Raw genomic sequence first — 576,716 nt, 5'->3', positions numbered from 1 at the left:
AACACCACTTATTTAGTAGATTGATTATACCTGTACCTCAGGTTTTACCAGCTTGAGCTGAGAAAAAGATAAAATAATAATAAATAAATAAGCGATAACTATAAAGAACATGAGATGAAGTCTTTGAAAGCAAGTCCTTAGCTTATGGGAACAGTTCAGCGATGGAGCGAGTGAAGTTCAGTGAAGTTATCCCCTCTCGTTCAAGAGCCTAATGGTTGAGGGGTAATAACTGTTCCTGAACCTGGTGGTATGGGTCCTGAGGCTCCCGCACCTTCTTCCTGATGGCAGCAGTGAGAAGAGAGCTGTGGTGGTCCTTGATGATGGATGCTGCTTTCCTTCAACAGCTCGCCATGGAGACATGCTTTATGGTGGGGAGGGCTTTACCCGTGATGGACTGGGCTGTATCCACTACTTTTTGGAGGCTTTTCCATTCAAGAGCATTGGTGTTTCCATACCAGGCTGTGAAGCAACTAGTTAATATACTCTCCACCACACATCTGTAGAAGTTTGTCTAAGTCTTAGATATCATGTTGAAGCTTCGCAAACTTCTAAGAAACTAGATTTGCCACAAGGAACTCTTCTGTTTCTATTGTGTTTTCTTCATCATGGCACTTACGTGTAGGACCCAGGACAGGTCCTCTGAAATGATAACACCAAGGAATTTGAAGTTGCTGACTCTCTCCACCTGTGATCCACTGATAAGGACTGGCTCATGGACCTCTGGATTCCTCCCCCTGAATTTACACAGACATGTCACATATACAAAAGAACTTAACAACTACTTGTCTTCCACTTTGAATCATCTGGTCTCACCCTATCGGAGATATTTTCTTTGGTCTATTCCTCTCTCTGCTAACTATCATCAACATGTTTCTTTCTTTGCCTGGTATGGCAAAGGATCCCAGACATGAAATGTCAAATGGTAATCTTTCCACACAAGCTGCCTGCCTGACCTGCTGAGTACTTCAAACATTTTCTGTTTTCTAAGCAGGCAATGGATGCCCTACCTGAGAGCTTTAGGGATACTTTCAAGGTAAATGCCAGGCTCTTGTACAAATGAAGACACCAACTCAGCACTCAGTTTCTCTATTTTCATTCATCTTGAAAATAAAGTACGCTAAAGGAAGTTAATATTCTTCCACAAATTTGTAAAACAAAAACAAAAAAGGACGTGATCAGGGTAAAAACTGACTATCAATTCATCATCACTTCAGAGTAGGATTGCCAAGAATTACTATAAATCAGAATCAGAATCGGAATCAGGTTTAATATCACCAGCATATGTCGTGAAATTTGTTATGTGGCAGCAGTACATTGCAATACATAACAATAAAAACTCTAATTACAGTAAATATACATTAATAAAATACAAATGTTTGTTGTTAAATTAAGTAAGTACTGCAAAAAAATAGTGAGGTAGTGTTCATGAGTTCAATATCCATTTAGAAATCTGATGGCAGAGGGGAAGAAGCTGTTCCTGAAACATTGAGCGTGTGCCTTCAGGCTCCTGTACCTCCTCCCCGATAACAGCAATGAGAAGAGGTAGCAATAAAATCACATTTTATTGCAGAACACAGAAAAAAAATAGAATTGAATTGAAATAATAGTACACAGCAAAATTCCCCCTTTGTGAGGGATAGTAAGTTCCTATTTTTATTTCATAATGCTTTGAGAAACTAAGATTAAAATGGAATCAATTTTTGAAAATGCAGTCAACCCAGGACATTTGCTTCAGCAGTCAGGCAGCTAAGAGAGCTTTATCATAGAAAAATTTCAACATGGATGTTGTTCAATCTATTAGCTGGTCTTTTGTAAGCAGACAGAAGAAAAAAATTAGGGAAATATTCAGCAATTCAGGGCACTTCTTTGGAAGAAAAGCACCATCCCTGGTCAAACACGTTTCACATGCTTCTTCATAAGCTATCATGAAGGGAAGCAGGATGGCAATGCTTGGTTGTTGGTAGGTAGGGTTAATACCTGACTTTCAAGAGCACTTGTGAGTTATATTCCAGCTGGACTTAGTCCTTAAACTGCTGGAGAACAGTGTGGAAGGAACAGGTGCTGTTTTCTCCTGGTAGGGATTAGTTTTTAGTTCCAAGTGCTTCTGCCACGATTTGTCACCCTGCAGCCTTATCCTTCAATCTCTTTGAATTATGGAGGACAGCATGTGTATAAATGTCTTTCTCCAGCAGACTTCATCATGATCATCATGACTCTAGTATTTCTACTGTTTTTTTAATGTTTCTTAATTGTACATATGATTATTTTGTGTTCTATCGCTGAGCAGTAGTGAGCCATCTGATTGGCCTATCAGAATTCTCTTTGGGAACTAGTTGACTTGATCAGCATTTCTGATCTGGCTATTGTTTACAATTGCACTTAATTAAAAATAAAAGAAAACAACACACACAAAATGCAGGAGGAACAACAGGTCAGACAGCATCTACGGAAAAGAGTCAACAGTTGACGTTTTAAGCTGAGACCTTTCTTGAATTGAATTGAATTGATTTTATTTCTTACATCCTTCACATACATGAGGAGTAAAAATATTTATGTCATGTCTCAATCTAAATATGCAATGTGCTTTCATAGTAACTTATAATAATTTATAACACAAAGTTTGTAAATAGAACAGTCAATGTAACATAGAGTACACTTGTGTCAGCGTGAGTTCATCAGTCTGATGGCCTGGTGGAAGAAGCTGTCCTGGAGCCTGTTGGTCCTGGCTTTTATGCTGCGGTACCGTTTCCGAGATGGGAGCAGCTGGAATAGATTGTGGTTGGGGTGACTCGGGTCCCCAGTGATCCTACGGGCCCTTTTCACACACCTGCACTTGTAAATGACCTGAATTATGGGAAGTTCACAACTACAGATGCACTGGGCTGTCCACACCACTTTCTGCAGAGCCCTGCAATTAAGTCCTGAAGAAGGTTCCTGGCCTGAAACACTATTTACTCTTTTCCACTGCTGCTGCCTGACCTGTTGAATTCCTCCAGCATTTTGTGTGTGTTGCTTTGGATTTCCAGCATCTGCAGACTTTCTCATTTTCATGAAAACAGTTCTGATGAAAGGTCTTCAGCCTGAAATATTATCTTTGTATCTTCACACAGATGAGGCCTAGCTTACTAAGGTAGCTGTTTCCAGTATCTTATGTTTCTGTTCTCTGTAAGCAGAGAGTGTTTGAAAACATGTTGCTCGCTTATTTTAAGATTCATATCCTTCATTGTTCATTTTTGTTATAATTGATTGACAATTGTGTGCCTAAATATTGAAAGGATTCGAAGTACGTTTATTACCAAAGTATGTATAAACTATACACCTTGAGATTTGTCTGCTTATAGGCAGTCACAAAGCAAGAAACCCAAAAGAACCCAATTTTAAAAAAAGACCAACACCCAATTTATAAAGAGAAAATTCACAAATCATGCAAACAATAGAAGCAAACAACTGCATTCCGAACTGAATTGAGTCCATAGGTCTGAATACCCGGAGCAGTCAGAGTAGGCCCAAAGCCTCGGTCTCAGTTCATCATGTAGCTGGGCAAATGGCTGCGAAGCTCACGGACATGAAACATTTAGCAGCCTGACCAGGCTCACAGCCTCAGTGCCGCAGGGAGAGGAGTAAACATCGTGGGAGAGCGAGCAAGATCAGCCTGACACCCTGTCTTTCCAATCCATCTGGAATATGTTTGACTTGAATTAAACACTGGAGATCTATATCAATATCTTTGATTACAGTCTGGCCCCTACATTACAGGAAATGAGCGATTGCACTAAAGAGTGTGAACTGGGGATTTATTACAATGTTGCCAAGATGAAAGATTGAATAAGCTTTTTTTGGTTTGGATCAAAGGAGGCTGAGGAACATTTAAATGATATATATAAAATGATGACAGCCCCAAATAGAGTAAGTGGAATAGATTTATATTCCTTAATAAAGGGTGGAAATCAGGTAGCCATTTCAATTAGCAGTGAAATGGCCTGTACCCGATCCTCAAACACTTTTCTCACTGCTTAGTGAGGGAGGCCCGTTCGTTTCAGTGTTCTGGGTGTACAAATAAAATATTCATCAGGCATCTTAAAACTGTAAAGCAGGATCTTAGCCGTTGCCAAACTACCCCACTGAGATGCCAAGTGTTGATAAGTGAAACAGACATCCAACCAGTAACTTCAGATATATCTGCTTTCCCTTAGAATCCCATCTTTGCAGACAGCAGGTGGAAGAGAACATAGAAACGTAAACAGACAAAAAGCAATGAAGCAGAAAGTGGCAATAATAACGATAGCCAGTGAGATGAAACGAGATTGGTGACGATTGAGTGAAAATCAGGCAGCATATCACTACTCAGGTGTTATCGAATTTTTACATTTTGGTGTTTGCATTGAAAATTTATTTTTCTAATATAGTAAATCTTTATTTTAAGCAAAGATTTTTAAATCAAAATCAGAATCAGGTTTAATATCACTGGCATATGTTGTGAAATTTGTTAACTTTGTGGCAACAATACAAGGAAATACGTCATTGTGAGAGAAGAAAACTGCAAATTACAGTATGAATATATATATATTAAATAGTTAAATTAAATAAATAGTGCAAAAATAAAAATAAAAAAATAGTGAGATCGTGTTCATGGATTCAATGTCCATTCAGAAATCAGATGGCAGAGGGGAAGAAGCTGTTCCTGAATCATTGAGTGTGTGTCTTCAGGCTTCTGTACCTCCTACCTGATGGTAGCAATGAGAAGAGGGCATGACCTGGGTGGTTGGAGTCATTAGTGATGGACTCTGCCTTTTTGAGGCATCACTTCTTGAAGGTGTCCTGGATACTACAGAGGCTAGTGCCCATGATGGTGCTGGCTTACTTTACAATTCTCTGCAGCTTACTTTGATCCTGTGCAAGTAGCCTCCCCACCCTCCCCACCCCACCATACCAGACATGATGCAACCAGTTAGAATGCTCTCCACAGTACATCTGTAGAAATTTGTGAGTGTTTTTGCCTTAACAATAGATTCTGTATGATGAAAGTTTTGCTTGTGATAAATGAGAATTTATCATGGTTATGTAATTGCTCAAATTAACAGTGGACTATTATTATGGGCAGTGTTAGCACTGATGGACCAGATCTGCATATATCAGGAATTATACTTATTACACAGAAAAACAAACTTCAATTTAGTGACAACTTAGATGTATCTAGAATCTGTTTTTATTAATTCACATATATTCTGTGTATTTTGGTAGATATTTCAATGTAATGCTACACTGTAGGTGAAAATAAATTGCCTATAAGGAGTAACTATTTTATTTCTTAATTGGTAGACTATATTTAATTGGAGATTGTGAATACTTTTCTGAGCAAATTGATTTGATGTCCATTTTACAGAAAATGAAACTGACAGATGCATATAACTGGCTGATAGTGACTGCTTTCTGTGGCCGTCAGATGTACTTTGTGAGAACAAAAACCAGAAGGAAAATGAAGATGAAAGAGTCATCTGCAGCCTTAATGGATTGTCTCCTGGAATTGGAATGTTTATTCATCTTGCAGTGTGAGGAGGTTTTACTAGCACCTTGTATTCGTGCTGCAATAAATCAGTTTGTACAACCATCGGCTGCCATTGCATAAACAACAGTGACTTTGAAGATAAACAGAAAAGCATATTTTATATGTGAAAAGTACTCATGGCTAAGTACTTGATCTATTTTGGCTCAAGGAACATTTCACAAAGCAAAGACCAAAAACTGAGATCGGTTAGAGGCTTGCATTGTATGGTCACTGTTCTCTCACTGGAGTGCTGTAGCTACTGGCTGAATCAAGGCAGCGGAGTCCTCGCCCCAGAGCGTGTCGAGGCAATTGAACCTGATGTTTGGATGGAGATTTAAGTGCTGGGCCGAATCAGAAAGTACGACAATGTTTGGACACTGATTTAGGCACCGGGTCAGATTGAAAAGGTCAGGGTGTCGGGGTCCGAGATGAAGGATGGGCCGGTTCAGATCACTGCTCCCTGACTCACCTGTGTGCTGAACAATGGGCCTCTCTTTGTGCACTTCAGTTCAGAACGCTATTTTCTTGTGGTTATTGTTTGCATGAAGTGTTCTTTTTCTCTGTGCATTGGGTATTTGACGGTCTTCTTTATTTTTATGGATTTTTTTATGGGCATGATGTGCATATTTTTCTCTCTGCAAACTGGGTGTTCTTTCTCTTTTTTTACATATGGGTTCTTTTGGATTTCTTTCCTTTGTGGCTGCCTGTCAGAAGATGAATCTCAAGGTTGTATAATGTGTACATACTTTCATAATAAATGTACTTTGAACTTTGAACTTTTGAAGTTATTTTCAATAAGTTTCTTGCTTAGATGATCCCAAAAATGGCCAATATTAGTATTGGTGCGAGTAAGCATAACTCTCTCTATCAAAACTGGGGCAATTCAAATTGCTGATGATAAGTTTGGTGATGTTGTATATTTAAAATGATCAATCTTACTTGCATCTTTTGTAGTGCTTGCACTGCCGCTGAATAGTTACTGTACATTGTGATAACCTCCACAGATTCCTGGAGTAAGGCAAAGTGAAGTCGATGGAGTTTATTTATCCCAAAAGAGTTCATAATAAGAGTGTTCTTTCAGTGAAATCCAATCTTCTACTCAGCTGATCGCTGGGAATGTATTTTACCATCGGACTTTGCAACTTGCCATCAGACACTAGTCCAGTCAGTCTATCCATTTGAACAGATACCAGCTGTGAGGGAGAAGGGTAAGTAAACGAACATTCAATTTACATCTTTGATTACCTTTGTAAGAGATCTTGGCAAATTTGCAATCACTTTGATGGTTCTGACAGCCAGTAAACTTAGATTGGCTATCAGAGCACTTTTTAGGGATGCTCAGCATGAGAACGGAAAAATCCTGTTCTGAGCAGGAGCTGACTTACTTGTGGAAGTTTGCAGTCCCACACATCTTCCTGGAATCTGCCCTGGGTAAGAGTGGGTTTAGCAGACAAATGATCAGCGATGCCACTGCCGTGTCAAAATAAAGGCATGAAATTTGCTGTTTTGTTGAATCAGTACATTGCAACACATAGTAATAAAAACTATAACTTACATTTAGAAATATATATATGTATATATATATATATATATATGTAAAAAGTAAATTTAATAAGCAGTGCAAAAAGAGATGGAAAAATTACTGAGGAAATGTTAATGAGTTCATTGTCCATTCAGGTGGTGGAAGGGAAGAAGAAGTTCCTGAATTACTGAGTGTGTAACTTCAGCCTCCTGTACTTCCTCCTTGGTGGCATCACTCCTGGGTGATGGGGGTCCTTAATGATGAATGCTGCCTTTTTGAGGCATCACTTTTTGAAGGCGTCCTTGTACCCATGTTGGAGCTGGCTGAGTGAACAGATTTTTGCAGCTTTTTCTGATCCTGTGCAGTGGCCCTTCCCCCACACCTGTTGTTGATGCAGCCAGTTAGAACGCTGTCCACAGTGCACCCATAGATACTTGCGAGTGTCTTTGTAAACTTTGCAAATCTCCTCAAACTCTTAATGAAATGTAGCTGCTATCATGCCTCCTTTGTAATTGCATCAATATATTGGGCTCTGGATAGGTCCTCAAAGATGTTGACAGCCAGGAACTTGGAAATACTTATCCTTTCCAGCTCTGATCCCTTGATGAGTGTGTATTCCCTCAACTTTACCTTCCTGAAGTCAACAATTAATTTCTTGATCTTACTGACGTTGAGTGCAAGGTTGTTGCAGTGACACGACTCAACCATCTGATCAATTTTGCTGTCAGAGGCAGATCCCAACACGGTTACCATGTGGATCAGGAACCTAAAATGAAATCAAGTTAGTGGGATATGATGGTACGAGCAAGTTGAAATAAGTCAAAAGCAAAATTATGACTGAATTTGGGAAGATCTGTTTCATGCAAAAAAAATGCATGCATTTGATGAAGGTTGGGTGGAGACAACAGAATTATTGGAATTATGTTTTGAAAAAATTGTTGCATGCTGTAACGTGGAAACAATGGATTTTTTTGAATGGATCTTTAAAGATTAACAGAATTGCCTGTTTTCAAAAGCACAATTTAATATGAAAGTTTCAGTTTCCAGTTGAAATTAATTAAGAGCCAATACTCCATATTAGTTTTACAGTTTTCCATATCTATGTTCAATATTTTCTATATCACTGAGAATAAAATCATTCAATTTCAGAAAGACTTGATATCACTAAGTTATTATCAATAATCTTCAATGACTTTAACTTCAATTTGGTTGTTAGAGTACTTTAATTCAGAGTTTTACAGAAGATTGAAAATAGTTCCTGTAAGACTATCAAAGTCGAGAAAGAGGGATGAATATGTCATTCCTTTGGCATATGGAAAGTGAACAGATGGTCTAATTAAAGCTTATGTTGCATATTTTGACAGATTGCTAGATTTTACCCACCTCTCTAATCAGATGAGAAAATAGTTCTCCACAGTATAGGGAAAGTCATTGCAGACATTTGATTGCCTTATTGTACAAAGTACATTTAGAGTTCGAAGTTCAAAGTACATTTATATTAAAGTATGTATATATTATCCAACCTTGAGATTCACCTCCTTCCAGGCAGCCACAAAACAAAGAAACCTAAATGAACTCATAAAAAACAGACCATTAAACACCCAATGTGCAGAGGGAGAAAGAAACAAATCATGCAAACAAAAAAGAAAGCACAACACCCTGCCTTTTTAATCCATCTGACCCGGCATTAAACCATTCAAACATTGAGTTTTTGCTCGCACTAAGACCCAGGCTCTGTCGCATCAATATACTCTGGGTCTGGAAACCGCTGCCACATTTCAGCCCGTAGCCGACCTTTCCCAATCGGTTTGATGTTTAGGTCGATCAAACCTCGTTCTCGGTTTAGGAGAATGGGCCTCAAATCTGCCTCTCCTCCACTCTGCTTGCCCCGACGTTGTCTCGAATGTGCCTCGACCTCACCTCGCACCCGAACCCTTCGGCCTTTGACACAGCCTCACCTTCGCTCGCCTCTCCATCATTTGCGATGGTCGCTTACCATAAACTTTACAAGAAAAAATGTTACTAATGAAGTATTTAGTTGTATTCTTTGCTTTGTTTGCCACCAGTAAGTAGTCGCTGGGCTTCCCCAGTGCCATCTTACACCTCACTAAAAAAATTTGTGAGAAATTGTTGAGTGTATGTCTGAGAAGAATAAGAATGGAAGGCCTGCTGATGCCAAAAAGTTTGAACAGATATCCTCACCACATCCTAAATCACCCCTGTTAGCAATCTTCAACAACTGTTTCTTAAATTATATAATTTCATAGTTTAAAACTGGTTCCTGGAATTGGAAAAGGTTTATCTATTACAGTATAGTCCTGTCATGGCCTATTGCAGAAATAGCTAAAGATGTCCTTACTCTAGTTGGAAGAGCCACAAGGAACTTAATCTTCAATCTCCATATTTGATTAATCTGCTCTAGTTGACTGCAAATTCCAATGATTTCAGTACCCAGCCATTATACTAACCACATGAAGGCTATTCCCATTAATGGTTAGCTTCAGTAGATGATTTCTCTGCATTGGTTAAATCTAAGCTGCATCATTTCAAAGAGAAGTTGCAATCTGTCTGAAGCAACTGTAAGCTGTTTGTCGGAAATGGATGACCAGAGAAATTGTGAAGAATCGCGGTTCATGGGAGAGGGTGGGAGATGAGACTCTGCTCCAGATTCTTTGTTTGAAAAGATGCACAGCAGCATAGAAATCCATTAGTAGACTGAATACCTTCCAAATATGCGGCCAGAAGACAGAGCATAAATGCTGGTTCAGTGTTGAAACGTCTAATGGTCTTGCTTATACTCAAGTTCAGTGATGGCATCTTTCATTGTCATATTCTACCTTCTCCATGACTTTCAGGCATTCCTCCCATCACACACCTGCCAATAATGCCCATAACTCATCTCTAATGTTCACGTGCTACATCTCACCATGCCATACCTAATAATGTTGTAAGCCTCACTCACAACACTATGCAAGAACCTCAACCAGAGAGTGAAGCCCTCTAAAGCAGGGGCCCCCAACCTCTTTTATGCCATGGACCCCCGACATTAACCGAGGGGTCCATGAACACAGGTTGGAAACCGCTGTTCTAGAGAGATCAGCAGCTGATTAAATAGGATCAATCATGCCTGCATTCCTCATCAATACAGGAGAAATCTGTTGCTGAGGCCATGTCAGCAGTGGAACTGAAGCCATTGACAACAGCAATACCATTGGAACTAATCCACTTTTACCCCTCCCAAGCTACACTTTTCCTGATTATACGGTAGAAATGATGGCAAGGTGCGCCTGTAACTTTTTGTTTCTTCTGACTTCCTGGTTCACTCCAGGTATGCGGGAAATGCAGTCTTGCCCATCAACACAGTAGCAGCAGGCAAGATTGGCAGGTGGTAAGGGCATACTATCCCTGGCAGACTTGCTCCTACCATCTCAGGCAATGACACTGCATGTAATTTAGAGCCAAGTGTGGATCTGCATTTGAATTATTGAGTTGGGCATGAACAAATACAGAGCAGGTATCAGCTTCCCAGCGGGCAAACGTCACACAAATGTTCATTGCAGGTTCTGGTAGGAGTGGTTTGATTGGGAAGGCTACAGAAAACACCCGAATGGTGGGCACAGTGAAATACTCATTGTAGCAAGGATGTCTGCTAGAAATCCTGCTCTCATTATCAATAAAAATATTCCAAAGCCTTGGCACAGAGTTTTGCTATGAGCTCAGAACACATCCCATTAAGTGTGGAACAGATAGCTGGTTTGTTGACAAATTTGTGAATCCAACCAAGACCACATGTCTTCATTGCAGCACAAAGAACCACATGCCATACCTCATTCTAGTAGTGGAAGATCGCATTTCTGAAATGCAAGATCAACTTGTTCTTGTCCAAGGTCTGTCATGCACTGCCATGGGTGTGGATTACAATGTGCGTCAGCAGGTGGGTAACCTGTTTGTCAGGTGATCTCCAGGATCATTGACGTGCCTCCCAAGGACAGAGGCAGTGGCTCCAATAAGCGCAGACCTGCTGATCCCTCTCAAGAAGACAGCTTTTGACATTGTCCTGGTCAGAGCCTATTACCCTCCAATGCGGGGATAGAGCCATAGACAATCCTAGCAGAAAACTACTCATGATGAAAGGTCTTGGCCTGAAGTGTTGACTGTTAATTCCCATCCATAGACACTGCCTGACCTGCTGAGCTCCTCTAGCACATTGTGTGTATTGCTCTAGATTTCCAGCATCTGAAGTATCCCTTGTGTCTAGAAAGCTACTCAAAATCACCTTCCTAATCCTTCTGGACTATAAGTCAGGAGGCTTCCATCATGGGCTAGATAAGGACACATAGTCTCTAATAGTAACTTTTCAGACATAAGAGCCACTGTAATATAAATGTTTCTATACTAATCAGGACATTTGAAACATAAAATAAAATTATTTTCAGCAAGTTACCACATAGCATTGCATGGAATGCACAAGAGTAACCTGTTAACTTCAGATTACAAATTTGACTTGGATTTGACGGTGACTATTTGAAGAGCGTGATGACTCATGGCAGAGGTATAGGGCGGCGATGTATGAGAATGGGGATCATGGTTGCTGAGATCACATGTTCTTCACAAGCAGCCTCAGCTTGAAGGGGTTGCTTTCTCTCCCCCATCTCTTTCTTCTCCTGCTTATAACCTGATCTACTCAACCACTCAAAGTTGATGATGAGTATTATTGCCTCAGAATAAGGTAACTGTTTAGCGTGTAGCAAACAGTACCAATCTGGGTAAACACTCTGACTGGAACTCCTCCAGAGCAGCGACACTACAGAAATGTTATTTCAGCATTTCAGTCTCATTCAGGTTACACCATGATCCCTTAGAGCTTGTATTGCAGTTTGAGCATTACCATATAATATATATAACAATTACAACATGGAAACAGGCCATCTCGGCCCTTCTAATTTATGCTGAACTCTTACTCTCACCTAGTCCCACCGACCTGCACTGAGCCCATAACCCTCCATTCCTTTCCTGTCCATATAGCTGTCCAATTTAACTTTAAACGACAACATCAAACCTGCCTCAACCACTTCTGCTGGAAGCTTGTTCCACACAGCTACCACTCTCTGAGTAAAGAAGTTCCCCCTCATGTTACCCCTAAACTTTTCCCCTTTAACTCTCAACTCATGTCCTCTTGTTTGAATCTCCCCCACTCTCAATGGAAAAAGCCTATTCGCGTCAACTCTATCTATCCCTGTCATTATTTTAAACACCTCTATCAAGTCCCCCCTCAACCTTCTATGCTCCAAAGAATAATGACCTAACTTGTTCAACCTTTCTCTGTAACTTAGGAGATGAAACCCAGGCAACATTTTAGTAAATCTCCTCTGTACTCTCTCAATTTTATTGATACCTTTCCTATAATTTGGTGACCAGAACTGTACACAATACTCCAAATTTGGCCTTACCAATGCCTTATACAATTTCAACATTACATCCCAACTCCTATACTCAATGCTCTGATTAATAAAGGCCAGCATACCAAAAGCTTTCTTCACCACCCTATCCACGTGATATTCCACCTTCAGGGAACTATGCACCATTATTCCTAGATCCCTCTGTTCTACAGCATTCTTCAATGCCCTACCATTTACCATGTATGTCCTATTTTGATTAGTCCAACTAAAATGTAGCACCTCACATTTTTCAGCATTAAACTCCATCTGCCATCTTTCAGCCCACTCTTCTAACTGGCCTAAATCTCTCTGCAAGCTTTGAAAACCTACTTCATTATCCACAACTCCACCTATCTTAGTATCATCTGCATATTTACTAATCCAATTTACCACCCTATCATCCAGATCTTTAATATATATGACAAACAACATTGGACCCAGTACAGATCCCTGAGGCACACCGCTACACATCGTCCTCCAATCTGACACATAGTTATGCACCACTACTCTCTGGCGTCTCCCATCCAGCCACTGCTGAATCCATTTTACTACTTCGATATTAATGCCTAATGATTGAACCTTCCTAACTAACCTCCCGTATGGAACCTTGTCAAAGGCCTTACTGAAGTCCATATAGGCAACATCCACCACTTTACCCTCGTCAACTTCCCTAGTAACCTCATCAAAAAATTCAATAAGATTTGTCAAACATGACCTTCCACGCACAAATCCATGTTGGCTGTTCCTAATCAGACCTTGTCTATCCAGATAATTATATATACCATCTCTAAGAATACTTTCCATCAATTTACCCACCACTGACGTCAAACTCACAGGCCAATAATTGCTGGGTTTACTCTTAGAACCCTTTTTAAACAATGGAACCACATGAGCAATATGCCAATCCTCCGGCACCATCCCCGTTTCTAATGACATTTGAAATATTTCTGTCAGAGTCCCTGCTATTTCCACACTAACTTCCCTCAAGGTCCTAGGGAATATCTTGTCCGGACCCAGAGACTTATCCACTTTTATATTCCTTAAAAGTGCCAGTACTTCCTTTAATCGTCATACTTTCCATAACTACCCTTCTTGTTTCCTTTACCTTACACAATTCAATGTCCTTCTCCTTAGTGAATACTGAAAAAAAGAAATTGTTCAAAATCTCCCCCATCTCTTTTGGCTCCGCACACAGCCATCCACTCTGATTCTCTAAGGGACCAATTTTATCCCTCACTATCCTTTTGCTATTAATATAACTGTAGAAACCCTTTGGATTTATTTTCACCTTACTTGCCAAAACAGCCTCATATCTTCTTTTAGCTTTCCTAATTTCTTTCTTGAGATTCTTTTTACATTCTTTATATTTCTCAAGCACCTCATTAACTCCAAGCTGCCTATATTTATTGTAGATCCTTCTCTTTTTCCAAACCAAGTTTCCTATATCCCTTGAAAACCATGGCTCTCTCAAACTTTTAATCTTTCCTTTCAACCTAACAGGAACATAAAGATTCTGTACTCTCAAAATTTCACCTTTAAATGACCTCCATTTCTCAATTACATTCTTCCCATAAAACAAATTGTCCCAATCCACTCCTTCTAAATCCTTTCGCATCTCCTCAAAGTTAGCCTTTCTCCAATCAAAAATCTCAACCCTAGGTCCAGACGTATCCTTCTCCATAATTATATTGAAACTAATGGTATTGTGATCACTGGGGACCCGAAGTGCTCCCCAGCACATACCTCTGTCACCTGCCCTATCTCATTCCCTAACAGGAGATCCAACACCCTCCTTCTCTAGTTGGTACCTCTATGTATTGCTGCAGAAAGCTATCTTGCACACATTTGACAAACTCCAAACCATCTAGCCCTTTTACAGTATGGGCTTCCCATTCTATGTGTAGAAAATTAAAATCTCCCACAATCACAACCTTGTGCTTACTACAAATATCTGCTATCTCCTTACAAATTTGCTCCTCCAACTCTCGCTCCCCATTAGGTAGCCTATTATACACCCCTATAAGCATTACTACACTGTTCCCATTCCTCAATTCCACCCAAATAGCCTCCCTAGACGAGTCCACTAATCTATCCTGCCAGAGCACTGCTGTTATAATTTCTCTGACAAGCAATGCAACACCTCCACCTCTTACCCCTCCTATTCTATCACACCTGAAGCAACGAAATCCTGCAATATTTAGTTGCCAATCACACATCTCCTGCAGCCACGTTTCACTAGTAGCTACAACATCATATTTCCAGGTATCAATCCATGCTCTAAACTCATCCACCTTTCTTACAATGCTCCTAGCATTAAAATAGATGCATCTAAGAAACTCTCCACCTCCTACTCTCTGTTTATTCTTAATGGAGCAAACAACTTTGTTATCTTTTTCTTCCTTGTCCCCTACATCTTTGGTCTGAGTGCTCCTGATCTCTGTCCCCTGCCTATCCTCCCTCACACACTGTCTACTAGCTTTCTCTATTTGTCAACTAACCTCCTCTCTCCTAGTCTCTTTAATTTGATTCCCACCTCCCAACCATTCTAGTTTAAAGTCACCTCAGTAGCCCTCACAAATCTCCCCGCCAGGATATTGGTCCCCCTAGGATTCAAGTGTAACCGGTCCTTTTTGTACAGGTCACACCTGCCCCGAAAGAGGTCCCAATGATCCAAAAACTTGAATCCCTGCCCCCTGCTCCAATCCCTCAGCCACGCATTTATCCTCCACCTCATTGCATTCCTACTCTCACTGTCACGTAGCACAGGCAGTAATCCTGAGATTACTACCTTTGCGGTCCATTTTCTCAACTCCCTTCCTAACTCCCTATATTCTCCTTTCAGGACCTCTCCCCTTTTCCTACCTATGTCATTAGTACCTATATGTACCACGACCTCTGGCTCCTCTCCCTCCCACTTCAGGATATCTTGGACGCCATCAGAAACATCCTGGACCCTGGCACCAGGGATGGAAACTACCATCCGGGTCTCTGGACTGTGTCCACAGAATCACCTGTCTGACCCCCTAACTATCGAGTCCCCTATTACTACTGCCCTTCTCTTCCTTTCCCTACACTTCTGAGCTATAGGGCTGGGCTCTGTGCCAGAGGCACGGCCACTGTTGCTTCCCCCAGGTAAGCCGTCCCCCCAACAGTACTCAAACAGGAGTACCTATTGTCAAGGGGCACAGCCACCGGGGTACTCTCTATTACTTGACTCTTCCCCTTCCCCCTCCTAACCGTGACCCACTGGTCTGCCTCCCGTGGCCCCAGTGTGACCACCTACCTGTAACTCCTCTCTATCAACTCCTCACTCTCCCTGACCAGACGAAGGTCATCGAGCTGCAGCTCCAGTTCCCTAACGCGGTCTCTTAAGAGATGCATCTCGGCGCACCTGGCGCTGATGTGGACATCCGGGAGGCTGGGAGACTCCATGATCTCCCACATCCGGCACTGAGAACAACAGGCTGCCCTCACACTCATACTTCCCCTCTCCTCAAATAACAACAAAAAATGAACACCAAGCCTTCCTCACCTCGCCCGTTTCCGCCTAAGCCCATTGAGCCAAAGCCCTTAAGCCTTCACTCTACTCCCAGCTTACTCCGCTGCCCGCAAAATGATGCTGCCCGCTGTATAAGGCTCTGTTCCTTTTAAATCTTCTGTGCTTCACTGCCTGACGTCCCACACCTGCGCAGTCCCGCCTCTCTGAACGCCGATGAAAAAAAACCGAAAAATTCAAAATGGCTTCCTCAGCACTCCCGCTCCGATTCTCAGACTTTCTTCTCCAAATTATACTCCATCGCTTCACCCAGGCAGCAGCAGAAATAAAGTCAGTCATTAATCAGGAATTAAAATTGAACAACTGGTTTTACCAATGGTGACCGCCAGTCTATTGCTAAGTCATATAAAAAATTAATTGTCCGTTCATGCCATTCAGGACATAAACTTTGCCATTCCTACCCGGTCTGGTCAGTATGCAACTGCAAGCCTGTAGCAATGGGGTTAACTCTGAAATGTCCCAGAAGCCACCTTGTTCAGGTTAATAATGAGTGGAGAATAACTGCTGGCCTTGCCAGTAATGACTAAATGTTGATAAATAGATCGATAGGTAGATAGGAAGAAAGAATGGGTGGAGGAAAGGAAGAGAGAGAGAAAAATGGAAGGAAGAAAGAAAGAGAAAGAAAGAAAGGAAGGAAGGGTAGGAAGGGAGAGAGAGTGAAAAATAAAGAAATAGAGAAAGAAAGAGAGAGAGAAAGAAAGGAAAGAGAGCATGAAAGAGAGAAAGAAAAAATGAATGAATTTCCTCTCAGTCCTGAAGAAGGGTCTTGCCCTGGAAGCAACTATTTACCCTTTTCCATAGATTCTACCTGACCTGCTGAGTTCCTCCAGCGTTTTGTGTGTTGCTTAAGAAATTAAATGCATGCATACATACCCCTGGTTGTTATGCTATTCTGAGGCTGTGTTATAGCTGAATCAGGCTCAAATTTCAGTGAAGCTCAGGCTTCTAAGGTTCTGGTAGGAGATCTACCTTCTGTACATCCTGGACAAACGTGAGTTCCTGGTAAATCCTTCTCCCTCTCTTCCTCCTGTCCCATCCAATTGCTTGCCTGATTTGTACGGCTTCTGCTCAGCCTCCCAGTACCACTGTTTTCCAAGGGGAACAAAGATTAACAACTGAAGCTGAAGTTAGCAGAAGAAATCACAATCATTTCGACTGGCTTTTGCAACAAACTTGTAAAATCAAAACATTCCTACCAGTAAGGCACTGGTGAAACACTCGGAACAAAAATTCAAGAGCAATGCAAAAGTTATTTTGGAAGCCCATGTACGTATACTTGTTTCTAATAGGTAGATAGATAGATAGACATACTTTATTGATCCCGAGGGAAATTGGGTTTTGTTACAGTTGCACCAACCAAGAATAAAATATAGCAATATAAAACCATAAATAATTAAATAATAATATGTAAATTATGTCAGATGGAAATAAGTCCAGGACCAGCCTATTGGCTCAGGGTATCTGACCCTCCAAGGGGGGAGTTGTGAAGTTTGATGGCCACAGGCAGGAATGACTTCCTATGATGCTCTGTGTTGCATCTCGGTGGAATGAGTCTCTGGCTGAATGTACTCCGGTGCCCAACCAGTACATTATGTAGTGGATGGGAGACATTGTCCAAGATGGCATGCAACTTGGACAGCATCGTCTTTTCAGACACCACCATCAGAGAATCCAGTTCCATCCCCACAACATTACTGGCCTTACGAATGAGTTTGTTGATTCTGTTGGTGTCTGCTACCGTCAGCCTGCAGCCCCAGCACACAACAGCAAACATGATAGCACTGGCCACCACAGACTCGTAGAACATCCTCAGCATCGTCCGGCAGATGTTAAAGGACCTGTCTCTTCAGGAAATAGAGACGGCTCTGACCCTTCTTGTAGACAGCCTCAGTGTTCTTTGACCAGTCCAGTTTATTGTCAATTCGTATCTCCAGGTATTTGTAATCCTCCAACATGTCCACACTGACCCCTGGGTGGAAACAGGGGTCAACGGTGCCTTAGCCCTCCTCAGGTCCACCTCCATCTCCTTAGTCTTTTTCACATTAAGCTGCAGATAATTCTGCTCATACCATGTGACAAAGTTTCCCACCGTAGCCCTGTACTCAGCCTCATCTCCCTTGCTGATGCATCCCACTATGGCAGAGTCATCAGAAAACTTCTGAAGATGACAAGACTCTGTGCAGTAGTTGAAGTCCGAGGTGTAGATGGTGAAGAGAAAGGGAGACAAGACAGTCCTCTGTGGAGCCCCAGTGCTGCTGATCACTCTGTCGGACACACAGTGTTGCAAGCACACATACTGTGGTCTGCCAATCAGGTAATCAAGAATCCTTAATACCAGGAAAGCATGCACCTGCATCGCTGTCAGCTTCTCCCCCAGCAGAGCAGGGCGGATGGTGTTGAACGCACTGGAGAAGTCAAAAAACATGTCCCTCACAGTGCTCACTGGCTTGTCCAGGTGGGCGTAGACACGGTTCAGCAGGTAGACGACGGCATCCTCAACTCCTAGTCGGGGCTAGTAGGCAAACTGGAGGGGATCTAAGTGTGGCCTGACCATAGGCCGGAGCTGCTCCAGAACGAGTCTCTCCAGGGTCTTCATGATGTGGGAGGTCAATGCCACCGGTCTGTAGTCATTGAGGCCACTGGGGCGTGACGTCTTTGGTACAGGGACGAGGCAGGACGTCTACCACAGCACAGGAACCCTCTGGAGACTCAGGCTCAGACAGCCAATTTACCCAATTTCTCACTGACCTTATTTTAAAGTTGTAAAAGCTTTGAAGTAAAAACAGAACAGACTGAACTTGAAGTATCGGTAAATTAAACTTCTGCCTGTGTTATGTAGAACTACCTTAATGATTTAGTATCCTTAATTGAAGTGAGCAAGCTTCTAACTCATGAGGCAAGGATAATTTTTATTCTGGTTTAATAAAGCTCAGATATTCATCAAAAGGGAGTAATGTTTTCTCCTAATACTCCAAACTCACACAACTTCTTTTGTTTTTGAATGAGTGTCATTCAATATAAAGTAATCAGTTTCAGTACACACCAGGTTCTTGACAAAACACCAGTGGACCAGACTCTGAGTAGTCACTTCTTTCGTATTATTATTTAGTTACTGCCGATCCCCGACCGCAGCAACAGAATCTCAATCAGGTATGACAATAATTTTTCCCAAAAGTAAAAACTGATAACTTGACAAAGTGTGGAATGAGTACTATTCTCATAAACAAAGTGTTAAGATCCAAAACCTAAAACATGTAAATAAGCCCCTGGAATAATCTGCTGGTGTAATTTAAACATTCAAAAGGAAATGTTGAGGAAAACTTAATCAAACACATTCCCTTATTAATTGGTACCATCGAGATTGGCCAAGAACTGCAAACATGTATTGCCGACTTTCCTTGTTCTGTTCTGTTTTATGCTGCCAACAATGAAAGTTTGAAGTCCATGGTTAGGATCAAAGAACTTATTCTGATAACATTGAAAATAGTCTGAACTAAATATATAATATAGAAGAGTAATAGAAAATAAGAACATAATACGACCGAATTCATCATTGTTCAGAAAAAAAATTCTGTTTTAAGTAGAACACAAAACATTGTTAGCCCCTGTTCAAAGCTACCTAAATTTCTCACAGTTCTATCAAGGTTATGGAATGTAAAGATAACCATTTTTTTTTACTGCAACTTGTCTCCTTAAACACTTCTCCCCTTCATTTTGTAATTGTCATGAACATCAAGTGAAAATGGCTTGTGAAATGCTCTTTGCTAAAACTAAAATCATAATTTCTGCTGATTCTTTCTTTCCTTAACCACTAAGCCAATCTTCCAACTGACCACAAACATCCATTTTCTCTCAAGTGCCTGCTCTATTCATACATCACTTTATTTTTGAGACCCATTTCCTGATACCTCAGTTCTATATCTACTAATTTGTTGACCTGGCTTCTCTTAATGGTCCTTGTTTTAAATGATGATGTAATGCCTCTGTCTCTTTAGACACTATTCCCATCACCCGCAGGTCTTCTGTCATCATCTTGCTTGTCAGGGGAAAACAGACGCTACCATGTAGCGGATATTTTTGCTGAAACCCTGTGTTTTTTTTGCTACATGGTTTGAAAACACAAGGTTGGAATACTCTAGTTTGAATGAAATGAATCAAAATGATATCCTTACATTTCTCTGCATTCCTGCCCATTCAGCCACTACGACCTCATTGCCTGCATACATAATCATAATAAATAACGTCTACAAATCCATGATAAAATCAAGCCACAAAGTAGATCTTTGAGCACCCCTTCTCGTGTACAGTTAGTCAGAAGACATCCCCTTTAGCCTTGCTTTCTTAGAAGGTTGTCTCTCTGTTTCTACGTAATTTCCTCAAATGCAAACATAAAATTTCATGCTATGATTTACTTTTACAGTACTGCACACTTAATTATCAAAGTTGCATTTTAGTTGTTCAAAAATGCCTTTAAAATAACGTCAAAGAGGCGCATTAAAGTGATTTGTCTTTGTACCGGAACAATTGTTACCCATCAGCCATCAGACTCCTGAACCAACGTGGATAACTTCACTCATCTCAAATCTGAACTGATTCAGTGACCTATGGAATCACTTTCAAGGACTTTACAAATCATGCTGAGTGCCACAGTAGCATTGCCGTCGGCGTGACGCTACCGCAGCACGGGGTGTCGGAGTTTGAAGTTCCTCTGTAAGGAGTTAGTACATCCGCCCCTGGTGTGTACGGGTTTTCCCTGGGTGCTCTGGTTTGCTCCACAGTCCAAAGATGTAGCAGGTAGGCTGACTGGTCATCTTAAATTGTCCTGTGATTAATTTAGGGTTAAATCAGTGTTGTCGGGGGTTGCTGAGGTGGCGCTGCATGAAGGGCCAGAATGACCTACCCTGTGCTGTTCTGCTAAAATAAAACAAAATGTTCTCCATGTTATTTTTTTTTTACTTATTTATCATTATTATATTTTCACAGATTGTCTTCTGTTCCTCATTGGTTGTTTTCAGTCTTTGTTGCTTGTAGTTTTTTATTGATTCTATTTTATTTCTTTGTTCTACTGTGAATGCCTACAAGAAAATGAATCTCCTGTTAGTATATGGTGATATATATACATACTCTGATAATAAATTTACTTTGACCCTTGAGCAGATCTTGAATGAAGTGAATCAAAATTTCTGTCACTGAACACAACAAAACATTGTGTCCATTTCCAGCAATGAGGCAAGAGATTGCAGCTTTAATAGGAAGAGTTGAAAAATATTGGCCAAGGTTTGAGGACTTGCTCCTATTTTCCAAACCAGGAACTGGGAATGTTTATGTCCAGAATAGAGAGTAAACAGCTCTTCAATTTATTGCCTCGTCCAAATGGCAAGGAATAAAGAAATAAATTGTGTTAAGTTAAATTGAAGAGACGCGGAGAATAGTGAGCTGAGCCATTACAAAACAGGAATTCAATTAATTCATATCATTTGATATAAGAAGTGGATTGGCAGAGCACTTTTAAAATGATGAGCTTTTGAAAAATGTTTGTTTTCATAAGGACCTGGGTGTTCTTGTACAGGAATCATTGATAGCTATCTGTGTAGATACAATGAGGAGTTGTGAGGGTAGATGGTATGTGGACCTTTACTGTAATACTATTAGTATATCGAATCTGAAATGTTTCATAGATGCAGAAATTGCAATATGTTTATTTATGCTGAAAACATTGTAGTTATCATGTAAGTATTTCTTTAGCAGGAAAACGACAGTATTAACAATTACCAGGAGTAATATTATTCTTTGTAATTTTAAAGAAGTTGAAAATACGTAATCTTGAATTTTGCCAGTTAAGGCTTGTCACCTGCAGCCAGCTCCCACATTCACCCTACACTCAGCTTTACATCTCTCAGAAGGAAGTCTCTTTCTTTGCTCATCCACAAGCACCTCATTCTAGCAATGAGGCTCTGAGAGATGTCATCTGAGAAACCTGCTTCCCTAAACTAACCCAACAACTCTGATAATCAGTGAAGCCCCAACCCTTTCTTTGCCAACTATGAAAGCTTTTTAAAAGTTATGGAGTGCTTCTAACTTCAAAAACATTTTAAAATATTGGAAATGAAATAATGTGTTTTAGAAAATAAAGATTAAATTTTAAAAATAAAAATATCGATTGAGATGGTAAAAAGATTTTCAAATAATTAAACACAAACAATTAGAACAAAACTTATACTTTTTTCCTTTTAGTTCTACATTGCCAATAAACATAATGCATCCCAAAGTATGTATTGACATTTCTGGTGGCAATTAATGATAGGTTTGAGCCTTCCATATTGTACCACAGGGATGAAATGTCTAATGTCAGAGGGCTTGCATTAATGGTGAGAGGGGGTAGATTCAAAAAGGATGTGAGAGTTAGATTTTTTACTCAGAGTGGTGGATGCCTGGTATGGTGGTAGAGGCAAATGCATTAGAGGCTTTTAAGAGCTGTTTAGTTAGGCACTTGAATGTGAGGACGGTAGAAGGATATGGACATTGTGTAGGTAGGAGGGATTAGTTTTTGGGAGTTTTTGATTTACTTTTTAGCTGGTTCGGCAAAACATTGTGGGTCAATGGTCCTGTTCACATACACACAAACACGTGCACACACACTCAGACAGTCAGACACACACACACACACACACACACACACACACACACACACTCACTCAGACAGTCACACACACACACACATACACACACACTCACACTCAGACACACAAACAGTCAGACACACACACACACACTCACACTCAGACACACAGATGCACACACACTCAGACAGTCAGACACACACACACACACTCACACTCAGACACACACACACTCAGTCAGACACACACACACTCACACTCAGTCAGACACACACACACACTCACACAGACAGTCAGACACCGCCCCCCCCACACACACACACTCACACACACACACACACACACACATACTCAGGCAGTCAGACACACACACACACACACACACACACACACAGCCACACTCAGACAGTCAGACACACACACAGACACAGACAGACAGACAGACACACACACACACACACACACACACACTCAGACAGTCAGATACACAGGCACATGCACACACACTCAGACTGTCAGACACACACACTCACACACTCACTCAGACAGTCAGACACACACATACACACACACACACTCAGTCAGACACACACACACTCACACAGACAGACACCCACACACAGACACACATTCAGTCAGACACACACACGCACTCAGTCAGACACACACACACACACACACACACACACACACACACACACTCACACTCAGACAGTCAGACACACACACTCAGACAGTCAGACACACATACTCACACGCACACACACACACACACACACACAGACACGCAATCAGTCAGATACACACACACAGTCAGATACACACACTCACACTCTCACACACACACTCACACATACACACAGACTCAGACGGTCAGACTCACACACACTCACTAACACACACAAACCCAGTCAGACTCACACACACACACACACACACACACACACACACTCAGTCAGACACATACACACAAACACAGGCACACACACTCAGACAGTCAGACACACACACTCAAGTCCCACATTTCTTGTCCAATAGTGGCAAAAACCAGTATTATCACCATTTTAAACCTGCATTGCAAACCATCTAAATAAAATAAGCCCACTCTTTTTTTCATCAAAAACTTTTAATTTCCATCCTTTCAACATTCCTTGTAAAATATTCTAAATTCTTTAGTGGTTTATAATTTCAGTTACTGTGAAGCTAGCTAGCAATATTTAACAGAAATTTAGATGAGAAATCTTTCCTGCTCTTTTGAGTCGGTTGGAAAATGTAGCTAACCAACTTGATGAGTTAACTAAAGCCTGACAGGTGATACTAGAAACTCTATCTCTCAAACAGTGACAAGACTACTCTGATATAGCAGTGACTAATGGTATTCATTTATCACAGCCATGCAGCAGAGAAGTTAATATAACTGAAGTATGGCGATGATTAAAGCTGATGATTAAGAAAGTACCAAAGAAATGAAGACTGATGACCTATTCCATAAAATCAGGAGGTTAATCAAAGAGCAGACTAAGTTCAGAGCCGATAAATATCAAAGCCTTTGAAATGCACCCCTAACAGTAACGACACTGCAAAAAGAAATTGGTAACAATTCCATTAATACCATCTTTCTATTTTAATTCAAATTGATAACAATTCTAAGAAAACAAACTTTCTTTTTTAAATGGGTGTCCTTCTATTAGAGGGATGTCCATTTAGAACAGAGACAAAGAGGAATTTCTTTAGCCAGAGAGTGGTAAATCTGTGGAATTTGTTGCCACAGGTGACTGTGAAGGTCAAGTCGCTGGGTATTCTTAAGGCAAAGGTTGATAGGTTCTTGACTAATCAGGGTATGAAGGGAAACGAGGAGAAGGTTGGAGACTGGGGCTGAGAGGGGAATGGATCAGCCAGGATGATATAGCAGAGCAGACTCGATGGGCCAAATGGTCTCATTCTGTTCCTATATCTTATGATCTCATTTTACCCTTCGATAGTCAGAGTGGATTTGAGATCGCTGTACACAACAAATGGCAGAATACACTCAGTGGCCACTTTATTAGGTACTGGTGTGGAACCTGTACCAGTGTGGTCTTGTGGTTTTCTACTAAGGTCGCCCATCCACTTCAAGGTCGATGTGTTGATCATTCAGAGATGCTCTTCTGCTCACTACTGTTGTAACGCATGGTTATTTGAGTTACAAACAAGAGAAAATCTGCAGATGCTGGAAATCCAAGCAATACACACAAGATACTGGAGGAATTCAGCTGGCCAGGCAGCATCAATGGAAAAAAGTACAGTCGACGTTTGGGCCAAAACCCTTTGGCAGGACTGTACTTCGTTCCATAGATGCTGCCTGGCTTGCTGAGTTCCTCCAGCATGTTGTGTGCGTTATTTGAGCTATCAGCTTGAACCAGTCTGGCCATCCTCCTCTGACCTCTCTCATTAACAAAGGTGTTTCACCCACAGAACTTGATGTTTTTTAAATACATTGAGCTGCTGCCACACGATTGGCTGATTAGATATTTGCATTAATGAACAGGTTTACTGGCGTATCTAATAAAGGGGTCACTGAATAAATGCTTACCACATTAGAAAGTAAATTAAAATTAGGATTACATGTTACAAAACACCTCAGTTAATAAAAGTTGTGGAACTATTTGAAAAGCGGTTATACATATACTGTATAGGTGATGTTGAAAATGATCAATTGCATTAAAAAAAAAGACAACCTGATAAGTATGTCTTTCAAGGAGATGAAATTATCTGCCTGGAAGGTGAAAATATTAGAAAGCAGCAGGAAAAGCTTCGCTGCAAGATTGATTCTTTTGATATTTAATGATGATAGAAGCTGGATTTAAACATAGCTGGAAAGCTACAGAAACCTGATACTGATGTTGAAATAGATTTAATATGTGTTCAACAGATGGGATTACTTTCAATCCAAGACATGTCGGATGTCAGTACTGGCATGCAACATCAAACATCAATGGATACAGTTAATAGCTCAGGCCCATGGGAAATGCAAGGAGTGGTGTCCCTGCTTGGTGATCTTTGAGAGTATAAGGTAACTTCAGTGACCTTCCTTAACCAAAGTGGGAGCTGCTGCAGATACCTTCAGCTCCTAAATGGAAGGAGCCAAATGCAGATCTGACAGTAATTGATAAGTGGGTTCTTGCCCTGCTGAAGCTGAAAATGTGCCAGCTTAACGTGGAAGTTTTCAGTGAAGATGTCCTCACTGTAGTATAGTTACCCTGCACTTCGTTTATGCTGAGGTTATAGAATTGGTCTCTGAACACATTGACCTAAAAATTCTTCTTTCCTCGAATCCAACTTCAGCAGCTCAACTCACACTGCATGTTTTCTTTCATTGTCCCAATTATGCTTCCAGGGGCAAAGCCAACCAAAGCTTACAAGTCTGACAGCAACCTGGCTTGTGTACGAATTGCAAGTTGAGCTTCAAAGCGAACAGCGCCAGTGACACTGCTCCCTGTAGATATCTGCAACTAGGAGCATCACTAGAAAGGCCCACTTGTAGAATAACAATGGATCGAATAAATCAATTGGCAGCTAAATTATGATCCCTCTTTATAGTAGAATTAATAGGGATTTTACAGCTGCCTATATGTATTCAAAAGCAGCAAGTTACAAAGGCATCAACTTGTAGCCCAGAATAGCTGCACTAAGGTCAAATCCACATTTTACACTAACATCCATTCTGATGTGGATGCTTTGTATATTCTCAGTATGTGCCAACTGCATGTGTGTAAAGAACTCCCTTCCATGATGCCAAATATGATCGTAACAGAAAAAGTGTGCTCATCCAAAGATATTTTTAATCCTTCGAAATCACACAAGACATCCAAATTCCAACTCAAGATTTTGCATATTCCTTGTTTTGGTTCACTTTATTCCAACTCTATTGTGGAATTAATAACTTGAGTATCTTTCTTCCTAACTCCTCATGGGCTATCAGCCATCTATAAGGCTCAAGTAGGGAGTGTGATGGAATACTCTCCCCTTGCTTGGTTGAGCACAGTTTCAACAAAAATCTCATATCAATGTATGTGATGACTGGTAACACTTAGCTGAAATTTCAGTGGCAATATTCTGCCAGGAGGCAGAATATATTCTGTATATATTTAGGGCTGTAGAATCAAAAAAATGCACAGGAGAGAAATGGGTCATTTGGGCCAACCACATGCCTGTTGGCTGTTATACCTAGCTACATCAGTCCCAATCACCAGCATTATGTCTATAGTCTTCTACTCCTTGGTAATTCAAGAATTGGTCTAGAATGAGAATATTTCCCCCCACCACTTCTTCAGGCAGCATATTCCAGATTCCAATCATGCTCCGCATGAAAATTCCTCCTTGGATTCCCTCTAAGTCGACGCCCGTTTGCCTTACGACACTGTCACCATGGGAAAGTTTATTAATTGGGTGGCATGGTAGCGTAGTGGTTAGCACAATGTTTTACAGGTGACCCGGGTTCAATTCCCGTCACTGCCTGTAAGGAGTTTGGTTTTTCCTCCATGACTGCATGGGATTCCTCTGGGTGCCATGGTTTCCTCCCACAGTCCAAAGACGTACTGGTCGGTAGGTTAATTGGTCATTGTAAATTCCCGATTTATTAGGCTAGAATTAAATTAGGAGGATTGCTGGGTGGCATGGCTTGATGGGCCAGAAAGGACTATTCCATGCTGTATGTCATAGAACATAGAATAGTACAGCACATTACAGGCCCTTCAGCCCACAATGTTGTGCTGACCCTCAAACCCTGCCTCCCATATAACCCTCCAACATTAAATTCCTCCATATACTTGTCTAGTAGTCTCTTAAACTTCATGAGCGTATCTGCCTCCACCACTGACTCAGGCAGTGCATTCCACACAGCAACCGCTCTCTGAGTAAAAAAACCTTCCTCTAATATCCCCCTTGAACTTCCCACCCCTTACCTTAAAGCCATGTCCTCTTGTATTGAGCAGTGATGCCCTGGGCAAGAGGTGCTGGCTATCCACTCTATTTATTCCTCTTATTATCTTGAACACCTCTATCATGTCTCCTCTCATCCTCCTTCTCTCCAAAGAGTAAAGCCCTAACTCCCTTAATCTCTGATCATAATGCATACTCTCTAAACCAGGCAGCATTCTGTAAATCTCCTCTGTACCCTTTTCAATGCTTCCACATCCTTCCTATAGTGAGGCGACCAGAACTGGACACAGTACTCCAAGTGTGGCCTAACCAGAGTTTTATAGAGCTGCATCATTACATCACAACTCTTAAACTCTATCCCTAAACTTATGAAAGCTATCACCCCATAAGCTTTCTTAACTACCCTATCTACCTGTGAGGCAACTTTCAGGGATCTGTGGACATGTACCCCCAGATCCCCCTGCTCCTCCACACTACCGAGTATCCTGCCATTTACTTTGTACTCTGCCTTGGAGTTTGTCCTTCCAAAGTGTACCACCTCACACTTCTCCGGGTTGAACTTCATCTGCCACTTCTCAGCCCACTTCTGCAGCCTATCAATGTCTCTCTGCAATCTTCAACAATCCACTACACTATCTACAACACCACCAACCTTTGTGTCATCTGCAAACTTGCCAACCCACCCCTCTGCCCCCACATCCAGATCATTAATAAAAATCACGAAAAGTGGAGGTCCCAGAACAGATCCTTGTGGGACACCACTAGTCACAATCCTCCAATCTGAATGTACTCCCTCCACCACCACCCTCTGCCTTCTGCAGGCAAGCCAATTCTGAATCCACCTGGCCAAACTTCCCTGGATCCTATGCCTTCTGACTTTCTGAACAAGCCTACCATGTGGAACCTTGACAAATGCCTTAGTAAAATCCATATAGATCACATCCACTGCACTACCCTCATCTATATGCCTGGTCACCTCCTCAAAGAACTCTATCAGGCTTGTGAGACATGACCTGTCCTTCACAAAGCCATGCTGACTGTCCCTGTCAGACTATGATTCTCTAAATGCCCATAGGTCCTATCTCTAAGAATCTTTTCCAACAGCTTTCCCACCACAGACATAAGGCTCACTGGTCTATAATTACCTGGACTATCCCTACTACCTTTTTTGAACAAGGGGACAACATTCGCCTCCCTCCAATGCTCCAGTACCATTCCAGTGGACAATGAGGACATAAAGATCCTAGCCAGAGTCTCAGCAATCTCTTTCCTCACCTTATGGAGCAGCCTGGGGAATATTCGGTCAGGACCTCGCTCACTTCCACAGCCTCCAGGCACATCTTCCCACCTTTATCTCTAATTGGTCCTACCTTCACTCCTGTCATCCTTTTGTTCTTCACATAATTGAAGAATACCTTGGGGTTTTTCTTTACCCTACTTGCCCAGGCCTTCTCATGCCCCCTTCTTGCTCTACTCAGCCCCTTCTTAAGCTCCTTTCTTGCTTCCCTATATTCCTCAATAGGCCCATCTGATCCTTGCTTCCTAAACCTCATGTATGCTGCCTTCTTCCACCTGACTAGATTTTCCACCTCACTTGTCACCCATGGTTCCTTCACCCTACCATTCTTTATCTTCCTCACCGGGACAAATTTATCCCTAACATCCTGCAAGAGATCTCTAAACATCGACCTCATGTCCATAGTACATTTCCCTGCAAAAACATCATCCCAATTCACACCCGCAAGTTCTAGCCTTATAGCCTCATAATTTGCCCTTCCCCAATTAAAAATTTTCCTGTCCTCTCTGATTCTATCCTTTTCCATGATAATGCTAAAGGCCAGGGAGCGGTGGTCACTGTCCCCCAGATGCTCACCCACTGAGAGATCTGTGACCTGACCCGGTTCATTACCTAGTACTATATCTAGTATGGCATTCCCCCTGGTCGGCCTGTCCACATACTGTGACAGGAATCCATCCTGGACACACTTAACAAACTCTGCTCCATCCAAACCCTTGGAACTAATCAGGTGCCAATCAATATTAGGGAAGTTAAAGTCACCCATCATAACAATCCTGTTATTTTTGCACCTTTCCAAAATCTGCCTCCCAATCTGCTCCTCTGTATCTCTGCTGCTACCAGGGGGCCTATAGAATAGCCCCAATAGAGTAACTGCTCCCTTCCTGTTCCTGACTTCCACCCATACTGACTCAAAAGAGGATCCTGCTACATTATCCACCATTTCTGTAGCTGTAATAGTATTCCTGACCAGTAATGCCACCCCTCCTCCCCTTTTCCCCACCTCTCTATCCTTTTTAAAGCACTGAAATCCAGGAATATTGAGAATCCATTCCTGCCCTGGTGCCAGCCAAGACTCTGTAATGGCCACTACATCATAATTCCATGTACGTATCCAAGCTCTCAGTTCATCACGATAATTTAAAAAATTGCATTCAGTCTTTCCTTATAACTGAAATGCCCCAGATTAGTACTATGATTGAAATAGGATGCTTATAATATGAGGATGACTGGCAAGGCTAGGAAACATCAGCAAAAAATTATGTTTGAAGTAAAATGCAGATGCTGGAATCCTCCACACATGCACAAAAAAAATCAGGAAGTGCTGTAGGCTTTCAGCAGGTCAAACAGCCACATGGGAAAGAAATGAACTGGAGAACTGAGAAGATAAATGTGTCTCGTTGCAGAGGGCTGCAGGGTGAAGAGAACAAAGAGAATGTTTGTAATAAAGGAGTTACTTTTCTTTTGAAGTCTGGCTCTCCAGAGATATAGCTGTAACTTTTTGTTTCAATTTGTTCCTTTTTCTTTTGTCTCCAATTGCAGTTTGTTTGAAGTAATTGTTGCATTGCAAAGTTTGGTCTGCCCTCTGTTACAGACATTCTCTTTGGTCATTTCATCGCTTCCCTTACTCTGAAGCTTAAAGCTCACTTGACTTTTTACTTCTCCGGTTCTGATGAAGGGCCCTTGACTTGAAATGCTGAAATCTGCTTCTTGCCTTGCTGATATTGTCTGATCTGCTGAATCTCTTAACGTTTTCCTTTTCTCAGAGTCAGGGTCAGGTTTAATAGCACTAGCAGTAGCGGGCAGCACAGTAGCATAGTCATTAGCAGAACTCTTTACAGTATAGGCGACCCAGGTTTAGTTCCCACCACCTCCTGTAAGGAATTTGTATGTTCACCCCATGTCCACGTGGAATTCCTCCAGGAGCTCCGGTTTCCTCCCACAGCCCAAAGACGCACCAGGCGCTAGGTTAATCGGTTATTGTAAGTTGTCTCATGATTAGGCTAGGATCAAATCAGGAGATTGCTGGGTGGCAAAGGGCCAGAAGATCATATTCCATGCTGTAACTCAATAAATAAGTCATGAAATTTGATTTTTCTCAACAAAAAAAAATTACAGCTGGATAAGGCTAAAGCAGCAGGAAAAGGCTCAAAGGCTCATTTTATTATCAAAGTATGTTGGTAGCCAGAGGCTTTTTCCAGGCTGAAATGGCTAACATGAGGGGACATAGTTTTAAGGTGCTTGGAAATAGGTACTGAGGGGATGTCAGGGGTAAGTTCTTCACACAGAGAGTGGTGGGTGCATGGAATGCACGGCCAGCAGCAGTGATGGATGTGGATACAATAGGGTCTCTTAAGAGCCTCTTAGATAGGTACATGGCGCAGAGAAAAATAATGTGCTGGGGAAACTCTAGGCAGTCTCTAGGATAGGTTACATGGTCAGCACAACATTGTGGACTGAAGGGCCTGTAATGTGCTGTAAATTTCTATGTATGCAGAATACAGCTCTGAAATTTGTTTTCTCCAGATAGCCATAAAATCCAGAAAACCATAGCAATAGTTGAAGGGAAGACATCAATCTCCACATGAAAAAGAAACAAAAACTCACAAACCTCAAACCCCCACAATCCCTCCCTCTCACAAAACCTTGAAGATCACCTTCATAGAGAAACAATAGCAAGAACATCAAACCCCAAACCTCCAGCCCACAATCAACAGCAGGAAACAATGGGTGAGAACACAAAAAAAAAGGCCCATAGAACTGAACAAGGCCAATATGAACAAGAGCCCAATCTATAAATCTCAGAATTTTGATAACAACTCCGAGAGCATTGGGACCCAGCTGCCCCTCCGAGAGAAGCAACAGAAAATAGCATCCCCTCCGAGGGCAGTGACACGAACCCAGTGGCCTCGCGAGAACTGCTCACTCTCCTCTGCATTTGCCTCGATGTTTCAATATTACTTGACACTTTAACTGGCGAGAAATGTAGTCAATCGTGGACTGTCTCATCTCTGAGCTTCTCCTTGTGGTAGCTCATTCTCTGATCTCTCTCCTGGAGTTTTCTAGGGGACAGTAGAGTTCCAGCTCACTCGATCGAACTACAGCCTGTAAGTCACAGGCTCCAACAGTTTCAAGATCAAAATTAAGATTAAAAGTATAAGTTGACAACATAGAAAAACTGAAATGACTGATTATCTGGAGATGTCGCCCGAGGAATCATTGTTCACTGGCACCATCTTGACTGAAGCGTTTAAAAGAAGAGCAGAATTATATAAAGAATTATATAAAGTGAATAGAAAAAGTAAATTAGGTCCAATGGAGACAATGACAGGAGATCTTATAATGCCAAATGAAGTGACTCAGAGGACAGAGATCTTCCCCACAGAGAACACGACAGATGAGCTGCAGAGTAGAAACATAACAAAGCTTTGTAACAAAGAAAGGAAAAAATAGTAAATCACTGACCAGACATCAGCAAGATGTATTTGTTTGTTGAGATACAGCACAGAATAGGGCCTTCAAGCCACACTGCTCAGCAACCTCCGATTTAATTCTAGCCTAATCACAGGTTAATTTACAATAACTAATTAACCTACCAACTGGTACATCTTTAGACTATGGGAGGAAACCCAAATGGTCACAGAGAGAACGTACAGACAGCGGCAGAAATGCTAGGAAAAGGAACATAATGGATACTGATTTTCAAAAGGCATTTGATAAGGTACCACACAAAAAGTTATTCCATTCAATAAAATCTCATGAGGTTGCAAGTAACATTATAGCACAGAAATGTTAAAATGAAGAGTAAAATCAGGAGCAGACCAGGTTGCCCTTCAAACCATCCCTGCTCTCATGTGATCTGTACATACTGGCTGTGTGGTGAAAAAGGCACAATTGCATCTCTTTCACCTCAGATGGTTGAAGTAGTTTGGTATGGCCCCCCAAATCCTAAGAACTTTCTATAGGGGCACAATTGAGAGCGTCCTGACTGGTTGCATCACTGCCTGATACGGGAACTGTACCTCCCTCAAGCGCAGGACTCTGCAGAGAGTGGTGTGGATAGCCCAGCGCAACTACCCACTATTTGGGACATTTACAAAGACTGGTGTGTAAAAAGGGCCCAAAGGATCACTGGGGACCCAAGTCACTCCAACCACAAACTGTTCTAGCTGCTAGCATCCGGGAAACAGTACCACAGCATAAAAGCCAGGATCTACAGGCTCCAGGATAGTTTCTTGCACCAGGCCATCAGACTGCTTAATTCATGCTGACACAACTGTATTTCTACTTATAAATTACTACAAATTGCACATATAGATGGAGACGTAACAAAGATTTTTACTCATGCGTATGAAGGATATAAGCAATAAAGTCAATTCAATTGTTGTTCTCCATAGCACTTTATTTTCCTCATGTTCAAAAGTCTATTTATATTGCCACTGAATAAACTCTATGCCTCAGTCACTGGAGCTCTCTGGGGTAAAGCATTTTAATGATTCATGGCAGAGACAATTTCTTTTTTCCCTTGATTCCTAAATCATCTTATTTGAAAATTCTGCCATTTCTACATTTCCCCATGGGTATGATACCCTTAGAAAAAACCACCTTGTCAGCCTCTTGAGATAATCATAAATGTTTCCACATTAATTGGAGAAGAGGAAATGGTAATAGACACACACACAAAATGCTGATGGAACCTCAGAAGGTCAGGCAACATCTGTGTAAATGAATAAATATTCAATGGTTCAGGCAGGCACCCTCCTTCAGGACTGAAAAGGGATGAGGAAGATGCCAGAATAAAAAGGTTGTGGGGTGGGGAGAAAGAGAAGAAAGCTAGCTGGAAGGTGACAGGTGGGTGGGAAAGGTACAGGGCTGGAGAAGGAATGTGATACCAAGAGAGTGGACCATAGGAGGGAGGAGGAGGGGACCCGAGGGAGATGAAAGGCAAGTGAGAAGAGGTGAAGGTAATAGTATATGGTTCTATTCAGGTTGACATATTGATAATGGGGGGGGACTGCGCCTTCAGCAAATCGTATTAATACAAACGGTCAAAATGAAACAAACTGTCCAAGTCTGCTGAGAATACGACCGTAGACAGGAAAGTGTAAAGATGTTTGCAGGCGAAATACAGCCATTCAACAGTGAACAGTCAGATGGAAGGCTGTGTCATGTGGGAAAATGTAAGACCATGAAAACTGGGTGCTTCTTGCTGCTTAAAATATTTTTGTACAAAGAAATTTGGGTGTATGGTTTTAGAAGTTCCAGAGAGCAAGCTTACTAAACTCGTGTGGAATTAGGAAGACAAACTGCATTGTGGGAAGTTGGAGAATGAGAAGTCGTTGCTGAGATTTCCAGGATTTTAAATAATGGACTGATTAACTAGCATTAAATTTGGCCTTGTATCCAGCAACTTGAAACTTCCAGTCTCTCTGCTTATATTTCAACTTACTTCCATCTGGGATTCTGTCTTTCAAATCTGCTCCTTACATTCCTATCCCAGGAATCATCAAGTTTCCTGTTGTCAACTCATGAGCTATGAACTCACGTCCTACTGCACTTGCACATAACAGATTTGAAACATATGTACATTCTCAGACAGAGGAAAGTGAACATTCAAACAGAAAGATGGCACCAGTAGGCCACTGGTTTCAATTCAACCAAGGCATCTGGCTCCTTACAGCCCACTGTGAACCAGTTTGCTCTCTTACTGTTATCTTTCAAAGCAGCCTAGTTCAGTTAAGACATTGTTGAAAGAATACAATTTTTCATTCCCTAGGATCTACTAAAACATTCAATTTCTAATAATTATATTTTAAGCTTTATGTAGAGAAAGAAAGGTACCATTCTAGAAATGTAAAAAGGCAGGAAGAGGAAGCAAATAGATTAAACCATTGAGTTTAATTCAATAATTTTATTTCCATATTCTATCCTAACAAACACTTTTTTTTTTGCATTTTTTAAAACAAGAGACTATCAGCAAATTTATTTGGTCTGGATTTAAAGCAGGTCAACAAGAAATAGCCTGCTGAATGAACTTCTTAACAGAAAGCTTCCCTGAATAGGAAAAGTTTCAAAACACTAATAAAACAGAAAACATAATGGGGACAAAGAATTTTTTAAAAATATCACACCTTTCAAGGACATTGTGAAGTATATCCTTGCTGGCTATTTACATTAGCTATGTAAAGAAAATACAAGGACCTAAATATTCACAACACATGTTAAGAATTAAGCAAATACTTTTGAAATGACTGATCAAAGAAACAAAACTTGTTCAATGGAATAAGGATCAGTAAGTAACAGCATCAGTAATTTATTCTAAGCAACACGCAATTCTTGTAAAGTATGAAAGAAGAATGTACGTAATACAATGAGTGAATGCCACTTTCTATTGTTAGATAGTATTCTCTATTAGTGCATTAACAGGACTGACTACATTCTATTCACATAGTGAACACATACTAAGCTAAGCAAAATCTAGCTTAATCATATACAATAAATATATTTTTTATATTTGTTATTTACAAACTCAAATATTCAACAATTCATAATTTATACATTTTCCTCTATTAACATTTACTAAAATAAACTGTTTCAAACTATAGTTTCTTCATTATTATTTAGAAGTTGCAATCAAGTTGCATTGATAAGTTGCAAGGTGCAGTAAAAGAAATTGGAAAATATCTAGATTTTACCTTAAAATTAAGAATGTAATTACAAAAGCAATTTTGGAATCCATGTTTAAAAATAAGTGAAATCTATCACCTAGTTTGAAGTGGCTGTCACTAAATAATGACAGACACATACTTCAATTTAAAATAAGGCTGATGCATATAAATGATTCCCTTCCAAACTCTGACCCACAGTTTAAAAGCACACCTAAAAAAAATATTCTGCCAATTTCCCAAGGACAGCTTCTTGCAACATACCAACGACTCTAATTCTTAAATCTCAAATGCCATGTATTAAACAGATACTTCATTTGAAATCTAATCCATAAAAGCAGAATTTACATTTTGAGATACATGAAATTTGTTGTTTGTTGCTTTTTATGCTTACACTGCAATAAATAAATATTCATGAATTTATTAATAATGTAAACAAACTTAGAATCTTAAGTTATAAAAGCAAGTTCAGAAATTCGATGTCAGACTTCAATCTTTGAAATGAGTTTGTGGAATCCTGAGATCATTTTGGAATCTGCTTAAACAACAGAATTGCCGTTGCCTTTTTCGGAAGGAAGCATTTCTATTCCTCTTGCAAAGAGTCTTAACAGCTGGCAGTGAACTCTGTAAACAAAGAAAATCAAGTTATTAAGAACATGTTTATTACCTTTCAACAAGATTAGTGAGGAAATGTGAAAATGACAAAAGGGAAAATAGTCAATGATAAGGACCATTGACCTTAACACCTTTCACTGAAACAAGTGTTTCCTTTTAGTGTCATGGATATCAAATTAGCTCCAATATGGCATTTGATGCAAGTACTACGTTCTTCATAAATTGTAACATTGGTGTCATATTGTTAGCAGACAACTTTCAGAGCTGGCAAAGGCAGTCTGTAGTTTCAGTGTGTAACACACATCTGATGCACATAAATACTGTCAAACTCGAATGTTCAGCAACAGGAGGGGATCACCAATGATCAGCATAGTGATGCTGCCTCAATTGCTACTCATTATTACTGCCATTCTGACAATTGTTGATGGTTTGTAGATTTCTTTTATGCTGCAGATTTTTACAGGAAAGAGCATGGCAGATGCTGATACAGCATCACTACAGATGCTGTACAGACCTCATAGGATTTGCAGAACTGAGACGTTCCTAAGGATGGGTGCTTTTGGAGGCGTTCCCTTAATGAGAAGTGTGATATGTTATAACAAATTAAGGAAATGGAAAAGGGAGGGGTAGAGGGGAAGAATGCCACATCTCAGCCTGCTCAGAGAGCAACATTACTATCTGCAAGTCTTCAAGGAATAAAACGTATGCTTCCTATGTCTCAGCAAGCAAGTACTCACTAGATTTATATTACTTTATTGTCATGTACACCAAGATACAATGAAATTCCTCACATGAACAGAGTAAGCAGTATTAATAGTAATAATAAATGCAATTAATAAAATCACAAGCACAAAACAGCAGAATGGTGCAAAGATTATATTGCATAAGCTGCAGAAATGCTAAAGTGACAATAACAGAATAAAAACAAAGTAGAATTCAAGAGTACAAGAATGTGGCAGTATTACTGGGAAAGGGATGAGAAGGAAGTGATTGTTTCAGAGATGTGATAGCAGTGGGGAAGAAACTACTCTTCAGTCTGGAGGTCTGGGATTTCAAGCCTATCTTCTCCCAGAAGGGGAAGGGTGGCAGACAACTTCGACAATACTATCAGCCTTCCCAAAGCAAGGCACTGCAAAGTGGACTGAATGGAAGGAAGTGATGAGTTTGTAAAGGCCTGGATCACGTTACTATTCTCTTCAGGTTCTATCAGTTCAGGGCCGGGCAGCTGCCATACAAGGCAGACGTGCAACCTGTCAAGATAACTTCTGGAGTGCAGCTAGAGAAGTTCAAGAAAATCATCAAGGATATTCTGAATCTTTGGAGCCACCCAAGAAAGTAAACCAGCCCCCACTCCAGCTTCTTGACAATTCCTTAACAACTAATTTCCCTCAACTTGCTGATGTTTTGGGCTGGGTTGCTGTCCTGACACCACAACAAAAGGTTCTCTTCTAAAATTTATAACTACTCCAGTCACAAATGCAATTTCAAAGAAGGTGGGGCTAAATTGTCAAGGGCTGTTAAGCACAGTGAACAATTATACATTGGTTTGCTTCCAGGCTAAAGTTGAAAAAATATCTGCATATTCTTGTAATGTGTGTACTGGGCGTTGCTGCTGCTTTCTTTTCAAAGACAGCTGATCATATTTCATTTCCTCTTCTGAGTAGGCAGGTGATTGGCATTGCACAAAGTTCTGAAATGATAACTGCCTTACTATGTTACACAATGCCACAGAACACAGTTAGCATCCTGAAATACATTACAAAAATAGGGATTCCAGTCCCATACATGACCTTCCTATAACACATTGTGCAGTGTTTCAACAACATTCATGATCCCTTTCTTTTGTTGCAATATATTTGAGTCACCAACCAAATCAGCTACGAGGGTTGGCTTCTCATGATTCAAGATTTATGCGCCTGCATGCAGACACATATGCATACCAAGGGATTGTCCTCACAAAATACAGGTCTATTATGTTGAAGCAATCCTGCACTTCGAAAAACATTGAAGGATTGAATAAACTGCGCTTCAAGATTTGTAGAGGTCTGCTGCATTCTAAAAAATCTCACCATGCGAGTAAGGACAGGACAAAGGAGACAATCAGACAGCAACATTCTGCCACGATTGACAGTGAAACACTAATCTGATGACAATCTCGTGAAAAATGTCAATTCCTGTAAACTTTTATTGAAATCAAAAGAAATTTTGCAGAAATCATCTGCTTCTCTTCTTCGGCTGTCCATCAATTTTCAATGTTGACTGAGGCCTGGGCAAGGTTGTATGGAAGACTGGCAGTTGCCCATGCTGCAAGTCTCCCCTCTCCACGCCACCGATGTTGTCTAAGGGAAGGGGACTAGGACCCATACAGCTCGGCACCGGTGTCATCGCAGAGCAATGTGTGGTTAAATGCCTTGCTCAAGGACAGCCTCAACTGAGGCTCCAACTAGCGACCTTCAGATCACTAGACCGACACTTTAACCACTTGGCCATGTGCCACACAGCAATCTTTAAATATTTTTAAATGCCACCGTACATCAGGAACACACAAAATAAAACTGTCTCTTATCAGCTGCCTTTGGGGTGGGCTGTAGCAATATGCCACTTGGTGCTGCCCAGATGCTGAGTGCTCGGGGGGGGGGGGGCAGGGGGCTTTCATATCTACTCCAATTGAGTATAGGGACAAGAAACAAGACAGACAAGAAAAGTAAATTAATTGTGTTCGTGCATTTGCCTGGAGCCTTGTCTTCTGTTCTCCTCCTTCCCCCCTCGCCCATTGAATCACTCCTAGGAAATGATGTCTTAGAAGCTGGAATCCAGGAAGTAGAAGGATGCTATCCATTATTGAAAGCTGCAGACAATCTTGGAGGAGAATGTCAAGAAACCAGGCTTAGAAGGCATAACTTTGTACCTTATCATCAGCTAACATGAAGAACAAACAACATATTTGTATTCAACCCTCTCAGGAATATGTCTCAGCAATTCCAGTAATCTGATGAAAGACAGATTACTGGTATTCTAAGACATCTTCAAGTCATAAGACACGCTGATAGCCAAAGCTTTAACGGAGCAATCTGCATCTTCAGGGCAATACACGCGCTACTCAAGCAATGGGAGGCTTGATTGTACTACATTACAAGATGAAATGCAATGCTGCATGATCCAATATCTATGTTAATGGAATTGGCCACCAGCTCCATACCGGAAAGCGTGGTTTCCAAGTGCTGTAATTATCTCTGCACAGTTGACACTAGGCCTAAATGTCTCTTAACACTGCATTACGTTTTTCCGCCAGGCTTGCCAATTCACTGGGCATTTCATTGTGCATACTCTATCTTTCTCTTGTAGGTTGTTCTTTCAAAATGTTTGATACTCTTGCAGTAGAACTCTTCAGTAACCCTGGTCTGGCAGAATTTGACATCAATATTCTTCTTTCCCTTTGCCACATTTGAATGAATTCATGGCACAAACCTCAAAATTTGCAATACATCCTATAAGCCCACTTCGAAATTATCTTATCTAGCTAATATCTTAGCTGGTATAAATTGCTGTTATACTGAGAAATGATGACATTTTTAATGCAACTGTCATTTTGTTCCTTTACCAATGCTTGGTCAGTGTGCTGTTCTTAATGGGGAAAAAGTCACGAACACAATAGGTGCAAGCAGGAAAGATGTCAATAAGATTGAAGATGTAGAGAAAATTTACAAGGTGTTGCCAGGATTTGAGGACTTAAATAATAGAGAAAAGTTGAGTAGGTTAATACTTCAGTGTAGAAGAATGATGGGAGATTTGGTAGAGGTGCATAAATAGGGTAAATATAAGCAGGCTTTTTCCACTGAAGTTGGGCAAGACTAGAACTAGAGGCCTGGGTTAACGATGAAAGGTGAAATGTTTAAGGGGAACACAAGGGGCAGCTTCTTCATTCAGCATTGTAAGACTGTTGAACGAGCTGCCAGTGTAAATAGTGGATGCAGGATCAATTTCAAGATTTAAGAGAAATTAATATAGCTGTCTGCAAGGAGTTTTTATATTCTCCTCGTGACTGTGGGTGTTTCCTCCCACAGTCCACAGATGTACCAGTTGGTAGGTTAGCTGGTCATTGTAAATTGTCCTGTGATTAGGCTAGGATTGAATTGAGCAAATACTGGGAGACGTGGCTATTCAGCACCTATATCAATAAATAACATTTGGATGGGGACATGGATGGGAGGGGCATGGTGCCGGTGTAGGTCGAAGGGACTAGGTAGATTAGCAGTTTGGTGCAGACTAGATGGGCTGAAGGGCCTGTTTCTGTGCTGTAGTGTTCTATAACTCTATGACTGAGTGGAGAGATGATAGCAAGTAATAAAACACATTTACACTACAGTACTTGCAATTTGTACATTACTAGAAATTGTGGCAGAAATGTAAAAAAATGTTTTCATTTTGAGAATGCCAGACCTTCCTATGGCTTTAGTCCATAATTAAAGGTATCATACCCTATGCTTTGAACTCAACAACCAGTTGGTCTTGGTAAAGGTCATTCTATTAATTGAGCCTGTAGTTGAGCCCACACACCCTCTCCAGTTCTATATCTATTTTTCCCCTTGCTAGTGAGGAGAAAGTATGCCCCTGAGTATTGATTAATTATATAAATCACTAAATAGCTAACAATGTGTGCAAGCTGTGAGATGTGAGGGGAAACCTACAGTTGAATTAGATGTATGACTATATACTATACTATATTACACACACACAAAACAGGTAATGAATGAAACAGGCAAGAACTGTTGTTGGGATTCTGCCAGCATGTCTGAGACCTAAGGGGCAATTGTGAAGAAACTGGATTTGAAGATGAACTCAATGACATTTGAGCACAGGATAAGGTCACTGAGATGAGTGCAGGTCTTTCTTCTCAGTTTGGCTTTGAACCCCATTAATACATGCCATTGCAGTACTTAACTGAGAATACTCTGGTTCCCTGGAGTTAAAACCTCTCTTTCCTACTTTGCACCACCTCCAAAATACCTCCAGGGTAGCACTGGTAAACCACTCATGTGTTGCATCAGGATTACAGCTTTTCGATGTTGATTAGTTTATCAATGACTCCAGCACTTATTCAATGCATCACAGCTTCCCTTAAGGGTTGCTAGTCATTCAAGATGCAGGTATACAGTATGAAGCGTATAAACTGGGCAGTAAGCACTGGCTGCTTAAATAAATTATTCAAAAAAGAACAGACATGAATTTGGCATGCTACCAGCATCAGAAGCAATAGCTGTGGCTTAACTGAGTTTTGGAATTCCCCAATCCCATTTTCAGGGATTGTTGAACTTAATCTCAGGGCATAATATCCTTTTATGATTAGTAATATGTGCAAATATGTGAGAAGCTTTCCAAACAAGTACTGAGCAACCAATGCTTGCTTATAGATGAGAAACACTGGGGAAAATTGACCTAAGGTTGCTATCTCCTATTATATACTTTCAAGTTCTCCCATAAATGCAGTCTCCTTAGTCTGCGTGCACCAAATTGTAATGTAAATGTGAACATGCAAACAAGTCACATACAAGTGAATGATCAAAACAGGCAGGTATAGTCAGTACTGTAGAAAGAGCTTTCAGTACACTTCTCAGTTACACTAGTGTTCAAAGACACTAATTTGGTTGTTACAGTGCAGTTTAATAATGCTATCTTTGATGAGAAAACAAATTGCTAGGCAATAATTAATTTCAAAGGAACAAAAAAAATCAAAGACAAAATGCATCAGCTTACCTATTCTAAAACCAGTAGAGAGAAATGGAAATAAATAAATGAATCATAAGCAAGTTAAAGCATCTCAAAGTGTAACCTTATGTCCTCATCATGAGAGGTGGAAATGGATAAGGCTGGCCAATCGGCCTTTGGTGAAGCTGTTCAGGCTGATGTCATGTACAGTGGATACAATGAATTGAAGAAACTTGATCTCCAACCATACCATTGACTTTGTACAACGAAGATGGGAGGTCATTAATGGCCTTTGCTCCACTAGGAGCCAAGGGCCCAAGAAGAAGAAATAAGTTAAGATACATTATAATAGCTTTTTAAACTGCAGAACAACACATGGAAACAGGAAAGGGGCTGCAAGACTTGGTCCTTTCCAACCAATTTTAATGGCTTTATAAATCACATAATAAAGTGTAGGCAATCAGTACTATATTCCACAGCAGCTGAACAAATACAATATATGTGGATTTATCATTGATTTGAAAATTAAAAGAGATGAGCAGATGGGTTTTTGCATCTGTTAGTCTTGTCATATAGTATGCAAATAAATTCACTCCAAGTGCATTGTACAGTATTTCTCAGAAATCATGGTTGCGGGCAGTGTGCTCACTTCACCATTTACATCTAGCTCATAGGCTCGCAGTGATAATTTAGGCACAAGAATAACTCAGTTATTCAGATTATGAAAGGTGAAATCAAATTTATGAAGACATGAAATATGTACTGCATTGATTTAAGTCAAACATCACACATTAATGAATAGTACCACAAAGTCAACAATTTTGAGTTAGATATGGCCCTTGAGTTAGATTATGGCCCTTGTGAGTTAGATATGGCCCTTATGAGTTAGATATGGCCCTTGTGGCTACGGGGGTCAGGGGGTACGGAGGGAAGGCTGGGGCGGGGTTCTGAGTTGGATGATCAGCCACGATCATAATTAATGGTGGTGCAGGCTCGAAGGGCCGAATGGCCTACTCCTGCACCTATTTTCTATGTATGTTTCTATGTATTTCTCATGAAGACAACAATCAGGTGGTTGGCTGACAAAATTGACAATATATTAGGAAATAAGCGAATAGCCTACCTCACTTCAATGGCTGCATGCTCAATTATCTCTCCATCACAATCCCAACAGCTAGTAAGCTGCACACAGCTACAGGTGGGATGATCTCTACAGAAGTGTCCAAAGAGATTTTTGCTAACTTCCTGGATATCACTGTCCTCCTCATCACAGTATTTTGGAGTAAATTTGAATCTCTTCACTCTGTATACCTCGACAAAAGCAAGGTCAAACTGAAAATATCAAAAGAACTGTGTTCAGCATGTTAAGACTTTATAATAAACAGGCATCTCAAAATATACCACAAATAAATATTTAAGTGAAATATTGATTTAAAAAGTCTGAATAGAAAGAGATTCTATAGTAGTTTTTCCACCTCATTATAACCGTACTTGAGTATCACCCAATTCACTTGACCCAGTTGTCTCTTCACTTACACAAAACCAACTTCTATCTTTCCTTCCTTTTCCATTATTTTCCCCAACTTGGAAGTATTTAGGCCTGCAAAGTGTCACATGTGTCTAATACACAAATACAGAGGAGCTTATGGATGCACACTGGTGCATAAAAACAGGCATGTGGATGCCTTTTTCATGATTTTGTTCCAAGTGCATCTGGCTACGTATGCAGAAGGAGGTTTTCATAATACCTGCAGGACCTGCTTTGCCATTGTTAAAAGGGGTTGATTCTCAAGTCAGTCTTAAACGTTAACCTGCAAGCAACTCTAGCGCGATCCTTCGCTCTTCCCCATCTCCATCACTAAATAAACCCTCTCTACAATACACCACCTTTACCAAAGCTCTACCTGACCTTTGTACTGGTTGTACCTTTCTAATGTCTTGGCCTATCCTTTTACTACCTTCTAGGACATGAACTTTGGCCAGCCTCTTCAACTACCCCCACCCACCCAATAAACATTACCCCTTTGACCTACCCTTATTTGGTCTCCATAACACAGCAATTCCTCACACCAACCTCAAAACTAACTCTCTATGTAGTCGGGCATGGCAGGGAGAGTTTTCTTCCTTCTCCCGTCTGTGTGAGATGTGGGACTTTCGAGAGACTTTGAAATTCTTTTTTTTTTTTTTTTTTTTTTTTTTTAAACTGTGCCCATGGCCTGTTCTTCATCAAGTTATGGTCTTGTTGCACTGTTATAACTATACGTTATAATTATGTGGTTTTTGTTAGTTTTTCCAGTCTTAGTCTGTTCTGTGTTTCTGTGATATCACACCGGAGGAATATTGTATTATTTCTTAATGCATGCATTACTAAATGGCAATAAAAGAGGACTGCGTGTCCTCATAATCTAATCTAAAAGAAACATTGAACAAGATATAAAACTCAGCTGGTCAGGTAGCATCGGTGGAATAGAATAGCCGACATAGAAAGGAAGGGGGCAGAAGCCCTGGATCCCTTCCCTCCACTTATGAGCACAAACTTCACCATCCCTATTAGGTGAAGGTATTCCCGCGCCCTACCTTCCTAACATTAACGATTCCACATGATCCAATCTCACCGTTGTAGAAGTGTCTGCCTTTGGGCTCTCAGCTAATGCTGTCTGAACTGCTAGGTACTTCCAGCATTTTGTTTTTTAATTTCAGATTTCCAGCATCTATAGTTACTTATTTTTCCCACCTTTCCTTCAAATTCTGTCATTGCACAATGCAGGAGTCAAAAGATGCTCAGATATGCTGCAAGGCCTACTCTGTATTGTACGATTTTTTTTTAAAAGTAGAAAGTGTCATCTTTCAAAAAAGTGCTCACGAACTACATTTACTCCTATTTTATTTATTTTTTTTAAACACTTTATACACTTTCTAGGTTTTAAACTTAAATTTCTTAAACATTAAAACATATTACAAGGTAACAGACTCTATTGCAACAGAAACTTCCCTACAATGGAAAAAAAAACAATAGTTTGTCGAAATACTGAATGTATACAGCATGTCTTTCAGCAGCCAATTCCCCAAACCGTTAAACCTTTCCTCTGTATTGATTAAATTACCTAGAGTCTCAGATACCAGCTCAGGAAAGCTTTGTTTCGATTGGTTAAATTGCAGCTTGTAAATTCTATCAAAACAGTATCAACTCCTTCCTAATATGACAACATGGAGGCAAGTTTTCATAAGGATTAAAAGTGCTTACCATAAAATATTCAATGTTTACTGCATTTCACAGTCAATTTTATAAAGCTTTTTGAATTTCATATTGTGAGGAACATAGTACTGAAAGAAAAATTCAATACATCTCTACCTGATCATTGCTGGTTGTGTGCCTGATGAGATACCTGAGGAAACTGAGCCTTGAACATTTGCGGACTACAATGAGGTCCATGGTCCCATCAGCTAAGTGTGCAGCAGGCGAAAGACCCTTTGGAGATTTTGGACATGCACAACTTATATTTGCTGAATTTATAGCTAGGAACTTTCCTTTAATCACTTTCCATTGCTGGTGATCATCTAAATCAAAGAAACAAATTTTCACATAAACTACCAAGTTGCAGATTACAATCTCTATAGCCATCGTTGCATCAGGCCATTTTATTTTATAGAAAGATACCATGTAACCAAAAAGGTATTAGATAATAAGAACTTCATTACTGCAAATGCTAGTTGTGCAAGAATGATCAGAAACAAGTAATTTTCGGTAAAAATAGAGATTTAAAAATGATTAAACAATGTTATCCATGACCCAGAACACTGGACAACAAAGATTTTGCTTCCTGTATACTTTTGGGTGTAGCTTACAGATTTTGGGCTGCTGATCCTAAAAATCACCAAGAAATTTCTCAATCATGCACAATTTTTTTTTGGAATTGCCTATATTTGTTATTTCAAATCATAATTCAAGTCAATTAAAATGTTACCTATAATGCAAGCTGAAAAGTTTTCTATCTTGTACAGGCATGCCTAGGCAGAGCAGATGCTGCATGGCAGGATAGGCTTTAGAAAGAAAGGCTATAAAAACGCCATGCACACACTGTTCTGTGCATTGTGCTTAGATGTATATTGGTTTGTGACCACATTGATGCACACGCTCTACACGCAGAGCATATTGTGTGCACTCATTATAATACAATAATTGTATTTTCAAGAGCTTTTGTGATAGCAAAATGTCTGGCCAATGTTGCAACAGCTGTGATGCTTAAATCTCAAAGACAGACCATGACTCCCCTTATTAAAAACTACCAGCTCTACTTTAGGTGTAAAATTGGTGACCAAGACAAAGCCTGGGCTCCTCACATTTGTTGCTGAACATACAATTTGATCTTAGAGCTTGGCTCAGTGGTACTTGGAAGTCAATGCTGTTCGCTGTCCTGATGATATGAAGAGAACAGAAGGATTATGTGACAGACTGCTACTTCTGTCTGACAAGTGTCTTTTGTTTCTCTGCTAAAAACAAGAAAACCATGGAATACCCCAATCTCCCTTCAGCCATGAGACCTGTGCCGCATTCCAATACCGAAGCCACCAGAGATACAGGAGTCTAACAAAGGCTGATAAAGATGCCATGATGTACAAATCACAAATGAAAAACAACAATAATACTAAGAGGTTTTGATCCCCTTGTGTTAAGTGAGCTTCATGTGCTAACTGAATTGAGTTAAATGACTTGGGTTTGTCAAAGGGAAAAGCAAAATTTATTGGGTTCAAGACTGCAGGGATGGAATCTGCTGTCACCAGGCACAAAAATTTCTGTGAAGAACTTCGGTATTTGAGACAGATGTTTCCCAGAATAAATGATGTCAAGGTTAAGGAAAACATTTGTTGGTCCACAAATCAAACAGGTCATCAATGATAGGCAATTCCAAGAACTTATCATGGGACTGGAGAAAATTGCATGGAAAGCATTCAAGGATGTTGTTGAAATCTTTTTTGGCAACTACAGAGCACCAAACTATGTGCAGCTGGTTGACAACATGCTTCAGGCATACAAAAGTATGATACAAGTAGTCTGAAATTATATTTGTGTTCAGCTTTAAGCGGTCTATCATAACCACAAAAGATTTCTGAGGAAGCAACATTTTTGTAAAAAAATTGTTGCCCAGTATTGTTATAGACAACCCCCATTTCTCAGTAATGTGAGGCCCCTTTTCCTACCGAATCCCATGTTATAAAAAGAGATGCGTTCTTATGCGATGTTTTCTCCCAACAGCAATGACTCCTCAGATGTGAGGTTTAAAACCAATGGAATTATGAAACTCTTAAATTGCAGTAATTTTTTCCTAGCTTAGTTCAACTAAGAAAATGGAAATATACACTTTGATGTATATTGTTATATTAAAATAAAGCAGTTCTTTCTGTGGTTGGTAACCCATCTGTACAGTAATCTCCAGCCAGGGGATCAGCAGGATTGTTTCAATTTAATGTATTGAAATTTATTTTATTCTGTGAAGTACACCCCACTTCATGGAAAGACTGACAAGAAAAATACAGGAAGTAGAAAATAAACAGAAAAACAATATGAAAAAAGTCCAAATTCCTGAAACAATGTTTATAAACAACCTGGTTAGAAATTGTGTTATTGAAACATAGGACTGATCTAGATTGGTAGATCAAAGCACAGTTTGACTTACAGGCAAAAATTGAAGAGCAGTGATGTAATGGATTATAACAAATGAACTGGAGTTCACATAGTCATTTACAAGCAGATTATCAATGCTCTTGGAAAAGACCTCCACAACTGAATCAGTATTCCTCAAAATTCATAGAGGCCTCAATCTACATTTTCATGAAAACTAACAAGATGCAATCACATCAAATACTTAAAGTAAGGAATTTGAACAATACATAGGGCATCCAAATTGAATGTAGACTGAAGAGAAAGGGTATGGCTTTGATTAATTAGAAAGTATTAATAAAAAAGATTGCCTTGTCTGTTTCCAAAGCAAAACTCTTAAGTGGACTCCTGTTTAACCTGCACCTGTGGTATTTACCGAAATGGGTCTGTTTGATTACTGCTGAGAAGCTTTAAGTATATATGTTTTTTTTTCCTATACAAGTTCCATGGAAATTTGTATTCCATCTCTCAGAATTTTTGATGGGGATGTGTGAATTTCTTTCTACCTAAGATGATGTAACACAATGGTTGTCTGTATTGCCATTATAACAGATTTAAAGTCATACAACATGGACACAGGTCCTTCAGCCTGCTATGTCTTACCAACCATCAAGATTAAGATAGTAATTCAATTTTCCAGTCATGGCATTTCTGTACTTAACTAAATATTTCTTAAATGCTGTGAGTGTATCTGCCTCCATCATCACTCTCAGGTTGTGTATTAAGGATCTGAACTATCCACTGAGTGAAAAAAAAAACCTCTTCCTTTAAAATTTCCTACATCTTACTTATACACTCCCATTATAGTACACATTTGCTAATGTAAAACACTTTCTTTCTGTATCCTAGCCATATCACCAATCTTCGTGTCATCTACAAAGCTACACTAACATAGTTCTATATTCATCAGAAAGACATCAGCCTTTTCTGGTCTAGAGAGAAACAAAGCCATCCTATCCAGCCCCACCTCATCGCTGAAACCCTCCATCCCACTGGATACATTTTGGTGAATCTCCTTTCCACCCTCTCTAGGGTAATCACATCTATCTGATAGTGTTTTGACTAGCATGAGACACTATTCCAAATGTAGTCCAACTGATGTACCGTATGATTGCACCATGATTTTCTAGATTTTATATTCTAGTCATAATTAACTGTGTGTCTTTTAATCACCACATCTAGCACAGCAGTTTAGTATAATGCTTTACAGTGCCAGTGATCCAGGTTTAATTCCCACCACTGTCTGTAAGGAGTTTGTATTTTCTCCTCATGACTGTTGTATTTCCTTCAGGTGCTCTGGTTTCCTGTCAAAGTCCAAAGACAAATGGTTAGTCTTAGTAAGTCCTGAGCAGGCTATGTTGGCACTGGAAGCATGGGACACTTGCAGTTGACCCAACACATTCTCAGAGTGTGTTAGTCATTGACGCAAACAAAGCACTTCACTGCATAATTCAATGTATATGTGACAAATTTACTTATCTAATTTACCTTTGTTTGTATATATAGAGTCTTGTTTTGTTTTTTTTTAATTTTCTAGGGCCCTAGTCCATTATTCCTCCAAAAATGGAGGCTCTCACATTTTTCAGGATTAAATTCCATCTACTATTTCACTGCACATCTTCTCAATGTGTCACTATCATTCTGTAGGGCCAAAATCTATCCTTAATCAATATCACCAATCTTCGTGTCATCTACAAAGCTACACTGACATCCAAGTCATTAGAGTATGTGACAATAACCAAGGGCCCTATCACTCAACAACATTTTACACCAGTGGTCATAGGCTTCTAACCAGAAAGTCAACCCTTGACCATCACCTTCTGCTTTATATCATTAAAATAATTCTGAATCTCAGACACCACTTGCCCTGGATCCCATGAGCTCTTAATGTTTGGACCAGCTTTCCATGTTAAACACTGTCAACAGTTTGACTGCAGTTCATCTGAACTACATCAATCATACTGTCCTCATTGACACACACACAAAATGCTGGAGGAAATCAGCAGGCCAGGTAGCATCTACGGAAAAAGTACAGTTGACGTTTCATGCCGAAACCCTTCAGCAGGATTGGAGAATAAAGGCTGAGGAGTAGATTTTAAAGGCCTGCTGAATTCCTCCAGCATTTTGTGTGTTGCTCGGATTTCCAGCATCTGCAGGTTTTCTCTTGCTTGTGATACTCATTGACATATTTAGTCATCTCCTCAAAACAAAGTTCAAACAAGTTTATCAGATATGAATTTGAAACAGTAAAGCCATTGTGACTATCCCTGCAGAACCTTTGCCTGTCCAGGGTTGGATTAATCCTATCCCTCAGAACTTATTCCACTAATCTCCTTTTCATTGATGTTAGAATTACCAGCTTATAATTATATGGCTTATTCATGCTGCCAAAAAAAAATTACATTCACTGTGCTCTAGTCATCTGGATTTGAAAAATTCTGTCATTTTCCCACAATCTTCTCGCTTGCCTCTTGGAATATATCTCATTGTGCCCTGGGGATTTATCATGCTTTAACCTGTTAAGACATGTAACAGTTCTACTTCACTGGTAATTTGTTCTAGAATTGCACTGCCTCACTCCCAATATTGTTTTCTATAGTGAATAAAGATGAGCAATATTCATTTAAGACTTCACCTGTATCATCACCTACTGGACTGTAGTCAGGGATTCTTGTAGGCAGAAAAAGAACAAAGATGAATTGATTCCTTAAATTCATCTTATATAGTACAAAAGGTCTGTGGATTCAACACGGTTATCAGGCTTAATGTTATCAACTGTCATAGACCTATCCATAGCACGTGCTGGTAACAAGATTTGAGAGTGCATGGATAAGCCTATTAGCTACTTCATGTGACCAGAGAAATTTGTAATCTTACCACTATTAAGAAATTTGAATTCCCTTTCTTTTTTTGATGCCTTCAGTTGCTCTCCACTGTGCTGACAGATACGACATCTAAAAGAAGAGCATCCAATATTAAGGTCAGAATTATGTTTTCATATACTGGCATGCAAGAACATACATTGGAGCAAGCTGGATATGGAGTTCATGGTAGTCTCATTATGCATTTCTATCAATACACCGATACAAGGATGTAAATCTGGTAGGATTTGGGATTCCAAACAATTGTAACAGTAGAAAATTAATATCCAAATGGCCTGGTTTCATAAAATGTTTCATTACATTGGTGTTGCATTAAGAATGAATTTTCATAGACCATAGTGTGCAAAAGCTTGGGGGGGGGGGTGTGTGTGTGCAAGCACACGCGCGCACACACACAACACTTATATACACAAGGGAGCTAGGGTGCCCAAGACTTCTGCATGGCATTTGTCAATGTGGAGTGGAGAGCGAGTTTATAAATCTGGTGGGAGCAAAGGATATTGGGAATGCTGAGGGTGGGGCACCATGGGAGGAGTGCCAGGGGAGGGGGGTGGCACATGTGCAACCACATCCAGCCTTGAGACACCAAACAAGGTTATTTGATTCCAAATAATTAGTTTATTGATCATTGTGGAATGTCTCTCTACTGCTTCCCACTCTGTCCCCTCTCCCTTACCCCTTTCCCAACCACAATTCCTCACTCCCTGCCCCCTTCCCAGTCAGACGCAATAGAGACCCATATCACAATCAGTCACATCATGAAGTGTGTTTTTTTTTGGTGGCAGCATTACAGTGCAATACATAAATTACAGCATTGTGCAAAGTTGTAATATTTACTACTTGAACATAAATTACTTTCCACTCAAGTACATTATGTCTTAATTACTTACAAACAACTTGACTGGCACTGGATAATTACTTACTATGCCTCTGGTTCTAATTATTGTTTATGATTCAACTTCTGATAGTCTCTTTGTTTTATATTTTTCTATCATATTTCATTCCACCTTATATTATTTTCTATTAATAAATTCTAACTTATATGGTTTAAATTTCACATTTCCTGGTAGAAAAAAATTGCAGGTTGCAAAACAATTGTTCTCAATCACTCTTGATTCAGGATTACAACACAAAACGTGAATTATCCCTTTGCCTCCACAGATGCTGCTTGACCCACTGAGTTCTTCTAGCAGTTAGCTTTGCACAACAAACTGTTCATTCCATCCACAGGTCCCAGATCCCCTACAGATGTCGGCTACTGCTTTCTCTGATAACCGCAAATCAAAGAACAAGTGGCTAGTGTCACTTGTCTGACATTGATCAGACCATTTTATACTACTGCTGACTTTAGAAAAAGATAACTGAGAAGCACCAAATTAATGTTTAAGATTTCACCTTTTGTTTGAAGTAATTACTCCAAAACAATCTAAGGTTACATATATTTAAGATTGCAATAACCTTCTCAACCATGTAACCTTTTGACAGGTTTGTTAGTTAGCAGAAAGTAATTCATTGATGAGATCTCAGCAAAAATATACAATTTTAAAAAATGGGCAAGATACATGTTTATTAGTCGGGAAAAAAGTTTGGCAGGGAGAACAAGGTAAGACTACTCACCCAGCTGCACATGGTCTCTTATCTCTTGGACTACCAAGCGTTTCAGTTGCTGGTAAATAAGAAATTACTCCTTCATAGCACTGGTGAGTTAGAAAAGCCTTAAAACCTACATGGAAAAATAAGTTAAACTGTGATAACTTGGGTTTTGGGACTGTAGATTTTAAATCACAAATTGATGTGAATGAATACAGAGCATTCACACCAGGACCACCAGACTTCAAAAATAGTTACTTTTCCTCAGCAATAAGACTAATCAAAACCTCCAACCACTAATCCCCCCTCCACATCCTCAACTGCCACTACTTTATAATTTTCTGTCAGTCACCTTATGTACAGATGGTTCTGTAACTAGTGTTACTTTATGGACATACAATCAATGTAGGCTCATATTTACATATCTCATTTAAAACAAAATCATTATTGCTTTCTTTATCTTGTGCTTTTTGGAGCTGAAGTAAAATTCATAAGCCATACATTTCACTTCTTTTGCCTTTTATATTTGTTTTTCGCCTTGGATATGATTCGGGAACTATTGGAACCTGTGATTTGTTGTTTAGAGATTGTTTGGGTCTTCCAGTGCTCTGTAGTCTCTGAGAGGATTCCAGGAGAGGCAGCATGCGTGACCCTCTAGGTGGGCAGGCTGTGGGATGGGGTGCCAGCCAATGTTGACTCCATTTCGCCAATTAAAGCTTCCACTGAGCGCTGATTAAAGCAAAAAGGGAAGCTGAGGCATTGAGGCGGGTTCAGAGGGTGAGCACTGGCTACCTGTGTTCTGATCAATCTGCTACCAGAGAGGAGACAGTCTGCCACTGTAACTGGAGAGCATTGCCCAGGTTTTCTGCACTTTGGATGTGGACTTGCACTAGACTTTATATTCAGTCTTAAGTTTTTTTTTAAATATTGTGCTTTTTTTTTTACCCGATCTTTCTTGTTTTTTTTTTGCACAGGAGGGGAATTTGGGGGTTGATAAGCCTGTTTCATTTTCTTTGTTATTTTCCTTCAGGAAGATGGGATTTGGGAATTGATGATCATGCTGCCTTTCTTTTCTTCCTTGGTTTCATGGCTACCCGGAGAAAAAGAATTTCAGAGTTGTATACTTTGATAATAAATTAACCTTTATTTCATTCTTCTTTCCTGTTGTGTACTGGAAATAATATACAATCATGCATCTAAATTCCATTTTCCTTCCTTGTCATAGGCTTTTCCACTGGCAAAAAATTGTTATTACATTTAACACAGCAAAATAACCCAAGTTAGAAGGGAAAATTGATAACAAACCAAAAGAGCTGAAAAACTGTTCTGAAGTTTGGTGAAATATGAAACAGAAATTGAGGGTTAAACAAGGAGGGAAAAAAAAGAGGAAATTCAGAGAAGGGACAGCTGATAACAGTATCAGCATAGTGCAAAAGGGAAGGGATGGAAAAGTGGACAGTTCAGGTAAAGATTAAGAGATGGAGTAAGTTACAAAAATAAAGAAGGGCAAGACTATGAAGCAATATGGAAGCAGGACTGAGAATCTGTAAAATAGTAATTTTCCACACTCGGACTAATGCAAGTTAGCAAGCAGAGATTAATAGGATTTCATGAAAAGGTATATACACTGAAGTTTTGGACGGACACCCGCTTTTAGGATGTAAAAGTGGGCAGCGTGGAGAACTTACTGATAGTTGACTCCAGAGGTTACAAAAGAACCGATATCTTCAGCAACAAGTTTATTTAGGCAATGACTGAGAATATATCCTCGACATCAACAAGCAATAAATATATTAACAGGAAGTAGATGATGTTTTAGAGCAGAAAACTGCACAAAAGCCATTTTTAGTCACAAATAGAACTGAAGGAAACAGAAATGATACAATCATGACAGTTCTTTCAGAGGTACACAATGTTACAACTAACACAAACTGGCATCTAGAGCAAGAAAAAAAAAATGTCATATCAAATGTAATTACCAGAAAAATTGTATCTTGATGGACCCATCCAACGATTCTTTTCACTGTCTGATACTGTATCACCATAAAATCCATATCCTAATAGAGATACTGAGTATTTCAAAAACGTATTTTTATGATGTACTGAACTGACATCAATGGGTTGCGAATCACCTGTGGGGAAAACAATAACAAAGTACAAGAATTATCTCAAAGAAACCTTTCAACTCCAGAAAGAACAAACATTATGTTGTTAAATTTGGCTGTATTTGTCATTAATGTGGTTCCACATTGCACTAAATCTGACAATTGAACAATCCGTTAAAAGATTAGAAATATTAAGAACAAATTAAAAGTGGGGATAAGCTGAAATATTTTTACTACTGTAGGAATGAGATTATTCTAAAGAAAATGTGATAGGCACTTTTAGAGGTTTAACTGCAAGCTGGCTGTTATTCAGATCTACATATGCCAATATAAAGGATTTTCACAAGAAAGCTATGCTATTGATGAAAAGATGATCAGATCATGGGAATACATTAAGGAGAAGTGAGAGGATGCTAATGTTTGGGAGGAGCCATCTTTCAACTACCTGATGGTAATGTAGTGGCAGTGGGATGCATCATTTCCTTCAAATTTTCTGCAATGTCAACGTCTTCAACCTATGCTATAGTTTCATACACTGGCAGCTGAAGCAGTTAAATCAATACATTTTAGAGTACATTTTTGAATTTTTTTAAGCACAAAATGTATTAAAATCAACAAGATAGGACACTCAAAATTTAGAGATTAGTAGTGAATGAAAATTAGAAAATAATCTGGAAGGAACAGAACATTTTGCAACTAGTTTTAATATGAATACAATGTCAAGCAAAAGGAGCAATGTTAATTAAAGCTTTGCATTTAAAACAGTGACATTCAAGGGGATGGAAAATAACTTGTTCACAATACACTATTAATTGGCAAATCTATATAAAATACAGTACAAAACCAAACATGAAAGGAAAATCTTCTTGGTAAAACAAAAAGCCTCAATAAAATGTGACAGAACTGAAAATCTAACACATTGTTAAAGCTATATAACCAACAAAAACATACAAGAAAAATTACAAATAGAAAGCATGAAAGGAAAATGCTGACCCAACAGCCAAAGATGCAAATGGGAATCTGAGTGATAATATAGTACGACATTCAACTAAAGACAAATGTCATTCATACTATAGTAATTAGATATAACATGAAAATATATGTTCACAGTAGAGGACAACACTAAAATAAAAATAGTACAGGGAAAATAAAATTAATTCAAGGAAAGGAACCTTGTGAATTCAGTAATGCAAGAAAATAGAAAAAAGAAAATAACAAGACTTCAGAGAAAAATATAAAGTGCTTGATGGGAATGATAGGCTAACATTAACTGACTTCCTCTCTAGGATGTGAGTACTGCCACAATATATTGTTAACTACCGACGAATGTTGCTTATGTGAATATTTGATTAAGACATTTGAACAAGTCTGCTTTCTGAAAAGCAAAAATAAATGGTATTTGCAGGCAAGCTTGTGATATGGACTGGTATTTAGTGGGGAGGTTGGAGAAGTAGTACCATAAATTAAATATCATCAAACTGGTAGAAATTTCTTCAAAGATTTACCCAGGTATTGCACTTTTTCCAATCATTGACTTTAACATGTTGGCAAGTACCCTTTCGCACACTATTTCTATGCCGATCATCTATATTAATCCCATTTGCCTAAATCAATTCAATATCCATCTATGACTTGCTTATTCAAGGATTTGTCCAGATACATTTTAAATCCAAAATATATAGCATTCATTTGTCAAGGTAAGCCCAGTAATTTAAAGTTATTTTCAGGAAAATGGACCTTTCATAAAACTTTTTAAAAGCTGATCTGTATTTTCTGGCCATTTGTATCTCAGATTACATATAACATCAAGATACCAACCTACAATGATGTGCAAGGCAGAAGTCACTGGATCATTTGTTCCAACTGTTGCATAGCAGATGCAGTCTGTAGAACCTGGAATACACAACATGTCTTAGTTGAATTTTCCATTTCTTTTATTTTGCTGTCATGATTATAGTAACAGAAGTTTTAAAACTCAGGATTTTTGTCAAAGTGAGATGATGTTGCTCTAACTTAAATTAAGGTGGCGAAGTAATTACATCAAAACAACTTCCTTGATTGGCATTATTCAAACCAACGAGGAAGAAATTAATGTCAGATCTGATTCTTGGAAAGGAGGTGGGTCAAATGGACTAAGATAGGATAGTGGTTAGCATAATGCTTTATAGTACTGGCAACCTGGGATCATTTCTCATCACTGTCTGTAAGGTGTCTGTACATTCTCCCCGAGACCGCATGGGTTTCCTCTGCATGCTCCAGTTTCCACCCCCAGTCCAAAATGCACTTGTTGGTAAGTTAATTGGTCATTGTAAATTGTCCAGTGATTAGACTAGGATTAAATTGAGGGGTTGCTGGGCAGCTCAGCTCGAAGGTCCACACTGTATCTCAAAAGAAAAGTGTCAGTGGAAGAATATTCAGAAAATAGTAACCATCAGATCAAAATGTTTAGATGAATAGTAGAGACTAGAAAGCAGAAAATAGCAGAATAACATGACTGAAGGGCTAAGTTCAAAGGGATGTGACCAGCATAAAGTGGAACCAAATTAACAATAAATAAATATGAAGTAGACAACTTTAAAGATGAAATGCTTCAAATAGTGGCTAGATTTATATTACTGTGCAAAAGTCTTAGAGAGATATGTTCTGCACAGTACTGTTACTGTAAAAATAAACAAATTCAATGACATATCTGAGTGAAGATAAACCTGATTCTGATGGGTCTCTATTCTGGATGAGTGGGAGAGGGCAGGGAAAGCAGAATTATGTTTGGGAAAAGGGGAAGGAGAGGGAAGTATTACAATGACATTCTAATAACCAATGAACCAATTATTTAGAATCAAATAACACTGCTTGATGTCTCACGGCTGGGTGTGTCTGCATCTGGGCCACACCCCACCCCGGCACACCTTCTCTGCCACCTGTCCCACAACTCTCCCGCGGCACTCCATCTTCATCATTCTCAACATCCTTTGCTTCTGCTAGATTTACAAACTCGCTCTCTGAGCCACATTGACAAATACAGTACTGTACAAAAGTCTTAGGCACCCTAACTATAAACTCATTTGTCTAAAACTTTTACACAGTACCCAAGGTTAATGGATAACAAAATCAAAGCCAGACCTGAGTGGGCAAGATTTGATTGATGTCAGTCTGTATTTATTTAAAAGGTGAATAACTCCTTTGAGATCCAGACTCAATACTGAAAGCTGAGAGTCCAAATCAAAGAACATCTGGGGCTAGCAGAAAGTGAATGAGAACTAAAACTAACATAAACAAGAGCCAAAAATCATCCTTAATAGGCAAGTAAATACAAGTGGACAGTAAGTAAAAGCTTGAGGCCAATTAAAAAATGTGATCTATGCACAGAGGCAGAGGCATAACTAGAATATTAAATGAGTTCTAATGGCAGAGGATGCTGCCAAAAATCTCAGAAGGAAAGTGATAGTGATAATGGACCAGATGTGGTGAAAATTTTTTGAACAGGAACAGCACTGATTGGCATTGTTTTAAGTAAGGTTGCTGAGGAAGATGAACACAAGCTTACCATAATTATCTTTCCCATGAAACTTACCAACGTGATCAAAAATGGCAACCATGTTCAGAAAATGGGTAACAAAATCCCTAGACCTGTTTAAGCTAAGATGTGAGGAGGAACAATCAGGGAACAAATAAATAAGCACTTGAAGTTTAAGCAAATAAGAGCCAGAATTGAGTTTTTAAAAATGACAAGTCCATGTTTGACTACCATAACTGAATATTCAGCTAGCATAACTGTTAAGGTGATTAGAGGAATGTGGTCATTGCCATGCACATAATTTTTAGAAAATCTTTGATAAAGTATAACATACAAGGCTTACTAGAAAAAAATGAGGGTTGTGGTATTCAAGGATCGAGAGCAGCATTGATCAGAAATTAGCAGAAAGCAGAGTTATGACAAACAGCTGTTTTTAAACAGGAGATGGCAATGAAATGCTGTTCCACAGAAGCCAGTGCTGGGATCAGAGGTTTTGCATCGCTCCCATATACAGAATGCAAAGGGCAGCAATTACAAGTTTGCAGATGACATGCAGAAGGCAGCGAGGAACACAATATCATTCACTGACAGGCTGGTAGAATGAACATGTATTAGATTAAATTTAGAACTGTTAAATACTTCCAGGACCTAACGATCCTGCTTTCATTCATCCTGCCAAAGTATAAGTGCAGAGAATTTTCTAAGCATGGTACAGCAAGTGCAGCATATGGTATTCTGAGATTCAGAGGTACAGCCTACAAAATCAAGGAAAAAATGTTGAACCTAGTTAAGCTACCACTGCAATACTACATCTGAAACTGGTATCTTACATTAAGGTTGTGAAGAGCCTAAAGAGGTGCAGAAAAGGTTTACTAGAATGATGGACGCACTGTAATTTTGAAGGTGGGCTTTTCCTGTTGAGCAAAGAAGGGAGTGCTGGGATTTGATTGAGCTGTGGAGGGAAATTTGAATGCAAACAGCAACATGGCTGGTGTAAACAGAGGGAAACCAAATAAGATGGGACTCCTATTAGAAATCAAATAGCAGCCTGAGTGTGGAGGAAAACATTAAAATGTCCTCCTGCTCAATCATTAACAGTTTTTTCTTTCAGCAGATGTCACTGAAACCTTTTTCAACTACATCCTAATTCAGATTGTCTCGTTCAATCATTGACATCGACTCTTGAAAAAGCAACAGCGTTTAAGAAATTTAAAAAGTTTCACTCTTTTTGGCTCAACCAGTTTCTGCACTAAACTGGGAAATCTTCCCTTTAACATTTCTTACGATCCACCTTGAACAGCCATAACTTTAAACTCTGCAATTCACTCATTAAACACTTCCTTCTCTCGAGTTCTCTGTCCTCCTTTAAGAATGCAGAAAGGGAAGATTCATGTGGTACATTGTTCCTTGTTTCCGAGATTATGATTGAATTGTACAATAATATATGGAAGATAAAAGCACAAATTTATAGATGTTATATATTCTACATTGTGTTTTTAAAGGAAATGTTGACCTTTTGTGCTGCTTTTTTTTATATAAGAAATACTTCTCACCTGATGGGATAATTCCAATCCTCAAATCGCATGGAACTAGTTCAGCATTGGGATGATTTTGATTAATGCATGCATTCTTCTGTGTCCGACCAATCACACCATGCATTACCTCACTGAACATACCATCTCCACCGACAGAAACAATCCTGGCAAAAAGACAAAAGTCAATTAATACTCAGGTCAAAATTTGATTAATATGCCCAATATATTTCAAATGCACTTGAGTTTTTCCAGGAACACATTAGCCTTACTAAACTACTCATTATCAAATTAAGCCAAGATCACCACTGATTATTTTAACAGTGAAATAGTGGACAGAAAAAAAATTGAGAGAGTAGAAAGGAATGAGAGAAAAAACTAATCTGGTGCTTGCATTAGAACTGAGTGATGCAGAGTAAAACAAAATACAAGATACACAAGACTACTTATGGTTGTTATTTTGAGCTTGCTAGCTAACAAAACACATGTATTTTCCTTATTTTGAAAGGCCTTGGATTACATCTTTTTTTCTAAAATGGTGGTTCAGTCATTTGTAAGTGAACACTCACCCATCATATTTCTCTAGATCAGCTTCCAACAGGTAGTTTCTGGCATGGTTAGCATATTCAGTAACTGGAAACAATAAGAAAAATTGCTCAAAAGTTTTAAAACTACATTCACAATAAACTGAGAATTTTTGTTCAAGTTTTTCCAGCACAAGCTGTTCCACCAATAAGTTTCAAAGAAACAACAAAGGCCCATAATTCAAACACATTCCACCAAAGCTCTGAACTGACCATAGAAGTGAAGAGAGTTTGTACGAGGGTAGCGCATTGAGAATTATAGCAATGCCCTTGAAAGAATGTCAGTCTTAAGTGATGACAGCAACCTTACATTCTGGTAAACATGGCTCCACACAATACCTGGACTATTCTACCTGGTTTGGTTTCACCAGGGTTCCTTTTTATTTTAAAACAGCAGCCAAATCTTCCATTCCACTTCACTGACAAGCTCAATTTGTGGTTGTCAAATGGAGCTAGCCAGCTCAATATTAATGAGGGTTGTGGTACAATATCAGTTGTTTCTGATCATTCACTCTTTTCAAGTGATTGGTCAAAGACACACCTGATATTGGACCTGGGATCTCACCAGCACTCAAGGTGTGTTCCCAGGAATTAGAACGCTAATTAATCGCACTAAAAGAGGTCACATTACTCATATTGTTATGTTTTACTTCCAATAGTACAAGAGGCCATTCAGCCCAAGTTTATGCTGTTAGTTTTCCCTGAGTCCTATTCCTCTACTTATTTCCTGGCCCTAAGCACACTCACGTGCCAATGAACTCCCTTGATGTCCCTGCCATCTACACATATCAAGAGCAATTTTTAGTACAAAATTAACTTAGCAACCATTATCACTGAGGGATGTGAGATGACGGTGGAGAACATGAGGAAAATCAGGGAGAAAGTGCAAAATCCACCTAAAACCCTGGATTGCAGCACTAATTGCTGGCTCATTGCACCACTCGAGACATTACAGTATCTTATCGCAGTGCTCAGTTGCTGCACCTGCTACCCTAGCCTGCTTAACACTAGTCCACAGAGGCAGCTTCACTACATTGAGTTACAATGGGAGAGCACCAATGATATTCGAGCCTTCACACCCAGATTCCCAGAACACAGCAGCATGCAAGGTGGAGCAGATAGAGGGTTGCACCAAATTTCCGGTGCAGCAGTGCAGGTCCTGAACATATCTTTTGTTTTACAACACGAGGAGTTTATACATTAGTGTTTGGATGTATTATAGTAAATGAACAATCTGCACAGCAATACTAATCTAGGAATCAGTATAATCAAAATAAATCACACTTAACAAAAAAAACTGATTGCTATTCCATCATTCCCTGATGCAATTTACTCTACTCAAGCAAACATTCAGCACAGTGGGGCAAAGATACTATTTTGTCCTGTTCTAACCCAGCAAAAAGTCAATTCAGTAGCTCTATAGCTGGTTTTAAAAAAAACAAATAATGTTTATTAATATATATTGAAAGATGAATAATGAAAAGATGGATAATAAACTAACTGAATTATATTATTTAACTACTAGTTGCGGCAATAAATGTTGGTATTACTTACATGATATACTATATAAAAATTTGTATATAGGACATGCACATTTACACAGGATAATAGGCCTGCTTCCAAAATCAAATCCCTGATGATTAATGAAAAAAAAATGGTTAAAATATACCAGTAAGCAAAAGCTGTCATTTTACTAGCCTAATTTAAGATTAACAAAGAGTAGGTCATGCGTTCCTTCAAATTTTGTGAACTTGCAAACCTAATTGTTTTTTAGGTTAATTATGAAGACACTCAGTCCTCGTTTATTGTCATTTAGAAATGCATGCATACATTAAGAAATGAAAACAATGTTCCTCCAGAGTGATATCACAAAAAAAAAGGACAAACCAAAGACTAACACTGACAAGACAACACAACATAATTATAACATATAGTTACAGCAGTGCAAAGCAATACCATAATCTGATAAAGAGCAGACCATGGGAATGGTAAAAAAAAAGTCTCAAAGTTCCGATCGACTCCCGATAGCAGGCGGCAGAAGGGAGAAACTCTCTCTGCCATTAACCTCCAGGCACCAACAACTGTCGATGCATTGGAAGCACCCAACCACAGCCGACTCCATGAGTCCATTCAAAAACTTCGAGCCTCCGACCAGCCCTTCGACACCAAGCACTATCTCTGCCGAGCACTTCGACCCTGCCCCGGCCGCCAAGCAACAAGCAAAGCCGAGGATTCGGGGCCTTCCCCTCCGGAGATTCAGGATCACACAGTAACAGTGGCAGTGAAAGAGGCATTTCAGAAGTTTCTCCAGATGTTCCTCTGTTCTCTCATGTCTGTCTCCATCAAATCAGAATTGTGCATAGCACGCTACTTGACAGATTACAGATATCATTCACCGGAGTGGCCGCACAAGCTGTGTCACGTCGCCATCTTCTCCTCCGTAGAAGATGGGCTGTACGTTTTAAATTTGTCTGGGTTTTGTGTAATCCAGCATTTTTAAACATGTAAAAAAAAATTATAAAAGGCAGATGAGTAAAATAAATAGCTAACTAGAAATGGATTCATTTAAAAATTAATAAAACAAATTAATATCAATGTTAAACAAGTGGACTTGAACATATGAAAACAAGTATTGATATGGAAAGCAGAGTTGGTGAACAACAAAGAGATCCTCAGAGACCACATCCTCAGTAAATAACCTCATCTGCAGGAGCTTTCATTCAGAGTTACTGAGCTGGAGTCAGAGATACAGATCCTATGATAGATCCCGAGGCAGTTACAAAGCTCACAATACTCACTTGAATTTGGCAAAGAGAGAGAACAGTGAGACAATAAGTCCAACTGATTTGGGACTCATGGATATGGTGATGCAGGAGCCTCAGCTTTTTATCCAATCTAACAAGTATAAGGCAATCATCACATAATAGTAAAGATGACACAAGAGATATTATAGATGCTGGAAATCTACAGCAATACAAATAATGTGCTGGAGGAGCCCAACAGGTCAAGCAGCATCTATGAATGGGAATAAACAGTCGATGTTTTGGACTGAGACCCTTCATCAGGTAGAGATAGCTATTTTGACTACAGTATGTGACTAAGTAAGGGAATTAAAAAGGAATATGGTAGTGGTAGGGGCAGGACAGTCAGGCAGATAAATACTATGCTCTGATGCCTAAGTCTTGAAGACTGTGCTTGTTGCATTTCTGGTTCTGGAGTGTAGGACATCTCCTCTGGGCTGCAGATAAATGGTTCGCAAGTGGAATTTCTGGTTACCATGGCGCAAATAGATGATGTAGGTAGGACCAAAGAACAGGTTTAATGAGGACCCAGAGGAAACTGGGTCAATTTACATCCACAACCACAAAGGTAATGATCTCTAGCTTACTTTTGAGCCTCACAAAGATTGACATAGGTAAACTGATCAAAGAAATGAAAATGAGGAGCAGAAATTCATGAGAGAAGGGATTTTGATCCATGGGGCACAGGTATCAAGAAGTACTAAGGAGAGGGAGCAAAAAGGTGGGAGCAGATGTCAGGAAAGGAGGAGAAATTCAAACATCGGTTCTCTGCCGCTCGGCTGACAGCCCAAGACATGACATCGGACACTTAGGAGCCATAACTAAACATTTCAAGCACAAAATCACTGCACCGTAGGTAAAATCAACAAAAGTTTAAGATCGCACATCCACACCTTGCCAAAACCAATGCGAGAGTGGCGGGAGACTGTGAACCATGCTCACCTGACTTGTATTGGCGGGAAAGCGGTGCATCTCATCTCAACAGTGAGACCGTGAAGCTAGTGCACCTGACTTGTATTGGCAGGAAGGCAGTGCTGCTCGCATAACTGTGAATTTTGGACGCATATAACAGGACGATGGTAGAAATAGGTTCCTCGCATAACTGTGAATCCCCATAGTCTGAAGACGCATATAACGAGGATAGGGTGTAGTTGTTATAAAGCAAACAGGATAGGGAATTAAAAATTCCAGGGTACTTGACAAGTTAGAGACAATATTAACAGAAAAGGCAGCAGGAATAGGTAAATCTACTAACAAAGGGTTACTTCCAACAGGTTTCAGGAAGGGCTCACTGCAGATCAGAATTATCTTGGATGCTGATACAGAATAACAAAAGGTTAGAAAATTTAGGTTAGTAATTTATTGACTGAGGCTGATGTGATCTTAATTCAAGAGAGAAGACAATGAAGGCAGAATAGTTCCCATTTATCCCACTGATTAACTTTTGTGGAAACTTAAGAGGTGGGCCATAATGTTACAGTAAGGAAGGGAGTTGGCTTTGTCACAGCTTTGCTTGGACCTGGATCACTGGTTAGGAGAGTATAGAAGAGTAAGTTATTCATTGCGATACTGGGGTAGATCAAAAACCCCAAACACATTGAAATCAATCAAAGTCCAAGACTTTGCTATCAGTTTAATTTATTTCCATATGTGTACGTACCTATATGCACAGACAAAATGATAAACTTACTTGCAGTAGCATCACAGGCACATGGTGTCATACAGTACCATTTACAAGACAAAGTTATCACAATTGATTTTAAAATATTTTATGCTTTATAAATTAGAAAGTATTTTATCAATTTACATCGCAACAGAACAAACTTTACAATGTGCATCACTCTCCAAGACTTCCTCACAAACCAAACAGTATACCCCACAATGCAAACCAACATGGAATGCATGCACAATTGGAATTGGTGGACCATGTCACCACCAAATATCCCCAAAGACCCACCTCCCTACTCACTCCCTAGCATGGCTCCAAGAACTTCTTATCATCCCAAGTCAGGAGATGAAACCTAGTATTTTGCTGGCCAGATACTTGTACTACCATGGCACACAAGTAGACTGAGAATATTTTGAGTACAAGATTCAATGATTCCTTCGGTGAAGCTTTTCAAAAAGACACCAGACTTCTATATTAGTTTCAATGAAGGACAAATTATGCGATTCTAGTTGCAAATCCATGCATGCCCTCCAAAACTGCCGTTGATAATCAAAAGTCATATCAGGACACCACTAAAGCCTCTGCCCTAACCATTAAAAGCAGTAGCTCCTTCATATTCAATGCCAAACTCAGAGGATTTTCCCGGTATTTGCTCACCAACTGTTGTTATTACCATTTCAACACCAAACTGATTCCTTTTGCTCTGGGTACACATATGGATTAAGTAACTCTGATATAGCACTAAACACTGACTTGCTAGCCTAATACCATAGGAACAGACAGTAGCAGCTATACTTTGGTGCTTGATCTGGGAAACATTTGTTCTAGACAGGCTTCCAATTTACAGGAGGCAAGTGCCGCAGCACTTTGTGGACAGCATATAATAGAGGAAATATCTGGACACACCAATGCTATCTACAAAAGATGGCTCTAACTTGTGCACGATATTTTATTGTACACCTAGGATTCTTCCATATGACTGTACCAACACAAGCTCTGTCCAACCATTGCATTACCTTATGCTAATCCCAAATGAACATGACGTTCTATACACTTACAATGACAGAATGCTAAAGTTCAAATTCCATGCAAAACTTGTAGTAAGTCCAAGACCAGAGCTTCTGCTGCATTGATGTGGTAACTAGCAGTTTTCCACAATCATTTAAAAGATCATTAATAAGTGACCAAATGCCAAAACTTTGTTTATATTGGCAGGTCTCATTTGTTCCACAGTGCAGGCCTGCTATTAATACTTATACCAATTTCAGGAATTACTCCAATTGCCTTCCAGTTATGGTGGGAGTGTTGCAACAGATTAGGTTGCACTAATGCAACACTAACTAAATGTCAAATGCAACTTCTAGCTGAACAATCTTGAATCAAAAAGAGAATTCAAATGTGAAATTATTAACACATCAAATCAATATTCCAGAACTGTTGATAAATGACAGAAGTCAACGCAAACAACGCAAGCTAGAGAATGGCATCACAGCCAGACAATGGAAAAGTTGTTAGTACAATTAAACTGACCATGTTAGTTGCACAAAATAATTAAAGAAACTAAATATAACAATGGTTCGATGGGAGGAGAAAAAGATGTTTGTTTCAATTCATTAAAAACTTCCAAAGAAGCTACCTGCTCAGTATGTATCAGTTTCCTCATTTACACATCCAAAAGGTGATTCCCACCTCAATCAGAACAAAAGATAGATAAGAGTTTCCAGTCTAGGATTTATCTGGTTGGGGGATGAAGTCAGATAAGAGATATGTGCATGCTCACTCCCACTCCCCTCATAACCCAAGAATTATCACTCCTGAAACAACAGTCCAACTTCCTCAAAATACTCCAAAGCAGCATTAATCACAAAAGAACTTTGTGTGACTAATATAAAAACTGTATTGTGAGTGGAAGAGACAAACAAGTCTGGAATATCTGGTAAAATTCCTGACATGGAATGATTTTACTTCATAATGCTCACAATCAAGCAAATTAGTATATAGTGCTGGAAAAAGGAAAATAAAAATGTTCATATACTTTTGTCCAGTAAATTTAAACAACCTTCTAATGGCAACATTTATTATTAATGCAAAGGGGATAAGACTAGATACAGTTGTTGGCTTTATGCCTTGTTGTACAATGGAAACCATGTTTTCTTCCTCAATGTATAATTTATCTCATAGCAAAATGGGATTGACACAAACTAGTATTTTCAGCAATCTTACAATTCCAGTCACTCCCCATCAAACTCTCTTCACATTGCTAGCGCATGCTGTCTAAAATACTTCGTGGCAAGGTAGGAAGTCAGAAGAGTATCAAGTAGTAGGAGTCACAATGAGAATCGCTTATTCTAGCAGTGATGATCTTTTATAATCATTGCAAATGAGCAGTAAGAGAATACATAGAAAATATGCACAAATGATTCAATTCATTCTTATAGAAATATTAAGTCACCATTATCAGGCATTAAGAATATCCATGAAAAGCTTGCAGGAGCCCACCAAGTAGCACTCAGTGTTACACTACCATTCAATAAGATCATGACTGATAGTTTCCTTCAGCATCACACTGTACTAATCCAACTTTCCTCGATTTAACTTAAAACAAGATCTATTGATTTCTGCCTTGAATATTTAGGGGGAACGTAACTCCACTGCCCTCATGGATAGGGAGCTCCAGATTATTAATTATTCTCCATATGATGGAATTTCTTTTCGATTTTGTGAGATTCCTCATTCTAAACCCTGCTTCTGGACACTTTATTCCCAAATTTACCTCAATTTATTTTATATATTTTTTTTAAATATAAATTTCAATAAGATTACCCCTCATTCTAAACTCGAGAATATCGTAGATCCAGTCTCATTAATATCTCCTCACATAAACCTGCTACCCCAGGAATCAATCTGATAAGCTTTTGCTAATGTCCTCTATGGTTAATACATTCATACTTCCTTTCGTGGTGAGTTTAGGCACACACGCAATATTTCTGAAGTCCTCATCAGGGCACTTTATAACTGAAGCAAGACATACTAAAATCCTCTTGCACCAATGCCAAGCTCACCACTTTTCTTCTCAACTCCATCATGCACAAAATAAAGCTCCTTTGAAAAAGCAGAGCTGTTTCAAAAAAATAAAACCTGCATATTCTGGTAATTTAAAAATTAGAAAATGCCAGAGAAACTCAGGTTAGGCCACATCTCTGGGGAGAGAAGTACAATTAATGTTTCAGTTTGAGGATTGTTCAGTAGAATTAAGAAATTTTTTGGTATGCATTTGTATAATATCTGATGGTTCAGGATGAAATTCGTTATTAACCTGGTTTGTCCACTTACCATCATAAACTAGTATTTAAATGCTCAATATGTAGACAGTAACTTACCAATCACATCTGCAGTAATGGAAGCCAATTGAAACAGAGGAGACACCTTCTCATCATAGATCTGCTTTCCAAGTTGCTTCCCTCCAAAAGGATTAATAAATACAATTAAGTTCTTTGGTCTCATAGCTACAAAAGGAAAAACAAAGTGCAACTTTAGGAATCACTAGTTAACTACAAAAAAGCTACAATAAGTTGAAATTTAATCTACTTGTCAAATCAAAGTGAAAGCATTGGTTATTGGCATTTCTTGTCAGGATCTCAAATCTTTAGATTTTTGTTTTTAGTATTAACATAATTTATTGCTGGGTAACAGAGTAATTAGTAAATTGCAACAAAAACATGACAGTCAACCTAATATATCGTGAACAATATTTCTGATGAAAAGACTGAGCAAGTCAAACATAAGAAAAAGCAAAGTATTCATTTAGCAATGTGTTGAATCAAGTAAAAGACATGAAACATGTACAGGAAGTCACCCATTTGGAGAGGTGCTCTGCAAACATCTTTGACTACAGTAAATCAATAAAATGCTGATGTGGCGCCATTTGCTTTCATTTCCTGACAGCAATTATGTTGTTTTGGCTGTAAATACATTTTGGCATTTTATAACAAAACAAGCTATTATCATTGTTTAGATTAGAGATACAATTGATTTTGAATGTTTTGTTGCCAGCAAACAAAAAAGGCATCTACCGTATGAGGCTAACACAAATTAGAATTTGTCTTTATTTTGAATTCATGTTAATTTGAAGAGCCTATTTAGTGGCTATCTGATTCATTATGCCTGATGAACATTATGAAGGTGCAAAAACATGAGTCTACTCACACTCTCCCTTCTAGATGAATGGATCAAATTTGTAAGGAAAAAAGGAAAACAGACCGTGACAGGAAACTTGAAGGCACGAAATAATGTGGGAAATGCTCAGTGGAAATGAAATCTATTCATCTATTGGATGAAATAACTTGTACAGCCTGATGCAAAAGACTAACAAACACAACGAATGTGGAAGGATATGTGAAATGCTACAGCACAGAGCTACATATTTTCTATAAACACACTCTGCTTTTAAATAATTTGAAGAAGGAAAAATATATCCAATTAAAGTAGTCACTGGCAGCCACAAATTCAACCCTGACAAAGATGTGGTTGCAAATATCATTGAAACAGTTATGGATCGTGGGTTGGAATGGAATCTGGAGAATTTATTTCGCAATACAGCATGGAAAAGGCCCTTCAAGCCACACCGTCCAGCAACCCCAATTAACCCTAACAACCTAATCATGGGACAATTTAGAATCACCAATTAACCTACCCAGTAGGTCTTTGGAATGTGGGAGGAAACCCAAGCATCCAGGAAAATCCCATGCACTCCATGGGGAGGACGGTCAGAGACTCCTCACAGAACAGTGCTGGAATTGAACTTTGGAATACCATGAGCTGTAATCGTGTCATGCTAAGCACTACACTACCAATTTTTAACAAGCCAAATGCTGTGTACAAATATCAGACTATGCTAGCAAGAGAGAAATAATGCAGTTGAAGAGAATTGGAATCCAAATTAAAAACAAATCTCATCAATACTCCATAAAGGCAAGGAGCCACCCTAGCAAATGTCTTCCTTAATATCTTTGAACATTAGCACTCTGACTGCCAGAATTTAATCTGACATCCACAAGCTAACTTCATGGATCTTAGCAAATTACTTGTCATTTAGGTGTGCATAATTATATTCAACTTTATCATGTGAATTGATGGAATCCAGTTGCCCTGATACCTTTTCTCCATGAACACAATGGTCTGGTGAAGCCTTTTACCATGGTCATCACTGACAGAACCAAGATTTGCAGAGAACAAATCTAAATGGGAATGCAGGAAATGAATCTTTCATGACATGCTGTTTTTCATAATTTTGTATGATTGAAGCATGCTGTCAACCAGCTGCACGGAGCTTAGTGCGCTGTAGTTGCCAAGAAAATTTTCAATAACATCCTTGAATGCCTTCCATCTGATTTTCTCTCACCCCCTTCTAGAAGTTCTTCTAATTGCCTGTCAGTGATGGCTTGTTTGATTTGTTGACCAACAAAAAAAATGTTTTCCTTAATCCTAGCATTAGTTATTCTGGGAAACATCTGTCTCAAATATCAAAATCCTTCACGGAAACGCTTACGCCTAGTGACAGCAGATTCCATCCTTGCAGAGTTAAACCCAGTAAATTCTGCTTTTGCCTTTGACAAACCCAAGTCTCTGACCAGGTCATTTAACTCAGATTGAGTTGTCAGATGAGGCACACTCAACATAAATAGTTCAAAAACTGTATCAGTTATCGGTGTCATTTTCCATTCTTGGCTCGTGCATCACAGCATCTTTGCCTGCCTCCCCTAGACTCCATGTGCTGTTTTTCTAAACCCAGTCCTGCTGTGCAGTATCCACCCTGCCCAAGCATGCCCAGGCACGCCTGGGATAGAAACCCTTCACAAACACGAGAGGATCTGCAGATGCTGGAAATCTAAAGCAACATGCACAAAATGCTCGAGGAACTCAGCAGGCCAGTCAGCATCTATGGAAAAGGGTAAACAGTTGATGTTTTAAGCTGAAACCCTTCATCAGATTGGAAAGGATAGGAAAATGTCAGAATAAGAAAGAGGGGATGAAGGGAAGAAGTAGTACAAAGTGTTTGGTGATACATGAAACCAGGTGAGGGGTTGGGGTCAAGTAAACAGCTGGAAAGTTAATTGGTAAAAGAAATAAAGGGCTGAAGAAGCAGGAATCTGAGAGGAGAGGATAGAAGACCATGCAAGGAAAAGGAGGAGGAGCACCAGAGAGAGGTGATGGACAAGTAACGAGCGAAGGCAAGGGAGGGAAACAGGAATGGTGGAGGAGAGGCAATTACCAGAAGTTCGAGAAATCGATGTTCATGCCATCAGACAGAATAAATATAAGGTGTTGTTATCCCAACCTGAACGTGGCCTCATCCTGGCAACAGAGGAAGCCATGGACTGACGTGGCAGAATGGGAATGGGAAGTAGAATTGAAATGGGTAGTCACCAGGAGATCCCACTTTTTCAGGCAGACAGATCGTAGATGCTCAGCAAAGCAGTCTCCCAATGTACGTCGGGTCTCACTGATATATAGGAGGCCACACCAGAAGCACCGGATACAGCAGATCACCCCAATAGACTCACAGGTAAAGTGTCACCTCACCCCAGTAGGGCCATTTGAGGCCCTGAATGGCAGTGAGGGAGGAGGGGTAGGGGCAGGTGTTGCACTTGTTCTGCTTGTAGAAATAAGCACCGAGATGAAGATCTGTAGGGAAGGACGAGTGGACAAGGGAGCTGCGTAGAGAGCAATCCATGCAGAAAGTGGGGGATGGGGAGGGGAATAAAGATGGAAAGATGCACTTAGTGGTGGGATCTTGTTGGAGATGGCTGATGTTATGGAGAATTATGTGCTGGACACAGGCTAGTAGGGTGGAAGGTGAGGATAAGAGGAACGTTATCCCTGGTGTGGCAGTGGGAGGATGGGGGTGAGGGCAGTCGTGCGCGCTATGGAAGAGATGCGACGAAAGCAACATTGATGGTGGAGGAAGGGAAACCCCTTTCTTTGAAGAAGGAGGACATGTCTGTAGTTCTGGAGTAAGCCTTTTCCCAAGAGCAGATACAACAGAGATGAATGGATTGAGAGAAGAGGATGGCATTTTTACAAGAGACAGGGTGGGAAGAGGTATAGTCCAGGTAGCTGTGAGAATCAGTGGGTTTATAGAAGATATCAGTAGCTACTATCTCCAGAGATGAAGACAGAGAGAGATCCAGAAAGGGGAGGTGTCAAAAATAGAAAACTCAACTTACAGTGTGTGCATCGATTTAAATAATGAAATGAAATACAATACAATACCAAATATAGGCATTTTCAAAACAGTAGTGCCTGATAGGGAAATGTTGTGGCAAGATTCATGATTAGCAGCCCCAAATCCACAAGATACACTGAAAAGTATTCAGAAAGCAAACTTCATTATCCAGAGTAGTTCACTGAGGCATGTTCATTTTTCTTTAGCATGAAACCCCATTTAATAAAGTTGTTAAAACATTTAGGATTTGAATTATACAAGAACGTGACAGTAGTATAAAACATAAAATGGAGTTGAAAAACATTGGCCTTAATTGTAATTACAAAGTGACATTGACAGAAACTACTGCGTTCTGCTGGCACGTGGTAAACTCAGGTATCCAGAGGTGCTGTTGTTAACCGTCCATCTGGTGCACTATGAAAGTCCTTACAGATTGAAATCTTAATTAAATTTGAACGGCAGAGCCTCTGTATGGGGATGAATGGCTGCCCTTAACCCTTGTTCTTAGGCTCACTGAACTGAATTAACCAATTTTTCACAGTGAAACTCTTGAACAAGTTGAGCCTTGTTGAAAGATTTGTAACTGAAAAGTGACTTTGACATTAAATCAGACTACTGCACTGCAGCTCTAGGGTTTCAAACTCAGGTGTTATCTGCTTGGAGCTTGCACTTGTTCCAAGACCATACGGATTTCTTCAGGGTGCTTTGGTTTCCTCCCACAATACCATATGGGGTAACATATGGTCACAACTGAGTTAGCCAATGTACCTTATGTTACTCTAGAAAGACAAGTATAAAGCAAAAAGAATGAAACGGGGAGTTAATGAGCATATGTAAGAGAACAAGCCACCAGAATACAGGGAAAATAAGGAGTGGAAATAGGACTAACAGGATTGATCCACAGGATCTGGCACAAGGCTCATGTTGAATAGCTGTCTTCTTTCTAATTAAAAGGTGCAAGGTAACACCACAGCTTCTATGCTGATTTCATTGGAACGTTCCACTCTTTACCTTGGTCAATTGAAAGTGTTTAAAGATTTCAATTCAAAATTACAGCTACTCATTTCCTGGTTTGCTGACTGTAAAAATACTTAAGTCTTCCATTAGTCCCCCAAAGCCAACAGCAAAATTAAAGCAATGCTAGGGAATGACATATCCGCGTCACTAAGACAGATGCATCATGCACACCATTGAAGGCAACTACAAATGCTGTTGAGTAGAAAATCTATGCAGTGCTTACAGTGGAAAAAGTAACATTTCAGATTTATATAACTTCTGCAAAGCCAAAAGATGGAGTAACTTTACACAATTTGTAAAATAAAAGGCATTTGACAATTTTATCATTATTCCACAAAAACACAGTACCTTGTAAATCCAACTGTTCCTCAACAGCTTGTATCCATTGACTACAGAGTTGGCGATCACTGCTGCTAAAGGTTACCTCACTACACAACCAGTGGTGCTCTTTTGATCTCTTCACATGATATACTAAAACATGAACACAGAAAAATGCTATGATCTTACCTGTAGACATTCCAAATAAGCTGAAAGATAATTTTGTACAAATACTTCTGTGACTGGTTAGATCAGGGACCCTTTGGTTTATGGTAGGAATCCATGGCATTAAAAAAAAGGTTGGGGGCTCCTGGGTTAGGTATTTTCAAAACAATGCCGGTAATCAAACTTTCATTTTAAAATTATGAATATTCAATGAATTCATACTTCTACACAAAAGAAACATGAAACAATATTAAGACAGAGGCACAAGAGTCTGCAGATATTAGAAACCTGGAGTGACACACAAAATGCTGGAGGAACTCAGCAGGTCAAGCAGTATCTATGGAGGGAAATGGACAGTTAACATTTTAGGCCTAGACCTTATATCAGGGCAGGTAAGAAAGAAGGGAAAAAAGTTTAAAGAGGGGGAACAGATTGGAATAGAAGCTGGTAGGTGAAGGTGGATCGAGGTGAGGGGTGATAGGCAGATGAAGGAGTGATAGAAGGAATATGATAAAGAGCTCGGAGGTGCCAATTGAAGTGACAGAGGGGTAGAACCTGATGGGTGAGGATAGTGGACCATAGGATCAAGGGAAGGAAGAGAGGAGGTGATAAGAGGGAAGAATATATTGGTGATGGGCAGATTGAGAGGGTGGGGGGAGGGGAAGATGGAGTGAGGCGACCAGTGGAATAAAGGGGATGAAAAATGAAACAATGGGGAGTGTAAGTAACCTGAAGTTAGAGAAGAGACTAAGTTAGAAAAGTTAGAGAAGACCATAAGACCACAAGACAGAGGAGCAGAAGTACGCCATTCAGCCCATCTAGTCTGCTCCGCCATTTTATCATGAGCTGATCCATTTTATCCTATTTAGTCCCACTGCCCCCCCTTCTCACCATAACCTTTGATGCCCTGGCTACTCAGATACCTATCAATCTCTGCCTTAAATACGCCCAATGACTTGGCCTCCACTGCTGCCCGTGGCAACAAATTCCATAGATTCATCACCCTCTGACTAAAAAAATTTCTGCGCATTTCTGTTCTGAAAGGGCGCCTTTCAATCCTGAAGTCATGCTCTCTCGTACTAGACTCCCCCATCATGGGAAACAACTTTGCCACATCCACTCTGTCCATGCCTTTTAACATTTGAAATGTTTCTATGAGGTCTCCCCTCATTCTTCTAAACTCCAAGGAATACAGTCCAAGAACAGACAAACGTTCCTCATATGTTAACCCTCTCATTCCTGGAATCATTCTCGTGAATCTTCTCTGTACCCTCTCCAACGTCAGCACATCCTTTCTTAAGTAAGGAGACCAAAACTGCCCACAGTACTCCAAGTGAGGTCTCACCAGCGCCTTATAGAGCCTCAACATCACATCCCTGCTCCTATACTCTATTCCTCTAGAAATGAATGCCAACATTGCATTCGCCTTCTTCACTACTGACTCAACCTGGAGGTTAACTTTAAGGGAATCCTGTACGAGGACTCCCAAGTCCCGTTGCATCTCAGAACTTTGAATTCTTTCCCCATTTAAATAATAGTCTGCCCGTTTATTTTTTCTGCCAAAGTGCATAACCGTACACTTTCCAACATTGTACTTCATTTGCCACTTCTCTGCCCATTCTTCCAATCTATCCAAGTCTCTCTGCAGACTCTCCGTTTCCTCAGCACTACTGGCCCCTCCACCTATCTTCGTATCGTCAGCAAACTTAGCCACAAAGCCATCTATTCCATAATCCAGATCGTTGATGTACAATGTAAAAAGAAGCGGCCCTAACACTGATCCCTGTGGAACACCACTGGTAACCGGCAGCCAACCAGAATAGGATCCCTTTATTCCCACTCTCTGTTTCCTGCCAATCAGCCAACGCTCTATCCACGTATGTAACTAGTAGTAGTCAGAGACTACAAAATCAGAATATGCCAAATTGATGCTAGGTACACATTAAGTGTGGTTCCTTTGATCTATGTCTAGTCTCAATTTGGCAATAGAGGCAGCAGTGGACAGACATTTTGGTGTGGGAATGGGAAGCAGAATTAAAATGGCTGAACATTGGAAGATCCTGGCTGGCACAGCAGTCTGAATGAAGGTGTGCTCGACAGAGTGATATAACCTCAAGATGTGAACACTTATAATGAGGGAAGATCTTTAACTGAAGTAGCAGCATTCCTATTGGCTTCGCTCTAGAAAACAATTCCAGGAATGCTCAAGTGACCATGATACCTCTGGACAAATCCGGTTTGTCCACTGAAATCATTGGGAAGAAGCAGAAAAACAAGTAGACTTTTAAAAATTTAATGAAGTCAGATTGAGTAAATTTAATTGTTTCAAGAATGCACGAATGTTATTAATGGGAAGAATTAAAGAGCTGTGCACAGTTGTGATTGTAAATTGCACTGTTGCATTTGAACAGTAAAACTTAGAGATCCAGTCTTACTCAACTCCACAGACCCTATATTAGTTGGGAGTTACTGATATCATATCGTACATATTTATCATCACTCCTCAAGTATTAACATATCCAACATATCCTTCTGAAGTCAAAGGTTACTTAGTGGTTAAGGGGGTTTGCCAGATCATCTCCTATAATGTGCTTCAAGTCGAAAAAAAGTAAACACAATTGGTGCCATATATGCAAGTTGCAAATAACTAAAAATGTTAAGCCTGTTTAAAGTTGAAAGTTAAATAAAAATCAAATAATCCTTTTTCACTTCACTCTCTTCAACCCACACAAAAAGAAGAATGTTAAGTAGTAAATAGATAAATTAGAGACCAACATCTTTTAAATAAAGTGAACAAGATTTTTAAGGCAGATAAGAGATGTGTCACTTTTCTTGATCTATTATCAGAGAAATGTCTGGAAAATGGACACGCTAGGCACAGAGCCAGGGTTACAAAGAGCAAATTTGCAATAAACATTATGATTGTGAAATTAGGTGGAAGAATGGAATTAAAAATATCAAGTCTTGAAGTTACAACTGAATTATCTGGAAGTATACAACTATATAATCATTTGTATTGATATAGATGTATCTTCACAGAATCTTGCTTAAAATATTTAAACAGAATGCGAGTCAAAATACAGCAGGAAGTTTAATATTAGATTTTTGCCCAGGCCTTGATTTTCAAACAGCTCTGTGTGCTATCATTGAAGGATTTTCCCCACCTCAAAATGGGAAATAGTAAAACTAGACAAATGTATTGATTGGAATATGGACAGATGTACCTGTGAAAGCATGGAACATTTTCTCATTGGAAATAGAAGGCATTTTTTGCCATCGTCTGCATTCTTTATTTATCACATCTACTTCAGTTTCACGAACAGCGATGATCTCAGGTACAGGCACAGAACATTTTTCTGCATGAAAAGAGATTACATTTTGTTAACATGCTTTTCTACAATATCATTGTATGATCAAATGTACACCACCAACTGCAATTAAATTTTGCTGAAGTCATTGATTTCTGAACATGCAACAAACAGAGAATCTGCCATCAGGGCATCAAAGTCCCCAAGCTACCAGATGATCAGACTTCTATTGTATTTCATGTACTCCATTTAAAGCTGTGGGCCACAAAAAAGTGTTTGATTTCTTCATAATTTTCTGCCATCAGGAAACAACTAAAATTATTGTTACTTTAGTTACATATCCTGAAAGAGGTCCACCATGTTTATGAATAAAAACAAAATAAACTTTGTTCTCATCCTCTCCTTGGCAGATAGACTGAAGGTAGCTGTTTTCTTGAATTAAAGGTGCAGAAGACTCCAATTGCATTGTTAGATGCCCAGAAGTTAATAATGCATTTATACCCCACCCATAATTTGGAGAGAGAAGAAATAAAGGCTCTTCCTGATAAAGAAATTGCTACCTTGGTTAACATAATGGCTGCTAGCATTGACAGAACAACTGCAGAGTCTACAAATGCTAAATGGAAACATCAGATTAACAATGTGACAGATATCAGATTTCAAGGTACATCAGCAATGCCTAAATAATAAATGCAAATGATCAATTTGGAACTCAAAATGCAGGAAATAATGTATAAGTATTCTAAATAAAAATAAATAAAACTTGGACGTGGTGACAGAATATAAAAACCACACCAAAAGCAACTGAGGTAGTTCAGTTTGAGTGAATGCCATGGGTTGCCCTCAGTCTGTCCACATTGGCTCCCTTGTTTACTGTAAGAACTCCCATAGTATTTTTAAACTCCAAGGTGAACATTAACCCAAATCTGATGAAAGGTCATGGAAGTGAAATATTAACTCTCTCCATACATGCTGTTTATGATACTGAGTACAGTGAATTCTGGTCAACTGGGACACATCAGGACTTGAACAATTCGGCCCATATCTGCCAGTGCCTCAATTAGCCAAAATTTCATGGATATATTTAAAAAGACAAACTACTGTTTAACTGAGTAACAAATTATGTATTTAAATGAAATGCAGAGCAAATTAGAACACTATCAATACTACTACAGCAGCGGTCCCCAACCACCGGGCCGCAAGGCATGCGCTACCGGGCCACGAGGAAACGATATGATTTGGCGATAGGAGTCAGCTGCACCTTTCCTCATTCCCTGTCACGCCCACTGTTGAGCCATTATGCATGCGAGGTCAACCCGCGCGTCATCCATTTCAGCGCGGGAAGGAGATCAACTCGAGCTTGCAAATGATGACGGGTTGAAAAGTATGTTTGACATAACATCTCTGCCGGCATTCTGGATCAAAGTCAAGGCTAAATATCCTGAGATAGTCAGGAAAGCACTGAAAACGTTGCTTCCATTTCCAACATATCTCTGCAATGAATGCAACGAAAACTAAATTGTGGAATAGAGTGGACATAAGGAACCCCCTTCGAGCATCGCTGTCTCCCATCACCCCTCGATAGGACCGTGTTGTTGCAGGAAAACAAGTATTCAGCCCAGGGCTCCCACTGATTTAGCAATATCGGTGTGTAGTAATGATTTTATATGTTCATACGAGGAAAATATGCGCTGTGTTTAATATCCAAACGTTACTTAAAATGTTCTGATGCTATTATAAGTGACTTATATAACCATATAACAATTACAGCATGGAAACAGGCCATCTTTGCCCTTCTAGTCCGTGCCGAACGCTACTCTCACCTCGTCCCACCGACCTGCACTCAGCCCATAACCCTCCATTCCTTTCCTGTCCATATACCTATCCACTTTAACTTTAAATGATAATATTGAACCTGCCTCTACCACTTCTACTGGAAGTTCGTTCAACACTTACTTCAAGCTCCCCTGTCCTCCCCTAATAATTGTCTTATCGCTATATTCATGCAAGGAAAATATGCACTGTGTATTTAATATTAAATTCGTTAGATAAACCCTTTTAGAAAGGAAATTGAGTGTATTAGCCACTTATCACCTATATTCCGGTCGTGATTAACACCCCCCCACCCGATCAGAATCGGCAAAAACGATTTTTAAAAAATTGGCGCGTACACACATGCACAAGTTACGCATGCGTACTGGTGCCTGCGCAAGGCTTCATGGTCTTTCTCGGGGTAAACCCAACGTATTTGACTGCTACTCTTGTACGTTGGCAACCCTACCTCCCACCCCACCGGTCCGCAAGAATATTGTCAATATTAAACCGGTCCGCAGTGCAAAAAAGGTTGGGGACTCTTGTACTACAGTACTGTAAAACTGTATTAGTTCCGAGGTTATCGATGAAGGAATTCATCCAATGCACGGCTGCGCATTTTTTTTGATGATTGTAAATGGGGGTGGGGGTCGACCCAGACTCCTATTACAGGTAATGGACTGCCTTTATGTGAAGGTTGCATCCTCCAAATCTTCATTTTCCTTCTAACATTCAAGTTGATTGTCAAAACCTTCAAATTCTTCCTAATTCACAATAATGAAATCATTTCTATTTCACTCCTGACCATTTCTGGCTTTTCCAGGATCGAATGCTTGAATCTGCAGTGTGCAAATCAATTCTGAATTGCCAAATATCAGTGACAGGAATTACTGCTTTTTGAACACAAACACACACAAATGACATTTAATAACTGTTCACTTTAAGCACAGTGTAATATCTAACAGCCACACGAGTGCATGAAACTGATGGTTAGAAACTGTTCAGCAACAGTCTCCTGTCCCAATTAAGGAGCACAATGTCACAAATAAACAAAGGAAATCCCGGCTATTTTCTCATTAGTTTTTGTTCTTTAAGAGTTGCGTCAAATAAGCAGTTGCCCTGACTAACCAAAGGCCCACTTAACCAGAATTCACTGTATTTTAACATTTGCTTCAATTTACAATTTCCACTATAAAAAGAGCATTTTGCTAAATCATTATTCATCAATATGTTCTCTACATGAGAGTAACTAATATGTAATGAACTTAGCTATTTAATTTCTTCTCATTAATGGATGCAAACACATTGGAGGGGTGAGTTGTGCAGCATGCTACTGTACTAATCAAAAATTCTGAAAGCACAAATCACTGAACAGTTCAATCACGGTGTTTTTGGACGGCAAAAACAACTGTTGATAGAACATTTTAAAAAAAACCAAAAGAATCAGTCATCACCCAAACATGCCAGACTCTTCCAATCCAATCAATTCAATCTCATATCTCTGCTCTACATCTGCAGCCATATTTATCCTGATATCTGTTCAAGCCCAAATGACTGCTTCCACACCCTTGCAGGCAGCAGGTCCCAGATCATAGCTTGTAAAGAGCAGAATAGTAGAGAATAAAATTGCAGTCAAAATCTGCTGATGTTTGCATAATGGTATACTAGAACTGCAAAAACTAAATGCAAGCCTTTTGCTAAGCATCCTACACCAGTAACAATATATTTCAGGCATCACCATAAAGGACATTATATCAGTGCAAGTATTGTTTACGATGGTGCTGCTGATACCCAGCAAATACTTATCACTGGCAAAATACATTAAAAACTACTAAACATCTTATTAATAACAATCACTGCTAACAAAGGAGAGAGACATGCAGAGGTGAGTTGAGGTGCTTAGAAGCCGAGGCAGAGGTGGCAAAAGGTGAAGGCAAGGAAATTCCCGAAATTTGCTTGACACAAGTGCTGAATCAAATTGGAAAACTCAGTTAGGGGCCAAACCTTGATGTCCGGGTCCAGGCCCCAGAGATGTCCAAGAGCGAGGATTAATTTAAGTGCTGGGCCAAATTGAAAAGGTCAGGGTGTTGGGTTTGGAGGTGGGATATGGGCCTTTTCTGCTCGCTGCTCTACAACATTTATTCAGCCTTGTGCAGAACTGTGGCTCTGGCTTGCTGTGTCTGCAGTGATGCTTGGCTTCATGTCTGTGGTCCCACGATGTTTACTCAGTTCTGTGAGGAACTAAGGCTGTGGCCTGCTCCAGCTGCAGTGAGGCTGGCTCCATGTTTTTTGTAAAACTATTCTGTAAATTTTGTAAAAGTATTCTGAATACTATTTGCATTTTGTCCGCAGGATTTTTTTTTCCTCTCTCTGAAGAGTGGGTGGGTTGACAGACTTTTTTTTTGAAAGAAGTCTTTTTTGGGGTTTCTTTGTTTTGTGGCATCCTGTGAGGAGATGAATCTCAAGGTTGTTTAATGTACACACACTTCAGTAATAAATACTTAGAACTCTCTCCCCCCACCCCCCCAAATAGGAACCTCCTTTACTACCAAAAATATTAAAAGCCATTTTTACAACAGGGAATATAATTAAAATACTTAAACCACTACAATACTTCTTACAGATTATAGCTACTTTGTCTCAATAAGAATTCTAAGCGATAACTGAATAACAGAACATTAATGGCCAGTTTAAAAAAAACAGGATGTCCACAATATTTTAACCAATAAGTACTTTAAATAAATGAATTATAAACTGATTAGTCAGCTTAACTACTGCTTTCATCTATGCAGAAAAAAATAAGTGGAGCTTTTATCTAAAAACATGCCAACTAAAACAACCTAATGAAGACTTAAGCTTCTTTGAAAATGTTGGTTGAGGGAATCAAAATTGTTTTAAACATTGGAGATAACTCCTTGCTCTTTTTCTTGTAAAAGTGCCTTAGGATATTTTGCATCCCCTGGGAAAGCAAACAATCTCTTTTTAATGTCATGCACAAAATATGGCAATGTTTCAAGTGTATCAAACATACATAGTGAATTAGCGGAGTTTTTGATAGAGTCTCCTCCAAGATGACTACAACCTTGTTGTGCTTTGGAGGTTTGCATGCCTCAATGATCTAGAGAGCTACATTGGCTGGAGTCAGGGTTTTGAGCTTTGGCTCTTGGTCAGGTCACCCAAGCCAAACAGCTCAAAGGTTAGAGGGCAGATTAAGAATGGCCCACTGATCTTCCAAGTTCTGGGGATCAGCTCAAGGCTAACAACTCTGACCTTGATTGGTAAAACAAAATTGTTACAGGAACAGCAATGTAGAATTTTTCTACATCTGAGTGCGACAGTATTCCTGAGTCTCCACCCGGGAATTGCCACGACTGACAGTAGTGAAAACCAAGAGGAAACTGCTGGCGTGATGAAGAATGCTCTGAACGTCAATGAAGATGGAGGACCTTCATTGCTGCCCTAAACACCAGTGGTATAACAGGCAGCAAGTTGACTGAGACTCTAGAATAGGCATTTAAATATCCTACTGGGCAAAAATATGCTTAACTGTGCTACAGTTGACAAAAGGTATTTCACAATATTTTACAACCAGAAGGTCTGTTCTTTACCTTCAAACTTATAATGCACCTATGTACAAAATAGACTGTGGGATACCACAAACCTGAAATAAGGGAAGTTTATTAATCCCACACAAAACATTAATTCATAGAAAAGTAATAAATCAAAATGTTTTCATAATCATGTTTATTCAGGCAAGCATTCTATCAAATGCAGTATGTTCTAGTTTAGTGCAGAAGTATAGCTTGTATGTACTGCAGGAAGGTTTTGCGTACCCAAATTTATGGAACCAATAAAATAATTTACTGTATTGCTTAATTGATCTAGTGCCTTCAGAAGTGTATTTATTAGGGGCAGGTGGTGAACAGCACACTGAGCTGCAGGTGGTTTTTTGCCCAGATTCCATGATAGCTTATTGCAAATCATTGTACATGGCTAAAATATGTTTGTAAAAGTAATTGCTTTAAACTACACAATATAAATAACAAAGTAGTTGCCTTTTTGTAGTATTCATGCATTATTGAACTTTAGGCAAATGAATTTTTCACAACATACAATGTGAATATAAACTGTACAAGGTTTAAAATGTGGACTCAGCCACTTACAGATTGTTCACATGAAATGAAATAACGTCCAAAAAGCATTCTTATTCACAGTGGAGTGTTAGTTATTTGGAGCAAATGTAAAATTTTTATTATTATTGTAATTGATCTTCATAAAACTTAACTGGACAATGTGCTGACAAAAGTAGATTGATAAACTGAATATTTAAACTCTTGATGTATTTGGGCCAGTCAGTACCCAAACACCAGAAACATTCATCAACTCTACAAGTCACGTTGCAATGATTTGCCTGGGTTACTACACTTCCCAATGCCACAACTTCAGTCCAGTGGGAATACCACTGTCAGCAGGTTCCCCTTCAAGATGCACACCATCTTGAAATAGAAATGCTATCCTGACTTTGCTACTGGGTTTAAATCCTGGAATTTCCTACCGACCTTTTCAAACCAATAAATACCAGAGCATTCTAGATAAACATTGTAGTTCTTCTATTTTAGATTGGAATTAATGTCAGGACATGATAATGCATACTTAGAAATGTCACCAATTTATCTCAGTGGATCAAAGAGAAAATATTTCTGAATAAAACTTGCATCTTGCAAATAACTGCAGAACAAATGAAGTGAATTCAAGCAAATTAGTTGTGGAAATTTGGTGTGAATTCCTGCATTAAATTATGGTCAAAATAGGTAGTTCTCCTTCCTTTATTTCAAATGTTTACTTCTTTAAAAAAATCTTTCTCCTTGTCCCTCTCTCTCTCCCACCCAGCCACACACAAAATATTGACCTGACAATTTATTTTTTCAGGCAGCGGCTTCTCAGTGGTTTGCTACTTCCACCTTGCACTTCTCCATTAGAGTTACATTAGAGACAATAATGAGCCACTTTACATAAACTGTCTGGAAAACAAATCTAGGGCCTTAATGGATTAAATGGCCCAGTATGCTGAATTACTGAGAGAGCTTTTAGTCTCTTCCTGAGTAGAATCTGATGATTCATCCAAGTTAGTCAACATGAAAATATTTTGTATAAAACATTTTAAGGCCATGAAATACAATTTAGAAACTAAAAAAGTTCAGTTTTCATTTACGAAACATTTATACCTATGTGAAGTCAAAATCCCCTTATGCTCATGCAATATATAGATCAAATGGCAGCCATTCAGAGCCAAACATATTCTGATAATTAAAACATTTATTTTTATCTACTGGCTTTGATCATTGGCAACACTTCATCATTTAGGGGATGAAAAATACAAAGTGTTGGGTGTACTTGGTAGATCAAAGCGTTAATTATCTCGTTTTTATTTATAATCATTAATCTGCTTTGCAAAGTGTAGAAAGCTATGCAGGCAGCATGGGAAGCTAAAACAAAGGGAAACATGAAAGAGCATTTTAGATTGAATCAATGTATTCATTGTTAAGTAGAATATTTTGGAAATTAATGCAAACAAATGTGGAAAATACAGCTGATATTTGCACTGACGTGAACTTCTTTGAAGCGCCTAAAGTTTCCTAAGCTGTTATCCAAGTATACAGTGAGAACAAAAGCAATTGTGAAGTGTCATTTTGGGTTCACGAGAGAGCACTGAAGCCAAAAAGCGCAACTGAAGCAGAAACATGAGGAAGTTGGAGCGTACTCAAAGTTCATGGAATAAAGTCCATTTATATTTATTGCCCACTTTAAAACACCAACTTTACTGCTTGATGATGGGGATTTTGAAGCTTAACACTTAACTACAGGACATTCCAGGCATCTCCATCCATTTTTGTTTGTTCTCCACAGAAAGTTGACATGGAGTTTCAGCCGATTTTCCCGCTTCCCACAGGGATCAAACATATTGACTCCCGGTCGCTTGCACTTATTAATAAAATGAAACACTACTTCTTTTGATTATAAACAAGTCGCCAACAGCAACCTCGCTCTCCCCACACCCCAAACCTTCCCAATCGAGTAACAGCTGCTCAACGTTCCCCTACCGTCCCGTCGCCGACAGGCACCGATACCTACGAGGGTGGGAGCTCAGTGGCATCGGCGGCTGGCGACTCACCTCCTCCCGCTGACGAAGGCTTCCTCGGCCGCAGCGGCTGCCAGGAGAACACGGACTTGGTTAAGGTGACTTGGAATGGTCGGTCATTGACCAACAAGTGCGAGAGCAGCAGCGGGGGGCACCCATCCATGGCTCGCCGGCAACGATCGTCACAGTTTACGACCGATGGCAGTGACCTTGTGGAAAGGGTGCGAGGCACCGGCTTGCTTTCACTGTCAAGAAGCGATCATCGCGAAACTGCTTCCGCCGTCGCTCCCGTTGCCCTCAAGCCGTTCTTCCAGCGGTTTCCCACACCGTCCTCGCCAGCTCCGTTGGCGACGGCCTCACGTCATCACGCAAACTCGTAAATGAGCACGCGCTTGGCTAACTGCCTTCGGAGGAGGGGCTTGATTTGGAGGCGGAGCTTGAACTGAAGACGAGTCTGATCCTCAAACAACCTTGGAGGTGGAACTGGAGGTGCTACCTGAACCCCAGCTAGTTGGGTTCTCTTGCTAAGGGATGGGTTGCAATGTGGGTAACCTGTCAGCTAATCATCATCAGGTGCCGTGCCTAGTTTGAGCTTTAACTGCCATGGCCCACACACTCCTGTTTCGGGTCAAGCGGATCAATTCATTGGTATTCATTTCCAATTCTCTGGCTGCTGTCTCCATCATCATTTGTCTTTTCTTCCTCTTGCTTTCTTCCCTTCAATTTTTCCCATAATTACCATGCATTCTAACTCCTCTTTCCTAATCACATGTCCAATGAAGTTTTGTTGCCTTTTCATGATCTCATACATTATTTCTCTTTTTGTTTTTGCTCTGTTCATGACATCCACGTTAGATATTCGTTTCGTCCATGATATTCTTTGCATCCTCTTCAAAAACCACATCTCTGCTGCTACAATTCATTTCCCATGTTACTAGATATTGTCCAACATTCTGAGCCATATAACATAACTGGATAAATGTAACATTTCAGTACTCTGACGTGGGTTGTCATGCCTAGTTTAGAATTGGTCAGTATACTCTTCATTTTCGTAAAGGTGTCTTTTGCCATCCCTATTTTTCTTTTGATGCCCAAGTCGCACCTGCCGTCTGATATCACCCAGCTTCCTTAGTAAAAGTTCTTTACTTGTTTTATATCTTCCCCGTTTATTCTCAGCCTGCAGATAGGATTCTCCTTCTTTTTGGATATCACCATACATTCTGTCTTTTTGAAATTGATAGATAGGCCCATTTTTGCACTTTCTTCAACAACTATATCAATTAAGTTTTGTAGTTCTTCCTCTGTACTTGCAATTAACACAGTGTCATCTGCATATTGGAAATTATTGATGTTTTCACCGCCAACTTTGATTCCCAAGATGTCTCTTATTTTTTGTGATATTGTTTCACAGTACACATTAAATAAATCAGGGGAGAAAACACCACCCTTGTCTAACGCCTCTCTTGATTTTCGTAAACTGACTCACTTCTCCATCTATTCTTACAGCGGCAGTTTGTTTCCAGTACAGATTTCTGATTAGGTGGAGGTCTTTCGAATCTAGACCTAGAGTTTTCTGTAATATTTCAAATAACTTAGTGTGCTTCACTTTATCAAATGCTTTTGTGTAGTTGATAAAACAAACAAATCTTTTTGCACTTGAATAACTTGTTCTGATAGTATCCTTAACATCAATATTGCGTTTCTTGTACCTTTGTCTTTCACAAAACCACATTGTTCTTTGCCTATTTCAGCTTGTATCTTACTTTTAGCTCTTGTCATCAAAATTCTTAAAATGTCAGCTGATAGGAAAGTTTATTTTGCAGTCAAAAATACCCTAACCACCATCATTTATGTCTGCTTGTTACTAAGTGCAGCTTCTATCTTAAAGTTCAGCAGGTCAGGCAGCATCTGTGGAGCAGAAGACAAAATCATTGAAAGCTCCAAAATCTAATCTGGCAAGTCATGAATAGTCTCCTCATTCACCCACTTCTGGATTTGCAAAACTATTGTAATTGTGCCTGCAGTGGTTTGGTGAAATGGCTTTTATCAAGACCAAATATCAGTTTTAAGATACCAACTCATTACCTTTCTCTGAACCATGACCCCAACAATGAACATAAGGCTGTTGTCTTCCAGAGAGTAACTGAATTCAATTTTTTCTCATTTTCCAGTGTCTCAATTCCTTTTGTGCCACGTCCCCAAACGTACCTTTTCTCCCACCACCCCAAGATTTACAATACTGTCTCAATGGATCCAGTATTTCATCACTCTGTTGTGCTACATAACTACACCAATGCAGAGGAGGCTGCATCGGGAGCACTGGACACGATAGAAGTCTCTAGCAGATTCGCTGGTGAACTGTTGCCTCACCCGGAAGGACTGTTTGGGGCCCTGAATGGAGGTGAATGGGCAGGTGTCGCACTGAGACTGCTTGCAGGGGTAAGTGCTGGGGGCGGCGGGGCGGGGCGGTTAGTGAGTAGGGGTGAGTGGATGTGGGAATCATGGAGGAACTATCCCTGCGGAAAGCAAAGAAAGCAGGTGAAGTGATGATATATTTGTTGGTAGTACTCCTTTGGAGATGGTGAAGTTGTGCAGGATGATGTGTTGGATGGGATGCCCCCTCTCTGAACTGGTACAACTAGTATATTGATGACAGCATTGACTTGATTCACGAATTTGACAGCTCCAAATTCGATGTGTCACCTGAATAGTCGTGGTCTCTGTCTGATCCAGACAGCCCATTTATTCTCTCCATCCTTTCCGTCTCTGCAATTTAACATATTTCCTCAGTGTAACTGATCCAGTGAAGGAAGTGAAATGTTAATTCTAATTCTGTCTCCACAGATGCTCTCTGTCTTGCTGGGTATCTACATCAGTTTTTGTAACAATCATTTACCTTTGTTGATAAAAGCTATTGTGTGCAATTATGGTCACCCAATTACAGGAAGGAATTTGGGGATTTGGAGAGAGTGCAGAAGCTGCTGCCGGGTGAGGCAACACTTCACCAGTGAATCTGCTAGAGTTGTCTATTGTGTTCAGTGCTCCCAGTGTGGTTTCCTGTACATTGGTGAGACCCACCATTGAGGAAGTGTCTCAGCCCAAAATGTCAGCTGTTTATTCATTTCCATTTATTTCCATCTGTAAGAGAGAGTGGACAAACTTGGGTTGTTTTCTCTGGAGCAGCAGAGACTCGGGGGAGATTTCATAGAGGTTTATAAGATTATGAATGGCATCGATTGAGTAGATAGACAGAATCTTTTTCCCAGGTTTGAAATGTCTAAGACCAGAGGGCATGCACTTAAGGGTATCAACATCTCTGAAGATCTATCCTGGGTTCAACATTTTGATACATTATGAAGAAGGCATGTCAGTGGCTATATTTCATTAGGAATTTAAAATTTGGAATGTCACCAAAGACTCTAGCAAGTACTTACAGATGTACCATGGGGACCATGGTCTGGTAAGGAAGCATTAGTACACATGTGACCCCACCATTGAGGACAATTTCAATTGGCGATACCTCAAGAAGTTGGCATCAAACATTAAGGACCGTCACCATCCAGCACATACTCCCTTCTCATTGTACCATCAGGGAGGAGGTACTGGAGCCTGAAGACACACACTCAATGTTTTAGGAACAGCTGCTTCCCCTCTGCCATCTGATTTCTGAATGGACCATGAATCCAAGTGCACTGCGTCACTTTTTGTCCTCTTTTTACACAGCTTATTTATTTTTAAAAGTATTTCTTATTGTAAGTTATAGTAATTATTTTGTATTGCTGCCGCAAAACAACAAATTTCACAACATATGTCAGTGATAATAAATCTAGTCCTGATTCTGATTCTGATAACCAGATTTTTATAGAGCTGCAACATTACCTCATGGCTCTAGAACTCAATCCCACAACTAATGAATGCTATGTTCCTTCTTAACCACCCTACAATCTGCACAGCAACTTAGAGAAATCTGTGGGTATTGTCTCAAGATCCCTTTGTTCCTCCAGACTGCTACAAATCCTGCCATTAACCCTGTTATCTGCCTTTAAGTTTGACCTTCCAAAGTCCAGTTCTGCATCCTGTCAATGTCCTGTTGTAACCTTTTACAACCTTCTACACTATCCACATCACCTCTAACCTTCACGTAATTACTATCGTTCTCTGTAAAAAGCCTACTGTACGTCTGGCAACCCCCTCCCCCCATACTTTCCTCCAGTCACCTTAAAATTATGCCCTCCCATATTAGCCATTGCCCTCCTTAGTAACCCACCCTTCCACTTCATCATCTGTCATTTATAAAATTCAAAAAGAGCAGGTGTCTTGAAACAGATTTCTGCGGAACACCAGCAGTCATGGTGTTCATGCAGGCAAAATACCTTCCATCTACTACAGCCCTCTGCCTTCTGTGGGCAAGTTAATTCTGAATCTGCCAGCCAAATTTCTATGGATCCCATGCCTCCTGACTTTCTGAATGAGGCTATCATGGAGAATCTTGTCAAACAATGTACAATAAAATCCATATCCACCACATCCACTTCCCTACCTTCATCAAATTGTCTTGTCACTCCATTGAAGTATTCACTCAGGCTCATGAAGCATGATCTGTCCAATGCTGACTATCCCTGTTCAGACTATACATCCACAAATGCTTATAAATCCTGTCTCGAGGAATCCTGTCCAATATTTTTTCCGCCACTGATAAAAGGCTCGCCAATCTAATTCCCAGGATTACCCCTATTATCTTTCTTGAACAAAGGAATAACATTTGCCATCCTCCAGTCTTCTGGCACTACTGCTGTGGCCAGTGAGGATGCAAAGGTCATTAAGTTCTTCCCTCGCTTTCTGTAGTAGCCTGTGATATATCTCATCCAGAATATGGAACTTATCTATCTGAATGTTGTAGAAAAGTTCCAGCACATCCTCTATCTTAATGTCAACATGTTCCAGCATGTTCTACACTGTCTTCACAACTGTTAACATCCCTCTCACTGGTGAATACTGAAGCAAAGTATTCATTAAGGACGTCGCCTGCTTCTTCCAATTCCAGGCACAGATATCCTTTTTTGTTTCTGATGTTCACTCTACTCATTCTCCTGTTCTTCATGTATATGTAGAATACCTTAGGATTTTCCTTAATCCTACTCAGCATGGCTTTCTCATGTCCCTTTCTATCTCTCCTAAATCCCTTCTTAAGCTCCTTTTTAGAGCTCTGTTTGATCTTTGCTTCATAAACCTTTAGTACTCTTCCTTCTTCCTCATGAGGAGGTTCAATGAGCTGATTATCCCGCTCCTGCTTCTGATTTGTATCTTCTTATGTTCAAGACCCATTAACACCATTGATTAGAATTAATGCATACTGTGAGAAACTGTGGACTAGAATGAGAACCTCATTAAACCACATAGACCATGGAGCTCTCACCACTTAATTAGATACCTCTCCTCTCTGTTTTCTTAACCCTCAGCCCATTTACAGACTAAACATCCGTCTAGCCTTGCTGTGAAATATGTTTAATGAATTGGTCTTAACAGTTTCGTGAACTGAAGAATGCAGAGGTTTACAATCCTCCAAGAGGAGAATTTCATCCCTGTCACCATCTTAAATGGATGATCCCTTAACTACATTTGCTCTCTAGTTATAGATTCTCTCGTGAGATGAAACATTTCATTGCCATCTATAGTATCTGTCGTGCATGCTCAAAATATTATGTTTCAAAAAGATCACCTCTGAAAGCTGCACAGGTTGGTAGGTGGTATTGAAGTCAGTTCAGATGAGCAACAACATCTCCTCCACTATTCCCCTCAACAGAAGCACACTACAAGGCTGCTTGCTTAGCCCTCTGCTCTACTTGCTTTGTGCTTATGACTGTGCGGCTAAGCACTCCTTCAATGTCATATTTAAGTATGCGGTCAACACCACTATTATAGGTTGAAACAAAGATGGTGATGAATATGCATTTGGGGGGAAATTGAAAATCTGGCTGAGTGGGTGCCACAACAACAACCTCTTACTCAATATCAGCAAGACCAAGAAGCTGATTATGGGCTTTAGGAGGAGGAAGCCAGAGGTCCATGAGCCAGCCCTCATCAGCAGTTCGGAGGTGGAGAGGTTCAGCAACGTTAAATGCTTTGGTGTTATCATTTCAGAGGATCTGTCCTGGATTCGGCATGTAAATGGCATTACAAAGAAAGCACAGGTTTCCGTAGGATGCTCCAGTTTCCTCCCGCATTCTAAAGATATACTGGTTGGTAGGCTAATTGGTCATTATAAATTGTCCCATGATTAGGCTAGGTTGAATAGGGGTTTGCGGGTGGTGTGGCTTGAAGGTGCTGGAAGGGCCTGTTTTGTGCTTTGTCTCAATAACATAATAAATAAATTAGCACAGTATCATAGAAATTTACTGCATCGACAGAGAATTCTTAAGGGTTTCGGCCCAAAATATTGACTGTACTCTTTTCCATAGATGCTACCTGGCCTGCTGAGTTCCTCCAGCAGTTTGTGTGTTCTGCTTATACATTCTTGACTACATTAGGCAGGTCTTGCCATTCACATGTCCAACAGGAATACACAGGACTGACAGCCTGTTCTGAGTTCTGTCATGGGGAGATGTTATCAAGTGAACAAAGGAAAAGATTCAAGGATATACTCAAACCTTTATTGAAAAATATACAACATCTCCACAAACACTTGGGAATGTCCGGCCCTTGATCACCCAAAGAGAAGGAGCATTCATGATGATGTTGTGAAGCTTGTAGGCGTTCATCAGGTGCATACAGAAATCCTGCATATGTAGTGGAAAGAACAGACCACCACAAAAACTATCCATCTATATGTCCCATTGTCTCTGATTCCAAGATTGGTGGAAGCAATTATGTTTCCTGCATTGGTCATACTAGCCTCCTCAGTGGTTAGAAAACTGGGGTGAAAGTCAGTCATTATTGATCCTGAGGGATTGCTTAAGAAAATAAAAGTATAATGAAGACGTTTGAGATTACAGATACTGGAAACTGGGCAAAGAACAAACCATAGGAGGAATTCAATAGGTCAAGTGGCATATGTGGAGGAAAAGAAAAAGTGGTCCATACTTTGGCTTGAAAACCTAAATCAGTATTGAGGGTGTTGAGGGAAGTTAGCCCGTACAAAGAGATGAGACTGATCTGTCTGGTAGGTTATAGGTGGAACCAAGTAAGATGAGGGATGATGGGCAGATAGAGGCAGGTGGCAAAGACACAGAAGGGAGAGTTTTAAGATGGTGGCTGCCTAGTAATAGTTGGAAATGGCTGAAGGAAAGATGGGGTCATGGAACCTGATGGTTCAGGAGAGAGGAAAGGTATGCCAAGGCAGAAGTTTTTATAAGAGAGATAGGGACAGGTTATCACCATCAGTATGTGCCTTGTCATGTGATGTAGGGGATCATGGTCTTGCCATAACCATGGTTGTTCTTGGCAATTCTTTTCCACAGAAGAGGTTTGTTGTTGCCTTTTTTTCGGCAGTGACTTTATAAGACATGTGATTGCAGCCATTATCAATACCCTTCAGCGATTGTCTGCCTGGTGTCAGTGGTCACACAAGCAGGACTTGGTGATATGCACCAGCTGCTTATACAACCATCCATCACCTATTCCCTTAGCTTCTTGTGATCCTGATTGGGGTGGGGGGGGTGGCTAAACAGGTGTACACCTTGCCCAAGGATGGTCTGCAGGGGGAAGAAGTGCCTTACACCTCCTTTGTTGGAGATGTATCTCCATGCCAGAGGTATGGGTGGTTTTTGCTGAAGAAGGTATCAAAATATTTCACCTCATCCTCAGCAAACTAACTCTTGCAGATAGTATTCGTAGAAATGACTGCAGCACTGAATTTGTGGAGAACACAATCCTATCTTCCCACCAATGACCCTGTTATACTCTATGCTGAATCAGATGGATTCTGGAGAGATCTGGCTTGTCAGAAATAAGCAGTAGAAAGGTATACTCCTGCAGTCTATATCCTCACAGCCTGCCCTATTTCCCTCACAGGAATTACAATTGAGCCAGGGAATTAACAACCATTCAATGTGGAGTCCAGAAGAGCATGCCATGAGCTGCACCTAGAAATGAGGAACCAATGTGGTAACACTGTAGCTTTGGACTACATGCATGCTAAGCAGCAAGATAGCATGCGATGGGCAGAGTGAGATGATCCAACGATCAGCAAATTGGCTCCAAGTTCTGGGACCTTGCCACATCTAGTTGTGAATGTTGGTGGGCAATTAAACCATTAATGTGAGTGGGAGGTTCTGGGAACATCTTCAACAATGGCATATGCCAGCATGTGAGTTCCAAAGGTGAGGCTTAAGCATTTACAACCATGTTTCCCCAGAAATGCCAATTGGATGATCACCACCACAAAGCATCTCCTGAGATCTCCACCACCACAGCAGACCCTCTTCAGCCAATTCAAACAATTTCATATTATATCAAGACAAGATTGAGAGAACAGAATATTGGAAAGGCTGCAGGTTGAGACAACATCCTGGCTGTAGTACTAAAGATCTCAGTGCCTCTAGCCAAAATATAAACTGGCAGCTATCTAACAATGTACAACATTGTGTGACAACATACAGCTCCTGATAACCAGGACAAATCCAATCTAGCTAATTACCTCCCAATAAATTTACTCTCAATCATGAGCAGAATATCATGTGCTTCCATTTGCCTATCACACATGACAATATAAGAAGTAGAACCACAAATGGTCACCCAGCCTGTGAGCCTCCTCTGCCATTCATTAGCATCATAGCTGATCTTATACAACAGTACTTCATGTAATTCTTAATTCCTTTAAAGTTGAAAAGTCTATCAATCTCTTTGAATGAACACAATGATCAAACCATCTTCAAAGTTTGAAGTAAATTTATTATCAAGATACACATATGCCATCATATGCTCCCCGGGATTCATTTTCTAGCGGGCATTCACAGTATCTGCAATATGTGGACCCAGGCTCTAAACTCCTCAGCCATGGGAAACATCTTCCATGAATTAAGTCTCAAAACCTTTAACAACATTTGTAAGTTTCAATGAGATCTCTTCTCTTTCTTCTAAACTACTGGTTTTCTCAGTCTCTCCTTACATGGTAAACTTGCTTCCCTGGAATCGGGGGAATGAACCTTTACTACTCCCCTGGGAAAGGAGACCAAAACCGTGCATAATAATTCTGATGAGTTTTACAAAATCAAATGAGACATCTTTGTTCCTGTATTCAAATAATTTCACAGTAAAGACGGCCATGGCATTTGCTATTAATTGTTTAATGTACCTATGCTTTGGCCATGGCACTTGAGTGGGATGGAGAGGGAGAAATTGATGTTGTTGTGGAACATTAAATTCATAAAATCAGTTTAGAAGCCTTCCCAGTTTGATTCTGAATTGGTCAATTCCAAACTAATCTGTGAATGTTAAGGGTACATGGAATTCAGAAGAATGACGGGGGATATCATTGAACCTTATCGAATGTTGAAAGGCTTCAGTAGAGTGGATGTGGAGAGGATGTTTCCTCTGGTGGGTTAGTCTAGGAACAGAGAACATTGCTTCAGAATAGAGGTACGTCCATTTAGAATGGAGATGAGGGAGAATTTCCTTAGCCAGAGAGTGGTAAATCTGTGGAATTCGTTGCCACAGGCGGCTGTGGAGGCCAATTTATTGGGTATATTTAAGACAGAGCTTGATAGATTCTTGATTAGTCAGGGCTTGAAGTGATACGGGGAGAAGGCAGGAGATTGGGGCTGAGAGGGAAATGAATCAGCTATGAAGAAATGGTGGAGCAGACTCAATGGGCCAAATTGCCTAATTCTGCTCCTATATCTTATGATATTATGGTCTTATGTTTGAGTAGCAAAACTGGAGTTTCAGTTCATTAATGTTTCAAGGCGGGTATTTGACTTGGGGCCTGTTTATTTCTCTGTAGGTGCTTCACAATTGCCTGCGTGTTTCCAACACTTTCTTTCTATGGTTCAGATTTTCAGCATCTGTATTTCTATCTCTTTACAATCCTTGGCCAGTTCTGATGTCATTATTTGTTTGTGTCTCCACAGATGCTCACTGACTTACGGTGCTTTCCCAACATTTTCTTGCTTTCAGGTTTACTGTAACTGCTGTGCTGCACAGATCACAGATTGCAGCATTTTTTTTATTTAGGCTTTTTATATGTGTTGACTCCCTACTTATCTCCTCCAGAGAGATTAGCTCCCATCAACATTGACATTCCCTTTGTCCTCTTCACCTCCTTCCCCTTCTCCACAACTTAAAACATACTTATTTTCTATTTTTATTTTATACTGTAGAAGAGTTGCTTGGGGAGGTCTCTCTGCAGCATGTCCTAGATAAACTGTCACACTGAGTCCTGCATTTGGAGCAGGTTGAGAAAGCTGCCGTTATCATCAGATCAGAAAGACATGTGAAGGAGAAAGGATAAAAGAAATGAGAGCCATATCAGAACAACGCCCTGATATATCAATAATTTTGCTTATTTTCTTGAATCTGAGACGGAGAATACACTGATTGGGGTCTTCAGTTATATTTTTCCTCACTCTGACTATCTCACATCAGGAATACACAGACATTTCTGACGGCGAAGTTTCTGATGCTGCATGGGACCAAGCTGCATAATAAAATGGCAATCTGATATAATCCAAGCATAATTAATATCTCCTGTTTAATTCTCAACTGGACAGCTAACTGAGAGTTATTTTCTTTGAAGTTAATTTAAAAATCATTTCAAAATGTGCACCCCCAAGATGTTGTGAACAGCACTGGTGGAAAACTGCGAAGCTCATGCAGAGATCTTTAAAATACCCATATATGGTGTTATCTGAGCAGTTCAGCCTATGAGAGCTTTCCTGAAGGCTGTGGTACTTAGCATTTTGTAAATACAGTCTGGCTTAATTTCCTTACTGAAATTATAGTGAATATTATTATAACAGATAACTGTCCAAATATGCTGACATTCTTATCTAGAATGGCACGGTATTGTAGTGGTTAGCACGACGCTTTACAGTACCAGCGACCCAGGTTCAGTTCCTCTGCTCTCTGTAAAGAGTTTGCATGTTCTCGTGGGCTTCTTCTGGGTGCTCTGTTTACCTCCCACAGTCCAAAGACATACCAGTTGGTAAGTTATTAATTGTTCTGTGATTAGGCTAGGGTTAAGTCAGCGGTCAGCGGTTGCTGGGCGGCGAAGCTCGAAGGGCCGGAAGGGCCTGTTCTGTGCTGTATCTGAATGAATGAATGAAAGAAAAAAAAATAAACAAATAGATTAATAAGCACGACATCATAGAAATTTAATGCACATATGCAGATAATTCAGCCCATTATTCATGTTTTTGCTGAAAATCAGCAATCGTGTCTTAGTCTCCGCCTCTGTGGCCACTTTATTAGGTATACCTGTACACCTTGTTAATGCAAATATCTAATCAGCCAATCTTGTGACAGCAACTCAATGCATAAAAGCATGCAGGCATGGTCAAGAAGTTTAGTTGCTGTTCAGACCAAATGTCAGAATGGTGAAGAAATGTCAACTAAGTGACCTTGACTACGGAATGGTTGTTGGTGCTAGATGTAGTTGTTGTGTGTTTAATATTTCCAGTCCAAAAAAAGGTAGCGAAATCTATGGGTTCATAAAAAGTAAGTACCAGATGATAATAATAATAATAAAAAACAGAAATGGCTGTCTATGTTGGAAAGATAGATGCCTTTGATTGCACAACAGACAACTGGGTGATATATACTAAATGAATTGAGAAAAGTCATTGCTCCCGGTTGCCAAGAAGAATGGGTCTGACATGATCTGTGGTGATTTTAACGTCACAATCAACCCAGTACTGAAAGTAGTTCAATACCCTTTGCCCAGGATAGAGGATACCTTTGCAAACCTTTCTGGAGGGTAACTTCAGCAAAGTGGATTTATCTCACCATAAACATTCACAAAGGGCTTTATTGCTGTAATAAGCTTATTTTTGGAGTACCACTTGCACCTGCATTCTGGCAGAAAGCTATGGAACAGGGGCTACAAGGCTGCCCAGACACTCAGTATTACCTGGATGACACAAATGTTACTGATAAGGATGACTAGGAACATCTCCAAAATCTCAAGACAGTGTTTAAAAAAATAGAGGATTATAGGCTCAGAACACAATGCAATAGGTGTGAATTCTTCAAACCAAGCATCACTTATTGTGGTCACACCACTGATACTCAGGAATTACAAGTGTGCTGAGAAAATTCAAGCAGTGATGGATGCCCCAAGGCCAAAGGATGTGTCATGGTTTGGATTTCTCAATCACTGTAACAGGTTCCTGCCAAACCTGGCTACTGTGCTCCACTCCTTGAGATCATTACTACAGATCTGGAAGAAATGGCAATGGACAAAGCAATGTGAGTTGGCTTCCCAAAAGGCAAAGGAAATTACACTGTCAGTTATTGTACTCTCACATTGTAATCCATATCGTTCAGTGAAGTTTGCCTGTGATGCCCTGCCTTGTGGTCCAGCTGCAGTCACGTCACATGTAATTAGTGATAAAGTGACCAGACGAGATGTACCCCAGGCTACTGTGGGAAGTGGGGGAGGAGATTGCTAAGCCTCTGATGATGATCTTTTCATCATCAATAAGGATGGGAAAAGTACTGGAGGACTGGAGGGTTGCAAATGTTGTTCCTTTGTTCATGAAAGGGAGTAGAGACAACCCAGGAAACTATAGATCAATGAGTCTTACTGCAGTGGTTGGAGAAGGTCCTAAGAGGCGGGATTTATGAGAATTTGGACAGACATCATCTGATTAGGGATAGTCAACATGGTTTTGTCAAGGGCCGGTCATGCCTTACGAGCCTGATTGAATTCTTTGAGGATGTAACAAAACACATTGATGAAGGTAGAGCAGTGGATGGACTCTGTCATGGTGAGCACTAGCAACGACTGAACCCAGGTGAGAAGGAACGTCAGAGTCTGTCACAGTGGGCACTGGCAATGACTGAGCCCAGGTGCGGAGGAACGGCAGACTCCCCTGCAGAGCCAAAAAACAAGAAGTGATACATGGGAATTCCAACAGAGGATCAGACGCATGACTGAGTGACGCTGTGAGAAAATGATCATTCTCAACACAAGGTCTCCGCAGCAAGTGCTAAACGGGAAGCTGCATTAAATAATCATAGAAAGTGGAAAACCTGTGCTGCTCACAATTAACTCGACAAAATTACACATAAAGTACAAGGGCTTAACGGTGCTTGATCAGACTGAATTAGTAAATACAGGTGCTCGAGAAACCTAGGAGCCCAATGCTCTATGGCATGCCACTGAGGTCTGTAGGGCTCATGACACTAACTAAAGTAACTGGTAATTTCATGAAGAAATGACCACATCAGCATGGGTTATATCAAGCTAATGGATGAGATATGAACACTATCTGCGTCAGAATTCATTCATGTTCATTCCTCATAAGGCATAAATCAGAATTGCAATATATGTCAGAAACACTGTATTGTAATCATTAACCCTTTCACCAAAGAATTTTTTTCCAACAAAATACAAGGTCAAATTTAAATGCATATTGCCATGAAGAACCATAGGGTAGTTACTTAGATAGTTAATTACCAAAAATACATTATATTTCTTTGCTGCCAATCTTTAAAGGTGTGTCATCTGGCCAGAGTTGTAATATTCTACTTTTACAAGAAGCATAGTACCTTTTGGTGCTTGTTGCAGGTCAGAATCGTAATGTACTGCTTTTAAACTTGAAGGCTTAAGTACTGTGTATTGTTCTGTTGCATTGTTCTGATGTAACACTAACTAAAGAAACAAAAAAAAAGCATCAACCTAATATTACAAGTAGATTTTATTTCATGTTATTCGCACTACTTCCACATTCAGCTTTATATCTCACCCAGAAGGGAATCCCTAAGTGGCACTCCCTTAATATCGGACCGAAGAGTTAACATGAATTTTGAGCTAATCTCTTGGTGTTACCTTGCATTGTGAAATTCACTGACCAATGAATTTCAGACTTAATTTATATTATTAAAAACATACATAAAATGAAACAAAGCTCCTCAGTGAGTTCATTTGCAATATTTTTCTTTCTTGAATCATATAATGAAAATAACAATTTTTTTACAAAATAAGAAAATATTGGATAAACATAAATATAGCCATCAAATTAAATATATTTTTCCTCATCCATTTGGAAAGAAGCACTTTTACATAAAGACTTAATGAAAATATTTTGTTTTTTTATGCTTGGCCTATGGACTACAATGACCTAGTTGTAGTTCTCAAGGGCATCATTATCAAAGCATTGCATTTCTCCTTAGAATACGGAGCACTTCAGAACTTCAGAATCTTTAATTCAAAAGATGTGAAATATTACTGCTGATCTGTGGTGCTGAATTGGTTGCAGTTATATATATCTGGTGAGTGGATTAACTTTTATTTATTTTGTTATCTTTTACTTTCTCGCTTAGCAATATCTTGATATGGTTTTGAGCTCCCCAATGCTGCTTTGTCCATTTTCCATGTTTGTAAGGCAAAATCTCACTGGGAAAATGTATTGGAATGGTATACCTTACAGTTCTGGCTCTTAAAGTAGTCCAGATGAAAAAAAATGTTCTATTGCTCCCAAGGATACAATGGAAGTCATAAAATCTTTTGCAGCAAATTAATCTGGCTAACAGAGGAGGTGGGGAAGGGGGAATAGGTGTAACAAAGGTAAATGCCCTATCTGAGATATTGCCTTTGTTATACCTATCCTCTCCCACTTACTCTGCTACTGCTATAAATTTGTTTTACCTCCTTCCGATTACGAATGTAGAGTCCAGGAACTGAAATGTTAACTGCTTCTGTTCCAGCAGAACTTGCTCACTGCGTCTAGCATTTTCTGCAGCTTACTGCATGGGTACAATGAGGCCAAAGGAAGCTTAAGGAATACCCACATCATCTTCTGTCAGGCCATTTTGCAGCCTTCCAGACTCAGTATCAAATTGTCTAATTTCAAATAAGTTATATTCTTTGCCCATTTCAGTATTGTCCATTTTTGTTTCAAATCATCCAGCTGTAATATTGGCTTAATTTTACTCACAACGACTTCCATGAGGATTTCAGGGCTCATGATTCTTTGTCACCACTTGATTGTTGGTGTTGTCAGGGGAGCTCCAAATCCTGACTCACTTGTGAAATCACCCTGAGCCCTAGGCAGCAATGATGATTCCCAGTCGAGGGGTGAACTCCAAAGAACTGAGTGCAAGGCACCCCAATAAATATGAATTTCACAAGCACAGAGAGACACACAGAGACAGACAAACGTTATGATCTTTTATTTTCATGCCATTATCTCAGCATGGTTTCTTCCATTCAAACAATACATGCATTCTTTAACACAGTGTTCAGCGTACCCTTATAAACGAATTAGACACTTTAATGGCCACTCCTTATCTATCAGTCCACCTATGTTTTTGACTTAACATTCTTACAGTTATAAAAGAAATTAATATTACACATAAATAAGCTCAAATCCAAAAAAAAGAATCTATCAAGCCAACTTGACAGACACTAAGAAAGTATCCATCAAACTAGCTCTCAAAGTGAACAAGTCATTAACAGTCATGCTCATGTTAATGGTGCCTGAGACTAAGAAAGAATCCAGCTGCTATCAGCAAACATTAGACATTAACAAGCCCACAGTGTTTACCTAGCACAGGCACACTATATACTGTGAGCACACAAAGAGTTAAACTGTCATTTTGAACTGTCCAGAGATTCTTCCAGTTATTGACAGAATTTAATACAACACAAAAGGTGTATAAAATCACAAGAGCCTAGATAGAGTGAATGTATTCAGTCTTTTTCCTTGAATTAGGGAATCAAGAGCTAGTGGGCATAGGTTTAAGGTGAGAGGAGAATAGTTTAAGAGGAACTTGAGGGGCAATTTTTTTTGCACAATGAGTGGTATTGATGAGGAATCAACTGGCAGACAAAGTGGATGGGACAGGTACAATAACAACTTTTACAGACAATTCAGCAATTCCATGGATTGGAACGGTTTAGAGATTGTAGCCCAATGCTGGCAAATAGGACTCGCGTGGGTGGAGCATCTTGGTCAACATGAACTATTTTGGGTCAAAGGGCCTGTTTCTCTGCTGCCTGACTCTGCGCTTCTGTGAATCTGTTTTAAGTATTTTTGTTCTATATAGTAAGAAGTGTCCTCATTTTGCACATAGTCCATATTTTGTGATCAGTGGCAAATTGCATCACACAGCGTGGGAAACAAAACCAGTCATTGTGGTGAGGGCTTCCACATTGACAAGGCATTATGTTGAGATGGTGTAGTGAGATGGAAGATGCAGTTTTGCATGTGGGGACAGGACAAGTCCTCCTCATGAACAGCTGAGAAAGATCCTACCGTCGATTAAGCTGTTCCCACGATTAGCTGGCTGTCAAAGCTGCCTTTATTGTACATTCCCATTTCTGACTTGATTTCTTCCCCACCACATAGTTAGTTACTACTCCAGTCTCAATTCTATTTGCCATTTTTTGCCCATTTCAGTGTTCCGTGAACTCCCAGATTTCAGAATATGATAACATATGGAATGAGCAGGTGAAAAAATTCATGGATGTGCTCAAAGCTTCCTCAAAGAGATTTGACTTCCCCATTAACTCCTGGGAACCTGAAATGGAGGAGGAGTATTCAGGATGCCACTGAGAAGGTCAGTATCATGCATCATGAGCACAAAGAATCCATTCATTTGTTTTAGAAGGAAACCACTGCTGTGGAAACAAGGGTTCAGATTTCTGGACCTTTGGGATCTCTTCTGGGGAAGGTACAATGTGTACAAAAGGGATGGGGTGCACCAGAACCCCAGGAGAACCAATATTCTCGTGGGCAGGTTTGCTAGAGCTATTCATGAGTGTTTAAACTTATTTAGCAGAGGGATGGGAACCGAAGTGATAGGCTTGAGGATGGGGTAGTTAGTATACAAACAGAGGCAATGTGTAGGGAACAACAGGAATTCTTCAGATGCTGAAAATTCAAGCAACACACATCAAAGTTGCTGGTGAACGCAGCAGGCCAGGCAGCGTCTCTAGGAAGAGGTACAGTCAACGTTTCAGGCCGAGACCCTTCGTCAGGACTAACTGAAGGAAGAGTTAGTAAGAGATTTGAAATCTTTGATTTGAGATTTGAGATCTTTCAAATCTCTTACTAACTCTTCCTTCAGTTAGTCCTGACGAAGGGTCTCGGCCTGAAACGTCGACTGTACCTCTTCCTAGAGATACTGCCTGGCCTGCTGAGTTCACCAGCAACTTGCAATGTGTAGGGAGACAGGTAGCAGGGAGAAGCTGAAGATAGGGCAAAATTGCAGTCAATGGGATGAGTTGCATTGTTAAAGGGGGACTAAATCAAAAAGGGTGATGAATGCAGGACTGAGGGTGTTTTGTTTGAATGCATGTCGTATACAGAATAAGGTAGATGAACTTGTAGCACAGTTATAGATTGGCATGAATGACATTTTGGGCATCATGGCTGAAGGAAGATTATAGCTGGATATTTAATGTCCAAGGATACACATTGGGTCAAAGACAGAGACAGGCAGGCAGAAGGGGTGGTATGGCTGTATTGGGAAAAAATGAAATCAAATCATTAGAAGGAGCTGACATAGGATTGGAAGGTGTAGAACCACTGTGGCTACAGGTAAGAGACTGCAAGGGTATAAAGACCCTGATAGGAGTTATATGCAGACCTCTAAACAGTAGCAAAGATGTAGTCTACGAATTACAACTTACTCACTTGTTGCCCATTACATTGCTGGCGTTTGGGGCAGCAATAAAATCCTCTATTTCTGTCTGTCCTTGGCTATCTTCCCTATTGTACTCTAGATGTGGGTTCAGCATCCTCAGTCACACTCAGATGTAGAAGGATTCTACATTGCAGTTAGTGCAACAATATTTTTTGACTAGTCAGGATTGTTATCCCTGAGCTGTATCCCAAACCTCAAGAACCAGTAGGCCACTGTTTGTCTGTCCTCTACCCTTTGACCTTTAAGGCATGGGTTACCCTACCAAGAACCAAAAGTACAAGGTGCAAAATTGCAGCTAACATAGCTCTCCATGTCACTGAGGCACGCAAGCATCCAAACCCTAGACCAAGTTTGTGGTCCTCTTGGAGGATAAATTGAAATGGGAGATAGGAAGTTTATGCCAAAAGGGCAATGTTACAATAGTCATGGGAGATTTCAATATGCGTGTCAATTGGGAAAATATGGCTTTTTGGAACAGCTCGTAGTAGAGCCCACTAGGAGCTCAGCTATTCTGGACTGGATGTTGCAGAATGAACTGGAATTGATTACAGAACTTAAGGTAAAGCTACCCTGAGGCGAAGTAATCATAATATGATATGACAGAATTCACCCTGCAGTTTGAGAAGGAGAAGCTAAATTAGATGTATCAGTACCTCCAGTTGTACAGTACTGTCAGTACCCAGAACCAGCTGGAATCCATGTTCAGGGCAGTGGAGTCAGCAGCGAGGATGCGGAGGACGGGGTGGCAGAAGCAGTTACAGAATGTTGGTGGGTGCTCTGGGACAGCTGGAGTGATTGAATCTGGGCCATATAATCGGCTACATTGGCAGAAAGCAACTCCACTACCCTGAACACAGTTCTGGCTGTCAGGGCGCTAGAGCAGGGACCCAATCACAGACCAAGTGCTGAGCACACTGTGATATTTATTGAGTAACATATCCAGAGGGGCAACAAAGTTGGCGTCAAAGTTCAGGCTGAGATAAAAAAAAAAAAATCCAGAGAAATCCAAGAATCAGAATCAGGAAACAGGCAGAGTCAAAAACCAGAACAATCAAGATAAACAGGCAAAATCAGGGTCAGCAGACAGGCAGGGTCAATACTCAGAAGGACAGAGTTCCGAAATGAATGCTGGAAAGGCTCAGGAAAACTCTCTGGCATAATCTGCCAAAACACAGGACTAAAATACACTGAGAAATAAACAGAGAGGCAGATGATAGGTGGAGCGCAATGAGACACAGGTGGCAGCAATACAGGTAATAATGGGAAACAGGTGAGAGATAGAGTAATCAGTGATACAGGGGCCAGAGTAGGGCATGGGCAGGGACAGGAGCACATGGCAATACGAAATACAGAATGATGGCTGGGGGAACACACAAAAAGACAGAGTTCAACTGGAGGTACTGACACAGTGATACAATGGAGTAAAGGGGATTACGGAGGCACGAGGGAGGAGGCCTGGCCAAAGTTAATTGGAAGGAAACACTAGCAGGGATGATCACAGAACAACAATGGTTGGATTTCTGGGGGCAATTGGGAAGGTGCAGATACATTCCAAGGAATAAGAAGTATTCTAAAGGCAAGATGATATAACCATGGCTGATAAGAGATATGAAAGTCAACATAAAAGCCAAAAAGAGGGTATATAATAGAGCAAAAATAAGTGGGAAGTTAGAGGATTGGGAAGCTTTTAAAACCAATAGAAGGCAACTAACAAGTTATAAAGAAGGAAGAGATGGAATATGAAGGTAAACTAGTCAAAAATAGTAAAGAGGACACCAAAGGTTATTTCAGATATATAAAGTGTGAAAGAGAGATGACAATTGATAACGGACTGCTGGAAAATCATGCTGGAGAGATAGTATTGGGGGAATAAGGAAATGGTGGATGAATCAAATAAGTATTTAGTATCAGTATTCACTGTGGAAAACACAAACACTATACCAAGCAACACACATAAAACTTGCTGGTGAACGCAGCAGGCCAGGCAGCATCTATAGGAAGACGTACAGTTGACGTTTTGAGCCGAGATCTAGCACTATACCGGTAGTTTGAGAGCGTCAGGAGGCAGAAGTGAGTGATGTTGTCATTACTAGGGAGAAGTGCTTGGGAAACTCAAAGATCTGAAGGCAGATAAGTCACCTGGACCTGATGATCTACACCCAAAGGTTCTAAAAGAGAAAGCAGTAGAAATTGTAGAGGCATTAGTAATGACCTTTCAAGAATCAATGGATCCTGACCTGGTTCTGGAGGACTGGAAAATTGCGATTGACACTCCATTCTTCAAGAAGGGAGAGAGGCAGAAGAAAGGAAACTATAGGCTAGTCAGTCCGACCTGAGTGGTAGGGAGGATATTGGAGTCAATTGTTAGGGATATGGTTTCAGAGTACTTGGAGGCACATAATCGGCTGTAGTCTGCATGATTTCCTTAAGGGAAAATCTTGCCTGACATATCTGTTGGAAGCAACAAGCAGGATAGACAAAGGAGAATTGGTGGATGTTGTGTACTTGAATTTTCAGATGGCCACTGACAAGGTGCCAGACATGAGCCTGTTTAACAAGTTAAGAGCCCATGGTGTTAAAGGAAAGATACTAGATAGAGCATTAGCTGATCAGAGGGAGGCAAAGAGTGGGAATAAATGAAGCCTTTTCTGGTTGGCTGCTGGTGACTAGTGGTGTTTCTCAGGGGTCTGTGTTAGCACACTTTTTTTTATGTTATATGACAATGATTTGGATGACAGAATTGATGGCTCTGTGGCCAAGTTTGCGGATGACACTAAGACAGGTAGAGGGGCAGGTAGTTCTGAGGAAGCAGAGGGGCTACAGAAAGAGTTAGAAAGATTAGGAGAATGGACAATGAAGTGGTATATGGAATACATTGTTGAGAAGTGTATGGTAATGTACATTGGTAGAAGAAATTAAAGCATAGATTATTTACTCAATGGCGAGAAAATTTGAAAATCTGAGGCACAAAAAGACTTGGGAGTCCTTGTGTGGGATTCCCTATAGGTTGCTTTATAGGTTGAATCTGTGGTGAGAAATGCAAATGCATTGTTAGCATTCATTTTGAGAGGACTAGAATATAAAAGCAAAGATGTAATATCGCAGCTTTATAAGATACTGGTGAGCCCTCACTTGGGGTATTGTGAGCAGTTTTGGGCCCCTTTTCTAAGAAAAGATTTGCTGACGTTGGAGATGGTTCAAAGGAGTTTCACAAAAATGAATCCAAAAATGAAGGCATATCATATTTGGAGTGTTTGATGGCTCTGGGCCTGTACTTGCTGGAATACAGAAGAATGAGTGGGATCCCATTGAAAGCTATCGAATGTTGTAAGACCTCGATAGAGTGGATATTTCCTATGGTCTAAGGCCTGAGGTTGCAGCCTCAGATTAGAGTGATGTCCATTTAGAACAGAGATGAAGAGGAATTTCTTTAGCCAGAGAGTGGTGTATCTGTGGAATTCCTTGCCACAGGCATCTGAGGAGGCCAAGTCTTTGGGCATATTTAAGGCAGTGGTTGACAGATTCTTGACTAGTCAGGGCATGAAGGGATATGGGGAGAAGGCAGGAGATTGGGGCTGAGAGGGAAATAGATCAGCTGTGATGAAATGATGGAGCAGACTCGCTAGACCACTTGGCCTAATTCTGCTCCTATATCTTATGGTCTCATAGAAACTACTGACATCAGAATTGTTTGATGGATGCATTGTTTCAACTTAAAACAATGACAGTTCCATTTCACCCACAGATTGTGCTTGACCTGCTGAGTTCTTCCAGCAAACTGATGCTCTCAATTCCAGGATCTCCAGTGTCTTATTTTCCATCTGTGGAAGAATCTGGCATTTGCCATTGCTCTTAATGCACCACACTGCCCACAAAACTGGAATGGAATCAAATCTTCCTGAATCCACAGTATGATGGATATTCATTCCTTGGCAGTGGGCCTCTTGGTTGTTTGCTAATCTTGGCTTTCTGAACACAGCATCTGTGACTTGTAAGATGAAACACAGATGTAAATAAACTTCCAACAAGTTTGTTTAGTTCCTGGTCGTAAATGGGAGTCAATCATCAATAGAAATTACTAATCAGCTTGAAGTTAAAAACACAACTTTGCAAACAAACTTTGTAGCTAGAAGACACTCTTTGTTGGAAAATTAAGATGCTTGCTCCCAGCATCCTTTCTTACTGATTATGTGTAGAGTATAAAACAATGGGTTTTTAAATTGGTGTTGTTTCAAACAGAAAAATTGACTTAAATTGCTTAGTTCAAGGGAGTTTGCAGAATAGATGGCTATATCATTTAGCACATCAATAACTGATGTGTTTATAGCTGTAAGGTTTTATGTAATCAAGGAAGTTAGCTTTGCTTAAGTTAGATAGTGGAATCAAAGGTTATGGGGATAAAGCAGGAACTGGATACTGATAGTGGATGATCAGCCATGATCACAGTGAATGGCGGTGCTGGCTCGAAGGGCCGAATGGCCTACTCCTGCACCTATTGTCTATTGTCTATTTACAGCGTTTATGAAGTCATCCAATTGGGAGAAAAAGGGTATAAATGTAGAAAGCAGTTCAGGCTTATCCGAATTGAGGTAAGAAACCTGGAAGAAACATAGGGTGAACTAGAATTCATTCCTCCAGCTTCAGTTTCCGCAACAGATGACTTGTTCATCTGCATCATGTTATGTCTTTTCAGTTTATAGGAATTGTACCTGTATTCGTAAGGCCAGTGATGTTGCGGGGATGGAACTGGACTCTCTCACGGTGGTGTCTGAAAAGAGGATGCCGTCTAAGTTGCAAGCCATCTCGGACAATGTCTCCCATCCACTACATAATGTACTGGGTGGGCACAGGAGTACATTCAGCCAGAGACTCATTCCACCGAGATGCAACACAGAGCGTCATAGGATGTCATTCCTGCCTGTGGCCATCAAACTTTACAACTCCTCCTTTGGAGGGTCAGACACCCTGAGCCAATAGGCTGGTCCTGGACTTATTTCATAATTTACTGGCATAATTTACATATTACTATTTAACTATTTATGGTTTTATTACTATTTATTATTTATGGTGCAACTGTAATGAAAACCAATTTCCCACAGGATGAATAAAGTATGACTATGACTATTATGGACATCCTTAATCCTTTGTGCTTTATGTTTTAGAAATCATTTGTGTTTTGGAAATGGTTTTAGTGTCAGAAATAGCTTGTAATTTGGAAATGTTTAAGATAGAAATCCACTATAAGTTTTAAATGTGTTTCAAGATTGTTGTTTGAATTTAAACATGTATCGCCGAGAACAAATGAACTGTGTTTTAAATCACTTTGTTCACTGGAAGTAAACTGCTTGTTGGGAGAGGACCTACCACTTGCATTGTGGGTATTGGCAGTGAAACTCACTGTGCTGAACAAACAGGGAAGTGAAATTTTCTTTTTAACATTGGGTAGTTACAATATAATTTCCCTTTAGTGAGAGTACCTGTGGCTATTTATATCCAATAGGGCTTACGGTCTTTGTTTGAGTTTAGAATTTCATGGTCTGCAAACCCAATACCACCACATCAGTGGCTACCAATGAAGAAAGTTATATATTGTTCAATTTGCACAAACCCATCAAAAGATTCAGAAAACACTCATTAAATCATCAGCAAAATCGGTTTCAGCTTTGGACCTTTTGCACTCGTGTCTATGTGGACTAGCAGAAATGGAGACACAAGAGACTGCAGATGCTGAAATCTGGAGCAATACACAAAACTGTAGGGAACTCAGCAGGTCAGGGCAGCATCTCTGAGAGAGAAATCGTCGACGTTTCAGGTCGAGACCCTACACTCTCTTTACAGGCTACAGATGCTGTCTGACCTGCTGAGTTCATGCAACGTTTCGTATGTGCTGAAGTTGGCCGCCTAGTTGTAGTATTACTCAACATTGCGGAAACGAAATTAATGACAGCAGTTTGTCAATAAAGACAAACGTACCGGGAACCATGAAAAGCTACATTCCCACTGACGTCACGAATCGGGCCGCCCACTTTGTGACATCACCGATCGTAGATGGGAACATTGACAGAAGGCAGCGTCTAATTGGTGCGGCGGTTACCTTGGAAATTCAAGCCAATAGAAAAGATGTTTCTTGGGAATGGAACATGGCGCTCTTGTAGCAGTGAGCCAAGCGGCTGTAGACTGGAGTAAATGTGAATGGTCGTTGTCAGGGGACAGCTGCGCCTGTGTCCGGCACTTGGTGGGACTGGACGCTTCTTCCAATGGCAAAGATGACAAGTGACGGCGGAAAGAAGCAGTTTTGGAAGCGGAATGTTTCCAAAGTTCCAGGCAGGTCAGTGACGTGTTTAGTGGATGACCGGGCCGGACCGAAGCGAGTGGTCCCACGGACTGTGTCGCTGGTCCGCGGTCCAGCCGATCTTCGGTATCAGGCTTCAGGTGCACTGCCTTAAGGGTGATCGTGTTGGGCGACTTTTAAGTTTTGTGGCGCTGCTTGGAAAGTGGCTAAAGTTTTAAAAATCATCAAGTCAGAGCACCTCGAAACTTAAGCATAGATCTATCAAAATTTAGTAGATCGTGTGTCAGTTAAGCACCGTGTGCTGTGTATTTTCCGTGGCCAAAAATGAAAGAAAGGCAGAGGTTAGGCTACTTGTCTGTGGGCTTATAGAAAGGATTTCGGAAGTGAAAGTTGGAAAGTGGAAGCTAGTCATTTAATGTTCTTCAAACTCTCATGGAAACATAATTATATTTATGCGATTACTTTCTATAGTTAACGAGGCTATAAGTAATTGGCTCGTTCAGTGTCAAGATCAGTTTAAAGATGAATTTCATGAAGAAATATTGATGAAGTTTACCTGAAGATGCAAACGTTTTAGGAGTACTAAAATGTATATTAATTCCAAAAGTTTTGGGTAGTAGTTTGTGAAGTCATGATTGTCATTTGGTGAAAGAAATTGTGGATTCTGAAGGCTTTGGAGTTGGAGAATCTGGATGTAGTTTGGGGGATGCAAACTGCTCATTAGTTTGTCAAATCAGTCATCCAGTGGTCATTAATGTCAGATGAAGAATGCAGGTGCTCATGAGTTTTTATCCTTTTTTTTTCAGACTCCTTTCCATTATTCTAGTTAAAAGTTGTTAATGGTTTTCCATGATGCAAATTTAAAATATGCTCAAGTATTTTCTCTATCCCTTGCAGTGAAGAAAATCTCCATTAAGTAACAAATACATTCCTTTTATATAGTGGATATTCAAGTGTTAGTCAGGGGAGATGTGCTCTCTAGCTTTAATTTCCTTGACCATGTTATTACACAAGGACCTGGCATAGGAGCAGGTATATGCTCTTTCATGCCTTCTCTGCCACTTTGTAAGACTGATATTGGTCTCCTTAATTTGTGCCTGGGCACCAGAAACATTTGAATTTCATAAGATCTAATTTGGTTTTGAAAATAGTAAATAACCTGTTCTGGGAATGAGAGGAGAAATCCATCCTTGTCTTATTCTTGAGAGAGTGACACTTCATCCAGTAACAGTAACCTCCAGTTCCAAATTCCTCCACCAGCAGACATGCCCTTGCAGCGCCTACTCTATCAACCCCTGTAAGAAGTTTGCATTTGCTGATGAAATCGCATGATGCTTTTATACACTCTGGATGATGTAGGCCTTGTCGATCTGATGACTCCTCAGAAAATAAGACTTTAATTCCTGGAGTCAAACAAGTGAAACTTCAGTATGCTACAAGTTTCAGGAGCCTAATGTCAGGATATCTTTTATGACGGTGAATCCTTGCAAAGTGTCAGACCCCAATTTGAAGTGGTAGGTTAGTGAAAATTGGTGTCAAGTAACTGGCTGTAGTGTTCAAGGCCATCTTCAATCTCTTGCTGTAGTTGGAGATTCTCACCTGCTTTGAAAGGTCAACAATTGTGCCAGTGCCCAAGGAGACCAGGATGAGCTGCCTCAATGACTGCTGCCCAGCAGTACTCAGATATACTGTGATGAATCGCAGTGACATGTTGGTCATGGTTAAAATTGACTCCTGCCCGAGCAATGATCATACAGTTTACCTACTGCCACAACAATAGACAATAGGTGCAGGAGTGGGCCATTTGGCCCTTCGAGTCAGCACCGCCATTCACTGTGATCATGGCTGATCATCCACAGTCAGTATCCAGTTCCTGCCTTATCCCCATAACCTTTGATTCTGCTATCCTTGAGAGCTCTATCCAGCTCTTTCTTGAAAGCATCCAGAGACTTGGCCTCCACAGCCTTCTGGGGCAGAGCATTCCATACATCCACCACTCTCTGGGAGAAAAAGTTTTTCCTCAACTCCGTTCTAAATGGCCTACCCCTTATTCTTAAATTGTGGCCTCTGGTTCTGGACTCACCCATCAGCGGGAACATGCTTCCTGCCTCCAGCGTGTCCAATCCCTTAATAATCTTATATGTTTCAATAAGATCCCCTCTCAGCCTTCTAAATTCCAGAGTACACAAGCCCAGTCACTCCAATCTTTCGACATATGACAGTCCCGCCGTCCCGGGAATTAACCTTGTGAACCTATGCTGCACTCCCTCAATAGTAAGAATGTCCTTCCTCAAATTTGGAGACCAAAACTGCACACAGTACTCCAGGTGTGGTCTCACCAGGGCCCTGTACGGCTGCAGAAGGACCTCTTTGCTCTTATACTCAATTCCCTTTGTTATGAAGGCCAGCATGCCATTAGCTTTCTTCACTGCCTGCTGTACTTGCATGCTTGCTTTCAGTGACTGATGTACAAGAACACCTAGATCTCGTTGTACTTCCCCTTTTCCTAACTTGACTCCATTTAGATAATAATCTGCCTTCCTGTTCTTACCACCAAAGTGGATAACCTCACATTTATCCACATTAAACTGCATCTGCCATGCATCTACCCACTCACCCAGCCTGTCCAAGTCACCTTGCATTCTCATAACATCCTCCTCACATTTCACACTGCCACCCAGCTTTGTGTCATTGGCAAATTTGCTAATGTTACTTTTAATTCCCTCATCTAAATCATTAATATATATTGTAAACAGCTGCGGTCCCAGCACTGAACCTTGCGGTACCCCCCTGGTCACCCACAGGCCTACAGTGGGTGGAACTTCTGGTTTCCCACTCTGCTTTGAAGCATTTAGGTGACATGTCAGACTGTTGTTTATCAATTACAGCTCAACATTCAACACCATCGCCCCCCTCAATACTAATCAACAAGCTTCAAAATCTGTGCCTCTGCAACTTGATCCTCGAACTCCTTTCCGGAAGCTACAGTCAGATTGGTAATTACAATTTGGGTGTTCAACCAATGTGCAATAGACAACAAACTGTGCAAATAGAAAAAGAAGGAAGTGATAATAATAAACAAATAAGCAATAAATAGCAAGAACATGAGATGAAGAGTATTTGAAAGTGAGTCCATGGGTTATGGGAACATTTTAATGAAGTTATCCTTTCTGGTTCAAGAGCCTGATGATTAGGGGTAATAACTTTTCCTGAACCTGGTGGTGTGAGTTTTGAGGCACTTGCACCTTCTTCCTGATGGCAACGGCGAGAAGAGAGCATGTCTTGGCTTGTGGGGGTCCCTGATGATGATGGATGCTGCTTTCCTGTGACAACGTTTTGTGTAGATGTGCTAAGTGGTAGGGAGGACTTAACTGTAATGGACTGGGCCGTATCCACTAATTTTTGAAGGATTTTCTGTTTAAGGACATTGGTGTATCTATACCAATCTGTGACATAGACAGTCAGTTTACTTTCCACTGCACATCTATAGAAGTTTGGGAAAGTTTGCATGTCATGCCGGACCTTTGCAGGCTCATGAGGAATTAGAGGTGTTGCTGTGCTCTCTTCATAATTCCACTTATATGCTGGGCCCAGGACAAGCAGGTCCTCTGAAATAATAACACTGAGGAATTTAAAGTTATTGACACTCTCTATCCTCGGTGTTTATTTTTGTAACTTCAAGTAATTTTTGTTCTGCACTGTATTTTTACTACGAAACAACAAATTTCACAACAAATGTCAGTGTCAATGAATCTGATTTTGATTCTGTGTTTGATCTTGCCATTTTTTTGTGGATTTTTGTCACAGTTACTTAATTTTTGTATTCCATCCTATTTGCAATAAAGACCAACATCCCATTGAAGTTCCTGGTTACTTGGTGTTACTTTTCGATGATTTTAAGTTACACTTCTCACGCTCTTAAACTTTTCGATGATTTTAAGTTCCCTGGCCCCCTCCGCTTTATTTTCACCATGGATGTCCAGTCCCTATATACTTCCATCCCCCATCAGGAAGGTCTCAAAACTCTCCGCTTCTTTTTGGATTCCAGACCCATCAGTTCCCCTCTACCACCACTCTGCTCCGTCTAGCGGAATTAGTCCTTACTCTTAATAATTTCTCCTTTGGCTCCTCCCACTTCCTCCAAACTAAAGATGTAGCTATGGGCACCCGTATGGGTCTTAGCTATGCCTGCCTTTTCGTTGGCTTTGTGGAACAATCTATGTTCCGTGCCTATTCTGGTATCTGTCCCCCACTTTTCCTTCGCTACATCGACGACTGCATTGGCGCTGCTTCCTGCACGCATGCTGAGCTCATTGACTTTATTAATTTTGCCTCCAACTTTCACCCTGCCGTCAAGTTTACCCGGTCCATTTCCGACACCTCCCTCCCCTTTCTAGATCTTTCTGTCTCTGGAGACAGCTTATCCACTGATGTCTACTATAAGCCTACTGACTCTCACAGCTATCTGGACTATTCCTCTTCTCACCCTGTCTCTTGCAAAAATGCCATCCCCTTCTTACAATTCCTCCGTCTCCGCTGCATCTGCTCTCAGGATGAGGCTTTTCATTCCAGGACGAGGGAGATGTCCTCCCTTTTTAAAGAAAAGGGCTTCCCTTCCTCCACCATCAACTCTGTTCTCAAACGCATCTCCCCCATTTCACGCACATCTGCTCTTACTCCATCCTCCCGCCACCCCACTAGGAATAGGGTTCCCCTGGTCCTCACCTACCACCCCATCAGCCTCCGGGTCCAACATATTATTCTCCGTAACTTCTGCCACCTCCAACGGGATCCCACCACTAAGCACATCTTTCCCTCCCCCCCCCCCTCGCTTTCCGCAGGGATCGCTCCCTATGTGACTCCCTTGTCCATTTGTCCCCCCCATCCCTCCCCACTGATCTCCCTCCTGGCATTTGTAAGCGGAACAAGTGCTACACATGCCCTTACACTTCCTCCCTTACCACCATTCAGGGCCCCAGACAGTCCTTCCAGGTGAGGCGACACTTCACTTGTGAGTCGGCTGGGGTGATATACTGCGTCCGGTGCTCCCGATGTGGCCTTCTATATATTGGCGAGACCCGACGCAGACTGGGAGACCGCTTTGCTGAACACCTACGCTCTGTCCGCCAGAGAAAACAGGATCTCCCAGTGGCCACACATTTTAATTCCACATCCCATTCCCATTCTGACATGTCTATCCACGGCCTCCTCTACTGTAAAGATGAAGCCACTCTCAGGTTGGAGGAACAACACCTTATATTCCGTCTGGGTAGCCTCCAACCTGATGGCATGAACATCGACTTCTCTAACTTCTGCTAATGCCCCACCTCCCCCTCGTACCCCATCCGTTATTTATTTTTATACACACATTCTTTCTCTCACTCTCCTTTTTGTCCCTCTGTCCCTCTGACTATACCCCTGACCCATCCTCTGGGTTCCCCCCCGCTTGTCTTTCTTCCTGGACCTCCTGTCCCATGATCCTCTCGTATCCCTTTTGCCTATCACCTGTCCAGCTCTTGGCTCCATCCCTCCCCCTCCTGTCTTCTCCTATCATTTTGGATCTCCCCCTTCCCCTCCCACTTCTAAATCTCTTACTAACTCTTCCTTCAGTTAGTCCTGACGAATGGTCTTGGCCTGAAATGTCGACTGTACCTCTTCCTAGAGATGCTGCCTGGCCTGCTGCGTTCACCAGCAACTTTGATGTGTGTTGCTTGAATTTCCAGCATCTGCAGAATTCGTGTTGTTTACTTGGTGTAGCTTTGTTTTCTTGATATAAGGGATAAACAACATTAAATAATCTAGTACCATTTAAATAATTTGTTTTTCTGTTTTGCATATTGCAGTAGAAACCCAATATTATTATGCATTACCTGTTATGACCCAATCACTTAACCTATTTATACCCTTTGCAAATTCTGTGTCCTCTTCACAATTTGCTTTCCTGTGACTTGTCAGCCAATCTTTATACAAAACATCCAGTCCCTTCATCAAATCACCGGTTATGGATTGCTTGTGTGAACATCACTTCATCTTATGGGCAGCACAGTAGTGTAGCAGTTAACAGCAGCGATACAGGTTCAAGTTATTTATTGAGATATGGTGTGGAATAGGCTCTTATGGCCTTTTGAGCCACGCCACCCAGCAATTCCTCGATTTAATCCCAGCCTAATCATGGGACTGTTTACAATGACCAATTAAACTGCCAGCTGGTATGTCTTTGGACTGTGGGAGAAAAGCGGAGCACCGGGAGGAAACGCATGCAATCATGGGGAGAACATACAGGTAGCTGTGGGATTGAACCTGGATTGCCTGTACTGTAAGGCATTGTGCTAGCCACTATGCTACATGCCGCCCCTTCCTTGTTTATAAGGAACTTGTACATCCTTGCCATGACTGCTTGGGTTTCCTCCAGCTGTTTCTGTTTCCTCCCACATTCCAAAGACGTATTGGTTCCTAGGTTAATTGTTCACATGGGTGTAGTTGGGTAGTGTGAGCTCACTGGGGCAGAAGTGTCTGTTACTGTTTTATATCTTTAAATTTAAAAACAATTCTGCTTTTCTTCAGTTAAGCAGTCCTTTAAGCTAGGAAATTATCCTAAGTAATTTTTTAAAAAAGGATAACTTTGGTGTTTAGATGTCCAAAAACAGCCATTGATTTCCTGATGTCCACTTGCTAGTTCCAACCTTGAGGAATGCAGTTAAATACAATTACCCTTTCATAAATCCATGTTGACTTAAGCTGATGCGATCACGATTTTGAAAGTATTGTTACAACCTTGGCAATATATTGTAGTATTGTTGTTAATGTCAAATGGTAGGCACACTATCTACATGATCCTTTGCGCCTTTACCAAATGTGTTCTTTTATGATGATTGGACTTTTTCTTGTCAAGATCTTGAGGAAGACGAGAACTAGTATGTTCACCATATCTGTGACCACTTCCTTGAGAACCTTGGGATGGAGGCCATTGTTCGAAGTTCAAGATACACATATTTTCAAAGTATGTATACATTATACAACCTTGAGATTAATCTCCTGACAGGCAGCCATGAAACAAAGAAACCCAGAAGAACTCATTTTTTAAGAAAAAGATCGACAAACATGGAGGGGAAGAAAAACAAATCATGCATATAGTGTTCTGAACTGAAGTCCACAAAGAGAGTCTGCCCGCAGTCCCTTAGTTTAGTGCAGAGTGGAGCAGTGAGCTGATCCAGCTCAGGCCATGACACCCTGACCTTTGAAATCTAGCCTGGCACCTAAACTGACGTACAGTCATCAGGTCAATACACATTGGGACCTGGGTCTCGCTGCCTCGATTCAGCCGGGACTTGGCCTTTTCAATTCGGCCTGGCACTTTAATCGATCAAATCTCAAGTCTTTCTCGCTCTCGGCGACCGCCCTGTTGCATTGCCTCACCTCACCTCGGCTCTACCACATTGAAATGCCTCCAAGTCCAAAGGGAAGTACACACTATTGCTTGCAATTGTTTGCAAGAAAAAGTGTGGTTAACAAAGTTGGTTGTTTTCTTTGATTTTAGCCACCAGCCAGAAGTCGCTGAGGTTCACTGGATGTCCAGTGGACTTACATCAGCTCAACTAATTTGCTGGGTACCTCTTCTCTCAATAATGGTTGTTCTTCATTCTCCTTTTGATTTCCTATATTTTTGTAATTTTTGTCTTCTACTGTGAAGATGGCTATGAATTATTTTACATATTTGTCATTTCTTTATTTTCCTTTTTTAAAAAATTATCCCCTCACACTTCCTTCTCACAAAATCAATACATGTGCACACTTGGGATGTACTCCTTGTGTAATCACTGTGTGCTGCAGTTTTCTGGTTTTGTCATGTTGGCTTGGGTACTCAAAGGGCTCAATCAAGTCCTAGGCATATGAGGATAAGATAGGGCAACTCAGGGTGTATGGTGAAATTTGTCAGTGTATTAGTAATGCTTTTGGCATAATAAATAAGGGGCATGGTGAGAAAGGAGTTTGATGTGATTGGTGGGTGGAAGAGGAGTGTAAGATGACTGGTTGTGCCAGGTATGGTGAAGTTGGGAGGCTTTGGCAGGTGAATGACAGATGGAGGTAGATAAAGATGGTGGGGTGGAGGAAGAGGGACAGAGACAGCAAGGTGGTGGAGGTACAAAGAAGTGTGAGGTGGAGACAGTTGCTGGAGGAAGATGAGTAGAAACACAAGAGTTACCACTGCTGGGCTCTAAAGGACATAATGCTTGCTTTTGGCTGGACTGAATCTTTGGGTCCGACTGAAGTGGCAGGACCCGAGTCTGAAAGCCAACAATGAATTGATGTTTGGCTGAACCAGATTAAAAAGATTATGGTGTCGAGGCCGAGGGTGGCGGACTAACCAGTGTTCAGCTCACTATGCGAGGCTTTGCTTGCTTCAGCGCTGAACTGACTTTGCAGCTGTAGACTGCAGTCATCGGCGTTCACTTCAGAGCTGAACCTGGCTCTGGCGGTAGCCTGCAGACATCAGGCTCCTGGACTGGCCACAGTGCTAAACTGGCTACGTGGCTTTGGACTTGCTTTCGGGGACTCTACGATTCATGTTCTGTGGATTGTTTGTTTGCTTGTTTTGATTTGTTTGCACAATTTGTTCTTTCTTGCATATTGGATGTATGACTGTCTTTGTGATGTGGGGTATTTCGTAAATTGTACTGTGTTTTTGATTTGTGGCTGCCTGAAAGAAGACTAATCTCAAGGTTGTATATGATGTACAGTAGTGGTCACCAACCTTTTTAAGCCCAAGATCCCCGACCTTGACCTTAGTGAAAGACAAGATCTATCTACTAAATCGTTTAGAGAAAAAAACAGCTCAGATTGTTCTTCCAATTTGAGGTCTTTTATTTGGGCCAATTGTATTTGAATTACACAAAATACTTTTGTCAAACTTTCAAATTAATTCAAACAAGAAAACACTGTAACTAGCATATCAAGCAGGCCATAGCTGTCTTTCTTTAAGAATATTACAATACTTCACAGCTTGAATTCTAAGTTTCATTAGTTAATTTTATTTCAACAAGAAAAATAAATGAATAAAAATTGACTGTTGCACTCAGTGTGATGACTGGGGCTGAATACTTTCTGCTAGTTCCCTGAAATTTGGCTCATAACTACAGACAGCCAGTCTAACAGCTCCCATACTTATATTTAATAATTTTCCTCTGTGAAAATGCAATTTCACATAGATAAGTTGACCTGTGTCGTTTTTGTTTTTAAAGTCATTAAAAACAGTCTCTGCGGTAATGGCCATTGCTCCCTTGAATAAATCGCCATCTGTAAAAGGCTTCTTGTGTTTAGCCAAAAGGTGACTTACACGAAATGATGCTTCAATAGCAGCCTTATTTTGAGCAGCAGGTTTTGTGAAAAATGATTGCTGGGCCTTCAACCCTGATCTCAGCTCCTCAACTTTCCAGGCACGAATTGTGCTCTTTGGGGGGTAGGTGTCTTTAAATTTCTGGTGGTTGGTGTTTTGGTGCCGCTCCAGATTCCCTCTTTTAGTCAGTGCTTGTGTTTGGTGGCACAACATACATACACACTTGTCTCTCACCAAGGTAAATAGAAATTCCTTTTCCCATTCTGGATGGAATTTGTATGTTTTCGCCTTCTTTCGTGGAGCCTCCGCCATGCAGTCAGGACTTCACGAGTGAGTGCCGTATATTGATGTTTGCGACAGTCTGTACTCTTACCTAATCTAATTGGTCACTTTGATGCAGCACAAGCTACGCTGAAAATGCAGTTCATGGCGGGGGAGCTACACACATGCACACTGGGCAGAAAGAACGGAACTAAAACCCCGCAACTCGGAAACAATCTCTCTTTACAAACAGCTTTCAGTAGCGAAAGTATTGCTATTTTACCATTATCCTAATTAGTATTACTTATTTTTATAATGCTCACATTAGAACAGTATTTGTGTATTTAATTTTGATTTTTTTCGGGATCTACTGGGAAAGTCTTAAAGATCGACCGGTCAATCGCAATCGATGGGTTGGCCACCACTAGTGTACGTACTTTGATAATCAATGTACTTTGGAAAAATTGGAATCTCTAGGCAATTTCTCCCCATAGATGATGCCTGACTTTCTGAGTCCCTCTAGCATCTTGTGTGATGCTTTTGGATTATTGATTTGTTTGCAGCTTCTTAAACTGTTAAGTATTTAGAGTGAGATGTTAAATGAAGTACTAAATATGATGAGTTGGGAATGTGCTGTTCAGTTTGTCTTTAAAACAGGGAACAGTCCAAGGGAATTGTAGGAAGTCAGTTCTGAGAGGTGAAAGCTGGGGACACTAACTAAAACTTAAAAATAACGTAACGGGATGCTGACTTTATGGATGGTTGGCTGAGATCTGTTGTTGTGATTCCTGTGTTACAGGGGAACTCGGAGTTCAGTGTCCTGGGGATCACCAGTTTTTAAAAAAACATAAGATATAGCAGAATTAGGCCACTTGGCCCATTGACGGTTCTCCGCCATTTCATCATAACTGATTTATTCTTCCTCTCAACTCCCTTCTCCTGCCTTCTCCCTGTAACCTTTAGATGCCCTAATTAATCAAGAACCTATCAACCTCTGCTTTAAATATACCCAGTGGACTGACCTGATCAATTGTCCGATTAAACACCTTCTGGTTAAAGAAATTCCTCATCATCTCTGTCCTAAATGGGCGTCCTTCAGTTATGAGGCTGTGCCCTCTCATCCTAGTCTCCCTCACTATAGGCAGTATCCTTTCCACATCGACTATGTCTTAGCCTTTCAATATTTGATAAATTTTAATGAGATTCCCCCCCCCACCACCACCAATTCTTCTGAACTCCAGTGAGTACAGCCCCAGAGCCATCAAACACGCCTCATACATTCACACTTTCATTCAGAATCGGTTTTATTATCACCGGCAAGTGATGTTAAATTTGTTAACTTAGCAGCAGCAGTTTAATACAATACATAAGCTAGCAGAAAAAAAATAATAAATACAATAAAATTAATAATAAGAAATAAAGATTTATGTTGAGTAGATTAAAAAAAGTGCAAAAACATAAATACTGTATATTTTTTTTAAAAAAAAGTGTGGTGGTGTCCAAAGATTCAATGTCCATTTTGGAATCGGATGGCAGAAAGGAAGAAGCTGTTCCTGAATTGTTGAGTGTGTGCCCTCAGGCTTCTGTACCTCCTACCTGAAGGTAACAGTGAGAAACGGGCATGCCCTGGGATTGTTCTGGTGAACCTCCTTTGGACCCTCTCCAATGCCTGCATATCTTTTCTTAGATAAGCGGCCCAGAACTGCTCAAAATATTCCAAGTGCAGTCTGCTGAATGCCTTCTAAAGCCTCAGCATCAACTCCCTGCTCTTTTATTCTAGTCCTCTTGAAATGAATGTTAACATTGTCTTTCCCTTCCTTACCACTGACTCAACCTGCAAGTTCACCTTGAGGGAATCCTGCATGAGGTCTCCCAAGTCCCTTTGACTTTTCAATTTTCTCCCTGTTTGGAAAATAGTCTATACTTTTGTTCCTTCTATCAAAGAGCATGACCATACACTTCCCTACACTATATAGGTGTACCCTGCTTTTCGAACGTTCGCTTTATGAAACCTCGCTGTTACGAAAGACCTACATTAGTTACCTGTTTTTGCTAACAGAAGGTGTTTTCACTGTTACAAAAAAAGGCAGCGCGCGCCCCAAGCAGCTAAGCTCCTCCCTCGGAACTGCATTCTTGCTGGCATTGCTTAAACACGTGCCTGTGAGCAGCCGTTAGCAAGGTGAGTTCTCTTTCTTTTTAAATCTTTTTATTGAATAAGTATACAAAAGGGTAAGCCATATAGGCACTAATACACTGTTAGAATATAATAAAATTACAGGAGATATTAATACAGAAAAGAAAGTGATACAAACAATGTAATTTAAACAAACATACTAAGGTAACATAATAGTATACTAATTTATTTATATATATCTATCTCAATAGAGAAAAGGAAAAAAAACCCCACCGTGCAATTAAACTAAAAGCAAAGCAAAGCAATGGGCTAACTTAGAACCAAATAGAGTTAAAGAACTTAAAATCATGTCCTCAAACCCGACCTCCATTAAAAACAGTAAAAAAAAACAAGAAGGGTATATAAATATGGAGCAAAAAAGAGAAGAAAAAAAAATTACATTAAATAAAAATATTGAATAAAAGATCTCCAGGTCTGTTCAAATTTAAGTGAGGAATCATAAAGATTGCTTCTAATTTTCTCCAAATTCAAGCATAATATCGTCTGAGAAAACCAAAAAAAGGTGGTTGGAGCGTTAAGCTCTTTCCAATATTGTAAGATACATCTTTTTGCCATTAAAGTAAGAAATGCAATCATTCTACAGGCTGAAGGAGAAAGATTACTGGAAATTTTAGGTAGTCCAAAGATAGCAGTAATAGGGTGAGGAGAGATATCTATATTCAATACCTTTGAAATAATATTAAAAATGTCTCTCTAAAAAGTTTCCAAAGTAGGACAAGACCAAAACATATGAGTTAAAGATGCTATCTGCCCTGGATATCTATCACAAAAAGGATTAATATGAGAATAAAAGCGAGTTAATTTATCTTTGGACATATGTGCTCTATGAACAACTTTAAATTGAATTAGGGAATATTTAGCACAGATAGAGGAAGTATTGACTAATTGTAAAATCTACCTGCAGTCATCCATGGAAATAATAGACCCCAATTCCTGTTCCCAATCTACCCTAATCTTATCAAATGGAGCTTTCCTAAGTTTCATAGTAATATTATAAATCATAGCCGATGCACCTTTCTGACATGGATTAAGGTTAATTATAGTATCTAAAATGTATGTAGGAGGAAGCATTGGAAAAGAAGAAAGTATAGTACTTAGGAAATTTCTAATTTGTAGATATCTAAAAAAATGTATTCTTGATGAATTATATTTATTAGATAATTGTTCAAAAGACATAAGGGAACCATCCAAAAATAAATCCAAAAACCGTGAAATACTCTTAGTCTTCCAAATTTGAAAAGCACGATCCGTAAAAGAGGGAGGAAAAAATGTTACCTAAGATAGGAATGGCTAGCCCAAATTGGTTAAGATCAAAAAATTTTCTGAATTGGAACCGAATTCGTAAGGTATATTTAACTATCGGGCTAGAGACCTGTTTATGGCGTTTCAAATCAAAAGGAAGAGAGGAACCTAAAATAGTGCCAAGTGTAATCCTGAACAGATTGTAATTCCAATGCTACCCATTTAGGAATGGATAGTATATCCTGGTCAAGTAACCAAAATTTCATATGTCGAATATTGATTGCCCAATAATAGAATCTAAAGTTAGGTAATGCTAAACCTCCATCTCTCTTAGCTTTCTGTAAATGTATTTTACCCAGTCTCGGGTTTTTATTTTGCCAAATAAATGAAGAAATTTTTGAGTCAACTTTATCAAAAAAGATTTTGGAACGAAAGTCGGTAATGCCTGAAATATATATAGAAATTTTGGCAGAAAAAACATCTTAACTGCATTAATATGACCAATCAAAGTTAAATATAAAGGAAACCATTTAGATGAAAGTTGAATAATATGGTCAATTAAGGGTAAAAAGTTAATCTTAAATAAATCTTTGTGTTTACAAGTAATTTTAATCCCAAGATATGAAAAATAATTATTAATCAATTTAAACGGAAAGTTATGATATAAGGGAAGTTGTTTATTAATTGGGAAAAGTTCACTCTTACTAAGATTTAATTTATAACCTGAAAAGAGACTAAATTGTGCTAATAACCCTAAAACAGCAGGGATGGATTTTTGAGGATTAGAAATATATAAAAGTAAGTCATCAGCATAGAGTGATATTTTATGGGACTTTAAGCCCCGAGTTATCCCAGTAATATTTGGAGATTCTCAAATGGCAATTGCAAAAGGTTCGAATGCAATATCAAATAATAAAGAGGACAACCTTGTCGAGTACCTCGAAAAAGAGGGAAAAAGGTGAGCTTAGAGAGTTAGTACGGACCGAGGCCACAGGAGAATGATATAACAGTTTGATCCAAGATATAAATTTCGAGCTAAAATTAAACATTTCAAGCACCTTAAATAAGTAAGGCCATTGTACTCTATCAAAAGCTTTCTCAGCATCTAAAGAGATAACACACTCAGGAACATTTTGTGAGGGAGTATAAACAATATTTAACAGTGTGCAAATGTTATAAAAAGAGTAACGACCTTTAATAAAACCCGTTTGGTCTTCCGAAATAATAAAAGGAAGTACTTTTTCTAATCTGTTTGCTAATAACTTAGAACAAATTTTAGAGTCAACATTTAATAAAGATATTGGTCTGTAAGATGCACATTGAGCAGGATCTTTATCCTTCTTTAATATTAGAGAGATTGACGCTCTATTGAAAGATTCGGGAAGTTTACCAAGATTTAATGAAGCGTCGAAAACCCTACAGAACCAAGGGATTAATGAAGGTGCAAAACGTTTATAAAATTCTATGGTAATCCCATCAGGGCCAGGAGCTTTCCCCAGGTTCATAGAGGAGATAACATTCTTAATCTCATCAGTGGTAATGGGAGTATCTAGCATAGAAGACATATCCTGTGAAATCTCAGGGAAGTCTAGATTATCTAAAAAATCATTCATATATTTAGAGTCTTGAGGAGACTCTGATTGATATAAGGAAGAATAAAAATCAAAGAAAGTTTGATTAATCCCCGCATGATCAAGTATCAGTCGATCATTTTGATTATAAATCTGATTAATTTGAGATTTAGCATAATTAGACTTCAATTGGTTAGCCAACAGTTTGCCAACTTTGTCACTGTGTACATAAAATTCACTTCTTGTTTTCTTTAATTGGTTTACAATCGAGGACGAAAGTAATAAACTGTGTTCCATTTGAAGTTCAGTTCTTTGTTTATATAACTCCTCAGAGGGAGCTGTAACATATTTCTTATCAATTTCCTTAATCATATCCACAATTACCAACTCCTCCTGCTTCAGCTTCTTCCTCAAAGCAGCAGAATACGAGATAATCTGACCACGAATATAAGCTTTAAACGTATCCCGAAGAAAATTCACAGAAATGTCCTCTGTATAGTTGATTGTAAAAAAAAAAGATCAATCTGTTCATTCATAAAGTTAACAAAGTCCGAGTCCTGAAGCAATAGCGAATTAAAACGCCATTGTCTATTACTTTGTGTATTGGCCTGAATTTTAATAGAAAGCTTAAGTGGAGCATGATCCGAAATGGTTATAGAGTCATAATCACATTTAATCACTGAAGAAATAAGACGAGAGTCAATAAAGAAATAATCAATTCTTGAATAGGAATGGTGAACATGTGGAAAAAAAAGAAAAATCTTTTTCCTGAGGATGCAGAAAATGCCAAATGTCCGTCGACCCAGAATCAGAGAGGAATGAATTAATTAAAGTTGCAGATTTATTAGGTAAGGTCCGTAGAGGAGCCGAACGGTCCAAAGCTGGAGATAAACAGCTATTAAGATCTCCGCCCCAGATCAATGAAAACTCATTCAAATTCGGGAACTGATTAAATAATGATTTATAAAATTCCGGACAGTCCATATTGGGAGCCTAAATATTAACCAAAGCTACCTTTCTATTAAATAGTAGACCACTAACCAGTAGAAATCTACCATTCGGATCAGAAATAATATCTTGTTGTATAAAAGTAACTGAGGAGTCTATAAAAATAGAGACGCCTTGAATCTTAGCGTTAGAGTTCGAATGGAACTGTTGTTCCTTCCAGGATTTAAAAAAACGTAGTCTGTCCCCCCTCCGCACATGGGTCTCTTGTAAAAATAAAATTTGTGCTTTAAGCCTCCGGAACACTTTAAAAACTTTCTTCCTTTTAATAGGATGGTTAAGACCATTAGTATTCCAGGAGATGAAATTAATAATAGACTCCATAAACCCTAAAGTCAACCCGCAACAAGGAGGATTGACGATAGGCTCGACCCACGAACCTGGAAAGGGAACAGAACAAATGAGAGATACCGGGAAGGAGAACGCAACCAATACTTCAATAGTATACATAGCCCAAGAAGAATAAAACTAAAACGTGAAGCCCCTCCCACCACCCCCCACCTCATGACCCCAAGGCTAAATCGAACACAGACCAGCTGGAAAGAAGCAAGCACTAAAACTACCCCCATGACTTCCGATAGATGCTCCCTAAAAAAAAGTGTAAATATAAAAAAGATCAGCTAGTTATAAAACAGTAAAAGAATAAAAAAGTAAGTCAGTTAAAACAAACACTTAATATAACAGAGAAAAAGCCAGAAAATATAAAAAAAACCGCAACAAACCCCAGACCCTATGAATAAACAAAAAAAAATAAAATTATTAACATAAACTAGTTATGAAAACCTACAAAAAAAAATTTAAAAACTACAAAATTTAAGGCCTCAAAGGAAATACGTAGAATGACGCTGAGGGAATAACCACCCAGAATCCCCTGGGAAAAAGAAAGGAATGACGCAGATAGAAAGAAAGTTTAGCAACCATATTAATTAATCAAAAATAAACTTTTCTGCCCATATAAGGCAAAAAAAAATGAAGGCCGACAGATTCACAACCTCCGATCAAACGGAGATTGTTAAAAATTACGATTAAGATGTTGAAGGTGAAAATTGATCCAGATAACTCTGGGCGTCCGATGGAGATTCAAAAAAACGAAGGGCTCCATCCAACGTACGAATCCTTAAACGTGCTGGGTAAAGCAGCGCTGGTTTTAAATCCATCCTGTAGAGTTCCGACATCACAGATTTGTAACGAATCCGTTGATCCCGAATTGGTTTACTGAAATCCTCCACGAATCGGAACTTAAGATCCAAAAAATCAATGTAACGTTTAGATCGAACGAAACGAAACAGTTTCTCCTCGTCTTGAAAGTAATGAAAACGTAAGATGACATGTCGAGGTTTATCTGACTTAGACGAGTATGATGGAACTCTGTGAACACGATCCAATAACGGTGGTTGGTCAGGAAATACAGTAAGAAATGCGTCTTTTAAAAGTTAAGAAAAATACTTCATAGGGTTATCAGATTTGACAGTTTCACGCACCCCAATCATTCGAAGATTCTGCCGTCGCATTCTGGATTCTAAGTCAGAATTTTTAAAAGTCAGAAAGTCAAGTTTCTTCTTCATTACCTTAATTGTTTCTTCGATTTTCTCCATCTTGAGTTCATTTTGTTGCGTGGATTTTTGAAGATCAGATATAACTGACTGATGTTCCGTAATAGATGTTTGAATCTTATCGATTGAATGGGCAATTTTCTGGAAATTAATTGAAATTTCCGCACGATTCAGCTCCGTAATAGAGGTTGAAATTTCCCTTTGAATTAGATCCGATATAGCTTTCAAAGTCACCGGTGGTTCAGTCGAAGGAAAATCGGTACCTTTCGGTCTAACCAGAGGTTTGCCGTCCTTCCCGTTTTTTCCATTCTTTGACATAGCAGACCTTAAAAGCATCCGATTATCAAAGAGCCCAATTTATTTCAAAATATTGTAAAAGTCGGTGCCTTAATGGTTAATTAAAATATAGCTGATCATAAGAAAAAAAACTCAGAGGTAATGGAGCGAGTCAAGAACACGACTTCACTCCATGAGCTCTACCGGAAGTCCCCAGCAAGGTGAGTTCTAAGGTATCGGAAAAGCCTAGAAGAGCTCATAAGGGTGTTACACTTAGCGTAAAACTAGACATAATTAAGCGTTTTGATCGTGGTGAACGAAGTAAGGACAAAGTGAGTTTGGCTTGTGGAAGTTGTCGAAAATGATGTTGAAGAGGTTTTGGCATCCCATGACCAAGAGCTGATGCAATTGGAAGAGGAAAGTATAACAATTGAAACCGAATGCAGTAGCGAACAGACCGAAAGTGAAGTCATCCAGGAACTGAACGTGAAGCAACTGCGTGAGATGATAGAAAAATGCGCGAGGATAAGCAGCCAAGCATACTGTCGTTTTTCAAGCCTTCCACATCAGCCACAGCAGATGATGAACCTCGACCTTTGACATGGAGACAGGCAGGCATGAAGATAACCTGCCTGCCTTGATGGAAACAGACAACGATGAGATGACACCCCAGTGTTCCACCACCCCAACCCCTGGGCCACTGACAGATACATTGCCGCGGAGAATATAGCGGTAGCCGGGGCGCACCCAGCACATCTTTAAGAAAAAAGCCGAAATAAACAAGCTAATTGACTAGGTGCCGCCTGGCACTTAATTGTCGGCCCAGATCAGAGGCGATTGCTGATTGCGTCTCCTCTGATCTGGGCCGACATTTACGTGCCGGGCGGCACCTAATCAATTAGCTTGTTTATTTAGGCTTTTTCCTTAAAGGTGTGCTGGGTGCGTCCCAGCTACCACTGTACCGCTGCATTCTTTGTGGATCGGTATTGTTTGGTGGCCTGGAGGTTGGGGTCCACTGCACCACCCCAACCTGCAACGACCCAGCCTAACACACCATAATCAGTGTGCTGGACGCTGTCTTCCCGATTCCAGTAAGTGATACTACACTGTACATACATTATTTCTACTTTATATAGGCTGTGTATTTTTATGTGTTATTTTGTATGATTTGGCAGCTTGATAGCTTAAAGGTTACGGAGAGAGTGTTTCTGCCAACAGCGCTTGCATGAATTTTTGCTATGGAGAACAGTGCGGCAATGATTGTAGAAAAGTATTTCTACTTTATTTAGGCTGTGTACTTATCATATCACTCCTTCTTTTATTATATGTTACTGTTATTTTAGGTTTTATGTCTTACTTGGCATAATTTGGTAGGTTATTTTTTGGGTCTGCGAACGCTCACAAATTTTTCCCATATAAATGGTAATTGCTTCTTCACTTTACGACATTCTGGCTTACAAACCGTTTCATAGGAACGCTCTACCTTCGGATGGCGGGGGAGACCTGTATTCCATCTGCCGCTTCTTTGCCCATTCCCTCAATCAGTCTGAGTCCTTCTGCAGACACCCTGCTTCCTCACACTATCTTCTGCTCCACCTTTCTTCATATCATCCACAAAGCCATCAAATTCTTTATCCAAATTATTGACATATAATGTGAAGAGAAACGATCCCAACACCAGCACACCCCTAGTCACCGGCAGTTAAACAGGAAAGGCCCTCTTTATTCCAACTCTTGGCCTCCTGCCAATCAACCAAATTCTATCCATGCTTGTATCTTTCCTGTATTACCATAGGCTCTTATCGTGTTAAACGGCTTCATATGCCGCACCTTGTTAAAGGCCTTCTGAAAATCCAAGTACACAACATTCACTGACTCTCCTTTGTCTATCCTGCTGGTTATTTACTCAAAGGAGCCCAACAGATCAGTCAGGCAAGTTTTCCCCTCGAGAAAACTATGCTATTTTATCATGTGCTTCCAAGCATCTGGAAACCTCTTTGTTAATAGTAGACCCTACCATCTTTCTAACCACTGAAATCAGGCTGACTGGCCTATAATTTCTTTTCTACTCCCTACTCACTTCTTGAAGAGTGGAGTAACATTTACAATTTTCCAGTCCTCCAGAAGCATTCCAGAATGTAGTGATTCTTGAAAGAGCATTACTAATGCCTTCACAATCACTTCATCTGCCTCTTTGAGACCCCTTGAATGTAGTCCATCAGGTCCAGGTGACTTATCTACCTTCAGTCCTTTCAGCTTCCCACGCACCTTCTTCTTAGTGATAGCAAAAACACTCACTTTTGCCCCCCTGACACTGTTGCATTCCTGGAAATCCGCTAATGTCTTCCACACTGAAGACTGATATAAAATTCTCAAGTTCCTCTGCCATTTTTTTCACCCCCATTACATTCCATCATTATTTTTCAGTGGCCCAATATCCACTCTTTTACTCTTTATATATCGGAAAAACTTTTTGTATCCTTTTTTATATTATTAGGTAGCTTAGCTTCATATTTTATCTTTTTGCTCCGTATGGTTTTTTTAGTTGTCTTCTGTTGATTTGCTGTTGAACTTCCCAACCCTCCAACTTCCCACTAATTTTTGTTCTATTATATGCCCTCTCTTTTGCTTTTGTTAGCTTTGACTTCCCTTGTCAGCCAAGGTTGCCTCATCCTTTAGGAAATTAATTCTTTGGGATGTATCTATCCTGCACCTTTTGAATTGCTCCCAGAGACTCTAACCTTTGCTATTCTGCTATATTCCCTATTAGTGTCCGTTTCCAGTTAACTTTGGTCAGCTCCTCGTTTGTGCCTTTGGAGTTCCCTTTACTCCACTGTAATAATGATGCAAACTGCAGGGTGAATTCTATCATACTGTGATCACTGCCTTGTAAGGGTCCCTTTATCACATCTGGGTCTTTACATAGCACCCAATCCAGAATTGCCATTCCCCTGATGGCCTCAACCACAAGCTGCTTGAGAAAGCTAATTTATAGGCATTCTACAAATTACTTCTCTTGGCATCCAGCACCAACCTGATTTTCCCCATCTTCCTTCATATTGAAATCCTCCATGACTATCGCAACATTGCACTTTTCACTTTGCCTTTTCTGTCTCCTGTTGTAATTTGTAGCCCACATCCTGGCTACTGTTAGCCCTATATATCAGGTTCTTTTACTCATTCAGTTTCTAAACTCTACCCGAAAGATTCTGTATATTTCAATCCCATGTCACCTCTTTCTAAGGATTTGATTTCATTTTTCCCAACCGAGCTACCCCATCTCCTCTGCCCACCTGCCTATCCTTTTGATACGATGTGTATCCATGGATGCTAAGCCCCCAACTGTGATCTTCCTTCAGCCACGACTCAGCGATGCCCGCAACATCATACCTGCCAACCTCTATCTGTACTACAAGATCATTTATTCATTTTGTATAATGGTGGCAGCCATTTTGTTTTCCTATTCCTGTCCCCACACTGACCTGTCAAGTCCAATGTCTTCTGCACTACCAATACCAATGTGAGGTCAATCACCAACTTGAACAGTGCTTCGTAGACATATTCTTCAGTGTTTTACAGTCCAATCGTATGAACATTGTAATTTCCCATTCAAACTAACTCACTCTACCTATACTCCTTTCTTTGTGCTTCTCATGTCATTCCACCAACCCTACCCCTGGCTCCCCCCAATGTCAATTAGTTTATTCCTTCCTCTCACCATAAACCTCTGCCTTTGCCTTTTTAATTGGGAGGCAAGGTGGAGATGCATCTTTAGCAAAGGAGGTGTAAGGTGCTCCTTCCCTCTGCTAGCCTGCAGGTCACACCTGCCTAACACCATCTCCACGCCACCCCCCCCCCCCCCCCCCGATCAGGGTCACGTAAAGCCGTGGGAGCAGGTAGTGGATGGTCATATGAACAGCTGCTGCATATCACAAGTCCTGGTTATGTGACCACTGACACCAGGCAGACAATCTCAGAAGAGTGTTAATGATGGCTGGGGTCACCCATCTTGTACAGGCACTGTCTCTTAGAAGGCAATGGTACACCACTTCCATAGAAAAATTTGCCGAGAACAATCATGGTCAAGATCATGCTTGGTCATGTTTTACGGCACGGCACATAATGACTGAATGCACCATGGGGAAAAACATTTTGGCTGTCTCCCTTATCTATGACCCTCAAACTGTAGATCATAAGAATTCATGTATCCCATAGGGAGATTCACTAAGGTACTCGAAGTTGACAGCAAAGCTTGCTCTGAGGAAGGTGAATCAACTACCTTGTTTGTTGAACTGGCTCCCTTGGTAATGAAACTTAAAACAAGACAGGAACTGGCCTTTTGGTTCACCATGTGTATCATATGTCCATGTTAATTTGAACAAATCTCATTTGCCTGCATATGGTCTACATCCTTTTTATGTACTTGTTTAAAAGCCTCTTAAGCATTCCTTTTAGATCTCCTTCCACCAGCATTGCTATCGGATGTATTTCTCTCACTACCCCCTATGTATCAGAGTTCACAACTGATATTCAACGTATCACGAGGAAAGATAATGCCATGACTGATTACCTTTCACTGCCAGTCCCATATTCAGAGGTTGACTATGCCAGTATGGCAACAGACCAAACTACTGACCCAGAGCTCCAGGCTTACTGAACAGCAGTCAGGGCCTGCGGACAGCTGACATTAAGTTTGGGGAACCTGGGGTTCTCTCTTATGCGATGTCTCAACTGCGCAGCCTTGCCCCATAGTGCCCGCAAACTGGAGGTGACGGCTTATGACTGCATACAGTGGCCTCTTGCATTCAGGTTGGAAGGCCTCACAGAAACTGGTTGCACTAAAATTCGTGTGGCACCACCTTAGAAAGAACATGTGTGGTTGGATTGCAGCCTGTCTGGATGCCGGCAGGCAAAAATTAGCCATCATACTCCAGGTGCCCTTGGCACCTTTGAGTTCCTGAGCAATGGTTTGACCATGTCAGTGTGGACCTTATTGGTCCTCTTTTCCTCCTCCTGACATTTCACATGCCTCCTTACCACGGTGGCCGGAGGTCGTTTCTCTAGCTTTGACAATGGTCACAGGCATGGCTCAGGCATTCATCAGCACCCGGGTTGCTCAGTTTGGCACCCATCTGATATTTCTTCTGACCATGGTCCCCAATTCATATCAGATCTCTGGGCTGCATTGGTCTAAAACCTTGGCATTAGACTACATCACTGCCCAATGAGTATCACCCATGGTCCAATGGCTGATGTGAGTTGTTTCACTGCTCCTTAAAGGCTGCTCTCAGGGCTTCCCTGACTGATGAGTGTTGGCATGAGTGTCTCAAATGGGTCCTGCTGGGACTCAGAACTGATCCAAAACAGGACCTGCCGTTGTTTGTGGCTGAGTTGGTATATGGGCAACCGTTATGAGTGCCAGGTGATTTTATTCCTGATGTCCTGACCGCCTGTTTGGCCTCTAAACAATGTTCCATCCTCCTCAGTAAAGTCAGTTACGCTTGACCAAAGTGCAACCCCTCTCACTTGCATTAATTAAACACTATATGCTATTTCCCTAACTAAATTTCCAACTGATCTAAATTGAACTAAATCCTTTGATAACTTTCTCACTATCCACAACACTGGCAATTTCATGTCATCTGCAAACCTACTATTCTGTCAACTTGAAATTTTGTTCAAATCATTGCATGTTACCTCACAAACTGAGGTCCCAGCATGGATCTCTGTAGAACGGCACTGTTTGCAGGTCTTGAGTCAGAATAACATCACTTTTCTAGTACCCTCTGTCTTCACTAGCCAAGCCAATTTTGTATGCAATCTACCAAGTGACCATGAATCCCATTTGCCTTAATCTTTTGGGTCAGTCTGCAATGATGTCAATGTTAAAGTGTCTGAATTGTTGTGCTGTAATAGCTGGATGTAGCTTACAGTTGGAGCTGTGCATCTTGGTGCAAATGTTTCAAGCTTGAGCTTTCAGAATGGTGATTGGCCCTTTTAATCTGGTATTGCATTTGAACATGAACTATTGGTGGTCTTGATTCAGAGATGAGCGACCAGAATGTTAGACAACAAGTTCTCTATGATATCGGTATTCATGGGTGTCTTTAAGCATATCTCTTTGAGTGTTCTCGTTAAGTGCCCTCCTAACTTTCTAGTTGAACTTCCTATTATTCTGCCTGTTTAAAAAGTTGGGAGATATCTCTAAAACTGCAGCATTCTTGGAATTTGTTTTCAGGAAGGTTTGTATGTACACAATTAGAGACTTTAACAAAGGTTTAAACTGTATACAGGTTTTTTTTAAAAAACAGAAATTATGTTTTTGGTGCTACATGGTTATGCTTTGATTGAACCAAACAAATTATTCTGCAGTAGTTAACAGTGAGTCTATTGTGTGTGCTACTGTGCTAGGCTGTGCCAGGAAAATGAGGTAAAGCTGAAGGGGTGGGGGGAGACAAATAAATTGGACTTTTTAAATTGATGTTTTTAATATAAGTGCACTTATTAACATATTTAAAAATACTTAATAAATGTACAATAAGAGAGCTGTATTTTCTTAGATCACGGTATTAATAGAGTAATTCTAAAATTTTAAAAATTTAATTAAGCTGTTCAGAGCTCCATGAATAGCACCAGGAATAAGGGTAAAATATTTCTCACATTTTCTTTCTGATATTTTAGAAAATAATGTTTGGAATCTGTCTGGTAAAATTGCTTTGCTGTTGTCACATGTACTGAGGGACAGTGAAAAGCTTGTCTTGCATGCTTTTCATACAGATCAGATCATTACACACTGTATTTAGGTAGTACAAAGTAAAACAACAGAATGTAGAATAACATGTAACAGCTATGAAGTGCAGTGTCGGTAGACAATGAAGCATGAGCTCATAGTGAGGTAGATTGAGAGGTTAGGAGCTCATCTTATTGTACTAGGAACCATTCAGTAGTCTTATTCAGTGAGATAAAGCTGTCCTTGAGTCTAGTGCTATGTGCTTTTAGGCACTTCTGCCTGGAATGTGAGGGTCACTTCCCGAGGCCAGCATTTAATATCTGTTCTTTTTTTTTTGGCGTGTGCTGCCTGCATGTGTGCGCGTCTGCGTGTGCGTGCGGGTGTCCGTGCGTCTGTGATGATGTCTTTTTCATGGCTTTTTACAAGGTGCAGAGAGAGAGAGAGAGAGATGCCACGCCACTCCTCACACAAACATTTTCGCAGTATTTTTCCTTTTATTGTACGAGGTCCAGTTGCGATCTTGACACTCAACCAGGCACGGATGGAAAGCGTACTCGGGAGCGGACCCGACTGCTTTCGAACCCGGGAACCTCCGCTTCTAGGTCCGGCACCGATGTCATTGCACCACCAGCCGGCCCTTAATATCTATTTCTAATGATCCTTGGGAAAATGGAGCTCGCCTGTTGTAGTGTTAACATTCTTTTGACGAAGGTATTTATATCGTGCTGAGTGGTAGGGATTTCTGTGAGTCAGACCCTGAAGGAATGTATTTCCAGGTTAGCATGGTGTGTGATTTGATGAAGAACAAGTAGATTCTCATGTTTGTGTGTCTGTTGACCACGTCTTCCTGAACACCTTGGAAATGCTGCGGAAGCAACCTTGATGAAAAATTGTAGATTTTTTTTGCAAATGATGCATGCATGTTTCTACTATTTAGAATATTCATGGGGAGGCTGAATGTTTAGGGTGCCTTTTTCAGATGCCTTTTTCTTGGGCAGTGCCTATGGAGTTTCATCTGCTTCTAACTTGTGCAGTGTCGATGGTGGAAAGGCTTTGCAGGTTGAAAGTTGTTACCTGCTGCAGGAAATCTAAACTCTGGATTATGTGAAATAAATATTTGTGTAGTTTGTTCAAGGTAGCTTGCTGTTTGATTTCCAGTTCTTTGGTTTCACTTTTGGGGAAACGAAGGCATTTTGCATTTCCATTGCACATTTTTGTTGGACTTTGAAGATACATATATGTTGATGATTTGACTGACGAGACCCAGGGAATTGAAAATTGAACTAGTTTCCAACAGTTTTGTTACATACATTTTAAAATTTGACTTTTGTATGTAGAGTTAATTTAAAGAATAACATTACATCATGCATTATTTTTTTAAAATATGTACCAAATTGATCTCAAAACATGGACGAGTGAAGCTTTCTGGATGGTCTGAGTGATAAGGACAAGAAGACAAATATATCTGTTGTGAGGAAGGAAGAAAGTCATTGTGAAATTTTAGCAGGGGTAAGAATGTCAATATGCTTTGAGGAAGGGAAAAGAGGTGCCATTATGTGTTGGGTGGGTGTACAGAATGTTTTATTACTGGGCTGTTGGGAAAAGAAAAATGAATACATATATAGTGGATAATATTACCTGAAAGACTATCGTATAACCATGGTTTGTTGTTTAATTTCCTGTGACATTGCACTGATCCTATCACTTTTACTTTGCAGTATACAACATGTTTATGGAGCTCAGCATCCTCCAATAGATCCTCTGTTGCATTCAAAGTAGGTGTGAATTTTAAATTTTAAATTATTTTAAAATTGAAAATATATATAGGACTGCATAGCCGGATACAATACTTGCCTAGACTCATTTGTTTAGATATCTGTTTCTTTTAAAGACTTGAAAAACAAACAAGGCATTGGGGGAAAACTCGGAAGGGCTTAAACAAGAAATTAGGAAGGCTAAAAGAGACCATAATGTCCATGGCAAGTAGAATACATAGGTGTTTTACATTTAGATTAGGAGCAAAGTGTACATCACTCAGAGACAAGTTGTGTGTGGGTTTGGAGAAAGTGATTGAAGTCCTTAAATGGTATATTGTATCTCTAGTCGCTAGAGGGGACAGTATGGATGATGGTGAGTCTATGTGGCTATCTTGCATTTTAGAACATTGTCACCATTAAAGAAGAAGAGGTAGGGAAATACGAAGGTGGTTAAGTCCCCAGTACCTGATGGGATTTATCCAAGGATACTGAGATAAGCAAGGCTAGAGAGTGCTGCAGTCACAATAGAGAACTTTGGAATCCTGTTAAACCACAGGCAAGGTGCCAGAATACTGAAAAATACACAATGTTGTTCTAATGTTTAAGAAGAGCAGCCGGGCAAACCAGGATTTTGTTTGCCAGTGTGCCTTAAATCAGTGGTGGTGAAGAGTAAGGCATAATATTCTTCGGGACTGGATTTACAAGCATCTTAAAAAGCATGGACTTAATGAGGGACAGTCAGTATGACAGTATGCAAGGTCCTCTCTCACAAACTTGAATGTTTCAAGGATTATCAAATGATTAAGGAAAGTAGGGCTGTAGATGTTGTCAACATGGACTTCAGTAAAAGATATGACAAAGTCCTCATGGTAGGTTGATCCAAAATATTGACAAATTTTTGTTTATTGGATTGGTCATGGAAGATAGTAGTGGGAGAAGACTGAAGGTCTGTGACCAGTAATATTACACAATGATCAGTGCTGGGACTTGTTGATTGTTCCACATATTAATGATTTGAATGAAAATGTGAATAGTATGACTTGTAAGCCTGCAGTAGCCACAAATTGATAGTGTTAAGGCTTGTGAGGAATCTTGACAAGGATGCAGCAGGGTATAGGCCAGCTGGAAATGTGAATGGAAATGTAACAGATGAAGTCTAATCTAGACAAGTGTGAAGTGTTGTACTGTCAGAAGTCAAATGTTGGAGGAAAGCATATAGTAAATGGCAGGATATTTGGAACTTTTGATGTACAGCAGGGTCTTTTGGTGTCTCTAAAAGAGGCAACACAAGTGAATAGGGTGGTAAAAGTGGCTACACCATGCTTGCCTTCATCGATTGTGCATTCATTCATTCATTCATTTTGTGCCATGCTGTATGATATGGGTGATCGTAGTCTTGACCATGATAGTGGGCAAATTTTTCTACAGAAGTGCTTTGCCATTGCCACCTTCTGGGCAGTGTCTTTACAAGCTATGGAGCTATGAGGGAGGAGCTGGCCAAAGTTCAATGGAACAATACCCTAGCAGGGATGACAGTGGAACAACAATGGCAGGTATTTCTGGGAATAATGCAGAAGGTGCGGGATCAATTCTTCCCAAAGAGGAAGAAAGATCCTAAGGGGAGGCCGTAGCTGGCAAGGGAAGTAAAGGACAGTAGAAAAATAAAAGAGAAGTAGTGTAACATAGCAAAGATGAGTGGGAAGCCGGAGGACTGGGAAACTTTTAAAGAGCAACAGAAGATAACTAAAAAGGCAATACGCGGAGAAAAAGTGAGGTACTAAGGTAAACTAGCCAAGAATATAAAGGAGGATAGTAAAAGCTTCTTTAGGTATGTGAAAAGGAAAAAAACAGTTAAGACCAAAATTGGGCCCTTGAAGACAGAAACGGGTGAATTTATTATGGGGAACGTGGATAGAGCGTTGGCTGGTTGGCAGGAAACAGAGAGTGGGAATAAAGGGATCCTGTTCTGGTTGGCTGCCGGTTACCAGTGGTGTTCCACAGGGGTCCGTGTTGGGGCCACTTCTTTTTACATTGTACATCAACGATTTGGATTATGGAATAGGTGGCTTTGTGGCTAAGTTTTCTGACGATACGAAGATAGGTGGAGGGGCCGGTAGGGCTGAGGAAACGGAGAGTCTGCAGAGAGACTTGGATAGATTGGAAGAATGGGCAGAGAAGTGGCAAATGAAGTACAATGTTGGAAAGTGTATGGTTATGCACTTTGGCAGAAAAAAATAAACGGGCAGACTATTATTTAAATGGGGAAAGAATTCAAAGTTTGGAGATGCAACGGGACTTGGGAGTCCTCGTACAGGATACCCTTAAAGTTAACTTCCAGGTTGAGTCAGTAGTGAAGAAGACGAATGCAATGTTGGCATTCATTTCTAGAGGAATAGAGTATAGGAGCAGGAATGTGATGTTGAGGCTCTATAAGGTGCTGGTGAGACCTCACTTGGAGTACTGTGGGCAGTTTTGGTCTCCTTATTTAAGAAAGGATGTGCTGACGTTGGAGAGGGTACAGAGAAGATTCACTAGAATGATTCCGGGAATGAGAGGGTTAACATAGGAGGAGCGTTTGTCCGCTCTTGGACTGTATTCCTTGGAGTTTAGAAGAATGAGGGGAGACCTCATAGAAAGATTTCGAATGTTGAAAGGCATGGACAGAGTGGATGTGGCAAAGTTGTTTCCCATGATGGGGGAGTCTAGTACGAGAGGGCATGACTTAAGGATTGAAGGGCGCCCATTCAGAACAGAAATGCGAGGAAACTTTTTTAGTCAGAGGGTGGTGAATCTATGGAATTTGTTGCCACGGGCAGCAGTGGAGGCCAAGTCATTGGGTGTATTTAAGGCAGAGATTGATAGGTATCTGAGTAGCCAGGGCATCAAAGGTTATGGTGAGAAGGTGGGGGAGTGGGACTAAATAGGAGAATGGATCAGCTCATGATAAAGTGGCGGAGCAGACTCAATGGGCCGAATGGCTGACTTCTGCTACTTTGCCTTATGGTCTTATGGTCTTATGGAACAAGGAAATGGCAAACAAGTTGAACAGGTACTTTGGATCTGTCTTCACGAGGGAAGACACAAACAATCTCCCAGATATAATAGTGGCCAAAGGACCTAGGGTAATGGATGAACTGAAGGAAATTTATATTAGGCAGGAAATGGTGTTGGTTAGACTGTTGGGTCTGAAGGCTGATAAGTCCCTTGGACCTGATGGTCTGCATCCCAGGGTACCTAAGGAGGTGGCTTTAGAAATCGTGAACGCATTGGTAACCATTTTCCAATGTTCTGTAGATTCAGGATCAGTTCCTGTGGATTGGAGGGTGGCTAATGTTGTCCCACTTTTCAAGAAAGGAGGGAGAGAGAAAACAGGGAATTATAGACCGGTTAGCCTGATGTCAGTGGTGGGAAAGATGCTGGAGTCAATTATAAAAGATGAAATGATGACTCATTTGGATAGCAGTAACAGGATAGGTCCCAGTCAGCATGGATTTACGAAGGGGAAATCGTGCTTGACTAATCTTCTGGAATTTTTTGAGGATGTAACTATGAAAATGGACAAGGGAGAGCCAGTGGATGTAATGTACCTGGACTTTCAGAAAGCCTTTGATAAAGTCAAAGGCGATCTGGAAGACCGTGTAGGAATCTGGAGCAGCAGCTGGGTGACCTTCGACTCATAAGGGAGAATGAGGCAGTCATAGATGAGAGCTACAGGGAGGTAGTCACACCTAGGCTGTTGGAAGCAGGTCGTTGGGTGACAGTCAGAGGGGGGAAAGTGAAGGTGAGCAGACAGGTGGTGCAGAGCACCCCTGTAGCCATTCCCCTGAATAATAAGTTTACTATCCTGGATACTGTTGGTGGGGACGACCGACCAGGTGTGAGCCATGGTGGCAGGGCCTCCAGCACTGAGTCTGACCCTGTGGTGCAGAAGGGTGGGACGGAGAAGAGGAGAGCTGTTGTCATTGGAGACTGTATAGTCAGGGGAGCAGACAGGAGATTTTGTGGACGTGAGAAGGACACCGCATGGTTTGTTGCCTCCCGGGTGCCAGGGTCCGGGGATGTCTCTGACCGGGTGCACGACATCCTGGTACGAGAGGGAAAGCAACCAGAAGTCGTGATACATGTTGGGACCAACGACATAGGCAGGAAGAGGGATGAGGTCCTGAAGTGTGAGTTTCGGGAATTAAGCAGAAGGCTGAAGAACAGGACCTCAAGGGTGACGTTCTCAGGATTGCTGCCAGTGCTACGTGACAGAGATGGTAAGAATTAGAGGAGATGGCAGTTGAATGCGTGGCTGAGGAGTTGGTGCAGGGAGCAGTGTTTTAGATTTTTAGATCATTGGGATCTCTTCTGGGGAAGGTGGGACTTGTACAGTTTGGATGGGTTGCACCTGAACTCGAGGGGGAGCACTATCCTTGCAGGTAGGTTTGCTAGCATGGTTCGGGAGGGTTTAAACTAATTTGCAAGGGGGATGGGACCCAGAGCGATAGAGCAGTGAAAGAAGTGCATGGAGTAAAGCCAGATCTAACATACAGAGAGGCTTTGAGGAAAGAGAAGCAGAATAAACAGTGTAAAGACAGTAAGGTAGAAGGGCTGAAATGTGTGTACCTCAATGCAAGAAGCATCAGGAACAAAGGTGATGAACTGAGAGCTTGGATACATACATGGAATTATGATGTCGTGGCCATTACGGAGACTTGGCTGGCACCAGGGCAGGAATGGATTCTTAATATTCCTGGATTTCAGTGCTTTAAAAGGGATAGAGAGGGCGGAAAAAGGGGAGGAGGGGTGGCATTACTGGTCAGGGAATACTATTACAGCTACAGAAAGGGTGGGTAATGTAGCGGAACCCTCTTTTGAGTCAGTATGGTGGAAGTCAGGGACAGGAAGGGAGCAGTTACTATATCGGGGGTATTCTATAGGCCCCCTGGTAGCAGCAGAGATACAGAGGAGCAGATTGGGAGGCAGATTTTGGAAAGGTGCAAAAATAGCAGGGTTGTTATCATGGGTGACTTTAACTTCCCTAATATTGATTGGCACCTGATTAGTTCCAAGGGTTTAGATGGGGCAGAATTTGTTAAGTGTGTCCAGGATGGATTCCTGTCACGGTATGTGGACAGGCCGACCAGGGGGAATGCCATACTAGATCTAGTACTAGGTAATGAACCGGGTCAGGTCACAGATCTCTCAGTGGGTGAGCATCTGGGGGACAGTGACCACCGCTCCCTTGCCTTTATAATTATCATGGAAAAGGATAGAATCAAAGAGGACAGGAAAATTTTTAATTGGGGAAAGGCAAATTATGAGGCTATAAGGCTAGAACTTGCGGGTGTGAACTGGGATGATGTTTTTGCAGGGAAATGTACTATAGACATGTGGTCGATGTTTAGAGATCTCTTGCGGGATGTAAGGGATAAATTTGTCCCGGTGAGGAAAATAAAGAATGGTAGGGTGAAGGAACCATGGGTGATAGTGTAGAGGATTGTCAAAGATTGCAGAGAGATATTGATAGGATGCAGAAGTGGGCTGAGAAGTGGCAGCTGGAGTTCAACCCGGAGAAGTATGAGGTGGTACACTTTGGAAGGACAAACTCCAAGTCAGAGTACAAAGTAAATGGCAGGATACTTGGTAGTGTGGAGGAGCAGAGGGATTTCGGGGTACATGTCCACAGATCCCTGAAAGTTGTCTCACAGGTGGATACGGTAGTTAAGAAAGCTTATGGGGTGTTAGCTTTCATAAGTTGAGGGATAGAGTTTAAGAGTCGCAATGTAATGATGCAGCTCTATAAAACTCTGGTTAGGCCACACTTGGAGTACTCTGCCAGTTCTGGTCACCTCACTATAGGAAGGATGTGGGAGCATTGGAAAGGGTACAGAGGAGATTTACCAGGATGCTGCCTGGTTTAGAAAGTATGCATTATGATCAGAGATTAAGGGAGCTAGGGCTTTACTCTTTGGAGAGAAGGAGGATGAGAGGAGACATGATAGAGGTGTTCAAGATAATAAGAGGAATAGATAGAGTGGATAGCCAGCGCCTCTTCCCCAGGGCACCACTGCTCAATACAAGAGGACATGGCTTTAAGGTAAGGGGTGGGAAGTTCAAGGGGGATATTAGAGGAAGGTCTTTTACTCAGAGAGTGGTTTGTGGGTGGAATGCACTGCCTGAGTCAGTGGTGGAGGCAAATACACTAGTGAAGTTTAAGAGACTACTAGACAGGTATATGGAGGGATCTAAGGTGGGGGCTTATATGGGAGGCAGGGTTTGAGGGTTGGCACAACATTGTGGGCCGAAGGGCCTGTACTGTGCTGTACTATTCTATGTCTATGTTCTATAAAGTCCCATATAGGAGATTAGTGGGCAAAATTAGGGCACATGGAATTGGGGGCAGAGTACTGACATGAATTGAAAATTTACTGGCTGACAGGAAACAAAGAGTAGCGATTAATGGGTCCTTTTCGGAATGGCAGGCGGTGACCAGTGGGGTACTGCAGGGTTCAGTGCTGGGACCGCAGCTGTTTACAATATACATTAATGATTTAGATGAAGGGATTAAAAGTAACATTAGCAAATTAGCAGATGACACAAAGCTAGGTGGCAGTGTGAAGTGTGAGGAGGATGTTATGAGAATGCAGGGTGACTTGGACAGGCTGGGTGAGTGGGCAGATGCATGGCAGATGCAGTTTAATGTGGATAAATGTGAGGTTATCTTCTTTGGTGGTAAGAACAGGAAGGCAGATTATTATCTAAATGGAGTCAAGTTAGGAAAAGGGGAAGTACAATGAGATCTAGGTGTTCTTGTATATCAGTCATTGAAAGCAAGCATGCAAGTACAGCAGGCAGTGAAGAAAGCTAGTGGCATGCTGGCCTTCATAACAAGGGGAATTTAGTATAGGAGCAAAGAGGTCCTTCTGCAGTTGTACAGGGCCCTGGTGAGACCACACCTGGAGTATTGTGTGCAGTTTTGGTCTCCAAATTTGAGGATGGACATTCTTGCTATTGAGGGAGTGCAGCGTAGGTTCATAAGGTTAATTCCCGGGATGGCGGGAATGTCATATGTTGAAAAATTGGAGTGACTGGGCATGTATACTCTGGAATTTAGAAGGCTGAGAGGGGATCTTATTGAAACATATAAGATTATTAAGGGATTGGACACGCTGGAGGCAGGAAGGAAGCATGTTCCCGCTGATGGGTGAGTCCAGAACCAGAGGCCATAGTTTAAGAATAAGGGGTAGACCATTTTGAACAGAGTTGAGGAAACACTTTTTCACCCAGGGAGTGGTGGATATGTGGAATGCTCTGCCCCAGAAGGCAGTGGAGGCCAAGTCTCTGGATGCTTTCAAGAAAGAGATGGATAGAGCTCTTAAAGATAGCGGAATCAAAGGTTATGGGGATAAGGCAGGAACTGAATGCTGATTGTGGATGATCTGCCATGAGCGCAGTGAATGGGGGTGCTGACTTGACGGACCGAATGACCTACTCCTGCACCTATTGTCTAAGACGGGTGACCCCAGCCACTATCAATACTCTTCAGAGACTGTTTGCCTGGTATCATTGGTCACGCAACCAGCACTTGTGCTATGCACCAGCTGCTCAAACGACTATCCACCACCTGCTCCCATGGCTTTATGTGACCCTGATTGGGGGTGGGGAGGGGTGCTAAGCAGGTGTTTCACCTTGCGTAAAGTTGACCTGCAGGCTAGTGGAGGGAAGGAGTGTCTTACACTTCCTTTGGTAGAGATGTATCGCCACCCTGCCACCCAGTCAGTTGTGAGTATTAATGTTGGGAAGTCATTGTATAGTATTATTGAACTTTTGTTAGGCCACATTTGGAGTATTGCGCTGTTTTGGCTGTCACATGATAGGAGGTGTATGAAGAATTTGGAGAGGGTTCAGAAAAGGTTCAGTGGATGTAGCTTGGAATGCAGAGTTAACAACTATGAGAGAAGAACTTGGATCGTTTCCTCTTCAGCATCAGAGATGGAGTGGTGACCTAATGTGTTTGAAAAATGCTGAGTGGCATAGATCTGGTAGTTACTCTTTTTTTTCCTGGGGTGCAAATGTCACATAGTGGAGAGCATTAGGTTTAAGCTGAAAAGGGAAAAGTTGAAAGGAGACATTCGAGCTGAGTTACTACTTTACAGTTTTCAATGCCTGACAGGGAAGGTAGCAAAAGCAGTTATTAATATAATGTTTAGATGCTTTAGGCATATAAACGGGTAGGGATTAGAGGGAACCGGACCATATGCTTCTCTGACATCCTGAGATAAATACTACTTGTATATGTGTGATTGAATTATCAGCTGTTTAACCACTTTTTTACATCTACTTTGCCTTCATCTATTTTGTCTCATTTTGCTGCTTCTCTTGGATAGCACTTGCCCACAATCTGAAATCGAGTTGGAATGAGATCATGGACTTATTTAATTGACAGATATCATCTTGTTAGCTGCCATTTTCTCTTCTCCAGTTGCCAATATTTTACGACGTTATCCAATGTCAAATGTTTTTTGGTATTACTGAGAAATGCACACCTCTGAGTGGTCTGACCATTTAAAAAAAAATGCAGATACATGTATTATACTTGGTTAGTATAACTCAGTATCAATTACAGCAAATAGCCTTGTGAAGCACTCAGTATACAACCTCCTTTGATTGGCTTTAGTCTTTGTGTAATAAAGTAATCTAGTAATCTAGACACTTGTCTAGATTAAAGGACGTGACGAAGGGTCTCGGCCGAAAACGTCGACTGTACTTCTTCCTATTGATGCTGCCTGGCCCGCTGTGTCCCACCAGCATTTTGTGTGTGTTCCTGTACTCAAAACATTGATTTATGAAGGCCATTAGGCTGAAAGCTTTCTTTACGACCCTATCTACCTGTGATGCTTTCAAGGAATTATGGATCTATATTTCCTGATCCCTCTGTTTTATCGCACTCCTCAGTGCCCTTCTGCTTACCATGTAAGGCCTACCATAGTGCAACACCTCACATTTGTCCCCATTAAATTCTATCTCCCATTTTTCAGTCTACCTCGTCAGCTGGTCCAGGTCCCACTAGAAGCTTTGATAGTCTTCCCCACAGTCCACTACACCCCCGTTCTTGGTATCGTCCACAAATTTGTTGATCCAGTTCACCACATTATCCAGATTGTTGATATGGAGGACAAACAGCAATGGAACTAGTGGACATCCCTGCAAAAAAAAGTCACAGGCCTCCAGTCAGAGAGGCAACCATCTGCAACCACTCTCTGGGTTCTTCGTCAAAGCGATATCTAATCCAATTTACTACCTCACCTTGAATACTGAACCTTCTTGACCAACCTCCCATGCCTTGCTAAAGCCCGTGTAGACAACGTCCACTGCTTTTTCTTCACTTAACTTTTCTGGTAGCTTCCTTGGAAAACTAAGATTGATTTACCATGCACGTAGCCATGTTGACTGTCCCTTATCAGTCCCTGTCTATCCAAATACTTGTATATCCAGTCCCTTGGAATACTTTCCCGCAGGGTCTGAGGGAAAGTATTATTAGGCCCTGGGGATTTATCCAGCCTAATTTGCCTTAAGACAGCAAGCACCTCCTCTTCAAATTTCAAAGTACGAGGGGTGATTGATAAGTTCGTGGCCTAAGGTAGAAGGAGTCAATTTTAGAAAACCTAGCACATTTATTTTTCAATATAGGCCCCTCCTACATTTGCACACTTAGTCCAGCAGTCGTGGAGCATACGGCTGTTGGACCTCCAGAAAGTGTCCACAGATGGATGATTGATAAGTCCGTGGCCTAAGGTAGAAGGAGATGAGTTGTACAGCTCTCGCTACATGCACATGCCGTTCAACTCTGAGTGATTATGCAGAAAGTTTGAAATTAATAACTCATCAGGGGTGATTGATAAGTTCGTGGCCTAAGGTGGAAGGAGATGAGCTATTAATTAAGTGTGTAAATGTAGGTGGGGACTATGTTAAAAAATAAATGTGCTAGGTTTTCGAAAATTGACTCCTTCTATCTTGGGCCACGAATTTGTCAATCACCCCTCATAAAATTTATTATCAGAGTACATACATGCCACCACACACAACCCTAAGATTCCTTTTCTGTGGCATACTCAACAAATCTATAGCATAGTAACTGTTATAGATTAAACAGGAACAAACTGTAAATGCAGATATAAATAAATAACAAGCATGAAATACCAAGATAAGAGTCGTTAAGTGAGTGTAGTTATCTCATTTTGTCCAAGAGCCTGATGGTTGAGGGGTAGTAACTGTTCTTGAACCTGGTGGTGTGAGTCCTGAAGCACTTGTACCTTCTACCTCATGGCAGCAGCGAGAAAAGAGCACGGCCTGGATAGTGAGATTCTTTGATTATGGTTGCTGCTTTCCTGCGGCAGTATTTCATGTGGATGGAGGGTTTTACCTGTGATGGACTTGGCCATATCCGCTACCTTTTGTAGGATTTTCTGCTCAAAGGCATTGATGTTCCCATACCAGGCCTTAATGTAACCAGTCAGCATGCTTTCTGCCACGCATCTATAGAAGTTTGCCAAGGTTTTTGATGACATGCTGAGTCTCCGCAACTCCTGAAGAAGTAGAGGTGCTGTCATGCTTTCTTCACAATTAGATTTGTATGATGGGGCCAGGACAGGTTTTCTGAGATAGTGACTCCCAGGAATTTTAAAGTTATTGACCCACTCCACTTCTGATCCTCTGCTAATTACTGGCTCATGGACCTCTGGTTTCCCTCTCCTGAAGTGTACGATCAGTTCCTTGGTCTTATTGACATTGAGTGAGAGACTGTTGTTATTACACCACTCAGCCAAATTTTCAATCACTCTCCAGTATGCTGATTCATCACCACCTTTGATACAGTCCACATCAGCAAGCTTGTATATGGTGTTGGAGCTGTACTTGGCCACTTTTCTGTAATATATATAGGGTCCATGACCTTGCTGCTGCAATCCTGAGATTAGAGCCTTGGAGTTCCTAAGTAGCAATCCTGAGATCACAACCCTGTAGGCCCTGTCCTTTAACTTAGCATTTAACTCCCTGAACTCACTTTGCAGGACCTCACTACCCCTCCTACCCATGTCATTGGTACCTCTGGCTGCTCACCTTCCCCTATCACTACAGCTCACCTATTTTCCCCCTTCACTTCTGAGCCCCAAAGCCAGACTCAGTGCCAGAGTCCTGACTACTGTTGCTTTCCTGTGCTAGGTCATTCTTCCCCCAACAGTATCCAAGGTGGTATCCCTGTAACAATAGACAATAGGTGCAGGAGTAGTCCATTCAGCCCTTGGAGCCAGCACCACCATTCACTGTGAACATGGCTGATCATCCACAATTAGTACCCTTTTCCTGTCTTCTCCCCATATCCCTTCACTCCGCTATCTTTAAGAGCTCTATCTAACCCTTTTTTTTGAAAGAATCCGGAGAATTGGCCTCCACTGCCTTCTGAGGCAGAGCATTCCACAGACCCACGACCGTCTATGTGAAAACGTTTTTTCTCAACTCTGTTCTAAATTGTCTACCCCTTATTCTTAAGCTGTGGCCTCTGGTTCTGGACTCCCCCAACATCGGGAACATGTTTCCTGCCTCTAGCGTGTCCAATCCCTTAATAATCTTATATGTTTCAATCAGATCCCCTTTCATCCTTCTAAATTCCAGTGTATACAACCCCAGTCGCTCCAACCTTTCAACATATGACAGTCCCGCCATCCCAGGAATTAACCTCGTGAACCTACGCTGCACTCCCTCAATAGCTAGAATGTCCTTCCTCAAATTTGGAGACCAAAACTGTATACAATATTCCAGGTGTGGTCTCACCAGGGCCCTGTACAACTGCAGAAGGACCTCTTTGCTCCTATGCTCAATTCCCCTTGTTATGAAGGCTAGCATGCCATTAGCTTTCTTCACTGCCTGCTGTACCTGCATGCTTGCTTTTAGTGACTGATGTACAAGAACACCTAGATCTCGTCGGAGAGAGCACACCCACTTCAACTCTGCTTCCCACTCCCATTCAGATACGTCCATATGTGGCCTCCTCTACTGCCATGATGAGGCTAAACTCAGGTTGGAGGAACAACACCTCATATACCGCCTAAGTAGTCTCCAGCCCCTTGGTATGAACATAGAATTCTCCAACTTCCGGTAATTCCCTCCCCCTCCCTTCCCCTATCCCTATGTCACTCTGCCCCCTCCCCCAGCTGCCTACCACGTCCCTCTTGGTTCCGCCTCCTTCTACTACCCATTGTGTTTTCCCCTATTCTTTCTTCACTCTTCCTGCCTATCACCTCCCTGCCTCCCTTCCCCCACCTCTTTATCTTTCCCCTTACTGGTTCTTCACCTGGAACCTACCAGCCTTCTCCTTCCCACCCTCCCCCCACCTTCTTTATAGGGCCCCTGCCCCTTCCCTCTACAGTCCTGACGAAGGGTTCCGGCCCGAAACGTCGACCGATCTTTTCCACTGATGCTGCCCGACCTGCTGAGTTCCTCCAGCGTGTTGTGAGTGTTGCTAGATCTCGTTGTACTTCCCCTTTTCCTAACTTGACTCCATTTAGATAATAGTCTGCCTTCCTGTTCTTACCACCAAAGTGGATAACCTCACATTTATCCACATTAAACTGCATCTGCCCACTCATCCAGCCTGTCCAAGTCACCCTGCATTCTTATAACATCCTCCTCACATTTCACACTGCCACCCAGCTTTGTATCATCTGCAAATTTGTTAATGTTACTTTTAATCTCTTCATCTAAATCATTAATGTATATTAATGCATACTGAGGGGAATAGCCACAGGGGTACTCTGCACTGGCTACCTCTCCCTTTCTTCCTCTTGACGGTTATCCAGTTACCTGTCCTGCACTTTGGGTGTAACTACCTCCCTATATGCCCTGTTAGCCAACCCCTCAGCCTCCTGAATGATCTGGAGTTCATTCATTTCCAGTTCCAACTCCTTAACACAGTTTGTTAGAAGCTGCAGCTGGATACACTTCTTGCAGATGTAGTTCTGAGGGACACTGGAGGTCTCCCTGCTGTTCCACATCTGTAATAGGAGTATTTAGCTGTCCTGCCTGGCATCCTCATTGCTCTAAGTGCACAAAGATAGAAAGAATAAATAATTACCTTTGGCCTAGCATTTCCTTGCTAAAGCTTTGATGAACCAAAGCCTCAACTTCCTACTCCAACATTGGCCCACGGGACTGTGGCATGCAAAATATGTCACATTTGCTTCTTTCAAGCTCTTTTTCCAAGAAATCTGGTGTCTCCTCAGGACCATGGGGTGTAAATGATGGAAGTACTTTGAATGCAAATATTACAACATATAGTCTGGATCTAAAAAGAAAAATCATGCTGCATTGAAAAGCATGCAATATTTATGATTTAACAAAGTTAAATAAGTAAGATAATGAACATCTATGATACACTAGTGAAACTGTACATTGTCATTCTTGTTAATTAGAATATTGTAACAGTGTATCTAAAATTATGTTTCTTGGTCAACAGTATACTCAAAGCAAATTCAAAGCCTCTTTCAGTGTCGATGAGGACAAAGAAGGTTACGACTTTCCAAGAGTTTGAGAGTATAACAAGTGATGCTTGGGATGTTGGGGATGATGACGATGACCTCTTGGCGATGGCTGCTCAAAATCTGAATACTGACGTTGTCATGGAAACAGCAAATAAAGTAATTCAAATACACAGCAAATTACAGGAACAGAAACAGCAGGACAAACCAACAGAGACAAATCCAGAGCAATTGAACGATTTGGAACAAGCAGACAGCAAAAGGGAAAATGTGAAGTCTAATTCTGGCTTGGAGCTTGATACGTCAACAGGTAACTTTGAGTTCTTTTAAATACTATTACGTCTAAATTGAAACTTTGTGAAGTGGAAGATGTTATGTTTCCTTCCATGTGTTTCTCCAAAGACTGGGCTTACTTGGGCTCTTGGCTTCCAGTGGAGCATAGGCCATTGATGATCACCCATCTCCCTCGTCCTCTGAAGTTGATGGTGTGGTTGAAGTTCATCAATGCTTCTGCAATCCATTGCATGCACTGTTCAGGGGATCGGCCTATACAGCTTCACCAGAGCCATGTTGGTCGCCCTTACCGGCTTCCACTTCTCACAATGGGGACATAGGGTTGGGCTTTGAGGTGCTTTCTCTAAAGATGCAGGCCTCATTTTCTTCAGAATGTAGGGTTTGGGCTGTAAAATCATTACTGGGTGAAATGAATACTGAGTAACTGAAAGCAGTTATAGTTACTTATGGGCATAAGAGACTGGACTTAATTCACAATTGACCTTCTTTACTGCACATTTAACTCCTACAATCTGTTAAATCTAGATGCTTTAATATCTGCATTTTCTGAAGGATGTTTGCAGCTATAGGGCCTGCTTTATTGAGCTTTTAATGTCCTTAGCTCAAACATTTGCAATTGTTGTTGTTTTGACTTTTTTTTACAAAATAAACTTTAATTTTTTTTATTAGACTATGAGGAGGCAATTCTGTCTTTTGGCCCTGTACTGTCTGTTTGTCCCATTTTGCTCTAATTATGGAACTAAACAATTCTTAATACTTGTGTAACAAAGTTAAATAAGAAGGACAATGAAAATCTATGTGTGGTGAGGTGGAGATGCATCTCAACCAATGGAGGTGTAAGGCAGTTCTTCCCTCCGCCAGCCTGCAGGTCACCCTTGGGCAAGGTGTAGCACCTGCTTAGCCTCCCCTCACCCAATCTGCATCACATGAAGCCATAGGAGCAGGTAGTGGATGATAGTATGAGCAGCTGGTGCATATCACAAGTCCTGGTTCTGCGACCACTCTCGCCAGGCAGACAATCTCTGAAGAGTATTGATAATGGCCGGGGTCACCTGTCTAGTAAAGGTACTTCCCAGCAGAAGGCAATGGCAAACCACTTCTGTAGGAAAAATTTGCCAAGATAATGATCACCTATGTCATGCAATATGGCACATAACGGACGTATGAATGTAAATCTGTAACACTGAGTAACTTTACATTGTTATTCCCATTCATGTAAAGGTTGTTCCAGCACATCTAAAGTAATATTTCTTGGACAGCTGTCAGAACAATCACATCTATCTCATTTCCATCCTTCTTCCTCTGTCAGCTACCGCACTAAACCATTTTTTTCTACAGCCCAACAACAGGAGAGTTAATTTGCAGTAACCAATGAAACTATCATGTCTCTGGATGTGGGAGGAAACAAGAACGCCCAGCAGAAACACACATTAGAATGACATGCAAACTATGCATAATAACACCCAGCTTCATGGTTGATGGTGGATCCCTGGAATTGAGAAAGCAGCACTAACCACTATCTGTTTTACTGTCAATACAAGTTACAGTAAAAATATTTAAATCATGTTTTAAGTTAATTATTGACTACAAGATTGCATTTTTATGTTAGAACAATTTTTGAAAACCACTGATCCAGTAGTTCATCATCCCACCAGCGAGGGATTAGTCTTTCTCAATGTGACTGGAAGAACACTATGTGGAATATATCTGGACATTTCAAACCAGTTTGTTGTTCACACAGACTCTCATAATACATCTAAAATGTACCTGCAAGAGTTGAATTTATTTAAAATTTGGTATATTTTTCGTTAACTAAATTGAGCATTTTTACCCTCATGGTCCAGAAGCTATCAGTGGATAGCATCAGAAAACTTAAGTTTACAATGTAAAGCATTCAGAATGTTGCTCCCATTACTCCAGCCCATCTGGACAATGTTTCTCAGCCTCTGCATGCCACTTTGGCTGAACAGAGGAGCACTTTTAGCAACAGACTAAGACAACTGCACTGGTCCAAAGAGCGCCATATGAAGTCATTCTTATCCTTAGCCATCATGCTCTATAATGAGTCAACCCATGGATGGGAAGTGATTACCCCTCCTGTTAGACTGTTAGAGGGTACTATTTATTCTTTCTACTTACCTTCTAATATTTATATATCTGTGCACTTGTAATGTTACTGTGACACTGTAATTTCCTTTGGGATCAATGAAGTATCTATCTCTCTAAAAGGTGTATGGGACACAAATAAGGGTAGTAAGTTGATTTTTTTTTTTTGGTTGATTGGAGTCCTGCCTTCTGTAACTCCCGTGCTCTTGTTTTTATTTGTAAGGGAAGACTAACAAAAGGCAGTAAATAATATCAGAATTACTGTGTGTCATTGAGTACTGAAACGGCAGTCTTGCAAATGTATTACAGATGGAAAGACTTTGGACTTCTGAGATATGGGGGAAGCTGAAATAATGTACTCAAATTTCTTTACCAACTTGTAGTTTTAAAAAAAAAATCACAGGGACATAGCAACTTGAATTTTCAGAAATGTGAGCTTCAAAGTTGGATATAGAATATGTGGTTTAGAAAAAGAATAGGCAAGGGTGTGACATGTTTAAAAATAAGGAGAAAGAGAACTAAAAGCATTAGGTGGCTCTTAAGACCTTGCATTTAAATATAAATGATTTTGATGAAAATCAATTAAATATTGAAACTAGTTAGTTATTTTTTTCTGTTATTAATCTTAGTTGGAGTTGCTGTACTTGTATTGGGTTTAAGATGATACCAGCTCACCAGGCAGGCTTTCTATTTTAAAAATAGCACAGCAGCCACAGGAGGAAGATGCTGCTTGTACTTGCAACCTCTCTGGATAGTTTGGTTAGGTGTCAGCACAAATGCCCTACCAGCTGGTTGGCCAAATTTAAAATTTGATAGTGGAGGGTTTTGTAACAGGGACAGATGGGGAGAAAACTTTTAGTTCAGTGGATATGAAGTGCAACTCACCTTTTCCAAGTATTCTTTAGTGAATAAGCTGGAGGACTTGGAGCTTAGCTTCAGAACATGCAGCTGTGTCTGTAATACATACAAAGCATACGCTTTGGCTCGTAGTGTTTGCCAACCATAATGCCAAATTAAAGTAATCCCAGCTATTTGAACTTTGTCTGTATTTATCCAATCCTTACGTTGTAAATTTTGCTGTCCTTCCTGTTTCCACCATTTCATCTGGCAGAGCATTCCAGGCATTTCCCACCCTGTTTAATAAAAGAAAAAACTAGCTTCATTCATCTCCATATCTTTAAGCTGTGAGGGAAAAATTTAAAGCTATTCCCTCTAGTATTTGACATTTCTACCCTGGGTAAAAGATTCTTTCAAATCTCTCCATACCTTGTATAATTTTATCGACTTTGTCAGGTTGTGCCTCCACTTTCAATACACCAGAGAAAAGAATCCAAGTTAGGCCATTCGTGTTGCCACTTTCAGGAATCTACTGACTTGTACCCAAGTCCTTCTGTACGTCAGTGCTCCAAGGGTCCTGTCATTTATAGCATACTCATCTTTTTTTTTTGTATCTGGTCTCCCAAACTGCAGATATTGTAGAAGTTAAGTAGTTTCCCATTTGTCCTGTAGATCAACTTCACTCCAGCTGGAAGCTTGTGGTAGGTGACCAGTAGCAATGCAATGGAGAAAAATATGGTATCATTGGGAGAATGAAGCAGACTTGCTTAACACTAGCCTTCACTCAATGGCTCAATGTGGATATGTAATTTAGGATCAATACTTGTATGGCAGCAGGTACAAGATGAATTTCTGCTGGCAGCCTAATTGAGAAGAATGCTCTATAGTCCCTCTGTAGTGACCAAATTAAAAATTCTTGTGAGCTCACGTAAAAAGTTGTTTGATGATATTCTGAGTATTTCATTTGGGAGTTGATGCATGGTATTCCTGTATGTTGTGCATGTTGATGGATGGAATCTACACTGTGGTTTGAGAAACAACTTGTCTGTCATATGAAGGCACCCAAGGAGGATCTTAATGATGGCTTAATGTGGAAACCTCTCTAGTTATCACAAGAGGTTTAGTCATTATTTGAAGATGGATATATTTATGGCATATGTGCGGTCCCCTGGCATATCCTCCCATTTCTGGCCATCGACGATTAGATCGTTGAATTGCAACCAATGTCCCTCTTTACCAATTTTTAGAGTTCATTGGAGCCATCTGCGCACCTCGTCTTGTTTTGTATTCAGTTGATTTATGGCCTTTTGCTTTTATTGGTCTTGAGTGCAAAGAGGTTGAATTGGAACGATTGCTGTGAAGTAGAGTCAAAGATGGCACATTTCGAGGGTGGAGTTACGATTGATTCTTTGAAGTGTTTTCTCCAGCAGTCATCTGCTCTTTCCACTGATCAGAATTTAAAAACACAATGGGTTTTCTGCTGAACCTCAGATTTCAGGTGCTTGCAGAATTACTGCTCAAGGTGTGGCAGTATTTGTAGCTCAAGGACACTCTGTGTTTGGTATTATTTTGCTCCCATACCTCTTGATCAATCTCGCCATTCCTGGTGTTTTCCAATTGGAAATGCAGAATCCCTTTACAGGCTGATTCTGGAGGATTTCAGAGCAGTCCTGGAATCATGGGTACTTCTCAGCTTTAGCGAATAAAAGGTTGTCTGTGAGTTACTTTCCTGTGGGAAATTCACAATTATTTGTGGCATTATTTCTATTGTCACCAGTGTATTGGAGGCCAGCTGATGGAAATGAGGAGACTGGCAGCAGTATATCTAATAGAAAGAACATCCACAGGGAGAGAACCCTGGACAAGGAGGCATTATTTTAAAGCGTGGGTTGGTCATTAAGTGACTTCTTCTCCCAGACCATATTCAATCTCTGGACTTCTTTGCTCCTGAATGTTTATGGAGGCTATCTTATTAATAGTGTTTGAGGTGCAAGTAGATAATTGCATTAAATATTTGGGAGATTGACATATTGGACACAGAGGAGGAGTTGAGGTCTAGGGAAGATCAATGATGATCATATTAATAGGCTTGAGAGGCCTAGTGACCTATACCTGCTATTTTTTGTGTTCCAGTGGTAGAGATAAAAATCCTTGAATTTTAAATGTACTAGTATAGGCACTTGATGCAACCTGCTACGCTCTCTATTTCTGTCTCCCTCTATTCGTTGACATGAGTTGTAGATAGTTGTGTGCAAGCTTCACAGTTCAGCATTCATGCATGCTTATCCTGGAGTTCTGAACTTCTGGAGTGATGTGGGGAAATGATAGTTTACTTCCGTCAGTTTAAACTGCAGGGGAAAGGTTGCAAAGAGGGGGTGGAAATGTCTGCATTAGTGTAGAATGAGATTCAATAAAAGTTTGTTTTAAGACAAAATATATTTGTTTTGGTGTAATCGCCTGCCTCTAGACCATTATAATTTAGCATTTCTGTGCATGTGTTGAATTGAAATTGGTTTATTATTATCACATGTATGGAGACTTAAGTGAAAAGCTTGTCTAGCATTCTCTCCATACAGATCATATCATTACATGGTGCATTGGGGTACAGTACTGTTAGGTTAATTGGTCATTGTAGATTGTCCTGTGATTCATCCATGGTGATATTGTGGTTTGCTGCGTAGTGTGTCTTGAAGGTCCAGAAAGGTCTATTCCACACTGTACTCCGCATTCTTTTATTGTTTTACCTTGCTTATTCATTTAAAGATAAAGTGTAACAACAACAACAGGGAAAGTACAGTACAGGAAAACCAAGCTGGTGGTGAAAGGGTATAACAGGAATGGTAGAATTACAGGAATTGGTAGAATCTAACCTTGCTGCTTGCTGGACTGTGCATTCAGTATTGTGCTTTGTTAATTGATATGATGCGAAATTGGAGTAGAAATGGTGTAGCAGTTTGTGATAGGTGATGCCCAATGGGAAACATAAGGTTTGAACTAAGATGTTCCCCAGTGTGCCTGCTAATCCACATGTTCTTCCCATGAATGTATTAGATTTTTTTGTATATTAGAGGAGATTTAAGCAATAAATATAGATTATGAAATTGAAAGATGTTGCTGATTTTTTTTTTTGTGGGGTGGAATTCTGGCCTATTGGTTTATTTCTTTTGTTTCTGGGACAGAATTTGTCATTGGAAAAGTAATGGTATTGGTGATGGAGAACTGACTTACTTGTTCAGGGAACTGGCCATTTTAATGTTGAGGGTTGGTGGTGATATGTTGAAATGCTGGAAATGGCAACAGAGAAACTATTGCAAGTGGATGCTGGTGGATTAGAAGACGGGGAAAGCCTGTTATGCTTTCTGCAAAGGAGGATAAGGGTGAGAGTACAATTTGGAGTGATACAGAAATGTCTATTCCATCTCTCTAAACCAAGGGTTCCCAACCTGGGATTCATGGACCCCTCAGTTAATGGTAGGAGCCTATGGCATTAAAAAAAGTTGGGATCTCCTGCTCTAAAAGATGCGGCCCTCATGTACAGGAGGGTAAAATGAAGGAATGTGGCATTGTTGGAGCAGATTTAGCTCACTGGAGAAGAGCTCAGGTGAGGGTATAGATTTTTTGTCTGTTATAAGCAGGTATGATTTGGAATGCACCACCAGATCAGTTCAGATACAAAATGTCACAGTAATATTTAGAAGAAATTTTATTTTGGTGTAATTAAAAAAATAATTGGAATGACATTGGGAAAGTCAGCCTAGCAGGTTGCTCTTACGGAAAGGTCAATGAGTGAATGGTGGTTTACTGCATGACTCAAAAATATATTAAGGGCACATTACACTGTGAGTAGTCCAAAACCACAATATTCTAGTTCATTCACTGATTGCATGGAAATGTGTGCAAAACAACACCACCTGTGAGATCAAAGTCTCTGACATAAGCTTCTCTATTAGGATATTTAACAGCAAATAGTGTTCCAGAAGTTGCTGCCAGTTTCACAGAATAAATACAACATGTGCTGACAGTTTTGTTGTGATTCCAACAGCAAAATTCCACTATATTTGTACTGCAAACTTGTTTACTTGATAAATGACAAATCATATAAAATCTAAGGCTTGAAATTTTTAAAGCATGACCCTGACAAACACATGCCACCAAAGCTTCAATAATCTCTCCTGTTTTCTTTCTTTTTCAATCTTTTTATTAATTTCAAAATATAGAAACAAAACATAGCAATAATACAGATAATATGAGATGTATTGTTACATTTAAAAAAGAGTAATTGCAAAACCAAATAGTGGAAATTACCAAAACTCCCATACATGTAGAACTGATCACGGATAATATAAAGCAAAAAAAAAAGGAAAAAGACAAAAAAAAAAGAAAAAAAAACCCCATCCCAAAAGAAAAAAACAACTAAACTAAACTAAAAGACTTGGGCAAAACTAACAACTTAAAAATGGAAAAGAAGAAAACCTCAGCGTCGACGCCTCCATTCCCCTCCAACAACAGCACAGAGAAATAAAACCAGTTTGGAAATGATCAAATTACATCAAATGAAAATGCTGAATAAATGGCCTCCAAATTTTTTCAAACTTAGTAGAAGGGTCATAAACTGCACTTCTAATTTTCTCCAAATTCAGACACACCATAGTTTGTGAAAACCAATGAAATACTGTAGGAGGGTTGATCTCTTTCCAATTCAACAAGATGGACCTTCTAGCTATTAAAGTAAGAAATGCAATCATCCTTCGTGATGAAGAGGTTAAATTATTTGAGTCTATCATTGGTAGTCCAAAGATAGCAGTAATTGGATGAGGTTGTAAGTCTATATTTAGGACCGTTGAAATAATATCAAAAATCTCTTTCCAATATTTCTCCAACAAGGGACATGACCAAAACATGTGAGTTAAAGAAGCAATCTCAGACTGGCATCTGTCACATATTGGATTAATATAAGAGTAATAACGAGATAGTTTATCTTTGGACATATGAGCCCTGTGAACTACTTTAAACTGTATCAACCTATGTTTAGCACATACAGAGGATGAATTCACCAACTGAAGAATTTTTTCCCATTTTTCAGTCGGTATATTAATCTCAAGTTCTCTTTCCCAGTCAGCTTTAATTTTATTAGAGGCATCAGGACATAAATTCATAATTATATTATATACAATTGCTATTACACCTTTCTGAGAAAGATTTAAGTCTAAGATTTTTTCCAAAGTGTCCATTGGATATGGGTGTGGAAAATTAGGAGAGACAGTAATTAAAAAGTTTCTAATCTGTAAATATCTAAAAAAGTGAGATCTGGGTAAGTTATATTTATTAGAGAGTTGATCAAAAGACATAAAACAGTTATCTAAGAATAAATCGCGAAAAGATATTATACTTTTGGTTTTCCAATCAAAGTAAGCTTGATCCATCATGGAAGGTTGAAAAAGAAAATTTGATATAATGGGACTTGCTAGAATGAATTGATTAAACCCAAAAAATCTTCGGAATTGAAACCATATACGTAAAGTATGTTTAACTATTGGGTTATTCATTTGTTTATATGATTTAAAAGAAGTAAAAGGAAGTAAAGTTCCTAAAACCGAATCCAAGGAAAACCCTTGTAATGAATTAGATTCAAGATTTACCCAGTGAGGGTTTAAAGATGCGTCCAAATCTTGTAGCCAAAATTTTAAATATCGAATATTAATTGCCCAATAATAGAATCTAAAATTTGGGAGGGCAAGTCCCCCCTGCTTCTTGGATTTCTGTAAATATCTCTTACCTAACCTAGGATTTTTATTCTGCCAAATATATGAGGAAATTTTTGAATCTACGTTATCAAAAAAAGATTTTGGGATAAAAATTGGAACCGATTGAAATATATACAAAAATTTAGGCAAAATGATCATCTTAATAGCATTAATCCGACCAATCAAAGACAAAGAGATTGGGGACCATTTGGTAAATAAAAGTTTAATCTGATCAATTAAAGGTAAAAAATTAGCTTTAAATAAATCTTTATATTTTTTGGTAATTGTTATCCCTAAGTGTATAAATGAATCAGTAACCAATTTAAATGGTAAACGTCCATAAATAGGTACATGCTTATTTAAAGGGAATAATTCACTCTTACTAAGATTCAATTTGTAACCAGAAAAGTTACTAAATTGAGCTAACAGATCTAAGATAGCAGGAATTGACTTCTCCGGGTTAGAGATATATAACAACAAATCATCTGCATATAATGATAGTTTATGTATTTCATTTCCACGGGTAATACCAACAATATTTGGCGAGTCACGGATAGCAATTGCTAAAGGTTCAAGAGCAATATTAAATAGTAAAGGACTAAGAGGGCAACCTTGCCTAGTACCACGAAAAAGATGAAAAAAAGGAGATCTATAATTATTTGTACAGACCGAGGCTACCGGGGAGTAATATAACAATTTAATCCAAGATATAAGTGTCAAATTAAAATTAAATTTCTTAAGAACATTAAATAAATAAGGCCATTCAACTCTGTCAAAGGCTTTCTCAGCATCTAATGAGATAATACATTCCGGGGTAGTAAGTGAGGGGGTATAAACAATATTCATTAACCTCCTAATATTAAAAGATGAATAACGATTTTTAATGAATCTGGTTTGATCCATGGAGATAATTTGAGGTAACACCTTCTCCAGTCTAGTAGCTAGAATTTTTGAAAAGATTTTTGAATCTACATTCAGAAGAGATAACGGTCTGTAGGATGCACAATCCATAGGATCTTTATTCTTTTTAAGAATTAAGGAAATAGAGGCTTCATAAAACGATTGTGGTAATTTACCTAAACTAATTGCTTCCTTAAATATTCTAGACAACTTAGAAGAAAGAATGGAGGAAAAAAATTTTAAAAATTCCACTGTAAACCCATCGGGACCGGGTGCTTTACCGGAATTTAATGATGAGATTGCAGATATTATTTCTTCCTCTGAAATGGAAGTTTCTAATGATAGGCAATCTTCAGGAGATAGTTTCGGAAAACTCAATTTACTTAAAAAATCATGCATGAAATTAGAATCATGAGGAAAATCAGAATGATATAAAGAGGTATAAAATTCTTGAAAGGTTTGGTTTATCCCAGCATGATCAACTGTGAAAGTATCATCCTGTTTGCGGATCTTAGTAATTTGACGTTTTACCGAATCAAATTTCAATTGGTTAGCCAGTAATTTACCCGATTTATCACTATGAATATAAAAATCACTTCTAGTTCTCATTAATTGATTTTCAATCGAGGATGTTAATAATAAGCTATGTTCCAATTGGAGTTCAACTCTGTGTTTGGACAGCTCCTTGCTAGGAGAAATAGCATATTTTTTATCAACTTCTTTAATTTTATCAACCAGTAGAAGTATTTCATTGTTAATACGTCTTTTCAAACCGGCCGAATAGGAAATAATCTGACCACGGATATAAGCTTTAAAGGCGTCCCAAACAGTTCCGTTGGAAACTTCATCCGTAGTATTAGTTGAAAAGAAGAAATCAACCTGCTCCTTTATAAATTTGACAAAGTCCTGATCTTGAAGCAAAATAGGGTTAAATCGCCATTGTCTGGTAGTACAAAAGGTATCCATTAACTTGATAGAAAGTTTCAATGGAGCATGATCTGAAATAGCAATAATGTCATAATTACAATCAACTACATATGGAATCAAACGAGAGTCAATCAGGAAATAATCAATTCGGGAAAAAGAATGGTGAACATGTGAAAAAAAGGAGAATTCCTTATCATTTGGATGTAGAAATCTCCAAATTTCTGAAATCCCAGCATCCAACATGAAAGAGTTGATAATAGTAGCCGACTTATTCAGTAAAGCCGGACTACTTGTGGATCTATCCAACATGGGATTCAAACATAAATTAAAATCACCGCCCATTATCAACATATACTCGTTTAAATTAGGAAGGGAAGTAAGTAAATGTTTAAAGAATTCAGGATAATCCACATTCAGAGCGTAAACATTAACCATAGCGACCTTTTTATTAAAAAGTAGCCCCGTAATTAACAGAATTCTGCCATTAGGATCTGAAATGATGTCTTGATGAATGAATGTAATTGAGGGATCAATAAAAATTGAAACGCCTTTAATTTTGGCTTGAGCATTTGAGTGGTATTGTTGATCTTTCCAAAACTTAAAGAAGCGTTGACTGTCCTCTTTCCTTACATGAGTCTCTTGAGCAAAGATAATATGAGCATTCAGTCTTTGGAATATTTTGAAAATCTTTTTCCGTTTTATTGGATGGTTTAAACCATTTGTATTCCAAGAGACAAAATTAATAGAGTGAGCCATAACTAAAAATTAACCCTTTGGTAAGTAAGGGGTTAACCATAATGTAAGCTCATGAAATCGGAAGAGGAATACATGATTAGAGAGGAACCGGAAATCTCGACACTGGGGACATCTTTGTAGTTCTGAATCAGCCCAATAGAAAAAATTAAAAAAGAAAAAGACCACCCCCTCCCCCAACCCCAAATAGAAACCCGAACTGAGCCAGAGAAGGCTGAAAAAAGCGCTAACTAATACTAACTTTAACCCCATTTCTGCAGGGGGCAACTCCAAAAATATATGTTAGATAAGTGACCTCCCAAAGACTAATATATGAAAAATAAGCAGTATTGTAAATTAATCTCCATAGTAAAAATTACTGAAATATATAAAATAAAAGAAACCAGTATCAGTGCATATAATTAGTTAATTATAAACGAGTAAATAAAAAAACGCTTCCAAGATAAGAAAAATGGATTATGGGAAAAAGAAGCATAAGAACATGGCGTCCCAAAAAAAAAATAAAAATTATAGAAAAAGAAAGACAAGTCGCCATTTTAATTATGCGAAAATCCAAAATAGGAAGCATATAACTACAAATGACCGTCAGATCGGATCATTAGTAATAACAAAAAAGGATAGATTAAAACAAAAGGTAAACTAAGGGAAAGTGATGTTATTCACAGAAGATAAATATTCTAAATAAGGTGTAGAATAATCACTATAGTAAAAAAACAAAGAACAAAAATCTTAAACTTATAAAAAACCTTCATCGCACAGTAGTAGAAGGTTTATTTTGAAGAAAAACACCAGAGAGAAAAAAAAATTGGTGCTGGAAGCACCCGACACAGATTAAGAGAGGGTATCTGTATCAGATGGGAAATTATCATCCAAAAAGCTCCGAGCGGCAGTTGTAGAGTGGAAAACACGACGATTTCCATCGGGAAGAGAGATTCTGAGTCGTGCAGGATACAGTAGTGCCGGTTTGAGATTTTTTGATAGCATTCCGACATTAAAGGTTTAAAAGTCAGTCGTTCCTTCATCACTTCAGGACTGTAGTCTTGAACTATTCTGAAGGAATGCTGGTGGTACTTGATCATCCCTTGTCGACGAGCGATCTGGAGAAGTTGTTCTTTAACATTAACATAATGGAAACGAATAATAACTGGTCTGGGTTTGGAAACAGCCGCTACCGACTTTACCCACGGTATACGATGGTATACGATCGAGTAATGGAGGATCGTTGGGAAAAACTGAACCTAACGAATCCTTTAAAAGTTTAGCAAAGAATATTACAGGATCTCCAACCTCAACATCCTCGGGTAGCCAATTAAACGTAAATTTTGTCTTCTCGATCGATTCTCAAGATCAATAACTTTGGATTTAAGTTGTTGGAGCTGTTTAGTAGTCGAAGCTAGATTCTTCTCTAAGATTTCAACTTTTGTATCCGTCTTCTGAGATTTAATATCCAGCTCAGAAATTTTTGCATCGTGTTTTTGAACATCAGCATTCAGGAATTTCAGAGATTCCGTGATTGATTTTAAATCTTCATTAAGGCTTTGACGATGTTGTTCAAATTGAGCAGTTAAACTTTCAGATAATTTTATCCGATGCTGCTCAAACATTTCCTCCAAACACTTCACCATAACTTCGTAAGTTAATTCCGTTGGTTTAGAGTCACCTTTCTTCTTTCCTCCGTTCCCATCAGCGTCTTTCCCATCTTTGGTTTTAGATCTTGTACTCATTTCTTTAAGCTCAAAAGTTACGATTGACAAAACGAAGTCAATTAATCGATAATTCAGAGAGATAAAGTAAGTCTTCTGGTGTACTTAAAGTTGATTAGATCAAGGAGATCATAGGTTAAAAAGGATAACGGGAATGGAGCGAAGCCAGAGAGACGACCTCACTCCATGAGCGCTCCCTGCAGAATCCCATCTCTCCTGTTTTAATGGGTGTTTCTGTTGGAGTGTGATGGTAGACTGCTCAATCAGCCTTTGAAAACCTTAATTTGCATGGAAATTAGTTTAGTAATAGCACTATTCATATCAAAGGGAAGGGATAGCTTGGAGTTCAAAAATGATTTGTGGCCTGCAGTAGAAGTTGGGGTTAGATTTGAAATTCTATATTAAAAGTTATTTTGTTTGAAATTCTGAGTGATGTATTTTTGTTTGTGTAAATATATTTTTATCAATTTGCAGGTTTAAATTATCTTGAGAAGACCTCATCACAAAGGCAGCTGTCTGTCCCTTGTCGATCACCAACTCTTTCGGCAGACCAGAATCCCTCAGATGGCTCACTAATGACTGAAAGGGAAATAACTCGATTAGAAAAATTCAAGCAGCTGTTGGCAGGCTCAAATCCTGATTTGGGTAAGCTTTAATTCTGAAGAGGGCATGTGAACACAAATAAAGATTCTATTCTGCGATAAGCAAATTTAGATGTAGCCTATTTCAGTGAGGACATTCATTCATTTAATCTTCACCCATTTATTTTAACATTATCAGAACAAACTAGAGACATCAGAATTACTACAAGTGAAGGACATCTAAAGGTTTACATTTGTGCAAAAGTCTGAAGCACATATATGGCGAGGGTGCATAAGACTTTTGCATAATACTGTAGCAATTTTATGTATTGCACTGCTGTCGCAAAAAAGAAAACAAGTTTCATGACGTGTGAGTGATGATAAATCTGATTTTGATATGGGTTTCTATTGTGGACTCAGAGTGGGAAGGAGGCGGGGAAAGGAGAGGGGCAGGGAGCAGGAAGCACCAGAGAGACATTCTGTAATGACGAATAAACCAATTATTTGGAATTAAGTGACCTTGCCTGATGTCTTAGAGCTAGGTGTGCCTGCAGCTGCAACACCTCCGGCCTCTGGCACTCCTTCTCTGCCACCTGTCCCACACCCCTCCTGTAGTGCTGCATCCTCAACATTCCCAACTGCCTTTGCTCCCGCCAGATTAACACACTCTCTCTCCACTCTCTCTCCACTCCACATTGACAAATACAGTACTGTACACAAGTCTTAGGCACTCTAGCTGTGTATGTGTGCCGAGGACATTTTTTCACAGTACTTTATATTTGGAGGCTGGGAACAAGAGAGACTGAAGGTTTTGGAATGCTGGAAGAACTTGTTGGGTCAAGCATTATCTCTCCTGATGCAGTGTTTGCCCAAAATGTTGACTTGAACTTAATACTTTTGGATGCTGTTTGATCAATTGAGTTCTTCTAGCATTTTTTTTAACTGTGTACATTGAGGTTGTTGGTCATTTAGAGCAATTAATGAGATAGAAGCAGCAATAATAAGTCATTCACAAATATTTATACTTGCTATGAAGGTATTTAGTCAGCTTTAATCAGTAAAGGGCATTAATTTTACTTTGTGGGAGGGGGAGCTATGTCCAACATTTGGTTCTTAGTGCTTTATATTGTGTTTTCGTCACTAAATAACTAGTCTCATAGGTCTGTTGGTTCTGAAGAAATAACCAATTTGGAAATTACGATTATGTGATTAAATGTCTGTCTTCTTTAATGTTAGTTATAGGTTGGCAAAATTAAAATCTTAAAGCCAGCCATGATTTCATGTTAGGAATATTCTAGTTTTATAGAATTCTTCATTGGCCTTTACATCCTGCAAATATATCAAAACTGGTTGATTAAATTCCTCTGTGAGCCCAGGTACAGTTCAGAAAGCCACATAGTGCATATGTGGAATCCTCAGAAGCTATACAACTAGCTGTATCTTGCATATAAATTTTACTCCCTGATTGCTCTTTTTTTCTTGTAGCATTTTACTTCTAAGATCATCACTTTCAGAAATAAAAGGGTGTTTGGAGTTTGGATGTTCTCTTGCGAATGTGTAGATTTTCTCCTACGTCCTCATAAAAGAGCCGTTAGGAGAATTAGCTTTTGTAAATTAAACCTGGTGTAGAAAAGTGACAAAAAAAAACTAAAGGGGACTTGTAGAGCATGGAAATTTGCCCTTTGGCCTATCTTGACCACTATGCCCATCAAGCTGGTTCTGTTTATCTGCATTTCACTCATATCACTCTTTTTAAAAAAAAAAGGAGGGGAAGAGAAGATGGCGGCGTGATGCAGCACGCGCGGCCACTCCAAAATGATACCGTATTTGTAAGTAGGATGCCATGCACAATCCTGATTTGATGGAGGCAGACATGAGAAGCACGGAGGAACATCTGGAGAAACTTCTGAAATGTCCGCTTTGCTGCCACTGCTACTGTGCGATTGAGAATCTCTGGAGGGGAAGGCCCCAAATCCTCGGCTTTGCCTATTGCTTGTTGCCGGGGCTGGGGTTGAAGCGCTCGGCAGAGATGGTGCTCGGTGCTCAGTGTCAGAGGGCTGGTCGGAGTCTCGAAGTTTTCGGATGGACTCAAGAGTCGGCTGTGGTCGGTACTTCCAGGGTGCTGCATCGGCAAGTTTGCCGTGCTGGAAGCTCATGGCAGGGAGAGTTTTTCTTTCTTCTCCGTCTGCGTGAGATGATGGGACTTTCGAAAGACTTTGAGACTTTCTTTACCGTGTCCATGGTCTGTTCTTATCAAATTACAGTATTGTTTTGTACTGTTGTAACTATATGTTATAATTATGTGGTCTTTGTCAGTTTTTCAGTCTTGTTTGTCCTGTGTTTCTGTGATATCATTCTGGAGGAACATTGTATCATTTCTTAATGCATGCATTACTAAATGACAATGAAAGAGGACTGCGTGTCCTCATAATCTAATCTAATCTAATCTAATAAAAAGCCCTTCTAGTCACATGGTTATCCAGTTGATGGGCATGTGAGAGAAAATATCTTGCAGGGAATGAGGGGGAATGGAACTGATGGGATTGCTTTGCTTGAGTTGGCATAGGCAAAGTGGATTAAAAAGAACCTGCCTCTACCACTTTTATTTGAAATTCGTTCAACCCTTACTTCAGGCTCCCCTGTCCTCCGCTGATAATTGACATCACTATATTCATGCGAGGAGAATATGCGCTGTGTGTTTAATATTAAATTCGTTAGATAAATTGAGCGTATTAGCCACTTATCACCTATATTCCGATCGTGATTAACACCCCCCCCGAACAGAATCGCCAAAAACGATTTGCAGAAAAAAGAAACCGGCAGGTACACGCATGCGTACTGGTGCCCGTGCATGACTTCATGGTCATTGTAGTCTTTTTGGGTAAGCGCAACCTATTTGACTGCTACTCTTGTCTGTTGGCAACTGTACCCGCCCCCCCCCCCCCCCCCCCCGGGGTCAGCCGGTCCGCAGTGCAAAAAAGGTTGGGGACCTCTGTTATAAGACAAAGCAAAAACATGTACGACAGAGGGTACTGACTGGTTACATCACAGCCTGGTATGGAAACACCGATACCCTTGAACAGAAAACTGGAAAAAGTAGCGGATATAGCCTAATCCATCATGGGTAAAGCCCTACCTCACCATTGAGCACGTCCACACAGAGTGCTATCACAGGAAAGCAGCATCCATCATCAGGCACTTCCAACATCCAAACCATGCTCCTTTATTGCTGCTGCCATCAGGAAGAAGATACAGGAGCCTCAGGTCCCACATCACCAGGTTCGGGAACAGTTATTATCCCTCAACCATCAGGCTTTTGAACCAGAGGGAATAATTTCACTCACCCCAATACTTAGCTGTTCGCACAACCCATGGACGCTATAAACACACCCTCTTTATATTTATTGCTGATTTTTTTTTTATTATTGATTGTTTGTTTCTTTTTGTATTTGCACAGCTTATCTTTTGCACATTAGTTGTTTGTCTTTGTGTACATTTTTCATTGATTCTACTGTGTTTCTTTGTATTTACTGTGAATGTCTGCAAGAAAATGAATCTTAGGGTTATATATGGTGACATGTATGTACTTTGATAATAAAATTTACTTTAAACTTCGAAGTCCTCAATCAGTTCCTTAGTCTGATACTGTTATGATACTTGAAATGCTCCTTGAGACTTAATATTTGAACTTATTACTTTTGATAATTTGAAAACTTTATTCATTTGTTTTTCTCTTATGCTGAATAGAATTAGAATAATTAAATTGGGCATATCCAAACTTTTGGAAAACAATAGTAAATTGGTCACTAAGTGTATGGATGTGAATTCTTTTATTACTCTAAACTGATTTTTCTCTATTATGTTCATAGATCATCAGGACTCCAATGCTGAAAATCTCATCTAACAATTTTTTGTTTACTGTCATCTTGTACACCGTTACCAATTTAGTGCAAGCTGTGTTAGACCCAGCGATATGAAATAAGATGGGATGAAGGTACCCTAAAATAGCAATAATCATTCAGTTTGCGGGAGAGAAGAAGAGGTTCAAATTGAGTATTTAAAATGAAGGCAATTTATGAAAGCAGACCTAACTTGCTAGTTTATGTCAGCAAAGTGAACAATTCAGTTAGTCCTCGAGTGTAGACGGAAGCAGCTAGGAAAGTAGTGGATATGGTGGTATTCATTTTTCCAAATCCCCAAGATTTTGGATAAGACCCCCAGCAAATTCTCCAACTCTGATCATTGACACAAATAGCAGATTTCATTTATATTTTGATGTACATGCAGCAAATCAAACTAATCTTTTATATTTCCTTTAAAACCTTAACTGGTTGCCTTCCCACCTTTCCCCCTCCATTGCTCACTCCTCTCCACCGTGCTGGGGAATGAAGCACAGCACTCAAGTGCAATTGCCAGTTCTTCTGTGCATGGTGTATTTGTACATCAGATGCTTTAAAGCAGTAGTCCTTGTGCAGAACAAATTTGTGGGTCTCTGTGAAACAGTTCTTCAGTTTTTCCACATTTCCACATGAGGTAGAGTCCTGGGGGACTTGCATCATTGGAGTAGGCTCTTCAGCCCATTGAATCTAAATTAACCATCGATCAGTCATTGTCATGAATCCAGCACATCCTTTTTGTTTCCTCCTCTCTTGCCCCCAGTGAACTCCCACTGATTATCCAGCCACTCATCTGCACTTCAGGTTATTCACAGTGGACATTCAAGAGATTCTGCAGATGTTTTTTGGACTTGTTCTTCTGTAGGGGTGGAAAGGAGTGCATTCCATGGAACAATGCCCAACTGAGAACACAAGCACATATGTATTTAAATCTATTATCTGCTCTTGTTTTTTTGAAAAAGGAATTTCAGGCATGAAAATATGTATTGTTTGATGAAATGAAGTTGGGTCAGGTGTACTATAGTCAGGGGATGTTGTATTAGAACCAAGCCATTCCAGTAGTAAAAATAGTAAGCCTTTACCCATCTCAGTCTGGGAATTTCACAATATTTTGTTTTTTGTAAGCAAGGAATTGTTGCTTTTAAACTTGCAAATTAAGCCTTTTCGGCAAGCTTTCCTATACCTAATATTTGATTTTTTTTGGAGTGTTTCATTCACAACTTGGCAGTGAACATAGTATAGCTTAATTGCTGGAAAAGTGGAGAAAAATCAGGTAGCCCTCTTTAAATTTTATAGATAAATGTCATTGAGTTTTACTATTTTTAAAATTTCTACAAGTAATTGCTTTAATGTTTACGTTGTTTTAAAGGAATTGCTCCCGATGCTTTTTTCCTAATCTTTGCTCTGCTTTGTAGTCAATATGCTGCTTTTAATTGTTGCATTTGTTTTTATTTCTGGGATCTGGACTCAGCCGTCTAAACTATTTCCAACTATCTTCATGATTAACCACATCCCACCTTTGGAGGTATCAGAGTGATAGTTAGATTTTCTTTTATTGGATAGTGTGATGCAAATGTTACTTCTTGCCTATCAGTTCAGAGTTGGATATTGTCCATACCTTACTGCATCATTCTCTGAGGAGCTGCACAAGAAGCTGAACCTTGTGCAATCAATCTGCTTCAGACATAATGGTAATGTGATGGATGATGCTTGTTACCCTTGTTAGATTTGGATGTGGTCTGAGTCCCACATTGGCAATTGGTGCACAAGGTTAGAGCTTTTTGCAAATTGGATGTAAAGTTGGTGGAAGAGGCCTGTTCAGCCCAATATTACATGACATTTTTGTGTGTTAAAGATCAAAGGACAATTCTATAGTTGCTATGTTTCTACAATGCTTCCTTAGAATTACATATAATTTTCACACCTCCTTTGCACCCATACTCCAGACATCAAAAATGCCTTGCCTGGTTTACTGTTGACTCCAGTCCACAGCTCCAGGTAACTGTTGTCCAGGGCTGCATTTTAAATGTAATCTACAATCCACATTTAGGTCTAAAGATTGGTTGCTGAAGTTAATATTTTGGTATATAACCTAACTCCAGAATATGCTCTAACAGTGACTGTCCCATAATTATTGATCAGGTGGGGGGGCTTGGTTTTTGAGATTTGTCATCCGAAGAATAATTCAGAATTTACCTCAATAGTGAATTACACTTCTTGTGAGAGAAGGGAATATAAAAATGAATTAAAGCTTTTTCAAATTTTATTTTTTAAACTTGGCAGATTTTACAGTTGCTGCATAAAAAGTCATCTTTACTTTGATTGACCAAATTTGCACTTTTACTTATTAACAATACACATTTCTTTTTAATGTTTTCTTTAATTGTGTGTACACTCTGAATGAATCTCAAATATAAATGAAGGTGTGCAAAGCTTGCCTTAACCTATTTCTCATCCACTCATGTTAATATCTCCTTGTAGAGCATTTGTCAGATTTCTTGATGATGTTCCTATGAAGCACTGACACTGTACAAAATGTGGTATTTAAATGTTGAAAGCCTGATATCCTGATGGAACAGCTCCAGTAATTTGCTGACCTGCTCTGTTTTATTGGTAATTGAGAAATTGTCTGTTTATAACTGCAAACAGTGTCAGCGGTGCAGAGTTAAAGTTCAAAGCTTCATTCCTCTCTGTCAAATTTATGACAGGATTAGAACAAGAGGGTTGGCAGATCCAGTTACTTCATTGATTTTTTTTTTGCATACACAGGAAGTTAACATGAGATGATAAATGGTGGCTCTGAATTAACTTCATGATTGATAAGGAATCTTTGAATTGGGTGGAAAAAACCACATTTGGGATTTCTCACAAAGGCACACCAGTTAATTGTACCGCTCATGGCAGACTCAGTTTTATTAATCACAGCCTGAGGTTTTTTCTGTCTTCCTGTGGGTTACTGTAAATAAAGTTACAGGATGGAATTCTGATAAATGGTGCTCATCGTGGCAGTGAAGTCGCATAATTTTTTCATGTCTTGCATAGTCTACTGTTCACAAATGAGATGTCACTGGTAGAGTATTCATATCCAAGTTACATTTTAACTAAAGAGTTCTGATCCAAGAAAACTTCTATTTTCTATAAAGTTAATTCACAGACATACAGAAAAATTATTTTAGTTGACAAACTATTGATGCTTTGAATTTGCTGAAACAGACTATGGTGTTATGACAAATTCCATCCATTCCTTATTAATCTCTGCATCTTGGGTTCTGATCAGAATACTTCTGGGCCTATAGCAACTCACATACAAGCTCTGACATTTGCAAAATAGGATCATAATTGAATTGACTTTATTACTTGCATTCTTTCAATACATGAAGAGTAAAACTTTGTTACGTTCCGTTCAAATGTGAAAATTCCATTTAAATTCAATAGTAATGTATAATAAATATGTACAACAGGATAGTCAATATAACATAGAAATACAGCAGCATTGGCATGAATTAACAGTCTGATGACCTGGTGGAAGAAGCTGTCCTGGAGCCTGTTGGTCCTGGCTTTTATGCTTCAGTGCAGACTATATTTGTAAAAGAGAAATTACATTTAGTTCAACTGTTAAAAATAAATTCATAACAAAACTGTAATTGTCATAATCTGTAGTCTTTTTATCAGATGGTATACATTGTTTTTTTAGAAGAAAATAAAAATAAGTTTATTTTTTCAATCTTGTGCTCACAATGCCGGGACCTGTTTCTCTTGAGAAATACAGCCTCTCAAATTTATTTATCCTCTTCAGTCTAACTGCTATGTAGAAAGTTCCATGTTCTTTTTTTTTTGAGTAAAGAGGTTTCTTGTGAATTCCCTTTGGTCATTGTTTTTCATGATTATTATTACAGAGAAAACATTCCCTCTGTTCACAACCTTTTCCCTTTGTCATTTTAAATTGTAAGTAAATTTTTAGTCCACTGTAAGTCACTTCTCTTTTAAGGAGAATGAGAATAACCAGTCCGTAAATACTTTGCTGATATAGTCTTGCATTTCTTTCTTTTTCCGATATTTTTATTGATTTCTATATAGAAGAATACAGAGTCCAGAGAATACATATTTTTTCTTTTGTTTTACAATATAATGATACCAGATACAGTATATTGAATCACATTTACTCTATATTCATAAAGATTAGATTAATTTGTATACTAGAATGTAAACAATTTTATTAAAAAAAAATCTACACCCACTACCAAAATCGAAGCTGTTTGGGGGAAAAAAAAAAGAGAAAAAAAAACTTAACAGATAATAAAATATGCTATTAACCAACTTCTGTACTTTTTAGATTATGAGGACACGCAGTCCTCTTTTATTGTCATTTACTAATGCATGCATTAAGAAATAGTACAAATGTTCCTCCAGTATGATCTCACAGAAACACAAGACAAACCAAGACCAAAAAACTGACAAAAACCACATAATTATACCATATAGTTACAACAGTGTAAAACAATACCGTAATTTGATAAAGAACAGACCATGGACATGGTAAAAAAAAATCTCAAAGTCTCTCGAAAGTCCCATCATCTCATGCAGACGGTAGGAGGAAGAAAGACTCTCCCTGCCATGAACCTCCAGCGCCGCAAACTTGCCGATGCAGCACCCTGGAAGCACCCGACCACAGCCGACCCTTGAGTCCGTCTGAAAACTTCGAGCCTCCGACCAGCCCTCCGACACCGAGCACCAAGCACCATCTCTGCTGAGCGCTTCGACCCCGGCCCTGGCCCCGGCAATAGGCAAAGCGGAGGATTTGGAGCCTTCCCCTCCGGAGATTCTGGATCGCGCAGCAGCAGCGAAGCAGGGATTTCAGAAGTTTCTCCAGATGTTCCTCCATGCTTCTCACGTCTGTCTACATCAAATCAGGATTGTGCACGGTACCTACTTAACAAATACCAATATCATTTCGGAGCAGCCGCGTGCGCTGTGTCGCGCTGCCATCTTCTCCTCCCCTCCTTCCTTTAATGAGAAGTCAAAGATTATGAAAATAATTTAAAAATCATTGCATTTCTGACCTTTCCTTGTCAACCTATTGTACACCCTCTAAAGTAGGGGTCCTCAACCTAGGGTCCACGGACCTCTTGCTTAATATTATTGGTCCATAGCATAAAAAAGGTTGGGAATCCATGCTCTAAGGTGTTACTATCCTTTCTATGAGGACGACAGTTATGTGTTGTGTTCTGTGTATGGCTTAAGTTTGAGTACTGTCTTGGCTTTTGCACATTTTCTCATGTTTGTGATTTGTTAGTTTTTGTCTGTTTATGTATAGTTTTTCATAAAAGTCCTTTTGTATTTTTTTTACTGTAAATGCCTGCAAGAAAGCAAATCTCAAGGTACTATGTAGTAATGTATATATACTTTCATAATATATTTGAACTTGAGGTGGACAAGGAAAGGAATGGGATATTCCCATAGATTTTTCTCTCCTTGTGTGCTAATTGTTAATACTAATTATGATTATGAAGACACATAGTCCTCTCTTATTGTCGTTTAGTAATGCGTTCATTAAGAAATGATGCATTATTTCCTCCGGTGTGATATCAGAACAAACCAAGACTGAAAAAACTGCAAAACCACATAATTATAACATATAGTTACAAACAGTGTAACAATACCATAACTTGATGAAGAAGTCCGTGAGCACAGTAAAGTTCAAAGTTTCTCAAATGTCCCACATCTCACGCAGACAGGAGAAGGAAGAAAAACTCTCCCTGCCATGCCGACCACAATCCGACTCTGAGTCATCCGAAAACTTCGAGCTCTGATCAGCTTTCCAACACCGAGTACTGAGCGCCATCTCTGTCCGAACAATTCGACCTCCTTCTCGGTCACCAAAAGTGGGCAAGGCTGGGGATTTTGAGGCCTACCCTCCGAAAGTTTCCCGACCACACAGTAACGACAGCAGCGGATGGGCGTTTCAGAAATTTCTCCAGATGTTCCTCTGGGCTTTCACGTCCATTCTCCATCAACATTAACATAGAATTAACATAGAATTCTATTTGGAGTACAAACTTTTGCAATTATCATGCATATCTCCAGACAGGCAGTTTTTGTTTTGTGTCCACTGTCTTGGCATAACTTGCCTATTCCTTCTTGAAACAGAATCAGGTTTATTATCACTAACATATTTCATGAAATTTCGTTTTTTTTTTGTGGCAGTAGCACAGTGTAAGGCATATTATAAAATACTTTAGTCACAAAAATGAATACCTCCTCAACTGAGTAGAACATATTCCAGGTGATGAGGGTATTTAATGATGGATTCTGCATTCTTGAGGCACTGCCTCTTGAACATGTCCTCGATGATGGATGGGGTTGTACCTGTGATGGAACAGGCTGACTTTATAGCCCTCTGCAGCCTCTTGCAATTCTGTCCGTTGGTGGTTCTTTCCGATGTAAACGGTCAGAATCCTCTCCACTACACATCTGTAGGAATACAGGTGCAGGTATAGAATCCATACAAATTGGTGCTAAGCCCTTGTATAGTAATTTAAAGTTTATTATTATAACGTACTGCTGCTGCAAAACAACAAATTTCACAACATTTGCCAATGGTATTCATTAAATTCGATTCTGATTTTGGTTCATGTTCTGTGCTCTTATCAACAATAATTTTAATGCTGGCAAATTAGAATTAATATTTAACTGAGATATAAATGCATATGTATGTAGTTCAGATGTGGCTTTATGCATACATCTGCACTTTTAGGGAAATCTATCTCAAACATATTTCCAAGGAATGTGTACATCCAAAGCAAGTGTTGAATAGTTAGTTGTTGTAAATGACAAAGGCAGGATAAATGTTTAGAAACTGGATAGGATAAGGTTGTCTCAAACCGGCGTGATAATGGGAGTGAAAGTGACTGGAGTCCTTTGTATGATGTAGAGTATGTAGGACCAGAGCTTTGGGAGCATCAAATGGGATGCCCAGACTGGGACTCTATTCTGACTGATTTCTATGATTTGAAGTGTTACTTTCAAGGATTTGTTGTATCTCATGTTCTTAGTATTTGCACAGATTGTCTTTCACATATTGGCCCCATCTCCAATGGGATCCCACCACCAAGCACATCCCTCTCTTCCACCCCCCCCACTGCACTTTCCACTTCCCACAGGGATCACTCCTTACACGACTGGTGAGAAGGCGGGGGAGTGGGACTAAATGGGAGAATGGATCAGCTCATGATAAAATGGCAGAGCAGACTCGATGGGCCGCATGGCCGACTTCTGCTCCTTTGTCTTATGGTCTTATGGACTCTTTTGTCTTTCTTCACTGATCTCCCTCCCTGGTACATCCTGGCAAGTGGAACAAGTGCCACGCCTACCCCCCTACGCCTCCAACCTCACTACCATTCAGGCTCCAAATAGTCCTTACAGGTGAGGCAACACTTCACTTGCAAGCCTGTTGGGGTCATCTACTGTATCCAGTGCTCCCAGTGTGGCCTTCTGTATATCGGTGAGACCCGACGTTGATTGGGAGACCGCTTCACTGAGCACCTTTGCTCTGTCCGCCACAAAAAACAGGATCTCCCAGTGGCCACCCACTTCAATTCTACTTCCCATTCCCATTGCGACATGTCAGTCCGTGGATTCCTCTACTGCCGTAATGAGGCCTCACACAGGTTGGGGGAGCAACACCTGATATTCTGTCTGGGTAGCCGCCAACCTGATGGCATGAATGTTGATTTCTTGAAGTTTTGGAAATTGCGCCCCCCCTCCCCCCACCATTCCTCATTCCTATTTCCTTGTCTCACCTTATCTCCTTACCTGCCCAACAGCTCATTCTGGTGCTCCTCCCCCTTCCCTTTTTTCCATGGTCTTCTCTCCTCTCCTATCAGATTCCCCCTTCTCCATCCCGTATCTCTTTCACCAATCAACTTTCCAACTCTTTACTTCACCCTTCCCCCCTCCCAGTTTCACCTATCACATTTCCCCCATCTTCTTAAGGCTGATTTATACTTGTGCGTCAAATCGACGCCATAGGTACGGTGTAGCCGCGAACCCTACACAGTACTCTACGCCAACCCAATGCTGTAGCTTGACGTGCACCTTTCCCAAATGTAACTACAAGTCGCAGCAATGCAGACCACAACAGCTGTGGTTGGTTCGCTTGGTAGCATCGCATTTCCTCCTACGCTGCAGTAGCTTCCCATTGGGTCACTGAAGGGCAGGGAAGGAACTTTGGCTGCAATGCTTTCCATAAAGCTTTACAGACCTCTGAAATTATGGAGGACACATTTCGCTTTTACGAAAAAAGACGCTCACTTTAAACTTGTTTACCCCGACAAAGACTACCATGACCATGAAGCCTTGCACGGGCGGGTGTGCGCACATGTGTGACATGCGCGAATTGCAGAGCGACGCAGACACACCAACGCACAAGTATAAATGCTCATAACGGCGTAGCCCTCTTGCGTAGGCTACGGCATAAACTGGTACACAAAAGTATAAATCTGCCTTTACCCTGACTACTTCTCTTACTTTCCAGTCCTGATGAAGGGTCTTGGTCTGAAACTTCGACTGTTTACTCTTCTCCATAGATGCTGCCTGATCTGAATTCCTCCAGCATCTTGTGTGCGTTGCTTTGGATTTCCAGCATCTGCTCGTGTTTGTGATTTTTCAGTCTTTGTTTATTTATGTGTTGTTTTACATAAAAATCCTGTAAGTGCTGCAAGAAAACGAATCTCATGGTAGCATGTCCACTGGCATAATATATTTACTTTCCACTTGAGTTAGGATATTCCCATAGACCTTTCTCTCCTTATGTGCCATTTGTTAATTCTAATTAACATTGAATTCTATTTTGAGTACAAACGTTTGCAAATTATCTTGCATATCTTCAAACTGGCGGATTTTGTTTTATGCTCCTGATATGATCTTAAGCCAATCATTGTTGTTTTTCCTCTTCCAAACGCAGAAGAGTTGAGAAAGCTCAGCTGGTCTGGAATCCCAAGGCAGGTCCGACCAATAACATGGAAGCTACTTTCAGTAAGTGTGATGATACTTTTTAATTCTTTTCCCCTTTAATATCCAAGAAGTATAAGCTATGGATGCGAATGTGTTTAAGGGAGAATTGTTTTTTGCTTATGATTAAATCTTGTAAATTTACTAAATCTAATGGAATTGTGTCTAGATTTTAGTCAAGGCTTTTTTGAGTAGATGACTAGAGATGGGTGTGGAGAACACTCAGTAAACGTACTCCTTGCACATGGGCATTTACACACACACAAACATTGCCTTGTCATTCTGGTTTTGTTGCGCTGAATGTTTTTTCCCAGTATATTCTCACAGTGGGTCCTAAACTGAGCTGATGCACTTGGGTTGACTTTATGGTACCTCTTCTGCCATACACAGTGGAATATTCCAATGCTTTAGATGTGTATATATTGTATACTGTATTTAATGTAGATACTGCTGTTTTGTAATATGATTGTAACTACATTGTGGGGTACATCATATTCCAAGAGAGTTAAGCTAAGATGGTATATGCTAGTGCCAAATAAAAAGGAGCTCATCTCCTCCAGAGGGGGAGAGATCAGGGCTGTCAGGAGTTCACACTAGACATAAAAATAGTATGGAGCTATTATTGTGTTTTCTGGTAGATTTTTATTGTTAATATTAACAGTTTTCTTTTTGCCATTTTTGCAAGTTTGATTTTTGACACATCTAATAAACACACTTGCACGAAAGTGCAAAGCAACTCCAGCCATTTTTTCCTGTGGTCATAAGCCACGTATCTAATAAGGTGTTTTTCAGTTTTTTAATCTACTTGGAGCTAATGAGTATTGGTGTTAATTTAAGTGAAGGCTGAGCTTCAACATTTTCAATTGTCTCAACTAATCTGAATTTGTGAATGATTCATTGTGTTGGGGTAGAGGACTCAGCAAATGTGCAGATGATAGAATTTGCAATGAAATTTAGGAACTAGTGACTTGCTTTGAAGATGTCATGCTTGAAGCTACCTGATTTTGAAGATTTTTTTTCTTGGTAAGACAATCTTGGTTGCAGTTTATAAGTTTGCACTTGAGTTTCGGTATACCATTTGAAACTACAATTGTCCTGACTTGGATAGCATTATACAGGTGTGCACCTGCATTCAATCATTTGGTTACAGCACTTCTGTTTGGTGAACTGTTTATGCCAGTCTGCATCCTAATAAGGGAAAAGCCCTCTTGCTCCATAAAGTAGAAATGGATTTTTTATTTGCTTTGTGTTAAGAACTGTTCTTTGAATAGAGAAACATAGAAACATAGAAAACCTACAGCACAGTACAGGCCCTTTAGCCCACAAAGCTGTGCTGAACGTGTCCTTACCTTAGAACTTACATAGGGTTACCCATAGCCCTCTATTTTTCTGAGCTCCATGTACCTGTCCTGGAGTCTTTTAAAAGACCCTATCGTATCCGCCTCCACCACTGTCGCCGGCAGCCCATTCCACGCACTCACCACTCTCTGCGTTTTTTTTGAAAAAACAACTGACCCCTGACAAAATACTGTTAGCTGGCTGACTAAAGAAAAGTGGTTCTAACTTTAAAGTGCAAAACTTTAATGCTAAGTTGCTACCAGACTGATAGTTGTATTCTGTACTCCATAGCTGGAATAACTCAGTAGTTGAGAAAAAATGTCTTTAGTGGATGAGATGTTATTTCTTGTTAGATTTTAATAATTTTAATAAAGTTCATGATGTCAAAAAAAGAATTTTCTAATGCTAATCTTTAATTTTCTACATTAAGATATCTATTAATTATTAGAGTTTATATGTGCAAAATATGGATATGTACTTATGAATAGACTAAAATATTTTGAGTTATTTCTTGAAAAGCTTCGTGTTGCACCTGGGTCATTAAACCAATATTTAAAATTCTCCAGTTTTGGCCACCTACTCCCATGTCCCTTCATCTCTCCTTCAGATTCACCCAGATCGTCTGACACCCTTCTTTCCAATGTTTATCAACCTTTCAGCTCTTGATTTGTTTGCACCACATTCTAGTGTCTACAGTTTTTTGTTTCCAATGACTGTATTCCATCAGCTTTTCAGTAGCACTTCAGGAGCTCTACAGTAGATGGGCACCAGTTTACTGGCAGTTCATAAAGCAAGAAATGCAACTAAGTAATTTATTAATAGCACTTTTTTTGTGGAAAATTGTGGTAAACAAGCACCACGAACAATTAAGAGGCGAACGAAGGTGAGGCTGACTTGAGAGTTGAGGCATGAAGATGCAAGATAATGTCGGAGCGAGGTCAAGGCATGTTCGAGGAAAATTGGACAGAGCGAGGTCAAACGTGGTCGAGATGGAGATGGGGTGTGTGAAGTGGAGATAAGTTGAGCCTGTCCAACTAAACTGAGTGAGATCTGATCGATCTAAGTGCCGGGTCGATTTAGAAAGATTAGTATTGTGGCAGCCCAGAGCACATGGATGTGGCAGGGGCTGGCTCCTAGTGCAATGGATGACTGGTGCTTGATCAAGTTAAACACTGGCCTGGATGGATTAAAAAAGTTGGGTGTTGGGGACTGGAGGCGACGATGGAGCTGGTTCTGCTTGCTGCCCTGTGATCTTTACTCTGCTGTCCGCAGTGCTGAGGCTGTGGCCTGCTCTGAGCTTCACGGCCATTTGCCCTGCTGTGTAATGAACTGAGGCTGAGGCTATCGGCCTGCTCCGTCTACGCTGGGCTTCGTGTCAGTGGACTGACTTTAGTTCTGAATGATGTTGCTTGCTTTTTTTTCTGTTTGCATGATTTGTGTATTTTTAAAGATCTCTGCACATTGGGTGTTTGTTAGTTTTCTTTTGGATTGTTTTGGTTTTGTTGTTTTGTGGCTGCCTACAAGGAGATGAACCTCAGGGTTGTATAATTTGATATAAATGTACTTTGAATTTTAGTAAATGATGCATAAAGACAGCCAGATTTGTCTGTAATCTGATAGTTTAGAGGAACACTTTGGTAATAGGAGTAATTGTATGAATTTTGCCAGCTGATGTGCATTACAATGGCCTTAGTTAGTTGTAAGATGAGATAACTATCAATTTAATATGATGAATCTCTGTCTCTCAATGTAGGCTGTAAATGGGATGATGCAAAACAAATTTCTGCCAATGTTGATTCATTCAGCAGTCATTGTGACTGTTTTGAGCTGGTACATGAAAATGAACAACTGCTTAAATAGTCAAAAATAAATGTTAAGCAACACACAAAAACGTTGCTGGTGAACACAGCAGGCCAGGCAACACCTATATGAAGAGGTACAGTCGACATTTCGGGCCGGGACCCTTTGTCAGGACCAACTGAAAGAAGAGCTAGTAAGAGATTTGAAAGTGGGAGGGGGAGATCCGAAATGATAGGAGAAGACAGGAGGGGGAGGGATGGAACCAAGAGCTGGACAGTTGATTGGCAAAAGGGATATGAGAGGATCATGAGGCCCAGGAAGAAAGAAAAGGGGGAGGGGGGGGAAAAAGCCCAGAGGATGGGCAAGGGGTGTAGTGAGAGGGACAGAGGAAAAAGAAGGAGAGAGAGAAAAAGAATGTGTGTATATAAATAAATAATGGATGGGGTGGTGGGGGGAGGTGGGGCATTAGCGGAAGTTTGAGAAGTCAGTGTTCATGCCATCAAATTGGAGGCTACCCAGACGGAATACAAGGTGTTGTTCATCCAACCTGAGTGTGGCTTCATCTTTACAGTAGAGGAGGCCGTGGATAGACATATCAGAATGGGAATGGGACGTGGAATTAAAATGTGAGGCCACTGGGAGATCCTGCTTTCTCTGGCGGACAGAGTGTAAGTGTTCAGCGAAACGATCTCCTAGTCTGCGTCGGGTCTCGCCAATGTATAGAAGGCCACATCAGGAGCACCGGACGCAGTATATCACCCCAGCCGACTCACAAGTGAAGTGTCGCCTCACCTGGAAGGACTGTCTGGGGCCCTGAATGGTGGTAAGGGAGGAAGTGTAAGGGCATGTGTAGCACTTGTTCTGCTTACAAATGCCAGGAGGGAGATCAGTGGGGAAGGATGGGGGGGGACAAATGGACAAGGGAGTCGTGTAGGGAGCGATCCCTGCGGAAAGCGGGGGGGGGGGAGAGGGGAAGATGTGCTTAGTGGTGGGATCCCGTTGGAGGTGGTGGAAGTTACAGAGAATAACATGTTGGACCCGGAGGTTGGTGGGGTGGTAAGTGAGAACAAGGGGAACCCTATTCCTAGTGGGGTGGTGGGAGGATGGAGTGAGGGCAGACGTGCGTGAAATGGGGGAGATGTGTTTGAGAGCAGAGTTGATGGTGGAGGAAGGGAAGCCCCTTCCTTAAAAAAAAAGGAGGACATCTTCCTCGTCCTGGAATGAAAAGCCTCATCCTGAGAGCAGATGCAGTGGAGACGGAGGAACTGCGAGAAGGTGATGGCATTTTGCAAGAGTCAGGGTGAGAAGAGGAATAGTCCAGATATCTGTGAGAGTCAGTAGGCTTATAGTAGACATCAGTAGATAAGCTGTCTCCAGAGATAGAGACAGAAAGATCTAGAAAGGGGAGGGAGGTGTCGGAAATGGACCAGGTAAACTTGAGGGCAGGGTGAAAGTTGGAGGCAAAGTTAATAAAGTCAACGAGCTCAGCATGCGTGCAGAAAGCAGCGCCAGTGTAGTCATCGATGTAGTGAAGGAAAAGTGGGGGACAGGTACCAGAATAGGTTTGGAACATAGATTGTTCCACAAAGCCAACAAAAAGGCAGGCATAGCTAGGACCCATTCAGGTGCCCATAGCTACACCTTTAGTTTGGAGGAAGTGGGAGGAACCAAAGGAGAAATTATTAAGAGTAAGGACTAATTTCGCTAGACGGAGCAGAGTGGTAGTAGAGGGGAACTGATTAGGTCTGGAATCCAAAAAGAAGCGGAGAGCTTTGAGACCTTCCTGATGGGGGATGGAAGTATATAGGGACTGGACATTCATGGTGAAAATAAAGTGGTGGGGGCCAGGGAACTTAAAACCATCGAAGTTTCAGAGCGTGAAACTAAATAAATCAAAAATAAATGTTAGTCTGGAGGAAAGAAAGCACATTACCAGTGCTACCTAAATATTTTTTAACATACTGGAATCTGACAAGCTGTTAAAAGCTATAATTTTCTCTGGATGTCCTTCATTTTTATTTTCTAGGATTTGCAGTTTATTATTTTCTGTGCTTTTGATCATTCCCTTCCCCAATCAACCACCAAAATGTTTGTGTTTACCTCAATCCTTGACACCATGGTATTCCTTATCTTTATCTTTTCGAGCAAAGATATAAAGAACCCATTGTAAACACGAGGAATTCCGCAGATGCTGGAAATTCAAGCAACACACATCAAAGTTGCTGGTGAATGCAGCAGGCCAGGCAGCATCTCTAGGAAGAGGTACAGTTGACGTTTCGGGCCGAGACCCTTCCTGGGTCTTGGCCCGAAACGTCGACTGTACCTCTTCCTAGAGATGCTGCCTGGCCTGCTGCGTTCACCAAGAACCCATTGTACTCAGCTTATCTGTCTGAATTGGGTTGAGTTGTTAAGCTTGGATGGTGCTATTTAATGTTAAGTATTGAATGAATTTCAACTTTTTATCAGGTTCATAAAATGTTGATGCCTTTGGTATGGTAGTGTGCATTCCCAATTGCTTTTGCAATGGAGACCTTCCAGATTAAATTCATAGTTCTGGAGCTATTGACTAGGTTGGGTCAGACCCTAATCAGAATCAGGTTTATTAGAAACTGAATTAGAATCAGGTTCATTATCACTGTGATATATTTTTAAATGTTTTTTGCAGCAGCAGTATAACGTAAACACAAGTGTAAATTACCAAAACCAAATATTGCAAAAGAAGAACAATGAGATAGTGTTTATGCACTGCTCAGAAATCTGATGGCAGGGAAGTAGTTCCTAAAAATGTGGAGTGTTGGATTTCTGGCACCTGTACCACCTCCCCAGTATTGGTAACAAGAAGAGGGTAATACCTGGATGTTGAGAGTTTTTACCAGTGGATTCTGTCTTCTTCTGGAACTACCCCTTGAAGATATCCTCGATGGAGCTGGCTGAGTCTACACCATCTGCAGCCTCCTTTGATCCACCAGATGTTGTCGAGATTTGCATAGGTGTAACCTTGTTCTCCCTTTCAAAGTGTACATAAAAGGTGTTGAGCTCATTGGGCAGTGAAACATCACAGCCACTATGCTGTTAGGTTTTACCTTGTTCTTTCTTTTTAAATCTTTTTATTGAATAAGTATACAAAAGGTAAGCCATATAGGCACTAATACACTGTTAGAATATAATAAAATTACAGGAGATATTAAAACAGAAAAGAAATGATACAATGTAATTTAAACATAAAATAATAAGGTAACATAATAGTATACTAATTTTTATATATATAGAAAAAGGAAAAAAAAACCCCAAAAAAACCACCGTGCAACTAAACTAAAAGCAAAGCAAAGCAATGGGCTAACTTGGAAACAAGTAGAGTTAAAAGACTTAAAATCACGTCCTCAAACCCGACCTCCATTAAAAACAGTAGAAAAAAACAAGAAGGGAATATAAATATGGAGCAAAAAGGGGAAGAAAAAAAAATTACATTAAATGAAAATATTGAATAAAAGATCTCCAGGTCTGTTCAAATTTAAGTGAGGAATCATAAAGATTCCTTCTAATTTTCTCCAAATTCAAGCATAATATCGTCTGAGAAAACCAAAAAAAAGTAGATGAAGCATTAAGCTCTTTCCAATGTTGTAAGATACATCTTTTCACCATTAAAGTAAGAAATGCAATCATTCTACGGGCTGAAGGAGAAAGATTACTGGAAATTTTAGGTAATCCAAAGATAGCCGTAATAGGGTGAGGAGAGATATCTATATTCAATACCTTTGAGATAATATTAAAAATGTCTCTCCAAAAAGTTTCCAGAGTAGGACAAGACCAAAACATATGAGTTAAAAGAGGCTATCTGCCTTGGACATCTATCACAACAAGGATTAATATGAGAATAAAAACGAGCTAATTTATCTTTGGACATATGTGCTGTATGAACAACTTTAAATTGAATTAGGGAATGTTTAGCAAAGATAGAGTAAGTATTGACTAATTGTAAAATCTGCCCCCAGTCATCCACGGAAATGATAGAGCCTAATTCCTGTTCCCAATCTACCCTAATCTTATCAAATGGAGCTTTCCTAAGTTTCATAATAATATTATAAATCATAGCCGATGCACCTTTCTGACATGGATTAAGGTTAATTATAGTATCTAAAATATATGTAGGAGGAAGCATTGGAAAGGAAGAAAGTATAGTACTTAGGAAATTTCTAACTTGTAGATATCTAAAAAAATGTATTCTTGATAAATTATATTTATTAGATAATTGTTCAAAAGACATAAGGGAACCATCTAAAAATAAATCCAAAAACCGTGAAATACCCTTAGTCTTCCAAATTTGAAAAGCACGATCCGTGAAAGAGGGAGGAAAAAATGTTACCTAAAATAGGAATCGCTAGCCCAAATTGGTTAAGATCAAAAAATTTTCTGAATTGAAACCAAATACGTAAGGTATATTTAACTATCGAGTTAGAGACCTGTTTAAGGCATTTCAAATCAAAAGGAAGAGAGGAACCTAAAATACAGCCAAGTGTATAGCCCTGAGCAGATTATAATCCCAATACTACCCATTTAGGAATGGATAGTATATCCTGGTCAAGTAACCAAAATTTCATATGTCGAATATTAATTGCCCAATAATAGAATCTAAAGTTAGGTAATGCTAAACCTCCATCTCTCTTAGCTTTCCGTAAATGTATTTTACCGAGTCTCGGGTTTTTATTTTGCCAAATAAATGAAGAAATTTTTGAGTCAACTTTATCAAAAAAAGATTTTGGAACAAAAATCGGTAATGCCTGAAATATATATAAAAATTTTGGCAGAAAAAACATCTTAACTGCATTAATACGACCAATCAAAGTTAAATATAAAGGAAACCATTTAGATGAAAGTTGAGTCAATTAAGGGTAAAAAATTAATCTTAAATAAATCTTTGTGTTTACAAGTAATTTTAATCCCAAGATATGAAAAATAATTATTAATCAATTTAAACGGAAAGTTGTGATATAAGGGAAGTTGTTTATTAATTGGGAAAAGTTCACTCTTACTAAGATTTAATTTATAACCTGAAAAAAGACTAAATTGTGCTAATAAATCTAAAACTGCAGGGATGGATTTTTGAGGATTAGAAATATATAAAAGTAAGTCATCAGCATAGAGTGATATTTTATGGGACTTTAAGCCCCGAGTTATCCCAGTAATATTTGGAGATTCTCGAATGGCAATTGCAAGAGGTTCTAATGCAATATCAAATAATAAAGGACTAAGAGGACAGCCTTGTCGAGTACCTCGAAAAAGAGGGAAAAAAGGTGAGCTTAGAGAGTTAGTACGGACCGAGGCTACAGGAGAATGATCTAACAGTTTGATCCAGGATATAAATTTTGAGCTAAAATTAAACATTTCAAGCACCTTAAATAAGTAAGGCCATTGTACTCTATCAAAAGCTTTCTCAGCATCTAAAGAGATAACACACTCAGGAACATTTTGTGAGGGGGTATAAACAATATTTAACAGTGTACGTATGTTATAGAAAGAGTAACGACCTTTAATAAAACCCGTTTGGTCTTCCGAAATAATAAAAGGAAGTACTTTTTCTAATCTGTTTGCTGATAACTTAGAAAAAATTTTAGAATCAACATTTAATAAAGATATTGGTCTATAAGATGCACATTGAGCAGGATCTTTATCCTTCTTTAATATTAGAGAGATTGACGCTCTATTGAAAGATTCGGGAAGTTTACCCAGTTTTAATGAAGCCTCGAAAACCCTACAGAACCACGGGATTAATGAAGATGCAAAACATTTATAAAATTCTGTGGTAAACTCAGCAGGACCATGAGCTTTCCCCAGGTTCATAGAGGAAATAACATTCTTAATCTCATCAGTGGTAATGGGAGTATCTAGCATAGAAGGCATATCCCGTGAAATCTCAGGGAATTCTAGGTTATCTAAAAAATCATTCATATATTTAGAATCTCGAGAGGACTCTGATTGATATAAGGAAGAATAAAAATCAAAAAAGGTTTGATTAATTCCCCGCATGATCAAGTACCAGTCGATCATTTTGATTATAAATCTGATTAATTTGAGACTTAGTATAATTAGATTTCAATTGGTTAGCCAACAGTTTGCCAATTTTATCACTGTGTGCATAAAATTCACTTCTTGTTTTCTTTAATTGGTTTACAATCGAGGACGAAAGTAATAAACTGTGTTCCATTTGAAGTTCAGTTCTTTGTTTATATAACTCCTCAGATGGAGCTATAACATATTTCCTATCAATTTCCTTAATCTTGTCCACAATTACCAACTCCTCCTGCTTCAGCTTCTTCCTCAAAGCAGCAGAATACGAGATAATCTGACCACGAATATAAACTTTAAAAGTATCCCAAAGAATGTTCACAGAAATATCCTCTGTATAGTTGATTGTAAAAAAAAGATCAATCTGTTCATTCATAGAGTTAACAAAATCCGAGTCCTGAAGCAACAGCAAATTAAAACGCCATTGTCTATTATTTTGTGTATTGGCCTGAATTTTAATAGAAAGCTTAAGTGGAGCATGATCCGAAATGGTTAGAGTCATAATCACATTTAATCACTGAAGAAATAAGATGAGAGTCAATAAAGAAATAATTAATTCTTGAATAAGAATGGTGAACATGTGAAAAAAAAGAAAAATCTTTTTCCTGAGGATGCAAAAAAACGCCAAATGTCCGTCGACCCAGAATCAGAGAGGAATGAATTAATCAAAGTTGCAGATTTATTAGGTAAGGTCTGTAGAGGAGCCGAATGGTCCAAAGCTAGAGATAAACAGGTATTAAGATCTCCGCCCCAGAACAATGAAAACTCATTCAAATTTGGGAACTGATTGAATAATGATTTATAAAATTCCGGACAGTCCATATTGGGAGCATAAACATTAACCAAAACAACCTTTTTATTAAATAGTAAACCACTAACCAGTAGAAATCTACCATTCGGATCAGAGATAATATCATGTTGTATAAAAGTAACTGAGGAGTCTATAAAAATAGAGACGCCTCGAACCTTAGCGTTAGAGTTCGAATGAAACTGTTGGTCCTTCCAGAATTTAAAAAAACGTAGTCTGTCCCCCCTCCGCACATGGGTCTCTTGTAAAAATAGAATTTGTGCTTTAAGTCTCTGGAACACTTTAAAAACTTTTTTCCTTTTAATAGGATGGTTAAGACCATTAATAAATAGCCCAAGAAGCAAAAAACTAAAACGTGAAGCCTCTCCCACCACCCCCCACCCCATGACCGCAAGGCTAAATCTAAAACAGACCAGCTGGAAAGAAGCAAGCACTAAAACTACCCCCATGACTTCTGATAGACGCTCACTAAAAAAAAGTGTAAATATAAAAAAGATCAGCAAATTATAAAACAGTAAAAGAATAAAAAAAGTAAATCAATTAAAACAAACACTTAATATAACAGAGAAAAAACCAGAAAATATAAAAAAACCGCAACAAACCCCAGACCCTATGAATAAACAAAAAAAAGAAATGAAATTATTAACATAAACTAGTTATAAAAACCTACAAAAAAAGTAGATTTAAAAACTACAAAATTTAAGGCCTCAAAGGAAATACGTAGAATGACGCTGAGGAAATAACCACCCAAAATCCCCTGGGAAAAAGAAAGGAATGACGCAGATAGAAAGAAAGTTTAGCAACCATATTAATTAATCAAAAATAAACTTTTCTGCCCATATAAGGCAAAAAAAAATTAAGGCCGACAGATTCACAACCTCCGATCAAACGGAGATAGTTAAAAATTACGATTAAGATGTTGAAGGTGAAAATTGATCCAGATAACTCTGGGCATCCGATGGAGATTCAAAAAAATGGAGGGCTCCATCCAACGTACAAATCCTTAGACGTACTGGGTAAAGCAGCGCTGGTATTAAATCCATCTTGTAGAGTTCCGACATCACAGATCTGTAACGAACCCGTTGATCCCGAATTGGTTTACTGAAATCCTCCACGAATCGGAAATTAAGATCCGAAAAATCAATGTAACCTTTAGATCGAACGAATCGAAACAGTTTCTCCTTGTCTTGAAAGTAATGAAAACGTAAGATGACATGTCGAGGTTTATCTGACTTAGACGAGTATGATGGAACTCTGTGAACACGATCCAATAACGGTGGTTGGTCAGGAAATACAGTAGGAAATGCATCTTTTAAAAGTTGAGAAAAAAACTTCATAGGGTTGTCAGATTCCACAGCTTCACGTACACCAACCATTCGAAGATTCTGCCGTCGCATTCTGGATTCTAAGTCAGAGTTTTTAAAGGTCAGAAAGTCAAGTTTTTTCTTCATTATAGTAATTGTTTTTTCAATCATCCCCATCTTGAGTTCATTTTGTTGTGTGGATTTTTGAAGATTAGATATAGCCGACTGATGTTCCGTAATAGATAATTGTATTTTATCGATTGAATCGTCAATTTTCTGGAAATTAATGGAAATTTCCGAGTGAATCAGTTCCGTAATAGAGGTTGAAATTTCCCTTTGAATTAGATCCAATATAGCTTTCAAAGTCACCGGTGGTTCAGCCGGAGGAAGATCGGTACCTTTCGGTCTAACCGGAGGTTTGCCGTCTTTCCCATTTTTTCCATTCTTAGACATAGCAGACCTTAAAAACATCCGATTATCGAAGAGCCCAATTTGTTTCAAAGTATTGTAAAAGTCGATGCCTTAATGGTTAGTTAAAATATAGCTGATCATAAGAAAAAAAACTCAGAGGTAATGGAGCGAGTCAAGAACACGACTTCACTCCATGAGCTCTACCAGAAGTCCTCCAGGTTTTACCTTGTTGACAGTAATGGTATGTAAACCCCACTGCAGCTGTTGTGCATCTGATTGTGTCTCTAATGTCTCAAGGAATTGCCTTTTCACTCTCACAATGGCTTTCCGTAGATTGTATCTAGACTTGCTGTTGGGTTCTGGATTGCTATTCTTGAATGTCACAGATTTGGCCCTCAGCAGACAGAAAATCTAGTTCATCCAAGGCTTTTGCTTTTGTAGGACTTAGAACATTCTTGAAGGCACACATACTTCTACGCTGGTCTTGATGCAGTTGATGACGGCTGTGACACAATCATTCAAATCTGAAGATGAATTACTGAATATAGTTAGGAATTCAAAGGAGTTCTGTAAACACGCTTCTGCCTCCCTTGAGCATACCGTTGCTGTCCTCACCACTGGTTCTGTGGTCCTCGGTCTCTGCCTGTATATTAGGAGTAGAAGTACAGTCATATGATTGGATTTGACAAAGTGCATGTGTAGGATGGTGTGATGAGCACTCTTGATGGTGCTGTAACAACGATCAAGTGTGTTACTCCTCGGGTTTCACAGTGGTATGCTGGTTGGAGTTCCCTGCGATGACCGGGAGCCCGTCAGGGTGTGCTGTCTCTTGATTGCTGATCACTGTGCTCAGCTTCTCTAGCTTGATGTCTGTCAGGGTTAGAACGTGGACTGCTGTCAGGGTGATGGTGTAGAACAGCATTGGCAAATAGAATGGATGGTGCTTAACAACCAACTGTTCCAGATTGACTGAGCAGGACTGGAAAGAGAGCTGCCAAGTCTGTGCACTATGAGTTAATCCTAAAATAAACGCCCCTGCGTCTGCCTTTACCTGGTGCTGCTGTCTGCTGTACTTGGTGGATGATGAAGTCCTTAGGCTGGAGCACTGAGACCACAGTTGCAGAGGTGAGCCATGTCTCTGTGAAGCAGAATACATAATGGTCCCCGATAACAGTCCTAGTGCTACAGTCTTGCTCTGAAGTCATCAATTTCATTTTCCAGAGATGGCAGGACATTAGTGAATCAGATAGATTTTTGCAATAATCCACTGCATTTCAGGGTTGCAACTGTTGGATCTGTTCATATAGCCAAGCTCAAAATAATTAATTGCAGTATTAAGGTTTGTACTTGTGTCTCAAGATTAATGCTATAGGAATTGAAGTATTGCAGCATTGTATACCTAAACTTTTCCAGGTGTTTTTTTTTTAAAACAAATACCTTTATATTTGGGGAAATATTTGTAAATGTAATTCAGTTATCTGGATATACACAAACTTGTAAGTTTTCCTATCAATGTGTTAAGTGTTCTCAATAGGAAGCAATATTAGTTGTAAGCTCCAGACAAATATTAATGCTGTCTTTTAGTTTCTGAACAGAATTTGAAGCTGTACTGCCTTTGATTCCAGTTTTAAAAGTTTGTCATGAGTAATTGTGAAATTACTGTAAATGCCTTTAAAAGGCACCTTGAAGATGTCCACATTTTAAACCTCTGGCAAGAAGGATATGATAGATGGATATTCTGTGTGCATTGCCTCTTCAAGTTTCCAGCCAGGGTCATTTAAATGATGGATTCAACTAATACATCATGATGTACTGCAATTTATATAGGCACAGCTGTGAATTTCGATGCAATAATTAAGAAGCACCTTGTGGTTAGGTGTTTGGGAGCAGTGAAAAAGAAAGCAGGCTGGTTTTGGGTGTCATCGTTGAGAAGAGATGTTGGCATTATCAAAGGAAAGACAGCCATGTTGATAATTAGTGTTTAATCCTAAAAGACATTAGTGGAATAATTAACTTTATCTACTGTGGTCTTTTAAAATAATCAGCGGCTGAGTTAAATGTGATTATGATCGCCTGGCTTTTATCCCTTTATAGCGGTTACTTGAAAACAAATCAAAACTGCTTAGACACTGAGTGAGGAGCTCGACACCGTATGACATGCTTCCAAATAACTGACTTCCAATTTAGCAAAATGTATGTTTGATCCTTTATTACAAAACCAGCAAAGACGAACAGCCTTGTATGGCGATATTAGAAATTAGCATAGCCAAAATTCACAAAATAATGAAGTAAGCAGAATAAGAGTAATTAGTGTTCAAGTTAGCGGTCAACAAAAAAATCTTTCATGTCCCTGGTTGTCTCTAACTAAACTAACTAACTAGGACAAAGTGTGAATGTGTAAATATACTCATTTGCTTAGGTACACCCCAAACGATGTGACAAATTACCATAACCCACAAAACATGCAATGCAAAATACAATACAGACAGACAGAAAATACGTGTGTGGCTCTTACACCTGAATTGGTTTTAACACTTGGAAACTTCATTCTAAGGAAAAGTTGTTCACACTTCAAAATTGAAATAAACTAATTAAGACTAATTACCTGTTTTATTTTTTAAATTTTTTTCTTAAAAAATAAAATAGTTATATTTAAAAAAAAATCTACCCTACCTACCAAAATGAACTGGTTGGTTTTAAAAAAAAAGGAAGAAAAAAGAAAAATACCTTACCATATGATATAATAATAATAATAATGGCTGAGATCCATACTTTAATAGCAGTTCAAAGATTGTGAAAATAATTTGGAAATGGTCCCCATAACATTAGAAAATCATGTTTAGAATCAGGAGTCGTACAACAGATCTTCTCTAGATCAAGGCACAACATAACGACAGATAGCCATTGAACATGAGTGGGCAGGGCAGCCTCCTTCCACTTGAGCAAGATCGCCCTCCTGGCCATAAGAGACATAAAGGCCAATACCCGCAAATAATTAGATGGATTCAATTTTGTAGCACTATCCTCAACAATACCAAACAAGGCAGTCAAAGGATTGGGCTTAAGGCTGACATTGAAAAGTGCAGAAAAAGTTTGAAATACATCTTTCCAAAATTTTTCAAGGCTTGGAAGTGTCCAAAACATATGAATTAGTGTGGCCACTCCATTAGTACATCTATCACAGTCAGGGGAAATATCTGCATAGAAATGGGAAAGCTTGTCTTTAGACATATGAATTCTATGTACCAATTTGAATTGTGATAAAGAATGACGAGCACATAATGATGAATTAATCAATTTTAAAATAATCTTCCAGCTCTTCAGATATGAAAATCTGTTAATTCTTTTCCCAATCTCCTTTAATTTTATGTAAAGAGGCCTTTTTCAGTCCCAACAGTAGACCATAAATGTAAGATATAGAACCGATATCAAAGGGTTTCAGATTAAAAGTTGTATCTATTATATTCTTAGCTGGACTTACGGGAGCCTTTGATATCAAAAAGGATACCAAAAGAATTTTCAGATATAACAAGAGTAAAAGAAAGGTGAGAGTAAATATTGGACAGTTGAAAAAAGACCTTGGAAATGCAGTAATGGGAGACAAGGAATTGGCAGGCAAACTGAAGGTATTTTGAATCAGTCTTCACAGTGAGCAGTATGCTGGAAGTTCGAGAGTGTCAGGGCAAAAATGAGTGCAGTTGCTTTGACTAGGGAGAAGATGCTTGGGAAGCTGAAAGTTCTGAAGGTAGACATATTACCTGGATCATATGAACTGCACCCTGGGGTTCTAATTTGTGGATGAATTAGTAATGACCTTTCAAGAGTCAATAGATTCCGGCAAAGTTCTGGAGGACTGGAAGATTGCAATGTCACTCCACTCTTTTAAGAAGGGAGGGAGGCAGAAGAAAGTAAATTATAGGCCAGTTAGCCTGACTTCAGTGATTTGGAAATTGTTGGAGTCCATTATAAAGGATGACGTTTTGGGATATTGGAAGGCATAAGATAAAAAAGCCGAAGTCAACATGGTTTCCTTTAGAGGAAACCTTGCCTGACAAATCTGTTGGACGACTTTGAAGAAATAACAAGCGGGATAGACAAAGGAGAACCAGTGGGTGTTGTGTACTTGGATTTTCAGAAGGCCTTTGACAAGGTGTAGCACATGAGGCTGCTTAGGAAGATAAGAGCCCATAGTATTTCAAGAAAGGTACTAGCTTGGATAGAGCATTAGCTGATTGTCAGGACGCTAAGTATGGAAATAAAGGGAGCCAGTTCTGATTGGCTGCCATGTGCCACATGAGTCAGTACTGGGACCACTTCTTTTTATGTTGTCTGTCAATGATTTGGATGACAGAATTGATGGCTTTATGGCCAGTTTTGCACATGATGTGGTAGGTGGAGGGGTAGGTATTGTTGAGGAAGCAGGGAGACTGCAGAAGGACTTAAACAGATTCAAAAAATGGCAAAGAAGTGGCAGATGGAATAGCGTTGGGAAGTGTATGGTCATATAGTTTGGCAGAAGGAATAATAACATAGTCTATTTTCTAAACAGGGAGTAAATTCAAAAATCTGAGGTGCAGAGAGTCTTCGGAGACCCCACGCCCGGAAGATTCCCTGAAGATTATCTTGCAGGTTGAGTTGGTGGTTAAATGTTAGAACTCGTTTCCTGAGGTCAACAGTATGAGAGCAAGGATCTCGTACTGAGGCTTGAGGCTTTATAAGGCTTCAGTCAGACTGCACTTTGAGAAGTGTGAGCAGTTTGGGGCCCCTTAACTGTGAAAGGATGTGCTGACATTGGAGTGGGTTCAGTGGAGGTTCACAAGAATGATTCTGGGAACAAGAGTTATCATATGAGGAGCGTTTGATGGCTCTGGGCCTCTCCTCACAGGAATTTAGGAAAATGGGGGGGGGGAATCTCATTGAAACCTATGGAATGTTGAAAAGCTGAGATGGAGAGTATGTTTCCTATGGCTGGGGGGAGTCTAGGACCAGAGGGCACAACCTCAGAATAGAGGGGCATCCATTTAGAATGGAGAGGAGGAGGAATTTCTTTACCCAGAGGGAGGTGAATCTGTGGAATTCGTTACTACAGGTGGCTGTTGAGGCCAGGTCATTGGGTGTTTTTAAAGTGGAATTTGATAGGTCCTTGATTTGTAAAAGGTTACAGGGAGAAGGCAGGAAAATGGGGATAAGGTGGAACTGGATCTGTCATGATGAAATGGCCAAAAAGTTCTATTTTAACTTCATCAGTCTGCAGGACTAGTTTCCAAAATGCATCAGGCTTGTTTAGATGTTCCTTTGAACACTTTGAATAGAACTTCTTGGTCGCAATGAGCAAAGGTATGTTTGGAGAAAAAAGGGTGCAGAATTTCATGAAAAGAACCCCTCTCCAACTGTTAAGCATGGGGATGGATCAATCATGCTTTGGGCTTGTGTTGCAGCCAGTGGCACGGGGAGCATTTACTGGTAGAGGGAAGAATGAATTCAATTAAATACCAGCAAATTCTGGAAGCAAACATCACACCATCTGTAAAAAAAAAAAGCCTCAGATGAAAAGAGGATGGCTTCTACAACAGGATAATGAACCCAAACACACCTCAAAATCCACAATGGACTATCTCAAGAGATGCAAGCTGAAGATTTTGCCATGGCCCTCACAGTCCCCTGACCTGAACATCATCGAGAATCTGTGGATAGACCTTGATAGAGCAGTGCATGCAAGACGGCCCAAGAATCTTTCAGAACTAGAAGCCTTTTGCAAGGAAGAATGGGTGAAAATCCCCCAAGCAAGAATTGAAAGACTCTTAGCTGGCTAAAAAAAGCATTTACAAGCTGTGATACTTGCCAAAGGGGGTGTTACTAAGTACTGCCACGCAGGGTGCCCAAACTTTTGCTTCGGGCCCTTTTCCTTTTTTGTTATTTTGAAACTGTAAAAGATGGAAATAGAAATTTTCTTGCTTAAAATGTTAAAGAAATATGTCGTCTTTAACTTTATGCCTTTTGGAAATCAGTTTATCTTTTACTCACTTAGCTATTCACAGTAACAGAAATTCTGATGGGGGTGCCCAAACTTTTGCATGCCACTGTATGTCTAATAACTATTAATATTAACTGTTTGCTTGATGCAGTTGATAACATTTCTTCTGAAGGACACAGTTTCTTTGCTGTATTCTGTGTACTTGGATGCCATATCATCTTCTCTTTTTCCCTCCACCAACCACCTTTTGAAAAAAACTTTATGATTATGAAATGTCCTAATGTTGATATACATCTTTGAATGTCTTAACAAGCATTCAAACAATTTGGTATGCTATCTTTTTAAATAAAAATCCTTGGCCTATTGATCAGATATGATGTATTTTTGACATGTTACCGCATTTTTTGTTCATTCCTGTTTTATCCTGGTTTGATTCTGGCAGATGTAAAGGTTAGCTCTGTTGTTGCTGGCTTAGGAAGCAACTGTGTGGACCTTGAATCTAGGCAAAATGCCTTTGTTTCTAGGACCCTTTCTGTGAATAATGGTGATGGAAGCTCTCAAATTATGGCCATTTTCATCTTGCTTAAGAACGATAGCTGTTAGTGAACCTTGCAGCACAGGAACACCTTTGACCCAGAATGACCAGGTGAACTCGTCCCTTGTGCACATAATCTATATTCCTCATTTCTGCCTACCTGAAAGCACAATGAATGCCACCTTTGTATCTGCTTCCACTACCACTCCTCGCAGCACATTTCAAGCACCTACCAACTCTTGTTTAAATGTTTTAAAAAAACAAAAAGGATAGAATTAAGCTGCAGAAAGTTGTAAACTTAGTCAGCTCCATCACTGGTGTTAGCCTCCGTAGGATCCAGGACATCTTCAAGGAGCGTTGCCTCAGAAGGGCAGCATCCATCATTAAGAACCCCATCACCCAGGTTATGCCTTGTTCCCATTGCTACCATCAGGAAGGAAGTGCAGAAGCCTGAAAGCACATACTCAATGATTCAGGAATAGCTTCTAAACTTAAAGCAATGCCCACAAATGTTCAACATTTATTCTATGAAAAAGATTCTATCTACCCAATCTATGCCTCTCTTTTGTGAACAGTGAACTCCAGTTCTCCCCCCCCCCCCCCCCACCCCACCCGGCCTTCACTCCAGAGTAAGCAATCCAAGTTTGTTTAACCTCTAGACCTCTAGGAGAGGAGAATTATCTGGGAAACAGATGGTTCACTTTTGATTTCTTGAAATACATTGCAAACTCATGTTTTCTTTGCGGCCCTTTTAAATTTTATCTTGTTTTGCTGTTGAGGCAGAGGTCACCTGCTGAAGAAAGTTTGGATACTGTTGACGTATCTGCTGTTTGCTCATAGAGTTTAGTTAAATTAGAAAATAAGTGGAAACATTTTTAGGTATGTTTAAAATGCTTGATAGAGGTGCAGGTGGATTACTTTAAATTATCCTCTGTCCTTGTAACTCATCAGCAAAATTCTAAACTCATCATGCAAACGGTCTTTAACATCACTTTTAAATATGTGCTACTTGCAGAAAAGTTGATGATTTTTTGATAAACTGCTGTCATGAAAGTACAAAATATGTCATAAAAATGAGATGTTAAGGAAATTGAGCTAGGTTTGGAAATTGAATCTCAAGATTTTGCAACAAAACTGAAGAGTTTCACAAATTTAGGTTCTGGAGAAGATCCTTAAACACAGTAATGCAATTCTTCACTTCAAAATGATGGAAGTAGAGAAGAGTAGTCCTTTTTTTAAAAAGTAGAATGTAGCGTATTGATCACAAAAATAAAATAAGGAAAATGTAGTGAATACTTTTGGGTGGTATTAGAGATGAGCCAAGAGAGAATCTGCCAGAGAACAGTCTTCTTCTTGTGTTCAATGAATTGCTGTATATAGCAATAATTTTATTAAAATGCAGACGTAGTAGAGGTAACAATTTTAGATGAGTGAATAATGTTTTAAAATCGTAATGAAATGTACTTCATTGAAAGGGTAATAATATGAAAAATGTTTCAGTAAGGCTACATTTTTAAATTGTATTAAGTTTGCACAGATATTGTGTGAAGAATGGCAAGTTTGTGTGGTAGGACTAACGATGGAGTCACCTAACTAAAGCAGTAATAACTACTGTTTGCTTTGAAAATGGAATAAAAAACCACAATGTTAAAACTCTAATTATTTAAAATCTATTGATTTGTGAACTTGAATAGAGCCAGAATGAGGGCTTGGCTCTTGAGAATTGAGCTGAGATGTCATTTCTTTATGTAGTGAATTTTACACTTCTAATAAACTACCAATAGGTGGTGGATATTCAGTCATGGAGTGTATTCAAGATGCTCTATTATGAGCTCTGTCATGGGAGCAGTTTATGAAGTGGAAGGAGGAAAAGATGCAAGAACATTCTCGAAGCGTCCTTGATAACTCCAGTGAGTCCCTTGCTTAGGATCAGTCAAAATAGAGAAGGAACATTGGGGATGGACCATAAGATATAGGAGCAGAATTAGGCCATCGAGTCTGTTCGGCCATTCAATCATGGCTGATCCTTTTTTTAAAATCTCTTCTTCAATCCCAGTTCCCGGCCTGTTCCCCATAACCTTTGATCCAATCAAGAACCTATCAATCTCTGTATTAAGTACACCCAATGACCTGTCCTCCACATCTGCATGTGGCAACAAGTTCCACAAATTCACCACCCTTTGGCTGAAGGGAGCTTGGAGTCCATGTGCAAAGAAGGCACAGTGGCCAGTGTGAAGCAATAGGAGTATGCCACCTTGTGTATCACCTACTGCTGAAGGCATAGAACCAGTGTGGAAGCAAGTTACCTTCTGTTCTAAATGACTATGCGGATATCTGATTTAGGTCACTGAACATCAAGGGAATTAGGGGAATATAGGATGCAGTGGCAAAGTCATCCACCTTGGTTGAAAAGAGTAAAGACTGAGACTGTCCCACTTTCATTAGGGAGGAGGCGACATAGCATCCATGCTAGGGGTACCATATTCAAAAACAGTTACCTTCCCCAAGCAGTAGGGTTGATCAACACCTCCATCCACTAATTTCTCCGCTACTTTATTATTTCCCATCACTCACCTTGTGTACAGCCTCTCGTCACATTTTACGGACATGCAATCAATCTATCTATATAAACTATCTTGTGTGTTTATTGTGTATTTCTTAAAATTATTGTTATTGTGTTCTTTATCTTCTGTGTTTTTCTTTGCGCTGCATCAGATCCGGAATAACAATTATTTTGTTCCCTTACACTTGTGTTTTGGAAGTGACATTAAACAATCTTAAATCCTGGTATTGAACAGCAAGTTGTTAAAAGGGCTTCATGGTCAGAGAGTCTTGAGTGGCCATAAACTGTATAAATATCTTAAAGTCATTAAGGCACATCAACCAGGGATATTTATTGTCAGATGATCTGAGTGCATTTTGCTCCTTTGTTATGGAACTCAGTTGAGAATGTGGTGACATGTTGGAAAGTTTAAAAACGGCAGATACTGTGAAATGGAAATTAGAACAGTTTGCTGGAGGTATTCAAAGGTTGTGCAGTATCTGTGAAGTTAACCTTTTCAGGTTTATGGTCTTTTATCTTCTGAGTATCTCCATTTAAAAAAAATTCTGAAAGGTCTCCCTGTCCACGGAATATTAGACTTGAAATTGAGAGAGTTCAGCAAAGAAGGTTTGACAGATTGATTTCTGGGACAGCTGCTTTGTCATTTGAGAACTTACGCATGAAAGGGTCGTATCCTGTTTGATTGGAAGAATGACAGATGGTCGTATTGTAACTTGTTGAATTTTTACAGCACTTGATAGGTAGATACAGGACTGATGTTTTACTTGACCAGGCTGTGATTTCTGGCTTTAAGCAGCCTTAGAGCAAAGGATTACTTATTCAGGACTTGAACGAAAAGCAATTGCATTACCAGAAGTTAGTGCACATTTGGATAACCTTGTGGGAAATTAGAGAAAATAAAAGATGTAGATAGATATGGCAATTCTGGTTCAGTGGCTGCATCCATTCAAGGTGGAAATTGCTTGCATTTCTATATCCCACACTTCTCTTTTTCCTGCATCCCTGCCCCATGCCTTTCAACTCGTCATTCTCTGTATCCAGCACATCATTTTCACTATATCTGCCAGCTGTAATGTTATCCCAATCATCTGTTACATCTTCCCCTTTCCATCCATGTCTGCTTTTTGTAGGGACCACTCTCTTTGTGGCTCTCTGTTTTGCTCGTCCTCATCATGCCCCCCCGCCCCCCCAGGACCTTTCCATAATACTTTTCCTGACCTTCTCCCTCACCACGGATTGAAACAGCCCTTTCAGGTGAGGCAGAGATTCACATGCATCTCCAAAATCGTCTAGTGTATTCAGTACTTTTAATGTGGCCGTCTCTACATCAGCGAGACCAAGTGCAGACTTACTGAGTACTTTGCTGAGGTTTTCAAGAGATTGGGGTTTGGAGGAAATAGTGCTAAAATAAAACATAAGCTATAATCTTATTAAATAGTAGGACAGGTGCAAGGGGCCAAATGGCCTACCCCTTTTATGAGGGAATTTGAATATTAGGAGCGTTCTGACAAGCTGTATCTCCATTTGGTGTGGGAGCAACAGGGCATCAGACTGGAAGTCTTTACAAAGGACTGTGATAACAGCCAAGAGGATCATGGGGGTCTCTCTGCCATCCATCGGGGACATCTATTAGGAGCACTGTGTATGCAGGGCCCTTAATATTATCAGGGGTTGCACGCATCCATTTAGCATCCTCTTTGATATTCTACCATCAGACAGAAGACTGTGATGCATAATGACAAGAACTGACAGGATAGGAAACCAGTTCTTCCCTCAACCAACACACATCAAAGTTGCTGGTGAACGCAGCAGGCCAGGCAGCATCTCTAGGAAGAGGTGCAGTTGAAGTTTCAGGCCGAGACCCTTCGTCAGGACTAACTGAAGGAAGAGTGAGTAAGAGATTTGAAAGTTGGATGGGGAAGGGGAGATCCAAAATGATAGGAGAAGACAGGAGGGGAGGGATGGAACCAAGAGCTGGACAGGTGATTGGCAAAAGGGATACGAGAGGATCATGGGACAGGAGGTCTGGGAAGAAAGACAAGGTGGGGGGGGGAACTCAGAGGATGGACAAGGGGTATATTCAGAGGGACAGAGGGAGAAAAAGGAGAGTGAGAGAAAGAATATGTGTATAAAAGTAAGTAACATTTTAATTCCACATCCCATTCCCATTCTGACATGTCTTATCCACGGCCTCCCCTACTGTAAAGATGAAGCCATGCTCAGGTTGGAGGAACAACACCTTGTATTCCGTCTGGGTAGCCTCCAACCTGATGGCATGAACATCGACTTCTCTAACTTCCGCTAATGCCCCACCTCCCCCTCGTACCCCATCTGTTACTTACTTTTATACACACATTCTTTCTCTCACTCTCCTTTTTCTCCCTCTGTCCCTCTGAATATACCCCTTGCCCATCCTCTGGGTTCCCCCCCGCCTTGTCTTTCTTCCCGGACCTCCTGTCCCATGATCCTCTCGTATCCCTTTTGCCAATCACCTGTCCAGCTCTTGGCTCCACCCCTCCCCCTCCTGTCCTCTCCTATCATTTTGGATCTCCCGCTCCCCCTCCAACTTTCAAATCTCTTACTCACTCTTCCTTCAGTTAGTCCTGACGAAGGGTCTCGGCCTGAAACTTCGACTGCACCTCTTCCTAGAGATGCTGCCTGGCCTGCTGCGTTCACCAGCAACTTTGATGTGTGTTGCTTGAATTTCCAGCATCTGCAGAATTCCTGTTGTTTGCGGTTCTTCCCTCAGACCATTAGACTTGTGAACTCTCTGCCACGTTGCATTTGAAGTGTCACCGGATAATTTGTACTGTACCCTACAATATTTTATTTATACACTTTGTCTATGTGTAATTCATTTATTTTTAAATTTAACTATTACTTGCCTGTGTTATATATGTGTTATGTGTACTACTGTGATTTACACCGTGGTCCAGATAAACGTCTCGTTTTAGTGGAATACCTGTATATAGTTAAATGCCAATAAACTTGAACTTTATTATTCTGCATGTGTGCAAAAGTCTGTGTGGGTGCATCTTCTGCTGTTTCTAATGTTCTTGTGTTCATATCAATGCCAGAAAAGTTGTTGGTTAGTAATTAAGATTTTTAACTAACTTATGTCATGGGTTTCATGGTTAATCAATAATTAGAACAACTTTGCATCTTTCGATGAATTTCACTTTAGTATTGGCATTGCACACTTTGCAGAAAGTAAGGTATGTTTGTTAACATCTTGACTACACATTTTACAGAGATTATGCGGATGTCAGACGTAGATGTCTGCTTGGCATGTTCAGTCTTCATTCAAGTGAATACGTTTGCTAGACTTGACAAATCTAATCTTGTGCAGGTTCAGTGGGCAGGTTTTTCTAATGCAAGTGCTGAAAAGCTGTGTAAATTTGCACTCCTTTCCAGGACTCCTTGAACTTGAGTGTACCTGTGGTGTTTTGCGCTCAGAACTATTGGTATTTCTGTTAGTATTTGTTTTTAGTGTTAGTATTTCAGCTGTCTGGCTATAGACTTTTTACTTAGTTGGAGGCAAATCCTAATCTGTTTCTTTCTTGACAGATATTTTGTAATCTTTTTCTTGGAAAACAGTGAATTTATTCTATATTTCATCACTTCCAAATGTGCACAATTTAATTTGCGTTGTGAAAATATTAAGGTTGTGCAACATGCATGGATCACAATTAATTTGCTGTGTTGTTTTTTAGGGCTACTTGCCTGCAAATGTGGAGAGAAGAGAAAGTACACTACAAAGGAAGCGGGCCGAATATTTTGCTTTTGTTGAACAGTATTACGATTCCAGAAATGATGAGCATCATCAAGACACATACAGACAGGTATTTATTGTTATATATGTTTAAATTGATGCATGTTTTATTACATTTCTCAGAGTAATGTACAATCTATGGTGCAGTCGTAACTTTCAGTTTTGAGAAGTTTGCCATAACCTTGAAACGTGCTTTCTAGTGCAGGAAACTTGGGTGAATTGAGAGTGATGGTAATAGAGTTGTAGTATGGGTTGGGATAGTCAGCAGAAGGTAAGGTAAGTTTGTTAACATTGTGACTACACATTTTGCAGAGATTATGTGGATATCAGAGATAGATGTCAGCCTTCCAAAAAGAAGCATGAAGCAGAATTCACTGAGCTTGGCAATTAGCTTGCAGACATTTCATCACCAGTTGAGGTGACATCGTCAGTGCACAATTGTTAGTGGTTTATTGATGTTCTCTAAGAACCCCTAAGAGCCAAAGAAATGTGAGCCAGTAGACTTCAAAGATTAACTGAAGGAATAGCCAATCAGCACAGAGGGAAGTGAAAGGGATCCTGTATAAACGCAAGCACTCCCAGAGAGAAACACCAACAACTGTACACTGAGGATGTTACCTCAACTGGTGATGAAACATCTGCAAGCTAATTGCTAAGCTGGGTGAACACTACAACTCAAGCGCCTCAAACTGAGCTACCAATGTTCACCACCATCCTAATGAAGCAGAAATGGAGAAGTTTGCTTACCTATCTTGGGCAATAGAGAAGATTTGCACTGTTAACTGCAGTTTATTATGCAACACGCACAAAATGCTGGAAGAACTCAGCAGATCAAGCAGCATCTATGGAAAAGAGTAAACAGCCAACCCTCCTTCAGGACTGGAAAGGAAGGGGAGAAGTCGAGTAACAAGCTGGGGGGAGGGGGAGGACCTTTCCAGTCCTGAAGAAGGTTCTCGGCATGAAATGTTGACTGCTTACTCGTCTGGCCTGCTGAGTTCCTCCAACATTTCATGTGTGTCACTTTGGATTTCCAGCATCTGCAGAGTTTCTTGTGTTTGTGAGTTTATTATGCAGTTTAGGTACAGAAAATGGAATCTACTTTAAATAACTTTGTTTCCTAAAATAAATATATATATTTTCTTTAAACAATCAGATTGCCATTGATATTCCCCGCATGACACCTGAGAGCTTAATAATGCAACCAAAAGTACAAGAGGTAAGATCTTTGGAATTAAAATAATTTCTTTTAATTTCTCCTTCAATCATTCCTGAAACTAAAACTCTAATCGATGGCCATATAGTTTGTTCTTGCAGCTTGTCATTTGATCAAATGTGATACTAAATTCTTGCAATGATTTAAGGAACGTCAAGAATATACAACACTGATTGTTCTGCCTTAGTGCATCACCTGATTGCAACATCTGCATCATTTTTATATAGGTAATGAAATATGATTTGAGAGTCATCCATTAAATTTCTTCTTGCCTGCATATTAACGCTTGACTGAATGAGCATATTGATATTGTATGCAAGTCTCCCTCCTATTACTAACATCTCTATTGATCAGGCCATGGGTGAGAGGACAAGCAGAAGAATTGCATCAATTCTTCTACCATCATAAACCAGATTGGCTTTGAGAAATCCTGTCAGTGGTACTGGAAGTCTATTGAGAAGAATTGTAACTTCGAATCAGCAGCTTCCATATTGTCAAAGATGTCATTCAGTTTCATTTCACAATCATAATTTTGGATTTCTGTAGTTAGCCATAACTTGATTGATAGTTCCACTTGTTAATATTCCCTCAAATCCAAGTTGCAGTAGCATACAATTATACCAAGTGTATTTTCTGTTTTGACTTTCTTTAGTGTTGTTTTCTGTGACATTATCACTGTAAGAGGCTCCTCAGCCTACGGTGTTTGTGCCTACCCTGATATCAGTTTAAATTAATCTCATCTGCCTGCATATGTCTATATCTCACTACGCCCTTGCTGACTGTTCATGTACTTGTCTAAAATGCCTTTTCAAGATTGCAATCATATCTGCCTTCATATTTCAGGTACCTACCACTCTCTGTACTATTTGACCAACCAAGACTTGCCTCAGAAATCTCCTTTGAAGTTTATCTCTCACCTTAGATCTCTGTCCTCTCGTATTTGATATTTATACTCTGGGCAAAAGCTCTACCTACCCTTTCTCCGCCTCTCATAATTGTACGTGTATCAGGTGATTCCTTGACCTCCGAGGCACGAGAGAAAACAATCCAACTCACCATGTAGCTCTAAACCAGGCAACATCCTCATGAACCTTTGATGCTCTCTCTCCAGCAACTCTGCATCCTTCCTGTAATACAGTGACTTGAAATGCATAGAAACTTCATGTGTGGCAGGAATCAAAATCAGAATCAGGTTTATTATCACTGGCATGTGACGTGAAATTTGTTAACTTAACAGCAGCAGTTCAATACAATACATAATCTAGCAGAGAGAGAGAGAAAAGAAATAATAAAATAAAACATAAAAACTAAACAAGTAAGTCAATTACATCAGGGGTCCCCAACCTCTTTTGCACCACGGACCGGTTTATTATTGACAATACTCTTGCGGACCGGCCGACCGGGGTGGACAGGGTTGCCAACGGACAAGAGTAGCAGTCAAATACGTTGTGTTTAACCCGAGAAAGACTACCATGACCATGAAGCCTTGTGCGGGCACCAGTGCGCATGCGTGTACGTGCTGATTTTTTTTCTACAAATCGTTTTTGGCGATTCTCTTCGGGGGGGGGGGGGGGTGTTAATTGCGACCGGAATATAGGTGATAAGTGGCTAATACACTCAATTTCCTTTCTAAAAGGGTTTATCTAACGAATTTCATATTAAACACACAGCGCATATTTTCCTCGCACGAATGTAATGATAAGTCAATTATAAGTCACTTATAAGTCAATAGCATTATAACATTTTAAGTAATGTTTGGATATTAACACACAGCACATATTTTCCCCGTATGAACATATAAAATCATTGCAACACACCAATATCGCTGAATCAGTGAGAGCTCTGGGCTTGTTTCCCTGCAACAAGACGGTGCCATCGAGGGGTGATGGGAGACAGCGATACTCGAAAGGGGTTCCTTATGTCCAGTCTATTCCGCAATTTAGTTTTCGTTGCATTCATTGCGGAGATATGTTGGAAATGGAAGCAATGTTTTCAGTGCTTTTGTGGCTATCTCAGGATATTTAGCCTTGACTTTGAACCAGCATGACAGCAGAGATGTTATGCCAAGCATACTTTTCAGCCCGCTGTCATTTGCAAGCTCGAGGAGTTAATCTTCTTCCCGCGCTGACATGGATGACGCATGCGTAATGACCTCGCGTGCGTTCTAGCTCAACAGTGGCTGTGACAGGGAATGAGGACAGGGAGAGGAATGACTCATATCACCAAATCATATCGTTTCCTCGCAGCCCGGTAGCACATGCTTTGCGGCCCGGTGGTTGGGGACCGTTGAATTATGTATATTGAATAGATTTTTAAAAATGTGCAAAAACAGAAATACTGTATATTTAAAAAAAAAAGTGAGGTAGTGTCCAAAGTTTCATTTAGGAAATGGATGGCCGAGGGGAAGAAGCTGTTCCTGAATCACTGAGTGTGTACCTTCAGGCTTCTGTATCTCCTACCTGATGGTAACAGTGATAAAAAGGCATGCCTTGGGTGCTGGAGGTCTCTAATAATGGATGTTGCCTTTCTGAGACACCGCTCCCTAAAGATGTCCTGGGTACTTTGTAGGCTAGTACCCAAGATGGAACTGACTAGATTTACAACCTTCTGCAGCTTCTTTCTGTCCTGTGCAGTAGCCTCTCCATATCAAACAGTGATGCAGCCTGTCAGAATGCTCTCCATGGTACAACTATCGAAGTTTTTGAGCGTATTTGTTGACATGCCAAATCGCTTCAAACTCCGAATAAAGTATAGCTTATTATGACTACATCAATACGTTGGGACCAGGTTAGATCCTCAGGGATCTTGACACCCTGGAACTTGAAGCTGCTCACTCTGTCCACTTCTGATCCTTCTATGAGGATTGGTATGTGTTCCTTCGTTGTACTCTTCCTGAAGTCCACAATCAGCTCTTTCGTCTTACTGAGGTTTGGTGCCAGGTTGTTGCTGCGGCACTATTCCACTAGTTGGCATATCTCATTCCTGTACGCCCTCTCGTCACCACTTGAGATTCTCCCAACAATGGTTGTATTGTCAGCAAATTTGTAGATGGTATTTGAGCTATGCCTAGCCACACAGTCGTGTGTATACAGAAAGTAGAGCAGTGGGCTAAGCACACATCCCTGGGGTGCACCAGTGTTGATTGCCAGCGAGGAGGATATGTTATCACCAATCCGCACAGACTGTGGTCTTCTGGTTAGGAAGTCAAGGATCCAATTACAGGAGGTACTGAGGCCCATGTTCTGTAACTTTCACAATCAGGATTGTGGGAATGATGGTATTAAATGCTGAGCGATAGTCGATGAACAGCATCCTGACATAGGTGTTTGTGTTGTCTAGGTCAGTGGTCCCCAACCTCCGGACCGTGGACCGATACCAGGCTGCGAAGTATTCAGGGGTGCAGTGGTAGCCAGGACGCACCCAGCACTTCTTTAAGAAAAAAGCCGAAATAAACAAGCTAATTAATAAGGTGCCGCCTGGCATGTAAATACCGGCCCAGATCAGAGGCGATTGCCCATTGCATGAAATTACAGACTAGATATGTTACTGATGTGAAATTTTCAGTTATCTTTGCCAAACAAGGAAGTAGGAAATCTGGATGAAATGCAAGTGCCCAGTAAAATAATTGCATTCTACACAGTCGTTTGCTTGCAATTATCCCATCCAGAACTAAGAGGAGGAAAACCACATTGTGGTGCATTTCATTTAAAATAGAGCAGAAACATTGAAAGTATCCAGTAGAATGCTGTTGGGTGCTGATCTGCTTCTTTGTATTTTGCCCAGTGCTTTAATTTCAATATATTCAAGATTGTCCTGATTATTGACAAGGGTCTCACAAACACTGCTTATTCTGACTATATCTGCCTACCTTACTATAACACTTACTAAATATACTTTAAAACTTGAGATAAAATTAATGTTTAGTTTGCAAATAATAAACAAGGTTTAGATATGTGCTGTAAATAAGGAATGGGGAAAGGTGGATGATTCTCAAGACTATTTCATCATTATTTTTGATTATTTTAAAAACAAGTGTAAAATGTTAGCAAAACTACTATATTGTTTTTGAGTGTTGATATTATTGATTCATCCTTATCTGCAAGTATGGCAAGCTTGGACAAAATTCCATTCATTGTTAAATGGTTACTTTTGCTTCAGAGTGTACCTGAGGAGAAGTTAACCTTGCATTTTGACTTGAGACTCTTCAATATTTCTGAATAAATAGCACTGCTCTGTTCAGCTGAGAATCCTTTGCTTTGAGCCCCAGCTAAATGCTAACAACCTCTTTCACTGGCTGTGCCGTCAATAATAATTTGGCCTCTGCTGCTATCTTCTTTCTATATCCACAGATTCACATTGATATTCCAAGAACTAATCCTCTTATTCCTCTCTTTCAACAAGCTTCTGTGCAAAAGGTGAGAGAATTAATAGATGATTAGCCAGTGGTGCTTGAATAGTGTGGAATACAAAATAATTTAACTGAATTCCGCCCCCCCCCCCCAACTGATTTGTAAGATAATCTATTTGGTTTTACATGCTGACATTTTGATATCTGCATGATTATCTTGTGATAGCTTGTGCACTATATTATAAAGGAAAAACGGAATCTTGTTAATCAAGCCAGATGTGGTATCACTGTTAGCTGGAGGACAGTAGATTTTTTACCTTCTCATGCACCACTGGTCTATCAAGCTGCCTGCTGCACATACCGATTTCAGTATATTGGAAAATTAATTCAAATATGCGTTCTATATCAAATCGAAGAGTCAATGCATCGTTATTTCTAACTAGCATTTGATTTGTTTAGTTTGAAATTAATGGTTTTGTTTCTTGCACTGGTCTTTTGGGTATTAACACAGAAACAAAGTGATTGTGCAACTTCCATATTTCCTTTTATAACTGTCGTTACCTTTAATATGATTCAGATGTCCCTAACTTCCTTACTACTTCAACTTCCTTATAAGTGCAGTATTTTAAAATAAAAATGGATAACAAGCCTAAGCAGTTCAGTTGATTGTATAATCCACACCCCCTGCTTTGTGCAGGGGCTGACTCAATCCGTTTTTCACAGTGCAATGAACTAATAATAATGAATCATGTGGAAATAGAATACTGTGCAAACAACATCTTCAGCACATATAAAACTATTCCGTAAAGTGCAAGTGCTTTAAAAATAATGAAATGAGAAGTTTCCAAGTATCAAAAAATACTATAAATGTCAGTAAACAGTAACACGAAATCAAATCAATATTTGGTGTGACCACCTTTTGCCTTTAAAACTCTTGACATTTCTCTTAAGTACACTGTCGAGCAGTTTTATTGGAAATTCAGCTGGTAGATTGTTTCAGGCAACTTGGAGAATTTGCCACAGTTAATCTGCAGATTTTGGCTACAATTGGAAGAAAAAGTTTGTGAACCCTCTTCATTTACCTGGTTTTCTACATTAATTGCTCTTAAAATGAGATCTGATCTTCATCTAAGTCACAATTAATAGATGCACATAATCTACCTAAACTAATAACACAATCAATTGTACTACTTCTCGTCAATACTGAATACACCATTTGAACAAACACAATCTGGATTCAAGAATGTATGTGAACGTCTGCGGTAATTCCTTCTACAAAAGCTTTTTGGGGTCAGGTATTCCAATCAATGAGTTGGGATTGGAGGTGTGGGTTGCAGAAGTGACCTGCCTTATTTAAAAAAAAAAGACACAAAGTCAGGTTATTGACAGAGCCTGCTCTTCTCAAAAAACATCTGTTTTGTGCACCATGCCTCCATCAAGACAACTTTCAGAGGACCCTGGAAGAAGAATTGTGGAGATACACAAGCGGGGAAAGGTTACAAAAGCATTTCTAAAGACCTGAGTGTTCATCAGTCCACAGTAAGAGAAATTATCTCCAAATGGAACAAATTCAGTCCTGTTGATACTTTTCCCTAGGAGTGGCCATCCTGCAAAGATTATACCAAGAGCACAACATGCAATGCTGAAGGAGGTAGAAAAGAACCCAAGGGTAACAGCAGTAGACCTGCAGAATCTCTAGAACTTGCTAAGGTCTCTGTTCATGTGTCCATGATGAGAAAAACACTGAACAAGATGGAGTTCATGGAAGGACACCATGGAGGAAACCAGTGCTCTGCAAAAAAAAAAAAAAAATTGCTGCACATCTCAAGTTTGTAGAAGACCACCTAGATGTTCCAGAACGCTTCTGCGACAATGTTCTATGGACAGATGAGACAAAAGTCGACCTTTTTGGCAAAAATGCACACCACTATGTTTGGAGGAAGAAGGGCACTGCACACTAATATCATAACCTCATCCCAACTGTGAAGCATGCTGGAAGGAGCATCTTAGTTTTGGGCTGCTTTTCTGCCTCAGGTCCTGGACAGCTTGTAATTGTTGAGGGAACAATGAATTCAAAATCATATTGACATTTTACGAGAGAATGTCAGGGTAGCAGTCCGTCGCCTGAAGCTTAATAGAAGTTAGATGATGCAACAAGATAATGATCCAAAACACATCAGTAAGTCTACAACAGAATGGTTTAAAAAGAAAATTTGTTAGTGTCAGAGTTCGGACCTTAACCAAATTGAGATAATGTGGCATGACCTGAAGAGGGCTGTTCATGCAAAGTATCCCTGAAGTATTGATGAACTACAACAATTTTGTATGGAGGAATGATCTAAAATTCCTCCTCGTCATTGTGCAGGTCTGGTCAGCAGCTCCGGGATACGTTTTGTGGAGGTTATTGCTGCTAAAAGACGTTCTACCAGTTATTAAATACAAGGGTTCACATACTACTTCTGGCCTGGACTGTGAATGATTAAACAATGTGTTCAATAAAACATGTTTAGTACAATTGTTTCTGTGTTATTAGTTAAGGTAGATTGTTTTTGTCTATTATTGTGACTTGGATGAAGATCAGACTGCATTTTAAGAGTAATTAATGCAGAAAACCCAGGTAGGTGCAAAGAGTTCATAAACATTTCCTTGCAACTGTATCTCGCTTGCTTCTGTCTCTCCATTTAATCTCAGACACCGCCAATGATGTTGAGATCAGGGCTCTGTGACGGCCATACCATCTGTTGCAGAACTCCTTGTGTTTTTCACTGAATATAGTTCTTTACACCCTTAGCTGTGTGTTTGTGGTTGTTGTCCTGTTGTAGAATGAAGATGGGACCAATCAGACTGCTCCTTGACGGTACTGCGTGATGGATGAGAATTGCTTCGACTTAACCGCATTTAGAATTTCATTAATTCTGACCAGATCACTAACTCCATTTGCAGAAATGTAGCCCCAAGCCTGCAGGGAACCGCTGCCATGCTTCACTGTTGGCTTCAGACACTCATCCATGTAGCACTCACCTGCTCTCTACAGTCAAAACGTTCTCCAGTTTGAGCTGAAAATTTCAAATTTTGATTCATCAGTCCAGAGCACTTGCTGCCAAAAAGCCATTCCTTCAAATAGGAAACAAAGCCAAGAGACTCGCCTGCGCACAAAAACACAAGGAATTGGGTGTTGAACAGTGGCAGCAAGTTCTCCAAGTTGCTTGGAACAACGTAATAAAACTGCCCGACACTGTACATATGAAAATTGATGCAGGTTTAAAGGCAGAGTGGTCACACCAAATATTGACTTGATTTTGTTTTTATTGTTTACCACTCTTTCGTGTAACTTTTGATATTTATAAACATTTAATTTCATTATTTTTGAAAGAATCCTTGGTTCACAGAATATTTTTTTTACAGGTGCCTAAGACTTTTGCACAGCACTATATATTTCGATTCTAGAAATATTTCAGAGGTAACCAGAATAGTGGCACAAATTGTTGTTCAGCATCAAACCAAACATTTTCTGTGGGCTTGTCTTGTGAGTCAAAAGAAAGGTTCCAAATTAAAGTAATTAAATGAACTTTCTATGGAGACATGGAATTGTTGAGCTGCTTCCCCTGTTTAAAAGGATTGTATTTAAAATCCCCTTGACATGATACTCCTGTGGCTATTGATATACTCAAATAGCAGTATCATCTATCTTTGATGCCCTATTTCTCTGAAAGACGTTTGTTCACTTCCGCTTTGGTTAATTTGCTACTAATAGGGCCTTGTGTTTTGTATGTTGTGTATCTGTGATGCTGTTAATTGTCTTTCTGCCGATCTGGGTAATTGAAGTAAAATTGGGGTGTTGTGTATCTTCTATCTCTTCCCCCCTGTCATCACCCACTTCCATAAATAATTGCCCAGAGATGCAACAATCATCAACAGTTGCCTTTTTCAACTCCAGTCATTCTGGTTTCAGTGACAGCTATCAGTTTAATGAGCCCAGTGATGCCACCACAGACTGAACTGGCAGGCTATTTGTGGCAGATGCTGTGGACCAACAAGATGGACCCTACACCCTACACCCTACACCCTACACCCTACTCCCTACTCCCTACTCCCTACTCCCTACAACAACATCAGTTTGCTGGTTGTAGATGCATTTGTTCCAGATGACATTGATAGGAGTGACCAATGTTTTTGGAAACAAAGTACTGTCCTCGCCATTCCACAGCATGATGTGGAAACACTAGGGTGATTATATTATTTTATATATATGGAATCTGTAATCTTGCGTCTCCAAGGCTCATCCCTTATTATTAACTGTGATTTAGTGAAAAATCTCAAATTGTGTCAGGTGCAATACCTAGAATACCTACAATTGAGATGGCAAACCAGCAATAGCTCGAGACAGGATTATGTGCATGTGAATACACAAATACAGTTTGCTGAAGGGGGTAAATTATACCATACTTATAAACCTGATTTAAAGCTCTGCAGGCCTGCCACATTCAGTTGTGGGCATTGCTGAAAAACATTTCACCTTTGTATACCATTTAGTTTATAATTCCCTCTTTTTTTCCCCTCCAAAATGGCTACTTCACACTTTTCCACATTTCATTAGTCTGTATGTCCTTGGGTTTGTTAAGCATTATTGCTGGCTATTACATTTCCAGGTTACATGTAGTATGCAAAATTTGATCATGTGCTCTGTAAATCCATGTCTTGGCATTCATCGTGTTTATCAGAGAACTTAGTAATAGTCTCAATGCAGATACCTGGGAATTGCTGACATGCATTTTCCTCCATTGCCACTGTTGGTTTTTAGTCTCAAGCCAATTTTGTATCCATATCTCATGCTGATTAATTTTTGTTGATGTCTATTATCTGGCTTTCCATCAAATGGCTTTAAGTTCCATATTCTGAAAATCAATCACATCACCTTCATTATTTCATTAGAGGAGTGTAGCAGCATTCTAGTTGAGATTTTGGATTAGCATTTTGAAAACCATTGATCCAGTCACATGAATTAAACACTGACATAGAAACATAGAAAACCTACAGCACAATACAGGCCGTTTGGCCCATGAAGTTGTACCGAACATGTCCCTACCTTAGAAATTACTAGGGTTACCCATAGCCCTCTATCTTTCTAAGCTCCATGTACCTATACAAAAGTCTCTTAAAAGACCCTATCATATCCGCCTCCACCACCGTTGCCGGCAGCCCATTCTACGCACTCACCACTCTCTGCTTTTTAAAAAAAAAAAAATAGAAATAAATTACCCCTGACATTTCCTCTGTACCTACTCCCAAGCACCTTAAACCTGTGCCCTCTTGTGACAGCCATTTCTGCCCTGGGAAAAAGCCTCTGACTATCCACATGATTAATACCTCTAATCATCTTACACGCCTCTGTCAGGTCACCTCTCATCCTGTGTTGCTCCAAGGAGAAAAGGCCGAGTTCACTCAACCTATTCTCATCCTTGTAAATCTCCTCTGCAGCCTTTCTGTGGTTTCCACATCCTTCCTGTAGTGAGGCGACCAGAACTGAGCACAGTACTCCAAGTCGGGTCTGACCAGGGTCCTAGATAGCTGCAACATTGCTTCTCGGCTCCTAAATTCAATTCCACAATTGATGAAGGCCAATACACCGTATACCTTCTTAACCACAGAGTCAACCTGCGCAGCTGCTTTGAGAGTCCTGTGGACTTGGTCCCCAAGATCTCTCTGATCCTCCACACTGCTAAGAGTCTTACCATTAATACTATATTCTGCCATCAAATTTGACCTACCAAAATGAACTACTTCACACTTATCTGGGTTGATCTCCATCTGCCACTTCTCAGCTCAGTTTTGCATCCTATCAATGTCCCGCTGTAACCTCTGACAGCCCTCCACACTATCCACAACACCCCCAACCTTTATGTCATCAGCAAACTTACTAACCCATCCCTCTATTTCCTCATCCAGGTCATTTATAAAAATCACGAAGAGTAAAGGTCCCAGAACAGATCCGTGAGGCACACCACTGGTCACCGACCTCCATGCAGAACATGTCCTGCCTACAACCACTCTTTGCCTTCTGTGGGCAAGCCAGTTCTGGATCCACAAAACAATGTCCCCTTGGATCTCATGCCTCCTCACTTTTTCAATAAGCCTTGCATGGGGTACCTTATCAAATGCCTTGCTGAAATCCATATACACTACATCTACTGCTCTTCCTTCATCAATGTGTTTAGTCACATCCTCAAAAAATTCAATCACGCTCGTAAGACACAACCTGCCCTTGACAAAGCCATGCTGACTATTCCTAATCATATTATACCTCTCCAAATGTTCATAAATCCTGCCTCTCAGGATCTTCTCCATCGACTTACCAACCACTGAAGTAAGACTCGCTGGTCTATAATTTCCTGGGCTATCTCTACTCCTGTTCTTGAATAGGGGAACAACATCCACAACCCTCCAATTCTCCGGAACCTCTCCCGACCCCATTGATGATTCAAAGGTCATCGCTGGAGGCTCAGCAATCTCCTCCCTCGCCTCCCACAGTAGCCTGGGGTACATCTCATCCGGTCCCGGCAACTTATCCAACTTGATGCACATCCTCTTTCTTAATATCTACATGCTCAAGCTTTTCAGTCTGCTGCAAGTCATCACTACAATCACCAAGATATTTTTCCATAATGGATACTGAAGTTAAGTATTCATTAAGTACCTCTGCTATTTCCTCCGGTTCCATACACACTTTCCCACTGTCACACTTGATAGGTCCTATTCTTTCAAGCCTTATCCTCTTGCTCTTCACATACTTGTAGAATGCCTTGAGGTTTTCCTTAATCCTGCCTGCCAAGGCCTTCTCATGGCCTCTTCTGGCTCTCCTAATTTCCTTCTTAAGCTCCTTCCTATTAGCCTTATAATCTTCTAGATCTCTAACATTACCTAGCTCTCTGAACCTTTTGTAAGTTTTTCTTTTCTTCTTGACTAGATTTACTACAGCCTTTGTACACCACGGTTCCTGTACCCTACTATAACTTCCCTGTCTCATTGGAACGTACATATGCAGAACTGCACACAAATATCCCCTGAACATTTGCCACATTTCTTCTGTAACTTTCCCTGAGAACATCTGTTCCCAATATAAGCTTCCAAGTTCCTGCCTGATAGCCTCATAATTCCCCTTACTCCAATTAAACACTTTTCTAACTTGTCTGTTTCTATCTCTCTCCAATGCTGTTGTAAAGGAGATAGAACTATGATCACTATCTCCAAAATGCTCTCCCACTGAGAGATCTGACACCTGACCAGGTTCATTTCCCAATACCAAATCAAGTACACTCTCTCCTCTTGTAGGCTTACCTATATAAAGAAACCTTCCTGAACACACCTAACAATCTCCACCCCATCTAAACCCCTTGCTTTAGGGAGATGCCAATCGATATTTGGGAAATTAAAATCTCCCACCACGACAACTCTTATTATTTCACCTTTCCAGGATCTGTTTCCCTATCTGCTCCTTGATATCCCTGTTACTATTGGGCGGCCTATAAAAAACACCCAGTAGAGTTATTGACCCCTTCCTGTTCCTAACCTCCACCCACAGAGACTCTGTAGACAATCCCTCCATGATGTCCACCTTTTCTGCAGCTGTGACACTATCTCTAATCAACAGTGCCATACTTCCACCTCTTTTGCCTCCCTCCCTGTACTTTCTGAAACATCTAAAACCCGGCACTTGAAGTAACCATTCCTGTCCCTGAGCCATCCAAGTCTCTGTAATGGCCACCACATCATAGCTGCAAGTACTGATCCACGCTCTAAGCTCATCTGCCTTGTTCGCAATACTCCCTGTGTTAAAATAAACACATCTCAAACCGTCGGTCTGAGCGTGTCCCTTCTCTATCACCTGCCTATCTTCCCTCACACACTGTCTCCAAGCTTTCTCTATTTGTGAGCCAACCGCCTCTTCCTCCATCTCTTCAGTTCGGTTCCCACTCCCCAACAATTCTAGTTTAAACTCTCCCCAGTAGACTTAGCAAGCCTACCCACCAGGATATTGGTCCCCCTGGAATTCAAGTGCAACTCGTCCTTTTTGTACAGGTCACACCTGCCCCGAAAGAGGTCCCAATGATTCAGAAATCTGTATCCCTGCCCCCTGCTCTAATGCCTCAGCTTCGCATTCATCCTCCACCTCATTCTATTTCTTTACTCACTGTCACGTGGTACAGGCAGTAATCCTGAGATTACTAGCTTTGCGGTCCTGCTTCTCAACTTCCTTCCTAACTCCCTGTAGTCTGTGTTCAGGACCTCTTCCCTTTTCCTACCTATGTCATTGGTACCAATATGTACCACGACCTCTGGCTATTCTCCCTCCCGCTGCAGGATATTGTAGACGCGATCTGAAACATCCAGGACACTGGCACCTGGGAGGCAAACTACCATCTGAGTTTCATTCCTACGTCCACAGAATTGCCTGTCTGACCCCCTAACTATAGAGTCCCCTATCACTACTGCCTTTTTCTTCCTTTCCCTTCCCTTCTGAACCACAGGGCCAGACTCTGTGCCAGAGGCACAGCCACTGTTGCTTCCCCCAGGTAGGCTGTCCCCACCAACAGTACTCAAATAGGAGTACTTATTGTCAAGGGGTACAGCCACGGGTACTCTCTAGTACCTGACTCTTCCCCTTCCCTCTCCTGACTGTTACCCACTTGTCTGTCTCCCATGGCCCTGGTGTGACCACCTGCCTATAACTCCTTTCTATCACCTCTTCGCTCTGCCTGACCAGATGAAGATCATCGAGCTGCAACTCCACTTCCCTAACCCGGTCCCTTAGGAGCTGCAGCTCGACACACTGGGTGCAGATACGGCCTTCTGGCAGGTTGGGAGACTCCAGGACTTTTCACATCTGACACCAAACACAGAACACCGGCATCACACACATATTTCCTTTCCACAATTAACATAGGTAAACCTATTTCGCCTCGTCCCGTTACTGCCTAAGCCCGTTGAGCTAATGCCCTATCAATCTGCTACCCTCTCACTCCGCTGCCTGCTGGATATGGCGGTCTTTTTTAACTTTTCCTGCTCTTTGGAAGTCTGAGAATTTGAGTTGAAGTAATTACTCTAAAATAAAAGTGTGATTCATAGTTGGATTGGGCTTCACTTGTGTCAAAAGTCAAAGGAAGTTTATTATCAAAGTACATATATGTCAGCATATACAACCCTAAGATTCTTTACCTTGCGAGAATATTGAATAAATCCATAATAGAATAAGTTAAAGACCGTACAATGCAACACACACAATGCTGGAGGAACACAGCAGGCCAGGCAGCATCTATGCAAAAGGATAAACAGTTAATGTTTTGGGCCAAGACCCTTTATCAGGACTGGATAGGAAGAGGAGAAGTCAGAGTAAGAAGATGGGGAGAGGGGAGGAAGAAATAAAAGATAGGAGGTGATGGGTGAAACAGGGAGAAGGAGCGAGCTGAAGTAAAGAGCTGGGAGGTTGATTGGTGAAAGAGATGAAGGGCTGGAGAAGGAGTAATCTGACAAGAGAGGACAGAAGGCCATGAAGAAAGGGAAGGAGGAGGAACACCAGAGGGAGGTGATTGGCAGGCAAGGAGATGTGGTGAGAGAGGGGAATGGAGAATGGTGACTGGGGGGGAAGGGCCATTACTGAAAGTTCGAGGAATTGATGTTCATGCCATCAGGTTGGAGACTACCCAGACAGAATATAAGGTGTTGCTCCTCCAACCTTCATTCTATGTAGGGTTTTGCAAGCAGAACAAGTGCTACACCTGCCCCCACACCACCTCCCTCACTACCATACAGGGTCTCAAACAGTCTTTCCAGGCAACACTTCACCTGTGAGTCTTTTGGGGTTATGTATCTGCCTCTCCTGGTGTGGCCTCCTGTATATCATATGAGACCTGACGTCAATTGCGAGACGGCTTCTGTCTGCCAGAAATGTGGGGTCCCCTGTGGCCACCCATTTTAATTCTACTTCCCCTTCCCATTCCAACATGTCATTCCATGGCCTCCTGTACTGCCATGATGAGGCCACACTCATGTTGGAGGAGCAACACCTTGTATTCCATCTGGGGAAAAAACCATAAGACATAGGAGCAGAATTAGGCCATTCAGCCCATCAAGTCCACTCTGCCGTATGATCATGGATCCCATTCAACCCCATACACTTGCCCTCTTGATGCTCTGACCAATCAGGAATCCATCAACTATCGCTTTGAATATACCCATGGACTTGGCTTCCACCGCAGTCTGTGGCAGAGCATTTCACAGATTCACCACTCTTTAACTAAAAAAATTCCTCCTTACTTCTGTTCTAAAAGGGTGCCCCTCAATTTTAAGGTTGTGCCCTCAATTTCTGGATACCCCCTCCAGAGGAAACATTATCTCCACATCAACCTTATCTAGTCCTTTCGCCCCTGCATTCTTTTCAATTCCATTGAGTACATGCCCAAATCTGCCAAATGCTCCTCATGTTCACCCCTTCATTCCCAGAATCATCCTAGTGAACCTCCTCTGGAAACTAGTGCAGCCTGACTTAGTGTCTTATAAAGCTTCAGCATTATCTCCTTGTTTTTATATCCAATTCCCGTTGAAATAAATGTCAACATTGCATTTGCCTTTATCACAGACTCAACCTGTAAATTAACCTTCTGCGAATCTTGCACGAGGACTCCTAAGTCCCTCTCCACCTCTGATGTTTGAATTTTCTCCCCGTTTAGATAATAGTCTGCACTATTGTTTCTTTTACCAAAGTGCATTATCATACATTTCCCAACACTGTATTCCATCTGCCACTTTTTGTCCATTCTTCCAATTTGCCCAAGTTCTGCTGCAATCACATTGCTTCTTTAGCACTACCTACCCCTCCATCTATCTTTGTATCATCTGCAAACTTTGCCACAGTGCCATCAATTTCACTATCTAAATCATTGACAAACAATGTGAAAAGTAGTGGTCCCAATATTGACTCCTGAGGAACACGACCAGTCATTGGCAGCTAACCAGAAAAGGCCCCCTTTATTCCTACTCACTGCCTCTTGCCTGTCAGCTATTCCTCTATCCATGCCAGTATATTTCCTGTATTACCATAGGATTTTATCTTGTTAAGTATCCTCATGTAAGGTACATTATCAAATGCCTTCTGAATATCTAAGTAAATGACACCCACTACCTCTCCTTTGTCCACCCTGCTTGTTACTTCCTTGAAGAACTCTAACAGATTTGTCAGACAAGTTTTCCCTTTGCAGAAACCACTCTGATTTTGACTTATTTTATCATTAGTCTCCAAGTACTCTGAAACCTCATCCTTAATAATGGACTCCAACACGTTCCCAACCACTGAAGTTAGGCTAACTAGCCTATAATTTCCTCTCTTTTGTGTTCCTCCCTTCTTAAAGAGTGGAATGACATTTCCAGTCCTCTGGGACCCTGCCAGAATCAAATGATTCTTGAAAGATTATGACCAATGCATCCATTATCTCTTCAGCTACCTCTTTCACATCTCTGGGATGTAGTCCATCAGGTGATTATCCACCATATGACCTTTGAGTTTGCCTAGCCCTTTTTCCTTTGTAATAGCAATGGCGTTCACTCCTGCTCCCTGACACTCACAGACCTCTGGCATATAGCTGGTATCTTCCACAGTAAAGACTGAAGCAAAATACTTATTCTGTTCATCTGCCCTTTCTTTGTCCCCCATTACTATTTCACCAGCATTATTCTCCTGTCTTCTAACCTCAACTCTCACCTCCCTTTTATTCTTTATATAACTGAAAAACTTCTAGTACCCTGCTTTATATTATTGGCTAGTTTGCCTTCCTATTTCATCTTTTTCCTTCTTGTAGCTTTTTTAGTTGCCTTTTGTTGGATTTTAAAAGCTTCCCAATCATCAAACTTCCCACTCACTTCTCCTACCTTGTATGCCCTTTCCTTGGTTTTTATACAGTCCTTAACTTCCTGTATCAGCCATGGTTGCCTATCCCTGCCACTTGAGAACTACTGCTTCTGTGGGACATATCTATCCTGCGCCTTGTGAACTATTTACTGAAACTTCAGCCACCGCTGTTCTGCCATCATCCCCGCCAGCATTCCCCTCTAATCCACCTGGGCAAGCTCCTCTCTCATGCTCCTGTCATTCCCTTTATTTCATTATGATACTGATACATGTGACTTGTGCTTCTCCTTCTCAAATTGCAGTATGAATTCAATCATATTGAATAGGGGTAGTGGAGGTATAATTTGTCCATCTGTGCTGATCACCTCATCCTTGACTAAGTTGTTCCACCGTGAACATGATCTGTTATGAGTCAATATGATGCTTTCAGATCAGGTCATGCATAGCACATACCTCCGCCACACTGCTCAGGTGTGTTTCTGGAGTACAGGGGCTAGCGACCCTTGTGCCTGTTATCACTGAGCAGCAGTGAACCATCTGATTGGCCTATCAGAGTTCTCTTTGGGAACTAGCTGACTTGATCAGCATTTCTGATCTGGCTGTTGTTCACGATTGCACTTAATTTAAAAAAATTATGATTACTGCCTCCTAGGGGTTCCTGTATGTTAAGCTGACTAATAATATCTGGGTTATTACACAACACCCAATCTAAGTTGGCCTTTCCCTAGTAGGCTCAAGCACAAGCTGCTCTAAATAGCCATCTCGTCGGCATTCCCTCTCTCATGATCCAACTCTGACATGATTTTCCCAATCCCCTTGCGTATTGAAGTCCCCCCATTACAATTGTGACATTACCCTTATCACATGCCTTTTCCAGCTCCCTTTGCAATCTCAACCCCACATCTTAGTTACTGTTTGGAGGCCTATATATGATTCCCATAATGGTTTTTTTTTAACCCTTGCAGTTTCTTAAATCCACTCGCAAAGACTTGACATTCTCTGACCCTATATCACATCTCTTACCAATAGAGCCACACCACCACCTATACCTTCCTGCCTGTCCTTTCGATACAAAGTATATCCTTTGATGTTAAGCTCCTAACTATGACCTTCTTTCAGCCATGACTCAGTGATGCTTACAACATCATACCAGCCAATCTCTAATTTCGCCATGAGATTGTCCACCTCATTCCGAATGCTATTCCTGCATTTTTTGCTCTTATGAATTTTTCCTCTGTGGTACAACTTAACTCTTTGCTCTGTCTGCAGTTGTACCCAATCATTGGCTTGTCCTTCCTTAAATTCATATTGAATATTACATCATCTACTTGTAAACCTGCCGGCTCATCCTCAGCTCTATCATACTGGTTCCCATCCCCCTGCCATTTTAGGGCAGCCTCCAGCCTTATGGTATGAATATCGATTTCTTGATCTTCCAATAATTGAACCCCCCCCCTTCACCATTCCCATTTCCTTTGCTCACCTTATCTCCTTACCTGCCTATCACCTCCCTCTAATGCTCCTCCCCTTTCCTTTCTTCCATGGTCTTCTGTCCTCTCCCATCAGATTCCCCCTTCTCCAGCCCTTTATCTCTTTCACCATTCAACTTTCCAGTTCTTTACTTCACCCCTCTCCTGGTTTCATCTATCACCTGCAATCTTGTATTTCTTCCTTCCCTCTCCCCACTTTCATACTCTGACTTCTCATTTGTTTTCTCCAGTCCTGATGAAGGGTCTTGGTTCAAAACGTTGACTGTTCCCATAGATGCTGCCTGGCTGGCTGAGTTCCTCCAGCATTTTATGTGTGTTGCTTAGACTTCTAGCAACTGTAGATTTTCTCTTGTTTGTGGAAAGACAGCACCAATTTTGACATTCAACCAATGTGCAAAAGACAACAAACTGTGTAATTAGAACAATTAATAATAATAAATAAGTAATAAATATTGAGAATATGAGATGAAGAGTCCTTGAAAGTGAATCCATAAGTTGTGGGAACATTTCAGTGCTGGGGCAAGTGAAGTTATTCCTGTTGGTTCAAGAGCTTGATGGTTGAGGGAAATAACTGTTTCTGAACCTGGTGGTCTGAGACCTGAGGCTCCTATACCACCCTCCAGATGTCAGCAGTGAGGAGAGAGCATGCCCTGGATGGTGGAGGCCCCTGATGATGGATGCTGCTTTTCTGTGACAATGTTTTGGGTAGATGTGTTCAATGGTGGGGAAAGCTTTACCTGTGATGGACTGGATCATATCCATTACATCTTGTAGAAATTTTTGGATAAAGGGCATTGGTGTTTCCATAGCAGGCTGTGATGCAGCCAGTTAATATACTCCCCACTTCACACCTATTGAACTTTGTCAGAGTTTTGGATATCATATTGAACCTTCTCAAACTCCTAAGGAAGTAGAAGCACTGCTGTGCTTTCTTCGTATTTGCACTTGCTCAGGACAGTTACTTTGAAATAATAACATGGAGGAAATTAAAGTTGCTAACCTCTCCACCTCTGATCCTCCCATGAGGATTGGCTCTTGGTCCTCTGGTTTCCTCCTCCTGAAGCCAATAGTCAGCTCCATGGTCTTGCTGACATCGAGTCAGAGGGCATTGTTGTGCACCACTCAGCTAGCTTTTCAAGTGGTGCAAGCTGAATCGCCACAATAACTGACTGCAAAAACGCACAAGCTTTCAGGAAAGAAATTGGCTTCCTTTTCTGGTCTGCCTTGTATTTGACTCCAGACCTATTAATGAGGTTGATTTTGAAATGTTCAGTGTTGAGTGTGCCGTTCAATTCACCGGGAAAATTTAATGTTCCAAAATTTCCCTATCAATATTATGCTGACTAACATGGGCAATATACCATAACTTTTTTATAATAAGTTTGCAACATTTGTAATTCTCCAGTATATTTGTCATGTCTGTCTCTATCCAGGTAATAAGTTTAAACTTAATTTTATGTCAAAGATTTAGTGACCATGTGATCAAATAAAACCTATATGCTTTTGATGCCTCAAAGCCATATGAAATCACACTAGCAGTGTGAATAGCTAACATTAATTAAATGCTTCAGATAAAGGCTGGCCTTGCCTCATTGTTATTTGTTAAATATTTATTAAAATTCTTAGTATTCAAAGAGTTAAGTGGTTTGTAAAATTTCAGACTGAATCTAAGTCTCTGCACTCTGAGTTTCCCAGGTGGTGCAAGATAAATAACCACTGTTTGTAACTATAAATCTGTGTGAGTGAAATAATGAGATTAATACAAAATGTTTCTTGTTGGAACTTAATTTATCTTTTTAATTTATTCATGAGCCAATATAATTCTGTGGTAACAGTTCGTTCACTGTGTGAGCTGTAAGTTTGTTTAAGAATGATAGAAACCTGACTACAATCTTAAACCAGCAAATGTGAGAGAGAAGTCTTTGCTGTTTCAACAGGTTTCATTTAAATTGTTTATGTAAAACTTAGAGCAAACTTTTTGTATTTATTGCTGTTTTAAAAAAGTTTCCTTTAGCAGTTTTTAAACTATACCACTATTTTTGGGAATATGGATTTTCATTGGATATTTAGCTGGTGGGAATATAAAATGGAGAACACTATAAATAGTGCTTTCGTGAGGGACTGCCTCATGATATTAGTTTTCCACTCAGCAAGTTCCAGCTCAGTGTTGGACACCTGTTGACTTTTGAAGCTGCTGTTAAATTTGTGCGTATTTTTTGCACATTAACATTGATGTATATGCACAGTGCTAGTGAGCAAGATTAATTTGTACTATATTTTAAAATTCTAATCACAATTTAACATTAAACTGTATGATCTAAATAGCTAGTTATAATGAATCCTTGGTCCAGTAAGTAATACGTTAAATAAATCATTATGGAAATAGATGAACTACTATGCAAATGTGATGATGTATTAAAGTCACCAATAAGTTGGTAATGCTTAAATTCACCAATGCAATAGACATCACTATTGTTATTCATTTTGGGGAAAAACAAATAAATGTACCTGTTCCATTCAAAAGTATTTGCTTTGTTCTAGTTTCTTCAAATTCTTTTCCAGATCTTTGAGCGTATTCTTTTCATCTGGGCGATTCGACATCCAGCCAGTGGCTATGTCCAAGGGATAAATGACCTTGTGACTCCTTTCTTTGTAGTCTTCGTTTTTGAATATATTGGTAAGTTTTCAGGACTGATTTAAGCTTCCTTTATTTCTGATGTAAGTACCTGTGTTACATTAGCAATGCAATACATGATGTGTAACAAATTCTTCTGTAAAGCCATTGGGAAAATTATTAAAAGAATTTGTATCAGAAAAGAGAAGGCTTTTGACTAGAAAAGTTTAGAAACAAAGCTTCTATTTGGAAAACTATGTTCTACCACATTTCAGATTCAAAGTACATTTATTATCAAAGTATGTATGCAGAATAAAACCCTGAGAATGGTCCTTCCCCACACCCTCATCCCCACCAGACAGCCACACAACAGAGAAAACTCTTAACGTGTTCAAAGAAAAACATTTACCACTGCCTCCCTGGTTTGGTATCAATTTTTCTTCTATCTCTGAAAATTAAAGCCATTGTCTAAAAACAAATTTTGTATTTAAAACTGCTGACTTCAAGACAGACTGCCAAAAAGTACAATACTTTTCTTCATACATCCTGTATTAATTTGTTTGTTCATATATATAAAACAAGATTTGTTTTTTCCAATAATGAATTCTGTCAGTCAACTCTGTCTGTAAATAAGATGGCTTTGTACATTTTCAAAGCATGTATTTAGATATTTTTAAGTATGCTTCAGAGTTTAGTTCATCACGCTGCTTCATCGAGACATTAATGGTTTGTCTTATTCATATGAAATGGGAAGGATGATGTGCCCTTGTGTAGTTTGAAAGGGTATTTCTCACTTACTGATTTGCAGGATGCTGTTTCCCCACTTGTTTCTTTTCATTTTTGACATCGTGGGAGGCCTTAAGTTGCTTTGTGACTAATGATAGCTTCTGGCTAATCATCTATTCAGTAGGGAGGAAACTGACTCCAGAGGACCCCCACAATTCTCATTTCAATTTTCATTTATGTATAGAAAATTTCTTAATTTATCTTAATTAGTTCTATCAAATCAAATTTTACCATTTGAATTTTAATTAAAAATGTCAAGCCACTTAAATTTGTCGTTTCTTGTTTTTTTTTTAAAAGAAAAGTCTTTTTGTAAAACCTAAGGTATTTTCATCTGAAGTTCATCCAGCCTGAAGTGTATATTTCGTAAAATTTGCAGCTGTAAAATGGGCTATTCAGTCCTTAATGATTTTATTATATTTTTTATAAAGGTTGCTCAAATTGTATTGAGGATCTTTTATATGTTCAATAACTCGGATGACATTCATGTTATAGCTGTTAGGATTATAATAATTCACCCTTACAGAAATGATGAATCAGAGTATTGATTAATTGCATTTGTCTCTGTTTCTTAACAGAAAAAGCCAGTTACCAAACTGACCACATAATATGATGGGGTGGGAAAGATTAGATGAGTAAAGCTTGCATAGCAAATGAAGGCTGGAATGAATTGTTTATTTTCATTTCGAAAGGCTGATTTGTACTTGTGCATCAAGCTTGTGCCGTAGCCTACGCGTTGTGAGCATTTATACTTCTGCGTTGGTGTGCCTGCATCCCTCTGCAATTCGCGCATGTCGCGCATGCGCACACACCTCCCCATGCAAGGCTTCATGGTCATGGTAGTCTTTCTCGGGGTAAACAAGTTTAAAGCGAGCGTCTTTTTTCGTAAAAGCGAAATGTGTCCTCCATAATTTCAGAGGTCTGTAAAGCTTTATGGAAAGCATTGCAGCCAGAGTTCCTTCCCTGCCCTTCAGTCGTCCAATGCGAAGCTATTGCAGCGTGGGAGGAAGTGCGATGCTACCAAGCGGACCAATCGCAGTAGTTGTGGCCTGCGTTGCCACAACGCGTAGTTACATTTTGGGAGAGATGCGCGTCAAGCTACGGTGTAGGAATCGCGGTGACGCCATACCTACGGTGTTGATTTGACGCAGAAGTATAAATCAGCCTTTACTGTTGCAAATTATGCAAGATATGCATTTGTCTAAAGTTCTACTAATAATCAAAATATTTAATTCTGCCTAAAATATTGACAAAGAATTCATCCCTGAAAGAATCCACTTAAAAAGTGAAAAAAAAAATGAACTCTAGTTCTGTGTAACTAGTTTCCTTGTGTTTTCATCAAAGGGGAGAAAGTGGCTAGGCCCTTAAGCAAATTACTATTTTCTTTTTAACAGTTGAACTTGGATTTTTACATGCAGATATGGAGTATATAATGAATCCACTTGTGCAATAGCAGTGATTTAGTATGAGGGGTGGAATAAATTTCCACAGACTGGCACTCAGATGGAGAATTTAAAGAACATGCTTAATATTTAAAGCAAAATGGAGGGATGTGAGAGCAGTTGTGAATGCACCAAATAACATCTGTGAAGAGTGCTTATTGGTTTTTGCATAATAATAAAGTTGACCCACTCCTTCAGTCTTACAGTGCTTCAATTTACATGACAACATTTTCAGAATTTTCTGTTGTGGATGCTTTAACACTAAATGTGTCCATTCAAGGGAAAATTCAGCAACCAATACTTAAACACTTTGCAATTGGGACAAAAGTTAGTGTGGTTGCATTTATATTAAATTCATTTTTACCACCATTGAAATTTGTGTCCTTGGAATAAACTGAACGCTAATTGCAAGGGTTTTATTAATTCTAAGTTATAAGAAGGTAAACAGGTAAAGGAATTATTTTGAGCATGGTGTCTAGCTCATTAAAATGTTTTCAATTAAGTTAGTTATCACGGGAAAGTTACTACACGTTAATTGAACTTTAGTTTGATAAAAATGGACTACAGGTTAATTCTAGTAACAGTGCTTGGTAGAAATTGAAAAGACCCATTCAGTGGACAAGTGAGGATAGTATTTTCTTTATTACATTAAGCTTTTGCATCTTGCTGTCTGTTATGCTGCTGGTGTTTAGGGCAGGAATAAAGGACCTCCATCTCTGGTGGTGGTCAAAGCTTTCATCATAGCAGTAGCTTCTTTTGGTTTTCGCTATTGTCAGCCATGCAAGTTCTGGGTGGAGACTCAGGGATACCATTGCATTCAGATGTAAAGTGAATCCTTCATTGCTGTTTCCGTAGCAGTTTAATTTTACCAGTAAGGGTTGTTAGCCCCGAGTTGAAGCCCCAAACATGGAGGACCGGTGGACCACTCTTAGTCTGTCCTCTACCCCTTGACCTGTTTGGCACGGGTGATCCTACCAAGAGTCAAAGCATGAAGCCCTGACTCCACCCAGCATAGCTCTCCTTGTCATTGAGGTACACAAGTCTCCAAACCCTACAACAAGGTGGTGGTCCTCTTGGAGGAACCTTTTGCTTCACTATATCAGTATCCAGACAAAGTAAGGAAGACAGTCTATCAATTATAGTCTCTATGGTTATCAGAATTGCCCTATATTCAGTATTATTTGAATAACCTGCATGGTGTGTCATTTACAAAGCTCACTTGCAACCAGCATTTCAGTTTGAGAAGCCAATTTGGCACAAAACAACCTTTGAAATCAATGACCAACCTTTCCAATATCTTACCAGAGCTGGCTAATTCTGATGAAAGTTCATCAGTTTATAAATTTGCCTGCTTTAACATCTTTGTAGGTGCTGTCTTATTTGCTGAGTTGTTCCAGCAATTTTTATTTCAGACTTCCAGAAAGGACTACCAGAAAAGTGGCAGTAGGCGGGGCCGGGGTTGCGGAATGAACAAAATAAAGAGGGGTAGGGAGGGTAATGGAGGAAAACGGTTCTGGAAATTAGAGAAATCCGTGTTCCTGCCATTTTGTTGGAGGCTACCTTGATGGAATATGAGGTTGCTCCTCCAATTTGAGTTTGACCTCAATGTGTCATGTGTTAGTATGGGAATGGGAAGTTAAAATAAAATGGGTAACCACCAGGAGACGGCGGCGGTGGACAAAGCAAAGTTGCACAACAAAGTGATTCTCCAATATGCATCAGATCTTACTGATGTAGAGAAGGCCGCACCAGGAGCACTTGATACAATAAATGATCCCAATAGGTTCACAGGTTGCGTGCACTTTAACTGGAAGGATCGCTTGGGGCTCCGAATGGTGGCAAGGGAGGTATAAACAGGTGTACCACTTGTCACATCGCAGGGATAAGTGCCAAGAGGGATATTATTGCGGAGGGGCGAGTGGCCAATGGTATCACATAACGAGTAATGCCTGTGGGGAGAGTGTGGGGAAGGGGACGGTGTGCTTGGTGGTATAATTCTTTTGGAGATGGAAGATGTTGCGGAGAATGGGGTGCCTTGTGGAGTGATAGGTGAGGACAAGAAGAACCCTACACATATTACATGGGGGGGTGGTTGGGAGTAAGAGGAGACTTGCAAGAGATGGAGGAAACAGATGAGAGCAGCATTGGTGGTTGTGGAAATGAAACCCTATTTTATGAAAAAAGAGGACTTCTCGAGTGTTCGAGGAGGGAATGCCTCATCCTGAAAACAGGCATGGCTAAGGAACTGAGCGAAGGACAGGATAGTTCAAAGGTTCAAAGTAAAGTTATTATCACAGTACATGTATGTCACCATATCATCATCATCATCATCATCATCATCAGGTGCCATGCCCAGATTGATTGAGCTTTGACTAGCATGGCCCACACATTCCTGTTTCGGATCAAGTGGATCAGTTCATTGGTATTCATTTCCAGTTCTCCGGCTGCTGTCTCCATCATCATTTGTCTTTGCCTTCTTTTTGCTTTCTTCCCTTCAATCTTTCCCATAATTACTGTGCATTCTAACTCCTCTTTCCTAGTCACATGTCCAATGAAGTTACGTTGCCTTTTCATGATCTCATACATTATTTCTCTTTTTGTGCATGCTCTGTTTATGACATCCTCGTTAGATATTCATTTCGTCCATGATATTCTCTGCATCCTCCTCAAAGACCACATCCCTGCTGCTTCAATTCGTTTCCTCATATATGTCACCATATGCAATCCTGAGAATCTCTTTTTCTTGCCGGCATTCACAGTAAATACAAGAAACCCAATAGAATCAGTGAAAGTCCACCCCCAATAGTATCAACAGCAACCAATGTGCAAAAAGCAACAAGCTGTACAAATACAAAATTAAATAAAAGCTAAAATTATAAGTAAATTAGTGATAAATATCGAGAGCATGAGTTGCAGAGTGATCATAATCACTGTGAGAGCCAGTAGATTTGTAAAAGATGTTGGTTGATAATCTATCTCTGGAGATGGAGGCAGAGAATGAGAAAGAGAAGAGTGATGTCAGAGAATACCAAGTAAATTTAAGGGCAGGCTGGAAGTTGGAGGCAAAATGGATGAAATTGACAAGCTCTGCATGGATGCTTGAATCACCATTTATGCAGTCTGCAGTCGTCAGTGTAGCAGGGGAAGAGTTGTGGAGCATTACTGGTGTAGGCTTGGAACATGGACTGTTTCATGTAGCTGATGAAATGGCAGGTATAGTTGGGGCCCATATGAGTGCCCATGATAAAACTTTGGTTTGGAGGAAGTGAGAGAAGCCAAAAGAGATTACTAAGGGTAAGAGCCAGGTCCTGTCTTTGGTTTTTGTTTTACAGTTGAAGGTTTAGGCCAGTATGCCATGCATCTTATGAATAGTGATGGATATGGACATTTTCAAAAGCTGTCAATATTAAATTATTCTGAAATAAATCTAAAATAGAATCTGAAGCTTAAGTTCTTGACCTTTCGATTTGTTTTCTTAATTGCACTTGATTTTGCAAGGGCAGTGTGTCAAGAGAAAAACCTTTGCATCTAAATTAATTGTTTACTGAATTTGATAGAAGAATTATTTAACTTAACGTGCATGCTATTTAAAGAAATGTTTGTAAAATTCATCTTTTTATAACCCCATGTAAAATATACGTCCAATCAAGAAAGCCAGTTTAAATGCAGACCTAAATCAGATATTTTTAATTTGTAGAACTGTAGTTTGCAACTTTATCCATGCTCATTACACTAGTAACAGGTGTCGAATGACATTAATTACACACAAGTCTTGAGGAAAATGACCCAGTGGGGAAAAAAAGATTGGTCCCAAGTGTGCAATAACAGGGGGAAGAAAATCATACATTTGAATTTCTAATTGGTCTTTGCGTTCTAATTATAAAGTGCTTCAGCTCAAGAAAGTAATTATAAAAATGGCATTCATTCCTTTAAAAAAAAGATTCTAATGATCATTGCATCAGGGTTGTGTTTTTGCATGTTGATACATTTATTCTTACTTTTAAATTGCAGATATTTGAATTGAATTTTCAAGGTCTAATGTAATCTTGGTTAACCCGCTGATAGTGGCAAGAATTGGAATGTTGGATACAATTTGGGAATAGCAGTGATTCTCATTTTCAAAGTTACTGTTCTATAGATCCATAACTTTAAAATGGAGCAAAAATGACGAGGAAGAATGTATAATTTCTTTATATCTCAAAATGTTAAGTTATTGGAAAATATTTAAGCTGCTTTAATTTGATCCTGACCAAAAACTCATAGTCAGTCATTTCTAATCTTGAAGAGTTTACTTTTGGGGTAATTTTCTGAAATATTATGAAATATATCTAAATTTGATATGTCATGAGAGCTATCAGATGTGCTGGGTGCGTCCCGGCTACTGCTGCACCACTGCATGCTTTGCGGCCCGGTATCGGTCCGCAGCCCAGAGGTTGGGGACCATTGTACTAATTGACCTTTCTGTGATGTATCCTATCTTATCTTTCACTGTTAACATACTGTAGTTGAGAAGAATTGAACAGTTAAAGGAATGTTTTAAAAATATCAAATCCAAATATTTGTTGAAGCTTGTGTATGTATATTTTTATTGTAAAGTGGGGAATTGTTTTAATACAGCTAATGGTGAGGTAACATCTTTAAGCCTGAGTGATTTGGAAATATTGAAATAAGAGGAATGATTCAGTGCCAGTGCTCCAAAGGCTTCCCAGCCCAACCTCTCAGTTCAAAACATCTTGAGGATTTAACCTTGAATCCTCCTCCTTCATTTACTTGGTTTATTCTTAATGGTATTGGAACACATAGTACTTTATCTCTTGTACACCATCACTCGTTTCCTGCGCTGTCTCTCTATTGTTGTCTTTTGCAAATAGTTTTTGTATGAGAAATAATTTTCTTAAGCACAATATTGGAAAACTGAACCCTTGGCTTTCACCAGATTTTTTTTGGAGTCAAACTCTCCATTCTCCCACCCTTGCTTTTGGATGAGTACATGGCCAATGACTTGATGCAATCATCCCAGACAGACATACATGGGTTAAAATAACATTTGAGCTTTTATTTTTAAAAAAAGTTGTCTGCCACTCGAGGAGGTGCTGTCTTATGGATGAGTCCCTGTTTACTGCCTCAAATCAATACAAATGATTCAAAGCAGGGCAGTGGTTTTCTCTCAGCTGAGAACACCAACAGATTATCAGGTCATTATCATGGATTGGAACTTCCTGTGTGTGCAAATTGCTATGCTTTCCACTGAGTGTTTTGGACGCCCTGTGGATATGAAATTCACAAGTTGTCAGTAGTTGCACTATCTGTGATCCTGTAAGCTCATATAAGGTGTGTGTAATATGTTTGTAACATTTTCTGAACCTACCCCTTTCACAAACAAGAGAAAGTCTGGAAGTGGCCTTCCTTTGCTCGTTCTGTGACCACACCTTCTCAACTGGTAGCTGCCAACCAGCCTCCTGGTTGTGTCTGAGCAGTTGTTCTAACCCTCCTTGTCAGTGATGTAACTTTTGCAATTGTATTTGCTGTGCAATTCTAATTACACTGATTATAGCTGCAAAAATGGTTCAATTTGGTTTGTTTTGCATGTTATGAGTAAAGTTACATGGCATAATATAGGGGAAATTTTTTTGTGCACAGCATGTTTAATACCCTGCTGCAGTTTGTTTGGGTTGTTTCCAAAGGGAAATCAAAGTTAAGACTTCTATTTAATTAGTCAATTCGTCCTTGGTCCTGCAGTGTCCTCTAAAAATTGGTATCAACCTGGTGTTTGTTTTTCGCTAAAATGTTTAGCTGTGCTTGATGAGGAAAATAATAAGTGTGCTTATAATGTTAAGAAAAATCCTGACAACAAGCCTATGCGCAATTAATTTCTAGTGCATACCATTGTGGCATCTCTAGAAAAGGTTAACGACTTATTGCCAATAAAGAGAAATTGAATGCACTTGGATAAGTGAATTGTACTTCATTTATTTCAGCGCAAAACTGATATTCTAGACTTGGAGAAGAATAGAATTTAAACTGTTTTTTAAGTGCTTCAAAATTAAATTGAGAATAATTAGCATCGTTTCGATTGGAGAAATAAGAACTTTGTAATTATCTGAATTGGAATCTCACTTGGATGTCATATCCTATGTGTGTCTGTGTGATTTATCTTCAGATAAATACTGTCATTTCATTTTATCTTGTCTATCTTCTGCAAGAAGATAAAGGAACCTGAAAGGCTGGATGTATGTATGTTGATACAGCACCAAATCGGCCCTTTGAGCTATGCTGCCCCATTGCCCCACGGGACAAGTTACAACGGCCAATTAACTTACCCAGGACATCCTTAGACTGAAGCAGCCGAAGAAAATTCACACATTCCGCGGGAGGTTGTGTCCAGACTTAAAACAGCTTCTTCTCCACTGCTATCAGACTCCTAACTAGTAGTCTCTTTTGCACTCCCAGTACCGATAGAACAGCAACATTTCTGTACTCTTAATTCTGCTTCTTTTGAATATTCTCCTTCTGTCATTTCATTTTTGTTTCTTTTTCACTACTTCAGATTGTACTACCGTTGTGATATTTTGTGCTGGTAGGTATGTATTGATGCAGATACAAAGAAGTCACAACAGTGACTATATTTCATTAGGAATTTGAGGATCAGAATAAGCTGCAGAAAGTTGTAAACTCAGTCAGCCTCATCATGGGCAATAGCTTCCGTAGTATCCAGGACACCTTCAAGGAGTGATGCCTCAAAAAGGCGGCATCCATCATTAAGGACCCTCCTCACCCAGGTCATGCCTTGTTCCCATTGCTACCATTAGGAAGGAGGTACAGATGCCCGAAGTCACACACTCAACGATTCTGGAACAGCTTCTTCCCCTGTGTCATCCAATTTCTGAATGGGCATTGAACCCATGAATGTTATCTTACTACTTCTTTTCTCTCTTTTTGTACTATTTATTTAATTTAACTTTTTAAATGTATATATACTGTAATTTACAGTTTTTATGTATTGAAATATATTACTGCTGCATAACAAATGTCACAACATATTAAACCTGATTCTGATTTATTGCTTTATTTATTACTAACTTTTACACTGTTTACTCTGTAAGCTTCATGTGATCAAGGAACTTCAATGCACCCTGGTGTACATGAATAATCTAATTTAATGGGACTAATGGTATTGCTCCCCTGGGAGCTGGCATGGGGCTGATCTGCAAAGTGGCTGCCTCCTGTGATTTTATAAGGAGAAAATAAAATCAACAATAGAAGCAATAAAACGTAAAATTATTTCTGATGATGCCACTGAATATTGTTGCCAAAACGTCTAAACCAGCCATTTATCTCACTGTTATTGGAAGCCCTGAAAAATGCAACTTGGCCAGCACTTTCAAAGAACAACATTCATTGTTTATCCCTTGAAGGCAGAGCTGAAGCACTAGCCTTTAACCAAAATGAACCATATAATATAATCTATATGATCTACTGTATAATCTGGGTGGTAGGATGGAGATGCATCTCTACAAAAGGAGCTCCCTCTTTCCTTTCTCTGGCCTGCAAATCACCTTTGGGCAAGGTGTAGCCCTGCTGAGTTCCTGATCAGAGTCATGTGAAGCCTTGGGAGCAGGTGGTGGATGATCATATGAGCAGCTGATGCATATCACAAGTTCTGGTTTTGTGACCATTGATGCTAGGCAAACTGTCTTTGAAGAGTATTGATGATGGCTGGAGTCACCTGTCTTGTAAAGACACTGCCCAGAAGAAGGCAATGGCAAACCATTTCTGTAGGAGAAAATTGCCAAGAACATTCATGGTCATGGAAAGACCATGATCATCCATGTCATATGACATGGCACATAATGAATGAATATAATCTTTGATTATGTCGTTGGGTAAGAGGTTTTATGATTTAGACCTAGGAATAAAGGTTTGGTGAGCTATTTCAGATTCATTTATTTACCACGTGTATCAAACCATGCAGTGAAATGTGCATTTGTGTTAACAACCAATGCAATGTAAGAAGGTGCTGGGGGCAGCCTGCAAATGTTGCCACATGCTCTGGCACCAACATAGCATACCCACGATGTTCAACAAAACAAAATAACAACTCAAATGAGCCCCTTTACTGCCCTCTCTCATGGTTGGGCCTCCAATACCAGGACTGGCTGCTTCTGGGCTTCCAACTCCTAATCCTTGACCCCAGACTCTCAGACATTGGGGTTCCAACTTCCAGTCCCTGGTCCAGACTCTCAGACCTTTGACCTCCAGATACACTCCCTTTAGGCCTCTGCCTCAGGACTCGCCAGCTTCTGGCTTCAGTCACTGGACAACTGACCTCTGGTTATCAAGCCTAGATCTCATTGATCCTTGGCCTGCTGACCCAACATCTGTCCACAGGGATCACTCGCCTTCAACTGCAGAGTACTCCAACCTGGATTACCACCACTGGATCTTGCCTGCCCCTGACTCTTCATTTACTGCCCGAGATCTCTAACTCCCCCTCATTCCTGTCCCTAAACCCCAACCTTTCTCCTAACTCCCCACACTGACCCCCAAACTATCCCTATAAATGTAAAAGAACAGCTAAATTGAGCCATGACTTCATTGGACATTGCAAATCAGAGCCACCTTGACTGGAAGTTACATGCATCCAAGTTAGGATGCAAGGAACTTGAAAGTGGTGAAATTTCAATGTACCTCTGGCCTTGTTCGTTTGGGCAGTAGACTTCAGTGCTTTGGAAGGTGCTGTTATTTAAAATTAACTTTGAAATTAGAGTGTTCGAATTTTCTAAAAATAACTATACAGCCATATTAGTAGCAGATATCTTTGCAGTGGTCTTAATATTCACTATCCATTGCCCCAATTTTTGAGAGTGGATCCAGTAAATGTTTTCAAAATAGCTTATGGTAGGTCAAGTTTGATTTGTTTTGTGGACAGTTATGAATGAGTCCAGAAGAAGGGTCTCAGCCCGAAACGTCAACTGTTTCCTTTATTCCATAGATGCAGGCTGGCCTGCTCAGTTCCTCCAGCATTTTGTGTGTATTACAGTGGTAATTTATACCTCAATAAGACTTAGCAAATTCCTTAAAGCATGATCTTGCTGAATCTCTTACCTTGAAATTGTGCTTGGATTACTGAGATGGGATTTGAACTGTAAGGTATAGTCTCAATGTTGTTTGAAAATGTTGTTATATGCTCTTCCATGTTAATATTTTTCATGTTGTTTGCTTTATTTTTTTCAATGGACTAGATGTGCTCAGACCATTGTGACCCTGCCTGTCAATTGAAGTTAGTGCCTGTAGACTTCGGCTATCTACTTTCATCTGTGCTGGAGATGGGTGATTAAATCTCTGCAATAATTAGGCCACAAGCAGTGTAGTCCACCATTTCTATTCTGGATGCCCCAACTAGGTTTATAGGGGGCCATATTGGGGGAAAATATAAATACCCTTTAAATTTGTCTGATCTTCAGAAGTATATTTAAATTATAAAAACGGATGTCAATTTATTTTCTTTTTTTTTGGCGCGTGCGTGCGTCCGTGATGATGTCTTTTTTTTCATGGCTTTTTACAAGGCGCGGAACAAGAGAGTGAGAGACTGTGTGGCGTGCCACTCCTCACACAGACGTTCTCGCAGTATTTTCCCTTTATTTTACGAGGTCGAGTTGCGATCTCGACACTTAACCCAGCACGGATGGAGAGCGTACTTGGGAGCGGACCCAACTGGTTTCGAACCCGGGAACCTCCGCTCCCAGGTCTGGCCCCGATCTCATTGCGCCATCAGCCGGCCCGTCAATTTATTTTCAATTAATTAAAAGTGCATTAAACTAAGTATTTTAATATATCTTAAAACATTTAACATAAATTAAAGAAATAATATGCCGTACACTTCTGAATTTAGGGGTTAAGAATCCCAGTTGAAGTGAATGAGATTCTAAATTCAGTGTGTAGTCTGACATGGTAAATGATATGAGAAGCTCTATTTCATAGAGAATGAAACTAGGGAATGTCAGTAATAGAGCAGAGTGACTGATGCAGAAAGGGTTGTCACTCATTAATCCTGGGCTTTGAATAAGTTCACGAAGATCAGAAATTTCTAGAATGGCTGAATGCTGGCGGTTCTTTCAGAACCATGGCTATAACCAGTAAGATCCTCTCCTGCATGGTTTCAGTGAGGAGTGCCGATAACGTGGAGCATTTAGTTTGGAGAAATTGGTATGTTTGATGGTGTGAGACCTGAGTTAACATCAGTTAGATGTTCACTCACCCAGGATGTTGTGCTGATTTTTTTCTGCCATTTTAATTGTAAATTAATTAACACTAATGGGCTCACTTGTTCAGGTGACATCTTCCAATTATCAGGAGTCAATTTCACATAACGTTATCTCAAAATCTTGTCAATCTGAATTCAAAGTTCTGTATTTTAGAAGAGCAAAACTTCAACTTCAATTAATCTTTGTTTAATTGTGCAAGACTTCAATGCATGAAGCTAATAGTTTTCAATCCCAGAAAAAGTGAAGAACTAGAAGCTGCACACCATTATTGCTGACAGCCACTTTAAACTGTACTCCTTTTGTGCATACACCATCTCTATGCCAACTCTAATTAGGTACAGTGATTATGCCAAAGTAAAAGTTCCAGAAGATTTTTTTGCTCTTTTAAACACAACAAGCTCTGTGTTACTGACATTGTAAGGTGAAGATCATTAATTATTACTCAAGAAGGTGCATGGGGAAAAGTTAGAGAAATAACACATGCCAGATCTGTAGTGTGCAGCTCCTATTGGAGTACATTCTTTCTTATAACTGCATTAATTGCAATTAGCGATCGACTTCAAAATTCTAATAGTTTGACATCTAAGGAAGGGCTTGGCTGGTATTCAACGACTTGTGTTACTGTGGAGTATCAGAGCTGCTATTTTTTGTTTTTCTCCTTTGTGAATTTCTTGGGCATTGGAGCTATTGAATAGTGAACTGCTTCTATGGTTGAATAATCAGACCAGCGTATTTTTAAAAGACTGGCAAACATTAAAAAGTGATGAGGCTTCTGCTTTGGCAAATCAGTTTTTGATTTATAATTCGCATACGTTCATGAACTTTAGAAACTCAAGAGTTTTACTTGTTTCCGATTTCCACTAAAATCTTTTGCTACTACTTTTATACTTGTAACTTCAAAACTAAAATTGTGGGAGCAGACAACTATCTTGTCTCTTCTTGGAATTATTGCTCGAACAAAAGCTGCAACTGGAAGCAATTGATAGATTTTCCACAAAATAAAATAAAAATTACATGTAGGGCCTGGAGAGGAGAAACAGTTTTCTCCAGCAGTATTTTCTATGATCTAGAGTAAATAGAAAACTAGAGTGGAGTCAGAGAAAGGAAGAAAATGATCCATTCAGCATGAGAAATATTAGAATTTAAAAAAAGATGATTTTTCATCAAATTTATTAGTGTCCTACCGCTGCCACATGAAAAGTCAATTTAAACCTATGTTCCCTGGTGCCCAAGTGAACCGTGCTTGGGACTACAATAGCTGATCACAATTTATTTATCCTGTTGGGCTTTTATAATATTAGGCTTTCATGGTTAAGCTTCATTTAAAACAAGTTTCTCCTGCTGTAGTGGCTCGACTTCAGGGTTCAGGGAAATCCTTCTTGGACCAATCAATTATAGAATGCCTCTGTTTTGTAATACTTTATTGACATTTATTGAACTCTTACCAGTAATGCCCACTTAATGAAAACTGCACACAGAGTTTATTTTTCATCTCTTAGATATTAACTTATCAAAGTGAAGGATGTTGTAAGGAAGTTAATGAAAATGCGGAGAATCTCTGGACAGAATTTTAAAGTACTGTCTTGGTGTCAGTTTCACAGCTTAGGTTAACTTCTCTTGGCAACTTGATGAATCTTTATAATAGCTATGTGTATTCAGTAGGTTATTGACATATTCACCAGGCTTTGTTGTTATTTGGCGTTGCGTGCTGAATAGATGCTAGAACATCCAAAATCCATTTTTGCTGCCAGGTACAGAAGATTAAAGCACATGGGATCAGAGTAATGTTGTTAAGTTGGGTTCTTAATTAGTTTAGTGAAAAGAGGCAGTGGGTAGTGGCAGGGAATTGATTTTCTAATTGGAAGTCTAACCAGTGGTGCACCCCAGGTATAAGTGCTAACACCTTACTTACTTGTAATAAAAGGTGGGGATGAGAATGTAAGTAATCTGATTCGTAAATTTCTTCATGACGAGAACAACTTTTGTTGCCTTCTGGACTCCAACAATTTTTAACCATTCGGAAGGACATAGATCAACTGGAAAGTTGCATTGTTCAGTAACAGATGGGAATTTCAGCCAGTATCTGTGAGGTAATATATTTTGGGGTAGTTGCTGGCTTATTCACTACATGGGCTTTAAAAGCATTGCTATGTGGAGGGCTCTTGGGTTGCAAGCTCATAGTTCCTAACACAGGTGGATAGGGTAGTGAAGAAGGCATTTAGTGTTCTTGCCTTCATTGGCTGAGGCATTTGAGAATAGGTGTTGAGAAGTCATGTTTTAGCATGTTGGGTAGGCTGCACTTGCAGTTCTTGAACCTTGCTTCTGATTTATTTGTCTGTTGCCGAAGTCTGACAACAGAAGTATCCCTGCTGAAATTTGCAAAGCTGACATGGCAAGTAACATTACAGAGATAGACTGCGGCATCTGGACACCGAAGCAATGTATTTGCGAAAGATAACAAATAAATGTCCAAGCACATTCCACTCTGTCATGATGCAGTTGATACAAATGATTAAACTCATCCCATACCCAATCTTCTAAAACATCAATGCATAATGATGTATCGATGATACTACCCTATTATCTGAAATTAGATCTTTAAGAAACAGGAATGTCAAAGAAAAGTTTCAAGGTAATAAAAAAGTTCAAAAAGTAATGATTCAGTGGAGGTACTAGAAAGTTTGAAGTTGTTCGGGCAAATTTTTTAAAAATGGATGATGTATGAACATAAGCACGTGAGTTGATATTAAGCACAACAAGTTAAGCTTAATCATTATGTAGAAACCTAATGCAAGCAAAATAAAGAGCGTCTTTTATTCCACCTGAGCATGTTGCAGCCTTCTGAGCCCTGTAGGGTAACATGCTTTCTCGGTCTGTTTCTCATTATTGTTAAAAGTCAAAACCTGCATTGTGGAAACAAAAACAGAACTTGCCAGAAACATTTAAGTTAAAGCAGCATTTCTGGAAAGGAAAAAAAAATGAGAAAGTGGGCAAAGTCCTTAATTAGTGCTACACATCAGTGTACACCAAGCAGGACATGGATGATACTGAGATCAGCATATTGATATAGGGCATGTCAAGATGACAAAGGAGGATGTGTTGTGTCTTAAACTTTAAACATTAAGGTTTATAAGTCCCCAGGGCCTGATGTGATCTGTGCCAAGATGCTGAGAGAGGCAAGAGAGGAGAATATGTTGGATGCTTTGACAGAGATCTTTGTATCATCTCCAGCCACTAGTGAGATTGCAGAAGACTGGAAGATAGCCAGGGTAGTTGTTTTGTTTAAGAGGGGCAAGAGGGATAATTCAGGAGGTGGAAGACCTGTGAGCCTTGCATTGATAGTGCAATACTTTTTTGTTTTTTTATTGGAGAGACCGCACAGAATAATTCAAACTGCGCTGCTTAGGAACTGCCCAATTTAATCCTAATTAAGGGACAATTTACAAGGACCAGTTAACTTACCAACCAGTATGTCTTTGGACTGTACGAAGAAACCAGAGCACTCGGAGAAAACCCATGCAGTCATGGAGAAAACATGCAAACTCCTTACAGACAGCGGCGGAACAGGATTTATTTGCTCCTGAAAAACTTGAGCTGTTAAGAGTAGTCGGTATGGCTCTGTGCAGTGGTGGTCCTGCCTCACAAAGTTTATTGAATGTTTTGAAGGATTGATAGATAATTTATAGCTGTGGTTGGATCCCCCTGGCCTTAAATCTCCTCATTTAACTACCTAACTTAGTAGCTTCAAAGAGTCTCTTTAACTTCTCTTTTAGCTATCCCTCTTACTATTTCTTCCTCTATCGACAAGGGATTTGTATTATGTTTCCGTTGGAGCACCCTGCAATATCTTTTTTGTTTTAAGTACACTATTAAGAACAGTCTGTTAATAAATTTAGTCACAGCTGACTTTTTTTTCAATTATCAGTTGTTATTCCTATGTTCCTATGATGGTTTAATTTACAAATCTCTTTTGTTGCTCTTCCCAATGAAAATGTATTTAAACAAGTAAAAGGCGTTTTCATAATTATATTGAGAGTTGAGGTGGTCGTTTCTTAACAAATAAATTGCATATTGGAGGAAGCAACAATGGTCTCTTGTGTATATATTTCTGTTTTACCACAGTTATCATTTTTGTTATTTAAGAGGTACCTAAACAGTTGGTTTTGGGTTTGCTTCTGAAATGCCATATTGTAGTATTAAATTTTGAGAAGAAAAAAAATTTCAAGTAGTCGTTTCTTACTGGTATTTGCACTTTCATTCATCCTGAAAAATTCAGAATTTTGTGAAATTAACCCCAGAAATGGTCTGATGTGAGCACCCTCTGGTGGACGTGTTAGTGAATACAGCATCAAGAATCTGTGTAATTAATAATAAAAAGTGTAACTAGTAGTACTTCGTTTTATTTACTTTGGGATCTATTTTTCAAGCATTAGATAGTCTTCGTTTTAAGTGTGCAGTCTGAGCGAAGCACATGTCTTTCATTCATATTAAATGGGCTTTAAAAGGGATCACCAGGGGAATGAATAGGTTATCTGCTGCAATATTACCTATTGCAGAAGAGTGATGCTTTTATCAATATTTTGTCCTCAGATAGAAGAACATGTCTTTTTGCGAGGAGAAAGTAGCTTATACATGAGTTATTTGAAGAAAGAATTAAGTAGACATAATCATTGTGATTGGATGATAAACGTATGCAGTAGATATTGCACTTGTGGAAAACAACTTGAGATTTCAAACTTCAAAGTACATTTATTATCAAAAAACATATATATTATAGAACCTTGAGGTTCATTGCCTATCAGGCAGCCACAAAACAAAGAAACCCAAAAAAGCCATCAAAAAAAAAAGACTGTCAAACACCCAATGTGCAGAGGGGAAAAAAAGCAAATCATGTAAACAATAAACACAAGCAAAATAGCATTCTGAACTGAAGTCCACAAGAGAGTCCGTCCACAGATTCTTAGTTTAGCTCAGAGTGGAGCAACAAGCTGAACTGGCTTGTCCCTCTCCTCGGGCCCTGACACCATTTCATTTGTTATATTGCAATCTAGAGCTTTGTGAACATCGACAGGAACACATCCCTAACTGGACTGTAATATGCCCAGTGTATGAAATAATCACAATGCTTGTACTCTGGTAGCTGAATGGATGAAATGCTGAAATTCTACTATATGGTGTAGTTATGTAAATTAGCTCATTTATAATTGTGCTGATAATTCAGAAATCAGACTAGTGTCCATTTATTTTTGGAATGTTCACCTATGGCCACTTTATAGGGACTTAACTTCCAAGGATTTTACTCTTGGATTGTGGTCTTTATGGTATGGTTTTCCACTATGGTAAAGTCCATTAATGAATTCAATAAATAAGACGGTCTGTCAATAGGTTATCTTCATCTTTTGACCTTTATTTCAATCAAGTGGACAGCACATATCCAATAATTCTCTTAAGATACTTGTTAAACCACAAATCCAGTTATAATAAAATAATACGGAGTACAGGAGTGTGGCATGTTTGTTGTCCTGTTTTATTTTCCATGCCATAGTCATATGATAGCATTACAGTTTAAAGTCACTGAAAAGCTGTTCAGGAGTTGTGTATGAGGTCAGCATGATAATTTTTTCTAATTATATAGGCTTTGTTGATGAGATGTGGGTAATTAGTGGCAGCACTTGTCATTAAATGGCATCCACCCCTGGGAAATGATCTCTTCAAGTACAGAGAAGCAACATGAAAATTAATCTTTTTACAGTCAAACTTTGAAACAAAGCAAATAAATCACAACATGGATCACATTATTTCATTTAGCATGTGAATACTCGAATAACTTCAAAGGACTGAAGAAAATGTAATAAATTTGCATTTAATTTTTCAAAATGGCATTCTATAGAGTTCCTTCATTTACTTCTTAGTAATTTAACTGTTTAATATTTTCATTTGGGTTTTTTTTGGGGGGGGGGGGTCTATTGTGTGTCCGGGGAAAGGTAGCATCTCTGGTGAAGGGGCTTGTCATGTCCATTCCGGGGCACCTCATTCATATTTGATACCCACCGGACACTCAGTTCTCACATGTGGCTCCAGGTAATTGCTTGCATACGACAGTGGCCACACCTTGGTACACTGTTCCGACAGGTGAGCTGAATCAGGTTAGGGCCTCGTACCTTGGTGAGTTAGGGACACGCCTGTCCTAGCATGCAAAGACAGGTCCAGTAGACTCTGCGGATGAGATCCAATGGCCAGGAAGGCAGTTCTGCAACACTTTGTGGAGAGCAAAGGGCATGACAGGGCACTGAAGAAGTCGCGGTCATCCTCTGCAACGAACGAAGACCCCAATTGTGACAACTACGCGTACCACTGGACCCATGGACCCAGACTTCTGAGATAGAGAGGGTGGAACTGCCCTGGTGCAACGGTTTTTCCGCTTTATAAACTCTCCGACGCAGGTCTTTTGTGCTCTGTTGTCATCGGATACGACAGACATTTAGTCACTTAAGCTATCTTTTGTATTTATCTGAAAACATTTCAGAGTTGGTGGTGGGGTTGAGTGATAACGTCATGAAATATTTTGCATTGGATTTAACATCATTGAATTTCTTAAGTGTTTGCTGTGTTTCTTTCAAGAAAATAACTTTATTTAGAGATAATTGTAAATTATACTTGGGTTAGTTATTTTTCCTAGTTTTCATCTGATCTGTTGCTTTGTATCTCACGAGGTTATAATGAAAATCTCTTTTGAAATTCAGAAGCATTCAAAGGTTTTCAAGACCATTCAAAATTGATTGGTTCAATTATAACCTAAAAACTAGGACATTTAAAAGATTAAGATTCATTTCTCTCTGGGAAAAGCAGTTTCTCTTCATCATCCAAAATCTATTCCTCTGAAGCTTGAGGCTATGTCCCCTTGCTCCAGTCTTACTTGCCAGTGGAGACTACTTTCTCACTTCTAGTTTTGTATGATGATTATGTAATCTATATGATTACCCTCTCATTCTTCTGAATTCTGGGATGTATAATCCCAAATGACTCAATCTCTCCTCATAGGCTAACCCCCTCATCTCTGGAATCAAGCTGATGAACAACCTCTGCTCTTCCTCCAAAGCTAGTATATTTTTCCTCAAGTGAGAAGACTAGAACTGTTTGCGGTACTCCAGCCTCACCAGTGCCCTGTACATTTGCAGCATGCAAACCTCTCTGCTTTTAAATGTAGTGAAGCAATGAAGGCCAACGTTCCATATGACTTCTTTATAACCCGTTGCACCTACAAGCCAGCCTTTTATGATTTATGCACAGGCCCTCCCAAGTCTTCTGCACAACAGTATTCTTTCACCATTTAAATAGTAACAATAATTAATGATCTATTTTTCCTTTGAAACTGGATCAAATAATATGGCTCATTTAAAGAAGTGCAAATTGACCAAGTATTTTCTTACATATACTAGTTTGGAATTTTACCTGACCACTTTGGACCTTGTCACTGTGAAGGCTGCTGTAAAAATTCATGTTGTTCTTTTCCTGTGAACATTTTAACCTTAAATATTTTTTCAATAAAGGATTCTGAATTGTGCTTATAAACCATTATTTTGTCCTCAGTTGGTACCTCTTCTGCTGAGATTTTGCAGCATTCTGTTTTCAAATTCCTGCACTTCTACCTTTTTGTTTTTATGTGGGATTTTTGTTTTTGTTTTTGAATCTATGAGGACAAAATTCTTCTTGGTCCTCTCATTCCTTGATGGATTTTGCTAATAATGTAATTTTTCTCAAATAAATAAGTATAGCCAGTCTTGAAAGTTCATTCAAGGGGTGTGGTCTTTGCAGACTGAGCCAGCTGTTAATTGTCCATCGCTAGATGCCCTTGACAAAGGGAGCTTCCACCTTGAACTGCTGCAGTGCTTGAGACGTGTGTATACCCACAATGCTGCTAGGGAGATTTCTGTGATTTTGAACCAGCGATGGCTTTGGAGTGGTGATGTATTTCCTAGTCACATGGTGTGTGGCTCCAGGTGGTGGTTGTCCTTGTTTTTGTGTTGTTGTCCTTCTACCTATCGAAAGAGCTATCTAGGAACACTTGATGAGTTACCATGTTGTATCCTGTAGATGGCACAAACTGCTGCTACTGTGTCAATGATTAAGTGAGTGAATGGTTGTGGATGGGGTGCCTATCAAGTAAGCTATTTTTTTCTGTGTAGTATTGAAAATTGAAACAAAGAGGTCTTCCTTCTTCAAAGAAAGGGGCTTTCCTTCCTCCACCGTCAGCGCTGCCTTCAACCGCATCACTTATATTTCACGCATGTCTGCTCTCACCCCATCCTCCAGCCACCCTACCAGGGATAGGGTTCCTCTTTTCCTCACCTACCATTCCACCAGCCTTTGTGTCCAGCGCATAATTCTCCACAAATTCTGCCATCTTCAATGGGATTCCATCACCAAACACATCTTCCCCTGCCCCGCCCCCCCCCCCCCCCACACTTTCTGCTTTCTGCAGGGATTGCTCCCTACACGACTTCCTTGTCCATTCATCCCGCCCCACTGATCTCCCTCCTGGCACCATCCATGCAAACAGAACAAGTGCTACACCTGCCCCTACATCACCCCCTCACTACCATTCAGGGCCCCTAACATTCTTTCCAGGTGAGGGGACACTTTACCTGTGAGTCTGTTGGGGTCCAGATTTCCAGAATCTGCACATTTTCTCTTGTTTGTGATTGGAACATTTCAACCCAGTCTTCAATATTTGTCGAATCTAATTATTGCTGGTGGGTGGCAGAGTAGAGACACATCTCTACCAAAGGAGGTGTAAAGAGCTCCTTCCCACCACAAGCCTGCAGGTCACCCTTAGGCAAGGTGTAGCACTTGCTTAGCCCTCTCCACCCCAGTCAGGGTCACGTGAACAGTTGGTGATTATCACTCCTACCAGTTATGCAGCCACAGATGTCAGGCAGACAATCTCTGAAGAGTATTGATAGTGGCTGCGGTCTCCCACCTTGTAAAGACACTGCTTAGAAGAAGGCAATGGCAAACCACTTTGGCAGAAAAATCTCTCAAGAACAATTGTGGTCCTGGAAAGACCGTGATTACCCACGTCATATGACATAGCACATAACAAATGAACGAATTATTGCTGAATACATTTGAATCAGTATTTTGGGCTGACTTTCTTTCACTCTTATGTGAAGGTGTCAGTTGTACAGGTATATGTCAGACCTGACCGGAGATGTATTTTCATCTCATCTGCTGAGTTGTTGAGTCATCCTGAACAAGACAAATTCCTACCAGTAGGAACATTTGCACCTTTTAAATTTGGCACTGGAACAATCCACATTTAGTGAATAGTCATCCAAGCCCCTCTCCACATCACTATTTGTACAATGAACCAGCATTCTTGGGATGCTGAGGAAATGTGAATGGGACATGGAAGATTGTACTCCTCATTGATATCACTGGGATCACAGACTCTCATGGCCCAGGATCTGATGTTTCCCTGCACCTTAACGAGCATAGAGCTGGATGATCTTGTTAGGATTGCTTGTTTTGGATTCCACGTGGAGGCCAGCGGCATGGCTTTCACCAGGCTTGGCACACTGAATGTTGACGGTCAACATGTGTCAAAGTCCAACACTGACTTAGGTTTTGAGAAATTTATTCATTTGAAACAAATCTGAATATCTCAGCCTCATGGATATTATTGTGCATTTGCTAAGTGCAGCTAACTGGCCTCTGTTAACTTGTGTTGTAACCAGTAGTTTGTTCTTCAATGCCAGTATGGCTAGAAGCAAAGTATCCGCTGGAGAATTTCACTTGGAAGAGTGAGTACGTGTGGTATTGACACGGTAGCTCTGCCAGGCCCATGAGGCACACAGTGCAAATCAGAGCAGAGAGCACCAGTCTCTAACAGCAGCAACCTAACTGCTAAATGGAGCGGAGAAACTAAAACTAACATTATGAAAAGATCAGCTGGTGTTGAATCATGTGGTAAGACCTGTGTGCTGTTGATATGACTTTTCATGGTGGAAGGGATCCTTAATTGCTCACATTGACAATGCAAAGACAGTACTTTTGAGCTCAACAGTAAGATTGCGCTTAGCTTTATTTCTGTTTTCCAATTCTGTATATTTTTATTTAGAGATACAGTACAGAATGAGCTCAATGAGCCGCAGTGCTCAGCAACCCATTTATTTAACCCTAAACTAAGGATAATTTTCAATGACCAGTTGACCTACTAACTGGTATGTTCTTGGAATGTGGGAGGAAACTGGAGTACTGGGAGGAAACCCATGCTTTTACAGGGAGGATGAATAAACTCCTTACAGATGGCATCGGAATTGAACTTTAATTCCCTAAATTGTAATAGCATCATGCTAAAAGTTACATATATGATCCATCCAAGATGGTGCTTTGTTTTCTTTAGCTTCTAAAGCTTTATATATATAAAGTTGCAAGAAAAAGTTTGTGAACCCTTCGCAGTTACCTGGTTTTCTGCATTAAGTAGTCGAAAAATGTGGACTGCAACTAGTTTTAAGGTGCCAGGAGCCTGCATTTGTCCCTTTTATCAGTAGAAAGTTCCACTGAGCTTAGTAGCTAAGCTGCACGTGAAGGCTAGGAGCTGGACTTGGTTGTCAGACGTTATTTGAGACGCACACCATTGAGAGCATTTAGTAGGCAATCGGAGCGTATCCCCACTATCCCCTGGCTATGACCATCCATAAAGTTATTGTCTTATGAAATGTCAGTGTTAAAAGCAAAAACATTGAAGCTTTTTGTTTTATTTTGTTGTTTAAGGTTCTAAGTTTATTGGATTACTCATGTTTGTTTACAGAGAAACAAGAAATAAGATTGCAGAGAGGAGCTATGCTGTGCTTCTTTCTCCCTGTTTCCCCCTACCCACCCTCACCGGCAGACAGTCTCATTTGAAGCAAAGGAAATCGGTAGGCTTGAGAGCTGCATCTGGATGGAAACTCGCCATTTGCTGGTGATGCATGGTGACAACAAAAATTCAGTTTCCAAAGAATCATGGATCTCTGATTGTGTTCTGGTTCCAATTCCCAGTCTGTGGTGATAAGGGCAAGATTAGTGATTTGAATTGCCTACTGTTTGGTTTGAATGGAACAGTTAACAGAAGCCAAGGGCAGCAGTTTCTCTGTGCAGTTACAGAGCAGCCTTGACCAGTGAGCTGTGCTTGACTTTAAAGCTTACTGCAATTCAGAAATTGGTGTATGTTGTTAAAGAAGTAATATTTATAGTGACATACATTCTTTCCTATCTGCTAAGTGCATCGATATACAAACCCCATTTCCAGAAAAGTTGGGATATTTTCCAAAATGCAATAAAAACAAAAATCTGTGATATGTTAATTCACATGTACCTTTATTTAACTGACAAAAGTACAAAGAAAAGATTTTCAATAGTTTTACTGACCAACTTAATTGTATTTTGTAAACATACACAAATTTAGAATTTGACGGCTGCAACACACTCAACAAAAGTTGGGACAGAGGCATGTTTACCATTGTGTTACATCACCTTTCCTTTTAATAACACTTTTTAATCGTTTTGGAACTGAGGATACTAATTGTAGTAAATTTGCAATTGGAAATTTTGTCCATTCTTGCTTGATATAAGACTTCAGCCGCTCAACAGTCCGTGGTCCCCGTTGTCTGATTCTCCTCTTCATGATGCGCCATACATTTTCAATAGGAGGTAGATCTGGACTGGCAGCAGGCCAGTCAAGCACAAACACTCTGTGTCTACAAAGCCACGCTGTTGTAGCCCGTGCAGAATGTGGTCTGGCATTGTCCTGCTGAAATAAGCATGGACGTCCCAGGAAGAGACATCGCCTTGATGGCAACATATGTCTCTCTAAAATCCTAATATATGCCTCAGAGTCAATGGTACCTTCACATACATGCAACTCACCCATGCCGTGGGCACTGATGCACCCCCATACCATCACAGATGCTGGCTTTTGCACCTTTCGCTGATAACAATCTGGATGGTCATTTTCATCTTTGGCACGGAGAACTGGACGCCCGTTTTTTCCGAAAACTAGTTGAGATGTTGTCTCATCTGACCACAGCACATGGTTCCACAGTCTTTCGGTCCACCTGAGATGAGCTCGGGCCCAGAGAACTCGCCGGCGTTTCTGCATAGAGTTGATGTGTGGCTTCCTCCTTGTGTAATACAGTTTCAAATTGCATTTCTGGATGCAGCGACACTGTGTTGAGTGACAATGGTTTTCCGAAGTACTCCTGAGCCCAGGTGGCTATAATTGTCACAGTAGCATGACGGTTTCTTAGGCAGTGCCGCCTGAGGGCTCGAAGATCACGCGCATTCAACAGTGGTTTCCGACCTTGCCCTTTACGCACTGAGATGTCTCTGAATTCGCTGAATCGTTTCACAATATTATGTACTGTAGATGTTGAAAGACCTAAATTCTCTGCAACCTTGCGTTGAGACATGCTCCTTTTGAACTGACTAACAATTCTCTCACGAATTTTGGCACAAAGGGGTGAGCCACGACCCATCCTTGCTTGCAAAGACTGAGCCTTTGATGGACGCTACTTTTATACCCAGTTATGATACCTTACCTGCTACCAATTAGCCTGCTTAATGTGGAGTCTTCCAAACCGGTGTTACTTGAATATTCTGTGCACTTTTCAATCTTATTTTTTAACTCTGTCCCAACTTTTGTTGAGTGTGTTGCAACCATCAAATGCTAATTTTGTGTATATTTACAAAATACAATTAAGTTGGTCAGTAAACCTATTGAAAATCTTTTCTTTGTACTGCTGTCAGTTAAATACATGTTCATGTGAATTAACATATCACAGATTTTTGTTTTTATTGCATTTTGGAAAATATCCCAACTTTTCTGGAAATGGGGTTTGTATATGATGCACTTCATTTCTCTTTACAGGTTTCCCCCGCTATCCAAAAGTAGAGTGTTCCTATGAAACTGTTCATAAGCCGAAATGGCGTAAAGTGAAGAAGCAATTACCATTAATTTATATGGGAAAAATTTTTGAGCATTCCCAGACCCAAAAAATGACCTACCAAGTCATACCAAATGACGCATAAAACCTAAAATAACACTAACATATAGTAAAAGCAGGAATGATATGATAAATACACAGCCTATATAAAGTAGAAATAATGTACGTACAGTATAATTTCACTTACCAGAATCAGGAAGACAGTGAGCACACTGGATGTTTGGAAGGTGGTGATGATGGTGTGTTAGGCTGAGTCGTCAGAGGTGGGAGGTACAGGAGACTGGGTTGTAAGAGAGAGAGGAAGAGGAAGACTAAAAGACACCACTTAGCTACTAGCAGAACCAATGGTAACATTGGCAGCCTTCAAGATTCTTTCTCTCTGTGTGTAAATAGTGCAAATGATGGACGCAGGCAAGTTCAATGCACGCACAATGTCTTTATTTTGTTCACCACGATCGAAATGCTTAATTACGTCCAGTTTTACGCTAAACGTAACACCTTTACAAGCTCTCTTAGGCTTTTCTGATACCTTAGGACATATATTGCTAACGGATGCACAAAATAAATCAAGACAAAGCACAGATGCTCACAGACACAGTTCAGAGCTATGGCGGCTTGATGCTGAGATGTTGAGTGTAGTTCCTGGGGAAGGAGCCTGGCGGCGTCACTCTCGCTGCTCACGGTGCGCGCTGCCTCTATAATGGCTCACTGCAAAACAAACGCTGAATGATATTTTCGCTTTTCACCTTTAGACAGTTAACATTTTGAGCCAGGACCGAGAAGGAAAGGGAAAGAAGCGAGAATAAAAAGGTGGGGGGAGGGGAAAGAGGCTAGCTGGAAGGCGATAGATGAAGCCAGGTGGGTTGAAAAGGTAAAGGGCTGGAGAAGGAATGTGATAGGAGAGGAGAGTGGACCATAGGAGAAAGGGAAGGAGGAGGGGACCCAGGAATAAGTAATAGGCAAGTGAGTAGAAGTAAAAGTGAGGTATAGAGGATGAGGGGTGGGGTGGCAGTGGAATGTGTTTACTGGAAGGAGAAATCTATTTTCATGCCATCAGGTTGGAAGCTATAGTACCCAGAGAGAATATAAGGTATTGCTGCTCCACTCTGAAGGTGGCCTCATCTTGGGACAAGAGGAGATCATTGGCCAAAATATTAGAGCGGGAATGTGAACTTAAGTGTTTTGGCCACCAGGAAGTCGTGCTTATGGTGGATGGAGTGGAAGTGCTCGATGAAGTGATCTCCCAATTTCCAATGGGTAAATTAGGGGACCACTTCCTCTATTTCTACCCCCCCCATTCCCCACTCTACCCTTTTACCATTTCTCACCTGCCTATCACCTCTGCCTGGGTGCCCCCCTCCCCCATCTCTTTCTCCTATGATCAACTCTCCTCTCCTATCAGATTACTCCTCTCCGGCTCTTTACCTTTCCCACTCACTGGCTTAACTTATCACCTTCTAGTTTTCCTCCTTCCCCTACCTCCATCTTTTTATTCTGGTGTCTTCCCCCTTCCTTAGTCCTGAAGAAAGGTCTCGGCCTGGATTGTCGACTATCTTCATTTTCATAGATGCTGCCTGACGTGATGAGTTCTTCCAACATTTTTTTGTATGTTGCTTCTACCGCCTGTACTGTTATTTTGTCTTGTGTATGTGACTCATTTTAAGGAAAAGCCTTCAAGGTGACGTTTCAAATGTGTTGATCTCCTATATTTTTCAGGCAAGAGTGTATATTACATTTGGCTTGTTGCGGCTGATATCTCGTCAGTGTTCTCGGCATTTGCTGGGTATCATTCAGCATTTGGTTACCAACTCAACCATTGCAGATCTTCATTTGGATTACCAATGCACAGTTCTCTAGTTCCTTACGAATATTTGATTTTATTGACTAAAAAGCAACAAGTCAGTTTGAGATGCTGTGCTCCAAGAAACCCAAAACAAAGTTTCACTTAACATCCTGGAGTTATGGCTTTGAGGGTGATAAGGTTGACAAGGTAGTTTTAGAAGGGAGAAATGTATTTTATATTTGAACAGATATATGCAGGAATACCCAGAGGAAGATATGTAGATTGGAGTAGCAAGTTGTAAAGAAGCAGAATAAGACTCTTAAAACTTGGGCAGGTGAACTTTTATAGTTCAGAAATCCTGAGAAAGATGATCCCGATTTTATTTTAATAATGGTAGTCCACAAAGAATGACAGTTTGCTTGTCAATAATTATAAATCTCTCAAAGTGGCAATATAGGTCCACAAGTAATCATAGAGGCTGATGAAATATTTGCTTTACTTGCAATACACTTAAATGCAAATTAGAACACATTTCAGTAGACTCTGGGTTACGAGATAGAAATAAACAGACTGGAAATTCTGGAAATGTGTTACGAAAGCAGAAAATACTGAAACACTCAGCAGGGCAGGCAGCATCTGTAGAAAAGGAAACGGAATTGACATTTCAGTCCCTTCTTAAAATTGGCTTGTTTTTTTCACTGCTATTCCACATTTGAAATTGCAGACTCAGTTGGGAGGTATATATAAAGCAAAGGTGATTTCTGTGATAACGAGAGGCTGAGACTACTTTGGGGATATCCTCTTCATAAACCTTTCTGATAGATTAATGACGAATGCCCATCAGTTCAAGGTGAATCTGTGGGGAGTTAATTAGATCATTAGACATGCGAGCAGAATTAGGCCACTCGGCCCATCTGAATCTGCTCTGCAATTCCATAATGGCTGATTTATTATCTCTATCAACCCCATTCTTTTGTCTTCTCCCCTAACCTTTGACACCCCGACTAAACAAGAACCTATCAACCTGTGATTTAAATATATCCAATGTCTTGGCCTCCACAGCTGTCCATGGCATTGAATTCCACAGATTCACTACTGTCTGCCTAAAGAAATTCCTTCTCACCTCTGTTCTAAATGGACGTTCCCTCTATCAGACTATGCTGTCTGATCCTAGGCTCACCCATTATTGTAAATGTCCTCTCCATAATCACTATATCTTGACCTTTCAATATTTAATAGGTTTTAATGAGATCCGCCCTCTTATTCTTCTAAATTTCAGCAAGTACATACCCAGAGCCATCAAACGCTCATGTGTTAAGCCTTTTATTCCCAGAATTATTCTCGTGAACGTCCTCTCCAATGCCAGTACACCTTTTAGATACGGGGACCAAAACTGTTCACAATACTCCAATCTTTTATTCATGTTAGCATCTTTCCTATAATACCATGAGCATCCCCATGTGCGGCACCTTTTTAAAGGCTGTCTGAAAATCCAAGTAAACAGCATCCACTGACTCTCGTTTGTCTATCCTGTCTGTTAGTTCCTCAAAGAATTCCAACAAATTTGTCAGGCACGATTTCCCTTTAAGGAAACCATGCTAACTTTGGCCATTGTTATCATATCCTTCGTAGTACCTCAAATCCTCATCCATAATAATGGACTCCAACATCTTCCCAACCACTGAAGTCAGGTCTAAAGTTTCCTTTCTTTTGCCTCCCTCCCTTCGTAAAGAATGGTGAGATGTGTGCAATTTTCTAGTCATCTGGAACCATTCCAGAATCTAGTGATTCTTCAAAGATTATTACTAATACCTCCACAATCACTTCAGCTACCTCTTTCAGAATCCAGAGTGTAGTCCATCTGGTCCATGTGACTTTATCTACCTTCAAATCTTTCAGCTTCCCAAGCACCTTCTCCTTATTATACATGATAAGCAAACATCAGGACTGGTCAGCACTGACACCGAGTAAATTGTTGACTTGGGTGTTGGTAGACGAAGTTTTGTTTCACATGCCTCTGTTGACCCTTAATGGAACATGAAACATTAGGTTTTTTGTGACTGCACCAGTTTCCTCCCATGTTCACTGTTGTATGGCTCGGTCACTAAGAAATTGCCATAAGTGCAGAGGTGAGTGGTGGTATCTGGGAGTAGTTGTGGCACCCTGCAACTCAAAATGCACTGCACAATTTACTTTGCTTTTTCAGGAGTAATACTTAGATTTGAAAATTGAATAATTTTATGATATAATTATATAAATAATTCTGTACTGAGAACTTTCTTTAATTTTGACTCAGTTATAATTTCTTGCAGGCCTACTGACTTTCATAATGTTCTAAATGTTTTTTTTTGTTTTCTTCCCCCCTCCCCCCCGCAGAAGGAGAGGTGGAAAATTTTGACGTTTCCAGTTTGCCTGATGAAGTGTTGCAGAATATTGAAGCTGATAGTTTCTGGTGCATGAGCAAATTACTTGATGGTATTCAGGTAAATTGATGCCTCCTGTCCTGTATTAGTGAGGATAACTGATGAATTTTATAGTTAAAAATATATTGAGGTTGTAAATGAGCTAACAGAAATTGGGAGGTCCTTATTCCTTATAGTCACTGGATGCACAGTAATGAGGAGCATGATAAATAGGTTTGTTTTTCTATACAGAGATTCTTGTCATTTTATTGTGAAATGTTGAAGTAGGGTAGCATTTTCTGTCCCCTCCTATGGACTAATAAATTAAATATGCATTTGATTTCCTAATAAAAACAAGCACTTCATATCAGTAAATTTAATTAATTGATATGACAGCGTTTTAATCTTTTAACTTCTTTGCATTGTTGTATGCTTTGAATTTAAATTAACATTCAAAAGGCTCATCAAAAGTATTTTTCTAGCATCAAGGCAGTACCTTTTGATGTGGTTGTTTTAATGGAAAATATTTGTTTTTGAGAGTCCTACACAATGCAATTTGTCTAGAATTTTGCTGCATTGCAGGATTCTCTACCCATTAAATATTTTGGGAACAACTTTGTCTGATTGATAGCTTCTGTTCCTCTTGCAAATTCTTTTGGAATGGTGCTGAAACTTAGCTTTTTCTTCTCATTTTATGAAATCAGTTCTGGCGTAGAAGAGAATTAGGCCATACAGTCCATTGAATATTCTGCTAATTGATTATGGCTGTTTTATTATTCCTTCTCAACCCTGTACTCCTGCTTTCTCCTGTGACCTTGGACACCCTTAATCATCAAGAAACTATCAATCTCCACTTTAAATATATTTGATAACTTGACCTCTATGGCTGTGTGTGGCAATGAATTCCACAGATTAACCACCTTCTGGCTAAAGAAATTCCTCCTCATATCTGTCCTTTTATTCTGAAGCTGTCTCCTATCTCATCTCTCCCACAAGTTTGTTTAAGATTTCCAGTTCCTGACGTTTACAGTTTACAGATCCTATTTGAAGTTATTGTTCTATAGATTTGCCAAGTATGCCTGCAGAAAGAGAATCTCAGGGTTGTATGTGGTGACATGTATGTTCGCTGATAATAAATTCTACTTTGAACTAATGGAAACATGCTCCCCATGTCCACTGTATCCAAGCCTTTCATTATTCAGTAAGTTTCAGTGAGATCCACCCTAACTCCAGCTCAGAGCCATCAAATGCTCTTTTCATCCCTTGGATCATTCTCTTAAACTTCTTCCGGACCTTCTTCAACACTGCCATGTCTTTCCTTTCTAGCCCAAAACTGGTCCCAGTTCTCCAAATGTGGTCTAACTAATGCTTTATAAAGCCTCAGCATTGCATTCTTGCCTTTATATTCTCATCTTTTCAAAATGAATGCTAGCATTGCATTTGCCTTTGTTACCATGAGCTCATCGTACAAGTTAAATTGCAGGAAATCCTGCACTAGGACTCCCAAGTACCTTTGCACCTCTGATTCCTGAATTCACTATGCCTTTATTCTTTCTATCAAAATACATGATCATCATGGTGGCATCTGTTAGTCTCGCGAGACCATGGATCTGTGCCTGGAAAGTCTTGCTTCAGTCTGTGTTGGTAGAGCAGTGTCTGTTGTGGCTGTAGAGTCCCACAAGGGAGTGACAGTCTCGGCTGCGGCGACTGCACTTGAAGGCGCTGTCCTCCAGTGTTGTCTTGGTGCTGTTTTTCCGACGAGTGTGCTTTTCTTCAGGACATGATCATACACTTCCCTACACTGTATTCCATTTGCCTATTCTCCTAATCTGTGCAAGTCCTTTTGCATACTCCCTGCTTCCTCAACACTACTGCCCTTTCACCTATCTTTATATCATCTAATGTCTGGTATGCTCAACATGAAAATTAACACTAAAATCATATTGCTATGTTTAATCCATTTTTCTTTTGGATGTAGTTATGCAGCCATGCTCTCTGCAATCAGCACCGAGCTACTGATGTGACATGATTATAACTTCTTGCACACTCCCTTCGTAAATGAAAGTGCTAAAAGTGTTTTATTTTTAAGAGCATAGAAATCTAATATAATCTTTGTCCTTGGTAACTAATTTGTATGCCCAATTACCCCTTTCAGAATTCCATTTTTGTTCTAATAGATCTTTCTCTTTAATTGTAATGCTTCACTATTTTGTGATAACTGGTGTGGAAACATTAGATCTTCTTACAGTCAGCAGTTTTGAGTTTGTTCTCAAAACGGTGTCTGTCAGGTCTTATTCATATGGCAGTTTACTGTTGAGTATTATATCAGAATCAGGTTTAAAATCACTGGCATATGTCGTGAAATATGTTGTCTTTGTGACAGCAGTACAATGCAATACATATTAATAGAGAAAAAACTGAAATTACAGAAAAACTATAAGTAGTGTAAAAATAAAAATTAAAAAAGTAGTGAGATAGTGTTCATTGGTTCAATGTCTATTTAAAGATTGGATGGCAAAGAGGATGAAGTTGTTCCTGAGTTGTTGAGTGTGTGTCTTTAGGGGCTTCTGTACCTCTTTCCTGATGGTAACAATGAGAACAGGGCATGTCTTGGGTTATGGGGGTCGTTAACGATGGATGCCGCCTTTTTGAGCCTTCAAGATGTCCTGGATACTATGGTGGCTGGTGCCCATGATGGAGCTGACTAAGATTATAACTCTTCAGCTTATTTTGATCCTGTGCAATAGCACCAACCCGGTGATGCAGTCAGTTAGAATGATCTTCATGACACATCTGTAGAAATTTGCAAATGTTTTTGGTGATGTACCAAATCTTCTCAAACTGCTAATGAAATATTGCCTCTGTTGAGCCTTCTTTGTAGTTGCATCAATATGTTGGGCCCAGGATATATCCTCAGATGTTGACACCCAAGAGCTTGAAATTGCTCACTCTTTCCACTTCTGATCTCTATGAGGACTGGTGTGTGCTCCTTTGTCTTACTCTTTCTGAAGTCCACAATCAATTCTTTGGTCTTTCTGACATTGAATGCAAGGTTGTTCCTGCAACATCACTCAATTAGCTGATATATCTCCATCTGAAATTTTGCCTACGCTAGATGATACTTGAGCTTTGCGTAGCCACACAGTCACGGGTGTAAAGAGAGTAGAGCAGCGCACATCCCTGAGGTGCGCCAGTGTTGATTATCAGTGAGGTGGAGATGTTATTTTCAGTCTTTGAGGTGGATGGCAAAATACACCGTTGTTTGCATTTTAATTAGAAAAATATTTCTCATATAAAATGGTTACCAGAAATGAACTGTCACGTTATAAGATACAAGAGAAATATCTCATATTTAAATTTGAAAGTATTGTTTAACTATGTCTTAATGTGAACAAGTAATATGTTTTGGGTTTGTTTTAAACAATGACTTCAAATATGAGATCAAAATGAAATACATTAATTTAAAATATAATACAGTGTAATAGACATAAATTGTAAGTGACAGTCATGAATTTCAGATACTGATAATCTGAAATAAAAATGCTAGAAACTCTTAGCAGCGAGGCAGTGTTTGTGGAATGAGAAACTGATTTAATGTTTCAGGTGCAGAATCCTTTGACACAACTGGGCAAGGGTGAAATGACACTGATATCAAGCTGCAAGTCAGGAAGGGGGAGGATTGGCAAGATGGAGGGAATTGCTTTGATAGGTGCAATATGAGGATTGCACTGGGAATAAGCTGGTCAGTGGTTTAATGGCAGCAGTTAGGGAAAGAAAATTTTTTTTTCATAGAAGCAAAATATGAGGGCTTTTTGGAGAATGAGAACCCAAACAAAGAAACATAAAGGCTTAAGGTCAGATTATGTTCAAAGATTCAAAGTACAGTTATTATCAAAGTATGTATGCAGTATACAACCCTGGGATTTGTCTTCTCTATAGACAGCCACAGAATAAAGAAAACCACAAAAACCCATTCAAAGAAAAAAAATAAACCTCCCCCATGCTAAAAAAAACAAATCATGCAAACTGCAACCATAAAATGAGCAAGAAACACAGAATATAAAACACAAAATCGCAAGAGTCCAGGCATATTCAGTTCAGCTCAGTTCATTATCTGCAGGCTGCCCCAGTCAAAATCACCCAATATAGCAACTAAAATAGGGGTGACCAGAAACCAAAATCACATCATAACGTGAACTACAAAGTCCAATCCACAAACTGCATTAATGAACGAGCAAAACTGTGCAGTTGGATGTCTTGGCCTATAAGATATAGCTGGAGAAAGCAAGTTAATGGAAGTTGTAGAAATCAGTTTCAAATCCGAAGGGCTAGAATATGTTCCTCAAATTTGCATTCGGTTTTGTTAATAACGGTTCTGAAGGTTGTAGGCAGGTTAGATTTGGAATGCATGAAGAATTAGTGTTTTCTGTTTACAGTATTGTCAGTTTCTCAGGGCATTTTTTTTTTTAGCTAATGCTAATACTTTAAGCTTCTCATTTACTCTTGACATGAGAGAGAAACTGGGGAATTATAGACCAGTTAGCCTAACATCGGTGGTGGAGAAAATGCTAGGGTCAGTTATCAAAGATGTGATAACAGCACATTTGGAAAGCGGTGAAATCATCGGACAAAGTCAGCATGGATTTGTGAAAGGAAAATCATGTCTGACGAATCTCATAGAATTTTTTGAGGATGTAACTAGTAGAGTGGATAGGGGAGAACCAGTGGATGTGGTATATTTGGATTTTCAAAAGGCTTTTGACAAGGTCCCACACAGGAGATTAATGTGCAAACTTAAAGCACATGGTATTGGGGGTAAGGTATTGATGGCGATAGAGAATTGGTTGGCAGACAGGAAGCAAAGAGTGGGAATAAACGGGACCTTTTCAGAATGGCAGGCAGTGAGTAGTGGGGTACCGCAAGGCTCAGTGCTGGGACCCCAGTTGTTCACAATATATATTAATGACTTAGATGAGGGAATTAAATGCAGCATCTCCAAGTTTGCGGATGACACGAAGCTGGGCGGCAGTGTTAGCTATGAGGAGGATGCTAAGAGGATGCAGGGTGACTTGGATAGGTTGGGTGAGTGGGCAAATTCATGGCAGATGCAATTTAATGTGGATAAAGGTGAGGTTATCCACTTTGGTGGCAAAAACAGGAAAACAGATTATTTTCTGAATGGTGGCCGATTAGGAAAAGGGAAGGTGCATCGAGACCTGGGTGTCATTGTACACCAGTCATTGAAAGTGGGCATGCAGGTACAGCAGGCGGTGAAAAAGGCGAATGGTATGCTGGCATTCATAGCAAGAGAATTCGAGTACAGGAGCAGGGAGGTACTACTGCAGTTGTACAAGGCCTTGGTGAGACCACACCTGGAGTATTGTGTGCAGTTTTGGTCCCCTAATCTGAGGAAAGACATCCTTGCCATAGAGGGAGTACACAGAAGGTTCAGCAGATTGATTCTGGGATGGCAGGACTTTCATATGATGAAAGACTGGATCGACTAGGCTTATACTCGTTGGAATTTAGAAGATTAAGGGGGGATCTTATTGAAACGTATAAAATCCTAAAGGGATTGGACAGGCTAGATGCAGGAAGATTGTTCCCGATGTTGGGGAAGTCCAGAACAAGGGGTCACAGTTTGAGGATAAAGGGGAAGCCTTTTAGGACCGAGATTAGGAAAAACTCCTTCACACAGAGAGTGGTGAATCTGTGGAATTCTCTGCCACAGGAAACAGTTGAGGCCAGTTCATTGGCTATATTTAAGAGGGAGTTAGATATGGCCCTTGTGGCTAAAGGGATCAGGCGGTATGGAGGGAAGGCTGGTACAGGGTTCTGAGTTGGATGATCAGCCATGATCATACTGAATGGTGGTGCAGGCTCAAAGGGCCGAATGGCCTACTCCTGCACCTATTTTCTATGTTTCTGTGTATTCCTCCATGAGATCTAGGAGGATTTTTGGTGTCCTCTGTAAATTCAGACTTTAAGTACTTATTTCTTTTTCCTGCCTCTCCCTTGTTTCTCTCGAGAATTGTGCGTGTAAGGGGGCCCTTGTTAAATAATGTACTTTTTTTTCAATTCAATAGAAGATCTTACATACTGTTTTTATAATTCTTATTAGCTTAAAATCTGTCTATTTTCTCTTTAGCTTGTGGAAGTCTTAGTTGCCTTTTACTGCAAAGTAAGTGTCAAATTTTATCGAAATTGCAAGTGCACAGCAGCATTACATTTCACAGTGATTACACAATGTCGCTGCCTCTGAGAAGACCACAACTTTTTCCCTTGGGTTTGGAGGATTGTGTGTTTCAATGACCCAGAGAGCTATGCTGGCTGGGGTCAGAGCTTTATGCTTTGGCTCTTGTAGGGTCACCCATGCCAACCAGGTCAAAGAGCAGAGGCAAGGCTAAGAGTGGTTCATTGGTCCTCCAAGTTCAGGGGTTCAGATCAGGGCTAACAACCTTGACTGGTAAAACAAAATTATTACATAGACAGCAATGAAGGATTCCTTCTACATCTGAGTACAATGGTATTCCTAAGTCACTGCCTGGGACTTGCATGACTGATGGTAAATGAAGAGGAAGCTACTGATATGAAGGAAGCCATGAACGCTGCCAGAGATGGAGGACCTTTATTGTTGCCCTAAACGTCAGCGCGTATCGGGCAAAAGAAGAACAAAATGTCACCATTTAACCTCTCGTCTCTACATGCTGTACGTCTAAGAAATCTGCCTGGTGCCATTCTCTCACCCTTTTAAACACTGCGATGGAATCTGCCTCTAGCAAGATCTCTGGCAGTATCTTTCAGATGTTAACCAGCTGTGTGTGTGTGTGTGTGTGTGTGTGTGTGTGTGTGTGTGTGTGTGTGTATACACGTACACATTATATTTCATTTTTAATACTTGGTACTTTTGCTTATCATCTTTGTTCTGAACCTTTTAAGTTCTTGACCCCATTTTCAATTGAACAGTTTTTCTCCCTCTCTCTCTCCCCTTCATATTTTTAAATACCTGCAGCATATGCCCGTCTATCATCTTTTGTTCGATAAGAACAATTGTTATCCATACAACTGAGCTCCCCTTTCCTAGAATCATTTCTGTAAGTATCATTTGTATTCTGTCCAAAGTAATTTCCCAAGATGTGTCATCCAGAATTAGAAGCAGTACTTCACTTGTGATCAAAGTAGTGTTTCATAATCCCAAGAGGTTCTGCAGATGCTGGAAATCTTGAGTGACATGCACAAAATGCAGGAGGATCTCAGCAGGTCAGGCAATATGAACGGAAGGGAATAAACAGTCAACCTTTCAGGCAGAGACCCTTCATCAGGACTGGAAAGAAAGGAAGAAGAAGCCATAATAAGAAGCTTGGAGGACGGGGAGGAGCAAGTTGGCAGGTGATAGGTTGGGGTAAGGGGAAAGGTGGGTGGGGAGGGGAGGTAATAGGCGGAGATGTAAAAGGCTGAAGAAAAGTGAATCTAATAAGAGAGGATAGTGGATCGTAGGAAGAAGGAGGGGCACCAGAGAGAGGGGATGGGCAGGTGAGAACAAGAGAAGGGGTGAGAGGGGGATCCCAAATGAGGAATGGCAAAAGAGAGAATGGAGAGGGAAAGAATTTACCTGAAGTTAGAGAAATTGATGTTCATGTGATTATGAAGGTTACCCTGATAGAATTTGAGGTGTTACTTCTCTTACCTGAGTGTGGCCTCTTTGTGGCAGCAGAGGACACCATGAACAGACATGTTGGAATGGGAATGGACAATCAGATTAATATGAGTGGTGTCTGGGAAATCTGCCATTTGTGGTGGATGGAGTGAAGACGTTTAATGAAGTCGTATCCCTAATCTACATTGGGTCTCACCGATGTGGAGGAACTGTACCAGCTACAATAGATGACGGGTGAAGTGTTGCCTCACCTGCATGGATTGTTTGGGGCAAACCCACATGTTCATGGGGAGGACATGCTATTTCTGTACCGACAGTACTGGAATTGAACTCTGAACTCTGCCCCAAACTGTAATAGTATTGCGCTAACCACTGTGCTATTGTAGCGCCCCATTCTGCTTCTCCTACTCACCTGTTCTCTTCTCATCACCTCCTTCTGGTGCACCTTCTCCTTTCCCTTCTTCCGTTGTCCACTGTCTTTTAGTCTAAAATTCTTCTTTCTTCAGCCTTTTACTTCCACTTGTCCCCTCCCAGCTTCTTCCTTCACTCCTTCCCCCACCCACCCACCTTCCCCTTCACCTGCTCTCACTATCACCTGCCAGCTTGTACTCTCCTCCACACACACACACACACACACACACACACACACACACACACACACACACTCACACTCACACTCTCACACTCTTTCTTTTCTGGCTTCTGCCCCTTTCCAATTCTTGGCCCAAAGTAATGACTGTTTATTCCCCTCCACAAATGCTGCCACTAGTTCCTTTAGCATTTTATGTGTGACAGTTTTATACAATGCCTTGAAAAAGTATTCAGCTGCAACAACTATTTTCACATTTTACTGTCTCTATTTCCAGATCTAAAATACAGGTTTCCCCCGCCATCCGAAGGTAGAGCGTTCCTAAGAAATGGTTCGTAAGCCGAAATGTCGTAAAGCGAAGAAGCAATTACCATTTATTTATATGGGAAAATTTTGTGAGTGTTTGCAGACCCAAAAATAACCTACCAAATCATGACAAAATAACACATAAAACCTAAAATAACACTAACATATAGTAAAAGCAGGAATGATATGATAAATACACAACCTATATAAAGTAGAAATACTTCTGTACAACGATTGCCTGCACAGATTCTCCGTAGTGAAAATCTCACGCAAGCGCTCTTGGCAGAAAATCTCATGCAAGCGCTGTTGGCATAAATGCGCTCTCCAGTAACCTTTAAGCTATGAGGCTGGCAAATCTACCAAATAACATGTAAAAATACACAGCCTTTATAAAGTAGAAATAATGTATGTACAGTGTAGTATCACTTACCGGAATCGGGAAGACAGCTTGCCGAGTAAACTGATGATGGTGTGTTAGGCTGAGTCGTCGCAGGTTGGGTGGTGCAATGGCCCCCACCCTCTGGGCCACCGACCCGATACATTGCCGCGAAGAACGCAGCAGTAGCCGGGAGGCACACAGCACATCTTTAAGAAAAAAGCCGAAATAAACATGCTAATTAATTAGGTGCCGCCGACATGTAATTGTCGGCCCAGATCAGAGGCGATGCAATCGGAAATTGGCACTGATCTGGGCTGACAATTACGTGTCAGCAGCACCTAATTATTTAGCTTGTTTATTTCGGCTTTTTTCTTATAGATATGCTGTGTGCCTCCCAGCTACTGCTGCAATCTTCGCGAATCGGTACAATATCTGTCCGGGGCCCAGGTGTTGGGGTGGTGGGACACGGGGGTGTCATCTCATCATCGATCAGGGCAGGCAGCTCATCTTCTCCTATGACTGCCCGCCTCGATGTCGAAGATGAAGGTTCGTCGTCTGCTGTGGCTGATGTGGAAGGCTTGCTTGACTGCTGAGCCTTGCGCATTTTTCTATCATACAGTTGTTTGTAAGGACTCAAACCATCCTGCAAATATCTCCTAAACCTACGTACCCTTTCAAAATTAAAGTCGTACTTTATCATTGCAGCGAAAATCTCACACAGTTGCTTCACATTCAGTTCGCTACTGCATTCGGTTTTGATTGTTATCCTTTCCTCTTCCAATTGCATCAACTCTTCATCTATCAGTTCTTGGTCATGGGATGCCAAAACCTCTTCAACATCATCTTCGTCAGCTTCCACAAGCCAAACTCACTTTGTCCTTGCTTCGTTCAGCACGATCGTAACGCTTAATTATGTCTAGTTTTACGCTAAGTGTAACACCCTTACGAGCTCTTTTAGACTTTTCCAATACCTCAGAACTTATCTTGCAAACTCATCTGCTCACAGGCACGTGTTTAAGCAATGCCGTTCTGAATCCGGGGGAGAGCGGCTGCTCGGGACGCGACCTGCCTTTTACCACGCGCTGATTTTTTCGCGTGCTGATTTTTTATCGCGTGCTGCCTTTCTTCGTAACAGTGAAAACACCTTCTGAAAGCAAAAACAGGGTACTAATGTAGGTCTTTCGTAAGAGTGAGGTTTTGTAAAGCGAACGTTCGAAAAGCGGCGGACACCTGTATATTGAAGTATGATTTTTTGAGCTAATATACGAAACATTGTGCATCATGTCAAACCAAAAGAAAATTTCCAAAACCTGTCAACAATTGACTAAAAATTAAAAACCAAAATTGAGGCTGAAACTGTGTTCATCTGTTTTGTAATTACTATTACACTAACTTCCCTCAGTAGCAATATATTGCCTTACTAGCTCACCAAATTTGTTGAAGTAGAAAATTGGTGGTTCACCTGTTTTCAGTGAATTCAATAAAATACTGTAAACACTCCCTCTGTCTGAAAGGTCTAACAGAATGTTAGATTTTCAACAGACCAAATCAAATTGAAACAAAAGAGTATTCAAGACAAGTCAGCAAAATGATAATAGAGAAGCACACTTCTGGGGGAAGGTATAAGACCATCTGAAAGGCACTAAACGTGCCTTGGAGTTCAATGCAGTTCATTGTGGAAAAGTGGAAAACATATGAAATCTCAGCGACACTGCCTAGGTCAGGCCATTCCTGTGAACTTAATCATCGGAGAAGAATGGCACTTGTAAGAGGGGCTATGTGACGCCAACAGCACTCTGAGTGAGCTGTGGAAGTCAGTGACTGCAAATGGAGATTAAGTTCATGGCTCTACAATCCCTTAACGCCTTACACAAAAAAGGATATTTCTGGAAGAGTGGCAAGGAAGAAGCCCTGGATAAAACAAAATGCATCTCTTTGCTGTAAGGCTTTCCAAAACGTCACTTAAAAAGAACTGTAAAGATGTGGAAGAAGATGTTGTGTTCCAATAAGACTAAAGTGGAACTTTATGGCCTCAACACCAAGCGGTATGTCTAATACTGTATATCAGCCAGGTAACACCATCACTACTGTAAAGTATGGTGGAGGTAGCATCATGCTATAGGGATGCTTTTCAGCAGCAGGGAATGGGAATCTGGTCAAGATTGATGGGAAGAAGAATACTCTGAATACAGACAGATGCTGGATAAAAACCTGCTAGCTTCTGCCAGAAAGCTTAAACAGGGGATGAGGTTTGTTTATTTTAGCAGGACAATGACCCAAACCACACTGCCAGAGCAACCATGGAGTGGCTTCAAATGAAAAAAACATTGTTGTCCTTAAGTGGTACAGAGTCCTGACCTTAACATGATAGAATATCTGGCAGGACCTCAAGTTTGCTGGCCACTGCTGCTTCTCAACTAATATAACACAGCATGAATAATTTTGTAATGAGGAATGGGCAAATCATACTCCATCACATTGGGCAAAGCTAATAGACACGTATCCGAAAAGGTTGCTGGCTGCAGTAGCTGCGAGATGTGTTATAACTAGGTACTGAGCAAAGGCGGATGAATACTTTTGAACTGTTTTCATTTCAGTTTTTGAATTTTTAGCTTTCGTGCTTTACAATTTTCCCTGTTATTTGGTGCTCTATTGTGAAAAAGGAAGCATGTGATTCACAAATAAAAATTCCCAGTTAAATTGATCAGAATTTCTGGTTATATTAGCCATTTATGTTACTAAAGGGATGCGGGCTAAATACTTCCTTCAAGGCACTGTAAATATTCATCATAAACTTCCTTTCTCTTAATGTTCTCTGCTTCTATATATAAATCATCTATTTTTTAAAACCACATTTGCTACCTAAATTCTCCCTTTCAATGAATTTTGCCTGTATAATCTCTGTTCTTGTACTCTTTTTAAAATTGTGGCCTCTGGTTTCTTAGCATTAAGTTTTATTACTATCTTTCTGCCTATTCTATCATCCTTGAACTTCCTCAAAGTTCACAGAACTTCCAAGTTTTGTCATCTGCAAATTTGCACTGCAGCCAGTACATCCATGTCTAAATGGCTAATACGTTAGACAATAAATGGTTATTGTACCAATTGTGCACATTACCCTCCAATCATCAAATAATCCTTGATGACTATTGTCTGTTTCCTGTTACTTAACCAAAGTTCTGTTTGTGCAACAATAACATCCTTTTCTTTGGTCTTCAATCCTGGTGACAAACCTATTGTGTAGCACTTTATGTGACACCTTTGGAAGTGCATCATTGACTTTTCCCTTTTTGATCTTATCTGTTATTTCATTAAAAAAATTTGACATTGATTAGATTAGGCGCAACTTTCCTTTGATAAATTGGCTTTCTCTAACTAACTTGCATTTGTCCAAATGGCTAATTTTGAAACTGATTGTTGTTTCTAGAATTTTCCACACTCCGAAACTACTCTAAACTGGTTACTATATAGTTACCAGGACTAAACTTTCAACTCAGTTTGAGCAAAGACATGGCATTTGCAATTTTCTGGCCTCACATCTTTGAGGTACTTTTTCACTGGTCTCCTTGATTCCATATCCTTGGCTACCCATGGAGCTTTGACTTTAATTTATGAATCCATCTCCCTCACAGAAATGTCTCTGATCTACAGCTGAAACATCTTATACCCTTGCCTCCCTTATTGTCCACCTTTGGTTTTAATTTACCTCAGGCAAAATCTGCTTCCTCCCCCTGAAGCTGGCCCTTGACCATTTTTCTGTTACTTCACACTTTTTCTATGTATGCAGCCAAAGATTCTTTTATCCCTTGGCATTTATTCTTGGATACTTTATCAACCATTTTGATGTCAAATCATAAAATCTCCCTGTGAATTGCTTTGGGATATTTGACTATGTTAAAGGTGCTATATAATTCCAAGTTACGACTATATATGAGATGCTTTTCGGCTGTTGAAACAGTTGTGTGCTTTGTATAAAGGCATTGTTTATGTTGCAACATTGAATTACATTTTTTTCATGTTTGTTGTTTGCAAAATCAATTGAGTTGGTTAAGGAAATAATAAGTTAGCATGTTTGTGAGAAATGGATCAGCCTTAGTTTTGCAAATACAGTAAATTCCAATTAATTGGACCATTCATTAGTTGGAATAGCCTTAAAAGAACAAAAACCAATGTCCTTCCAGGTGAGGCAACACTTCACCTGTGAGTCGACTGGGGTGATATACTGCGTCCTGTGCTCCCGATGTGGCCTTTTATATATTGGCGAGACCCGACGCAGACTGGGAGACCGCTTTGCCGAACATCTACGCTCTGTCCGCCAGAGAAAGCAGGATCTCCCAGTGGCCACACATTTTAATTCCACATCCCATTCCCATTCTGACATGTCTATCCACGGCCTCCTCTACTGTAAAGATGAAGCCACACTCAGGTTGGAGGGACAACACCTTATATTCCGTCTGGGTAGCCTCCAACCTGATGGCATGAACATCGACTTCTCTAACTTCCGCTAATGCCCCACCTCCCCCTTGTACCCCATCCATTATTTATTTTTATACACACATTCTTTCTCTCATTCTCCTTTTTCTCCCTCTGTCCCTCTGACTATACCCCTTGCCCATCCTCTGAGTTCCCCCCCCACCTTGTCTTTCTCCTTGGACCTCCTGTCCCATGATCCTCTCGTATCCCTTTTGCCAATCACCTGTCCAGCTCTTGGCTCCATCTCTCCCCCTCTTGTCTTCTCCTATCATTTTGGATCTCCCCCTCCCCCTCCCACCTTCAAATCCCTTACTAACTCTTCCTTCAGTTAGTCCTGACGGAGGGTCTCGGCCTGAAACGTCGACTGTACCTCTTCCTAGAGATGCTGCCTGGCCTGCTGTGTTCACCAGCAACTTTGATGTGTGTTGCTTGAGAAAATAGTCAGGATTCTCTTTGTTATTTTGGACACAACGTTGTTGCCAAACAGTTTCTAACTAATGTCATTTGTGTGCACTTGTGTGCTGTTAGTGACTACACCTTTGTTAAAGTGAACAATTTTTAACTTGTGTCACTTGCACTGGTTTATGTTCAAAACAGTGATTTTTGTCACTGATAGGTGGAGAGAAATGTGAGAAAGTTCAGAGTTGTTTTGTTCATTGTAGGTTTCATGCATTCTTGCTTGGAGGTGCCAGAAATGGGCAGGAGAGAAAATGAAAGTATTTCACTTATTCATTAAGTTAGGTTCTACAAAGAACTTGAAGGTATCAACATTCATCTTGAATGTTAGTCATACTTTATTGATCCCGGGGGAAATTTACAATGAAAGTAAAGATTTGGAGGATGCAATCATGAAAAGCATTGTATGAAGGTAGTCCATTATCTGCACTGGGTGTCTGTGTTCATTTATAGTCAATGAAAAGAGCATGACAGCGTACACAGGATGAGTTCCTATGTCATTAACTATTAGAAACTAGCACAGTTTTCTAACACAGTTGCAACACACAGAAAATGCTGGAGGAACTCAGCAAGTTAGGCAGCATCCATGGAAATTAGTAAACAGTCAACATTTTGGTTCAAGACCCTTCTTCTGGATTTGCTGAGTTCCTCCAGCATTTTGTATGTGTTGGTTTGGATTTCCTGCATCTGCAGACTTCTTTGTGTTTATAGTACTGCTGTGGTATAGGTAGTACAAACATATTTTAACTTGTTCTGTGTTTCATTTAAATGTATAATTTGTTACTCAGTTAAATTGTAGCTTATTCTTTTTTTATATAACCTTTTAACTATTTCCATGAAACCAGTTAATTAGGACAGCCGCTTAATTGGGCCGAAATGTACTGCTCCCTCTGTCACAATTAACCGGAGTCCACTGTTTCGATAAATACATTAACATTTATAAACTCCAACAGTTGTACTGTATATTCTCTGGGGTTAGCCTTTCAATTTCCAGAGTTCTCAGCATGGTATAATAAAGCATCAAAATGACAGCATTATGTGCTTTGAATGACAACATCAAATGATTTGTTTCAAATTTTAGAATAGTAATCTTTGTGTCACATTTGAGTACAACAGTACATAAGATTGCTACTTCACTTATAACTGTGCTTCCTGGAATGCAGGCTTTTATTGTGTTGCTATTGACAGGTAGCTTTAAATTGTTATAGATGCTAACAGCTGAAGCGTAGATATATTGGCACCAAATTAGTTTCAGTTCATGCACACGTTCTTTGAAGCTTTGGAAATTCCATTAATCTAGCATCTCCTGCTGAGCAGTCTTCTGTGGAATCTTAACGATCTATATCAACCATCTATTCACCTCTACAATGCAGAAGACACTTGTGTAATTCAAAAATATTGATGCTGACGTCTTTATTGTTATGCCATTTTTTAGAAACCATGATCTTTTGTTTTTCTCATTTCCTGAACAGTGTGTTTCCTTTCTTGGCAAATGTTTTGTATTGATCTTGCAGGGGAAGCTATAGAAATGCAAATCTTTGCTGAATGCTTGGAAACGTGTATTGCCATGGCCTTTAGTACAAGTAATTGTGAAACTTTGTTTTTCAAGGACAACTACACATTTGCACAGCCAGGGATTCAGAAGAAAGTGAAAGCTCTACAGGAGCTTGTAAGTCGGATCGATGGTAAGTCTAAATCGATGTTGAATTTCTGGTGAATGGAACAGCAATATGTTAATACTGTTGGGTTTAGGGAGAAAACAGAAATGAAGTGCCATCCTCAGTCAGTTTAGAACATTATGCCCTTTGTAGGACCACTGCTGTATGTCATTTAAGGAGAATTACTATAGCATGGGCAAGTTTTGTTACTTTATGAATGCATTACAATCAAACTTCAAAGGTATTTTTTTGTTTTAAATGTAATGGCTGCAGAAGAAAAGCAGTCTACATTAAATTTACTGACTCTTAATTCTGCAGGAAGTCACATCAGCTGTGTTTTAGTTCCCTCACCGCTGAGCTTTGTGCAGTCATGCATCCCTGTCCTATTGTGAGCAATGAAATTGTGCAGTGGATCAAATTAAATATGGACTCTGCAAATTTATAATATATTAAACAAGTTAGATAATTCTGAAGGGAATTTTGGATCAGTCAGTCTGGGTGTTTGGAGATTTTTTTAAAGATGTATTTGCTATGATGGATTTGCTGTTCTGAACAATAGCAATAATAGCTGCTCGAGTCAAATCATCGTTCCTCATACCTCCCAATCCCTCTGTCATTGAGAATTTTTCATAGAAGACAATCTGGGAGACTAAAGTCATTTAGTTATGCCCTAGATAAAATATTTTGGCTAAAGCAAAGGAAGATGTACGCTCAATGGCCACTGTATTAGAACCTCCTGTATCTAATAAAAGTGAATACTGATTGTATGTTTGTGGTTTTCCGTTGCTGTAGCCCATCCACTTCAAGGTTCGATGTTGTGCATTCAGAGATGCTCTTCTGTACACCACTGTTGTAACGCATTGTTATTTGAGTTACTGTTGCCTTCCTGTCAGCTTGAACCAGTCTGGACACTTTCCTTTGACCTCTCTCATGAACAAGGTGTTTTTGCTCACAGAACTGCTGCTCACTGAATACTTCTTTTTGTTTTGTGTTTTGCACCATTCTCTGTAAACTGTAGAGATTGTTGTGTGTGGAAATCCTGACAGATCAGCAGTGTCTGAGATATTCAGATCACGGAGTTAATAAGATGGGAGAATTTAATGCTGGCTTAAAGACTGATTTGGGAAAAATGGATTTCTGTTGACCTGGTGTGACTGTATTGGAATATAGAGTATAGGTCTGGTTTCCCAATCAAGGGAAGGATATATTTGGCAGTGGGATTGCAGCCAAGGCCTATCACACTGATTTTTGGAACAGTGTATTTTCTTGTATATTGAGCAGGCTGAGTCAATTTTCTCATGACTTGAGAATAATGGGAAGTGATCTCATTGAAACACATGGTTTTCCAGAAGAGTTAGACAGGATACATATAGAGTTGATGTTTCTCCTGGCTAAGTTGTCTGGAAATGAGGTATCACAGTCTCAAAGTAAATGGTTCGGCCTTTCAAGACTGAGATGAGAAGAAACTTCTTCAATCAGAACGTAGTTAATCTCTCAAATTCTGTGTCCTATGGGGTATGGAGGCTCAGTTTTTAAATAAATTCAGGATAGGCTATTAGATTTTCAGACGTTAGGAAAATCAAAATGTGATTAGAGGAGGGGTGAATTATTGGATTCTGGAGCAGGTATGAAAGGTAAATTGACCCTTCTAGTTGTTCTGTGATCCAATGATTTACTTTTGATTTTAAGTCGTGAATTTAAAATAGAGCGAGGCAAGAGAACAAATTATTAATAATTAATAATAGAACAAATTAATGCCTTTGAAGATTATGGAATTGAAAAACTTACTGATTTAATCAATGACATTTATGAGACTGGAATAATACCAGAAGAGATGAAAAGAATCAGTATTTATCACTCTTCCTAAGAAAGCTGGAGCAATAGAATGTGAATTACATAGGACCATAAGTTTAATGAGTCATATCACCAAGATACTTATAAGAATTTTGATGACAAGAGCTAAAGTTAAGATACAAGCTGAAATAGGCAAAGAACAGTGTGGTTTTGTGAAAGACAAAGGTACAAGAAACCCAATATTGATGTTAAGGATACTATCAGAACGAGCTATTCAAGTGCAAAAAGATTTGTTTGTTTTATCGACTACACAAAAGCATTTGATAAAGTGAAGCATAATAAGTTATTTGAAATAATACAGAAAACTCGAGATCTAGATTCAAAAAATAAGAGACATCTTGGGAATCAAAGTTGGCGGTGAAAACATCAATAATTTCAGACATGCAGATGACAGTGTGTTAATTGCAAGTACGGAGGAAGAACTACAAAACTTAATTGACATAATTGTTGAAGGAAATGCAAAAATGGGTCTATCTATCAATTGCAAAAAGACAGAATGTATGGTGATATCCAAAAAGAAGGAGAATCCTATCTGCAGGCTGAGAATAAATGGGGAAGACATAAAACAAGTAAAGAACTTTTGCTACTTAGGAAGCTCGGTGACATCAGATGGCAGGTGCGACTTAGACATCAAAAGAAGAATAGAGATAGCAAAAGACACCTTTACGAGAATGAAGAGTATACTGACCAATACTAAACTAGGCATGACAACCTGCTTCAGAGTACTGAAGTGTTTATCCAGTTATGTTGTATGGATCAGAATGTTGGACAAAATCTAGTATCGTGAGGAAATGAATTGTAGCAGCAGAAATGTGGTTTTTGAGGAGGATGCAAAGAATATCATGGACGGAATGAATATCTAACGAGGATGTCATGAACAGAGCAAACACAAAAAGAGAAATAATGTATGAGATCATGAAAAGGCAACGTAAGTACATTGGGCATATGATTAGGAAAGAGGAGTTAGAATGCACGGTAATTATGGGAAAGATTGAAGGAAAGAAAACAAGAGGAAGACAAGACAATTGATGATGGAGACAGCAACCAGAGAATTGGAAATGAATACCAATGAATTGATCCACTTGACCGGAAACAGGAGTGTGTGGGCCATGGCAGTCAAAGCTCAAACTGGGCATGGCACCTGATGATGATGAGGCAAGAGGAATGGAGAAGTTTCTCTTCTGAGGATTGATAATGGAAGCATTAATTCATTTGTCACTCAGACTTGATAAGGTTGATGCCATTTGTACTTCTAAAGAAGCTTTGAATAAATATTTGAAGCAATTCATAGAATATGTAAAGAGTACGATAGTTGCATTAAGTTTGGATTGCTTGAACAAAGAGTTGGGTCAAACCCAAGAGCAGATTGGGTTTCTCTCATTCAAAGATATCTTGAGGAACATGTGTTTAACATTGTTTTTCAAAAGATTATTGTAACATGCAACCTTTCAAAGATGTACTTCTATGATTGTGGGCTTGTGTATCTACATGTCTGATGGATATGTTTGCCATAAATTTATTTTCGTAATTATGAACTTCATGTTTGTTTTTACTGCAAGATGATAAATCCACTTGATTAGTATTTACATTCTCATTAGGGATACCTGGTGGTGTCTTTTTTACAGTAAAGATTTAATGTTACTTTGACAAAAATTGGAAGTATATTTAATAGTAATCAAATATAAAACACACAAATATGGACATTTAAAGGTCTAACATGTTTATAGGAGATTGCTTATCTTAAAGGCATGCAATAGAAGAATTTGCTATAGGGAGCTGGAAGAGATGAATGTTATGTAAGGTGTTTGTGCTGTAAAGCATTTGGTTTTTCTGCATCTTTTTGAATAGTTTAAACTGCACGAAACAAGCATGGTGTATAATACCTTCAGCCTTTTGAATTGATAGAAGATATAGTGGGAAGTGTGTGTAAATTCTGGCATGTCAGCTGGTGGCAAGATGTGGATGACAAAATGATAAATGATCTAATTGCTTGCTATCAACCAGCATGTTAGCTTTGAGATTCATGTACAGAGGCACATAGGGCCTTTTTACTATCAACATTCTCTCTGTCTTATCATTTAAAAAAAAGCTATTTTTGTAATTTTCCTGAAGAGTGGATACCTGTATATTCCAGATTGTTTTTGTCCATTCACTTGACCTGTCTGTATTCCTTCCAGCTTATTTATATTCTTTTCACACCTAATATTCCCAATATAATAGCAACCAATATAATATGGTTAGGAAAAATGTATTTCTTTTTTTTTTAATTTTTATTTTTATTGAAGGAATGACACAATACAGAATGTATAATGGATTACATTTTCCTCCATTTTGCTTTAGTATCGTACCCCCAAAACAAACCTCCCCCCCCACCCGCCCTCCCCGAACATATCATGGCAGCTAATATATTTATAACACAACAATTCACAAATACAAGTACGGACATTTCACAACCATACCCCCACACTACTTCAAGACGACGGCTCACACACATCTGCATGATCCAAAATACAATCATGTTTACAATTCATCAACCACCCTGTGAGGTAAATTATAAGCGTGTTAAATGGGAGGCAACTTCCCAAGTGCAATCAAATGCCTTCAACTAATAGGTAATTCCTTAAGACTCCCAAAATATGATAAGAAAGGTCCCCATTTCGAATAGAACTTTTTCACAGACCCCCTCAAAGTGAATTTAACCTTTTCTAATTTCAGAAAAAACATTACATCTTCTAACCAAGCAGCAGCAGTTGGGGGAGTGGCAGATTTCCAAACCAGCAAAGTTCTCCTACGGGCCAATAGCGATGTAAATGCAATGATATCCGACTGGCTTGTATTTAAACCCAAATCATCATCTGCCACACCAAATACAGCTATAAGCGGGCAAGGTCTCAGTGTCACCCCCAAAACCTCACTGATAATTTTAAAAACCAGTGCCCAATAGTCATCAAGCCGAGGGCATGACCAAAATGCATGTACTAAACCAGCCGGAGAGAAGGAACACCTGTCACAGTCAGCGTCTGTCCCAGGGTATATGTCTGCATGTCTGGCTTTACTTAAATGTACCCTGTGTAAAACTTTAAATTGTATGAGCCCCAGTCTAGCACATGATGATGAGAAATGAACCCTATTCAATACTTTTGCCCAATATTCCTCAGCCAGATCCATACCGAGCTCATCCTCCCACCTGCTCTTAGTTTTGTTTAGTTCTTGAACTCCCAAAGACATCAGCTGAGAGTATAGTTCAGAAATCAGCCCCTTATTAAAGCTAAGAGTGAATTTTTCCCATAACATAGCAGGTGGTAGAACAGGAAAAGAGGGAAATTTTTCCTTGACAAAGTGGCAAATCTGCAGGTATTTAAAAAAATGATTTTGCAGAAGGCCATACTTACCGCGCAGGTTATCAAAACTATCAAATATGTTATCAGTATACAAATCCTTAATGCGCGTAAAACCGTTCAAACCCCATTGTCTAAAAGCTGAATCGAATGTGGAGGGAGGAAATAAATGGTTTTTATGAATGGGGCCCAAAACTGAAGCTGATATGAATTTATAGTGGCAGCGAAATTGATTAAAAATTTTGAGGGTGGAGAGCACGACCGGGTTAGATGTGAATTGAGAGAATTTCAATGGTAAGGAAGAATACACCAAAGCTGGGAGAGACGAGGAGTGGCAAGACCGTGACTCAAGCAGGCACCAGATTATATCTGGCCGGTGAAGCCAAAATAATACTTTTTGAATGTTCGATGCTCAGTAATAATGAATAAAGCTGGGAAGACCCATTCTACCTACGTCACGACCTCTGTGGAGAGTGTGCTTATTAACCCTTGGGACCTTATTTTCCCAAATAAAGGAGGTTATAGCTTGATCGACTGATTTAAAAAATAACTTAGATAAGAAAACTGGCAAACACTGAAACAAATAGAGAAATCTAGGAAGTATAGTCATTTTCACTGACTGAATTCTCCCAGCTATAGTAAGGGGTTAACTGCGCCATCTCTCGAAATCAGCCTTCATTTGGCTAACCTGAGGCCTGTAGTTAGCTTCAAACAGAGATGTAAAAGAGCGAGTAATATGTATTCCTAGGTATACAAAACCATCTTGAGATAAAGGAAAGGGCAAGGATTCCTGTCGGATCTGTAGGACCAAGTTATTAATGGGAAAGCACTTGCTTTTTTGAAAGTTCAGTTTATAGCCAGAGAAGGCTCCAAATTGACCTAATAATGACACAATAGCAGGACTACTACCTATAGGGTCGCTAACGTAAAGTAAGAGGTTATCAGCATATAGGGAAACACGGTGTTCCATGTCCCCTCTTCTAACAATTGAAATAATGTAGTTGACTTAAGTGCAATAGAAAGAGGCTCAATTGCAATTGCAAAAAGAAGAGGGGACAATGGGCAGCCTTGGCAAGTGCCACATGTTAATGGGAAATAGTCAGATCGAAAGTAATTTGTCTGTATACATGCTAAAGGCAAGTGGTATAATAGCTTAATCCAAGCTATAAATATTCTGCCAAATCCAAATTTCTCCAAAACACTGAACAAGTATACCCACTTCACTCTATCAAACGCCTTCTCCGCGTCCAAGGCGATAACAACCTCTGGACTTGGAGAATCACTGGGTGAATAAACCACATCAGCCAGTCGACGGATATTAAAAAAAGAATAGCAATTTTTAATAAAACCTATTTGATCATCTGAAATTATCTTGGGAAGGGGACGTTCTAAACGACATGCAAGCACTTTAGCCAAAATTTTCACATCTACATTCAAAAGTGAGATGGGGCGATATGATCCACATTGAGTCGGGTCCTTGTCCTTTTTAAGAAGTAGTGAAATAGCTGCCTGTGAAAGAGAAGGGGGTAAGGAGCTGTTCTCCAAAGATTCCTGAAACACTTCTAGAAGGACCGGTATGAGCTTATTCTTAAATTTCTTATAAAATTCTATTGGATAACCATCAGGACCTAGGGACTTACCACTCTGCATAGCCATAATGGCATTATTAATCTCTTCCTGCCCAAGAACCCGATCTAGGTTCTCCACTTCCTCTGGTTCAAGAGTTGGTATTTCCAAATTATCTAAAAAACGTTCCATATTTGTTTTACCTGAGGGGAACTCTGAGGCATACAGAGAGGAATAAAAAGTTGCAAAGATGTTATTAATCTCTTTTGGATTGCTTGTCAAGTTCTGGTGCATGTCTCTTATCTGGGGAATAAGTCGTGATGCAGCTTGACGTTTCAACTGATGAGCCATAAGCCGGCTCGCCTTGTCACCATATTCATAACAGAGGCCACGTGTCTTAAGAATTAATTGTTCTGATAGGTTTGTAGATAGAAGATTAAACTTCACATGCAAATCAACCTGGCTTTTATATAATTCTGCAGTGGGTGCCTCCGAGTATTTTCTATCCAGGGCCCAAATAGATTGCAATAACACTTGCATTTCCTTCCTACGCTCTTTATTGGCATGTGAAGTATAAGATATTATTTGACCCCTCAAGTAAGCTTTTAAAGTTTCCCAAAGTAAAGAGTACGATACTGACTCAGTTTTGTTAGTCTCGAAGAATGTGTCAATGTTAGCCGATATATAACTACAAAATTTCTCATCAGAAAGCAAAAGGGGGTTAAGTCTCCACAGAGGCCGTTCTCTAACGTTTAAAGGAAAACATAGGTCCAGTTTCATGGGCGAGTGATCAGATATAACTATAGCAGTGTATTCAATTTGTCTAATCATAGGTATCAAGGAGTTATCTATAAAGAAATAGTCTAGCCTGGAATAGGAGTGGTGAACATGAGAGAAGAAAGAGAATTGCCTAACTGATGGATTCAAAAATCTCCAAGGATCCATATAACCATTTTATTGCATAAACATCGAGAAGGCCTTTGCCATACCAGAAAATGTTCCCCTAGGGCAAGACCTATCAAGCAGTGGGTCAATAGCACAGTTCAAATCTCCGGAAAAGATTAGCTTATGTGTATTCAGGTTAAGTATTAATGACAAAAGCTTATTTGCAAATTGGACATTGTCCCAATTAGGAGCATAAACATTTACCAAAATAACAGGTATCTGAAAGAGAGAGCCAGAGGCTATAATAAAGCGACCATTAGGGTCACTGATTACATCAGATGGCGTGAACTGCATTCTTTTGGTGATTAATATTGCCACCCCCCCCCGGACCTACTATTAAATCTGGAATGAAAAACCTGACTAATCCATGCTTTACAAAGTCTATTATGGTCGTCCACTCTTAAATGTGTCTCTTGTAGAAATAGTATATCTACTTTTAATTGTTTCAGATGAGAGAAAACTTTAGCTCTTTTAACCGGGCCATTGAGCCCCTTTACATTCCAAGAAATAAACCTCACAGGGTGGCCTCCATCAGCAGCACTCACATTAACCATATCAAAAGGCACAGAGGGCCTACAATCCAAAACAGTGCGAGGGCATAAGTTGCACACAATAACGCACAATGAAAAGAAAGTCTGATCAATCCGTAACACACAAAAGAATAAACTGCCATGGTAATCCCCCAAAACACTCCCCCCACCCCTTTACACAAACAAAACAACCCAATTAACCCCCGAAACCTAGATCTACCTCCCCAATTGAGGATGATTGCAGGCAGTACCCAACAAAAAACTTCCAAGGTGTTCCCCATACAACCCAACTTTCAATCTAATCTAGGGTGGCTCCCCTCCTTAACATTTATCCTATCACTTATACTACCTTTAATATAACATATAGGCTAAAGATGACACAGGTCAAGCTAAGCATTAAAAACAAAAAAAAACAATAGGCAACTTAAACGCCCGAGATACAAATCCCAAATGTTTACATTGTGCTGGTTGAAAGTTTTTGTTAATCAGTTTCAGCAGCATAGCAGTTCGACCCGATCGCGTTCCACAAATTAAACTGGAAAAAATGAACAGAGAAGTGGATTGTGAAAATTAACAGTTTGCCTCGGCATGAGGCCCCTTCAATGCTGCATGAATAACCTTAAAAAAAAGTCATTGCTCTCCTCGTTCTTCTTCTCCCCAGCGCGAATGGTAAAACTCTTTGGCCGCCTCTGGTGTATGGAAATAATGCTTTTTACCTTCACGCATGACCCGGAGCTGGGCAGGATACAAGAGGCCGAACCTGACCCCTCTCCCGTAAAGCAGGGATTTCACCTCCTTGAAAGCTGCTCGTTTTTTACCCAGCTCCGCACTAAAATCTTCATAAAAAAACACGCGGTGTCCGCGGAAATACAGCTCCTGCTTCCGTCTATTGATGAGGCGTTGCTTATCTTGAAAGGAGTGAAAGCAAACCAGGAACATTCTTGGTCTCGTTTGCTTGGCTCCAGAGACACCAGATGGTTTACGTCCAACTCAGTGAGCACGCGAAAGTACGAGAGGACTTGGGAAAAAATTTGTCCCCAGCACTTTGTCAAAAAACTCGGTCATAAATTTAGCAGGGTCCGAACCTTCCAAATTTTCAGGAATGCCGACCACTCTCAAATTGGATCTCCGCGACCAATTTTCGAGGTCATCTAGCTTTCCCTTCAGAAATGCGTTTTCGTTCTGCAACGCTGCAATGGTGACTTCGATGCTCACCAGTCGGTCACTGTAATCATTCAGGCCGTCTTCAACCCTACGAATGCGTTTGTCGTGTGACTCGTAAGCAGACATAATTTGTTCCATGGTAGCAGTCACTGGTGATAAAGCATCTTCAAGTTCTCTTTTTAAGGCAGAATGCACTGCTTGCATCATGTCAGAAGTAAGTACTAAACGAAGCCTCTCCAAGTCATCAGGTAGGGCAGGTCCGGGTCCAGCTCCAGCAGCATGCTACGGCGCCATTACTGTAACATCAGTCTGCTTGCTCGAGGCTTCGCTATCTTTTTTCCCAGTTTTACTTCGAAGGTACATTCTACTTGCCACTTCAATGTCCAGCTATGTCCCGCGTTGTTCACAATGGTAAATATTCAGTTATCTCGAGCATACGGCAAAGATAAACAGGTAGATTTTTAATAAAAATCGGGAGCCACACTCACACGCACCAACTCACTCCATACTCGACCCCAGAAGTCAGGAAAAATGTATTTCGATAAAAGCTCCACATGATGTATTTAAATGGTGAATGAGTTTAATGGGCTGAATGGCCTATTCGCACCCCTTTATCTCACATTCTCAGAGATTGTTTCTTATCTCTGAAATGGAAATACGAAATGAACAGTCCTAATTTATTCTTGTTTGATTGGAACTGGATAAGAGAAGATTGAAAATTGTTATTCTTGAAGAATTTTTGATAGAGCATCTAGGGAGAAAAAGTATCCATTAACAGATAGTTTAGTAAATAGTGAATACATAAATCTTTGTCCACTAATTACATTAATCGATTTATGTGTCCACTGAGTGCTAAACTAGTAATTAACAGAAAGAAAACTGATGTAGGAGATTCTTTTTTTCCTCCGCGCATAAGGAATAGAAGCAGGAGGAAACAATTCAGTCCTCTGAGCCTGATTCAGCAATCAAAAATATCATACGGATTGTCTGCCTGAATAACATTTTCCTGCCCAATATCTGTTGATTCCTCCAAACTTAGAAGAGTAGAGGCCTCCCACTCTTGCTCCTCCCTCCCCTCCCCAATGTGACAGCATAGCTATATCCAGATTAGTGTGCTGAAATTTAGCTGCAAGATTAGATGTATTTTAGGTAAGCAGAGCAGAATTGTGCATTATTATCAACATATAGAAACATAGAAACATAGAAAATAGGTGCAGGAGTAGGCCATTCGGCCCTTCGAGCCTGCACCGCCATTTATTATGATCATGGTTGATCATCCAACTCAGAACCCCGCCCCAGCCTTCCCCCCACACCCCCTGACCCCCGTAGCCACAAGGGCCATATCTAACTCCCTCTTAAATATAGCCAATGAACTGGCCTCAACTGTTTCCTGTGGCAGAGAATTCCACAGATTCACCACTCTCTGTGTGAAGAAGTTTTTCCTAATCTCGGTCCTAAAAGGCTTCCCCTCTATCCTCAAACTGTGGCCTCTCGTTCTGGACTTCCCCAACGTCGGGAACAATCTTCCTGCATCTAGCCTGTCCAATCCCTTTAGGATCTTATACGTTTCAATCAGATCCCCCCCTCAATCTTCTAAATTCCAACGAGTACAAGCCCAGTTCATCCAGTCTTTCTTCATATGAAAGTCCTGCCATCCCAGAAATCAATCTGGTGAACCTTCTTTGTACTCCCTCTATGGCAAGGATGTCTTTCCTCAGATTAGCGGACCAAAACTGCACACAATACTCCAGGTGTGGTCTCACCAAGGCCTTGTACAACTGCAGTAGTACCTCCCTGCTCCTGTACTCGAATCCTCTCGCTATAAATGCCAGCATACCATTCGCCTTTTTCACCGCCTGCTGTACCTGCATGCCCACTTTCAATGACTGGTGTATAATGACACCCAGGTCTCGTTGCACCTCCCCTTTTCCTAATCGGCCACCATTCAGATAATAATCTGTTTTCCTATTTTTGCCACCAAAGTGGATAACTTCACATTTATCCACATTAAATTGCATCTGCCATAAATTTGCCCACTCACCCAACCTATCCAAGTCACCCTGCATCCTCTTAGCAACCTCCTCACAGCTAACACTGCCACCCAGCTTCGTGTCATCCGCAAACTTGGAGATGCTGCATTTAATTCCCTCATCCAAGTCATTAATATATATTGTAAACAACTGGGGTCCCAGCACTGAGCCTTGCGGTACCCCACTAGTCACCGCCTGCCATTCTGAAAAGGTCCCGTTTATTCCCACAAAAGGTCCCGTTTATTCCCACTGATGATATTACAAAGACTGTAGTATTTGCTTGTCTGTCTATTTATTTATAACATACATTTGGAACAAGACAAATTTGCTCTTGTGCTGAAAACTCTTTGTGGCAAAGGCCAATGTACCATTTGTCTTTCTAATCACCTTTCGCACCCACATGTTATCTTTCAGCGATTGCTGTATACTGAAACTCATCCAGGTTCTGTTAAACTTCAACTTTGACCAACGTCCTCCAAGAGGGCCACAACCTTGTTGTGGCTGGAAGGCTTGAGTGCCTCAATGACCTGGAATACTATGTTGGATGGAGTTGGGGCTTTATGCTTTGGCTCTTGGTAGGTTCACCCATGCCAAACAGGTCAAAGGGTAGAGGACAGATAAAGAATGGTCCTTCAGGTTCCGGTGTTCAGCTTGAGGTGAACAACCCCGAGTGGTAAAATACAACTGCTCAGGAAACAGCACTGAAGAATCCTTCAACATCTGAATGTCATGGTATTCCTGAGTCTCCACCTAGGACTTGCATGACTGATAGTAGTAAAAATGGAGAGGAAGCTACTGACAGGATGAAGGAAGCTCTGAACACCACGATATATTGAGGATCTTCATTGTTGCCCTAAATGCCAGCAGTGTAACAGGCAGTAGGTAAGTAAGTTTGCCCTATATTTCATGCTTCAGATATTTTTGTTTTATCTATTGAAGTGGATGCCCTCATTTTTCCCCACATGTTGTTGTCCATTAACTCAACTTTGCTATCATCTTGAGGACTCTTTGGTCCCCCTAACACTGCTCAAATTCCCACATTATTTTGTGCCACCAGCAATTTGGAAACATTTTAATTTCATTCGAACCTTTGGGCTCATGTAACATTCCCTGCTGTGCACAGTTGTGGCATTCTGACAACCTGAGAAAGACTGTGCATTTCCCCTCTATTTTCTGTCTACTAGTCCATGTGCTGTATTAAAAAAAACACATCCATTGATCCCACCCATCCTCCAGCATATTAGGAAATGGGACTATTTTAGATGGGCATCTTGGTCAGCGTGGACCAGTTAGACCAAAGGGACAGTTTTTGGGTTTAGGATGTTGCTGATGTGTCCTCAGTGGAACGGAATATCCTACAAAAGGTAGTGGTTTTGGCCCAACACATCAGTGGTAAAGCCCTCCTAATCATTGCGCTCTTCTACATGAAATACTAGTCGTAGGAAAACAGCACCTATCATTAGAGATGCCTACCATCGAAGTCATGCTCTTTTCTCATTGCTGCCATCAGGTAGAAGGTACAAGAGCCTCAGGACTTGCCCCACCTGTTTCAAGAACAGTTACTATCCAACAATCATCAGGCTCTTGAATAAAAGGGGATGACTACACCCACTTGCCCCATTATTGAAATATTCCCACAGACTAATGATCTTACTTTAAGGACTCTTTATCTCATGTTCTTGTTATTTATTGCTATTTATTTATATTTGCACTTTGCGGTTTGTTGTGTTCTCACTCTGGTTGATTTTTCATTAATAGTTACTATCTGTATATTTGCTGACTATGCCCACATGAAAATGAATCTCGGGGTTGTATGTACTTTGATAATAAAATTTACTTTGAACAAAAATCCAACAGGTTAGTCATACATTGATTTTGTTTCCATACATCTGTACTAACTTTATTTTCATATTGTTTTCTCAGTATCTTGATAGTATGATTTCATTACAGATCTTGCTATTTTTCCAGCTGTTGATGTTGGACTAAATGGCTGATAGTTCCTTATTTTGTCTCTTCCTCGTTAAAAAGTGGCATCACATTTGCGCCTCTTCAGTTTTCGGGCAATGTTTTAGAATCTAGCCAGAAAATTGTCGGGTGGTGAGCCTGGCATCAGTAGTGGAAAAGTTATTTGAAGGTATTCCAAGGAACCAGGTACATAAGTATTTGGATAGACAGGGACTGATTAGGGATAGTCAACATGGCTTTGTGCATGGTAAGTCGTGTCTAACCAATCTTACAGAGGTAGTTACCAGGAAAGTTGATGAAGGCAAGGCAGTGGATGTTGTCTAATGGACTTCAGCAAGGCCTTTGACAAGGTGCTGCATGGAAGGTTGGTCAAGAAGTTTCAGTTGCTTGACATTCAAATGAGGTAGTAAATTGGATTAGACGTCGCTTCACGGGAGAAGCCAGGGAGTGGCAGTACAAAGTTTCCTCTCTCATTGGAGGCCTGTGACTAGTGATGTGCAGCAGGGTTAGGCTCTGGGGTCATTGTTGTTTGTCATCTAAATCAACAATATGGATCATAATACACCCTATCCTCGTTATATGCGGGGGATACGTTCCTCGAAGTTGACGCATAATGTGAATAATTATTTAAATGGAGAAAATAGGGATGCGTTCTGGAGGGCTTCCTAAATATGTTTTATCTGTAATTTATTCACATTTTCATACCAATACGACACAAAAGCAGTACTACAAGACAACATTTTTAATATATAAAAATAATTTAAGGTAATATTCAATGTAATAAGTCATAGGAAGTTAACATCCGAGGGTGTACAGTACTCACCAACAGTGGCAGGTGTGTTCGCTCCTGGAGGTGAGTGGTTGTTGTGGTGTTGGGCAGCTTTACATAGATAAGGTGGATGGTTGTGGTCATCAGGATCATATCAAGCACAGCAAGGGGTGAAGGAAGACTCACAGAACTCTTAGAACTGCCAGCAGCAGAAAGTGTTACCTATTTGAATTAAGAGGTGAGGCTTGTTTGCTTGGCAGCATTTTATTTTAAATTTGCTTGTAGGGAAGAAGGGTTGACGGCAGGGAACGACTGAAATGCTGACTCCATTCTAAATGTGGGTCCATGTCCATCGCCATTTGTGCTAAGTGTTCCGACTTCCACCATTCCCTCACTGTTGGTAAACTCCTGGGATTTTCAAAATCGTCTGTTGCTTGCAGCATCTGAGAGATAGTTCACCGTAAAAAAATACGTATGCCTTGAATGTGGATTACACCTTGGTTGAGTGGTTGAATCAGCGATGTTGTGTTAGGCGACAGGAAACGCACTGTTATGTTAGGATGAATGCTGTCCAGATGTTTAGGATGCGCTGGCACATTGTCAGGCAACAGAAGAACTTTAAAGGCAAGATTCTGTTCCCGGCAGTAGCGTCCCAGAACTGTGTTACCTTCAGCTGATGCTGTGCTGTTTATAATTTCCAATTTTTTTTCAAGTGTTAAAACGGTTCTCTGCCACTCGGCTGACGGCCCAGGACATGACATCGGACACTTAGGAGGCATAGTTAAATATTTCAAGCGCAAAATCACTGCACCATAGGTAAAACCAACAGAAGTTTAAGATCGCGCATCCACACCTTGGCAAAACCAATGCGAGAGTGGCGGGAGTGAAATTGTGAGGTGCGCGCACCTGACTTGTATTGGCGGGAAAGCGGTGCTTCCCATCCCTGTAAGGTGTGCGCATATGACTTGTATTGGCGGGAAGGCAGTGCTCCTCGCATAACTGTGAATTTTGGACGCATATAACGAGACGTTGGTAGAAATAGGTTCCTCGCATAACTGTGAATCCGCATTGTCTGAAGATGCATATAACGAGGATAGGGTGTATCTTTAACTGAATCAGCATATTTATGGATGATACCAAGATTTAGGGTGTAGTGGACAGCGAGAAAGACTAGTAAAATTTGCAGAGGGATCTGAACCAGCTGGAAAAATGGACTGAAAAATAGCAAATGTAATTTAATGCAGAGATTTGTGAGGCTGAAGTATGCGTGTTTCCAACGAGTGGACAGTCGCAAGGCTGTGGGACTGGATGGCATCCCAGGGCAGATACTCAGTGTGCATGGCACAACTGGCAGGTGTGTTTACAGACATTTTTAATCTCTCCCTGTTGCACTCACCTCAGTAATAAGCAAATACTTTTGAGAGGCTGATCAAGGACTACATCTACAACATGCTACCACCCACACTGGACCCCTTATAATTCGCCTACTGATACAACTGATTGACAGACGACACAGTAGCCACAGCTCTACACACTATCCTTACACATCTGGAGAAGAGGGATGTTTATGTGAGAATGCTGTTCTTGAACTACAGTTCAGCATCCAACACCATAATTCCCTCAAGGCTTGACAAGAAGCTCAGAGACCTCGGCCTTCACCCTGCTTGTGTAGCTGGATCCTGGACTTTCTGTCAGTTTGCTGGCAAGTGGTAAGAGTGGTGCCCTCACCTCTGCCCCTCCCACCCTCATCACAGGTGCCCCTCAGAGCTGTGTATTAAGCCAATCCTTTACTCTCTGTACACCCATGACTGTGTCGCCACCCACAGCTCCAGTCTGCTAATTACATTTGCTGACGGCACTACTCTCATTGGCCTAATTTCAAATAATAATGAGGCAGCCTACAGAGAAGAAAGAAGTCATCATCCTGACACAGTGGTGTAAAGGAAGCAACCTCTCCCTCAATGTCGCAAAAACAAAGGAGTTGGTTGTGGGCTACAGGAGGAATGGAGATAAGCTAGCCCCTATTGACGTCAATGGATCTGAGGTTGAGGGGATGAACAGCTTTAAGTTCCTCTGCATAAATATCACCGAAGAGCTCACGTGGTCTGTACATACCGGCTGTGTGGTGAAAAAGACACAACAGTGCCTCTTTCACCTCCGACAGTTGAAGAAGCTTGGTATGGGCCCCCAAATCCCAAGAACTTTCTACAGGGGCACAATTGAGAGCATCCTGACTGGCTGCATCACTGCCTGGTATGGGAACTGTACTTCCCTCAATCGCAGAACTGATCAGAGAATGGTGCGGACAGCTCAGCGCATCTGTGGATGTGAACTTACCACTATTCAGGGGACTTACAAAGACAGCTGAGTAAAAAGGGCCCAAAGTGTCACTGGGGACCTGAGTCACCCCAACCACAAACTGATCCAGCTGCTACCATCTGGGAAACAGTACGGCAGCAGGACCAACAGGCTCTGGGACAGCTTCTTCCACCAAGCCATCAGACTGATTAACTCATGCTGACACAAATGTATTTCTATGTTATATTGACTGTCCTGTTGTACATACTATTTATTATAAATTACTGTAAATTGCACATTGCACATTTAGATGGAGACATAACATAAAGATTTTTACTCATGTATATGAAGGATGTAAGTAATGAAGTCAATTCAATTCAATTCAATTTAAGTGTGAGGTGTTTCATTTTGGGAGGACTAACCAGCGATAGGTCTCACATGGTGACCGATCAGACAATGAGGAGGACAGGAGAATAGAGGGATTTGAGAATACAGATCATAATTCCTTGTAAGTGGTGTCACAGGTAGAAAGATTTTGGCATGTTGGCTTTCCAGGAGTTGAGATTTTATGTTGAAATTATTTAAGACATTGATGAGACCTAATTTGGAGTATTGTGTCTCATTTTAGTCACCTACCTATAGTACAGGAAAGATGTAAATAAAATTGTGCAGAGAAAATTTACAGGGATGTTTTTGAGACTTCAGGACATGAGGTTGCATTGGTTAGGACTTTATTCTCAAGAATGTAGAGGATTGAGGAGAGATTTGATGGAGGTATACGAAATTATGAAGGGTATAGATGGAGGTCAATGCAGGCTTTTTCCCCTGAGTTTGGGTGACTTACAACTGGAGGTCATGGATTAAGGGGGCAATGGTGAGATGTTTAAGGGGAGCCTGAGGGGGAACTTCTTTCCTCAGAGGCTGGTGAGAGTGTGAAACATGCTAAACATGGTGGATGTAGGTTCCATTTCAACATTTAAGAGAAATTTGGATAGGTACGTAAATGGGTGGGATATGGTCGATGGGACTAGACAGACTGACTAGATGGACTGAAGAGCCTTTTTCTGTGGTGTTCCATGACTCTTTGACTCCTAAGTGATTGAATTGTGTGGGACTGGTCTCCTTGAAACAATGAGGCTGAGGAGTCACCGTAAAGAGGTTTATAAAATTATGAGAGTCATAGATGGGATGGATCATCTTTTTCCAAGGATAGGTGAGTCAAAAACACAGGGCATAGGCTTAAGGTAAGTGAGGAAAGATTTAAAACAAATCTGAAGGACATGGTTTTCACACAAAATGTGGTGGGTATATTGGTATGTGTGCGGAGATGAATTTCTTGTTAATTTACTGTTTAAGTAGTAATGAGAAGAGAGTATGTCCTGGATGGTTGAGTCCTTAATGATGGATGCCACCTTCAAGGCATTGCCTTTTGAAGATATCCTCTGGTGGGGAGAGTTGTGCCAGTGATGGCGCTGGTTTAGTCCACAACCCTCTGTGCATTGGAGCATTCATACGAGGTGATGATTCAGCAAGTCAGAATGCTCTCCACCGTATCTGTAGAAATTTGTTACAGTCTTTGGTGACGTATAAATCTCCTCAATCTCCTGATGTTGAACCCCTGGTGGGCTGTCTTTGTGATTGCATCAATGTGTTGAATCCAGGATTGACGCTCTGAGATGCTGACACCTTGGAACTTGAAACTGCTCATCTTTTCCACTGATGACCCCTCAATAAGGACTGCTGTCTGTTCTCCCAACTTCGCCTTCCTGAAGTCCACAATCAATTCTTTGGTCTTACTAACATTGAATGGAAGATTGTTGTTAGGATGCCATGCAACAGCCAATCTATCTCACTTCTGTATACCTCCTCATCGCCATCTGAGATTCTGTCAGCAACAGTAGTGCCTTTGGCAAATTTATAGCTGCTGTTTGATCAGTGCCTTGTCACACGGTCATGAAGGTCGAGAGAGTAGAGCTAAGCAAAGGTGCTAAGCAAACATATTTGGAGTACATCTGTATGTCAATGAAGAGGAGATGTTATTGACTGTGGTCTCCTATTGAGGAAGTCAATAATCCAGTTTCAGAAGGACATCGAGATTTTGAAACGTGTTCATTAGTAGTGAGGATATGCCAAGCTGTAATTGATAAATAGCAGCATGACGTATGTATTGCCGTTGTCCAGGTGCTCCAAAGCTGAGTGGAAAGCCAGTGACATTGTGTCTGGTTTAGATTTGTTGCAGCGTTAGGCAAATCAAGTTCAAGTTTACTGTCATCTGACTGCAATATACACAACCAAATGAAGCAACATTCCTCCTGACCATGGTACACCCACAAAGCATATATCACACACAGCACATAAAACAAAATATTACCACCAAAAAGTTAATAAAAAATAATTTGAAGTACATGTAGGGCAGCACAGATTAATAATAAAGAGTACAGTAAACAGCTCTCTGTCCTAGTGACAAGACCTCGGTGGTGGCAGGGTATTCACTATTACAGCCTGAGGGAAGAAACTGTTAACCCGTCTGGCAGTCCAAGTCCTGGAACTCCTGCACCTGCTTGCTGATGGTCGTGGGTCAACGAGATTGTGGGATAGGTGGTAGGGATCCTGAAATTGCAGTGGATTCAGGTGCTTGCTCAGGCAGGAGTTTAGTCTCGCCATGACCATCATTTGAAAGCATTTAATCACAACAGATGTGAGTGCTACTGGGTGATAATCATGGAGGTAGCTCACCCTGCGCTTCTTGGATACTGGTATGGTGGATGCCCTTTTGAAGCAGATAGGAACATCTGTGCAGCAGTAAGAGGTTGAAGATGTCTTTGAACGCTCCAGCCAGTTGGTTGGTAAAGGTTTGTAGTACTCTACCATGTACACTATCGGGCCCTTTCACCTTGCCCATATTCGCCCTCTTGAAAGATATTTTGATAGTGGCCTCTGACACACAGCTCACAGAGTTGCCAGGTGCTGTAGGGATTCACAAAGGTGTAGTTTTATTCCCACTTTCAAAGCATGCATAAAAGGTGCTGAGCTCATGGGGAAGTGAAGTATCGCAGCTATTTATGTTGTCAGTTTTTGCCTTGTAGGAAGTAATGACATGTGAATCCACCCAGAGCTGCTGTGATCCATTGGCGTCTCTAACTTACTATAGAATTGCATTTACTCGATGACCTTGCATAGACCTGTTTACACTTTTATTGTCATGTATTCCAAACACAAAAGTAAGCAGATACTATAAATATGAAATAAAAAAAAAACTATAGGAAGGATGTTGAGGCTTTGGAGAGGGGCAGAAGAGGTTTACCAGGATGCTGCCTGGATTAGAGGGCATTTGCTATCACAAGAGGCTGGGGAAACTTGGGTTGGTTTCTCTAGAGCGCCAGAGGCTGAGGGGAAATCTGTTAGAGGTTTACAAGATTGAGAAGCATAGATAGAGTGGTCAGAGAGGATCTGTTTCCCAGGATTGTGTTATCTAATACTGTAGGCCATGTGCTGAAGATGAGAGGGGGTTGGTTCAAAGGAGATATGAGGGGTAAGTTTTTCACTCAAAGTCGTGGTTGCCTGGAATGCGCTGCCTGGTATGGGGGTAGAGGCAAATACATTAGCGGCTTTATGAGACGTTTAGATGGGCACATGGATGTGAGGAAGATGGAAGGATATGGACATTGTATAGATAGGAGGGATTAATGTTTGGGTGTTTTTGATTTGTTTTTTAGCTTGGTCAGCACAACATTGTTCCTGCACTGTTTGTTCAATGTCTCTGGTCTCTTCAATCATGCCAACTTAAAAACAGTCTTGCCGAAGTTAAAAACATAGAAAACCTACAGCACAATACAGGCCTCTCGGCCCACAAAGCTGTGCCGAACATGTCCTTACCTAAGAGCTACCTAAGCTTTACCCATAGCCCTCTATTTTTCTAAGCTCCAGGAGTCTCTTAAAAGACCTTATCGTTTCCACCACCACCACTGCCGCCGGCAACCCAGTCCATGCACTCACCACTCTCTGCGTAAAAAAAAAACAACTTACTCCTGACATCTCCTCTGTACCTACTTCCAAGCACCTTAAAACTATGCCCTCCCATGCTAGCTATTTCAGCCCTGGGGAGAAGCCTCTGACTATCCACACAATCAATGCCTCTCATTATCTTGGAACACCTCTATCAGGTCACCTCTCATCCTCCGTCGCTCCAAGGAGAAAAGGCCGAGTTCACTCAACAGTTCTACCAGCATGTCAACTTTGTAAACAGAGGAGAGAATATATTAGACCTGGTTTATACCAACATTCAAGGAGCCTACAATGTTATCACCCTTGCTCACGAGTTAAGCCAGTTCACAGGGAGACCAAGACCTGGCCAAGAAAGGCCAGCACTACAGGACTGCTTCGAAAGTACGGACTGGAGCATAGTCAGGGAGGCAGCTACCTACAATCATCTCATCAACATTGATGAATATGCTGGATTGGTAACTGCTACATTGGAATGTGTATTGAAGATGTTATCGTGATTAAACACTATGCTATCAGAGCAAGCCAGAAACAATAGCTGACTGCAGAGATGCATGCCCTGCTGCCTTCAGATCGGGGGACAGGATAACTCCACGGTCAGCAAGAGCCACGCTCTCCCATGCCAGTAGGAAAGCAAAGTGTAAGTACACACAGAAAATCCACAGACACCTTTATGATACCAGGGACACACAGTGCACGTGGCAGGGTATTCAAGCCATAACTGATGTACAAGTCACCCTGCGCATTAACAACAGTGACACCGCCCTTTCTGACAGGCTGAGTGATATCTGTGCATGATTTGACTAATTGAATGATGTGATATTGAAGAAAGCCCTCTCTCTTTCTGAGGAATGGGTACCCTGTCTGGCCTCAGTCAAGGTGAGGAAGACCTTTGCCAGGTAAACCTACACAAAGCTGAAGGGCCGGACAACATGCCTAGTCAGGTGCTGAGGGACTGTGTGGCCCAGCTGACAGAGTTCTTAACAGACATCTTTGATATCTTGATGAAACGCTCCACTGTCCCTGCAGGCTTCAAGTAAGTCACCATCATTCCGGTGCCCAAGAGAGCAATGGCAACAGGCCTAAATGATTACTGCCCAGTGACACTGACTTCAACAATCATGAAGTGCTTTGAATGGCTGGTAATGGATCATATAAAATGCCACCTTCCAGCTACATTGGACCCTTTCCTGTTTGCTTATTGCTCAAATGGCCCACTGATGATGCCATAGTATCAGCACTCCACTCTGTCCTGTCCCACCTAGAAAATAATGTCACGTATGCCAGGATGTTTTTCATTGACTTCAACTGGGCATTTATCACAATCATCCCTCAGAGTCTGGTGGGGAAACTGTCCTTGTTGGGGTTCAGCACCCCTCTCTATAACTGGATGTTGGATTTCCTGACAGAAAGACCCCAGACAGTCTGAGTTGGCTGCAACATTTCAGTGAATGGTAGGACACTGAGGAATGTGGTAACACTAAGTGATCTGGGAATACAGGTCCATAATTCATTGGAAGTAGATAGGCAAGACAGGTAGATAAGGTTGTGAAGAAAAGCTTTTGGCACATTGACGTTCATAAATCAAAGTATGAGTATAGGACAGAAATATGAGGAAATCGTGTCCTGACGAAGGGTCTCGGCCAGAAACATCGATTGTACTTCTTCCTATAGATGCTGCCTGGCCTGCTGCGTTCCACCAGCATTTTGTGTGTGTTTATTGTGTACAGGAGATGGGATATTATGTTGAAGTTGTATAAGACATTGGTGTGGCAGCTTTGGTCACCTACCTACAGGAAAGATGTAAATAAGATTGAAGGAATACAGAGAAAATTTACAAGAATGTTGTTGTCTCTGGAGGATGTGTGTTATAAGGAAAGATTGAATAGGTTAGGACTTTATTCCTTGGAATATAAGAGATTTGATAAAGGTATAAAAAATTATGAGGGGTATAGATAGGGTAAATGCAAGCAGGCTTTTTCCACTGAGGTTGGGTGGGACTACAACCAGAGGTCATGGGTTAAGGGTGAAAGGTGTAAAGTTTAAGGGGAACATGAGGGGAAACTTCTTCACTCAGACTGTTACGAGAGTGTGGAACAAGCTGCCAGCACGTGGTGAAATTGAGCTTGATTTCAAAGTTTAAGTGAAGTTTGGATAGGTACATGGATAGTAGGGGCGTGGATGGCTATGGTGCAGATGCAGATCAATGGGAGTAGGCAGCTTAAGTGGTTTTCAGCATGGACTAGATGGACTGAAGGGCCTGTTTCTGTGCTGTACTTTCTGTAACTATCACGCTGAGCAGCGCTGCTCGCCAAGTTTCTATGTTCAGCATTGCAATTCAGCTCAAATTGCATCATCAAGTTCGCTGATGATACTACAGTGGTTGGCCTTATCAGCAACAATGATGAGTCGGCATACAGAGAGGAGGTAGAGAAGCTTGTCAAATGGTACAAGAACAACAATCTGAGTCTTGATGTGAAGAGGACAGAAGAGAAGATTGTGGACTTCAGGAAGGCACAGGTTGACGACTCTCCATTGCACATCAATGGCTTTGCAGCAGAGAGAGTGAAGAGCACGAAGTTCCTTGGTGCACACGTAGTGGATGATCTGATCTGGACCTCACTAGTCAAGAAGCCACAGCAGCGTCTTCACTTTTTGAGGAGATTGAGTTGTGCAAGGCTCCCTGTCCCCACTCTTCCCCTGTGCGCGTGCGCCAGTTGTGCATGCAGCCTGGTACAACCGTCTCGATCTATTCTTACTTTCTTCTTCTTACTTTTTAATTTACGTTATTTTTTTCTCACAGTAACACGTCGAAGCTGCACCCTCTCTAACATGCTGGTAGAGAGAGTTTTATTTGGGTTCTCTTTAGCGCTGGAAATGGTTGCATCCCGACACGCGGGACAGAAGCAAGGTTGCATTGTGTATTTCACGGACCAGCAAAGACCGGCTGGCTTAGCGAACAGAGCAGTGGACACCCCTGCTGAAATCTGGAGGAAAACACACAGAGGGGGATCACAAAGCCGAGGAAAGAGGACTGGGTTGAGTCAACAGTGACTTTTGGAGAAGAGGAGTTCGGTGGGTAATACTGTTCCGACTGACCGGAAGTGCACTGAGAGCGGTAAGCGTAAAGGAGTTCGGTGCTTACTGTTCTGGCTAACAATGGATGGTGCAATCTGGGGTATATTACGATTGAGGAGCGTGTTTGCAGACTGGATATTGATCTTTTTACTGTTGGACTCCGGCCACATTCCACCGTGATACAACACTTGGCGGCACGGGAGGTCGTTCCTGCCTGTGGCCATCAAACGTGCAGCTCCTCCCGTGGAGGGGCAGACACCCTGAGCCAAATAGACTGGTCCTGGACTTATTTTCCATCTGGCATAGTTTGCATTTTGGTGTTTGATTTTTGGGGTTTTTTGTATTGCTATATTTACGCTCTGTTCATGGTTGGTGCGGCTGTAACGAAACCAAATTTCCCTCGGGATTAATAAAGTATATCTATCTATCTATCTATTCCAACAACTTTCTACTGGAGCACCAACGAGACTGCCCTGTCTAGTCACCCTCTTCCCTATATGTGACATTTACCAGGACCGTTGCAGATGAACGACTTAAAGCATTGTTGAGAATCCCTACCACTCATCCCTCAATTTCTTTGACCTATTGCCATCAGTAAGGAAGTACAGAAGCATCAGGACTCGGCCTGCCAGACCGGGTAACAGTTTCTTCCCTCAGGCTGTGAGACTAATGTATACCCTGTCACCACCAAGATCTCGTGACTAGGACAGCGAGCTGTTTACTGTTTACCTGTGCTGCGCTTTACTACATGCATTTTGAATGATATTTTATTAATTTGTCGTATAATGGTTTGGTTTCTGTGCTGTGTGTGATATATGTTGTGTGGATGCACCGTGGTCTGGAGGAATGTTGTTTTGTTCGGTTGTATATATGTACAGTCAGATGACATTGAACTTGAACTTACTCTAGGAGTCAATGCAGTAAACATTTTTGATTATTTAAATAGGTATGGTTATTGTTTGATGAGAGTTGAAAATTTGATTAAATAGAGCACTTACTGTTAGTTGCTGAGTCTTTATAGATTCATTACCTCATCTGATTAATTGATGCATTGTGTTCACTGATTATCAAAGCACTTATTAATGTACATAATTAGTTTTCAGTTATGTTAAACTTCTGCTTTCATGTGTAATCATAAAGTCATTAATGGTCATTTATTGGTACATAAATATGTTCAATTAATCATTTCCTGTATTTACTCACGAAAGGTCAGTGAATATTAAAATGCGTATCTAATTGATTTCACCTGGGAAATGAAATTCAATGAAGAGGATGTTACAGATAAAGATGTTTGCACATGGATTAAAGTTGAAATGAAATTGATTTGTTTTGCTTCGAATGTGGTGGTGAAATCATTTTCGTGTTCCGTCACTTAAGATAATGAGTATGGGTATAATCTGTTCGGCTCAATTATTTCATTGCTGAAGAACGAGATCCTTCAGCATTCTGGTATTTGAGGCTAGAACAGAAAATAAATTTTAAAGAGATTAATTTTCTTTATTCTTGAAGGAAGTGAAGTAAAAATATACACACATTTGCAGAACTTCTGAAATGTGACTTCTTTTCTTTGAGAATCCCCACACCCTGAGATTGTGCTCCCCATTCTTAAAATAATAATGGGGTTTAGAGCAGTCAGTTTAGAATTCAATGAGCCTTAATTACACTGGTTAGTAAATTATTTCAAGAGTGTTGCTTCCTCAAATTTTTTTTTGTTTATGATAGACTGCTTGGAGCTGAATACAAATATAATTACGGACTACTTGTATCATGTAGGAATTTGGGGAAACAAGGAATTAACTTTTATTGAATATAATGCTTTTAATTGCATAACAGTGCTGGCACTTTGCAATATTTCAACTAATCTAAAGTTGTTTTGTTGATGATTTTCATTTGTACTCAGTTTCTGAGGTTTCTCGCATAAGTGTCTAACAATAATAAGCCAGCATTGATGGATTCCAGTTTCCCTGATCCCGGTTCTCTATGACTGCAATGTCCTTGTGAAACCTTTCACTGTGCTCGTTGCTGACAGTGCCAAGATTTGCAGGGAAGAAGTCTAAATGGGAATGCAGAAAATGGATCTTTGGTGACGTGTGCACTTCATGGTTTTGTACGCTTGAAGCATTTTGTCAACCAGCTGCAAGTAGTTTGGTGCTCTGAAGTTGCCAAGACAATTTTCAACAACATTCTTGAATGCATTCCATGTGATTTTCTCTGGTCCCACTAGAAGGTCTTTGAATTTCCTGTCATTGATGACCTGTTTGATTTGTGAGCCAACAAAAATGCCTTCCTTAATCTTGACATCAGTTATTCCGAGAAACAGCTCTCAAGTATCGAAATCTTCACGGAAATATTCGTGCCTGGTGACAGTGGATTCCATCCCTGCAGTCTTGAACCCAGTAATTCTGATTTTGCCTTCAACAAATCTAAATTTCTGACCTTGTTATTTAACTCTGATTGAGTTATCAGATGAGGCTCACTTGACATAAAGGGTTCAAAATCTGTCTCAGTATCAGTGTCATTTTCCATTCCTGGCTCGTGCATCATGGCATCTTTGTCTGCCTCCTGTAAACTTCTTCAGGTACTTTGGTACTGGAAGACTATCCTCATATTCCACAAGTGACATGGCTGAAGGGAGATTGGTGTATTCCATGGATTTCTTGCTTTTAACAGAGAACCCAGGCACACTGGTCAGACAGAAGTATCGGTCTATCACATGATCATTCTGCTCTCGTCATATCATCGGGACAGTGAATGGCATTGACTTCTGACTACCTCTAAGCCAAGCTGTAAGATCGACAGTGCATGTTGTGCAACAAATGTGAGGGGCCTAGGCTTTGTCTTTGTCATCAATTTTACACCCAAAGTAGAGCTCATAGGCTTTCTCAATAAAAGAAGAGTCATGCTCTGTCTTTGAGATTTAAGTGTATACTCGCCACAAATATAACAGAAATTATTGTGGCTGTTGTAACATGGATGCAATATTTTGCTACCACAAAAGCTGCTGAGAATACTTTTACTTTATTATAATTACATACAATATGCTATGCGTGTAGAGCATGCACATCAATGTGATCATAAACAGATATACATGTTAGTGCAAAGCATAAAGCATATGTGTGTGATGCTTTTATAGCCTTTCTAAAACCTGTCCTGCAATGTAGGATCCACCCTGCCTAAGCATGCCTGGACAAGATAGAAAACTTTTCAGCTTACTTTGTGCGCAGCATTTTAATTGACTTGAATTCTGAATTAAAGTAACAAATATGGGCTATTATAAAAAATGGTGCGTGATAGGGAAATTTCATGATGATTTTCATGATCAGTAGCCCAAAATCTGTAGGATACACCTTCAGGAAGCAACGCCTTTGTTGACTAGTGTTATGTACTTTTAACATCCAAAGTTTATTCATTTTTCTCCATGATAGACTAACCTGTAGGTAAAAAGGAATGTAACTATAATTTTATAAATTTTATGCAAGTAAGTGAACTGCAAAGTGAACAACCTTCTGTCAAGATCCAAACAGGGATTTGAGCCCTACTGACAAAGCTAGAAAAGAATCAAAGTCCCTTTGGAATGCCTCCCTCCATAGTTCCAACTTCACATTCTAACAGCAGCCCGCTTCTGCTGCCTTTCCAATCTCCATAAGTTGATCTCGTTCAGTTGATCTTTGAATCTATCCCATCCTTGTCTTGTGGAATTAGCTACCCATTGTGACTACCATTTTCTATCTCGTCCACTCCTTTATTGATAGCTGCAGTTCCTCTGTGGCTCTCCATTGTTTCAGCTGTTTTCAGTCTTCTTGTTCGTGAAATTTAATTTTTATCAGTTATTTCCAGTACAAAGGCCTTGATACTTTTCTCCTCCTTCAACTGAATTCAAGCCATCACCAAGCTGTGACCAACTGAACTTATTTGTCTCAATGGATAACTTCTCCCTAATTCTGCTTAAATTCTAAACAAAAACCGTGGCTTAGAAAACCAGATTGGGCACTCTTTTTTTTTTTACCTCTTTATGCTCCAGTTCTTTGCTCCAATCTGATTGAAGTCTTGTCCCACACCTCTTTTTCCAGAATATTGATGCCTGCATTGGTGCTGTTTTCTTTTCTCATCCTCCCAAACCTTGTTTAACTTCTGCAGCTCCTGGGTTACAAACCTGGAGAGTTTCACAGCTACATTGGCTGTAGCTCCTCCTAACCCAACATCTTTAAGAATTCTATTTTATTCTTCCAGTTTTTCTGTTTTATCAAAGTCATATTGCATACTAATATTTATGATGCACTTTTTTTCCCTCAAAGGAGGATTCTTTGACAGGCCTTCTAATTATTTCTGTTCTGTTCTTGAATTTCTACTTTCATCTTTTCCTCTCCTTTCTAGAAGCATGTCAGAATTCCTTTGTGCCCAGCTTCCACCAATGGGTACGTTTATCCATTTTCAATGAATCAGCCTCGACTATTGTCTATATTTTCATAGTGATGCCACTATCAAACACATCATCCGGTCACCTTTCAGCAACTTTTGTTTTGTGTTTTGTCTCCTTCTTTATCATCCACTTCATCCCTTTCCCTTCTTTTTGTTACACTACCTTGTTTGAACAGAAGACCTGAAACACATCCCCCTTTTCCACTTAATGTTCAGGAACTAAGCACTATTTTTAGCATTACTTCCAATTTATTGTACTGTGTTCACTATATAGTCCTTTCTGAAGGTAAAAACAAAATGCATATTATGTGGGTCTACTTCGTGGAATGCCTTATTTGATCTGTATTATCATAAATTCCATATCTGCAGTCATCTTTACTTCAATACTCGAACCTCTTCACCTTTGATTTCTTCCACCACAGCAATCTATAATATGTTGAAGAAGCGAAGAAAGTTAATAAGTAACCTTACATCTTTTTGAGTCCTAGTTAATCAAAGGGTCAATGAACTCTTCTAACTCTGTCTGTTTCTTCAGGATACTTGTGGTTACAATAATGGTGGACATTCCAAACAGTTAAAAACATTAATCAACTTTTCTGCATGCAACTGACAGGCATAACCATTCAAATTCCTAAAGTTTTACTCAATTAGTGACCAATCAGAGCAGAGTAGTTCAGAAAAAGGAAATGTGAAGGAGTCCTGATACGTCATTTCACCTTGAAACATCAACAATTCCTTTCCTTCCACAGATGTTGCTTAACTCATTGACTTCCTCAAACAAATTGTTTGAAGGGAATACTGCACTTGTAATCTAACGTCATCTTTGCAGTTATGAACTTGAGTTGGACTCTACAAAGTTGACTGGTAATATGAAATTCAATACTTTGCAGTTTAATTCAATAATTTGTAAGTAGTTATCAAGATACTTTATCAAAAGGAAAGCAACTGGAGTAGGGATTTCAACATCGCTTGTTTCTGGAGAACATATATAACCAATATTAACTCTTTTGGAATGGCAAGCCCCCTAAACAATGCAGAAGTATATCTTCATTATAGGAGCATATGAAAACGCATATGCTGTACACAAATTGAGAAATTTCCTCAAAATGTTATAGAGAGGCACTGTCTGGTATAAATATAACTTACAAATGGATAAAATCCAGCTCTTGTACTATTATACCAGTTAATTTTAATCTGAACATAAACAGAAAGAGAAAAAAAACCAATACATTAATTTGCATACCATTTAGAACAACTGGAATTGATAAAGAACATAATAAGACCATAAGACAAAGGAGCAGAAGTAGGCCATTCAGCCCATCGAGTCTGCTCTGCCATTTTATCATGAGCTGATCCATTTTATCCTATTTAGTCCCACTGCCCCGCCTTCTCACCATAACCTTTGATGCCCTGGCTACTCAGATACCTATCAATCTCTGCCTTAAATACACCCAATGACTTGGCCTCCACTGCTGCCCGTAGCAACAAATTCCATAGATTCACCACCCTCTGACTAAAAAAAATTTCTTCGCATTTCTGTTCTGAAAGGGCGCCCTTCAATCCTGAAGTCATGCCCTCTGGTACTAGACTCCCCCATCATGGGAAACAACTTTGCCACATCCACTCTGTCCATGCCTTTTAACATTTGAAATGTTTCTATGAGGTCTCCCCTCATTCTTCTAAACTCCAAGGAATACAGTCCAAGAGCGGACAAATGTTCCTCATATGTTAACCCTCTCATTCCCGGAATCATTCTAATGAGTCTTCTCTGTACCCTCTCCAACGTCAGCACATCCTTTCTTAAATAAGGAGACCAAAAGTGCCCACAGTACTCCAAGTGAGGTCTCACCAGCACTTTATAGAGCCTCAACATCACATCCCTGCTCCTATACTCTATTCCTCTAGAAAAGAATGCCAACATTGCATTCGCCTTCTTCACTACTGACTCAACCTGGAGGTTAACTTTAAGGGAATCCTGTACGAGGACTCCCAAGTCCCGTTGCATCTCAGAACTTTGAATTCTTTCCCCATTTAAATAATAGTCTGCCCGTTTATTTTTTCTGCCAAAGTGCATAACCATACACTTTCCAACATTGTACTTCATTTGCCACTTCTTTGCCCATTCTTCCAATCTATCCAAGTCTCTCTGCAGACTCTCCGTTTCCTCAGCACTACCGGCCCCTCCACCTATCTTCGTATCGTCAGCAAACTTAGCCACAAAGCCATCTATTCCATAATCCAAATCGTTAGTGTACAATGTAAAAAGAAGCAGGCCCCAACACTGATCCCTGTGGAACACCACTGGTAACCGGCAGCCAACCAGAATAGCATCCCTTTATTCCCACTCTCTGTTTCCTGCCAATCAGCCAACGCTCTATCCACGTATGTATCTTTCCTGTAATTCCATGGGCTCTTATCTTGTTAAGTAGCCTCATGTGTGGCACCTTGTCAAAGGCCTTCTGAAAATCCAAATATACAACATCCACTGCATCTCCCTTGTCTAGCCTACTGGTAATTTCCTCAAAAAATTGTAATAGGTTTGTCAGGCAGGATTTTCCTTTAAGGAATCCATGCTGAGTTCTGCCTACCTTGTCATATGCCTCCAGGTACTCTGTAACCTCATCCTTGACAATCGACTCCAACAACTTCCCAACCACCGACGTCAAGCTAACAGGTCTATAATTTCCTTTTTACTTTCTTGCCCCCTTCTTAAATAGCGGAGTGACATTTGTAATCTTCCAGTCTTCCGGAACCATGCCAGAATCTATCGACTTTTGAAAGATCATCGCTAATGCCTCCGCAATCTCCACAGCTACTTCCTTCAGAATACGAGGGTGCATTCCATCTGGTCCAGGAGAATTATCGACCTTTAGCCTATTCAGCTTCCTGAATACTTTCTCTGTCGTAATTGTGACTGTGCACACTTCTCTTCCCTGCCACCCTTGAGTGTCCGGTATCTTGCTGTCTTCCTCAGTGAAGACTGATGCAAAATACTTGTTCAGTTCCTCTGCCATCTCCTCATCTCCCATTACAATTTCTCCAGTATCATTTTCTATCGGTCCTATATCTACTCTCACCTGTCTTTTACTCTTTATATACTTGAAAAAGCTTTTAGTATCCTCTTTGATATTATTTGCTAGTTTCCTTTCATAGTTAATCTTTTCTCTCTTAATGACCTTCTTGGTTTCCTTTTGTAAGGTTTTAAAAACTTCCCAATCCTCTGTCTTCCCACTAAATTTTGCTTCCTTGTATGCCCTCTCCTTTGCTTTAACTTTGGCTTTGACTTCTCTTGTCAACCACGGTTGCATCCTTTTTCCACTCGAAAATTTCTTCTTTTTTGGAATATACCTGTCTTGCACATTCCTCATTTCTCGTATAAACTCCAGCCACTGCTGCTCTGCCGTCTTTCCCACCAGTGTTTCTTTCCAGTCAACTTTGGCCAGTTCCTCTCTCATGCCACTGTAATTTCCTTTACTGCACTGAAACACCGACACATCAGATTTCGGCTTCTCTTTTTCTAATTTCACAGTGAACTCAATCATGTTATGATCACTGCCTCCTAAGGTTTCCTTCACAATCTCTCCAATCACCTCCGGTTCATTACGCAATACTCAATCCAGTACAGCCGATCCCCTAGTGGGCTCAACAACAAGCTGTTCTAAAAAGCCATCTTGCAGACATTCTACAAATTCTCTCTCTTGAGATCCAGTGCCGACCTGATTTTTCCAATCTACTCGCATGTTAAAATCCCCCACAATTATCATAACTCTGCCCTTCTGACAAGCCTTTTCTATTTCCAGTTGTAATTTGTAGTCCACATCCCTGCAAGTGTTTGGAGGCCTATAAATAACTGCCATCAGGGTCCTTTTACCCCTGCTATTCCTTAGCTCAACCCATAAAGATTCTGCACCTTCCGATCCTATATCACCTCTTCCTGATGATTTAATATCATTTCTTACCAATAAAGAATGTCTTGACTGAATGTCCTAAAGGTCAAACTCAATTTGTTTTTTGAAGTAACAAGAAGAAACTTAAAAAAAAATCCAGAAATCTTTCAATGAGCTATCCATTAAGAGGTATTGAACAAGTAAAATGATGAATAACTAGGTAATTTCATCACAGAGAGCAAAATCCAAATGGAAGCTAATCAGCCGAGGCAGAAGGTGATTCCACATGAATCAGTTTTGGAACTTCAAATAATCACAGTTAATGTAAATGATTGGACTCCAAAGTAACTTTTAAGTTTGTGAATAACCCAAATTTGGGGGCATAATATGTGCTGGAGGATGCCAACCAATTAAAATACATTGATAAGCTTACAAAATTTACATAACTTTGGCTTATTAATGTGAATAACTGAGTTATTACATTTTGTAGGAGAACAGAAAAGAAATCCCATAAAAATGTCAAAAATTATTTATATAAATCAGTAAAACAAAGGGGTGTTTGATTGGAAATGCAGAGATCTATAATACCATATTTTTAGAAAGAACCTAAGCAAAGTTTATATCTGATGAGATAAAAATGATAAATAGTGGCTCAGCATTAGCTCCCAGATAAGCTTTGTCAATTTGGTGAGCAAATTATAAGCCTATTGTCTTAGTCTTAAATAAATGTGTCGTATTGAGACTGCCAATTGTGATTAAGCTGTATTGAGCATTTAGTTCAATTTATGTAATCTTGGATTTTAAGCAATTGTTTCCACAGAATGGGCCTTAAAAATATCTTTACATCCTACTACAAGCATAGTTCATAAAGAATGGTTTCCAAATAGTGAGTGCAGCAAAGTTTTGTCATTTGAATTTAAGTAAGGGTGATGGTGGTTGCTGTGGTTCAGGAAGGCTCATACCTTTGTTTCCATTTTGATATATGCAAACCATTCTAGTCATGGTTATCACTGACCTTTTTTTTTACCCTGATCTTTAGTGCCGCCTTCAAGTTATAAGTCATATGTCAAATTATTTTTGTACATTTGGGTGCAGGAAAGAACAGCCAGGCTTTTAAGAACTACTGACGCTGTTCCACAGTGCCAGTGGAAAAGCACCAAAACACTGAAATTCTTATATTTGCAGGGTTTGAATTTTATTTTCAAAATAGTTTGGTACTCAGTGCCTTTTTTGATCTTAGTGTTCTTGCAAATTTGGGAATTGTTAATTTAGTATGAATTGCATATGATATTCAACATCCATTTCTAGAAATCAATGAGTATTCAGAGAACTGAAATATTGTATATGTGTGACTGCATGTTTATTCTTGGAAGTTAAAGTTAATTTTCAACTTATCATTCCCAGTGCCTGCATCTATTTGAGAAAACATCTGTGTCTTATGATAGCAGAGGTTGTAACTATAAATCGAGAGGTTCTTTAGTGTAAAATTTCCAGGATTTAAACAAAAACCTAAGGTGATCAAATGGAACTTAACCACAATATTATCGATAATTTATAGTTGCCAATTCCGAAAACCTATACCTTCAGTTAAAATAGTGTTACCAATTCTCAGAATTCCTTTACCACGCTTACAGTTTCTATTTTGTATTTGCATTTACAGAATTCAAAAATGCACATTAGAAGCGTTAGCACAACATATCTTGAAATGTAGATTTTTTAAAGTCAATATTTTGGAGTAAGTGGCATGTCTGTCAAGTTTTTTCATTGTTCATTACTGTATGATCTATTTAACAGCTTACAGTCTGCTTTCGTTTTAATTAATACAAAATTCTGATCACCTTCCATTTCAGCGAGTATGACAAAATATAGAAAAAGTACGTTCCTTGCAATTGTTCTGTGCATAATTCTAGTTACTATTGTCTAACTCAACAAACTCTATGAGAAAATCTGTGCTACTTTCCTTTGTTAATCTATGCTCTACAGTTGCTTTGTTTTATCCTGGTTTTCATTAATATTTGCTCAGAACCTCTCACAATCCTTGTTTGATAGCTGTGTATTCCTTATTTCCTCTTGCTTGTAAATAATGACATGATGTAATTCTCCTTCTCTCTCCAATTCAGTAGCTTCATCCAGTTGTAAGATGTGTATTTAACATGTACTGGCTGTATAGCTGCATTGGCTATTAGAATTCCCTTTAGATACAAACAGTCTCACATGGCAGATTATTGATAGTTTTGTTTTGTATTGAATTGTTTTGTGCCGGAGCATTTTTTCTGAATCATGTTGGAACTGGTTTTCTTCATTCTCTGGTTAATTATTTCCAGTGCATTCATTTGACAATCTTTATGTGTTTGCAGATTCACAAGGTGATGAAAGCTATTTGTTTTATATGGATTGCTCTGAGCATGAGGAAATTTTATTTCCAATAGTATAGACTAAGAGAACAAGTTTTTTACTGTCAACGGTATAGCTGGAATTTAAATACAGTAATATCTGGCTTCAAAGTGGATCTTTTTAGAAAGAAATGTCCTTTAAATTGCTGGTTGATGAATGATTGCATTCTTAGTCAAGTTCACCTTTTAATTTGGGATTAGGATTAGACTTGATTACAATACAATGAATACTTCATAATTTTTTCTATACAAATTGAGGGGGCTAGACCGTGACAATTTATTATAAGTCTTTTAACTTGAATGCATCTTTTTATTTTAAATATTGGTAATTAATCACCATGGCTGAGATATTCATAATTCAGCTGCCAACCCTATTTCACAAATAAATCAATGTGTAGATTGTGTTCTTATAAATGTAACTATCATCAGGTTACATTTTAGTTAGAGTCATTCTTTTCTAGCAAAACAAATGTTTCAAATATGATATGGTCAACGGGAGAACATCCGAGCATGTTAATAGTTGAAGTGAATGTGAATTGGTTAGTTACAAAACATGAATGTGACTTTTAAAAATAGTCGTCACCCTTCCCGGAGAAAAGTTTAGAACATAGAATAGTACAGCACATTACAGGCCCTTCGACCCACAATGTTGTGCCGACCCTCAAACCCTGCCTCCCATATAACCCCTCACCTTAAATTCCTCCATATACCTATTTAGTAGTCTCTTAAACTTCACTAGTGTATCTGCCTCCACCACTGACTCAGGCAGTGCATTCCACGCACCAACCACTCTCCGAGTTAAAAACCTTCCTCTAATATCCCCCTTGAACTTCCCACCCCTTACCTTAAAACCATGTCCTCTTGTATTGAGCAGTGGTGCCCTGGGGAAGAGGCGCTGGCTATCCACTCTATCTATTCCTCTTATTATCTTGTACACCTCTATCATGTCTCCTCTCATCCTCCTTCTCTCCAAAGAGTAAAGCCCTTGCTCCCTTAATCTCTGATCATAATGCATACTCTCTAAACCAGACAGCATCCTGGTAAATCTCCTCTGTACCCTTTCCAATGCTTCCACATCTTTCCTATAGTGAGGCGACCAGAACTGGACACAGTACTCCAAGTGTGGCCTAACCAGAGTTTTATAGAGCTGCAACATTACCTTGCGACTCTTAAACTCTATCCCTCGACTTATGAAAACTTAACACCCCATAAACTTTCTTAACTACCCTATCTACCTGTGAGGCAACTTTCAGGGATCTGTGGACATGTACCCCCAGATCCCTCTGCTTCTCCACACTACCAAGTATCCTGCCATTTACTTTGTACTCTACCTTGGAGTTTGTCCTTCCAAAGTGTACCACTTCACACTTCTCTGGGTTGAACTCCATCTGCCACTTCTCAGCCCACTTCTGCATCCTATCAATGTCTCTCTGCAATCTTTGACAATCCTCTACACTATCTAGAACACCACCAACCTTTGTGTCGTCAACCCAACCCTCTACCCCCACATCCAGGTCGTTAATAAAAATCACGAAAAGTAGAGGTCCCAGAACAGATCCTTGTGGGACACCACTAGCCACAATCCTCCAATCTGAATGTACTCCCTCCATCACAACCTTCTGCCTTCTGCAGGCAAGCCAATTCTGAATCCACCTGGCCAAACTTCCCTGGATCCCATGCCTTCTGACTTTCTGAATAAGTCTACCGTGTAGAACCTTGTCAGATGCCTTACTAAAATCCATATAGATCACATCCACTGCACTACCCTCATCTATCTGATCCATCAATCTGTGCTTTTTGCAAGAGTGAAAGTTCTGGTGTTTTGTTAGACTGCGTACTCTGAATTTTAGCTGGTTTTTTAGGCTGCCAACATTTTAATCCAGAGTAACAGCTGTGTGAATTGATCAAATCAGTAATATGATGGAGAGGTAAAACTGATGGCCTTGATTTTCCCAGAATTTGTTTGAAGATATTGTGGCTTGTCCATATTAAGGAAAAATGCATGTATTATTTTGAGGGAAGGTGTGCTTTTGCTTGAGTAAAGTGTATACATTTGAATACGTGGGGGTGATAATATATACTGGATGCTCATTGACAATGGGAATCGGATGATAGGCGATGGATGCATACAAAAGTACAGAACATTAAGTGTTATGAATTTACATAGACCAGTGCAGCACCGAACAGGCCCCACAGCCCATGATGCTTTGCCAACCTTTTCACCTACTCTAAGATCAATCTAACCCTTTCCTCCCACATATCCCTCCATTTTTCTTTCATCCTTAAATGTCCCTAATGTATCTGCCTTTACCACTACCCCATATTCCATGCAGCTACTACACTCAGTGTAAAATAAAAACTTGGCTTTGACATCCCCTCTATATTTTGTTCCAAGCACCTTACAATCATACCCCTTGTATTAGCCATTTCTTGCTTGGGAAAAATCTCTGTCTGTCCACTCAATCTATGTCTCTTGTCATCTTGTATATCTCTATCAAGTGATCTGTCATCCTCCTTTGCTCCACAGAGAAAAGCCCTAGCTCACTCAAGCTAACCTCATAAGAAATGTTCCCCAATCCAGGTAGCATCCTTGTAAATCTACTTTGCACCCTCTCTAAAACTTACACATCCTTCCTGTAATGAAGCGACCAGAACTGAACACAATATTCCAGGTGTGGTCTAACCAGAGTTTTATCGAGCTGCAACCTTGCCTAGCAGTTCTTGAACTCAGTCACCCAACTAATGAAGCCCAACACACCATAGACCTCCGTAATCATCCTATCAACCTGCACAGCAACTTTGAGGAATCTGTGGATGTGGACCCCAAGATGCCTCTGTTCTTCCATGGTGCTAAGAATCCTGCCTGTATTAACCCTGTATTCTGCCTTCAAGTTTGACTTTTCCAGATTGAACTCCATCTATAAACTTATAAATCCAGCTCTGTATCCTATCAATGTACCTTTGTAACTCTCAACCACCTTCTACACTATCCACAAGACTATTAACCTTTGTGTCATTTACATCCTTACTAACCCACCCTTCCTCATCCAAGTCATTTATCAAAATATCAAAGAGCAGGGGTCCCAGAACAGATCCCTACGGAATACCACTCGTCACCAGCCTCTAGCCCTGTCAAGTTCATATATATACCATCCCTTTTGTACAGGTCATATTTTCACCAGACAAGATCCCCATGAATCTCAAATCTGAAATCCTGCCCCTGCACCAATTCTTCAGCCAAGCATTCATCTGTCAAATCATACTATTCTTACCCTCACTAGCATGTGGCACAGGCAGCAATCCAAAGGTTACTACCCTGAAGGATTTGTGTTTCAGCTTCTTGTATTCCCTCTTCAGGACCTCATCTCTTTTGCTGTCTACATATGTCATTGATATCAATGTGGACCACGATTTCTAGCTGCTGACCCTGGCACCTGGGAGACAACATACCATCCTGGAGCCTCTTTTATGCCCACAGAATTTCTCTCTTTTCCCCTAACTGTCGAATTTCCTAACACCACCGTTCTCCTCTTCCTCCTCCCCTCCGAGTTTCAGTGCCAGAGACCAGATCGCTATGCTTTCTTTGAGCTCCCCTCCCTCTCCTCCACCCCCCAAACAGTATCTGAAGTGGTATACTTGCAATTGAGGGAAATGGCCACAGGAATACTCTACACTACTTGTCTATTCCCTTTTCCCTCTCCTGACAGTCATCTAGCTCTCTGCCTCCTGAAGCGTAGAGGTGACTATCTCCCTGTGTAACTCTGATCTATCATCTCCTCATTCTCCCAAATGAGCTAAAATTCATCCAGCTCCAACTCAAGTTCACTAACACGATCATTAAGGAACTACATGCAACCAGATCCCCCGCACCTTGTGTGAGGAGTACATCACTGACCTGGGATCCATTCTCACTACTACAGCTAGTTACAATTTTACAATGAAAGGGAAATCTGACAGAAACCTCAACTTTTCCTCCACCTTTTCTCGCCAAGTTCTCTTGAAACAAAGCCTCATGCTCCCTACTCTAAAGATGCCTGCTGCACTTTAATGTCACTGCTTTTTAATGATCCTTGCCAAGTGCCTAATAACCCAAGCGATTTCAAGCTCTGGAGAAAATCCCAACAGACCCCGCTCGCCTTTTCAATCTGCTATGGAACTCCACAAGGAATGATTAATGCACTATGATTTAAAATCTGTGTGAGCAGGATGACTGCTGGATTTAGATTTGAATAAGAAATTTAAAATGTATGAAAATATAAAAGTTGGGACGATATGTTGCAGTTTTATAAAACATTAGTTAGAGTGAGTGGAGCATTGTTTACAAGTTTGATTTTTACACTATAGGAAGGATATGTTTGTGCCGGATAGAGTGCAGAGGAGATTCACCAGGATGTTGACTGGATTGGAGGACTTGAGTTATGGGGAAAGATTGTTTAGTCTGGGCATGTTTTTCCTGGGGTCTAGGAGGTTAAAGGGGTGATCTGATAATGGTAACTAACATTATAAGAGTTACAGATAGGGTGAATGGTCAGAGCCTTTTTTCCTATTGAAGGAGTATCAAAAACAAGAAAGCGTAGGTTTAAGGTGAGAGGAAGGAATTTTAAAAAGGTTTTGAGTGGAAAATTTTTAGAGTGGTGTGTTCTGACTGACTAAAACTGCAACTCAGAAGCTGCAACTGGGAAGTTTGGAAGTCTTTATTCGCACATCAAAACTTCAGGGGAGAGAGTCCATGAGAGTCTTACTCTCCCGACGCAATGTTTTTACTTCTGCAGCACTAAGGTAACAATAAGCGATTAGCTATAGTTTAAATTGCTATAATTGCCTATTTAACTTTACATTGAACACAGGTCAATTTGTAAAATTATATATTCACAATGATAGCACGAGCTGAAGTCCCTTGAATATTCAAAACCAGTGTCTGTTCCAAAAGCTTGGTATATCCATTTTGTTACAGTGTTGAAGGATACAACTTACTAGAAGGTTAAATGACAACACAGATCTGTCCTGAACTGTGCCTTAAGTGACAGGGATACACCTTTAATAATATTCTAATAGTGGGAGCATATATCTGTTGTAAAACACACATGTAGCAGGAACTCAACAGGTTAGGCAGCATCTTTGGAGGGTAATAAAGGGTTGGTGTTTCGGACTGAGTCCCTTCATCTGGGCTGGAAAGATGCTCTGAATTTCCAACATTTGCAGAATATCTTGTGTTTATGATGTAAACCTTTCATTGTTCCATATATAGTTTCAATGGGAGCTGCATCAGAATGTTTTACACCCAGTAACTAGTTTCACTAACCACAAAGTATCAGATGGAAGTTAACTAGTGTACAGGTTTTATTTCTTGAAAACTGGATATCATTTTAGTTTATAATCCATAATTATGCTATCCATTATTTCAAAACTGCAGAATTATCCCTAATATGGATCTTGCTGCCAAAGGAGATAATGAAATTGGATACAGTCACTTCATGAAACTTTAGGGCCTTCCATACTTCGCCTTTCTAATATAGAGTTTAGTATACAGTACTGTGTAAATGTCTTAGGCATGTATATATAGCGACAGTGCCTCAGATGTTTGCATGGGGCTGTATTTGCAAATGTAGAGTGCAGAGCAAGGTTATAAATCTAGCAGGAGCAAAGGACATTGGGAATGGCGATGGTGGAGCACCGCAGGAGGAGTGTGGGACAAATGACAGAGAAGGAGTGTCAAGGGCGGGTACACCCAGCCCTGATGCACCAAGTTAGGCAATTTGATTCCAAACATTTGGTTTACTGATTATTACAGAATGTCTCTCTGGTGCTTCCTGCTCTTTCTCCTCTCCTTTCTTCTTTTTCCCAACTATTATTCTTCTCTCCCTGCCCCTTCCCACTCTCAGTCCACAATAGAGACCCATATCTGAATCAGTGTCTCTATTTTACATTTTTTTTTTGTGTGGCGGTAGTACAGAGCATTACATAAAATTACTACAGTACTGTGCTAAATTCTTAGATGCCCTAGCTATGTATGTGTGCCTAATACTTCTGTATGGTATTGTAGATGAGCAAAATAGTTGACATGATTGTGGTAGGCAGAAGGGCCCAATTTGTTACTGTACATCTGACTCTGTACACAGATGTGAAGTTGGGAGATCACAGCACATTAAAGGGTGTTGGAAAAAGTGAGTGAGTTGACAATGAGGTAATGGGTGGTTTTGTGAAGTGATATTTAGGATGTGATAGATATTCACTTTCCAAGGCCCTAGTTTTTTAGCACAGGGACATGACATTTCCAAAGGGTTAGGATTGTCTGTGATAAAGTTAAACTTTTAACAAATATTCTTCGCTTTTTTTTTGTTGTAAACAAGAATCCTTCTGGACGATCAACAATGGTGCACCCCAGGGCTGTGTGCTGAACCCACTGCTCTACTCCTATACCTAGGACTGTATGACTAGGTATAGCTCAAATGCCATCTATACAATTGCTGATGATACAACCATTGTTGGTAAAATCACAGATGGAGATGAAAGGGTGTACAGGAACGAGATATATCAGCTAGTTGAGTGGTGTCGCAGCAACTACCTTGCACTCAATGTCAGTAAGATGAAAGAGTTGATTGTGGATTTCAAGAAGGGTAAGATGAGGGAACACTAACCAATCTTCATAGAGGCATCAGAAGTGGAGAGTGTGAGCAAATTCAATTTTCTGGGTGTCAAGATCTCTGAGGATCCAACAAATTGATGCAGCTATAATGAAGGCAAGATAGTGGCTATATTTCATTAGGGGTTTCAAGAGATTTGCTTTGTCACCTAAAGCATTCGAAAACTTCTACAGATATATGATGGACGTGATTGGGAGCTGAATGTCCAAGGATACACAGTGTATAGGAAAGATAGGAAGGTAGGTAAAGGGGGTGGCGTGGCCCTGATGGTAAGCAACGATATCAAATCACTAGAAAGAAGGGACATAGGATCAGAAGAGGTAGAATCCTTATGGGTCGAGTTAAGAAATGGCAAGGGTAGAAAGACACTAATAGCAGTTATATACAGGCCTCTAAACAGCAGCCGGGATGTGGACCACAAGTTACAGCTGGAAATAGGAAAAGCATGTCAGAAGGAAAATGTCAAGATAATTATGAGGGGTTTTAATATGAAAGTGGATTGGGAAAGTCAGGAAGGTACTGGATCTCAGGTGAGGGAGTTTGTAGAATGCCTACGGGATGGCTTTTTGGAGCAGCTTGTCCATAAGCCCACCAGGGGATCAGCTGTTTTGGATTGGGTGCTGTGTAATGAACCTGAGGCGATTAGGGAGCTGGAGGTAATGGAATCCCTTGAGAGTAGTGGTCATAATATGATTGAGTTCAGTTTCAAATTTGAAAAGGAGAAGCTGGTATCAGGTGTATCGATATTTTAGTGGAACAAAGGAAATTACAGTCGTATGAGAAAGGAACTGGCCCAAGTAGATTGGAAAAGTAAGCTTAGATGGAGGGATGGTAGAGCAGAATTGGATGAAATTCCTACAAGGAATAAGGAAAGTGCAGGAAAAATATATTCCAAGAAAAAAGAAAATCATGAATGGAAAAATAGCACAAATGTGGCTAACAAGAGAGGTTAAGGCTAAAATAAAAGCAAAAGAGACAGCGTACAAGGAAGCAAAAATTAGTGGGAAAACTGAGGACTGGACGACTTAAAAACTTACAGAAGGAAACTAAGGAAGTCATTAGGAAAGAGAAGGTGAATTATGAAAGAAAATTGGCAATTAACATAAAGGATACGAAGAGTTTTTTTAAATATATGAAGAGTAAAAAAGTGACACGGGTAGATATAGGACCGATTGAAAATGATGCTGGAGAAATGATAATGGGTAACAAAGAGATGGCAGAGGAACTAAATGAGTATTTTGCATCAGTCTTCACGGTGGAAGACATTAGCAACATACCTGATAGCCAGAGGTCTCAGGGAATAGAATTCTAGAGAGAAAGTGCTTGGGAAGCTAAGTGGACTAAGAATAGATAAGTCTCCCGGACCGGATGAGGTGCACTCACGGGTTCTGAAGGAGGTGGCTTTGGAGATTGTGGAGGCATTGGAAATGATCTTCCAGGAATCAATAGGCTCTGACATGGTTCCAGAGGACTGGAAGGTTGCAAATGTAGTTCCGCTGTTTAAGAAAGGAGGGAGGCAGCAAAAAGAAAATTACAGACCTATTAGTGTGACATCGGTAGTTGGAAAGTTATTGGAGTTGATCCTCAAGGACGAGGTTATGAAACACCTCGAGGTGCATGACAGGCTAGGCCCAAGCCAGCATGGTTTCATGAAGGGAAGATCCTGCCTCACCAACCTATTGGAATTTTTTGAGGTAATCTCAAATAAGATTGATAAGGGAGAGGCTGTGGATGTTGTGTATTTGGATTTTCAAAAGGCCTTCGATAAGCTGCCGCATATGAGGCTGCTTAATAAGATGAGAGCCCATGGAATTATAGGAAAGATATTGAAATGGGTGGGACATTGGCTGATAGGTAGAAAGCAAAGGGTGGGAATAAAGGGATCCTATTTTGATTGGTTGCTGGTTACTGGTGGTGTTCCGCAGGGGTCAGTGTTGGAGCCACTTCTTTTTACAATGTATATCAATGATTTAGATTATGGATTAAGTGATTTTATGGCTATGTTTGCAGATGACACCAAGATAGGTGGAGGAGCAGGAAGTGTTGAAGAAATGGAAAGGTTGTAGAGAGACTTAGCCAGTTTAGGAGAATGGGCAAAGAAATGGCAGATGAGATACAATGTTGAGAAATGTACGGTTGTGCATTTTGGAAGAAGAAATAATCGGGTGGATTATTATTTAGATGGGGAGAAAATTCAAAAATTGGAAGTGCAAAGGGACTTGGGGGTCCTCGTGCAGGATACCCTAAAGGTTAACCACCAGGTTGGATCAGCAATAAGGAAAGAGAATGCTATGTTGGCATTTATTTCAAGAGGAATATTGTATAAGAGTAAGGAGGTGTTGATGAGGCTCTATGGGGCACTGGTGAAACCTCATTTGGAATACTGTGTGCAGTTTTGGGCCCCCGATCTTAGAAGGGATGTTATGATGTTGGAGAGAGTTCAGAGAAGATTTACAAAGATGATTCCTGGAATGCAGGGGTTAACATATGAGGAGTGCTGGTTGGCTCTTGGACTGTATTCAATAGAGTATAGAAGAATGAGGGGGGATCTCATAGAAACATTTCGAATATTGAAAGGGTTGGACAGAGTAGATGTGGAAAGACTGTTTCCCTTGGTGGGTGAGTCCAGGACAAGAGGCCACAGTCTTAGAATTAGAGGGTACCCATTTAAAACAGAGATGAGAAATTTTTTTAGCCAGAGGGTCGTGGATTTGTGAAATTCGTTGCCACATACAGCTGTGGAGGCCCGATCATTGAGGGTGTTTAAGGAGGAGATTGATAGGTGTCTAATTAGTCAAGGTATCAAGGGATATGGGGAAAAAGCCAGAAATTGGAACTAGGTGGGAGAATAGTTTAGCTCATGGTGGAGTGGCGGAGCAGACTCGATGGGCCGAATGGCCTACTTCTGCTCCTTTGTCTTGTGATCTTGTGATTTACCGTGGAGAGCATTCTGACAGGCTGCATCACTGTCTGGTGTGGGTGGTGGGGCTACTACACAGGACGGAAAGAAGCTACAGAAAGTTGCAAAATTAGTCAGCTCAATCTTGGGTACTAGCTTCCTTCGTGTCCAAGACATTTTCAAGAACTGCTGCCTCAGAAAAGTGGCATCCATTGTTAAGGATCCCCATTACCCAAGACCATACCCTCTTCTTATTGTTATCATCAGGAAGGAAATACAGAAGCCTGAAGCCACACACTCAGCAATTCAGGAGCTGCTTCTTCCCCTCTGCCATCTGATTCCTAAATGGACATTGAACGCATGAACACTACCTCACTTTTTTTTTATACAAACGTATATTATCTATGTTTTGCACTGTTTTTATTCTGTTTAATACACATATATAAACTTAATGGAATTGATTTACAACTCCCTTTCTTTCTTACTATATTATCTTGTATTGCATTGTACTGCTGCTGCTAAATTAACAAACTTCAAGACGCGTGCCGGTCAGAATAAATCTGAATCTAATTCATTCTCCAGTTGTTAATGTACATTGCAAGCAGCAATTGTTTTGAATTTGGATGCACAGCTTCGCAAACTGCCTGCTAAGAGGTCTGCTTTGCAAAATGAAGTGACCAAGAGACTTCCTGTCTCCATTAACCAAATGCAAGACAATGGGATTATGTCAATTAGCATTTAGTATTTCCAAATTAGGATCTTCAAGAGGGTCACCCCTCAAAACAGTATTTGTGGATGTGTGGGATCTTTGTTGCCAGAAATTTTTAAGACCATCTGTGTGAATTACTTTGCCCCAGCAAAGGTATCTGGAAAACATCACATGCAGATTTTGTATTCTGGTAGAAAATAATATAAGTATCAGAGTCTTGATGAAGGGTCTTGGCTTGAAACTTCGACTGTTTACTCTTTTCCATAGATGCTGCCTGGCCTGCTGAGTTCCTCCAGCATTTTGTATGTGTTGTTTGGATTTCTAGGAGCTGCAAATTTTTCATGTTTCTGATAAACATCAGAAAGATTGGGGGGGGGTGGGAGCATTGTTAAAGAATGACATGGAGAAAGAAGAATTAAAATTCACACATCAACCTTCAATTTCTGCGATAGACGACTTGTTCACCTGCAATTTGTTTGTATGTTTTCTAGTTTGTAAGAATTGTACCTGGCAGTGGCAGAGAATTCCACAGATTCACCACTCTCTGTGTGAAGAAGTTTTTCCTAATCTCGGTCCTAATGGCCAACTAATTTATCAGCCCGTACGTATTTGGGATATAGGAGGAAACTGATGCACTTGATGTAAGCCTGAGCAGTAACCAAGGGAATGTGCAAAGTGTGCACAGGCAACACCCCAGAGGTCAAGATTAAAACTGGGTTACTCCAGATTTCATGAGCTTTATTTAAAGATAAAGACCAACATTTTAAGAGAAATTTGTATTATTTCGAGCAGTTGTACTATGTTCATTTTTGAAGTTATTATAAAACATATGAGGAAATTGAGCAAGTAACTTCTACAGCTGAATGCAGATGCTCCAAGATCTAATATAGGTGTTCACAAAACCATTACTACACCAACACTTCAAGCATTTCTTTGAACATTTGATAAATCTCTAAGGCTCCTATTTAAAACCACAGCAAGTGTAAAACATGCAATTACAATCTTGTGTTCTCTGAGTTCTGCATAATAATCTTTCCCAGTGCATCAAATGATATTATCTCTGTCTGTAAAAGAATTACCACTTGTTATCGAGAAATAGAGCAGGTATTAAACTATTACATCTGATAGAATTTTTTTCAAATATAATGGCTATTCTAGATATTGGTGTATTTTTGAAGTAATTGTAATGTTAACAAAAAACATTCTGTCAGTCCCCGAGGAGTTTCAGAATAGTCACCAAAGTAAAAATTATTTGGAAATGCTTATTTATTTATGGAGAAATATTCTGGCTTCCACAAACATTATTAATCCTGAGTTCTTTTATGTGACACAATGTGGGCATTGGAAGAATCTTCTACTAGTATCATTGAATACCTTCAGCTTATTTTTTTTTTGCAAATGATAACTATGCTATTATTGTTACTTATGAATTGTGATTATGTCAGTAGTGTTAAACATGCCTTGATTTTTCATTTGTAGTTGTGGCAATTTTAATTGCAAGACTCCATCCTGTCGCAAAAGTAATTCGGGTTTTAAATTTGTTAACTATTTTCTGATGGAACAAAGTGGTTAACATCTAATAATTTCTGAATTTAACACTGAAAATTTAAGTTAATTTTGTGAGTAAATTGACAAGAACCTATCGTTTTGACTAAGCACTGGTACTTTAAAAGTGTAATATAGATTAGGTATGGCTTGTTCTTGTAGCATGATAAGAGTTCATGGGTGAATTTTATAAGGATTTTTTTTTCAAATGTTCATTTATTTTATACACTAAAAGTTGTAACATTACTAAATTAATAGTAAAGGTTATTCGGCTATTCTAACATCAAGAATTTGTAAGTGCCAATGACCTAATATAGATTGGTTATATATTAATAATTGTTTTTGTTATGTCTATTTAAAGTACATAATCAAATAGTTAAAAGTTGCTCCATTAAAAATTTGTATATGTTCTGTATTATGAAATTGAATTGTGTGATATAAGATGATAGTAGCTCCTTTTAATATTAAAACATCTGTACGTTTCCATTATATATATAAATAATCCTTAAACTACTTAACAAAGAGAAGCAGATATAAATCTTGAATTTGTTGCATTTGCCTCACATAGTTTTGTCCAATATTTTGACAAAAAGATGACTTAAAAGTTTAAACAGGAATATATTTCTGATTGGAAATTATTTTCCCATTAGATAACATGCTTTAATTATTGTTATAATTGACAGTTTTGTGCAAATGTTCTAATTACTGATTCTGACACTGGGAAAAATGGAGTACCTTTTGAAGAAATGTCGTATTAATTTGTTATTTACAGAGCGAACTAAATATCTTGCCCATTGATTGCAGCAAAGAAAACAGATTTATTTGTTACTTGTGCTTTTATTGATAATTGTCCAAGCATTTTGTTATTCTATTGCAGTCAGAAAAGCAACTAAATAAAATAGTGATTTATTACAAATTCTGTTATATATATCTTTGAAGTGTGAATGATTTAATTTCTATTGGTTAAACTACATTTAGTGGAAGAAATAGCATGTTATGATTTTCAGAAGTCTCACTAAGCCAGAAATACAGAAACCTTAGAATTTTTTTGATATTTTAATTTAGTTGTAAAGCATCATGTAACCATTAATAGCTAGCTCATTTATGTCTTTTTCACGGTACATGATACATTTTGACAGCTTTACAGACTTTTATGATGTATGTAAATGTTTAAGTCTATGTTCTGGAGATTCCAGGATGCTGTTGTGACAACTTGGCGCAAGTGTTTTGAAGCTGAAAGATGAGAATTCCATGAGTAGTTTTTTTTTCTAAATTGCTCTGTGCTTGTTCATATTTGTTCAGATGATTTCTTTTTGCTTTTATTGAGCCATAAATATTGTCAATGAAGTTAGTTTTATTATTACTGGATCATTTGTTGGTAATTACCTTTTCAGCTGAAATTTATTTCACTTTGACATTTGTTTAGAGCTATATAGCACAGAAATGGGCCCCTTAGCCCACACTGTCCTTAACGATTATGGTGTCCACCCACACCGTAGGTTCCCAACCTTTTTATTCCAATGGACCCCTACATTAACCAAGGGGTCCATGGACCTCCGTTTGTGACCCCGCATCTACACAAATTCTATTTGAACATGTTAGCTCTGTGTCCTTCCACCTTTTTCTATTTGTGTCTATTTATATTCCTCTTAACTGTAGTAATTATATGTCATTTTATATATCTGGCATTATGTCTTGCAGTGTGTCACAGACGTCAATCATTTTCTGCAAAAAGAACATTTAACCCTGAGATCCTGTATCCATTTATAGTCTGTGATTGAATTTTGCTTCATGCTCACTGCAGGTTTATTGACAGTTGTAACCCTATTTGATCAATGGATGTATTCCATTGGTGCTGACATTCACAGCTAATTCAACAAATAATTGTGATTGTTTATTTGTAGATCCAATTGTTCCTTTTCCTCAGTTTTAGGACATCTGCGGTAATCCTAGTTTCAGGACTTTATCCATGACGAAATTCTGATAATTACACAGACAACTTTTGCTAAGATGTTGATAGTATTTGAACTTCCAGTACCTCATGTTTAGTCCCCAGCATCAGAATGGATTGGACAAATTTACTTTTTTGTGGTGTTCTGTGATGAATGAATAATTTGCAGAATATGCGGTGAATCATTTACCTTGGTCAATTTTTTTTGTTGCTTTTTCTTTCTGTGTCGGGGTTGGGGTAATTGATGTCTTTCTTTCAACTACTTCTATGGTTTTCTGTATTTTATGGCCATCTAGAGAAGACAAATCATTGAGTTGTATTCTGCATACATACTTTGAAACAAAATGAACCTATGAACCTTTGAATTTTCACATTATTTTTAACATATTTTAAAGTAGTAAGTACTCCCTATCATATATTGCCTGTATTTTAGCTTTAACTACATTGTTTAATTTTGAAAAGGAATTTTGACTGAGGTTCATGCTTAATAATTATTTCCTGTTTTGTCCCTTTGAAAGAAAAGCTTCTTTGCATAAAGAATGCCATTCATTGTGCCTTCTATTACTTCCATACATTAGAAGCACAGTACAGTATTTCTGAAAACCATGGTGGTGTGTTGTAGAAGAGGTTTTAAGTATCTGTAGTATTGTTTTCACCTAGTAATGTTACTGCAAACCAATACAAGGTTCTTGCTTATTTGCAGTATCCATTAGAATTGAAGGTAATTTTGCATTGGATGTAATGTTCAAGGTATTGAAGTGGTTAATTGGGAACATTGCATGTTGGGATAGCTGGCATATATAGTAATGGTGTGTAGTCCATCTGGTCATCAGAACTAGGTGGGCTGCACCCCAGGGTTCTGAAAGAGGTAGCTGAAGAGATTGTGCAGGCATTGGCAGTGATATTGGATTCTGAATGGTTCTGTAGGACTGGAAAATCACAAATGTCACTCCATTCTTTAGGAGGAGGGGGGCAAAAGACAGGAAATTATAGGCCAAAGAGCCTAGTTGGAAAGATTTTAGAAACTACGAGGATGAGGTTTTTTGAGTAAGCTAAAGTCGGCCCGATCTCCTTAAAGGGAAATCTTGTCTGACTACTCTATGAGGAAATAACAGACAGGATAGATAAAGGAGAATCAGTAAATGTTGTCTGCTTGGATTTTCAGAGGGCCTTTGTTAAGTTGCCACACCCGGCTACTAAACGAGATAGGAGCCCATAAGCAGTACAGGAAAGATAAATAGCAATATCAAAAGATTGGCTGACTGGCAGAAGGCAAAGAGTGAGAATAAATGGGAGCCTTTTCTAGTTAGCTGCTGATGACTAGTGATGTTTCACAAGGATCAATATTAGGTCTGCTATACTTCACATTTATATTATTATTAATATAGTTAATATATTATTTATTAATGATCTGCGTGACAGAGGTGATGGTTTTGTGTCCATGTTTGAGATGTTAGAAAGATAGGTGGAGGCTCAGGTTGAGGAAGCAGGTAGTGTGTAGTAGAACTTGAACAGATTAGGTGAATGGACAAAGAAGTGGCAGATGGAATACAGTGTAGAAAAGCGAATGATCATGCACTTTGTTAGAAGGAATAAAGACATGGATTATAATCTAAATGGGGAGCGAATGAGACATCAGAAGTGCAAAGGGACTTGGGAGTCCTAATGTAGGATTACTTTAAGGTTAACTTGTAGGTTGAGTTGGTAGTAAGGAAGACAAATGCAATGTTAGTTTTCATTTGGAGGACCAGAATATAAAACTAGGATGTAATGCTGAGATTTTATAAGGCGTTTGTCAGTCCACACTTGGTGTATTGTGAGCTGTTTAGGGCTTCTTATCTGACATTGGAGAAGTTCCAAAGGAGGTTTGAGAATGATTCTGGGAATGAAAGGGTTAATGTATGATGAGTGTTTGAATACTTTGAGCTCTAATCACTGGAGTTTAGAAGAATGAAGGGTGATTTCATTTGAAGTCTTCCAAAATTTGAAAGATCTTAATAGAGTGGACCTGGAGACGAAGTTTCCTATAGTGGGAGAGTCCAGGACCAGAGAGCACAGCCTCAGAGTAGAAGAACATTTGTTTAGATCAGAGATGAGGAATTTCTTTAGCCAGAGGTTGGTGAGTCTGTGGAACTCATTGCCATGGATGGTTGTGGAGGCTGATTCATTCTGTATTTTTAAAGCAGAAGTTGATAACTCCTTGATTAATAATGGGTTGGAGGTTCAAAGTTACGAGGAGAAGGCATGAGGATGGGGTCGAGAAGGAAAGTAAATCAGCTGTGATCGAATGGCAGAGTGGACTTCATGGGCCAAATTGCCTAATTCTGCTCCTATGTCTTATGGTCATATCATGGCACATAGTATATTTATTGTATGACAGAAATGTAATTACGTCCCACCAAATAAGTTACACTACCAGGCTGGGATAAGAAACAGGAGTCTACTCAAATTCCCTCTGAGATAACCCACATAATCACAAAGAACTTCAAAACCACTCTGTGTTAATGTGTTTAGAAATAAGGTACAGTAGCTAGCTTCAGAATGGTCTCTATGGCAGCAAGGATAACCCCACCGTAACCTCCAAGGTTGTCTCCATGGTAACCAGAAGCCTGAGTTAAAACAAGGACTGGCATGGAGCATAAAAATCAAATAGTAGTAATGTATTAGGAGATGATGTTGTGTGATCAATGTCTCAAGTAAATGTGGGCAATGAGGAGAGTTAATTAACAGAGGACAAGGTAAGAAACAAAGCATTTGAGGTAACTGGAAATGATGGGTCTGTTTGTGGTACCATCACCATGGTAACAAATGCCTTAGCTGCATAAAAGGATGCTCTGGGCTTGAGATCACCAAACCCTGATCAAAGGCATATGATGATCATACAGGGAAGATGATGTTAGAAGCCATTGATCTCATTTTGGTGGGCTCTGATTTCTAAAATGGTATGAAATGCCGGACAATACAATTGGAAAATATGTGAATTGGAATTATGAGGTGATTGGGCTCTTTTCATTCTGCAAGTGAAAGATTCATGAATAAAAACTTCCCTGTTTGCCCTCTCTCCACAATAGTATCACTGTGTTGTCAGTATTCTGGAATGTTAATTATGTTAACCTTGATACATTTGTAATTTGAGGAAATGTTTATTGTGAGAATGTGATCAAGATCAATGTATGCAGTTGAGGAACAAGAAAGCTAATGGTAAGAATGCTAAGGAGAGTTGAGATGAAATATAGTAATCCAAATTGATATGGTGGTTGGTGCTTCACCATTTCTGTAGCATTTTAGATGAAATAATTGGAATCAAAGTTTGAGTCTTGGCTTGTGGAATCAAATGGACCAAAGGCATAATGTAGAGGATGAGTGTGATTTTTTTTAAAAGTGGATTCATATCTTAAGGATTGAATATTTAATTGATAATTAAACTTTATTCAAGATTTCGGTAACAGACGGTAGTTGACAGTAATGTGATAGCAAACTATTTGTTTTCAGAACAACACACAAAATGCTGGAGGAACTCAGCAGGACAGGCAGCATCTATGGAAACGAATACAGCCAATGTTTCAGGTCAGGATCCTTTGTCAAGACTGGATATTTTTCTCCAGTCTGGATGAAGGGTCTTGGCCCAAAACATTGACTGTACTCTTTTCCACAGATGTTGCTTGGTCTACTGAATTTCCCCAACATTCTTTGTGTGTTGCTTTGGAATTCTAGCATTTGCAGGCTTTCTCGTGTTTAAAGCATATTGTCGAATGTGTTATTTGCATTGAGGATGTGCTGGGGGCAGCCTGCAAGTGTTGCTATGATTCCGAAGCCAACAGAGCATGCCCTCAACTTACTAACCCTAACTCGTAAATCTGTAGAATGTGGGAGGAAGCAGGAACACATGGAAGAAACCCTCACATGGTCACATAGAAGCTGCTTACAGACCACAGTGGGAATTGAACCCTGATCTTGCTCCTGGCACGGCAAAGCACTATGCTAACCGTTATGCTATTGTGCTACCCTTAATAGCAATTGGATTATGAAGCAATTGTATGGTCTTGCATTTCATACCATTTTAGAAATCAGAGCCCACCAAAATGAGATCAGTGGCTTCTAACGTCATCTTCACTGTATGATCATCATATGTCATAAATGTGCATGGACATTTAAACCTGAAACGAAAGAAAGAAAATTAACTTTTTTTTTAGTTGCTAACAACTAGTTGCTGTTCTCCTATTTATTAGATTAGATTATGAGGACACTCAGTCCTCGTTTATTGTCATTTAGAAATGCATGCATTAAGAAATGATACAATGTTCCTCCAGTATGATATCACAGAAACACAGGACAGACCAAGACTAAAACTGACAAAAACCACATAATTATATAGTTACAACAGTGCAAAGCAATACCGTAATTTGATAAAGAGCAGACCATGGGCATGGTTAAAAAAAGTCTCAAAGTCCCGATAACCCCATCATCTCACGCAGACGGTAGAAGGGAGAAACTCTCCCTGCCATGCACCTCTAGCGCCGCAGACTTGCCGATGCAGCACCCTGGAAGCACCTGACCACAGCCGACTCTTGAGTCCGTCGGAAAACTTCGGGCCTCCTACCAGCCCTTCCACACCGAGCACCGAGCACCATCTCTGCCGAGCGCTTCGACCCTGCCCCGGTTGCTGAGCAACAAGCAAAGCCGAGGACTCGGGGCCTTCCCCTCCGGAGATTCTGCATCACACAGTAGCAGCGGCAGGGAAGCAGGCATTTCAGAAGTTTCACCAGATGTTCCTCCATGCTTTCACGTCTGTCTCCATGAAATCAGGATCGTGCACGGCACCCTACTTGACAGATAACAGATATTCAGACAGTATATTTATTACATTCAGGCAGTTATTTAACAGTATATATATTTTTGTTCCTTTAATTATGTGAGTTGAGAAACTTTCTCTGGTGCAAGCTAGAAAGTCATTTGTAGTCATGTTTTTTATGCAGTGCCAAAGGTTTGTGTATTGCCTTAATTATAAGTAAGATTGTGGGCACTTTAAAAGCTGAAATCAGAGCATTTCAATCTCAGTAGACTTATGGAGGATTTAAGGAAAGAAACCAATTTAAGCAATGAGTGGAATTGTTATGTAATTGCAAGCTAGAAATGCAAGCTATAAAGTCAATTAGTAATTCTTTTCCCTTGATGAATTATTGGGTAATGGTGACAGCTAGTGTATTTAAGCCATACAGACCAGAAAATCCTTTGACCTGCTCAGTGTGATGAATGAGCTCATGGCAGAAGGGAGATGAAATCTGGCCTAATTGCCACTGGTTTTGGAGGAGAAAGATTAATCTTGGCTGCTGCTCTTTATCACTAGAGAGTGATAATGCATTGTAGAGATAGAGCATGTGTATATTGCTTAATATCAGAAGGTATGATGCTTTGGCAGTGAAAGAGTCTGCTGGCAGCTACCATGATTCTTGCTAGATGCATGCTCATTTGAGCAAGATAGCAGCAGGGTATTACTATACCATAACAAGAGTGAAAAAGGTTGCAAATAAAAAGGAATATATCTCAAATTTTAAAAATGTGGAGAATAATACCACAGCTTGGTGTGGTACAGTGGCGTGGTGGTTAGCACAACACTTTACAGTACCAGCGACGTGAGTTTTATTCTGGCCGCTGCCTGTAGGGAATTTGTATGTTCTTCCCTTGTCCATGTGGGTTCCTCCCACAGTCCAAAGATGTACCGGTTGATAAGTTATTTGGTCATCGTAAATTGTTGCATGATTAGGTTAAGATTAAATTGGGGGTTGCTGGGTGTTGTAGCTTGAAGGGTTGGAAGAACGGAATCTGCGCTGTCTCTCAATAAATAAATAAATTTACAGAAGACCTGTATTTTTGATATGATGAGTGAACAGCATAAAAAAAGTTTAACTTTTTTCCTTGCAGAACAAGTACATAAACACCTACAACAGGCAGAAGTTGAATACCTGCAGTTTGCTTTTCGATGGATGAATAATTTATTGATGAGAGAACTCCCACTGCGGTGTACCATCCGGCTATGGGACACCTATCAGGTGAGTTCATCTTCTCTTTACAGTCCATTACCCACTCTTATGAAGCACCTGCGTCAGTTGCATGAATCCTGGAAAAGCATTAACTGCTTTAAGTACAGTACCTTGTATGTATCATTAATTGACCAAATTAGATGTTACTAATATTTTTGAGCTGACATAAACATTGATGTAGAATTGGAAGCACGTTTAATAGCTGTTTGTTACAGTGAAAATGTGGAGACAGTAATTAACTTCTTTAGCTTAGCTGTGTTATCTTTTATGGAAAAAGTTAAAATACTTTTAAATTGGCATTACAAATAAGTATAAAAAGGAAGACTGCCTTTAAGGCATGGTCTTCTATCACCTCAAAGTTCTTCATAGATAATGAAGTTCTATTGAAGTGTGGTCACTGCTGTATTGAAGGAATAGTTCAGTTCCTTGAGTGAATGGAGTATTTTAGTGACTGGTGTAAAATGTGACAAACAGGGGTGTATTGTGACATTTCACTGCTTCAACTTTGCCTTAACTGACAGAAGCATTTAAAAAAAAATCTTGATGCAGGAATTCTTGATTCTGGAGAGAAACAATTCATTGTTCTGAGCAGCATGTGAAGTGAAACAAAAGCAGAAAATGGCAAGTGCACTCAGTCAGATAGCTGCTAGAGAAAGAAAACTTTAATGTTTTGCATCTAGGATCGTGTATCAGAATTAGGACAGAGAGAAAACAAGTTATTTTTAGTTAGCAGAGAAGGCAGGGATAGTAGAACAGATGGTAAAATCTTTGGGGTGAGACCAGATTTATAAATATGGCATTTAAAGAGCAGTTAAGGTCTTCTCCATATAAAGTGTTGCCAATGGTAAGATTATGGAATGTGCTCAGCAGGATAGAATATACAACAAAAGAAAAAAAAGGAAAACAAGAAAATCTAGGGCAGAATGATAGATGGTAGAAATATTCAGATCTTCAATAAAGAAAGAGAAAAGGAAGTTAGCTCAAGTTGGAAAATCTGAGTTCAGAAACCTGCAATGTGCCATATGGAATTGTTGTTGTTCTTTAAGTATGCATTGGATCTCATTGGGAAAAGTCCCTAGAAGGGAGGAAAGAATCTCAATCTGATTTTGTTTCAGATATCCAGCATCTGCAATTTTTCTTTTGATTTCCCTCCCAAGCATCAGAGTATGAGGTCAATATTCTTTGAACAGCCCATGATTCCTGAGCAGTTCAAAGGTGAAAGGGGAGATTTTTGAAGGGTATCAGAGGGGCAAAAAATTTCACAAATTTGTCACGAATCAGAACATTATGACCAGTAGCTTGTGACACGCTCTGTGAGTTTCTGAAGATTGCCTTCTATCTGGAATGAAGTTCTGGTTTAAGATGGTGTTGGTGAATCTCAGTGTCGTCTTGTTGGTGGTTAAGGAAACCAGGAAAACAACTAAGTTCTTTGTTAATCACTCTTTTTCTGGCAAACGATCATCGCAAGCAATAGTCTGTAACCTACCTTTGAACTTGGAGGCAATTTGCTGTGGCAGAACCAAGGTAAGGCAGCAGGCCAGTCGCAGAGAGCAAGCAAGACCGTGGTTTGATCAAATTAAACGCCAGGCTGAATTGGAAAGGTTGGGCACAGGTTGAATCAAAGTGTTGGGAGTCCAACCCCAGAAGTGAAAAAACTGTTGTTTGGACAACAATTTAAGTGCCAGGCCAGATTGAAAAGGCTAGGGTGTCGGGGCCCGAGGGGCGAGGGAGTGTTGAGCAGTTCAGCTCGCTGCTTTGCTCTGCGCTAAACTAAGGGCCTGTCAACAAACTCTTTGTGGACTTCAAGTTGGAACGCTATTTGCCCGTGTTTATTGTTTGAATGATTTGTTTTTTGTCTCTGCACATTGAGTGTTTGACGGTCTTTTTTTATGCTGTTTTTGGGTTTCTTTGTTTCATGGCTACCTGTAAGAAAATGAATTTCAAGGTTATATAATGTATACATACTTTGATAATAGATGTACTTTGAACTTTCCTTAGTGGCTGTACTTTATTACTTTATTTCTCTCATCAAACTAAAGGGATTTCTGGTGCTGTCACAAATATGAAAATCACTTAACTTTTTTTGTGATTTTTAGCAGCTATTGTGGTGGTTGCGGACCTTAGTTTTCCCTCGCATTGTAATCCTAATACTTTAGTAAAATTTGAGGTCGTCTAGTTTGTACTTGCAGTTTATTCAAATATATAGTCATCTGTTCAAAGTAAATTTATTATCAAAGTACATCTATGTCACCATATACAACCGAGGTTAATTTTCTTAGGGGTGTACATAATAAATCCAAGAACCATAATAGAATCAATGAGAAATCACACCCAGTGGACATACAGCCAGTGTGCAAAAGACAACAAACTACAAATACAAAAAGAGGAAATAATAATAATAAATAAGCAATGAATATCGAGAACATGAGATAAAGAACCTTTGAAAGTGAGCCCATAGGTTGTGGGAACATTTCAATGATTAGAAAAGTGAAGTTGAATGGTTCAAGAGCCGGATGGTGGTTGGGTGGTAAACTGTTTCTGAACCACCTTCCTGATGGCAGCAACAAGAAGAGAGCATGCCCTGGGTGATGGGGGACCCTAATGATGCATGCTGATTTCCTTTGATAATGCTCCGTAGAGACATGCTCAATGATGAGGAGGCTTTGTCCTCCACGGACTGGGACATAACCACTACTTTTTGTAGGATTTTGTGTTCAAGAACTTTGGTGTTTCCATAGAAGGCTGTGATGCATCCAGTTAATATACTCTCCGCCACATACTGTTTGTCAAAGTTTTAGATGTCATGCCGAATCTTTGCAAACTCGTAAGAAAGTAGAGGCACTGTCGTGATTTCTTTGTAATTGAACGTACCTGCTGGGCCCAGGACAGGTCCTCTGAAATGATCTGTCACCGCTGACTCAAATCCACTGTGTTCAAGTTGCCTTTAATGCTTCTATCCTCTCTCATTCACTGCAGTTCTCAGGAGTGAGTGGTGTCTATGCATGAATTCCTTTAACATGAGTGACAGTTGGATATCAGCTACTCAATGAATTGGCAGACAAAGCAGAAAGAAAGGCCAGGGCAATAGCTGCATAGATGTTGAGCTTACATACATGCACACAAATACACATCTTTCCCCATTTCCTTAGCTGACCTACTTCTACCTCACCACCACCTCCTCCCCACCCAGCCGCATTTCTCAACAATCTTTCCCTTTCCTCAGTTCTCCTCTCTTTCAGCTCTGGACTCCTCCACTGACTCATTTCTCTTGAATACATCATTTGGCATCATCAATAACGTGTTGATCGTTGCAATTGCCTGTTTCAGCTTGTATAAATTTATTATGCAAATAGCTGAGAATATTATCCTATTAAGTTTTGCTAGTTTCAGGCAGAATGCTGTCCAGTTCTCATCAACCTTGTTTTCTGTTTTTAAGCCAATTTCCAATTTTGCCAGCTCATTTCCATTAATTCTTTAAGACTTAATCATCCTTTAAGTACATCAAGTAAATTACACTTTCTCGATTCACCCTGTCTACTAATAAGGCTAATTTCTCATAAAACTCCATGGCATATGTACAAATTAACAATGTTTTTGAATATATGACTGCTAGATTCCTTTTGACCTTTAGACCAATTTTGATGCCTTCTAGCAAAGGATTATGAAGAATTTACCGAGAGTCTGCGAACAGACAGAATGATATATCATCTCTGTCATGTTTTTCTCAAAATAAAAAAGTAAGATTTTCCCTCTTCCTTTCCAGTCCTGATGAAGGGTCTCAGCCCAAAATGACAACTATTTATCCCCTCCTTCATGCTGCCTGTTTTGCTAACTTCCTCCAGCATTTTGTGATTTGCTGAACATTTCTGGCATCTGCAGAATCTCTTGTTTGATTTTTAGAATTGGTTACCTGTAAGCCCTTAAACATAGACCTTATAATAGGACAGCACAGTATGGGCCTTTTGCTTATGGCGTTGTGCTGACCTTTGAACCTACTCCACAATCAATCTAACCCTTCCCTCTTACATAGCCCACAACTCTCCATTTTTTTTTCATCCATGTGTCTAAGTGACTTAATTTCCTTTAATATATCAGGCTGTACCAGTAGTCCCAGCAGTTCATTCCAGACATTTACCATTCTCTGTGTTCAAAACAAACTACCTCTGACATCTCCCCTAAACTTTGCTCAATGTACCTTCAAAGGATGTCCTCTGGTATTAGCTATTGCTGAACTGGGGAAAAAAATTGCTGGCTGTCCACTCTATTTATGCTTCTTTTTATATTGGGCACCTCCATCATGTCACCTCTCATCCTCCTTTGCTCCAAAGAGAAAAGCCTAACTGACTCAACCTTTTCACATAAGACATTCCCTAATCTCTCTATGCCCTCTTGAAAGCTTCTACATCCTTCCTATAGGAAGTGACCAGAACTGAATACAGTACTCCAAGTGTAGTCTAACCAGAGTTTTATAGAGCTGCAACATTACCTTGCTCTATCTCCCACTAATAAAGGCCAACACGCTATGCACCTTCTTAAACACCCTATCAACTTGGGCAGCAAATTTGATGGATCATTGAACGTGGAACCCAAGATCTCTCCATTCCTCCACACTGCTAAGAATCCTGCCCCCTTACAAAGCATAGCATTCACATTTTACTGGATTCACTCCATCTGCCACTTATGGGCCCAGCTCTGCATCTTGTCTGTGTCCCGTTGTAATGTACAACAACCTTCTAAACTATCCACAGTCCCACCAAGATTTGTACCATCTATAAACTTACTAACTCACCTTCATTTATGGTAATCACAATGAGCAGGGGTCCCAGAACAGATCCCTGGGATTATCATTGGTCACCAGACCCCAAACAGAGTACGTTCCATCTGCTACCACACTTTGCCTTCTGTGGGCTTGCCAGTCTGAATCTAAGTTTGAATCCAACTGCCAAATTTCCCTGGAATCTGTGCCTCATGACTTTCTGGATCCCTAATGATGAGCATTGTGTATAATTCACTGACCAGATGAACAGTCAATAACACTTTAGTACATAATTGTTGAGGCAGGTCACTAATTTTGTTGGAAGGCATAGTATTTAGTATTCCTCTTGTACTGAAATATACCCATTATTTCCTTTATTTATAAAATGATTAGATTCCATTTTGCTCCTGAGCACACACTTTTTGCTAATGCCCAGCTACTAGGATCTGTGTAAGTTTTTCTTTTTTTTCCTTTTCCTTTTGTTTTGTACCTTACTAACTTAGAAACTTTTTTCCATTAGTGAAGTTCTTGCCTTTTAGGAACTTTGACTGGCAGCTCCCAGTACTTTATTGTCTTTTTAACAACATAACATATAGAATAAAAGCAGGCGAAGTTCAGACAAGCTTACCCTGCATTCAATAAGATTGTGGTTGATGCTATGCCTCATAGGAAGAATTATTCTGAATATCTCTAAGAGTGAGAAATTAAAATCAATACAAAATGGTATCCTTAGAGTAGGTTATATAGAAATATTAATCAGGTAATATCTTGAATATATGTCTCAGAAATTGAGATAATGTTAACATAGGAACTGAAAATGCGGCCAGTTTAACAACATGAACTCGATTAACCTTTACCGGTTTTTTTCTACTGTGGCAAACTTGCTTGATCTGCAAGTCAATATTTCTAACATTCGCTGTTAATGTTTCAAATGTTTGTGCAACTCTGATTTGTAATTATTAGAGAAATACTAAATTTCTTGATTTCCTCCAGCAGTGTGTGTGCATGTGGTGTGTTTTGTCTCTTATTGTGAAGGAAAATATCATTGTTGCCATTGATACTCTTTGAATTGTCATTTATCAACTAAGTAGTTTGATAGTTATTCCCTGGCCCTGACTGCCTCATTTTCACCATGGATATTCAGTCCCTGTACAATTCTAACAGCCATCAAGAAGACCTTGAAGCTGTCCACTTCTTTCTCAACAAAAGATCCAACCAGCTCTCCCACCACCACCCTCCGTCTGGCCGAACTGGTCCACGCCCACAACAATTTCTCCTTCGGCTCCTCCCACTTTCTCTGGACTCAAAAGGTGGCCATAAGCACCCGCATGGGCCCCTGCTGTGCCTGCCTTTTTGTTAGCTACATAGACCAGTCCTCATTTGAAGTCTTCCTCAGTAATGCTCCCCAGCTCTTCCTTTGCTACATTGACGACTGCATTGATACTGCTTCATGCATCCGTGCTGAGCAACAATTTCATCAACTTTGCCTCCAACTTCCACCCTGCCCTTAAATTCATGCGGTCCATTTCTGATAGCTCTCTCTCTTTTTTCGATCTGTCTCCATCCCTAGAGGCAAATTGTCTACTGACATCTTTCGTACACCTACTAATTCCCATAGCTATCTTGACTATACCACTTCCCACACTGTCTCCTGTAAGAATGCTCTTCCCTTTTCTCAGTTTCTTCACCTTCACTGCATCTGTTCCCAGGATGAAGCTTTCCTTTCCAGTACATCAGAGACGTCCTTCTTCAAAGGGCAGGATTTCCTTTCCTCCACTATTGATGCTATCCTCACCTGTATCTCCTCCATTTCCCTGACATCTGCACTCATTCCATCTTCCTGCCATTTTAACAGGGATAGAGCTCCTCTTGTCCTCATCTACCACTCCTTGTGCCACCGCATCCAACACATCAATCTCTGTGATGTCCGCCATCTGAATCAGGATCCTAACACCAACATACCTTTACCTCCTCCCCTCACTCTCCGCTTTCCCAGGGATTGCTCCCTCCATGGTTCCTTTGTCCACTTGTCACTCCCCACCAATCTCCCACATGGCACTTGTCCTTGCAAATGGCAAAAGTGCTACATCTACCCATTCACCCACTCCCTCACCTCCATTTAGGGCCCTAAACAGTCCTTCCAGATGTGGCAATGCTTCGCCTATAAATCTGTTGGGGTCATCTATTGTATCCAGTGCTCCTAATTGGTGAGACCCAATGTAAATTGGGGGACCACTTTGTCGAGCACCTCTGTTCCATCCGCCAAAAGTGGAATTTCTTGGTGTCCACCATTTTAATTCCTATTCCCATTTCCCGTTCCAATATTTCAGTCCATGGCCTCCTCTTTTGCCATGTTGAGGCCACTCTCAGGATGGAGGAGCAACACCTCATATACCGTTGCGGTACCCTCAAACCTGATCATCAATTTCTCCTTTTGGTAAATAATTTTTCCCTTCCCCTTCATTCATTCTTCTTCTATTCCCCATTCTGGCCTCTTACCTCTTATCCTCACCTGGCTATCACCTCGCCTGGGTACCTCTCCTCCTTCCCTTTCTCCCATGATCCACTCTCCTTTCCTATCAGATGCCTTTTATCTAGCTCTTTATCCTTCCCACCCACCTGGCTTCATCTTTCACCCTGTAGCTATCTTCCTTTCTCTCCCCCCACTTTTTATTCTGGCATCTTCCTCTTTCCTGTCTAGACCTGAAGGAGGATCTTAGCCTGAAACGTCGACTATTTGTTCTGCGGATGCTGCCTGGCCTGCTGAGTTTCTCCGGCATTTTGTGCATGTTGCAATGGATTTCCAGCATCTGCAGCATTTCTTGTGTTTTTGATGGTTATTGACTACTTTTTATGTTAATCTCACACAGTTCCATTTAGCTGTCAGCCCCATGCAGACATACCTACATTGTTTCCAAATCCAGCAAGAATTTTATTTTAAAATTCTCAATCATGTTTTCAGAAATCACATTGATTAACTCCTCCCTCTCTTTGTAACCTTGTACAATTCCAGTCTAAAGAACGTCCCTGATCTTAAGACAGAAACAATTACAGATGCTGGAACCAGAAGAGCAAAGCAGAATGAATGCTGGAAGAACTTGGCAGCTCATGCAGCATCTATGGAAATCAACAGTCCTGGTTGAGACTCTGCATAAGGATTGAGAGGGAACAGGAGTGTTGCCAGTACATAGTGTTACGTAAAGAGTTTGTGGATCGGTTGTGATAGTTGCTGGTACGTCATAGCTTGAGGCCGATGGGGGGAGGGATGATGGAATGGTGGAACTAGGTATGGGAAGGATGGAATTGAAGAACAGAGGGGGGCAAAAACTAAATGACGGGTGGAAGTTTGTGAGGGAGGAGAGCACTGAAGGGAGAGATTACCTGAAATACAAGATGTTGTTCTCTAAGTCAAAGTGTGTGTGCAATATACAACCATGAGATTTATCTTCCCACAGACAGCCATGAAACAATGAAACACCATGGAATCCATTCAAAGAAAGCATTAATGGCCAGTGTGCAAAAAAAGCAAATCACGCAAATGGCATAAAAAGAGCAATAACACACAGAATATTAAATATAAAACTGTGGAGGACTTGAATGATCCTAGGAATGTTCAGTTTAGTTTAGTTCCTTTTAACTTAGTGCTGTGCTGTTTGTTGATTGCAGAGCCAGTCTGCCCAGATCAAAATCGTGCAGAATGCCAATAAAAAAGAAGAGTAATCAAAATGTAGAAATGCAAATGACTTGAAGCGTAGGGTCCTCTAACAACAAGTCCAATCCATAAACCACGCCAATAACAATAACTTAGGCAGAGGAAAAGTAACTTGATGTGGGAATGAGAAGGAGAGTTCGAAGTACATTTATACTTTATAAATTATACAATCTTGAGATTCATTTGCTTACAGGCAGCCATACAACAAGACGAACCCAATTTTAAACAAAGACCAACATCTAATGCAGAGAGAGAGAGAGGAAACAAATCTCAAATCACACAAACAATAAAAGCAAGCAACAGCATTCAGAACTAAAGCGAGTCCATAGACATGAAGCCTGGTACAGCCAGAGGAGGCTCATGGTCTCAGCTTCAGTTCATCACGCAGTGGGGCAAATTGTAGTAAGGCTCACAGACAAGAAGCCTGTAGCAGCCATAGCAGGGCATAGCCTCAGCCCCAGCCCCAGTGCCACGGCTTGCAGAGAGCGGAGTAAACATTGTGGAGCAGCAAATGGCCTGACCCTTGTGTCCGGTCCTGACACCCTGCCTTTGCAGTCCATCTGGGCTGGTATTTAAATTGTCCAAACACCGGGTTATCCCCCACACTAGGACCTGGGCCCCGCTGCATCAGTACGCTCTGGGTCTGGACCCCGCCACCATGTTCCAGCCCTTATCTGACCTTTCCAAATCGGCCCAGCGCTCGGATTGATTCTATCTTGTTCTCGGTTTAGGTAGGTGGGCTCTGAAACAACTCCTCTGTACCCGCTCCAACTCTTACTCCATCTCAAATGTGCGTTGACCATGCTCCAACTTTGCATCGCATCCGCATGCCTTGACCCTCAAGTCAGTCTCGCTTTCGCTTGCTTCTTCATTGTTTGTGGTGTTAGTTCACCACAGTTTTGCACTGGAAAAGTGTTTATATTAATAAAGTATTTAATTGTATTTCTTGCTTTATGATTTACCAGTGAACTGTCATCCAGCTTCAGTAGTGCCATCTTAAACTGTAAGTTAAAATGATATGCACTAGCCGTTGAAAGGAGCATAGTGGCTTTGCAAAATGTAGCTTACGAACCAGTGAATTTTCTAATTTCATGTAACCCACAGTTCAGGTCTTCTCCCATATACACATTTGCCTTTGTTTACTAGTTTTCTTGTCACTTTGTTACTCCCTTCCATTCCCTCCATCACTCAGTTAGTTCTACTTATCATTTATCTGCTTGCTATCTGGTTCCATCTATAAGTACCAGCCTCTAATCCCACCAATCTCATAGTGCTATATGCAGGCAATCTTTTCACTTCATTCTCAGTCATGATTTCAAGCCTTGAGTTTAATCACATTACTGCTGGGAGCTGTTCATTTTGTCATTGTAGCAAGAAGTCTTTTATTGTTGAATTATTTTGAATTATGCTACCAAGTTTCTTTTCAAAAGCTGTATATTCATTAGCTACAATAATTTGTTAAAGCTATAATTTGACCAGCCAAATTTTCTCTGAACAGCTTTTACTATTTCCAAATAATTCAATGCATACAACTCATTACAGTCTAATCTTGGTTTACTTTTTCTTATTGACTTACTAGGCAAATGGGAACAGTTGTAATATACTATGGTTTATAAATAATATTTTAATCCAATAATTATAGACAAATGAAAAATTCTTTTACGTTATGTTGTAGGGATGTTTGAGGATTTTTGTTTTTACAATGTTAAGGGCTTAACTACTGCATAATTTAATTGTTCCAATCAATAAGTTTGGAATGCAGAGGTGAAATTTTTTGATTGAATCACAATCAAAAATTTAATCAGAATGAATTGTTTTGGACAAGATGTGAAACAGCAGACAATTCGAATCAATTATGAAATAAACTTTAAATTTCAGATTTTATTTATATGTATTTTAAGATTTTAGCTCATATTCTGTAACTTTCTTCTGAAATATATTTCCATTGAGGTGTATTTTAAACCTGAGCGCATAGGCAATCAATTTAAATTCCATTTCAATTTCACCTTTCATTTAGTGATCATCATTCTTACTGCAATTCTTTAGAATAATCAAAACTATCACTTATTAAAGCAGAAAGTTTATTTTTAAACATGCATTTTGGTTTGTATATCTCATGAATACCAAGTAAAGATTAAGGAGAAATTTGTAATTCCACCTGTACAACTGTATAGTTAAAGTATTCTTAGTGCTCAATAGCAGCTGATACAGTAAGCAGAATATATGCAGAGGATTTGGTTAATTGGGACACATCAGGCCCAGTACATTTTGGCCCAATTTAGCGACTACCCCAATTAGCCAGTTTCATGGAAATCATTAAAAAGGTATTATTTAACTGAATAACAAATGATCTATTTAAATTAATGCTACCAATAACACTACTGTACTATGATACAGTTTTTGTAATATTTATCGACAGAGGAATTCATCCAATGTATGTTGCTGTGCTCTTTTGATTGATTATAAATGAACAAAATTAGTGCAGACACCGAATGCAGAGAATGGACTGCCTTCATACAATGCTTTCAATGATGGCATCCTCGAAATCCTCATATATCTTGTAACGTTCAAGGTGATTGTCAATAACTTTAAATTCTTCATAGTCCCTCACTATCTGAAGTAGAGAGATTGTTTCATTTTCATTCCCAGCTGTTTCTGGCATCTCCAACCCTTGAATGCTTGAAACTGCAGTGAGCTATAGTGCTGTTGGGTGAGGAGTTCCAAGATTTAGACCCAGAAATGATGAAGAACCACCAATATATTTTCAAGTGAGAATGGTGTGTGACCAAGCAGGAAAGGTGCAGTTGGTGGGGTCCCATGCACTTGCTCTGGCTTGGTGAATAATTGTAGTAAATATCAACCCTGAAACTATCATAATCCAGTGGTAGAGTGACTGAATGTTTTGGGTCGTTAATGTTTGAGCAACAATCAAATGAGTTGCTGTATTCAGGATGATGTCATACTTCATAAAAACTCATTATGCATGCAAACAAAATTCCATCATGTTCTTGAGTTGTATCTTGTAGATGGTAGAACCTCCTGGGGAGTCAGGAGATGCCATTCTTTTGATTGCCACTTATGTGGCCTCTCCAGCTGATTATTCTTTTGAGTTATGACATACCCACTCTTAAAAGCGTGACCGTAGACTCTAGGTGATGGCAACTTCAGAACATCCTGACGTCCTCTTGTAGACTCTCTCTTTTTGTAGGTGGCCACTGTTTGCTATTTTTGTGGCACGTCTATTATTTGCCATTTATCAGTGAATGTCTTAATGATGTCTATGTCCTGCTGCATGCAGGCATGAGCTGCCTCAAAGTTCAAAGTACATTTATTATCAAAGTATGTATACCATATACAACCTTGGGTTTCGTCTCCTTACAGGCAGCCACAAAACAAACCCAATAGAATCCATTTAAAAAAAGACTATCAAACACCCAATGTTAGAAAAAAGAAACAAATCATGCAAACAATAAAATAAGCAAATAACATTCAGAACTGATGTTCACAGAAGTGAGTCCATGGCCATGAAGCTAGTCACAACCCATCCAGGAGCCTGTTAGTTGTAGGCTTTAGTTCAGTGCAGAGATGAGTAAACCTCGCGGGCAGTGAGCTGAAATGGCCTGTCCTTCGTCTCCAACACCCTGACCTTTTCAATCTGGCCTGGTACTTAAACTTGGTAAACGTTGGGTCGTTCCTCACTCTTGGACCCAGCTCCTTGCTGCTTTGATACACTCTCAGCCCTTGGATCCGCCACCTTAATTCAGCCCATACCCGACCTTTCCAATACAGCCCGGCAATTAAATCAGTCATACCTCGGCTTGTTCCCTGCTCTCCGGCCCTGGCCTTGCCACCTCAATTCGGCCTGTATATGCCATGCTGCAACCGGTCCTGCTCCTTCGAGATTTCAGTTCACACTGCAAAAATCCCAGGTCATACCGGCAGTTCAAAAGCTCAACTCTGAACTGGCTTCATTTGCTGATGACTGACAAAAGAAATGGATATTTTGCAATCAACATCAGCCATGCTGTTGTGATGCCTGTTCCAGCCCGAACTTCTATGTTTGTCAGGGCTTGGTATGTGCAGGCCTGTAACAGGTAGGGAGTAGTGAGCACAGGTGACCACAAAATTTCAGACTTTATCAGCTCCATTGCCTCCTTGTGATCAATTTAATTGGCAAATAATTTTCATTGTCTTGTTTGCAGCAATGCTGTCACATCATATAACATGGCTGCAAAGTTTCTATCTTCATCTGTTTTTCCTTGTTTCATTGAACCTAACTTGGTTGGTATTTGTTCATTCACATTACATTTGCATCAGTCTGTGTCTCATCCAAACTTATAATCTTCTTTAGAAATCTCATTTGACACCTACTTTGTGACAGATTCTACCATTTAGTAAGTGACATCTGAAAACTAATTTTTATGTTGCTTGCTTAATGCAGAAATACTAATTTCTGATTTGAAATTGGAAATAATGTTACTTATTTGGTAATGCTTTTTAGAATATACGTATTGGATATAAGAACTTCAAATTTCTTAATGAAACTTACATTTACAGATGATTCCAACCAGGAAATTACAACTAGATAGCCAAGAGATTGCCTTTATTGTCAAAGATTATTTCTTCTCATGGACTCATTTGACTGAGAAGAGCATTTCACTCAAAACAGAATTTTTTTTCAGGTGAATAATACCATAATACTAATGATTTTATTTTTTGGAAGGATTTGGGGAATTTTAAACCTGTCATCTCAACATTCGGCAATAAGTATTTTCTAAGTAAAGTTGATTTTTTTTTTCCCTGTGAAGATCTGAAGAATCTTAACAAATGTGAAATGGTGAAAGGTCCGTTACCTTCATTGGCAATCGATGACATTGACAAAATGGTATTATGATGAAAACAATTTTGTTTTTCTAAGCTGATTAATTAGAACTGTTCAAGCTATTTGTACATTAAACTGTAATAAGTTCATGATCAATTATTATGTTGACATTTGCAGTAACAACACTTGCCCACATATTCCCTCAAAAAATTTTTTTCAAATATATGTTATTTGGTGCAGATTTTTATATGATAGGCAAGGGATTTGTGTGGTTTAACTCATCAAAATTTCTTGGATTATTTCCTAATAGTAGGTTCAGTGGAACACTGAGCTGTTGTCGTAACACCCCAGCTTATTTGAAAATAGCTGCCTTCATTACCACAAGAGTAAGAAGCGAGTATTCATTGTTTTATTGTAACATATTTAGTTTTCATCTTCACATTGACATTAATGTGGTATGTTTATCACCTTCCTCCCTTTACTGCTTTACTGTAATAAATTGCATTACTGCAAAAATAATGTTGAAGGAAGTTATACTCGTAAATGGTGCTAAGGCAGACTGAGATTAGATCTTTCTGTAAGTGGAATGCATAGAATTTATGGCTGCATCAACTAAACTAAGCCAATGTTCTCAACATCTCAGCAAACATTTGTGCACATTAACTGTATTCGTCACCATTATAAGATATCTGTCACATTACACTGAGCAACAAAGATTTTCTTCATGAATACTTTTGGATGTATCTTAAGGATTTTGGGCTGCTGATCATGAAAATCACCATGGAATTTCCCTATCATGCACCATTTGTTTTTTGAAATTACCTATATTTGTTATTGCAATTCATAATTCAAGTCAATTAAAATGTCATCCACAACGTAAGCTGAAAATTTTTCTCTCATGTCCATGCATGCCTGGGCATGCTTAGGCAGGGTAGATGCTGTACGGCAGGACAGGTTTTAGAAAGGCTATACATTTCCGTGAAGGATTTTGGTATTTCAGAGGGATGTTTCCCAGAATAACTGATGCCAAGATTAAGGAAGGTACTTTTGTTAGTCCACAAATCAAACAGGTCATCAATGACAGGCAATTTGAAAGACTTCTCATGGAACCGGGGAAAATTGCACGGAAGGCATTCAAGGATGTTGTTGAAAATTTTCTTGGCAGCTATAGAGCACCAAACTACTTGCAGCTGGTTGACAATGTGCTTCCAGCATACAAAACAATGAAGTACAACATGTCACTAAGGATTAATTTTCAGCATTCCCATTTTGACTTATTCCCTGCAAATCTTGGTGCTATCAGTGACGAGTATGATGAAAGTTATTGTGGTCATGGAGAAACGGTATCAGGGCAACTGGAATCCATCAATGCTGGCTGATTGTTGTTAGACACTTAAGTGAGAAGCCTCAGACACGAAGTAGAAATGAAAATTATCAACGCAAGAGTTTTAGCTTAGATGAAAATTTAAAAAAAAATTGTTTTTTTAAATAAAGAGAGCATACTATAAAGGAGGTTTGTGCAGTTCATAACAAATGTATCAAATGTACAATTCACATCTATGAAAGAGTTGCACCCATAGTACAAGCATGCTTTGGTTACCTCCCTGCCTCGACCCACCCCTCCCAATCCCCATCTCCAAGCCACCATGGCATTAGCAAAAAAGGTTGAACAGAACCTTAGTCCCCACAGAAGTGCATTGGTATAGAGAAGGTGTATTTTTTCTAATACATAGACTGTTGTATGTTTACAAGTCTGGGTCCATAGAATTTTACCAGGAAATGCTGGAGGTCAGGGATTTATGTGCAGAGGAAAGGAAGAAAGGATAGACATTTAGTTTGGCTGGGAATTCTGAAAATATTCAAGAAAGGGTTCCCACACCTTTTGGAACTTTATGTCCGAGTTGAGAATTGAATAATGGATCTTCTCAAGGTATAGACTGGACATGATGTCCCTGAGCCACTGAGCGTGGGTGGGCGGGGCAGCATCCCTCCACCTGAGCAAGACTGCGCGCCTGGCCAAAAGAGAGGCAAAAGACAGTGTGCGACGTTTGGTCAGACTTAAGTGCATGTCCCCCTCTCTGGAGGTGCCGAAAAGAGCAATCAAAGGGTTAGGTTCCAAATTATAATTAAGTATTTGGGATAGAGTTTGGAAAGCATCTTTCCAGTATTTTTCCAAGTTAGGGCATGTCCAGTACATGTGAATAAGGGAAGCCTCACCCCTTTTGCATTTGTCGCAGCAGAGATTAACATCTGGGTAACTGCGAGATAATTTAGTTTTAGACATATGGGCCCTGTGTACGAACTTGAATGGTAACAAGCAGTGGCGGGCACATAAAGAGGTTGAGTTAACTAACTTAAGAACTGGATCCCATAAATCATCTGACAGTGAGAAATTTAAATATTGCTCCCAGGCAGTTTTAATTTTTTCAAGGGGGCGGGTTCCACACCGCCAGTTTCAAGAGCAGTTGTTGCCCAGTAATCATCGGGTTCCTGGATCACCTTCACTTACTTCATGGCTGAACTGACTCTGTGGCCTGTGGACTCACGTTCAGGACTCTGCAGTTCATGTTCTTAGTATTATTTGTTTAATTTTTTTTGTAATTTGCATGACTTGTTCTCTTTTGCATGTTTGATGTTTATTGGTCTTTCTTATTGTGTGTCTTTTTGTGAATTCTATTGTGTTTTTCTGTGTTATATAACGTGTGTTAGATCTGCTATCACTCATTTTAAATTGTCTTCAAAAGTTAAGATGCCTCTTATCTGCAAGTGCTCTAAATGTTGAACATGTAACTGATAAATACAGTAACTTATTTGATTTTAAATGGTTTAGCTTCTACTAAAGCTTACTAAAGAAGATGGGGCTGAGGGGTCACTCCCTCCAACAAGCAATCAAGTCCTTGTCAAATGCAGCAGAAGAAAGCAGCAATTGGATTTGGATTAAAAGGAAAGACAACAACTGGGCTGCAAGATGAAGACAGGAGGGTATGGAACTGAGGGGGGTGTATCTGGGATGCCAGGTAGCACCACTGGGCCCCCTGGAGATGTCGTGGGCTTATCTATGAAACATCAAAGAAGGAGGGTGCCCACCTGATGACCCCGATGACGTACTTACCCTCCCTCCTTGTCACAACTCCAAGCCCACTGCCAACATCGAGAGTGCCGACTTACCATCGGGATTGAAACATCAAGTCCTGGTAGCTTTACTACTTACCAAGTTATTCTGAGTGAGGTTTCTACCTTTATAATTCCAAGTCTGGGTTCTTTTATCTTGACTTTCAGCCTTAATTAGTTGCCGGTTATCTACCATCCATCTATGCACATCACTTCAGAAGGCAGTGACAACTCTGTCGGAGTAAAAGAAAACTTTTAAAAGTCTCTCACTATCTCTTCTTTAAGTTAGTCCTGATGAAGGATCTCGGCCCGAAACGTCGACTGTACCTTTTCCTATAGATGCTGCCTGGCCTGCTGTGTTCACCAGCATTTTTTATGTGTGTTGCTTGAATATTCCAGCATCTGCAGATTTCCTCGTGTTTGCGTTTCTTAAAAGACATTGTATCTTCTGTTTTTCAGCTGAATAGTGCAAGACCAAAGAAGAACATTTACGCTCCTTTTTCAGTTAACGTAAATAATGCAGCACAAGAGTTGGGTAGATTATTGCCCCCTTTATACCACAGCAGAAGAATTGCTGCATAACTTCGTCAACGAGATTGTTCATTTTGGTTGATTAAAATACAGGTGCACATTCCTTTATCTGAAATTCTGAAATCCAAAAAGCTCCGAAAACCGAAGTTTTTTTCGTCAACAGCTGAGGTCACTCAGGTGTGACGTGGCAGCACTAGCAGAGGCCGCCAGACTTCAGCTGTGGCTCAGCGCTTGTACTGGTTACACATACATTTGCTGTTCGCTGATATTTTGTGTTCACTGTTGATTTTGTGTTTAATTTCACTGTGAAAATGTCAAAAAGAGCTGCAGATACCCCTATGGATAACAATGAGAAAAAGAGAAGGAAGCATCTATCATTATCAATAATGCAGAAAGTGGAGTTATTGCAGAAGCTTGATTGTGGTGTGTCTGTGTGGAGTCTTACTGAGGAAAATAGTGTTGGAATTACCACTGTATAAGATTTAAATAAACAGAAAGACAAGTTACTGAAGTTTTATAGTGACAGTGACAGTGACGTTCTACATTTATTCCAATAAGTCATTTACCATGTGTTTGATTCGGTTCGTTTGAAGCTGTATATTTTTATGTTTTATTGAATGTTTTTATTGGAAATAAAAATTTTTCTTGTCACTATTCCCCAAACAGTACAGTATAACAACTATTTATATAGCAGTTACATTGTATTAAGTATTATAAGTAACCTAGAGATGATTTAAAGTATACGGGAGGATGTGCGTAGGTTTGGTGCGCCGCAGGGTCCTGAAGTCCACCGCATTCACACAGGTTAAATAAGGGACTTGAGCATACGTGTTTTTTGGTATGGGGGGGGGGGTAGGGTCTGAAATCCGAAAAATTCTGAATTCTGAAATGCAACTGGCCCCAAGGATTTCGGATAAGGGATTGTGGACCTGTACTACTTTCTGATGTAATCTGACACATATCTTTTAATATTTGCTGGGAGAAAAGAAACGTATTAATTGTCATAAACTTAGAAAAAATAAATGCATTTGACAAAAAACCAGGCTACAGAAATTGCAAATGCATAATCTTTTGTGACAAAGCGGTTTAAATGGAGAAAATTAGGTGGCCAAAGATTGAAAAAAAACTGCACAATGTGGATTCCATATGATATGAACAGCAGAAATATTTATATTTGGGGGTAGAAATAATCAATCTAATTGCTCATAGGACTGGACTGTGAAAGTAAGTACCTTACAAAATATTTCATGTAAGTTCTTTGCATGAAGACATGGTATTCATGCTTCATTACAAACAATTCTTGTTTTTATGATCATTGTCCTCAACATGCAATCATTACTTCAATATTCACTTTTATCTTGAGTATGAAGAGATTGTACTTAAGTACTCAATATTATAATGAAGATGGAAGCAAGTCCGATCAATTTCACTTTCTGTCAGTACTAGATTGTGTCGGAAAGAAAAATGAAATATTGGAAACTCAGTAGTTAGGTCAATTTCTTTGCAAAGGAGCAGTTAATGTTTCAGATTGAAGATCATTCATCTGAACTCTGTCTCTTTCTACAATTCCAGATTGATCTCCTGAGTATTTGTACACTTTGTTGCAGATTTCCAGCTCTGCATTTTTTTTTTATTCTTGTTCACATTGTGTATTTGAGGTTGTGATGTTTCTGTATAGTTTCTGTGTGATGACTACTTAAACACAAAAAAATTAAGTAATGTTTGTAAAATCATATTACTTGTGAAATTTGGCAAAATTATGTTTTTTTCCAACAGAATTATAGAGTAGTACAGCATGGATGCAGACTCTTCAGCTTACTAAGCTCATCCTGATCACAGTGTCCAACCAGCTCTTCCCAGTTTCTTGTACTTTAAGCCCCACACCTCCATCTATCTACCCGAGTGCTTCTTAAATGATCCTATTCTACCTGCCTCAAACATCCTTCTTCTGGCCCGAAACGTTGATTGTACCTCTTCCTATAGATGCGGCCTGGCCTGCTGCGTTCACCAGCAATTTTTGTGTGTGCTTTTGGCAGTTCATTTGTTTATCAGTATCTTCAAAACCTTATGATGCTTTACTGTTGGAAGCACTGGCTATTTTACTGTGATCTATGAGACACACTGGTGGAAAAAATGGGGTGTTTTTAATGCTGATTTGATATATTTCTGAAAGAAACTGCCAGGTTTTTCTGAGAAGTTCCATCTGTTCCGTATGGATCTGCCAGCAATTTTTCACACATGTAACTGATTGTTTAAAAATAAATGGAGAAGCCTGGTCTTTCTATTAAAGTTAATAATAATTATGATGAAGGCACAGCAGTGTCCCCACTTTCTAAGGAGATTGAGGCAAATGAGGCCCCCTCCCCCAATCTTAACTGCATTTTATAGGAACGCCATTGAAAGCATCCAGACACATTGCATCTCCATTTATCTCCAGCTGGTATGGAGCAGCCGAGTATCAGTCCCAAAGCTCTTACAAAGTACTGTGAGAATGGCTGAGAGGATCATAGGGGTCTTCCTACCATCCATCGGGGACATTTATCAGGAGCACTGCATATGCAGGGCCCTTAGTATTATCAAAATTGAACATTGGATAAAAAACACTCTTCATGCTTGAAATCTGAAATAAAAATGATGAAATTATTACACATGCCATTCATCAATTGTGCGGAGAAAAGAAACAGTATTTGTGCTGCAGATGATGACCTTTCATCAAAATATTGTAAATTATGATAAAGATTGATTATTGAAATGGTTGAGTCTTAAACACTATGAAGATGAGATTCATAGGTCCCATGGAAGTAGAATGGGGAATTAAAGCTGTTGCGTTTTCTAGACTGGGTGTTTTAGATCACTGGAAGGGAACGAGTAAAAAGGCAGGTGTTGCATGCAAGGGAACATTGGATATTGGTGGAGATGGAAGAGTGAACTATGGAATCACATAGGAAATGGACCCTATGCAATGCTGAAAGATATGTGTAGGGTGATGGGAAACAAGTTTTTCATGGTAGAATAATGCTGCAAGTAGTGGAAGTTATAGAAATTGATCCATTGAATACACAGGCTGGTGGTGAAGACAAGGGAAACCAGGGCGTAGAAAGTCATAAACAAACAGATGTGCTTGAAAGTACTTTCATTTGCAGTGGATGGGAAACTATGATCAAGAATAAGTGAAGGATTTTGAAAAAACTGGAGCTGTCAGAAAAGATGGGTTGCAAGTGGAGAAACTGGGTGAGTGGAGCAGTGCAAGGGTTCCCAGCCAGGGGTCCACAGGACCCCTTGCTTAATGATATTGGTACATAGCATAAAAAAAAGGTTGGGAACCCCTGGTGTGCAAGAAGTTGCAGGAAACAGTACTTACTCATTTTTCATTTAACCAGAATTCCACATAATTGACAAAGTTCAGAAGTATCTTTGTTACACTTTGCCCACTCTTCTTGCTCTTACTATGCTTGCTCTGGTTGGACGATATTGAGGGCCATAGCACAGTCTGCTGCCCAGTGATAAATCACCCTAAGCAACAAGATTTGTGTATTTGCATGTAAGTGGTGGAGATCCTGATGCTCCAATCAATTATGCAAGATAACTAGTCTAAATGCAGTTTGGCCGTCATTATCCCACAGAAATGGGGCCAATATCAGCATTAGCTTTTGTACAGAAGTAGCAGTTTATGATTTAATTCTTTATTTTTATATAAAGCATGTTCACTTTATGATCTTAGCCATTGAATTTTGGAAAGAATTTGGGATAATATGTCCATTAAAGAAGTTTGAAGTTACAATATCTGCAGGGGGTTCTGTGAGAGTTTCAATTGTGAAGATTAAGCTTTCTCTGTATAACATATAAACAGCTACTCATTTTTGTTGTTTGCTCCTGTGCTGCTCTAATTGGTGCTTTAGTCATCTGATAATTTTTGCACAATCAGCCATTTAGTAGAAGCTTTGAATACTCTGTAGCAAATTTTGTACAATGAGAGTTAGTGTCTGACCTGAATGGAAGCTAATGTATGACAACTTTTCTGGCAATATTATAATTGCTAAATTACATTTGTGTTCTTTAGCATTTGTTTCATGCTTTTTCTCTGAATACCGGCAAGGCTGGAAGCCTGGTATTTTGTTGAATGATGAAGGGACCAGTGAGGTTCCCAAGCTAGTATTTTTTCTATCTTTCAGGACTAATTCTTCTTTAACTTAATTCAATATGTAATTCCAGAACAGGCTTCATCTCTGTAGGTGCACTGCCTCTTACTAACTTCAAATTGGGATTTATTTACTCTATCTCTTCCCTTCCCTCTTCTCCCTCCAGAATCTCTTATCTTCCATCCCACTTAAGCACTTGTTTTATTTTACACTGTGTTTTGCATGGCTTGTCATAACTGACTCATTTGATTTATGTTTAAGATGTAAGAATTTCAGTTAGCTTTAAAAAAATAATTTATTGCAGAAGATATTGAAGGAAAATTGGATATTTTTCTCTCAGGCAATGTTTACTGATCAGCAATGCTGTGGTTGAAAGGCATGCCGAAGCACAGTTAGGACCATTCTTCAAAGGGGATTGGGTATTCACTTGAAAATATTTGCAGGATTATAAGATCAGGCAAACTGGTGTTAGGACGCATTCTTGTCTGTTGTAGCCACTGGCAACTTTTGTGCTGCATTTACCTTCTTTGCCTGATTTTAAATCTGCTATCACTTTTTTTTATCAGTCAGATCTTAAAAATAATTTGCCTATCTTTTCCTTTTCATTCCTGTACAAAGTTTGTCTTTCAAAATGTTAAATACCTCATTCCTGTTCAGATACAGATTAACTAAAGGCACACAAAAGGCTGATATAATTGCATTAAATTGATTTCTCTTTCTGTTGATCTGCTAATTATTAGAGCAAATCTCTGGAGAGGTTAATTCACTCAGAAAGGGGGCACTGTTTATGACTGATAATGCAGTTGATTCTTTACCATCTAAGTTTCAACCCTACAACCAACAACAGCACAGTTCTACCCGAGACAAATGAGAACAATGCTTAATCTCAGCTCTTTAGTGGAGGGGTTCCCAGCCTGGGGTTCATGGAAGCGAAGTTAATGGTAGGGGTACATGGTATAAATGTGTTTGGAAACCCCTGCTTCAATGGTATGCTGATTTTTCTTGCAATTGACTTTCTTTAAATGGTAGCATTTCCACCCCCCACCCTCAAAGATACAGAAACATTTAGGAAACTTATAATATTTGTTAAAATACATGATAATTTGTTTCACCAATGATTTGTGGAGACTCGAGAATTTTTAAACTTGCTGTGATTTGGCGTGTTTCATCAAACTTGCTATTTGTTTTCATTTCAACATTTTTCAGTTGAATATTGAGATTGGAACTAAATTGATAATGACAGACAAGAGTGACTCAAAATCATTGTTTGAAGACCAAAATAAAACTAACTGCTTCATTGTTCAGTTCAAAGATGCAGTTAGATACGCCATTATTTCTTTTCCCAAATTAATTCAAGGCTTAATGTAAAGAGTGATCTATTTATTAAACTATCCATTTTTAAGGTTGTACTTGTTTGGTTTTAAGGATGAGGGGCTTCTGGCAAGTTTTACCATATTACTGTATTTTCTTGATCTTCAGTTCTGAATTTTTTCAGGTAACAGCACTGAGTTTGTAGAATTCATTAAATTAAATGATTAAAAGCATTATTTAAAACAATGCAAAGCTGTCTCCATAAACTAAATGTCCACCTTTCAGATATTCATTACCCTGATGGTTTAAAATAATGTTTATTGTTAGTGATGCCCGTAGTTGTTTACTATCCTGGCATTTATTTGGATTCAATATCTTGGTGATATTGAACATGCTTATGACTGCAGTGCAGGTATTCAATAGTGAATTTGCCATGTGTTACTTTCAGAGTATTATTTTGTTTTAGTATCAAGTCATTTTTCCAAATTTTGAACCTTTATCTGTAGGTGCAGTTGTGAGTATCTGAGATTAGCTGCATGAACTGAACAAAAAGCTCATGAGACCAGAAGACAGGAATAGAATTAGGCCATGTGCTCCATTGAGTCTGCTTCACATTCCATCATGGCTGATTTATTATCCCACCTAACCCCATTCTCCTGCCTTCTCCTGATAACCTTAGACGCTCTGATTAATCAAGAGCCAATCTACCTCTGCTTTAAATATACTCCATGACTTGACCTGAACAATCATCGGTGGCAAAGAATTCCACAGATTCACCACCTTTTGGCTAAAGCAGTTCTTTATCTCGGTTCTAAAGGGACATACTGTATTCTGAGGCTGAGCTCTCTGGTCCTAGACTCTCCCACCTCAGGAAACAACCTCTCCACATCCACTCTATCTAGACGTTTCAATATTTGATAGGTTTCAATGAGATTCCCCACCCTGCCCCCCCACCAATTCTTCTCAATTACAGTGAGTACAAGCCTACAGCTATCAAACACTCCTCATACGTTAACCCTTTTATTTCTGGAATAATTCTCGTGAATCTCCTTTGTACCTTCTTAGATAAAGGGTCCAACACTGCACACAATATTCAAAGTGCAGTCTGAGCAATGCCTTATAAAGCCTCAGCAATACATCATTGCATTTATATTCCAGTTCTCTCAAAATGAATGCTAGCATTGCATTTGTCCCCCTTACTACCAACTCAACCTGCAAGCTAACCTTTAGGGAATCCTATATGAGAACTTCCAAGATCCTTTGCACCTCTGATTTCTGATTAGAAAATAGTCCATGCCTTTATTGCTTCTACCTCAGTGCATGACCATACACTTCCCTATATGGTATTTCAGCTGCCACTTCTTTGCCCAATCTGTCTAAATTCTTTTGCAGACTTCATGATTCCTTAATACTATCTGCTTTTCCACCTACACCCCCAACCAAGTGTCTTTTTCACGTCCACAGAATTTCCTGTTTGCTCTTCTAACTATGGTATCCTCTATCACTATTGCATTCCTCCTCTCTCTGCTTCGCTTCTGAGACACAGAGCCAGACTCAGTGCTGGAGACCCGGTTTCTGTAGCTTCCCCCGGTAGGTCATCTCCTCGAATGGTATCCAAAGAGGTATACTTATTATTGAGGGGAACAGCCATAGTGTACTCTGCCCTCAATGATTGTTCCCTTTCCCTCTCCTGCCTGCCCCCTGCAACTTGGGAGTGACCACATCCTTGTAGTTCCTACCTTTCACCTCTTCATTTTCCCAGACATCCCACCCTGTATAACCTCATTTCAGGGAGGTAGCACCATCAATTTGCAGGAGACTTCCGGGAGAGGTGGGATGTCTGTAATAGAGTAGCTCCTTTGCAGCTAGCCAGCTAGTTTAAATTACGTTAGCTGTGCTAATGAACGAATGACACCTGTTAAACTCACCTCAATACGTCTTTTACAGTCTTAACCCACCATGGACAATAGAAAAGTCACTGTTGCAAACAGTGCAGTGAGCAACACTGTTATGATTTTGACCCCTATTAGGCAGGGGTACACTTTAGGATGGTCTGGGGTGACTTACGTTTTATATTTTTTTTGGAACACTCTCTGTCTCGTGGTCGCTCTTGTGCGCACTCTCTCTCTCGTTGCTCTCGCTTGCTTTCTCTCTTGCTCTCTTGCCCGCACTCTCTCTCTCTCTCGTGGTTGCTCTTGCCCGCACTCTCTCTCTCTCGTGGTTGCTGTTGCTTGCTTTCTCTCTTGCTCTCTCTCTCTCGTAGTCGCTCTCGCGCTCTCTCTTGCTTTCTCTCACTCGCTCTCAAAAAATTGATTTCCGTGACATTACATATAATTTGTGGGCATCAGGGAGCCACTATTAATATACGGGCGACTCCCGGAACTTCCGGGAGAGGTGGGATTTTTGTTTTCCCGTATAAGATTAAGGTCATTGACCTGCAGTTCCAGTTCCCTAATGGTCTCTAAGGAGCTGCAGCTCAATGCACTTCATGCAAATATAGTTATCAGGGAGATTGAAGGTCTCCCAAAGTTCCCACATCTCACATAAGAACATACCACTAACCCTGTATCCATTCTCCTTCTTTGTCTAATTATGTACTAATAGACAAAGAAGGAGAAATGCTATTAGAAAGTTATGTAGAGCCTCTGACTGTTTCACCTAAGCCTGATGAGTCAAAAGCTGACCACTCTAATACTGGCCCACTCGATCAGCCCTCCAACAGTAGTCACTCTGCTTAAACCTAGCTGCTTTTTATTGGGTCAGTTCCCACTCTCTCACTTGCTGCTTCGAAGTATGACTACAGGAAAACCCCATATACACAAGATGTGCAAGAGTAAAGTGAAATGTTTGTGTTTGTTCTTTGTTTCACCATACTAATTTTGGACAATGAAGAGGGAACTACAAAGCAGATTGCTTTCAATGGGAGTAAGTAACAATTCATTTTTCTTGTAGTCTGAACCGGAAGGATTCTCTCACTTCCACCTGTACGTTTGTGCTGCCTTTCTTGTCCGGTGGAGAAAAGAACTATTGGAAGAGAAAGACTTTCAGGTGAGAGCCTGCTTTCTCTCTATACACTTAACAATTCCAATCCTTGATTAGTGATGATAATTGTATTTGTCACTAGTAGAGCTCAAAAGATCTGGAACTGTCAAATGTTGAACCCCATAGATTGCTTCTTTAAAGCAATGAATGTAGTGGGGTAAGATTATTTGTTAATAAAAGAGTATTTCATTTAAGACTCTATTTTAATATCATTATACTGAAAGGTGAATTACCAGCCCACGACCATAGTTAGCACTTGTGAGGAAATAGTTTGTTTTAAGAGTTTCAGATTAGATTGAGGGAAATATTTATCTACAGTTTGAAAAGTGCTGAATTGTATAAAGAAAATGTAGTCCTTCAGAGAAAATACCTATCCAATAATTCGTACTGTATGCTGTTTAATTCAACTTGTTACATTCAACTTAACTCTTAAAAAGGCCCCGTTGCATCCAACCCACATCCAAGTCTCTGGTTTTCATGTCAGAGTCTCCCTCTCATCGGCTCTCAGTGCATGGTATCTTCCCACCTAATCCTAAAATCTACTCTTAATTTTTATAGTGAATTCTTCAATAAAATCAGTTACTTAACAGGATTGGAGCAGTGAACTACACTGTATTTTGCTTTTACAGAGAAAGTGACAGCACAAAATTTTGCATAGATGATTTAAATATTTAAAAAAAAATATGCCTTTTGCCTTTGCAAAATGTTTCAATTAATGAAAGTAATATCATGTTTCTGTAGTTTTATGAAATTACCCTGCAGTGGATTTCACTTTATTTCATAGCATATCTTTAAAATTGACATTTCCTGGATTGCAGCTGTTGAAAGGATGTGTGTTCGAATGCAATGAACTACTGTCCAGGAATTTCATCTGTTTAAGGGCAAGAGTTGTAACATATCAGTGATAGCAGTCAAGATTTCATGTTCAGTCCTGCTGTGAGCTGTAATCTGTTAAAACAAGTCTGGAATCCTTATTGTAAAGGTGATTTTACTCTCATTTACTACTAACTACAGTAGTATCATAGAATTGTCTTCAGAACTAGGAAGCTTATTATACGTTTTTGATATGGCATAGACATTTGTGAAGCGTATATGCTGGAACCAACTCACCTAATTGGCAAGAATTTTCAGAGAATGAGGATGGGGAAATAGTTCTGGGGTATAGGGAAATGCTGGAAGAGTTAAGTGGATTGGTCTCTACCACTGAAAGTACTATGTACACCCCATTGGTATTAAAAAATGCTGGAGGTTAATTAAATACAGTACTGTGCAAAAGTCTTAGACACCCTAGCTCGCGCTCTCTCTCTCTCTCTCTCTCTCTCTCTCTCTCTCTCTCTCTCTCTATATATATATATATATATATATATATATATATATACACACACACACCTAAGTCTTTTGCACAGAACTGTATTTTACTTGTGTTTTTCTTAAACTTGCTCATCAAGCTACCTTTGAACTTGTAAATAATCAAAATATTCACAGAAGAATAAAGATACTTTACCAGTGAATGAACTCTCATTAATTTATCTGAGTTTATTCAATCTTGTTCTTTCTATTGTTATTTAATTGTGCACAATTTATTTAAGAATGCTGTAGTATTTCGTGAAAACGTATGACAGAAAGCGTCAATGGTAGACATTATGTCTATCCTTAAGACAATTGTGCCGAGAAAGTAGACATTATAAAGTGGCAAAAGAGCAGACAAGACACTGCTTGACTCACTTCCAGCAAAGATTACATTAGCTTTATTTGTCACATGTAAATTGAAACAAACGGTGAACTGCATCTTTTGCATCAAATCAAATCAGCAAGGATTGTTCTGAAGGAATCTGATAAGAGAGGAGAGTGGTCCATAGGAGAAAAGGAAGGAGGAGGGAACGGTGGGGGGGGGGGGTGATAGGCAGGTGAGAAAAGGTAAAAGGCCAGAATGGGGAATAAAAGAAAAGGGAAGAGGGAGGGAAACTTTTTTTTAGCTGGGTGGAACAAGTGTTGTCACACTTCTGGCACCAACATAGCATCTCACAAACCACCATTGTTACTAGAGAAACTAAAGCAAATTAATGGAGCTAAAAGCTAAGAAGTTCCCTCCTACTAGGTTGCATCATCGTGTATGCATTAATTGCAATTATTTTATCGTCCCTAAGTATTGGAGAAATAGCAGAGGATTGGGCAGGTTCAATATTATACGTCTATTCAATAAGGGAGGAGGCAAAGAACAGGTAAGAATAAGAAAAATAATAAAATTATGAACATGAGAAATTCTGTAAATGCTGGAAATCCAAAGCAACACACACAAAATGTTGAAGGAACTCAGCAGGTCAGGCAGCATCTATGGAAATGACCAAACAGTTGATGTTTCAGCCAAGACCCTTCTACAGGACTGGAAAGGAAGGGGGAAGATGTCAGAATAATAAGGTGAAGAGAGGAGAATGAGGATAGCTGAAAGGTGATAGGTGAAGCCAGGTGGGTAGGAGAGTGGACCATAGGAGAAAGAGAATGAAGAGGGCCACCAGGGGAAGGTGATACATAAGTGAGAGGAGGTAAGAGGCCAGCGTGGGGAATAGACGAAGAGTGGAGGGAGAGGATTTTTTTTTACCAGAAGTAGAAATCGATATTCATGCAAACAGGCTGGATAAAAATCAATTATTAATTATTTAATAGGAGAACATTTGGGTCATGACAGTCTGGTCGAGCAGTGTCAGCATGGTTTTGTGAAAAGATAATCAAAGTTACCAGAGGTTTTTGAGAAATTTTGACCACAGTGGCTGGAGGTGAACCAGTAAACTTCCAGAAAGCATTTGACACAGTCCCTCACAAATAGTTGAATTTGAGAATGAGTACCATGCTGTTGAAGATTGATACAGCCTGGTTAACAAGCAGAAAGCATCACATATTTTGAAGAACCATTAAGTCATTTTGAGGTTGAGGTCGCTTGGAACCAGTGGAGTTCCACAAAGATTGGTGCTGGAACCACAATTGTTTACAATAAATATACATTGGTGGATGAAAATAAATCCACAGCAGCCCAAATTTGTGAATATCCTGGTGCAATTGTTCTTTGTGGAGCAATAGTTAGATCACATCCAGAGTCTTTTGACCTTCCTATTTAAGGAATAATATAATTTCATTGGCTGATACCACGTTTAGAAGAATTGTCCAATGAAGAAAGGTTAAATAGGTTGGGGATCCAATCAGTGAAGCTTAAAAGAACAAGAAGTAATCTTATGGAAGCACACACATTGCTTAAGCAGCTCTGGATGTGATAAATGCTGAGTGGATGATTCTTCTCAGGGTAGGGTTCAGGACCAGAGAACGTGCTATCAAAATAAGGGACTTCCATAGACCAAGATAAAGAATTTCTGCTGAATATATTTGACGATATTATCGAATATCTTTGGCTCTCCCTGCCAGAGAATTCTCTGGGGGTAAGGACCTTATGTAATCAGCAAGGGAAAGTGAATTGAAGGAACATTAGAGCAGCTGTGATCTTGTTGCATGCCAGAGGAGGTTTGAGGAGCAGAATGGCATACCTCTGTTCTACTTGTTATGGATTTATGGTTTGATATGCCCTACAGTATGGGTCTTATTTTTCTTAGTGTTTATTTCATTACATTTCAAGGTCTCTGGGTAATTCACCCTTTTTAAGGAAGCTAGTTTTCATTTATTTTCATATCATTCACTGCACAGATTTTGCATTTTTCATTTTACTTAGATTGAATCAGTGAATTGGCAGGTTTGGTTATGTGGTTAATGGTCCTGTCTCTGTCCCGATGGCTAACTGTGAGTAGATCAGTGATGCCTGGATTGCAGTGTTTGCATTCTGCCACCGTCAATGCTAATTAAACCACAATCTACCAAAACTACTGGCTACTCCTAGTTTTTATTCAGTGGCATGAATTTAGTTTGCGTATGTAAATTTCAATAGTCTGAATTTCTTTTCATTTTGGTTTAATTTTTTAAAAAAATCTACTGTTATAGTGACCATAAAAATTAAAGTTTTTGTTGATTACTTACTGAACAACCACAATTGTTGTTCCATGGGACTCAGGAAAATTTAACGCAATTTCAAATTTATTTGCTCTTTCAAGTTTGTAAGTTTTAAAATTCAAGTTATCAGAATATGCCAGAAAGTAGAGCAACACCTTGTGTTGATCATTATTAAAGCTGCAGCAGTGGGGTTCTTTAAAAAATGTTCAGATAGCATTAGAAAAGATCATCATTAAAAATCACTTTGTCATGCACAAAGGAGAACTAGTGTATTGCTTACCTCGTCCCTTCATTGGAGAAACCAGTTACAAACTAGAAGGCTGCTTTGCAGGTCACTTTTGTTCAATTGCAGGGACAAGTCAATAAATTAAGCAATTCGTGTAATTTGTATTTTTATGTTTCTACTTGGCATCTCAGGATCACAAGGATGCATGAAACCTCCATTGTGTTCCATTTTGAATTTGCCAGGTTCCAGATGATGAAAAGAATTTGCACCTTGTTAGTAAGGAATAGTCCTGAGAATGTAAAATGGCTTTGTGTATGTAGTGTGTAATTTGGGTGACGATTAATCGTCATGATGATGGGTCTGTCATATGATGAAATTTTAAGTAGGTGAGCTGCATAATCTCGAGTTGAGAGGAAAGGGAAATTATTAAATCAAAATTTTTTAAAAATTCAGGAGCACACACAAACTGCTCGAGGAACTCAGCAGATTAAGCAGCATCTGTGGAAATGAATAGATTGTCGAAGTTTTGGGCTGAAACCCTTTTTCACAGTGAGCGGGACACATAACAACAACCCGCTGGTTTACGATGTTAAAAGACCATTTTGTTGCTTTTTTTCATGCTCTGTGTCAGAAGATCGCAAAAACCTCGGGTCTTCAGGCCCACGGTGAAAGATTTTCCAGCCTCCCCAATGACTCACGAGTCTCCTACTGTGACACTGACCCTCAATCCGCCTGTCTCCAGAGCCCCAAGATCTTAGGCTTCTGAACACAATCGAGGCTCTCAGGTCAAATCCTTGGCATGCCGAGTAACAGCCAGTTGTGGAACCCCGAGAACGGGCCCCATTCCCACAAAGAACCGAAGCCAGCGTGTAACTCCAGGTTAGGGTCTTCAAAAGAACCCTGAAAGGGAAAACTAAAGATATTAAAGGTGGAAATAGAGCTATGTCCGAAGATGCAAGCAAAGGAGTTGCAGTTAGGCGCCATTGTCCCTCCTAGCTCCGCTAGTGAGAATTTCTGACATTCAGCAGATAGCAAAGTTTGGAGTGCACTATCCAAGAGGGCTTGGGAGATTTTGTTGATGAAAATATTGAAGATAGAAATCAAGAGAGTTGTGGATTCAGAAGAAGTCCAGAGATATGGAGTTATTGTAGAAAATGGAAATAAGATAAACAATCATTTTTGGCTGTATTGAATGACAAGGTGGATGTGAGGCCCTGAGTAGACTAATCTTGTTTCTGTTTCTTAGGTTTTTCTTTTGCAGAGATAGTAGAAGCTGAATTTTGACTTGTTTGTGTTTGGTTTAAGACAATTATTAGCAGTACATTGGAAATTCAGCTGGGCTTGCTGAAGCTGTTATGTTATTCTTGATTTGGGCAAAGGACTTTGCATTTGGTGTAGAGAGCCTACATGTGGTTAGATGGATTGGTCAGTAAGTTGCATAAGTATTATAGTGTGGAATGTGTATATATTTTCTTAATAAAGTTGCAGCTGTGCTGTCGTCCATGTTCAGTGTTTTCCACAAGCGTTTGGATCACATGGATCAGCTGCAGCTCTTGCACCATGATATATGTCCTCCAGACCCATGTCACACATTGCTAAGAGGGGAGATCCATAATGGTGTCACCAGCAAATAAGTTTTTCTCAAAGCCACCTGTAATGCCTTGCTTAGGATTCAGCACCTGGCTGATTTGCGACTTGTCAGGCTTGAAACCGGTTTGCTTGCTTGTTATTTTCATGGAGCAGGTAACTCGAGATAATGAGCTCTTAATATTTGTGGAGGTAGCAATTTGAGGAAATTAATGAAAAACTCTTGTAAGAGAGAGGTTGTTGTCCAGCGTCAGAAGTGATATTGCAATTTTCTCTAAATTTTATGCATACAATGGTATGTCGCACACGGGTGGATTAATCTCAGCAGTTACTCTGTCATGACTGACCCCTTTTTCACGTTTGTAATACTGAGGTTTTATGAGGCATTTGTCAGACTGCACTTCGAATATTCTGAGCAGTTTTGGGCTCCTTATCTAGGAGAAGATGTGCTGGCATTGGAGAGGATCCAGAGAAGATTAAAGAGAATGATCCCAGGAATGAAAGGGTTAACGTGAGAAGCACTTGATAGCTCTGGGTCTGTACTTGGAGTTTAGAAGAATGAGGAGGATCTCATTGAAACTTATCGAATACTGAAAGGCCTATATAGAGTGGATGTGGAGAGGAAGTTTCCTATAATGGAGGGAGTGTAGGATCAGAGGGCACAGACTCAGAAGTGAGGGACATACATTTAGAACACAGATGAGGGAAAATTTCTTTAGTCAGAGGGTTGTGAATCTGTGGAATTCTTTGCCACAAGCAGCTGTGCAGGCCAAGTCAACGAGTTTATTTAAAGTGGAGATTGATAGGTTCTTGAATAATCAGGGCATTAAAGGTTACAGGAAGAAGATAGGAGGATAGGGGTTGAAAGAGATAATAAACCAGTCGTGATGGAATGGCGGAGCATACTCGATGGACCGAATAGTCTAATTCCGCTCCTGTGTCTTATAGTCTTTTTTTTAAATATCTGTTGAGTGCATGTGTTGTCAAAGACCTTCATATCATTGATTTTGTTTTTATCCCATTTGTGTTGCTGTGAAGGGATCTTCAAGGTATTTCTCTTTATACCCTTCTTGTATGTTTCCATTTCTTAATTTGTCATGTTTAAATAATTGATGTACTAGCAAGTTGTCTTTAATATTGTCATTTTGCTCTGCTTTTGTAGATCATCACTCAGTTTCTGAGATGTCAATCAAACTACCTTGCTGTTTTATGTTACATATAAGTTCAGAAGGGTATGTTACTGAGTGATTAAATGGAAAGTAGATGGAAAGTAAATGGAAATGTTATGTCACATACAGTATCAATGAACTGGAGACACAAGAGACTGCAGATGCTAGAACCTGAAGCAACAGATCTCCTTTCTATATCACTCTGCTGTTATGATCAGTTGTACGCATAATGACTTCTGATCATTCCTTCACTGCTTTTTGCAGATTTGAAACTTGTATCAAAGATAGTTTTTTTTTGTACGTTCCTTCTTAATCCCAAACATATTAACCATCCCTCCTGAGTAAGGCCATATCAGTTTGCAAGTAATCTCGTTGGTTCTCACTTATTAACTCTGCAGTTTCCAAATGCTAGTTGTAGGAGCCATGCATCTGTTCTCTATCTGCATCGTATTCTGTGGGTATTATGGTAATGTCACATGAATGGGGATGTGGTAAATGTGAAGGCAATAAGTTATATCTTCATGCTTTGTTCATTGTAGTTTGTAGCTTGGGACCGACAGAGGTCGTATCTTTAGCTGACCGCTCAATAACTTACAATTAAACTTGGCTTACACTTGGGTACATTTAAGTTTTATCACTTCAAGATTGTATGTTTGCAAATTGCTAATAAAGGATTGAATACATATCCTTGACTTTTGGAGCAATTGTCACAGGAGTGAGGGTGCATCATCCAGGGATAACAAATCTGGTGTCACTGGCAGCAGCAATTATTTTGGTTTTGGTTTGGCCACTACACTAGTTATGAATCATCAAAATCCAAAACAACACACACAAAATGCTGGAGGAACTCAGCAGGCCTGGCAGCATTTATGATAGATGATATGATAGATGCTGCCTGGCCTGCTGAGTTCCTCCAGCATTTTGTGTGTTGCTTTGCATTTTAAGCATCTGCAAATTTTCTTGTGTTTGTGATCTCTTTATTAGACTGATTCTGTTCACTTAAGAATACAAATTCCATATTTTTGTTATTAATACCTTGCTGAAATCATCCCATCAACAAACTGAACTAAACAAAATGACCCAAATGCGTGCATTAAGCAAAGCAACTGAAAATTTGGATAATGTTCTATTTTTAAAAGAAAGGGTGTTTGCAAATTCCAAGTATGAAATTTTTTGTTATATTTTTGAAGTTGATTTTTTTTAGGATATTAAGTAATTTGCTCCAGATATATAATTTTCCTTGTACTGTGCCATATTTCTATGCTATGAAATTGCAGAATGTGGTCCTCTGGGGGGAGAAGAAGTGCAAAGTTACTTTTTTCTTCAGGTAACTGGTACTAAAAGTGAAGTCAGTGTCATGTGCTAAGCAAGTTCCATTGTGACTAAATGCCTAGATATCAGTCTGACTTAATTTAGAAGCAATGCATATGGCAACAACATTACTCAATGCTCAGTATTTCTTACTAAATCATTTTGGCAAGAAGAAAATACAACCCATTAGGGAGCCATGCCTTTTTTTGATATTAGTTGCATGCCATTGATAGTAATGTTATTGTTTACCATAGTGAATAGTATTACGTATCAAAGGAAAATACAACAGTAAGCTAAAAAATTTCGGGCCGCCCTCAGGGTGAAAGAGCAACACCTTATATTCCGTCTGGGTAGTCTCCAACCTGATGATGGCATGAATTTCTCCCACCGATTAAAAAAGAATATTCCCTCCCCCCTTCCCCTCTATTCCCCTCTCTGGCCTCTTACCTCTTCTCAACTGCTTATAATCTCCCCCTTTCTCCTATGGTCCACTCTCTTATCAGATTCCTTCCTCTCCAGCCCTTTATCTTCCCTTCCCAACTGGCTATGCCTAACACCTTCTAACTATCCTCTTTCTCCTCCCCCCACCTTTTTATTCTGGTGTCTTCCCCCTTCCTTTCCAGTCAGGAAGAAGGGTCTTGGCCTGAAACATCAACTGTATTCAGTTCCATAGATGTTGCCTGACCTGCTGAGTTCTTCCCATCATCTTTTGTGTGTTGCTCAGGTAAAATATTCCTGGAACAGGTTGCTTTTCTTTTCTTTTTTAATCTTTTTATTAATTTCAAGATATAGAAACAAAACATAGCAATAATACAAATAGTAGGAGATATATCGTTACACTTAGGAAAAGTAATTATAAAATCAAATAGTGTAAGTTAACAAAGCTCCCAATCATGTAGAACTGACAATGGATAATACAAATCAAAAAAAAACTGAAAAAAATATCCTGAAAAAGAAAAAAAAGCAAAACCAAAAAAAAAAAAACAAACCCCATCCCCAAAGAAAAACAAAATTAATCAACTAAACTAAAAGACTTGGGCAAAACTAACAACTTAAAAATGGAAAAGAAGAAAACCTTAGTGTCGACGACTCCATTCCCCTCCAACGACAGTACAGAGAGATAAAACAAGTTTGGAAATGATCAAATTACATCAAATGAAAATGCTGAATGAATGGCCTCCAAGTTTTTTCAAACTTAATGGAAGGGTCATAAACTGCACTTCTAATTTTCTCCAAATTCAAACACACCATAGTTTGTGAAAACCAATGAAATACCTTAGGAGGGTTAATCTCTTTCCAATTCAACAAAATGGACCTTCTAGCCATTAAAGTGAGAAATGCAATCGTCCTTCGTGATGAAGAGGTTAAATTATTTAAGTCTATCATTGGTAGTCCAAAGATAGCAGTAATTGGACGAGGTTGTAAGTCTATGTTTAGGACCGTTGAAATAATATCAAAAATATCTTTCCAATATTTCTCCAACAAGGGACATGACCAAAACATGTGGGTTAAAGAAGCTATCTCGAAATGACATCTGTCACATATTGGATTAATATAAGAGAAATAACGAGATAGTTTACCTTTGGACATATGAGCCCTGTGCACTACTTTAAACTGTATCAACCTATGCTTAGCACATACAGAGGATGAATTAACCAACTGAAGAATTTTTTCCCATTTTTCAGTCGGTATATTAATCTCAAGTTCTCTTTCCCAGTCAGCTTTAATTTTATTAGAAGCATCAGGACATAAATTCATAATTATATATAATTGCTACTACACTTTTCTGAGAGAGATTTAAATCTAAGATTTTTTCCAAAATGTCCATTAGATATGGGTGTGGAGAATTAGGGGAAACAGTAACTTAGAAGTTTCTAATCTGTAAATATCTAAAAAAGTGAGATCTGGGTAAATTATATTTATTAGAGAGTTGATCAAAAGACATAAAACAATTATCCAAAAATAAATCACAAAAAGATGTTATACCTTTGGTTTTCCAATCAAAGTAAGCTTGATCCATCGTGGAAGGTTGAAAAAGAAAATTTGATATGATGGGACTTGCTAGAATAAATTGATTAAACCCAAAAAATCTTCGGAATTGAAACCATATACGTAAAGTATGTTTAACTATTGGGTTATTCATTTGTTTATATAATTTAAAAGAAGTAAAAGGAAGTGAAGTTCCTAAAACTGAACCCAAGGAAAACCCTTGTAAATGAATTAGATTCAAGATTTACCCAATGAGGGTTTAAAGATACGTCCAAATCTCGTAACCAAAATTTTAAATATCGAATATTAATTGCCCAGTAATAAAATCTAAAATTCGGGAGGGTGAGCCCCCCCTCCTTTTTAGATTTCTGTAGATACCTTTTACCCAACCTAGGACTTTTATTCTGCCAAACATATGAGGAAATTTTTGAATCTACGTTATCAAAAAAAGATTTTGGGATGAAAATTGGAACCGATTGGAATATATACAAAAATTTGGGCAAAATGATCATCTTAATAGCATTAATCCGACCAATCAAAGACAAAGAGATTGGCAACCATTTGGTAAATAAAAGTTTAATCTGATCAATTAAAGGTAAAAAATTAGCTTTAAATAAATCTTTATATTTTTTCGTAATTGTTATCCCTAAATATATAAATGAATCAGTAACCAATTTAAATGGTAAACGTCCATAAGTAGGTACATGCTTATTTAAAGGGAATAATTCACTCTTATTAAGATTCAATTTGTAACCAGAGAAGTTACTAAAATGAGCTAACAGATCTAAGATAGCAGGAATTGACTTCTCCGGGTTAGAGATGTATAACAATAAATCATCTGCATATAATGATAATTTATGTATTTCGTTTCCACGGGTAATACCAACAATATTTGGCAAGTCACGGATAGCAATTGCTAAAGCTTCAAGAGCAATATTGAATAGTAAAGGACTAAGAGGGCAACCTTGCCTAGTGCTACGAAAAAGACGAAAAAAAGGAGATCTATAATTATTTGTACAAACCGAGGCTACCGGGGAGTAATATAACAATTTAATCCAAGATATAAATGTCAAATTAAAATTAAATTTCTCAAGAACATTAAATAAATAAGGCCATTCAACTCTGTCAAAGGCTTTCTCAGCATCTAAAGAGATAATACATTCCGGAGTAGTAAATGAGGGGGTATAAACAATATTCATTAACCTCCTAATATTAAAGGATGAATAGCGATTTTTAATAAATCCGATTTGATCCATAGAAATAATTTGAGGTAACACCTTCTCCAATCTAGTTGCTAGAATTTTTGAAAAAATTTTTGAGTCTACATTCAGAAGAGATATCGGTCTGTATGATGCGCAAACAGTAGGATCTTTATTCTTTTTAAGAATTAAGGAAATAGAGGCTTCATAAAACGATTGTGGTAATTTACCTAAACTGATTGCTTCCTTGAATATTCTAGACAACTTAGAAGAAAGAATGGAGGAAAAAAATATTAAAAATTCCACTGTAAACCCATCCGGACCGGGTGCTTTACTGGAATTCAATGATGAGATTGCAGTTATTATTTCTTCCTCTGAAATGGAAGTTTCTAATGATAGGGACTCTTCGGTTGATAATTTTGGAAAACTCAATTTACCGAAAAAATCATGCATGAAATTAGAATCATGAGGAAAATCAGAGTGATATAAAGAGGTATAAAATTCTTGAAAGGTTTGGTTTATCCCAACATGATCAACTGTGAAAGTATCATCCTGTTTGCGAATCTTAGTAATTTGACGTTTAACCGAATCAAATTTCAATTGGTTAGCCAGTAACTTACCTGATTTATCGCTATGAATATAAAAATCACTTCTAGTTCTCATTAATTGATTATCGATCGAGGATGTTAATAATAAGCTATGTTCCAATTGGAGTTCAACTCTGTGTTTGTACAGCTCCTTACTGGGAGAAATAGCATATTTTTTAGACCTCTTTAATTTTATCAACCAACAAAAGTATTTCATTGTTAGTCCTGATGAAGGGTCTCGGCCTGAAACGTCGACTGCACCTCTTCCTACAGATGCTGCTTGGCCTGCTGCGTTCACCAGCAACTTTGATGTGTGTTATTTCATTGTTAACACGTCTTTTCAAACCGGCCGAATAGGAAATAATCTGACCACAGATATAAGCTTTAAAGGCATCCCAAACAGTTCCACTGGAAACTTCTTCCGTAGTATTAGTTGAAAAGAAGAAATCAATCTGCTCCTTTATAAATTTGACAAAGTCCTGATCTTGAAGCAAAATAGGGTTAAATCGCCATTGTCTGCTAGTACAAGAGGTGTCCACTAACTTGATGGAAAGTTTCATTGGAGCATGATCTGAAATAACAATACTGTCATAATTACAATCAACTACATATGGAATCAAACGAGAGTCAATCAAGAAATAATCAATTCGGGAAAAAGAACGATGAACATGTGAAAAAAAGGAGAATTCCTTATCATTTGGATGTAGAAATCTCCAAATTTCTGAAATCCCAGAATCCAACATAAAAGAGTTAATAATAGTAGCCGACTTATTCGGTAAAGCTGGACTAGCTATGGATCTGTCCAACATGGGATTCAAACATAAATTAAAATCACCGCCCATTATCAACATATACTCGTTTAAGTTAGGAAAGGAAGTGAATAAGTGTTTAAAAAATTCAGGATAACCCACATTCGGAGCGTAAACATTAACCATAGCGACCATTTTATTAAAAAGTACCCCAGTAATTAACAGAAATCTGCCATTAGGATCTGAAATAATGTCTTGATGAATAAATGTAATTGAAGGATCAATAAAACTTGAAACGCCTTTAATTTTGGCTTGAGCATTTGAGTGGTATTGTTGTTTTTTCCAAAACTTAAAGAAGTGTTGATTGTCCTCTTTCCTTACATGAATCTCTTGTGCAAAAATAATATGAGCATTCAGTCTTTGGAACACTTTGAAAACCTTTTTCCGTTTTATTGGATGGTTTAAACCATTTGTATTCCAAGAGACAAAATTAATAGTATGAGCCATAATTGAGAATTAACCCTTTGGTGAGTAAGGGGTTAACCATAATGTGAGCTCATGAAATCGGAAGAGGAATACATGATTAGAAAGGAACTGGAAATCTCGACACTGGGGACATCTTTGTAGTTCTGAATCAGCCCAATAGAAAAAATTAGAAAAGAAAAAGACTATCCCATCCCCCAACCCCAAGAACCCCAAACTAAGCCAAAGAAGGCTGAAAAAAGCTCTAACTAAAACTAATTCTAACCCCATTTCTGCAGGGGGCAACTCCAAAAATATATGTTAAATAGGTGACCTCCCAGAAACTAATATATGTAAAAAAATAACCAGTATAATAATTAGTCTACATAGTAAAAATTACTAAAATATATGAAATAAAAAAAACTTAGTCAATACGTATAATTAGTTATAGATGAGTAAATAAAAAATCGCTTCCAGAAGGAAAAAAAGGATTATGGGAAGAAGAAGCATAAGAACATGGTGTCCCGAAAAAAAACAAAGGAGGTTATACAAAAAGAAAGATGTCACCATTTTAATTATGCAAAAACCAAAAATAGGAAACATATAACTAAAAATGATCATCGGATCAGATCATTAATAATAGTGAAAAAGGAAAAGTCAAAACAAAAGGTTAACTAAAGGAAAATGATGTTATTCACAGGAGATAAGTATTCTTTATAAGTTATAGAATAACAACTATAGTAATAAACAAAGAACAAAAATCTTGGACTTATAAAAGACCTTCATCGCACGGTAGTAAAAGGCTTATTTTTAAAAAAACACCAGAAAGAAAAAAAAATTGGTGCTGGAAGCACCTGACACAGATTAAGAGAGGGTGTCTGTATCAGATGGGAAGTTATCATCCAAAAAGCTTCGAACGGCAGTTGTAGAGTGGAAGACACGACGATTTCCATCGAGAAGGGAGATTCTGAGTCGTGCAGGATACAATAGTGCCGGTTTGAGATTTTTTTATAGCATTCCGACATTAGAGGTTTAAAAGTCAGTCGTTCCTTCATCACTTCAGGACTGTAATCTTGAACTATCCTGAAGGAATGCTGGCGATACTTGATCATCCCTTGTCGACGAGCAGTTTGGAGAAGTTGTTCTTTAACATTGACATAATGGAAACGAAGAATAACTGGTCTGGGTTTGGAAACAGCCGCTGCCGACTTTATCCACGGTATACAATGGGCGCGGTCGAGTAATGGAAGATCGTTGGGAAAAACTGAACCGAACGAATCCTTTAAAAGTTGCAGGGTCTCCAACCTCTCGATCGATTCTCAAGATCAATAACTTTGGATTTAAGCTGTTGGAGTTGTTTAGTAGTCGAAGCTAGATTCTTCTCTAAGATCTCAACTTTTGTATCCGTCTTCTGAGATTTAGTATCCAGTTCAGAAATTTTTGCATCGTGTTTTTGAACATCAGAATCCAGGGATTTCAAAGAGTCCGTGATTGATTTTAAATCTTCATTGAGGCTTTGACGATGTTGTTCAAATTAAGCAGTTAAACTTTCAGATAGTTTTATCCGATGCTGCTCAAACATTTCCTCCATAACTTCGTAAGTTAATTCCGTTTGTTTGGAATCGCCTTTCTTCTTTCCTCCGTTCCCATCAGTGTCTTTCCCATCTTTAGTTCTAGATCTCGTAGTCATTTCTCTAAGCTCAAGAGTTACAGTTGACAAAAGGAAATCAATTAATCAGTAAATCAAGAAGATAAAGTAAATCTTCTGGTGTACTTAAAGTTGATTAGATCAAGGAGATCATAGGTTAAAAAAAGGATAACGAGATTGGAGCGAAGCCAAAGAGACGACCTCACTCCATGAGCGCTCCCTGCAGAATCGAACAGGTTGCTAGTGAAAGTACGCTCTTAAAGATTGTCATTCAGGAGCATGTTTAGCAAATGGTGGTTGTGAAAGCAACACACACACAACGCTGGAGGAAGTCAGCAGGCCAGGCAGCATCTATGGAAAAGAATACAGTCGATGTTTCAGGCGGAGACCCTTCGGCAGGACACTTCAGTCGACGTTTTGGGATGAGACCCTTCGGCAGGACTTCAGCCAGGCCTGCTGAGTTCCTCCAGCAATTTGTGTGTGTTGCTTGGATTTCCAGCATCTGCAGACTTTCTCTTGTTGGCGGTTGTGAAAAGTTAGTTTTCCAATACAAGTGTACAGTGGGGTTCCCCAGCAGTTGGCAATGGGCCTGCTGTTTTAATGATTTGGGTGTACACGGAACAGTTTTCAAAATTTGCAATTGACACCAAATGTAAAAGCCTAGTGAGCTGTGGGGAGGATAGTAATCCCTTTCAGAGGTAGCAATAGGCCAATGGAATGGGCAAATAGGTGGCAAAGAAATTCCATTTTAGTAAGGAGATTGAAAAGTGGCAATGTAATCTACATTGTCGACATTACCTGTGGGAATCAATGGTGGAAAGAGCAGCTTTAAATTCCAGTGCATTAAGATATTGGATGACTGTCCTGGGCCCAGAACATATATCCAATTATAAGGAAAGCGCTAAACATCTTTACTTTCTTAGAAGGTTAAAGAAACTTAGCTTGGTCATTGAACACTCTGACAAACTTCTGCACATGTACTGTTAAAAGTATCCTGATTAGTTGCATTATGGTATGGTATGATAATACAAATGCATGGGGATGTAAAATTCTGCAGAGAGTAGTGGGTTCTGCACCCTATATCACAGGCACATCTCTTCCCACCATTGGTAGTATTTCAAGAAAGCAATGTCTGTTCTCAAAGATCCCCACCATGCAGGCTATGTCTTCTTTTTGCAGCTACCATCACACAGGAGGCATAAATTTCCCATCGCGTTTAAGAACAGCTACTTTCCTTCATCTGTTCAGTTCTTGAACTAATCAGAAAAATCCTAATGTTACAGTTCAGAACCATTATAATCACTTTGAACTAAAATATACTTTTTCTTCTGTTCTAGTTGTGTTCTTTCTTGTAAAAAATTGTCAATAATTTATGTTTTCTTGTACATGCTGCTTATATCTATGCTCTGTGAAGCTGCTGCAAGTGATTTTTTTTATTGCAACTGTGCAGAAGTACTTGTGCATATGAATATTAGAACATCAGGTTCAGTTTTGGTAAAGATCTGAAACATTTTGAGAGGGGCAAAGATATTTTACCAAATTGGTGACAGAGATTGGATGTATAGGTAGAGTATGCAAGCTGTGGTTATTCTCTTTTGAACAGTGAATATTGTGAGGTATCTGATAGTATTTAATATCATGAGAATTATAATCTGTGTGGATAGAAACTGTTACCCTTTGTGAAACAATTACTAAGTCAGAGAAGTAAAATAACAGTGACTAAAGAAGTAAGGCAAAAATGACAGACAAAATGCTGGAGGAACTTAGCAGATCAGTCGGCATCTGTGGAAATGAATAAGCAGTTGATGTTTTGAGCCAAGACCCTTCTTCAGGACTGGGAAGGAAAGGGGGGAAGATGCCAGAATAAAAAAGTGGGTGGGGAGGGGAAGGAGGCTAGCTGGAAGGTAACAGGTAAAACCAGGTGGGTGGGAATGGTCAAGGGCTGGAGAAGAAGGAATCTGATAGGAGAAGAGAATGGACCACAGGAGAAAGGGAAGGGGGGGACCCAGCGGGGAGTAATAGGCAGGTGAGAAGAAGTAAAAGGTCAGAGTGGGGAATAGAGGAAGAGGGGGAGGGTAATTTGTTAACCAGAAGAAGAAATCGGTATTCATGCCATCAGTTTGGAGGAACCCAGACGGAATATAAGGTGTTGCTCCTCCACCCTGAGGGTGGCCTCATCTTGGTACAAGAGGAGACCATGGACCAACACATCAGAATGGGAATGGGAATCAGAATTAAAATGTTTGGCCACCGGGAAGTCCCGCTTTTGGCAGATGGTGCAGAGGTGCTTAAACAAATACATTTTTGTGAAGTGAGTGGTTAGGTTCTGGCTGTTGCCTGGGGTCTTAGTGTGGAGGCCCATTTAGTTTTTAGCATTGAAGAGAAATTGGGTAAATGAAAAGTACAATGTACATGGGCCCCTATGGAGAGTATGATGTAGTAGGACAAAGTGGATTAATTTTATGATGACTGGTGTGTACTGAATGGCCTCTTTCATTCTGTAATCCTTCTGTGTTTCTGAGAATTGCTGGAAGATATAATTGTTACTGATACAGCATGATTGTTTTCAGAACATTTAGAAGTTGGTAATGGTGGATATTATGATGCCTGTAATTTGTGAACATTACCAACAAACTCACAGATTTGTCTTATATTGCCTCAAAGATTTCACAAGTTACAAGCAGGAAGGGCATTCCATTTTACCTTTCCTACTCATGACTTCTTGTCTACCTGCACCTGAGATCCAACAGTTTATAGAAATGTTTCTATCATGGGGCCTCTTATAACTGCCAAAAGTAGCAAATTCTTAATTTTTAAGACGAGCTGTTCTTTAGAATTAATTGCAGATTGATTGTTGTTGAATAAGAGTGTAATGTTAAGCTTCACCCAATGCAAAATCTGGGCTTGATAATTAGAGCCTATTTAAAAAAAAACACAAAATCTTACAGTTATGTATGATATGGTATTTGTTTATAATTGTAAACTGCCGTGTTTCTGCTTTCACTTAAACTGCTTAGCAGACAATACAAAGCTCTGGGGGAGGAGGATAAATTTACTGATGATATTTACAGTGCAGTAGTATAGAGTACTAGAAACATTTATCTCCTTCTGAAAGTTGGAGAAACCTAATAAAAGAGAATAAATTAATTAACAAAAAAGGCAATTTATAACAAACCAGTGAGCAGACTAGACATTTGTTGACTGTGTACCATTTTAACTTCACTTTAGTGAAAGCAAACACTTAGGGTTGATTTATGGTTCGAACTGATCTGCCAACATATCAAGTATCATATGTTGGCAGATCAGTTCATCTGCGAATTTCAGAAGTCTAAGATGACCTGGGACTCAAATTCTACTCCACCTGACTGTCCACTCTATTGTATTCTTCACTTAGCCCCTTGGCAAATAATGACATGCTAAAGAAGGGGTTTGATATACTTTGCATCCACCCTTCAATTTTATGCCAGAGAGCGCTGATGTACTGTTTGATAAAATATGTGTCTGACTTATTTTACATTTTTTTATTTGCCTGTATTTTACTACTTGTTGAATTAAATACATTTATTTTTGATTCACTTCTTGGATCTATTTAATTTTAAATGACACTGATTTGTGTACTGTTGGAAGTTATCATGCATTCTGGGAATGGGTTCTCAGGGGCAATAGCACTTTTGACCTACTTATCGTTTGCAACTTTGGCCACCTTGCCAGATCCCTGTTGGATCTTGAGGGTTATTTCCACATTAGGGGAAGTGCAATTAACCTCTGGACTAATTGGTTGAGGTGTACTAACTTTTACAACCAATTGTAGTGTACTAACATTGGTTGCAGTGTACATTCCATCTCTGGCTAACGTCAAGTTGGCACTGGAAGAGCTGAACACTGTTATCAACAGTCATGAGACAGCGCACATTGATCACTGTGGGGAACTTCAACCAAGCCAGCTTGAAGAAATCTCTGACAGACTATCACCAACATGTCACCTGTGGAATCAAAGGAGCCAACACACTTGACTACTATTGTACCTACTTCAGGACGCCTGCCTTGCCATCCCACATCTGCACTTTGCCAAGTTTGATCACCTGGCTGTAATTCTACTCCCATCATACAGCCAAAGAGTGAGGGCCACAAAGGTATGGTCAAGGGTGGAGGAGGAACATGCATAGGACTGCTTTGAATCAGTGGACTAGACCATATTCAACGATTCATCTTTGGATCTTAATGAATGTGCTGCAGTTGTAACCAACGTCATCAAGATCTACTAAATGTGGATGAGTGTCTGTCTTCAAGAACATAACTAAACCAGAAGCTGTGGCTGAACCAGGAGATTCAGAGTCTTCTGAAGGCTAGATCTGTGGCATTCAAGAGCAGGGATAAAGAACTCTACGAGAAGTTGAGGTACAACGTATGGAAGGCCATCGTAAGAGTGAAAAAGCAATTCTCTATGAAGTCAGAGCATGTCATTTGTGGCAGTATTTACATGCAATTACTTCCTGTAAGATGAAACCAAACATTATAAATGGCTGTGATGCTTCTCTCTGATGAGCTCAATACCTCTTATGCATGCTTTGACATGGAAAATAAACTACTCAGCTGTGAATCCCTACAGCACCTGCGACCTTTGATATCTGTCTGGGAGGCCGACATCAGAACATCTTTCAAGAATGTAAACCCTCACGAGGTGTCAGGTTCTGGTAGTGTACCAGGTAGTGCACTAAAAACCGGTGCCAATCGACTATCTGAAGTGTTCAAGGACATCTTAGGCCTCAGACTGTACAGTCAGAGGTTCCCACATGCTTCAAAATGGTATTAATCTTATCAGTACCCGAGTAGAGCTAGGTGAGCTGCCTCAATAGTGATTGCCAGGTAGAAATCTCATTTACTGTGATGAAATGCTTTGAGAGGTTGGTCATGGCTAAAGTTAACCACTGCCTGAGCACTGGATCCACTGCAATTTGCCTACCACCACAGCAGATTTACAACACATGCAATCTCACTGGCTGTTCACTTGGCCTTGGACACCTGTACGTGCATAAGAGGTATTGAGCTCATCAGAGAGAAGCATCACAACCACTTATAAGGTCAGGCTTCTGCCTATTGATCACAGCTCAGGGTTAAACACCATCATTCCCTCAGTACTAATCAACAAGCTTCAAAACCTAGGCCTCTTCCTGGATCCTTTATTTCTTCATCAGGGGACCACAGTGAGTTTGGATTAGAAATAACATCTCCACACCACTGACATTCAACACAGAAAACACCTCAAGGATGCATGCTCAGCCCACTTCTCTACACTTCCTACGCAATGGTTGTGTGGCTGGGTATGTAGAGCTCAAATACCATCCATAAATTTGCCATTTACACAACTGTTGTTGGCAGAGTCTCAGATGCTGATGAAGAAGTATACAGGAGTGCGATATATCAGCTGATTTTGTCGTGTCCTAATAAAAACCTTGCACTCAATGTCAGTAAATCCAAGGAATTGATGGTGGACTTCAGGAAGGGGAAGTTGGGAGAACACACAGTACTCCTCAGTGCAGTGTCATTGGTGGGAAGGGTGAACAGCTTTAAGTTTCTAGGTTTCAACATCTCAGAGGATCTATTGTGGGCCCAACATATCGATGCAATCACAATGAAAACATGCACAAGGCACTACTTCATTAGGAGTTTGAGGAGATTTGGTACATCACCAAAGCATCTAGCATATTTCTACAGATGTACTGTGGAGAGCATTTTGACTAGTTACATCACTGGCTCATGGTACGAAGGCTCATGGACAGGATCAAAACATGCTGTGCAGGGTTGTAAACTCAGCCAGCTCCATTATGGGCACTAGCCTCCACACCATTGAGGGCATCTTTAAAAAGTGATGCATCAGTGCAGCAGCATCCATCATTAAGGATCCGCACTATCCAGGAAATACCTTCTTCTCATTATTACCATCAGGGAGGAGGTACAGAAGCCTGAAGACCCACACCCAACATTTGAGAAACAGTTTCTTCTCCTCCACCATCAGATTTCTGATTGATCCATGAAAACCACCTCACTATTTTGTTCTATTTTAGCACCATGTTTTTAATATTTTCTCATGTAGATTTTTTTTAGTGTATTGCACCATACTGCTGCTGCAAAACAACAAATTCCATGACATAGGTCGGTGATAATAAACCTGATTCTGATTCTGAAACGTCAGATGACCCAGCCAGTCGTGTGTTACTTCAAATGAAAGTAGGTGTTCTACATAAAAATACCTTTTTCTTCTGTGTACCGTACAATGTGCTTCAGGCAATGTTAATTAAAGATTTATGGCTGATATAGGAAAAGGCAAAATCATCTAAGTCTTTCATACTTCAATTCAAATGACCTAGGTGATGAGTTATAACTATTAATCACCCTTCATTGAATTTGAAGACCAACATTTATTGCTTATTCCTAATTGCACTTGAAGAGTCGGCCACATTTCTGAGACCTGAAGTCACAAATAATGCAGGTAAATGCAGTAGAAGTCCTTCCCTAAAATACTAATTGATAGTTTACTGCCATTGATATGAACAATTCTAAATATATTTTTTAAAATCTTGATTTATAGTACAGGACTGTGAAATAACCATCATGCTATTGTCACTATTAATATCGGCCATGGTACTGAAGACAGTTTCCCTCCAAATGTGAGTTTTCCATCTCTCTTGGACGTGGGTGAAGTCTCTTTCAACACCACACTGGAAACCATACTCTACTGGCCACTTCTCAACAATGTCCTGGCTTGTTTGTCTCTCATTTATGTTCAGACCTCTGGAAGGAGAGAGGGATCTAAATGAATGACATACGAACTCAGAGGTAAGAACGCTAACTACTGAGCCATGAAAGATCTACACAGCTGGCAGAGTTCTTCATGTGAATTCATTGGTATCTTTCACATTATATACATTGGCTCACTTCTAGCAGTTAGTGGTGAGCTGCCCGTGCGTGCCATTGATTTCAGAAATGCATTTTCACTTAGTTTTTTTTCCCACATTGATCCAATAAGAACTGACAGAACAAATCTGGCTCCAATCTCAGAGAAAAGGCCCATGCGTAACTCGTAATTATTGGTATTCTGGAGGTTGAGAAGGTGTTGAAAACAAGCTCTTCCCATGTAGTTGATGAAATAAACTCTCAGTTGGTTAAAATCTGTCACTCTGGCTTAATTAGCTATCAAAGTATTACATATTTCTAACAATAAACAATTCCTAAACGTATTCCAACATCATTCAACTGAAAATTCTTGGAAGACTCAATAGGTTAAACAGCATGAGTGGAGGGAGGAATAGTCAATATTTTAGGTTAACTGAAAATAGAGATACAGAGCCATAGAAAAGTAAAGTACAGCATAGAAACAGGCCCATTGGCCCATCTAGTTTATGCCAAGCCATTTAAACTGCCTACTCCCATTGACCTGCACTGGAACTATAGCCCTTCATATCCCTAGCATCTATGTACCTATCCAAACTTAAATGTTGAAATCGAGCTTGCATCCACCACTTGCACAGGCAGCTCATTCCACACTCTCACAACCCTCTGAGTGAAGAAGTTACCCATCATGCTCCCCTTAAAACTTTTCACCTTTCACTCTTAACATATGACCTCTAGTTGCAATCCCACCCAACATCAGTGGAAAAAGCCTGCTTGCACTTACTCTATCAACGTCTCTCATAATTTTGTATACCTCTATCAAATCTCCTCTCAATCTTCTCCATTCCAAGGAGTGACATCCTAACCTATTCAATCTTTCCTTATAACTCAGGTCCTCCAGACCCAGCAACATCCTTGTAAATTTTCTGTACCCTTTCAATCTTATTTACATCTTTCCTGTGGGTAGGTGACCAGAACAATACTCCATGCTAGGCCTCACCAGTGTCTTATACAACTTCAACATAAATCTCATCTCCTATATTCAGTATTTTGATTTATGAAGGCCAATGTGCCAAAAGCTTTCTTTACCACCCTATCAATCTGTGACACCACTTTCAATGAATTATGGACCTGTATTCTCAGATTACTTTGTTCTACCTCAGTCCCTACTCTGGTTAGTCCTTCTGAAGTGCAATACCTTACACTTGTCTGCATTAAATTCCATGTGCCATTTTCCAGCTCATTTTTCCATTTGGTCCATATCCCACTGCAAACAATGATAGTCTTCCTCGCTGTCCACAACAAACCAACCTTGGTGTCATCTGCAGGTTTGTTGATCCAATTCACAACATTATCATCCAATAGTTAGAAATGAAGCATGCTTTGCTCTGGTCTTTCATTATCTTACTATTTAATTATTAATTTCTTTGTAGCCGAACAATTAATTGTTTGTATTTTGTATTTCTACACATGTACATGTAATTGTTTAGTACATTTCCTAGAGGCCACACAATGTATATTAAATTGTTTAGTGTGCCCTTCGTTGGTGCTACATTATTTGAATAGGGGCTTTCTGATAACTTGACTATTATCTGTAAATTTCAATGGGTTTTTTCTTATCAATGCATATTAAAAGAGCTGACTAGGCAGCAGTGCCATCTTTTTTTTGCTCTTCTCTCTCTTGACTTACTAGACTGCTATCACTGTCTGTTTTAAATGTCCTTTATTCTGTTAACACTTAATAAAAACAATTGTGAAACAACAATTTTTGTGGATCTTTCTTGGCTTCCAAAAGAACCTTCGGTTTAAAAACACCAGAAGCCAACAATTTGGAGTAGTTGACAGGACACTTTCAACGAATCAGGATCAAACTCCAAATCAGATTGATTATCACTGGCATGTGTGGTGAAATTTGTTAACGTAGCAGCAGCAGTATAATGCAATACATGATAATATAGAAATAAATAAACGAGCAAATCAATTATGGTAAATAGTCTTCTGTACTTCCTTCCTGATGGTTACAATGAGAAGAGGGCATGCCCTGGGTGATGGGGGTCCTTAATAAAGGGCATCACTTTTCTGAGGCACCACTCCTTGAAGATCTCTTGGGTTCTATGGAGGCTAGTCCCAAGATGGAGCTGACGAATTTTATGATTCTCTTAGAGGAATTGTAGACAAAGTGGAATTTTTTTTGGTGCCTGAACTAAATGAGAGGTAAGAGTTTTCTCTCTAATTCCAATTTGTCTGAGAGAAAAATGTAGTTCTGGCTTCAATACATCATCAGATGGAATTTAGGAGTGCAGAAACTTCTACATTGCTAGTTTGAAAAAAACGATCTGTAAAAGTTAAACATGCAAGCTGGTGGCGGCACGTGCAAGCTGGAAGAGCGCTAATTATCTATGCAAGGTGTGCCACATGCAAGCCGGTAGAGTGCTAATTAAATATGCAAGCAGGTAGAGTGTTAACTAAATACATGCATGCGGTAGGGTCACGTGCAAGCTGGTGGAGTATGCAAGAAAATTTTGGATTGCAGGACAACCTGTTAAAATTTCAGTTGCGATCTACTAATATTTCAAGATCACAGTCAAAGTAGTAGAAGTACTTACAATTAAGGTTGAATGAAAACAATGGTGAAAGTCATGAACCCAACTACATAATCTCCAGTTACATGGGAACTAATAACTGATGGTCTGAGCATTTCAGCCTCCCTGAGGCGACCCAGCCAGGGTTGATCAAGCCTGGCTTGTGTTTACCCCATGGGCGAGGATACTGAGAGGCATGTAATTCTGAGGGTAATGATATTTTTAAACATCATTACCTGGCATCTGTATGTCTGGGCTTTCATGGGTTAAGTTGACAAATTTGGATAAAACATTCCAGTTTAATGAGATTAATGAGAAAATCTGGATGGAATATACCGTCAATGTTTAGTCTAATGGAACATGGCTCTTGGATAATATTGTGAGAGTATGGGATAAGATCCAGAAAATGACTTCAAGCAAGAAAAGGGGATGGCGGTTTTAATGCAGTTAATGAATTATGAACATACTTAGTGAGGAGAACACACTGTCAGCTTGATCAAATGTGTGAGCAAATGCAAGAGTGAATTGGCAAGTAAAGATGTTTACTAATTGAAAGATACATGAAATTTGAATTAAAATACAACGAAGTATGATATAGACAGTTAAAAGTCTGAGGAATAAATCTCTGCATTAACTGAATGAGCAAAAGAATAACATGGTAATCAAATTGAAGTGCAATGTAAAGAGCTCCAACTGGACTGAGTCATTTTCAAAGAGCAACACGCACAGCATGCTAGAGGAATTCAGCAAGCCAGGCAACATCTGTGGAAAAGAGTAAACAGTCGCCATTTCAGGCTGAGACCCTGAAATGAAGGGGAGAAGTCAGAATAAGAAGGTGGGGGGAAGGGAGGAGAAATCAAGGTGGCAGGTGATAGGTGAAACCTGAAGAGGGTGAGGGGTGAAGTAAAAAGCTGGGAAGTTGATTGGTGAAAGAGATAAAAGAGATGAGGGAATCTGACAGGAGAGGATAGAAGACTGTGGGAGAAAGAGGACGAGGAACTCCGGAGGGAGGTGATGGGCAGGTAAGGAGATAAGGTGAGAGAGGGAAACAGGAATGGTGAAGGAGAGGAGGGGGGAGCAATTACTGGAGATTCGAGAAATCCATGTTCATGCTGTCAGGATGGAGGCTACCCAGATGGAATATGGGGTGTTGTTCTTCCAATCTGGGTGTGACCTCACCTTGTGGCAGTTGAGGAGGCCATGAACTGACATGTCAGAAAGGGAATGGGAAGTAAAATTGAAATGGGTGGCCGCTAGGAGATCCCGCTTTTTGTGGCAGATGGCGCAAAGGTGCTCAGCAAAGTGGTCTCCCAATCTTTCTCGGGTCTCACCGATATACAGGAGGCTATACTGGGAGCACCGGATACAGTAGATGACCCCAACAGACTTGTAGGTGAAGTGTCGCCTCACCCAGAAGGACCGTTTGAGGCCCATATGGTTACCACAATTAAGTGCTCCTGCCCTGTTTAATCCATTTTTACACTTACAAGCGGACTACATTACTTTGCCAAAGTGTCAAGAATACTCTGTCATACTGGTAATAGTGCACGTATTTCCGAGATGGGTAGAAGCTACTCTGGCAAGGGAAACCATTGCCACACACACAGCCAAAACTCTGATTAAGGACTGTGTTCCTAGATGGGGATTGCTATGTGACATTAGTTCTGACCGTGGTACACATTTCACTGGGAGTGTTTGTCAGGAATTATGTCAGCATTGATTAGTCTTTTCATTGTTCACATCACCCAGAGTCATCAGGACAAGTTGAATGAATGATTGGAACCTGTGCAAAAGTCTTATGCACACATAAAAAAAATTCCGTAAAGTGAAGATACTTTCAAAAATAATGAAATGAAAAGTCTCTAAATATGAAGAAATGCTATTAAGAGCAGTAAACAGTAAAATAAAACTGAAATCAGAATTTGGTGTGACCATCATTTGGCCTTTAAAACTGCATCAATTTTCTTAGGTACACTGATATGCAGTTTTATAAGAAAATTGGTTGATAGGTTGTTCCAAGCATCTTGGAAAACTTACCACAGTTCTTCTGCAGATTTTGGCTGTCTTGCGTGCTTCTGTTTCTCCAGATAATCCCAGACAGCCTCGATGATGTTGAAATCAGGGCTCTGTGAAGCCCTACCATCTGTTGCAGAACTCCTTGTTCTTTTTACTGAAGATATTTCTTTATGACTTTGGCTGTGTGTTTGGGGTCATTGTCCTGAACGCCAGGCACTGCAAGCAAGAGATACCCGACAAAGACAACAAGCACTGTGGTTAACTTGACCCAGTGCCTACACTACTGGCCTGCAATGAGCAGATCACTAACCAGCCAGAAGACTTCAAGCAAAATCCACAACTGCTGGACATTATGAAGACTTCAGAAAAAAACTTTGGATTAAGGACATCAGAATCTAACAACATATCTTTAAAATTTAAGTGTTCTCAGCAAGTGACAAAGGTGATTGATGAGGGAAGGGCAGGGAATAAATGTACGGCATTTGATTTGCTGATCCTCGGTGCTCTGCAAGGATCAGTACTGGGAATCTGTGATATATTGAATGTAGATTGGTTTGTTAATAACTTTGCAGGTGACCCAAAAATTGGCAGGGATCTGGACAGACAGTATAGCAGGATATAGATTAGGTAGGAGTATATCAGTGGACAAATGGTAGTCTGGACAAGTATGGGCTATCACACTTTAGGGGGTCAAGTGTAAGATTAAATGGCAGAAACCTTGAGAGCATTAATGTACAGAGGGAACTTGGGGTGCAAGTCCATACCTCCCTGAAAGTAACAATACATCCAGCGGGACCTCACCCCAATAATTTGCTGTCCTATCTGGCCCCACCTCTGAAAAGCCCAATCCGTTTGGCGTTCAGTCCTATATTGGCTGAAGTGACTGCCTTCTGACATTCTCTGTTTGTATGTCTGTCAGAGTTCAATGTTTGACTCTTAAGAGTACAAAAATTCCAGTTAATGACAGAGCAAATATGCCTGCGACCATGCTTGATAGTCTAAGTGACAAAATTTAGTTTGGCCTCTCAGCTCTCCTCAGTCTCTGGCAAAAGGGTGCAAAATAACTGAGCTGTATGTGCCTTCTTTATGCTTGGCTGCTGCAATTGAGAACATCTCATACTTGCATCACTCTGTAAACCATATCTTGAGCAGCCAGCCCCCTGCTCTGGGTCAGCATCTGTGCTCTGCCTTCAATGCTGTTTGTTTACAAAGCTGTCTTTTTAACTTTGTACTGATTATTGCTTGCAAATTCCATTAAGAACTGAAGATTGTTTCTCATTCGAATTAATATCTACTATATTTGCATAATTCTGTAACTCCTGAATCCCTTACAATTACCAGTTAGCAAGATGAATCCCACAGTCCACATCCACAAAGGATGGAATGTAATACCAGATACTAGCAATGCATAAAGCACAGTTATTGCCTTTTCTTCTGCTCCTCTATCTCTGTATGGCACGCCTAAAAGCTCATGTGACCAAAGTTCAGCTCACTTTGCTGCTTTTCAATGGTGCATTTTTTATTTAGTAACATCCACGTGCAGTGCTTTGAAATGTCTCAGTATATTGAAGAAGTTATTTAATAACAAGGCTTTGCTTTTTAGCTGACCCTTTGTATTTGGAATGCTTTGCTAACTCTTTTTTAATTGCAGAAATCGGCAAAGAGCTGAGCAATTTAGATTTGGAATTGGTGATGCGTGTTTCCCCAAAATAGGCACATGTTCTTGGAAATGGTCCAAGTTTTCTAAACCTGATATTAAATGTTAACCATGGCCAATATTTTCAGAGTCATCGAGTTGTATCTTCCCTTTTATTTAAAAAAAAACTCTAAAAATGAGTATAAACATAATTAACAAAAATATAAAATATTGACTATTTACATCTGGGGTGGAAAATAAGCAGCCATGATGCTGTTGTGTATAGCACTGTAGAATATGAAAAATAATTCATCTGGTTTCAGTGGTGGTCCTTCGTGGTTGGGTAAAGTGCAACTTAAGATGGTTAATAATGTGAGCCATTAAAGTAAAGGTTGACCACCTGTCTCTTTAATAACTATGAAATGTAACTGCAGTTAAGTTTGAAGTTGCTTGTCTAAATTGGATTGTAGTGCTTTCTCCTTGGGTTTTAAAGTCAAACTTATGTTTTTGCTTATATTTCTATTGCTTCATGTTTTTATCTACCTCTCATTTGAAGGCAGACCAGTATATATCAGGACACCTGAATCAAGTTTGAGTTTAATGATCATTCAACCATACATGAATACCTATGAATGCAGCCAAACAAAACACCGACACTCCAGGGCCAATGTAAATAACACAGTACCAACAGTCATACGCAGCACAAAGTCATATTTAGCACATATAAGATAGCAAGCACAAATAAGGTATCAATAAAATACAGTCACACAAATAAATATAGTCCAAGACCCTGAGTGCATGAATGTTGCAATTGCTTGCAGTCAAACACAATATGTTTTGTCTTCTGCTGAGTGAATACTGGAGACAGCGCAGAGTTCAGCTTGGACATTGCATCATACTGCCCCCAGTACGTTAGCAGAGCAATCCTTAACACCTGTCCTGTGGGTGGCTGTAAGTAGGTGACACCGTGGCTCGAGGCATAGTCCTCGCTATGACCGAAGACATGAAGCTCCCCCACCATCTGCTGCTACGGCCCATTGATAAATCAGTGAATCAGGACTCGCAGCATTTCATGTTAACAATGTCTAGCAATTGCAGGAAAAGCATTAAGACAATCACTCGCTGTTAAACTGTGCACCGCCTTCATGCACTGATTCCTCTGACACCGGCAGCAGCATGATCTGCACCAAACTTGGTAAGATGGCGACGTGTTCAATTGCAGCGGCTTCTACAAGGTCAACCAAAGGTGTTATTATTCTTTTCAAACTTTTTTTTATGATTGGAGAAGCTGTAGGAGCTGAATCTGGTGCTGATCATGCTGCTGCCTGCATCAGAGAAGCGTCAGAGGGGTTGGAGTAATGCTGTTTCATTTGGCTGTATTCATGGGTATTCACATATGGTTGAATGACAATTGTCCAGCTTCTTCAGTTCTCAGTAAGCGAGCAATTTGCTGGTGGGGGTAGACCTGCAGTACTTCAAGTTCTTAATGTCCAATAGGGTCTTGCGTTCATAAAAAAAATACGTTTAAAACACCTTTAGTTGACCCTGTAAATGCCGCTGTGACCAAGCACGCCGCCATCTTACCGGAAAGTAGGATCAATACTGCTGTCTAGCTTCAGTTACTTTAAAAGGATCACAGAGCATGTTCACTTAAACAACAGTTTTATTTCATATTAAGACCATAAAGCTTAAGAATATCTTTAAAACTAAATCTAATCAGCTTGCAAATTGTTATATCCTTGAAGAAAGATTGCTATAGTTATATGCATTGCAGAATAACAATGTCCAACTTTGTTTGATCTATAGTTGGAATACAGCTCCATAGTTTTTGATCTGTTTTCATGGTGAAGACATTGACTGCTGGGCTTCCTCTAGAGGTCACTCTTGCTACTTTAAGCTTGAGTGTTTTCAAAATGAGAAGCAACTGTAACATTGAAAGTATTATTCTGAATATCTTAACAGTTCATTATCTTCAGATATCATCCATGTTTGAATGACACATAATCCATGTATATTTTTACATGGTGTATTTGTACGGTACACACAGTGAGATTCTGCCGAACATTAATTGGTTATGGTGCTTGTGATTCTCTTGGTACATTACCTTCATACATTTTAATCTGTTTGGCCCATAGCCTGTTGAGAACCTCTGCTGTTCTCATGGCTGCACATTGTTGTACCTGAAACCTAGTACATATCCCTGCCTTGTGCTGGCACTCCTGCACCACTGAGGTACCCACGGCTCGCTGTAAGGCTGTGGGAGAGGAGCAGAGTGCAGCGCTGAGACGTGGGGTCAGGGTCTGCACTCTGGTAACATGATGAAAGTCGGCGGTTGCTGGTGACTGGCTGGATCACATTGCCTCTCATCACCTTTTGGAGGTTTTGGTGGCTACTGTAGCCCCTCTGTCTGGCTGCACAATCTCAAGGATCACTGACCACCATTGAAATACACACAAAATGCTGGAGGAGCTCAGCAGGCCAGGCAGCATTTGTAGAAATGAAAACAGTGGACTTTTCAGGCTGATACTCTTTATTGGGATTGGAAAGGAAGGGAGAAGAAGCTAGAGGAGGCTTCCACCATTAAGTTTGTGGCCATAGAGAAATCTCTAGGCAGGCAAGTGTAAAACAACTTAAAACAAAGAGCACAGACACAACAGCTTCCATCACATCCAACAACAGGTAAGGAGAGAACCTGTGTAGTCAACGTAGCGTGGCCACACCGTGGTGCTGCCGGAACCCAGTTATTGTCTGTGCTCTCTGTTCAAGTGGGGACGCAGTTCTGAATCTCATATCTTAGCACTCAGTCACTGCACTACTCACCCAACAACAGCCCTCATAACGTGTGTAACTTACTGCTGTATTCATATCCAGATTCCCAGCTCACAGCTTCCTGGTGCAGAAAGGATAGAGATTCACATCAGACTCTGGTAGCCTGCATCAGCAGGATGGGCAGTTTTCAGTGCAGTTTCTTTTTGCACTGGATGATAGATTAGTGAAGAAGGCACATGGCTTGGTTGTCTTTATCAGTCAAGGTACTGAGTTCAGAAGTCAGGAAATAATGTGGCAACTTAATAAAATGCAAGTTGCCCCATTACAGAAATTATGTCGAGGCTTTGGTCAGGGTGCAGAAGATATTTACTAGTGTGCTGCCTGGATTAGTGGACAGAAGTGTTTGGACAAACGTGGGTTGTTTTCTCTAGAGAAACAGAGACTGAAGGGAGGTGTGATTGAAGAGTGTAAGGGTATGAGTGGCAGAGATTTGACGGGGTCTTCTTCCCTTGGTTACAACATTTATTACTAGGGGGTAATCATTTAAAGCAGGGTTTCCCAATCTTTTTTATGCCATGGACCCCTACCAGTAACCAAGGGGTCTGTGGACATCAGGTTGGGAACCTCTGATTTAAAGTGAGAGGATAAGTTTAAAGAATATGTGCTAGGCATTTTTTTTTTACATAGAGAGTAGATGCTTAGAATATGCTGCTGGGGTAGTGAGTGCGAGTACAACAGAGCGATTGAAGAGGCTGTTAGATAGGTACATGAATGTGCAGAGAATGGATGATAGGACAGAGTACAGGCAGAAAGTATTAGTTTAGTTAGTAATTTAATTCCTAGTTTAATTAGTTGGTACAACATCGTGGGCCAAATGTCTATGCTGTTCTATGTTTTACAAATAATTCTATTATTAGTGCTTTTTGAGTTGTTATTGATGGAAATGCATTCTGACCACTAAGCAAAGTACAGGCATGCAAGCAATGTTGTCAACGCTGTATGTCGCTCAAAGCAATTCAGACAATAAAATATTCTGTAAAAGTAGCAGGTAACGTACTCAGTAGGTGAAGAAAAAATAGGCAATATTTTACACTTTTACAGTGTACTGTAATTTTTGAATAACATTTTTAGCACTCAATTATGTGGAAGATTGAATGCAATGGAGATGCCCTGGAGACTAACTGAATTTGCTATAATTTATTGGTATGACTTAATCAAAGATCACAAAAAGTTAGGGCTCGGCTTTACCAATCCAAATAAAAGTTTTGAATTGTTAGTTTTATTAGAGCCGAAGAGCTACTCTTAGAACTGAAAATTGCCTAATGTCGATGTGGAGTCTATTTCATAAAATCATGGAAAGCGTATAGCACAGTTGATAATCATTTCCTCAGTGAGTCTCTATGAGTTGAGATAGAATTAGTTAGTTTCCTTTAAATTTCCAGAAGTAGATTTGTAGAGCTATAGGTTACAGTTCTTTAAGTGATCTTACAAGTACTTTTAATTGTGGCGAGGGTTTCTGTCTCCACCACTCTTAGAGGCAGCAACTTCCAGAATCTTACCACCTTCTATTTCAAAAAGACATTTCCACATCTCCCTTCCAATTCTTCCACATAAAAATATGGGAAAGAACCTATTATCCAAGCCTCAGCTGAGGATAATAGGTTCTTTTGATTTATTTTAACTGTGTCCTTCATAATTTTATGTACCTCAATTAAATCTCCTCTTCTGTTCAAAGAGAACAACTCTAGTCCTGGTGTTGGGTCTAAACCCAACACCCTGGCTCTTCATTCCCCTTCATAGATGCTGCCTGACCTGATGAGTTCCTCCAGCATTTTGTGTGTGTAACTTGAACCTGTCCAATTTTCTGTTTCCAGCAACATCATCATAAACTTCCCCTGCACTCTCTAATGTGGGTATTACTTCACTGCAGGATAGTGACCAGAACTATACATGGTACTCAAGCTGTGGTTTCACAACTATGATATATTATTCCTGCATAACTTACCTACTGGTGTCTGTGCCAAAGGGAAAGCATCCTCAATGCTTTTCAAACTATCTTACTGGATTTTTGGCATATTTTCCAAAACAACCTCTCAGTATCCTCTCATTTATTATCTTCCCTTGTCTCATTACAGTTCCCCAAAAGTGTTATCTCACATTTCTCCATATTATAGAGTCACAGAGCATTACAGCACAGAAACAGGCCCTTCAGCCCAACTGGTCCATGGCAACCACAACATCCTTCCTGCTATTCCCTGTCACCCATATTCAGCTCATAACCTTCCAAGCTTTTTCTCTCCATATACCATTCTCAACGCTCTTAAATGTAGCAATTGTACCTCCTCAACCATTTCCTCTGGCAGCTCATTCCAGGTACTCACTACCTTGTGCGTAAATAAGTTGCCTCTTGGATCTCTTTTAAATCTCTCCTCTCTTGTCTTGTATCTGTGTCCTCCAATTTTGGACTCTCCAGCCCTGAAGAAAAGACTATGACTGTCCACCCTATCCATACCCCTTGTGATTTTATAAACTTCAATGAGGTCACCTTTGTTTCTCCTATCATCCAAGGAATACAGGTTCAGCATGGCCAACCTCTCCCTATAACTCACGCTTTCTAGTCCAGGCAGCATCTTTGTAATCTCTACTACACCCTCTCTATCTTGACAATATTTTTCCTTTAACATGGTGACAAAAACTGTACACAGAACTCCAGTTGTGGCTCACCAGTATCTTGTGGAATGGCAGCATAATAATATGCAACGTAAATTAAATCCAATTATCCACTTTTCTGCTCAACTGAATTGTCCATTGATAGCCCTTTGAATCTTAATTGCTCCTCCTTACACTCAAATGTGTGAACGGCCTTTCATTTGTGCCCTGAAGTCTGAATTATTAAAATATATTTTCCAGAGTAAGTACTGATCCCTATGGAACCTCAGTGGAACATAAAACCTGGGGAAAAGCCATTCATACCCTGGTATCCATTCCATCATTCAGTAGTATTGTGGGTGATCTATTGTCTTAGCACTAAGTTCCAACATTAATTTTTTAATCCTTTGATTCCTGTAATACCTTAAAAAAATCGCTGTCTCTCTATGCTTGGCAGCTAAGCCTCAACCACCATCACATATTGAATTGTACAGATTCATCACACCATGTTTTATTCTGAATGACCAACTCCTGAATTTGGCATTGTGAACTCTTGTTCTAGATATTATAGAGAGGGGGTGTTTGATCTCTGCATTTATACCTTAAGGTGCCCTTCATAAACTCTGTAGGGTTCAATAAGATCACATCTCATTTTTCTAAGCTCATATGCCTGATTTGCTTGATTTTTCTGCTGTATTTAATCTAATTCTTAAATCAAATCATTTTAAACAACAAATATGACTTGATCAACTTCTCCCCTTTCTGAGAATGCAGCTTGCAATTTTAATAGGAGAGCTTCGGACTGTACAAGGATTAGCTGACCAGGACCTGGTTTCATAGAACACACTGACTCAGAGTAAATATAATTCATTGAGTGTGGCTCAACAGAATTGTCATGTTGTGCCCTGCTAGGTTATGCATTGAGATGTGGTGCATTCTTATCATTGCTTTACATTACTGTTTCATTCAAAAAACAATGAGTATGGACATTATACATTACACCAAATGGTTTGTAGTGTGTTATAATTTTTGAGTATTGTAAATCACTGTGCTCATTTTATCAGTCTAGTTTCTGTATACTCACAAAGTTGAAGAAAAATTATTATTTATACTTACCATAGTCTGTCCCATGTTTTGGAGAATTGAATTATGCTGAGAAAAACACGGTAATGGTTAGCACCACAGTATTATGGCTCGGGCTGTCAGTGTTCGGAGCTTAATTCTGGCGCCATCTGTGAGGCTAGGTAATCTTCTAATTCTGATTTTTTTTCAGCTGCTAGAGAACTTGAAGTCTTTTGCCTTAATATAAAATACATAATATTAAAAAATTACATTCTTAGAATTCAGATCAGTGAAAAAAAGTTGGAGTAATTCTTACCAATTTTAATACTTGAGAGCAGAATAAAAACTAATAAATTGCTTCATAATAAACTGTAATCTAATTAGTAAATGAGTTTCAATCCATTCTGTGAGTGCCTTTCTGTTCCAGTGAAATTCTGGGTGTCATTGTTTAATAATCCATAAGCATTTAATTACATTTTTAAATTCATTTTTTAAGTTTTGTGTTCTAAAATCTAATTTCAGCCCACTGGGAGATGCTGTGCACATAAATGATTTAGCACAGCAACCTTGGATTTGAAATACTTGTTAAACTTCTCACTAATGACAGTCTGATATTATTTCATGTGTTGCAAAGGCTAGAATGAATTATAAGGCAGTGCCATAAATAGTCATGTATAAAATGGAGAAAGCATTGCATTATGTGCCAAACTATAATGAGATAATTCTGAGCAGATATATGTCACAAAAATAACATTGCATTCAACTGGTTCAGTATTATCACTTTTATTATGGCAAGCATGAATTATTTCTAAAAGGAACCAATTGAATGGGGGGAAGCGTGTCTGGTTTGTAGATTGATGAAATCACATTTGATTATTCATTCAAGAATGTCTTCAGTTTAAATTTCAATTTTTTGCCAGGTGTTTTGATTTTTATACAAGTTCTTTTGAGTAAAGATCACAAATTGCCCTTGTTCATGCTGTTATAGAAAAGATGTAAAAGTTTGCTAGAGTTTTTCAAAAGAAGCAATAATTTGAATATTCAAATTAAGATCAATTCACGTACTATTGAAGATTAGATAGCAGAACAGTTCAGTCTGAGGAAGAGTAGAAATTTATTGTTAGCAGATGTCATGTTTCCAGTTTAACTGTACACCAGAGTGCTTGAGAAGTCACTGACAGTTCCTCTTACATCACCCATTGTTTCTCCCATCCCCGCCTGTGTGGATCTATCATTGTTGTCATCAGTGCAACAGAGATTCATTCACAAGATCAAGTATTGAAAGGACTGGATTGTTATATGACGGGGGATTAGACTGATTAGGTTTGTATCCATCAGAGTTTCAAAGAATGAAAAGGGATCTAATTGAAACTTAGAAAATTCTGATAGTGCTAGATAGGCTAGATGAGGGAAGAATTAAAATAACAAGGGTCATGGTCTCATGTTACCTGAAAAAGCATTGGGACTGGGATTGGGATGTGAAATTTCTTCATTACTCAGAACCTGTGGCATTTACTAAGTGTATTTAAGAAGTAGATAGGTAACTTTCTATAATAGTTATAGGGAGAGAGCAGGAAAACGGTAATGAGGTTGGAGATCTATTGAATGGCATAGCAGATTGGAAGAGCTGGGTGGTCTATTCCTATGTTCATGTCGTATGGCACAAATTGATGAAAAATGCACTCTGATGTAAATGGATGCCACAAGCTTTTAGCACAACTTAATTCTTTGTGTTGAAAAACAAAGAATGCACAGTAAGTGAATTCTTGTGATTTTCAGTGGTGAGAAAATTGGATGATCTTGTCAATTAGTGGACACAAATAATCCTAATGCTGTGTAGAGGGTAATTATGCATTTCTTTGAGCTTCTGAGCACCTGTTGTGAATGAGGTTGCAAAAACTGTTTTGTTTCAAAAAAGCAAGTCCCTGCATAGTACTTCTATATTTAATGACACTATAAGTTGGTGTGCCAGATAAAGATGTAACCATTAAACAGCTGCAAAGAAAAACCTTTGCCAATTAGCCAAACTATGATTCAGGGCTTTGAATACCTTGATTTTCTAAACAATAATTATGTCAATTATTTATTAATTTGCTTAAATGTTATTAATCAGTTTTAGACACTGTAGTATACTTCAGCATGCTTAATTAGTTGAACAAAAAGTTACTCCCTTATACTTGCCTCTTGCAGCTGTTCTTTTCCAATGAAATGAATGGGTGCAGGAACAGTGAGCTGAGTATTCATCAATTAAATTCCTCAATGTAACCACTGGGGAGCTGAAGAAAGCTAATCCAATTTGGATCATTGTTGGGAATTTTCAGAAGAACTTAGACAATGTTTGGGACTTCCCATCCACAAATGCAACTGCCAGCAGTCTGGTATGAACTGTTGGCACATCCCAACCAGTCTTGGTTTCTGCATCTTGTTTTGAAGTTGCAGATCAGTGGGAGATTTGTTTTGTAGAAATGTCATTAACGTTCTGACAACAGACTTCTGATTCTGCCTGTTTTATCCCCATGAGGATTCATATTAAAATAATTACCTTAAAGCAAGAATATTATTTTTCTATATTTCTCAATTCCTTATGTTCCTGGACAAGTAATTGAGAGGCTGGAATCATAACCTAGTTTAAACCTATCACAGTCAGGTCAAAGTTCTTTCTTTGCTAAATCTGTCAGTAAACTCACCATTAAAACAAATGAAAAGAAAATGCAGACTTCACGTCTGAACGTGGTTAATATATTTCAGCAATTTAAGAGCTTGATTGTTGTAGAGTTGTTGGGATAAGAAGTCACTGTTATGTTTTCAATGTCTAGATGAAATATGTTTGGTAATTACTTTATAATAGGAATTAACCTATACCATTCATGAAAAGATTCAAGAAGTGGATAAAAATTAAGTCAGACACTTGAAATTTTATTTTGCAATGTGACAAGATAGATGAGTTTTAAGTTTGAATCAAGAGAAATATGTTTGTTATATCTCGTAAAGTAATTTTCTATTCTGAGGGAAAAGCAAAAAAGTTAAACTACTCAGGTCAGTCAACATCTGCAGAGAGAATAACTGAGCTAATATTGAAGACCATTCATCAGAATGAGGAAAGATAAGAGATCAAACAAGTAACAGAGAAGTAGAGAGGACAGACGGGGATAGTCATGTGATTAAGTGACACAAATGGTTGAAGGATGATGAGTAACAAAATGTGCAGGTGTGTCTGGAGAAGTGCTCATGGGAGATGTGATATCTGAAATTTCTGGAGATGAAGGGGTGGGAGTAAAAGTTAACTGCTGGGTCAGCCATTGCAGGTACATATATTTGAAACTTTTGAATTTATTATTGAGGACTGAAATCTTTAACATGATACAATTCTGTTCTTCAACATTGAATTGAGCTTTGTTGGAATGGTATGAAAGATCAAAGACATAGATATGACTAAGTTGAAGAATTCAACCAGCATACAGCACAAAGCTCATGGTCACTCTTGTGAAATGATTGGAGATCTTCTGCAAAGAAAACTGATCTGTATTCTCTGAAAGAACCCACAACAAGACCATTTCTAATATCCATTTTTATTGCTTATTTCCACACAAAAGTTAGAGTCTGTACTGCTGAAGTATGTGGTAAGATTATAGTTTACACTTGGGGTTCCAAAGGTTTTTACATTTGACCTTGAAATGCTGATTAAAGAAGCGGTAATCATTTGAGGAAGATGCAACCTAACTTCTAAGTTTAGTTTAAATCTGTACAGTCTGAAGTAGCAATTGCTGTACATAAATCTGGAATGTAAATAGAAGCAGGAATAGGTGATGGACAGCCCATCATGCCAGCTCAATCCACTGTATATCGCTCAGCATTCAAAATAAAACCGGTTAATATTTGATGTAAAACTGTGTCCAACATTGTGTGACAATTGCTTATTAATTTTTTGCCATGAATGAAATGTTTCTGGTGTATTTGAGTATAATTCAAATGACATGGGTTTTTTGATAAAGCTGAAAATGGCATTTTAGCAAGCCATTGGTGCTTGTGGGAAAACTGTGCCCAGCTTATTAAGGATGGGTATAATCAAAAGATCCCTGTGGGATATGTAGCTGTTGAGAGTCATAAATTGGACATACAAATTTGCCTGTGTAGTCTGCAACTCGATAGTATACATTGTGTTTTTCAATTTCATGCAGCCCTTGCCTCTTGATAAATTTGCTCTCTTTCTGATTCATATCGGGCTCTCTGATATTTTTGACCCTTTCCTATACCTGCCACCTCCCATTCCGCACCCCCCCCCCCGACCAGCCCTCATTACCCATGCTTGTTCCCTCCCCCTCTTGGTTCCATATCCCAACTCCCTACACACTTTATCCATATCCCCTCCACCATCACCTTGTATTTGCCCTTCATCTCTCCCATTATCACCTTCCTTCCTGATCAGATTCCAGTGCTTGGAGCCTTACATCTCTGCTTAACATCCTCCAGCTGCTGTCTCCATGTACACCCTCCCCTCTCCCCACCAAACTGCCCCTCTGCCCCTGTGCCTATCAGCTCTACCTTTCCCCACCTGGATCCTGCCAGCCAGCACTATTCTTTGATCTACCTGTCACCTACCAGTCCCAGTCTCACCCCTGCCCCTCACCTCTCTATTCCAGCTCTAGATGATATTATGGTAATACAAATCAGACATGAAGAATTAAGGGATTAATTCAACAGTTTTGAACATGCTTCTGTTATTGATAAACTAATGAATGAGCAATTAATACTCTGAAAATGTAAAAAAAATTTAAAAGTTTCAGCATGATAAATTATATTTAAAACATTTTAGAATTAAAATTGGACTATTGGTCTGTTAGGCCATAAATGGGATGGTCAGGATATTTTCTTTGGAACTGCAAATTTATTTTGTGATTTTAATAGTTAATTTTAATACAGTCTGGCACCTGAATACATGTTTTATGTCTCTGCAGATAAAGTGAGTTTCACTGAGCCATCAGACTACTTTGGGAAAAGATGAGGTGTAATTTGAGTTCCTAGTCTCAGAATGCTTCCAGGCTATTTCAGGCTGCAAATGCTATTTAGTTTAGAACTGGACGTTTGACTAATTTGAGTTAAATGTCCACACGGGGGTGGGGGGGAAGAAACCCTCCACACTCTGCTTCAGATTTCAATCAATTTAAAACCTTCATAAGCCTTGATAAACACAGAAGAGTCTGCAGATGCTGGAAATTGAGAGTAACACACACACAAAATTCTGGAGGAACTCAGTAGGGCAGATGTTTGAGAAGACCCTTCATCAGGCCTTGGTTCTTTTCATTTCATTTGTGGGTTAAACAGAAGAGTTAAAGCAGTTAATGCCAAAGTTGGCATTAATGTAATGTCAGGGGAGCTAAATTACTAATTAATAGCAATTATGAAAAAATTAATTTCCTCCTGATTCGAGACTAACCTTTGTGGTTCCAATAATTTGCCACTATTTCTGATAACAAGCCTTTTGACCTTTACTCACTTTATCATCTATAATGGAATAAATGAGAATTGTTGTAAACGAGCTGTTACGAGTACTGTACAAATCTGTTTTACTGTGAAGGATGAAAGTAGAATGCTGCATGTGAAGTCTGAAAGGAAGAGGAGGGCAGAACTATATGTTACTCCAAAAGCTGAAAAGTAAAAGAATAAGCAAAATCAACAATGAACAATGAATATTTAATTAGCTATGCTTCTGACGAACCGGTCCTTTCAGCTTCACCGTGTAATGATTCTCTAAGGGTTAACGCTTGAATAGCCATCTGTGGTGTTAAGATTTTTAATGTTTTGCTTCTCACCATTAGCAGCCCTGTGTTAGAAGATTGTAACAGCTTTACAGGATATAATTAATAACAGGGCCACTAGCTATAACAGAGTAAATCTGCTGATGCCTGCACAAAACAAATCTACTTAGCTGGAATGTATGGCGTTAAGCAGTATCCCGTTAACAGTGCTAAAAAAAAAGCTGAGTATGAAATCATTTGTTGGCATTGTACATGGTTGTATTGTCCAAAAATATGTGAAACCTGTCATACTTTAAAATTTTGTTAATGGTTACTAAAAGGTAGATTGATGAATGGAGCCATTGTATTGCAGTCAGGAACATAACTAAGCAATTTTGCTAATTTACCTCCCAGTCATTGCTCTACCTATTTCACTAAGCTGCAGTCATGGTAAGAGGGACAATTCTTAATAAGAAATTGTCCTAGTTCTTCTGCTAAATTCCACAATAATATATTACCAACTATGTTTTGTAGTTGGAGTGGAAGTGAAAACAATCCAAGGCTAGCATCTATAATCTGAGCAGGTAAAATTAGAAATGAAGTTTCAACTTCCTATATATCTGCAGGACAATGAGATGTAACTTACTTTTGGAAGGCAGATGTAATATGAATTTACTGCACTTTTTCATGATTTATTAAAAATGAACAACATCTGTACTGTAATTTTATTTTGGTTTTTGATGGGTTACATGTGGATAAATTTGAGTGAATTTGAGATAACAGTGCACTAAAGAACGAGAGACATTCTCAAAATTCTTGACTTTAATGCGGAGACTGTTGTCTTACATTCAGTGAAGTCAGGTTGATTGAGGATTTTGTTTTAAATCCCACCTGGGAAATAGCATCTGGTACTGTAGGTTATTAAGTCTACTAATTTTTGTATTCCTTCAAATGATGATTAGGTTTGTCCTTCTGCGTGTGAGTGTTTATGCTTCTCTATGAAGTTAAAAGCCTCTAATATTTAACTAGCTTCCCTGGAAAATATGTTTGTTAACTTCAGTGGCTAAAACTCCACTTTTTGCCCTTGATTTGAGGATGGTGTCCACGATTAATTGATGGGCCCCGAGTTAATCCTAACATTGACTTTCAGAAACAGAAGGCATTTCCATGAGGAGAAATTTGACCACTGACAGGAGTTGCTGTTCCTTTCCTGTGCAAATCGTTTTTTATTTGATGTGCGAATTATTCACCTGTGATACAAATGTGCTTTATCAATAATTTTGCCAACACTGAAAATTATATTGTGGCGAGCCCTTCCCAGCTTGTAATTTCTATGTTTCCATTAGGTATGCCATCATTGTACCCGCTTTTGTTTATTTTCTTTGACCATCTTGCAGTATCTGAACAAGTAATATTTAAGGAGAGTAGTAAATATGAACTGATCTTGAATATGCAGAATTAAAGAATTCACATGACCCATACTATATCTGGCTGTAATTTAATATTCAAATCTGCACTTGATCCTCGTTGTTTTGCCCTACCCATTTTACAGTACTGTGCCTAAGAAGTTGTCATAGTACTGTCTTTGTTGACATGGAGTGGACAGTGCGTTTGTGAATCTGCCGGGTGCAAAAGATGTTGGGAGTGGCGAGGGTGGGAGTGCCGTGGGAGGGTTGTGGGACAGGTGGAAGCGAAAGTGCTGGGGGGGGGGGGGGGGGGACGTGGTGCGAGTGCAGACACACCCCGCTCTGACACACCAGGCAAGATCATTTGATTCCAAACAATTAGTTTATTGATCTTTACAGAATTTCTCTCCTGTGCTTCCTGCTGTATCCCTTCTCCCAACCATGATTCGCCTCTCCCTACTTCCTTCTCACTCTCAGTCCACGATAGAGACGTGTGTCAGGATCAGGTTTATCAGCATTCACGTATGTCATGAGATTTGTTTCTTTGCGGCAGCAGTACGGTGCGATACATAAATTTACTACAGTACTGTGCAAAAGTCTAGCTATATGTATGTGCCTAAGACTCTTGCACAATATTTAATTTTCAGTGCTGCATTTCATATTAATTCCAACAGTTATTTTGACATGAAAATCAGAAATAAAAACGGGTAATGCCAGAAACAATGAACAGGTAAAGCAGCATCTGTGAAAGAGAAACCTAATATCTCAAGTCAAGGATTATTCATCAAAACAGATTATTTTTGACTTTTTTAGTAATGCCTTAAATGGGAACTATTTCTAATTTCTGTTTCTAATGTTCAATTTACACCTGTCTTTTATTAGTCAGTTATGTGAAAGTTATTTACTCTTTCAAGCTGCTTTTAGTCTGAAGAACTGCATTTATTGCAGACAATATAATCCTAATTTTTAAAATACTTCTTTATAATAATTTTCTCCTGCTCAGGTATGCATCTTTAATTCACAGAGGTGTTATTTTTATTGATTTCTTAACTTTTATATTTGGGTAACCAACATTTCATTCAGTGGCCTTTTCTTTGACTTGAATTTTTTTTTCCAAATTCATCAATGTGCCACCCTTTTTATTTCTATTGTGTATATGGATTTAAATTTGTGATTTAAATTATTTAAATTGATAAGTGCTGATGTTAAATCCATGTTATGTTTCCTGTGATTTCCATGACTTTTTTGGTAACTCCATGAAGTTATCACTTGGAAGCACATAAATTAGGTATTTTAATTTATGGAATATTACAGCTGACTAGTTAAGTTACTGGATTTGCAATAGAGAAGTACTAACCAATGATGTAAAACACAAGTTCAAATCTCTGTGATGGGCAATCTAAACTCAGTTAATTAAAAATCTGGAATAAATGCCACTATCAGTGATGGTGATCATGAAAATGATTTGTCATAAAACTCATTTGATTCACTAATTCCCCTTGGTGGAGGAAATCTATCCTTATCTAGTCTGGTCAGTATATGATTCTGGACTTGCACCAATCTGTTAACTGCCTGCAAAATAGCATATCGGATGCAGTTCAAAGATAATGATGAAAGATAAATGCTGATCTTGCCCGTGATATGCATGTCCTGCAAGTGAATAGTAAGAATGCCTTGGTGTGATTAAAACTTCTCTTGTCAATTCATACATCAGTTGATTATAGATTGACGGTGCTGATTTCTACAGGTTAAATTTTCACTCATCATGATATTAATTAAAACTGAGCTTCTTAGAACAAGCTGTTTCAATACAGAAGCAAATATTACTGAAATGCCACCATTTTTTTCATAACTTTGTAGTCAGTTTTTCCACAATATTCATATTGTGAATGATGCCTGCTTTTGTAGGGAAATGCTCGAGATTGGTCAAGCAATATCATGTTACAGGTTGAGTACCCCTTATCCGAAAACATCTGAAATCCGAAACCTCTGAAATCCGCAACCTCTGAGTGCTGACATGATGTTACCAATGGAAAATTCCACAAGATGCTGGGAAGATTCCCAGGAGATGCGCAGGTCTCTGCACCTCTCCGACAGTTCAGAAAAGTGACCTCACATATGTGATAAACAGAAGTTAATGGAAAATAGAAAAACACTGCATAAACCAGAAAAATCATGTATTGAAAGAGTGGATTCGTCAGTGTTGGAGTGCGCATAAATTGCTTAATGGTATGCTAATCATGAAACAAACAAAATCTATCATGGTGATCTGAAAATTGAAGGTAATTGTGAATATTCAGCAGGCTGGCTGCAGAAATTTAAGAAAAGGCGCAGCATTAATTTTTGAAAGATTTTTGGTGATAACGTGTCTGCTGATCATGAAGCAGCAGAGAAATTCATTGATCAGTTTGTCAAAATTGTCGCTGATGAAAATCTAACACCCTGAACGGCTGCATCAGTACATATATGTGGTGAACAAGTGCAGGGACAAACACTGCTTATTGATAGTGCATAAATTCAGAGTCGGGAATGATGGCGATTCCAACCTATCTCATTATACATTCCAAATCTGAAAAAATCTGAAATCCGAATCACTTCAGGGCCCAAGCATTTTGGATAAGGGTACTCAACCTGTTCTTATTAGAATCTGTTTAAGTTAAACCTACTCCTACTCATGCCAGCATGAACACAAAACTAGATACACGTACAAAAAGTTGGAAATGTGTGCATTTTTGGACCACACATTTGGGAATCCAAACCATTCCAGGTAACATTCAAAGTTGGTACAGTCTTTCATCGATTATATTACAGCCCAGTCCATCATGGGTAAAGCATATCTGATTGGAATGTTATTGCAGGAAAGCAGCATCCTTCATCAGGAACTACCATCACCCAGGACATGCTCTCTTCTCGAGGCTGCCATAAGGACGAAGGTGAAAGAATCTCAGGACTCACACCACCAGGTTCAGGGACAGTTATTACCCCTCAGCCATTATGCTCTTGAACCAAAGGGGATAACTTCACTCAACTTCACCTGCGCCATCCTTGAAATGTCCCCACAACCAATGGACTCACTTTCATCTTATGTGTTCAATATTTATTGCTTATTTATTTATTATGATTGTTTCTTCTTTTTGCATTTGCACAGTTTGTTGTCTTCTGCATTCTGGTTGAATGCCTTAGTTGAGTGGTCTTTCATTGATTCTATTACAGTTATTATTCCAGAGATTTGTTGCGCATGCCCACAAAAAATGAATCTCAGTGTAGTATATGGTGACACGTTTGTACACTGATAATAAATTTACTTTGAATTTTGAAGTTTGGCTTGACCCTTGGGGTCTGAATCTCTACAGCATTAGTACTACCATAATGCCCTAATACAATATCAACAACTGATGACATGCTTTTTTCCCTCAAAGTTTCATGGTTTCATGTGTATTTTGTCAGGGTTGCATGGCTGAGAGAATAATCCAGATTGGTGCAGTATTGGTGTTAACTTGCCTAAGCAATTACTCAAAGGAAAGAAATGGCATTTAATAGAAGTTTTAGATTCATGATGAAGTCAAGTAGAGGAGGCAGTCAACCTGTGCTCTTTGTAAGAGCTGATGTACTAAAGCACATGTTAATCAGAGATGGAGATTATCCATATGCTCAGTCTACAGTTTTCTTCTACGATAAAATTACATCTCATTAACTTTCTTGTGTGTAGTATGTACACAAATATTCTCCCTGCCCATTAAAGTTTGATTCGTTGTGATGCATGAAAATTTAAAACTGGTCCTCTTGTGATTAAGGAGTCTCAGTAGATGAGCAAATAATATTGAAATGTCACACCATTCTTTTCCAAGCTCTTGTTAATCCTTGGTGCTCCAGTTCCCTCCTACGTCCCAGTGATGTATGGTAGATAATTTGCTTGCTGTAGAAAGTTAAAAGGACATGACCATGATGAAGGTGAATGGCAAGAAAATAGACTGGAGTTGATGGGCAAATGAGAAAAATTTTAGTCATGGAATTCACACAGAGTTCCTAGTTCCTATAGCAGGTAATAATCAGATATACTTTTTTTTCTACATGGTGGATAAATATGTTAGGAGAAACTTCTTGAATACATATGCCAACAGAGTATTAGAATGGAAAGCTGGTCTGTGGTTAAGAAATTGCATATGGCATAAGTCCATCAACTGAAACATGTTGGAATGAAAGTTATTAAATTAGTTCAGAAGCCAGTCAACAGATGGTTAGCAAACAGAAGAACATGAGTTTATATCATCAATAAATGGATCAAAGTGAGTTGGATGTCACACCACCACCTTTTATAAAATAACATATCTATTTTGTCATGAGCAATGCTATTTGCATTGGCTGTAGTGCAGGGATTTAGCAACAGCCTTTCCTTTTAGCGAGGTAAAGTACATTCCCAAAAGAAAACTTAACACCTTCATTCCTTACATAATTTTCTTCATTTAGATATGATCTTAGTGGAATGAGCCACACAAGTCAAATTGAATCACACTTTTATATTTTAAATATTCAATTTTCTGATGATCTATTTGACTTGTTCATCACAAAATGCTTAATCCATATTCTTTCAGGATAGACTTCAGCAAACATTTCTGCCTTGTGAGTGTCTACACTCTGTCAACTACTTTATTTTTTTGCTGAAGTTCGTGCATCCCGCTGCTTTTGCTCTTTGTTGCAGATGTCTAATGCTGCTCATGTGGTTAAAAAACTCTTTTTGGATGGCTGAGAGACAATTTGGACATGTATTTTACACTAGAAACTTCATGTGAATTTTCTAGTGTGAAATATACAGTATGTCCTTTGGACTCCCATATTAATAGTTTACCAAACAATCAGAAAATAGGTGGAAATTTGCTAATTTAGGTTCCTCAGCCCTTGCATTCCAGATGAATGCCAGCTCCAGCCATGTTGGGAATTTTAATTTCTGTTTTGTTAACAGAAGCATGAATTGGGATTCACTATTTTTAAAGGTATTAAAGACAAACTCATCCTAGATTTCTGATTTTGAAAAAGGGACAATCTTGTATAAATTGGTACCTTTTTTATCAAAATCTGTATTTCTATTTCTTTTTATTAAATGTATATTTTGTAATTGCTTGTGTAAGCTGGTAAATAACAGCAAGTCATTTACAATAGATATGACCCCAATCTGCCAAAAGTGGAAATTCCTGGTGACCAAACATTTTAATTCCGATTCCCATTCCCATTCCGACATGTCGGATCATGGCCTCCTCTTGTATTCCATCTGGGTAGCCTCTAACATGATGGCATGAAGACCGATTTCTCCTTTCGGTAAAAAAAAATCCCTCTCCTCTCTTCTATTCACCACTCTGGCTTCTTACCTCTTCTCACATGTCTATCACCTCCCCACTGGGGTCTCCCCTTCCCAGTCTCTTATGATCCGTTCCCCTCTCTTATCAGATTCCTCTATAGCCCTCTATCTTTCCCACCCACCTAGCTTCACCTGTCACATTCTCGCTATCCTCCTTCTCTGCTCACTTTTTTATTCTGGCGGTCTTCTCTCTTCCTTTTCCGTCCTGAAGAAGGGTCTCTGCCCAAAATATTGATTGTTTATACCTTTCCGTAGAGGACTTCCTGGGTTCTGCCAGCATTTTGTGTCTATTAATTTATAACCAATATTTATGCAGAATATGAATTCACTGAGTTTTACATGATCCATTAAATCGTGGTGTTTAACAATTGTTGAATATACTGATAGTCTCAAAAAGACACTTTACATATGTACCATATTTACATTTTAAATACGTGTTTGCACTCAGATTTTAAAATATCTAATATTACGATATATATCTTTAAGAGTGAACCAGAGCTGAAGACTTTAGTTTAAAATTTAATCATGGGTACCCATTTGAAATAAAGTCATAAAATACTGCCAAGTAACTGTTATGGAATATTTCTTGAGGCTTAAGGTAAATGTTTAAGTAATTATGCAGCTTTTAAATTGCTCTGAGTGATAACACTCTTGCTTCTGAATCAGAAGGTCATAGTTTCCAAATACGTTTCAAAGTTATGAGCAAATAATCATCATGTACACTGTAGAGCTAAGAAATTTCTATAGAGTCTGAGGTGTCATGAAATCGTTGTGAAGTGATGTTTGTTTTCTATATGGAATTAAAAAGTTGCGTAGTTGTATTTAAAGATGAGTAGAGGTATTAGTGTTTTCCCGATGGATAGTTATCCCTCCATTGTCCTTGTTTAATCTCAACTGGTTGCTTGCATAAACGTATATAAGATTTACCAAAAGTGAAATGTTTGAATCTTGGCTTTGGGACAGTCATTGAGTATGCAAGGAAATATGTCTAATCTAATTTTTTAATTCTGATGCGTGTTACTTGAAAGAAAAAAATCTTTTGCCTCCTTGAAAATCTGCTACTCACAGTCATGGAAATATGAAGAGACATAATTGAATAAATGAGCAAGAAAAAGTATGGAAGGGATTTCCACTTTGTCTTGATCTGGATCCACACCACAAAGGATCAAAATGCCTGCATTACCAGATGGTATCTAGTCCTGCAGCCCTTCTATTTCACAATCCATCACAGAGCGGGCAGCAGAATGTCACTGCATTCTCTCTCCCGTTTGCCCAACTTGGGGAAACAAGAAGAGAGTGGAGGGTAATGTGACAGAGCAGGTCTGCCACAAGTAATTTTTCCCTCCTCTTCCCCCCCCCCCATCCATTGCCCCATAATTCTCATTATCCCTGTCTGGCAAAGCTGACATTATGATTATCAGGTACACTCTCTAGGGCTAAGGAGCAGCTTGAACACTTCTGGTTGTACTTGTGCGCTCCAGGACAGTGGCATTCCTTAACACATCCTGTTTGTTTTTGCTAACCGTTTGCAGGGGGGGACCCTACTGATGGTGGGGTATCTTTAAAAAGGTGCCTCTTTGTGGTGCCACGTGCTTAGTGGAAGAGTTATTTTTCGGGGACGGGGAGAGCTGGATCCTGGAAAATGCTGAGCTGTTGATTGGTTTTGTTGCACCATGTCATTGTGGTCTTTTGTGATTAATGTATTTATGGACGTTTGTGATTGTGAAGAAGGATGTGAAATCCTGTGGTTTGGTTTTTGTGTAATTGTTCAGGCTCATGGTAACAACTCCCCTGCATTCCAAAGAATGGACTACCTCATTTTGGTGTAAGTGGAGAAGAGAGTGAGGGTGTGGTAAGGTGAGGTGTAGTATTTAGACTGATATTTTAGAGCTGTGGTATTAAAGGTCTGATGGTATATATCTGTATTTTCTCTTTTGTCATTTAGTTATTTTGCTATTTTTTGCACATTTTCAGTTTTTTTTTACCTCTGGCACAAAATAAACATTGAATGTGTGATTGTGGCCTGCCATTTGATCTTTAAAGTCCACACCTTCATAAGGGCACACGACTCTCACCAAAACCCATGGTGTGACACTGACTTAAGTGTCCTTGTTTACTTTGTGTGTTAAGGCCAGGTACGTTACAGATACTGCAGCATCTGTTGTAAAGCATTTCTGTCGGTAAACACATTGGTGAGTGTCCAATGTGGCAGGAATGGAGAATTTGATGTTTTCAATTACCTAGCTGTTCAAAGTACTTCATGATGATTGGTGTCAGTGTCACTGAGCAGTAATTTAGTTCTGAAGACGTAGACTTCTTTAGTGCAGGGATCATGGTGGCTGATTTGAAACATGTGGGGACAGCAGCCTTGATGAGTGAAGTGTTGAAGATGTCTGTGAAGTCATTGAGCTGGTGTGCACACTCCCTGAATACTCGGCCTGGGATGTTGCCTAGCCCAACCACATTATGGGGGTGACTCTCTACAGGATCCTTCTCACGTCTGCTGCTGTTACAGACAGTGGCTGCTCACTTGGAAGGAGGGTAACTATCGTGGCTGGCACCAGTAATAGGCTCAGAGGCTAAATGCTTTTCTGTTGATCCTGTGTCTTATGAAAAGAAATTTGAATTATCAAAGAAGCATGAAATAAAAAAGTGAATGGAGTTTTGTGTTGATGTTTTTGTAGGAGTTCCAGTATATTTAGAAAACAGCTTGAAAAAGTGGTCAAAACAGCATGAACTGGTTTGGGAAGTTCTTGATCATAAGTCATTAAAATTATAGTTTTTTCTGTTAATAATTTTGGAGTAATTTTAACATTTGCCCTTTGCCTTTTAGTTTAGCAATATCTTACTTAATTTAGTGTAGATAGACTTGGTTTGTGTGTATTAACTTATTCTAAAGAGAGCATGCTGACTATCCTCTTAATCTAATGCGTACTTAAACTAATCAATAAAATCAGGTTTGCAGATGTGTGCAACTGTCATGTGGAGTGACCTTTTGACATGTGATAATCAGAGAAGATAACTAACAATAAGGGGATACTGTATTGTACTAGGCTTAATATTGCAGGTAGTTATGTAAAGAGATTGCATTTTGAATTAAGAGTATGTAAGAATATTGCTTCTAGTTGTACCATGATTATATCAACATCCAGTATTTGGGAGAATGAAACATAAAAATCTACAGCACATTACAGGCCCTTCGGCTGCAATGTTGTGGCGACCATGTAGCCTACTCTAAAAACTGCCTAGAATTTCCTTTCCTCATAGCCCTCTATTTTTCTAAACTCCATGCACCTATCTAAAAGTCTCTTAAAAGACCCTACGCTATCTGCCTCTACCAGATTTGCTGGCAGTACATTCCATGCACCCACCACTCTTTGTGTGAAAAACTTACCTCTTCAAGCACCTTAAAACTATGCCCCCTCGTGTTAGCCATTTTAGCCTTTCTGTAACGAGGTGACCAGAACTGAACACAGTACTCCAAGTGAGGTCTAACTAAGGTCTTATATAGCTTTTCCTTTTGAAAATTTCTCTCAAAGAGGTCATTGTTTAGGCAGAAAATATGATTGAGTAAACCAGAAATTAAGCTGTAAATCCTTCTCACTAGACAGAAAATTGTTCTATTAGTGCAGTACCTATACATCCCCTTTTGTACTATCACGTGATTGGTTTTGTTGTTCTTTGCCTTGGATTCCAAACACTCACTGGTCTGTGCACTCTGCTGTACTCTACTTAGGCTGCATAGTGATGTGCTAGGAGCCCATCATGTCCCTTAAGTAACAACCCGTACAGAACTGTTCAAAACAAAATTGTTCAAGTGATGAATTTAGTTATTTTTATTTACTTATTGACATACAGCATGGAATAGGTCCCCTGGCCCTTTGAGCCACCCTGCCCAGTGATTTAATCCTAACCTAATCACGGGACAATTTACAATGGCCAGTTAACCTATCAACCGCTATGCCTTTTCGATGTGGGAGGAATCCAGAGCACCTGGAGGAAGTCCATGCGGTCACGGGAAGAACGTGCAAACTCCTCACCAGCAGCGGTGGGTATTGAACCTGTTTTTCTGTACTATAAAGCGTTGTGTTAACCACCACACTACTGTGCTGCCCTAAGCTCCATCACAAATATTAATAGTCATCCTATCAATTGGCATCCTTATTTTTTTTTTTGAGTTGTTGCTGTTGTATATTTGGCATTGTGTTGTAAAGCTGAATGTTTGTCCCTCATAGGCAACCATGGCATGTAGAGGTGGCAGCTTACTCCACACTAAACCATGCAATGGTGCGATCATGTTAACGTTTACATTGCTGTTGGAGAAATGCGTCCTCAGTTAGCTTCTTGGAACAGTGAAGGGGAGATGATTTTGCCAGGTTCCCAGTATGGCAGCAATTCATCTTATATATAATTTTCTTTTTAGTATTAATTGCACCAACATATTCTGAACAATAAATGACGAACCAGTGTACAGGTGTCCCCCACTTTTTGAACGTTCGCTTTACAAAACCTCACTGTTACTAAAGACCTACATTAGTTCCCTGTTTTTGCTAACAGAAGGTGTTTTAACTGTTATGGAAAAAACAGCACGCGATAAAAGGCAGCGGGCGATAAAAAAGGCAGCGCGCGCCCCGAGCAGCCACTCTCCCCCGGATTTGGAATGGCATTCTTGCCGGCGTTGCTTAAACACCTGCCTGTGAGCAGCTGTTTGCAAGATGAGTTCTAAGGTATTGGAAAAGCCTAAAAGAGCTCATAAGGGTGTTACACAGCGTAAAACTAGACATAATTAAGCGTTTTGATCATGGTGAACGAAGTATGGACAAAGTGAGTTTGGCTTGTGGAAGTTGATGAAGATGATGTTGAAGAGGTTTTGGCGTCCCATGACCAAGAACTGATAGATGAAGAGCTGATGCAATTGGAAGAGGAAAGCATAACAATCGAAACCGAATGAGTAATGATAAAGTACAACTTTAATTTTGAAAGGGTACGTTGGAGGGCATATTTGCAAGATGATTTGAGTCCTTACAAAGAACTGTATGATATAAAAATGCGCGAGGCTCAGCAGTCAAGCATACTGTCGTTTTTCAAGACTTCCACATCAGCCACAGCAGACAACAAACCTTGACCTTCGACATCGAGGCAGGCAGATATAGAAGAAGATGACCTGCTTGCCCTGATGGAAACAGACGACACCCCAGTCTCCCACCACCCCAACCCCCAGGCCGCGGACAGCTACCGATTCGCGGAGAATGCAGCGGTAGCCAGGAGGCACCCAGCACATCGTTAAGAAAAAAGCCAAAATAATCAAGCTAATTAATTAGGTGCCGCCCGACAATTATGTGCTGAGCCGCACCTAATCAATTAGCATGTTTATTTCTGCTTTTTTCTTAAAGATGTGCTGGATGCCTCCTGGCTACCGCTGTACTCCTGCATGCTTCGCGGATTGGGATCGGGTCGCTGCCTGGAGGGTGGGGGCCACTGCACCACCCAAACTCCTACGACTCAGTCTAACACACCATCGTCAGTGTGCTCGATGTCTTCCAAATTCCCGTAAGTGATACTACACTGTACATACATTATTTCTACTTTATATATGCTGTGCATTTTTACATGTTATTTGGTATGATTTGGCAGCTTCATAGCTTAAAGGTTACTGGAGAGCGCTTGTGCCGTGTTTCTGCCAACAGCGCTTGCGTGAGATTTTCTGCCGACGGCGCTTGCGTGAGATTTTCGCTACGGAGAACAGTTCAGGCAATGATTGTGGAAAAGTATCTCTACTTTATATAGGCTGTGTATTTATCATATCATTCCTGCTTTTACTGTATGTTAGTGTTATTTTAGGTTTCATGTGTTATTTGGCATGATTTTGTAGCTTATTTTTTGGGTCTACGAATGCTCACAAAATTTTCCCATATAAATAAATGATAATTGCTTCTTCGCTTTACGACATTCCAGCTTACGAACCGTTTCATAGGAATGCTCTACCTTCGGATGGCGGGGGAAACCTGTAATGTGAAAATAATTTTTATTTTTTTACATTATATAAGAAATATAGTTTGAATTTTCTCTGAGTTGCTTGTAACTAAGCAAAACAGAATAGTTTTTATTATTCAAAATTACCTCTAGCCTTTTTAATGTTTACCATATCATTATTGGTTATGTCTTCAACAATAGAACTTGCACCCTCTGGGTTTTCCAGCTCTGATAATTATTTCTTCCTCTTAACATTCTCCTTAGTCTACCCCTTTGAAATCCCCTATATTTTTGACATCATCCTCAAGCTTCTGTGACACTCTCTTTTACTTTAAAAGTACAAGGCAGAATATAGAGAAAATGGTTGGTGACACACTGGTCAAAATAGCATTTTCAGACTGTAGTTTGAAATACATGAAAATCCATTTTGAAGCATAGATATTGATCAGGAGAAAATACAGCTTAACTTTTCCTTTGCTGTGCTCATTTAAATTAAAATTGTGAGGCTGTCAATTTTAAAATTCAAATAGTCAGCAAGCTGCTGTGACTTATTTCTCAGCAGTGTGCACTTTCTAACAAAAAAGCCCACTTGTTAGAAAATTTGAGACTAATTAAAAGGAATTATGCAATAGTTCTTCACAAGTTTTATATTAAAAAAATCTAAAGTTTTTGTCATGTCACAACCCTTTTCTTTCATTATTTTGAGAGATGTCATTCCTGCTTGTTGATCTATTTAGTTATTGACAGAAGGACTTGTGAACTATCCAGCTATCACAATCTCTCCAACTTTAGTGACAATTTTCTTTGGCATTTGACAGGATTTTCAAACTAATAGCAGGATTGTTAAGGCAGTTTTGAGCAATAGCTGCTGACAGAGATGAACTGACATTGGAATGTTAGAGTTTACCTAACCCCAGAGTTCTGAAGTTACAGTAATTTTGAGGGAGATGAGTAAGAGTCAATGAGTTCGGATGAAAGGTCATTGACCTGAAATGTTAACTCTGTTTCTCTCTCTCCACGGATGATGCTCTGCTGAGTATTTACAGCATTTTTTTCTCTTTTCATTTCTCAAACAAAGGAACTTGTTCTGTCCACAGTTCAAATTATTGCTGTGGTGAAGAATCTAGTGACATTTAGAAATGTCGATGAAGCACTGATGAAAACAATCCAGTGAGTGTGGAATGCCAGAGAACGATTGGGTTTGATAAGCTAGTGGGAAAATTGATTTCTGGTCCACTTAGGAGGACAAAATGAATATCTGCCTTAAAATGTGATGGCTGTACTCTGTCAGTTGAATGACCTTTTGCCTACAAGTTATTTAAACTTTATATATAGAATGATGTTCTGTATTCTCTGATCATCTGTGAGGTGTATTATGAAGGTTCAAAATAATCTCATATGCTAGACTGCTGTTTGTAGACTTCAGTTCAGCGATCAACACCATCATACCCCCAAAACTGGTGAGGAAACTCTCCTCGCTGGGTCTCAACACCTCCCTCTGCATTGGATACTAGACTTCTGAACAGTAAGGCCACATTCAGTCCATGTGGGCAGCAACATCTCTCGTACCATTATGCTGAGCATTGGCACTCCCCAGGGCCGAGTGCTCAGCCTGCTTCTGTTCACACTGCTGACACATGACTCTGTCGCAGGATCCAGCTCAAACCGTGTTATTCAGTTTGCATATGACACAACGGTGGTTGGCCTTATCATCAGAATGATGACGAGACAGATATGGAGAGGAAGTGGAGCGGCTGGTGGATGGTGTGAGAACAACCTAAGCCTGAACAAGGAAGTCATTGTGGACTTCAGGAAGGTGCAGACAAACTATCTTTCTCTGCGAATACATGGTTCCTCTGTAGAGAGAGTTAAGTGCACCAAGTTCCTGGGAGTTCACATCACGGATAACTTCACCTAGTCCTTTAATATAACCTCTCTGAAGAAGAAGGCACAGCAGCACCTTCATTTTCTAAGAAGACTGAGGCAAGCAAGGCTCTCCACCCACCCCGCCCCCCACCCAACCATCCTGACTGCGTTTTACAGGAGCACCATTGAGAGCATCCTGACAAGTTGCATCTCCATCTGGTATGGGAGCAGTCGAACATCGACCTGAAGTCCTTACAAAGGACTGTGAGAACCACTGGGAGGATCACAGGGGTCTCCCTACCATCCATTAGGGACTTTTTACAGGAGTGCTGTGTATGCAGGGTCCTTAGTATCATTAAGGATCCCACCCATCCATCCAGCATCCTCTTTGACTTTCTACCATCAGGCAGGAGACTACGATGTATAAAAACAAGAACAGTCAGGATAGAAACAGTTTCTTTCCCCAGGCCATTAGGCTTCTGAACTCCCTGCTGCATTGGATCCAAAGCGTCACTGGTTAATCTGTTCTGTACCTTGCAATATTTAATATCAATGCACTTTAGTTTTTTATTTATGTTTGATTCATCTATAGACTTTATCCTTACCTTCATCAGTTACCATGTTTTATGTGCTTTACACCCTGGTTTGAAGAAACATTATCTCATTTCTATATACATTATATACATGTATATAGTTAAATGTCAGTCAACTTCACTTGAAAAAATGGGGGGAAAGAGAAAACTGCTGTGCAAGCTAAAAACAAGAGATAATCTGCAGATGCTGGAAATCCAAGCAACCCACACGAAGTGCTTAAGGAACTCAGCAGGCCAGGCAGCATCTATGAAAAAGAGTAAACAGTCGGCGCATTGGGCCGAGATCCTTCGTCAGTCCCTCAAATGTCGACTGTTTACTCTTTTCCATAGATGCTGCCTGGCCTGCTGAGTTTCTCCAGCATTTTGTGTTGGTACTGTCCAAACTACTTGAGTTATTTAGTTGCTCAGTCATAGCTAATTAATTTAGATTCTGGCTACACACATCAAAGTTGCTAGTGAACGCAGCAGGCCAGGCAGCATCTGTAGGAAGAGGTGCAGCCGACGTTTCAGGCCGAGACCCTTCATCCTGACACGTCGATTGCACCTCTTCCTACAGATGCTGCCTGGCCTGCTGCATTCACCAGCAACTTTGATGTGTGTTGCTTGAATTTCCAGCATCTGCAGAATTCCTGTTGTTTGCTTTTAGATTCTGGCTGTTCCTTTTTCTTTCTTGTTATGTATCCTAACAAATGTTACGCCTTAATTTTGAGCTGCTGCTTTTTAATGCATAAGTGTTGTACTTTGGCTTCACGCCCTAAAGCCCCAAAGCGATGGTTGGCATAAACTCTTTATATGTAGAAATCTAATTTGACAGTGTTCTAATTTATTTGTTCTTGGATGTATATAACATCAATGTTTACATTGTCTTTATCTTTTGATGCTAGGTTATAGCTAAATAAATTTCTACCAGAATTTTTCCCAATTTTTATTACATACAACTTCAGCGGGATTTGCTTTTCTCTTTTCAGCAAATGCCCTTTAAGTTATCTAATTATTACAATTTCAGTTTATCATATTTCTCTTTATAACTTAATTATCTTTCCCCCATCACCTAATTTGAAACCCAGAGTTGAAAGCGTCTTTTAGGAGTGTTTAAATGATTACATACTTTATAAAAAAAAAAGGAGCTCAGGGCCTTTTGGGACTTTTCAATGGGCTTCATTCATTGCTATTTATCAGCACTTGGCAAAGACTAATTAAAAAAAAGTTAGGTTTAAGCAGAGGAGTGACCATTGTTTGAGTGAGACAGTGCTAGAGTGATTCATTTCAGGCTTCGGCTCAAGAGGCTTATGCAAGAAGAGGCGAAGGCTCTAGGTAAGTCTTCTATCTATTAAAGCATAGCTGGTGCAGTGAGAATGGGTTGAGGGTTAGCGATGTGTTCTTCATGGGAGATGCGGGTGCTCTGAGAGCTTCCCTGATAACTACATCTGCATGAGGTTCATCCAACTGCAGCTCTTTACGAACCATACTCAAGAACTAGAGCTGCAGCTGAATGACCTCCAACTCACACGGAAGAATGAGGAAGAGATAGATAGGAGTAGTCACAACTAAGTTGTAAGAGGCAGTTGATTGCACGTGTGTCAGGAGAGGGAAAGAGAATGGGCAGTGCGTGCAGAGTACACCTGAGGCTGTTCCCCTCAATAATAAATATAGTACTTTGGATACTGTTGGGGAGGAATGATCTACCGGGGAAAGCCAGAGCGACCAGGTCTCTGGCACTGAGTATGGCTCTGTGGCTCAGAAGGGAAGTGGGTTAAAGAGTAGTGCAGTAGTGATAGGGGGTTGAAGAGCAGGCAGGAGATTCTGTTGATGTGGAAGAGTTACGGAATGATGTCGCTGATCTGGTCCATGGTATTCAAAAGGGGGAGGGTGAACAACCATAAGCCATGGTGCATACTGTATTGATACCAATGACTTAGGTAGGAAAAGGAATGAGGTCTTGAAGAGAGAATATAGGGAGCTAATAGAAAATTGAAAAGCAGGACCTCAAGGGTAGTTATCTCTGGATTGCTGCCTGTACCATGCCCCTAGTGAGGGTAAGAATAGGATGATTTGGCAGATGAATGAGTACTTAGGAACTGATGCAAGAGACAGGTTTTCAAATTTCTGGATCATTGGGATCTCTTCTAGGGAAGTTATGATCTGTACAAAAAGGTTGGGTTACATCTGAATTTGAAGAGGAACAATATCCTTGCAGGCAAGTTTGCTAGAACCGTTTGTGAAGATCTAAACTAATTTGTTAGGGGGTTGGGAACTGGAGTGATAGGGTAGAGGATGGGATAGTTGCAGTATGTCGTGAGACTGAAGAAGGATAGGCAGTTAATGAGGCAAAATTGAAGTCAATGGGATGGGTTGAAGTGTGCCTTTAAATGAAATAGTTGGTTCAACAATTTAGAAAAGTGAGGATAAAGTAAAAAAAAAAGAAAATGAGTGCAGGTGAACATAGAACATAGAAAATAGAACACAGAATAGTACAGCACATTACAGGCCCTTCGGCCCACAATGTTGTGCCGACCCTCAAACCCTGCCTCCCATATAACCCCCCACCTTAAATTCCGCCATATACCTGTCTAGTAGTCTCTTAAACTTCACGAGTGTATCTGCCTCCACCACTGACTCAGGCAGTGCATTCCATGCACGAACCACTCTCTGAGTAAAAAACCTTCCTCTAATATCCCCCTTGAACTTCCTACCCCTTACCTTAAAGCCATGTCCTCTTGTATTGAGCAGTGGGGCCCTGGGGAAGAGGCGCTGGCTATCCACTCTATCTATTCCTCTTATTATCTTGTACACCTCTATCATGTCTCCTCTCATCCTCCTCCTCTCCAAAGAGTAAAGCCCAAGCTCCCTTAATCTCTGATTATAATGCATACTCTCTAAACCAGGCAGCATCCTGGTAAATCTCCTCTGTACTCTTTCCAATGCTTCCACATCTTTCCTATAGTGAGGCGACCAGAACTGGACACAGTACTCCAAGTGTGGCCTAACCAGAGTTTTATAGAGCTGCATCATTACATTGCGACTCTTAAACTCTATCCCTCGACTTATGAAAGCTAACATCCCATAAGCTTTCTTAACTACCCTATCTACCTGTGAGGCAAATTCCAGAGATCTGTGGACATGTACCCCCAGATCCCTCTGCTCCTCCACCCTACCAAGTATCCTGCCATTTACCTTGTACTCTGCCTTGGAGTTTGTCCTTCCAAAGTATACCACCTCACACTTCTCCAGGTTGAACTCCATCTGCCACTTCTCAGCCCACTTCTGCATCCAATCTGAATGTACTCCCTTCACCATGACCCTCTGCCTTCTGCAGGCAAGCCAATTCTGAATCCACCTGGCCAAACTTCCCTGGATCCCATGCCTTCTGACTTTCTGAATAAGCCTACCGTGTGGAACCTTGTCAAATGCCTTACTAGATCACATCCACTGCACTACCCTCATCTATATACCTGGTCACCTCCTCAAAGAACTCTATCAGGCTTGTTAGACATGATCTGCCCTTCACAAAACCATGCTGACTGTCCCTGATCAGACCATGATTCTCTAAATGCCCACAGATCCTATCTCTAAGAATCTTTTCCAACAGCTTTCCCACTGCAGACGTAAGGCTCACTGGTCTATAATTATCTGGACTATCCCTACTACCTTTTTTGAACAAGGGGACAACATTCGTCTCCCTCCAATCCTCCGGTACCATTCCCGTGGACAACGAGGCCATAAAGATCCTAGCCAGAGGCTCAGCAATCTCTTCCCTTGCCTCATGGAGCAGCCTGGGGAATATTCCGTCAGGCCCCGGGGACTTACCCGTCCTAAAGTATTTTAACAACTCCAACACCTCCTCTCCCTTAATATCAACATGCTCCAAAACATCAACCTCACTCATATTGTCCTCACCATCATCAAGTTCCCTCTCATTGGTGAATACCGAAGAGAAGTATTCATTGAGGACCTTGCTCACTTCCACAGCCTCTAGGCACATCTTCCCACCTTTATCTCTAATTGGTCCTACCTTCACTCCTGTCACCCTTTTTTTCTTCACTAAATTGAAGAATTCATTGGGGTTTTCCTTTACCCTACTTGCCAAGGCCTTCTCATGCCCCCTTCTTGCTCTTCTCAGCCCCTTCTTAAGCTCCTTTCTTGCTTCCCTATATTCCTCAATAGACCCATCTGATCCTTGCTTCCTAAACCTCATGTATGCTGCCTTCTTCCACCTGACTAGATTTTCCACCTCACTTGTCACCCATGGTTCCTTCACCCTACCATTCTTTATCTTCCTCACCAGGACAGATTTATCCCTAACATCCTGCAAGAGATCTCTAAATGTCAGCCACATGTCCACAGTACATTTCCCTGCAAAAACATCATCCCAATTCCCACCCGCAAGTTCTAGCCTTATAGCCTCATAATTTGCCCTTCCCCAATTAAAAATTTTCCTGTCCTCTCTGATTCTGTCCTTTTCCATGATAATGCTAAAGGCCAGGGAGCGGTGGTCACTGTCCCCCAGATGCTCACCCACTGAGAGATGTGTGACCTGAGCCGGTTCATTACCTAGTACTAGATCTAGTATGGCATTCCCCCTGGTCGGCCTGTCCACATACTGTGACAGGAATCCATCCTGGACACACTTAACAAACTCTGCCCCATCCAAACCCTTGGAACTAATCAGGTGCCAATCAATATTAGGGAAGTTAAAGTCATCCATGATAACAACCTTGTTACTTTTGCACCTTTCCAAAATCTGCCTCCGAGTCTGCTCCTCTGTATCTCTGCTGCTACCAGGGGCCTATAGAATACCCCCAGTATAGTAACTGCTCCCTTCCTGTTCCTGACTTCCACCTATACTGACTCAAAGGAGGGTTCTGCTACATTACCCACCCTTTCTGTTGCTGTAATAGTATCCCTGACCAGTAATGCCACCCCTCCTCCCCTTTCCCCCCCTCTCTATCCCTTTTAAAGCACTGAAATCTAGGAATATTGAGAATCCATTCCTGCCCTGGTGCCAGCCAAGTCTCTGTAATGGCCACGACATCATAATTCCATGTATGTATCCAAGCTCTCAGTTAATCACCTTTGTTCCTGATGCTTCTTGCATTGAGGTACACACACTTCAGCCCTTCTGCCTTACTACCTTTACACCGTTTATTCTGCTTCTCTTTCCTCAAAGCCTCTCTATATGTTAGATTTGGCTTTACTCCATGCACTTCTTTCACTGCTCTATCGGTCTGGGTCCTATCCCCCTTGCAAATTAGTTTAAACCCTCCCGAACCATGCTAGCAAACCTACCTGCAAGGATATTGCTCCCCCTCGGATTCAGGAGCAACCCATCCAATCTGTACAGGTCCCACCTTCCCCAGAAGAGATCCCAATGATCAAAAAATCTAAAACCCTGCTCCCTGTACCAACTCCTCAGCCACGCATTCAACTGTCACCTCCTCCAATTCTTACCATCACTGTCACGTAGCACTGGCAGCAATCCTGAGAACGCCACCCTTGAGGTCCTGTTCTTCAGCCTTCTGCCTAGTTTCCGAAACTCACACTTCAGGACATCCCTCTTCCTGCCTATGTCATTGGTACCAACATGTATCACGACTTCTGGTTGCTTTCCCTCTTGTATCAGGATGTCATGCACCTGGTCAGAGACATCCCGGACCCTGGCACCCAGGAGGCAACAAACCATGCGGGTGTCCTTCTCACGTGCACAAAATCTCCTGTCTGCTCCCCTGACTATAGAGATTAATAAAAAGACTAAATGTTTAGAAAGGTAGATAAGACAGCTGGACCAGGATTCTGAAAGAAGCAGCTGAAGAGTTTGTGGAGGCATTAGAAATGATCTGTCAATAATCAATAGATTGTGGAATGGTTCTGAAGGACTGGAAAACTGCAAATGTCACTCCACCCTAAGAAGGGAGGGAGGCAGAGGAAAGTAAATTATAGTCTGACATCAGTGGTTGGGAAGATGCTGAAGTCCATTATCAAGGATGAGGTTTGGGGTACTTGGAGGCAAATGATAAAAGAGGCCAAAGTCACCATGGCTGCTTAACAAGAATTGCCATGGTATTACAGGAACGATACTAGCATGGATAGGTGGTTGACTGGCAGGAGACAAAGAATGGGAATAAAGGCATCCTTTTCAGGACGGCTGCTGGTGACTAGCGGTGTTCCACGGGGGTTGGTATTGGGACGGTATTGAGGGTGATCTCATTAAATCCTATTGGATATTGAAAGAGCTAGATAAGGTGAACATGGAGAGGATGTTTCATATAGTGGCGGGGGGGGGTGGTGTCTAGGACCAGAGGGCACAGCCTCTGAATAGAAAAATATCCCTTTAGAACAGAGTTGAGGAAGAATTTCTTTAAATAGATGATGGAGAAGCTGTAGAATTCATTGTCATGCATGGCTCTGGAGGCATGTCACTTGATATATTTCAAGTGGAGGTTGATAAGTTCTTGATTATTCAGAATGTTAAAGGATACAGGGAGAATGCAGGAGATAAATCAGAGATAGTGAATTAGCCTTTTGAAATGGCAGAGCAGACTTGATTGGCTGAATGGCCTAATTCTGTTCCTGCTTCTTAATGGTCTTATATTAGCCGGTGAAACTCTAAGCCTCACAATAATGTTGCATTTTATTTAGAAATCTGTACATTCTTCAAAGGGAAATAATGCTTAGTGTGAATAGTTCCTCTTTTATTAATTTTTTAAAGTAAGCGCTATTACTTTATTGTTCAATTTAACTCTAGGTTGTGTGCTGAAGGCACTACAGCTTTACAGATTTGCATTGATTTTGTGTGCATTATTTAAGTGTTGGTGCTGTCTTCTGAGTTATCAATTTTTATGTAAGTTTATAAGTAACCTTCTAAGATACATACACACCATTTGTTTTGAGCATACATATCTCAGAATATTAGCAGAGTTAGACATTTTGGGAAGTAACAGTGGCCATGACTTTTGACTTCCTCCTCCTCAAGCAATCATTAAGGAACAAATCTGACTTCTTTTCACTCAAGTTATTTATAGGCTGGAAGGCAGCAGCGTACCATCCACCCTGTGGTTTTGATGAGACCTTGGTCCAAAGACAGTGAGCTTTAAAGTAATGTGCATATTAAGCACCACTACAGAAACTTGATGTATATCCAAACATACACTTTGTTTGCTGACTAGCTCTGACTGAACACGTTTGTACATAGTCACCTTATACAAGCTACAGAAAATGCACACTTCTCATACACTACGATTTTTCACATGATGCACGCACCTTGCATGACTGCGCACAGATGCAAGTACCTGCCCTTGGTGTGGTGTTGGGCATGAATATGTGACCCTATAGGATCTGGCAACTCTGATAGCAGAGTGGCCTTTGTTAAATATATGCAATAATCTGAAGGAAAGATCTTCAATTTTTTAACAAGTTCTTTGAAATTGTTACTGTATATCTGTTGATATCTGGACTTTGGTTCCGAAGTGCATTATTAGGATCTGGTAAAGTATTCACTTTTCCAATATCATCCTCTACAATATTTATATTGGCCTTCATCCTCCTTTCATGTGAGGCAAACTTGAGCTTTAATTAACGAATACAGGTGTCCCCCGCTTTTCGAACGTTTGCTTTATGAAACCTCACTGTTACGAAAGACCTACATTAGTTCCCTGTTTTCGCTAACAGAAGGTGTTTTCACTGTTACGAAAAAAATCAGCGCGCGATAAAAGGCAGAGCGCACCCCAAGCGGCTGCTCTCCCCCGGATTCGAAATGGCATTCTCGCCGGCATTGTTTAAACACGTGCCTGTGAGCAGTGGTTAGCAAGATGAGTTCTAAGGTATCGGAAAAGCCTGAAAGGGTGTTACACTTAGCGTAAAACTAGACATAATTAAGTGTTTTGATCGTGGTGAACGAAGTAAGGACAACATGAGTTTGGCTTGTGGAAGCTGACGAAGATGATGTTGAAGAGGTTTTGGCATCCCATGACCAAGAACTGATAGATGAAGAGCTGATGCAATTGGAAGAGGAAAGGATAACAATCGAAACCGAATATAGAAAGTGAAGCAACTGCGTGAGATTTTCGCTGCAATGATAAAGTATGTCTTTAATTTTGAAAAGGGTATGTAGGTTTAGGGGATATTTGCAGGATGGTTTGAGTGCTTACAAAGAACTGTATGATAGAAAAATGCGCGAGGCTCAACAGTCAAGCAAGCCTTCCACATCAGCCACGGCAGACGATGAACCTCGACCTTTGACATCGAGGTGGACAGTCATAGGAGAAGATGAGCTGCCTGCCCTAATGGAAACAGACAACGACGAATGACACCCCAGTGTCCCGCCACCCCAACCCCCAGGCCGCGGACAGATACCGATTCGCGGAGAATGCAGTGGTAGCCGGGAGGCACACAGCACATCTTTAAGAAAAAAGCCGAAATAAACATGCTAATTAATTGGGTGCCGAATTAATTAGCATGTTTATTTCGGCTTTTTTCTTAAAGATGTGCTGTGTGCCTCCCGGCTACTGCTGTACCCCACCACCGAAACTCCAACGACTCAGTCTAATATACCATCATCAGTGTGCTCGGCGTTGTCTTCCCGATTCCTGTAAGTGATACTACACTGTACATACATTATTTCTACTTTATATAGGCTGTGTATTTTTACGTGTTATTTGGTATGATTTGGCAGCTTCATAGCTTAAAGGTTACTGGAGAGAGTGTTTTTGTCAACAAAGTTTACATGAGATTTTCAGTGTGTGCGCCATGTTTTTGCCGACGGTGCTTGCGTGAGATTTTCGCTACGGACAACAGTGCGGGCAATGATTGTGGAAAAGTATTTCTACTTTATATAGGTTGTGTATTTATCATATCATTCCTGCTTTTACTATATGTTACTGTTATTTTAGGTTTTATGTGTTATTTGGCTTGATTTGGTAGGTTAGTTTTGGGTCTGCGAACGCTCACAAAATTTTCCCATATAAATAAATGGTAATTGCTTCTTCACTTTACGACATTCTGGCTTACGAACCGTTTCATAGGAACACTCTACCTTCGAGTGGCGGGGGAAACCTGTATTTCAATTGTCTGTCTTGGCACAAAACCATGCCCTGACAGGAATAGCATATCCAACATTTATTATTTTTTGTTGGAAGAAAGCTTTCCAGCTGAATACAAATTATTAACAAACAAAAGGACAGAGGTAATCTTAGGCTCCTCAGTTTAAAAAAAAGTAATTGTGATGAATTATTCTTTTTTTTTTTGTTTCCAAAAGTAGCCTCATGTATCATATTTTCCTGGTTCAAGAAATTTAGAGGATATCATTGATTGTCATTACCAAGTGGTTATGGTCCCTGTATCTCCTCTAAAATGATTAGTTAATCCATTTCTTTAAATCTAATGTGTTATCATGTGTGAACAAGCACTTATTATTTGTCTTTATAAACTTTTTAAAGAAATTTATCTTTGTAATCATAAATTATTCTTCAAAGAATTGGTTGATGTGAAAATGAAGAGAATGTATTTAGGGTGCTAATTCCATCGTATCGATAGGATTAAATAATAGTGTAACAGTCAAAAAGGAGGGAATGCTGCTTCCATTTGACTCTCCCAGATAAAAATATATTTTGCAAATGAACATAAGTCTGTCTTCAAAAGCCACAAGAATATGTTGAAATGGTTATGCCTAGGTAGTGATAATAATTGTAGTGAATTTATGTGGAGACAGGACTGACAAATACTGCAGATGCTACAAATGCAAAATAAAATGGGAAATGCAGGAAATGATCAGCAATTCAGACAGCATCTCTTAGTCATTGAACAATGCAGCACCGAAGTGGGCACTTTAGCTCACCAAGGCCACACCAACTAACACTGTTACACTAATCCTACCCCAGTCTGTTTTCTCTGTACATTTTATGATATGGTCAATTCTTTCCCCCCAAGTTTTACTCTGCACCAGTTTCCAGTTTTCCTTTATCAGGGCTAAGTTGAGCACCAAAGCAAATGAGGAAGACTCACTTCCCAGTCTCCATTTTCATGTCATGTCTTTTTTTCTTAGCCTCAGTTCATCAGTTGATACAATGGTTGATCATTGTGGCAAGATCTGGCAAAACTGTTTTGCAAAGATTTGGATTTCCTGCTTTCCCAATTCTTTCCAATTTGACCAGTTGCAATCCATTTTCATCTGTTGTTTAGCCCAATGTATGCTGCTTTCTCTACACATACAGATAAGAGTATGCTGCTTTTGCATTTTAAATTAAACACCTGGACACTTCCAATATTTTCTTTATTCGTCTGGTTATTAGTACATCTCAATTTCCTTGACATTGTCTGTTGTCACTAAAAAGCTCTTGAGTGATGTTTTCACACTCCAAGGCAGTTTAGTCTTTGAATAGATCTTGAATATAGTAAGTTACAAACATTGAGTCTCCTTGTCCACTAGGCATATCTGGCTGCTTGAAGCTTAGCTGCATGGTAACTCCGTATCTCAATCCTGTGATATAGGCAATAGGTACCACTCATAAGGTACAGTGCCACCCTAAAATCATCAAATCATTAAATAATTTTGTCTGTTTTAGGTGTTGCTGAGTCACTCTGGATTTTCTTTACTACTATTTATTTATCCTTTACGTTTCTTGCCAATGCCTATAATACTATCAGTTCACCACAAGACTGAAAAAAAAATGGTTTCTGCCATGAGTGATTCATGGGTGAGGCCTCACACTTTGTGTGGAATCAGTATCGATTTCTTTTGGGGCAGCATGGTATTGTAACAGATAGTGCAATGTGGTGATCTCCAATCGCGGTTCAATTCCCACTTCTGTTTGCATCTTCTTCCTGTCACTGTATGGGTTTCATCTGGGTGCCCTAGTCTCCTCTCACATTCCAACAACTGACGGTTAGGGTTAATGAGCCCACACTTGCAGATTGCCCTCAGCAGGATCCTTGGACTGTGTTGGTCATTGGTACAAACCGACTCATTTCACTGTATGCTCTGCTGTTTCAATGTACATGTCACAAATAAAGCTAACCTTTAAAAGCCAAGCCTTACACTGTTCGTGTTTTCCACCTGGCTTGATTTGGATATCAACATGGCAGCATAATATCTGTCAATCTATCCCCATTGTATACCTATGTAGCTTTTAAAGCATCCATACTAAGCATGTGCTTTCAGCCAAGCTTTAATTTTCTGAGTTAATCTTTGCCTATCAGTGTTGGCTGATCAGTGTAACTAACTATAACATTTGGTTCCTGTTTGCTATTGTGACTCAATAAAACATTTTTATCTGGCTGAAGCTTTCAGTTTTTCACCTGAATGCATTTTCCATTTCCTTGTACTTTTCGTTAGTGATACTTGGCCACTGTGAGGCACGAGCTCATCACCATCGCAGAGACTGCAGCATGTTTTTTCCCTGTGAATATTATCAATAGGCTGTAAGATGTAATGAGACACTCAGCAATGCTGCTTGAAAATCTAGGAACTACAGATGCTGGAAATCTAAAGGAAAACACGCTGGAAAAGCCCAGCCAGTCAAACATTATTTCTGGAAACAAACAGAGTTAACGTTATGCTGAATGAAGAGTGATTAAGACTGAGTCTGGCAGAGGCAGAGAGAGATAGATGTGGACATTTTGATGGCACCTTGAAGATCCTTTGCTGCATATCTTGTGGGATTTGCTCATTTTTGCTTTAGGTTATATAAACGCTGTAGGTTTGCACCTCTACAATAACAATCTTGCTCAGTAAACACCAAGGTGCCCTCTGCACTCTGCTGATAATATTAGATCTAGGTCTGAACGTTAGACATATTAAGATGAATGCTCTTTGCTGTATGTGGACTTAGTGACTAAGTGACCCTGAAATAATCACTGTTCTTATCTAATATGTTCAAAACAGTTTTTACTTTCATAAAAAATTACTAAATTATTCCTGTATTTGTAGTTTACTTCCGATAACTTCCTTGCATGTAATGCAACATGAATGGAAGTGTTATTTCCTTGATAACATCACTCAAGTTGCAATTTTTAAAAAAATTGAGATAGGTCTTTGCAGTCCTTTGAGCCACCTAGTATTCTTCATTTAACCTTAGCCTAATCACAGGACAATTTACAATGACTAATTAACCTAGCAATAGATATGTCTTTGGACTGTGTGAAGAAACCAACGCACACCCAGGAAGGAAAGTATAGACTTGCTAACAGGCAGCAGCGGAAATTGAATCCAGGTCACTGGTACTGTGACACATTGTGCTAACCACTACACTATCCATGCCGCTCATAATTTTATATTATTACGCACCAGCAGCAATAGATATGAAATTGAGTCAGGTTTTTATAAATAACCAACAAAATTTATTAACCTGTACTCAAAAACATAGAAAAGTAAACAAACGACTAACTGAAACAGAAGTTAACAGTGTTATGCATCTATAGTTAGAGACACTTCTTAACAGATCTTACTTAAGCACAGTCTTAAAGTGGTAGTTTAAGAAGTCCAAGTGATTGCTGAAATAATTAAGAGAGACTTCCCGAACCAGCGATGAAGCGATTCCTGAAGAAAAGACGAACCTGCTGACGCAGATCCCAGCTGGGAAATGCCTTATTCGAAGAGATAAGGAAGAATAAAATTTCTCACAGTAACTGACCTTTCACCAGAGGTGGCCACCACACAACACCCGAGACCATGCCGGGGTTACCCAAAAGGGTGTGTCACAATACCTGTATGGACCATACCAAATATCAATCGCGTTCAAGGCACATAGAACGCCGTTGATTTCTACCCAACTCTTTGGGTTCGTACGAAGCCGGCAATCTCCCCCTCCCTCTCCCCCTCGCCCCCCCTTCCCCCCCTTCTACAATTATGTAACCACCAACTGTGAGTCCGCAACAAAAACAACTACTCAACAAACTGCAGTCTCCCCTTTTATACCGGTTGGAACATGCCATCATGTGACATCACATCACCCCAATATTACGGCAATTACATCATGCTCACGAGATACTCAAGGGACAGGTAACAATATGATGTGAGATCCTGTGTGCTTAGCAGCTTTAAAGAAATAGGTTACATGGCAACCAAAATGGGTTCAGAGTCCATTGTCCAAAAATCTTTCTCAGCCCTGAAGTTGTCAGAAACTTTATTATCCCTGTGTGTTCACCTCTGAATTCACCCAACTGCCCCTGCTCTCTCTGTACTACTCTTAGTGAGAATTGAATGAAACCTTGCCCAAAGTATTGACTCAGGAGTCTCTCAGACTGCACTGTTTTCCATTTCACCTGTGCAGTTTAGAATTTGTATTCTGTCCAGCTCAGATTTACCAGTAGTAAGTAATAAGAAAGGAACTTCCGGTTGAAGATGGTGCTGGAGATACCCAGTGAATTTTATTAGTGACAAAAAACAAAACAAAGAAAATCACTGAATAGCTCCTTGTTAATAATGCTAATGGAAGGTGAGGCACAGGCAAGAAATAGCCGAGGAAAGTGGAAGCGAGGTGAGGACCAGTTCTAATTGGCTGTTCTCGCTGCTTCGTGAAGTTTACTCAGCTCCGCAATGAACAGAGGCAGTTCCAGTTGCAGTGATGCCCGGCTTTGTGTCTGTGGTCTCATGGCGTTTACTCGGCTCCGCGATGAACAGAGGCTGTGGTTTGTTCTCGCTGCAGTGATGCCCGGCTTTGTGTCTGTGGTCTCATAGTGTTTACTCGGCTCCATAATGAACTGTGGCTGTGGCCTGCTCTGGCTGCAGTGATGCCCGGCTTTGTGTCTTTCATAAGACTTCAGTTCTGAAGCTATTTGCCTACTTCTATTGTGTGCATGATTTGTTTATTTTTTCTCTCTCTGTGCATTGGGTGTATGATAGCTGCCTTCTTTTAAAATGGGCTCTTTTGAAGGCTCTTTGTTTTGTGGCTGCCCGTAAGGAGACAAATCTCAAGGTTCTACATACTTCGATAATAAATTTACTTTGACTAACACTCTGCCTCATGTGCAAGTCATTTGAACATAGAACATAGAATAGTACAGCACAGTACAGGCCCTTCGGCCCACAATGTTGTGCCGACACTCAAACCCTGCCTCCCATATAAGCCCCCACCTTAGATTCCTCCATATACCTGTCTAGTAGTCTCTTAAACTTCACTAGTGTATCTGCCTCCGCCACTGACTCAGGCAGTGCATTCCACACACCAACCACTCTCTGAGTAAAAAACCTTCCTCTAATATCCCCCTTGAACTTCCCACCCCTTACCTTAAAGCCATGTCCTCTTGTATTGAGCAGTGGTGCCCTGGGGAAGAGGCGCTGGCTATCCACTCTATCTATTCCTCTTGCTTGACAAAGTCTTTGTTGCCACCATGCTTTTCATGAGGTTCAGTTTTTGCTTTCTTTCGACCAACCTATAGTGTGTGTGAATTGTGATCTGGTTAGTTGTCTAGTTCTGGCAATACTGATGATCTTGGAGAACTGCTAAGGTGTGCCTTTGTTTATTCAATTCTTTAACCAGCGATATGCATATACACACCTGTCATATTCATGTCAAGTATTTATATACTGGGATATAAAACTGTAGTGTATATGTGAAAGAGGAACTACAGTATAGCAATGCCATCAATTTTCACTACTTGATGAAATACTATTACTTGTCACTGACTAATGTACAGTGTAAATATTCAGATCCTTGCATTCCTCCTACTGTATTTATCTTTATGGAGATTATAGAGATGTTGAGTGACTGAAATCCCTTTGTATTTATTGATGTCAGTGCTTCTCAAAAGGTTGAAAGCTTTATTTGAAAGACTCAAAGAATGTGAAGTCCAAAATAGCTGAGGCAGTGATTTGTGCTGCCTCGAGCAAATATACATTCAGTCATCTCCAGCTCAGTTTCTCCCCAAGGTAAATCTGTCAAGTAATGAAATAACTGCTGAAGTAAGCAAACTAACAAGGCCATAATCTAAATGTTCCTCTTAACTGCTAAACTCCATCTGTCATCCAAAAGGCTTGTTGATGATGCTGCCTGGGCAGTAGCCATGATGGTCTGTCTAGCAGACACTATTGTACGCTAAATCACATGGAAGATTAGTGGTTAGGTTGATCTCAACCAGACAGTGATGAAGAAATTATGATTATTTTTTATGTTCTTTGGGTTGGAGAGAGGACGAAGCATGATATTAGCATTAATGATACATTCTAGGAATAATTATTGACCTGCACAAAATATTTCTGTCAGAGTATTTTCTTAGGTTACGAGATGCTGTTGTACATCTTTTATGTGTGTATCTTCAAAGTTTCAACCTGTATTAAGGATTGTTTGCTGGAGGAAATTTCTGTATCCTAATTCCATTGCCACTGCATTGATCTAAGTAATCTAACTTTATGAGTGAACTAACTTTTGAGTCATAGACTTACCATGACAACAGGGGTGGATATTTATTCTAAATTCCCACAGCTTTCAGTGAAACAGTCCAAATCCTCACCCCATTTTATCCATGGACTAACTCTTTTTCTTGTACCTCTCTAACTGTCTGCTGAAATCAGTGACTATTTTTAATTCTGTGCTCCCGTAGCCAGTTAGTCCCAAGGCGTTATTTATTTAGAAATACAACACAGAACCGACCCTTCCTGTCCTTCAAGCCACTTTGCCCAGGAACCCACTGATTTAACCCTGGTCTAATCACAGGACAATTTACATCCACCATTAACCCACGTACCTGTACATCTTTCTAATTGTGGGAAGAAACCAGAACACATGGAGGAAAACCACGCACACACAGCAAGGAATGTACAGCTTGCTTACAGAAGACATCAGAGTGAACTCTGAATTCTGACGCCCTGGGCTGTAATAGCTCACAATAGCTGTTACGCTACATATTTCTGTAATACGCTTTTCTTCACACACTTTACAATATTGCTTTCCCAAAGCCTTATCTGTGTCCCATGGCCCTTCAACCATAAACTAATTGAACAGATTTTCCTTGACTACCTTATTCAAACTTGATTACACTGCTCTCAAATCTCTCAACCACTGTTGTAATCAAACAGTGAGCAAAATCCCTCATCTCTGAAACCATTCAGGTAAGTTTTCTCAACGGCATCTCCACAATGCACTATCTAGCACTGGACACAATATTCTACTTGTGGCCTAGCCCAAGCTTTAAAAAGATTGTAGCTTCCCTACTTCTGTATTCAAAACTACTTTTCATGAAGCTGAAGATCCCTTATATTTAGCAAACTTCTATGTGGCCCTTTTTGATTTCATTAAAGCCTTTCACTGTTAATTGAGAAGAACTGTGAAGCACCCTCCCACATTTTGAGGCCATGAAACCTCATCTCAGTCCTCATTTTGCAAGCCATGATCCAAACCAACAAGTCCACAATGATAGGTTATTTGGGGGAAACAAGGAAATCAATGGTCCTGCTTTTTAAAAAATATCTTTCTTGCTGACTTCACTGAGTGGAGCTAATCTACAGGATAACAGGAAACTGTTCGATAGACAAGGCTGACTATTGTCACTTCAGCCGCCGTAGTTAAACTTCATTATGCCGATGATGTTTGTGTCTGCACACATTCAGAAACCAAACTCCAATCCATTGATAATTTGATAAGATGGGCCTCAAACTCAACATCTAAAAAGCAAAGATCCTCTATTATCTGTCCATCACTGAAATCTGACAATAATGGTTCCTGGTGAAACCCTGGAAAACGTGACACCCCCCCCCCCCCCCCGAAAATTGTCCCGGTCCACAAAAAGGCAGCGTCCATCATTAAGGACCCCCATCACCTAGGTCATGCCTTGTTCTCATTGCTACCGTCAGGAGGTACAAAATCCTGAAGGCATGCACTCAACGATTCGACTACAGCTTCTTATCCTCTGCCATCAGATTTCTGACTGGACATTGAACCCAAGAATACTACCTCACTGCTTTTTTTTCCTCTTTTTACATTATTTATTCAATTTAACTTAAAAAGATATATATACATATACAGTTGCAAGAAAAAGTTTGTGAACTCTTTGCAATTACCTGGTTTCTTGCATTAATTACTCATAAAATGTGGTCTGATTCGTCTAAATCACAATAAAACAAACAATTCGACGACGTCTCATCAATGCTGAGTACATCATTTGAAGAATCACAGTCTAGGTTCAAAAAAAGTATGTGAAATGCCCTCTATTTGGAGTCGGGTGTTCCAATCAATGAGATAAGATTGGAGATGTGGGTGCCCTATCCTATAAAAAAGACACTTAAAGTCAGGCTACTGACAGAGCCTGCTCTTCTCAAGAAAGAACTGTTTATGTGTACTATGCCTGATTAAAAGCTGCTTTCATAGGTCCTTAAAATAAGAATTGTAGAGATGCATGAAGCTGGAAAAGGCTACAAAAGCATTTCTAAAGACCTGAGTGTTATCAGTCCACGGTAAGAGAAATTGTCTACAAATGGAGAAAATTCAGTACTGTTGGTACTCTCCCTAGCAACGGGCATCCTGAAAAGATCACCCCAAAAGTACAACATGCAATACTGAAGGAGGTGAAAAAGAACTCAAGGGTAACAGCAAGACTTGCAGAAATCTCTAGAACTTGCTATAGTCTCTGTTCTTTTGTCCACTGTAAGGAAAGCACGGAACAAGAATGGTGTTCATGGAAGGACACCACAGAGGAAACCACTGTTCTGCAAAAAAAAACATTGCCGCAGGTGTCAAGTTTGCAGAGACTACCCGGATGTTCCGCAACACCTCTGGGACATGTTCTGTGGACAGATAAGACAAAAGTTGACATTTTTGGCAGAAATGCACACTGGTATGTTTGGAGGAAAAAGGGCACTGCACAGCACCACCAAAACCTAATCGCTATTGTGAAGTGCGGTGGAAGGAGCATCATGGTTTGGGGCTGTTTTGCTGCCTCAGGGCTTGGATAACTTGTAATCGTTGAGGGAACAATGAATTCAAAATTGTATCAAGACACTTTACAGGAGAATGCCAGGGTAGTGGTCCTTCACCTGAAGCTTAATAGAACTTGGATGATGCCACAAGACAATGATCAGAACCATGAGTAACTAAACAACTGAATGGTTTCAAAAGAAAATTTGTTGTTTGGAATGGCCAAGCCAGAGTCCAGACCTTCATGCAATTGAGATACTGTGGCATGACCTGAAGAAGGCTGTTCATGCAAGGTATACCTGAAATATTGATGAACTGTATGGAGGAATGGTTTAAAATTCCTCCTCTCATAGTGCAAGTCTGATCAGCAGTTGCTGGATACATTTGGTGGAGGTTATTGCTGCTAAAGGAGGTTCTGCCAGTTAGTAAATATAAGGGTTCACATCCTTTTTTTCCAGCCTGGCCTGTGAATGATTAAACAATGTGTTCAATAAAGACATGAAAAGTACAATTGTTTGTGTATTATTAGTTTAGGCAGATTGTGTTTGTCTATTATTGAGACTTAGATGAAGAGCAGACCACATTTTATGAATAATTAATACAGAAAACGAGATAATTACAAAGGGTTCACAAACTTTTTCTTAGAACTGTATTTACTATCATTTTACAATACTATTATGCATTATAATGTACTGCTGCTGCATAACAACAAATTTCATGACTTTTGCTGATAATATTAATCCTGATTCTGATTCTGAAAAGATAGGCAGGCCAACAGTATACTTTAACCAGATCAAAATTGGCTCCTTTGAGCATGCCAAGTCATTGACATATCCATCAATAGACTCCAAAAACAACCCCACTTTTTCAGGCTGCTTCGCAGGATGGCATTACTTGAGGAAAATACTCAAGTGTGCTCTCAAACACTCTTTGGGTGGAAATAATTTAACATCCTCACTGGTTTCCAGGAAGCCATGGCCCATTAGCACTCAAAGTAGAGAAGGTCCATTTAGTGATGGCAATGAGAGCCTTATGGACAGATTTTAGGAGAACAGAGAAGCCTAGTGCAAATGGCAGAAATGACACATCCTCTTAAATCACAATTCCATTAGTCGCATCAGACACTTTCCGAACAATGTGGGAAAAGTCTGAAGTTCCCACATTGTCTCCTCAGATACCTCAGAATCCACAGAACTGAAGTGGAGACAAATCAATCTTGATCCCAAGGGATTGCCTAAAAAGGATATCTTCCAACTTTAAAGATATGGGATATGAACCCAGACCCTCTGTTCTGGTACACTCTTTAGAACAATATCATAAGGTTTGTATTGTTTCTCTTCATCTCTTCTGCCAGGGTGTACTGCTTTACATTGCACTGTATTAAATTTCATCTGCTTTTCTGCCTATATTGCTTGACTGCTTATGAGCTGTGGCGTCTGATTGAATACACTTTCACATTTGGTGACCTCAGAAAATTTTGAAGTGTGACTCTATTTTGTTTTTTAACAGTCAACCATCATAATATTTTGACAGCTGCTGATTAGCACAAACCAATCTCATCAGAACCATTACTTCAACCCAGCTACTGCCCTGATTCCCCCTTATCCTTGAAGGAGGGAGATGCAAATTTAAAATAATATAGCTGGTGACTGTTTTAGCTATTGAGCACTAGAGCTGACTGGAATCCATCAAGCATTCTTAGTCCTCTTCTCAAAGTGTGGTAGAGTAATACAGCAGAGAAGCAGGCCCTTTGGCCGAACTAGTCCATGCTGACCACAGTGTCTTCTCTGCTAGTCCCAGTTGCATGCATTCAGCCTATAACCTTCCAAGCCCCTCCCCTCCATGTATCTATCCAAATGCCTCTTAAATATTGCATTTGCACCAGCCTTGACCACCTCCTGCGGTGCCATTCACTGCCCTCTGTGTAACGAGTTTACCTCTCAGGTCTTTTTTAAATATTGCCTCTTTTATCTTGTATCTGTGCCCTCTAGTTTCGGACTCATCAATTCTGGGGAAAAGATGATGACTTATCAATACACTTCATGATTTTATAAATTTACAGTACTGTACAAAAGTCTTAGGCACATATTTATAGCTAGGGTGCGTAAGACTTTTGCACAGTACTTTATATTGGTTAAAATAAGAAGATGATTGGGAAACAGAAATAAGGGTACTTGGCTTTGTATTAGCTCATTAGTATTAAGTGTTATTTGGTAACTGGAAAGACATAATATATAGTACTATGCAAAAGCCTTGGGCATCCTACTGATATATATGTGCCTATGACTTTTGCACAATATTGTTTATGGCTTTAATCCCTCATTGTACTGCGCTCCAGAGAATGAAGATCCATCTTGGTTAACCTCTCCCTGTAACTCATATCTTCTAGTCCATGCAGCATCCTTGTAAACCTCTTCTGCACCCTCTCCCGCTTGACAGTGTCTTTCCTCTAACAGTGTGACGACTAATTCTCCAGGTGTGAGTTTACCAATAACTTGTACCATATACCTACAATATCCCTAGTCCTAAACTCAGTATGCTGACTGTTGAAGACTTGCATGCAATACACTTCCTTCACCATCCTGTCTACTAGTATGGCCTATTTCAGCAAACTTGTGTACTTGTATTCCAAGGTCCCCCTGTTCCACAACATAAATCAGTAACCTGCTATTCATAGTACAATTCTTACTCTGGTTTTACTATCCAAAATGCATCACCTCATAGTTAGCCAAGTTAAAATTCATTTACCATTCCTCATTTCATCTCCCTAACTGATCAAATTCTCTTTGCAATTTACCGTAACCTGCTTCACTGTCAACAAGGATCCCTATTATAGTATCTTCAACAAACTTGCTAATTGTGCCACATACATTCATATCCAAGTCATTCACATGAATAATGAATAACAGCGGTCAGATACTGACCCCCTAGAGCTCCCCACTAGTCACAAATAGTTGGAAAATCAACTTTCAGACGTCACCCTCTATTTCCAATCATCGAACTAATTCTAAATTCACCTCGCTAGCTCCCCCAAATCCCATGTGACCTGCCATGTGGGACCTTGTCAAAGACCCTGCTAAAATCCATATAGGCAACGTCCATTGCCCTACCGTCATCTTTTGACAGTTTCCTTTTCAAAAAGACTCCAAATGATTCACCAGAAATGACCTCCCATGCATAAAACCATGATGGTTATTCCTGATCAGGCCTTGACTATTCAAGTGATGGTAGATCTTGTCCCTCCAGAATACCCTACAATTGAAGACAGGCTTACTAGCATGCAATTCCCTGGCTTGTCCTTGTTATCCTCTTGAACAGTGGAACAACATTATCCACTCTCCTGTCTTCTGGAACTTAGTCACTGGCTAATGATAAAGCAAATATCTCTACAAGGGCCTCCACAATTTCTTCCCTGACATCCCTTAGGATCCAGGGCTGAACTTGATCAGACTCTGTGGTTCCACACATAGATTACCCCAATGATTTTTAAGAGGAGCTATTCTTTCTGTACCTACTTAATATAACTGAAGAACCTCTTGAACCCTGTCAATCTTTAACCCTGTCTACCAAATTCATCTCATACCCTCTTATTTGCCTTCCTGATTTCCCTCTTAAGCCTGCGCTAAAAATATAGTATATTTCATTCACTACCTTAAATACAATGTATGCTTCCTTGTTGTTTTCATTACTGGTGCATAGTTATTTCCCATTGGCCAGTGTTCCCTGAACTTGGTATGTCAACCTTTCACCCTAACAGGAACGCGTTGCACCTGGATTTGCCTTAAGTAGTCAACCAGTCAACCCTAATGAGATCCTGCTTAATGCCCTCAAAGTTGGCCCTGCTCCATTTTAGGACTTTAATGCGTGGACCTGTTCTATCTTTTTACATAACTAGTTTAAAATAATAGAGACGAGAAAATCTGCAGATGCTGGAAATCCAAGCAACGCACACAAAATGCTGGAGGAACTCAGAAGGCCAGGTAGCCTCTATGGAAAAGAGTTCAGTCGAAGTTTTGGGCTGAGACCCTTCAGCAGGACCGGAGAAAATAAGATGAGTCAGAGCTGAGTGGGGGGAGGGGAGTGGAGGGATTATGTGGCTGTGGTAGTAGGTGTGAGTGAGCACATGGTCCGAGTCAGAGGGGAGCAGGGAGGAAGGGTTTCACGGAACTCCTGCCCCCTCTCCCCACCTTCTAACTCTGACTCCTCATCTTTTTTTCTCCAGTCCAGTTGAAGTGTCTCGGTACGAAACCTCCACTGAACTCTTTTCTGTAGATGCTACTTGGCCTGCTGAGTTCTTCCAGCATTTTGTGTGTGCTGCTTAAAACTAATAGAATTGTGGTCACTGGACAAAAGTACTACCCAACTGCTACTTTGGTTACTTGGCTTGGCTTGTTTCCTGACAGGATATTCAGTGTTGTCCCTTTCCGAGTAGGTTCCTCTATTTGTTGGGTGAGGTAACTATTTTGGATGCACTACACAAATTCTGCCTCATCCACCCTCTTTGCACTTTTGTCCAGTCAATACCTGGAAAACTAATATTTCCCACTCGTACTACTTACTATTCTCACAACTGCATGCAATTTCTCAGCACATCAGCTCCTCAAGTTCCTGCTGACTACTGGGGGATATCTATAGTATACCTCTACCAGGGTGACCATCTCCTTATTTCTGAGTTCTACCTAAATGGCCAAAGCAGTTGTCTATTCCAATTGTCCACGGTGTAAGCCAATTCCAGGTGGCTTCTCTATTGTCTTAGATCTACTTCTCCCCTGCCACACTGGCTCCAATGAACGAATGAACAACTTAACAGTGAGGTTGAGTCCATCTAGTTGGCCTCCTCTGCAGATTTTGTCCCTCCTCTTGCACATTTGGCTAAATTGTCTCTCCAGTTTTCTTAATTCTCTTTCCTCCTCTCAGATGTTTCATAAGCCATCTGGTTCAATAAAATATTATTTGGCTTGGTATTAAATTTTGTTACATAACTCTCCTTTGAAGCATCTTGGACAGTTATTATATTAAAGGTACCTTATGAATACATTTTTATGACCGATGTTCAAAGTTTAATGGGACAAAATCACCCTTAGTAACTGGCATCTGAATTTATTGATATCGTTATTTGCATTTTCACCATTCAGGCAAAACTTTTGCAGTGTAAAGTTGCTGTTAGTTTCGGTTCATTTTTCATTAACTATTAATCAATGATCTTGCATACTTCCAGTTCTGTTCTGAATTTCTTTCTTGAACGTTTGAAGTAAAGAAGCGATTACGACCTCTGCTCCAACTGCCACAAGCGGAACTTCCTGGTGGCCAAATATTTTAATTCCCATTCCTTTTTTTTTGGCGTGTGCCTGCGTGCGTGCGAGTCTGTGTGTGTGCGTCTGCGTGTGCGTGCGTCCATGATGATGTCTTTTTCATGGCTTTTACAAGGTGCGGAACAAGAGAGAGACTGTGTGGTGCGCCACTCCTCACACAGACATTTTCGCAGTATTTTTCCCTTTATTTTACGAGGTCGAGTTGCAATCTCGACACTCAACCCGGCACGGATGGAAAGCGTACTCGGGAGTGGATCCAACTGGTTTAGAACCCGGGAACTTCCGCTCCCGGGTCCAGCGCCAATGTCATTGCACCATCAGCTGGCCCATTTAATTCCCATACCTATTTCAGTCCTGACATGTCAGTCCACGGTCTCCTCTTGTGCCAAGATGAGGCCGCCCTCAGGGTGGAAGAGCAACACATTAGATTCCATCTGGATAGTAGCCTCCAACCTGATGGCATGAATATCGGTTTCTCCTTTCTGTAAAAGCCTGACTTGCAATAATAATTATAATATGACATACTGTTGCTTAGGACAGCTGTCATCATGCTCATAAGTTCTGGTGTCATTTAATAACTGATACCTTTGTCATGGTCCCGACTGTTAATCCCTCATATTCTCCTAATTCCCTTTTCCCCGTGTTCTCCCGGGCCTTCTGATTGCAGCACACCTAACTCTCATCTACCTGCAGCATAAATACCCAGCTTTGTTTCCACTCATTGTCAGATCGTTGTTTCAGCCAGTGTGGTAATTCACATTCCTGGCCGCTTAGGATTGTGTATTCTAAATTTTACTTCAGTACCGAGGTTTGCCTGCGTAACTCTGTCTCTCCGTGTCAAGATAAGTATTCCCTGCCGCCAGCCTTTCCTCCTGTTTGCCGTTCAACTCCTGCAAAACTCTGTGTCAAGATAAACACTGCCTGTTGCCTACCTTTCTGTTCATCCTCCTGCTTGCCATTCAGCTCCAGCAACGCCCCGTGTCAGGATAAATTTTGCCTGACTCCTGCCTTTCTGTTCACCCTCCTGTTTGCCGTTCAGCTCCAGCCACACTCCCGCCTTCGTCTGCATCCTAACTCTATCTCCATGCTAGTGTCCTGCGTTTGGGTTCATCGGTTCATCCGTTCTCCGCAACAATCTTCCAAACTAGTTCATAATTTCCCAGAGGTTTCATCCCACTTTGGGTCAATTGATAACATTCCCGCATATGCTAAAAGGCCATCTGATTAAATGCCATCTGGGGCTTGAACGTAGGCTTGGTTTTGTATTTTATTATGTTATTGAGATACTCCATTGCTTGTAATCTCATTCAGATGGAATGTTAAATTTAGATATTGGAGAGATGAAAGTTAGTGCACAAACATCAGGAACTCCAGAAATACTAACTAGTATTTTTTACACGTCAATGTCATCCCCTGTGGGATTGTCTCAGGTTTTCCAATTATTTACACAGCAATCAATGGATTTCCCTGAAAAGCTTTGAACTGACATTAACACTGCCTATATAAGCATCTTTCTTTCTTATAAAGAGGAGATGAAGTTCACACTAATAAACACTATACTATTGATAGGGTCTAAGCCTTTGCTATCGATAGGTACTGCTATTGATTTGATCGTGTGCCTGTTTTAGTATTGTATGCGCAAACTTGATCGTATTATTTATTTTGATCTTGCTGTTCGGCTTTTATGAGGTATCACAGCCTGTTTATCTGTTAAAGGCATCATACAAATGCATGTTTATTGATACCAGTTAAAATTCAGCTGTTGTGTGGAGTGTCTTCGATTCAGGTCAGCACCTTGGATTACTTGGCTCCTCCAAATAGAAAATAGTCCAGTTTGTGTGAATTTCAAAGGGATCTCCGCAGGCTCCATTCGAAAAGGAGTACAAATTAAAGTTCTTCATACAATTTGCCAAAATACTTTGTCAGTCTCTGAAACTATAAAGAGCTTTGCCCATTTAAAAGTCCATTGGTTTAACTGATGTTGTTCTATTTATAAAATTAAAATGATGGATGGTGTCAGAAAGGATTTTGGTTTAGAGAATAATTTAAGCACAAATATGGACTAATTGACAGTTCCACAGTCAGGGGCCTAACAGAAACATACAAATGAGTCTGAATAGATTGTTGTACAGCACTTCAAAAAGAGGACTACTGAAAATACATATATTTAAAGCTGTTGCCCTGTGATTTGTTTAGTTACAATGTCTATTTTTTTATTTAAAATCCATAACATGTGTTTTTGGGTTTTTTTCTTTTTTCTCTGTTCATAGTCTATTGGTGCAAGGTAATACTGAGCACCTTTTTATGTGCAATGTTCAAACTGGGTCCATTAGTTTGTAACTATTACTTTAGGGGTCAGATTCACCATTATTTGTTGGGTTGTAGAAAACGTACCAGTACAATTACAATGGCCCAGTATTTTCTGTCAGTAGCAAGGTCACTGACCTTGGCGAAAGCTACCCCCTGAGGCCTGACTATCTCTCTGGAGTGTTTCCCCTTTCCCTGAGTAGTCGCTCTCAGGCAAGTCATATCGTCAAGCATAGTGAACGGGTGGTTGAAGAATACTTTCAACTGGCAAAGAAATAAAATGCAGAATTTGCAAGTCAGATATACCTTCAAAATGACAATATGAATATGGGACAGCACACTATCGTAGCGGTTAGTGTAATGTTCCAGCACCGGTGATTGCCGGTCGGGGTCCAATTCCCTCCCTTGTAAGGAGTCTTTAGGTCAGGGGCTCCCAAAGGGTTAATGGAAGGGGTCCATGAATAAAAAAGGGTTGGGAATCCTTGCTGTAAGTTCCCCCTGTGACCATGTAGGTTTCCTTCTGACTCTCCAGTTTCCTCCCTCATTCCAAAAGCATACTGTTAGAGTTAGTGAGTTAGCCCAGCACAATCCTCACTGATTTGTTTTGACATAAATGATTCATTTCACTGTATGTTTCAATCTGCATGTGACAAATAAAGCAAATCTTTATGTGCATGAGAATAAGAAACATAAGGAAGTATCATCAAACATTGTTTTGAAAAATTAAGAAATAGTGAGCTAACATAGTTGTCGGAAGCAATGTTGATCTATCACTTTAAAATTAGAGTTTGTTCAACAATAATTCATCACCTGGTATGATACATCATAAAGCAAGCTGAGCTTTTATTGTGGCAATTTTTAAGAAGGAAGTATCAGAATCAGGTTTAATATCACGGTCATATGTTGTGAAATTTGTTGACTTTACAGCACTAGTACATTGCAATACATAATATAAAAAAACTGAATTACAGTAAGTATATGCAGTTGCATGAAGAAGTTTGTGAACCATTTGCAACTACCTGGTTTTCTGCATTAATTACTCTTAAAATATGGTCTGTTCTTCATCTAAGTCACAATAATAGATAGACACAATCCACCTAAACTAATTAAAACTCAAATAATTGTACTTTTCATGTCTTTATTGAACATATTGTTTAATCATTCACAGTCCTGGCTGGAAAATGTATGTAAACCCTTGTATTCTTTTCTTTTTCTAATATTTTTATTGATTTCTATAAAGAAGAATACAGAGTCCAAGAGAGTACATATTATAAAACAAAAGAAAAAATATAGTAATACCAGATACAGTATATTGAATCACATTAGCAAATTCCTTACTCTATATTCATATAGATTAGATTAATTCGTATATTAGAATATAAACAATTTTATTTAAAAAAAGATCTACACCCACTATCAAAGTGGAAGCTGGGGGGGAAAAAAAAGAAAAAAAACTTATCAGATAATAAAATATGCTATTAACCAACCTGTACTTTAACAAGAAGTCAACGATTATGAAAATAATTTAAAAACGCCCCCACAAATTTTGAATATCTTGGTTAGATTCAGAAAGTAAACAACGAATCTTTTCTAAATTTAGGCATGCCATAACATCCGGTAACAACTGAGCATGGTTAGGCCGAACAGCATCCTTCCATTTAAACAAAAGCGCCCTCCTAGCCATAAGAGAGATAAGAGCCAGAATGTGCAAATCAGATGTCTTCAAAATGATACCAATTTAAAAATCTCATTCCAAGTTTCTTCAGAAATTGAGGTCTGTAAATCTTGTTCCCAAAGATTTAAAAAGTTCTAGTTTAACTTCATCAGTCCACAGGATTTGTTTCGAAAATGCATCAGGCTTGTTTAGATTTTCCTTTGCACCTTCTGAATAGAACTTTTTGGCTGCAATAAGCAAAGGTATGTTTGGAGAAAAAAGGGTGCAGAATTTCATGAAAAGAACCCCACTCCAACTGTTAAGCACGGGGGTGGATCGATCATGCTTTGGGCTTGTGTTGCAGCTAGTGGCACAGGAACTTTTACTGGTAGAGGGAAGAATGAATTCAATTAAATACCAGCAAATTCTGGAAGCAAACACCATACCGTCTGTAAAAAAAAACGAAGATGAAAAGAGGGTGGCTTCTACAGCAGGATAATGAACCTAAACACACCTCAAAATCCAAGATGGACTACCTCAAGAGGAGCAAGCTGAAGATTTTGCCATAGCCCTCACAGTCCCCTGACCTAAACATCATAGAGAATCTGTGGATAAACTTCAAAAGAGCAGTGCATGCAAGACAGCCCAAGAATCTCATAGAACTAGAAGCCTTTTGCAAGGACGAATAGGTGAAAATCCCCCAAACAAGAATTGAAAGACTCTTAGCTGGCTACAAAAAGCATTTACAAGCTGTGATACTTGCCAAAGGGGCTTTTACTAAGTACTGCCATGCAGGTGCCCAAACTTTTGCTTTGGGCCCTTTTCCTTTTTTGTTATTTTGAAACTGCAAAAGATGGAAATAAAAAAAGTTTTCTTGCTAAAAATATTAAAGAAATGTGCCATCTTTAACTTAATGCCTTCTGGAAATCAGTTCATCTTTTACTTGTTTAGCTATTCACAGTAACAGAAATTTTGACCAGGGGTGCCCAAACTTTTGCATGCCACTGTGTGTATATGTGTTTGTGTGTATATATATTTAAATATATTTAAGTAGCGCAAAAATAGAAATAAAACAAGTAGATAGGTGGTGGGTTCAATATCCATTAAGAAATCTGATGGCAGAGAGGAAGAATTTGTTCTTGAATTGTTGAGTGTGTGCCTTTAGGATTCTGTACCTCCTTCCTGATGGTAGCAATGAGAACAAGGTATGACTTGGGTGATGGGGGTCCTTAATGACGGTTGCTGTCTTTTTGAGGCATTGCTCCTTTAAGATGTCATGTATACTGCGGAGGCCAGTGCCCATGATAGAGCTGGCTAAGTTTACAACTCTGCAGCTTATTTTCATCCTGTACAGCAGCACTCCCCCCGCCCGACATACCAGACAGTGACGTAACCAGTTCTAATGCTCTCTGCAGTACATCTGTAGAAATTTGTGAGTGCCTTTGGTGACATACCAAATCTTCTGAAACACCTGATGAGGTATAGCTGCTGTCATGCCTTCTTTATAGCTGCATCGATATATTGTGTGCAGGTTAGATCCTCAGACATATTATCACACATTCTTCTATCGTCTTACCCTTTCTGAAGTCTACAATCGGTCCTTTGGTCTTACTGATGTTGAGTGCAAGATTGTTGCTGCGACACTACTCAACTAGCTAAGCTAGCTGATATATATAGTAGGATGAATTTCTGCCAAGTGCTTCAAGATATTCATGTTTAACAGTTTTTATGTGAAGTAGATGTTGCTGTCAGTTTCAAATTGTAATGACAATTAACACTAAATTTCAGTTTCATTGAATCTGGAAAATATGGTATGTCAGTCAATACAGTGAATTAGCTTCTGTTTGTTGCATTTCTTGCTTGGTTTAAGTGTGTCTATATGTGGTTCCAGTATCTCAGTGTTTTGGGGTGTAATCTTTTCTCAGTTGTAAACATAAGAACATAGAAATAGGAACAGGAGTAGGCCATCCGGCCCATCAAGCCTGCATCACCATTCAATAAGATCATGGCTGCTCTGTCCGTAAATGCAGCTCCATCTACCTGCCTTTTCCCCATAACCCTTAATTCCCTTACTATGTAAAAATCTATCTGACTGCATAATATTCTATCATTGTAGCATAGAAATGCATCTCCATTCTAGCCCAAACCTATTCCAGACCTTTAATTACATAAATTTGATTTCTCCAGCTTGTTAAAAGGGGAATTAGCAATGTGCAAATTGTTTGTTGACAGCATTAATTAGAATGAACTGAATTGGTGGTGTGAAATACCTATTTCTCCAACTTCTATAAAGGGAAATGTTTCCTTTGATATTAAATGTATGGCTCCCAATTTGCAGTGTTCATTTTGTAGAAAAAATTTCCAACGTTTAGTGATGATATGTATATTATGACATCTGGTTATTTCTGTTGTGCCTGGTTTAAATCTAATTTTATATTGTGGCCTCTTAATTTCAGAGGCATGTAAAATAATGGCTTTGCAAATGCATTCACACAAAAGAAAAACTGAATTCAGGAAAATTGGGTAGCCGCCTTATCTAGTGAATTAGGTGCTCTATTATCCTTTGATTGCAATTAGACACCATGTCACATCATTCACTTATTTCGCTTATCCCTACACAAAATATTGAAACTCATCTTTGCACTGCATCAATATTAATGGTGGGTTTTAATGAGATCCACTGTTACTTGAACTGTGTCTAAGCTCTCCAAAGTGATGATTTGCTGCTATCTTGAAACTTCTAAGTAGTAATTAAATATTAAATTCATGAGTCCAGCTTCAGCTAGATGCAGCAGTGAATCATGTACTTAGTACATTATCCTCTGGTTTTATTGCATTAGGGTAGAATATTGGATACAAAATTCCTACCTAAAAATCCATTATCATGCAATCCTGCAAAGGTAACAGCCTATTTGCGACTGTTCTTGCAGCAGAGTACATTGACACCGATAAAGAATAATCCACGTAAGAGCCCTTAAGTCAGGGGTGTCAAACTACCAGCCCGCGAAGGGGTCCAATCCGGCCTGCGGGATGATTTGGGGGAAAAAAAGTATATTCACGACCATTTATTATATATCTGTACGGTAGCCGCTCTCTGCCATCGCTGTCTGTGCCGCCTGCTGCGCCAGCAGCTTGTTGTGTGTATTTAGAAAACAATAGGCGGCAGTTAACCACCCGCTGCGCATACGCACCTACCACCCTGCACTGAAGACCAGTAGGGCCCCACTTACATCGTCAGACACAGTATAAACACGCAGAGTACTCAGGTAAGTAACACCTGTAGCAAGGCTGAGACTGTTTGCTGCTGTGGTTCAAAATGCTTTCCAAGAAAAGAAAAGTTGACATCGAAGGTCGGATATTCAACAATAATTGATAAGATCGTTTTTTCTTCTGTGAGGTCAACGGCAAACCTGTGTGTCTGATATGCTCGCAACAAGTGGCTGTGGCAAAAGAGTACAATATCAAACGACATTATGAGACGTCACACGGAGAAAAATATGACAAGTACGCAGTACGACTCAGAACGCAAAAGGTAAACGGGCTAGAAGCAGCTCTGAGAAACGGCAATTAGTGTTCACCAAAAGTCGAGAGACTCATGATGGAGCTGTCAAGGCCAGCTATATTATTGCCAACAAAATAGCTGCTGCGTCAAAGCCATTATCAGAGGAGGAATTCATTAAGGCATGCATGCTGATGGCGGCTGAGTTGGTGTGCCCTGAGAAGAGACAGGCTTTTGATAATATCAGCTTGTCAAGAAATACTGGTAGAGAGAACCGGGGACCTTGCAGGAGATTTGAACAGTCAACTAAAAGGCAAGGTGAAGTCATTTATTGCCTTCTCAATTGCAAATGATGAGAGCACCGAATTGACTGATGTAGCTCAATTGGGAATATTTATTTGTGGTGTTGATGCATCTTTGACCGTCACTGTGAAGTTTGTGGAGATGGTGCCCATGACAAACACCACAATGGCGAACAACGTTTTCTCCATCCTCGTCGAGGCCTTGGACAGACTGAGGGTTAACTGGAGTCACGCTGTCAGTGTGGCAACAGATGGCGCACCTTCCATGGTCGGGAAAAAGGCAGGAGTTGTTGCGAAACTCAGAGAGAAAGTTCAGAGAGAGAATCCAGAGCAGGAATTCTGGAATTTTCATTGTATTATACACCAAGAGGTGTTATGTAGCAGGAGCCTGAAAATGGACAATGTCATGGATGTAGTAATCAAAACGGTTAATTTTATTAGAGCCAAGGGACTCAACCATCGGCAATTTGACACTATTTTGTCCGAAAGTAATACTTGACATGGCCTACCCTACCACACTGAAGTCCGCTGGTTGAGCAGAGGGGTTGTGCTCAGGCGTTTTTTTCAATTACGTGTGGAAATTGGACTATTCATGAACGAGAAAGGGAAGCCAGTGGCAGAGTTGGATGACCCAGACTGGCTTCATGATCTTGCATTTTTGGTGGATATAACAGAGCACTTAAATGTGCTTAATGTTAACATGCAAGGCTGCAACAAACTTGTTACGGAATACGACGACAGCATTTGTGCCTTTCAAATTAAATTAGGCCTGTGGGAGATGCAACTATCCCGGAGCAACCCAGCTCATTTCCCCTCTTTGCAGTCTCTGCGTTTCGCTCATGGGAATAATGACAACATGGACATGGACAAGGATAAAATATCACGGCTGAAAAGTGAGTTTCAGGATCATTTCCAAGTCTTTACTCAGCTCAAGAAGGAATTCTCACTATTTTGCTCACTGTTTGCTGTCAATGCAGCGTCAGATGTGCCAGAGGAACTCCAAATGGAACTAATTGAAATTCAGTGTGACTTGTCTTTGAAATATAAATTTGAGACTGTGGGTCTGGACTCATTCTATCAATACCTGGGACTGATGTACCTCAAGATGGCAGACTTTGCCTCAAAGATCCTTTGCATGTTCGGGACAACATATCTCTGTGAGCAGGCGTTCTCCATAATGAACATTAACAAATCCAAACTGCGCTTGCAGCTGACACACAGACATCTAAATGACATTATGAAAATCACAACTGCCCAGAAACTGGTCCCTGATGTTGACAGGCTGGTTATAGCCAAGAGATGTCAGGTGTTTGGAAGCAGCAAGTGAAAAATGAGTGACATTGTTCGATGCACTGCAACATGTAAGCAAAATGCATTATGAAATATTGAGTGTCGTAATATTGTGATTCATTCATTTTTTGACTATTCTATTATTGTAAATGTGATCACTTCAATAAAGATTAGAGGCCAACTGTGTTCATTGTCTGAGCTTGATTGCTGGAAGCAGGCTAATAAAAATTAGGTGCAGTTGTGTAGCCTACATTTACAATTTGTTTCGTTAGGTCTACATTTGTGTCTGCTAATGTTCGATTTCAAATGGTTTATTAATGGAAAGGGTGTGACTCCCAAAACAATCTTAGCCAAAATAGCATCGTTTTTTCTCTCTCTCATCACAACTTTCTTGTAGCCTACAACTGTAAGTTAATACCAATCATAAAAATAATGCTTGCTAGGCAATCTTCTTCATAAGAAACAAAATTCATAAAGTGAAACACTTTGTAGTTATAGCAGAGACTGAGACACATGAGAGCAGGTTGAAAAAAACGAAGGCAATGAAAGCTGTGGGAGTACGTGCGCGTGCACAACTGATCCGTCCCGCATGAAGTCGCATTTTGCCCAATCCAGCCGGTGACCTAAAGTAAATTTGACACCCCTGCCTTAAGTGTTTGGTAGAGATCAATTGAGGATGGTAAGGAACAGAATGCGGTGAGAAAGGTGTGAGAGCATATGGATATGTGGATTCAGAGCAACACAAGCAAAATGCTGGAGGAACTCAGAAGGTCAGGCAGCATCTATAAAAATAAATAAACACTCAATGTTTCAAGCCAGGATTCTTCTTCAGGACTGGAAAGAATGGGGAAGACGCCAGAATAAAAAGGGGGAGGGAGGCTAGCTGGAAGGTACCAGCTGAAGCCAGATGGGCAGGAAAGGTAAAGAGCTGGAGAGGAGTAAATATGATAGGACAGGAGAGTGGACCATAGGAGAAAGGGAAGGAGGAGGGGACCCAGGGGGAGGTGATAGGCAGGTGAAGAGAAATAGAAGGCCAGAAATAGAGGAAGAGCGTGAGGGAGAGAATTTTTTTTCCCAGATTCAGCGCATTTCTGTGCACACACAGTGTGTGGTTAGCCGTCTGTGTGCATGCCTCTTCTTATGCATGGTTTTTATCATAATATTGCATGTCACTTCCAACGAAACTTCTGCGAGCATGAAGCTAAACTAGAGAACTGTTCCACCTAGGCTGACTTCTGCAATCCAAAACAAGAGAATATCTGCAGATGCTGAAATCCAAGCAGTGCACACAAAATGCTGGAGGAACTCAGCAGGCCAGGCAGCATCTATGGAAAAGAGTACAGATCGATCTTTCGGGCCGAGACCCTTCAGCAGGACTGGAGGGAAAAAGGTGGGGGGAAGGAAGGGAGAAACACAAGGTGATAGTTGAAACCAGGAGGGGAAGGGATGAAGTAAAGATCTGGGAGGTTGATTGGTGAAGGAGATACAGGGCTCATCGACTGTACTCTTTTCCACAGATGCTGCCTGGCCTGCTGTGTTCCTCCAGCATTTTGTGTGTGATTCTACTATCCGAGTTACCTCAACCTTGCTCATTAAACTGTAGTATGCAGACCATCTTTGCATATACCTAGAGACTAAGCTTCAAGCCATCATTCACTCATTCACCAAAGTATATGGGAAGATGGGCTTTGCACTCAATGTCTGCAAGACAAAATTGCTGTAGGAACCTCCATCTCCACTTGCACCACCACTCGCTAATAATGGATTTAATTGAGACATTGGAAGACCTGGACCACTGAAATCCATTATCAGAGGGTGGTGTTATAATTGGGGATAGAGGTTCCTACTGCAACTTCATCTTGCAGATGCTGAGTTGAATGTCTATCTTCTCGTATGCTTTGGAGACACTGCTCAGTGAGGGGAGACTTTGATGACAAAAGTCACATTAGCTTTGGATGTGCCAGCACAGCCTTTGAACAATTGAGGAAAAGTGTGTTGGAAGTTAACAACCTTAGATTTGGCACAAATAGTCTATCAAACATCTGTAGTCCCTACCCACCCATGCTTCTGACACTTGAACAATCCTACAGAAGGCACGTCAGTGCACTGGAAAGCTGCCATCAGTGCTGCCATCGCAATATCCTCCAGTTCCACTGGCAGGATAAGTAAACCAATATCAGTGTCCTCTTCCAAGTCAGTATCCCTGTACAGAGGTCATTGTTACACTCAGCTGACTCCTTTGGGTAGGTTGCATCCCGTACAAGCGTGCCATTAGTACCATAAAGCAGGCATTCAATTCAGAGCTCTACCATGGGAAAAGAATACGATGAGGCAGAGGAAAAGATCCAAGGATGTGTTCACAGCCTTCTCAGGAAAAATGTAACATTCTTGCTGATGCCCGGACATCCATGGATTCTGGTTGCTTAAAGTTAAAGAGCAGTATTTGAGATAGTATAGAGAATGTGGATTTTTGTATTGAGAGCACACACAAGTCTTGCATAAACAGCAGGAGGAGTACCTGATTTCTCAAGCTATCCACCTTCTCATCCTGTGAGGCAGCACCAACTCCATCAGTGGTTCCACATCGTTCTCTTCAGAACCCACAAAGCTTTCCTTGATCTGAGGAACTCCATTCGAAGCTGGTGTTCATTTTAAGCCCTTAAATCACTGCTTGGTTTTAAATCGTCTTGAATCTTCTTGCCTTTGGAGCAAAGTTCATCTCTAGCCAGGCAGTGTGAGCATGAGCTGACTAGTTAATCATCAGGTCTGTCCAAGGATCCTAGTTACTGAAATATTAATCTGTACCCTGACTTTGTGTCCCATTTTATTACTAATCTGACTGCATTCAATTGTTTAACCATTTAGTAATGTTTACAGGTTCATAAAGGAGAATGCAAGAATTGATATATTGTGCATTTTAACAGCAGCTTATAAAACACAGCTGAGACCCATATTATCCCCTGAGGCCCTGGTACAATCCAGAGATTCAAAGTATATTTATTATCAAAGTATGTGCGCGATATACAACCCTGAGATTTGTTCGCTACAGGTAGCCATGAAACAAAGGAACACCATGGAACCCATTCAGGAAGACATCAGACACCCAGGAGGTGAAAAAAGAACAAATTGCGCAAACGGCAAAAGGCAAGCAGACAACACTTCGGGAGCCCAGGAGTATTTAGCTTAGTTCAGTTCAGCACCATGTCACTAGGCAATGGTGGCCACAGGGCAAAGCCTTCTTTGCGGAAGCTCTACAATCTGCATCAATCGCCCTGTCTAACTGCTGAAGAACAGCTAAAAACAAGTGTGTCCTTGCCCACTTTGTAGGAGATGGGGCTGAACTCTAGCAAGGGTCTTAGTAACTGGGATCACCCTAGGATTTATCCCACTTCTGCAACTCACTGATGGGGTAGACCTGAGGTACTTTAATTCTTAATGTCCAGTAGAATTCTTGTGATAATTAAAAAGACGTTTAATAGAGACAATAACACCTTCGGTGGGTCCCGTAGAAGCTGCCGCGACTGAGCACACTGTCATCTTACCAGTTCATCTCATCTGTAACAGTTCAAGAGCTGAGAAGTGTGGAAACGAAGTATAGACTCATGTTTATCCAAATAAATACTGACTGACTATCTTGGGATTTTATTGGCAGCAAGCTCTATGAAATTTTCAGAGTCAAAGTGGAGTTTGATCTTGCATCAGATTAGTAGAAATTCTTGTATAGGCTTCAAGTTTTAAAAAGGATAAAGATAGTGTTTTGCCCCATTTTCCTGTTGAGGTGGTTCTGCCTCAAGACTAGTGTAGCCAAATATGAAAAGGATTTGTACCTGCATTAACCTTAGAAATTCCCTTCATGGTGGAGTAAATTGCCTCCAAGTATTGTTGCAGCTGTACAGGTGTCCCCCGCTTTTCAAACGTTCGCTTTACAAAACCTCACTGTTACGAAAGACCTACATTAGTACCCTGTTTTCGCTTTCAGAAGGTGTTTTCACTGTTACAAAGAAAGGCAGAGCGTGCCCCGAGCAGCCGCTCTGCCCTGGATTCGGAACGGCATTGCTTAAACACGTTGCATTGAGCAGCCGTTAGCAAGATGAGTTCTAAGGTGTCGGAAAAGCCTGAAAGAGCTCGTAAGGGTGTTACACTTAGCGTAAAACTAGACATAATTAAGCATTTCGATCGTGGTGAACGAAGCAAGGACAAAGTGAGTTTGGCTTGTGGAAGTTGACGAAGATGATGTTAGAAGAGGTTTTGGTATCCCATGACCAAGAACCGATAGATGAAGAGCTGATGCAATTGGAAGAGGAAAGGATAACAATCGAAACTGAATGCAACCAAATGCAGAAAGTGAAACAACTGCGTGAGATTTTTGCTGCAATGATAAAGTACGACTTTAATTCTGAAAGGGTACGTAGGTTTAGGGGATATTTGCAGGATGTTTTGAGTCCTTACGAACAACTGTATGATAGAAAAATGCGCGAGGCTCAGCAGTCAAGCAAGCCTTCCACATCAGCCACAGCAGACGACGAACCTCGACCTTCGACATCGAGGCAGGCAGTCAAAGGAGAAGGTGAGCTGACTGCCCTGATTGACGATGAGATGACACCCCCGTGTCCCACCACCCCAACACCCGGGCCCTGGACAGATACTGTACCGATTCGCGGAGAACGCAGTGGTACCCGGGAGGCACACAGCAGATCTTTAAGTAAAAAGCCGAAATAAACATGCTAATTAATTAGGTACCACCTAGCATGTAATTGTCAGCCCAGATCAGAGGCGATGCAATCGGCAATCGCCTTAGATCTGCGCTGACATTTACATGCCGGGCAGTACCTAATTAATTAGCATGTTTATTTCGGCTTTTTTCTTAACAATATGCCGTGTGCCTCCCGGCTACCGCTGCGTTCTTCACGGCAATGTATCGGATCGGCGGCCCGGAGGGTAGGGGCCACTGCACCACCCATCCTGCGACGACTCAGTCTAACACACCATCATCAGTGTGCTCGGCGCTGTTTTCCCAATTCTGGTAAGTGATACTACACTGTACATACATTATTTCTACTTTATATAGGCTGTGTATTTTTACGTGTTATTTGGTAGATTTGGCAGCTTCATAGTTTAAAGGTTACTGGAGAGCACGTTTATGCCAACACCGCTTGCGTGAGATTTTCTGCCGAGAGCGCTTGTGATTTTCGCTACAGAGATCTGTGCAGGCAATCGTTGTAGAGAAGTATTTCTACTTTATATAGGCTGTGTATTTATGATAATGTTCCTGCTTTTACTGTATGTTACTGTTATTTTAGGTTTTATGTGTTATTTGGCATGATTTGGTCAGTTATTTTTGGATCTGCGAATGCTCACAAAATTTCCCCATATAAATGAATGGTAATTGCTTGTTCGCTTTACATTTCGGCTTACGAACCATTTCATAGGAACACTCTATCTTCGGATGGCGGGGGAGACCTGTATTATAGGAAATACACAGACTGTAGTGACACATAGAGCAATTAAATGCTAAATTGACGGGGATTTTCCATTTGGAGTAGAAGGCAGCATTTTTATTCAATAGCATGCAGTAGAAAAGTGGATAAGTATGTGAAAGCAGTAAAACAAGCTATATCCTTCTGTTAACACAGGATTCAAAATCGCATCTAAATCTCTTAATTTTAAGTCCCATTTCTTTCAGTAAAAGACCCATTGATTTACCTTCAAAACTACCCTTCAGTTTTAGTATAGTGATTCTAAAAATGAAGGCAGTATCTTTCCTCCTGATTATAATTCATCCAAACTGTTTTCCCAAACCTGTCGTAGTTCATTGATCCATCCTACTGCTGCATTCTGCATCCTGTGTACATAGGTTATTTCTTACTGTCTAAATCTCTGATTTATAACTATAAATGGCACTCATTGATGTGAAATCCTGTGTCCTTTAAAACTTCGGTTTTAATGTTTTTTAATCATTTTTAATAACCATTTGCTTGTCCTGTGAATCTCTTACCTATCAAGGTATATCTGTGCCTTCTTTTGCATTTAGAAAACATTTAATTATTATCCTTCATGTTTTCCATTGTATCTGACCATTTTATTCGTTCCCAGTTTTTTAATTGCACTAGAGTACATAGTGTCATAACAGGTAGCTTCAAAGTTCCAGTAACCTACATCTTCAGTATTGATATTCTTCTTGTCACTGCATTGGATTGTTTTGTTTCCCTCACATCCCAAAGATGTGCTGGCTCATTGGTCACTTGGCTTTTATTTATTTCTCCCCGTTTATCTGGTGATTGGAGATCTGTGGTGAAGTTAGAGGTTCCACAGAAATAAGTGGAGGTTGTTCTGACAGCTGGCATAGACTCAGTGGCGCAAATATGTTCGTCCTCTGTTATGGCAACTATGAGAAATATTACAAGCATCTTATTTCTATCATATATATATATATAGCTTTTTAAAGTGATTACATTTTTCTTCATGCTTTCCTGTTCAACCCACTATATTGATTTCATACCTCATTTTAGACCCCTCAAAGTCTTAATAGCCATATTATCTGTTCTGTTTTCACATCAGCCTGAAAGTTGATCCATTGACCCACCCACCCTCCAAAACAAAATTTATTTGCTCTATCATCTTATCCTCTTCTGTTAGTAGGAATGAATCCAGCAATGTCTTCCCTTGTGCATTCTCTTGCCTTGTTTTCAGAAAAGAATTCTTGAAGTATTTTGATTAATTTTGTACACATATTGTTCCAACTGTTAGTCCTAATCTTTGTTGTGATTGAAATCTCTTTGTTTATTATTTCTCCCATCAACATTTCTCCTTTTTGTCTTCTGTATCTACTCTATCAAATTCAAATTCTGTGTGAATTGCCAATTCTTTCCAAATAGATGTTCTTTTGCTTCTTTCTGTCATGCTCTCATCATCATTACATGCCAAATTGTATGTCGTAGGTAATTTTTGTTGAATATTTTGAAGTAATAGAGTGGACAGGGATCATGTAGTTGATCTGGATCATTTGAATTTCAACAAGGTCTTTAGTATGTCATCATATAGAGCAGTCATGACAAACATTGGATCATCTGGAATGAGCGATCACAGACAAGAACTGTTATCGTGATGTCATCCATTATTATGAACTAGATAAAAACTTTTCAGAGAATGCAAAATTACTTTCAAGGTTGATAATAGAATGAGGGAAGACAGGAGTGATCTAGGAGGGATCTTCAAAATTACAAAAGGATTTTATGGGGTAAATCAAGAGGCAGTGTTTTCTTAACAATAGAAAACCATTTATTGGAGCTTAATTACATCAAGTTCAAGTTTAATTGTCATCCAACCATACACGAATACTCATGAATACAGCCAGATGAAACAGTGTTACTCTGGGGCCAAGATGCAAAAGACAGTAGCAACAGTCACACACGGCACAAGGCACATTTAGCACAAAGATTGACCTATTATCTTTGTAGAGGAGGATGACCACACATTTTTTGTGAAATCAGGCAGAACATGGGTATAATTAGCTTTAGTTTAGATGCTTAAATTTGAGGGTCACACTGTAATGTGGCTTCATTAAACTCAGTTAACTGACCAGGAATAGTACTTAATGATAAGTTATTTCTACTTACTATTCTTTGAACCATTGTACTATATAAAGATGATGGGCATTAAAATCAAGTAAGCATGTCAAAGCAAATAATTTTAGTCTTTGATATGAGCAGCTGGATTATCAATTGAACCTTTCTGGAAATGACTTCTAGACATAATAATTTTCAAATATCTGAGGTTTCCCCCGATCCTGACAGTACAGTTCCGGATCTAGTTTGCAGTACGGTTGATTTATTGTTCTAATTGTATCTTAAGTTTCAAGCATCACCTCCACTCTTTAGTACTTAGCTGTGCACTTGTTCACTGTTCCTTGAAGGTTTTCCAAAATGCTGATATTAAAATTCTTTCAGTTTCAGAACAGCTGATTTTTGAAGTTTATTCTTTTTTTTTATTATTTGTTTCAGGGACTTATGATCCTTCTGCAGAATTTACCCACAATGTACTGGGGCAACGAGGAGATCAGCATTCTTCTGGCCGAAGCTTACAGACTGAAGTATGCATTTGCAGATGCACCAAATCACTACAAACGATAAAACCAAATGCAAAGAGAGAAGTGTAAATGTGAAAGCTCTAGTTTTTCATCTATAGTCTCAGATTTTGCTCATTTATTGTAAAGTAACCCCATTAACTTGGCATGTTGTACCCATTGCAGAAGGTGAACTCTTTTATCATTTGGAAACAAAAAGCATAAATTAGTATAATGTATATTTGTCACAATAACTACACCAAATTGCAGGCACAGCTTTAAGCAAATTGCCTATGTACATATGGGGAAAATGATAGTGAAGGGATGGAATATGTTCCTTTGCTTAATAATAGGTTATTTTCAGTATAATGGTAATGAGGCTTTCCAGGTTTTCCTATGAGGATTGGTTTTGTTTTTATCTGTCTGCTTAATTTTCAGCCTCTGAACTCCGCAACACTGTTCATTCGAGAATCTGCCAGAATGCAGACTGTAGAATGTATGACTGTGCCACACAAAATATACAGTTGGAAAAATTCTTCTGGGTTACTTTATGAATTTTGGGGAAGGACTTCCATTTCAGAATTAATAACATTCACATACTTAGCATAACTGAATTCAAATAAGTTGATTCAACTATGATTACAAGATCACTGTTGACTTATTGTAACTGTTTACAGAAGTTGAAATAGTGCCTGACATGAAATGTACCTATGATTTCTCTATTACTAAATACATGTAAATCCTGTAATGGAATATTGTATTATGATCTTATAAACCTTTAACAGATTGATTTAAGATTGAAAATTAGTAGTGTTTCAAATAGCTTATTTTTTCTATCTGTAATACTTCCCCGTTAATCTACCATTCACTGACATCCCAAAGACTCCATGATAACACTTAATGCCTGTGACTGTCACATAATTGTAATTATTAAAAGTAATTCATAACCTTTGTCATACCATTTTCTTGTTATTTTTGTTTTTTCCATTCCTTCCCCAAAGTCCATTTCAAATAGAGCTGTGTGAAGGTGGTTCCCACTTTTAATAAACTCTTGGCTGTAGAAATGGAATTTTTCCAATCCAATTAAAAATGTGCAGTTCAGAGCCTATTTATGTACATGTTATTTACATTATTGTAAATAGAAATGTGATCTGTAACTAAAATAAACAAAGGATAAAAAACACAGTTCTGTTTAAAAACATTGGCTTCACCTAATAAATAAGTTGATTTGCTGTGAACAATATCTGCTGTAAAAAGTTTGTCCATTAACTTTACATCCTGAAACTTCATTAGCTGATTCAAAAGCTTATTTTCCTCACTGTTTTCAACATATTACCATTGTAAAAATGTCTATGAATTACTGAATTATTTAAAATTCTTTTATTGAATTGCAGCAACTTTGTTCTATTTTCAATCATTAAAGTGTTTCTGATTTCCCTCGTGCTTTTTAAACGTCTCCACAACCACCATCGGTGGCTGTCGTTTCAATTAAAGGGTTGGTGATGTTCAGCTGAAACATGATCTATATAAAAGAGAAAGTGAAAAACGGATGTGAAAGTGTACTTGTGTTAGTGAGGCAGAATGACTATTTGGTAATTATAGTTGAGCCGATATCTTGTTAATTTTATTTTTAAAAAGCAATCAAGCCAATAGCTTTATTTGACCGATTTTTTAAAAAAAGAAGTGGTTGAAGCCATTTTTCAGCCAAACCCTCCAACCTGATGCCATGAATATCCAGTGAACAAAAATTCCCCCCTCCTCTATTCCCCACTCTGACCTTTTACTTCTCATCTATTACTTACCCTTTTGTCCCCTCTCCCTTCTCTTTCTCCTATTGTCCACTCTCCCCTCCTATCAGATTCTTTCTTCTCCATCCCCTGACCTTTCCCACCCACCTGGCTTCACCTATCATCTTCCTGCTAACCTCTTTTCCTTTCCCCCCACCTTCTACTTCAGGCATCTCACCCATTCCCTCTCAGTCCTGAGGAAGGGTCTTGACACAAAACGTCAACTGTTTACTATTTTCCATAGATGCTGCCTGAGCTGCTGAGTTCTGTCAGCATTTCGTGTGTGTTGCTCCCTTTGTATCTGCTACTTTTAGAGAATGCCTTACAGAAGTTAATATATGTTGAAGGCAATCATGAATGCATTTAAATAATGTTTGGAAGATAATGTTTTTCAGTTTGTGAAATAATAAACCGTCCAGCTTCTCTATATTGCTGTGCAAGCAGAAAGTAATTGAAGGCAAATTCTACTATATTTTTATCTGAATTTAAAAAAGTTTTATTTTAAACAAAGGAAATATTTAAACTGTTTCTTGAAATATTGTGTTAAGATTTACTTCTGTTGCCATGGGGTGGAAAATAACTAATAAAGATTTCCGATCTACTTCTGTTTTATGGTGACTTGTGCATTGAAGCTACTGGGCAGAGATGTTAAATCATGGTAGCAGTTATTTCTGAGTTAGTGACCATTGGGAAATTGGGCATCATACTTCCAGCTGCAGTTCACTTCAGTGAGGTTGATATTTGTGCAGAATGTGTTTTCTTTTACTATAAGCAGTGATTAGAGCTCTTGGAAACAATTTTCAGGTGTGGGCTATTGTTTAAGGAAAACAAGAGGAGAGGGAAAGACAGCCATTAGAGGATCTGAACTGTTCTGCATCTTCCAGCTCCTAACCTCACTTTGCAATGATGTCTGTCATGTAGGATGATTTTCTGAAGTTCTGTGTACAGTTGCAGCCATTTTTTTTAAACAAATCGTGTAGTTTCTAAGCACGCATCTCTGATCGGGTCTACCCATAGCAGCATATCCAATGGGCCGTATCCCTCACTCTGACCAGTTTAATCTCACTTCCACAATAATTCTCACCCTGCAAAGGAGTGTTGCAGGAGTGCTGGCAAAATAGGAGGTTTCAGAGGGATAACTTTAGTCGGGTAGGGAATGATATTGCTCTAAAGAATGTGGAGTGTTTGGTCTAAGGATAAGTCCTTCAGTAGTTTATCCGGGTGTAGCTCCATGGAAGCTTGTATGGCCTGACATAGACTGGCATTTGTTAGAGGTAAAATGAAAAGGAAAATATAAAACTGATTTGCTAAGTGCATTTAACTGTCATATGATGGAAAAGTATAGTGATTATACTCAGATTTATACGGATGGTGCTAAGGAACCTGAAACAGGAGTGACAGGGTTTGGGGTGGCTATACCAGCAAAAGAAATTGGAATCAGCAGAAGAACATCTAATAAGTTAGGAGTGTATGCACTGGAGATGCTGGCAGAGTTGGTTGCGTTGTGATGGGTGGAGAAAGCCAGACAAATCAAAGTGTTGATATGCTCAGATTCATCCTCAGTTCTAGCAAGTTTTAGGTCTTTTCACTCAAACAGTCGGCAAGATGTACTTTATGAAGTCCTTCAGCTAGTCACAAGAGTTGCAAATCAGGGAGGTCAGGTAAAATTTCTATGGGTTTCAGCACATGTAGGGGTAAAGGGGAATGAGAGGGTGGATGAGTTGGCAAAGAGGGCGTTAAAGAAAGAAAATATAGAAATGTACATTAGTATCAGTAAAGCAGAGGTTAAGTGTGTAATCTGGAAAAAAATCAACCAAATGTGGTAAGAAAGATGGGACAGGGAGGGGAAAGGGAGGCATTTATATCAAATACAAAAGGGTGTTGTAGGTACTGGGGTAGGTAGTGGATACAGAAGAGAGGAAACTGTGTGGACTAGGTTAAGGCTGGGGCGCTGTGCATTAAGCAAAACATTGAAAATGATAGGGAAATACCAGACAGGATTGTGTGAGGAATGTCAGGAAGAGGAGTCTGAGTGTAGTTCTGAGTTACAGGAAGTATGGGATACAAAGAGAGATGATAATCAATCTAAGGGAATTGTGGGTGCAGGAATTCACATTAAAAGGGTTGCTGGGCATGGGTGAGAGAGCACAGGTCAGGGTATTTTTAGCTTTCTTAAGGGGTACAGGGTTTTTTTATATAGGATATGACGGATAAGCAGGAATAGGGTACTAGGATGGCCAAAGATAGGAGGATAAAGTGTAGGTTAGGGTATGTGTGTGTATGTGTGTGTGTGTGTGTGTGATTGGGTGAAGGGATTTAGAATGTAAGTCCATTGCACACCCTGGAGCAGATGGTGGCGGTAATGCACCACTAAGCTGGGTGCCAACCGCCGTAAAACAAGACGGAGAAGAAGAAGAATCTCACTTCCACGGCAGCCTTTGATACTCTGCACTGTCCTGGAAAGTGTTCATTATCTCAGAATAGTAACAGTGTGACATGTTGTCAATGATTCAATAGTTCCATTTAATATATCAGAGACCATATACAAAGTACAACCTGAAATTCTTACTTTCGGCAGACGAGACAGAGAGAGGTATCAATCCTGCCACTGTGAGAGGGGGAGAGCAGCAGCTCGCAGTTTTGATGTCACAGTGTCGCTTCTTATTTCGAGTTTTTCCAACTCGAGAACTGGCAGCAAACTTAAAGTCAGACCAGGTTTGTGGAAAAGCAATCCAGCTAGTTCCACCCTATTGCTTACAAACCACTCCTTACAGATACTTATCCAATGATAAATTAATGTAAATAATACAGTTGAATCTGCTTCCACCATTACCCCTTAGGGGGAATGCTTTCTGATTCTGATCACACCAAGTAAAATAATTTTTCCAACTGCCAATTCATCTTTAGCTCCCTGGTTGATGAATAGGAACCATTTCCTTCCACCTACTCGGTCAACAACCTGTTTGGCTTTTCAATTCCCCTATCAGATCCCCTTACAACCTCTCAGTTCCAAAAATAATAATCACAACTTTTCCACTAGACCTGTGGAACTGAAATCCCACAATATCAGAATCATTTTGATAATTCACCTTTGTTCTACTTCTCAAGCCTTTAGATCTCTCCTAAAGTGTATGGACTCACGTGAGACTCCAACCGTGTCTGAACCTATGTTTTATAAAGGATCATCACGATTTTCTTTGCTCTTGTATGTCTAATACCAGAGGGCATACATTGAAGGTGAGGGGAGGTCGATCCAAGGTGACGTGAGGATGCATTGCCTGGTATGGTGGTAGAGACAAATACATTAGAGGCATTAGAGAGATATTTGGATAAGCACACAGATGTGAGGAAGATGGATGGATATGTACATGCTGTAGGTAGGAGGGATTAGTGTTTGGGTATTTTTGATTTACTTTTTGCTGGTTGGGCACAACGTTATGGCCTGTCCCTGGACTGGACTCTTCTGTGTTGTACTCTATGCTTCTATTGCAGTTGATTGCTTGATCACTCTCACCCCTGCCAGTTTCAACAATCCATGCATATTGATGTACAGATCTCTCTGTTCCTTGTCAACCTTATTCTATATGGTCTTGACTTGTTTCCCAGCACATTGTGGTTGCAAGCTCTGCAGGCTGCTCCTGGTGGGAGCAGTGCAGATGAGTTTTTAGTGCACAATTCGGGAAAGAACTCATATTTTTTCAGCTACCTCTTTTTTTTAATGGGTTATTGGGATCTGGTGTTAGCCTCGCCAAAAAGGGATGAAGTCCAATTTCTAGGCCAGTAATTTGCTATCATGATCTCTCACTGAGATATGAAAATATTTTGAACTCACAATAGGCAGCACAATGTCATCTACTGAAATTAAACATAAGCAGTTTTTTTTTAACATTCCAAAATAAAGGATTATCTGATCTCCTGATTTAGTTAAAGTTCTGTCATGTAAATTCAGTGGTGCTATTGATTGTTCAAGTCCTGCTTTTCCACTTGCTCAGCTGCAGGGATCCCCTGTAATGGCTTCCTCTTGGCTTTATGCTTCCTGTGGGATTCAATAGCAGACTGAGCGTGTAGTCCTGTTAAACAACTTCCTTGTTCAAACAATTTTGAATAATGTGATATTTACTGTCATGCTGAGGTTTTTTTGTGATGTTTCAGAGAGTATAGGTATGCTTCATATCAGTTATGAAGTGCTTTTATTTAATAGTCACTGATCTAGTTTATTCCACAGATACATGTAGCTGATGCAGTAAAAACAATTGCAATATGCATTGATGAGAAAATTGAATCCTAAAGCATAATAAATAATGACACCCTGAGATTTAAATCCGTAAAACAGTACTTCATTGAGAATTTGATGAGTTCTTTCAGGATTTTGCGTATGCTGAGTTCGTCCAGCATTTTGTGTACACCTCTGCTCCATCCGCCAAAAGCGGAACTTTCCAGTGGCCAAGCATTTTAATTCCTATTCTCATTCCTGTTCTGACTGGTCATCCATGGCCACCTCTTGTGCCACGATAAGGTTACCCTCAGGGTGGAAGAGCAACCCCTTTTATTCTGTCTGGGTATCCTCCAACCTGACGGCATGAATGTCAATTTCTCCTTCCAGTAAAATAAAATTTACCTCCCCCCTCCCCTCTTCTATTCACCACTCTGGCTCCTTACCTCCTCTATATGTCTACCACCCCTCCCTGGTGCCCTTCCTCTTTTCCTTTCTCCTATGGTCCACTCTCCTATCAGATTCCTTCCTCTCCAGCCCTTTACCTTTCCCACACACCTGGCTTCACCTATCACCTTCTAGCTACCTTCCTTCCCCACACCCCCCCTCTTTTTATTCTGGTGTCTTCCCCTTATCTTTCCAGTCCTGAAGAAGAGTCTCAGCCAAAACATCCACTGTCCGCTTCCATTGACGTTGTCTAACCTGCTGAGTTCCTCCATCATTTTGTGTGTTTTATTTCATTGACAATAGTTTGCGTAGCCATGTTTTATTTTGATGAAGAAATTTGTTCGTGTCAGCAATAATATAGTGATATAAAGATGTAATTCTAATCTACACATATATGCACATGCCTCCAAAGTTTTCTTTTTACTTTTTTTTGGGGGGGGGGTTGAGCACCTCTTGTTATCACTGTTACTGAGACCCTCCCATCATTTTGCTGATGATTGAAAGTAGACTTGTAATTAAAAGAACTGAGCTTGTTCTGCTTTTCATTTCTCTAAGATCCTTTTTAAGACAGGAGCAGAATTAGGCTATTCAGCCTGTCAAGTCTGCTCTGCAATCATTGATTGTAGCCAGGCACTCTTCTCCTGAACTTAACCCTTCATGCAATGAAAATCAGCACATTATTTGCCTTCTCTCTTGCTTGCTTTCAAAGACATATCCAAGAACACCCAGGTCTCTTTGTAAAGTCAACACTTCCCAATCTATTACCATTTAAATAATACTCTTGCCTTTTTCTTTCATACAGTAGCAGATAACTTCACGTTTATTCATGATAGAGTGCATTTACAATTAGTTGCTTATTCACTCAACATGTCTAAATCACTTTCGTGTCTCATAATTCATAGCCCACCCAGTTCCATGTCTTATTGGTAAACTGGAAAATATGATATTTAATTCCATCTGTAGTGTTCTTGTGCAGTGTGTTGAAACTCTGACTAAACACCAAGTTAAACCAGAGCCAATGAAGACAGAGTCATAGTAAGGTTAACCATTTACTGTTCACTCTTCCACATTAACATCGTATGGTGAAAACTGTTGATAAAAAAATACAAACATATACAGTGTCTGTTTCATTCTGGAGACCACGCGTGCTCTCTTCTTTTAGCGAGTGTCTCCAGCTTCCCCGAATAGGGAGCGAGGAGGGTCCTGTCAAACCGCCGCCGGGCCCGAGCCCACCCCGCGTTTGAAATTGAAAAGCCGACACACACGCCACCCGAACCGCCACTTCCTTTAACAGAAACCGCGTTAATATTTTTACTTCAAATACTTTCATAGGATCTTATGGCGTTGCTTCTATAATGTTTCTTTGTGGGTAGAAACGGAGCTCTTCACGATCATGTTACACGCATGGTATCCACCTTTACACCTTCTCCGAACCAGAGGTTACACATGAGACGCAGCGAAACTGGAGGTGACGTCATCACATGCCGCGATATACCATAGACAATGAATTTACCTTTGTTATACTGTAACTTAATTATCAACCTTTAACTTTAACTAGAAAATAGTTACAAACAAATCATTTAAAGCATAGACCCAACAAAGTCAAATAAATGCCTTAAGGGCCACACACCATCATTAACATACATTGTGAATAGCTGTGTCCCAAGTATTAGTCCTGTGTCACCTTAAAAAAAACTTCTAATCTCTGACAGTAGCTAACAATATTTTGTCCAAATATCATGTTCGGTTTCAAAATCACATGGTGCAGCTTCATAAACAAAGACCACTCTCTATTCAACCAGCACATGGCTGGGAGTCATTTGGGAACCAAATGGTCAGGAAACTGATTATTATATTTGTACAGCCAATGGTTTGTTCCTTATCTTACACTTTATACTTATGACTGTATGGATAAGCACAGCTCCAATGCCATATTCGTTCGCTGATGACAGGTTATAGGCTGAATCAAAGGTGGTGCTGAATCAGCATACTGGAGGGAGATTGAAAGTCTGGCTGAGTGGTGCCACCATAAAAACCTCTCACTCAATGTCAGCAAGATCAAGGAGCTGATTATTGACTTCAGGAGGAGGAAGCCGGAGGTCCACAAGTCCCAGTCCTCATCTGAGGATCAGAGGTGGAGAGAGTAATCGACTTTAAATTCCTTGGTGTTATTATTTCAGAGGACCCTTCCTGGGCCCGGCACGCACGTGCAATTATGAAGAAAGTACAGCAGTGCCTCTACATCCTTCAGGGTTTGTGAAGATTCAGCATGACACCTAAAGCTTGACAAACTTTTATAGATGTGGTAGAGAGTATATTGACAGGGTGCATCTCAGCCTGGTATGGAAATGCCAATGCTCTTCAACAGAAAATCCTACAAAACGTAGTGGATATGGTCCAGTCCGCCATAGGTAAAGCTCTCCCCGCCACTGAGCACATCTACACAAAATGTTGTTGCAGAAAAGCAGCATCCATCATCAGGGACCACCACCCAGGTCATGCTTTCTTCTTGCTGCTGCCATCAGGAAGAAGGTACAGGAACCTAAGGTCTCATACCACCAGGTTCAGGAACGGTTATTGCCCCTCAACCATCAGGCTCTTGAACCAAAGGGGATAACTTAATTCAACTTCACTAAAATGCTTCCACAACCTATGGCCTCTTCATCTCATGTTCTCAGTATTTATTGCTGATTTATTTATTATTATTATTTCTTTCTGTTTCTGTTTGCACAGTTTGTTGTCTTGCACACTGGTTGAACGTCCAGTTGGTGCAGTCTGTCATTGATTGTATGATGGATTTATTGAGTATGCAACAAGAAAATGAATCTTGGCATTGTATATGGTGACATACATGTATGTTCTTCTTTTGCCCATTTTGCTGCTGGCACTTAGGGCAGCAATGAAGATCCTCCATCCCTGCTGTCATTCATAGTTTCCTTCATCGTGTCAGTCATGCAAGTCCCGGGTGGAGACTCAGGAATACCATCGCACACAGATGTAGAAGGATTCTTCACTGTTGTTTCCATAACTTTTTGTTTGTTGAGTCAGGAATATTAGCCTGAGCTGAGCCCCTGATTCTGGAGGATTGGTGGACTACTCTTAGTCTGGCCTCTACGCTTTGACCTATTTGGCATGGGTGACCCTACCATGAGCCAAAGCATAAAGTGCTGACTCCAGCAAACATAGCTCACTGGTCATTAAAGCTTGCAAGAAATCCACAACAAATTTGTGATCACCTTGGAGGAACCACGCCCTCCCCCACATACATGCGCGAAAAGAGAGCATTGTGCATATGGCAAAAAAAAAGCAAAAAACACAGCATATAAAACACAAAATCAAATGAATGTAGGCATATTCAGGCATATAACACACAAGATGCTGGTGGAACTCAGCCGGGCAGGCAGCATCTACGGAAATGAATAAGCAGTTGATGTTTCAGGCCATGGCTCTTCTTCAGGACTGGAAAAGATATAGGATATCTACACTGCAGAAGTCTTAGGTACATGTATATAGCTAGGATGCCTAAGACTTTTACACAACTGTATTTGTCAATGTGGAGCAGAGAGTGAGCTTGTAAATCTGACAGGAGCAAAGCATGTTGGGAATGGCAAGGGTGGAGCCTGGGGGTTGGGGGTGTGGGACAGGTGGCAGAGAAAGAGTGTCAGGAGTAGGGGTGACATGGCTGCAGCCACACCCAGCCCTGAGACACCAAGGAAGGTCGTTTGATTACAAACAAATGCGTTATTGATCAGTACAGAATGTCTCTCTGGTGTTTCTGGTTACCTGGGTCATTGGTTAATTGTGACTGCCATTTATTTGGAGTAATTCTTAAAGAACAAAATCTAAATTGAGAAAATAACCAGGATTCCCTTTGTATATTTGCAGCACTATGCCACTTAACTGGGGCAGGAGACTTGATAACTAGCATCAGTTGCATGTACTTGTGTGACTGTAGACACTACACTGTGCTTAGAGTGATCAATTTTTAAATAGTGTAAGTTGTGTGTGTTTGTGTTCAAAAACCAGTCATTTTTGTCATTGGTAGTTGGCAAGAAATATACAGTAAGACAATTCAAAACTGTCTTACTCGCTGTTGTTTCAAGCATTCAGACTTGCAGATGCTAGAAACGGCCAAGCGTGAAAATGAAACAATTTCACTACTTAAGCCAGTTTGTAATTGTGAAGGTATTGGCAATCATCTTGAACGTTACAATGAGTATGAAGGTTTTGAGGATGCGATTGGCAATAGCATTGTATGAAGGCAGTCTATAATCTGCACTAGGTGTCTGTGCCGATCCTCTTTATTTACAGTCAATCAAAAGAACACTGAAGGAATTCCTCCGCTGATAATTTAGGAACTAACACAGTTTTATAGTACTATAATAGTATTGATAGTGTTTTAATTTGTTTTGTATTTCATTTAAATACATAAATTGATAACCAGTTCAATTGTAGTTTGTCCTTTTTATACCTTCCGATCTTTTTTATACCTTTCACTCCTTTGGTTGACATCTTCTGGATAGATCATGAAACTTCTTTTATTTCTTTTATGTCTTTTGAAGCCTGTGATTCGCAGTTTGGAGATCGTTTGGAGTGTTCCAGTGCTCTGCAGTCACCAAGAGGATTCTGAGAGGCAGAGGCAGCATGTGGAACTTCATGGTGAGAAGGCTGTGAACTGATGTTCGACTTCATTTTGTCGATTAAAGCGATGAGGGAGATTGAAACCAATTGGAGTTGATGTTTTCTTTTTGAACAGATCCCATGGTTTTTCTTTGTTTCATGACCGTCTGTGAGGAAGGCAAATCTCAGGGCTGTATACTGCATGTGTACTTTGAATCTTTGAATCCTATAGCAGAACTTGCCTTTTCTGGTACAAACATAGACCTGAAATTGCTGAATTGTTGAATTCCAGGTGGAAGATGAGCATTCAGTTGTCTTTGTTAAAACAGTGCTATAAAGCACAGATAGAGAGTTCTGACAGAGAATTGATCTTTATGATTTCAACTGGGATGCTGTCGGTGCCCCTATCTTCTGTTGCTCTCCCGTTGTCCTGGTAATTTTTGATGTTGAGTGCATTGAATTGGGTATAGAATCAGGAAGAAAGGAAATTATTTGCTATGAAGTGGTTTGACACTCTACAGTGATGGAGAGATACAGAACAGTAGCAGTCCGTTTAGTTCTTCGATCCGCACCTACCTTCAACCACCCATTCCACACATCCTGCATTAACTGATTTTCTTATTTTTCCCACATACTCTTCAACTCCACCAACTCCCCCCCCCCCACAAAAAAATCTCTCTCTTATTTGCAGGTACCAAGGAACCTTCCAATTTGCCTTGTCTCTGGGATTTGGGAGAAAATTGGAGCACCCAGAGGCATATCCAAACTTCACTATATTGAACTGGGGTGGGTTTGAAGCTGTAGCGCTTACTTGAAAACAAACCAAAACCACTGAGAGACTGAGTACGGGAATCGACACTGTATGATGTGCTTCCAAAGAACTGAGTTCCCAGTGAAAAAGTATGTTTGATCCTTGATTACAAAACCATCAAAGATGAACGATCTGATAGCGATTAAAAAACTACCGACGCTAAATTAGCAATAAGTAATTAGTGTTCAAACTAGTTTACTTAAACGGTCAACAAAAAAAAACACCCCTCCCCAACACACTCCCTCGCAATGTAAATAAACTATCTAAGACAAAGCGAGAATATGTAACTATGCTCATTTGCTTCTACCACGCCCCAACCCACTTGGCAAATTACCTTGACACATAATAAACAAGCAGAACAAAAAACAATATAGACAGAAAATAGATACCTGGCTCCTGCAGAAGCTTTTAAATATAGCTTGCTACTAAACTTGGTATCATAAGCAGTGAAAAGGCTGCAGGAGTGTTAATTGTGATTCTACGCTCAGGAAAAGTGATTTAAAAAAAAACAAATCATGCTATTATAAATAAAAGAGATAACTTTAAGTTCTGTCTGTAATTTAAGCTCTCCCCTGTGCCTATAGTTATTGTTATAACTCGAAACTACTGCTTTCTTCATTCATCTTCTGAAATGTAGGAAATGGACCTTCTGAAATTAAAGGAATTTGTTCAGTCTGTACAGACACTGAGATCAACAGATAGACCAGCTGCAATGTAATATTTAAGCAATTCTTTAAATCAAACCTTTTTCAGTTGATATTGAAAATATGAATTAGCTAGGATTATGTTTTTCTGAGTCAGTGCCTCGGCATAGAGGATGACTCTGTGCCATTTTGAAGAGTAGGCAATTAACAGCTAGCAGTAAGTTTGCCTATGCTATGGTACCTTAAATTAGTTTGAATGCAAATTTCACCTTAAACTTAGCTATTAATTGTTGGTGAAGGTGTTATAATTGCCTCATGGATGATGTCCAGATCACCAGGTGGGAGAAACTGAGAAGTTGTTTTCTTTTATGATTGACTTTCCACCAATGAGAGAGGAGCATATGAGATTGAGCTGCAAACCTCTTCCTGCTATGTTACATTTACATGGCATTTTAATGAGAATTAACAGTGCAATGACTGAGCTGTATTATAGGTGCCCCGGATCGGGGCCGTACCCTCCAAATATCCGGACCTGCCTCTCGGTTTTTTTGCACTACCTTACTTTCCCTTTTCTATTTTCTATTTATGATTTATAATTTATATTTTTAATATTTACTATCGATTTGTACTCCAGGGAGTGCGAGCACAGAATCAAATATCACTGTGATGATTGTACGTTCTAGTATCAATTGTTCGGCGACAATAAAGTATAAAGTATAAATGTGTATTGAAAAGAGGGAAGGGTGTTGTGTATCATATCGTTATATAGAATTTACTTGTTTTTTTTGTTTTTTTTATTCAACTTTCAAACTTGATTACATAGAATAATATCTACCCTCCCCCCTCCCCTTAACCCTTCCCCCCATAACATACCCCTACCTAAAAAAAAGAAAAAAAGAAAGAAAGACTGCCTGGATATTGGAAGGTCTCCACATGCTCCATGGGATTCGAAATAAATTTAATATATGTATTTGTTTCTTTCCCCAAAGGACCAACATCTTTATCTTCGGAGCACCTATATATACAATCCTATCTTTTGTAAATAAGGACGACAAATATTCAAAAATGTATCATATTTATTCCTTAAATTATAAGTAATTTTTTCAAGTGGAATACAGCTAAAGATTTCATTATTTCAACGATCCATACTTAAGTATGAATCCGATTTCCAAGTAACTGCAATAGCCTTTTTGGCTACTGCCAATGCAGTTTTTATAAATTCTTTCTGATATTTATTCAATTTAAGTTTCGGTTTTATCCCTTCAATGTCACCTAATTAAAAATAATATTGGGTTATGTGGAAGTTGTGTTCAAATAATTTGTTCCAATAAAACTCTTAAATTTATCCAAAAAGTTTGAATTTTGAAACAAGGCCAAGTAGAATGTAAGAAAGTACCAATTTCTTGATTATACTGAGAACATTGATCAGATAAGTTTGGATTTAGGCTATTTATTTTTTGCAGTGTAATATATAATTGATGTAAAAAATTATATTGTACTAATCTGAATCGAACATTTATTGTATTTGTCATACTGTCAAGACACAGTATTGACCAACTTGTTTCATCAATATTAATATTCAAATCCGTTTCCCATTTTTGTCTTGACTTATGGATTCCTTGTTTATGTGTCTGTTTTTGAATCAGATTATACATAAAAGAAGTAAATTTTTTAATTTTTCCTTCTTGAATTAAAGTTTCAATTTCATTCGGTTTCAGCATTAACATTGTTTGACACAGTTTATCTTTTAAATAAGCCCTTAATTGAAAATAACAAAAAAAAGTGTTATTTGATATTTTATATTTATTCTTTAATTGTTCAAATGACATCAATATACCTCCTTCATAACAGTCTCTTATACATCTAATCCCTTTTAGATACCAATTATATCGAAGTTGATTATACATTGTAAAAGAAATAAGTCTATTTTGAATCAAAGGTCTCCTTGCTAATAAAGATTATTTTATTTCATCATCAACATTTATCTTATTCCATAAATCAATCAAATGTTTTAGTATAAGAGGTTCTTTCTTCTCCCGTATCCATTTAGATTCCCATTTATATATAAAATCTTCCGATATATTTTCTCCTATCTTTACTAATTCTATTCTAATCCATGCCAGTTTTTGTTCGTCAAAAAAAGATGCAATAAATCTAAGTTGATTTGCTTTATAATAATTCTTAAAATTTGGAAGTTGTAACCCTCCTAAGTCAAATTTCCATGTCAACTTTTCCAACGATATTCTTGACATCTTACCTTTTCAAAGAAATTTCCTCACACATTTATTTAACTCTTGAAAAAACTTCTGCGGCAATTGTATTGGTAGTGTTTGAAATAGATACTGTAATCTAGGAAATATATTCATATATGTATATTCAAGTAAAAAGACTTTACTTGTTAAAACACAAAATGAAATATGTGGGCTGTGGTTTATATCACAAATGCACATTTGTACTGCCTTTAAGCTGATCGATACTGAAGTCATAGTGAATCTTAGGGCATTTTCTTTGTTCAGATTAGACACACTGATTCATTATATTTGGTTAGGTACTGAAGGATGCGCAGGTGAGACTCCGCACAGCGCAGTGACTGAATGGTCACATGGTTCAAAGTTCAAAATGCATTTTAATATCAAAGTACACATACATCACCATATACAGCCCTGAGATTCATTTTCCCGTGGGCATACTTAACAAATCTGTAGAATAGTAACAATAACAGAATCAATGAAAGACCATCCAACTAGAGTGTTCAACCAGAGTGCAGAAGACAACAAACTCTGCAAAAGCAAATAAGGTGTCCCCCGCTTTTCGAACATTCACTTTACGAAACCTCACTGTTACGAAAGACCTACATTAGTACCCTGTTTTTGCTTTCAGAAGGTGTTTTCACTGTTGCAAAGAAAGGCAGCGCGCGATAAAAGGCAGCGCACGCCCCGAGCAGCCGCTCTGTCCTGGATTCGGAATGGCACTGCTTTAACACGTTGCATTGAGCAGCCGTTAGCAAGATGAGTTCTAAGGTGTCGGAAAAGCCTGAAAGAGCTCGTAAGGGTGTTACACTTAGCGTAAAACTAGACATAATTAAGCATTTCGATCGTGGTGAACGAAGCAAGGACAAAGTGAGTTTGGCTTGTGGAAGTTGACGAAGATGATGTTGAGGAGGTTTTGGCATCCCATGACCAAGAACTGATAGATGAAAAGCTGATGCAATTGGAAGAGGAAAAGATAACAATCGAAACCAAATGCAGAAAGTGAAGTAACTGCATGAGATTTTCGCTGCAATGATAAAGTACGACTTTAATTTTGAAAGGGTACGTCGGTTTAGGGGATATTTGCAGGATGGTTTGAGTGCTTACAAACAACTGTATGATAGAAAAATGCGCGAGGCTCAGCAGTCAAGCAAGCCTTCCACATCAGCCATAGCAGACGACGAACCTCGACCTTCGACATCGAGGCAGGCAGTCATAGGAGAAGGTGAGCTACCTGCCCTGATGGAAGATGAGATGACACCCTCGTGTCCCACCACCCCAACACCCGGGCCCCGGACAGATACTGTACCAATTCGCGAAGAACGCAGCGATAGCTGGGAGGCACACAGCACATCTTTAAGAAAAAAGCCGAAATAAACATGCTAATTAATTAGGTGCCGCCTAGCACGTAATTGTCGGCCCAGATCAGACGCGATGCAATCGGTAATCGCCTCTGATCTGCGCCGACATTTACGTGCCGGGCAGCACCTAATTAATTAGCATGTTTATTTCAGCTTTTTCCTTAACGATGTGCTGTGTGCCTCCTGGCTACCGCTGGACCCCTGCGTTCTTTGCGGCAATGTATCGGGTCGGTGGCCTGGAGGGTGGGGGCCACTGCATCACCCAGCCTGCGACGACTCAGTCTAACACACCATCATCAGTGTGTTCAGCAAGCTGTCTTCCTGATTCCGGTAGGTGATACTACACTGTATATTGTCTGTGTATTTTTACGTGTTATTTGGTAGATTTGGCAGCTTCATAGTTTAAAGGTTACTGGAGAGCGTGTTTACGCCAACAGCGCTTGCGTGAGATTTTCACTACGGAGATCTGTGCAGGCAATCGTTGTAGAGAAGTATTTCTACTTTATATAGGCTGTGTATTTATCATATCATTCCTGCTTTTACTATATGTTACTGTTATTTTAGGCTTTATGTGTTATTTGGCATGATTTGGTAGGTTATTTTTGGGTCTGCGAACGCTCATAAAATTTTCCCATATAAATAAATGGCAATTGCTTCTTCGCTTTGCGACATTTCGGCTTACAAACCGTTTCATAGGAACGCTCTACCTTCGGGTGGTGGGGGAAATCTGTAGAAGAAACAATAGTAATAAATAGATAAACAATAAATATCAAGCACATGAGATGAAAGTGAGTCCATTGGTTGTAGGAGCATTTCAAGGATGGGGCAAGTGAAGTTACCCCCTTTGGTTCAAGAGCTTGGGGATTGAGGGGTAGTAACTGTTCCTGATCCAGGTAGTCCTGAGGCTCTTGACCCTTCTTCCTGATGGCAGCAGTGAGAAGACAGCATGTCCTGGGTGGTGGCTGCCGTTTGCCCGCAACGGTGTTTCATGTAAATGCACTCAGTGATGGGGAGGGCTTTACCCATAATGGACTGGGCCATATCCAATATATTTTGTACGAATTTCCATTCGAGGGCATTGGTGTTTCCACACCAGGCTGTGATGCAGCCAGTCAATATACTCTCCACCACACATCTATAGAAGTTCATCAGAATTTTAGATGTCATGCCGAATCTCCAAAAACTCCTCAGGAAGAAGAGGTAAGCAGTAAGTTTCATGTGCTCTCATTATCACAATGGGGCCATCTCTGATGAAGAAAACAAGTTGGATGGATCACATGAAAGGAAACTGCAGAGACCAGCAATGGATGTAAGACAATGTATATACTCTATGGTATTTATAGAGAAAAATATGCAGTCAATGCTAGAAAAATGTCCATGATTGTAGATTGCATAATGGAGGATATTTTGGTGATAAGGAAGCCTATAGTGTTGTGAGCAACTGTTATTTCATTATATTATTAGCAAAAGCTCTGGTCCACAGATTTTGACCTTCCAATCACTGGGTGGTTTTGTAAAGTCTCACTGGTTGCCCCTTCCTGTGTATTCGACACATTAGAAAAAGTAAGTAGAGCTGGCTCACTTTGATTAAAAAAACATTTTAAGTTATCTTTGCAAACACGAGGAAATCTGCACTAGTCCTGACAAAGGGTCTCGGCCAGAAATGTCGGCTGTACCTCTTCCTATAGATGCCACCTGGCCTGCTGTGTTCATTTGAATTATCTTGTTTATTTTAAAGAAATATAATTTGCATTTTCTTCTTTCAGTCTCTGGCTACTTCCTCTTCCTGGCTTGTAGAATACTACTTAGCCTAGAGACCTGATCTGACCCAGTGCTTCCTGGGAAACGTGTCCCCTCCTTGTTCCCCTCCACAGGCCACAGCTGCTGGAATGTGGAGCAGCAAACAAGGTGCTGGATAAACTCGGAGGGTAGTGACTCTTTGGAATTCTCCTCCTTGGAATACTGTGAAGGTACAGTATTGTTTGCTTTCAAAACAGAGACCTATAGATTTGACAGTCAAAGCAAACATAGAAAGCATTGAACTCATCTGGAAGTTTGATTTAACTTTACAAGAGGAAACACCAATGCCCTTGAATGGAAAGTACGACAAAATGTAGTGGATACGGCCCAGTCCATCATGGGTAAAGCCCTCCCAACCACTGAGCACACCTACACGAGGTGGTGCCACAAGTTAGCAGCATCCATTTTCAGGGACTACCACCACCCAAATCATGCTCTCTTCTCGCTGCTGCCATCAGGAAGAAGGTACAGGAGTTTCAGGTCTCACACCAGCATGTTCACGAACAGTTATTGCCCCTCAACCATCAGGCTCTTGAACTTCACTAAAATGGCTCTTGAACCAATGGACTCTTGATCTCATGTCCTCAATATTTATTTCTTATTTATTTATTTATTTATTTATTTATTCCTTTTGAATTTGCACAGCTGGTTGCACACTCTGTTTGAATACCCTGGCTGGGAAGTCTTTCATTGATTCTATTATAGATTTATTGAGTATGCTGACAAAAGCTGAATCTCAGGGTTGTACATGGTGACATATATGTAATTAGATTATAAAATTTACTTTGAACTTTGAACTTTTTATATCTCTGGATAATAGAACAAAAAGGGGTCAAGGGGATACAGTTGGGGCTTTACATCATTTCTAGAGTCTGCTGTCTTTTGCAGAGATGGAAATATGAAAGAAACATGTCTCAAAATCCAGGGTTGCTCAGGCTACTCAGTGTGCCACCATGCTGTAGATCCCTGTGTTACCCCTTACTGAACTTTACAGCTTGTAAAGTACTTCTGAACAGCAGTTACTGTTGTTGTATAAGAACATAGAAACATAGAAAATAAGTGCAGAAGTAGGCCATTCGGCCCTTCGAGCCTGCACCGCCATTTATTATGATCATGGCTGATCATCCAACTCAGAACCCTGCCCCAGCCTTCCCTCCATACCCCCTGATCCCCGTAGCCACAAGGGCCATATCTAACTCCCTCTTAAATATAGCCAGAGCAGCCAATTTGTGAACAGTCCATTGCAACAGTCAGGAGTGTGTTAATGGTCAGATGTTCTTTCTTCTGAAATATTGGTCAAAGGATCAAGGACAGTGAGACACTGAGTTAACTCTCCTTTTCTTTTTCAGTGAAATGCCTTAGTTTCTTCGATCCACAAAGGGAGCAGATCCACAGTGAAACATCTTACAACATAGAACTTTGCAGCACAGTACTGGCTCTTCATAGTACAATGTCGTGCTAACCTACTCAAAGATCAATCTAACCCTTCTCTCCCACATAACCCTCCATTTTTCTATCATTCATGTGCCTGTCGAAAAGTTTTTAAATGCCCCTTTTGCATCATGAAAGGGTTAATGTATGAGGAGTGTTTGATGGCTCTGGGCCTGTGCTTGCTCGAGCTTAGAAGAAAAGTGGTGGTGGGGGGGGTGGGTGAAATCTCATTGAAACTTATTGAATATTGAAAGGCTTGAATAGAATGGACGTGGAGAGAATATTGCCTATAGTAGGGGGAGTCTTGGACCAGAAAGCAGAGGTGTTGGAATAGAAGAATATCCCTTTAGAACAGAGCTGAGCAGGAATTTCTTCAACCAGAGAGTGGTGACTTTATGAAATTCATCACCACAGATGCCTGTGGAGGCTTAGTCTTCAGGTATATTTAAAGCAGAGTTTGATAGGTTCTCAGTTAGTGAGGGTGTCAAATGTTAAGAGGAGAAGGCAAGAGAACGGGGTTGAGAAGGATAATAAATCAGCCATGATGGACGTCAGAGAAGACTCAATGGGCCAATTGGTCTAATTCTGCTCCTATGTCTTACGCTCTAATGGTATCTGCTTTGACCACTACCCCTGGCAGGGAGTCCATGCACCCACCACCAGCTATGTAAGAAATTACCTCTGATATTCCCCCATACCTTCCTCCAATCACATTTAAATTATGCCCCCCCTATATTAGACATTTCCGCCTTGGGAAAATATCTGTAGCTGTCCACCCTATCTATACCTCACATCATCTTGTGCACCTCTCCCACAGGGCTGGACTGCCAGACTACCCTGTGGGAGAGGTGTGCAAGGTCAAAATCAATTGTCATCTGAGGGTTCGACTTTGGAGTGTTATTGAATGATGCTGGAAAGGATCATGAGGGCTGAGGGTGCTGGAGTGATGGGATGGGAGGAGAACTCCAGATCGGTTTCTTTCTGAGAGCTAAAACTGTGAAGGGCACAGCTGATAAACACCTCTCAAACTCATCCATCACTTTGTGATATGCTCCCCTCTCCTCCAACCACTTTGTGGAGGGGAAGGCAAATCTAACCAGACTGCAATACACGATCATGCGTGTGTATTGCAGTTTCCTGGGGGGAAAAGAAACAGACACACTAAACAAGACTTCATTATCCATTCTCACATGCCTTCTTATTACTGCAGGCAGCATAATAAAATCTATTGCAAAAATGAGGAGAAAATAGCGCACTGCAATAAACGAGCTGCACATTTAAAGAGATGGGGATGTTACATGCCTAAGAATTAGTGCAACATTTTGACAAAATAAAATGCTATAATAATTCAGCTGATTTTGTATTGCAACATAAGTAGAATACATATTGCAAACCCATAATCCTGTATCATTTGTTATGTCACTGAGGAAGTTCCATCTGGATCTTGCTCCTTCATTATAACTGCTTGCAGATGCATGTTCACAGTACATTGTAAATTATAAACTGATTTTAAACAAAATGTAACAAATTGAAGCAATTAATTTCAATCGTGCTCTGTAAGAGCATAATTTACAGTTACTGCCTCAGCCTGCACACCATATAGTAAATCTAAATGACCTTAATCTCGAGTTTTCTGAGCAAAATTAGTATTCACAACAACCTAAATGGTTGCACAGCGAATCCATTATGGTGCAGTTGGCTTGTCAAACAGCATAACGTAATGGATGGAATATGCAAGTGAGAACAAGCACAAAGCTATATTCACAAAAATTACAGGCATCGTATGCTTGTTTTTTTTTAAATCCATTCAACAATATCCTAGTGTAGTGAGGGGAAGTCAGCTGCAGCTGTTTCCTGTCCAGGGAACAGTGCTTAGATGACCTAGTGATGTCAGTATCTTGCTGCAGTTCAGTACCTGGTGAGAATTTATCATGTTAAAGGTGCTCTGAAAATGTAGGCTGATCTGTTGCGGCCAAGGATGGGTCCAAAAATTCATGTAAGGTTTGAGGAAATGCACACGCAAGCACATGCTTTCTTTGTGACATTAAGCATGCGTATGCCTCACTGCTCCTGCCAAAGGTGGCAGCTTCAAATTCCTGCGTAAACCTCCGCAGCCTGTCATAGTAGGTAAAGTTGAAAAGTGCATTAACTCTTGGCATGAATTTTTATGACTGCAGTGATTTCAAGTTGTGCTGGTCCTTGTCAGGAGATCCCAGTAAAACTGCTGGTATCAAAACAGCAGGGCCCAGGTTCGAAAGCAAGGAACGGCCCACTGTCCGGACAATTTAAACGCCATGCCAGATTGAAAAGGAGCGTGTGTCGGGGCTGGTGTTCAGTTCCCTACTCCATGAGTTTTACTCATCTCTGCACTGAACTGAGGCTGTGGTCTGCACCTTAAGGTCTCCTGGATCGGCTGTGACTGGCATTATGGCTGTTGACTCACTTTCCTGCAATTCCATTTTGAATGTTATTTGCATACTTTTATCGTTTGCATGATTTGTTTTTCTTTCTGCACATTGGGTGTTTGACAGTCTTTTTTTAATGGGTTCTACAGGGTTTCTTATTTTTCTATCTGCCTGTGGGAAGATGAATCTCAAGGCTGTATATAGCATACATACTTTTATAATAAATGCACTTTGAATTTCGGATAATTACCGGTAGGTTTTGGAATTCTTGTAGTGAGTGAGCAAGTCCCAGATTTGCTGGTGAAGACCTGTTGCAACAGAATTATATCCTAATGGAGTGTGTTCGTGCAGAAGGACCTCACCGTCATTGTCTTATAATTGTGCTCTCATCATTGCTCTTGAATCCTGTTCCAGGTGGATCCAGTGACACGGTCTATGAGCTCTGTTATTTGGAGGTTGTAGTGTGCGGGACAGAGCAGGAGAGTGTCAGTTGAAATTTGTTTGAATTACTTATCACATCAGCCAGTGCAGCCTTCTGGACTCAGTGAAGGGAATGGTAATGCAGGCACTGAGTGGGGGCACAGCTCAAGAAAACCCAGGTGTAATACTTATCAGTATAATACTTAAATCATGACCTCGATTTGATTAGTAACAAGTCTTTCCCATTCACAATGAACCTGCCACAGTTAACAACTTCTAAAAGCGAGCAACTGTTTGCATGCAAGGTGCATCTGATATGCTTACAGCCACAAACTTTTACTGACAGCCCCTTAGGAATTAATGTTGCAACCGCCAAGCCTCAAAATATTCTAATTAGCACACTGGCCTGGATATTGCAGGAAGATGTCAGCAGTTCCACCTAGACTGCAGGGTAAGTACAATCCATGTGCAAGTCCCTCCAACTTTGGGATTCCTGGATTTACATAAAGACACAAATATGTCTAGCTTGCACTTGCCGGCTGCTCTTCTTCGGTCTCAGTTCCGCTGTGCTCTGATGGAGAACCTCTCGTGGTGTCCGAGGGCAGAAGGCAAAACCCCCACCTGCACCTGTGCTATGCCAAAAGGGATCAAGGTAAGTATTAGACAGCGCATATTTTTAAAATAAGAGAGTTTATTTAAAAATTATCTGTCATTTTCTGCTTATTTATTAATTTTTAATAATCAATAAAACTTATGTATAATTTCTGAAAATAAGATTTATTCTGCAGCCTTTAAACCCTTGACAGTTAAACAATTAGCAAAGTCAAACTCTATTTTCTTCATGCGCTCAAGTGCAGTATGTCTTATTTATACACTAGCAATACTAGTAATTTGCCTTTCTTCAATACTATTTATACTTTTTTGGAATTTGACTAGTATTATCCTTTTTCATGATTTCATTCATTGTCTCTCACCTCTCCAGAAATACTGATGAAACATAGAAACATAGAAAACCTATAGCACAATACAGGCCCTTCGGCCCACAAAGCTGTGCCGAACATGTCCTTACCTTAGAACTACCTTTGCTTTACCCATAGCCCTCTATTTTTCTAAGCTCCATGTAGCCATCCAGGAGTCTCTTAAAAGACCCTATCATTTATGTCTCCACCACCGCCGCCGGCAGCCCATTCCACGCACTCATCACGCTTTGCGTAAAAAATTACTCCTGACATCTCCTCTGTACCTACTTCTAAGCACCTTAAAACTGTGCCCTCTCGTGCTAGCCACTTCAGTCCTGGGGAAAAAGCCTCTGACTATCCACACGATCAATGCTCCTCATCATCTTATACACCTCTATCAGGTCACCTCTCATCCTCCGTCGCTCCAAGGAGAAAAGGCCGAGTTCACTCAACCTATTCTCATAAGGCATGCTCCCCAATCCGGGCAACATTTGAACTTCATTCAAATGTTCAATCTTTTAATCTGGTCTGCAACGTCACATCCCAAACTGATACTGCACTACATGGATTTCTAATTAGGCTACCAGGGATCAGAAATGGCCCAGCTGACCACTTCCATCCTCCTAAAATCAATGTGAATATCTTGCTGTGTATTTTCAGGAATTCAACAGCGAACTGCATGTTCAGTCCCAACCGTGGCCAAGACACTGATCACCAGTTTGTCAACTCTTGTGATCCCATTTAGTGGGCCACTGACACTATTCAAACAAAATTTATTGACATCATAGTTCCAAGGTCCATTCTAGGCTACGTTTTAGATGGTTTCAGCTGGCAGAACTCTTTCTTCTGGAGAGAGAAAATGTCATACATTAGACAAGGTGAATTGATGCTTTTTGAAGTTCTCCAGATACTTGTGTGTTTTCAACAGTCCCCGGTGACAATTTTGTGAGACACCTGAACTTGTTATAAATACCTCTTGTTGCTATGTTAACAAATTAAAAAGGGAGATAATATCAGTTATTAAATTAAAAAGAGTGGATATTGATTGCTCGACATTCATTAGGTGTTCTATGTAATAGGAATAATTATATTCAAAATCAAAGCTAATTCAAAGTATTAATTCACTTTATAGTTTCAATTGCTTCAATTTGCAACAGTGTTGCTCTTTATCTAATTTGCTACCTGGTAATTTTATACTTGTATAAGATGACTCTACTGAGGATTAGAGAAGCAGATCATATCAGCAGCACTCTGGAGGTCCTGACCCACCATTCATAACACTTTACTTTGCAGATATCAGAAATTTAGGTTTTAATTATCTGATCTCTGTTCATTAAGTAGTTAATGCTGATTCTTCACTGTTTACGATTTCAGTGAGCACAGAAAGGTTGCATCTGCATAGAATTTTCCAGCTGCCGTGGTAAAATGTGGAGAACATAATCTATCTTTAAGTCACACCTTGACCAGGGCATTGTTAAATCGATACCTGCCTTTCTTAGAATTTATCTTCCCAAGTTCAAGCAGGCTTGTCAGTGATTGTTTCAGGAAATGGAGGGTATAGTCTGGCCACTAAGGGGTGAAGAGAAAAAGTAGTGTCGTTAAAGAAACACGCATGTGAACGACAATGAAGCACAGACTCGATTTTGTTTTTAGTTTCATCTCTTGGAGATGAAATATAAAGGGTTCATAGAGGTTATAGTAGAAGTTATCCTGTCTGAAGGATCTAAAATCCCTTTAGCTTGACCTTTCTTGTTGATCTGCAAGTTTTCCCTTCCAAGTACTTACTAAATTCAATTTTGAAATTTATTACTGAAATTGCTTTTACCACTGTGTCAGGCAGTGCTTTCCAGAGCAAATAGCACACGTATTAGAAAATATGTGGATCTGAGAGAGGTTCCATATTTTCCAGTGGATTTAATCCAGTGTTAATGCTGAACAAAAGCCACCTTCCACTCTTCAGCAGGCAAAGCATTCAAAAGTTATTTCATTTCATTTTGCATTATGTGTATAAAATTACCCTTGCATGCATCGAAGCTATTCTCAAATATACACATAAACAGGAATAAGTAACACCCTTTTGTATTGAAATTTGGCCTGTCCCCTAAAACCCTCACTAATTTTTATAGATGCACCGTAGAAAGCATTCTTCTAGGGTGCATCACAACCTGGTATGGATGTTGTCCTGTCCAAGACCGAAAGAAGCTGCAGAAGATCGTGAACACGGCGCAGCACATCACACAAACCAACCCTCCATCCTTGGACTCACTTTACACCGCACGCTGTCAGAGCAGTGCTGCCAGGAAAATCAAGGACACGATTCACCCAGCCAACACATTTTTCGTCCCTCTTCCCCCCCGGGAGAAGGCTCAGGAGCTTGAAGACTCGTACGGCCAGATTTGGGAACAGCCTCTTTCCAACTGTAATAAGACTGCTGAACGGATCCTGACCTGGATCTGGGCCGTACCCTCCAAATATCCAGACCTGCCTCTCGGTTTTTTTGCGCTACCTTACTTTCCATTTTTCTATTTTCTATTTATGATTTATAATTTAAAATTTTAGTATTTACTAATTTTTACTATTTTTAATATGTAATGTTTGTAATCCAGGGAGCAGGAAGCGCAGAATCAAATATCGCTGTGATGATTGTACATTTTAGTATCAATTGTTTGGTGACAATAAAGTATAAAGTATAAAGTATTATCTGACTTCTGTTTATTATTCTGTTTATGTCTGCGAGCTGGAATTCCTAACTGCAGGTGTGTTGCAGAGGAGGCTGCAGTGTTCACCTCTGCACTCAGCTAGATGTTCAAATGGTTCAAATATATCCTATGGTCGTAAGGTCTTAAACGGTTCAATTTAATATTAGAGAATAATATCACTAGATATTATTACTAAACTAACATCACTAGATTCTTTTTCAGAGAATATATACAGTTTTCAGCCTGAAATTCTTACTCTTTACAGACATCCACAAAACAAGAAACCCCATAGAATGAATGATAGAAACATCAGAACCCCAAAACCCCCCTCCCCATTGCACACGCAGCGGTAGAAGCATCGAACCTCCCCCTCCCCCCACTTGCAGCAGAAGCACGAACACCCACCCCCACCATGCAAACAAAAGCAAAAGCTCCCCAAAGAGACCTTGATCTACGTTTGTAGAGTCCATCAAAACTACCTTGCACTTTGCTATCTCAGACAGGCTCTCTCTCTCTCTCTAGCAAAGGAGCGAAAGGTTGCTCTCACAACAACGAAAGCAGAGACCAACAACTCACTGTTCCGATCTTGCAACCTTCCGCGGTGCTTCTTCAAGGCCCCTGACTCAAGGACCGACAGGCTGTCCCTCTCCATCGAAACAGAGAAGGAGGGAGAGAAGGATCGCTTAAATGCAGCAGCCTTCTTCCAATAGCCACGACACTGCCTGCTGTCCCAATGTTTCAGTCTCCCCGGACTCTTTGGTCAGCGAAATCAGCAAGGAACCAGGTCATTTACAGGGCATCTCCCCAAAGGCACACATCTTCCAGGCTGTTCCTGGAGACAGCAAAGTACCAGGCCGGACAGCAGATCTAAAAACGCACCACTTGTGAAGAACCATAGATTGAACTGTAGATCATGGACTCTGACAGAACTCCAATCACTGTGAAAAGGCACAAAAGACATAAACGAAGAAAAATAAACTGATTCATGAACAAACTGGAAGAAGTTGCCTGACTGCAAAATCTGCTGGCACAATCTTTCCCAGCTCCTCCTCCCAGCAGTTATCCATTTGGTTGGCTTCCTGAGATCTCTACTTGCACTGAAGGTGACTTTCAACCATTGTGATTCTTCTCCTCTGCATCCAAGATCTGCCTTTAGTGCGGGGTAGCTGTTGCACACCAGTTATCATGTGGTCTTGACAGGGAGATCTTAGTCTAATGGGAATGTGGTCAAAGTTGATTGGTGGTCAGCCTCTGCTGCACAGTCTCGCCACACATATGTAGCAGTTTGTTAATATTTTTATTTTAGAGTCTTTCTCTATGATCACTGCAACCCTGTCCCTCCCCTATTTGTTGTTACTTGCAAATTTCAAAATTATACTAACACTTGGCAAGCCCAATCACAGATTAACATCATCAATGAGAAAGATTCTTGCTGAACACTCTTCTACCTCTCTGAGTGACTGTCTCTGGGTTGCTTACCTGTACATCTTTGGACTGTAGGAGGAAACCAGAGCATCTGGGGAAAACTCACTTGGGGAATATGTACGGAGGCTCCTTACAGAGCAGTGCCGGAATTAAACTCCAAACTTCCAAACACGCCGAGCTGTAATAGCGTTGCGCTAACCACTATACTACCGTGGCTCACAATAAGTACTCTTTTAAGTGCATTAATTACTGCCAAAAGGAGAAAAAAATAAAGATTATGTTATTGCTGAGTTATAAAGAACAGAGGTCTGACTTTCTTCTGTCTACAGGAAAATGCCATTGCAACCTCACTTCCACATTTCCTTGTCCTTCACATTTCATACCCTTGCTTAAAGTGATCCCCTTATTTTAAAGAGTGACCCCTCATTCTACAAATGTGTAAATGTTTAAAGAATGAACTATAGTTCACAAGAGCTGGTGGATGTGAGGGAACCCTGTTCACCTACATCATAATGCAGTTAATGACCTGTGGGTTGATGACAAAAATGCTGTTGCTTCCCTGTTGGACAGGAATATCTGAGCAGTTGGTGTTCAAAGTTAAAAATAATTTTATTATTGAAGTGCATATATGTCACCATACACATTTTGAGATTCATTTTCTTGTGGGCATACTCAATAAATCTATAGAATAGTAAGCTTACAGAATGAATGAATGACCACCCAACTAGGACGCTCAACCAGAGTGCAGAAGACAACAGAACGTGCAAATAGAAAAAGAAGAAATAATAATAATAAATAAATAAAAATTAAATACCAAGAACATGAGATGAAGAGCCCTTGAAAGTGGGTCCGTTGGTTGTGGGAACATTTCAATGATGGGGCGAGGGAAGTTATCCCCTTTGGTTCAAGAGCCTGATAGTTGAGGGGTAGTAACTGTTCCTGAACCTGGTGGTGTGAGTCCTGAGGCTTCTGTACCTTCTTCCTTATGGCAGCAGTGAGAAGAGAGCATGTCCTGGGTGCTGAGGGTGCCTGCGTTCGGTGGAGTAGAGGAAATTACAGTGGTATGAGAGAGGAATTGGCCAAAGTAAACTGGAAGGAGCTGCTGGCAGGGATGACAGCAGAGCAGCAATGGCGTGAGTTTTGAGGAAAAATGTTGAAGATGTAGGACAGATGTATTCCAAAATCCAAGAAATACTCAAATGGCAAAATAGTACAACGGTGGCTGACAAGGGCAGACAAAGCTAATATAAAAGCAAAAGGGAGGACATAGAACAAAGCAAAAATTAGCTAGATAGAGGATTGGGAAGCTTTGAAAACCTACAGAGAGCAACTAAGAGAATCATTAGAAGGGAAAAGATGAAATATGAAAGCAAGCTAGCAAACAATATCAAAGTGGATAGTGAATGCTTTTTTAAGTATGTAAAAAATAAAAGTGAGATGAGAGTGGATATAGGAACGCTAGCAAATGAGGCTGGGGACATAATAATAGGGGACAAGGGGATGGCAGATGAACTAAATGAGTATTTTGCATCAGTCTTCACTGTAGAAAACACTAGTAGTGTGCCAGACGTTGTAGTGTGTGAAGGAAGAGAAGTGAGTGCAGTTTCTATTACAAGGGAGAAGGTGCTCAAAAAGCTGAAAGACCTTAGGGGACATAAGTCACTTGGACCAGATGAACTGCACCCTAGGGCTCTGAAAGAGGTAGTGTTAGAGATTTTGAATGCATTAGCAATGATCTTTCAAAATTCATTGGACTCTGGCATGGTGCCAGAAGACTGGAAAATTGCAAATGTCACTCCACTCTTTAAGAAAGGAGGAAGGCAGCAGAAAAGAAATTATAGATCTGTTAGCCTGACCTCAGTGGTTGGGAAAATGTTGGAGTCAATTGTTAAGGATGAGTTTATGAAGTACTTGGTGACACAGGACAAGATAGGACAAAGTCAGCATGGTTTCCTTAAGGGAAAATCTTGCCTGACGAACCTGTTTGAATTCTTTGTGGAGATTACAAGTAGGATAGTTAAAGGAGATGTAGTGGATGTTGTATATTCGGACTTTCAGAAGGCCTTTGACAGGGTGCCACACATGAGGCTGCTTACCCAGTTAAGAGCCCATGGTATTCCAGGAACTGGCATGTTTAAAGCATTGGCTGATTGGTAGGAGGCAATGAGTTGAAATAAAAGGATCCTTTTCTGGTTAGCTGCCGGTGGCTAGTGGTATTCTGCAGGGGTTGGTGTTGGGGTTGTTTCTTTTTATGCAATGTTAACATTCATTTCAAGAGGTCCAGAATACAAGAGCAGGGATGTGATGCTGAGGCTTTATAAGGCACTGGTGAGGCCTCACCTTGAGTATTGTGAACAGTTTTGGGCTCCTCATCTAAGAAAGGTTGTGCTGGCATTGGAGAAGGTCCAGAGGATGTTCACAAGGATGATTCCGGGAATGAAAGGATTATCATACGAGGAATGTTTGATGGCTCTGGGTCTGTACCCACTGGAATTTAGAAGGATGAGGGAGGATCTCAATGAAACCTTTCGAATGTTAAAAGGCCCAGACAGAGTAGATGTTTAAAGGATGTTTCCCATGGTCGGGGAATCTAGAACAAGAGGGCACTGCCTCAGGATAGAGAGGTGTCCATTTAAAACAGAGATGCGGAGAAATTTCTTTAGCCAGACAGTGGTGAATTTGTAGAATTTGTTACCACAGACAGTTGTGGAGGGCAGGTCATATTTAAGACAGAGATCGATAGGTACCTTGATTGGACACGACATCAGAGTTACGGGAAGAAGGGACGGGAAAAGGGGTTGTGGAGGGAAAAAAATTATCAGCCATGATTGAATGGTGGAGCAGACTTGATGGGCCAAATGGCCTAATTTTAGCTCCATGCCTTACAGTCATGCTGGATGCTGTTTTCCTGTAACAACGCTCCTTGTAAATGCGCTCAATGATTGGGAGGGTTTTACCCATTATGGGCTGGGCTATATGCACTACTTTTTGTAGTTCAAGAGCTTTGGTGTTTTCACACCAGGCTGTGATACAGCCAATCAATATACCCTCCACTACACACCTATAGAAGTTTGTAAGTGTTTTAGATGTCGCACAAAGTCTCCAAAAACTCCTAATGAAGTAGAGGCACTGCCAAACTTCCTTCGTAATTGCACTTACGCACTTGGTCCAGAGCGGGTCCTCCGAAACCACAACACCGAGGAATTTAAAGCTGCTGACACTCTCCACTTCTGATCCTGACATGGCTGAACTTGGCACTGAGGTGGAAATATATGGATGAATAATCAACAGCAGGAGGTTGTAAGCTCAGCTGAGAATTGGAGCAGGAGAAGAAAATGTCCTGAGGAGCCAAAGAACATTTCAAGGGGAAGACAGTATCAGCAACAACAATTTGGCTTTTCCTGTTGAGGGACTGGAGGAGGTGTTGGGCAGGTAGTAGGATTGGCCAGGGGAAGTAAAGTGATGGATTGGATTTTGGGGACAGAGGGCTGGTGGGAAATGATAGAGCAAGGAGGCCATCTGATCATTGGGGTCAACTACTGATGTTACATCCTTGCCGTCTACATTTAGTTGATTCGCAAGCCAGGGCAGTCTGATATGGAGTGAAAGTTGTTGTCCATGCAGTAGGCTCCCCCTCTCCACGCAGCTAATGAATCCAAAGAAATGGCAAAGACCGTTAGAGTTTGGCACCAGTGCCGTCACAAGAGTTGCCAGTCAGCATTGAACCAACATAGGACTGCCTTAGGGAATCCAGCTCCAGATGTTCTTTTCAGGATTTACACCCTTTGATACTTCAAGTTCTGAATGAATTTTTAAAAAGTATTCTCTTTCTTAACTGCTTCAAACAAATCTCAACCATTCTAGTCTTTAATGTTGCCTGATCACTGATTTTCAGGACAGGTGTCAATCACCAGAATAACTCTTTCATAACTGGCGCACTGACAGCTCACTAGTAGCACCCCAGTGTCAATGCTCTGCCACGCCCAGAGAGCTCTTGTCAGTAAGACAACACTGCCTGAAATGAGCACTCTATTCCAGAAAGACCGAGAAAACACTTCACAGATGTCCTTAAAAACCTCCTCAGAAAAAAATGTAACATATTTATCCACTTACTGTAGAGGAGTTCTTGACAGTTCTTCATGGCAGAGATAGAAACATAGAAACATAGAAAACCTACAGCATAATACAGGCCCTTCAGCCCCAAAATTGTGCCGAACATGTCCCTACCTTAGCAATTACCTAGGGTTATCCATAGCCCTCTAATTCTCTAAGCTCCATGTACCTATCCAAAAGTCTTTTAAAAGACCCTATCGTTTCTGCCTCCACCACTGTTGCCGGCAGTCCGTTTCATCCACTCACCACTCTTTGAGTAAAAAAACTACCCCTGACATCTCCACTGTACCTACTCCCAAGCACCTTAAACTTGTGCCCTTTTGTGACAACCATTTCAGCCCTGGGAAAAAGCCTCTGACTATCCACACGATCAATACCTCTTATCATCTTATACACCTCTATCAGGTCACCTCTCATCCTCCGTTGCTCCAAGGAGAAAAGGCCAAGTTCACTCAACCTGTCTTCATAAGGCATGCTCCCCAATCCAGGCAACATCCTTGTAAATCTCCTCTGCACCTTTTCTCTAGTTTCCACATCCTACCTGTAGTGAGGCGACCAGAATTGATCACAGTAGTCCAAGTCGGGTCTGACCAGGGTCCTATATAGCTGAAACATTACCTCCCGGCTCCTAAATTCAATTCCATGATTGATGAAGGCCACTACACCGTATGCCTTCTTAACCACAGAGTCAACCCGTGCAGCTGCTTTGAGCGTCCAATGGACTCGGACCCCAAGATCCCTCTGATCCTCCACACTGCCAAGAGTCTTACCATTAATGCTATATTCTGCCATCATATTTGACATACCGAAATGAACCACTTCACACTTATCTGGGTTGAATTCCATCTGCCACTTCTCAGCCCAGTTTTGCATCCTATCAATGTCCCGCTGTAACCTCTGACAGGCCTCCACACTATCCACAGCACCCTCAACCTTTGTGTTATCAGAAAACTTACTAACCAATCCCTCCACTTCCTCATCCAGGTCATTCATCCAGGTCATTTATAAAAATCTCGAAGAGTAATGGTCCCAGAACAGATCCCTGAGGCACTCCACAGGTCACCGACCTCCATGCAGAATATGACCCATTTACAACCACTCTTTGCCTTCTGTGGGCAAGCCAGTTCTGGATCCATAAAGCAATGTCCCCTTGGATCCCTTGCCTCCTTAATTTCTCAATAAGACTTGCGTGGGGTACCTTATTAAATGCCTTGCTGAAATCCATATACACTACATCTACTGCTCTTCCTTCATCAATGTGTTTAGTCACATCTTCAAAAAAGTTCAAACAGGCTTGTAAGGCATGACCTGCCCTGGACAAAGCATGCTGACTATTCCTAATCATATTATACCTCTCCAAATGTTCATAAATCCTGCCTCTCAGGATCTTCTCCATCAACTTACCAACCACTGAAGTAAGACTTACTGGTCTATAATTTCCTGGGCTCTCTCTCCTCCCTTTTTTGAATAAGGGAGCAACATCTGCAACCTCCCCAATCCTCCGGATCCTCTTCCGTTCCCATTGATGATGCAAAGATCATTGCCAGAGGCTCAGCAATCTCCTCCCTCACCTCCCACATTAGACTGGGGTACATCTCATCCGGTCCCGGTGACTTATCCAACTTGATGCTTTCCAAAAGCTCCAGCACATCCTCTTTCTTAATATCTACATGCTCAAGCTTTTCAGTCCCCTGCAAGTCATCACTACAATCACCAAGATCCTTTTCCGTAGTGAATATTGAAGTAAAGTATTCATTAAGTACCTCTGATATTTCCTCCGGTTCCATACACACCTTCCCACTGTTACACTTGATAGGTCCTATTCTTTCACGTCTTATCCTCTTGCTCTTCACATACTTGTAGAATGCCTTGGGATTTTCCTTACTCCTGCCCGCCAAGGCCTTCTCATGGCCCCTTGTAGCTCTCCTAATTTCCTTCTTAAGCTCCTTCCTGTTAGCCTTATAATCTTCTAGATCTCTAACATTACCTAGCTCTCTGAAATTTTTGTAAGCTTTTCTTTTCTTCTTGACTAGATTTATTACAGCCTTTGTACACCATGGTTCCTGTACCCTACCATAATTTCCCTGTCTCATTGGAACATACCTATGCAGAACTCCACACAAATATCCCTTGAACATTTGTCACATTTTTTCCATACCTTTCCCTGAGAACATCTGTTCCCAATTTAAGCTTCTAAGTTTCTGCCTGATAGCCTCATAATTCCCCTTACTCCAATTAAACGCTTTTCTAACTTGTCTGTTACTATCTCTCTCCAATGCTATTGTAAAGGAGATAGAACTATGATCACTATCTCCAAAATGCTCTCCCACTGAGAGATCTGACAACTGACCAGGTTCATTTCCCAGTGCCAAATCGAGTACAGTCTCTCCTCTTGTAGGCTTATCTACATATTGTGTCAAGAAACCTTCCTAAGCACACCTAACAAACTCCACCCCATCTGAACCCCTTGCTCTAGGGAGATGCCAATCAATATTTGGGAAGTTAAAATCTCCCACCACAACAACTCTGTTATTATTACACCTTTCCAGGATCTGTTTCCCTATCTGCTCCTCGATATCTCTGTTACTATTGGGTGGCCTATAAAAAACACCCAGTAGAGTTATTGACCCCTTCCTGTTCCTAACCTCCACCCACAGAGACTCTGTAGACAATCCCTCCATGACGTCCACCTTTTCTGCTGCCGTGACACTATCAACAGTGCCACGTCCCCACCTCTTTTGCCTCCCTCCCTGTCCTTTCTGAAATATCTAAATCCCGGCACTTGAAGTAACCATTCCTGACCCTGAGCCATCCAAGTCTCTGTAATGACCACCACATCATAGCTCCAAGTACTGATCCACGCCCTAAGCTCATCTGCTTTGTTCACAATACTCCTTGCATTAAAATAGACACAACTCAAACTGTCGGTCTGAGCGCGTCCCTTCTCTATAACCTACCTATTGTCCCTCACACACTGTTTCCAAGTTTTCTCTATATATGAGCCAGCAGCCTCTTCCCCAGTCTCTTCAGTTTAGTTCCCACCCCCCAACAATTCTAGTTTAAATTCTCCCCAGTAGCCTTAGCAAACCTGCCCGCCAGGATATTGATCCCCCTGGGATTCTAGTGCAACCCGTCCTTTTTGTACAGGTCATCCCTGGCCAAAAGGAGTCCCAATGATTCAGAAATCTGAATCTCCGCCCCCTGCTCCAATCCCTCAGCCACCCATTTATTCTCCACCTCATTCTATTCCTTTACTCACTGTCACATGGCATAGGCAGTAATCCGGAGATTACTACCTTTGTGGTCCTGCTTCTCAACTTCCTTCCTAACTCCCTGTAGTCTGTTTTCAGGACCTCTTCCCTTTTCCTACCTTTGTCATTGGTACCAATATGTATATGATGCTGCAGGAAAACTTCCAAACACAGAGTCTCTTCAATAAGAGAGTGTCGACGCTAAATGAAAGCAGCAGAAGAGATGTATAAGAACTGAAACCACCCACACCTTCAAATACCACTTCAAAGTTTGAAGTAAATTTATTATAAAAGTATGTATATGCTACCATACATTATCCTGAGGTTCATTTTCTTGGAGGCACTCACAGAAGAATGGAGAAATGCAATAGAATCAATGAAGAACTACACACAAGCGAAGACAGACGAACAACCAATGTGCAAAAAACAGCAATCTGTGCAAATGTCAAATAAATAAATAAATAATGCTGAGAACTTGAGTTGTAGTGTCCTTGAAAGTGAGTCCATAGAATACTGTCTCGGCTCTTCCACATGAGTCAATGATCAGTTCAATATTATGGTGGGTGAAGTCATCCATGCTGATGGCTGATGGCTGATGATTGAAGGTAATAACTGATCCTGAACCTGACGGTGTGGGACCTGAAGCTCCTGTAGCCCCTGCCTGATAGCAGCAGTGAGAAGAGAGCATGGCCTGGATGGTGGAATCCTTGATGACGGATGCTGCTTTCTTCTGGCAGTGCTTCTTGTAGATGTGCTCAGTGGGGGGAGAGCTATATCCACCACTTTTTGTAGGATTCAGCATGCTTGGGCATTGGTGTTTCCATGCTAGACCATGATGTAACCAGCCAGAATAATCTCCAGTGTGCATCTATAGAGGTTTGTCAAAGTTTTAGATGACATGCCTAATTTTCACAAATTTCTAAACAAGTAGAGGTGCTGCCATGCCTTCTTTGAAATAGTACTTCGATGATGATTCCACGGCAGATCCTCTGAAATGAGGAATCTAAAGCTGCTAGCCCTCCTCACCCCCGTTACCCTGATGAGGACTGGCCCACAGACCTGCGGTTCCTTCCTCCCGCACTCAATAATCAGCTTTTTGGATTTGCTGATGTCAAGTGAGAGGTTGTTGTTGTGGCACCATTCAACCAGGTTTTCAAATGCCCTCCTATATGCTGATGCATCTTCACCTTTGATTCACTTGCCCAACTTGTGTCAGAATCTCTGAATCCCACAGAGCTACTCCAGACCCCACTGCACTGTAATGGAAATGAGTTTTCCTCAACACAAAGTGAAAGAAGTACAAGAACAACAACTGCTTCTCTTTCCCAAGTCTCAACGCACTGACTTTTCTCATTAGGAGTTAAACAGCGGCAATTAAGTGCGTGTTCACTTTAGTTTTTACAAAGAAGTCCATTTCTACTGGATTCCACCTGTATAGCCCATGATATAGAAAACAGAGCTGTAACACTAAAGTTTATAAATAACTGTTCTGCTATTCATTGTTTTTGTAACAGTGAACCAAGGGTATAAAACCAATAACTTTTTTTGTTGCTTTGGATTTCCACATAGATGAAAATTAATTCTAAAAAAAATAAAATTCATATTTTATTCATTCCGAAGGGGAATATTTCCATTACATTGAAGATAAGAATGGGCCCCTCAATGACCAATGGGGGCATCTCAAAGACCAAATGGGGGTAAAGGAGATGGCAGATGAACTAAATGAGTATTTTGCATCAGTCTTCACTGTGGAAGACACGAGCAGTGTGCCAGATGTTGTCGTGTGTGAAGGAACAGAAGTGAGTGCAGTTTCTTTAGCCGGGGAGAAGATGCTCAAAAATCTGTAAGCCTGAGGGTACATAAGTCAGCCGGACTAGATGAACTGCACCCTAGGGTTCTGAAAGAGGTAGCATTAGAGATTCTGGACGTATTAGCAATGATCCTTCAAAAATCATTGGACTCTGGCATGGTGCCGGAGGACTGGAAAATTGCAAATGTCATTTCACACTTTGAGAAAGGAGGAAGGCAGCGGAAAGGAAGTTATAGACCAGTTAGCCTAACCTCAGTGGTCGGGAAGATGCTGGAGTCAATTGTTAAGGATGAGGTTATGGAGTACTTGGTGACACAGGACAAAGTCATCAGGGTTTTTTTAAGAGAAAATCTTGCCTGACAAACCTGTGAGGAGATTGCAAGCAGGATGGATAAAGGAGATGCAGTGGATGTTGTATTTTTGGACTTTCAGAAGGCCATTGACAAGGTTCCACCCAACTGGCTGCTTACCAAGTTAAGAACACATGGTATTAGAGGGATTTACATGGTTAGAGCATTGGTTCATTAGTAGGAGGCAGCAAGTGGAAATAAAAGAATCCTTTCCACAGGGGTTGGTGTTGGGATCGCTTCTTTTTATACTGTATATCAGTGATTTAGATGACGGAATAGATGGCTTTGTCGCCAAGTTTGCAGATAATACAAAGATTGGTGAAGGGGCAGGTAGTGTTGAGGAAACAGGTAGGATGCAGAAAGACTTAACAGATTATGAGAATGGGCAAGAAAGTGGCGAATGAAATACAATGTTAGAAAATGCACGGTCTTACACTTTGGTAGCAGAAATAAATGCACAGGCTATTTTCTAAACAGTGAGAAAATCCAAAACTCTGAGATGCAAAGGTACTTGGGAGTCCTCATGCAGAACAGCCTGAAGGTTAAATTGGATAGCTATTTGGACAGGAAGGGAATGGAGGGTTATGGGCTGAGTGCAGGTTGGTGTGACTAGGTGAGAGTAAGAGTTCGGCACAGACTAGAAGCACCGAGATGGCCTGTTTCCATGCTGTAATTGTTATATGGTTATATGGTTAACTTGTAGGTAGAATCAGTGGTGAGGAAGGCAAATGCAATGTTAGCATTCATTTCAAGAGGTCTTGAATACAACAACAGGGATGTGGTGCTAACGCTTTATAAGGCTTTGGTGAGGCCTCACCTTGAGTATTGTGAACAGTTTTGGGCTCCTCATCTAAGAAAGGACTTGCTGGTATTGGAGTGGGTCCAGAGGAGGTTCACAAGGATGTTTCTGGGAATGAAAGGGTTACCTTACGAGGAGCATTTGATGGCCCTGGGTCTGCAATCTCTGGAATTTAAAAGGATGAGGGGGGATCTCACTGAAACCTTTCAAATGCTAAAAAGGCCTAGACAGAGCAGATGTGGAAAGGATGTTTCTCATGGTGGGGGCATTTAGGACAAGGAGACACAGCCTCAGGATTGAGGGGCATCCATTCAAAACAGAAATGTGGAGAAATTTCTTTAGACAGAAGGTGGTTAATTTGTAGAATTTATTACCACAAGCAGCTGTGGAGGCCAGGTCATTGAGTGTATTTAAGGCAGAGTTTGATAGGTTCTTGATTGGACACGACATCAAAGGTTACGGGGAGAATGCCGGGGAGTGGGTTTGAGGAGGGGAAGAAAGGATCAGCCATGATTGAATGGCGGAGCAGACTCAATTGGCCAAATGACCTAATTCTGCTCCTGTGTCATATGGTATTATGGTCTACCTTGAGTGGAGTTGCAGGAGATAGACAAGGTACTGGATTTACCTCTGTTTTTACCGTGGAGAAAGATATGAACTAGAAAATGTAAATGGGGGTGGATGTGAGGAGATAGTCCACATTGCAATAGAGGAGCACTGGATACCTTAAAAGATATGAAAGTAGAAATATCTCCAGGGCATGACCAGCAAAATACAAGAACACTAGGAGGCTAGAGAAGACCTGGAAAAAACCCTGAGATGCTTGCTTCATTATTAGCATGAATGAGGTGCCAGTGACTGGAGGGTTGGGAGTGTAGTGCCTTTAAGCACTAAAGGCATCAAAGAAAGACCTGGGAACTATAGACCAGTAGGTCTAATATCTGTAGTGGGGAAGTTACTGGAGTGGATTCTGCAGGATGAGATACACACTCACCAATCCTCATTAGGGTGTCAGCAGTGCAAAGAGTGAGTGGCCTTAAATTCCTGGGTGCCAACATCTCAGAGGATCAATCCTGAACCCAACATATTGATGCAATCATGAACAAGGTGTACCATTGCCTATCCTTCATTAGGAGTTTGAGGAGATTGTTGCGGAACAACAAATTGTATGACATGCCAGTGATAATAAACCTGTTTCTGATTCTCATATACATCAGGAAAAACAGAGGTTGATTAGGGGTAGTCACAATGGCTTTGTGCATGGAAGATCTTGTCTTAAAAACTTGATTGAGTTTTTTGGTGATGTGACCAAAAGGGTTGATGAGCACAGCACAGGAGATGTGATTTACATGGATTTCATTAAGGTCTTAATAAGTTTCCACGTGGTAGTCTGCTCTAGAAGGTGAGGTCACATGGAATGGCTAATTGGATACACAATTGGCTTGATGATAGAAAGCAATTGGTGATGGATGGTGGAGGGTTGTTTCTCTCAGAATGGAGATCCAAGGGGAGTGGTGTATCTCATGTCAGTGCTTGGCTCATTGTTGTTTATTATCCACATCAATGATTTGGATAAATGTGTACAAGATACTGTTCGTAAGTTTGCAGATGATGTTAAATTAGGCAGTACAGTGGACAATGAAAATTAGGTAGTACAGTGGACAATGAAGAAGACTATCAAAAATTACAGGGTGATATTGATCAGCTAAGTAAGTGGACAAGGAATTGCAAATGAAGTTTAATTTGGATAAGTCCAAGGTGTTGCATTTTGGAAAGTTGACTCCAAATCTGATTTTCACAATGATTGGCATTGCCCTGGGGAGTGTTGTTGAACAGAGGGACCTTGGGGTTGAAGTACATGGCTTACTGAAAGTGGTGTCACATATAGACAGGGTGGTGAAGAAGGATTTTGGCATGCTGATCTTCATAAATCAGTGCACAGGGTTTGGGGAGGGGAAAGAGGCTAGCTAGAAAGTGATAGGTGAAGCCAGGTGGTTGAAAAGGTCAAGGGCTGGAGAAGAAGGAATCTGATAGGAGAGGACAGTAGATCATAGGAGAAAAGGAAGGAGGAGAGGACCTAGTAGGAAGTAATAGACAGGTGAGAAGAGGTTAAAGGTCAGAGTGGGGAACAGAGGAGGGGGGAAAGGGGAATTTGTTCACCTGAAGGAGAAATTGATACTTTTGCCATCAGGTTGGAGGCTACCTGGAGGGAATGTAAGGTGCTGCTCATCCACCCTGAGAGTGGACTTGGCTTGGCTCAAGAGGAGGCCATGGACTGACATGTCAGAATGGGAATGGGAACCAGAATTAAAATGTATGGCTACCGTACTGGTTGTGGCGGATAGTGCAGAGGTTCTCGACGAAGCAGTCCCCCAGTTTATGACGAGTCTTGGTATAGTCATGGTATGGTTGTACAGATGTTGGTGATGTAGGACCTAGTGTATTGTGTTACATTTTGGTCACCCTACTATTGGAAAGATGTCATTAAACTGGAAAGTGTGCAGAAATGATTTCTGAGAATAGTGCCAGGGTTTCAGGGAGAGGTTGAACAAGCTAGGACTTTATTCCTTAGCGTGTAGGAGACTGAGAAGTGATCTTACAGAGGCATAAAATGAGGGCTATAGAGAGGATGAATGCATTCAGTCTTCTTCCCTGGGCTGAGGAATCAAGCAACAGAGGGCATAGGTTTAAGGTACATAAAGCATGGTACAGTATCTATGTGGAATGAACTGCCAGTGGAAGTGGTTGAGGCAGGGTCAATAACAACTTTTAAAAGACATTTGACCAGGTACAGGAATTAGAAAGTTTGAGTAGTTTATGGGACAAATATGTTTGTATAATTAAATGAGACAAACTTGGACAGGATACCTTGGTCATCATGAATGAGAAGGACCAAAGGGTCTGTTTTTGTGCTGCATGATTCTATGACTAGTTATTTGTAAATTATCAATTACACTTTATGTATCTTATTGTCCGAGCCCATTTCATTTAAAATCCATCAAGATCTTAACAAATTACCTGGAAAGGGTTACCTGTCGGCTTTCATTGTTTTGAGTTGCTTTCTTTTCCAGCTATCCGTTTTCCTCCATCTGCTTGCTCAAGATCCATTAAATATATAATATATATCATAGATATTCAGTAAATAAGAAAAATGTGTTTTGGTGTTGGGGAAGCAAGCTGTGTTGCACAGGTTTTAACTTTATGATAACTGATAATTGCAACTGATCCTCTCATTATCTGTTCCCATTGTGCGATTTTATACTTGTGATTTAAAGATCAATAGTAATAGCAAATGTTACAGTCTTATAGTGCAGTATGATAATTATTAGCACAAAACAACCAAGACAGATTGAGTACTGCATGCAATTTAGCCACAAATTATTTAGCGAAAAACCACAATTTTCTTTCAATCTTTATATTCTTGTCTGTGTAATTAAAAAGATGGAGTAATTAATATGCTTTCACAAACTCGTAGAACAGGCAACAATCAAACCCAATTATTAATAAATAAATGCATAAATTTCAATATAACTATATATAAATGTAAACACTAAAATTTTGCAACCTAGTTAAAACCCTCACCATAAATTAAATTGAATTTTTGAGAAAGACTTCCATTAGTCTGGTGAATTAAAACTGAAAAGCTTTCAATGTTAACTTTTATATTTAAATATTCCAAAATGCTATATCATTATTTTAAATTAGAAACTGAATTAATAATTAAATAATAATTGAAAGAGAGAAATTGTAATATAGCTTCATGAAAGATAGATAAATATGAATAAATTGGACAGAAAATTAGATAATTTAAATGTAAATACATTAATTGATCAATTGAACAGTTTAATCTAAGCTAAAGACTTCTAAATTTATATTAAAAAAATCATTGCATTCAACTTGTCTTCTATTATTTTCTGTCATTAAATTGAATTGTTCTACGGAAATAGCAGCTGTCTTTGCAAATCTTTGGCCGTAATGAAACTTAATGAAGCTTCAAGCTGAAATGATACCGAGTGAAGTAAAAATGGTGATGAGGAGAGCTCCCTGCTATGTGTATAGTAACCAGAAAGCGCTCGTATTTACAAATCTCACAGTCCAAAATCACAATCACAAGTCCAAAGTTCTGATCTGGTCAACTTGCTTTTCAGAATGCAGTGTTGAACTGGGGTGAAGAATTGTACTTTCTTGTAGTTTGAATTTCATATGCTTGCTTGTATTTTTATGCAATCATGTATAAACATGTAATTGTTTAGTGGTTTTTCCTACAATTACAGTACAGATGCTTCTGTATTTTTCTAGAAACTTCTTAGCTTTTGGTAGCAGGGGTCATGCCACTTGAATCTGGGTTTATATATTATAGGCTAATTGTTATCATGAGAACTTTGTTACCTCTAGTTGGAGTATGAGACGACTACAGCTGTTTTTACCTTTGTCTTCTTTTCATTGTTCTCTCAGCTCCTCTTTCTTGTTCGCTTTTCACTCTTGTTACATTTAATAAAATGGCTGTAACCAATAAGTCTTAAGCTTCATTCTTGACTGTTAGGTGTTCCAACTTCAAAATATTAAACTAATCCAAAGGAAAGCACCAGAGTCCAAAATGTGAGAGTAACTTCGTGTTTACTTTAAGCGAGGCCCTGTGTATCACTTGGTAGTGTCATAACGTATACAATTCACCTTTTTGTACATATAGCCTGTAATGAATTATTTAAATGAACAAGAATGCTTAATCAACACACACACACACACACATATATATATATATATATATATATACACACACAGTATTACTCAAATAGTACTTAAGTATTAAATACACAACATTAACTTCCGAAGAGCCTTTGGATCACAAAAGTATCAAGATCCAACAGTAATTTTTTAAATTTTTTGAGACCTGCCGTGTGCTAAAATCTTTCATGTCCGTTTCAAATGAATGGACTTTTAGTTCATGTGATGCAAACTCTTGCAAGTCAGTTCACATCATCTTCTGACTTTGCCTTTCCCTGGTTGCATGTCATCTGAGAAACTCTTCAGTTGTTTTCACTCAAGCAGTAACGTTCAAAGAGAAGCATGTTAGTTAAGCTACTGCCTGTTACGTCACTGGCCTCCATCTCTGTCTGTCCTTGGTCATCTTCTCTGTTGTGCTCCAGGGTCCTCAATTCTGCCTTCATGGTATGGTGCCAAGTTGTCTTTGATCTCCTGTGTTTCCTCCATCCTGCAGGGTTCCAATGAAGTGCTGTCTTGATGATGGAGTTGGCCTCTCTTCTCATCATGTGCCCAATCCATTAACTTTATTTTCGCATGATGATTGTGACCATGTTCTCTTGGTGAAACTGAAGGAGTAGGATGTGGTTGGAGATCTTTCTTGGACAGAAAATACGGAGGATCTACCGGAGGCTCATGGCGTGGAATGACGACAGATTGGCAGGGTCGTTCTCTGTCATGCGCCACCATTCTGACCTGCACAAGTGTGTGGACAGGACACAGCTCTGGTACAACTTCAGCTTGGTGTGGATGCTGAACTTGGTTGATCCCGATATGTTGCTCATTGATCTGAAGATGCTTCTAGCTTTGCTGAGTCAGCACTGGATGTGGTCCTTGGTCCCATCATCCTGATGAACAATGCTGCCCAGGTAGGTGAATCTGTCAGTGCAGGGTAAGTCGATGCCATATGCCTTGACAGGAAGACGAGACTCGACACTGAGGGTCATAGTCTTCCTCCAGCTGACTCTGAGTTGAACCTGTTCATCAACTGTGCACAGGCGCTCAGTATTTTCTTGCATGTGTTGGTGTGTATGTGATAGTGATGGGTGGTCATCTGCAAGGTCCAGGTCTTCTAAAGTAGAGAAAAGAGTCCACCAAGTACCTCAAAGAGAAGCATGTAGATAGTTTAACTCTAGTGGTAGTACCTGGACTGTCCTACTTACTGTATTTTGACACATTTAAATTAGTGTAATTTCAAATGCATAGAGCGATTTTGATCTGATTTAATTGGTATTGACCAGTGATAGGTTGCAACTTCTGGTCGAACACAAGTGACAGTACTGGAAAACTCATCAGATTAAGCTGCTCCCGTGGAAAGAGAAACTGCTTAATGTTTCAGGTCAAAGACCCTTCATCAGAACGGAGAAAGAGGGAAGTAGTGGAAGTAGTTGAAGTAGTGGAGAAAGTAAGGGAGGTGAATGTGTGGAACAAAGGAAATGTTTGTAATCAGGGGAAATGTTGTGAAGTGACGTTAAATGGAAAGTAAAACTTCCTTGTCTGTGTAATCAACACACATCAAAGTTGCTGGTGAACGCAGCAGGCCAGGCAGCATCTCTAGGAAGAGGTGCAGTCGACATTTCAGGCCGAGACCCTTCGTCAGGACTAACTGAAGGAAGAGTTAGTAAGAGATTTGAAAGTGGGAGGGGGAGGGGGAGATCCAAAATGATAGGAGAAGACAGGAGGGGGAGGGATGGAGCCAAGAGCTGGACAGGTGATTGGCAAAAGGGATACGAGAGGATCATGGGCCATGAAGTCCGGGAAGAAAGACAAGGGGGGGGGGCCCAGAGGATGGGCAAGGGGTATATTCAGAGGGACAGAGGGAGAAAAAGGAGAATGAGAGAAAGAATGTGTGTATAAAAATAAGTAACAGATGGGGTACGAGGGGGAGGTGGGGCATTAGCGGAAGTTAGAGAAGTCGATGTTCATGCCATCAGGTTGGAGGCTACCCAGACGGAATATAAGGTGTTGTTCCTCCAACCTGAGTGTGGCTTCATCTTTACAGTAGAGGAGGCCGTGGATAGACATGTCAGAATGGGAATGGGATGTGGAATTAAAATGTGTGGCCACTGGGAGATCTTGCTTTCTCTGGCGGACAGAGCGTAGATGTTCAGCAAAGCGGTCTCCCAGTCTGCGTCGGGTCTCGCCAATATATAAAAGGCCACATCGGGAGCACTGGACGCAGTATATCACCCCAGCCGACTCACAGGTGAAGTGTTGCCTCACCGGGAAGGACTGTTTGGCGCCCTGAATGGTGGTAAGGGAGGAAGTGTAAGGGCATGTGTAGCACTTGTTCCGCTTACACGGATAAGTGCCAGGAGGGAGATCAGTGGGGAGGGATGGGGGGGATGAATGGACAACCCCCTCCCCCTCCAACTTTCAAATCCCTTACTCACTCTTCCTTCAGTTAGTCCTGACGGAGGGTCTCGGCCTGAAACGTCGACTGCACCTCTTCCTAGAGATGCTGCCTGGCCTGCTGCGTTCACCAGCAACTTTTATGTGTGTTGCTTGAATTTCCAGCATCTGCAGAATTCCTGTTGTTTTTGTCTGTGTAATACTGTGTTAATGTTATTGAGTCTGGGTGGATGTTAGATAGTTTAATGAATCTGGGTGCAGAAGAATTTTGATCAGCTATCATTTCATTGTCTAACTTAGACAATATTTCATTAAACTTCTGAACTGCGATCACTGCAGTTCGCAGCCTGTAATTTCCTTTTTAATTATCTTCTCTTGAACCGACTAAATGATCTAGCACTGGGGGATTTGACGCAGGAGAGTTGTGAGAGTGCAGGTACGACCGAGGTGGCCTTGGCTGGGGCTGGGCACTGTGTTGATGGCATAAGATGAACCTGTAGTTGGCTCCATTACTCTGCACTGATTAAAGCGTCGAGCAAGATTAAAACTGTCAAGGCTGAGAGCAGAAAACGAACAGGTATTCAGTGGCATCTGCCTGCATTTGACCAGTCTCCCTCTCTTCTTGATACCACCATCAGGCGGGAGGCACAGGAATCTTGGGTCCCATGTTGCCAGGTTCGGGAGCAGTTGTTGCCCTCCTGAACAGGTTTCACTTACTTCAGCACAGAACTCACTTTCAGGAACTTTGCAGTTCCTGTTCCATGTGTTCCAGTTGACTTTTTTTCCTCATTATTTGCGCAATTTGATCAAGGTGTCAAGGCCGAGGGCAAAGGATGAACCGATGTTCACCTCACAACCACATGAGATTTACTCACTTCAGTGCTGAACTGACTGCAGCCAGCAGCACTCGACTCAGCTCCGAGCTGGCTCCGTGCCTGTGGACTCACCTCTGGGGCACTGCAGTTCACGTTGGCTGTGTTATTTCAATGTTTGCACAACTTGTATCTTTTTTCCGCAAGTTGGGTGTTTGATGGTCTTTGCTGTGCGGTGTTTTTTTTAGGTTCTATTGTATTTCTTTGTTTTGCAAGAAGATGAATCTCAGGGTTGTATACAGTACACCTACTTTGATAATAAATATACTTTGAACTTTGAGTTATCTTATAATATTACAAGTTTTAAGCTATGAGTGATCTGTGAAGTGAAAATGGAGAAAAAAATGGCGCCCATCGCCAGAGGAAGTGAGCCTTGAGCTAAAAGGTAGAAATCCTATGCACTCAAGGGAAAAGTGGTAAATTAGATTATAAACTGGCGCTGTAGAAGAAAGCAAAGGATAATGATTGACAGGAGATTTGTTGGCTGGAAGACCACATGTGTTGGGCTTCCTCAGGGATAAGTTTTAGGTCCCCTGCTTTCTGTGGTAAGGGCAGATGATCTGGACTTAAATGTAGAGTACAAAGTTAAGGATGATGCCGAAGTTATCAAGAATGGTGTGATGGAAAGGTGACCTGGGCTGCAGGAAGCGTTACTGAACTTGCTGTGTGACACACAGAGGTGAAGATGTTGTACGGGCTAAAGAGATCAAGTAAACTGGGTCTTTATCTTTGGAGTAACACACACACAAAATGCTGGAGGAATTCAATAGGTCAGGCAGCATCTATGGAAAAGAATACGGTTGATGTTTTCGGCCGAAACCCTTTGGCAGGACTGAAGAAAATAGCTGATGAGTAGATTTAAAAGGTGAGGGGAGGGGAGAGACAAACACAAGGTGATAGGTGAATCCTGGAGGGGGAGGGATGAAGCAAAGAGCTGGGAAGTTGATTGGTAAAAGAGACAGAAAGCCATTGAAGAAAGAAAAGGGGGAGGAGCACCAGCGGGAGGCGATGGGTGGACAAGGTGATAAGGTGAGAAATGGAAAAGGGGGTTGCAAATGGAGAGGGCGAGTGGTTGGGGGGGGCATTACCAGAAGTTTGAGAAATGAATATTCATGCCATCAGGTTGGAGGCTACCCAAAAGGAATATAAGGTGTTGTTCCTCCAACCTGAGTGTGGCCTCATCAGGACAGTGGAGGAGGCCATGGATAGACACATAGGAATGGGAATGGGAAGTAAAATTAAGATGTGTGGCCACTGGGAGATCCCGCTTTTTCAGTAGGTGCTCGGTGACGTGGTCTCCCAATTTGGGTAGCCTCCAACCTGGGTGTCTGGTGGAGACCACAGGTAACATTCACGATGATCGTTCATACCTTCAAATTCTTTGCAGTTCCTAACTTGTTGAAGTAGTGAAATCATTTCGTTTTCACTCCGGGCCATTTCTGGCATCTCCAAGCCCGAATGCTTGAAACTGCGGTGAGCAAAAGAGTTCTGAATTGTCTTACTGCTTGTTTCTCGGCAACTAACAGTAACATAAATCACTGCTGTTTGATCACAAACATGCTCAACTGACACTATTTAAACACTGTTCACTCTAAGCACGGTGTAGTGTCTAATAGCAACACAACGTGCATGCAACTGCTACTAGTTAGAAAACGTTTGGCAACGGTCTCTTGCCCTAATTAAGCGACATAGTGTCCCAAATAAACAAGGAAATCGTGTCTTTCTTTTAAATATGTTCTTGTTCTTTAAGAGCTGTCTCAAATAAGTGGCTGGCCCGATTAAGTGATGGCCCAATTAACCGGAACTCACTGTATATTGGAAAGTGTCATTGGTGACAACAACCAACACAGACTGAATATTGCTGGCGGCAGTCCACAAGTGTCACATGCTTCCAGAGCCAACACAGCATACCCACAATGTAACAACCCTGACCCCTACATATCTGGAATGTGTGAGGACCCTGGAGCACCCAGAACAATCCCACATGCTCATTGGGAGTTCCTTACAGACATTGGCGAGAATTGATCTTCAAATAGGTTAAGAGATTGCCCATACACCGTGGGCCGAAGGGCTTGTGCTGTGCTATACCATTCTATGTTCTATGCACTATCTCGATCCTGTCTTCGCTGTCATTTTACAAATGGAATTAAATTAATGAAAAATTAAATGTTTATTCCATTGTATAACTTCAATGTCTTTTACCTTTATTGCATTTTCTCAGATATTCTATTGCCAATGCACCCAATAAATCTTAAGGTAAGGCTAAATCAAGTAGTATTCTCAATGGTGAATTAAAACTACAGGCTCAGGCAGTTAAGAACAAATTTAACAATTTATATTATTGGATAAATTGTTATATGAAACAAATGTGATTCTATTAGTTGAAGACCTTTTCAGGAACGAACACAGATCAGAACCACTTCTTTTCACAGACATGGCTCCTCTGAAGAGAGAGTTTATTGCATCATGTTCCTGGGAGTTCACATCATGGATAACCTCACTGGGGCACTCAATATCACCTCCCCTAATGAGAAGGCACAGCAGCGCCTCCACTTCCTGAGAAGATTGGGGCATGCAAGGCTCCTCCCACCCATCGTAACTGAATTTTACAGGAGCACCACTGAAAGTGTCCAGACGAGCTACATCTCCATCTGGTACAGGAGCTGTAGTCGGACCGGAAGTCCCTACAAAGGGGTGTGAGGGCAGCTGAGAGGATCATAGGGGTCTCCCTGTCATCTATTGAGGACAGTTATCAGGAGGGCTGTTTACGCAGGGTCCTTGGTATTATCACGAAAGCCACCTATCCATCCAGCACCCTCTTTGATATTCGACCATCAGGCAAGAGACTCCAATGCATAAAGACAAGAAAGGTCAGGATGGGAAACATTTTCTTCCCTCAGGTCATTTGGCTTCTGGACTCCCTGCTGCATCACATTCGAAGTGTCACTTCGCAATATTTAATTTATGCACTTTATTTTGTTCATTTACATAAACCAGGATGCTGCCTGGTTTAGAGAGTATGCATTATGATCAGAGATTAAGGGAGCTAGGGCTTTACTCTTTGGAGAGAAGGCGGATGAGAGGAGACATGATAGAGGTGTACAAGATAATAAGAGGAATAGATAGAGTGGATAGCCAGTGCCTCTTCCCCAGGGCACCACTGCTCATTACAAGAGGACATGGCTTTAAGGTAAGGGGTGGGAAGTTCAAGGGGGATATTAGAGGAAGGTTTTTTACTCAGAGAGTGGTTGGTGCGTGGAATGCACTGCCTGAGTCAGTGGTAGAGGCAGATACACTAGTGAAGTTTAAGAGACTACTAGACAGGTATATGGAGGAATTTAAGGCGGGGGGTTATATGGGAGGCAGGGTTTGAGGGTCGGCACAACATTGTGGGCCGAAGGGCCTGTAATGTGCTGTACTATTCTATGTTCTATATGTTATGTGTAATTCATTTGTATATTTAATTATTACTTTCCTAAGTTATTGTGTGTTATGTGTGTTATATGTAGTGTGCTTTCCACCCTGGTCCGGAAACACGCTGTCTCATTTGACGGAATACATGTATATAGTTAAATGACAATAAACTAGGCATGACTTGACTTTATTGCCAGTATGTGAAACATACCAGAATTGATTGTAGTTTGGTGCCAAATATTAAACACAGGGCGATACCATAACAGACAACACACAACCAACAATTTATAAGACAATACTGCATACAGCCATGAGTAATCAACAGTTAGTGCAATTGTCAGTAATCAAACTTAAATATAGACTAAATATTTATCAACAGGCCAAGGAGATTGGGAAGGACCATTTAATGTTTGCTGTGCAGGGACAGTTATAGTATTACACCAGAGTGAGTTTTGTTCCGAGGCTGGATAGCTACAGGAAAGAAGCTTTGGAGATGACATGTAGCCCTTATGGTGATGGATCTGTAGTGTCTCCCTGGTGAATAGGTGACTGCCAGGGTGTCTGAAGTCAGCAGTAATTTGTTCAGCTCTTTTCTTTGCTCTGGCGATGAACAGTTGTAGCTGACAGCCAATGATCTTCTCCACTGAGTGAACCACTCACGGCAACCTGATCTTGGAGTGGGAGGAGGCAACGGGGAACCAAGCAGCGATGGAGGTGGTCACAGCACCCTCAATGATGGCTCAATAAAAACTCATCAGGATACTCCCTGAGATGTTAGGTTTCCTAAGCTGGCTTAGGAAGAGAAATCTCTGCTGGGCTTTCCTAGTGATAACCGTAATGTGCTTGTCCCACTTCGATGCATTGGTAACGGTAGTCCCCAGGAATTTGAATGACTCAACCACAGACAAAGCCTGACCTTTACTTTCCAAAGGAGGGGCGCAGGTAGGAGGCATTCAGTGGAAGCCAATCCTCATTTTCGCTGTCTTGATAGCATTAGGCTCCTGGTTGTTACGAGCACACCACACCGCAAGAAGGTCTACTTTTCTTTGATAGCAGGTCACATCATTATTAGAGATGAGACCAACTACAGTCGTGAAATTAAAATTTATTATTTGCAGTGGAAACATGGAATCTTGTGGCCTAATGTGCCTCCATCACCTCTAGCTTTTCAACCTGAGAAACTGCCTGCTCTAATCTTACTTTCTTTTACTCTAATTCCATTTTCTGTTTCATCGAACCCAAGACAAATATCAATGGGCTGGTAATCAGTTTACTTCACTTTGCCAAATAAAAAGCTGTACAAAACAATTTAACAGGTTTCCACCTCCACAAATCAATTTTTGAAATATAAGTATTGAAAAGGGGAAGGTTGCTTCTAATAGAGCCGTAGAAATGATAACAGACTGCAGTAACCCTAACGTACCTTGAGACGATAAATAGAATGAAATTTTTGAACCTAATATTGATGCAGTGACCTGGAAAATGATATTGCTCTGTACACATGGTGCAGGTCTTAAAACAAAATTGATGCAATGTCACATTGCTCTTATTTGACAGTTTCCAGATTGAAAAGAACAAGAATCATGAGCATGGATAAATGCAAGCTTAGAAGTTTACAGCATGTTCATGAAAAAGATTCTTATTAAGGTTTGAATATTTAGAAACAAGAGAAAATCTGCTGATGCTGGAAATCCAAGCAACACACACAAAATGCTGGATGAACTCAGCAGGCTAAGTAGCACCTACAGAATAGAGTACAGTTGATGTTTTGGCCTGAGACGTCGACTATACATTTTTCCACAGATGCTACCAGGCCTGTAAAGTTCCTCCAGCATTTTGTGTGAGGTTTGAATATTTATATTGTTAGCTAAGTAAGTTGAATCGAAAATCCTACAAAAAGTAATGGATATGGATACGGGTAAGCCCTCCTACACATTAAGCACATCTACATGAAGTGTTGTCACAGGAAAACAGCATCTATCATCAGGGATCCATATAATCTAGGACATTATCTCTTCTTGCTGCTGTCATCAAGAAGAAGGTACAAGATCATCAGGACTCACACCACCAGATTTAGACCAATAAGACCATAAGACATAGGATCAGAAATAGCAACACACATCAAAGTTGCTGGTGAACGCAGCAGGCCAGGCAGCATCTCTAGAAAGAGGTACAGTTGACGTTTCAGGCCGAGAACCTTCGTCAGGACTAACAGAAATAGACCATTTGGCCCATTGAGTCTGCTCTGTCATTCAGTCATGGCTGATCCTTTTTTCACCTGCTCAGCCTCACTCCCAGGGCTTCTCCCGGTTAACATTTGATGCCATGTCCAATCAAGAACCTATCAAGTTCTGCCTTAAATACACCCAATGACCTGGCCTCCTTAGCTGCCTATGGTAACAAATTCCACAAATTCACCACCCTCTGGCTAAAGAAAATTTCTCCAGGTCTCTGTTTTAAATAGAAGCCCCTCTATCCTGAGGCTGTGCCCTCTTGTCCTTGACTCCCCCACCATGGGAACCATCCTTTTCACATCTACTCTGTTTAGACCTTCCAATATTCAAAAAGTTTTAATGAGATTTCCCCTCATGCTTCTAAAATCAAGTGAGTACAAACCCAGAGCCATCAAACATTCCTCATATGATAACCCTTTCATTCCCGGAACCATCCTTGTGAATCTCCTCTGGACCCTCTCCAATGCCAGCACAGCTTTTATTAGCTGAGGAGCCCAAAACTGTTCACAATACTCAAGGTCAGGCCTCAGTGCTTTATAAAGCCTCAGCATCACATCTCTGCTCTTATATTCTAGACCTCTTGAAATGAATGCTAATATTGCATTTGCCTTCCTCACCACTGACTCTACCTGCAAGTTAACCTTTGGGGTGTTCTGCACAAGGACTCCCATGTCCCTTTGCATTTCAGATTTTCAGATTTTCTTCCCATTTCGAAAATAGTCTGCACATTTATTTCTTTGACCAAAGTACATGACCATGCATTTTCCAACATTGTATTTTATTTTCCACTTGTCCTAATCTGTCTAAGTTTCCTCAACACTACCTACCCCTCCACCAATCTTCATATCATCTGCAAACTTGGCAACAAGGCTAACTATTCCATCATCTAAATTATTGATATACAGCATAAAAAGAAAATGGTCCCAACACCAACCCCTGTGGAACACCACTAGTCACTGGCAGTCAACCAGAAAAGGATCATTTTAATCCCATTCACTGCCTCTTACCAATCAGCCAATGCTCTAATCATGCCATTAACGATCCTGTAATACCATGGGCTCTTAACTTGGGCTCTTAACTTGATAAGCAGCCTCACGTGTGTCACCTTGTCAAAGGCCTTCTAAAAGTCCAGATATACAACATCCACTACATCCCCTTTATTTATCCTACTTGTAATCTCCACAAAGAATTCCAATAGGTTCGTCAGGTAGGATTTTCCCTGAAGAAAAACATGCTGACTTTGTACTATCTTGTCCTGTGTCACCAAGTACTCCATAACCTCATCCTTAACCATGGACTCCAACATCTTCCCAAACACTGAGGTCAGGCTGACTGGTCTACAATTTCCTTTCTGCTGCCTTCCTCCTTTCTTAAAGAGTGGAGCGACATTTGCAATTTTCCAGTCCTCTGGCACCATGCCAGAGTCCAATGAGATTTTGAAAGATCATTGCTAATGCCTGCACAATCTCTACCACTACCTCTTTCAGAACCCTAGGATGTAGTTCATCTGGTCCAGGTGACTTAGGTACCCCAAGGTCTTTCAGCTTTTTGAGCACCTTCTCCCTTGTAATATAACTGCACTCACGTCTCTTCCCTCACACCCTTCAATAACTGGCACACTGTAGTGAAGATTGATGCAAAATACACATTTAGTTCATCTGTCATCTCCTTGTCCCCTACTATTGTTTCTCTGGCCTCATTTTCTCCTAGTCCTATATCCACTCTCTCCTATCTTTTATTTTTTACATATACTTTTATATTGTTTTCTAGCTTGCTTTTATATTTCACCTTTTCTCTACTAATGATTCTTTTAGTTATTCTCTGGAGGTTTTTAAAAGCTTTCCAATCTTCTTTCTTCCTGCTAATTTTTGCTTTGTTGTATGTCCTCTCTTTTGCTTTTACATAAGCTTGGACTTCCCTTATTAGCCATGGTTGTACTATTTTGCCATTTGAGTATTTCTTCATTTTTGGAATACATCTGTCCAACAGCTTCCTCATTTTCCCCAGAAACTCATACCATTGCTGCTCTGCTGTCATCCCTGCCAGCATTTCCTTCTAATTTCCTTTGGCCAACTCCTCTCTCATACCACTGTAATTTCCTTTCCTCCACTGAAATACTGCTACATCAGACTTTACTTTCTTCCTATCAAATTTCAAGTTGATATCAATCATATTGTAATCACATATTGTGATTTAGGAACATCAGGGCTCTTGAACCAAAGCAGATAACTTCACTCAACTTCACGCCTCATCATTGAAATGTTCCTATAACCAATGGATTCACTTTAAACGACTCGTCATCTTATGTTTTCAATATTTATTGCTTAATTATTTATTATTATTATTTCTTCTTTTTGTATTTGCACAGTTTGTTGTTTTCTGCACTTGAGTTAGAAACATAGAAACATAGAAAACCTACAGCGCAATACAGGCCCTTTGGCCCACAAGGTTGAGCCATACATGTCCTTACATTAGAAATTATCTAGGGTTACCCATAGCCCTCTATTTTTTTGAGCTCCATGTACCTATCCAGGAGTCTCTTAAAAGACCCTATCGTATCTGCCTCCACCACTGTCGCCGGCAGCCCATTCCACACACTCACCACTCTCTGCGTTTATAAAAAAAACTTACCCCTGACATCTCCTCTGTAGCTACTTCCAAGCACCTTAAAACTGTGCCCAGTCATGCTAGCCATTTCAGCCCTTGGAAACAGCCTCTGACTATCCATACGATCAATACCTCTCATCATCTTGTACATATCTATCAGGTCACCTCTCATCCTCCATTGCTCCAAGGAGAAAAGGCCAAGTTCACCCAACCTATTCTCATAAGGCATGCTCCCCAATCCAGGCAACATCCTTGTAAATCTCCTTTGCACCCTTTCAATGGTTTCCACATCCTTCCTGTAGTGAGGTGACCAGAACTGAGCACAGTACTCCAAGTGGGGTCTGACCTGGGTTGAACTCCATCTGCCACTTCTCAGCCCAGTTTTGCATCTTATCAATGTCCCGTTGTAACCTCTGACAGCCCTCTGCATGATCCACAACATCCCCGACCTTTGTGTCATCAGCAAATTTACTAACCCATCCCTCCACTTCCTCATCCAGGTCATTTATAAAAATCTCTCTTAAAAAAAGAGTTGGTGTGATCTTTCGTGTATTCTGTAAAGGCTATTATTCTATAGATTTATTGAGTATGCCTGCAAGAAAATGAAGCTCAAGGTTTTCTATGGTAACATATACGTACTTTGATAATAAAATTAACTTTGAACTTTGAAGTTTTATTTTAATAAATTGCCATGTTGGGAGCATTCCAGATTATTTCAAGAACTTCTTTTAGAAGAATTTAACTCTTCTAAATGTGAGAATTTTTCAATATTTATCAGTTACATTCAGAATTACAGTATTGTTTGGGTTATTTTCTACCTGAGAAAGACAACCAAAAAATATAAACACATTGTCCATTTATACTTCTTAAACTTTAAACTGGACCTTTAATAAAGAACAACACAGGAAATATTGCTCAAACTATAATATCACAAATCCCTGCTCTTCCTCAGTGAGAATCAATTGTATGTTCAACTTAATAACTTGAAGCTCAACTTTTGAAACAGGAGACTGAGTTAGACATCAGCCTTTATTTATTTACACAAATGATACAATATTCTCTTCTTCTTCTCACTACAAATGTTTCATACTGTTTTGGGAATTTGCCCTCTAATGTTACATACTTTTCCTTACAGATAAGCTTTAACTAAGCTTTTACAGACATTGTAGTTCTTTATATTCTGTGCAGCCATGACATTTCAGCCACCATTCTCATCCTCATTCCTTTCATTCTCTCAGACTTTGGCACACTTTATCATCCTGGGGTGTTTTGTTCCATTTTTCTATTTACATGGCACTGCTCTCTCAACTTTCCAATTTCACTCCTTTATTATTTATATTATCATCATTATGCCAGTATTGTTTTTCCACTCTTCTGTCAAAATCATTGAGATCCACACTCTATCCAATTGTATGTCTAATAATTAAATATCGATAAGCTCTAACTTCTGCCTGGTTAATAAATACAAAGTTGATAGTGTTCACTTTGATACCTATCTCTCTTAACCGGACTCCAGTACAACCAACTCAGGTAAGAAAAGAGGTATGAAATCATAACGTACTTCTTCAACAAGCTCTGGTTTGTCTAAAATTCTTTCTGAAAACTCTCAAGGAACAAGTCAAGTTTATCAACAAATCTAATGTGCACAAAAGCCAAATAAAAGTTACTCCAAACAAAACCCGACCATGTTTTTGTTGCTCTTAAAATAAGCATTAAGGTGACAATTGGTCAGTTAAGTGTTGTGCTATGAACAACTGCCCAATTTTGATTGGTCAGTGGATTTAAATCTAAATAAAGGAGTCCCATTTTATGGCACTGGAGTAAGACCACAACTGCTTTGTTCTAAAACATGAGAGGTGTAGACCATTATTTCAGAAATGATTATGCCCTACTGAGAAAAGGTTTGTATATATTCAGACATAACTTTCCCCAAGTATGTACTTTGTGTCATCCCTCCCTGTCACTGATTGGGCAGGAAATAGGGCATTCATGTGTTAAATCCTGAATTGTCCAGGCATTTAATTGACAAATCCAATACTACATAAGAGCTTTTGGCCAAAACATTGCATTTACACCCATGTTAAGTTGAAATAGAGACACAAGAAGAACAAACCTACATTCTGTGGGGTTTAGAATGTGAGGGGGTTCACATTCAAATTCATGAAATTATTCCAGGGTGTGAGAGTGTGTTTCTCACAAATTCCATTTCTCCTGCCTTTTAGTCTCGATCTATCAGAAACAGAATCATGTTTTAATATCACTGGCATATGTCTTAAAATTTGTTGTCTTTGTGGCAGCAGCACAATGCAATACATGATAATAAAAAAAAAAGAATTACAGTAAGAATATATACATATATTAAATACTTAACTAAGTAGTGCAAGAATAGAAATAAAAAAGTTGTGAGGTGGTATCCATGGGTTCAATGTTCATTCAGAAATTGGATGGCAGGAGGGAAGAAGCTGTTCCTGAATTGCTGAGTGTGTGCCTTCAGGCTCCTGTACCCCCTTCCTCATGATAGCAATGAGAACAAGGTAAGACCAGGGTGATGGAGTCCTTAATGATGGATGTCGCCTTTCTGAGACATCACTCCTTGAAGGTGTCCTGGATACTACAGAGGCTAATTCTCATGATGGAGCTGACTAAGTTTCCAACTTTCTGCAGCTTAAAACTAGATGTATAAATTATACAACCTTGAGATTTGTCTGCTTACAGGCAGCCACAAAACAAGATATCATAAACCTAGGAACTGTCATCATCATTTGGAGTAGTGAATGTGTTGTGAATCTATTGAATCTGCTAAGTCATAGACTATAGATTTATTGAATATAAACAAGACAATTTTTGAGCGATCAAGGGATTGGGGTTAGGGTTGGAAAATGGGTAAGGTCAAGGTGCAGTGAAGAATTGACTGAGTGACTGAACATGCTGGAATAGTTGCTTTCTCTCATATCCTTTAAGTAATGAGGTGGTCAGCACAAAGTTCAAAGTACATTTATTATCAAAGTATGGGTAAATTATACAAACTTTGCGATCCTCTGCTTACAGGCAGACACAAAACAAGAAGCCTGAAAGTACCCATTAAAAACAAGACTAACAAACACCCAATGTGCAGAGAGAGAAAAAAAATACAAATCATGCAAACAAAGAAAGCAAGCAACAGCATTCAGAACGAAAGTGAGTCAATAGACATGAAGCCCAGAACAGATGAGTAGGCTCACAGCCTCGGCCTCAGTATCGCTGAGTAAAGGTTGTAGAACAGTGAGCAGAATTGGCCTCACTCTCACCTCTGGTCCCGACATCCTGTCTTTTCAGTCCGTCTGCCCTGGCATTTCAATTGTCCAAACACCAGGTCATTCCCTACGCTAGCACCTGGGCCCCGCCGCATCAATAGGCTCTGGGCCTAGTCTCTATCGCCACTTTTCCGACCTGTACCTAACCTTTCCAAATTGTCCCAGAGCTCAGATCAATTCAATCTCGCTCTTGGTTTAGGTGGACAGGCTCTGAAAATCCCATGCTCCGACTTTTCTCCATTCCACTTGCTACAACTCTATCTCCGACTCCGACTTCATCTTGAAAACGCCTCAAACTCACTCCAACTACTTCTCCTTGACTATGCCTCAACCTCACTCCGACTTTGCATCACACCTGCACGACTCAACCCTCGGGTCAGCCTCTCCTATAGTTGCCACTTCATTTGCGGTGATAGTTTACCACAGAAAAAGTGTTTTTCATAAAGCATTTAGTTGTATTTCTTGCTTTGTGAACCACCAGTAAGCTGTCATCCAGCTTCCATAGTGCCATCTTAAACTGGAAACATTAAACAAGAATCCATCCTTGTGACACATGTTCTTGCATCATGCTGGCAAACAAAATCGAGCGCTCAATAGAAAATTTTCATGGAAATCTTTTCCTGTGGTTGTACCATGGGATAGACAGGTTTTCCAACAACAGGATTACAAGCATGATGGATTATCAGTCATCTTTTTATCACTCTCCAACATGTTTCCTCTCTTTAGATGAAACTGCAATATTTTAAAAATATTTCTTCTTCTCCTGAGTTCACATAGAGAACGTGTCTTTAGGAGTGGGGTGGGGTTTATCTTGTTAATAATAATTGTGTGCTCTGTAATGACCATTGTTCTGACCAGACAGTTTTAACCTACAGTATATTCAACAAACAAATGCTTCTTTATAGTCATCTAATCTGTCTTTTTTTTTGACTTGGCCTGCTACCGTAAAACCCAAGTAAATATGTGGTCAAATCCCTTTATATAAAGAATGTAAAAAGAATATAAAAATATAAAGAAGGTAAAAAGAATCTTAAGAAAGAAATTAGAAAAACTAAAAGAAAATATGAGGTTGCTTTGGCAAGTAAGGTGAAAATAAATCCAAAGGGTTTCTACAGTTATATTAATAGCAAAAGGATAGTGAGGGATAAAATTGGTCCCTTAGAGAATCAGAGTGGATGGCTATGTGTGGAGCCAAAAGAGATGGGGGAGATTTTGAACAATTTCTTTTCTTCAGTATTCACTAAGGAGAAGGATATTGCATTGTGTAAGGTAAGGGAAACAAGTAGAGTAGTTATGGAAACTATGATGATTAAAGAAGAGGAAGTACTGGTTCTTTTAAGGAATATAAAAGTGGATAAATCTCTGGGTCCTGACAGGATATTCCCCGGGACCTTGAGGGAAGTTAGTGTGGAAATAGCAGGGGCTCTGACAGAAATATTTCAAATATCATTAGAAACGGAGATGGTGCCGGAGGATTGGTGTATTGCTCATGTTGTTCCATTGTTTAAAAAGGGTTCTAAGAGTAAACCTAACAATTATCAGCCTGTGAGTTTGACATCAGTGGTGGGTAAATTGATGGAAAGTATTCTTAGAGATGGTATATATAATTATCTGGATAGACAGGGTCTGATTAGGAACAACCAACATGGATTTGTGCATGAAAGGTCATGTTTGCAAATCTTATTGAATTTTTTGAAGAGGTTACTAGGAAAGTTGACGAGGGTGAAGTGGTGGATGTTGTCTATAAGGACTTCAGTAAGGCCTTCGACAAGGTTCCACACAGAAGGTTAGTTCGGAAGGTTCAATCGTTAGGTATTAATATTGAAGTAGTAAAACGGATTCAGCAGTGGCTGGATGGGAGACGCCAGAGAGTAGTGGTAGATAACTGTTTGTCAGATTGGAGGCCGGTGTCTAGTGGTGTGCCTCAGGGATCTGTCCTGGGTCCAATGTTGTTATATATATTAATGATCTGGATGATGGGGTGGTAAATTGGATTAGAAAGTATGCAGATGATACTAAAATAGGTGGAGTCATGGATAATGAAGTAGGTTTTCAAAGCTTGCAGAGAGATTTAGGCCAGTTAGAAGAGTGGGCTGAAAGATGGCAGATGGAGTTTAATGCTGATAAATGTGAGGTGCTACATTTTGGGAGGACTAATCAAAATAGGACATACATGGTAAATGGTAGGGCATTGAAGAATGCAGTAGAACAGAGGGAACTAGGAATAATGATGCATAGTTCCCTGAAGGAGGAATCTCATGTGGATAGGGTGGTGAAGAAAGCTTTTGGTATGCTGGCCTTTATAAATCAGAGCATTGAGTATAAGAGTTGGGATGTAATGTTAAAATTGTACAAGGCATTGGTAAGGCCAAATTTGGAGTATTGTGTAGAGTTCTGGTCACCGAATTATAGGGAAGATGTCAACAAAATAGAGAGAGTACAGAGGAGATTTACTAGAATGTTACCTGGGTTTCAGCATCTAAGTTACAGAGAAAGGTTGAACAAGTTGGGTCTTTATACTTTGGAACGTAGAAGGTTGACGGGGGACTTGATAGAGATATTTAAAATTATGAGTGGGATAGATAGAGTTGACGTGATAGGCTTTTTCCATTGAGAGTGGAGGAGATTAAAACAAGAGGACATGAGTTGAGAGTTAAAGGGCAAAAGTTTAGGGGTAACATGAGGGGGAACTTCTTCACTCAAAGAGTGGTAGCTGTGTGGAACGAGCTTCCAGTACAAGTGGTAGAGACAGGTTCGATGTTGTCATTTAAAGTTAAATTTGATAGCTATATGGACAGGAAATGAATGGAGGGTTATGGGCTGAGTGCAGGTCGGTGGGACTAGGTGAGAGTAAAAGTTCGGCACAGACTAGAAGGGCCGAGATGGCCTGTTTCCATGCTGTAATTGTTATATGGTTATAAAATTACTTAGTTTTCTTTTGCTGTATTCCTGTGTTAATTTCTTCATTCAATGCCGTCTATCACACATATGGATCAAAATGACTATAATCAAGTCAAGAAAAGATATTTAGGGGAAATAAACTTGCTTGATCGTTGAATAGCAGCCTTATCTCTTTATTTTTAATTATCATTGTACAGTGGATTCCAATTAATTGGGACACAACAGGTACACTACATTTTGGCCGAATTAAGTAGCTTCCCCAATTAGCCGAAGTTTCATGGAAATCATTAAAAAGGTATAAAAAAGACAAATTGCCATTTAAATGAGTAACAAATGATGTATTTTAATGAAATTGAGAACAAATGAGAACACTACAGTACTATAAAACTGTGTTTTAGTTCCTAATAGCTATCAAAGAAAGAATTCAAAAAGTGTACGCTGCCATTTTCTTTCGATTAACTGTAAATGAGCATCAACGCAGACATCTAGTGCAGATAATGGATCACCTTCATACAATCCTTTTTATGATGGCACCCTCCAAATCTCCATTTTCATTGTAACATACAAGGTATTTCTTGATACCTTCAAATTCTTCATTGTTCTTAACTTGTTGAAGTAGTGAAATCGTTTCATTTTCTCTCTGGGCTGTTTCTGGCATTTCTCTCTGAAATTGCAGTGAGAAAAACAGTTCTGAATTGCCATATTGTTTATGTACGGGGTCTTTCTTTTGTTACATTTAAAATGGCGATTTTTGTTATGTTAATCTGTGGAATGCGGCTTTGTTGTGTTTTCACGCTGCAGAGAGTTTGCGCTAGCAGCTTATTGTGGTTTAGAGGGTGATAAGAGGGTGCTATTAACCAATTGGGATAGTTGTTATGGTTTTGGTGTATTTGAAGATACTGTATGCGCGGGGTTTTGGGGGAGAAGGCGGGAGAGCGAGACAGAGGATGGACCAGGTGCTGTGAGTCCGCTAACGGGGTCGGACTCCGAACGGGACGTTCGGCGAGGAGACGGAGACGGACTCGTTTGGAGCGTCTGGTCGACCACCGTTGTTGGTCCCAGGCGGCCGGTCGAGGTGGTCCGAGGGTTCGCAGGGTGAAGAAGAAGGTCCTTGAGCTCCAACGGTTTTTGTGCACGAAGAGATTGAACTTTGATAAGTGTGGCGCCTTTTATTTTCCTTTTATATTTTATTCTCTTTTAATTATATAGTTCCAGTAATATCTATAAACTGTAAATCATTTAATTGCATCTGGTGTAATGTCTGTTATTTGGGCGGGGTGGGGTACCTCACACAGCATCCACACAAACGAATTACCCAGTTTGGCGGGGCCGAGGCTGTTTCCCTGGACGACAGCGAGCCGAGCGACCCTGAGGGTGGCCAGGGGGCTACGTTGTGGGGGCTTTGTCCGGGATGCTTGAGTCTGTTGGTATGCTGTGTGCGTGCCCTGTTTAAATCTGTAATGTGTTTCTCTGTGGGTTATTTGCTGTTGATTGCTGTATGCGTTGTGGGTGCGGTCTTTGTTCGAGTTCAGACTAGCATTGACGAGTTAGAGGTGGCACTCAGGGCTGTCCATGCAGTTGGGAGAGAGAGGAAAGAGTGGTCTGATTTGGAGGTAGAGTCTGCGAATAAATGTTCTAGCTCTGGCAGGCTCCGCCTGGCACTGCGGATAGTGTCCACCCCAGGAGGGGCGGAGACGTGGGCGGAGCGGATCTCTCAGTTGTTAGATGAGTGGCAGTGCTTGGTTGAGGGAGAGCAACAGGGATTGGTTGAAAGTTTGAGTAGGCGGGCTGGTGACGGTGTTAGAGCTGTCAGGTTCACTTACACCGTAGTGACAGCTGTCAGTTATTTGAAAGAGGGGGGAAAGTTTTCAGTGTGTCTTCTCTGGCGAGGAGGGCGGCTAAATTGCTTGTAGTGCCAGGGGGATCATTTCAGGGGATCAGTTGTTCAGCTGATCAGAGAGGTGTCGGGAAACTTAGTGGAGGCCCAGTGGGGGTACGGCCTGCGGTCTCTGGGGAAGCACGTTCCTAGCAATGTACCACTGAACTTCCGCAAGGAAAAGACCCTATTCCTGAAGGCTTGGAGGGGCCACGCCCCAGGGTGTCGTTATGGATAGAGGGAAGTGATGCTAAACCTATCCTCGACCCCGGGGCACAGATCAAGTTGTTGTACAGTTCGTTTTACAACCGGTGTCTGAAGCATTTATCCTTGACAATCGCAAGGGCACCCGAGACTTTGGGTACTAGTGCCGGTAATTATCCAGAAGACGATGATTGGTTAATGACCCTGGAGTTCATGGAGGCATTTTCTGGGCACCCAGCGTGTCGAGTTGCTTCTGAGGACGTGTGTAGCAGCCTTGAGCCGGTACCGAATTTAAACGAGACCCAGCGGTGGTACGGCTTGGGGAAAGTAGCTGAGGGTGAGACCCTCTTAGTAGATGCTCTGAACCACCACGAGGGAGGGGAGTTGACCGCTGAAGACACCTCAGTGAGAGAGAGGTCGCGGCAACTGGACCCTGGCGGCGTGGAAGATGAAGGCAGCGTGTGTGTGGATGATGCGACGTGGTTTAATGTGCTGCATCTGAGGGGTGGATGTTGCCAGATCCTGAGGAGTGCGGCTGTTGAGCCGAAGATGGCCTTTACTAGTTCCCTAGGATTCTTCCGATCCGAAAAGATGCCCAAGGGCATATCCAGAGCCCCTGCATCCTTCCCGCGGGGCATGAGGAAAACCATGGGGGAAGTGAAGGTGTGTGGAGTTTTGACGTATGTGGATGACTGCCTAGAGCTTGGATTCGCCTGGGGGGACTATGAGGCGAGGTGAGTGGCTGAGCCCGGGCGACCGAAGCGAAGTGTCAAATGTGGAGGAGTTTGGTGCAATGTGAGGAAAATGACCCGACATACCAGTTGAACTTCCTGGTGTTGGGACAGACGGTGGTGGACCGGGGGATGGAAACCCAGGTCGTCAATCTGAATGAGACACAGGGAAGAGAGGGGATTTACACCGCACTGCGGTCATATACTGACGAATTAATCCAGCGAGAAGAAACCCACCTTCGAAGGGATCAGCAGAAACTCAAGACGTCCATTCAGAACAGATTGGAAGATTTACAAGTTGGGGAAGATCAAGGAAGTGTTCTGACTAAGGTCAACAGAAAACCGAGAGCCCAGGGAGGGGAGTTTGACTACACTCCCGAGGAGGTAAAGAAATGGAGGACAGATCTCGGAAAAGGGAGGCGGACGCTTGAAAGGAACCTGAAGATGACTATCGCGAGTTTAAATGAAGTGGAAAAACTGAAAGTTGACCTGGAAGACGCCCTCAGGAAGAAACAACCGGAGGCTGAACATCCTTTAACTGCTGCTTTTCAGGTCAGGGTGGAAGAAGCTGGTGGGGTAACTGCGTCCCAGATTGAGATGGCCAGGAACCCTGAGTCAGAACTGCTGAGGCTGTGGCGAGAGTTGAAGGAGTCCCCAAAGAAGCTGACGTCTCGACTGCAGGAGGCTGAAGGGGTAGCCCCAGCTAAATGTTTCAGTTTGGAGAAACTCAAACAGCAGCTACCGATCGAAGGAATGAGGAAGAATACGGATTCGAAGGATGATGTGCTGCACATGTGGTATATGCTGTCTTTCGCTAACTTCCCCGTGATTGAGGAAGAGACCTTTGGCCCTTCTCCCACTGAGTCAGGTGTAGTGGGGAGGGCTAGCTGTGGGCAGTCTGAGTTACGGCAGGATCAGGAAGGAGGAGAGGCGGGGCCCCGGCCACGGGACAGGGGGCTCCGAGCTGTAGTGGTGGCCTGAGTGAGAGAGGAGTTGGCAAGCAGGCCCGAGGTATCCCTAGTAGTGTCTGAGCCTTGTGGGTTTAGGTGAGGGGGTACGGAGGTCTCAGAGGGTTAAGAAGCTCCCAGATAGGTTGGCCTATTTAGCGCCCGTGGGACGGGAGTAAGGTCCACTGTTTGGGGAGCACTGTCACTGTGTGTATCTGTGTATGTGTGTGTTGTGTGTTGGGTGGCGAGTTATTTAGAAGTCATGAGGACATGACTTTTTTAGGTGGGGGGAGAGTGTACGGGGTCTTTCTTTTGTTACATTTAAAATGGCGATTTTTGTTATGTTAATCTGTGGAATGCGGCTTTGTTGTGTTTTCACGCTGCAGAGAGTTTGCGCTAGCAGCTTATTGTGGTTTAGAGGGTGATAAGAGGGTGCTATTAACCAATTGGGATAGTTGTTATGGTTTTGGTGTATTTGAAGATACTGTATGCGCGGGGTTTTGGGGCAGAAGGCGGGAGAGCGAGTCAGAGGATGGACCAGGTGCTGTGAGTCCGCTAACGGGGTCGGACTCCGAGCGGGACGTTCGGCGAGGAGACGGAGACGGACTCGTTTGGAGCGTCTGGTCGACCACCGTTGTTGGTCCCAGGCGGCCGGTCGAGGTGGTCCGAGGGTTCGCAGGGTGAAGAAGAAGGTCCTTGAGCTCCAACGGTTTTTGTGCACGAAGAGATTGAACTTTGATAAGTGTGGCGCCTTTTATTTTCCTTTTATATTTTATTCTCTTTTAATTATATAGTTCCAGTAATATCTATAAACTGTAAATCATTTAATTGCATCTGGTGTAATGTCTGTTATTTGGGCGGGGTGGGGTACCTCACACAACATCCACACAAACGAATTACCCAGTTTGGCGGGGCCGAGGCTGTTTCCCTGGACGACAGCGAGCCGAGCGACCCTGAGGGTGGCCAGGGGGCTACATTTATTACTATCAGTGAAAGAAATCACTGCCTTTTGAATGCAAACACACACAAATGATGCTATTTAAGAACTGTTTGCTCTAAGCATGGTGTAGTGTGTAATGGCCATGCAAGTGCACATGACTGACACTAGCTAGAATGTTCAGCAATAGTCTCCTGCCCCAATTAACCAGAATAGCATCCCAAATAAATGAAACGAGTCCTGGCCATTTTCTCGATTAGTTTTTATTATTTAACAGTTGTCCAAAATAAGCAGCTGACCCGATTAACTGATGGCCCAATGAACTGGAATATACTGTACCAAACTTTTATATTTTTCAATATATTTTCCACTTCGTCTTAATAAATATACTTCTGTTGACTCAGTAAACCATGCATTTACACACCTTTATATTACCTCTAAGCGCCAGCTGGCTGATTTTTTTTCTCCCTGTGATATTGTTTGGATCTGCTTACACCAATTTTCTTAATTTCTGTGCAACTAACATTGATTCGACCCTGTGAAACATTTAGTGTATGTTCCAGAAGTTTGACAGTGAACATTTGTCCTCAACACAATGATGTATTATTCATTATTTTTGTTTCCTCTCATCCTTAATCTTTTTTTTCTATAATTTAAAAAACTACAATCCTCATGGATTTCAATAATCTTTCAGTTAAAACTTGTTTATCTGTTTTGCTTGAGGGGACAAGTGATCTTTAGTAGCCAATGTTTTAATATTCTTGTCTTTTACGTCCCATTGCTTCGAGGAATACATCCAGCTGCTCTGAAAAAGTGGAAGAGCTGTTGGGTGGCCAGGTCAGCAAACAAGATCACATCAAAATGAAACTTTCAATGATGTTTGATCAAAAGCTGAAAAGAAAGGTCCAAATTTCAGGAACACTAAATCTATTTGATTTTAGGGAGACTCCTTCCCAGGTTCAAAGTTCAAAGTAAATTTTATTGTCAAAGTACATATATGTCATCATGTACAATTCTGAGATAATTTTCTGTGAGCATACTCAATAAATCTATAGATTCAAAGTTGCTGGTGAACGCAGCAGGCCAGGCAGCATCTCTAGGAAGAGGTACAGTCGACGTTTCAGGCCGAGACCCTTCGTCAGGACTAACTGAAAGAAGAGCTAGTAAGAGATTTGAAAGTGGGAGGGGAAGTGGGAACATTGACTTCTCAAACTTCCACTAACACCCCACCTCCCCCTCGTACCCCATCCGTTATAATGTTATAACATCACCCACTTTTTGTATTTGCACAGATTGTTGTCTTCTATATTCTGATTGAATGCCCTAGTTGGAGGGTCTTTCATTGATTCTGCTGTAGTTACTACCCTATAGATTTAAAAACGCAAACACAAAGAATTCTGCAGATGCTGGAAATTCAAGCAACACACATAAAAGTTGCTGGTGAACGCAGCAGGTCAGGCAGCATCTCTAGGAATAGGTACAGTCGATGTTTCGGGCCGAGACCCTTCGTCAGGACTAACTGAAAGAAGAGCTAGCAAGAGATTTGAAAGTGGGAGGGGGAGGGGGAGATCCAAAATGATAGGAGAAGGCAGGAGGGGGAGGGATGGAGCCAAGAGCTGGACAGGTGATTGGCAAAAGGGATATGAGAGGATCATGGGACAGGAGGCCCAGGGAGAAAGAAAAGGGGGAGGGGGGGAAACCCAGAGGATGGGCAAGGGGTATAGTGAGAGGGACAGAGGGAGAAAAAGGAGAGAGAGAGAGAAATAATGTGTGTATATAAATAAATATAGAAGACAACAATCTGTGCAAATACAAAAAGTGGGTGATGTTAATTAATAGTAAAAGTGCTAATAATGAACAATTAACAAACCTTCAGAATTTTGAAGGAGGAGAATAATAAAAATGATTTGTGGTGCACACTTAATGTTTCAGGTCAAAGACCCTTCAATATCAGCTGTTTATTCCCCTCCATAGATGTTGCCTGACTTCCTGAGCTCATCCAGCATTTTGTGTGTGTTTCTCAGGATTTCCAGCATTTGCAGAATCTCTTATGTTCATGATTTGTAACAGACTGGTATACAATGTCAACTTTGTTTTCAATGTGATGGATGTATTCGTGAAGGTACAAGACAGAAGAACATGAATAAAATGAAAGCCCAGTGGGCCATTCGACCCACTCTACCTGCTCCCCCATTCCATTACACCATTTTCTACCTAGCACCTGAATCCATATTCTTTGATTCTTTTGAATCACTATCTTGATTTTGCTGAATGCTTGTACCTTCTTCATATATCATCAACATGTGCCATGTGGTATAACGTGGGCGATAATGGTCTTCCCATGACCATGACTGTCCTTGGCAAATTTTTCTGCAGAAGTGGTTTGCCATTGCCTTTTTCTAGGCAGTATCTTTACAAGATGGGTGACCTCAGCCATTATTACTACTCTGCAGAGATTGTTCCCATCTGACATCAATGGTTCCATAACCAGGAATTGTGCTATGCACCAGCTGCTCATACAACCATCCACAGCCTACTCCCATGGCTTCACGTGACCCTGATCAGTGGCGGGAGGGGGCGCGGTTAAACAGGTGCTACATCTTATTCAAAGGTGACCTGCAGAATGGAGCACCTTACACCTCCTTTGGTAGAGACGTATCTCCACCCCGCCACCCAACTGTCATGTATGGAGAATTCTATTGATCTCTGAATGTAGAAATACCCTCTCATTTTAGTCCTGAATGACAGGCCTCTCTTTCTGAGTTTGTGATCTTTGATTCTCAAAACGCCATCAAAGGGAAAAAGCAACACGACATCTATTCTGCAGAACTGCTTAAGAATTTTGTATGCTTCAGTAAAATTGCCTCTCATTCTTCCAGATATGAGAATATGCTCCAGGCTGCTTAATCCTTACACATGGGACTAACCCTCTATCCCAGGAATCAACTTGGTAAATTCCTCTTGCACTCCCTCTATTGCGAGTATATCATTCCTTAGATAAGGAGAACAAGTCTTTACAAAATATTCCAGGCGCAGTGTAACTGTTCATAGTCATGTGTTCAAATTCTCTTTCAATAATGGTCGTAGTCATACATTATTTGCCTTCCTAATTACTTATTTACCTGAAAACTAACTTATGAACAAATACATCCAGATCCATCTCCACACCATCACCTTTCAATTTCTCACTACTGAAAAAATTCTAAACCTTTCTATTTTTTCTGCCAGAGTGGGTGACAGCACATTTATCATGTTATATTCTATCATATGATCATTCATCGAATCTACCTATATTACCCTGAAGCCTCTCGGCATCCTCCATCAAGCTCATATGAATCTTCAGCAACTTGGATTTATTCCAATCTGTTTTCTCATGAAAAATCACTAAAGTTGGTGATGAACAGCTGGGCCCCACCACTGACCCCTGTGGTAACAATCAGTCTCCTGACCTGGAAGGGTCCTATGATGGAGAGCACTCGGTACGCGAGCACGCACGCACACACGCACACACACATACACACACATACACACACACACACACACACACACACACACACACACACACACACACACACACACACACACACACACACACACACACACACAAATATTGCCTTGACTTTTTGCTGTTGCTGTGCTGAAAGCTCTCCCAACCATTGAGCACATCGACATGAAACATGTAGGAAAACGGCATCCATTATCAAAGATTCTCACTACCTAGGCCATGCCCTTTTCTAGCTGCTGCCATCAGGTAGGAAGGTACAAGAACCTCAAGACTCATGCCACCATTTTCAAGAACAGTTACTACCCCTCAGGCTCTTAAAAAAAAGGGGATAACTACACTCAACTATTGAGATGTTCCCACAACCAATGATCTCACTTTAAGGACTCTTTATCTAGTTATTTCATTTACTCTTTTATTTATTCCTATTTATTTACTTGCACAGTTTGTTGTCTCCTACACTCTGCTTGATCTCAGGGTTGTATGCGATGACATATAAATAAAATAAATAAATAAAGGCATCCATTAGTCTTGCGAAACCATGGATATGCACCTGGAAATTCTTCACTCTCCAGGTCGCAGGCCTGGGCAAGGTTGTATGGAAGACCAGCAGCTGCCCATGCTGCAAGTCTCCCCTCTCCACGACACCAATGTTGTCCAAGGGAAGGGCATTAGGACCCATACAGCTTGGCACCAGAGTCGTCGCGGAGCAATGTGTGATTAAGTGCCTTGCTCAAGGACACAACACGTTCCCTCGGCTGGGGTTCGAACTCACGACCTTCAGGTAGCTAGTCCAATGCCATAACCACTTGGCCCCGTGCCCACATGACATATATGTACTTTGATAATAGCATTTACTTTGAACTTTGGACTTTGAGTGAACTCACTTCAGTACCTCCCCCTGTATTTTCTTATAACAGATCCTTAATCAGGTTGATGCACTCAGATTGGCTCTATGGTGCCTTTTCGACCATGCACCATTTCCTTAGGGATTGGGATGTGTAAATGTGTATATGTTGTTTGTATTCCCTGTTTAAAGTCGATACTCCTGTTTAATTTGTAATATGATTGCAACAACATTGTGGGATGCATCGTATTCTAATTCACGTGTAGTCTGAAGTTAACTTTGTTGGTAATTAAAGATGGTATGTCCTGGTGCCTAATAAACAGGGCTCTTCACTCTCAGTGAGAGAGAGAGATTAGGGCTGTCAGGACTTCACACTGGACAAAAATAGAATGGAACCATTACTGTGTTTTCTGGTAGATACTTTTTTGTAAATATTGTCAATTTTCTTTTCACTATCTGCACTTACTTTGTAAGTTTGATTTTTGATGCACCTAAGAAACACCCTTGCAATAAAGTACTAAATGACTCTAGCCATTGTTTTGTTTGGGCATAATCCATGTATCTAACAGGCCCATTTCATCCTGCTCTCTCTGTAAGGTTTGTTTATTTTCAATGTCTACTTTCTTAATTTACTACTCTTTCCTTATTCTCCAATGTAACTTCTCCTGTCTCATTCTGTTTATTTAAGGTATCTAATGGACCATAAGTAAAGTTCTTACAGTCTTTTTATTTATGTTTCTCTTGTACTCTACCTTCCTTGGTGGAGGAGTCTAGGACAAGAGGTCACAGCCTCAGCTTAGAGGGGTGTCAATTTAAAATAGAGATGCAGAGAAATTTCTTTAGCCAGAGGGTGGTGAACTTGTGGAATTTGTTAGCACAGGCAGCTATGGAGGTCAGATGATTGGGAGGATTTAAGGCAGAGCTTGAAAGGTTCTTGATTGGACACGGCATCAAAGGTTAGGGGAGAAGGCTGGGGAGTAGGGCTGAGGAAGGGAAAAATGGATCAGCCATGACTGAATGGCAGAGCAGACTTGATGGGCTAAATGACCTAATTCTGCTCCTTTATCTTATGGTCTTTTCCTTAACCCTCCTTTGCTAAATTCTGAAAGAATTCAGTGCTTGAACAGGAAAGGATTAGAGGGATATGGGCCAAACATGGCTGAAGGAGCCATGTATCTATTTATTATTGGTCTGGTTGTATTAATATTGTGCATCTTCACTCTGGGTTAAACATAGAAACAAAGAAACGTAGAAAACCTACAGCAGAATATAGGCTCTTCAGCCCACAATGCTGTGCCAAACATGTACTTACTTTAGAAATTACCTAGGGTAACCTCTATTTTTCTAAGCTCCATGTACCTATCTAAGAGTCTCTTAAAAGACCCTATTGTATCCGCCTCCACCACTGTCACTGGCAGACCATTCTACGCACTCACCACTCTCTGCATAAAAAACTTACCCCTGACATCTCTGTACCTACATCCAAGCACCTTAAAACTGTGCCCTCTAGTGTTAGCCATTTCATCCCTGGGAAAAAGCCTCTGACTATCCACATGATCAATGCCTCTCATCGTCTTATACACCTCTGTCAGGTCACCTCTCATCCTTCATTGCTCCAAGGAGAAAAGGCTGAGTTCACTCAGCCTATTCTCATAAAGGCATGCTCCCCAATCCAGGCAACATCCTTGTAAATCTCCTCTGCACTCTTTCTATAGTTTCCACATCCTTCCTGTAGTGAGGTGACAAGAACTGAGCACAGTACTCCAAGTGGGATCTGACCAAGGTCCTATATAGCTGCAACATTACCTCTCAGCTCTTAAATTCAATCCCATGGTTGATGAAGGCCAATGCACCGTATGCCTTCTTAACCACAGAGTCAACCTGCGCACCCCAAGATCCCTCTGATCCTCTACACTGTCAAAAGTCTTACCATTAATACTATATTCTGCCATCATATTTGACCTACCAAAGTGAACCACCTCACACTTATCTGGGTGCCACTTCTGAGCCCAGTTTTGCATCCTTTCGATGTCTTGTAACCTCCGACAGCCCTCCACACTATCCACAACACCCCCAACCTTTGTGACATCAGCAAACTTACTAACCCATCCCTCCACTTCCTCATCCAGGTCATTTATAAAAATCACAAAGAGTAGGGGTCCCAGAACAGATCCCTGAGGCACACCACTGGTCACCGGCCTCCATGCAGAATATGACCCGTCTACAGCCACTCTTTGCCTTTCTGTGGGTAAGCCAATTCTGAATCCACAAAGCGAGGTCCCCTTGGATCCCATACCTCTTTACTTTCTCAATAAGCCCTGCATGGGGTAACTTGTCAAATGCCTTGCTGAAATCCATATAAACTACATCTACTGCTCTACCTTCATCAACGTGTTTAGTCACATCCTCAGAAAATTCAATCAGGCTTGTAAGGCATGACCTGCCTTTGACAAAGCCATGCTGACTATTCCTAATCATATTATGCCTCTCCAAAAGTTCATAAATCCTGCTTCTAAAGATCTTTTTCATTAACTTACCAACCACCGGTCTATAATTTCCTGGGCTATCTCTACTTGCTGTCTTGAATAAGGGAACAACATCTGCAACCCTCCAATCTTCCAGAACCTCTCCTGTTCCCATTGATGATGCAAAGATCATTGCCAGAGGCTCAGCAGTCTCCTCCCTCGCCTCCCACAGTATATATAGGGTATATCTTATCCGGTCCCGGCGACTTATCCAACTTGATGATTTCCAAAAGCTCTAGTGCATCCTCTTTCTTAATATCTACATGCTCAAGCTTTTCAATCCACTGTAAGCCATCCCTACAATCGCCAGGTATTCATTAAGTACCTCTACTACCTCCTCCGGTTCCATTCACATATTTCCATGGTCACACTTGATTTGTCCTATTCTCTCATGTCTCATCCTCTTGCTCTTCACATACTTGTAGAATGTCTTGGGGTCTTCTTTAATCCTGCTCCCCAAGGCCTTCTCCTGGCCCCTTCCGGCTCTCTTAATTTCATTCTTAAGCTCCTTCCTGCTAGCCTTATAATCTTCTAAATCTCTATCTTTACCAAGTTTTTTGAACCTTTCATAAGCTTTTCTTTTCTTCTTGACTTGACTTTCAAAGGCCTTTGTACACCATGGTTCCTGTACCATACCATCCTTTCCCTGTCTCATTAGAACATACCTATACAGAACGCCACTCAAATAACCCCTGAACATTTACCACCTTTCTGCCGTACATTTCCCTGAGAACATCTGTTCCCAGTTTATGCTTCCAAGTTCCTGCCTGACAGCTTCATATTTCCTGTTACTCCAATTAAACGCTTTCCTAACTTGTCTGTTCCTATCCCTCTCCAATGCTATAGCGAAGGGGATAGAATTGTGATCACTCTCCCACTGAGAGTTCTGACACCTGACCAGGTTCATTTCTCAATACCAGATCAAGTACAGCCTCTCCTTTTGTAGGCTTATCTACATATTGTGCCAGGAAACCTTCCTTAACACACCTAACAAACTCTACTCCATCCAACCTTCTTGCTCTAGGGAGATGCCAATCAATACTTGGGAAATTAAAATCTCCCACCATGACAAACCCTGTTATTATTACACCTTTTCAGAATCTGTCTCCCTATCTGCTCCTTGATGTTCCTGTTACTATTGGGTGGTCTATAAAAAACACCCAGTAGAGTTATTGACCTCTTCTTGTTTCTAACTTCCACCCACAGAGACCCAGTAGACAAACCCTCCATGACTTCCTCCTTTTCTGCAGCTGTGACACTATCTTTGATCAACAGTGCCACGCTCCCATCTCTTTTGCCTCCCTCCCTGTCCTTCCTGGAACATCTAAAGCCTGGCACTCTAAGTAACCATTCCTGCCCCTGAGCCATCCTAGTCTCTGTAATGGTTGCAACAATATAGCTCCAAATACTGATCCAAGCTCTAAGCTCATCTGCTTTGCTCATGATGCTTCTTGCATTAAAATAGACACATCTCAAACCATCAGCCTGAACACATCCGTTCTCTAACACCTGTCTATCCTCCCTCTCGCACTGTCTCCAAGTTTTCTCTCTTTGTGATCCAACCGCCCCTTCCTCCATCTCTTCAGTTTGGTTTCCCCCCCCCCCCAAGCAATTCTAGTTTAAACTCTCCCCAATAGCCTTAGCAAACCTTCCTGCCAGGATATTGGTCCCCTTTGAATTCAAGTGTAATCCATCCTTTTTGTACAGGTCGCGCCTGCCCAAAAGAGGTCCCAATGATCCAGAAGTCTGAATCCCTGCCCCGCAGCCACACATTTATCCTCCACCTCACTCTATTCCTATACTCACTTTCACATGGCACAGGCAGTAATCCCGAGATTACTACCTTTGAGGTCCTGCTTCTCAACTCCCTTCCTAACTCCCTGTAGTCTGTTTTCAGGACCTCCTCCCCTTTTCCTACCTATGTCGTTGGTACCAATATGTACCATGACCTCTGGCTGTTTACCTTCCCACTTCAGGATATCATGGACGCAATCAGTAACATCCCAGACCCTGGCACCTGGGAGGCAAACTACCATCCGAGTTTCTTTCCTGCAACCACAGAATCGCCTGTCTGACCCCCCTAACTATAGAGTCCCCTATTACTGCAGCCTTCTTCCTTTCCCTACTCTTATGAGCCACAGGGCCAGACACTGTGCCAGAGGCGCGGCTACTGTTGCTTCCCCCAGGTAGGCCGTCCCCCTCCAACAGTACTCAAGCAGGAGTACTTATTGTTAAGGGGGACAGCCACAGGGATACTCTCTAGTATCTGTCTCTTGCCCTTCTCTCTCCTGACTGTTACCCACTTATCTGTTTCCTGAGGGCCCGGTGTGACTATCTTCCGATAGCTCCTCTCTATCACCTCCTCACTTTCCCTGACTAGACAACGGTCATCGATCTGCAGCTCCAATTCCCTAACGTGGCCCCTAAGGAGCAGCAGCTCGATGCACCTGGCGCAGATGTCGCCATCTGGGAGGCTGGGAGTCTCCCAAACTTCCCACATCTGACAGCCAGTACAGAACACCAGCCTCGCAGAGATACTTCCTGTTTCTATTCCTCACAGGTAACTTACCTCGCCTTGATCTGTTATCGCCGAAGCCCGAATGAGCCAAAGCTCTACCACTCTGCCTCAGATCACTCCTTTGATGACCACTCTGCTAGGCGGTGTCTCCCTTTTATACCTGAACCTTCCCTGCTATCTATCTCACGATTGGTGCTCTGATTATAGCCGCTGATAGGCCAGGCACAATGGAGAAACGCTTGCGAAGATCTCTTTTTAAATAACCGCTGCCAACATGTGAGAAATCCCTCTTGGTAAAGCTCTGATAGGTCACATTAAGGTAATTTGCCACATGGGTTTGTGTGGCGGTTATTGGGAGTGGTGTGTGGTGCTGGGTGGCGGTTGAAATAAACAAATATAGTCACCTGTTCACCTGTTTTGGTGGCATAGAAAGGGGGGAGTAGGGAGTACATTCGTTCCTTGATTGCTCATCTTTGACCAAATAATTTTATTAACACGAGAAAGTCTGCAGACCATAGGCAGGCTTAGCTATGTTTCACCCGTTTCAACTGAAACAGGCCCCGCCCTCCCAGGGATCCCCGACTGACATGCAAAAATTTAATGCGCAGCTCCCAGACGCCACAAAGTTCTCCTGCTATTGCCAGCCGAACCAACAGTGGGCACTCGCTGACTGACATCTGAGAAAATACATCAAAATATTTATTTCACTTGTAAACATTGCTCCCAGCAAAGAAGGCTACTTTTCAATGAGAGGAAAATGAAACGCTCCTATCCTAGTGGTGGTGAAAAACAGAAAATATTAGACAACAAAACAAAACTTCTAAATAGTCTCCCAAAAGTTACATCTTTCTTTGGTCCAGCATCTGTAAAAGGCCCGCTGACTGCAGTTGCTGCTGCACGATTGTCACAGCATGGGGCTGCAGAGCCAAATGACAGTGTAAGCGGTACAGGAGATGTTGATAATCAGAGCAATGAAAATGAGAAGAACAATTCTACTCAAACAGATGGTGATAATGACGACCAAACTTTGTTTGATGAGCAAGCACCATGGCATGATGACAGTCCTACAACTGAGACAGGTGAGGGAGATGCCACCACCAGCACACCAGACAGAGAGAAATCCCCACTAACATTCACAGAGACCGATCCGGCACGTTGGGCCAACGCATATTACCAGTGACCAATGGATCGACATTGTTAGGAGAGGTCCCGTTCAGTTAGAGGACATTAACTTTCCACAGAGCCAATCATGCCATTGTTTTACCAAGGACAGATATCTTACGAAGATGAAAAATGGAGAAACCATTAGTAGGTCATGGTTAGTGTACTCAGAATCATCTGATTCTATCTTCTGTTTCTGCTGTACCCTATTTGGCAAACAAAATCACAGTCTCACTTGCGGAGGTTACAGAGTGTGGGAGCGACTCACTCTCACACTCCAGGATCATGAGAAGTCAAATGCGCACCGTGCCAACACGGATAGCTGGCGCGAGCTGGAAACCCCCTTAAGAACGCACAGTACCATTGACAGCACGTACCAAGAAATGCAAATGCTGGAAAAAAAAACACTGGAATGATGTCATGAAGAGGCTCATTGCCATAGTCTGTCACCTTGCAGAACAAAACCTTGCTTTCCATGGCTATAATTCCACCCTACATGAACCAAATAATGGGAACTATCTAGGTCTGGTGGAGTTGCTTGTCGTGTTCGACCCAGTGATGAGCAAACATGTCAAATGAGCAGAGAAAAAAGAGATTGCTGACCACTACATGAGGAAAACCATACAGAATGAGTTAATCACACTTATTGGAGACAAGACACTAGAAGCGATAACAGAGAGAGTAAAACAGTCACGTTACTACTCGGTGATAATGGACTGCACCACTGACGCTGCACACACAGAGCAGCTCTCTGTGACACTGCGCATTGTCACAGGCCAGGTAAATGTCGGAGCTACAGTTAGTGCGCATTTTGTCAGTTTCCTACCAGCGCTTGACACAACAGGTGCAGGTCTAACCGACGTTATCTTAATGAATATGGAGAAGTCAGGATTAGATATCTCAAAATGCAGGGGGCAGGCATATGATAACGGGAGCAATATGTGGGGGAAAATAGCAGGCTGCAGAAGAGGGTGCTAGATATTAACAAAAAAGCACTGTCTATGCCATGCGCCAGCCACAGGCTAAACCTAGTCATTGTCGATGCTGCAAAATCAACAGTGGAGTCTGTGAGCTTCTTTGGGGTGCTGCAATGTCTATACACACTATTCAGCTCATCGACACAGAGATGGGAGCTTTTCAAGGAGAACGTGCCACAGATGACCCTCAAGGCCATATCCAACACGCGATGGGAGTGCCGCGTGGAAAGTATGAAAGTCCTGTGCTACCAGGTTCCTGATGTTGTCACTGATTGAGCATGCCACACAGAAAGGTGACAGTGAAACCACATCTGCAGCCAGAGGCCTAGAAATCTGGTACAACGTTTTACATGAGGTGAGTCGTGTCAGCAAGCTGTTCCAGGGCCCACAAGTGGGAATCGATGTGCTACAGTGCGAGTTGGAATATGTTCTGAAATTTCTCAAGGAATACAGAGAGAACGCCCTTTCATCCACCCAAACAGATGCCTGAGACATAGCCGAAGAGATAGGGATGTCAATAGTCTTTCCTACTGCACGAAGCAGAAAACCAAAGCGCCAGTTCCAGTATGAGTCCCAAAGTGCAGATCCTTCCCCGACAGTGGCACCCGAGGAATGGTACAAGAGAGAAGTTTTCCTTCCACTAGTGGACTCTGCCATCACAGGCATTAGTGAGTGCTTCAAGCTGATGGAGTCAATTTACAGTCTATTTGGCTTTATTTATGGAAGAGAGGAAATGAAAAAACCCACCCAAAGTCCCACACTGAAAGACAGCTGCGTAAACATGAAGAGGACACTTGGTGATGTGGATGCTGAGGACCTTTTGCGCGAGGTGTCGGCTGCTGTCAGTGCCGTGCCTGCAAAAGAAACACTGGCCTGCAGATTCTGAGCTACGTTTACAGCAACAATCTGGTTGAACTGTATCCTAACCTCACCATTGCTCAAAGACTCATGCTGACAGTGCCTGTGACTGTAGCAAGTAGAGAGAGAAGTTTTTCGAGGCTCAAGCTCATCAAAATGCATCTGAGGACAACTATGCTCCGGGAGCATCTGTCAGCTCTTGCTCAGATATCAATTGAGCATGAAATAACAAGATCGCTGGACAAAGATGAGCTCATTAAAGCATTCTCAGCACTCAAGCACAGGAGGGCGGTGAAGCTCTAGTGGTAAGTCTTATAACACATTTTCAGCAGAAATAAAGTTTATAATTAAAATAATAAAATAAACCACGTATTTCACTCAAAATGTGTATAGGCAATTAGGTGGCGTTTCCACAAATCGTAATTTCTCTCTCCTGCTTGCATCCCCTCTCTCTCTCACTCTCCTCCTGTTCGTTCTCCAGGCCTTACGTGAGCTGTCCGTGGTGCTGAAAGAGCGCGAGACGCAGTTTGTTGTAAACTTCCAGTAGTTAACTTCCAGACACTGTTCATTGAATAAATATAGTGTGAATTTTCATTAAATATGACATTGCTTTTGTTATTAATTTCATTAGCGGGAAATTGTTTAAGCTGTTGTCAGCTGATATCTAACACATAGTGCCATTCATTGCAGACTAGTTGCTGAAAAGGGCGAGGCTTCTCACTCCAAGGCAAAAAATGTCATTGTTTCAGTTTTTAATTAAGAGAGTTGTTTGGAGTATGTTGAGCTGTCTGTCCATTATGCTGAAGGTGCATATAATGCATCAACTTTTAAATCTGAAATTATATCATTATTGATGCAAACCAACTTGAAAATTCGCTTTTTTTCTTTCTTTTTTTTTGGGAAGCAGGGGTAGGGCCCCACATTAACTCTTGAAACGGGCCCCCAGATGCTTAAGGCCGCCTATGTGCAGACACTCGAAATCCAGAGCAACACACACAAAATACTGGAGGAACTCAGCAAGTCAGGCAGCATCTACGGAAATAAATAAACAGTCAGCTTTTCCAGCTGGGACCCTTCTTCAGGAATAATTTTATTGTTTGATTGTAATAAAGGATTAAATGTACTTTTTCAACTCGGAATTTAGCTAGTTGGGAGTGCATCATGCAATGAGATATTCTCTCACGTAGCCTCTCAGTGACTTTTAGTTTGTTTTCAAGCAGTCACTATGATGGCCACATGGGACTAGCTTGGATAGCTATCTTGGTCGGCAGGGTCCAGTTGGGCCCATGAACCTGTTTTCTTGCTCTGTGAATCAACTCTTTATCCTTTGTTTACTGGGCTTTTGTGCCATTAAAGGACATACCTTTGTCATTTGTTGTAAATTATAAGACCACAAACCATAAGAGATAGGAACAGAATCAGGCCATTTGGCCCATCAAATCTGCTCTGCCATTTCATTATGGCTAATTCATTTTCCCTCCTGCCTTCTCCCTGTAACCCTTCATGCCCTGACCAATCAAGAACCTATCAACCTCTGTCCTAACTATACATAAAGGCTTGGCCTCCAAAGCTGCCTGTGGCAAAGAATTCCACAGATTCACCATTCTTTGGCTAAAGAAATTCCTCCTCATCTCCATTCTAAAAGGGCAGCCCTCTATTCTGAGGCTGTGTCCTCTGGTCTTAGACTTCCCTGCCATCGGAGACATCTTCTCCACATCCACTCTGTCAAAGCCTTTCACCACTTGATGGGTTTCAGTGAGATCCCCCGCTCAATCTTCTGCGTTGTGTATTCTACAACTATTGTTTTCTGTCATATCTTTTAATATAGTTTCTCTTTGCACCATAACCAATTAGTTCACTTTGTTTAGATTTAAGACCCTGGTGTCAGATAGAACTTAAGTGGTTTATTTTCATTTAAGTGGCAAGTAAATTGAGATGACTAACTCATTAGCAGATTTAAGTTCTCTGTCTTTTTATGGCCTTGGTTCCTTAAGGTTATTATAGTCTCACTACCCATTATATGCTCCCAATGGCGTGTGTCTCAGATAGCCTCTGACAACCAAGTCCAGCTCCAGACCTTCACATGTGGCTTAGCTTCTAAGCCCAGTGGAACCACTTCTACTCCCAGTGGAACAGCTTCTACTGGCAAGAAGAGGGGCAAAGGCGGGTTACCGGCATCTTAAAAACTGTGCTTTGAGCAGATGGGGCCCTCCAGCCGTGGTTGACAGCTCACCTAGGAGAAGGAAAAACCTTCTGATCTCAAACCTTTGCTGCCTTGCAGCTTTACCCACTCCTGGGGAAGGCTTCAGGGGTAAACCCTGAGGGGAAAAGTCCAGAGCTAGAGTCTCTAAGACAGTTCTATGTTGAGTTCAATGCCCACAGGCAACTCCTGTGATGCGGTTGGTGCCAAACAGTATCTATCTCTGCCACTGTTTTGGGTTCATCGGATGTGTGGGAGGGGGAGCTTGCTCCATGGGCACCAGCTTGCTCTCCTTATTGCACTGCCCTGGCTTGCATACCTAGACATCTGGGACATCTGGTTCCTGCTCAACCCAGACCAATGGAAGCCTCAGCAGCCACACACACAGTAGGCTGACACTTCAGAAAACTGTATTGAACTTGGATGATATTTCCAGTATGTGGAGTAAATGAATAACCGCAAGGGAAACTGGGTAAGCTTGGTTTATATTCCATGTATAAGAGGTTAAAATATCACCTGCTTTGATATTTTTCTCATATGGTAATAAAAAGCAGATAGTACCGAATTCTTCTGCTTTACAAAGAAGCCGACACAAAAGTCAAACACAGGTAATGTAAGAATAATTCTTCACAGAGCACAGTCTCCCATATTCACAAGGAGTCAGAGTGACACTGCTCAAAATTATTTTGTCTTGCAGTGTTACAAGCAAAAACAGAAATTCATCCAGTGAGATTTCATCGTGTTGAGACCTCAGTTCCAGAGGGGAAATTGTTTTATCCAACCCAGACCTTGCTTCGCTGTAAGGAATTCACCTTCCATAGATAGATTCCAACACAAAGTGCTGTGTTCTGAGAAGTTATTTATGCTCACTTTTTAAAATTGCAGGCATCATTTAAAACATGCTGCAGAAAGTGAAAATGAGTTCAGTCATCATTATTATTATATGAAGTTCATCAATCCACATCAATTTCAGAATCAGGTTTAATATCGCTGGCATATGGCGTGAAATTTGGTGTTACGCAGCAGCAGTGCATTGCAATGCATAATAATATAAACTGTGAATTACGCGAAGTATATATATTTAAGAAAATTAGGTTAAATAAATAGTGCAAAACAGTAATGAGGTAGTGTTCATGGGTTCAATATTCATTCAGAAATCGGATGGCAGAGGGGAAAGAAGCTGTTCCTGAATCATTGAGTGTGTGCCTTCAACTCCTATACCTGCTCCCTGACAGTAGCAATGAGAATAAGGCATGTCCTAGGTGATGGGGGTCCTTAATGATGGATGCCACCTTTTTTAGGCATCGCTCCTTAAAGATGTCCTGGATGCCAGTGTCCGTTATGAAGCTGATGGAACTTACAGTTTCTTAAGTTTTATTGATTATATTCTCTCTAGATTCAAATGAAAGGTATCACTTTTCATTTTTCTTTTTCATTGTGTTCTGATATCTGGACTTAAATTTACAAGTAGATGTTGGAAACCCAATCCTACACATAATCACATATTAGCATAATCATCATAAGTAAAATCATGACTGGATATAGGTTAATCTGAAATCAGATGTCGTAAATGTGTATTAAACACAGAATTTACAATTAAAAGCATGCTGGAACACACAAAGTCTCTTGTTCTTGGCTTTCTTCAAAATAATATCTGAAGGGTGTTTTTATTGTGATCTATTGATATTCCAATCTGCGCCTTGTAAGGCATGAAAATGCCCGACGCAGGCCTCTCATGGTCTGAGTTGACGCCCCCCGCCCCCCATTGATATTGACGCAGAGTGAAAGACCAGCAGAAATGGAAGACCCTTGCGGAGGCCCTATGTGCCACCTAGGCACTAAGGGTTCAGATGACGACAATTGTTATTGATGATGTTCTATTGACAACTGGGTGTTGAAGCAATCATAAATTTATCCCGGCCATACTGCTTTTTATATTTTGTTTGGTGTGTGATCCAGGTTTGTCAATGCGTGCTTATTGTGCTTATTTCTGAAGATTTCCCCCTACAATTAAATGTCTTGAAGGAAGATTTGGCCACAGGGTTAGATGACTTGAAATTTGTGAACATTAACAAAAGTAATAACTTTGAAAAGATAAATGAAGTGAATGGTGAAGAAAATAAGTGAAGAATTAAGAAATGTAGAAGGTAATTCTGAATCTTAACTTTTACTGATTGAACATATCGATCAACCTTCAAATCAGAATGGAACGAAATGATTGGTCAGACACAATTTCAATCAGCTTTGAAGCAGTATCATTAATATCACCAAAAGGTGTTTTAACTCATATTATGATGTGTATCCTCTTGTATGATAAAGAAGAACTCTCAATGTTGCAAACTACCTCGTCATGGTACTTGCAGCTTCTTGTCTACCGGCACTGTACTTTCTCCATAACTCTATTCTCTACTTTGTTACTGATCTTCCTTTTTGTAGTTCAAAGATATTCAATTCAGGTTGAATTGGTATTCAACCATACGTGAATGCCATGAATACAGCCAAGTGAGACAGCATTACTCTGGGGCTAAGGTGCAAAACACATGACGAGCAGTCATACACAGCACAAAGCACACATACAGTCACGCAAAAAAGTCCTGATCCTGAGTCCATGAATGCTGCAGAAGTCCGCAGCTGACCACAATACAGCTTGCCTTCTGCAAGCAAACACTGGGAAGCAGCACCAACCCCGGCTTGGACGCCGTACCACACCCTCCCCCCCAGTGGAGAGCACCTGCTCTGATGCCTCTCTGGATTGGCTGTAAACAGCCAACACAACAGCCTGACACCTGACTCCACGAATGCCGTAGAAACCTGCAGTGGACCACAAGACAGCTTGTCTTCTGATGAGTGAATACTGGGTGGAGTGGGGGCAACACTGATTCCAGCCTGGACATCATGCCACACTGCCCCCTGGTGGAGCCATCTGGTTTCGACTGGTAAGCACATCTTACTAGATATGCTTATGTTTTGAAAATATCTGTTATCTGAGTACATATGATAAAAATAAACCAATCAACAGTTATGATTATATTTAGCATTATCTTGCAACATAGGACTGGACTGTTTGTCCCACTGGATCTATGCCATCTTTAGAACAATCCTATCAATCCCATTTCTTCCCTATTTCCTTGTAGCCTGTTTCATCTCACATGCCTATCACCTCCCTCTTGATTCCCCTGCCACCCGTGTACACAAGGGGTAATTAACCATAACCAATTGACCTACCTGCCAGTGCTTTTTAAAAGTACTCCGATGTTGGATATAAGTAACCTTTTCATTTGCTTCAAAAACCCGAGATGGAAATGTAATTTTACTGCACTCTGAGATGAAACATTCCTGATTGATATTGTTGCCAGTGTGAACTGCTGCAAGTGCCATTAATTTTATCTCCTAATTTGCATATTCTTGTTCTTGGCGTTCCACTAGTTGAATGACAGGTTTCCTTGGTATTGATACATTATATTACCTCGATACACTCTATTACCTCGATACAGGATATTACCTCGATGGATTGGATAGCTCCATTCTTTCTTTGTCCCTCAGCAATCATTTCACTGAGAGTTTGAAAGATGAAATGCTCCTATGAGCACACCATTTAAAAAAAATCTGGCTGTGGAAATGATTCGGTTATTTAGTTGATTACACAGTATTCTTACTTGTACTGTTAATTAGAAATCAGGACCTATTGTGCTGGAAAATGGGCAGGTGAAGTGCAGGGCACACACATCTGTTTTTGTGGACAAGGGAAATGTGAAAGCAATGCTGTTGGCTGTACATAGTAAGTCGGGTGTGCAGCCAGTGCCACCACGCGGTTTCTGAGGCAAGGATTGCAGGTCAGCGTCCCAGGCTTTCCAGTGTCTTTTTGAAGAACTCATCCAAATTGATGAACAGGAGAAGAAAAGTCTTTTACAGCCAGGAAGCACGTCCTCCCTTGCTCCCAGTAGTAGCTCTGCGGGAAGAGTTTGCAGGGGGATTTGGGATCAGAAACTTTGATGTTAATACAAAAGGAAGTTAATTGATTTCTTTAGACATGGCAAAGCATGAATCTTAACTCTCAGCATTTATCAATTTATGTCTGTGCCTGAGCCAACTGCAGACTCGCTGGACATAATAATCTTCTCCTACAGTCTCAACACCACATCCAGTGCTGACTGCTTGTCCCCATGCTCATACCTCCTTGTTATGTTTCATAACTCCAGAAACAAATTGAAAGAAAAAAAACACAGGAGCAGGGATACTTGTCTGCTTAGTTTTCCTTTCCTTTTCTTTCAGTGAGGCGTTTACATATGATGTGGTGACATAATGACGTATGCCATTCATGTACTTCATATATAGAATCCATGATGAATTATGTAAATGAACAAAGAATGCTTAATCAAACAATATATTTGCAATATTACTCAAATATCACTGAAATATTAAATGCACCACATTCTGCCATGCTTAGGTATAAACTCCAACTCTATATCGAATACATCTCCATTCAACTGGTAACTTATTGCTTGCTAGTCACCCTCTGTATACAGTATATAATGCCATACAATTACCATATAGACATCCACAGCATTGTAAATTTTTAATTATTCCATTCAGGCCTAAAGATTTAACCACTATGGAGGCTTTCTTGCTCTTGTGGGATAACATCTTTCTTGACAGGGGTTGGGGGCACTCTGCTTGGCTGAGACTTGTGGTTGTGGAACAATTTCAGGTTCTGGGTCATCTTCTGTGATGGTTGTAGGAGCTGACTCTGGGACAACAGGAAGTAGTTCTGACAGCCCTAGGCACCTTTCTTCTCCAACAATTGACTCTGACTTCCTCACTGATCAATGTGCCCTCTCTAGATGTAATCAGATGCAATCTCCACTGTCCAGTGGTCCAGTTCTGTGCTTCATCTTTCCAAGTACCCACATTTGATCACCTCAGCAGTCCCTCGCCAGAACTACTTGTCCAGGAGTGAAACATCAAACTTTCTTGTTTGAGGAGCGCTCAATTTGCCTCAGCTGTTTCTCCTGCATACTCCCTCTGAGACTGAAAGGATGAAAGGATAAAATATCTTTATTGTCGTTGCATAGTACTATTTGTCATGCACCAATACAGCGAAAACGAGTTTGTAACTTTCATACTCAATGCTATAAAACGACAAATAAAATAAATAAACAATAAATAAAATCAAGTAACCAGCCAGTACAAGCAATGTCCAGCAGTACAAAAGTGCAACTCAGACACATGACAGCCATAAAACCAGTATTAATATAACAAATTTATGGATGATGCTTGATCGATTGGTTCAGAGCAATTATAGCTCTGGGGAAAAAGCTATTTTTCAATCTGGAAGTGTGGGCATAGAAAATCTTATAACGTCTGCCAGATGGAAGATGTTCAAACAGGTGCTTGCATGGGTGTGTATTCGTATTTGAGGAGATCCAAACATGAGAGCAGGGGATGACCCAGGAGCAGCGTAGCTGGTGTGTTGTTTGTTGTGGAGTGTGTTGCACTGCAATTGCAAAGAAGAAATTGGTGAGCTTCTGATTCAGTGTCAGTGTAGTGTCTATGCAGAGTGTTCTTTAGACTTTGGACAAACCTTTCCGCCAAAGCCATTTGTAGCTGGATGGTACAGTGCAGATGTAATATGTCTTTCTCCATTCATTTGCAGGAATGACTGAAACTGCTCCTCAACAAACTGAGGTCCATTGTCACTGACGAAGTTTTCTGGAACTCCAGTCCTTGAGAAGAGGCTTCTCAACACATCCACAGTGTGTGAGGCTATTGTGGACACTTCTGGCCACTTTGTTTCTGCGTTTACTACTACCAAGAAATTTTTTCCAATGAATGGTCTGGCAAAATCCTCCGCCATTCCCAGGGAGGGAGAGGTGCTGCTCTCGGCATCTTCTGGAAGTATTGGCACCCTGAACAGTGCATGGTAAGCTGCTTAATCTGCTGATAAATTCCAGGCCACCAGACAAAGCTTTGAGCCAACACTTTCATTTTGACCATGCCTAGATGACTGCCCTGTAGCTCCTTCAAAATTTTAGCCCTCAGCTCGAACGGTAAAACAACTTTCAGTCTCCATTAAGAGCAAGTTCATCTTGGCAGTGGTAAAAAAAAATGGGGGATCTGGAATTTCTGCCACACATTCCAGCAATTTTGGTTTGCCATTTTGACCTGAGGCAGTGTGGGGTCTTTACTGGCTTCCCTTTAGATCATCTCTGCTAAAATAGGGAGAGTTTTGATTTGCATTAGGGAGAATATGTCAAGAGGAGTTTCCTCTTTTGTAAATTCTTCCGTTATTTCCTTTTCCAAGAGTAAATGGGATAATCCATCAGCATTTCCATGATTAATGGTCCTCTTGAATTCGATCTTGCAGTTTCGTCTCCAAGAAACAGAGCCCTTCTCTGTATTTGTACTGCTGTTGTTAATGGAACTCCCTTCTGTGGATTGAAAAAGGACAACTGCGGTTGATGATCAGTGATAAGGGTGAACTCTCTCCCATACAGGTACTGATTGAAAGATTTTACACCCCAAGCCAGACTAAAGGACTCTCTGCCAAACTGTGCATATTTTTTTGTTCTCTGCAATGGCAAGGAAACGTGATGCAAAGGCTTGGGACATTCACTTCCATCACTCATTACATGTGACATAATACAAGGCGTCACAGGCAAGCTTCACTGGATGATGTGGAACATAATGTGTGTCTACAGTGTCTGGCATCACCATTTCCTTTGTCTTTTTTAAATCTACTTCACACCATTTTGTCCATTACCATTTCATCCCAATCTGTAGTAATGAACACAAGGAGTGGAGCACAGCAGCTAGATTTTGCAGGAACCTATTATGATAATTGACAAATCATAAAAAGGACTGTAAATGTGACATGCACTTTGACGTTAGAGCATCAACCACTCCTGGAATTTTCTCAGCACACTTGTGTAAATCTTGTGCTTCAATGGTGTGATCACAGTAAGCGATGATTGTTTTAAAAAAAATCACACTTTGAAACATAATCTTCTAATATTGTTAACACTATCTTGAGATGTTGGAGATGTTCTTTGTCATCCTCACCGGTAACAATGATGTCATCCAGGTAAGACTGAGTGCCTGGGCAGCCTTGCAACACCTGGCTCTTAGCTTTCTGTCAGAGTACAAATGCAGATGCTACTCCAAAAATAAGCCTATTATAGCAAAAATGCTTTTTATGAGTGTCTATGTTGAGAAACACTTTGGACTCTTCTTCCAACTCTCTCTGTAGGTACGCCTCAGCTAAGTCCACTTTGCTGAAGTGTTCTCCACCAGAAAAATAGAGGGAATTGATTTACTTTCAGTACTGGATTGATAGTGACCTTCAAATCACCACAGAGCCTGACAGAACCATTTTTCTTGGGTACTGGGAATACCGGCATTGCCCACGGACTCCAATCAATCTTGAAAAGAATTCCTTTAGTCTTCATGTGATCTAGCTCATGGGCAATTTTATCATGGATGGTATAAGGAACTGGACAAGCTTTGTAAAATTTTCTTGTTGCATTTTCATTTAACACATTTTCACTTGATACATTGGAGTTTTCCAATGCCATCCTTGAACACGGCTGTGGCATCATGATAAATATATGATGGTGATGGGAGGAGAAGGAGAAGATGGCGGCACGACGCAGCACACGCGGCTGCTCCGAAATGATATCGTATTTGCTAAGTAGGGACTGTGCACAATCCTGATTTGATGGAGACAGATGTGAGAAGCACGGAAGAACATCTGGAGAAACTTCTGAAATGCCTGCTTCACTGCCACTACTACTGTGCGATCGAGAATCTTCGGAGGGGAAGGCTGCGAATCCTCGGCTTTGCCTATTGCCTGTTGCCGAGGCTGGGGTCGAAGCACTCGGCAGAGAAGGTGCTCGGTGCTTGATGTCGGAGGGCTGGTCGGAGGCTTGAGGTTTTCGGATGGACTCAAGAGCCGGCTGTGGTTGGGTGCTTCCAGGGTGCTGCATCGGCAAGTTTGCAGCGCTGGAAGCTCATGACAGGGAGAGTTTCTCCCTTCTACCATCTGCTTGAGATGATGAGACTTTTGAGAGACTTTGAGACTTTTTTTATACCGTGCCCATGGTCTGTTCTTATCAAATTATGGTATTGCTTTGCACTGTTGTAACTATATATTATAATTATGTGGTTTTTGTCAGTTTTTTTAGTCTTGGTTTGTCTTGTGTTTCTGTGATATCATTCTGGGGGAACATTGTATCATTTCTTAATGCATGCATTACTAAGTGACAATAAAAGAGGACTGCGTGTCCTCAATCTAATCTAATCTAATCTAAAATATATATATATTTTTTGCGTGACTGTATGCTTGCTTGTTATCTTGAATTGCTGCGTGTGCCTTGTGCTGTGTTGTGCTGTGAATGTTTTGCATTTCATTCGGCTGTATTCGTGTAGGGTTGAATGATCATTAAACTTGGACTACCTTTTTAAATTCATTTTCAGTTGACTCTTTTGTAGGGGTTTTGGCATGCAAATGCTGTACGCATCGCCAATCAAGTTGTAGTTGTCTTAGCTAATCACAGCCCTACGTACAAGCACAATGTGGCAGGTTGGTTGTTGTATTTCACATTATGAATGTCATTCCCACAGGACTGACCTTTTCTCCAGTATAAGTTCTTAGTTGGATATCTGAAGGCTTGGAAATGCCGTTCAAACTTATTTTGTTGAATTATGGAAACAGTTGAGCCAGTGTCCAATTTCATTTCATTTCATTCGCCACTCACTTCTGGTGTAAGCCATATTGCTCGTCTCTTGTTAGTTTTCATATCGTAAATCTCAAGACTATCCAGCCCTGTGTTACTTCCATCATTTTCAGATTTTTCATCAACAACATGCTGATCAGTGCTCTTTTTGAAACTCAACTTGACATTTTAGCTTTTTCTCTTCCCTGTGCAGTCCTTGTACTTTTGTCTGACATACTCTTTGTATGTGTCCTACTTTATGCAGTCTCTGCAGTTTCGCCTTAGAGGAGTTAAACTTCTAAGCAAATTGTATACTTTCCACCTATTGCAGCCAGTAATGGTGGCACTCATTTTTCATCAGCTATTCCATTTGCTTCAAAATACTGCTCAATTTGTTCAGTATATGTCATCGAGTTATCTGTTATGCAATCAGATGTGTCTATCTTTCTGATTGAGCCAGACATCTCTGCTCTTTTTATTTATTACTAGTATCACCCAGTACTCACTGCTTATGAGCCAGTGGCCGTATTTCTTCTATTTTCCGCCGTTAAAAAAATCTTAAATGTCTCTCTCCCCTTCTGAAGAGAATGTGCTGCACTTCAACAGGTAGGTAGATGTCCCAGATTCATTTTAAAACTTTCTTATCACCACTGTTATGTTTTGTAACTCCAGAAACTAATAGAAAGGAAAACACATGTAATGCCCTTGTTAAGGTTTCTACTGTTATGCTGTAGATGTTTCATTTTAGTAGTTTTCCGCAAAAGCAGTGTGTTCTGCTGGTAGAATGTTTAGTTTTCGGCTAAAGATGAGGAGTCATGTTGTTCAGGAGTGTTGTGTCGCCCAGTCAGGATGGTGGGATCAGGACAATATTCTATAGAAAGAGCGGGGCAGAGAGAGGTTTCTGAAGGACAGTTGTCTGGTTTTGGCTCTTTTGGCAGAGCTGCAGAGCAGGGCAGAAGGGAAGATGCCACAGACTGCTTTTGGAAGGAGAGTACCCATTGCAAGCAGTGTTTTGTGCAGATGAATAGATGCATGGAGGAGAGAAATAGCCAGTTTGATTGAGATGGTTTTCTAGGGGTTTTCAAAAATGTAGCAGGTGTTTTCACACAGACCATGGGTGCAGTGTGTGAATAAGAGATACACCCCCCAATACTCCAGTACGAGTTCCAGTGGTTAAGTGCACATTTGACTGGTTTAACTGTAATGGGCCTTTTAATTTATTTTTTTCCTATTGATTGTTCGATAAAGCTGAAATTGGCAAATATACATTCTTTATAATTTCATGCAGTGTACAATCTGTTGTTTGTTGCCGACCTATAATTGTGTAAGGGCAGTAATTGCACAACAAGTTGCTCAAATTGAGGTTCTGATAATCAGAACATCTTAACTTTCCTGTTTGGTTGAACCCCAAATCATACTGACCCTAGACGTATATTGTTTATAAAGGCATTCTTCTCACCACTGGGTCCCGTGCCTGTTAGCCAAGTTAACTATTGAGCCAAGTTTGCATCTGAGCCCAGTGGGAGGGCTACGCGTAGGAGTTAAGATATTTGCACCACTTCGTTTTTCTTTCCTTTTGTTTAGTGAGGCGCTCACATATGATGTGATGGTGTAATGATGTCCTGTATGCTATTGTTGTGCTCCAGCAGGTCTTCAAATAGACAGAAATAAACCACAACAAATTTAGAGTGGATCACATTACTAATGTCTTATTATTTTACTTGCAAGAGGAAACTACCTCCAAACATTATGCTGGAGAACAGCTTCCGATCTTATGTTTCAACCAAAGCATTTTTATGTTCTTTATTAAATGAGAACAGTAATCATGATGCTCCGTTACATTCCTCCATTATCTTTATCTTATCTTGTTCTGACATTTGCTCTTTTGAAGCCCCATCCTGTTACCTTCAGTTGTTAAAGCATCTTCTCCGGTCATGAAACAAATCAGCTGTCATATAAAAAAAACTTCCTCCTGTAAAACACACAGACATGTGTAAGTTTTCCCATACAACCCAGCAAAACTCCTGGAGACTCCATCTTGTTCACATTACATGTTACCAAAGTTACAAATTCATGAGGAATTTTGGATTACAGATATGTTTCAAAGGTTTCAATAGGTACATTTAATGTCAGAGAAATGTATGCAATATACATCCTGAATTTGCTTTTCTTCGCAACCATCCATGAAAACAAAGGAATGCCCCCAAAGGGTGAATGACAGTTAAATGTTGAAACGTCGACTGTGCTTCTTCCTATGGATGCTGTCTGGCCTGCTGTGTTCCACCAGCATTTTGTGTGCGTTGCTTTCATATCTTCCAGCTGGGTCTCTCCGGTGACTTTCTTCACATTACAACACATGGCATAAAAAAAAGATTGGGAACCCTTGCTTTAGCAGGAGGAAGGATGGAAGGAGGAGGTAAGTACTGGGCCTACTTGACAAGGACCTGTGGCTAGGGGAGTAATAAGCTGAGGTGGTATTTCATGAAGGGGGAGCACACACAAATGTTCGGCTGTAGATAACTCAGAGACAACCTTTAACGGCTCAGCTGATTGTACGTGGAGAAGACAAAGGAAATCACCTCACAGATGACCTCATTTGGTCCTTTAATATTACCTCCCAGGACAAGAAGGCACAGCAGTGCTTCCACTTCGTAAAGATTGAGGCAAGCAAGGCTCCCACCATCTTAACTGCATTTTCCAGGAGCACTATTGAGAGCATTCTGATGTTGCACCTCCATCTGGTATGGGAGCAGTTGAGCATTGAACCAGAAGTCCTTACAAATAGTCATAGTCATACTTTATTGATCCTGGGGGAAATTGGTTTTCGTTACAGTTGCACCATAAATAATAAATAGTAATAGAACCATAAATAGTTAAATAGTAATATGTAAATTATGCCAGTAAATTATGAAATAAGTCCAGGACCAGCCTATTGGCTCAGGGTGTCTGACCCTCCAAGGGAGAAGTTGTAAAATTTGATGGCTACAGGCAGGAATGACTTCCTGTGACGCTCTGTGTTGCATCTCGGTGGAATGAGTCTCTGGCTGAATGTACTCCTGTGCCCACCCAGTACATTATGTAGTGGATGGGAGACATTGACCAAGATGGCATGCAACTTAGACAGCATCCTCTTTTCAGACACCACCGTCAGAGAGTCCAGCTCCATCCCCACAACATCACTGGCCTTACAAATGAGTTTGTTGATTCTGTTGGTGTCTGCTACCCTCAGCCTGCCGCCCCAGCACGCAACAGCAAACATGATAGCACTGGCCACCACAGACTCGTAGAACATCCTCAGCGTCGTCCAGCAGATGTTAAAGGACCTCAGTCTCCTCAGGAAATAGAGATGGCTCTGACCCTTGTAGAAAGCCTCAGTGTTCTTTGACCAGTCCAGTTTATTGTCAATTCGTATCCCCAGGTATTTGTAATCCTCCACCATGTCCACACCGACCCCCTGGATGGAAACAGGGGTCACCGGTACCTTAGCTCTCCTCAGGTCTACCACCAGCTCCTTAGTCTTTTTCACATTAAGCTGCAGATAATTCTGCTCACACCATGTGACAAAGTTTCCTACCGTAGCCCTGTACTCAGCCTCATCTCCCTTGCTGATGCATCCAACTATGGCAGAGTCATCGGAAAACTTCTGAAGATGACAAGACTCTGTGCAGTAGTTGAAGTCCGAGGTGTAAATGGTGAAGAGAAAGGGAGACAAGACTGTGGAGCCCCAGTGCTGCTGATCACTCTGTCGGACACACAGTGTTGCAAGCACACATACTGTTGCAAGCACACATACTGTGGTCTGCCAGTCAGGTAATCAAGAATCCATGACACCAGGGAAGCATCCACCTGTATCGCTGTCAGTTTCTCCCCCAGCAGAGCAGGGCGGATGGTATTGAACGCACTGGAGAAGTCAAAAAACATGACCCTCACAGTGCTCGCTGGCTTGTCCAGGTGGGCGTAGACACGGTTCAGCAGGTAGACGATGGCATCCTCAACTCCTAGTTGGGGCTGGTAGGCGAACTGGAGGGGATCTAAGTGTGGCCTGACCATAGGCCGGAGCAGCTCCAGAACAAGTCTCTCCAGGGTCTTCAGGATGTGGGAGGTCAACGCACCGGTCTGTGGTCATTGAGGCCGCTGGGGCACGACGTCTTCGGCACAGGGACGAGGCAGGGCGTCTTCCACAGTACAGGAACCCTCTGGAGACTCAGGCTCAGGTTGAATACACAGCGAAGTACTCCACATAGCTGAGGGGCACAGGCTTTGAGGACCCTGGTACTGACACCATCTGGTCCTGCAGCCTTGCTTGGGTTGAGACATTTCAGCTGACTTCTCACCTGTTCAACTGTGAAGCCCACCGTGGTGGTTTCATGTGGGGAAGGGGTATAGTCATGAGAGCAGGGTGGGGGACTGTGGGGAGGGGTAGGAGGGGAGAGTGGTATATGTGTTGGTTGGGGGCCGACAACAGATGGTTCATGTGTGGGATGGGCAGGGGGAACCTGAGAAATGACCGAGAGAACAGCTGAGAGGATCATAGGGGTCTCCCTACCATCCATCAGGGACATCTATCAGCAGCACTGCATACACTGGGCCAGCAGTATCATTAAGGATCCCACCCGTCCATCCAGCATCCTCTTTGACTTTCTACCATCAGGCAGGAGACTGCAATGGACAAAAACTGAAACAGTCAGAATGAAAAACAGTTTTCTCCCCCAGGCCATTAAGCTTCTGAACACCTGGCCGTATCGTATTTGAAGCGTCACTAGTTAATCTGTTCCATACCTTATAATATTTAATATTATTAGACTTTAGTTTGTTATTTATGTGTGATTCATTGGTAGATTTTATCCTTACCTTCATAAGTTATCGTGTATTATGTGTATTATGTACTACTGTGCTTTACACCCTGGTTCGGAGAAATATTGTCTTGTTTCTATATATATTATATGGTTATGTACATTATATACATGTATATAGCTAAATAACAATAAACTTGTCAAGACAATAAAATTGACTTGACTTGAAAGGTCTGATGGTGTGCAGCAGGAAATGGTGCGGTTACCAGAACTATAACTGATCCCTTAAGATCCTGATCAACTCCCAGTCTCTCTCTATAGAAGTTCAGCATCCATCCATCTGCCAATGCACAGTGTGGAAGAACGGAATCACTGGACCTGGTAAAAAGGAAGATTCTGAACTGTTCTGGTTAAAATCAGATACAGATGGAATTGAGGTGTCCTTTCGTTTTCTGGGTTTGGTGTTGTCGTAGTGAAGTTGGAGCTTGGTCTATCGGCCAGGCTAGACTGAAGGATGGCAGTGGTCTGTGTGCGTTGACAGAAGCCAGGCTCCTGGTGCATTGGGAGTGGGAGGGTTGAGGCTCACGTAATGAGTTATGTTGCAGGACCAGGGACAGCTGGGACGCAATGACGTAGGCTGATGATCCACTCAGTAGCAGCTTCAGGGAGCACATGGCCGACTTGCACATTCACAACGCTTAGGTCCAGCAAAAATAAACCCTGTCAACAGGAGAGTCCTTTGAATTAATGGCCTGATTAAAGGCGAATCAGTGGACTGGGGCAGGACTTAAAAAAAAAGAGAGTCATAGCAGGAAGCTGGTCACAGATATTCATGAAGCACTAATGTGATCTCAAGCAAGCTTAAGACAAAATTAGAAATGCTGGAAGAGCTCAGCCATTGGACAGCTCTGTTGTTTCTTTGTCCCTCAGCAGTCATTTACCTGACAGTTTCAAAGATTAAGTGCTCCTGAGAGAACACTATTTTTTTTAAAATTATGGGCTGCAGGTTATTGAGTTGATTACACAATATTCTTATTGTGTAAGAATACACAATAACCATACTGCTGGTACCCTCCTGCCGATAACCAAGACCACGAAATAAATTACAGTTAGAAGATGGTTTCTTGACACTGCAATGAAACTTAAAATCTCTGAGCTGGCTAGTTTATTTGAATTCCCATTTGACCGAAACCACTAAGTAAAATGATTGATTCTTTCAACAATAACTTAACAGATATATTAAACACTGTGGTACCACTTAGGGTTAGAAAGAAATTACCTTGTGAAATGTCACCATGGTTAAACAATTCTGTCTGCAAACACAAGAAATCATTGGGAGTGAGTTTTCAGCAGGAGTCTTTGCTAGGGCAGCGGCACAGATGCAGTAGAAACGTCCCATGCAGATCCGGAGTGGAGCTTGAAAAAGCAGCCAATTTTCAGCTGTAGTTCAAATCTGTGTTGTTGGCCAGGAAGAACTACAAGCTACAAATCAGTGAACAAGAATGAGGCAAGGGCACTGGAAACGCACAAAACAAAGTCTTTGTTCTTGCCATGTGGTGGCAGGAATGGAGGCAGCCATTTTGTGACCGACCTTGCAGCTGCCATTTTTGTGAACTGTTTGCTTTACCGATGCTCGCTCCAGGATAAGTTAATCAAAACAGCTTGATCACAAGGAGTTTCTGCTAATGACTGGCTAAATCTGACCGTACTCTGATAAGAAGCTGTTTATTATGTAAAATGGAAGGTTTGCAGAAGGAACATCCTATGATCTGGTCATCTGGGCCCAGTGTTTGGCTGACTGAGACTTTGATTGGAGTACTGCACAGACACAGTAGAAGTGTTCCTGCACAAGGCCGGTGAAGTGCTTTAAAAGGCAGGAATATTTTTCAATAGGGGGGTTTGTTTGGAGTGCTGTGCAGATGCAGTAGAAGCATTCCCGCACAGGACCGGCGAAGAGCTTTAAAAAGCAGGAATTTTTCTCAGCAGGAGGCTTTGATTGGGGTACTGTGCTGATGCTGTGAAAGTGTTCCCGCGCAATTCCAGCAAGGAGCTTTAAAAACTGAGTATCTATAAAAGAAGGGTACTATCTAGTGGAGAGGTCATTATGGGAGCGGTCATTATGGGAGTGGACTGAGTCAGAGTGGCAAGGCTTTGGTGAGAACAGGTGGAGTTAAGCTAAGTAGGAAAGTTCATTCCTTGGTTCTTATTTAACACTTCAGAAAATAGGGAATGTGTCTGCAGAGCCAATGTTCTGTTCTGGGTGTCAGATCTGGGATTTCTGGGAGACTACCAGCCTCCCCGATGGACACATCTGCACCAGGTGCATCGAGATGCAGCTCCTTAGCAACTGTGTTAAGGAACTGGAGCTGCAGCTTGATAACTTTAGGCTTGCTAGGAAGGTATAGAGGTGATAGACAGGAATAGACAGGAGTGACAGGGAGGTAGTCACCCCAAAGCTGCAGGAGACAGATAAATGGGTGATTGTCAGGACAGGGAAGAGAGAACATCAGATAGTGGAAAGTACCCCTGTGGCTGTTTCCTCTACAATAAGTACTCTATTTTGAGTACTGTCGGTGGGGGAACGATCTACCTGGGGGAAGCGACAGTGGCCATACCTGGGACACCGAGTCTGGCCCTGTGGCTCAGAGGGGTACAGACCTGTAGGGGATGCCAGCAGTAATAGGGGATTCTATAGTTATGGGGACACATAGGCCATTCTGTGGATGTGAAAAGGAAGCACAAATGTCAGCTTGCCTCTTAGGTGCCAGGATCCACGATGTTTCTGAACGTGTCTATAATATCTTAAAAGGGGAGGGTATGGCAGAAAATTAAGAAGAAAATTAAATTTTGACTTAACTTTTGTTGTCAAGCTTGACGAGATTAGGCTCGTGAGAGTGACAGGATATTATTTTACCTTTTATATGTATTGTTATCGATATAAATATTTGAGATAGTTCTCCTCTTGTTTGTACTTTTTTTCAAAAATTAATAAAAAGATTGATAAAGAAAGAAAGAGAGTGACAGGATAAGACACAGATACTGCCCTGCTTGCACTAGCTGACAGTGACTAACAACAGATCATGCCAGAAATGAGGTATTGTTAACCCTTGTCAGAGACTGCCTGGCTAACAGAGGAACTGAATGTTGACCGAGCGGAAACATTTGTGAACTCGCTGACACCTAACAAATGCTTCTTGAAATTGCTGTTTGGCTGTTGGCTATTGCCCAAAATTTACTGTATAAATTTAAGGTGTAACCTGACGTTGGTGGAGTCGTAATGCAATGGCTCCTGTGATAACGCATTAAAGAATTAACCTTATACTGAGGTCTGTGTTTATTTCTGTTTGATAACAGGGTAAATTCGCTTCCAGTAAAACAGGGTAGATTTTTTGAAAGAGGGTGAGCAGCCAGAAGTTGTGCTACATATTGATACCAACGACATAGGTACGAACAGGGAGGAGGTCCTGAAAATAGAATACAGGGAACTAAGGAAGGAAATTGAGAAGCAGGACTTCAAGGGTAGTAATCTCAGGATTGCTGCATGTGCCACGCGACAGGGAGGATAGAAATAGAATGAGGTGGCAGATAAATGCATGGCTGAAGAATTGGAGCTGGGGGCAGGATTCAGATTTTTGGATCATTGGGACCTCTTCTGGGGCAGGTGTGACCTGTACAAAAGGAACAGGTTGCACTTGAATCTGAGGGGGACCAATATCTTTGAGGGCAGGTTTGTTAGAGCTGTTGGGAATGGTTTAAACTAATATGGCCGGGGGGTAGGAACCAGTCTGATAGAGCTGAGGATGAGCCAGCAGGTTTACAAGTAGATAATGGGTATAATATGAACGTAAGGAAGGACAAGCCAATGATTAGGTACAAATGCAGACAGAGCAAAGAGATAAATTGTACCACAGATGCAAAATTCAAAAGGACAAAGAATGCAGCACTGAAGGTGCTGAATTTAAAAGCATGCAGTATTTGGAATAAGATGGATGAACTCATGGCACAATTAGCGAATGGTAAGTATGATGTTGTGCACGTCACTGAGTCATGGCTGAAAGAAGGTCATAGTTGGCATCTTAATATCAATGAATATACTTTTGTATCAAAAGGACAGGCAGGAAAGCATAGGTGTTGTGTGGCTCTGTTGGTAAGAGATGCAATTACATCTTTGGAAAGAGGTGACATAGGGTCAAAGAATGTTGAATCTTGTACGTGGAGTTAAGAAACTGCAAGGGTAAAAAACACCATTATGGGAATCATATATAGGCTCCAAATAGTAGCCAAGATGTGGGATTGGGATTGCAAAGAGAGCTGGGAAGAGCATGTAATAAGGGTAATATCACAATTGTAATGGGGGACTTCAACATACAAGGCGATTAGGAAAATCAGGTTGGTGAGTTTCTTAAAAGCCTACAAAATGGTCTTTTAGAGCAGCCAGAACTGGAGCCTACTCTGGAAAGGCTATCTTAGACTTGTTTTTTGTGTAATAATCCAGATTTTATTAGGGAGCTTAAGGTAAAGGAACTCCAAGGAGCCAGTGATCATAATATGGTTGAATACTAAAATTTGAGTGGGAGAAGCATAAGTCAGATGTATCATTATTGCAAGGGAATAAAAGGAATTACAGAGGCACGAGAGAGGAGCTTGCCCAGGTAGTCCTGTGGGGGATACTGGTGGAGATGACGGCAAAGCAGAGGTGGCTGAATTTCCTAGAATAGTACATAAGGCACAGGATAGATATGTCCCTCAGAGGAAGATGTTCTCAAATGGCAGGGGTGACAAGGGAAGTTAAGGACTGCATAAAAGCTGAGGAAAGGGCATATAAGGTAGCAAAAGTGAATGGGAAGTTGGATGATTGCGAAGCTTTTAAAATCCAACAAAAGGCAACAAAAAATGTTATAAGAAGGAAAAAGATAAAATATGAGAGCAAACTAGCCAATAATATAAAGCTGGATACCAGAAGTTTTGTCTGTTATATAAAGAGCAAAAGGGAAGTGAGACTTGATATTGGACCACTGGAAAATGATGCTGGTGAGGTAGTAATGGGGAATCATCATCATCATCATCATCATCAGTTGCCATGCCTAGTTTGAGCTTTGACTGCCATGGCCCACACACGCCTGTTTTGGGTCAAGTAGATCAATTCATTGGTATTCATTTCCAGTTCTCTGGCTGCTGTCTCCATCATCATTTGTCTTCCTCTTGTTTTCTTCCCTTCAATTTTTCCCATAATTACCATGCATTCTAACTCCTCTTTCCTAATCACATGCCCAATGAAGTTGTGTTACCTTTTCATGATCTCATGCATTATTTCTCTTTTTGTTTTTGCTCTGTTCATGACATCCTCGTTAGATATTTGTTTCGTCCATGATATTCTTTGCATCCTTCTCAAAAACTACATCTCTGCTGCTTCAATTCATTTCCTCATGTTACTAGGCATTGTCCAACATTCTGAGCCATATAACATAACTGGATAAATGTACCATTTCAGTACTCTGAGGCAGGTTGTCACGCCTAGTTTAGTATTGGTCAGTATACTCTTCATTCTCATAAAGGTCTCTTTGGCCTTCCCTATTCTTCTTTTGATGTCCATGTCGCACCTGCCATCTGATGTCACCGAGCTTGCTAAGTAGCAAAAGTTCTGTACTTGTTTTATGCCTTCCCTGTTTATTCTCAGCCTGCAGATAGGATTCTCCTTCTTTTCGGATATCACCATACATTCTGTCTTTTTGCAATTGATAGATAGACCCATTAATAATTTCAGGTATGCAGATGAAACTATGTTAATTGCAAGTATGGAGGAAGAACTACAAAACTAAATTGATATAGTTGTTGAAGGAAGTGCAAAAATGGGTCTATCTATCAATTGCAAAAAGACAGAATGTATGGTGATATCCAAAAAAAGGGAATGATTATTGAACTTCATGGGTACTTTGTATCTGAATTTACTGTGAAAGACATTAGCAGTGTGCCAGAGGTCCATGAATATCAGGGAGCAGGAGTGAGTGCCATTGCTATTACAAAGGGAGAAGTGCTAGGCAAACTCAAAGGTCTTAAGTCACTAGGACCAGATGAACTTCATCCAGGAGTTCTGGAAGAGGTTGCTGAAGAGATAGCAGATGCATTGATTACGATCGTCCAAGAATCACTTGATTCTGCCATGGTCCTGCAGGAATGGAAGATTGCAAATTTCAGTCCACTATTTAAGAAGTGAGGAAGGCAAAAGAGAGGAAATTATAAGCCAATTAGCCTAACCTCAGTGGTTGGGAAAGTGTTGGAATCTATTATTAAAGATGAGGTTTTGGAGTACTTGGAAACGAATGACAAAGTAAGTCAAAGCCGGCATGGTTTCTGTCAAGGGAATTCTTGCCTGACAAATCTGTTAAGAGTTTTTCAGGGAAGTAACAGGCAGGGAGAACAAAGGAAGAGGCAGTGGATTTCATTTACTTGGATCTTCAGAAGGGATTTGATAAGGTGTCACACATGAGGCTGCTTAACAAGACAAAATTCTATGCAATTACAGGACTGACCAATACTGACGTGGATAGAGGAATGGCTGACAGGCAGGAGACAGTGAGTGGGAATAAAAGGGGCCATTTCTGGTTGGCTGCCAGTGACTAGTGGTGTTCCTCAGGTGTCCATATTGGGACCACTGTTTTTCACATTGTTTGTCAATGATTTGGATAATGGAATTGATGTTTTTTGGAATCAACAAAATTATTTCCATTAGGGAGAGTATAGCCACAGATACTGGTAACCTCAACAGCTAACCTCGTAAAAAGACAGCAACTGTGAAAGTTTACAAGTATTTCTGATTCAGAACTCTAAGTTTAGAACAAAAGGTAAGCCATCTACTTGCTGCCTTGCTCCTATCCCTCTCATACTTTTTAAGGATTCTTTTAATAGTGTTTCCAATTCTGTTAGGAAAGTTATTAACACTTCCCTTGAAACTGGAAGTTTTTCCAGATGCCTTCAAAATCGTGACTGTCAAACCCTAGTTAGGAAGCCAAGTGTTAAGATGTCAGGTACTATCTAAATGCAGGCCTGCATCATCTCTTCATTTTCTGGGCAAGATTCTTGAGAAAGTAATTTTCAACCAACTCAACAATCTTCTGAATGAAACAATATTCTAGAAAGGATTCAGTCAGGTTTTAGAGAGCATGAACTTGATTTCCACAGGTATGCGGATGATACATAGAAACAAAGAAACATAGAAAATAGGTGCAGGAGTAGGCCATTCGGTCCTTCGAGCCTGCACTGCCATTTATTATGATCATGGCTGATCATCCAACTCAGAACCCTGCACCAGCCTTCCCTCCATACCCTCTGATTCCCCTAGCCACAAGGGCCATATCTAACTCCCTCTTAAATATAGCCAATGAACTGGCCTCAACTGTTTCCTGTGGCAGAGAATTCCACAGATTCACCACTCTCTGTGTGAAGAAGTTTTTCCTAATCTCGGTCCTAAAAGGCTTCCCCTTTATCCTCAAACTGTGATACACAATTAAATATCTCCATTGAGCCTACTGATGATAACACCCTATCTTTGAGTTCTGGTATGGCTCCAATAAACAAATGGATGAGCAATAATGTCCTAAAACTAAATGAAGATAAAACTGAAATAATTTTGTTTGGTCCCAAAGCCTAAAGCGATAACCTTTATAAATTTGGGAACTTGGTCCCCTTGAAAATCAAAAGTAACAACCCTGGGAGTTAGCCTTGATTCAGATTTGAATTTTAAATCCCACATAAAGAAAGTGACCAGAGCAGCATTTTTACTTAAGAAATATGGCAAAGGTACATCCATTTCAGTTACTTAATGATGCTGAAAAACAAATTCACGCCTTAATATTGAATAAACTAGATCACTGCAATGCTCCTTCTACTGACCTTCCAAAGCGATCGATTGACAAACTTCAACTCATTCAGAATGCTGCAGCTAGACTTTGAACTAAAACTAGGATGAGGAAACATATCACTCCCATCCTCCAATGCTACTCTGCATTGGCTTCCTGTCTCTTTTAGCATTGATTTTGAAGTTCTATTGTACTTGCTTCTAAAGCTGTTAATGGTCTGGGACTGGCGTACATTACAGAATTGTTTTCGTTTTATAGTTCTGCTCAAGCAATGATGTTCCCTTTGCCGGTCACTTAAATTTAAACAATCAGCCTTGAAAGACGATTAGAAGGTCAGCTTTTTTGAACTACGCTGCTGAACTGTGGAATTCCATACTTAAAACTATAAAAGATACAGACTCAGTTGACACTTTCAAATGCCAGATCAAAACCTATTTATTTTACATTGCTTTTAACATCTTTTTGTCTTTTATTTTTATTTTTTATTTTATTTTCATGTTTGCACTTTAGCCCATTGTAAAGCACTTTGACCTACATCGTCTGTATGAAAATGCTTTTTAAATAAGTTATTACTTTTATTTATTTTTTTCTCAGTTCAAGCTGCTAAAACCTGATGTATGGGCATAGCCAAGCACACTCATTTCTCAATTGCTAGGAATTTTTGTACTATTCTAGTGGTGTTTAGAATTGTAGCTTTCATGAGATTTACATAAATATTGCTGTGTAAATTTAATTGGTTAATATTATTGTGTAGTGACTTTGGGATGAGTTGTAGATATTACTATAGGGACAATGTATACCCTGTTCACAGAAACATAGAAACATAGAAAACTTATAGCACAATACAGGCCCTTTGGCCCACAAAGCTGTGTTGAACATGCCTTTACCTTAGAAATTACCTAGGCTTACCCATAGCCCTCTATTTTTCTAAGCTCCTCGTACCTATCCAGGAGTCTCTTAAAAGACCTAATCGTATCCACCTCCACAACCACTGCCGGCAGTCCATTCCACGAACTCAGCACTCTCTGCATTTAATAAAAAAAAACTTACCCCTGACATCTCCTCTGTACCTATTTTAAGCACCTTAAAACTATTCCCTCTCGTGCTAGCCATTTCAGCCCTGGGAAAAAGCCTCTGACTATCCACATGATCAATGCCTCTCATCATTTTGTACACCTGTCAGGTCACCTCTCATCCTCTGTCGCTCCGAGGAGAAAAGGCTGAGTTCACTCTACCTATTCTCATAAGGCATGCTCCCCAATCCAGGCAACATCCTTGTAAGTCTCTTCCGCACCATTTCTTTGGTTTCTATGTCCTTCCTGTAGTGAGGCAACCAGAATTGAGCACAGTACTCCAAGTGGGATCTGACCAAGGTCCTATATAGCTACAACATTACCTCTCAGCTCTTAAACTCAATCCCACAATTGATGAAGGCCAATGCACTATGTTGTCTTAACCACAGAGTCAACCTGCACAGCAGCTTTGAGTGTCCTATGACACCACTCAACTAGCTGGCATATCTTGCCACCATCTGAGATTCTGCCAACAATGGCTGCACCATCAGCAAATTACAGACGGTATTTGAGCTATGCCTAACCACACAGCTTTGAGTGTAGAGTGTTCACATTCCATAATGTTTCAATCTCAATTTGCACTTTTAATTCAGCACATTTCTGTGTTTTTCACTTTAGAACTCTACACGTTATGTGTGCTTGGGATAGTTATATCTATTAAGTAGGCTGTTCTTGCTTGTTTATTCTGTAATATTATAATTGGATGGTAATTATGAATTGTCCTTATCAGTAATAATGGATCAACTGTAACATAATTTGTAGGACTCTGACTCTAAAACTGGATCTGGCTTATATTCATAATAAGGTATGGTGTCTTTTCTAAGTTTGTATCTTAAAGCAAGACTTTGTTGAATGATACAGGTTTCCCCCACCATCTGAAGGTAGAGTGTTCCTATGAAACAGTTCGTAAGCTGGAATATCATAAAGCGAAGAAGCAATTACCATTTATTTATATGGGAAAAATTTGTGAGCGTTCGCAGACCCAAAAAATAACCTACAAAATCATGCCAAATAACACATAAAACCTAAAATAACCGTAACGTATAGTAAAAGCAGGAATGATATGATAAATACACAGCCTATATAAAGTAGAAATACTTCTCTACAACGATTGCCTGCACAGATCTCCGTAGCGAAAATCTCACGCAAGCGCTGTTGGCAGAAACACGGCGCAAGCGCTCTTGGCAGAAAATCTCACACAAGCGCCGTTGGCAAAAACTCTCTCTCCAGTAACTTTTAAACAATGAAGCTGCCAAATCATACCAAACAACACGTAAAAATATACAACCTCTATAAAGTAGAAATAATGTATGTACAGTGTAGTATCACTTACCGGAATTGGGACAGCGCTGAGCACACTGATGATGGTGTGTTAGGCTGAGTTGTCGGAGGTTGGGGTGGTGCAGTGGACCCTACCCTCTGGGCAGAGACCCGATACCGATCTGCGAAGCATGCAGGGGTACAGCGGTAGCCAAGGCGCATCCAGCACATCTTTAAGAAAAAAGCCGAAATAAGCATGCTAATTAATTAGGTGCCGCCCGGCATGTAATTAATTAGCATGTTTATTTCGACTTTTTTCTTAAAGATGTGCTGGGTGCCTCCCGGCTACCGCTGCATTCTCCGCAAATCGGTACCTGACTGCGGCCTGGGGGTTGGGGTGGTGGGACACTGGCGTGTCATCTCATCGTCGATCAGGCAGCTCATCTTCTCCTATGACTGCCTGCCTCGATGTCGAAGGTCGAGGTTCGTCGTCTGCTATGGCTGATGTGGAGGGCTTGCTTGACTGCTGAGCCTCGCGCATTTTCTATCATACAGTTCTTTGCAAGCACTCAAAGCATCCTGCAAATATGCCCTAAACCGACGTACCCTTTCAAAATTAAAGTCGTACTTTATCATTGCAGCGAAAATCTCACGCTGGTGCTTCACGTTCAGTTCCTGGATGGCTTCACCTTTGGTCCATTTGCTACTGTTTTCGGTTTTGATTGTTATCCTTTCCTCTTGCAATTGCATCAGCTCTTCATCTATCAGTTCTTGGTCATGGGATGCCAAAACCTCTTCAACATCATCTTCGTCAACTTCCACAAGCCAAACTCACTTTGTCCTTACTTCATTCACCACGATCAAAACGCTTAATTATGTCTAGTTTTACGCTAAGTGTAACACCCTTACGAGCTCTTTCAGGCTTTTCCGATACCTTAGAACTCACCTTGCTAATGGCTGCTCACAGGCACGTGTTTAAGCAATGCTGGCTAGAATGCAGTTCTGAATCCAGGGGAGAGCAGCTGCTCGGGGCGCGCGTTGCCTTTTATCGCGCGCTGATCTTTTTTTTCGCGCGCTGCCTTTTTTCGTAACAGTAAGAACACCTTCTGTTAGCGAAAACAGGTAACTAATGTAGGTCTTTTGTAGCAGTGAGGTTTCGTAAAGCGAACGTTCGAAAAGCGGGGGACACCTGTATTTGCCATTTGATTGTGCCTGTGTAGGAAATCAGGTTGAACTGAACTGCTGCAGGATCCCATAACGTATTGGATTATTTCAGGCTTTTCTTGGCATTTTCTACTTTTATTATCTTATTATGTACTTTTGATAATTGTTTTATGTTAACCACCTGGTCCTGTATTGCTGCAAGGAATCGTTGTTTCTGGGAAGAGGTCTCCAGCTCTGAGCCAGGCGTTTGATGCTTCCTTGTAAATATCTAATCTGCTCAGATCATGGGGATGTCTTCTATGGAGGGTCATGTTCTTCCATTGGTTAATGTTTTCTTCGGTAGTGATAATTCCTTCGTTTTTCTGGATTGTGCTTCCATTTACACTTAGTGGTATATATTTCTTGTCAGAATTGCATATGCTCATGTTGAGTGCTGAATCCTGTTTTTGTTGATGAAAGTATATCCTTAGAAGCTTTAACTGACTGTCAGGTAATTTTTTTTTTATGACTGTTTTTCTTCTTCCTCTTCTGTCCTTATTTGTGTTAATCTAAGTGTGTTCAAGTGTACAATGTTTTCTAAAAATTCTCATTTCAGTTCTTTATTTTTGTAAATTTTCCAGATTGGTTATAATTATTATTATGATTATTTGAAGAGTTAATTAGAAATCATGACCCAGGTGTTTTATTGTGCTCTCCATCATCCCCCATCTCTAAAGGCAGACCCACTGGACCATATCTCTGCACAAAAATCCACCACCAAAAGCAAATATTCATAGAGGTTATCAATCAGCTCACAAAGGCAAAGTTTCCCCAGAGCTTTACCCACAGATGCCCAGAGCATGTGACTAACGTATAGGTGAACCTTTTAAATAGCCTTGATTCCTCCATGACTGTCCATGACTTGAATTGCTGAACAAATCTTCCCTTCATGAAATTCCTAAAATGCTTGTCAGGAATTTTATGTAAAGGTTGTAAAGAGGATTTTTAGTTCTCATAGTGACATTGATAGTTTGAAGGATTATGAAGGAATATGCTCCAAAATAGTTACCAATACATTTCAGCATGGATTTTGTGCAAATATACTATCAGCAGCATATTGTTAGGAAAAACTGAATTATCAAAGTCTCTGTTCTGCAGTTTTGTATCTTTTCTGAATTATAGAACTGCTCTGGAGATCCAACTTTCTGAAAGTAAATTAGTGAAAAGAAAGACGTGGAAGTTAGACAGAGAGAGTTTCTTTCCTTTCCTAAATTCCATTCAATTGGCTCTTGGGAGGGTCACGCAAGCCAAACAGGTCAAAGGGTAGATGACAGACTAAGAGTGGTCCACCAATCCTTTAGGTTTGGGGGTTCAGCTTAAGGCTAACAACCCTGACTGGTAAAACAAAACAAAACTGGTAAAACAATGAAGAATCCTCTACATCTGTGCATGACGGTATTCCTGAGTGTCCACCCAGACTTGTGTGACTGACAGTAAACCAAGGTAAGTTACTGACACGATGAAGGAAGCCATGAGTGCTGCCAGAGATGGAGGGCTTTCATTGCTGCCCTAAACGCCAGCGGTGTAATGGGCAAAAGGAGAAGAATTATTCAATGAAGTATTCTTAACATATAATCATTCTAGCGGGAAACTAATGAATACAAGTGGCAATGTGGTAGTGCCCAGGTAGCCTCCTTCTGTAATGTTGACTGTGACAGAAATATTATTGAGGACATGAGGGTAACCCCCCATTATTCTTCAGAGGTGATTGCTTTCCCATGCAGAGAAGGATTAAACCAACTAAATGTGATCACTTCTGCAATATTTGTGTTTCTGTGGCTGAAGTTATAAATTCAAGAGTCACTTCCATGTGTTAAATGAAGCTGAGACTTTAAATTGATTTAAGTGATTTCTTTACCCTGGAGAAATGTGAAGGTTGATTAAATAATCCAGTTCTGATTATGGTTACGTCTGTACAAATCAGTAATTTTGAAATTGCTTAATGATTAAGACGGAATAAAAATGCAGGCTTCAAAACCTGCCTTTCGGGCTTTCAAATATAACAACACTGTCGATGCTCTTATCCGTATTAGGTGTTTCTACTTTCAGGCTTTAGCAGAGGTATTGACAGAGTGATGTGTGATGCCGGCAGGTAGTGATGGAGAGTGTGAGACTTGTCAACAAGTGGTAATCGACAGTGCAAGGCAAAGCTACATCCAGCATCGAAGGTCAGTGGATAGCAACAGAGTGCGAGCTGAGACTTGCAGTGGAGAATAATAGGTAGGAAGCACATCGCATGACATGGAGACGCAAAGGAAGGTCACCTTGTATTGGTGAAAAATGGGGAGAGAAGCAAGATCTGAGAGGGACGAACAAAGGCTAAAAAAACACACACCAGGGGACTGAAATATCTTTGATTTTATTCCAAGGCTTCAAAACCATTAGAAAATACATTCTAGTGAATTATAAATCTGTCAATTTGACATGTACAGCGGCAAAAATACTGATGTCCATTATAAAGTAAGTAACAGAGCACATCTGGCAATAACACAATAAATCCACCTGATGTGCTTTAGCAAAGCCCGCTGTGTTGAATATATTTATTGGAAAAAAATACTGAATCCTATTACAAAGTAAGATTGTGGGTATATGTATCTTTCACATTTTCAGGTTCGCTCTGCACCTTAAACACAACTGAAACTGAGGCTGTTCATTCATAAAATATGAACAGAAAATGCTACGGATACTCAGCAAGTCAAGCAGCATCTGTGGAAGGGAAACTGAAGTTAATGTTCCAGGCTGATGACCTTTTATCAGAACAGTACAGGAAAGGGAATGCCTTTCAATTCCAAAAGCAAGGCTTTTGTCATATTGAGGTTCTGATGAAAGCTCAATGGCCAGAAATGTGAATCCTGCTTATGTTATGTTTTGTAACATGGGGTTAGGGGATGTGGGTCTGCTAGTTTTTCTAGTGATGCACACACATATGACCTGGTGGCATAATGGTGCATGTCATTCACCTAATGAATAGTGTAAACAACAAATAATGCTTAATCAATCAATATATTTACAACATTACTCAAATATTACTGAAATATTAAATACACTACAGTTTTATCTTCCTCCACAGATGCTGCCTGATGTGCAAACTATCCACAACACTTTCTGTTTTTTCTCAAATTTCCTGTATCAGCAGATTTTTGCTTTTCAGTTGGTATGCAATGGTTCTAATTACGTGGCTGTGCATTTATCAGTGAATCATTAAACGAGATAGATCTCATTCAAAAATACCAAACATTTGAAACTGGGTACGACCTGGTGGAATAATACTTGCACTGATTTTATTGTCAATGGTAAATGGATGTGCTGACTGTTAACCTCAGACTTCCAGCACTTTCTGTGGTAAAGTTTCACTTTTCCTTCATTGATTCCTTCCAGGTGACAGCCTTTGGCAACAGAATTGGATGGTCAACCAATCAGACCAAAGAATTCACACATACAGCAAAACAGAAAGTAAAAAGTAAATCTTTAGCTCTATGGCAGCGATTCTCAACATTTTTATGCCATGGACCCCTACCATTAACCAGGGGGTCGGTGGACATAAATATTTATGCAGATAAAATAAGTGCATGGGCAGACTCCAGAGGTAGATCCACTGACACTTCATCACTGATTTCAGGCTGTTACATAAGTAAACACTTTCAACAAAAATTCCATTCTCCAGTTGTTTTAATATGGGAGATCACCCTTGCTTTGGTAGTGAGTAGTACCCACCTTTCTCTGAAAAAGGAGGACATCTTTGTTTTCTAATCTCTTCCTTTTCATGCATGTCTGCTCTTAACCAATCCTCCTGCCTCACTACCAGGGATAAGATTCCTCTTGTCCTCACCTACCACCCCCACCCCCAGCCTCCGCATCCAGCACATAATTCTCTGAAACTTCTGCCACATCTAACTGGATCCCATCACCAAATACATCCTTCCCTCTCCCCTACTTCCTGCTTCCCACAGGGATCGCTCCCTGTGCAACTCCTTTGTCCATTTGTCCCTCCCCACTGATCTCCCTCCTGGCACTTATCCTTGAAAGCAGAACTAGTGCTACACCTGCCCCTACACCTCCTCTCCTACTACTATTCAGGGTCCTAAACAGTCCTTCCAGGTGAGGTGACACTTCACCTGTGAGTCTGTTGGGGTCATATACTGAGTTTGGTGCTCCTGGTGTGGGCACTTGTATATCGGTAAGTCCCGATGTAGATTGGGAGACCGCTTCGCCGAACATCTACGCCCCATCCACCAGATCTCCCAATAGCCACCCATTTTAACTCCACTTCCCATTCCCATTCCAATATGTCCATCCATGGTCTCCTCCACTGTCGAGACAAGGCTGAGGTTGGATGAGTAACACCTTATATTCCGTTTGGCTAGCCTCTAACCTGATGGCATGATCATCCATTTCTCAAACTTCCAGTATTGCCTCCCCTCCACCCCTACTTCACAATTTCCATAAGACCATAAGATATAGGAGCAGAAGTAGGCCATCTGGTCCATCGAGTCTGCTCCACCGTTCAATCATGGGCTGATCCAATTCTTCCAGTCATCCCCACTCCCCTGCCTTCACCCCATACCCTTTGATGCCCTGGCTAATCAAGAACCTACTATCTCTGCCTTAAATGCACCCAATGACATAGTCTCCCTAGCCGCTCATGGCACCGAATTCCACAGATTTACCACCCTTCGACTAAAGTAATTTCTACGCATCTCTGTTCTAAATTGACTTCCTTCAATCCTGAAGTTGTCCCCCTTGTCCTAAGCTCCTCTACCACGGGAAATAACTTTGCCCTATCTAATCTATTCAGGCTTTTTAACATTCACAGTTTTTCTATGACATTCCCCCCCTCATTCTCCTGAACTCCAGGGAATACAGCCCAAGAACACATACGGTAACCCTTTCATTCCTGGAATCATTCTTGTGAATCTACTCTGAACCCTCTCCAAAGTCAGTATATTCTTCCTAAAATAAGGAGCCCAAAACTGCACACAATACTCCAAGTGTGGTCTCACAAGTGCCTTTTAGAGCCTCAACATCACATTCCTGTTCTTGTATTCTATACCTCTAGAAATTAATGCCAACATTGCATTTGCCTTCTTCACCAATGACACAACCTAAAGGTTAACCTTTAGGGTGTTCTGCACAAGGACTCCCAAGTCCCTTTGCATCTCTGCATTTTGTGTTCTCTCCCTATCTAAATAATAGTCTGCCTGTTTATTTCTTCCACCAAACTGCATAACCATACACTTCCCAATACTATATCTCATTTTTCATTTCTTTGCCCATTCCACTAAACTATCTAAGTCTCTCTGCAGGCTCTGTTTCCTCAACACTACCCACTCTTCCACCTATCTTTGTATCATCGGCAAATTTAGCCACAAATCCATTAATCCCATAGTTCAAATCATTGACATACATCGTAAAAAGCGGTGGTTCCAACACCGACCCCTGTGGAACTCCATTGGTATCCGGCCGCCAGCAAAAATGAGATCTCTTTATTCCCACTCCCTGTTTTCTGCCAATCAGCCAATGCTCCACCCATGCTAGTAACTTCCCTGCAATTCCATGGGCTCTTATCTTCTAAGCAGCCTCATGTGTGGCACCTTATCAAAGGCCTTCTGAAAATCCAAGTACACCATATCTACTACATCTCCTTTGTCTATCCTGTTTGTAATTTCCTCAAAAGATTGTAGTAGGTTTGTCAGGCAGGGTTTTCCTTTAAGGAAACCATGGCCTATCTTGTCATGTGTCTCCAGGTACTCTGTAATCTCATCCCTACCTATTCATTCCAACAACTTCCCAACCACTGATGTCAAGCTAACAGGTCTATAGTTTCCTTTCTGCTGCCTCCCACCCTTCTTAATAGCATAGTAACAATTGCAATTTTCCAGTCATCCGGTACAATGTCAGAATCTACTTATTCTTGAAAGATCATTGTTCATGCCTCTGCAATCTCTCCAGCTACTTCCTTCAGAACCCGGGGGTGCATTCCATGAGGTCCAGGAGATTTATCCACCTTCAGACCATTAAGCTTCCTGAACACCTTCTCAAGTGTAATTTTCACTGCACATACTTCAGTTCCCTGACACTCTTGAATGTCTGGTATACTGCAGATGTCTTCCACTCTGAAGACTGATGCAAAATACGCATTCAGTTCTTCTGCCATCTCTACATCTCTCATTACAATATTTCCAGTGTCATTTTGTATTGGTCCTATATCTACCCTCGACTCTCTTTTACTTTTTATATACATAAAAGAGTTCTCTTATCACTTCCAGATCATTGCACAACACCCAATCCAGCATAGCTGATCCCCTAGTGGGCTCAACAACAAGCTGTTCTAAAAAGCCATCCTTTAGACATTCTACAAATTCTTTCCCTTGAGGTCCAATACTGACCTGGTTTTCCCAATCCATTTTCATGTGAAAATCCCCAACGATTATCATGACATTGCCCTCCTGACATGCCTTTTCTATCTTCTGCTGTAATTTGTAATCCACATCCTGGCTGCTGTTTGGAGGCCTGTACACAACTGCCATTAGGGTCTTTTTACCCTTGCCATTTCTTAACTCAACCCATAGAGACTCTACACCTTCCAATCCCATGTCATACCTTTCTAATGATTTAATATTATTTCTTATAGACAGGGCCACACTACCCTCTCTGCCTACCAACCTATCTTTCCGATACACCATATATCCTTGGACGTTCCGCTCCCAATGGCAGCCATCTTTTAGCCAAGTTTCAGAGATGGCCACAACATCATACTTGCCAATCTGTAGCTGAATTTCAAGATCATCCATTTTATTTCTAATGCTGCGTGCATTCAAATGTAACACTTTCAGTCCAGTATTTGTTCCCATCCCCTTGTCCCTCTCTCATGTTGTCTCCTTGCCTGCCCATTGCCTCCTTCTGGTGCTCCTTCCCCCCCAACCCCCATCTTCTTTCTTCCATGGCCTTCTGTCTCTTTCACCAATCAACTTCCTAGCTCTTTGCTTCATTCCTCTCCCTCCAAGTTTCACCTGTCACCTGGCGTTTCTCTCTCCCCTCCACCCACCTTTCAAATCTACTCCTCAGCCTTTTTTCTCCACACATGCCAAAGGGTTTCAGCCTGAAACATCAACTGTACTTTATTGCATAGATGCTGCCTGGCCTGCTGAGTTCTTCCAGCATTTTGTGCGTGTTGCTTGGATTTCCAGCATCTGCAGATTTTCTCTTGTTTGTGAAATTAAAGGCCAGTTAGCCTAACTTCAGTTTTGGGGAAAGTGTTGGAATCTATTACTAAAGGTGATGTTTTGGGGTCCTTGGAGATTAATGATAAAATAAGTCAAAGTCAGCATGGGTTCTGTCAAGGGAACTCTTGCCTGACAAATCTGTTAGAGTTCTTTGATGAACAAGCAGAGTGGACAAAGGAGAGGCAATGGATGTCATATACTTGGATTTTCAGAAGGCATTTGATAAGGTGCCACACATGATGCTGCTTAACAAGATAAGCTCCTATGCCACTACAGGACAGATACTGGCATGAGTAGAGGAATGGCTGACAAGCAAGAGGCAGCAATGGCAAAAGGGCCCTTTTCTGGTTGGCTGCCAGTGACTAGTGGTGCTTTTCAGGGGTCAGTATTGGGCCCACTACTTTTCACATTGTTTGTCAATGATATATATAATGGAATTGATGGCTTTGTGGCAAAGTTTGCAGATGATACGAAGATAGGTGGAGGGGTAGGTAGTGCTGTGGAAGCAATGAGATTGCAGCAGGGCTTAGACAAATTGGAAGAATGGGCATTAAAAGTTGGAATACAGTGTTGGGAAATGTATGATAATGCATTTTGGTAAAAGGAACAATAGTGCAGACTATTATCTAAATGGGGAGAAAGTTCAAACATCAGAGGTGCAGGGGGACCTAGGAGGCCTCGTGCAAGACTCTCAGAAAGGATAATTTACAGGTTGAGTTTGTGGTAAAGAGGGCAAATGCAACGTTGGCATTTACTTCAAGGGGAGTAGAATATAAACACAAGGAGATAATGTTGAGCCTTTATAAGACACTAGTCAGGCCGCACTTGGAGTTTTGTCAACAGTTTTGAGCCCCGTATCTCAGAAAGGATGTGTTGTAATTGGAGAGAGTCCAGAGGATTTTCTTAAGGATGATTCTGGGAATGAAGGGTTAACCTTAGCTTTGGGCCTGTACTCCCTGGAATTTAGAAGAATGCAGGGGGATCTCATTGAAACCTACCTAATTTTGAAAGAACTAGATAAGGCGGATGTGGAGAGATGTTTCCTCTGGTGGGGGTACCCAGAACTGGAGGGCATAGCCTCAAAATTGAGGGGTGACCTTTTAGAACAGAGGTAAGGAGGAATTTATTTTAGCCAGAGAGCCATGAATCTGTGGAATGCTCTGCAACATTCTGTGGTGAAGACTAAGTCCTGGATATATTTAAGAGGGCAGTTGATTGTTTCTGACTGCGTTACGGCCTAGTATGGGAGCACCAATGCCTTTGAGTGGAAAATCCTACAAAAGGTAGTGGATTTGGCTGAGTACATCATGGGTAAAGCCCTCCCAATCATTGAGCACATCTACATGAAGCATTGCTGTAGAAAGCAGCATCCATCATCAAAGATCCTTGCCACCCAAGCCATGCTCTTTTCTCGCTGCTGCCATCAGGTAGAAGGTATGACTGCCTCAGGACTTCCCCATCATGCACAGGAACAGTTATTACCCCTCAATCATCAGGCTTCTGAACAAAAGAGGATAACCACACTCATTGGATTTCTGCTGTTCCCATAACTGATGGTGTCACTTTAAGGACTCTTTATCTTGTTATTTCATGCTCTCAGTATTTATTGCTATTTATTTATATTTGCATTTGCGCAGTTTGTTGTTCATTGATCCTGTTTACAGTTACTGTTCTATAGATTTGCTGAGTATGCCCACAGGAAAAATAGCTCAGAGTTGTATGTGGTGATATGTTTGTACTCCAATAATATATTTCACTTTGATCGTTAAACTCTTGAATCTCATGCAGGATATAAAACTGCAAAAATCAGATTTGGGGATCACAGCAGGTGCTGTGAGGCAACAGTGCAATCTGTTGTGTCATTACTCTTTAGGAATGTTATACAAAATAAATATTCTTCACTTTTCTTCTTCTTCTTAGCAGTCCATTGGGATAAAAAATGACTTTCTTCCAATCCAGTTTTATTGGTTCAGAGATGGCAAGAGGTATTTTGGTATTCTATATTATTCCTTAATCTTCAAAAAAAGCATCAGTGAATTTTAAACATGAGAACGTCTGCAGATACTGGAAATCCAAAGCAACACACTCAAAATGCTGGAAGAATTCAGCAGGTTGGGCAGTATCTATAGAAATGAATAAACAGTCGGCATTTTGCCTGGCTTCACTTATCACCTTCTAGCTAACCTCTTACCCCTCCCCTCACCCTTCCTTCCCAGTACTGAAGAAGAGTCTTGGCTAGAAACATTGACTGTTTTTTTTTCATTTCCATAGATGCTGCCAGATCTGCTGAGCTCCTCCAGCAATTTGCGTTTGGTGTATCACAGAACTTTGTCATAATGAAAAAAAATGACGTGAAAAGAGGTATTGGATTTTTAAGATTCTTCACTAATGGTATTGATGAGGTAATGCAGTTGATGTGTGTACATGGGTCTGTAGAAGGTGCCGTTTATAGGCTTATCAGCAAAGTTGAAGAAGTTGGCATTAAAGGGCAGAGAGAGCACAGTTATAAAGCTGGCTAAGTAACAGGCACCAAAGGATCCTAGTGAATTGTTGTGGAACAGACTGGAGGAGGGTGAATAGTGGCATTTTCCAGGGATTATTGATGGCACCATTTTTTTTTGTTGATCTGCATTAATATGATACATGTGATACAAGCCACAATTTCTAAATATGTAAATGACACAAATCCTGGCTGTATTGTGAACTGCCAAGAGGATAGCGATGAATTGCAGACGGATATAAGCAGGCTTTGTAGAACAGACAGACACAGGAAGGGTGAAGTTTCATGCAGATGAATTATACATTGTGATAGGGAGATTGAGGAAAAGCAATATAAAATAAACTGTTTTCAGAAGCAAAGAGTCTTGGGGTATGTGTGTACACTTTGTGGAAGAAGAGTCAGCAAAAGAGTTAATGAACTCAGTAATTAACATGTACTTTTCCAGTTAAACTTTGTAATATTGAATGTTGTATCCTGAGTTTAGATCTGCAGATGACAGACATCCTTTCATAACCATGATGCAGGCTCTGAGTGCGAATGGCTGAAAATAGGAACATGCATTCATATGATTTGGCCTCTTCTCTGTTCTATGATTAAGAATATCTTGTGTAACAGATGTACCCTCATGCTACTTGTCACATAGATTTGCTAGCTCTTGAGTATAAATATATGCAGAAATTGCTCTGTGGTTCAGAGTCTTGCACCTTTTTGCAGGCTCTCCATGATATCATGCTAAGTAAAGATATCACTGCTTGAAGTCTGGTCTCTAGTGTTATTTGCTTCTACGTGGTCATTGAAAGTTACAGGACAGTCTGAGAAAGTGGATTATAAATGTAATTCTGGGCTTTATCAATAAAAGCGTAGAGTAAAAAGAGAGGGAAGGCAAGCAGAAATTTGTGGAGCCCGAACTCAGCCTCAACTTGAGTACTATGTTTAATTCTGGTCTCTTCATTATGGGAAAGATGTAGGGTCATTGGAAGAGTCTAGAAGATATATTCAAGAATGTGTCCCTCGATCAGGAACTTCATTTGAGGGCTAGATTGGACAGGCTGGAAAGTCTCTTGTGAGAATTGCTGATTTGGAAGAAGTATACAAAGTGGGGAGAACTGAGACACAGTTGCAAGTCTTCTTTCTTTGCTGAAGGGATTACGGAACAAAGGTAACAGGTACAAAATGAGGGAAGAGAATCAAACTTGACAAGCAAAATGACTTTTACATAGCATGTGTTTGAAATTTGGCAATGGTGCACACCAACGTGGTGGAGGCAGTTCTTCTAGGTGAAATTGGATCAGTATATGTTGGAAAAAGATTTGCATTGGTTATGGAGATAGAGTTAATGAGTGGCCAGTGAGCTGCTCTACTAGAGGGCTAGTGTGGTTGTGACAAGATGAATAGCCTCCTTCTGTGCTATGACCATTTTGTGATCCTAACACTATCTTCTAAAACAAAGGTTCCCAACCTGGAGTCCATGGACCCATTGTTTAATGGTAGGGGTCCACGGCATAAAAAAGCCCCTGTTCTAAAAGGACCAAGAGTTCACAACCTGAGCTGTTGACACTTCAAAAATCTTTCTCAAATTTAGTTGCTCACTTAGATTGCCTCCATCTTAAGTTTTCTGCATGAAGGCAGAATGAGTGTGTGTCTACCGGGCAACAATGACCCCTGATCTCCTGTATGTTTCTGAGTCAGGAACTAACCACAGCAGTGTGGCAAAGCATTTTAGGGGTATCATCAAACCTACCTCTGTTAAATCCTTGAAATCTGCTAGCTGGATAAGTGAGCAAATATCAGTACCTTTTCTCACGTCAGCATCCCCAGCAGGATCATAGCAAGAAGTAACCTTGCACTAAGGAAATGATTTTAGCTATGTTCTTCATTCTGAATGAAGTGTTAGATTTTCACTGATTCATGTTAATTCCTACCTCATGGCTGCTCAAAATGGAAAAGGAGCATTCAGGATGGTTTTGACAACATTAAGTCCCTTCGTAAGAGTGAGAACACCGCCGGATACTTTCAAGCTCTTTTTGTTTCACCTGTGGCAGAGTCTGTGGGCCTAAACTTGTTCTGAAAAGACGCCTCAGAACCTACGGGACTGGAGTGGAAGTAACATGTGCTTGTCTCTTAGGGACTGAGTAAGAGAGAAGATAAAAGATTCCCAAATAAAATATGAAGAAAATTGTGGATAGTTGCATCCAGCTATCTCCATTTGAGGTAAGAACAACAGATAGCAGCACAACCTTACAACACCAGATTATAAAACGAAAGATTATAAAGATTAGCTTTATTTGTCATCTGTACATTGAAAAATCAAAACACATACTGAAATCCATCATTTGCATCAAATTAAATTGGCAAGGATTGTGCCAGGCAATCCGCAAATATCGCCACACTTCTGCATCAATATAGCATGCCCACAATTCACTAATCCTAACCTGCACATACTTGGAATTTATTTATTTATATACAATGTGGAACAGACCTTTTTGGCTCTTTGAGCTGTGCCACCCAGCAATCCCCCGATTTAATCCTAGCCTAATCACAGATCATTTTACAATGACCAATTAATGTAGGTCTTTGGATTTTGGGAGGAAACCAGAGCACCCAGAGGAAACCCATGCAGTCACAAGAAGGACGTACAAACTCCTTACAGACAGTGGTGGGAATTGAGGCCAGGTTGCTTGTACAGTAATGCGTCATGCTAACCACTACACTACCAGGAATGTGGGAAGAAGCTGAAGCACCTGGAGGAAACCCACACAGCGATGGGGAGTGTGTACTTACGGACAGCGGAGAGAATTGAACCCCTGATCATTGATCACCGGCTGGTGTGGTAAAGCGATGTGTTAACCACTACACTGCTGTACTATCCTCCCAGGCTACCAAGCACCACCAGACACTTGGGATCAATTCTAACCTTGGGTGCCCTCTGTGTGGAATTTTTAGATTGTTGCTGTGACCTCCTGGGCTTCTTCCAGGTGTCCTGATTTCCTGCTACAGCTCAACGACCTGTAGATTGATAGGTTAATTGCCATTGTAAACTACCCAGATTGGTAGAATGGGGGTGAGGGGGTTGAGTTGAGGAGAATGTGGGATTAATAAAAATGGAATCATATAAGCTGGATGATTGCTGGTTGTTATTGACTCAGAAGGCTGAAAAGTTTTATTCCAAGCTGTCTAACTTTGAGACCTGGCTGGCTGAACTGAGGATATGAGTTTCCTTCACACATTTTGTGTTGGTGCGTTAGAAATCCGAGTAAACCCTTATAGTTGGACAGAAAACTATTCAACATGACAGTAGATGTGTTGCCCAAAGGTCTTTGAGTTACCATTATAAAAGATGCATTGGCGTTCCTTTCATCTCAATAGTGGGCAATTTGATAAGGAGCTGGAACCAGACGATGGCTGCGGGGTTCACTTCAGTCACATGTGCTGTTGGTTCAACTGTCTGGGCAATTATTGGTTTAAATGAGCAAGTTCTCCACCCTCACCTTTTTCAGCTGGGTCTGGATAAGTGTCAGTTATGGATCAATGTATGAGCATAGGGAAGAGAAACGACTCCCGTGTTCAATAAGATCTGGACTGAACCTTCCATCTGCGACAGTGTCTCACTTTGTTTCTTGAATTTGAAAAATCTGGGGTTTATTAAACTTCAGTCTTGTATATAAGGTGAGGAGTTTGTACGGTCTCCCAGTGACCATGTGGGTTTCCTCCAGGTGCTCTGGTTTCCTCCCACAACACCAAAGATGTACCAGTTGTTAAGTTAATTGGTCACTGTAAATTGCCATACAATTAGACTAGGGTTAAACTGGGGGTTGCTGGCTCGTGACCTGCAGCACGGCTCAAAGGTCTGGATCTTAACAAATAAATAAATACTAAATCACAAACAAGAGAAAATCTGCAGATGCTGGAAATCCAAGCAACACACACAAAATGCTAGAGGAAATCAGCGGGCCAGGCAGCATCAATGGAATAAAGTACAGTCGACATATTGGGATGAAACCCTTTGGCAGGACTGGAGAAAAAATGTTGAGGAGTTGATTTAAAAGGTGGTGGGAGGGGAGAGAGAACTAGCAGGTAATAGGTGAAACCTGGAGGAAGAGGGATGAAGCAAAGAGCTGCAAAGTTGATTGGTGAAAGAGACAGAAGGCCATAGAAGAAAGAAAAGAGGAAAGGAGCACCACAGGGAGGTGAAGGGTGGGCAAGTTGGAGCATCTACGCTCTGTCCACTACAAGTGGGATCTCCCAGTGGCCACCCATTTTCATTCCAATTCCCATTCCGATTCCGATATGTTTAGGGGGTGGGAATCAAATTGAAGAGACTAGGAGAGAGGAGGTTAGTTCACGAATAGAGAAAGCTAGTAGACAGTGTGTGAGGGAGGATAGGCAGGTGACAGAGAAGGGGAGCGCTCAGACTGAAGATGTAGGGGAGAAGGAAGAAAAAGATAATAAAGTTGCTTGCACCATTGGGGATAAACAGAGAGTAAGAGGTGGAGAGTTTCTTAAATGCATCTATTTTAATGCTAGGAGCATTTTAAGAAAGGTGGATGAGCTTAGAGCATGGATTGATACCTGGAAATATGATGCTGTAGCTATTAGTGAAACATGGGTGCAGGAGGGGTGTGATTGGCAACTAAATGTTCCTGGATTTTGTTGCTTCAGGTGTGATAGAATTGGAGGGGCAAGAGGGGGAGGTGTTGCATTGCTTGTCAGAGAAAATATTACAGTGGTGCTTTGGCAGGATAGATTAGAGGGCTCGTTTATGGAGGCTATTTGGGTGGAATTGAGGAATGGGAAAGGTGTAGTAACGCTTATAGGGGTGCATTATAGACCACCTAATGGGGAGCGAGAATTGGAGGAGCAAATTTGTAAGGAGATAGCAGATATTTGTAGTAAGCACAAGGCTGTGATTGTGGGAGATTTTAATTTTCCACACCTAGACTGGGAAGCCCATTCTGTAAAAGGGCTGGATGGTTTGGAGTTTGTAAAATGTGTGCAGGATAGTTTTTTGCAGCAATACATAGAGGTACCAACTAGAGAAGGGGCAGTGTTGGATCTCCTGTTAGGGAATGAAACAGGTCAGGTGACGGAGGTATGTGTTGGGGAGCACTTCGGGTCCAGTGATCACAATACCGTTAGTTTCAATATAATTATGGAGAAGGATAGGACAGGACACAGGGTTGAGATTTTGGATGGGAAAAGGCTAACTTTGAGGAGATGCAAAAGGATTTAGAAGAAGTGGATTGGGACAATTTGTTTTATGGGAAGGATGTAATAGAGAAATGGAGGTCATTTAAAGGTGAAATTTTGAGGATACAGAATCTTTATGTTCCTGTTAGGTTGAAAGGAAATGTTAAAAGTTTGAGAGAGCCATGGTTTTCAAGGGACATTGGAAACTTGGTTTGGAAAAAGAGAGAGATCTACAATAAATATAGGCAGCTTGGAGTAAATGAGGTGCTCGAGGAATATAAAGACTGTAAAAAGAATCTTAAGAAAGAAATTAGAAAAGCTAAAAGAAGGTATGAGTTTGCTTTGGCAAGTAAAGTGAAATTAAATCCAAAGGGTTTCTACAGTTATGTTAATAGCAAAAGGATAGTGAGGCATAAAATTGGTCCCTGAGAGAATCAGAATGGACAGCTATGTGCGGAGCCAAAAGAGATGGGGGAGATTTTGAACAATTTCTTTTCTTCGGTATTCACTAAGGAGAAGGATATTGAATTGTGTAAGGTAAGGGAAACAAGTAGGGTAGTTATGGAAACTGATGATGATTAAAGAAAAGGAAGTACTGGTACTTTTAAGGAATACAAATGTGGATAAGTCTCCGGGTCCTGACAGTATATTCCCTAGGACCTTGAGGGAAGTTAGTGTAGAAATAGCAGGGGCTCTGATAGAAGTATTTCAAATGTTATTCGAAACAGGGATGGTGTTGGAGGATTGGCGTATTGCTCATGTGGTTCCATTGTTTAAAAAGGATTCTAAGAGTAAACCTGGCAAATATTGGCCTGTAAGTTTGACGTCAATGGTGGGTAAATTAATGGAAAGTATTCTTGAAGATGGTATATATAATTACCTGGATAGACAGGGTCAACATGGATTTGTGCCTGGAAGGTCATGTTTGCCAAATCTTAATGAATTTTTTGAAGAGGTTACTAGGAAAATTGATGAGAGTAAAGCAGTGGATGTTGTCTATATGGACTTCAGTAAGGCCTTTGACAAGGTTCCACATGGAAGGTTAGTTAGGAAGTTTCAATCGTTAGGTATTAATATTGAAGGAGTGAAATGGATTCAACAGTGGTTGGATGGGAGATGCCAGAGAGTAGAGGTGGATAACTGTTTGTTAGGTTGGAGGCCAGTGACTAGTGGTGTGCCTCAGGGATCTGTACTGGGTCCAATGTTGTTTGTCATATACATTAATGATCTGGATGATAGGGTGGTAAATTGGATTAGTAAGTGATACTAAGATAGGTGGCGCTGTGGATAATGAAGTAGGTTTTCAAAGCTTGCAGAGAGATTTAGGCCAGTTAGAAGAGTGGGCTGAAAGATGGCAGATGGAGTTTAATGCTGATAAGTGTGAGGTGCTACATTTTGGTAGGACTAGTCAAAATAGGACATACATGGTAAATGGTAGGGCATTGAGGAATGCAGTAGAACAGAGAGATCTAGGAATAATGGTGCATAGTTCCCTGAAGGTGGAATCTCATGTGGATAGGGTGATGAAGAAAGCTTTTGGTATGCTGGCCTTTATAAATCAGAGCATTGAGTCTATTTCCTGAGGAGACTGAGGTCCTTTAACATCTGTCAGATGATGCTGAGGATGTTCTATGAGTCTGTGGTGGCCAGTGCTATCATGTTTGCTGTTGTGTGCTGGGGCAGCAGGCTGAGGGTAGCAGACACCAACAGAATCAACAAATTCATTCGTAAGGCCAGTGATGTTGTGGGGATGGAACTGGACTTTCTGACGGTGGTGTCTGAAAAGAGGATGCTGTCCAAGTTGCATGCCATCTTGGACAATGTCTCCCATCCACTACATACTGGACTGGATGGGCACAGGAGTACATTCAGCCAGAGACTCATTCCACCAAGATGCAACACAGAGCATCATAGGAAGTCATTCCTGCTTGTGGCCATCAAACTCCTCCCTTGGAGGGTCAGACACCCTGAGCCAATAGGATGGTCCTGGACTTATTTCCTGGCATAATTTACATATTACTATTTAATTATTTATGGTTTTATTACTATTTAATTATTTATGGTGCTACTGTAACGAAAACCAATTTCCCTCAGGATCAATAAAGTATGACTATGACTATGACTGTAGGAGTTGGGATGTAATTTTAAAATTGTACAAGGCATTGGTGAGACCAAATTTGGAGTATTGTGTACAGTTCTGGTCACCGAGTTGTAAGAAAGATGTCAACAAAATAGAGAGAGTACAGAGATTTACTAGAATGTTACCTGTGTTTCAGCACCTAAGTTACAGAGAAAGGTTGAACAAGTTGGGTCTTTATTCTTTGGAGCGTAGAAGGTTGAGGGGGGTCTTGATAGAGGTGTTTAAAATTATGAGAGGGATAGATAGAGTTGATGTGGATAGGCTTTTTCCATTGAGAGTAGGAGAAATTCAAATAAGAGGACATGAGTTGAGAATTAAGGATCAAAAGTTTAGGGGCAACATGAGAGGGAACTTCTTTACTCAGAGAGTGGTAGCTGTGTGGAACGAGCTTCCAGTAGAAGTGGTAGAGGCAAGTTCGATTTTGTCATTTTAAAAAAAATTGGATAGGTATATGGACAGGAAAAGAATGGAGGGTTATGTGCTGAGTGCAGGTAGATGGGACTAGGTGAGAGCAAGCATTGTGCAAGGACTAGAAGGGCCGAGATGGCCTGTTTCAGTGCTGTAATTGTTATATGGTTATATGTCCATCAATGGCCTCCTCCACTGTTGTGATGAGGCCACATTTTGGTTGGAGGAACAACACCTTATATTCTATTTGGGTAACCTCCAACCTGATGGCATGAACATCAATTTCTCAAGCCTCCAGTAATGCCCCCAGACAAACTCCCCCCCACCTCCCTTCTCCTTTTTCCTCTCTCACCTCATCTCCTTGCCCACCATTGCCTCCCTCTGGTTCTCCTTTCCCCCTTTATTTCTTCCACAGGCTTCTGTCTCTTTCACCAATCAACTTCCCAGCTCTTTACTTCATCCCTCCCCATCCAGGTTTGACCTGTCACCTGATTGTTCTCTCTCCCCTCCCCCCACCTTTTAAATCCACTCCTCAGCTTTTATTTTCCTGTCCTGCCGAAGGCATTCGACCTGAGACGTCGACTGTACTTTTTACCATAGACGCTGCCTGTGGCCTACTGAGCCCCTCCAGTGTTTTGTGTGTGCTGCTTGAATAAATAAATACTCAATGCTTAAGCATTCACAATTGTGTTTTACATATAGCTTAATTTTGTTTGACTGAACAAATGAGTCCTCCGTCAATAAATCTCTAATCGATAATGTAAAATAGCCTAAAGGATCACAGCGTATACTTGGTTCAAGGAAAATAATGATTACAGCAACATTTCAGCTTTGGAAAGTCATGATGGAAACAGGTTGAAATGGCTGTGAGTGGGAACATCGCATTTTATTAACACTCACGGAACTGAAGTGCGGTACAGTAGCAAGTGGAACTGCTGGTCGTTTAGAACAGCGCCGAGGATGGACCAGACCATCAGGCACATGAGTTAGTGTACTGGATTCTTACTGAATGGTCTTTAACATCAAGACAGTCATCAGCCTTCTCCTTTGTGCTTTCATGGCCATTCCAACTCTGTCTTGATCCAAGTTCAGTGCACTGCTATGTGGCAATTTATTTGTTCCTATATGGAATAACTAACTATTAGATAGTGCATGGTCTGACCATGAATGTAGAGAAGGATTCATTAAGCTGAACATCAGTTACATTTTACATTGAGTTTTGTATGATTGTATGGTATTTGTTTTTCTCGCCAGTGTGGATTTCTCTATCTATCTATCTATTCATTTATTTAAAGATACAGCATGGAATAGACCCTTTGATCCACGCCATCCAGCAACCCCCGATTTAACCCTAACCTAATAACGGGACGATTTACAATGACCAATTAACCTACCAACTAGTACACCTTTGGGCTGTGGGAGGAAACCGGAGCACCTGGAAGAAACCTGTGTATTTCATGGGGACGATATACAAACTGCTTACAGAGAATGCTGGGATTGAACTCTGAACTCTGACACCCTGAGCTGTCATAGTATCGCGCTACCCGCTACACTACTGCGGTGCCCGTATTTGTTCAATGTTTCTGGCACAAATTCTGTTGGAGCTGCAAAATTGCTCACATCTGTTTCTTTTTATGAATTATATTGGTACATGATGGTCTTATGGTCTTATGTTGTTTTTCCTGTAATGGTTGTTATGGGGAAGATCTCTTAAATTTGAATTTGGGATTTGCAGTGTTTTTTTTCCAAGATTGCTTACAAAAACCCAAGGGTCTGAAATGGAAGTTTGAGATTTTAATGATTGTTTTTTACATGCAAGAAGAAATCTAATTCTTGAGATGGATAAGTGAAGCTAATACAATGTTATCTCACTGATGGTGTACCTCTCTTTATCCCAGGACACAGATTTCTGTGTCCTCTCTGGGTAAGTCAGAGAACAATGAATTCTCACAATTCTGATTTACAAAAGAAGCCTTATTTAATGATTTAAAAAAAGTGTATAAACTAGTTCATCCAAAAATGGATTGATTAATTAATGGAAGATGTTTTGCTTTGAATGCTTTTTTTTCCGTTTAACTATTTTCCTGCCATAAAGGTTCTACCCACCAGTGATCTTTTTGGAAAAGGATGATAAATATTTAATATTTATATGGAACTTTCTTAAAGTGTCTTGAATCTTTCAAAAAATCTGAAAATATTATTCCTCTCCAAACATAGCTGTAAGCACTAAAGTAGCCACATCTAATTCAGGGCTGGTTGCTGGAGTTTACTGATGTCACATTAAGCTTATTGCTAGTGAAAGGTCATATTAATTATTCAAATACTGTGAAGTTTCCATGGTGCAGTTTTGGCTGGCTTAGCCCCGTTTGTTCATTGCTTCTGGCACAAATTGCTCACATTCATTATTTTATAAATTATATTGGTACATGGAAGCTGTTAACTAAATGTCCCCCTGTAACCAAGCAACTGCCGTTGATTCAGGGATTCTGATCTTTGAGCGAATGGATGTTTTCTTAGCAACTATAACTCTGAAAGTCATGGACGTCCATATTGTTTGAAAATTAGCTGCCAGCAATTGACTAAATATTCTACAGTGATTTTAGTCAGAAGGAAAACAGGCTTAAAAATATCAGATTAACATTTGGACTACATTACCATTCATGGAAAATGGTGGCTGAACTGGAAATGTGTGGCAGTATGTGATTATATTGCACACAACACAGCCCAAATGTTTACAGTTGACAAATGTGTTTTTTTTACCAGATTGCTCCAACATTAAGTAGTCTGAAGAAGAAAAGGTGTTTGATGGAATTTATTTTTGTTGTATATTTGGTACATCATGTTAACAGCACTTGTAATATTAGGAAATTCTATGTACTTAAGAAATCATTTAAAATAAGTTAGTGTGCATTGAAACAGTCCACTCAATAAATATTAACGTATTAACATACAGTACTGTTCAAAAGTCATAGCCACCAATATATAGCTATGGTGCCTAAGACTTCTGTACTTACTGTATTTGTCAATATGGAGCTGAGTGTGAGTTTGTAAATCTGGGTGGAGCAAAGGATATTGGAAATGGCGAGGGTGGAGTGCCACGGGAGAGGTATGGGACAGGTGGCAGAGAAGGAGTGCCAGGGGTTGGGGCAGAGGGTGGTGCCGGTGCAGACACACCCAGTCCTGAGACACCAGGTAAGATCATCTGATTTCAAACAATTAGTTTATTGATCATTACAGAATGTCTCTCTGAGGCTTCCCGTCAATTCCCCTCTCCCTGTCCCCTTCTCAGCCTCAGTCTACAATAGAGACCCATATCAGAATCAGGTCTACGGTCACACATGTTTGTTATGAAGTTTGTTTATTTGTGCGGCAGCAGTACAGTGCAATACATAAAATTACTGCAGTACTGTGCAAAAGTCTTAGGCACCCTAGCTATATATATGTGCCCAAGGCTTTTGCACAGTACGGTATAAAGATAATAATATCAGTGGTGTATTTTTAGTAACCCTATGAAAACCTTGTATACATTTAATTTCAATCTTTTTGTTTAGTCCTACAATGTGATAGAGGCAACCTACAAACTAAATCTACAACCTACAAAAAGTTGGAGGTGTTTTGGATAGTGTGGAGGGCTGTCAGAGGTTACAGCGGGACATTGAAAGGATGCAAAACTGGGCTGAGAAGTGGCAGATGAAGTTCAATCCAGGTAAGTGTGAGGTGGTTCATTTTGGTAGGTCAAATATGATGACAGAATATAGTATTAATGGTAAAACTCTTGGCAGTGTGAAGGAACAGAGGGATCTTGGGGTCCGAGTCCGTAGGACACTCAAAGCTCTGTGGTTAAGAAAGCACACAGTGCATTGGCCTTCATCAATCATGGGACTGAGTTTAAGAGCTGAGAGGTAATATTGCAGCTACATAGGACCCTGGTCAGACCCCACTTGTAGTACTGTGCTCAGTTCTGGTCGCCTCACTATAGGAAGGATGTGGATAGAATAGAAAGATAGAAAGGGTGCAGAGGAGATTTACAAGGATGCTGCCTAGATCGGGGAGCATGCCTTATGAGAATAGGTTGAGTGAACTCGGCCTTTTTTCCTTGGAGCGACGGAGGATGAGAAGTGACCTGATAAAAGTGTATAAGATGATGAGAGGCATTGATCATGTGGATAGTCAGAGGCTTTTTCCCAGGCTAGCAATGGCTAGCATGAGAGGGCATGGTTTTAAGGTGCTTGGAAGTAGGTACAATGGAGTTTTAGATGAGATAAACTAAAGTACATCACAAGCATCATTCTTTTGAGATCTAGACCATTCCTTTCACTTCAGCGTCAATACTGGAGCCAGTAGTATAGCTCTTGGAATTTCATTCATTGGTGGCGTCATCAAAGTTGTCAAATCGGGTGAGTGAAAAGGTGGAGAACGTAAATGGAAAATCGTGGCAACTGCATTGTTTTCTGTGATGCTGAACAATGTAAGGAGCAAAATAATCAGGTGGCAGGTGGCTTTTGAAAAGTGTCAATGAGACAAGCAAGGATATGTAAAAGTTATTGCTTATCCTCACGATGCAGTGCAAATTGCACTGTGTAGAAAGATGCAATCTTTCTCACAGTTGGATCTATGTAAGGGGAACAATCTATTCACAGGAAAAAATAAGGAAACATTGAAAGCTACACCCACTGTATTAGATGTCAAAAGATTTTGACTTAACAAATCTGTTTAATTTAAGCTCCATGTACAGCACAGATTCTGTAGACTCCTGAGTGTTACTTCTAAGGCAAAAAGGAACGATTGAACCACCAAGAAAATATTCTTTATTGAAGGCTAACAACACTCAGCTCACAGCAGTAGCAGGTAGAACAATACATCAAAAGAAATACCATGGAGTACACTTGTTTTTAAAGCTACATTATCACTTATAGCCAATACACTGGTTCCCCTTTCACAAAAAAAACTCAACATTTCATCAATTATCTACCTATGAGCTTGAAATTACGCATTTGCTATTTACACTTGAAATATAATATTAAATCAATGTTTAAAGTTCAAAGTAATTTTATTATCAAAGTACATATATGTCACCATATACAACCCTGAGACTCATTTTCTTGTGGGCATACTCAATAGATCTATAGAATAGTAACCATAACAGAATCAACGAAAGGCAGCCTAACTAGGGTGTTCAACTAGAGTGCAGATTACAACAAATTGCAAATACAAAAAGAAATAATAACAATAAATAAATCGGCAACAAATATTGAAAACATGAGATGAAGAGTTCTTGAAAGTGAGTCCATTGGTTATAAATTGTTATAAAGATATATACAGTATACATTGAAATATAAACTTAGCCAGATATTAATTCACTCAGCTTCATTGTCATTATGACTCAACAATTCACCACAAATGATACTCAACAACTCGGAAGTACCTACTCCAGGTACTGTTAATCCTTGAGGCTCACTCTCCAGATAAGCTTTATTCATTCTGTGCTGCAATGGTAGTCTTAACATAATTGTGTCTAATTATGAATACATTTTAATCACATAATCTGAGCATATACTTTACTTTATTGTCACCAAACAATTGATACTAGAACGTAAATCATCACAGCGATATTTGATTCTGCACTTCCCTGGATTACAAATAATAAATATATTAAAATAGAAAAAATTTAAATTATAAATCATAAATAGAAAATAGAAAAATGGAAAGTAAGGTAGTGCAAAAAAACTGAGAGGCAGGTCCGGATATTTGGAGGGTACGGCCCCGATCCGGGTCAGGATCCATTCAGCAGTCTTATCACAGTTGGAAAGAAGCTGTTCCCAAATCTGGCCGTACCAGTCTTCAAGCTTCTGAGCCTTCTCCCGGAGGGAAGAGGGACGAAAAGTGTGTTGGCTGGGTGGGTCATGTCCTTGATTATCCTGGCAGCACTGCTCCGACAGCATGCGGTGTAAAGTGAGTCCAAGGACAGAAGATTGGTTTGTGTGATGTGCTGCGCCGTGTTCACGATCTTCTGCAGCTTCTTTCAGTCTTGGACAGGACAACTTCCATACCAAGTTGTGATGCACCCTAGAAGAATGCTTTCTACTGTGCATCTATAAAAATTAGTGAGGGTTATAAAAATCAGTGAGGGTTGCATCAGCTGCTAACATAAGACTTAAAACAAAGCTAATAATCCTCAACAACTATTCCACTTGTAACAATTATATGACGTAAAGTCTTGGCCCAAAACGTTGACTATTCATATCCATAGATGCTGCCTGACCTGCTGAGCTTCCTTAGGAATAGCTGTTGTTAAGGGTTGAAAACATTAGAACAGAAGAACTTAAGATATAAGAGCAGTAGTAGGTCATCAAGCCCAATGAGCCTGCTCTGACATTCAGTGGCTCATTGGTTCCATTTAATATCAGAGAATGTATACAGTACACAACTTCAAATTCATACTCTTCGTTGATATCCACAAAACAGAACAATATATGACAGAAAAACTTTAGAACCCCAAAGCCCTTCTCCCCCTTCTCACAGATAAGCAGGTTTTCATTCAATAAGATCATGGCTGATCTGGCCATAGACTCAACTCCACCTACCTGTCTTTTCCCTGTAACCCTTAATTCCTCTGCTGCACAAAATTCTACCCACTGTCTTAAATATATTTAATAAAATAGCCTCTATTGCTTCCCTGAACTGAGAATTACAGGTACTCTACTCTCTGAGAAGAAACTGTTTCTTCACATCTCTGTCCTAAATCAGTCCTGAATACTGATGTGATGTTCCCTAGTTCTCATCTTACTTACCAGTGGAAACAACTTCCCTGCCTCTGTCCTATCTATCCCTTTCATAATTTAATATGTTTCTGTAAGATCCGTACTTATTCTCTTGAATTCCAGCAAGTACAGTCCCAGCCAACTTGATCTCTCCTCATAGGCTAACCTCCTCATCTCCAAAATCAACCCGGTGAACCTCCTCTGCACCACCTTCAAAGCCAGTGTTTCATTCCTCAAGTGAGGAGATTAGAACTGTATACTGAACTCCAGGTGTGGCCTCACCAATACCTGACACTGCTTCCTGCTGTTAAATTCAATCCCTCCAGCAATCATTTTATTTGCCTTCTTGTTAATTTGTTGCTCCTACAAACTTTTTGTGATTTGTGCACAAGCACCCCCAAGTCCCTATGCACAGCAGCATGCTGCAATCTTCTACTATTTAAACAATAATCTAATTTTCCATCCAAAGTAGATGGCTTCAAATTTGCAAACATTGTATTCTCTGCCAGACCCTTGCCCACTCACTTAACTGATCTATATCTCTCCACATCCTTTGCACAAATTACTTTTCATGTTCCATTGTTCTGCAATAATGGAGCACTGGACAAGTGATCTGCATCTGGAGATCTTACCATTGTCTAATACACTAACATCCTTGCTACTTTCTTTGCAGATCCATTTCTCAATTTTGTCCTGTTTTCCACTAATGGTTCTGCATTGTATTAGGATGACTCAACTTGCAAGTTACCCTTCAGGGTGTTCTGCACAAGGATGAGGTTTCAGGGTACTTGGAGTCACATGATAAATTAGACTGAAGTCAGCATGGTTTCCTTAAGGAGAAATCTTTGAGGAAATAACAGGAAAGATAAACAAAGGAGAATCAGTGGATGCTCTTAACTTGGATTTTCAGAAGGCCTTTGCTGAAGAGCTGAACATGAGGCTGCGAAACAGAATAAGAGCCCATGGTATTGTATGAAAGATACTAGCATGGATAGAAAATTGGCTGACTGGCAGGAGGTAAGGAAGGAAGTAAAGGGAACCTTTCCTGGTAGGCTACTGGTGACAGCCAGCGGTGTAGTGACATCCGTATCGAGGCAAGTGGTCCCAGGTCTGAATCTGGCCGGCTCCTTGCACGCTTTTCATTTGTGCTGGATTGAGTGTCGAGCTAGCAACTTGGCCTTGTAAAAAGCAAATAAATGCTAAAGAAACAGCAAAGTTGCTGCTCGATGCACCACAAGGCGTGGAGAGGAGCGTCAACTGGTGATTAATGCTGCTCTGCAGTGGTTGGTATTGGGAACGCTTCTTATCACATCAGATGTCAGTGATCTGGATGATGGAATTGATGGTTTTGTGGCCAAGTTTGAGGCATCACCTTTTGAAGATACCCTTGATGCTGGAGAGGATGGTGGTCATGATGGAGCTGGTTAAGTTTATGAACTTACTGCAGCTTTTTTCAATCCTGTGCAATAGCCCCTCCGTACCAGACGGTGATGCAACCAATCTCTCCACGGTACCTCTGTAGAAGTTTTCATCTTCTTTGGTGACATACCAGATCTCCTCAAACTCCCGATAAAATTTGGCAGCTGATTTTGTGTAATTTATTTTTTCTCTGGTCTCTTCTAATACTGGCAAGACATTTGAAGTTCTTCTGAGAAACAACTTTTGCACTGAACATGCAAGTGATCTCTCTAGTATCAATAATCAGCTCCATTTCATTTCAGTTTACATCATTTCTCCATGGATCTATTTTCCAGCTCATATTAGAACCCATACCTAGTAGAATTCATGCAAATTCAACCCTTCTACCTCCTTCTGTCTTCACAAGAGATTTTGAAGTCTCATATATTGTTACACTGAGAGAAAACTGTTAAACATTTTTCAGTCCTAGTTCAAACTTTGGGGTGTGACTTTGGAAAGTGTCCTGTTACTGCATTCTAGAGGAATATAAACTTTGTACTTCTGGGCCATTGTCAGCCATTTCCAGCTGAAAATTTATTTCTCCAATAAAATAGCTCAAGTTTCCTGGCTATAAGTTTGGTCAGAAATACTCCACTGAATGATTGCCGCATAATTGCTCACGGCCATGGAAGAACAAATCAGGATCCAGACGTCACAAGGCTGAGATCAGCAGTATCTGAAACAAGCCAGTCAATATTGTTCAAGCAACTGAAATGTCTGAAGTAGTGGCATAGAAAATGGGACCAGAGCTTCATTAAAAAGTTAAGGTGTGGAGATTTGCTGCAGATACCAAGACTAAAATAATTATTCGTACTTAACTGTTTGCCTTCCCAACAGATCTTCTATTGGAGCTATTGGATGCAGAATTCTTTTGTATCAACACCAAACCCAGAGGTCCCTTGCTGTTCCCTGATATGAGTAAACCTATCTGAAGTTGTAAAGAAACAAAACAATTGCAGATCCCATAATATTGGATCTTTAATTGATCATCCAACCTTGCCCAGCTTGTAGGTACTTGGCCTTCTTCTTGGGCTTTTCCAGGGTCTCTGGCCTCCCTCGGTGACCCTAGAAGTTCCTAACCTCTCTCCTGGCCAACTTGCATCTCATCTTTTTCCCACTTGATCCCAGAGCCCATACTCACCTGCTTCTCCAGCAAATCCCATAAATCAAACCAAACACTTCCTTGGAGTGGAACAACAATCTAAATTTGTTTTGAATGTTGCAAAATGAAGAAAAAACAATAGTTACCAAGGAAAAACAGTCCACAGGATTTGTTAAGAGCATGGTATAAATGTTTTAAGGGTACTAAGTATTTATGTAGTCCTAGCTACCTTCCTCAGAAACAAATATGCAAAATGATCTTTGCTTATTTCTATAACTAATAAAAGTAAATACCATTTTTCTATAATTTTATATTTTGGCTCAACTCAGCTGCAATATTTTGAACTTTTTGAAACATGCCTACCATCAGGAAGCAGGTACAGAAGCCTGAAGGCACAGACTCAAAGTATGTGTGCAGTATACAACTCTGAGATTCAACTTCTCCAGATAACCACAAAACACAGAAAACCACAGAGATGTTCAAAGAAAAACATTAACTCCCTGTCATGGTCCGGTCTGTGGACTCAGGACTCTGGGTCTTCCAGCTGTCTCTTGTTTTGATTGAGTTAAGCATAGGCACCTGATTCCCATCTTGGGGCTTGGAATATAAGTAGCCTTGGGGTTGAGTGTGGGCTGCTGGTTTGTCTTGTCAGTCCCCCTTGGAGCAACCTGCTGATGGAAGGCTAGTGAAACCATTCGTGATCTCTAGGCCTGGTTGGAGGACCACTGCTTCATGAAGCCTTGTCTCCTAGTCCATGGTTTCTAGTCCTGGTTCTGCTTTCCCTAGCCCAAGTCTGTGTTCTCGTCCCTGCTCCTTGTCTGTATCCTGTCACATCCTTACTCTAGTCAAGTCCTGTTCCTTGTATGTCAGTGTCTGTGTCTTGCATTTGGGTTCATTCCCAATGCCCCCACCTGTGACAGAACGAACCAGCAAACCATGGACCCAGCAACACAGACACTGGAGATGAACTCTCGCCATTCAAGATTCCCTAGTGTCGAAACCGCCCCCCACCCACCTGCCCGAGTCGTCCTTGGTCCTGGAGAGCCTGTTCGGTCACCTGGAGGCTCCCATAGAAGGGGAGATACTGTCATGGGCCGGTCTGTGAAGTCCGCATTCTGGTTCATGGTCTGGTCTGTGGACTCAGGACTCCGGGTCTTCCAGCTGTCCCTTGTTTTGATTGAGTAAAGCACAGGCACCTGATTCCCATCTTGGGGCTTGGAATATAAGTAGCCTTGGGGTTGAGTGTGGGCTGCTGGTTTGTCTCGTCAGTCCCCCTTGGAGCAACCTGCTGATAGAAGGCTAGTGAAACCATTTCTGATCTCTAGGCCTGGTTGGAGGACCACTGCTTCATGGAGCCTTGTTGCCACTCGTCGGAGCAGTCATCATGGTATGGATTTGGCTGTTTCTGTAGCCAGCCAAGGTTGCTGGCTGCCCCGAGACTCAGAGCCATCCCGGACTGAGCTCCCTCCCTGTCCTTGCCTCTGCTGGGTAAGCCAGACCGCAATTGCCATTACCCTACGGTTGGTTCTGTCCCTTCCTGTCCCTTGCCTCCATTGGATAAGCAGGCCGTTTGCCGTTACCCTGCAGTTGGGTCCGTCCCTCCCTGTCCTTGCCTCCATGGGGTGAAGTTCCGCGTCCTGCCCAGGAGTTCCGCGTCCCGCCCAGGAGTTGCTCCAAGAACCCAAGCCTGCAGCCAAGCTCAAGACCCAAGATCCTAAGCCCGCAGCCAAGCTCGTCCCAAGATCCCAAACCTGCAGCCCTCAAGACCGAAGATCCCAAGCCTGCAGCCAAGCTCAAGACCCAAGGCACAAGCCTCAAGCCTCAAGAGCAAAGAGCCCAGCCTGTCTCCAAGCTCAGGCCTCTAGACCCCAGCCACGTCCTGTCCTGAAGCCATGTCATGTCCTTGCCTAGTTCTGGGGTCTGAGCCCGAGGCAAGACCCAGGTTCTTGGTCCTTGTCCAGTCTCGGGCTCGGAGTCAAAGCCTTGTCTCCTAGTCCATGGTTTCTAGTCCTGGCCCCGCTTTCCCTAGCCCTGGTCTGCGTTCTTGTCCCTGCTTCTTGTCTGTATCCTGTCACATCCCTACCCTAGTCAAGTCCTGTTCCAGTGTCTGTGTCTTGCATTTGAGTCCGTTCGCAACGCCCCCACCTGTGACACCCGCTGGTACAAAAAAAATCTCAGAAACAGCAACACCATCACCCCACACGAAAATATCACGCAAACTGCAACACGATCATTAATACCCCCATGTGAAAAAACAGACTCGATGATTCAGAAACACGCTTCTTCCCCTCTGCTACCTGATTTCTGAATGGACATTGAATGCATGAACACTAACTCACCACATTTTCTAATTTTTATTTTTGCACTAATTATTTAATTTAATTATTTAATATATATGTACTTACTGTAATTCTCATTGTTTTATTATTATTGTTGCCGCAGAGACAAATTTCACAACATGCAGTATGCGTGTGATACTAAACCTGATTTTAGGAAGGGCCTAACTCGCATGTCTCCATGGTGAGTGGAACAAATTCAGAAAGAAGACAACTGTTTATAAAATGAGCGTCTGTAAAGAGACTGGAGCTGTCGATTCCTTTATCAACTATGCTGTCAGGGTCCAGCAATTCCCTCACCACCCACCCCCTCCATTATTATTAAACCGGGTAATTAAATTAAATACAACAATCAATGGGAATAACACCTACAATGGAAATAATATGTAAGATGTGTAGCTTGGATGGTTGATGGTTGGGTTAAGTTGTTAGAAACATAGAAGCATAGAAACATAGAACCTACAGCACAATACAATCCCTCCAGCCCACAAAGCTGTGCCAAACAGGTCCTTACCTTACAACTACCTAGGCTTACCCATAGTCCTCTACTTTTTAAGCTCTATGTATGCATCCAGGAATCACTTAAAAGACCCCATCGTTTCTGCCTCTACCACCGCCACTGGCAGCCCATTCCACGCGCTCACCACTCTCTGTGTAAAAAACTTACTCCTGACATCTCCTCTGTACCTACTTTCAAGCATCTTAAAACTATGCCCTCTCGTGCTAGCCGTTTCAGCCCTGGGAAAAAGCCTCTGACTATTGTGACAGCAGACCAAATTATCAGAAGATTGATGCCGATAAGAGGACAATGGGGCAACATTCAAAATGCTAATAAGAGAGAGACGAGAGAGATTACCGAAAGGAGACACAGTTCCGAGTATTGTCAGAGACTGGTTGCTTTGAACCCGAACTGTTTGAAGTTTGATGGACAGGCGATACCCCAGCAGGGGGATAAAAGGAACAGGTTCGCTAAAGCAACACACACCATGACACCACGAGGTAACGAGACCCTGGAAGCGGTGTGCCCCCACAAGTTGATGAGAGTTTTGGAGGTCTGGTCACGGGACCAGCCATAGATGCACAGGGTGGAAAGATACGGTTGGGCGGGAACCCGGTGTGTGTGTCCGCCCTTGCCTGGGTGCTGGGTTCACCACAGAAGAACGATCGTATCTGGAACAGAGGGGTCACAGTCGGTGACCTCAGAAGACATTACAAAGGGCTCACCCGAAAGCTAACTGCGAGGAATATCGAAGGTCTGTTTGGAATCCGATTTGCATATTCATTCGCTCTCTCTCTCTCTCTCCCCCCAACGGCACAACAGTGATTACTGCGAACTGAAACTGAACTGAACTCTGTGTCACTTGAGACTGATCATTTTACCCCTAGACTGCGATAGAGCTTGATTGATCCTATTATCCTAGTTCTGTGTACATGTGTGTTTTATCATTCCTAACCCGTTGCATTTATATCCTTAATATTAGAGTACTGTGTTACTTATTTCTTTAATAAAACTTTCTTAGTTCCAGTAATCCAGACTCCAACTAAGTGGTCCATTTCTGCTGGTTTGGCAACCCAGTTACGGGGTACGTAACTCTATCCACACGATCAATGCCTCTCATTATCTTGTACACCTCTATCAGGTCACCTCTCATCCTCCGTCACTCCAAGGAGAAAAGGCTGAGTTCACTGAAATGTTGGCATGCTCCCCAATCCAGGCAACATCCTTGTAAGTCTCCTCTGCACCCTTTCTACGGTTTCCATGTCCTTCGTGTAGTGAGGTGACCAGAATTGAGCACAGTACTCCAAGTGGGGTCTGACCAGGGTCCTATATAGCTACAACATTACCTCTCGGCTCTTAAACTCAATCTCACGATTGATGAAGGCCAATGCACCGTATGCCTTCTTAACCACAGAGTCAACCTGCACAACAACTTTGAATGTCCTATGGACTCAGACCCCCAAGATCCCTCTGATCCTCCACACTGCCATTAAAACTATACTCTTCCATCATATTTGACCCACCAAAATGAACCCTTCACACTTATCTGGGTTGAACTCCATCTGCCACTTCTCAGCCCAATTTTGCATCCTATCAATGTCCTGTTGTAACCTTTGACAGCCCTCCGCACAATCCACAACGCCCCCAACCTTTGTGTCATCAGCAAATTTACTATCGTATCCCTCCATTTCTTCACCAGCCTCCAAGCAGAATATGACCCGTCTACAACCACTCTGTGCCTACTGTGGGCAAGCCAAGATGTCCGATCTCGGTAATTTACCTGCAAATGTTTCGTCACCATGTGAGGAGATGTCATCAGTGCACTGTCAATTGTGATGCGTCCTCTGAATGCTTGGCCTTTATAAATATTTTTCAATCAGCTGATTGGTCGTCATTACAGAAATACAATTGAGATTTGGTGTGGA

The 576,716-nt window shown here is 40.3% G+C and overlaps 2 protein-coding genes across 5 annotated transcripts; one reads left to right on the top strand and one right to left on the bottom strand.

Annotated features, from left to right (window-relative positions):
* Positions 1 to 34,816: 34,816 nt before the first annotated feature.
* Positions 34,817 to 84,559, bottom strand: cerk (ceramide kinase). Its single transcript, XM_072241313.1, has 13 exons — positions 84,238 to 84,559; positions 76,170 to 76,301; positions 72,811 to 72,933; positions 67,601 to 67,726; positions 59,736 to 59,799; positions 59,188 to 59,333; positions 55,939 to 56,013; positions 53,995 to 54,147; positions 52,043 to 52,148; positions 50,421 to 50,497; positions 45,237 to 45,442; positions 43,008 to 43,216; positions 34,817 to 36,187 (listed from the first exon to the last, which is right to left on the bottom strand). The coding sequence occupies exons 1-13, from the start codon at positions 84,365 to 84,367 to the stop codon at positions 36,103 to 36,105; spliced, it is 1,632 nt and encodes a 543-aa protein (XP_072097414.1). The 5' UTR covers positions 84,368 to 84,559; the 3' UTR covers positions 34,817 to 36,102.
* A 23,533-nt stretch (positions 84,560 to 108,092) lies between these two features.
* Positions 108,093 to 443,349, top strand: tbc1d22a (TBC1 domain family, member 22a). 4 transcript variants are annotated; one of them, XM_072241877.1, is made up of 13 exons: positions 108,093 to 108,340; positions 134,189 to 134,245; positions 147,723 to 148,054; positions 161,483 to 161,653; positions 174,448 to 174,518; positions 199,004 to 199,132; positions 200,216 to 200,278; positions 220,575 to 220,689; positions 250,262 to 250,368; positions 265,757 to 265,832; positions 319,714 to 319,841; positions 345,167 to 345,262; positions 389,778 to 390,227. In XM_072241877.1, the coding sequence occupies exons 1-13, from the start codon at positions 108,270 to 108,272 to the stop codon at positions 390,210 to 390,212; spliced, it is 1,851 nt and encodes a 616-aa protein (XP_072097978.1). In that variant the 5' UTR covers positions 108,093 to 108,269; the 3' UTR covers positions 390,213 to 390,227. The 4 variants fall into 4 exon arrangements, with proteins under 4 accessions (XP_072097978.1, XP_072097979.1, XP_072097981.1 ...); XM_072241879.1 differs by lacking the exon at positions 389,778 to 390,227 and adding an exon at positions 440,909 to 443,349 and having other exon boundaries at positions 108,099 to 108,340; XM_072241878.1 differs by lacking the exon at positions 134,189 to 134,245.
* Positions 443,350 to 576,716: the final 133,367 nt, after the last annotated feature.

The sequence above is a fragment of the Mobula birostris genome, chromosome 23 (genome assembly GCF_030028105.1).
Source record: "Mobula birostris isolate sMobBir1 chromosome 23, sMobBir1.hap1, whole genome shotgun sequence".
Taxonomy (NCBI): domain Eukaryota; kingdom Metazoa; phylum Chordata; class Chondrichthyes; order Myliobatiformes; family Myliobatidae; genus Mobula; species Mobula birostris.
This window is presented reverse-complemented; position numbering and strand designations above follow the sequence as displayed.

What these genes read in the sequence shown, in the direction of transcription:
- cerk (XM_072241313.1), bottom strand. Translation starts at nt 84,367, where the DNA reads ATGGATGGGTGCCCCCCGCTGCTGCTCTCGCACTTGTTGGTCAATGAC. An exon ending in GGAACAGTTGGATTTACAAG is followed by an intron (nt 67,727 to 72,810) that starts GTACTGTGTTTT and finishes TTCCTTTTGTAG; the next exon opens with CTATGAGACCAAAGAACTTA. An exon ending in CATTACTGCAGATGTGATTG is followed by an intron (nt 59,800 to 67,600) that starts GTAAGTTACTGT and finishes TATTGTTTCCAG; the next exon opens with TTACTGAATATGCTAACCAT.
- tbc1d22a (XM_072241877.1), top strand. Translation starts at nt 108,270, where the DNA reads ATGGCAAAGATGACAAGTGACGGCGGAAAGAAGCAGTTTTGGAAGCGG. An exon ending in ATCAAGACACATACAGACAG is followed by an intron (nt 199,133 to 200,215) that starts GTATTTATTGTT and finishes TTAAACAATCAG; the next exon opens with ATTGCCATTGATATTCCCCG. An exon ending in TGGAAGAGAAAGACTTTCAG is followed by an intron (nt 345,263 to 389,777) that starts GTGAGAGCCTGC and finishes ATGTTATTGCAG; the next exon opens with GAAAGCAGCATCCTTCATCA.